A 576716-nucleotide genomic window follows, 5' to 3' on the forward strand; every position below is an offset into this window, starting at 1 on the left:
GAGACTGAAAGCTTTAAGGAAATCCCTCATAGTTATTTATGCACACAATACATGGTTTGGGGTTGGACAAGAACAAGGGCAAGAGTTATTCCCCCCATATTGTCCTTCATGACAGGGCAATATCTGCTTCCATGAAAAATCTTACTGACACCCATTCTGCGATCTCTGCTCCTGGATTCTGCCTGTGCTCTCCTATATTCACTTATAGCCTTTATAAACTGCTTCTTCCAAAAATAAAGAAACAACAACAACAAAAAAAAAAAACACAACACCCCAAATCCTCTCCTCCCCCAGCACACACCATCACCACCACAAAAAAACCCTCAAAATTTGCTTGGTCAGGAAATAAATTGAATCTGTGATAAACAGGATTACAGATTTTTGAGCCCTCTGAAATAAGAAAATGTTGCGATTCCTCCATCAAGAGTTATAAATACCATAACAGAAACTTACAAAGCTTCCTGAGAGAAGGCTTTAGCCCACTCCTCCTAAACACAACACTTTTTCCTGAGGAAAGCATTAAATTGATACTGCTATCATCCATACTATTATTTTCTACAACTGAGACAGTAACGTTTTGGGGCAAGTTAGATTCAATAAAACACCCAAGTCTCCAATAGTTGAATGACTTAGAACAGTCATTCCAGGGGCAAAGAAAGAAAAGGAATTTAAATTCAATGAAATGCAACAGTTTCAGCCTCAAAGATATTAACAAAGAATGTGTGCTATAAAAGAATTTGCAAGGTCACAGCACAGTAAGAATATTCATATTCCTTTTAGACACTGCCAACTGGATTTGCAGGCTTCTTTGAAACCTATTCTAAGTTACAGATTGCTTCATGTTTTTGTCTCTCTACATACGTGCTTGTGCATTAATAGTACCTATAACCAAGGTAAGTTCTTTGGGTACGTTTTGACTTGCTTTTAACAAACATGTTTGTTTACAACAGATCTGTTTTTCCTCAATCTGATGACAGAAGTCCCACCCAGATGTTAATTACAGAGAATACTTCAAAAGCAGAGGCACTTCTCAGAATAATTTTGGAGGAAATGCATAGCGCACTTTTCAATTACAAGTTGACTCCACTTTAATATTTTTGATGGAGGATCTACAGCTACTTACGCATTTGCTATTGTTCTGTATACTTAGTGAGGCAAGTAGTAATTGTGGAAATATAAAATAAAAGCATAAGCACTGACATCACTCTTTCCATACCTTGCGAAAGCATCTAACTTTCGATTAAATCTATGCAATTTTTTGCTTTTCAGTGTTAGGCTTCACAATACTAACAATATTTTATTTTCATCTTCCCCCTGACTCTCCCTCAAAGAGAATGGCGTTGCAACCCAGTCTAGTACCAGACACAGAGGTGGCAGGGTTGCATTTGGTGATCCTCAGGATCTCTTCCAACCCAAGGCATTCTATGGTTGCATACATGATGTGACAACAACCACCATCTCAGTGGCCTTGTAGAGACAGCATGCAGGGTCAGATGTGAACAACAGCACTGTAGCAGACATCCAGCATGCAGAGCACTGGACCAGGTATTGCTGGATCACAGCATGACCCTGGATAAGGAATTTGCCTGTTCAACTCCAGTTTCTCAGTTTGTGAAATGGGAATATTAATGTTTAACTACCTAAACAAACCAACAAGAATACTCAAATATCAAAGAGTCCACAGTGCTTCCATGTTTGAACTACAAGTTACATACAAGGAAGCTCTCCTCACCAAGGGTCCGATCTACCATTCCTTCCTCACTAGCAACCTTCAAAAAGTTGTTCAGGAGAGCAGTACAGAATTGGCACAAGGCCTCATAGTTAGGATGACTTGGGGATTTAACTTATCAAAGACAAGGTCAAAAGTTAACTTGATCACAATCTACAGGTACACATACAAAGAGAGAATAGTTATAACTAGAGGGCTCCATCTCTTAGACAAAGGCAAAACAAGTACTAGAAATCCAAATTACCCAAGGCTGCAATGAGTGAGCCAGCAGTAACAATCTTCAGATCAAGGCTGAAGAGACATTTCTGAGAGATATGCTAGGTTCACCCATAAGTCACTGGGTTACCTGCAGGCATTGCTGGCTGAGATTACACATACATTCCTTGCAGAAGGTCAGGTTAGTCAATATTTATACATACTTTCAATCTCAAAAATTATTTGTCAACAGCAGAACTTGAATTAAAAATCTAAGAACATTTCTTGAGTTATAATCAGCCTTGGGTATGGATAACTAATAGTGAGGCACTAGTAACAGAACATTATTAAACCTTCTGTGGTGACCACAAAATTTAACAGCCTTAACACTGGCTCAGTATGGTTTAAAGTATTTTTCTTGGTGGCACATGCAGGAAACAGGAAGGCAAATATTGCAGAAAGGGTTGGCAAGGCAGGCAGATGGCAGAGGTCAGCTGTATAGCACTCTGCTGGGAATGGGGGAGAAGGGAGGGACAAGCAGAAGAAAGTATGTGTCAAAGCCTCAGGAATGAGAACAAAGGTTTCACCCCAACTCCCTTACTTCTGGGAATACCTTCCTTCAATTGTAAGTGGCCCATTTTCCTTTGTAACTTGAAATATTTCTGTAAGAATGCACAAGAGTCTTGCTAATTTTCGCAAAAATAACTAGCACTCGCCCAATTTGAGCAGCACAATCTTCTGAACAATTAAACCACCTTAAAATAGCTGGTAGTGAAGGCACTTTTTGGATGCACGCCTCTTTTGAACAAAGTTTATTAAATCTAGAAAGTCAAAGCCCTTCACTTTTAACCTTCCTTATCATGATTAAGATGTCTCTGGAATCAACAGGCAACATCACTCAGTAATGCATGAATCCTTTAAGGGCTAACAGAAGTTAAAAGCTCAGCTCTAGGCAGGGATCAATTTGGATAGTCTTACATAGCCTGTTACTCCACCACATATCCCTAAGACGCAGCTAAAAGCTATCTTCTAGATGCATATTAAAATAGAAAAAAAGGGTAAATACCATGAAGTAGCATCTAATTTATTAGAGATGGTCCTCTCTGGTGTTAGATGTCTAAACAGACTTCCTTCCCATGAAAAAAAATGGAGGTATTCATGCTCAGTGCTCTGTCTAGATACAGAGGATTTAGGTTTAACCACTCCTTATCTGCATGATTTAGAAAGTAAATTAAACCTACATTTTCTCTCTTGGAGGCCCTACAGGCTACTGTGCCATGAAGGTATTCTGGAGCAAATACAGGTGAAGATTATGTCGAAATGATGCACTGCCTCCAGTACTGCATTCCAAAATGATACCTTATTTACTGTAAACACCCATGAACTTTATGTACGTGCACTCTTATCTTCTGATTCAAAGGTAGTTGGCTGCAGAGACCAATAGAAACTGAACCACAAACAACATTTTGTGATTTGCTATTTACTTTCCATCATTTACCAGCACAGATCCATACCCATCCAGAAAGGGGCAAGGTGACATACTTTTCAATTATTTGTATTACTATTTTAATTATTTGTATATTATATTTTTTAATTATTTGTACAGAATGGCAAGTTTCTAGATCCACAAAATATTATGCTGCAAAGACAACAGTAAATAAAAACAGCTAAGTACACCAAATATGTATATATACACACACAAGCACTGTGACATCTTGTTCATTTCAATGTTCTTTAGATATACTCTTTAGATATAAAAATAACTCAGTCTTTCTTAACTATTGCAATTATAACACTGCTTGATCAAGAGGTTGGATGGGATTGTGGTAAGAGACATGAAGGTCTCAGCTTCACACTAAGTCCCATTGAAAGGTTCTGGGAAATACTTCAGATGTCACTGATGATCCCAGGTCTCTTGTTAAAAATCCACTCTCTCACCAAAGACTTCACAGAGATCAGTTGAGCACAGTTTCTAGGAGGCATTTAAATAAGTTTTTGGTAGAAACTGAGCATCTGCCAGTCATTAGGAAACAAATTACCCTCCACTTGTAGATATCTCAAGTACAGGGTACTCACATTCCTACTATCAAAGGAAAGTCTTTCCTCATTTTGGGAAACACCCATTCACAGGTACTATAAGCTTAGAAAAGTACAGACCAAGTTCTGCATCATTCACATACCCCACAAAACATACGTGAGATAATCAGGGCTCAACAGGACAAAGTTTATGGGAATTACACTTCACCTGGAACACATGTTCTGGATCTCACTAACAATAATCAAGTATAGATAAAGACTGGAGATTTTTATTGTTGTTGGTTAGGTTTTTGTCCTCTTACACACCCCATTATGCTATACCTATTCTGCATCAGCCTAAGGCCAGAAGAGGCCAGGCAACATCTTGTTTACCCCCCGGTTCTGCTTTTGCATCCACCCAGATACCAAATCTGATCCAACTGGCTAGCTGCAGCTGGATTTACAGTACATTCCATGAACCAGTGATACCTAGACACTCTATGTCCAAACAGGTAGGCTTGTCCTGAGTGCACTCATCTACAGGATTATAAAAAGGCAGACGCTCAATTACAGGAACTCAGTGACATCACCCATCTTCTTTGAAGCCTAGCATGTAAAATTGTTCCCCAGGCAGCACTCCAACCATAGGGCTTTTAGCTCTTCTGAAATAGTGGCATCTTACAGTAAGGAATGCAAAGGTCAAAATACAGCTTGATCTATTGTGCAGGCTTTCAATAAGCAGAAATCTGTCAGAAGATACCCAGTTTATCTCCTTGATGGCAGAAGGTGCCCAATTCATGCCTGCAACATTGGAATGTAAAAAATCCAGTTATCATCACTGTATCTGAGAGCATTCCCACCTCCACACTGTGACAAAATTGCTCCAAGTGGCTTTCCCTTCTCCCAACAGAAAACTTATCATAAAAGAGCAATCTTCTGGGTTCACAGTGGGTAACCAGATTTCTTTGCAGTTCTAAATTTAGTTAACCTCTGCTTTAATGTTGGTATGATCACAGTTATACCTCAACATGTAGCACTTTTTTAGCCGTGACTCTAAGATCATGATGTCTGGTAAGTGTTTGGTCATTCTGAGACAGCTCCGCTCCCCTCCCCCCCCCCACTCAGTTTTGGTCACAGAAATACCTGGCCATTGATAACTGGATTACAATAGGGCATGCATAGCAACCAAGTGTTTTTTATAATATAAACTAAATCATTTTCCTTGTCCAAAACAAACAGTTACTAAGGAAGTCTCTCCCTTACCCAATAGGGCTGCATTGCAAAGGGGAAGATGACATTTTGTAGCCATAAAAAGAACTTCTACCTCCATCTAGTTAGATAAAGGTAACCCAACCTGGGTTTACCTCTGACTATACCTGAGTTGCTAATGAGGCATGACAACGGAGACCAGGTGCCTCTGCTGCCTATTCAGTTGTATTCTGATGAAGCTCAAGCACAACATGTACTGCTCTGCTGCAGTAATCATTCATACATTGTGGCTTGAAATGCACATCTCAGTAGGGATACCAGCATTAGCAGCCCTCTGCCCAGTTTTCTCACTTTTTCTCATTTGCTCTCTTCTGACTTTCATTCACATTATGCTGACACATTCGCTCACACAGCTGTGCATGAGTAAATGACTCAGGTTAAAAATGGTAGAACCAAACATTTTTATTTTACCTACAGGACTACTCAAGGTTTGGTCCAACAAACACAACTTAGTGTATTCCAGTAAGTGCATGGAAGAGGAATATAAAATAAACAGAAAGTAAACGTGAGGCTAAGGGAGCACACTTGGCAAGGTATGCTCAGACTGCTCCCATATCTTGCACCTTGCCCCCGTCTATCTTGCTGCCTTAAACTGTGTTGTCAGAAGCCAAACAGAAGACAAAAAGGAAACATAAGTGGTAACTTCTGTGTTATTAAGCTGCCAGTTGTGCACATGCAGAGCCTGCTTGCAACACACACACTAGGCAGTGAAGAACAGGGAGAAGAACAGGGTCAGTAGGGAGTGACCATAGTATGGTCAGCCTTCCCTCCACCCTTCAGAGCACTCTGCTCTAGCACTGGTGCTTCCCCAAGTCTGTGCCCCTTTGACACCACTCCATCACCCTCTCCTGCAGAACCACTTAACTGGCAACACTGGCAAGCACTATTATGAACTCTACCACCAAATTTACTCTTTACCTCTCAGTTATGAGTTTTGTTAATCAAACAACAGACATAGGTGAGGAGGATAAAGAGGTCCCAGTATAGCAACACATGCACACCAAAATGAAGACTGCAAGTGATACTGAATGATGAAGTTCTGAATGTTCAAATATGCAAAAATACAAACCAGCAAAACACAAACACCCCTAAAACCTATGTTCTTCTTTCAGCTCCAATCACCAAGCACAAACTCCCTTCTTCAGAGGAATGCTTCACACTGCAAACAGAACCAACTCTGCTCTTAGACAGAGATAAAACCACATGACCTGAAACTAAGATTCAAATAAAAGAAATTAAAAAACCACAAAGTAGCATGAGACTCACTAACTGAAGTTTTAGTATAGTTTTTATATTTTTGGAAAGAAAAAGTGCAAATGAGAATCCACACCACCCGAAGGATAATGGAAAAAGAACAGATAGCAAATGTTCCTATAAAAGAAGAATCAAGGAAGTATTTCTCAGTCTGCAGTTTGTGAGACCTCTCTCAGTTGTCTGGACAACCACTGAAAAAAGAAAAACCCACAAGCATTTTTACTTCTACGAGAAATAAAGTAGAGTAAGTATAGTTAGTGTTCAAGACATAGTCTAGCATCTAATTTCTATCTAGAACAAGATTTTCCTGCAGATTATTATCCCCAAGGAAATTTCAGAAGCCTCACAGTAGGCAACTAGAACATATTAAATCTTTTTCTTTATATAGAGTTTGAGGAGATAATAATAAAGTCCTACAAGAAACTATGTTATGCACTTTGTCCAGAATTCAATCTTAAAGGCTGTCACAGTGGCAACTACATGCAGCAGAGATGTTTTTGGGTCATTATTCTTACTTTTTTTTTAATGCATTTAAACTCAGACAAGATGGTGTAACTCTAATATCATTTGGTCTGTACAATCCCACATCTGCAAGCTCTCCAAGAGCAAGTTTTGCAAGTGTAAATACTCTCTCACAGGCTCCAATATCACAAAAATTTGGGGTCCAGAATGTTAGCTGGGGAAGTCTCCCCACCACTGCCAGCTCATACAAATGAAAGCAACACCAGGCAGAGGTACTAGGAGCAGGACAGACTCTTCTTTCCCTGCACAGCGGCGGAGCCATTAGAGCTTGTGAGACTTTATCATCAGCTTACATTTACATTAGTAAACACCAATTGCTTTAATGCACACTTCCTTTACCAGTGCTGGTATTTCACAGCTTCCCTTAACACCACTTCAACACCCTTCTCTGCAAGAGGTAGAACCAACCAGAAAATGCTATCTCCTACAAAGATTTCCTTATATGGAGGAAGGGTTGGTCACAGCCTGGCTTAAACTCCCTCCAGATGGCCTCTCCATCATTGCCCAGAAAACTGGGCAAGTTCTCTGGGTCACTCTGACATGTGATTTCCCACACAGAGACTTTCACATCATTTCAAATACCAATACAGAGAAATCACTTGAAAACAACAGAGTGATGAAAAGAAAAAACAAAACACAGTAACATATGGTGAAGCAAAAGGGGTGGACTGAAGTGAGCTGCCATCTGCTTTCCAGCTGACAGCAGTTTAGTACACATCACTTTAATCATAGCATCATTAGAGTTGGAGGGGACTCTTAAAGGTCACCTGATCAGCTCTCCTGCACCAAACAGGGACACGTACAGCTAAATCTGAGTGTAGCTCCTGCTGGCCACACTATTTCTTATACAGGCCAGGATGCTGTTGGCCTTCTTGTCCACCTGGGCAAGTTCTCCTGTGCTACTGGAAGGGCTGGAGCCTGACTGCACCTCTGACTACCTGTCTGACTACCACAGGGGAGGACTTTTAGGGTAAGCTCCATCCATTCTTTTCTAACATAACAACTTGTTTAGCCTAACTCTTCTGGATATTTCTTAATTATAACATCAGTATATTCATTGATTACACAGTATCTCAACAAAAGAGAGCTTCTCTCTTGTTATCTGCAGGCCAAATGTTAATCATCAGCCAGGCTTAATGTTATTTTATCCCTCCAGGTGTTTTGTGGCAAATCTAGCACAGGTCCTACACCTACTGTGAGGATAATCATGTGGTTACATTAAAAATATAAGTTTCTATCAGGAGGGGAGGAAAAAAAGGAACATTTGCAGTTAAACCAAGGATAAATTGTACAAAAATGAAGCTAGCCTGAACCTTCACCCATTAATTTTATTTAAATCCTTCAAAGATGCAAGGAAGCATTACTAAATTTAGTTTTTGTACATGAGTGGAATGGGGCTGCTAACCTTCCAGCCTCCCACTCCCACCGTGGAACTGCAAGAGCACAAAGAAACTGCACGCATAGCTCCTTTCTCTGGCCTCTAGCCATCTCCTAGTGAGAAAGGGGCAAGAATAGGCTACCCTTTACACCAGAGTATCCCATCTCAAATCTTTTGCCTCTTTACTGTAACTTCAAAACAGCTTGCCTACAAGGAGCAGCCTCTAGAGTTCACATAGCTTACCAAAATGAGATAGTAAACCAGAAGCAGAGATTAACAAAGGATTATCAAAACTTCACTATTGAAGAACAGTTTTTGTCTTTACTAGATCCTCTAATTTTATTTCCATGAGTAAAATAAAAGTGATCCTATTATCAGCATATGGTGAAGCATAACAGCAGTTTGTGCTAAAACTAAGAGTCTAAAGTATGCATACTCTTTATGCTCAAGTATAAGACTTTACACATCATCTTTTTCAGTATTACATAAGATTCTTCAGTTACATATCAACACAGTAGCATGCTTTATTTCTGCCACACTCTATGATACCAAAGAACTCACAAAATATAAAGCATTCTGCACTTAACAATAAGATATATTTTTTTGTGTGTGTGTGGTAGACTCAGACATTTGAATGCAATCAAGCATAACAGAAGTCTGACTGAAAATTCCATCAACTACTACAAGAAATAGTTCAGCAACAAATAAACCTGAACATCTTCACCCCTTATATTGGAAAACCACTGGAAAGCCTGAGTGCTTGTACAGACTGTATAACCAATACTAAGGAAATACACACCTCAGAGGTTTTACAAGGGAATAGTGGATTCTTCTGACTCCTTCCAATGCTCCATCACATCCCACAACAAAGAAACAATTTGATCAGCCTCTTTGCTTAGCATGCACATATGCAAATCATAGAATCACCAAGGTTGGAAAAGACTCCCAATATTATCCAGTCCAACCATTCACACACCACCAATATTTCCCCACTAAACCATGCCCTTTCACACATTGAAACGCCCTTACCTCTCAACTCCCCACTCTTAAACTCACCCTTTATATCATCACTACGTATAAAAAAAGGAAAACTGCTTTCTACAGTACCTGTGTTTCTCCAGCAGCAGCCCTGCAAGTCAGTCTCAGAAGGAAAGCAAAGCTACAGCTTCAAACCTAACAGCAAAACCTGCTTAAATCCTGTAACAGCTGCTACAGCCCTCAGCAGTCCCAGCTGCTAGTGATGGTTTTGGCACAGTTGCTGCTCATGATGGCTCTGCTGGCTCAACACCCCAGCACTGCACCTGTGCAGGGAGCAAGGCCATTGAGTCTCTCCAGGCTTATTTGGAGACCAAACAAACCTCTCAAACCCAAGTGCTGTAGGTAGTATGTAAAGCTTCTGATAAAGCCTTCCAAATAGGAACAAGAAGGTGGAGTAGAATCACTCCTTTCACGCAGAACTGAGTTCAGGAGTGAAATCCTTGTGGGTCCCTACTAAATCAGGATGTTCTATGAATGGCTATTGTAAGGTGAAATGATACAAAGATGGTAACAAAGATGATAAGAGATATTCAAAAGATTATTTATGAGGAAAAACTCACCAAGATGGATGCCCTTGCTGGGAAATGCTGAGGCAACCTCCACCAGGGAGCAGTCTCCAAGAGATGCTGCCTTAGTGGTGGTCAGCCCTTAAATGAGGTCTAGAGGAGGTGGAGTCAAGTTGCACCCCTTCTGGGAGCACAGCTAAATTACTCTCACCTGTGCTCCCACAGTTGACCTGACACTTGCCTCAGCTGATTAATCAGAGGTTCAGGCTGTGATTGCCAATTTCCCATACAGCTATTGATAATTAAGAACATTACTGGAGTGGCAACCATCTCTAGGCAGGGAAAAGAGCTTTATGTATGTAAAGGTTGAACAGACAAGTCATTGTAAAACAAGGAACGCAGCTCTTCCTTAGGGTGTGTGTGGGCTACAGATTGGAGAGCACAGTGTGTCCAGGTGATACAGTAGGTGAGGGTAAAAGGCTCAGCCAGGGGAAAGGAAATACAACCTCTTTTTTGTGTGCTTATTTGTTTGTCTTTTTCTAAGAGCTCTTCACAAGACAGCTCACCTCTCCGATTGTGCTATTTATCTCATTAGAAGATCAAACCTACTCTTTGCTCTGCCAACATCGGATTCCCTCACAATACTTTAATTTCTTGTAAGCACCACTTTTGGTGTCCCTCAACTCCCTGTTTGAAGCTCCCATTCAGTGCAATGCACATCAAGTGCAGCAGTGTGCTTACAGCTCTAACTGTAGCTATTGATTTTAAATCTACCTTTTCAGACACATCTCCTCAGTTCCTTCCTTTGCTTTTCTCATCTATCTGTTCATTATTTCAGATTAGAAATGGACTTCAGGGCAAGGACTGCCATGTTGACTAGAAACAAAGGTTCCCCACAGAGTAGGATCATGATCTGTTTTGATATATGGCTAACAGCAGAGAAAACATTAATATTTCAAGTGGACAATGTTATTGCTCATCATTCACATCTGTGCTACAATGGGGAGCATGGATTAAATTCAGCAGAGCTGTAAAGATTATTCTTCAGATACAGGATAGGCACTGAGTGGTCATTATGGTAATTCAGTTTTCATCAGCATAGCATCTTGTGGATGTAAAACATCCTGGAAAGTTCACGCTCAGAGTACAGAGGAAGCCAGGAGAGACAAAACACTTGACACAGAAAATTAACCTGAGAGGTTTCTAGGGCGGATCACTTTGTGGGCACTGCACAGACAGAATGGAGGTGCCTGGAGCTGGCCTAAGGAACTGCTGCTAGATTGCAGTTCATACAGATTGCAATTCTGCTGCTGCCTCTTCACAGCTAGCATGCTACTTCAGGAACAGAAGTACAGGTGGCACTGTCAGACGCTGGATGGCATTTACACAGATTGCTGAGTAAAACTGAATCACTGCAAAGCAGTCAAACTGATGCTCACTTTGCCACTCCTAATTATCATTGCATAACAGACAAAAGAAAGAGATGACAATACACGTTTTTGAAAACATATCACCATAGCAGATGTCAGCCCTTCTTTTCCATTGTACTTATGGCTATTGTACACTCAACAATGAAATCATCTGTCACTTCATCTATCCTTAGGAAAGAGAGTTGTATGTATTCATACTGACATGTCAAACACCAAGTAAATTTGTTGGATATCAACAATATTAAAACTTACAATAAGAGGAAAAACTATACTCTTCTGAAAACTTGTAAAAAATTCCTATTTCTTATAGCTTTCTAATTCCAGCTGGACACAAGAAAGCGCAGGAGGGGGAAAAAAAATAGGAGGACGTAACTGTGGAGAAGACACATGATTAACTCCTGGCTGATGCCTCCGAACAACACAGACCAAACAAATACCATTAAAGGCCTCCCTTCTTCAAGCAACATAGCTTACAGGTCTCTAGCAAGAACATCACTGCTCTACTTCCCCCAGCACGGGGATGTCAGCAGTACTCTGAATGCTGGTCCTAACTGGTGATGTGCACCTGGGAAGCCAGTGTGCACTGGTTCCCACCCTGTCCCGTGCTCCCTGCTCTACAGGGGGTGTGGCAGTGCTGGGCAAGACAACAGGATGCCCTGGTTCTGGAGGTCAGAGAGTGCAGCTGCTGGGCTCTCACCAACTGTGCAAACTGGCAGAGGGAACAGCATGCACAACACAGCACTGTCAGAAAGAGAGCCACCGGTCTGCAAAATAAACAATAGGAGACCAGTCTTCTCATCCCTTCCTGAGCCAGGACTAAGAGATTGCACAGTCTCAAGAAGACAAAAGGAGAGGTAGCAGAATTCTGACCTTACTGCAGAAGCTGTGGGGGAAGGCAGATGGAAAGGTCCTCTAATGAGCTCTATTTGTTCCCTGAGTATCCTGGAGTATCTACAGTGCATTTACAGGACTTGGAGCAACTGTATATGAGAGTTTCAGGTCTCAAAGTCATATGTTTGAAGAATCACCTGTATTGATTCACTCCTGTTAAACTGCTAATAGGAGTCTTAATCTGGTCCACTCTTTATCCACTCTTTATTTTAATGTGACATACAGTACCGTAAGAACAAGCTCCCAATAATGTGGTTTTTCATTGTAATTGTGGAGACAATACAGATTTCTGAATTTAGGGATAAGTTTGCAAGACCAAGTCATCTGTCTTTTTACACTGTGAATCTCAAACACATTTCTCATTGCCAGAGAACTGCGGAGGACTGATCAGTAGTCACAACAGCTACTGACAAAGCCACAAGCATTTAGAGTAATTTTTTTCCTGTTTACATAGATTACTTTTAAAAAGGTTTCAAGGAGCCAATTAGTGCTTGGTCATTGGGCATCTGTGATAGAAGATGACTAAGTGAATCAGTAGCTCCTTTCACTTATAATCACTCACTGTGAGCACTGGATAGCAGTTGCACAGAAGTGTATGGGTACTTTTACTGCACTTGAAAACTAGCATTCAAAGCAAACTGAGGGACAAATGGGATTGCTCAGAACACCCATTAGCTTCCTGATTAAATCTCTCTTTGATATCCAAAGAGGTACATTCCAGCTGCACATGCTATTGACTGCAATACCATGAAAACTGGCCGGCTCACATGCAGGATTGCAATTTTGGTAAATCTGTTTCCTTTAAAATACTTTTTGCTGCTAGGAGAGAAAGGGTTGCAGAGAAGAAAAGGAGAGTGAGGTAGTAAAACAAGGCAGAATGCCAACGTTTCCTTTCAGTCAGTGCTTGTACCTATTAAAACATTTTGCCAAATCAAAGAGAAGAATCACTTCACTGTTTCTGGAGTCTGATGCAACCCTTTTCACTCACTCTGAGACTGCAGTTAGCTGGTATCATTTTGCAGGCTGGGAAAGCTGTGATTTACAGTCTGGGGGATATGAATTCAGCAATTGGATCACAAGTTTTTGGAACTTTCAAAGCACAGCACTGAACATTTGTTCATTCAGGATGCGTTTTGGCAGATGGTTGTAGCCAAGGAAATTCATTCAGCCTTCTACCTCTATTAACTGTTGGCTGGAGGGTAACTAGTGCTCTGTGTTTATATATAGTTGGTAGTATTATCATTGTTCTGGGCTCCTGTAATGAAACGATTTCTTCGCTTCTCCTGCTGTGAATACAGTGAATGAATTGTATTATTGTAGCCAAAGTCACAGCAGGCACTGGGTCAATAGGTAAAACTGTCCAGTGTAGGAGGGAATATCACCCAACAGCTCAATCTCCAGCTGTTGTTGTGAACTGGAGGGAAAAAAAATAGAAAGATGGGGGAAGAGACAAAATTAGTTTGAAAGAAAAATAAATTAATAATATCAGTGGGAAAATAGCCATAAATGGAACAAACCCAAAGCACTTGCACACCAGACAGTTTGAGGGAATGCTTCTAATAGTAACTTTCAAATTTCCACATTGAGGAGAATGGACATAGCTTAATAGGTTTGCAGGAATATTTGAGGTACTGAACTTCATGCTGAGAATACGCTCCACTCCAGTAAACTTAAGAGTTTCCTTTCAAGACCTGAAGCTGCCATGCACCTCACAGGCCAGCCTCAATTCTCTTGCCTTAAAAGAATGGCTCCAACCTTCCATCATCTTGCTAGCTAAGGCTATAGCTGAGCTGTGAGCTGGTGGCTTGAAAAGGGCTGGAAAATCCCCATCCCAATCAATGGAAATCATAAAAACAAGAAGTTTCAGCAAAGCAGCTGGTAGTCCAACAGGTATTTGGTAAAATACTAACCACGCTGAGTTCTTTGAAAATTGTATGTACTAACTGGTAACCTACTGAGACTGCCTAGAGGCTCTCAGGTCACCAAAGAATGCCTGTTTGTGAAAAACAAAATCAAACAAAACCAAAAAAGACACAAACATCCCCTGAAATGGCACGATTTTGTCAGCCCTATCTGTTGCTGGATCTAAAAGTTATGCCCTTCTCTTGAAGACCTGTGAGCTAATCCTGATGGAACAGACCAAGTGCTATATTCTTTGTGAGCATGTAAACCTTTGAGATTTTATTTAGATGCCTCTCCAGTGTAAGTCAACACTGCGATTTAAAATGGGGCACAAATGAGCCGGGTTAGCTTTAAAGCAGCTAGCTCTTTACTCCTGGTGACGTAATCAGCAGCCACCTCAGTTCTCTGCCGATTGTGACCTCCCCTCCCACAGGTGACAGATAAATATTTGAACAAGAGACTGCACAACTGAGGTACTGGTATCCATGCTAGTTATGTTAAAAGCAGCTTGGGCATATCTCGGAGCAAACCTTCAAGGCACAGACAGCCACTTTGCATTCCTTTTGTTCACTTCTACATACAGGTTCTATCCAAGATCCACGTTTCTTTCTCCGACCACCTTTCAGACCTTTCCTCACCACAGTGAAATCCTCTTCCATTCCAAGGAGATTTTTCCTTTTGGACTGCTGCTGCATTTTCTATCTTTACCGTTCTCACCAACTTTTTCCTTATTTCTTCTGCTGTCCTTAAAATAACCTCCCTGTCCTTCCACTTAGTTCTTTGAATGCCTCCCGTGACTTCCCGTTTCATGTCAGAGCAAACTGAAATTGCGTGTCCACTTACTCCTGGCCCTATACAGCTGCCGTCTGGGAATGCCTGATAGCATGTTAACGAGGTGCTCATGCATCACAGCCATGTGTGGTTTACATATTTCCACTGGCAGCTCTGAAGGGGTGTGTGTTTTCCCAGATGTTTGGCAGGAGGTGGCCTCAGCAGTTTCCTCACACTCAGCAGTGCATCTCAAGGTCTTGCATTCTTCCACTTCCAGATTCTTTTACTGAGGAAACCATGTTCACTACTGAGTATTATTTTACCTTAGTAATGTATGGTTTCCAGCAGAATTCCTGGAATCTGATGTTTACAGGCAGGGTCAGAGGTTATAGAAATACTTTCAATTTGCATAAGAGTAATATACCAGCAGTTTTTTGCCCACACGTAATGTCTAATTTGTGTGACAACTGCTTTTTTATTGGTGTTGATAACCTCACTGGCTCTGAAATCAGCTCGTTTTGCTGTGTGGGTGGTTCAAATTATTTCTAGGCAGTTCAGTAAATGAAAATTAATATTCCCCACTCCTCTTCATAATCCAGACTCTTCTCCCAGTGAGAGCAAGAATACTAACAAGAACAGAAACATCAGCACAGCTTTCATATTTGAACTCTCCCAGCTGGAGATCTCTGTCAGTATATCAACCAAATACATGATGGCAGCATTATTATCTGCTGCAAAATGTTCCTGCAGTGTGTTACATTTATTCCTGAGCAAGCAAATGGAAAAAAAAAACAACAAAAAAAACCCGATTATGTTACTAAGATGAGCATCTTGACAGTTCACAGCTGGGTATTGGCCCTCAGAAAAGTAACGGTTTCTCAGGCATTCAGCAGGACTGTATGAGGAGGGTGTTGTCTGCAAGTTGACTCCTTATGGAGGCTAATGCTACTTATGTACTTCTTCAGCTTATCAGAATAGTGGTGTTCTGCAGCTTTACATTTCTTCTCACACTGAAGTCGTGTCCAGCTGCTGCATGGTCATACAGGACTGCTGATGTGTAAGGGAAGGTCAGGTGATAGTGATCTCATATCTACAGTAGTGCTAGATCAGTATGAGGGACCTGCTGCAACGTAGACTTTGGATCAGAACTTTATGGCCTGTACTTGGGAGATTGACTGAAAACTGATGATATTAACACACTCAGTGGTCAGAGATGTTTTACCTAGAGATACACACCATAGACTCTATTTCAAAGGTTTATGGTGGCAGTTGCTAAAAAAAATTGGTCCAAAATTTGGGACTGGAAAAGTGCTAAAAAGATCTGCTTTAGAACACATATTTTTCAGCCAAGATTTCTGCAGTCTGGGAGGACTGATCTCAGGGTTACCAAGGGACTCGGTTAAGCATCTAGGAAGGGGTGTTTGAGGGATGGCACACATCCCTGTACTTTGGGAAAGCAGCATGATAAACTGTAAGACCTCATAGCAATGGAATATGATACCTAAGGGGTTGAGATTTTGTCCTTTAGAGGACAGTAAGTGTGCAGATGCAATGCACTAGCATGTGAGGAGGGAGCGCATCGTTTAATCAAAGAACAAATGTATCCACATTATCCCAGCAGGTAAAGTTTAAAGGTCTTCAGTTCACTTCTGAAACAGGACAGTGTTCATCCCCACCCTAACACAAACATTTACCTAAGTGACATTTGCATAATCTCTGTGGCCCTCATCTGTCCACCTTAATCAACCACATTGTTATTAGAAAAAATATGCCTCAATGTACCTGATGTCTTCACATACTTCTCCTTGCTCGTTAACCAAAAATAAACACAAACTGTTGTTTTTTTTATGTATCACAGCCTTTCAGTGAATAGATTTCCTAGAACACAAAAGTTCTCAAACTTTGCCTGGGTGTGACCGTATTTCACTTACAAGCTTAGCTCACAGATGCATCTTCTCCCATTTTTACAACAAAAAAGCCACCTCCCTAATGCGCCAAGCACTGTACCCAATTACAAACAGCTTTTCTCTGTTTGGTTTAGAAATCAAGAAGAGGATCTTAAGGGTCTTCAAACAGCCATGAAGCCTTTCCACGGGAGGCCACCTGCAGGTATTCTGTGAAGCACAGTCTGGAAACACCTTATTCTCAGAAACACCAGTACAGTAAGAAGAGGCACTGACAAGATCCACCCATGCTCTTTTTCTTAACACAAACGCTGACTATATTCATGCAACAATGGTCAAAGCACTACTGTGGCACCTTGGCTCAGTTTTCCAATTGGCAAGATAGACATAAAATATCTTTTCCTTTGTACAAAAGGAAACTTTCAATCTCTATGCCAGTCCTGTCAATGAAAACGGGAGGTTATTTACATATATGCTCTTTTCTATGTGAAAGGTCACAAGTAACAAGCACGGTTCTGACTTTTAGACAAGCTTCTTCATGTTGATATACCAGTCTTTCTCTACCACTGTCACCATCTGATAGATATATTTGAGGAGGGAGGTATTTATTGTCACTCAAGGAACATCTGGCCTGTTTCCAAAAGGTCAAGCGAACAGTTACATAAGGTGATCAAACTAACACAAACTAGCTCATGTATGCCAAAGGCAGGACTCCCGTTCCTTTCTTCCCACCCTCCACTCACTGCACCAGTCCTCAGTGCGTGATCATAGCTCCTCCTTGGTCATAGATCTGGGGCCAACGGGTGCTTTGCTGAGCCAACCAAATTTGCTCATCAAAATTTATTCCCAACAATATAATTTTTTGTCCTTGTTAGATTAATGAGTTGAATCAGTGAGCCTTCCTCCTTTAATAACCAGTGAATTGCTAAGACTGGCTTCGCCATAATGTAATTTCACCCAATGCTGGTTTCAGGGTAAGCATCTTCAAGACTTGATTGCTTCAGTCCGTGTAAAAGATGGCATATGAACATATCTGTGGTCTCTTTGCTTATAAGTACTTCTTATAAGGGAAGTAGACTGTACCAAAAGACAGTTTGCGGTTAAATGCATGAAAATAAAATCAAGGAAGGTTGATTTTTTTCTTTTTCTTTTTTTTTTCTTTCTTTCTTTCTTTCTTTTTTTTTTTTTTTTTTTTTTCTTAAATGAAAGCAAGGAATGGCACAGTCAGGAGATCAACTCAACAATAACTTAATTTCTACAAAGGCAACATACCACCAACATACTATAAGTCTTACCTACATGTAGCAACGCACAAAATTGTACCATTTTGACTTGCTCAGCTTAGAGAAATGAGAATCTACTTTATTAGATCAGCTTGGTGCTGACTCTTTATTGCTGTTACTAACAGTGATAGTCATGCTGCCTCCTGTAGTACATCAATCACTAAATCAAACTGGTGGTACTGGATAGTGATGACAATTGTATGCAATGCTCACATCAGTTCTCAGACCCTCAGACCGATGCCCAAATCAGCAATAGACTCCAGGTCACTGACTTTCTTCCTGTTTTTTTCTTTTTTCTTCTTTTTTTTTTTTTTTTTTTTTTCCCCCCCAAGGATTAAACGTCCGTGTACAAACCTGGAATTCTTTAATGCATTTCCAAATTCTGGAGGGAGTCTTGTGTAACAATTTCACAATATTTACACTGGTAGCTTGTGTTCCACCTCAGGTTGCTGCTCTTATCTCTTGCTTCCACAGCAATGATGAGGTAAAGGAAAGATGGAGTGGAAATTATTTTATCACATATATAGATACTTCAGCAGGCTTGGTGCCATGACCCTGGGCAGCCTGTTCCATGCCCACCGCCCTCTGGTGCAGACCCTGTCCCTCACCCCCAGCTGACCCTCCTCTGACAGAACTCCATGCCCTTCCCTCTGGCCCTGTTGTTGTCACAGAGAGCAGAGCTCAGTGCTGCCCCTCCACTCCCTGTGAGGAGCTGTAGAATGCTGTGAGATCACCCTCAGCTCCTCTGCTCTGGGCTGAACCAACCCAGCGACCTCAGTCTCAAGCATCTTGCCCTTCACCATCTTTGCTGCCCTCCTTTGGGTGCTCTCTAATAGTTTTTTGTTCTTACATTGTGGCACCCAAACCCGCACCACAGTTGGCCCTTAGGACTGCTAGGGTACGCTGCTGACTCATGTTCAACTTGCTGCCCACCAGAATCCTCAGATCTGTTTTCACAGGACTGTTCTCCAGCCTCTTGTCCCCCAGTCTGTACATAAACCCAGGGCTACTCTTAATTCAGCTGGTGACTGCTCAGCCTACCAGTTTGTCAAGATCACTCTGTAAGGCCTCCCCACCCTTGAAGGATTCAACAGGTCTTCCCAATTTGTGTTGTCCACAAAATTCCTTAATATACCTTCAAGTCTTTATCCAAGTTATTGATGAAAATATAAAAGGGAACTGGCCCTAAAATGGAACCACGTGGAACCTTACCAGTTCTGCTGCCAGCCTGGTGTAGCTCTATTTGCTGTAACCCATTGAACTTGAAACATCACTGACTTGTTCACCCGTCACATTACATTTTTGTCGAGGTTTGTGCCAGACACTTCACCCAGAGACTGTGAGAAACCACACTGAAATCTTTGCTGAAATCCAGAAAGATTATATCAGTTGGCTTCCCTTGTTCAGCTAGGTAGGTAATCTTGTCATAAAAGGAAATAAAGCTCATTAAACAGGACTTTCCCCTCGTGAACCTGTGTTGGTTAGACCAATGACTGCATTATCTTTCAGCTGTTTTTCAGCAACTCTCAGAATAATCTTCTCCCTAATTTTGCCAGGCATCCAAGAAAAGCAGTCAGGCCTTTAATTACCAGGGTCTTCCTTCTTGTCCTTGAACACTGGCACAACATTCACTAGCTTCTAGTTGACTGAGACCTCTTCTGATTCCCAATACTGCAGAAAAATAATTGAGAGAGGACTCATGATGACATTAGCCAGCTCTTTGAGCACCCTTGGATGAATCTCATTAGGCCCCATATTTACATTCATTCAGCTGGAGCAGCAACTTCTGCACATTTGGGGTTGGCTAGGACTTTATTGTTTCTGCACTCATGGTCCTCTGAATCAGAGCTCCAGTGTCCCTGAGCCCAACATTCTTGTTGAAGACAGAGGTGTACTTTGTGTACCTATTATTAAAGTTTTCCATTTTCATTAAGTGATGGACCAATGTGATCTCCTTTTGTTGTTACATATTATAAAAATCTGCTTTTTGTTCTCTCCAACCTTACTGTACTACTTCAATACCAACTGAGCTTTGGCTGCATGAATGTTATCCCTACAATGGCTAACAGCGTCTCTGTAGTAACCCATGTTATGTAACCTCATTCCCAATGGCCATAAAATTTCTTTTAGCACCTACATTCCAAAAAGTTCCTTGCTCCAGTAAGCTGACCTTCTGTTCCACCTGCATGAATTCCAGCATTTTGGAATTGCCTTTTTCTCTCCACTCAAGAGGTGGTACTTCAAGAGTAGCTGGCACTGGTGGACTCCAGTGCCTTCAAAAGCAGTTTTCCAGGGGACCTTGCCAACTAGTTCCCTGAGCAGCCTAAAGCCTGACTTGTCTATATCCAGAGCTGAAGTTTTAGTATCCACTGCCAACTTATTTCCTATCACCAAGGATTGTAAACTTCACTACTTCACAGTCACTATGGCTAAAATGGCCACCAACCACCACTTTGTTTACAGACAACAAATCTACGTGGATATCTTTTTTGGCTGACTTCTTTAATACTTGCACAAGGTGCATCACCAAAGGTGTTTTAGGAATATCCTGGACATGTTTGTACCAGCTGTCTTTCCAAATCTTGCAGTCTAATAGCAAGCACAAAAACCCTTATATGCATCATTTGTGTTCTGGAAACCTCTAAGACATTAGCTATAGCAGTAAGAGAAAACATCATAAGGACTGATACATTTGGAGACCAATGATGCCTGTTGTTTGCAGGATGATTTTTAAGTTCTTCAGATGCTTTAATTTTGCTAAATGTACTCAGAAAATCGAGATCTTACATAATTTATTAACCGTGAAAGTCTAGACAACAAAACTTATGCTAATATTGTCCATACATAGAATTCAGAATATGCGTATAATGACAAAAAACTCACTGTGAAGAAAACAAGGGAAGGATTACACAAAAACTGCAGTGAATAAAAGAAAGCATACTTACAATTCAGAAATATATATTTTTAAGGCTATCTAGACGACCTTTGAGAGGTTAACTGGACTCAGTGCCAGACCATGCTGATAGCTTTCTGAAGCAAATGTTAAGAATTTTATACCATGAAAACTGAAAGAATTTAGGATTTAAATCAAAACACAATGAAATACTGAAATACTTCAGATAATGTCACATTGACAGATAATGTTAAAGAAATCACAGAATCACAGAATCACAGAATCACAGAATTATAGGGGTTGGAAGGGACCTCTAGAGATCATCGAGTCCAACCCCCCTGCCAAAGCAGGCTCCCTACACCACGTCGCACAGGTAGGCGTCCAGGCGGGTCTTGAATATCTCCAGAGAAGGAGACTCCACCACCCCCCTGGGCAGCCTGTTCCAGTGCTCCGTCACCCTCACCGTAAAGAAGTTCTTGCGCACATTCGTGCGGAACTTCCTATGCTGGAGTTTCAGCCCATTGCCCCTAGTCCTGTCCCCACGCACTACTGAAAAGAGACCAGCCTCGCCACAGTAGCTCCCACACCTCAGGTATTTATAAACCTGGATCAAGTCCCCTCTCAGCCTTCTTTTCTCAAGGCTAAACAGACCCAGTTCCCTAAGTCTCTCCTCGTAGGGGAGATGCTCCAGGCCCTTCACCATCTTTGTGGCCCTCCGCTGGACTCTTTCCAAGAGATCCCTGTCTTTTTTGTACTGGGGAGCCCAGAACTGGACACAGTATTCCAGATGAGGCCTCACCAGGGCAGAGAAGAGGGGGAGGATCACCTCCCTTGACCTGCTGGCTACGCTCTTTTTAATGCACCCCAGAATGCCATTGGCCTTTTTGGCTACAAGGGCACACTGCTGGCTCATGGCCAACCTGTCGTCCACCAGGACGCCCAGGTCCCTCTCAGCAGAGCTCCTCTCCAGCAGGTCTTCCCCCAACCTGTACTGGTGTATGCAATTATTTCTACCGAGATGCAAGACTCTACACTTGCTTATGTTAAACCTCATCCGGTTTCTTACTGCCCAGCTCTCCAGCCTGTCCAGGTCTCTCTGAATGGCCGCACAGCCTTCAGGCGTGTCAGCCAATCCTCCCAGCTTCGTGTCATCAGCAAACTTGCTGAGGGTGGCCACTATCCCCTCATCAAGGTCGTTGATGAAGATGTTGAACAAGACTGGACCCAGCACAGACCCCTGGGGGACACCACTAGTCACAGGCCTCCAGCCAGACACCGCACCGCCAATGACAACCCTCTGCACTCTGCCAGTCAGCCAATTCTCGATCCACTTCACCGTCCACTCATCTATCCCATACTTCCTCAGCTTTGTTATAAGGATGTCATGGGGGACCGTATCAAAAGCCTTACTGAAATCAAGGTAGACTACATCTACCACTCTCCCCCCGTCCACCCAGCTAGTGACATCTTCATAAAAGGCCACCAGGTTGGTCGAGCACGACCTCCCCTTGGTGAACCCATGCTGAGTACTCCTGATAACCTCCTTTTCTCCCAGTTGTCTGGAGATGGCATCCAGCACAAGCTGTTAATCATTTAATAAATTAAAATCATTTAATAAAGTCTCTAATTAATTAAATCCCTAATTAAATAAATTAGACTTATGCGTGCTATTAATCCTTCTACTCAGTGAAATGAAAGACTCAAGTAGTCTCACGTGTTTGCATGCAAAGTGCCTCTTTGAGTTTCAACAATACAGCTAAGCAAAATTTTGGGACCAGAGTGCTAGGACTCAGAAACCATTGCTCAGTTGGTAAGCACATAAAAGTCTGTAAACTCACCTGTTCAGTTTTGGGGGCAAATATTATATTGCCCGAGGTAAGTGGTTTGTTCACTGTTACCTGTGTTCCTCTTGGAGCCTTTAGTTCTTCACAGATGAATCTGCTAGTAAATCGTTCCTTTGCCAAATGTCCACTCCTAAAAAACAAACTCATGGTACTTTGTACAATACATAACAGGAAAAATACCCATCCTTCATCTTTGTTTCTTCCTCATGAGGAAATACATATGAAGACTTTGGGAAAAAAAATAAGATTTAACATCATTGTATTTATTAGGTTTTGAAACAATACACATTCACATCCTTTTGAATACAGTACATTTGGCACAGTAATAATGTTTACAATGAAATAACACTAATGAATGGCAAGAGATTCAAATTACATCCATAAGAAAAAAAACAACCCCGAACTGTACAAATAAATCCTCACAATAAAAAAAGCCTACCCCTCCCCCCTGAAAACTGAATACATTTTATATTTAGCCAGAGCTATTCTGCACATAATTTAAGAAGAGGTAATTTTTAATCCTTTTTTGGAGAGAGTTACTTTTCACCTTTTTATGGAGAAAAATGCGCTTCACTTTTTTTTTAATAAGGTTTATTTGGAGGGAAAACAAGAAACAGTGGATTCTTTATAATCATTGTTAATAATCTTTTTGGCATTTTGCACTCATTTTACAAAGAAGGAACAGGAAAGATTTTACAGAACAGGCAGAAATGTAAATGTTCATTTCTATGATTTATCTTTAAAAAATGTTGTAGGTAAAAGACAAACCTCTTGATGTAAACCCAATGCAGAGGATCTAACTAATCATATTGAAGAAATATCTGCCCATGCAAAAGATTTTATCTCCTTGACTTTTCTCTAGCATCCTACCTAATAATGCAGGTGTTGAGGCCTCTTGAAATACAAACATTTGCTGATTATCTCTGTGTTAGAAATGGGAATATACCTTACTTCACAAAAGCTTTAAGGGATGCTTTTCTTCCTTCAAAATAAATGCTCATAGTTTTATGTAAAGGCCTCATGTTGTACAAACAGTAGTGCACTATTCAATAACTTGCCTTCCTAGCCAGTCTACACACCTATGGAAAGGAACACTTCAGCATTGTGATCAGTTCTTGCCTGGCTGTCAAATGCTAACTGTGATGAGAAATAAACAGAGCCAGTAGTGAGACATGAATTGATGGGCAGTTCTACAATATATTTCTAAAAGAGAAAGAAATTTAAACATTGAGATGATGAAATCATTAAGATGTTTCTGTGCTGGTACTCAGCTCCAGAAGCTAGTCTTTTCCCAGTACAAAAGATCACTGAAGATAAATTAAATTAAACTAAAGGCTTGATCCATTATTACACCTGTAGGCTAGACAACACATTAATTGATATATCATAATATTTAATATTTCGAAATCATCATAAGAATATATATAATAATTACACCTGAGTTTTAAAAACAAAACAAAATGGAACTGAATGTTGTCATCAGTAACAGGCTATGAGCAGCCAGACTTAAAACTGACACAAACTAACTCATCTGCTTGAGACCAAGATTATCTCTTAAAGCCAATGATTCATACTTTGTCCACCACAATTTGTAACATTCCTTCTCTTTCCTAGCTCTATCATATCATAATAGAGTTGAAGAGAACTATACAGGAGATTTAGTATAGCTTAATATATGTCTACATCTTTTTATAACAAAAACCTCATCTCTCTGACAGTAACTTGAACCAATACACATACAAGAGTATTGCACATGGACATTATTATAATTATTCTTTCATAGACTAACATTTTAATAGTATGCCTGAACATGCAGCAGTTGATACCTCTATATTCAATGAATTCCACAGGCCTTGCAGCAAACACTATATACAAAATCTCACCTGTACAAAAGGCAAAAAAGCTTTTTAGTGCCACTTTGCCAATCACAAGTATATATATTTTTGTGCAGCTGGAAATCCATGTGCAACAATTAAAATGGATTCCAATGACCGCTCACTCAGTCCAGTAAAATATATAATAAAATGACCTCAGCGATACATGTACACACACACACACACAAACAAACAAACAAACAAACAAAAAAAAACAAAAACAAGAAAAAACAAACAAAAAAGAACCAAACCAAGAAACCAAAACAAACCACAGGGTACTCCTGGAAATATAAGTACATAACACTGTTAGCGCATCTACAGGAGGTAACTTCACATTAGTAATATTGTCCACATGAGTTACCATTTCAATTAATACACAGAAAAAAAAATAATCAATTTACAGCTTTCGATAATGTCAGTTTGTAATGTTTGATCTTCAGTTTTTCAACACACTTCCACAGAATGCACGTGTAGCCTTATTTTGTGTCTTCTAAAAGCAGTTTTCTTTTTAGATTTCAAACATAAAAAACAACAAACACAGTAGTATTGTGGTTTTGTAAAAGTGTGCAAAAGTAACACACTGCTGAGAAAATAAATATAAATAAGAAATCATTTATCAACTTAGCTACAATGGAAAATGCAGACTTACAGTGCTTATAATTAACTTTTAATGTAAAATTAATTATAAACATTTGCAGGCTTGCCATCACATTAACGGTTTGTTTTAATGGATATTCAGTTTAGTAACACAGATTCAATTGCCTAAAAAACTGTAAAATACCTATATATAGCTGTGTTAAAGCACTATAGGCTTTTCATTCTTTAGCCCTTCAATATCTATCCATATAGGATCTTTCTTAGAATAAAATTTCAGTTATCTTCATTACTCTTTTTATTCCTAAATGTTTTCCACATATGTTATGAGGAAATTCAATGAAAGTCTTAATTGCTGTACTTCTTACTCTGGACTGCTTTATGTTTGTACCTCACCTCAATAAGACATTCATAGTTGAGGACTACACACCAAAGAATGCAGACTTCTTCACTTACTGAATGAAGGGGAGGTAATATATGACTTGTTCCACATTTAAGCAAAGATCTCACAGTAACTATTAGTGCTGAAGAAACAGTTCTCACCTCCTTAGCTTAAATTCATGCAATTACATGACGTGATCTGCTAAAATTGCTTTTAATAGCATGGCTCCATTTTCCATGAAAAGATAAAATTTTGTCCTGTTGGGAGATCTTAGGAATAAAAGAAACGTTGCAAATATATGGCAGTGTGTTACATCTACAATTTCTGATACAAAATTGCTTTGCATTGCTTTGTGAGACAGAAATTAAGAGTGCTTTCATGTCAGAAGATTAAAGAAAAAAAACCAAACAACAATAAATATATACTTAAACAGAGGATATGGGCTCAGGGTAAGAGAAGTAGTTCTTGATCTACTGAGTCTCAGTAATCTGACGATCTCTTCAGAATCACTTCTTGCAGCATCATTCATCTGTCAGCCTAATGATGTCTATGGCAGTAGCTCCTCTCCAAAATAAGAGAACCCTTTAAATTCTTCTTGATTGATTTGTTTTATAATTGTCTCATCCACTAGAGTTAATACCGGCTCTTCTCGTGTAAAGTCTTGATCAAAGTTATTTACATCCCTTTTGGTTTTCTGAGAAGAAAAATACAAACAAGGTGAATGGTAAAATAGCACAGCAAAATACAATATCCTCTCCCTGCTTCCCCAATCCCAAGAGGCTGAATTTTATGGAATGACTGAAATAAAAGAGGAACTACTTCACACAAATAATAACAGATGTATGAGAGAAGCTACAAGAGCAAGTACTATAAATGAGTTCAGGAGAGGCCAGAGAAGCAGTACTATCAATGAGTTGCCAGAGACTCGCTGGTCTCTGACAGGCGAAGGAATAGCAGTATGATGATAAAGCAGGAAGCTGAGATCAGGACTAATTTAGAAAGGGTCTTGGCATAGTTGATGGCTGTTTCCTCATAGATTTGAACACAATGGTATCTCATCTGAGAGGCAGAGAGTGAATTTGATTTCCCCACAATATACCCAACTCTTTCAACTCTAATTTAACCATTCCTTTGTATCTGGATATGTTTGGCTTTAAAATTAGACGACAGCAGATCGCAGTCCAAAATTTTTGAGCTCAACACTGAGAACTCCTAATGCAGACTAATGTAATCCAGAGCAACACAGCAAAGCACAAAAGTCTAGCTACAAAGAAATCCATCTCGGAGCTCTCCCTTGTTTCAGTGGCAGCAGGATTTCTCCATGGAAGACTAAAGAACCTTGGTCTTTCAGTAAATTTGGCCCAACAGGTTGCAATTGGACATGCTCTGAGTGGGATAAAAGGTGTTAACTAGAGACAGAATTGAAAAGGCTTTTCCTTAGGGGTGCTCACAACAGTGACTATCTATAGCCACTTACATGTAAAGAACATCAGGCCATGGGGGAGACGTTCCTTAAAGTCATTGTCCTGAGACCCATACCATTCATATTTTACATGCTAGCAGCATATTTCAGGCATGTACAGGCTCAGGGAATTGGAACAAATATTTTCCTTTCCCTTTTTTTATCTATCCTTTCTTTTTGTTTCATGAAGTCTGACACTTGATGGAGGCACAACAGCACTGTTTTGTGTCCATCCTCCACATCTAAGACAAAGATGATACCAGAAATAGAATAGCTATTTGACGTGCAAAGTTAAATGATAAACTCATGAAGTGGTATATCATAAAGTATAATACATGATTGATACACTGATGAATTCCAAATGGGTTAGAAGCCTTCTTTCAATGCAGACAAATTTTCCTATAAATTAAATATATCATAGTATTTTTTTCATTATATCTGCTGAGACTTACTTATAGTAAACACCACCTGTGTAGCTTGTAAGGAGTTTATAATTATAGAGACTCTGTAAACCAAGTACTTTCTAAGTTCAGACAGTCAAAAATATGCATTCTCTATCTACAGCGTTCCACTAAAAGGAAAAGAATATAGACTTTAAAAACATTTATATAAACATATGGTTATTTTGTCTATATTTGTAATATTTACTTTGTACAGACATCTGCATATAAAGTGTATGTGACCCACTCTGAACTGTGTAAAGAGTAAAGGTCACAGCTTAGGTTTTTTTCTTTTTTTTTTTTTTCCCTATTTTTTTTTAACCACTAGCTATTTGGGGCGAATAAACCCTGCAGTAGCTGAAAACAATTTCATGATATATGAATTATATTCAGTTTTTCATATTTGGCAAAATCGTATTTTCTTTCTGGAATTAAATGATTAAAATGAAAATTTCCCAGATCCTCACCAAAGCGATTAATTCATAACAGCTACTTTTTCCAGGGCACCGTTGCTGAGATTTATTATGTTAAGTGAAAATCAGTGCAGATGAGTACTTGCAAAAATCTAAATCCCGTTGATTACAAATAATTGCACTTCCAAAAGAACTTTGAAATGCAAACACTTCTGAAACAACAAAGAAAGGTATTTACTTAGATTAAAAAGCCCAGCATTACTTACAGACTGCCTTCAAGGAGATATCCAAAGAAGGAGAAAAATATTTTACTTTCTTAGGAGCAATTTCCTATCGTTTTGGCAGCAAAGATCCAAATCATTCAACTTATGAACAGGACAGGTATGGAGCAATCTGAGGTTGCAAGGATATACTAGCAAGCCTTTAACTAATCAACTGCTCTAGTGAGATGAAATAAACCACAGAGTACAAAAGTGAAAGGATTAAGCTAAAAAAGTCAAAAGGTAGAGGTCATAACAAGGCACTTTTCAAAGGAAATATTTATTTGAGAAGTCTTCCTTAGCAACTGAGGCAGTTTCTTCCTGAAGCTATGGCTATTTTGCAAGACTCCATCCCCTAAAATGAAACAGGTCTGGCTACATTTCTTCTAACATTGCTATCTTGATGTGCTTGCATTGTGAATACTCTACGGATTGACAGCATAGTCAAAATATAGTTGTAGTATGAGGGCTCAACATGTAGTTATGAAGGGCAGTGTCTGTCTCTGAGCAGAGAAGCAGAGAAAAGAAAGATGATCTGCAAGGTAGGCAGAGCATATGATAAAACAGACTGCAGCTATTATCCAACTTCGAGAATTAAAAAAAGAACTCACAAAGTGAAAGTCTTTAGATTGGCTGGCAAGTGCATACTATAAAGGCAATACTTAAATGGGTTTTCTTCTTTTAGCCATAAGCTCCTGATTCTTTGAAAGATATTATTTTCACATTTTCAAGTATTTTTCCAGATAAGACTTCTTAATTTCAGATGACTGAAGAAACGGTAGTTATTAGGAAACAAGAATCCCCCATATCACAGCTATCCCCAACAAGCTTCAGATTCTATTTTAAAATCTTTTTTCCTTAGCAGTCTCAACACTTCATAGGTATCGCATCAGAGTATTGACCTCGTGCACGACCTAGTTATCTTGGGAGACTTGATGAACATGCTACATCTGGCTGATACTATCTGATCTGATGAAACACTGTTACACCACAGGAACATATCATCATGATTTAATAAATATTAACATGACCTCATCACGTTAACATAATCTCATCAAGGATGACACTTTAAAGTCAAAGTTATGTTTGATTCTATTCACAGATTACAGTTCTGTGCAGAGAAGTAAAGATATTAGAGCTTTTAGAGGACTGTCTTCATAAAACAGCATTTCATAGAATCATAGAATTGCTCAGGTTGGAAAAGACCTTAAAGATCATTGAGTCCAACCACAACCTAACCATACAACCCTAACTCTAACAACCCTCCACAAAATCATGTCCCTGAGCACCACATACAAATGGTTTTTAAACACATTTGGGGATGGTGACACAACCACCTTCTGGGAAGACTATTCCAGTGCTTAACAACCCATTCTGTAAAAAAGTGTTTCTTTATATCCAACCTAAATTTACCCTGGCACAACTTGAGGCCATTTTCCCTAATCAGTTTTCTCAGTTTTCCAGAATGGATACGGAGAAAGACTGCTATTTAATGAGTTAAAATGTTTTTACCCCCTTAAATCTCTTAATAAAATTATGAAAAGATTAAAAGAAACTTAATATGCTATTAATAAGCACATATTGGACAATATTTTATCAGACTGGGTTATTTTTCTCCATAATTTCAATGAAAAATTAATTTTCTACATTCAGTCACAAACTGAAGTTCAAAAAAGAAGCTTCAGAATGTGTTTAATAACCTCTCCAGTGTCAACGATTACCAACCTTTTCTGTAAATTATTACTATATGACACTATATGAATTGCAACAGAGAAGAAAGAAATTAAGTTGGTGTTCTTAGCAACATAAGTACATTAGGAAGGCTAGAACTTGCCATTCATTTCGGTACTCTTCTGAAGCAAATGTGAATGACAAAGAACCACTGAAACAGAAAAGCTGCAGAAATCCATGCACTTGGCAGAAGGTAATCAAAACCAGGGAACTCAGCAATGACTGAGCACCTCCTCAGCTGTGCCACAAGGCCAAGCCAAGAGGTTTGGTGGACTCTGATGTCTAATAAGGATTAAATCAATTCTACAGCTTGGAGGCACTAGTTAGTGTGTGCCTCAATTTCATTACTCTGTTTTGCTTAGTTTGCAGAGAATCACTGAAAGTCTGTCAAGTGCTTTGAATGCTCAGTGCCTCCACAAAAATGGGCTGGAATTGCCCAATGGCTAGAAAACAATACTGACATAGAAGTCAGTAAAGAAAGAAAATCAGACTAAAATACAAATTCAAATGATGAGTTAAATATAAACTTGCATTAAATATAACTACAGAAATCATTAAGTCAATTTGTATGTTTTTGCTCAGTTCAGTAGAATAAAGAGTTAATCCAGAGCAGACAGTTAATGAGTCAGGAATGGTCACTATAACAACACCAATATGCTAGTAGAAAAAAATATTGTATTTTTCCTGTAGCGTATATTTTGACACAAAACACAAACAAAGCTCATCCATGGTTTTCACAGTCTCAGATACTGACAGCACCTTCCTTCACATACATATTGGACTTTCTGTATCACTGAATTACACACTTTATTCCACTGCAGTTTGCTGTCAGGAGCAGTGCTTGACACTTCAAGCCCACAGTGAAATCCTGGACCTTGTAATTCTTCTAGGAAACTCTTCCAGGGCAGCACACGGTGATGTCAACTGCACACCAAGCACATTCAACTTGGGCAGGATGTTGCTACAGCTTTTGCTGTGCAGCATCAGGGACAGGGGACGGCAGCACAGAATGAACAGGGTGGGCAGTAGGAGGTGAAAGACTTACACAGTATTGTTCAATTTTACCCAGAATTTTGCTTCACTGAGAAATGGTGCCTAGGTTTGACAGTGTCGCCAAGAAGAGTACATCCCTTGTACTGGGATGATCAGTTTAGTATTTTGTTTCTACCAGCAAGATTTTCAGATTATTTTTAAAGACAAACAGAAACTAAAGGCATCAGACAAATCGGTTTGAAGCACAAGGTTATGTGGCTAACCTCACATCTATATCACTGTCCTTTCATTCACCTCTCTTTATTATGACAACAAAAAACATAGCAGAGGTAGAGATAATTGCACCAATGAGTGGATTTCTTTTCACAAAGGTGCAGCAGCTTATAGAAAGCTGAGAAAAACCATAATGAGCGCTCACTTTCACATATAACTCATTCTATACATAGAAATTCAGCACAAATACTGTGAAAGAAATGGGCTAAGAAGCAAAACACTTTAGGCTTGTCTTTCTGTTTCTCATACTGATACTTCTTCACAGTATTTGCACACGTGGAGAGGCCATATGAGAATTATAAGTATTTTCTAGAATGTCTGATTTGAGAAGGTAGGAAATGTAAGTTATCAGAAAAACTGTACAACCTTGTATTTTTTATTTAGTATGTCAGTTTCTCTATTCACATGATAAAGAGTTGCAACAGATCAGACATAAACTACAGTGCATCAGCTACAGGTTATGATAAAAAAAGGGTTTTTAATCCAGGTAGTTTTCACAAGAATACCAACATTAATTATTCCCAAATAGAGGGTGAGATGTTGTGCTTCTAGATTATTTCTTCTCTCATTAGGTGTGAAGGATGCCAAATTAAAAGAAAGAAATGGATAAAAAATATTCAGCAAAGATTTTAATGGACAGGAACTATTTAGAAAGTATGCCAACCTATGGAGTCTGTAATCTAATCTGTTATGGAAGTACATGAACATTTAATAAACATCAACCTAATTCACAGAACTATGAATTTTAACAGGAATAATTTCTGATGCAGGAAACTGAAACCACATTTGTATCAAAACAGTATGTATCTTTCCTAGGAGTAAAAAGTGGGTCAGGAGGGAAGGAAGAATAACCTACAGATTAGGAGATAGATAGAAACATTTAATGATTACATGGCTGGAATGCCAGTCTTAGCACTTCACTTTTGCACAGCCTTTCTCTTATCCCATAAACAAAAAATACAACAGTGACAGAAACAGCAAAGCAAAAAAGATCAAAGCTCTGCAAGTTCACTGACAGTCACATTGTGCTCACAGTCTGAGCAATGAACCTCACCCATAATAAAATGTTGTAAACCACTGTACCTTATGGCTATACTTCAGTATGGCTTTTTGCTGAACAGAGCGCACAGCACTAAAGCTGTACATACCAAACTTGTTTTGTTCACAGCCTGATTGCTAAAGCACAAGACTTGCCTCTGTTTAAAACATGTGTGAAGACAGAATTCACAGAAGCTGCAAGGAACTACAACTTCCTGCCTGTGGTCAGTCCTTTACCAACAAGATCCACCTCATCCATCTTATCAGACCTTGTTTCCCTTACAACTTAATCATAACTACAGCACAGAAGCTATGCTATGGTAGAAAACATGCCTTTTTTAGAGTGAGAGAAGTTGAATGAAAAATGTCATCTTTTGCATTTCTGTTTTTTATTTTTCACCCTAAAAGTAGGTTTCTGAGAGTCTAGCTACATGGGAAATTATATTTCTTTGTGGGGTAGGGAGGGCTTGGGAGAAGAGAAAGAAATGGAACAACCCTATTAAAATGCCCTTCATCTGCACAATATAATTCCTACTGCGATTTAATGATCCTCTCTGCAGAGCAGATATTATATGGTTGCCTCTCCAGTTCACATTTTATTGGCAAGCCTCCACCAAAATCCTCAGCTGTTCTAAGGTCGCGAACGCTGAGTATCACCTCCCATCTTACATCCTGGCACATGTCCAAGGTTAGACCATTTTTGGTTGTGAGCTCCTGAAAATGTGTTTTAACCATTGTTATTACAGCTGCGTTACAGCCAGTCAGGGCAGGTGCACCTGCCACATGCTGAACCACCTGCTGCCAAGTGCTCATATACGCGTGTAAAAACCTTTCTGTCTTACAGATCACTAACGCTTCAGCGCAAAGTGATGGATAAACTCAGATAATGGAGCTGATTGGTGTAGAAGAGGAAGAAAAAGGTGTTGCAGGAGGGTTTGCAAGTCAAGCGCAAATCCTGGATACATGGTCCGAGAATTCCAGTGGCTTCCAGGAGCCACCTGATAAATCATGGAAAAAAAAATTGAAATGTGGAAAGTGAAATTTTTGACCAGATTTGTTCTGTAAAGGATCTGTAGCACATAGAAATATTACTTAGCGTGTAGCAGTCACAATCCTGCTACAGAATCACAACCGTTTTCACAATAATCTTAACTTTTTTTTTTCACTTCAGGCACTTTTATAATGAACATTTTGACGCTCCTCAGCTTGTGACTTACAAGAAAATTGATGAACGCGATGTCAAGTGAAAAAGTGTAGTGAAAATGTAGTGTGTATTTAAAAAGAACAAACAAACAAACAAACAAGAAACACGATAGAAGTCAGAGAATGGTTGAGTTTGGCAGGGTCTTCTGGAGGTCACCTGGTCTATTCCTTCCTACAGCCACTTGCCCAGGACCATGTACAGGCAGCTATTTAAGGGCTTCAAGAAGGGACTGTTCAACCTTTCTGAGCAACCTGTGCCAGTGCTGTCACCAGCACAGTAAAAAAAACAAAACCAAAACAACAGCTGTTTACATTCAGATGGAGACTTCTGTGTTCCAGTTTGTGCCCAGTGCCTCTTGCCTTGCTACTGGCCACCTCTAAAAAGAGCCTGGATTCATCTTCTTTATGCTCGTCTGGCTAGAGCAAGCCTATCTTGCACAAAATGTTGGGAAGTCATCCATATCCTTTTCTATATACTGCTCATATAGCTACTGCATACTGTATATATGTGCATGTGTAATACTGAAGTTACTTTCCTAGTTCGGTAAATAGAAAATACCCTATTCACTTAACCCTCCTCTGAATCACTGTAATTTTAGAAATTAATTTTCACAAGTATGAAAAACAAATGGCTACTAGTTTAACTGTATTGCTACTGACTGTGGGGAGAAGTTTACTCTGCTTTCCATGGGTTAAGGAAGCACAAAAACAAATTATGGAGATTCTAATACTAGTCAATAGGTGACTGATGTAATCAGATATTTCAGAACTGATCTCTGCCATGTATCCTGATTAAAACTGGCTGAATTTTCAGTGTTTTATTCCATCTACAGTCACCTAAACAATGTAATCACAGAAAAAAAACCCAACAAATCACAAATTATCTTGCCAAGAAAAATGGTATTGCAGGTCTCACTGTATGGAAATGGAGAAAGCTAGACAAGCATGGCTTAATACTAAGACTACTTAATTGTTTGCATGGATGTGCAGCATCTCACTGTCATTTTCTGAACATAGTTTTATTAAACATGCTCAGTAAGATTTAGTATTTGTAGTAGCAGGGGTTTCATTCTTGGTTCTTCTACTTATCTGTTTTAAAATTCTGCAATTGTCTCCTCACTATGGATCTAATAATCTTTCTGTATTTAATTAGCTTTATGTGAATATGTGTGATCTCTTGATTGTTTCTCATAGTGCATTTAACAGGCTTTTGCACAGCGGGAACCTCATCTTGCAGGGAACTTGAGATGTTACTGGGGACCTGAGGGCATAAATATATTCAGTCCATTTCTGTAAGTAGCCATGATAATGCAATTTCACTTAATGGTTTAAATTGTTTTCTGAAGAGTGACTAGAGAAGAGAGAGCCAAGAAGTGAAACAAAATCTGTCCTACTCCAAGGAAGTCCGAAAGGAAAGCAGAAACACTCTGACTTATTATCACTCCACTGCAATGGGCAGTAATTAGAATATATGTTTAAAAAAAGACTAAATGAACTTTACTGAATATAAAAGTCTTTAGTGTTAAAAGACCAGGACTCAACAAAACAAAATATTGCTGGATTCCTGGTACAGAATCAAAAGAAACAAAGGAATCCTACAGTAGCTTTCAAGCTTCTACAATTCTAGCATTGTGGCAATCACAGCTAAAGGCAGCTGCTGTAGAGAAGCTGCAGAGAACAAGAAACATAAAATAAGACAGACTGAATGAGCACATTCTGGGAAACAGAAACTTTTACATCTGAGCAAACAAAGCTGAGATTTGCTAAACACACCAGCTTGCTTACTCCCAGTGTCTTTTAGCTGCGATACAAGCTGGATTTGTTTCTTGAAAGCTGTCTACTCACACCTGAGAGAAGCTCATGGTTGTACAAAGTTCTAAAGTATTTGAAGTGATTTGGAATCCAAGATCTTTTATCATGCCGAGGAGAGAGGTAGAAGAAGACCAGGCATCTCTGTCCTGCCCTGCCTGGATGCATTATTAGACCCACTGGTACAGGATACATTGCTAGTAGTACTGCTACTATTGCTCTTGACTGGCTGCTGCTGACTAAACAGCGACAACAAACTTCATCACCCACTAGTTGCCAATGCTTCTAGTAGTGAAGTGGCTAATGCAGGAAAGTGGTGCTTTTAGGAACCAGCTCACATGAAATACTCTAATTTGTGATACCCCGTGGCAGAGCTAGTAGGTCAACAGCTAAGAAGGTTTGTAATAAAATGGCTAACTTCCAACAACCCACAACCATTTTCCTTCAGTGATTATTTATTTATTTATTTAATTTCATTTTGTATTTATTTAAGGATTTATGTTAGCAGTTCTGACAAACATAAAGTCTTCCCTGTTCTCAAACTTTTTTTTTGTACATTAGTATTAATCAACTCAGAGTTACTCCCAGAAGAAAGCACACTGTTTTCCTGTTCCTAAACCGCCTGCAGGGAAGTGGGAAATACTTAATGTGCAATGTTTAAGAATGATATGTGAGTGTCTGAGGTCTCAGGATCCCACTCTGGTGTTTTGTCTAAGCAGTAACAATTCATGCAAAAGCATGCAGGATAGCCCCTTGCGCGCCCACCTGCTAAATGCTCATTGCCATGCAGTGATGACCAAATGGAAATATATTATGGAACTGAAGGGACACCTCAAGGTTATTAGGCCTAAAAATGGACCTACCTTGACATTTTCCCCATACTGAAGGCCTTACCTTAAAGAGGGACATTCACACTGAAGCAAACTTGAAAAGAGAGAACATTTATACAAAACGAAATTTACTTGGCCTGTAATTTCCTATGTTCTGTTTGGTGCTACTGAATGATACTGCATTTTACAGGGCTTCTCCCCCACAATGCAAAGTCATAATTCTGCATGTATGACAATACAATCCACTGTCACCAAAACAGAGGTGTGCCAAAAAACCCCCAAGAAAACAGTATCATGACTTCCCAAATGAGTTTAAAAACCCTCACTGAAAAGTAAAAATATATTTGCCTGTTAGCGGTCATGTATGAAAACAGATCTGAAAACTTGGGAGTTTAAGAGTCGTGTATCTGGCTAATATATTTGGAAGTTTTCTCCAGAAATGTGGTCCCTCTTTAAGGATTCCAGCCATTTCTCACAGTCAGCAGATGGCTGCTGCAGCATTTTAAACACACATTTGTCTCACTGAATAGTTTTTGGGAGACGTTCAGTGAGACACCAACCTACATGGGAAGGCGCAGCTTCTGCCTGTTTGCCTATGCAAGCAGGCCAGCTGCACACTCTGTACGCATTTGTATTTACTATTTCTTACTCAGTTTTCAAACACTGTGGACATCCACCTTGACACAAGTCATAAAAGAAGTGCTTTTGATTTTTTTCCAGTTTTTCACTCATTTGGGAGAGAGGGAAGAAAAAATTTATCAGTGCTCAGAGACTCCAGTTTTAACACAATCATTGACTAGTACCAGAATTTGTTTTTTGGGATGATTTTGTGTCCAACCTTTGCTGCAGCACAAAATTGAAAGAGGGCAGATTGCTGGCATCCTTAAGTCAAGACTTAACAAGGGAATTTAGGTTTACAAGGAAACTGCATACAGACAACATGGCCCAGATAGTGATAACTAAGGGGGGAGGGATTTTGATTACAGTTTGTGTTTATATTAGGGCTACTGGAGATAAGATACATGTAAATTATTGTAGGAAATTTGAGACTGAAGATCAAGATGAAATCTGCTAACACTGAGGTCTGGTATAGTATAGAACACTCTTCCAAGGGAAGTGCCACGTGTTCCATCAATTTAAAGCCTGGCTGATCATGAGCATTTGATTTCTAAGTCTTCTCAGTTGAATCTTTTCACTGCCACAAAACTTTTTTATGCATCCTGAGCTACTATTACCTGGGAGTGGAAACTGAGGAACAGAGGTGTTAGGTGAGAAATCCTGGGCCATGCTATGAGTTTCTAGAAAAGCTGTTAGCAGAACTCATCTATCCTGCACTTCTCAGATCTCTGGTTATAGTTGTCAGACCAACCAATCCCCTAGTAAGTCAGAACTAAAGAAAGAATGTACAACTATTCAGAAAACATTCTCAGTGATATAATGGCAGGAATGGAAGAGACTGCAAAATGAAGAGAATCAAATCAGATGAACTAAATAGGCCCTTTTGGCAGCTGTTGTTATTTGATACTGAAAGATAAAGTCCTGCAGTAGATTATCTTGCCCATCATGTCTTTAATGCTCTTGAAGAAAGTGAAATTTAAAAATGTAGAATCAAGCAGTTATGAACGCAAAGAGAAAATGAAAACAATGTATTGTTCTGTAAAAGCTGCATCCACACAGTAACTCATCCTAATGCAATTACTTTGTTAAATTCAACTACATAAAGCCACACTAAGACTGAATTGCCACAGGCACTGATAAAGCCATTAGAGATGAAACTTTGGCTTAATTGCTAGAAGGAAGTACATATGGCAAACATCTGCTTTATCTGACTCAGAGTTTCAGATTTTTCATGTAGAGGATGCCTTATTCAAAGCCTCAAATATCCCCAACTTTGATATTTACAAACGGTACATAAAAACAACAAGTCTTCTTATTTGTGTGTGTATAGAGTTAACAGAAAACTCAGTCTGGAAGGACAGGAATGGACAGGCTGGGAAGTTATCTTTGCAGCACAGTGCCTTACATCTTCCTATGTCTCACAGTTTCTCACAGCACACTGGGCTATTATGACCAATGGCATAAAAAACATGTGAATGATTTCACTGAGCACATCTTGTCTTACCAATAAACCCCAAAAGAACAAAACAGAACATGAAGAAACTGAGGCTTACACAATGCTATCACTTCAGCCAAATGAATGAAATTTGGGGAAAGTACTTTTCCAGTGCCCCTGCCAAGTGGGGCTGAAATATTACACATTAGTATCAGCCTTTATGCCACCTCTGCACACCTCTTGGTGAGCTTCCCTGCCTGATGTTAGTAGGATGTCAGCTGGCCAGCTGTGCCCTCAGAAAAGGCACAAACAAACAAAATTTCTTGCAGGGGATTTAGAGCAATATGGAGAGAATTGAGGAAAAAGCAAAATATTCCAAAATATACTTTTGCTTCACTGTTTCAAACATAAGCTTTTCCAATAAGTAACAACATGGGACAATACAAATTCATAAATACATATTCAATGCAATCATTGTTTTTAATGTATGTTTTATTATTTGTTATGGAATAGACAGAATCATTCCATCATGGCACTAAGCAAGATCTACCACAATATTAATGACTTTGGCAAGGAATTAATAGAATGTTCCCTTGCTTTTGTTATTAATATTGCAGATGTGCTTTGAAAATGCATCTAATTAACCAAACATAAGTATGAAAACAAAGAAAGACAGAGAGTAGAGAACTCCTGAATACTGACAATATATTTGTGGTTTTGGGCAGTAAAAGTATATTGGAAACCATAGCCTGGTGTTATGGCTAGTGTTATGCTGGTGTTATGGTTAGTGATTTGGAAGATTTAAAACAATTTCAGAAAAACATATGGGCCAAAATATTTTAACACAGGAATAAAGTGCCTCAGAGGGAGTGCTGTCTCATAACAAGTGCTTTGGAGAAGAGATACCTGCCTGTACTAAAATGGTACTTCTCTCTTGCACATGCAATTAGAAATCCGAGTCTGAATTAAGAGCAGCAGGGAAGAAAAATATTATTAAAAAAATGTTAAGACAGTCTATGGAACCATAAGAATTATGTTTTAAGAAAACTAGAAATTATCTTCAAAAGGTACTGTCAAGGTCATTGGTGCTTAGAAGTAATAAATGTCTTCTTCATATCTCCTCCAATGTCTGCTTAATTAATTACATTAATTAATGTACAGGTTCACGTTCTATTGCCTTTTCTATAGAAACTTAAGCTTTATAACAGCTCCAGATGGGAGAAGCCCTTAGTATGATAAACTATAGCATATAGAAAAAGTAAATCAATTTTGTTCTGGATTTATGAAAGGAATGGCTGGTACCTAATATACATCATAGTACAATGCATTTTCACCTCTTGGTGTTGTCTTTTCCAAGTCACTATGCTGGAGTGGCAGTAAAAGACCCTTCACAGCAGGTGTCAGGGAAACCAAATCTGTTTTCATTGTCTGTACTTCCTAGCACAACCTGGCATTTCATTCTTGTCACTTCTTAGCAAACTAAACTTAAGCCTCTTGTATGAGTGCTCTGCCCTCTTGTAAGCTTTCAGAAAATACAGTCAGATTTTCAAGGATCTTTTGGAATTCAGTAATTTTCATTCCAAGCCTAATGACAGTTAGGAAACAAATTTCAGCTTCCAAAGTGTCGTTAGAATCTCCGCATCATTCCCAAAATAGAAGGACATTAATGGTATATTTCTGGTATATTGAAGAATATGTTTGTATGCCTCCACAGTATGAATGAGATTTAGAAATAACTTTCAAACATCTGACTAATAAATAGTCATGCTGTGTTTCTTCCAAGCACACTTGAAAAATTCAAAGCTCAGGCTTGCAGAATTGAAGAGACATAACTTGGAGAAGTTACAGTATCGTGTGATACAGCCCTTTATAAAACCTATTATTTTTGATCAAGGAAAAAAGCTAGAAGAAAGAAAGGTTGTTGTGCTAACCAAGGAACACAAATATTTTTGGGGTCAGTAGATTAGTGATGCAGAACTGAAGCAATCAATGTCTGTTTCCATCCTAGCACTTCTTTGACCTCCCTTGGCAGATTATTCCATTCTCTGGTGAGACCTCAGTGTTTGACCACTTTCCCCAGTGACTTTAATTGTTTAGTTTCAAGATTTTATGTTGTCCAGAGCTCATCTGAATAAACCCTATGTTTTATATTTTTGAAATATATACATGACACAGAAATTACATTTCCCCCCTTAGTCATCTTTCCTGTTGGGTCAGAAAATAGACTAATGCCTGTGTAAACATACTCATTCTTGCATGAGTAGATTTTTACAGGTGCATACAAATAGTAGTTCTCATGCATGCATGACTATATACATGTATTACATGATATTTTTTCTCTGCACCTATGTACACTCACATCAAATGCAAGAATTTCTGTTTTTCTAGTAGTCAGGCCTCATTTATAGCTGCATTCACAGACCTAGACTTTCCTGAACATAAAATTAAATATATTTTTTGTATCTCTTTTTAATGTTAGAAGCCACTTTGAAATAATCAACAGTCCTTTATCAATACTGAAAAAATGTTAAAACCCAAAAAAACATTCCAAGCACATCATTACTTATGTTCAGTTAATCCATAGCTATGGAACTGTTGCATTTGCCATTCTAAATCAGTGAATCTAAGTGCTTCTCCCACTTCTGAACTTAGAGACAAACTATGTAGATTTTAAAGTAGGATTTATTTTATTAGCTTTAAACACCTTACCTTTTTTTAATTATTATTATTGTTTATTATTTTTCAAAGCAAGTGCAATTTCTTCTAGCTTGCCAATTATCCAAAATCACCTTTTCAGCATTTATAGAGAACTGAACTTCCCTACAATTTCTGAGGTTGCATCATTAATAATTAGATTTGTGTGATCTTTCTGTCTGGGCTAGTCCTATATCACGTTCTAATTTTCAACTAATAAAGCATTGCAGTATAATCTTGGTCAAAGATTTTTATACAACAAACAAATCAAAACAGTTGTAAAATTTATACAGCTGCTATAAAACAGCTGATGGATTGTAAACATAGTGTAAGTATATAAAGTATACCCTTCCTAAGTATAGAACAGTTATTAGTAAAATTGATACGATGAGGTCACCAGGGAAGTTTAATTATAGAGAAAAAGCAGACCAAAACCATGAAAATAATAGGGTTTCCTCTAATACAAACTACATGCTATCTAAATTTACCACCATAAAATAAGAGTTCAGAAAAAAAATAAATCCAAACATACAGAACCACTGGACAGCAGGAATCAAATTTGCTAGAATATAGAAAAGTTGACATATACAATTTAGACATAAATAGTATAAAAATCCAGCACTATCGAAGCAGCCTGAAGAAAAATGAAGAAAAAGGTATAAGGATGTATTAAATCATCCTAATAATTATTAGAGAGCAACTAGCCATTACTAAAATTTTACTAAGAATTATTCTGAAATAATCTGAAATCACTACTAAAAAGAAAATAATCAATCAATAAAGAAAACAGAACAAGAGAAAAGAAACAAATCCGATGGTGTGAGTAAAATAGCAATGGCTTTACAAAACAGCAGCAGTGAAATAATTACCAGAAAGAGAGAAGGCAGAAGAGAAAGAATAAAAATGCCTGGCATACCAAATCCCTCCTGATTTTTAAAAGCAACCACCATGAGAATGCTTATAAAAATAATATGGACATTATGAGAACATCTATTATTGGAGTGATCTTGCATCTTCAGTCATCAATGGAAAACAGCCATTAAACACAATAGATGTGAGGATTCTGAGACTTATTAGATGTAGGCATTAAGTGAAACCTAATCTGGAATTGTACAGTCTGATTGATACCTGTATAACCAAAACACTGATAGAGAGGCAAAGCAACAAAAATGATTATGAGATAAAAGGCCAAACTCTTATGAAAACAGGAAAAGAGATACTGCACATATGGCTCACTGCTCAACAGTGAATAAGGCTGGAGCTCTCTGAGGAGCCTGCCTCGAGAGCAGTTAGAACATTAAACAAGTTTCAGATAGATGCCAGCAGGGTTAACCTGGGGTTTACACTTCCTGCAGCAGCACAGAGATCTGTAAACTGGCTCTGGCTCTAGATGTAATCCACCTATTCCTCCAGAAAAGGGCAGGGCAGCAGGGTACGGAAGCCGGGAGATGGCTCTGGCTGCCCTGGGTCCTGTAGCATTGCAAGTCCTGTATTCTCCAAGAAATATGCTAAACAAAAGATTCCTATATGATAACACTACATCACACTCCTTGAAATTACTCCTAGAAAGGTATTCACTGGGGTTAATTTTCACACTGAGTTGTCCAACCCGTTGAATTTTCCCTTCATAGCTATAGAGGGAGACACACTTCTCCAAGTGCAGGCTCAGAGGAATTCAGGTTCCTCTTCTGGGTGGTCCATGCATGGCCACCCCCATTTTCACACATGGGACTCAGGGAAGTGTATCGCCCTGGACTTAAAGTAGATACACCAAATGCAACAGATATTAATTCTACAATGACAAAGAAGGCTTTCCACTCTAACATTAAGCTGATATTCAGTGTTAAGACCAAAGATTCATTATTCCCTTTTTAATTTATTTAAACCTTCAAACACTATCTAAAGAAGTAAAGAAAGAAGCATGTTAACTGTATTTACAGGCAAATCAAACATTATGATTAAGAATATTCAAAATCAAAAGATCAAAAACAATGTCAAAGGACTATGTCATAAAATTATTCTCTTGCATTGTTCAAGTATGAAATTTACTGCACACACTCAGCTGAAAAGTTGACATTTTATGAGTTGCAAGTGCAAACTACATTTTGAGTAGTTTCATCCAGGGAAAGGCAAGAATAAAAAAGTATTTTCTCTTGGCATTTGTAGCATCTGCATGTGAGGCCACTAATTGCATGTTTCTGTCAGTTTAAAATGCAAATACTTGATTATTGGTTACCAAAATGCAAATGTATCAATTTACTTAATCATGATGTACATTCATTTTCCCAAAGAGGATGTTTCTTCAAGAATCTTTCAGTTAGAAATCATTTCCTCTACCTTTCCCTGCAAAATCCACCTTCCATCAGCAATGTAGGACTTACACAGTAAGCTTATATCCAATTGAAATAATCTTTTCTGACCAAGACATCTTTAGGAATACGGGAAAATAATTAAAAGAGGGCATTTACCTCTCGCATGGTTTATGTGATTGAACATGAACATCTTCCTGTGTGTTGAATCTATCCTTAGCACTTACCTTTGCAGAAGAAATGACAAGGCAATATTTTCTGCATGCTTTTATGCTACTATTTCAACCCTCAAATGTTGCATCAAGTAATTTCATGCCTTAAAAAAGCCAGTGACTAGAATAGTCAAACCATGTTTTCTATGAATGTTATTCAAGCTGCTACTTACAATCCGAGGTTTGAAGGGTGGCTTGATTTTCCTTTGTTCTAGAAGAACCCAGTCAATTTCCTTGAAAAACGGATGCTGCTTAATCGCATCTTCCCCATTCTGTGATGCCACACAGCCAAGTCGTTTATTTGGATTTTTTGTCATGAACTACAGGGTGGGGGAAGGAGAAGAGGAAAATGTTAAAACACAAATGACAATGGCTGGAAACCATTTACAATTTAATTAGAAATTACTGTACTTGAGGTTTAGTTTTTAGAGATAACCTCCTTTCAGAATGTTACTTTTCCTGGAAGAGCAACAAGGACACTTCTCCAAATTTCAGAGGCTACAGTCAAACTTCCAGACTTGGAAGCTCTGAAAATAAAGTTTCCTGTAGGAAAATCTTTCTGTTAAATTCTGTGACCTCCTGATTGGGAGTGCTACAGGAGAAGATTCTCATTCCACCTTTGGTCAAAAAATACTAAAAGAAACAAAGAAAATATTAAAACCTCCATTAAACCTCCTGTTTATAAAAGGTGTTTAGGATAGCTCTTATTTTATCTTGTTTGCACTGCCTTAACTACTAAGTTTGGAGAACAGAGGCTAAATATTATTCTCATTTTTTATTTTCTCTGGATACATAGGCTTCATATAGATACACTCCTTTCAAGCAAACACATGAAAGGTCCTTTATGAATTTCTAGAATTTTTTTCTCACATGAATAAGAATAGCATCCATAGCTATGAAAATTACAGGAGTTCTGCCTGTACATTTCAAAAAAATACATGGAATATATTGAGAAACACCGCAACATTCTGATCCAAATATGAACTTTTGGTCTTGCAATTTTTTTTGCAAGTGGACAATTGCTATCTAAATTACAGCCCATATTTTCTAAGGGCAGGAGAAGCAAAGGTTTTGAAAGGATTAGTACACTTTGGTGAGGTCTCTTGGAAAACAACCAAAAGCATTCCTGCACTCCTCTGCTTTATTTCACCTCCAAGAGCCTCTGGTTACAGAGAGAGCAGGCCAGGAACCATCAGCCATACGTTTTGCAGAAGCAGAACATGGAAATTACAGGGTATGCTTTTTGTACTCTATAATGCAGGTATCAAAGAAGTAAAACCTGATCCTACCTACTCTGCCACGCTCTATCTTTGTTTCAAGCTGCAGGCAGGGAAAACATCATGTCATATTTAACAAGTCCAGAACATGATAATATTACTACGTAATACAGTTTATCACTGTACTTCACAAACTTGGAAATGAATGATGAGGGAGAAAAAAAAAATTAGGAGCAAATACTTAAAACAAGTGTCATGCACAAATATGATGCAATAATCTCTGAGTTCTGAAGTGAACATTTAATTCCATAAATTTCATACTCTCTGATATATATTGTCCTTTTTCTGCTTTTATTGCCATTTCTTAAGCACAAGCTGGCATCTACTTCCTGTTTATCAACAGCACCAACAAGGATGCTACTGTCAGTGCCCTGACAGCTGCTAGCTGTACTGTACTGATGAGATGGTTGCCAGTAGGGCTTATTATACTTACAACACTTACAGTCACAGCCATACGTGCTGACTATATTATGGCAGGAACCTCTTGTTTAAGTGAGAGCGCTGAATATCAGAGCTCCTACTGACTAAATGCCAATGGGAAAAAAGGTTGCTCAGATATCCATGTAACTTGGGGCTTGAATCAAGGATGAGTAGTTTCCCAAAACTTTGCTTTGAAATAAACAGCAGTGTTTAAAAGCAGAGTTCTGCCTCTGTAGCCAGAGATCTATGTCATCTGCATACTCAGAGGGCATACACTGTACACACAACCTTTCTCAATCACTTGCAAAGAAGCTAATTTCAATGAGGAATTGTTTTCCTTACCGGACAGGAAAGAATTTTAAATAGCAATTCCTGTCAATTCACAGAAACAGAGCTAATAAGATTCCTGGGATTACATAGGATAAGCAACATTCTGCCTTGCAGTACTGAGCTGTAAAATTATCCTTGTTAGGATTTTGTTAGAATAAGTGGAAAAACTGTTTCTTCATAAAAAGAGGAAAACATTTTTACTTGATGTAAGAGAAAATCATGATGTTAAATTCTCCTTACAGCTTGTTTGGAGGAGTGAAAAAGTACATGGTTTCTAAAGAATAAAACTGTCTCGAAGCACAATGTGAGGAAATGAAGTGTTCCAAAGCTAATCCCTTGCTAGCATTCAGCAGTAAAATACATAGACGCCTCTTTCTTTCCTCTGCTTTTCCTGTTCTTCATTTAATAGAATGTGGACAAGGATCAGATGCAGAGCACAAATTTCAGAAGTGTTTCACACCATAGCTGCATAGGCTGCAGGTTGTTAAATGAAAGGAAATGTATTCTTTTTACAGTGCTCCATTACATTCTATCACTTTATGCTAGTCTTGTCCAATTAAGAGTAATCTCTTACTATAGTGCAAATCTATTTTATGGATGTAACTCTATTTTTAAGGTTTAAAATGGCATTAAGGATTAACTTTAGACAAAAAGATGCAAAAAACAAGCAGCTTGTAGCAAAATATAAACCACCATGTCTACTATCAACATACAGACTAAGGAAAATAGACTCATTAAAATGTATAGCAAAGTAAGCTTTGAAAGAAATTTATAGTGTTGGATGCCTTTACATTCATATTCACAAAAATGCATTGCTTACACCTACAGCCCAGTTCCTTGTCTCTGTTTTTGTGTCGTTAATGAATGACATGTGTAACATTAATAACTGGACATCTCACTACATGCACCACAGTGAGATCGTAACTATCAAACCTGTTTTTCCTTTTCCTCTGTCACACAAAAACCTTCTTCTAGGTACAGTGGTTCTTGCCCTACACACTAGTCAAGGGTTATCAGAAAACTTTCCCCCTCCAGTGAATGTTTCCACAATTCAGAATAACAGATGGACTGGTTAATGTTGACTTACAGAAAGAGCCTTTGGATTGAAAGACAAAGGAACAGACCTTACAGAATGCGAAACCAAAATAGTACAGAAAATCTATGAAATTCTCTACCATAGTCTAGAATAATTCTGAATATCAGTCTGAATTCCTGTAGTTCAATTCCATACATCCTAGTTGCTGGACTGACAATAACTGAAGGCTTTGAGAATAAAAAGAGACACATGAAAGTATCATGTCAGCTAATAAAATGTCATCAGAGAGGTGTCTGGGGGGAAATAGAGAACATGTATAAAGGTTAGCTTTTATAAATCCTCCACGTTTTCACTACCATGAATGGAGCAAAAGAGATACTCCAGCAAACAATTCAGACAGTTTAACTTGGATTTCTGTTCTGAATCATTCTCTAGAACTCCCTCTCCACTTAGCCCTCTATTCTCTCTCAGGATAAGACTGAAGGTATCTTTATAAAAGACTACAAAGTGCTACCTGTCCACCGGTGTAAAAATCAGAATCTGTTCAAGTTTTCTATATAATTTCAAAAGATAATGAATGTAACTCAAAATGTAACTCTGTAGGACTTCACATTACCAGCTGCCCTGTTCATTGAAAATTTCCTTTATTCCAGGCATGAACTGGGGCAAAAAACTGCCTGAGAGTAAGACTACTTAATCTAAGCGTTATGTGAATTAAAAAGTAGAACATGCAGCTGTAAATTAAAAGCTTTCAACCCATTTTGATAGCGTAGGAAGAAAGGCATCAGGATGGCAAATTCACCACTGGGTTAAATCAAAACACTGAGTCAGTTTCTTTACACAGTGCTTTCCCAGCTCTGGAAAACATGCAGCATATGAAGTGTCAAAGTGATAGCACGGTTCTAGTTGGTTGGGTTTTCCCTGAAACATGAATCTGCAGTACACAGATTTATGCAGTGTACAACTGCGTGGAATACAAACATTCTGTTCCTTTCCCACAAGCGGTGTAATTTATCCCAGGCCCCATTATCCTAACAGTGGCACTTTGAACTGTGCTTGAACTCCCAGTGGTGGCTGTTCTCAACAACTTGCAGCAAATTCAATTTTAATCAAGGGTAAAAAAAAACCCAACAACAACAACAACAACAACAACAAAAACCCACAACAACAAAGAAAACCATGAAGAGAAGGAAAACAAGTAATGGAAGACTCACTGCTTTTAGAATGCTGACGGCTTCTTTACTGAGCCAGACTGGATATAAGACATCATCATGAAGGATGGATTCAAAGAGATCATCTTCATTGTCAGCTTCAAAGGGGGGTTGCCCAGCCATCATTTCATACATGAGAACACCCAGAGCCCACCAATCTACTGAAGGGCCATATTCTAATTCCTGGAGGATCTGGTACAGAAAAAGAGATCCGGTTGAATAGTTTAGACAACATGATCAGATGCAAATTTACTGCTTCAACATGCTAGACTTCTTTTTTCCCCCAGGGCACAAGTAGGACTAAAACCCACACTGATGTCACTAAAGAGCAGGCATGGTCTCTTACCAATACAATTTGCACTAACTGCTATGTGTCAATGTGTAGTTATTCTCAGATGTATTAACTGAGTTTAGTAGTCCCATGAGAAAAAAAGTATGCTCGTCAGCAAAAGAGATGTATATCCTTCCAAACTGTTTAAAGCAGGTCACGCTACAAGGGAAGAAAGATCACATAAACAAAACTGATCGGTGGAAAATGTGAAACATCTCCTTGTCCCTATCTTGAATAAAACAAACGTAACCAACTTGTAATGTTGTACAGAGATCATCCGAGAGATTTATTCGCATGCTTTAGGTAGGGCTGAAGGAAGCTAAAAGCATTTTTGCTCGAATTCTTTATACAGCACTGAAAGGCTGTGCAATACATGGTTCTAGGACTCGCTTTAACTGTGTTTGCTTTCAAGAAAAAAAAAACACAAAAAAAAACAAAAAAAACTGGCAACAATTTTTCAGGTGGCACAAGTTCAACCTTGTAGCAAATACTTTTAGTGGGGAGTAGTTATTTAGCATGATGGATTTTTATTGTCTTAGTGTTACAGAACTATTGTACAAGGAACAAGTTCTTGGCTCCTTTCCACTGAATAGAAGCTTGACGTTTGGCTGCAGTGTTTCAACATGACAGGAGACTGGGGAAAGAAGGGGAGGTGACTGTTTAAGGTGAAGGTGACTCGCTTAAAATTGTTGGAGTGGCAGCAACTCCTCAACCTCCTTAAAGAATATTAGTATTTCAGCCAGAAACCTTGTGGTTCATTAGCTTAATGCTGTTTTTGAAGAATAATTGTAAAGCAACGTGTAAAACCAAATTCAGTTGGATGTATCTATATAGCTTCTGTCTGGATTTTTAGTTGATTGGATATTAATTTTATACACATTAAGTACAGAAAACAAAACTCATTGCAAGTGTACTTTCTGAGTGGTTTGGGTACACTCTGTAAATCAGATATTGCTAAAGAAAAGGGAATTGAAACATGGTACTGTGGTGCAAGAGAAATACAATCAAGAGGTATTCGGTAATCAAGATGACAATATGGAAGCCTAAACTATTGAATTCAGCAAGATGAGGATTTAATATAAAAGATCTTGGGATCTTGTTATTGCTTTGTTTTTAGTAACATTGTTAAAAGAACTTGCCAAATGACACAATTAGTATACTAAATCAGAAAAGAATTCATATAAAACCAAATCCATCACACTGGCATTTATTTTCTTTTATCTCCAGAGTTCTTTTCAAATGCCACAAAACATGTTCATAGATGTCATGATAGTTACAGGGTGACTCACACCTTAACAGTTGTGCTACCAGGGCTTGACAGCCAAGAAATCTAACAACAGTGATTTCTAATTTATTATCACCAGCAAATAATAAACTAATATTTTTCCCTGCTGTAAGTTTATGGATGATGAAAGACAAGTTAATGAAGCTTTTAAACTAGATAACCACACTGAAACTTTTGCAAAAAGATGCATGGATTACTAACTAAACTGAGCAGACAAAATCTGTCTAGCAGGGAAACTGTACAACTTCAACTCATTTGAGGCACTCAAAAATGCAACTCATAGTATTAAAATTCAGTATATGTGAAATAAGTACAATTATCAGCAATTTCTTTTACTCAGTGAATGCCTAAAAATGAATTAGGGTATTGCCAACTGTGTGCTGCAAGTGTATGAGAGCTTTTACTTCTTTATGCACGTATCTCTATTTTCTCATCATTCATGTGGTAAGAAGTACTGCAAAGGTAGTGTCTTTCACTCATGAACACTTTAAAGAAATGAAAAAAATACATTCCCACAAAACATTATGGAAAATGACACCAAACCTATGGTCTCTTCTGTATGAACATCCCCTTTTAATTCTTATGAACAATTAAAAACGTTATTTATAAGTATTAAAAACTAGTGCTGATAGTAGTCAGTTGCTTGCAGCTTCTTAAGGGCTTCTGTGAAAGCTTGAAGTGTTTTCACAATGATGCTGTGTCAGAAATGAGAATGTGGAGAAAAATACTATTAAATTCAGGGAATAAATAACAAAAAACCCACGCTTTGCCTCTCTATGAACATGGAATACTGTTTCTAGAGGAATACTGTTTGTAGAGGAAACAAGTTGTGCAGGATTATCCCAGAAAATCTGTGGCACAGTCTAGCCTTCTTAGTCTACTACTTTCATCTACATGTAAGAAGTGCCTAAAATTACACGTTATATTGTCCATCTGATGGATTATACTATCTGTATTCTTAGCACCATGCAAAAAAGTACCTCTGGAGCTATATAGTCAGGTGTGCCACAGAAGGTTGTGGTGGTCACTCCATTCAGAATCCCTTCTTTGCACATCCCAAAGTCAGCCAGTTTACAGTGGCCTTCTGCATCCAGAAGAATATTGTCCAGTTTCAGGTCCCTGAAATATAAAGGCCCAGAATTATATCAACTTTCAAATTTTGAGCATACGCTCATGAATTTGAACACAAACTATAAAACACACCAAACAGATGGTTTCACAAACATCACTGAGTATCTGGCCTTTGTGTATGCATGAAAAATGAGTGGCAGCACTTACTGAATAGACCTCAATAATGGCAATACCACTACGTCCACTGGTAATGGTCATTTTTAAGGTCATCCTTCTTATGAGGTCACTAACAATCCAAGATCTAATTGGTTACAACATAATCACCTACATCTAACCATTTCACCCATCAATCACCTCTTGCTATCCCTTTATTTGCTTAAAGATTTGTGTAAGTAACAGATACCAGAAATAAAAACTTGACAGTAGAGAAAGAGAATAAACAACCTGAACAAAGAGAAAAACATGAAGAACCTAAATATATACTGCTTACCTACAGAGACCAAAAGTCTTTTTTAAGCCTACCTACAGGAGGTTAAAAGGTAAGTTGGGAGTCTGCCAAAATGATAAATTTATAGCTAGTCTATGAGAATATCACACACTGAAAACCATTTTAAAAAGATCAAAACACTCAGAGATGAGGAAACAAATGAAATAGTAACAAAAAAGAGTTCTCAAGGAAGCATTTTTTTTTTTCAGTGCTGCTGAAAAAAAGTTTAAGACCTATATGTCTCCATAATTGAAAATTAAGAGCTATCCAACTCCAGAATGTAAATTTGTTGCCTGTACAGAATAATCCATTTGGTTCCATTCTGTCTTTTGCTTGGTTCCTGGTATTAGTACCAGCTGTCTGCCCTTAAATCAGAGCTTACCAAATAATACAGTGTCAGATAGCTCCATGACAAGGATCTATTACATTCTTCTTTTTCTCATTTTGCATACTCTTTGTAGGAACTAAGAAAGTAATCTGTGTTTGACAAAATGAGCTCCTATAACCTGAGTAACTACTTGCAACTGCAAACAACCTAACCAGTTAAGCTAGGAAAATGCCGAGGTTGTTTGAATGTATTAATGATACATGAAGCTACTTTTCTCCTTTGTTTGTTTGCCAAGATACTTTGTACAGCCTGTTCAGTTGACTTCAGCAGTCAATTGCATAAGTTAAGCATTGTTTTTTTTGTTTTGTTTTGTTTTGTTTTTTTTTTAATCATTTCTTTTTCTCAGAAAATGTTAAAAAGAAATTTAAGCCTTGATTTCTATTTCTGGACATTGGCCAGCATCACAATCACCACAGAAACAGGAATGATTGGCAGGATCTGAAGAGATAATCAGGATTATAACAATGAGGTTTGTGCATGTCAGAACAGAAGAACAGGCTCACAGCAGGTAACCTGCAATACAGCATCCATAATGCTCATTCATTCCTCTACATGCCAGTGTCATGAGACACCGAGTATTCTTGCTTCCCAGAAATGCTGCAGTGATGAGGATTTCACAGAACTGGGCTCTTCAAGTCTGACTCCGAACAGTAGCCGGTGAGATAACCACCTTGTGTGTGTGGCATGTGTCTCATGTGTCATTTAGATAACAGGTAATGTTCTTGTTGAAAGTAAGGCAATTAAACAGTCAAGATAGGCTTTGACCAGAAAGTCTGCCAAACATTACTAACAGTAGCCTTTGAATCAGGTAAACATTAGTAACTAAATAAAACCATATTTGAAGAACAGGATCAAGTAGCTAAGAAACATGATCACATGTTGGTTTAAGCAATCATTTTACAATGAAACATCTCCACAGCATCTACTTCTACTCTAGTTGCTGAGTAACCAACAATATACATTTCAGCACATAGGTCAGTATGAAGGTGAATAAATAGTACCTAGAAATAACAACTGCATCAGAAACAGGTATATTTCTTTATAGGATGAAAATGAAGTGAAGGACAACGCCATACTTAACATCTATAGAACATCAAAGCAGCACAAGTCAAAAGTATGAAGTTACTGAACAACTGTCAAAGAAACAGATCCTTCATATTTTTTTTGTTTGTGTGACTTCCAGCTACAATAAACGCTTTCAATACTGTATTTGAAATCTTTGCCACTGCCATTGTTTCCCTGCATGGGAAAATTGCATCCTTTCTGCAGGCTCTGAATAGATGGGCTATTCACATGAGGAACCACTGAAGGTAAAAAGGAAATATCCCCACACAGAGAGCCGAAGAATCATTTTCCAGTAGTATAGTTATTGAAATTCATAACTGAAGGCAACATCCTCATTAAATCAATTAAAAATTGTAAGTAAGATGAAATTACTTTTTCTATGTTAATTAATGTAAGACTTCTACATTCCTAGAGTTTTGAACTTAGCAGTATCCAAATCGTATCTGAGACAAAGATGCTCTCTTGCATCTAGAGGTCTCTCATGTACCCAGCATTCAATTTCTCTTTGCTGTAATTTAAGTTAGTTAATGTTGCATTTTCAACATAAATTTCAGTCAAAAGCAGAAAACGCCATAGAACATTTGTACCATGCTGTCTGAAATGGTATTTTCTGAATGACTAATAGACTCACCAAAGTCTTTGTCTCAGTTCCTCAAACCTATTGGTGGTTGCAAAATACACAGATAACTAATGGACTAGATTCTGTTCTAACCAGGATGGGGTTGTATGGAGAGTTGGTGAGAAAACCAAACTAAATTTCAATACTCATTATGTTCTAATGTTAAATTATTCGGTGATTAAGTCTCACAACCTAATATCAACTTTCATATATAAGCTATGGGACAGATGTACTAGAACTAGTGGATTCTTTTGTTGCATTAAGTACTTTAATCACGACACACCAGCAAGTCTTTTTTTTTTTTTATATCCATGATAGATTGAAGATGAATGGCTAAAACCCCAATCATAACTTCTAGGAAAACACAAACAAATAACATTTTCTCAATTTCCAGACACTATGAGGCAAGGAAGAAGCCTCTCATTTCTAATGATACAATTGTCATTGGGTCATTGGATGTTTGGTTCTACCAGGTGATACGATCTCCCTTATTCCATTGACTAAACCAAATACACTCTGTGTTGGACCATTCATGTTTATGAGTGGATTCATGATACTAGGGCAGATTTTGGGAGGACTTAGACAGAAAACTGAGTGAGATTAACACTGAAGAAAAAATGGTTCAGCTGCTTTTATTTCAGGAGATTTCCTAAAGCTTCCTAAGTTTTGGCAGTATTTATCTGAAAGTCTTGGGTTTTCTGTTTTGTTTTCATGTTGATCCATTAAGTAACAGATTTATGAAAAGCATTTTCACAGAAGCACAGAATCAGAGGGTTTGGAAGGGACTTCTGAAGATCATCTAGTTCAACATCCTACTAAAGCTGGTTCCCTACCGTAGATTGCACAGAAAAGTATCCAGGCGGGTTTTGAATATCTCCTAAGAAGGAGACTCCACAGCTCCTATGGGAAGCCTGTTCAAGTGCTCCATCACCACCAGAGTAAAGACATTCTTTCACATGTTCATATGCAACTTCTCACGTTCCAGTTTGTACACCTTGCCACTTGTTCTGTCACTGGGCACTGCTGAAAAGAGCCTAGCCCTATCCACAACACCTTCTATAATTATTTATAAGATCCCCTCTCCAGCTTCTCTTCTCCAGGCTGAATAGCCTCAGGTCTTTCAGCCTTTCCTTACAAGGGAGATGCTCCAGGCCCCTCATTATTGTTGTGGCTCTCCACTGGACTCTCTATAATTCCCTGTCTTTCTTGAACTGAGAGCCCAGAACTGGACACAGTACTCAAGATGTGGTCTCACCAGGGCAGAATAGAGGGGGATGCCTTTTTGGTCACAAGACTACCTGCTGCTTACAGACAAGTTGTCCACCAGGATGCTCAGGTCCTTCTCTGTAGAGCTCCTTCCCAGCAGGCCAGTCCCTAAACTGTACTGATGACTGCAGTTATTCCTCCTCAGAAAGAAGCTGTCTGTGTCTCTGTAAACTCATCAGAAAGCAAAAATACAGCTTGTATGATGTACAATATTGCCTGTTTCCACAATGCACTGTGAAAGAACTTTCAGAAAAGCATGGTCTGGGGAGGAAAAAAGGGCTGTTTAGTCATGCAGCCCTAAATGTTCACCAACGTCTTAATGATGTATCAAGCAAGGGTTTAATACTCCTTTCCAGGAGGTTAAGGAAAAAAGTGATTTGCTGGTAGCATAAGAAGAAATTTTATAAAAGAATACCCATATATGGTTTTTTAATGGCTTTGACTACAACTTTATTACAATTGTCGGTAGCAGCTTAGGACATTACAGTGCATGATCTGCTTATCTTATTATGCTGAGTTTCCTTATAATATTGTGTAGACAAACTAATATATCATACTTGACAGCTTTCCTCTGTGCTGCTGTTCCTTTGGTATTATTGTCACATTTTTATTTGTGAAAATAAGTGAAACATCTAAAAGTTTTAACATGAATTAAGTAAAATAGTCTCAAAAATTGGCTATTGATGTAAGAAAGTGATCTTTATTTCTTTTTCAGGTTTCCTTCTATATTCACACCATACTCCTTTTTAAATGTGTTCCTACCACAATTCCCACCTGGAAATGCAATAATCCTTCAATGAGCCTTAGGCAGAGATGGGATATAGTGTTACAATGCTGCCTCTTGATTTAGCCAAATTCCAAGGACTCAATTTAGTTAAACTTTGTGCTGGATCCCACAGGCATTCCTGCATTCCCATGGCCTGAAGGGCAGTAATTTTTTTTTATCAGGTAAGAAAAGTCATGAATGGAGCCGGCTTCTGCCTCAGGAACTTGCAGTTGCATCAGATAACAAGCAATCTTCTTTTGAAAAACTTCAGATTTTAAAAGACATTTGTGTTGAAAACACAGACTGCTCAAAGGTTTTTATGAAAGCAGCATGAGAACAGCTGAGGGCTTTGAGCTCAGTCTGATGTCCTACTCCGGGAGCTGAGTAGTTTGGTCTCTCTAGGCCTCCAACTGTGCATGTGAGTGCCCTGGCATTTTGGCTACAAGCAGTTCAATGAGGGATTTACTTCTTTTCTTCTCCACTTTGTTCAAACACACCAATTCCTTTTTTTCTTTCTTTCTTTTTTTTTTTTTTTTTTTTCCATCGCAAAGATTTTAGCTGAAAAAAATCCTGAGAATGGCAGGATGAATCTGTATTCACACTGACAATATTTACTGTGTCAGTCACTGCTAAAAAAACTTTTATGTTGAGCCATTGCTAAATATGTAATGTGACACAACCTGTCCTCACTGACACCTCCCTGATCCCACTGAGGACAATAGTCCTTAGGTTTAGCCAAGGACTAACTCAAGCTGAGGCATACTACTATGTGAAGTACAATGCTTTGTGCTCTTATTTTCATATCTCAAATAACATAAGATTGCATACTGTAACAATAACTTAGGTGGAGCACAAACTAGCAGTGCCTACTTATGTAGGTCTATAATCCTTTTAAATAAAAAAATACTAAATCATTATTTGATAAATCCACTTGATGAAAGATGGTGAAAGGATGGCGTGAAGCTAGAAAAGCTTGTCAGATCAAGTTCAGAAAAATGAATTCTGAAAAAATGCTAGCAGAACCCTAGATAGTAAATTTATCAGCAGACATACTAATTAAGTTTTCATATTTGGATCAGGTAAAATTTGTCTTTGGAACTCAAATGAAGTGGTGACTTTCCTCAATGGCCTTAGTAGATATGATGACAAAGTCACTGTCAATTTGATGGTGGAATATGAATTGTGCAAACATGAAGAAAATAAAAGAATACTTTGTTTCCAGGCATGTTTCTGTGGATAAGTGAAAAGGCAGATTTTTTCCCCCCTCTTCTCTATTTTCTTCAAGTTAAGTTTACTTACACAGAATAGAAAAACATTCAGCCAACAAATGCAATACTACCCATGTAGCATCTGTAGCAGTCTTTATTAACTATCATCTCAGCAATTCAGCCTTGCAAATCTTAATAGCACAGAAGAAAACATATTACTGCCTCGCACATGGTAGGAATGATAGAATAAAAGACCTAATCACAATTCATTCCATTTGTTTTAAGAATTTATCTGAATCATGCAAGTAACTAGAGCTGTGAAACATTTTGCTCTGTTGAGGTAGCACAACTTGCCTCAGGATATCTCTGGGGCCATTTCCAGTGGTATCTCCAATATGAATATATAGACTGTGCAGCTTCCTAAAGAAACCTGTCATTCTTTCTCGGCTAAACGCACTCCAGGACAGCCAAGATTGTGACCTGGGAGCTTCACTTGCATTCCTAAAGTTAGATGAGATGAATTTGAGCCTTTGAATATATTCACGTATGTGCTGCTTCCCAGCTTTCTGTGTTCCAGATAGAGATTTATCCTGTTTTCATTTCAGTTAGTCGTGAAACTAATTTTTTTAGGAGATAGACAGACAAAGGCAGATTAACAACAACAACAAAAAGACCAGTATTAATTTGTCTGATAGAATTCTCCCTCTCTTTCTCTCTCCAACACAAACACACAGAGTTTGCTAGCATTTGTAGTTATGCACTGTAAAACTTATTTTTCTTCAATTATGTCCTATTGCACTTTCCTGACTGTAAAACCTCTTCTCCCAACACATATCCATTAAACAGCCAGACACTTAACTGCTCTACTTAGACACACCAAACAAAAGTCTCCAAAGCATTATTTTACATTGTTTCAGGCTTATAGAATGAGCATTTTAAAGAAAATATGAAAACAGAAGAAAAGCTGCTGCTGTAATCAGCAATGGTTGAAGGCATTTCCTGTATTTTGCTATCAAACCGGTTGTTTTTTCCATTACATGCTAAATGAACTTTACTAAGGTCAAGACACCAAAGAAAAACAGGATCATAATACATTTAATCAACCAGAGTTGTCTACTTTAGTCTCTTTCTTTCAGATATTTTGTCCTGGATCTCATCCCATCTCCCCAATTTTCTCCCTTAAATCACCAATGCGTGTATCAGATCCTTCAAATTCTGGATTAAGATGGTTGTTTTCAATGGCATTTAACTTAGGTTTTGCACTTACCCTAGCCGAAAGGTCAATTAGCTTCACATTGTGTAACAATACCAATATTGTTTTAGCACGATATAACTGTAACAGGAGAGACAGATTTTCATTCGCTATCACAGTAATGGGCCAAAAACTTCCCTTTTAGATGGATGTCCATTGTTTTCACAATATGGCCTATTAAGATCAAGTCTAAGGTTTGAGATGACTATTAAAAAAATAGTTGAAGCTACAATATCATAGGTTAATTTGATCCAACTCTACAACATTATCGTGCTGTCATATGTGCTCTACATACAAACTGTATGAAGGTATAAAGCACCCCCATTCTATGCTCTGACCCTATCCTTTCTCTACAGAAAAGTCATCTTTGTTTCTTCGAGGAATACCAAACGACAGTCTTCTATTTGGTAACATGACACAAATGTCAACACCTCCCTCGGAAATGACCAGTTCCAAATGTATTGTTGACTCAGTGAAGGGAGAAGGAAGCCATTTTTTTCCCAGCAAATAAGAAAGCCCCATGCTCTGGTCCAGTTTTATACACAAAGGAGAATATTAGCCTGCCTGAGCTTTGTGATAAGACTGAAAATTGACTCATGCAGCCTCATTATCTACCCCAGAACAAAGAAAGGCCACTTGGTTCTAGAGATGGCCTCCAAAGCTCTCCTTAAGACCTGATCTCTCCTGCACCCTACTTTCTTTCTAGCTTTGAAGCTTTACATTTTCTCTTTTTAATTCATCTGAAGCTGTTTATCAAAAGAAACAAATGAGACTCACATAGATCACCATTTTTTCAGCCAAAGGGCCAAAACTTCAGCATTCTCAAACAAGATAAGACACAGTGAAGATGAAGAACTCTAACAATATTAGAATCTGCTCATAAAGGTTAGTACAGATGTTATACACCCTCAATAATACTTATTCTGCACTCTGTCAGGATGAGATGGAATAGTCATTCAGGAAAAAAATGAAACTGCTGCAAATGCTGGAATCCAACACTATAACTTGAATTTAATCATTTTCTTTCATTTCTTTTCTGGAATATCTATCTACACCACAGACCTATACAGAACAACATTTTCAAAGAGATTATTTCATTTTGGCAATACCTACACGGGGCATACAATAAAATGGCCAAACATAGGTGACAGGGAACAAATCCTGAGCAATCCATTAATGTGTCAGCATGAATCTACATTTCAGCTCATTTCTTTACCAGCCAAGGATCTCTGCAGCTTTTTAATGCACTGAAAGTGTAAAGGAAAAGAACTGCTGAGGGTTTTTACATCCAGGGTTTCTTTTTTATAAAAGAAACAAATGTATCAGAATTCTTTTTCTTGTGCTCCCAAGGGTGTCCCAGCAGGGAACAAACACAGTCCCTAGCAGTAAGCGGACTCCTGTTAAAGCTCCATATCACGTTTCCATGGAGTAGAATGCTTTCTTAGCCAGAAAAAAAACCCTCTTTGGTGAACTTTTGTACAGACACTGATTTTTCCAGCCTCACTTTGGCCTTAGTTCAACCTCCTGGGTCTTTTTACGGAAAGCCTTTCCACAGGGTAGTGCCCGAAATATTACGCAGCATGGACTAAATAACTTATATAGCATAAATGAAATGATGTAATTCAGCAAGAATTTTGCTTCTAACAAAATGCTTACTTATATGGAATCACTTGAGAAAAAGATTTTAATAATTTCTGCTTCTATTCTGATTTCAGGAGCATAGCTTACATGCCTGAACATCTTTTTACCCAATCACATGATCTGAACTGGGGAAGGTTATGCAGACTCTTAATTTAAAACTTTTTCTAATCCTGCTGTATTTTTAAGGATTAAAACAGCAGCAAACAGAAAAAAAAGCTTAATAGATTTCTGCAGAAATTCTTGGGAAACCAGCTGGTTACGTCTATTCTATTTTTAATCATTTAAAAGGATTCATTTATACAGGAACATTTGGCTTTCAAAATTCTATATAGCTAATTTTTCATTATATTTAATAAGAAAATTGCTGCTGTAGAGGGATTCTGGGAAAACTAAGACAAAACTTTATTATTTGTCTGTAAAGTATGATGAAGATGCCAGAACAAAATGGCAGTTACCTTCCCTTCTATGTTAACCTATACATAAAATAAACCTCAGTACCACTTCAAGGTAGAGGTCACAGAAGCTTGTGATTTGCCCTAATGGTCCCAACTGCAGCTCCAAACCTCATTTTGATTCATAATTAAAAGAGGGTTAAAAGAGGGAGCTCTAGCTCCAGCTCCAGCATTGTTTCAAATGCCGCACAAGTAGCTCCCCAAGTGTCCTCCTGAAAACACTTTCTCAGGAACACTACTTTGGCTGTAGTGCCAACAGAATAATATCAGCACTAAAAATCTACTCATACAAATGAACTCACTATTTTTAATTAATAGAAATGCTATGGAAAGGTGAGTCAAGTGGGTTGCTCCCATGAAAAATGATAGGTCAAGACTTAGGAAATGTACAGGTTATTCACTTTTACCAACATCAAGGTTAGCAAAGAGTGCTGTACCAATTTGTCTTTAGTTGTAAAACGGGCTACACAGTACGGTTCAATAGTCTAGCTCAAATGAAAACAAAGAAAGGTAATTCTGAAAATAAGATCTAGGAGACTGAAATATGATTTTAATCTCTAATGTTAGATATACTTACTGAGTAATCATTGCATATAAATACTGACTTCAGCAGGATTACAACATAAACTGTTCACCCAAGTAAGCTATTATCAGACAATTTTTTCACATTAAAAAAAAAAACAAACAAACAAACAACCAAACAGCTGAATTTGAGCCTGAGAAGCTACCTTCAAGACTTGAGTGCACCTGTCCAATACAATACTACTTCAGAGACTTGCTCACCAGATTCTTTGCTGTGACAGATCAGAAATTATCACGTAAAACTCCCAGATATTTACATGGGCCAAGACTAGACTGGAACCTAGACATCTCACAGATGAACTAAGTAACATCAAGTTTCATTAAATTATACTGTTCAATAAAGTCTCTTTGCATACTTCTGACAAACTGAGTACACTGAGCACAATTCAATTCCCCTGTAAAACTGCTTTGCTTTTCTGGTATCAGAAGCAGCTATTACTGTAAATGAGAATCGTGGGATTTTTTTAAGAGGTAGTCTTTTATACAGATGTAGCAGCCTCTATATATCCATGTCAGCCTACAACCAAATTTATCGCAGATTTTTGTTATGTATTAACACCTTCTGGATTTCAAATAAAAATACATGAACAAATGAATCTCTGAGAAAGATAATAATCAAAACACAGTATAAAACAAAAGGGGAGGGACTTTGCACCATCTCACAAAAACATGCACATGATGAATTAGACTCAACTTTGGCATACTGTGGAACAAATGAGGATCCTAGTTTATGGACTCTGTGGCCAATTTGTAGCATTGTGTTAAGACTTGAAGGAATAGTAAATGAAATATCAAAGGGCACTGCAATATGATTAACATCCAGTTTGGTCCATTACCATTCACCCTGCCCCAGCCATCATAATTTCCACTTTCTTTCATAGCCCATGCTACTATTGCTGTAAGAAGGTGAACACAACTCGATATGACTGTTTTTGAAAATGGATCCTATAAATAAGATGTGTAAAAAATAAAATGCTTTTTTTCTGTATAATTGTGTCCTAACTATGAGCACCCATAGCCAAGCCAGTAATAACTTATGTCTGAGATTTATCAGTAGATTCATAAGTTTCAGCTTAGTAATATCAGCTAATATTTTGCTGCTGTTGTTACAGAGAGAATTTCCAACATGCTGTCTCAAAATTTCTTCATACTCTCCTGCTCATGGACAGAACAATCATGCAATTCTTTTCCTCTTGGGTCATCCACAGAAACACAGAAATTTTGTCCTGCTGCTCAGGTATCACATCATACAATCTTGTGGAGGCTGCTGAATGACCATCTTCAGCCTTGTAGCAAGTGGTATACTTCTGAGCTGCTGTCTGCTTCCCCACTTCATAACTCAAGGATGTTTATTATTCTATTAGGTATTTATCAATTTTCATATGAATGAGATTTGGGGCCTCTTCATAATGATAACAGAATAATAAACTGCATAGATTTATTAGAAATTATTAACAAATAAAGTGGTAGACATTTGGCATGCCTTTTTTATTTCCTCAGAATACAGTACCATAAACACTTGCTGTCCACTTATTGGTGGTTAACTTCAGGTAAATATGTACTGAGGCAGTTTCTTAACTGCACATTATTTTTGATTTACAAGTACTCCTTTACAGCTGTGTCAGATTTATTGATGTTTGGAAGCTTTTAAATATCCAGTACCCACTTTACTGACTATAGCAATGCCATCTGACTCATTATTTCTGTTTGTTAGAATATATTTAGGCATTTTTTAAAATGGGTGTTAGTAGACCATAGGATCTCCCTTGGAAACATTATAATAAATCAAGTAAATAGTTGCTTAAGTGCTATAATGTTTACTTGTTACAACTTAATAATATACTTAATATTCCAGGTTTTGCACACACAAAGTCCCTCTGCTCAGGTTATTGGTCAGTTAGCTTTCTTTGTTTCTTTTTCTTAGGGCACTTATTCTACTTTATTCAGTTTTGTGCCAAAGTGCAACCAGTGCTACATTGCTAAGCCTTCTCATCCTTTCCTTCCCTCTGAATGGCAGTCCTATGCCTAAGACTGGAATACTTCATGTACAATATTTTTACAACTTTTACTGTCAAACTGACATTAAAAATATATGCAACTGCATGTACTATTTGTATTTGACATACTTTGAAAGACTGTCTTTTCTGACTGTTCCATACATCAACAGGACTAAATTAAAGCCTGAAGGAAAATATACATCTATGTAAGTATAGGCATTATTTATCCCCAATCTCTCAATGTTGTTTTGCAAGACTGACTAACAGAAACAAATTCCAGAAGCAAGAGGCAAGAAGTGAAGATGTATCTGGCAAGTACACTGGAAGAAGTCACGCTGGAACTTCTCCTTATACACTGAATATTACCTTATATTACCTTTTTTTTTTTTTTTTTTTTTTTTTTTTTTTTTTTTTTTTTTTTTTTTCAATAAAACAAACAAACAAACAAACAAAAAAAACCCTTTATATTGTCAAAGTAAGCAATCTGCTTATTTTTCACTTGCCAGGGTTGTGAGGCCTATCTTTACGTTTGTTTTGCTTTATTTTCTTCTCACCTAAAGGCCTTCTCAGTAGCATAATACAAACACGCATACAAAAAGTAACCATATGTCGCAGTTTCACCTGATATGGAGCACTGATCAAACCAAGCCACCATATTATGCTTTCATTCAAAAATGCTATTTGCCATTAGATTTACTATAAAGAAGATGAATATAAGACTTAAACAAAAATGCAGCCCTGTGATGTGGGAGAGCAAAACTCAATCTGGCCACAGCAGAATGACCCTGCTGGCTCCATCTTCCCCTATGTGTTTCAGGGTGCCAATAGCCCCAGGCCTCCTGCAGCTATCGCAAGGAGAACAGTCCCTGGCAGAGGTGATCAACATGTGCAGCCCAGAGAGCAACACTTAACTGAAGCTGTGACAACAGGAAGATCGCTTTCTATCAGAGTATTTTTGCCCCTGGCTGATGCTCTGGGCAGTTGCATGTTTGGAACTACTGGCAGCAAAGGAGAGGACAGACATTAATTTTGCCACAGGAAAGCAAGCTGAGTGACTCTTTACTCTCTGGCCTTGGCACTCCTCAGCTTTCAGGTGATTTTCAGCACACTCCTGACCGCCTGATCTATTTTGTTCCATTTTCTGATTTTCTGGTTACACTGCACCTAGTCTGTCCAAGGTCCTTCTGATGTAATCCCAGTACTGTTTATTCTAGTGGCAGCAAAAACTTTGAAGCGCTCCCCAAAATGCTGGGTTCCTTACAGGCTGCCTTTTCTCTGGTTCAGTTCATTTAGATGTTATATTTAACCTTCTGGAGAGCGGTATTATTTCTGTTCTCTTACATAATATTATGAATTTGCCAGCTAAATGGATGTTTTTAATATTTTCAAAAGTTTCAATGGTAATACAGTTATGTTGGCAATCAGATTAGCTAAATTCTCTTTTTCCATAGCTTTTTGCAGGGATGAGCAAAATAATGTATGTTTTTAAACAATAGCGAGGACTTCTATTTCAAAGAAAACACTTTTGTAATCAGTAAAATTGAAGCAAAGGGTTCTAAATCATACAGGAATCTGCACAATACCCACATATGAGTAGTCTCACAGAGTCAAAATCAGCCTATGAGTACAGTGATCTGCATGCAGAGATGTTAGCTGGAGCAGTGACTGAGAGATAAGCTGTTTTATAATAAGGAGTGGAAAGTGGGGGGAAGAGGGGATAAAAAGAGTAAATGCAAACCTTGAGCAGAATACAGTGAGGTTCTGATCAAAACATAGAAAAAGTCATATGTAACTGCCTCCACCAAAATGTGTCATCCAAATTTTCTTTAAAGGTGGTTTAGTACTTGTAATGTTTTAAAAATGCTAAATAGAGCTCCTTGCATGTTTTCATCTTACATTTTGCTTTCCTCTCCAATGCTTCTGTTGCATCCCAAGAGTATGACAAACACTCTATGAAATGCTTGTCACCTTAGAACCACATCTGCTGTGCCCTCTTCTGTATTACTGTGAGACTTTGGCAGAAGCACTTAATAGCATGCAAAAAGGCAAAGCCTCACCCTTAACACGACATAGTTTCAGCACTGCTGCAACTGAGTTATAGAAATATTTTCCATTGTTTGAAGATAAACATGACCGAAGGGAACAGCAAAATTCAATCCTAACATTTGTCGGTTTGCAGCAGAATCAAATTTAGGAAGGAACTTCAGAGTTTTAGTGCAAGGAGAAACAAAAACATTCTTTTCCTTCTGTTGGAAAATTGAAGACTGTGGCTTTGTTTGGAACCAGTCTATGTGTTTCTGGAGAAACAAAGCTATGCCTCGGGGTTTTAGGGAAACTGCAGGGATTGCCTTATGTTGGTACATTTCAGTTTTACATGTGCTGTAGCTCTTGTGATTTTTATTCTGTATAGGCCTCCCTCACTTAAAACCTTATCAAATGCAGAAAGGTAACACATTTTTTCCTGTTATAAAAACAAAAGCACAAACATCAATCATCTAAAATCACTGACATTTATCCAGAAATAAATATAAACATGCTCTATAACATTTAGCTGCCATTATCTGCTCACAAGTGCTGTTGGCCTTTCTACTGAGAGTACCGGAACATGGCTGCCCTCTCTGGAATGTAAACTTGGCATTAACTCTGGCAGATTCCCACTCCCTGCCCTCTCTCATTTAATATTAACCCACTCCTATACTGTTATCAGAAGGCAAAGGTCGTAGCTTTATTTACAGAATACAGCACTATACAAACGATCATTAAACAAGAAAATCTTGCATCAAATAAACATGAAGCAAAAAAACAATGCTGACCTTGCTACTGGGAACTCCCCCTGGAAGTACCTTGTCATTCCCCAGATGAGGTCAATGTCGCTGCTCTGTTCTTCTAACTATTTACTGCCCAGCACTGCTCCTCTACATACCCGACTCCTACACAAGCGCCAACTAAGGACTTTCTTATGTTACAAAACCAGGAGAAATTTAGAAAGCATTTTACTGTTGGAAAGACGGCAGGGTTCATATCCTATTCCCACAGTCTTTACTCATTCTTCCACAGCTGGAAACCTTGTCAAAGGCTCTCCTATCCAGCAGCAGCCTTTAGCACAAAGCAGAAGCTAGGCAGATGGCAGGGTGGACTCCCTGGGTCCGAATGCCAGAAGCCTGGGAACCAACCCTTCTTCCTGCTTCACATCTCCCTCGGCCCAGCTCCTCTCCACCCCAGCCCACTGCCTTTTCCTGCGGGAAGACATCCTGCTTATTTATGCATTTCATGACTGCTGGTTTGCCGAGACCCATCAAGAAAACGCGCAGATAGGGTGGGAGGCCACTGAATAAAATCCCATCGGAACTCCCACCTGGTCTGGGAAACTTGGACCATACATGTACCCTGGGCCACAAGTCTGGCAGGAAGAGTCAGTCCGCTAGTGCAGCTTTGGCAGCAGTCCCTGGGTGCTCTGGGACTCAGCCATGCACTGCAGTGCAACTCATGCCTTGTCTCCTGCTGTCATCAAAGGGAATGGAAATAAATTGCTTATTGCTCATTTGAGCCAGAAGTAAACTAGCTTCTCTGTAGCAGACTTCTGCAATGGGCAGTTTAGTAGGGGAAGGGGCAGTTTTTAGAATATTGCTGTACTTAGGTCTGAGTATGGTCTGTGAGGTACATGGTCTTTTTTGCCCTTGTCCAGAAACCATAGCTCAAGTAGTGATTTAAACTTAAATTGTTTAGGCTAACAGTAAGATGATCTTTACATAATTACATAATATATAATTACAAACACATTCAGTGTGCTCCCCACCTCCTAGTTTTAGTTCTGTAGTTTAAAGTCAAAAAATGGGGGGGAGGGAAGAGGAATTTTATTTGGTTGCTGCCATTCAGAAATAACACAGTGAGGTAACATGGGAGAATGACAGCTTTTAAGGTGTTAACCACTGACCATGCAACATTTTCATCAGTGTAAATATAACTCCTCATTACTTTGCCAAGGTTACACTGAATCATATGACCAACGCTGAAGTCAGACTTTCTAAATATTCTTGTTTCAAGTAAAAACACACTGATGAAAGTGATTTTAATTTTAGGTAGTTCTTCTCACTGAAACACCATGGTTTGCTGCCTTAATAGATGGGAATGCTGAGAAAACTGATAATCCAAGGAAAAAATTCAGTTAGTGTTCAAACAAGTTTTTAGGGTATTTGTATAAAGGAAAAAAATAATAAAAAAGCCTGGAGGGATTAAAGGATTGGCACCAGAATATTAATATTCACATTCTCCTCAATTTGGTGTTAGTATATCCTTCATCACAACCAACATACTAATTACAGAGTTCACAGATCCTCAGAAAGCTGCAGCAAGTTACAGGATGGATTGCTACTTCATATTGTTGAGCAACATGATAACCCAAAGTTATGAATGTGAACTCCTCTGTAAACAGGTGCCGTGCAATTTGAAGGCAATGTCTTCTCACAGACCTTACATTTGAAACCAAAAGAATCATAGAGTCATAGAATGGTTTGGGTTGGAAGGGACTTTCAAGATCATGTGGTTCCAACCCCCCTGCAATATGTAGTGATACCTCCCTCTAGACCAAGTTACTCAAAGTCTTACTCAGCCTGGCATTGAATGTTTCCAGGGGGAGCATCCACAACCTCTCTGGGCAACCTGTTCCAGTGTCTCACCACCCTCACACTAAAGAATTTCTTCCTAATATCTAGTCTAAATCTACCTTCTTCCAGTTTAAAACCATTTCTTCTTCTATTAATACATGCCCTTAGAAGATGTCCTTCCTCAGCTTTTCTGTAGGCCCCCTTCAGGTAATGGAAGGCCCCTATGACATCCCCCTGGAGCCTTCTCTTCTGCAGGCTGAAGAGTCCCAGCTCCCTCAGCTGGTCCTCCTAGGGGAACTCACAAGAGCAGATTAGAGGGTCAGAATCACCTCCCTTGACCTGCTGGTCACACTTCTGCTGATGCTACCCAGGATACGGTTGGCCTTCTATGCTGCAGGAGCACACTGCCAGATCATGTTGAGTCTTTCATCAACAAGCACCCCAAATCCTTATACTCAGGGCTGTTCTCAAGTCAATCTCCACCCAACCTGTATCTGTACTTGGGATTACCCCAACACAGGTGCAGGACCATGTATTTGGCCTTGTTGAATTTCATGAGGTTGGCATGGACCCACCTCTCAAGCCTGTCCAGAACCCTCTAGATAGCACCCTTTCCCTCTGATGTGTCAACCGCATCACTCAGCTTGGTCGCATAAAGAATGACTTAAACCAAAATAGGTGACACTAATTTCCAAGTCAAGATATTTTTAATCCTCTTGGGTAAAATGAAATTGTGTACATTTAGTTTCCTTGTTCAGCATTTCAGAGGCAGCACCTGATGGAATTATTTGAATGGTCTTGCATTATGCACCATGACATGCAATCGTTGGCCACTGAAACAAGATTTGCAGTACACTCAGTTATTCCCTCTATCAAATATTAACAGGGGATGTTGATTTGTTTGTTCATGAGCTGGTGCCCCATCCTCATGCTGGTGCTGTTGTCTGGGGAGACAACAGTTCTTTGCATGTATTTCAGGCCAGAATGGGCTACTTGCATCACCTCACTTGGAAACGAGACCCAGAGTCATCCATATGAGAATTCCTGTATTTGGCTCAGCACTTGCAGGTTAAGAGGGTCTCATTTACACATCTGTGGGAATTGCACCACAATGCATTACAGGGTCAGTATAAGAAGGAAGTACAGAAGTGGTGGTTTCTTAACACCCATTTTGGCATATCTTCCCTGTGTGAGAAGATACATTAAGTTGATTATAACACCAGACTCCAGAGACAGGTAACAGTGAACATAGACCATAAACTTCCTTCACTGAGTTTTCAGTCCAATTCAGATGAGATTCATAGTCTTGCTCTTAGTTCCTGAAGGTTGGATACGTTTTTTTTCTGAGTGGTGCAATTGCACAACACGAATAATAACAGCCAGAAACAGAGATGGAAAGTTTTGTTATTTCTGATTGACTCTACTTGTATTGTCAGGCCCAAACTTGACATGTGCCTAAATAGTGCATGCCAGATGAGGGGGAAGGTGGAAGGGATAATGTATTTTCTATTAGTTGCTGAAGAGTTTCTGCTACAATGACATTAACGTTATATACTTAAAAAGGTTGCACAGGGAATTATCCTAAAGTTTATCTATTATGCAGTATGAATACAGTAACAGCAGAATCCTTATTTATAAAAATTATGAGCTTAATCTTTACTTCCAATATAAACTCCATAAACAGAAGGAAGGTGCTTAACTCCAGCCAGCACATGGATAATTGGATAAGCCTGGGAACAGCTGTGCCAGTTGCTAAGATGTGAACCTGCAGAATAATTTCTATTGCCAAACAGGGAGCTGGTTTTCTCTTTGAACTTCAGGGGAAATGAGGATAAGCTAGTTATTAAAAAAAGATGATCATTTAGTATCATCATTGCACTTTCTAAAAATCTAGCCAACAAGCCAAAGCATGAGCTAAAGCTAGCTATTTACTTCCAAAAATATAACTGTGTTTAGTTCCAAACAAATACTTTCACATACATGGCTGAAAAAAGATCATAAGCTAGAGCAGCTATTTTGAAACCTGCATTTCCATCAAACACCTTAGTTTATTTTTATATTCCCCATTTTCCTTGAAGTATTGCCCACATAAGCACCATTTCCCACTTTGGAGAATAACCATTAATTTCATACCACAATGTTTTTTCTAGAGATATAATTACACAGAAGACAAGTATTCTTTATTAAAATTTCTGAAGGCAGGTTAAGTAGTTATGACTGGTAGTTATTCAAGAGCATAGCTGTTTTTTGTTTTGTTTTTTTTTTTCCTTCCCCCCCCACACACACACTTTCCTTGTTTGCCAGCTAATAGAAGCTTAGAAGAGGTGGAAGGGTGAAAGAATTACTTGATCCCAATGCATTTTTCATATTGTAATAAGTGAGGCAATAAGATCCCCAATAACCAGTCCAAAACTGGACATAATCATGTGCAAAAGCCTGTGCCAAAGCAGAATACAACTACATGTATTCTTAATGTTCCTTTTGTTCCTACTTTCATGCATGCTATTTCTCTTCTTTTGCCTCATCTAACAATACACTTTTTTTTAAACAATTTTGTAGCACTGTTTCATCATAATGACATTTTTCTTGGGATCAAAGTATTTTGAATCAGACACAAAGCCACAGAAAGAACACATACATACACACCAGGTGACTCAATGCAGCTAGAAGCCAACACAGTAAAAGCTACACATAAGACAAGGAGAAATGGTGGGAGAAAAGAGAATGAGAGTAGAGAAAAGAGGATGTAGTTAAAAGATGGGAAGAGGGAAGAAATAGGAATAATAAATTCGCATAAAGATGTTAGAAGGTAATTTCACCAATTTGAATTTTGTTTCTTACTGTTTCACAGAAATCACTGCACTGAATGTTGATTACAAAGTATCTAAGTTTCAGCTTTCAGAAAGAGAAAATAAGCTCAAATCTTTTCATGGAGGAAAAAAGTCCTCAAAATTCTTCCCTTTTTTAAAGCATCCAAAGATGTCTGATCCTTTATGGTGGATACTTAGAAAATTTTGAAATTGCCACATTCTACTCTCTGAATGTACACATATATAGCTTTGAAAATAAACACAGAGAAGGAGCAAGAAATACTCTACAGGCAAGAAAGGAAAAAATGCGTGGGTTATTTAGCACTTGAAAATAAATGTATATCAAGTAGTAGAGAAGAAACTCCAATCCATTTCACAAACATCATACCAGTATTAATGAAAGATCACAGTATCACAGAACTATAGGGGTTGAGAGGGAGCTCTGGAGATCATCGAGTCCAATCCATTGCTAAACCTTACAGAAGGTTTCACAAGAAAGGATCCAGATGGGTTTTGAATATCTAAAGTAAAGAAGATTCCACAGTCTTTCTAGGCATATTGTTTCAGTGCTCTGTAATTGTCTAAGTAAAGACATTTTTCATTATGCTTATATGGAACTTCATACGCTCCTGTCTTTATCCACTGCCTCTTGTCCTATCACTGGGCAACGCTGAAAAGAGCCCAGCCCTATCCACATGACTCCTGACCTTCTGATATTTATTACAAGTGTTTATGAGATCCCCTCTCAACTTTTTCTTTTCTAGGCTGAACAGCCCCAGAACTCAGCCTTTCCGCAAGGGAGATGGTTCTGGGTCCCTCAACATTTCTTGAACTGAGAAGCCAGAACTGGAGGTGAGGATGAAGAGCTAGTGAAAGTTTTCTAAAGAAGAGTAAATTTTTACCAAAGGTCTGTTTTCACAGGAATTCAATTTTTCTTCACAAGATTCAATCTCCTGAAGTTTTTGATGTCCCTGGAAAGGAGATTCTTTTTCTGGGAAGTTTCATCCCAGCTGGTAGGAAAGCCAATGGCTTCTGATGGAAATTATTGCTTAGTCCTGGTTATCTAACATTTACAATTCACTTTTAATTTCTAATGCTTCTGAGAGCAGCATTAACACAAATTCCATATCCACATAATGATGCTTCTGCTTAAGAATTGTCAGAATGTCTGTCCTAACTCAAAAAAAAATGATCACCGAGAAGAGGGTAAGAATATAAAAATGGTGAAAATTTATTTATGAGGTAGGTCAGACCTCTGTCACAAAACCCATAAAACACCCTGTTTGTGAAAGCCTGAATTTATCATGAGCACTGACGGTCTGCTGATGGCAAACAAAATAAGAGATGTATAAAATGTCAAGATAAAGGACTTATCAGCTGCATTGACAACAGGCTGAAATTTTTCAAAGCGATTCCTTATTTTTAATAGTAAAACACATATACCTAAATGCATTCTTCATAATGCAACAAAACCACACGTATTTTTGTGTACACATATGCTCAAGATTTGAGATTTGTGGGGGTGGGGGTTCAAATGGATGTGGGTTACTGGCAAGCAAATCAAAATAGTCTGCAGAGAGCCACTTCCTGCTGGTGACTAAGGCTTCACCCAAACAGTCAAGAGGAAGGGGCATACGTAAAGAATTGCAGACTACTATCCCGATTATATCAGAGTGAAGACAACTAGGACAAACAAACTCAGGAAGTGGCAGGGAGTTAGAAAACGAGAGGAAATCTATGGCACGGAGAGGAAAATGAAAAGATTACACTGATCTGCAGAAAGGTCACCTCTGGTTCACAATGTGCCAAGCTTTTTCAAAAACTCTTTATTTGTACTATAATACAAAACTGGCACACACAGCTGGCGACTGCTGCAGAGGCTATTCAAATGTTAACATTCTCAATGATAAACAGCCAAAAAAGTTCTATGTAAGCAAATTGGAACAAACAACTAATCTAAATCTGGTTGCTAAGAGACTGAGGATTTTAGCCAAAACCAGACCCGAGCCTCAAGAATACTTTATTTTTTGATCAAAAAAGTACCTGTAGATGACGCCATGTTGGTGAAGAAACATGAGTGCTGATGTGACCTCTGCTGCATAAAAGCGGGATCGAGGTTCGTCAAATTTGCGTGAGCGCTGGATTTGAAACATTAGGTCTCCTCCATTTACATATTCCATGACGAAAAAGAGGCGGTCCTGAAATTAATTAAACAGTGCTATTTAGCTAATTTCTTTTAGTCACACAAAGGACTGCTTGAAGCTGTGCTTGAGGCAACTGCAGCATTTGCGTCATTAAATGAAAGGAACAAAAGATACAATTCTGAAGAAGCTAACAACCAAAGCCCCCAAACCTAAAGAAAATGAGACAAGATCTCAAAGTGAAATGACAAAAATTGAATAGAATCAAAATGTATTAATAAGCAATATGCACACACACGCACACACACTCACACACACACACACCTCCATGCATCAACATATAAGTAAGGAAATATAAGCAGTTTCAAGTAATTACTGCTGCTTGTTCTTTAATTTAGCCATAACATTAAAGAGAGAAAGTCAATTCCATCATCTACTGAAGAGCTTCAGAGGAAATCTCTTATCTCTTATCAGTTAGCTACTTTGTCTACAAAATATCTTTCTCAAATTATGTAAAAATGAAATAGAATGGTTAAGCTGTAGAAACCAGTGCTGTCAATCCCAAACACTCTCATATAACTTTTTAAATTGCCTCACACGCTCATAAGACACCGAAATATAGCTACACCATTAAAATATATATTGAATTCTTTTTATTTATTCTTATCAATTCAGAGTTGAAGTTTTCAAGTCTTACTTGGTGGAGAACCAGAAATGAACTTAATCTGTGAGCAGTAACTGACATTTTCAGATAACCACTACATCTTGTCATGCTCCAGAAAATAAAAAAATCCAGAATTCAAGTATTCAGCAAATAAAGAACTGAGAACACTAGTAAATGAAAAAGATCCCTCAACATCTCGAAACATTTAGGATCTACATGACAATGTAGACGGAGACATAAGCAAAGAAATGACACATATCCACTTGGTATAAGTCCTACTTCGTAGCTGTTTCTTACTGATTTGCACAGTTTTCCCCAGTCTGCGCTAACAGCCTTGAATTCTCAGCTCTTTGAACATCCACTCTGGGTTCCTAAGTCTACCACCAGATTATTTATTTTTGTACTGTTAGTTACCTACATCTGTATGTGCAAGATTTTAGACTGAGGTGGAGGTAACTCTCATGTGACATTAGAACAGGTCCAAGCATATACTCCTTGCTCTGCATGAGCTCATGGGAAACAAAAATTTCATCCCCTGGTCACACAGTACACAGGTTTTCAAACATGTGACCAGGTAACAGAGCCCCTCTTCAGCCTCCACTTAAAACTGCAGTTTAACTCTGCCTAGTGGTGTCTGGTTGAAGAAAAAGAGTCCGGCTGCAGCATTGCTTTGGACAAGCAATACCAGCAAGATGGAACTTAATTAGCTTCCTACTATTGAATCCATTCCTGCAGATTACACAGTTTATAGATATGAGTCCAGAAATTCATAAATGTTTTCTCTTTGCCTTTAATCATCTCCTCTAGGGCTCAGATTCAAAGTATAGCACTTAAAGTATGCTTAACCTTAAATAGACACATTAATCCTTCTCATTAAGTGCCTAAATATTATATCTATCAGGGTCGTTTCCTGGAGGAGGCTAGATATGTTGGGCTTACATTTTGCCACTTACAGAAAAAAGATGCAGGAAAAAAACTTGTGCTTTTCCACCCATATCTTGGAGATACAAAGATTTCAAGATCATGATGCAGGGCACTTAAACTATTTGCAGTGTTTAAAAACCACCTTTTTTTGCTTTCTTTCTGAAAAAATACGGATCCCTGTGTAGTGCCTCTGATTTCCTTCTGCAACCCATGAGAATTACAGTTTTGTTTTTGAAAGAAATCTGATAGTTCTCAAATGGTGTTATAATTTCAGAAACTAGTGGATAAGGATAAGACAACACATAGTCAGCTTTACAATAGAGATGTAAAAACTGATGATATTGGTATTGTCATGTAGCATAAGAGGATAGAATATCTCTAAGCAGAAGATACAGGCACTGTCCTTCATTAGGCTCCTCATCACCATACAAGAGGCAGAACACCACTGGTGAGTACTCCTGGTAGGAGTATCGCTTTGCAACATGTTGCAGTAAACTATATCGTACATGGAAAGATACAGTGCAGTGTTTCATGCACAGGAACTATTTGGACTGAAGGCTGTGGAGAGTCTACCTCACATGTGGCTGAAACTTGCTGAAACTGAACACTCTTACATTGCTATTTTAAACCTTCCAAAATTGGTTGTCACCAATGCACAAAAGTAATGGCCGGCATACAGAACTTTTTAGATAAGGGCCATTTCCTAACATATCAGAATACATATTTAATCACTTTTATATTGATTGCTTCTATTTTTGAGCCAAATTTATTTATTTATTTATTTTAATATCCTCCAAACACCTGACTGCTGATTCTAAATATCAGAAACTGTGTTTAGTTCAAATTTCTGGGTTCAGTACTTTGTAGTACATTTCCAATTTAGCCAACTAAAAACTATCATCTGGATTGTTTAGTGAAATATCCTGTCACCACTTGGTCTGAGCAAAATATTTAGCAGCAGTTCCATTATCAGAGCTGAGCTCTGCTATTCTCTTCTTCCCCATCGCATTTATGATGCATATCCCATTCTCATGTGATGGGATATATCTGTCAGATTCTCAGCTTAGTTAACCATCTCTTCAAAAGTATACCAACTAAAACTTTGATTTATAAATCTATGGTTGAAGTTGCTCTTCTGTTGCATTTTTCTGCTACACATTTCTATTTCAAATTATCTTCCTAGCTTCTCTAAGTGTACATTTCAGCTTCCTAATTATAATTTATAGGAGAAAGAAACACTTTGAAAATTCTTTTCTCTGTTTTTAGTCTAGGAAACAGTTTGATTTTTAGAGAAGGGAAGTACTAATTCTCAAGTACAAACAAAAACATGCACAACATATATGTGTACAGCAGGCTAGAATTTTAACATTAGAAGAAAGCATATTTTTGTTGAAATATAACCAGTCCCCATAAAAACTACTACCCTAAAGCTACCCTCTGTTCTGCTTCATTTTTTATTGTTTCTTTCTTTTTGCTCTTTTTCGCTTTTTGTTTGTCAGGAAAATGGCATAATCTTCTGAGACTCAAATTTACATGGAAAGAGGATGCAAGAGAAGACAACATCTTAGGAACATCATCTGAGACTGGTAAATCTATTTATTTTTTCCATCATGTTTTCCAACAACTAAAACAGACAGTTTTAATTCCTGCTGTGTAAACCTTTTTCCTCGTCTTTCATCACAAGTTAATGATCAAAATACAATTTCTTATCACTCTGAATATACAATTTCTATCAGGATGTATGAATGTGTATATGACCCAACAAAACCATTTTGAATTCCATAACGACTATTTAATCCTCAAATAGTTATGAAGTAATTGAACTATGCCTTATTGTAAATATTATATGTATCATGCTACAAGTATCACCAGGATATAAACAAGTATTTGAGTGTGAAAAGATAGAGTGAACGCCCTGAAGAATTATGCATTATTAAAGAACAACATAGTGTTTACTTAGTTAAAAATGAGATACAATTTAAGTTATGACTTTATTATTGATTCTGTTCCAAAAGAAAATTGAATGGATTTGGATTGCATTATTTTTGGACTACGTTTTCATAATATCTGAGCAGTATGTCTTGGTGAACTAAATAAATGTAAAGCAGCCCTGGGAAATATTTCATTACATAAACAGAAATAAAAGGAAAGATCACAAACAAAGACGTGAAGATTAATACTCTTTTGGCATCTAAAGCAAAAAATGATGCAAAGTAAGTCAATAGACTTTCTGAAGAAATTAGACTCTTTTGCAGGGATTATTTTAGCTCTTAATCATACCTGCCTTTCATTAAGTTTCTCAAAAGGTATGGTTGAATGAGAATACTTAAAATAATAGGTGGGGAGAAAAACAGATCAGAGAACACAGAGATTTTAAATGTGGATATGAAGTAAACAGGCTAGAAGTCAAGATAAAACAAGAAGTCAACTTTACTTTCTATTTCATTGTATTTTCTGACTCTTAACCACTATATATTAATGTATGGCTGCCTGCTTTAACACCTCTATTATTCCAGACTCTCCTCTTGACTTTCTTACTTATGATAGACTTCTGGATGCTTTCTGTTGTCCTAGGTGGACTCCTAAAGTCTCTAGTCTTTGTCACTATCACAACTGGGAGAGAAAGCCCAGTTTTCACTTAATGCTGGGATATTTCATCTTCTCTCTTTTTTTACTCTTATATTTGAGCCTTAATTCTGGTTTTCATCCTCTTTGACATTCAAAGAAGCCTTTCTTTTAGCTCTTCAGAAAATACTTCTAACACTTTACTCTTCATTCTGATTACTATCCATTACTTTCCCTTTTCAAAACTGCTTTCTCTAATTTTTAGTTGTATTCACAGTTATTTTGTCAAGATCACTGCATACATTAAGTCGTCCTCCCTCCATTGCCACTTTACTTTACTTGGCTTTAAGTTTTAAATGTTCCATTGAATAGAGATTATATATTTTGTTTATTCTGGAATAATGTGTAAGTTTTTAACTGGAAAAAGTGGGGTGATTTCCAGAAACATCAATAATAATAAACTCTCAGGTCATAACAAATTTGATTCAGTTCCTTTCTGTGGAGGTGTGATTAATGACTAAGGTCTTCCTACCACCAAGACCAAATAATCTTGCCAATCAGTTTTGATTTAACAGATGACACTGCACAGTGTATTATTTGTTTACCACTGTTGAGGAACTGGCTTCTACGTAAACCCTCCATGAAAGTCTAGACATGGAATAACTTTGATGTAGTGTTTACATTAATTATTGTGTAGCCCTTTTAAGATATTTTTCAATTGTTATCCATTAACCTGTCTGATCTTTGTTTGCCAATTAAAATCTCCTTAGCCTTAGATTGCAGCCTAAAGACAATGCATGAATAGACATAAGGCCAAATACAATTATCACTAGCAATCTGAAGAATATAAACATTTATTTTTTTCTTTCAAACAATTCTTATCAACTGGGGAACCCAATATGTAGTTCAGCAGGGCTTCATTGTTGAAATATCACTAAATAAATAGATAAACAAATAAATAATCTGTCTCTGAGTTTCAAACAGGAAACGCGTGTCCATGCTACAAGCCTGAGAACAAATCTTCTCACTGTTTTTTGTTTTCTTGTTCAATTCTTATAACTTTTAAAACAACAAACGTGCACATCTTACATAACATTTGCTGTTGATTAGCCTACTCAAAATACTAATTTTTCTACCATTTATGTTTCTCATACAATTGAATGTGAATAAATTTTTCCTGATTTTCATTAGATCCCTAAACTAAGTTCTTTGTGTGAATACACTATTTTCCACTCAGTTTTAGAAAGCTGAGTTAAGTTTCTCCAGAAGCTACTGGAATTACCAGGGAAACTAATATGTATATTAAATATAGGTAAATTTAAATACAAAATAATTCATATTCTAGTAGAGTACTGTTACATAATGGAACACGTTCTGTCAGGAAACTTGTTACCAAAACAGATATAAAAAAGATATAACTTCTACTGCACAAGAAAGGAAATAGATTTGGAATGCTTTGTCAGATGATATTTTATTCATATCATACATGTATAGAATTCTTTTCCAACTAGTACAAAACTGTGATTACTTAACTCTATTTAAACAGGATGCTCAGTTTGTTTAAAATTACCTAAAACTGCAGCAACTGTCCCACCCCTCAGAACACGGATAAACATTTCCTGCTTCTGATGGAAATTACACAGGCACACTGTACACAAAACTAAAAGATCTTCAGACCTGAGCAAGAGAGCAAGCAGAATGCTAGACTCATCTTCGACAATAACAGCATCAGAAGGGAAAAATATAAAAACAAGAAAAATACCTGATATAATATTAAAGACAACAACAAAATTTCCCTCCTGTTAATTTAATTCCCCCTTGAAATTTAAAGCAACAGTTCTCAAGAAGATACTGTGATATATTGTCTGTCTCTGACTTCAGTGTTTATTCTCATGACTAATTTTGATGTTTATCTTGTAGCAATGCTTTCATAAAGTTCCAAATAAGCTGGTGAAAATTTCTGTGAATCCTGGATTTTGTGGAATAAATGCCTGTTCATAGGAACTGATATCGTACACTTCCTGTGAACTACATATGTAATGTATGATTTATGTTTTCCAGTTAAACAAAGTTTTAAAATTCTTTAATTATTTTGCCAACCAGAAACTTCAAATCTCTCTTAAGTTGGTGAATACTGTTATAGCTAGGGCCTTTGCTCAGTTTCACTCAGCTTTCCTTGGCAGTTAAAATGAATCTTTTTTTTGTTACTGTTCTTGAAAGTAAAGATGCCCTCAAAGTCAAGACACAAACTGGAGCATCCAAAAACCATACAAAGAAGTCTTGCAAGGCCATCTATCTTATTCTGCAGATAACAGGCAGGCTGTACCTAGGCCAAGGAGAACTTTAACTTTCTCAGTGCTGCAAGTCTGTCCCTTGGAGCTGCAGGCCACTGGTCTAATTTTCAAAGCCGAACTGGGTTTTACTTGGCCCACAGAGACCTAAGAACAAAACCCACAAGTCTCAGTTAGACTCGTCTGCTGGAAAGAAAGTGGTTTTGTCTGCACTGCACTGCAGTGAGGTCTCCTGCTGTACCAGAAATGCCCTGTTCCCTTCTCCCCTCCCTGATACAGCAGCAGAAGCCAGCAGTGGGTGGCATTTCTTTAGCCTACTCTGCCTCATAGGGGAGAGAAACACAAATCTAGAAATTGAATCAATTCTTGATATTACTCCAACTAGCTCTTAAAATCAACACTGATAAAGATTCTTTGACCTCCATTGTCATTCTTTTTCAGTACTTGAGAAAATACCACTACATACTGTTTTCATTGCTACAATTTATTTGCTTTGCTTCTTGCACTCAACTTAGTCATAGTATCCATCCCAGCTGCACTGCAAGTAATATATCGCCTTCAGAGAAGCTCTTCAGTGCTCTCCATATTTGTTTCTCATGTAAAGAGTTGATTATTTTTACAGATTTTACAAACTGATCACAAAACATCTCTGTTTGTAGAGACCTCAGAGCCAGAGGTTCTCAAAATCTTTACACTGTATTACTATAAAAACTTTCATTGTAGTGTTTACTGAACTATAACATGAGTCATTGGAAAAGAGTCTTTAAGCAAGTTGTTTGCTTGAAATCTCTAATGGAAATAAAGCAGGCCTGGTATGTTGCTCTTTTCATAGAAGATTTATGTTGCCTCCCTGTGGAATACCAATTCCTAGAAGAGAATGCAAGTTTTAGCATGTTTTTCATGCTTCTAACACATCCCATAGCACTATTTAAAAAAGAAACCATAGCTAATATATATGCACTGAGATAAACTGACTGGATAGTGTGCTGTGGACCTACTATGCAGTGACAGTAGGTCATAAAAATACAAGATTTAGAACAGGAAAAATTAGCTAGGACATGATGGCCCCACCTAGTCTCCTTAAAAAGATATCAAGGGATGATTAAGTTTTACCTGGACTGTCACTCATGAATGAAGTACTGTTCCATGACTTTTTCAAAGATAGATGAAATCATACTTTAAAATTGCCCAAAATGAAGGAAAGTCTGGCTATCCCGAATGAGTAAACAGAGTAAAAAAAGAACAATTTTGTTGTCCTGCTCGCATTAGCATTTCATAAAAGTATAGTTGATTATTTCAGTTATTCAAACAATCTAACCCTACTAACTTCACTATCACTTCCAAAACATACAGGTCCTCATCTTTATTACAGGTCTTCAAGTATGGTAAGATATGGATATGAAAAAGAAACAACAATATTCTTAGAACTAATCATCATATATAGCAAATAATTAAGGATGGTTATGTCCTTTACACCTTTACACATAGCATTTTCCTGTGTAAACTACAAATACCTCATGCTTCCTATTTTTTTTCCACATAATTATTCACATTACTATCCTGACTGAATTCACCATATTTTTCATTACTTAGTGTAATGATACTCATTCTATGTAAAATTAAAAAAAAAATACATAGTTCAAAATTTCCTTAATATTGTTATTAAAATGATAAAGTTTAGACTAATTCAGTGTAGCACAAAAATATTGGGTGGACAGTTGTTAGTCTGCTACTCCTATAATTTACTTGGTGGGAATATGATGTAAAATTCTGGCTAATTTGAATTTCCTAAACAGACCAAAATTTCATACTGTGACTCTGTTCTGTGACGCATATAATATAACGTTTAATGTTCTGACACATTCTAACCATCATATTGGGCTTGTATCAGGAATAAATGTGGATTTTATTAGCCAAAGGCTTGCAGTGAAGGTGTATGGTCATTTTCATTTTATCAGTTCAGCCTCTACCATCCACATTTAGAAATGAACTAAAACAAAAAACTTCCATCTTTGGGAAAATTTTTAACCTCAAATTATTCTGGAGAGAGACATGTTCTCTGCTCAGTGTACTGTTCTGGGAACTGATGTAAATCTTTCAGTCTCTCCCCATGCTGATATATTGGGAATCATGAACTCCTCATAGTGAGCTCAGCAAAAGTCAAACTCCACCAAAAGCCCAGGCACAGTCTGGGATGAGAGCAGGGTCCCCAGAAGTGTGCTAGCTGGTACTGGATGCTTTCTGTGTTCTTTCTCTGACACAACTGGAATCCTCCTCAGAAAAGGCGTGTTTTGTGGTTCTAGTCACTTCAAAAGGGGAATCAAGTAGGAAAAGCTTCTCAGGCCATTTCCCTAATACCTTCATTTGACAACTGATAAGCTGTAGAAGGAGCCTTTTATGAAATTCTTTGATCTCACTGTTTTTCAGTGTTGTTTGGAAAGAAGAATAGTTCTGGTAAGATAATTTTAAAGACCTCTCATTTATTGGCCTGATGTACACCGTGGAAAATTTTATCAAGCCTGCAAGACGTCATTTTGGAGAAAATGTTACAATGCGCAGACAACTATTAATATTCCTTTGTTCTGATTATTATAGGAAAAATATAAACTCTATCTTGCAATTAGAACTAACTGTGTAGCTTTTGAAGGCATGTAAGAATTTCTAAGAACAATTTTCAACCTGTTGATATTTTACCAGGGAGCTTGGACAGAGGTTCCACATGTCCTAGGTATCTCCTCAGCCTGTCTTGTCATTATATTTTCTCTTTCCCTATGGTACCTGGTCATCTATTTCATGTCTTTGAGAGCATGGGGAAATTCATTCCATGCTATGCAGCTACCAGAAAACTCCTCGTAGAATGTGGCCAATTGGCCTACTAGCCGTGATATCGCTTGGGAAAGGAACTTAGCTAAGGAAGATAATGAAAATAATGAGATAAAATACTCATCTGACAATAATTTTCTGAGAAAGTATTCATTATCACTGAAAAAAAAAAAAAAAAGAGAGAAAAAAGAAAATAAAAAGAAAAAAAAAAAGCAGCAATTAGATGAGAAGGCAAGTCTTTATATCACAGATATATTGCAGCAGGGTTTCGGGCAACTAACAGGAAAGTTAGCAAATCAAGTCCAAAAACAAAGCCAGAGAAGTTGTCATTGTTTTCTGGAGTGTGTGAAATTGCTGAATACAAAACACTATGCATCTGCAGGCAGGTCAGTGAACAATCTTACATTATTTTGCTATGTGTAAAATGACTGTGTTGGTTGTAATAATAAGAACCTGAAGAACAAGCAAAGAGATGCTCTGATGGGAACCTTAATTATGAATGACTTATTGATGACTTCAAACTAGATGCTAGTCAGCCAGAAACAGGCTAGTGACTCTTACAGGATGTTTTGTGAGATTAAGCGATAAGGAACTGGCTCATTTGTACTTTAGAAAGTTTGCAGTGGGAGAGCACAGGGAATCCTGTGCTCTATTCAGAGGAAGTAGATGAATGAAGTCTTTGGCTACATAAAGATACTCACTACCACAGAAACAGCCCTTCTCTATGATGTGAAGCTTTTCAGTAATGTTCCCACGTACTTAAAAGCAAAGGTCAGCCAGTGACAACAGTCGGTTCTAGTCTGACAACACAGCAAGAAATTTCTACTGCACTGTGATCATCCAGATGGAAAATTTATATGAGTTACTGTCATATCAGTTCACAAACCATGCCCTGGGTGCCAGAAATAACTTATATTCTGCAGTTTACTTGAACATGATGTTCTGAATAGCAAAATAATAGTTGCATTTGTACTAACAGAACCTTGTGGAGGATTTCAAGTTCCTTAAAATGACACATTAACATGAGTAACTGTGTCTCTAATCACATAAAAGAAAAAATGTGTAGTATTATTTTGTAGTCTTTACAGAGGAGGCTTTTATTTTGGGAACTCAGTTTGGGAACAGCAAAATTAGATTATTGTTTTTTTAGCTCTGAAGTAAGTTAAGAAACGTTTTATTCAGATAGATCTAATTGGGCTTTTCTTTTAGGACCCTTCTTTCCTTCTTTTCATGTACACATTAATTCATTTTGCTCTAATAATGACAGGCACAATAACAGTTTGGTCCTCAGTTCTTCAAGTTCATTCTTTCAGATTGTACATATACAAATAAACATGTTGACCTCAAGTGCATACTACTGTTAGTTGTGAAGTATCATAACATGAACAAATGACAGGGACTCAAGTATTTGGCAAGTGGTGGAATTAGGATGGACAGAGAGAAACAATGAGACAACTACTCAAAACAATGCTTAGAAAAGTGCCTGCAGAACATCGCCCAACCCGAGTGCAGTGCAGACTTTGCTGAAGGCTGGTGCACTGCTGTTGCTGGAACCTCAGGAATTGCCTCATGTTGCTGAGCTGCAGGGAGTGCACATGACAGGCTTTGGTTTTACAGGAGCCCAGCCTATCTCCCACAGGGCACACTTCACTGCACTGACCACAGCAAAGAATGAAGAGACACTCATCTACACATTAGGGAGTATGTCCTTAATTCTTAGAGTCCAATAAAAAATTATCACTGAATAATTATCACTATTTAAAAAAAGAGAGACTAAAAGAACTTCTGCTAAAGTTGCGAGGCCAAACTCAAAGATGTGTCCTCTCCTTATTTCATCTTTCACATGCCTAAACTGACCTAGGTAATAGTTAACATAATAATTCAATTAGATGTTGATATTATGTAAGAATCCAGAGAATTTATGAAGATTTTCAGTGCTTTCCCTGAAACATCTCTGCAGAAATGCAACATCTTCAGAATTCCCTTATCGTCCTGAAGATGGAGGTCAGCATGAATAGCAGCTTACAGGCAGAGTGTCAACCCTGGGTAAATGTTCCTAACAAATCCCTGTGGAGCCTCTGTTGCTAAGCAGATCTGTTGTGCTACAGAGCAGCTGCCAGAGAGGGAAATTTAACCTTCACATGCACTCTCATGTTTCTTGTACATACCACTATTATACCTACAAACTCAATGTTTCATGCTTTGCTCTCATGCAGTAAGAAAACCCAAAATAGAACAAACAACAAAAAGGGAGAATGAAATTACAATAATGTAATTAAGGAGTAAAAAAAGTTAACATTTTAATGTAGTTAATCTAAATTCAAATAAATATATCAATTTTGGAATATCTAATGTAAGCATGCACTCTCACACACAGCAAATGCTAGGAGAGCAACATACAAAGTTATTGCTAAAGGGAGGTGGGGACCCTGAAGTATTATCTCAGTACAGGACTTTCTCCTGAGATGAGCAGTCATCACCTGTTGCACCAAATTTAACATTTAATCCCTTTTGCATTTTTAAAACTGTCTCTGATAGTCAGACCTATCAGGGCACTTATGGCTCTTAGTGTCTCCACACAGCCCACCTTGGGAGGGCCAAAACCTCACACCCAATCATGGGCCCAGGAGCTTCACTTCAGCCTAGCACATGCCCATAGGTGTGTGCCTCTGGCTCTGGCTGTTAGATGGACAGGCCTGTTTCATCCCTTTTCCATATCAGAGATTTCTGATGGACTCTGTTACCAACACCCATCCCTGCCTTCAGACTCTCTTCAGATCTGTCTTGGTTGGCAAGGGTGGACTGTACTGGGTCACCCTCAGTGCCAGGTGCTAATAAATAACACCTACGTTCAAAGGTTTAGACAAATTTGAATGAATGGTGATTAAATTTCTATTCCTCAAAGGAAGGCAATCAACTTTTGGTACAACGTGATCCCAAGTAGCATAATGTACAGGAAGATAATCTGACTTAAGTATGGGCTATCCCCTGCATGATCTAATCACTACCCAAGCTACCTATGGGAAAGAAAGCAGATAAAGATGTCTCAGCTGATTACAGAGATGTCAAGTCCATACAGACACACAGACTATAGATGAAGACTTTCGTCTAGATTGAGTAAGGCTCAACTCACTTCAAGACCCAGTAACATCCTAGTAGGTTTAGAAACAGGACAAACAAGTTTCCCCTGAAATAAGGAATGGACATACATCAAGATATACAGTCAGAACACTACCAGCAGCCACTGACCTCTGTTTTGGGCAAAGCTGTTGTGCAGTCAGACTCACACTGGTATAAAGTCTTCAACCTGTGTACATGCACTGGACAGCTTCTGTGCTTGTATCTACAGATAACTACACATTTTGAATATATATATATACACATTTTATAAATGCCTAAATTGAGACAATTTTGTCAGCTATCCAATCAGTGAAATTTGATCTTTCTGAGTGGGAAAGTGTTTTGATACACAGCAAATACAGACTTCTTTCTAAATTATCTAGAAATCTGTTTCTTTGACTTGTCCTTTAACTGGTTAAAGGTTAAAAAACTTTAAAGATCATGGTATTTACTGCAACATCAAAGATGATTACAGAATAGCCTGGAAGTTTACTTCTCAGGAGAATGACCATAAAAAAGAAAGATGAGTACATCAGGAATTTGCAGAATGTGTTTCACTAAAAGATAAACTGAAAAAGGAATGTATGTTCATGAATAAAGTAAAGTTCCTATGTTGACAGTTACTGAAAAGCTGAAGAGGGAATATTTTCTTCTACATTCTGTCATCTAACTGTTGCTGGAAAATAGTTAGATGACAGAATGAATTCTGGTCAGATAAGTTTAATTTCAGGTTAAATGGAAAATATAACACAATTCAAAGCACAAGAGAAAGAAACTGCAAGGTAGAAATAGTAGAAATATTCAGTTTACATTAAATTCTTGGCACTGTTACTGCCACTAAACTTCCACTCATGTGGAGATGTTACAAGCAGATACTGTAACCGAACAAACGAATTAACCTCAGAAGGAAAGACTTGGACATTGTTCAGGAACTCTGGTAAATGTTCCTGTTCAAAAATGTCAGGAAATCCTTGAATTAAAATCTTATTTTTAATAGGATTTTTTATGTAGTAAAATATCAACTCAAGTTCACACCAACTCCTACTTTTAATAATAATCACGCAGGACTCCTTTAGTTGGAATTCCACTGCCCAATAGCCTGCAGCTTCTCTCTTACCCAGCATTAGGACACATTTTCTTTCTAGGGGAAAACCTCTGAAACCACATCTACATGATGCTGACCTTGGAACTGAGAGTTAAAACTTTCTACAAGCAACTCGTGTTTTGGTTGTTTTTGACAGTTCTTCATATCACTGGAAGCATTATTTAAAAAAATCAAAACAAAACAACAACAAAACAATGACACAAAAAAACCTCCAACAAAATGTTGAGTAGCATTTGGATGGATAAAGACTGGGAAAAAGACCGAGTGTTCTGCAAATTTCTGTGTTGTCACATCTTGAGTGTTGTGTGCTCTCATGGCCTCTGTGACTCAAACAAAGATGCAGTAGCAGTAAACAGAGTACAGAGAAGGATAACTGAAATGATTAGAGGGATGAAACAGCTGCCATACATTTGGAGACCAAAATTTGTGGGCTGAGGAAGGACACAGGTAAGAATAACAGAATTGCAAAGCTGGTGGATAAACTATATCCATTTATATACAAAATCCTTCACTACTAGAACTTAGAAACTTACTGAACATAAAAAAACAGGTTAAAGAAACCCAAAACCCACAAGTGAAAACAACAACAAAAAACAAACCAAACAAACTTCTCAGAGAGATTTACCAACTTCAGGAATTCACTGCTGTAGCTATGGAAGCAGACTGTATTAGCCACTCCAAAGAGGCAGAAAAATTATGGATGGTTCAATAATAATGTAATAAAAAGCATAAGGTAGAGAAGTCCATTTTAAAATCGATCTACAATTTTAGATACTGGTGTTTGTAGAAAATGGTATCTACGTGCTCTCTCTAAAGCATCTTTTATTTCATTGTTTCATCAGCAACACAAGACAATAGATATAACACTATCCGGCCTGGGAGGACCATATCTTATTTTCACAGACTACAAAAAGCCCTTCCATTGTTTACATATATACAGACATATACATTCTATATAAAGACATACACAAAATGGATTTTTAAAAATTTCTTTATCTTAGTGAATGTGCCAACATATATAAATAATAGTTTTATTACCATGGCCATCCTGTGGGAAAGATGGCAGCATAGGGGCAGTCTGACAGAATAGCATCTGACATGGAAGTATGTATGGAGCAATAATGTATCACTGAATTCCTCCATGAGGAAAAGATGGCACCCACTGACATTCTCTGACACTTGGTGATTGTTTATGGAGACCAAACAGGGGATGTGATCACAGTGAACCTTTGGGTGGTATAAGTTTCTGCAGTGGTGATAGTGGGTCACCTCATCTGTTGTATTTGCATGGTAATAAATAATAAGAGGCATTATTTTCTGAGTGCCCTATGTACTTTTAATGTACATTTAACTCTGATGCTGACCAAGTAAACCACAACAGTACTGTCAAGAAAATTTCAAGACTATATCCACTTGATCATAACTCATTTTTAACCTATGTTAAACTTTACAAAGCTCTAAAATTCTTTCACTCATACTAAATTCAGAAGAGGAAGAACCTTTGCTCCAAATACATTTAAAAAAAATCATAAAAAACTAAATTACATAAAAACTAGTAAGCTCAGAAATGGTAACCAGGTAATAACCATTCTGGGGATGCAGAAGTTCTTTTTGACAGATGTTCTTTCTTATTAATAATGCAGTTTTGAAAACACTTAATGCTGGAGATATGAAGTGAAACACTACATCAACATTATATAAAATATCCAGGAATCAGGGTGATGAAAGACCTGAAAAAAGACCTTAATTTTATCTTTCAGGTCAGGTGAATCTGAATAGATGTGATGAAGTGACAAACTAGGAGATAATAACAATGCTTAAATTCTTCCATTAATCAGACAACATGAATGTTACTGAAATTACTCCAATAAAGCAATTTATCACAGGTTTCAGACACATCAGTGTAGATTTCAATTCACTGGAGATTTACAAGAGATTTTGCAAATGCAACCAAACAATATATGTGAAAATACTTAAAGACAAGCACAGTCTGAAATGAGGGCCAAATTACATACATCACTGAAGTAATTGAAATTACTCATAATGGCAAAAGCCATTCAGAACTGAAGCACTAAGCTTAATTTCTCAGTACTGTGATTATACGTATGCAAGTAAAACTGTGCAAAATACTCAAAGCAGCCAAATACTCAAATGCCAAAACATTAATAGTGACATCTGAAGTCAGATAAAAATTATTTTTATAGAATATCAAACACTAAGACAGAAAACATAATAATATGGTCTGGTACTATTCTATTCCATTCAGCTTAAAGACAGCTAAGAAAGAAATCTAGTTTCAGAGTCTTGTTAACCTCAGTTCCCTTCTTGAAGATAGATTTTATCTCCAGTTTAGCACTACAGGTAGGCAGAAGCAATCTAGGTTCAGATGTCTGTTACACAAACAAAACTGTTGGAGATGATATGCTTCCTTCACGTCTAGGGTCTCCAGTTGTAAAATGGCCATATCAGCTTCTGCTGCTCCCACAGGGAACTCTGTTTTTTTTTTGTTGTGTTTGTTTGTTTGCTGAAGCATTCAGGCACTCTCATAGGTAAAAGAACCATAAATAAACTCACTAGGAAATTAATTGGGATAGGGTCTACACCTGGTGCATACATAGGACATCAATCTGACCCTCACAGATATAGAAAAATACAACAACATTACAGCTGTACTACAGCAGTGACCAGGGATAAAAGTGTACACCAACATGAACTAAAGGAGGCATCACACTGAGTGCTCAGTAGGCTGTATGACACAGGAAATCTTAGAATATTAATTAATATTACTAAAGGCACTAAATCATTCTTTCTGAAACACTTCCCACTGGACTTAAGTATAGGTGAATCACTTGGTTAACATATTTTGAGGAGCTGTCATGAAAATTGTTGTATCAAAAATTCTAAGTACAAGATTTTATACAGAACCTTAAGAGGTTTATAAGGAGTTAAAAGTGCCTTTCCTTACAACAGTGATGAAGATAGGCAAGAATAAAAAAATTAAAACTATAATCTTCCTAAAAGAACTCAGTGCCTTCCCACAAAGCCAGAATTTCACCTTGCTCTACACTTGTGGACAGGAAAATTCTTCCAATAGAAAGGAAATCAGGCTGGGTATGGCTGGCTAACACTAAGTCAACTTTAAAAACTGTTGTCTAAGTAACTTGGTAAAAGACTAAGTTTATGCCCTCGAAGGCATGCCTCTTAGTGTCTAGGGACATATTACATCGTGAGTGCTGATGGAGCAGGGACATTTTTAACCTTGGGAGGGGTAAAACAGGGAGCATAACAATGAATAGTTTTCTTTTAAGCAGCAGCTGATTTCTTGAACTTCATTTAATTGAGGAAGTAGCATCCAGCTGGGCTATTCCTCTAACAAAGGCCCTGACTAGCACAGAAAAGAGGTTGGGCAGAAAAGGCAGGAAGAAAAATTTTTTACTTCTTATATAAAAGACTTTGTATTCCAGCATGCTTTCTCAGACCTATTCATTGCTGGAATTCTCTCCACTAAAGTTGTTGCTACAGAAAAACTCAAGCAATTTCAAAAATTTGGAACATTATTGTTTCTATGAAATAAAAAAAACAACTAAAAGTCATGACGTTGCTTCATAGGAGAGGAATAGTTAGCAGGAACATTATTGTGATAAGTGCCATGTAAGGAGATAAACTCAGAAAAGATGCACCCCCTTCTGCTTAAGGATTCTTGGATATCTCAGCAACATCTATTTTAGGCCTATCAGAAATAGGAGTAGGGAGGGGAAAAGGGGGAACAAAAAACCCAACAGGATTGGAAGGGACCAAAGCAAATGCTCAGCAGCTTTGGAGAGCTCAGAACTGACTCTTCCAGACCAGAAGCAGTAATTCAGATGAGGGTGTCAGCCAGAAATTAACTCTGAAGCAGTCTTTCCCAATATTGCTGCTACGTTGTTCTGACACATTACAAGCAAAACCAAATTAATAGCATTAAGTCAGAGGTGGTCCAGTAAGAAAAAGTCCCAATATGAGAATGTAAAATGTATATACATTCTAAAAATAAATGAAGATGATCTTTAAACTCTGAAAGTAGTAGCCAACCTCCTGACAATCCCTGTTCAAGTATTGCTCAGAGTCCATTTTAGAGGAGACTGCCAAATATACACATGGAGTTTTACTCTTTTTTACTCTTTTTGAATGGATCTTTTTTCTAGGATGGAGGAGGAAAAAAAAAAAAAAAAAAAGAAAAAAAAGAAAAACCAACAAGAACTGTGGAAGCCCATAGGCTGCTTTGAAGACTCAGAGTGGTTATGGTTTTAACAGCTACTACAGGTGTTCACTATCACCAATTACACATAGATGACTTTAAAGTTCTGTCAAAGAAGAAATAAAGCAGTAACTTTTCTGTGCTACTGTGATCTTCAAACAAAAACTCCCATGTCTCAAACACCAAAGCCAACAAGTTGCAAGCAAGCAAAAAGTTACCCTAGAAGTTCCCCTTGTATCAAAATGAAGATGTGACATACCTCTCAAAATGCCCAGATTGTTCTTGACTCTAATCCAGAAACTTCAAAGACAAAACACACAAGAAGTGGAAGTCTGGATATCTACTAAGAAAAACAACATACCCGTTCTATCAGGCTGTTTCTAAACATCAACAACTTTTGTGTCCTGTAAGTTACAGATGTGGAGTTCATATAATAGATTTTACAAGAGTTACGAGCTAACATGACACAGTAAGATAACAGAGGCGGCTTTCTGACAGCTTTGGCTTTTAGATTCTTTGAGCATGGGCAGTCTGTAAGGTTATAAAATGTATGTGATATTCGCCAGAAATGATCATTCTAGTCCAACTTATATGCTAGATTTTCCAACAATTCTGATAGCCTGAACACAAGTAACAGTGTTTAAGTAGTACTTCCATTTTGCACTGTTTCATCATTATCCACAAATACGTGTGACTACATTTTCATGGAATTATTACACATCTAATGAACTTCTGACACATGGATTTTCTTATATAATCTTAACATACAGTAAACTGATCATGAGACTAATCCTGCAGAAATTTTGTTATCACAGATTCACAGGGGTTGGACACTGCTAAATCCCTCCAGTAAGCTGCACAGGAAAGTATCCAGATAGGTCATGAATTTCTCCAGAGAAGGAGACACCACAACCTCTCTGAGCAGCCTGTTCCAGTGCACTGTCACATTCAAAGTAAATGTTTTTTCCACATGTTTATATGGAACTTCATGTATTCCAGTTTGCCCCTTGTCCTATCACTGGGAATCACTAAAACGAGGCTGGCTTCCTTCACTTGACTCCCACACTTTTGATATTTAAAAGCATTGATAATATACCCTCTTAGTCTTCTCCAGGCTGAACAATCCCAGGGCTCTCAGCCCTTCCTCATGAGGGAGATGCTCCAAGTCCCCCAACATCTCTGTGGCTCTCCACTGGACTCTCCAGAAGTACCCTGTCTTTCTTGAATGAAGAGTCCAGAACTGGACACAGTACTTCAGATCTGGCCACATCAGGGCAGATCAGAGGGTAAGGATCACCTCCCTCGACCTGCTGGCCACACTCTGTTTAATGCACCCCAGGATACCATTGGCCTTCTTCGCCACAAGGCATATTGCTGGCTCTTGTATTATGATAATGATCACATTAATGAAAAACTTATAGCTACATTCCACTGCCCAGGCAAGAATGTGTTGGAACGGTTTTAATTTTTCCATTATTATAAAAGATCCTTCTTTCATGGACTCCACAAAGGAAATGCGGACACACAGTGCAAAAAGACAATACAATTTTAAATAACCTCTACAGGCACTGATTTTTACAACATGTATATGCCAAATGGTTTTAATTTCATAAGAAAACAACATGATAGTTTTCTAAATTACCAATATAAAATGGTGCAAGTAATTTTAAGGTACACTAAGTTTCAATCTGTTAGAACCTGACTTCATAAAAAAGATGAAGCTTGCGGTAGCTTTGATTACACCAACACAAATTTACTGAATGCCAGCCCTGGATTAAAAAGTCAACATTTTCCAGAGCTCCATATAGAACCATTTTTTTGAGATTTAAAGCTTAATGTTTTAAAAAATTATATATCTTGTTAACTCAATTTCTTAAGTTTCTTTTTAGAAACTTAGATCATGAATTGTTGTATGCATTATTTTTTCCCTGTGTCAATGTTGGAGTGCACAATGTTTTTCCTTCCACATAAGCATGTCTATAAGAAGCCCAAACAAGTTCAGAAAGAGTTATATAACATTTTTTTCATTTTTGGGGACTATAATTAAAGCGATAAGATTATGGCAGAGATCCTAGAACAGATTAAGTGCAGAATTCTGTGATGAATGAAAGTTTGGGTCATTAAAAGTGCAGACCTACTTTTTTTTTTTGTTGTTGCTGTTGTTAAACCACACACAGTTCAACATCTAGGACATAAAACCGTGCACTTAAACACCTTTATTGGAGGTCAGCAAGAATACTGATGCATAAGTCAAAAGAATGAGAAAACAATCAAAAAATTCTTACTAGCAAGCCTGACCCAAAACTTCTGTGATGTATCTGTCAACACAGAAAGTAATTAAGTGAGTACATGTGTAGTTATAGTTGTAAGAAAATTTTGCACTAATTCTCGGGGAAAAAAAAAATCTTCAAAACAACTCCTGACAGAGATGATTTGGATGTACACAGCACCATCTCTGAATCTTGGTAAATCAACCATTTTATAGATCTATAACATTGTCTGAACACAACATTTTATATTTAGCATATTGGAATTGCTAGAAATAGAAAGAAATTTTGTGTTTTGAAAACTGATAGAAAAATGAAGTCACTCAGCCTCCACCAGGTATGGTGTTGTTTTCATTGAAGATTCTTTCCATAAAAAGATATATATGAGCAGCTTAGCTGAATAATACACTGCTCAGTGTTTCTCTTTCTAGGGACAGATTTCTCTGTATTAAGAATATGACCATACATTGTAACACATAAGAGTTTCCACACAGACTCCTGTTGAAACCCTTCCCTTACTGGAAGAGGACTGGCTGTTTACATTTTCCAGTATCACCATCAGAAGCCTTTAACTCTGAGCTTTCTTTTTCCAAATGCCAATGAGTTTCAGTGTGTTTTTTCCAAGTACAAAGCATTTAATGAGGGGTTTGAATTGTTTCTCAGTGCTGAGTCATAGAGAAATATATAATAAAATCTTCCATTAGCTCAATTAATGAATGTAAGTAGAACCCATGTTTAAAATCTCTTCAGTAGATCTAACTTTGATCTGTAGCAGGGCTTTTAATAATGGAGATACGCATGAAAATTCAAATCAGCTTAAAAATGAAGCCAAAAATTTTTTGGAGAGTGATGTCAAAATTAAAAAAAAAAAACAAAACCATTTTTAAACAGCTCCAAAAGATCTGAAATTATAGCAGTCATATTAAGGGAAAGGTTATGAGAATAACTAACCTGAGCACAGTAGAGGCTGCTGAACACTGAACAACCAGGATAGAAGTATATTTTAGCAGAAGTGTAGGCACTTTGAGCACATGAATATCCAAATGCATACCTGCAAATGTTTTCTACACATGGTTTTGTTAGAAAAACTGTGACGGTCACACCTCTTTCATTCTCTTGAAATATACCATCCTTCAGCCTCTTTTATGGTTTAGAATAAGAAGCAGAAACTGTGTTAAAATTACAGTCAAAACTATGTGCAAGCATAAAGTCAACTGGATTTCAAGATTTACATGAATAGACATCATGATACACAATCAAAATAGCAATGGAAAACTCACTTGTGCATGCCTTTCATATCGCTTTGTCTATCTGGCTTTCCTATTTTATCCATTTCATCCCTCAGACATATAACAGTGGATAAGACACAAAGTGAGCGTAACCATCAGGTTAAGACTTGTATCTATCTGTCTGAGTCAGGCCTTGTTCAAACACAGAATGTCAAGACTGCAGACTTCAAACCAGCAGCCATGTGCTTGGCAGTGATGCTAAGCAGAGCAGCAGGCTGGGAGCAGTGCTGATCCTGCCTGGAAAGCTCGCAGCTCTGCAAGATGATAGTGACAGGCAGTCACAGTGGATATCTGAGACAATTCAGATAGAATTGCCTGAAGAAAGGAAAACACACAAAGACATACAAGATCCCAAAAGATCAACTTGTCTTGAAAGTGCCAACACTGGTATACACTATGATACAACTACTCTTTTCCAAATTTACTGCTGTGTTTTTAGACAGAAACTTACAGTCTCATCTTTTATTCTGTCCTTTTTTTAAAAAAATCAACATTCAGATCTTCTATGTTCCACTTGGGATCAACAGTTATAAATACTCTCCTGCATAGGTAACATACTGCCTAATCCTGACCTAACACTATACAGAAGTGAAATAATTACTTCCAAAGATGGACAGGGAAAACGATGGCATAACATCTTGAGAGTATAATTATTTTATGTGTAACAATTACTGTGTGGTTTCATTGGCTACAAATACTGGAATTAAAAACAAACAAAACAAACAAACAAAAAAATGAAAACAGCAATTGCATGTGCTGCTTACATATCTACGGTGCCAAAAGCTCAGTTTCTAACAGATGACAAAATAACACCTCTGCAATGCATACTTCTCATAATGGCAAAAGACCTACAGGCTTGTGTTTCTGATTCATCAGGAGTCAGTGAGAATTTAACCATTATTTTCAAAAGAATCAAAATTGACCCACAAATCTTGTTTTCCATTTTCCTAAGCAACTTAACAGTAAAACATGACAATAAACAATTTAGAAGCACATCTAAGATGATTACAGTCAGAAAACATGAACGTGAATAAACTGCACTTCAGACTTTCTTATTATTCTTTTGAGATGAAAATCTCTTGCTGTCTAGAGAAGTTGGGTTAACTGTAATTTCACAGCTGACTTGCTGTCTGAGTATTGAACTGCTACAGAGCAGAGCAAGTCTCTTCCCCTCTTGTTGCATATCATGCACACAACAGTGTCAGACAGTCTAAGCTCACTGATACATAGATTCCTGTTTTTATTTATTTATTATTTTTTGTAACTTTAGTTTTCACCTCTATCAGCAAATAGATCTGATTCATCCATACCAGGGCTTGCTGGAATGGATGAAATGAAATTTTGGGTACTCCGGAAAGAGGGAACAGAGCAAGAGATTTCTTCTTTCAGCAGCAGCTTGTTCACATGACAAGGAAAAAATACCCATATTTTGTTTTTGTACAGACTCAAACAATGCTTATTTTCCATTTTTGTTTCTCCAATAGTTAACTGCACTTTTTCAGCATCACTGAATTAAATGTAGTCATTAAGAAAACAAACCAAAAAACAGCCCCGACAACCCTACCTCATACAAGTTGGGCAACATCCTGAAAAAAGTCTTTAATGACTTATGCCTGACTGTCAGATATAGACTCAGAAGACTTTCTGTTTCCTTTCTACAAACATTCTCATTAGGTGACAGACTGTGACAGTAAAACATTATACAGCACCGTGGAAAAAATATATGGTGCCATCACATGGTATCTTGCTTCCCTCATTATGAGACTGATTAAAAACTGATTAAAAACTATGAGTTCTGGGTCAAATCACAGCTGCAGCAATAATTTATGTAGTTTCACTTAATTGTTGCGCACAAACAGTGATGAGAACGTGAACTTTATTTTTTAAGATATGGCTTTAGTGATGGAAACTCAGGGAAAACCTCTTTGCACTCTACAACTTCCTGAAGGGAGGTTGTGATGAGGAGGGTCTTGGCCTCTTCTCCCCAAAATCAAACAGAACCCAAGGAAATGGCCACATGTTGTACCAGATGAGGTTTAGACTGGACATAAGCAGGAACTTTTTCTCTCAGTATGGTGAGACACTGGAATGGCCTGCCCAGGGAGGTGGTAGAGTCGCTTTCCTTGGCAGTGTTCAAGAGGAATCTGGATAAGGAGCTACAAGATCTGGTTTAGTGGTTTGCTGTAGCTACGGTAATGGGAGGACAGTTGCACAAGATGATCTTGTAGGTTCTCTCTAACCTTGTGATTTGATGATTCTATGGAGCTTTCAGTACCAATTTTCAGCATCAAAGTTGTCTACAAAGAATATATGAAGCTTAAAGACATGTAAAAATAAGTGTAGGTTTTGATAAGTTCACAGTTATCGATATTTTGGAATCAACAATTGGTGAGTTGTGCATTTCAAAACTAATGTCAAAGCTCTCATAAATCATTTGCCAATAAGCACAAAAACAATATATGCAGTAACTCCTAATAAATTAATATTTTAATTTTAGTCTATATCAGCTGTGGTGTTACACAAAACAAGGCAGATAGAAAGCAAAGCTTTTATCTTTCTTCCTTCATGAAGTATCAAGAACTAATATCAGGACACAAGAAATGACAGACAAACACAAGCTGCTGAAAAATAATGATGCAATCAATTTGTCAGCTATCAAGAACTAAAAAGAAATCTCATGCATTACTGGAAAAAAAATGAACATTCTCAATGGGATAGATTTCTAGCTCTGTAAGATTACAAAATGCTGGGCTTGTAGCTTATGTGGTCCCAGTGGTTTCACATTGCATTTCTAGAACTATTCCTGGATTAAAATGCACCCAACGAATACAACATGGCATAACCTTGGTCTTGTGCAATTTTTCATTCTAAGAAAAAGTATATTAATCATTAAAATGTGTTCCCTGGAATTAGGAACAAAAGAGCAGTGGTAACAATTTGCATGAGCTTCGCCTTTTGTGATTCAGTAAATACACCAACAGTGATCTGAAGTTTCCCATTTGGTACTTTGTAGTCATACTAACCTAGCATTTCAAAGCACATGTCAGCTGAACTGACACAATTTCCCATGTCTTCAGTTCCATAGAAGAGAGAAGATCTTTTTGAATTTTTTCTGTACATTCATCTTGAGGTTTCATAAAACTCCTTTGAAGTTTATAACCAAAGGTTTCCATGGGACAATTTACATACATCATAAGTGAGTTTTAAATAATGATCACAAACTTCCCTCTTTTAAACTAACAGATATACATACACAGAGGGAAAAAAAAGTGAGTTTTTTTTAATTTTCAGATTGCAGCATTTTACAATTTTTAATCATCCTACTCAGATCCTCAAGTAAATTTATTTGTAGTCAGTGTATCTCTCTGAGGTCCTCAGTAATTGGATGAAGGCAGGAACTTGCAAGAAAAACTTGTGGGCAGGACAAAAAAATATAATAATAATTCTTCACTGCATCATGATAAGATCTGGGAACTTTTTTCATAGTTTAGATTTAATTATTCAAATATGACACAGTTAATTCAGTTTGCCAAGACACAACGTTCTCTCTGCAATCTGGGAAATAAGTTGAATAACGTAATTTAGCATTTACTTTAAGAATATTTTCAAGAAGAACCCATAAACTCATGTGTCCTTTAGCCTCTTCAAGCAGTAGCTTCCGCATTTCCTCAAAGAATGTAAACAACATTAAAAACAGCATACTACTAATGGATAAAACATTACTTTGCTCTGGACAAGGCCAGTAAATAAACCTCATTTCTGTCAATGCTATTTGCAGAATGATCTTAACCATGCAATCAGATAATGGTTAACAAATTTTAATGAATCTGCATTGTGTACCAAATTCTGGAAAAGGTGACATTTTAGGTTCAAGGGAGCTGCCTGTGGCTTCTTAAACCCAAGTCATCAGTCTAAATCCAGATAAAAAGCAAAGTGAAACAATACTCAGATATTGGGTTACGCATGTGGCTGAGATTACATGTTAGCCTAAGGGATATTTGAACCACACCAAGTGTTTTATATAATAATACAACACTGAACTGTACTGTGGAAACCAGTAAATCTCCTCAGGCACATCACCCAGTAACAATTCTTTCTTAACTTTTCCCACAGGTTCACGGCAAATTTCCAGAAGTTCAGAGGTTTTGTGAGTTTAAGCCACTCTAAATTCAGATTCCTATCTAAAATTCTGACATTTCTGATCCCAAAATCTCACTAGATAGTATCTTCCTGTTTCTTGTTATGCCAGAAAATCTCTGCAGGCTTCCTCTTCTATGCTACTGAGTATAGCAGTGCCATTAAAGAACTTGCTCTTGAATACTGCTTGCATGGAAAGAATGTTTATATATACAACCAACAAAGCAAACATGTGGCACTAGCTGGTCTGAATGACAACTCAGCAATATGATCACCAAATTTCTCACATCTGAATACAACTGAAGAGAATCAGAGTTTATATCATCAGGAATAGTGAATTTTAACTCCCAGATGAAATACCCCTTTCCTGCCTAAATATTGTCTCCCTTTCACTCTAAAATTACCTAAAAATACAAATAAGAATTCTTGGATATCCAAACAAGCTAATTAAAAGCTCTTTTATAACACGTTCTCTTATTGTATGGGTCCACAAATGGATCCATGGGTTTTACTCATCCATATATCCAACATAACTACTTTTATTTATGGAAGAGATGTCTACACTCTACCCTTATGCTAAGCAAAGCTCAGATAAAGGTATAAAATAGTCACTGAAATACATTTTAAAATACCTTTAATTAAATTTATATCTCAAATTCAAGAAAAGGACATTGCAGACAGAAAATCTGAAAGACAATGGCACCACTGTTTGGCATCCTTTTCAATGAAGTCTAATGCATTATGCACAGTGCCCTTCTGGCTCTGGCATGACATTGCCAGCAGTGGTTTGCTGCCAGTGATACTGATGGGAAAACTCAAAATAATGTAATACTTGCATCTTTCTTTTATCACCTCAACACTCAGTGCTGGAAAACATGACTTGAGACTGTTCTATCAGATTTATTATGTATCATTTACCTATACTGTAGTATGCAATATTTTTTGAGTTAATTACAGAAAGCACATCAATCAATCTGTTGGAAATCCTTGTTTCCTCTGTCTTAGAAAGTGCAGGATATTTAATTGCTAATAAGGTAGATACAGTAATTCACTATTGTAAAACACTGGTGAAATAATGCAGCTTGGAGAATTTTAATGTCATAGACAGTACTTTCAGGTTTACTGTTATAAAGAAATTGTATAAATGCTGCACTATAGGATCATCTATTTGCAGACAGGTTATTTAAGAGGACATTTCCACTAAAAAGAGAACTCAGTACAGTGCTCTCCCTCATTTGCATTTCCATATAGTTTTCTAGTTTTCTGTGTAGTTTTTCACTCTTAACATTTCCCAGAAGCTGTATTATGCGCAAGGATGTCACCCCATTGAACACCATCTTTGGCTCATGAAATATCAAAATTGCACTTCTTCTGATGCTGGTAATGTATCTTGAAAAATGTTATAATATGCTTCATTCTCTGTCTACATTCTTCCTGCACATCATCTTTGGTATTATTAGAGATAGGATACTGGGTCGAACAAACATGTGGCTGTTTTTACATGTTATTCAGTATTTCAGGAGATCAGATCCTGATATGACATTTTATGTGGCTCTCTGTATAAATTAGCTTTCTAAAAGAGGATGTAAAAAATCTCATAAAAGGTTAAAAAAAACTAAACCATCCACATTTAAGGAGACAAATTATGAGCACACAGAATAATGAAAACTGACAAATACATGCAGAATTCTTAGTTGATATACAACCTTCTCTGTTCAATGCACTTTCATAATCCTTCCAAAAAATGAAGCTCTTCATAGTTATTTATTGATCAATGAAAGCACAACACACTGACTTTTTTTTGTTGTTGCTCTATGCAATAAACATGAGTTACCTGAGCCAACCTTTCCTGATACCTATTGAAAGTTATTATTTGTACATCTCTCTCCACTGTCTGGTTTTCTGTAGTTCAATAAATGCAACAGTGACCTTTGAAAGCATTACCTGGATCTACTTTATTTTCTATATTTTCCTCTTTTCAGACCATGATTTATTTTTGGCAAAGCATATGCTCCACACAGCTAAAAACCCTCGCAATTCACAAGTATAAATTAATCAGACAACAGGAAATACTGCCCAAAACTATAATGATTTCAGTCATCATCTGAAATAACTAAAGCAGTGCAGAAGAGAAGAGAGGCTCTTATCACTAAGACATGTTTTTTTTCTACTCTTCTGGAGGCAGCTTTAAGGAGTAGAATTCTGTGTGATTATTTTAGCATTGGGCTTTTAAAACAGAAAAACAGTGCCATAGATTTTTGAAGAAATATCACAACTAAAGCATTTGAAATTACTTATCATGGCTGATTACATGAAGATTTTTACAAAAAATAAACATATTTTCATAAGTTTATAAAATGGATCCCCTTCATCCTTTTGTCTGCTGAACTAAAAATACCTAAAAGCACAACTTTCCTTCTTGTGCAGCTGGCAAGGCATATGTACTCTAAAGAATAAAGTTCTTTTCCCAGTACAGCTTATCCATATGTGTCTTACAGATTTACATTTACTGTTTCTAACTATCAGTGGAAGTTGCATTTACCCCAGTACCTAATTTCTTCCCAGTTCAGAGTTACCGTAGAAACACAGGCATGCAAGTGACTCTCCTCTGAAGAGCCATTTCTCTTAATTGCTATGTTCGTGTCATGGATCAGCTTCCTTCTAATCTTTTTAAGGAGATAAACAATGCACTGAATACTTCCAAGTTTAAAGAATGGTCTCGGACCCACCCAACATGGAAAAACAAAGAAGCTTTTTACTCATTTCCCCATATATAAGCACAATGCTAAACACTACTGTAATAGACAAAAGCAAACCCTTCTGCAATAAAAAAAAAAAAGTGCTTCCATGTGTGTTTGTTGCTGCTAAAATTACTCAGGACTGAAACTGACATAAAATGGCATGAAATTGACTCTCTTAAACCTTCTAATGCACCTATTGGAATCATAAAAATAATCTCATTATGGTGTGGTTTTGAGAAGCAGAGATTAGAAGAAATCTATTCTAAGTTACACCCTACAATTATTCAGTATGGCCCACAACAATATATTTAAATGTGAGATGAGACCGAATTTACAATTATTACTGTTCACATTTCAAAAAAGCAACAAACATTTAAATAAAGATGCAAACATGATTGTTTTGTAAATTCCACTTCTTTCCCATGGCAAAATTATCTCATGTACAATTACCAACTACTAAGCTTACTGCTATTGCAAAAGAAAACAAACAAACAAACGTATTAAAGTGCCCAAATTAATCCATGAATCCCAATGAGAAAAATTTCCTGCATTTAGGAAAGAAGTCGAAGAAGAATCAAATTTTATATACAACTTCCTTTTTCCTGTCTCATCCTGTGGGATGTTGTAAGAGCAACACCTAAAAAGTACACTACAAAATGTTGTCCCACTATTACTTAGGTAAAGTGGATTTCAAGAGTTTTTTAAACAGTTAACCAGTATAAACAGGGCATCCTGGCAGCAACTCATGAAAACATTACATTTCCACTTATTTTAATGATGGGCTTTATCATTATAAATTCATTGTTGTATGGAACGAATGAGAGGTAAATTCTGAATAGTGCTTTATGACTGTAAATACAAGAAATAGTGCAAAGTGTACTTCTCGGGCAATGAGAGTCATGAACTATAGTCTCTACTGACTAAATTGTAGGGAAACAGTAGTTCTGCACCAGGTCTGAGGATGGTCTCAAGATGTGAAGAGGAAGAATAGGAAATAGGGTCATGGCACATGACTGCAGGGTGATATGCCCTGATATAAACCCATCAGGCGTATTTCTTTCCTACTCCTTTCTCCCAAGACAAAACTAAACTAAAAGCCACAATCCAGCCTTATTCTGCAGGATTTTATTTTAAGCAGCTTTGTCCAATTATCCTGTTGAATGATGGGTACTCCATCCCCCCAAAGTTTACTAAATTAGGTATATCAGATAATGAACCAACTAGCATGATGCTAAGACAGCAATAAGACAAAGCTTCTATGATGATTTTACAGACCCAGAAAATGATGGATATCCTCCAGTTCTATTCAAAGTTGGCTACTCCCTTTGCCCTGTTTGGATGACAACATTCCTAGTTCCTCTGATCTCTGCTTAAAGCATGGTGTACAAGACAGGCAGACTCGCCAGGAAAGTTACTGGCAAAGGATATGGTATATTCTGAAAATTTTTTCCCCAAACATGCCTCAACTGGAGCAAGAAATTTTTCTCAAGGGGAAAAGCGTGCAGTATGTAGCTTGAGATAATCTGTTCAAGAGATATGCAAACAGTACTGAAAAAGCTCCTTACCTCCACCTGTTATTCTTAAACCCTCCTGTCTGCACATGAGCGCAACAGAACTAAAATCATGACACCAAATTTTACACTTGGCTACACTCAGGTACATGCAACACTACTGGCAGCATTAACTCTGAAATCCTAATATACTGGCGTTAGGTAAATAAAAATCAGTACAAATTATAACTCACCCTCAACTATTTCATGACAGTAGTTAAAACTGAATTCTGGCTGCGGATGCTGAGTCAGGGCTATTCCCAGGGTTTGTTGAGGCCTCAAAAGGTTACAGCACAGCAAAAAACATGGAGCTGCAGCTGCAGCTCTCACTTTTATACATGCAAACTAGGAACAAGCCCTAGCTTTGAGAGGGTGTGAAAGAGTCCTGTTCAATTTGGGTGCTGCATCACAAAATAAAAGTCTTTCCGGTCTGAAAGAGAAGCATTTAGACTTTCCTGATTGATGCCTTCTCTATGCTGGAGGAGCAGTTTCTCCTACAGGCTCTTGATGAGTCTGGCTGCACTGATAGCCTGACTTGAAGTGTAACACTAAAAGGACTAATGTGAACAATGAGTCTTTAGTGACCTAACCAGGCTTTAATAATCTTCAAGAACAGCTAGCAATAACTGAGCAGCATAATAGCAAGTTTCCAAAACCGGGTCAGTCATGCTGGAAACAGGGGCTTGTGTGTGTGAGAGAGACAATGATTACAGTATTTAATCAGCAGCTTCACCGTTCCAAGTATTTTTGACTACAGCATCTACTTTTAGACAATACTCTGATTGCAACCAATGAATTCATGCTCTGTAGCAGTCAATAAGAAGTCTAAATTTAACATATGCGTTACTCGAATGCTTGAAAAACCTTATTCTGCCAAAATTTCCCAAATTTATAGGACTTTGATAGTGTGATATAAGCCATCACAAGATATTACTCTAACTTTGAGTGCTTTGTGACATATTCTGAAGAATGAGTTCACTGCAATATTTGTGATATAGAATGAGTACAGAAACCAGTTGAGAATAAAAAGATAGCTGTTATTGTACACATTCTGAGTATATGCATATTTAATAATGCAATTAAAATATTCAAAAGGATTTTGAACATAAATAAGTATAGATGAATATAAAACACCTACCATTTTATTGTACCTTTTTACTGCAGTTAGCACTTTCCATTAAGAAATAATTATCAGAAAAATTTCCATTTAGTCTGCATTAAAATATTTTAGCACTGAAATAGCTAAAAATACAGGGGCTAATTTAGCCTTTTGTCACACACGTACAAATCCAGTGAAGCAGGGATAATAAGAAACAGAATTGGGACCTAAAAAGTTCTAATTTGACACTAACCAGTAATAAAAGGCAATGCAAACTTGTGTTAATCTGATTACACCCATATAGCAATATCTACATAATGGCTTTAGCTGCTTAGCAACAAAAGTACAAGAATACCAGATAAAGCAGATTATAAACTCTGATTATTCCCAGATGAATGTTACAGTGGCCAGTCAGTTAGGTTAATTTGCACTGTATATCATAAATGGCACAGAAGACATATGCTTTTCTTTTTGTACAAATATATGTAAGAAAAAAAAAAAAAAAGACTATCTTTTACATTAGCCAAGACAGTTCTGGTTAAATATTACAGTGCTTCTTGAATTAATTTAGAAAACAAGGCTTAAGGACATCATTAATATATGATCCTCTTCCTTTACACTTTTACATTTTCTGACAAAAATATGTCACTTTAAAAATGTAACTTCACTTTATATTTTTTGAAACATTCTGTTATTTGATACTGATCCTACAACAAAACACTACTATACTATAGTACTACTGGACTTTCAAACTCTCCCTGTAATCATTTAAATACATAGGTCACCCTGAAAGTAAGATCTCCAACCTTATTCATCTCCATGGAAAATACAACAGATACAAGGAGGACAAGAACACTATTTGATAGAGCAAATTCTCAGCTACAGAATACAGTTTTTCAACACAGTCACCACCATCACCAGCTATGCATTTTCACGAGCAATGAACAAGAGCTTGCATGCTGTGCTTATAACGATCTGCAACCACAGAGGTGAACCACTGTTGCTGTCAACACCACTGAAACATACCACCCACCACCTCACATCCACTCTTTGGTCTCTATAAACATTCAGTGTCAATGAATGTCAATGGGTGCCATTTATTTCCACATGGAGGAATTCAATCCCATAACTTTCCTTAATATGCACATCAATGTCAAACACTATTTTGTCAGATTGCCCTGTTGCTGCCAACTGTTGCACAACAAAATGTAACTGAATACTGATGAAAAAGTTTAACTCCCACTGCCATACCGCCAGCATCCACCTCTGATGTTATGGGCCAGCATAATAAAATAGCTGGTCTTGCTTTTAGAGCAGCCCTCACTCAAACCATGAGCAGAAGAAATGCTGATTACTTTTGTTTTTGACAAAGAAGCTCAGAGATATGGCAAAAATTAGAAAGTAGTGGCACAACTGATGAAACTGAAGCAAAATCTAATAAAATCTCCTAAAGGATAAAATAAAATCTCCTAAGGGCTTGGAAAATCAACCCTATGAGGAGAGGCTACGGAAGCTGGGGCTGTTTAGTCTGGGGAAAAGAAGGCTGAGGAGAGACCTTATTGCTCTCTTCCAGTATCTGAAAGGTGCTTACACTGAGAGAAGGGCAAGTCTCATCTCACTGGTGACAATTGACAGGATGAGGGGAAATGGCCTCAAGTTGCGCCACGGTAAATTTAGGTTGGACATCAGGAAACACTTCTTTACAGAAAGGGTAGTTAAGTACTGGAATAGGCTCCCCAGGGAGGTGGTTGAGTCGCCATCCCTGGATGTATTTAAGAGCTGTTTGGATGTGGTGCTCAGGGATATGATTTAGCAGAGGGTTGTTAGAGTTAGGGTACTATGGTTAGGCTGCGGTTGGACTTGATGATCTTCAAAGTCTTTTCCAACCTGGGTTATTCTATGAATTCTTAGCTTTAAAAACCATCAGCCTTACCCAAAGCACTCTAGACACTGTGCAAATGCACTGAGAGGAGCAGTATCTGAACCACAGTGCCCAAATCTAGGACAAATCAGTACTAAGCCTCTAGGTGGAACATAATAGTTAATAGATCAGTATAGTGGTAATAGGCTCATTACTACCTATTCATAAATGTCCTTGAGGTCTTTCATCATTACGTGGCTACCTTATAGCATCAGAATATAGAGAAAAACCAAATGACATTGCAGGTCTGCTCAAGAACTGTGCACAACGAATAGATAAGATGCAGTAAACATGAAGCCAATTGCACAGAAATAAAAAATTGTTTTTAGGGTTGGATAAGTCTAAAATTTTAACTGTAGTAACATTTCTGACTCATCGTAACCTTTGTTCAATTGTTTTCTCTAATGAAAATAACTGTAATGCTGACTGTGTCTTTATGAATTCAATTAAGTCTTTATAATTCATTATGAACATTGCTTTGTATTTGTAGTACTCTCTAGTACTCTGTACTACAGCTGTCTAGAAAGCAATTTTGTTGAAGATATTAATCTAAATAGGAAAGGAGAGCCCAAGTCCCAGATTTAAGTAATTTCAGGAAAATGGATAAAAACCTGAATGGTAGATGTTAGAAGCAATAGCTCCCTAGCGTTTGAAATTTATTATGAATTATCATAATCTTCCAGTCTTAAATATTTAGAAACAACAACATTTTCTTTCTAAAGCATTAAAATAAATTATTATAAAAAATGGAGCATGAACATACATGTGTATATGTATATCTCATATGGTAGAGTTCTACAAAATTTCATATGCTACAAGGAGGACTGAAAGGGGCTTATGAGGAACAAAGTGAAGATTCATATACCTACATTCTGTAGTGTAAGGTGGAATGATACAAAGACAGTAACAAATATTCAAAAGGTTATTCATGAGGAAAAACTCACCAATATGGATGCCTTTGCTGGGAAATGCTGAGGCAGTCTCACCAGGGAAAAATCTCCAAGAGATGCTGCCTTAGTGGTGGTCAGCCCTTAAATGAGGGTTAGAGGAGGTGGAGTCAAGCTCCACCCCTTCCGGGAGCACAGCTAAATTACTCTCACCTGCACTCCCACAGCTGACATGACACTTGCCTCAGCTGATTAATCAGAAATTCAGGCTGCGATTACCAATTTCCCATACACATAGAAACTCAACTTTCCATTGGAAAGTCTTTAATTTTCAGAGTTCTAAAACTTGCAGCTATGAATAAAATATTGCATTCAAGAATGCCTTCAGAGAATACAGCTCTAGTACTTAAGACACTCTTACCAGCCATGTGACTGAAGCGCTATCAACCAAACATTATGCTGATACTGTCCAGCAGCTGGTCGCTGAAGCAAGGCATAAGGTTGAAGTGAAGAGGATATGAGAGAGGGGAAAAGGACAATGTTGGAATTGTTGTCAGAGAAACACAATGCAGATGAGAAAAAGAAGGTAAGAGGAAAATGTGAAAAAAAAAAAAAAAAAAAAAAAAGAATGCAAACAGAAGTAGAAGAAACTTCCTTTCCCCATCTCTGACATTTTCTCAATAAAGGACACGAAGCTCCTGAATAAATCAAAGATGATGATAAGCAACAGTAAGCTCTCACAAAAACGCTGTACACTGGATGCTGAACTTTGTGCAAGTTTCTGTGAATGTCATATATTGAATGCAAAATTCTTTATTTACATCCCAGTAGACAGACTGAAAGCTTTGCTTATAGATTTATGCTTGCAAAGCAGGCCTTTGAAAACACTGATAGTCTAGCTAAAAGAGAAAGAAATCGTATAGGATGTGATATGGTTTTAGATTGTATGCTTCACTAAAGTACCTGAAAGTCCTTCTACTTAAAAACACATGTCAGCTGTGTATGTGCCAGTATATTTTACACTCTTTCTAATGTGTGGGACTGGGTCACAGAGTTCATACCTCAACTACTGCAGACAAAACATCATATATCAGCTTCACACACTTTATCTCAAGCCCTGGAATAGAACCCAGCCCTCTTGACTTCCAGGTCAATGTAGAGGACCACAGCATTCCCTAAAGTACAACATTTATATGCATATAATTTAAATACAGAATGTTGATTTTCTGGCTCATTTTTGATGGAATTAGAGCAAATGGGTTTCATCAAATAAAGTTACTTACTGAGCTAAGCTAATAGGAAACAGAATTTGTATTCTATAAATAAACTTTTAGAAGTTTATTAGTCTTTCAACTCAAGGCTCAATTTCTGAAAAGTACATTTAATTCTCTGGAAAACTTTGACCTGTGCATAGTTTTGAGATTATGTGCTTATAGTTAAACAGGAATATTCTGATGAATTGAGGCCACAAAAAGATTACCATGCTAATCCTGAGTTTAGAAGAATTATTCCTGTATTTGAATTAGTGATGCATATAAGCTGTTTTTTGTCCCAATGCCTGTAACCTGCAGAATTTTCATCTGCATTATCAAGAAGCTGGGTAAGGACTGCAAAAGGTAGGTTGGGATATAGAAGGAAAAAACCAACACAGTATGCTGTTATTAGCTATTATTTGTCATGATTTCTGAATATTAAATAATTCTAAAATATGATCTCTTATTTATTAGTGATGACAGCCACAAATTTAGTAAATGGTACTAATGAAATTAGCTTTATGTTAAAATAAAACATGAAGCATACTGACTGCACAATGCATGTTAGGCAACTTTTCTTTAGTAATAACATGAAGACACAGAGGGAAAACACCGCAACACCAAGAGCTGAACTCTAACATTTAAATTTCTGTGGAATAGGAACAAAGGAAGCAGTTTTACTGAATAAAATAAACCTCTGAGAGCTCTGGCAATGAATACTGAGTCAACCTTCCATTAGTTAGGGTGTATGCAACAAATAAGCTCGACTTGAAACTTAGAATTTCTCTCAGTAAATCTACTTTAACCATAGACCACACTTGTTTAAGCAAGTTTTCCTACCTGTTTTTCTACTAAACACAAGAGAATAATTCATTGATTCATTCACTTAGTACCATTGTTTTTTCTTATTGATAAATGTCTTATGGCATTTACAGAAATATTTAAATTATTAATTGATGTTAGTATTAATTCTAGCTTTTACATTTTTTGCTTTCTCATAGAGTTCTTTGCCAATTGCTTGTAGCCTTGAAAACCACTGATTTTCGGCTATGGACTTTGCATTTGATCGGGTATCATTTGATGCAGTTTTGATTATTTGGTGTAATTGGTCAATGATTTAAGTTCTTCTTAGAACTTCTTCTTAGTTCAATTCTTCTGAGTTCAAGAAAAAAAACCCCACAAATTATAATCTTGTTATATCCATTCATTGCAAGAACAAAGTAGCTCAGTTTCTCTGGGTAAGAGATCTAGGAACATAGAGGATGGTAAGAGGAATTTCTGAATACCTTGCTTTGATAAACTACCCCAGAGAATGGTGAGGAAGACCAAAAGCACAATACAAAAGAGGCAAGAACAAGTGAAAAAAAAAACAAACCACACAACAAAAAGGAATAAAATCTCCAGAAAACCAGAGTAGTAGCTGGAGAAACTTCTATCATAACTCACTTCATGTAAACTGGTTTTAACTGACATGTTCTGCTACATGATACACAACAGTGAAACGTTTATTTCTGTTTCAAAGTGTGCAGTTTGCTGTAGACCTAAAGATTCCTCTCTGTTCATGGAGTTTATCCCTTAAACCCCACTACAACCTTTCTATCACTTTCTTCATCTAAACTTGCCGTTATGCTCAGTGACAGCAACATATTTTACAACGTTTATATGAAGACACATATATTCAAATGAAATTAAAGTCTCAGTAAATGAAAAAAACACCCTTTGTAGACAAAGTGTACATGGAAGAGTCTTCCCTGTACACACTTTACCGGACCGCTCTTTTTGCATGTTAACTTCAAAGCTTATAAAACGCTAATGCTCTTTCAGTATTTTTGGAACTGTTGAGTCATATTAAGCATTTGTTATTACAATATTTGAACAGACTACAATCTTCATTCTACAAAACATTTTCCTCTGGCTTTCTCATTGTTCCATTTATATTTCCCGACTACTTGTAAATAATTCTAAACAGGCACCTCAGTAATTCATTTGTGCCATGCACATTTTTAGCTACACCACAGAAATGGTTGGCAATATGTAGATACTTACATAAGCACACACATATGGTAATATGTACCATTATGTACTCTTATTTTTATTTAATATGCAAATTTAATTATTCCTTTAATCTAACAAACATCTGTTTCCATTAAATTGACTCAACTGCTCAAATGTAACATCTTAATGAAAGAAAATAAACCCAGTAGTTTGGGTCTGTATGATGACTGGCAATTGAAGGAAATTAATTTTCAAGTATGTTATTTACATTTTATATATAAACAAATATATGTGTGTGTGTGTGCATATGTATACACACTAAACTCATTCCCTATAAATGAAAAGCTGATCCCGTTGAAATGAATGGCATGCTTTCCTTGATTGGCAAAGTTCAAACACTTATGCATTGAAATAGTAAACATTTTATCAGACAATTCAAAAATAAAAGGTGCTTCTGTAAATTCAATTGTATATCACTGATATTCTACTTGCAAGAATCATAGAATTACCCAGGTTGGAAAAGTCCTTGAAGATCATCAAGTCCAACCGCAGCCTAACCAGTACCCTAACTCTAAAAACCCTCCTCTAAGTCATATCCCTAAGCACCACGAGAGAGATTCACCTTGCGTACATTTTGTCACTAAAGCTAAAAACTTTACTTTTACTAAAGTAAAAACTGTCAGATAAGGTGAATGATGAGAGAAATAAGGTGCAAAAAGAAAAAAAAAAAAAAAAAAAGAAAAAGAAGATAAACAGTAACAGTCTGTGACATAAATCGGGTCTCACACAGTTAGAATGACTGGATTCAGAAAACCCAGATAGTCAACTACAGCATCCAAACATTTTCTTCATCTCAAGGAGCAAATCCAAACCTTATGCTAAAATAAGGAATTTTTAATAAAAAGTTGCTAGCAAGGAAAACATTGTGGGAAAAGGCTCTCAGTATCAGTTCCTTCCACCTTTCCTTCTCCTTGCTGCTCAAGTACATGGCCAGCATCAGCGTTATAGGAACTTACTTGATAAGCAGCACACATTGATTCTATACTGCACAGCACAAGGAATGGAACAGATAGGCATTCTGCCATAATCTTGTTTCTGACAAAATCATTTTAGAGTTTTTCCTCTGAACACTGGACATTAAAAACATTTGCACCTAATTCAATAGGCATTATAAATGTACACAAGGAACCCAGAAAATGGCACCTCAGCAGCCTTTTTTGTTTTATTTATTTATTTGAACTCATTTACTGCCATCTCCTGGTACTTACAGGGTAATAGTGTTTTTGCTATTTATCAGCAGCCAATGCCCCCATTCAGCACTATTGAAACGCTGAAATATCTGCATGTGCTCAGGAATGATTTTGCATTATGGTTATACTTTCCATGTTGCTACCTGTTATTCTGGAAACAGTACATGTTGTGCTGTGGGCACAAACTGGTATAAGTCTCATATAGCTTACCTTTGTCTGGAAGCAGCAGTAAAGTTGTGTTAGGTATGGATGTTTCCGTGCTAATGCCAGAATTCTCTTTTCTGTCATTGTGCAGTCTACATCATCATCTTGAAGTATGACATCTTTTTTCAAGACTTTCACTGCATATACTTCATCTTTTCCTTTTAGCTCCGCTAACATTACCTAAAACAAACAAAAAAAAACCTGTGTACACAAAAGCAACACATACCATAAATGGAGGACTGTGTATGCGTTTGAACGCACTGGGAACACAATGAATAAATAATACAACAGTGTAATGTTAGTTAAAATTTCATCCAGGCAAGTATGTATGCTTATAAAATTAAATTATGGTAGTTTTAGGGAAAGATCTCTCTGGAATTCTTTAAATTTGAGACAAGCCATACATAGTTTGTTAAGAATGCAGAGGACAAGAAGTTTTTATCCCTTTATTTGCATATCTCAAAGAGTCCCTATTAATTAGATCTCAAAAACTAAACAAAGAAAGAACATAAATTAATTCCCTCTTTTTATGTCCTATTTCTGGTTGTGAAGCTTGTATGTGATGAACCTGATATACAACCCCACACACTACCCTTTAAAACTCGTGATTTGAACTATTATTTAAGATTCAGGTTCTGTGCTCTGTTCAAGGTTAGTTCTGGCTTGGAGCCAGGATAAGCTTCAGAGAACAGATCAGAAAACAGGGAGACAAAAAAGAACTGCTTCAGCACTGTGCTCTTACATCTGCAGTTCCCATATATCAAGGAAGGAAGAGAGCACTTGTGAAACAGATTCACATTTCAGTTATCCTTTTAGGTTCCACAGTGCGTAGCACTGTGAAAAGAAAATCTATAAGCACTGTAAATAGAGCCCCTTCTAACCTCATCAGTTCTCTATTGTAGGAAGATATCTGGTGAATTATGTCATACCTAGTCTTTCCAGTAGCTTTTTAACTCTCTTATACTCATTGTATCATGTAAATTGTTCAGTGAAGTGAGTAAATTTGAATTGGATATTATCTAGAGAGGAAATGAACTCAGAACTTCACAGAGCTATTCCTGGGCTGATTTTTCCTGCTTAAACAAAACTATTTCAGTGATAAAATGAAGGTCAAGGAAGACGTGGGCCCTCTCCAGAAGGAAACTGGAGACCTGGTCACAAGGGATACAGAGAAGGCTGAAGTGCTCAATGACTTCCTTGCCTCAGTCTTCACTGGCAAGGACTATAGCCACACCACCCAAGTTTCAGAAAGCAATAGTCAGGACCCGGAGGAGGTTGATCTGCCTGTTGTATGTAAAGATTAGATTTGAGACCATTTGAAGAACCTGAAGGTGCACAAGTCGATAAGACCCAGTGAGATCCATCCACAGGTTCCGAGGGAACTGGTAGACGAAGTTTCCAAGCCACTATCCACCACATTTGAAAGGTCATAGGAATCTGGTGAAGTTGCCACTGACTGGGAATGGGGAAACATAACCCCCACTTTCAAGAAGGAAAAAAAAGAAGATCCGGGGAACTACAGGCCAGTCTCCCATCTGTGACTGGCAAGATCATGGAGCAGTTCTTCCTGAAGGTCCTTCTAAGGCACATGGAAGATAAAGACACAGTGACTGGTGGTAATCAACATGACTTCACCAAGGGCAAAACATGCCTGACAAACTTGGTGGTCTTTTATGACAGAGTCACATCATGAGCAGATAAAGGAAGACCAAGTGACATCATCTACATGGACTTGTGCAAAGCACAAAGCAATCCCAAATGACATCCTGGCTAATACAAGTTGAAGAAAAACAGATGAATGGACCACTCACAGGATAAGGAATTGGCTGGATGGTCGTACTCAGAGTTATGGTCAATGGCTTAGTATCCAAGCGTAGTACAGTGACAAGTGGCATTCCTCCGAAATCAGTGCTGGGACTGGTGTCATATCTTCTTAGGTAACATGGACAGTGGGAGCAAGTGTACCCCCAGCTAGTTTGTAGATGACACCAAGCTGAGTGGCTCAGTTGACACACCAGAGGTAAGGGATACTATCCAGAGGGACCTGGACAGGCCTGAGAAGTGGGCCTCTGCCAACTGCATGAAGTTCAACAATGCAAAGTGCAAGGTCCTGCATCTTGATCAGGGCAATCTCAAGCACAACTACAGGTTAAGCAGAGAACAGCTTGAGAACAGCCCTGAGGAGAAGGATTTGGGAGTGTCGATTGATGAAAAATTCAGCATGAGCTGGCAATGTGCACTTACGGCCCAGAATGCCAGATGAATCCTGGGTTGCATCAAGAAAAATATGACCAGCAGGTTGACGGAGGTGATTCTGTCCCCCTGCTCTGCTCTCACGAGACTTTACCTGGAATACTGCATCTGGTTCTGGAGCCCCCAGCACAAGTAGTCATGGAGTTATTGGAGCAGGTCTGGAGGATGGCCATGAAGATGATCAGAGAGCTAGAGCACCAACCTAACAGTATTGAGACTCTTCAGCCTGGAGAAGAGAAGGCTCCAAAGAGACATTATAGCAGCTTTTCAGTACCTGAAGGGGGGCTTACAGGAAAGCTGGGGAGTAGTGACAGGACAAGGGGAAATGGCTTCAAACTGGAGGAGGATAGATTTAGACTAGATAGCACGAAGTAATTCTTTACTGTGAGGGTGTGAGATGCTGGACCAAGCTGCCCAGTGAGGCTGTGAATTCCCTGCCCCCCCGGAAGCCAAGCCCAGGCTGGATGGGGCACTGTGCAACTTGGTCTACAGAGAGGCATCCCTGCCTATAGCAATGAAGCACTGACCTTCTGTTTCACAAGACTTGACCTTAGACACTGTAGCAAGACAGAGCACAGAAAATTCTGGCTGATCAGCAGACTGATATTCATGATTGACATTGTAAAGGTGGCATCAGGGTAGAAACACTTTCTGAATATCAGTATGAGTATTTTCCAGGTAATACAGTCATAAATTAAGCTACATACCAAGGGGAAAAATAAAAGTAGCTATCTACCTTGCCAAAGCTGCCTTTCCCTAACACTTTGATGAAGTTGAACTCCTCAAGGCCTATTCGTTTGGTCTGTGCTTGTTTGACTTCTCCATTTTCACCATTCTCCCCAGATTTGTTAAGCTGGTTGTCTGCTGATGTTGTAGCAGTTGCCCTGTGCTCCTCTCCTCGGTTGTCAAAGGATAATGCTTTCCTAATGTTGTTTTCCAGCTCTTTGATTTCTGTGGAAACAAGAAAAAATTTTAAACAAACACCTTAAGTACAACCTCTATTAGTCCATTATCAGTTTGGAGAAGGGAGATTCACCACCCTTGAAGGCATTCTGCAGCTAAGTATATATATTTAGTAAATTGTTTCTTCACTTTAGAGTAATCAGCTAAAAACCTGCTGCAATAGGAAGAGAGGCCTTTTGAAATGAAGCTCAGACACATCCAAACTGTGAATGACAAGTCAGAAGAGTGGCCAAATAGTTGTTCTAGTGATTTTTTGGGGTGTTTCACTACCATGGAACATTAATTCATTTTGAATCCTCTCTCTTAGTGCAGCTCACCTTCCTGCTTAAATATTTCAAAGCCATTTCATCAACAGTTCAAAGGATAGTTGGGCATCCCCATTGGTGGAAGCCAACATGAATGGAGTATCTTACTCAGCTCCATCTCCTATCAGACACAAGTCAGTAAAGTATTTGACAACTTGTTATTGCTGATCCACATAGCAATTATTGTGTAGATCTGCTAAATGGTTTTCAAAGCTTCTAAATGTACTTCAGAATCTGCCTCAAGTTTTTACATAGTACTTCTGCCTTATGGCCCTGGAAGCAAAAACTAGGCATCTAAAACAGTGAAATGTATGAGTATATGGACAAATTCTTTATTCTTATTTTAACCAAAACATCAGATATTTCAAAATTATTATTTAACAAAAATGTTGCCTCTGAAACCAAAAGGTTGAGAACTTTAAATCAGTTCTGGACTTCCCTTTGGCAAGTTTTCCCCTTCAATTAAGGGTGATAAATTTCTCAACTGGAAATAATTTTCAAAGAACTTTACACAAAAATATTCATTTTCTTTTGACTTTAAAAGATTGCATTCACTAATTTAGAGACACAACAGTACAGAAGATGTGTTCACAGACAATTAATTTCCAAAAATATCAGCTGGAACAGATTTTAAACATACTTCTAACATACATGTTCTGTTAATCAGGATGTTCAGCTCAAGAAACAAATGTAGTATCAGTGACAATTAACAGTATTTGTCTCTAAATCCTATAGAGAATGCATAGATACTCTAGCATACCCTAACTGGGTGGAAGCTTTGATTATCACGAACATTCAACATGCAACTGCAAAGAGGTAGTTTTATCTCAGAAATTCATTAAAAGACAGAGGCTTTTTCTCAGATAGTTAAAGACACTTATGTTCTGTGGTACTATTTAAAATGTTATCACTCTTACAATAGCACAACCTCCCTACTAATGTAGGCAAGGACTCACCTGGTAAACTTATGTATTTTTTGAGAGTTTTATAATTTTACCTTGCACAGATTTTAAAGAATTGAGAGCAAATCTTCAAAAACAAGATTTTACAGTTTGTATCTTTCTCAGTAAATGATTCATTTTCTCATTGTAGCTACTTGGTTGATGAGGTTCTACAAAGGCTGGCGCTGTTAGCTTTTTTACTCCTCATGAAGAAGGGCAGTAAGTGACAGTATTAGAAAAGAAAAAGTTCAACCTTGATCACATGGAGAAGTCGGTGCTGACTTTGACCTATCTTCTTCTGATGATGTGCTTCCAGGAACTGGTTGCTGATTCTCTGCACCTGCAATTAGCTAAAAACAAAACCAAAAAGGGAACTAATTTATAAGGTCCTCCAGTGGAAGGAGTGCTGAGTGGAAACTTATCAACATTAATTCAAAAGTAGAAATATTAAGAAAACTGCTGACTCTCACAGAACCTTAACCATCAAAAGATGGCATCACACAAATACAAGACCAGAATATAAAGAGAAAGAACCAGCAATTTAAAATAAAACAGGCTCTTCAGATGAAATAAATGTAATAACCATATCCAATGAGTTAAAGTTTTAAAAAACCACCCTGGACCTGTGTAGAAATCAATCCCATAAATGCATTTAACTATGTATCAGTAAGCGCTGCAAACTCACTCATGCAGTAACAACAGGAAAATATCTTTTCCCAGGAGTCTAATATCAATTAATTTCTGAGTCTTCCCTGCTTCTGTACTGTTTTGAAACAACATGCATGGGTTTCAAGTGCACAATAATTGGAAAAATGTAAAGAACAAAGGGACAATGTTTTATGAAATTATGCTTAAAATCTGCCTATTCCTGCAAGTGAGAGCAAACTGAGATAGAAAATGTGGCCAAATTCTGATCCAGGATATGTAAATCCACAATAACTCCTGCGACTTTGGATGAGGTGGGTTGGCATTTCATTTAAAGAAGATCAGTCTGCTTCTTCTTATAATAACAATGGTAACTCTGGAACCATCATCTGACGAACAGTTCCTTTTCATGTGCATCAACTCACTGTTCACTTACTACCACTTATTAGCAATGTTATGGAGTAGCACAGTGTCTCAAACAATCAATTATTCCAATTCTGAGTCAGAGACACATTTACGTTTTTATGAACTGCTTTGTCAGATATTGTTTCACTGTCAAATCTCCCTTCTTAGAATTAAGAAGGGGAAATATTTTGAGACTGTAGAATCTCCAGCTCTAGAGAATTACATCAGCTCAAAATAAATTTCATACTGAAATTCAGAACAGATGAATAAATCAATAGCCAAAGGCTTAGTTATGCACTAACTTAAAAAAATAAAAATAAAAAAATCTTTTGTGCTCATCAAGTGAGTGGGATTGAGCTCCAGCTTGTGAAGCTACAACACAGCCATAGTAGTCTCATTTTTATACCAGAATTACCTTTTTCCTCCTTTGCCCGCTATTAGTGATCTTATCTGGAGTGACTCCAAGATCAGCAAGAACTTTAGCTATGCCTCTAGCATCCACTCCACAGTTTGGTGCCACATTTGTTTCACAGCGTCGATGTACATTCATCTTGCAAACTGCAACAAAATGTAAAGTAATAAAATAGCATAAATACTATCTTATCATTTTGTCTTACTTAAATCGAACCTCACTGGATCTACCAATAGTTTTTTCAAATAAATATAATTTTGGTAGAAAAATTCTTAGCTGGATTTGCAATGACAGTTGAAAGTTACTTTAAAATGACTAACCTAGTTATTGTTCTTCTGCTACGAAGATGCAGAACTTATAGTTCTCATACAGTTTTTATATAGTCCACACAGGAACAAATGAAAACATCTGATGACACTACTAAAATCTTATACACAATTTAAAACATAAGAAAAACTTCTCAGAGCTTGGACTTTAACCATCCATTTGCTCTCATTCTGTATGTAGTTTCTTGCTCAGTTTTACTCAGGAAAATTAATTCCTACTGCAGGCAGGCCTAAAATCACCAGTGTTTTACGTTCTTTGGTACTGTTAAACATCCTCTACCCTCAGATGGCAATCCATGTACTAAGCTCTTTCTCTTAAATACAATCTCCTGAAACTAGCATACCAGTAGGAGGGCAGTAAGGTTACAATGATTAAGAAGTAACAAGGAGAACACAGCTCTATTAAAAATAGCTTAGAGTGAGGAGACAGATGACTTAGATTTCACTGCCCTCTTGTGGAATAAGGCACAAAGAAAGCAAAACAGCAGCTGTAGTTAAATGCTAGATGAACATTCAAGTAACCCAGTTCCTCACTTCATTATTTTTAGACCAAACTACCAAAACAAAAAAATAAATAAATCTAAAAGATTTATAAACCTGTGCTTTGTTATATTGTTAATCAGTGTCAGTTTCACTGCATTAGCCCTAAAGAAAAGAAATATGCCTCAGATCATGACAGCAGTGTAAATAATCTTTGGAAGTAATCATGCTCTACAGGAGTCAGGTTTCCAAATATACTCCTATTTCCATGTATGTTTCAGCTCAGAAGAAGAACAAAAAGAAACTGCTACAGGTGCTAGTTTTAGTATATTGAGTTTGTATGTTGTGTGATGAAAGCTAAGTGGTAGGATTCATAAGAGAGGACACTGAGGAGTTGAATGCAGGGCATTTCTGAGTACTCCAACTTCACGAGTGTATTCTGCATAAAATGCAGTGGGAAAAATAAATAACAAACAAACAAAAAAACAAATACAGAAAAACAAACCCAGGAAAAAAATAGCTCTGCAATACAAGTTTCATGGTATTAATAATTACACTGGGCAAGCAAGTACAACTCTGAACAAGTAAATGTTCAGCACTTGTTAAAAAAGAAAAGAAAGCATGGGAAAAAATTACAAACTCCAGCTTGGAAGAATATTAGATTTCATGAAGATAATACTGTATTTTTCTATGCTTTGGTTTTATAAAAACGTAGAAAGTAACATAGGATCTCTGAACTATTGCATCCACAGTCATGCATATGAGACATAACATTATTCTCTGTAGTTGAGAAGAAAGGAATGACTGTGGTACCTAAGAGAGAATATGCCAGTGAACTAATAAATTCACTAGTTAAGTGGAAAGATATTGTAGTTCTGATTAAAAATCGGGTGGAAGAAAAACAAAAAAATCAGATTTAACTGAAAAAACTTTTCTGAACATATCTCCACTGTAATTAAAATAGCAATTTGAACAGGATCTTTAACAGTAACAAAGTAGCAGAATTTCAAGTTATTTTATCACGAAGCACTGGCTAGAATCACAATGTTAGGATGAAATTTCACAGTGCTCTTAGTGTTTGTCACTTAGCTGTGAAAGGCATGTATTCATTCTCTTAGTGATCAACAATATGTGATATAAAACATTAGGTCTGACCTTTACCTATAATTATGTCTCATCTTAAATAACTGCAAAAGACAGCGTTTCAGCGATTACACATTTAGACATATATAGAGGGCTGCTGTAAAAGTAATTGCTCCTATTTTATGATGTTTGCCCATGATGTCAGAGCAGATGGCGGTGGTACAGCAGCAGAGGTTGAACCTTTCCACCAGTATCCCATTACATGTTGTTGCTGTGTAAGAGATGACAGAAGAAGGGCAGTCTGACACAATGGTGCTTAACATGGAACCACATATGGAGTAAAGGTGTGTATTTGAATCCTTTCATGTAGAAAAAATGGCATCCAGTGACATTCATCAACACCTGCTGAACATTTATGTAGACCAGACAGTGGATGGGAGCACAGTGGGTGATGTGTTTCAACAGTGGTGATAGTGACATTGGGGTACCTCTGCACCTTACCTTTGCATTGTAAACCTTGTCTCAAAAGACCCCAGAGCAATGAACCACAGTGGTCACAGAAGGTGGGCACTTTGTAATTGTGAATGCTAAACTTGTGAGGCATGTTGACACTGAAGCGCTGAGATCCCACTTGCTGAAAAAGAAGAGCACAAAACAATTTACTCTAATTAATCTTTTTATACTCAGTGTACAACAAGGCCTTTTATGTTTTGAAACTACACAGAATTAATAAAAAATGAAATAGCCATATACTCAAAAGATGATCTTTGCATTAGGTATGCTCTAGACTTCTCCTCACTATTTTATCTGGGGGAGAACTGCTGTTGTCCAAGACAAAAAGTCTAAAGTATACTTCCCAGTACTTCTGGAAAACAATAAATACATAGCTATCAGGCTATCATAGCTATCTTAATGTGGAAGGCAAGGAAGTCACTCCCAATTGTTTGAGGAGCAGGAGGCAGAACTAATACAAGACTAAGATATATATCGCAACCCATTTACCTTCTCATATCTCACTGTTCTTTAGATGATGAAATTAATTGTGTTTAGGGATTCCAAAGTTTGATTATTTACTAATTAAAGGATGTCACTGATAAGTTTTTATAGTGGCCACTGTACAGCAGGAGATTTATTTCAGTATTTTTCCTTCCCTTTCCTATTACCATTGGCTTCTCTCCAATGATCGAGTACCCATTCTAAACAATGAGAACATTATATCAGCAAAGCATGCAAGTCTCCACCAGTCTGGAGCCTAGGAATATAAATCCACACAAGATTTCCTATCTTCCTGTGGGTACCATGCATAAACAGCACTAGATAAACACAGTACTTTATCACAATCCTATACAAGAGATCAGTTTTTCAACATTAAATACTTATGGTGAACCACATATTGAAGAGCAGTTCTAATATGAAAAAATATTTTTTCAAAGGAGGCTGTTCAGAGAGACTGTGAATGTCCCATCTCTGGAGGTGTTCAAGGTCAGGTTGGATGGGTCCCTGGGAAGCCTGAGCTGGTGGGTAGCAAAACTGCCTGTGGCAGGGGGTTGGAACTACTTGGTCTTTAAGGTCTCCTCCAACATAAACCATTCTATAATTGTATAAAAATTTTATTAATTAAAAATGAATTGTTTTATAACAATTTCCAAGTAAATTAAACTACTGTCATAATCTGTCATTCTACATCACAAGACAAGAAGGGCACAAAGAAGTTTATAAAATGTACTGATCAAATACGGAACACAACAGTAATATGAACAGATGAAAGACAGAATCTAGAAAAATGTTTTTTATAAACGTTTACCTCATCATGAGTTTCCTGTTTTTTTAAGCCAGCACACTTCGTTATTATAAGTTCATGGCATCTTTTGTGGACTACACAAGTGCAAACTGTAAACAAGAACAAACAAAGAAGCACCAAGAGGTTTAAAAAAAGAGATTTCATGCAGACTGATTTAAAACTGATTTGAAGACTAGAAGAGATGGAATGTTAAATACAAGCCACAGGTGACTGTGACTTGGTAAGTTGTATCCAACAAGCCTCACTTACAAAGTCAGACAACAATGAACTTTTGAGAATGAGGGTTAAGGAAACTAAAGCATATCTGCCAAAATCTCAAGTCATGTATGACCGCTTCTAAAATATTAGCTACGTGTTTCCTGATTTTTTCATAACATTTCATTTATTTGATAAAATCCATGATTTCCCAATTATAAGAGACACAAAGATCTCTTATAAAGACAATTATTGCATGGAGAGACTGCAGTGAAAAAAAGTCACAAAGGTAGTAGGTTGCGAAATTCAAAGAAGCAAAAACGGAAGGTGAACTTTCCTTCTGTAATACATTACCAAATGTTGATAAAAATAAAAGTGTTTCAAGAGGCAAAATTATTTTGTCAATATTTGTACTGATTACTTAAGCAATTAATAGCATTTGAAGATATGAAAGATTAAAAATTACAAGGACAATAACACTGTAGTATTCAAGGTTATTAATTTGAGAAAAGAAAATGGCCTCGAGGTAAAAGAATGAGTTTGATTTTTTTTTTTTTCTTGTACTGGTCATGGCCAAGAGAAAAAAAAATAATCAAAACTCGGGGAATCTCAATTGTACATTAATGCAGTATTTCTTATTATAACATGTAAAATCATTTCTTGCATTTGTTTATTTACACTGAAATTTCATCAAGCCTTTTGTAATGAAAAATCATCACTAACTTGGTTATTTCTACTTGTCACATGAGAATTAGTTGATAAACATCATCCCAAGATGTGACTGCATGAAAAAAAAAAAAAAAAAAAAAAGAGTACAAGAAATTCAGATGAAACGTTGAGTTAAAAATGAAGCATTTGTGCAGTCTTTGCTATAACCTTCTTTAATTATGACCTCTATAATTATCTCATCTATTTAATTATAGTCTATGCAATTACCTGGCATTTTTAAACAGTAATTCTTAAGTTGAATAAAGACTTAAGGAAAAAGAAGACAATTTTAAAACGTGTGAGATGAAAAACAAAGAAGCCAACATCTCCAGACACGCCATCCTAGTTGAAAGTGCAGAGAAGAGAGTTAGGATTTGCTGTTCAGAGATGTTAACTGTGCTGCAATTTCACATATACTACCTACAACTAAACAGTCTTGAAAATCTCACTGCGAGTTACTGTAAAGACTGAATCTTTGGTGACACCAGAATATTCAAAGTAAGTTGTGCGAAATCCTTATTGCTGTACATATAAATTATTTGATGAAAATATTATTTATTATTAATATGTTACAACAGATGTATTCAAACTGTTTCCCCATAGTCTTTCTCTTACCTTGACATTGGTATCCCTGTTTTCCTATTACACCCCTGAAAATAAAACAGTGTTTTAGAGAGCAGAATATATATCTATAAAAATGAAAAACATTTCCCCCCCTTTTTTACTGGACATGTACAGGCTTAAAAGAATTAATTATTTTAATCACTAATCTGATATTCTCATTAATGTAATGAGATGATTAGTTCAAGCAGGTACCCCATTTCAGTAACAGGTTGGAACAGAGCCTGTGAAGGGATTCAGAAGTAAAGACATTTACTACAGAAAATAAGGTAAAGCCAAAGGACACAGAGGGGGAAGACATGAGAAACTAAAATGGTCATTAAGTAATTTTATTAATTGACAAAAGACTGCATTTGCCAATACTGTTGCTTGAAATTATCTTAGCTAACCTAAGGCCTAAACTGCAGACTTTACTTAAAGAATACAGTTGAATTCACATACAAATGTAATTACATTGTTTCACACTGACAAAGACTCATTCACTGCGCACTCTTACAAAATTCTAATTACGGATCACATCAGATCTTATAAGCATTAATGTGCAAATCAGTATCTCTGGGTAGCTTTGGAAAACCTCAATAGAGTTGCTGAAAAATAACTCAGAACCAAACGTCTCCTTTATCTGAAAATTGAGTGATAAACATGAACTTTTTTTTCTGAAAGGGAGTTCTCAACATATATTGCAATGACAGACTGTACACTAAGTATCCTAAACTGGGAACTTCAAAAATTCAATGTTTCCATATTCCTTTATCTTTAGTAACAGTTATAGAAGCTTGGCATTTCCTAGGAGAAATGTAGTAGTACTTGAGTATCTAAATGAAAGTTCAGTCATCTTGGCAAAACATAACAGACCGGTAATAGGTCCAAATCTACACTTACAAAGTTAGAAAGAAAACCAAGCCAAAGTTGTTTCATACCATATAAAATCTCTGCAGTGTGAACAGTATGTTGGTTGTCTAAGATAGGTGGCCATAAACTTGTGTCCATTGACCTGATGTACTCTGCGTCGTACAGCACCCTGCCGCTTTCTGGGGCGCATCCGTTCCCGAAATACACGTTCTTCATTGTCTTTGGGTGCTGAAACAGGAGAAAAAAAGAGTAAGTACTGGTTGTATAAGGTAGAAACATGAAAAAGAATGTATATATAAAAATAATCAACTGCAATAAATAAGGTGATATCTTAAAAAACAAACAATAATCACATAGTTAGATCCTTGAACCAGCTCTGACTTTCATGTCATTTGATCTTTATGGACAACAAATGAAAAAAGACAATAAAATTAAATAAAATTTTACAAAATCACCAAAAAAGCCCCAACCTTTCTCCCTCTCTGAAAATGCAGACAGAAGAGCAGGGAAGATGAATAGAAGTACACATTATCATACAGAACAAAAAATTCCAAGGATAGTTTACTAGGAGATTTTGTGATTATGGCATGAGCTTCAGGCTCTAGTAATCTACTTTGGTCCTAATACACTTTCAGCAAAATTTTCAAAGGAAGGAAGATGTTCCTTGCAACCAATTCCGTTTTGGTTGTATATGAGATTTAACAGAAGAGGAAACAAAATCTAAAGTCACTGTATCTCAGATATGTCTCAAAATGAAGATCTTTGGAAAAATCCGTCATAACACATTGGGTCCTTTTCCTAAAACATTATTTTGAAAAGTGTTATGAATTCCTCTATTATTCTATATTCACATTAGAAATGAAGAATAGTGCACAGTCATTAATGAAAGACAAAACTTTACAAGCATTCCTAGAACCACCCATATCATTTGAAATTAGAACACCAGATTTAGGAGGCCATAATCCACTCATGCACTGGCCTTCCTAAATCAGTGAGTATAACACTTATGTATTAATACTTATTACTCAGCTACACTGAATCATTATAATAGCAAAAAGATGTGGTTAGTTGTAAGCCTTCATTTACATGAATGAGTTCATCCCCAAGAAGTACTACAACATTTAACAATAATGAAGTGGAAATAAATCATTGGAGAGCAACTCAAATCTGCAGCAATTTCATTGTGTTACAAATATTTAACTAGCCCCAATTTTTGTGGAATTAATCTGTCAAAATAACTCATCTTTTTGTAAATTTGAAAGGTGCTGATTTAGGAATTCTTAGAAAATTATTTCAAATTAAGCTGATGAAAACACAAAGCAGAGAATCAGAAATCAACATCAATTTCTTTTGCTGCACAGCAAGGGAAAAAAAGCATAACATTGTTGAATTCATTTACACCCTAGAAATACCATGCTCCTTACACAGTATACAGAACCTCTCAACTGAAAGTGAGATTTCACCCCACCAGATCCATCTGTGAGATGGCCAGAATAACATTGCTTTTATATTCTGAGTTCTCAGTAAATAATTGCTGCCTTACATGCAATGCTACCCCTTTTGTTTATGTCAAAGAGCAATCAATATAATGGCTCTAATTCTCCTTCAAGAAAGAGATATGAAATTATAACTAATTATCAGTTACACTTCTTTTTGTGAATTAAGTAAAATTCCAGCTTCTAAGAAATACCACAGCCTATGGGGAGAAAAACTTTTGCAGAGTAAGCACAGCAGGTAGTTGAAATTCCTATCAAATACTCTTATTTCCAGCTTCTGAATGAATCACTTTAAATGTCACTGGAAACCTGTCTTAAAACAAACAAACAAGCAAACACACACCAACAAAAAAACACTATTGTGGGAAATAATTCTATAGGTAACATGGAACAGCTCTTCTGCTCATCACCCAGATTTTAGAAGTTGCTGAAGTATGCAGTCTGGATATGAGAAAGCTAACACACCACTCTCCTGGAAAGGTTTCACAGTTATCTGTTTTTATGAAGAGAACAAGATGTTCTGAGAGTGCACAGCTCACAGTTGATATGATAATCAGTCTACAATGTCACTTTTCTCCTTTTTCCCTTTTTTTTTTCAGTCTCAAGAGTAACCCTTAACAGATAAAGTGCATGTAATTTTACAGAGCAGATGAAAATCTTTCGACTAGATCAATAGAACATCATGACACCAGGGTTAGTTTTTGTTTTTTATTAGTACATCTGTAAAAATAATTGCATTACTTTAATTTCTATCCTTAACACTTTTATGAAGCTTCATTTTTTCACTTACAATTTTTACAGTTAAAATAACAGACCAGTGTCTTTTTCAGAAATGCACTGATTTGAAAACTGATAGAAGCAATATACTAGTTCTGAATATCCAGCTTAGACAGCAGATCTCCACCACACTAGCCATCAGCCTTACTTCAAATAGATCAAGGCACATTAAGTTCTGTTACACATCGGTAAAGCTTTTCTACAGTCATAAAACTATCCTGCATGGATCACTGTGATGTTCAGGACCAGAGACCCAAACCAAAGCAGTTACTTTCCAGGTGACTCAGGTCTGGATGAAGTGCCCATGGGTTCACACCCAGGGCTGTGAGCCACTCCTCTCTACAAGCACTGTAAACACCCTTACTTCAAACTAAATCCATATCCATTTACCTCATACATGACCAGTCAAACCAGAGATATTCATACAGTTCTCTCAAGACATCCATTTAAAACTGAACCCCAAAGTTTTCTCTTTTTTCATGAGCAGGAAAGTCATGACCTCAGAAAACAGTGAATAGTCAGGAAAAAATGGAAACATTTTGCTGAGAGAGCCAACTAGCATTTTCAAGTCTTATTTTGGAAACTCTGGCAACACAAACAAAACTGGCCTTTTAAAGCTATTTTTAAAGGAAAAAGTCCTACACCGGTATATAATAGAAAATACAACTAAGATATAGCACAGTGTTCAATCACGTCATTTATATTCTTAGCAGAGGAGTTCAAATGAAAATTAAGTGATTCCGTCATAGTCAGTATACAAAGCACTTCCAACATAAAGAAAAATGTATTCACATAGCACTTCTAAACAGTCACAGAGGGTTATCATTCCTCAGTAAAAGCTGTTTTTTTGTTTGCTTTTTTTTTGGGGGGGGGAGGGACGGGGGTTGTTTTTTCCTTGTAAAATACATTCTGTTCCATGTTTCGATTTGGAGTCCTTCAACTCTTTGCATTATTCAGTTTACCCTATTCAAATTTCATTTCTGAAAGGAGGAGTAAGGAAAGCTCATGATCACTTTAGAGCATTCATGGAGAATACTTACAATGCAGCATACTGATTTTAGGCTTTCTCTGACGGCACTTGAGAACTGCCAAATTTAGGACTAATTTTGCCTCATACTGTATCCATTAATGCCTTTGAGTCTTTTCACTGCAGCCAAGTGTAATTCTCAGTTATTTGGAAAACAATAGCACATAATTCTTTTTACATACTCATGTACACATATGTTGCCTACAATTTCAAAGTTCACAGTCCCAAAAAGTCTTGCAGGCTTAACTTCAGGCACTTAAAGAAGCATTATGTGAGTCAACAGAAGTATCTGGAATTCAAAATTCCATGAAATTTATAAATACTTGCAGAAATTGCAAAATGGATGTTGAAATGAACTGTTTGGAACTTCATTTAATACTGTTAATCACACGGTTTCTGTTCAGTACACTTAATAGCCTTAACTTAAAAGACAACTAAGTAATACAGAGTACTCCATAATCTTCAAAGAGTGCAAGACTGGGGGATAAAGACTCTGAACACTAAATAACAAAAGCTGATACATGTTAGGACTCTTTTTATAATGCAGTTTGAGCACAAATGAGAAAGGTTTAGTGCGGGGTGACATTGCAACAGACAATTATTCAGCACAGCAAAGTCTGGCATTTCAGTCCCATGCCCTGTAAGTTTCAGGTAGTTACATGATTCTGAAAACAAACAAAAACACAGAAAAATATTGCAGAAAATGAGAGAGAGAAATGACATTCACAGAAAAGTTTCACTGCTTTCACTGTTAGTGTGACTGGGGAGCTGTAAATTGGACTGCACTGGGCACCTCCCTGGTGAAGGGTTTGCCTTTAAGAAAAAAAAGTAATGACCACACCAAACAAAAACAAAGGTAAACCCATACATTCACATTTCCTTCTCCTTCCTTTTAAATGGTTTTCTCAGTACTAACACATGTAATTACTGATGTGGTAATTTGTGATAAAAAATAGTAAGGTAAAGACAGTGCGGTTCCATGAAGTTTTTATGGGTGGACACAGATTGGACAGTTTATGACAGGTATCGATGGAGCATGCAATTTTTGTAAGCTTTGTCCTAAAAGCATACATTTTCCAGTCAGTTTCACTAGTAAAGAGCAAACACAAAGATTTTACTTACAATATCTTGCATCTATATCTTTATTCTGCCTACATGTATTTAAAGACGTCCCCCTGACACATGAACAAATGAAAAGTGATTGAAGTGTGAGAGGCACATTCTGTTTCAGGGCCTGTTTTATTTTTATTTATAAAAAATGCTTTAAATACATCTCCAGTTGCCTCATACCGAGCCATTATTTACTCCTGGCTCATACCTTCTCTTCTTCACTCTTATCCCAAATGTACTCATTACTTCCTCAAGCTGAAGGAACAGTGGTTCTCCACATCCTTTCAAATGGAAATACTTTCACAGTTGATTCAATCACTAAAGCAGATCATAAAGTCAAAAACTACAAAAAGTCTAATGAGCACCAAAGGTACTACAGCAATTTCAGCATGTAGAGAAGTTTTATTCAATTTTCAGAACTCTCCCAGCACCGTTGGCTGGCAGCAATGTGGAGCTAGTGCTCAATAACTGGCATGTCGAGCATGAAAGGACACTGCCACCACAGCCATGATCTGCCCGCTCTGCTGAAGGAGAGGCTGGTGGTGAAGAGGAATGAGGTCCTATGCTTGGTTTGAGCAAAGCTCTTCATTAAATGACGCCAAGAGTTTCCATAAGAAAGTAAGTGAAATGAGCCCTTTTGTCATACTGTGTTCCCTCTACCCAATGCCCACACAGTTGCTGACAAGCTTAAGGTATTAACAACATGGAGTCACGTGTGATTTTCTTCAGTGTGTTTTAATGTATGTAAGATCAGTAATACATACATACTGCATGTAATGAACAGACTTCTATTTTATAGGACCTGCTGACAGGACAACCAGTAGGATACAGGTATTGCATGCCACATATGTGTTTTAGACCCCACTTATCTCAGAGGAGGGGAAGTTCTTTGACAGACGTAGATGTTGGGAGAAGGGAGATAAAATCACAGACAATGGGACAAAAGAAGTCGATGGACTAGGGTTACTTCAGTCTTGCACTGTTATTCTTTAGGAGCAACAGTCTCATTTTGAACACAATGTCTTTATGCCAGAAAATCTGCAATTGAAATCAGAGAGGTGAAAATGTATTCTACACATGGCAAATATGGAAGCTGTTATTCAGGAAAGCAACGTTACTCCAGTGAATGTAATAAGTCTAATCGTGTTTAAAACTATATAGTGTACAATAATAACATGTAAAATGTAGAACAGTTTTTGTGGCATAATTTGACCTCATAAACTTACAAGGGAGACCATGAAAATCTCTCATTAAATCAACCATTTACAAATGCTGAAACAAATAGATCTTTTGAATGAACAAACTACACGTATAATACAATATACTATTATAAAATTATTGTAACTATGACTATGCTGTCCTTGGGACCAGATTTCCACATTTATTGCTGCATGTCCGCAGACTTGACCTATAATATGCTTGCAGCACGCTCCTGACAGCATGCCCAGCTGCCTGAGATGGCAGATAGTCTGGTGACACATGTTCCTATTGACTGTCCTTTGTTTGGCTTCAAGGAAAGAAGGAAAGGAAGACAAAACATCATGGTAAAGGCTTTTGTGGAAAACAGCCTTTCAAAATGGTTTATCCACGGGCGCTTATTTTAACAGAGCCCCAGGCAGGATGAGCTGAGCCGCTGGCTTTTGTCACCTCCTGGAAAGGAAATGATGTTGTGATGCTAAGAAGGAAAACCAACATTGTGAGAATCCCAGGACAAAGCCCTTTTTCCCCCGCAGGAAACCATTAAACCAGGCAGATTCTGAATGACAGAATTTTAAGCACGTGTTTGTGATAGATCAGAATAGTTTAAGACTCTTTTTCTAATAGTTGTGCAAGCTGTGTAGAGCTTGTATGATAGGGATTTTAGGTCTTTCAGAAGATCATAGTTTCTCAAATATTTGTTCAACCCCAGCTTTGTTTCTTCACTGCAGAATAAAAAAACCAACGTGCATGGCAGCTACATAAGATGCCCCAGCCCAATCTCCTGCTGTGGGGAAGTGTCTTGTGCACTTCAAGTCGCCTCAGCTACTATTTTTCTGACAGTTCTTGAAAATCTCCAGTGAGGGAAATTCCACAACACAAGTATCCTGTTTCGCTACTCTGGCAGGCAAGCTCTTTTGCTAATATCCAGTCTAAATCACTTAGGAATAAGTTATTCTGTATGAGTGAACGGCCAACTAAAACAGGAATTTTCTTCCAGCACAAACTACTGAAGTATCTTTGAAGGTGACCATTGTTCGATATATACCTTATTCAAAAGACCATAGGCTAGGTATGGTCACAGATACAGCAAGATGTCACAGAGAGAAGGGCACTGCAGTAACTATGTACGCTACTCATTCCACAGAAAGAAGGCAGCTGCTTTGAACTAAACAGGTCCCCATGAACACCCCCGTAATGTGACAGTGTTCTTACATATATATACATAAATTATATTACATATTTTATGAAGGCTGAGCAAAAAGTAATACCTCCTATGTTATTATGTTGGCCTATGACATCAGGGGCAGATGGTGGTGGTAAGGCAGTAGAGGTTAAATCATCAAGGCGCAGAAACTGCATTGAGAAGAACTCTGTGGCTGATAGCTAGTCAGCCTGACAAAAAGATCAAGGTTTCTAATATAATTAAGAAGATTTAAGAATGTTTCTTTAATCTTACAACTTATATCTTTTACACATAGCTCTCCACTCTAAAAAGACGTGGTCTTAATAAATACCTTTGATATACAATACAAATACCAATACACTTGATTGGTAAAAGATGGGTCTTTGTTTCAACTGCAGAGATAATTTTTTCCTTTCTTGGGGGGAGGCTGCAGGAATCCATAGGTAATCAACCTTTGCACTTTCCATGTCTCACAACTTTATTGTTGGACTGAATAAAACAACTGAAAGATATTAGTGTCACTCACCACCTCAGAAAGGATTGTTCTCCAAGACAGATTCCACCAGTAAACATCTGCCACAACTTTTCCCTTTCTAAGTCTGATGTATAACCCACAGCACACTTTTACCAGTGTTCCAACATCTTGCTCTTTCTGGTTTACATCTTGTCACTAAGTGACATATTCTGACACCTTGGACATCTTTTACAAGCAGTCTCATCTGGTTCACTTCCTAACAATTTGTAATAGACTAAAAAAAAACCCACAGCAAAATAACTCCTTCTCTCTTTTCATCATCTTTTTTGCAAATGTGGGAGGATATTCTGATAATTCCCCTCACCTCCCCTCCACTGTACAACAAAAGCTTAATTAGGAATGTCTCTGACTCACAAGCTGTGCTATTAAAGCAGCTCTCCCATCTACGTCTTTCAATATTAAATATATTATTACTAATTTCAATTCAGTGAACAATAATAGATATATTATGTAAATCCTGAAGTACTTGTATGATTTATTACCAGCACACTCCTTAAAAAAATTCAGTTTAGCCAAGCATTTCTGAATATGGCTATATGAAAGAGCATATTCAATGTGTGATGGCTTTCAATGGAACTCTTTCAATATTTGAATCACTACTTACCTGCCCTGCTAGATGTTAAGTCTAAGCATCTATTGCAGCACTGTAAAAATGGAAGCATGTGCTAAGCAGTACACTCTTTTTCCTTGTCAGGCTTATGGGCACAACACCAGGAGGCAGCTACAAATGGTGAGTCTAAATACAGTCAGCAGTTCATGAATGTGCTATATGATTTTTCCTTTTCTGTGAGGGGTGGAGGGACAGAATGGGAAACACAAACTACACAACTGTCCTTATAATCTATCATTGGCAGAACAAGAGAGCAAGTTTCTCAATAACAAGATTAAATTAGAGAAGTTTTAAGGCTTCTTATTTATTTTTGGCTTTCAAAGAAGTAATTTAGGGCCTACCACACACTTGCTAACAGTTAAACAGCACTAATTTCTAATATTAGGCCACTGCTTGTAAATACGCTCTTTGTTTTTCCTTTTGTATGTCCTCAGGAAACAAAATAAAGAAGAGATTTTTTTCCCAATTCTTATGACTGTCAACACAGTTTTTCAGTATTTGATATTTTACAAAGTGTGCTAGCTGAAACACAGAGTTACATGAGAATCTTGGCTCCTGTTAAACACAGCAGTGCATCTAGTCCCTGGGTTCAAATTACTATGGGGGCTGATCAAATTGTGTCTTACCATATGACAGAAACACCATGATAGAAGACAAAACTAGGTTTGAAATGAGTAACAAAATTTTTTATGTTCCTGACATTTGCTGTCTTCTTGCTATTCCAGTCTTCCTACCTTCAGCATTCCAGTATTTATTTAGTCCCTGTTCTCCAGTCTTTGGAAACACAGACGTATCAGAGTCTTATATGTTTTTAGTGATTCAGTGAGCACATGGTACAAGCCTTCATAAAAAATACAAATAAAAATGAAGAGTATTCTAGCTTATGAAAAGATTCTTAAATAGATATTTAATTCCCAGCTGAGTCAGAATTTCAGAAAAGTGTGAAAGTATCAGCTGACCGATGTAATCTAAGAGGACCTGAGGCACTTTTCTTGACCTACGTCAGATTATGTCTGTACTAAAAATTATATTTACATGGAGAAAGAATTGGCAAACAGTCTTTAAAGAAGTAACAGATGAGTTGATAGAGATATATTTTGTTATTCATAGCTCTGTAAAATTGATGTAATATTCAGGATGCTTAATTTACTGATGGAAGCAGCTGGGAAGTGGGAAGGGTGGGATATTGGATGATGAAGTACGTTACTGTGGGAATTGAAGAAATAAAAAGAAGACAACCAAAATGGAAGCAGACAGTTTTAATCCTTTCACTTTGCAGACTGAAACTCAGAGAAAAATAAGATAGGAAAAAGAAGAAGGAGGAAGGAATGAAAGCAAACCTGGGTCTGATGAAAGACAACACTTCAGAGAATATTCTTCTTGAACATTGTGGGAGAAATTGCGAGAAACGTGGCCCGCATCAATCAATGTCTCAAACTCCAAGACCAATCTGAATTAAGTATTGCTGTCAATCAGAAAACTATTATATTTTTTTTAATTTGTTTGCTGTGAGGGGAAGTTAACTTTCCCTGTTACGGAAAACTCATTCATGAGCACAAGCAGATCTAAATGCATTTAAAGTTAGCTACATAAAAGAGCTGTCAAGATCTGTATTTTTATTTTTCACATGGATCTAGCAACCTGTCTTGCACAGCTCCAGGAGAATCAAAATTCTCATGCCAAAAGAAAATATGTGAGATTCATTAAGGTCTTCTATAAGATACTCAAGTTCAAGATAAATTCAAGTTCAAGATATAAGATAATCAAGTTCATTGAAACAGCTCCAGAAATTAGTAAGTTTACATTAGCTTTTGTTTTCTGCAGATAGGTGACAGAGCTAATGAAAGCTATATTTGTGCAGACAAGAATTGGTAAAGAAGAATAGCTTACTAAATTAAAACAGGTATCTATTTGAATCGGTTTACTATACTCTAAACCAACTGATTTTTAGACTTCAGTGTTAGTTAATTTTCTCAGACTAAAAGCATTTCAGTACTGACAAATCCCCACAGCATTCACGGAAGGTTGACTTTTGAAATATAGAGCAAGACCTTATACAAGAATTATCAATGTGTGTGGGAGAAAATCTGCTACAGACCTTCCAAGAAAAATATTTGTTAAGCTCTGGGCAGTGCATCTGTGTATTGCTGCTAGAAGAGAAAATTAAACACAGAAAAAAAATAATACTGAAATATTTTCTTTTTGCTTGAGCAAATAAATAAATAAATAAAAATCTATTGTTACTTTAAGTTCCTCACAACTTTCTTCCTGTTTAGTCCAGAAATTTACTCAGACAATGAAAATAGAAACAGAACAATTCTTGGAGTTGCTGCTGATTGAATGTTTCCCTTATTCTCCTATTGCCCTGTTTTCCATTCAGCACTCTACTTGTCCCTTCCATCAGCAGTACAGCTTTCAGCTATCATGAAGAGACAAAGCAGTTCTGATGTCACTGACAACACCACCTCATCCAGATACCCATGTGCGGTGCAAGTCCAAACTGTAAGGATAAATACTGCTTTATCAATTGTAAAACACTAATCACTACAATGCTCAATTTATTGTTTTGTTTATCAAGAGGCCAAGAGATAGCAGACACTTTAAAACAGCTTCTCCAAAGAAATTCAAGAGAGTCTATGATCTCAAACCCTTTCTGTCCAATTTAGTTTTCCATGTACCTCAGCTCGTATGCGCACACTCCATAATTCATTTTAACTTAGCCTTATCAAGTTGCTGAATAAGGATGTGAAAGTCATCTGGCTGTAAGTTAAAGGAAAAAAATCAGTGCCTTCTTATTGCTGCTGTCACTGATTTAGCTGTTCCCATGGTAAACTATAATACTGCCCCAGGAAGCTGTGCCACCTATCAGTTCACAAGCTGGGAAGTGTGGCATACAGAGATTTGATTTAACAGATCCCAGAACTGTCTGCCTGTAGGATGTGTCAGTTGAAAGCTGCAGTGGAAGGCTGGATTACTTCTCCATTTTTTCCCTTCCTTTTTAAACTTGGAAAATCTCAAGAGAACTATGACATATGGCAGCACTTCCAAGCTGGTTTCTAAGAGATTCTGATTTCCCACTTGCTTTCTCTAAGTGTGAATTGCCTAAGAACGTGGCAGAGTTCCTCAAAAAAACCCTAACAGGAGTTATCTTTAGAAAAGGCCTTCTAGAGAGAATTTCCCACTATTTTTTTTAAAGAATTTGACAGCTCTACAGCTGTCTTGACTGCACACGACACTTCACAGAACTCATGAATTATTTTCTTACAATCATTTCAATTCAGAAAAAAAATAAGCTTCTTCATTAGTAAGATGAAAATTAACCAGAAAAGCATTCACGCAGCATAACGATATTATCACCAGAAATGGCATAAGAAAATCTAGTATCACTGAGTGAATCCAAGCTAATTATTTGTGCACAGTGATTTTGTGCTTCTCCATTTTTAGGACCCCACAACAAACTTACATTAAAAAATACAGTTCTTGTAAGATGCAATGCAACCATCTGGATTCAGTTCCTTGAAAGTGTCTTAAATCCTATATCCCAGACTGGAGGTATCCAGAATAGCCACCCATATTCAGGAACCTGAGCCAGTATGCCCATATTGCAGAATCAGTATGCTTATGCTCCTACATACATGCATATCACCTTAGCACACAAAATATCTCTGATTTCTTGATGGACAAAAAGTCATAGAAATGGGATGTAGGAAATTAGAAGAAGCAGAGTGATTTTCAGTCAGCCCACGCAGAACATTAGGGGGAATAAAGTATTCCTCTGAGCAAGCTTTAGAACTATTATTAGCAGCATCTAAACTTATTTAAAATAATTATTGCAGTACCCATTTCAACAGGAAACACTAAGTGCACTTGTCCCTTAGAAAGAAGAAACAAAATCATTTGAATATGATTCTCCATCTGCATTGTAACAATCTTTGCAAGATACATGGAAAATAGGACATAAAGTGTTCCTGGAAACTAAGGGTAAAAATAAAACTTGATTTAACAGAAGACATTTCAAATATTGAGATCATTATGATGGAGGTGTGCATTTGAAAAAGGTGGATTAGAGATGGTCTAGAAGTTAAAAGCATAAAGATCAGAGTCTGGCATTTGTCCTGCAGGGCACATGGAGGTAAGCAAGGCATGCTGTTAATAGCCAGAAGGAAAAGAGCTCCATCACTGCATCAGGAGTACTTTCTGAATCACTCCTTCCAAAACCTGGAACCTTCACAGTAAACCAACATGAGTGTTTACAAGTTTCTCAATGACTAGAGCAATCATGAGATGAAAGGCTGCAGACCAGCATAAAATCGTAGCTCTATTCTGAATAACAGCTTTTCCACTTCCTTCCATCCCCACAGATGAGTATCTTCATGCTGCCACTTCACAGCACCACCCATTTAGATATCCACACAACATGAGGCTGAATATCTACCAATGCCTACTGTGGAAAATTTACCCTTTCTCACATGATGCCATATCACTGGTCCTAAGTTATGAATAGTTATGAATTATTTCAGCCTTTATTTTTTTTTATTTATTTATTTTTTCTTAAGGTTACGATTAAGTCAAAGTTCTGAAAAATGGCATCTTTTCCTTGATCAATTCTTTTACTTCTAATAGTGCAAGCATCGATTCTCCCTTTTCTTCAACCACCTGGATTTTGGGGGCACAATAGCTGGAGTTTTAGTATAGCTGTATACTATATGACATCTCAGCAGGATTTTTCATGCAATAGTCACAATGACTGTGATAGCTCAAACTTTTGGAATATTAATTAGTAATGAAATTGATTTTTGGCAGATAAAATGACAAAAAGATACATAAATGAAAAAAAATATTGTATACTATAGCAATGATACTTCTAATTTCATAACATCATACAAGTAAGTTGATAACATCAAAGCAAAGTATTACTAATGAAGAATAAACCAGAAATTTATTTTAATGAATCCATGTATAAAAGCCAATTGACTTAGTGAGAAGTTATCCCATGCCTATCCCTGTTCATGGGCACAGTATGTGATGTCTAGTAGCACCTCTCTGAAGCAGCATTTCAGAGCACAGCTAAGAGACTAAGAGATATTTGGTGATTTGCCCAGCACCACTCAGAAGGCCCAGGGCAAGGGTCTCTTGTATGCTGTCTCCACACTTTGCCCCCTGGACCTTCTTCCCATCATTTCTAAGCACTATGAGACAGACAGGTGCTTACATCTGAGAATCACTCCCTTATTCCTATATCCTCAGTATCCTGCAGCTGTTGGAAGCAAGTTGATACAAAGACTACATATAAAGGCTATAAAACAAACCTCTCCTAAATATTTAGTAGTGATGAAAACACTGTTTTCTCCCTATAAAATGCTATTTTATTTGCAGATCTTCATCAACCAGAAGCATAATTACACTCTCATGATGTTTGTTAACAACAGGGTGATTTAGGTTGTAAGTCTCCAGGCCAAGTCCTGCCTCAAGCAGGTTTGCACACAGCAGATACTTTAGAAAAGTACAAATGAAAAAGTGGGAGCTAAAGCAACATCAATAAAATCTGTTGGTGGTATTACATGTTAAAGTGCCTAGCAGAAGAAAATGAGTTAATGCAGGAGACCTGAGAAAATTTACTAGGGGTTAAAGCTAGGACACATACCTAAAACCTGCTGGAATCACTTGAGGATGACTACTATGATCTTCTCAATGCTTGTTTTCTCTTCGCATCAGCATGAGTACAGTATTCTTATGTCTAAATTAAATGCATAGAGGAGTCATTAAAGTGAATAAAACCTATTTATACAAGTTACATTTTCCACTAACGCTACCTTGGCCGTGACTGCCCCCATTACTCCTCTCCTTAAGAAAATCATTTGTGCTATTTATATGGAAGCTGACAAGATTTTTATATATCACTCACAATGAAGTGGGTAAGTAGGCAAATAGATCCATCAACTTCTTAAATTTAGTATGTACAGTTTATTGTGAAAGGAGATTACTTTTCACAAGACAGAAGTTCAGGATTTTCTGGTTTATTTTTGGTTTTCACATCCTCCTAAGTGATTATGATTCATTCACTTGTCTTCAAGGAAGATCAGTGCACTTGTATACTTCAAGTGCCTGCATATTCTAACACTCATTTGCTGCAGTAAGATTGGAGCTCTGATGATGTCTTGGCATTTCTGCATGTGCGGTTGTGCAGTGAGCTCTGAAGAGCCCTGCAACTTAAGCTGGACTGAAGTTCTGCAGAAACCACTTTGCAAATTAGCACATAATATGGAGGCTTTAAGACTGAACCAAACTTATGTTTCTTTACGGGGTCTTCAGCACAGGGAAGTGGATACGTTATGCACTGAAGTAAGGATTTAGAAAAATCAGGCAAAATATTAATTACCCTGATATATGGCACATTTTTATGGGCACATACAGTATGTACAGTCAAATCTGATAAAAGAATAGATATACACTCCCATGAAATTTTTTTCTGAAAGGGAGGTATGCCTTCAATTATCAGTTAGGTATTTTGTCAAATACTGGCAGAACTTTTTGGCCTCTTGTATGGAGCCATCACCAAAGACCCCAAGAGGCAGCAACATGTACAAATATTTTGCCTTTCCTTTTGCTGAAAATCTATTCCCCTTAGTGCTTGTGGTTTCAAGACAACTTTAGTTCAGTGACTTTCCACTGAATAGTACTTGACTTCCAACTGTAGCAAAGTTTCCAAGAATGTGAATTAACATTTAGAAATTTTAAGTAAGGAACTTCTATGAAAGCAGAATTCCTAGGAATCTTAGTGTCTCCAAACTCTAAAGCAGAATATTAATGGAATGGAAGATGAAAAAGAAAGTAAATTATTAAAGGCTACAAGAGCAACAAAAATCACAGGCATTTGAAAACAAGAAGATTCAGAATCAAGGCAAACAAGCTTTTGAACACAAACCGTATCCTTCACCTGCTTTCCACGATTTAAGCTCTACAAACCTTCAGTTAAAAACGGAAACACCACATACACCCTATCAGACACAAAATATCCTATGAGACTATAATCAACATACAGGTGGGAATTTTAGGACTTTTTCTAGTGAGAGTAAGCAGCCACCATGGTGTACTGTATCACATCCATAAACTGCAAAATACTGTTCTTTAACTCAGTTGACCTGTTTATGTAACTCAAAAATTTTATCCTTAGACTAGCACATAAACTCAGCCATACTTGGTATAGAAAGCTAACAGGAACATTTTACCAGAATTACCATTTAAGCTAGCACTCACTTGTCTAAATGTCACTTACTACAGATTTTCTTTTAAAAACAAGATTTCAATTACTTGATTTTCCCATCTAGCCAGAAAATAGATGCCAAACTGCTTTCAAAGAATATTAAAACTTAAATGGAGAGACCACACGGAAAAAATGAAACAGGGAATAATTCTACGCAAAAATGCCATCCCAGCATTTAAATTAGTTCAAGAAGCTTAATTTGATAAACACGATTACATTTCAGATATTGTGCTAGACACATTATAATATAAGCCGTTATTAGTTGCAGCACCGTGCTGTAATTTGCTCTTGTTATTTTCCTTTGCAGAGTGAACTGAATATGGAGTTTGCTTCTAAAATAGGAAACCCAGAAAGAAAATTTCAATTACCCCACTGAAAAACTTCACACCCACAGCCACCAATGAGCATATTTTTTTGTTTCAGGTGACTGCGGTACGTTTCCTGTTTACAAGAACTCATTTAAAGATACTTTGAAGACTTGCTTCTAAACAGTTCTATGACCTAGTTTAAAGAAAATGTAAAAGGATTATATTTTTGGCTCTTTAAATCGAGGTCCTTTGGCATCTACAAACTTTGCTGAATCGTTTTGGCTGTGGTGGCTTTCCTTATCTGCCCAAGAAATACTCAGCAGTATGGAATTTTCTTTCAGTGCACACCAGAAGTGCTAGAGCTTTGCAAAAAACATTATTTTTTTAGTGAAACATCTTTCATTGTACTCTATAGCATGATGCTGAAGCCTTTTCAATGCAGCCATACAAAGTCAATCAGCAGAAAAGAAATGGACATAAATGCATCCAAGAAGACCTCCAGAGAGACGTGTGGGTCTATCACAGGCTGACCCGAAAACCACCACAAGACAGAGCTGTTGATTATTAAATGACTATGGGACCTAGGGCTTCCAGGAGTAAGCACTGAGAATCAAACACTAAGCCTGCTTCTCCACAGAGACTGACTTACTGAAGGTTTCAAAATCTGCAAAATCAATTAAAAGAACCAAGTCTCCTTACTGAACATATTCCAACTAAATTAACAGCATAAGGCAGAAGACTGGGACTCAGAGTTAACACTCAGTAGAGCTAATAAAAAGGAGCTAAGCTGTTTAATTATACCTTTCAAATCTGCCTGCACATATACACACCACACTTCAACGTTCAAACTTAGTTTCATCCCTTCCACTAAAAATATCTTTTATTACAGAGGAGTAAAAGCAAAAAGCTTATTCAGAACAAAAATTATAATTTCAGACAATGCATGGTGGGAAATGACATATACCTTGCCATATTAATGAGTATTTCAGTAGCAGCACGGCTTACGTAATAATCATGGGGTTTATGGCAGCTGGTTATTTTGACAAGAAATCTGAAGGAGCTGCATGAAAATAGCACAGAAAGAAGGAAAGAAAAGCAATAGGTCTGACATGCTGGATAGACTTTTACAAAGCCTACAAAGTTTGTCCTTTGTTACTTTTCTTGGTAATGATATCTGAGGTCCAAGTTTGAGTTCTGTGAATAGATTAGAAAAACAACAACAACAAGAAAAGGAATTGGCAGCAAAAAGACTTTAGGAGTCCATCTGCAAACATTTTTCTGCAAGCTCCTCTCCCACTGAAGTTGGAAAACACTGAATAGGGAGAGGGCATTTATTCATTTTTTAAGCAAAGGCAAACTTTTTCAATACATCATAAAGAAAAAAACCTAAACTATAAAACGTTTAATCTCTACTGTTTGATGGGGATTTTGGAATGTAGCATTTGATTTCAGAATGGAGGTACCAACCCTGCCCTAAAGCATCAAAGAGCTTGATCACATCTTTTCAACACGGAGAGGGAAGAAATCAAGAATATACCATTTACAGCAAATCCTGACAGTTGAAGACAGACAATTTTGCTAATTGAAATCTTTTCTTCCAAACATGTATTCTGCAGTTTAATTTGTACAATCTGAATAAGTTAACAAAGTCTGACCACATAAAAGCATGCAGTTGTGACAATGTCTAGCTAGTTTTAACAAAAGTGCAGCAGTGCGTCTGTCTTAAAATGGTTGCAGCATCTGAACAAGATAACCACATGAGGGCAGAAGAACCAACGTCTTGCGCAGGACCTCTACCGCTCTCCGGAAGACAAGCGACACAATAGGCTCATACTGCAGGGTAAGCGATTTGTGGCTAAAGATATTGATGAAAAATGTACTGGTTCAATTGCAACTCCAGTCTTAGGACTAATGAAGGCAAATGTTTTCTCCTTACCTTCTAGCTACTGCAGATTGAATGGTCATTTTATAGATTCTCACTGTTTGTTTGTTTTTTTACAACCAGTACACTTTACAGTAAGATCAGATTGTTTTATATCAAGCTGTCATTAAATTAGCAGGAAAATATTTTTAAGATCCCATATCTAGTTTAAAAATCTGAAAGAACTCCCATTTGAAAGCACAGTGCAAGAAAGAGCATTTATTGAATGTCTCCTATACCCATCCATACGTTCTGGGAGGTCTTTTATGGCTTTCAGAAGAGACCACTTTATGACTGTTATCTCCTCTATCCCATGCTAGAGAGAAGATTCTCTAGACCCAAGTGCAGAGCCAGGGCCTGCCTTCCCCACCCCAAGGAGCAGTGGCTGAGCTCTCAAGGTCAGACCCCTCGCAGCTACTGCACATGAGCAGCCCCGCTTGGCTACCCAAGCATCAGTTGTAAAGCCAACAACCCAGTGCTCGTGCCTGCACGATGACAGGAACCATCTCCTCCACATCCCTTGTTCACAAGCCGGAAAACAAACTGCTAACCCAAAAGGCTGTATCCTGAATCAGTCTGAAAGCTTGCCCAGCAATCTGAGCTTGGATGAAACCAGGCAGAAAGCACGCTGAAGCTAAGCTCCAGACAATACCTGCTGCAAAATGCACCACAGAATTATTATTACTATTATTTTTTCTGAGCTTAAAAAATAATTCTGTTTTGCAACTGAAAGCAAGGAACCGCCAAAGAGATCTCATTAGCTTTTTACACAGCTCATTAAATATCACTGCTACTATTTATAACTTCAAATAATTACCCATATTGCTTATACCTCTCAACAGCGAATTTTCCTCTCAGCATTTCCTATCAAAACTGAAAATGCCCTCAGCTGTTTTGCAGCAAAATAAAGAACAAACAACAGCAGATGTAGAACCCATAATGGCTGATGCTGATGAATTCTTGTCTTGCTCATAGATATTGGGTGAATTTGTAGCAAGATGATAAGCTTACACGTAGGAAAACAGGACAGCATAAGAACGTGCTATTATAGTAACTGAGAAGGACATTTGCAGTGGCATTTTTATCTATGATGATGCCTTTTCTGAAGCACATCTGATGAGCAACCATGTTTGTACACTTTGTTTTACCCTACGGAGTGCTCTTAGAGAGCACAAAGTGGGCTCCTTTTCAATAGACACAAGCCAGCAGATAGGCTCCCATAACTCTGAATGACCTCCCCTAAAACCAGGGCCCCCATCCCAGCTGCAGCCAAGAACCACCCCAAAGTCTTCAGCACAGGCACAGCGTGGGTGCTGTGCCCTCCAAGCCCCATCCTACTGTGCTAGACTGTGCACTCATGCAGCCACAGCAGGCATAGGAAATCCTCCAGGAAATCAGAAAAAACAGCAGCAATGATGCTACCTCAAATTACCTTTACACTTCCTCTATTCTGTATATTTCAAAACATCTGCCGTGACACAGCTTGTAAGAATGTAGGACATAAAAGTGTATTAAAACAGAAGAACCTCATACAAAATACTACTAAATAAGTTTTAGGGAAAAAAAATACAACCTACTTCAGCTCCAGGAAAATCCATATTACAGCACTGATTTCAGCAAGGTTAGTGAAAAAATAAGCATAAAAACACTGCAAAATCCCTGTAAATTATTTTGGCAATTTAATGTTCCTACCCCAAATCACAGCTACTACATAATGCTCAGGAAAAAAAAGACACTGCAATGGAATTCTGCACCAAATACTTTCAAAGAGGATATTTGTATGATCAGTGTTTGATTAATAGAATGTTCGTATCAGCTAACTGCAACTATATACGAGCAGAGGAAAACATAAAACCTAAATTTAAAAAAGATACTTGATACTTGACAAAGTATCTAGATATTCAAGTGTATTCCGTAACTGAACAGGTTTAAAAAAGAAAAAAGAAGAGAAAAAGGAATAAAAAGAAAAATTAGCTATTTAAGATCCATGTTAAACGGTATATTAGTCTTTTTCTTCCTGAGATTTTCTTGCAAAAGAATTAAAATATGATAAGAGAAATATGCCACAGGTTAAACATAAATTAATCTTGAATAGAAAAAAGTAAAAAAGAATACAAAACACTCATACTAACATGTTTTTAGCAGCAAAGACATTACTTACTGAATTCCCATTGCACATGTTTTGTTTTGTTTTTTCTATGTGATTGCTGTTTCTTGTTAGAAGGACAAAAGTTTGCATTTGCATAAGTTTACTTAAAGAATTATTTTTCTTGGTTTTACAAGAACAGTTTCAACTAGAAATCCTTAAAGCAAGTTCTGTTCCTTACTAGGTCATACAAAGAATCCTAACTCTGCAGCTTCTTTTCAGCTTTATTCTCTGACAAGGTGCTTCCTCATGCACTGCTTGATGCTACACTGCACCCAAGAACGAGAGGCACGGCACCACATCTGTGCACAAACATTCATAGAAGAATTCTGGCTGGAAAAAGAACCTTCATTCTGTCTGGAAAAGACGACCTTACAAGGTCATCTGGCCGGGAGCCCATCCAAAGTGGGACCAATCTTTAGCATCAGTTGGAACTCACAGCACTCCTCTGTGAAGGCTCTGTTTCTCTTTTGCAGCCTGATGACATAAATTTGAATAATTCACAGGGTCTCAGGTTTCTGTAGCCACAGGACTAGAATAACAATAGTACATCATCTGTAAGTTGTGAAATACTGTACTAATGCTTCTACATCCCTTGGAAAAGGGCAGCTGGCAGAAGTTGCAGGATCACCAGCCCTTGACTTTATAGGGGACTTCAGCTTCCCTAAAACTGGATGCAGCAGGGAATATGACCACTGAGGACAAGGAAAAGGCTGAGGTTTGTAATGCCTTCTTTACATCTGTTTTTAATAGTCAGACCATTTGTCCTCAGGGTATTCTACCCCTTGACCTGGAATTCTCTAATGGGGAGCAGAAAAGAAAAACTCCACAGTTCAGGTGGAAACAGATGAGACTCACTATTCCCCCTGGACTGACACAAGCCCACAGGCCCATGGGGCTGGATGGGATCTGCCTAAGGGTGCTGAGGCAGTGAGGGCTTTGATGCATAAACCTTATGAAGAGCGGCTGAGGGAGCTGGGATCATTTAGTCTGAAGAAGGGGAGGCTCGGGGGTGACCTTATTGCTTTCTGCAACTACCTGAAGGGAGGTTGTGGTGAGATGGGTGTTGGCCTATTCTCCCATGTAACTAGCAATGGATCTAAAGGGAATGGCCTCAAGTTACACCGGGGGAGATTGAGGTTGGACATCAGGAAATAATTCTTCTCTGAAAGAGTTGTCAGGCACTGGCATAGCCTGCCCAGTGATGTGGTAGAGTCACTGATCCTGGAGGTATTCAAGAAACATTGAGATGTTGTCCTGAGGGACATGGTTTAGTGGGAAATACTGGTGATAGGTGGACAGTTGGACTGGATCATCTTGGAGGTCTTTTCCAATTCCTTGGTGATACTATGAAACCTTGAAATTATGTTATAAAAGAGCATAAAATATACGAGCAGAGGAAAACATAAAACCTAAATTTAAAAAAGATGTTTGATACTTGACAAAGTATCTAGATATTCAAGTGTATTCCGTAACTGAACAGGTTTAAAAAAGAAAAAAGAAGAGAAAAAGGAATAAAAAGAAAAATTAGCTATCTAAGATCCATGTTCCATGAGATCACGTGGCTCAAGAGCTGGCTGCTGAACAGCCGAAATCTAGGTAATGCTAATAATGGTAACAGAGAGCTATTTTCTTTTTAAATTGCAAGAAAAAATAAATCACTGAAGTTTGTGTACACTGTCCTAAGTCCACTCTGCTGAGAGAAGAAGTGATCTTTATCATGCGGCAGCCTTCCTGGAGTGCTTCCTCCAGCTTGTACAGGGCTCCATGATGCTCAGGGTACCGATACAATGAAAATCAGCACTGTGTTATTATTTTTATCACTTAGAGATGCAATTTCAGGTACAATTCTGAACAATGAAACACACTTGGATTTTGCAGCCTCTTTCCTGCTGGCCACTCACTGCTCTGACATCTGCTGCCCTGATGCCCCACCATTCTTTTCCCCTTTAACAGAGCCCTGAAAGTAAGGCTGCCACCAGAGAATAAAAGATGGAGATTTCAGTGCTAATAGTTGATGCGGCCCTTACTCATAAAAGCAGCAGTGCCAGCTTTGCTTTTTTTATTCTTCAGAGAGCAGGAATGCTGCTTTTTCAAATCAGTTCCACACATTTTTACTGTTGTTCACCTTTCCTACAGCAGAAAAAGGCTAGCTTGTTACCCTTGGAATGGCAACATTTATTTTTGCCCATGTTTTTGCAATGAGCTAAATCTCATGAAACAAGATCTGCCAGCACTCTTTTCCGAAGTCGTGAAAAGCTGATGTTGCCCTGTAGGCATCCAGTGAGAGCTGAAACGCTGCAACCCAAATCCTAGACAAAAGCAGGGCTCTGGCAGTATTTACCCAGAAGATTTATACCAGCAAGATCTGGCTGGACTTGCATCAGAGTATGGATTTTAAACATACTTAACTGAAATGAGAGGGGAGAACTCTCTCACAAGGAACTTCACAGAACAGTCAGCTCTGTGAAGCAGCCCTTTCCTGGCACCAGAGCCAGTACTGTGCTTGTGTTTAACAGGAGTGTGGGATATCTGCCCCAATCTGCCTGCGATTATACTTCTAGAAATGTTATTTCAGCAGTCCTGAAAGCTGCAACTGTGGCCTTCCTGCTACTGGTAATTTCTGAAATCCAACGACAAACCTAGGAGACAATTAATCCTACAAAGATCAGAAAATTCATTCTAACAGATAAAGAGCTGCCTGCTACAGAAAATAATTCTGGTCCAACTTATTTCCTCCCAGCATCCTGAATCTTAGGGACAGATCCAAACCTTAGCACAAATTGGGAAAAAAAAATATGAAAAGCAGCAGTTCCCAGAAACCCCTTTATTCCTTATTTATTTATATATTTATTTATTTTTTCTTTGGATTTAAACAACTCGGGACAAAATGAGAGCTGAAGTTGCCTTGCATAGCAGACAATAAATGTCTGCTGAAAGGGACAGAAAAGATTAAGAATTCTGCAGGTTGGACAATGATTTATACCCACAAAGTAGACTGCACTGTTGATTGCCATCCAGGAGCTTCAGCTTCCTTACACAAGCATTAGAAACGACTTCTGTGGTTGGTGCTAGAGAACCAGCGCAATATGTTCGCTTGGGCCAGCCCCTTCTGTTTCCTATCTTCCATCCCTTTTCAAATTTCCCACTCCCCCTGCCGCTTTGCATTCCACACATCTATCTCAAGGCAGCAGCCAAAAAGAGATGAGAGAGTGCCAGCACTCAGAGCTTAGATAAAACCACATACTCCACCAGCATGCTCTGCCTGAGGGCCTTTCTGCATTTGGGGCCAGATTTCCCCCCTTTTGAGCCACTGATCAGCCACTGGTCTTTATGTCTCTTCATTCACAACCAGCTTTGTTTCCTTCCGCCCCCGCCCCAACTGCTACTAGTGCAATGTGTGTCCCAAATGTGGCCCAGATTCTGAGGACATAAATGCTATTTAAATCCCCAGGCTATGGGGCCTCGATTGCTGGGATACCTCTGAAAGCAGGAAGGCAGCTGGTAAAGAGCATGAGGCCAAAGTGACTTGGATGACACAAGGTTGCTTGACTTAACCGTTATCCCTTTCCTTCTTCAAAACAATGGTGCATTTCCAATATATTCCAGACAATATTTATGATGCAAAACTGAACCACTCTGTTTACTGTACTCAATAAGTGCTATTAGGATGTAAATTATTAGGAGAAAATAATAATGGAAAAATTGACTGCAATGTCCTGCATAAATCTCACCAAACTTATAATCTAACACTAATCTAATCTCCTTTGTTCACAAGCACAGTTGCAGAATTGGGAAACAAAAATTATCACCTCTCATATGCAGGTTTGGGATTTTTCATTTGGTTTTGAACGTGACACATTCTGATGTTTCATTAAAGCTTTATTTTTCAAGACGAGAGACCACCTAGATAGGAAGAGTAAACTGCAGACTTTCTGTTACTCTCTTTCACCAAAGTTATCTTATCTTTTAAAAAATCCTGGAAAAGCAAAGGACCGCTTTAATTCCAGAGGAGCAAGTGTGCCAGAGCTTCCTAAACATTCACAAGTTCAGTGTTTGGATCAAAGCAGACAAGACAGGTGCTGCTACAGAATTCTTTTGAATCATGGTAGCAAGATGATACTAATTGCTAAGAAATGAGGAAAATATTCCACACCAAAATATATATTGTGAATTAAATCCTTAATGAAGCATCACCCCCCCCCACTCCCCCACCCCCCTTTTTTTTATATCCTTGGTCTGTGTTCACCCATCGTGTTTGAATATGGCAGTTCCATTTACAGTCTTGATCTCATGTGGCCCTTTTCTACTTCTGTGGTTCCAACTAAACTCAAGATTGCAAACTGATGTAGCATCAGTTTACATCATCCTGCTCATGCAAAAGCTTCTCTTACACGAGAGTTCCCAGAATAGCTTAGAGAAAATATTGCCCCAGGGCCTTTAATAGAGATATGCAATTTTTTGTAATGGATTTTTTAAGGAATTGACTATTATTTTCAGAGGTATTCTGTGAGTGTTAAGGGGATCTCCTGAGTAATCAAAATGCTAACCACCATGGCACCTGTCTTTATGGCCAAAGGGAGCCTAAAAGGGACAAAACTGCAGAGACTCTAACCAGGATGGGTGACTCAAACTATTCTTATGCCTAAGCACTCTGCCAGAGTTTTTATTTATTTATTTATTCTATTTCTTTAACATCTAGATTGAGAATAGAATAACTGGAAAAGCCACACATTTTGCAGAACGAGTTCGCCTGGGTTCCAGCAACAGCACTTGCAGTTGCTCCTTGTTCTGTCTGCATGTTGGATAACGCAAATCTTATTTGTAAACACTCATACAACACTTTTAAATAGCTTTCAAGTCACTATCAATACACTGCATACAGCTTGTGGACTTGCTTTGTTCATGACAAAGAACAGAGGTCAATCCCCTTCAACAAACACACACACAGAGCAGCCTGCATTATACGTTTTAATTATTCATCCACAGACTGCCGATCTAATGAAACGGTCCAGCAAAGTATCACGTAGGCTGTCTGCACATGCTCCCACTCATTTTTTTTACTTTTTATTTTCCATTACCAGTAAAAGACATTACTTGCAATTCTTTTATATATATATCTATATCTTCTCAGTAACATCTTACTGAATCTTTTACATCTTGTGTCTCTGCAAGACCAATTACCGTGCAAAGCACTTTATGACCATTTGGGGATCATCTTGGGTCTTACAAGTTCATCAAAAGCTCATTGAGAAATCTTTCATAGCTGTCCCGTCACTGGATTTCAGTGTGCTGCAAACTAAACTCACAATAGCAAGCACAGTGATGGCAGAACAGGCAAACACTGAGAGACACTTTGAAACCACTTTCTCCTGAAAGCACAAGGTGGAGAGGACCAGTGAGAAGGAAAAGTCTCACAGAGTTGCCACTCTGTATGGTAAATTTACATTTACCATGTAAATCCAAGATCAAAGCAAGATTAATTTAAAACAAGTTAATGTAAAAGCTTAATTAACCATCAGATCTCTTGCCAGATTTTGAATGTAATTATAGTACCGAGTAAATTCTTGTTGCTGCACATGTCATCACTAAAACCTTGGACAAGTGCTTCTAAAGAATGTTGTTGTGAAAATGTCTGCACTGAGGCACATGTTTATGTGATGCTTCTACTACTTTGGAGTTTTGTATAGAAACTAATCAGCATCATGAAAAAAAAAAAAACAAACACAAAAAACAGCATTTAAATTGCATTATTCATACAATAGACAAGTTCTTCATGTGTGGGCTGCTGTCTCTGAAGATCCTCCCACTGCACTTTCATCTCCCAAAACCACACACTTATTTCAGGAAAAAAGAAATGTGCATTTCTTTCACCAAATCCGTGTCACTGTGAGCAAAAGTTTTCCTTTTATATAACTTGTTGCATTATTTGCTGAACAAATGGAAGTATAGTTTTGTTCTGAAAAATCATTCAATATTCCACTTTCAGGCTTGCCAATTCATAGTTTGTCCATAACTTCACTCTAGGTTTCATCTGCAGCACCTATGGCATTAATGTCATTAGTAATTCCATTAGAAGCACTAAAAGGAAGTTTGCATAAATGCAATTTTCTAAACTCATTTATGCAGCCAAGGTTTCCAGAAACTAAGTAAAAAGAAGTGAACTGCTATATGATAGGTCATTAATCTTAAATTACTGTTAAATCACAGCCTGGTCTAGCCCAACTTGCTGGTTTGTAATCAACCGTTACTTGCACAGCTGTGATCTCTCATGTAGGGACATTTGTTAAAAGAAAAGGAGGCGCTAATGCAGAAGTGCAATAGGAACTTCCTGGAAGGATCCACCTTTTAAAAATTTCCTTACATCCCGCTGTCAGGCAGTTCAGCCTTACGGGAGAGGACTACTGCACAGCCTGGCCAGAGACAAGAGCAACAGCCCCAGGTCACTGGGAAATCAGCAGAGTGGAGGCAGTCCTCTGCTACTTCCTTGGGTGGGAAAGGAAATGGCTGAGTACTTTGCTTGTGATTTCTCCAGCAGATAGGAGCCAGCAGAGACAGGAAACTGAAGAACTGGCTTCTCCTTCCCTGTTCCGTGGCATTCAGTGGGGTGAAAGCTGGGACTGCCGCTTCCCAGATGAGCTCCCAAGAACAGTGGAGCAGACACCTCACTTAAGTCTCAAATATTCCAGAATATCAGGGGTATCTAACTTTGAATATGTCTGAATATCCTGTTGTGGGATTCCTTGTTATTGTCTACCAGACATGTGCTGGTACAGCATCATCTCCACTTGAGGTCCAACATCTCTACTGCCAGCCTCTGTTGTGATTTTGTCACTGCTTTGTTGCAAAATGTACATTGGGTCCTCCATGTGAGAAAAACCCACACACTGACACTGCGCATAACAATACTGAGGTAATTTTCTCTCAGATATTTAATTTGACATAAATACTACTTTTATTTTCATCAGCATTTAAATGTTTTTCCTCATTCGGAGGAAAAACATAGGAGAATTTCAGGGTTAAATCTGTACTCTGCCAATATATTTAGTGCACAACTGCGATAAAATTGCATATAGATCTAGATGCATCACAGGCAATAAAGGTTGTGTATAAATGCTACTGTGTGTATATATATACACACATGTATTCATATGCACAATATTTATATATATATGAATCTCTTTCCTCCCTCTCTGTCTTTCCTCCCCCCGTTTGAATTCCTTCAGAACAATATGAAGGAAGTATTAGTAAGGTCCTGCAAGTAAATAAATTAAAAAAGCAAACAAAATCACACAAGCCTAAACCAAAAACTGCACACACATTGCATCATGATTATATTTAGCAGATGAAATTGAAAAATTCTAATACTGTGACCATCAAGATGCTCACATCATAAGAAGGCACTCTTGATATGAATATTTTTCAGGGTAAAGTCTCTTTAAGGACTGCTTGCCTAGCGTATTCATTCCTTTATGCTTTATAGCTATGCTGCTAATCAATGTCATTTAATGAGGCAAGATCATAAGAGAAGTATACAAAGTAAGAACAGCAGCGGAGAAGTAATTATACTATTTGATAGTATTTTAATTCCATTTTTTTTTCAGCAGCAGATTAATTAAGTGCCAAGTCAAAGTTCATGTTAATAAAAAGGAAGAATCAGTCGGTTGTTTGGACAAATAAGAATTTGATATCCAGAAACGATTGGATAAGGATAGCTCTTTTAAGAGAAGATATTAAAGCTAACATTGGCTGAACAGTGTAAGGACTCCAGCCACTTCTTGATGCAGCTAAACTTGTTTCTCTTTATAGAATAAATCAGGAAAATTAAAACCAAACAAGCAGAAATTAAAAACAGTGCTATCAGCTGAGAACTACTGACTGAAAGGTAAATCTAATTTCAACCTAGATTACCCTGTTTTCCATTTTTTTTTTTTTTTTTTTTTTCTTCCTTAAGAGCAGACAACTTTTGGAGATCGATATGTCCACACACATTTGGGCTTAATTCCAGTTATTTATATCTGGCCATCTGGTCTATTTAACTAAATCTAGCAAAAGCTGTTTAACTTAAGACCACACACTGAGAGAAGACAATTACAACAAGTAAACTGGATTTCTCACTTTGCAAATTACAGAGAGGGAAATTTTCCTACTAGTAGAAGTAACAAAAAATGAGAACTCTCTGCATGAGGTATTCCCATAGTATCAGATAAGTTTCCTTGTTCTCTCTATGCCAGTCAGAAGCTTACCTCCCTCTTTCTTTCTTTTGAGATAATGTTCTGATAATGTTGATTTTTTTTAATTTTTTATTATATTTTTTTTTTTTTAATCAGCACCAGGATCTCAGATGCCACAAAAATATTTTACAATAAATCAGCATAGTATAACATTCGCCCATCATTTTCAGGTAGACACAAAATGTGAAAGAGGCAAAACTTTGCAGCTTTTTTCCATGAGGATATTTTTGCTGGGGATTGGCCAGGCTACCAGGGTCTGAGATTTCAGTAAGTTTGAAGAGTCTTTTGCAAAACCTAGTTTATGACTATGTGATAAATTGCATTCCTTGTATATTACTGTGAAGATCACAACTGGGGGAGGTTAAAGGCAACATGGTAGAGAGAGAGTAATATTTACTGAAGTTAGCAAAAATGCTGGACAAAGCTTTTACTTTTTCTTCCCCCTCCTCTCAAAAAAGACTTACTTTGCTTACTAAACTTCTACATAAACTTATATTTAAATTTCTAGAAAACTTCTAGAAAGAATAAAGAATTTAAAATGTTTCTCTCAATGGCTGAACATATTTTAACCTTGCCTTTCTACTTCTTACATTACATATGATAAAACCTTCACAGATCTCAAACCACAAGAAAACAACCACTGAGTACACATACCAGTATAGTTATAGCCCTCATGACAGATAGTTGAGGTAGCAGGTCTAACAGGGGTACCTGCGGGCTTCTGGATGCCATACACACAAAAGCAGCTTCAAACATTGTCCAGAACACATGGAGATGACAGAGCTGACACACTGTGCCTGTTTATTATTAATAGGGTATTTACATGTCTAGCGTATTTACTAATGTTTCTCTTGAAAGGTAGGCTGTAAACAAAGGTTGGCAGAAGTAGTTTTGCCAGGATTGAACTGACATTATTGCTGAAGTTATTTCCATTGAAACTTATACTTAATAAAAATTAAACTCCAAGTTTATATGACTGAAGAGATGGGGAGCGCAGCCATGTGCACAGTTTGGAAATGGCAGATGACGACAATGCAAATGTCCAGAGAAATATAGAATTTTTTAATCAACTCTCCTAAAGAAGCCTAGCTTCAGGCACAGCTTCAGGCCTACTATTTAACTCAGCCCTAGGGTTGTAAACTTCTGTTCTACAACTCATGACCCTGAACTGAGCAGACAAGCAATTCTCAGATCTAACACCTCTAAAAATACTGCAGTGAGTTTATCCATAGATTTTGTTTAAAAAGGACGAAAATATTTTATACTTCAGTTTTTAGAATAAAATAAAATTAGTGCAAGCACTACATCTATCTTCTGCATGTAGAGCTCTCATCCACATAGATGACACCTATATTATGTTCACCAGTTTTCTACACTGGCTCCCCAAAGGGAACGAAGACCTCAAGCATGACAGCATTAGTTATATCAAATTTGCTGAGACATAATTTTACTTTTATGAGACAAATAATTATGTGACACTGTAAAAGCATTGTTCTCTTAGTTGAAATACTTGGCAGTTAAATCATCTTGCAGAGAAAGATATATTCATACTCTTTAATATAATAAAGTTATTGAAGAGATACTTTATACACGTTGGCTTTTCTCAAGATTTCTCACACTGAAAATGAGAATAGTAAACATTCTTCTATTTATATAAATGCTTGTTGAATTTTATTTTTTAAGTCTTTAAAAAAAAAATATTCTTTTTTCTTTAAAAAAATTGTAGAATGATGAAGACTTAGTTGGAAGGAAAACTTCATGAGTCCCACTGAAGCAGTTTATTCTGGAATACCATTTATAGAAATGCCATTTTGTCATTTTTACCCTGAGCAGAAACTGTATGTGATATTTCCACCCTTATACAACTGAACTCATTATACTGTTTCCATAACAACAAATAGCAGTACATGAAATTAGATCCCAATAAGATTCTGAGAAAATTAAGTTATATCCTGCTAATGTGTCTCTTCGAGACTCATTCAGTGAGCGAGAAACCAAATCTGCAAAACTGGCAATGCAGGTACCTAATAATAGAGGCACAAGAGGTTAATACTCATGAAGCAAATCAAGGAAGAGCTACCTTACTCTACACCAGCTAGGTAGGAGAAATCTGTGTATGACACAGTCATAGGAACTGCTATCGGGACTGACATATCTAACAGTTTTATGAAACAGAGGCCTCAAAAAGAGACAGTTCAGAGATGAAGAGGAACCACACCATGGGGCAGTTTGTCAGACAACAGCTTGTTGGCTGGAACAATTCTTCCTGCCTCCTAAGGACTCCTGTAGTCCTCCCTTTCTGTTCCAGATAATACATACAACTGAAGGGTCTAAACTCTATAATTGCTTTAACTGAATAATTAATTTCTTTTGGACCCTGCTTTGATTTAGTAAAACAGAAGTGAAATAAGCCCAGTGAAATTACTTCCTCCCAAAGGAATTCAGCCTAAGCATATATTGATGCAAAACCTACTGAATTCCAGTGCTAAACTCTGTTGCTACTCTAATCCAAACAATTTTAACCTTTCATTGACCTGCAACACTATAACCACACTCACAATATGGCAAAACATCGTGCCTGTTCCAAAATAGGAGGCAGGGAAAGGCCAGATTTTCTGCACTAGTCTGTGCAGTACCCTTTCTCTGTTCAATGACACACTAATAATTTTAATGAAGACTAACAAGGCATTACTATAAATTTATAAATGAGTAATAATCCTAGATCATAGAATCATTATAGTTGGAAAAGACTATTAAGATCACCTAGTCCAATTATCAACCCATCATCACTGCACCCACCAAACCATGTCTCTCATAGTGATGTCATGCTGCTTCTTTCTCAGCCTCTTCTCTCCATCCTTCAGCTTCCATCAGCAAGCAGCTGTACAGTGCTCTGCTGACTTGGTGCATGAAGAGAAGCTTGGAGGTACCTACATCTCAGTGGATGACATCACACTTCAGAACTGCTCTTGGGACAAAGCATGTGCAGTTTTTCATATAGCAAGCAACATTCTGAGGCAGCACCTACAGACCTGATATGTCCGGCTGGAAAAAAGAACAAATTCAAAATGTGATTCTTAGTCCAACGAACTGCTTGTTTCTGACACCTGGACACCATATTTTTAACATTTGAAAAATGTAAGCTGGTTAGCTAAAAACTGATCCTTAAGATAGAATCTAAGATTTTTGTGGCCAAACTCTTTCCAAAAGATTTTTATCTATCATTCATAGTGCTTCTTTACATAGCTGTAACAAATGCTCAGACAGAAGGCAGTAGTAGAGAGTAAATGGATAGATATCCTAGGGAGAGAACAGCACTCAGAATACTTGTCTGTGGGGGACACATAACTAGCCAAACTGAAGGACTGAAATCCAGGCATTCTGCCACAACTCACATGGCCTGAGAGTCTAACAAAAGCATAAATAAATAAATAAAAATAACCAAAATACAGGACACTGCCAGGGCCATAAAGTCTAAAATTAACCTGGGCATCCATGTTTCAATCTGCACTGCACAAGGCATTTTCCTTTCCAAGTACAGTCTCTCGTACTGGTCAGGTTAGAAATCAAAGCAGATGAATCCTTCTCATTATTATACAGAGACAAAACATTACTGTTTTTCAGCACCTGCTTTCTTCTCCAATTTGAGAGAACAAGAAAGCAGAAAGGGCAGTGTTCATGCCTCTGTCACAATGTTATTCCCACTTCAAACCAGCCGATGTAAAGAGCTGAATAAAAGGGATGTCTTACTGCAGTGTATGCCAGACATCTTTCTTTGTGGGAGACTGAACTGTAATAAAGGTTCTATTTATACCTCACTAAAGAAAACAAAAATTGTTCTTCAAAGCATAACAATTCATCAGGTTGAATCAGCTGGATTTCAAATATGTACTTCCTTACTTAAAAATCTGCCTTGCTCCAGTTTTTTTGCAAGAGCTCAATTCCATCATAAATTTTCCACCATCTACTTATATTGTTACTGAATTTCAAAAGACCTTATTCATCAAATATTGGTGCTAATTCAGAATAATACTACCATCATAGCAGCACTCATAAAAATAGCGGCATGGTTTTAAAATTAATTGTGAGGATATATACTGAAAAAAATAGCTCTTTCAGGGAAGGAACTGATAATACAAAAGTACCCTTATGTAAAAAGCAAAACAAAACAAAAAAAACCAACACCTTGGTCTGACCTTGTTGTAATAACCACTGCAAAGGTACAGGTATTCCTGTCCTTACAGGAATAGTAACCACACTACAAAGCAGCTTACCCATAACAAAACATTTTAACAGCCTGTATGTAGGTATGTAAGCACAGAGCACAACAAAACTGATTTATTTTTTTTCCAGCAGAAAGCCATCCCGATGGATAACTTCTTCCATGGTGATCCCAGAAAATCACCCTATAATTAAGTACCGAACATGTAACCAGGATAGCTACTAACTTAAATACCTCAAACAGGAACACAGGAAGTAAGGCATCCTCTGGGTGACAAAACAGTCACAGGAAGACACAAGAAAAAAAAGAAAGCATATGGTCAAAAAGTTTTCCTCAGAAAACCAGACCAAGACATTTCTACCACTTCATGAATCATTTTGGCACATGGAAGAGTAAGACTAGATAGGAGAGTGACTAGGAGAGACTAGGAGAGTGGTTAGGTCCTGGAACAGGCTGCCCAGGGAGGTTGTGGATGCCCCGTCCTTGGAGGTGTTCAAGACCAGGTTGGACAGGGCTCTGGGCAACCTGATCTAGTAAAGGCGTATGTTTGGTGGCCCTGCTAGGCAGGGGGGTTGGAACTACATGATCCTTGAGGTCCCTTCCAACCCGGGTCATTCTGTGATTCTGTGATTCTGTGAGAGGAGCAATGCTGAGAATTACTATCCAGTTTACCAGGACAGCTTTTTTACGGTTAATGAAGAGTTTGTAGATACAAACAAATTACTATGATATTAAATATAAACTTGAATCAACAATTTGCCAACATGCAAAGGAAAGAGTATTAAGTACTTCATATTTGCTTTAGGTCAAGAGTGCATAGACAGCTATCATCAGCCTTAGTCAGTAATACTGATAAAAGAAGATGTGTCTGTTCCCAATCCATTACATTTATGCCCTCAACTCCTTCTTTTTCTTCTCCTTTAAACAATCACAGTGGTTAATGGTGAAGAAAATACTTTGTAACAGGAAGATCAAATGTCTGCAAGTACAACAAAATGCACTTAAGTAATATTACTTTTGATATCATCTTATTAGTTTTACAACAAATTGTTCCATCAGCCCAGTGAATCAGACAGGAAAAAGAATAGCTGCTACTCAGCAGAGAACCATATCTGCATTTTCTGCAACTGCCTCATTGATTCTACAATAATATAAAGTTTCACTATTGCAAAAATATAATTTCTATTCCTTGTAAGATAGATAACCCCTTGCAAGTGAGTAGAGATGATGCCCGGAGCTCTCTTCAGACAGAAAGTAAAAAACCAATGGACTGCTATAAAACAAAACAAACACACTTCCCTTAATGCTTTAAGTTTCAAGCCCAACAACGACAACTTCATAATGACAGCAAATATCTTCTGATATACTGATCGTTGTAACAGAAAGAACCAGCAGATAAATTTCTTGACAAAATGCTTACAGCTTGAGGAAAGTCATAATCTGTAAGCATCAACACCACTTCCATCCCTCCTACAGGATTTCCCAAAAGGGGTTACTTGCTTATTGAACAGAAAGTCGCAGTGTGTGGTAAGTTTTCAAGATCTTCCAAGGACTGAACTTTTGGGTTTTGTACACAAAAAGAAACTGCGACACTTGTAAATACAAACACCCATATGCACACCCACAGACACACATGCACACTGTTGCGCCACACTTCACCAATCCACTTCAAAAAAAATTAAAAAAACAAAAATAAAAAAAAATAAAATAAAAAAGCTAAAGCACGTGAAAATGTTAAGAGTTGGGTTGTGGCTTTTTTTCATACACACTTATTACTGGTACTCATATATTGTGCAACTAAAGTCAAATCTCTAGAGACTAATTACTTGACTTTTTTTTCCCCAATAACTTTCATTTCAGAAAGATTCCATAATTTTCCCTTGCCTGAAGCATCCATAATTACTCTGAAAAGAAAAATAAAGTTTGCTAAAAAAACCCACAACAACCGTCAATGACTGGCAGTGACTTTTCTCTGCCTCTCTCCTCTTCAGCAAAACCCAGAAATTGCTGATGGACCAGAAAGGTATTTATTTAGTTTTTAAGTTTTATTGAATACAGAAAGTTTTAATAGTTTAACTTAACCTGCCTCTTCATAAGTTCAGTAAAGACATCCAGAGCTGCTGCTGCCTTCACACATTTTGGACTTAATCATGTCATCAATATTAATGCCATTTGCTAAGAATTATCTTTCTAGTAGTTTCCTGCACTGTTACACTGTGGATGATTAAGTCCAGCAAGAAAGCTGGAGAAAGAATAGAATACTACATTTATCTATAAAGTTACGCACCAGTAAGCGAGAAAATATTAAATACTAATAGACAATATATTTTAAGTTAAGAAATTAAAAACATTCACAGGAGAGCATTAACAGGCAGTGAATTAGTTATAAAACTTTTAACAGAAATCCAGGAACCTGTTGTTACAATTAATTCAAATCCAGTGAGGATGCTGATGAAGTTGCAACTCTATACATTTTATCAGCAGGAGGAGCAAGGGTGGCACGTAGCTTAGCTGTGTGAAAATCATAGATCCACAGCTTAATTTTCTTTCTTCTTCTTTTTTTTTTTTTTTTTTCTTTTTTAACAGATTTCTCCAATTTGTAGAATTTTGAAAGTATAGGGCATTTATTCAGACAGACAGCTTTTTTGGTTTAGTACAGATTTGTTTGATTCTCAGAAAAGAGTACCTTTTCCTGTATCTGAGAGAGTGGGGAAGAAAGGAAATCAAACTCTTCGAGGACTACACTGGTTTGGTGAGGATTTCAGTTAAGCTAAAAGATAAGTATGAGGAGAATTCAACCTAAAAGTTAGCATGCATAAATAGTTTCCTATAATTGCAATGAACTGAGAACACATGAAGATAAAATATGTATTTTAAAGTTTTGCTGCAGTGGAAAGAAGGACCACATGGTTAATGTGATTTTTGAGAACTGAAACAGTACAGAAGGACCTTTTTCATCTTCAACAAAACTTCTGATCATGGGGCTAAGTCAGTCTCCAACCAATTCTCTTTCCTTCTGACACTCACTTACAGACGATTAATCAAATAACAGCACACAAAAGACAACCTTTCTCCCAGAGTTATCTGTAGTATAATAGATGTGAAAAGTTCGTAAGGCTCTGAATATGCAATTTAATGCTAGTTTTATTGTTTACCAAGGTAAATATATCACTCTTTAGTAGATTACCTCAAAATTTGTTTAAAAATGGAATGACAGAGATTATGATGTTCTCTAAAGCATCACGACTTTACAGATATCTCCAAAAGATGAATCCCAGTGCGCAGAGGGCTTCTAATCAGTAGGAAGAGAAAAATTCCCACAAGTATGGAAAAATAAAGGTCATTCATACTTCTACCAGCTTTATGTTATCCTACTGAAATACTAGGGAACAAGGTAAGAGAAAGCATCTCATCTGAATTTTATATTACACCAAATGCCAATTAATGGCAACAATCTATCAATCATTATGCTTTAAAAAAGTATAGGGACTTCTTAAAATTAAGGGTAAAACCAAACCTTATTCCTATAATGAGCACGTGCCAGTAAAACTGTATGATTAGTTTTTAGGAATTCGAGATCAGATAGAAATGTAAAAATAGAAGTGAAAAGTCCTGTGGATTTGCAAGCGTGAGTATCAGGTATAGTTCCTAAATCATCTTCTCTAAATGCAAGTTACCTCAGTGATGATTGAGCAAAACAGGCATGTATGAACACATTAATTCAAATTAGATTTAGCTGAAATGAAGGAAGCAATTCACACCTCATAGCTATTGTTTCAGGCTCTTTTGTAAACTCAGGAAATCATTTCAACACTTCTAAAGTTCTTTTCATGTTTGGAATGTTTTCTTTGCAACTATTTGAAAGGCCTCAGAAACCTAGCACTGTGTGCTACAACTCTAATACTGATTGTGCTCCCTCTGCTCAACCCAGCATTCTGCATATTTGATCTCTGAAAACTTGATTATTGCACATATAAACGCAATAGTAGTGCAAAATTCTTGTATAATACTATTTCTTACGCAAGAAGATCAAATTCCTCACCTCCCTAAGGAAAAATATTTGCTATATTCTCTCTATGTAAATCAAAAGACAAAACAAAACCAACTCAAACCACTCTAATTTTCTGTGACCTCATACTTTGGTAGGTACCATGGCACGCTCAGTAGAACAGCGTGAGGCAGAAGAGATTTCCAGCCATACAAACAAATAGAATTTAAATGTGTATGAAGAAATTATTTATTTATTGCAGAATCTCGCTGCATTTGCCAATTTAAATCATGCATAGGAGGTTTACATTTTACATTCCCAGAAAGTCATGGTATTTGTCATCAGTCAGGTCTATTACAGTAATGTTATAACACTGCCAGCCACCATGCATAAATCATAAGTGGTATGATTGGATTTGTCTGCTCACTGAATTCACAGTTTGAATAATAGTGATATTATTCAATTGCAAATATCATTTTTGTCTAAATACTGTATTGTTATATTCAGCTGGTGGTGGGACAGCAGCATCACACCAAGGACAACTGGAATAGGCTCTTTCTACTGTATTAGTATACAACTGAATTCCTTTATTTTATGAGGCATTATACCTTACTACAGTACTAAAAACAAACCCTAATTCCCCTGTTCTGTTGTGAATACTACCCTTATCAGAAATATTTTCAATTGGCAAATTATCCTGCATTTTTCCAAATGTTTACTTGCCAAATTTATAAGAAAGAAAGCTTTATAGTGGTCCAAAAAGGAAAGTAGTACAATGTAAGTGCTTGTCTGCATGATGAAGCAAGCTGCAAAGGCTGTTCCACAGCAGCTCCCACAGCAGATCTTATTTCATAAAAGTGTTTTTTTCACACATTAAGTAAAAGCCAAGGCACCCCGAGGCTCTGTGTCAAGTAATACGACCCTCATAAAGAGTTGAAGTGAAAGAGTTACTGTTTCTGAATACATACACTACAGCATTTCATAGGGTTTCAGTCTCTCCTTCTCCCTCCTTTCAACCTCAGTAGACTCGTCTTAAGTGATTTACAGGGCTTGATCAGTTTGAACTATTTTGTAGATAAGAAACCCCACCAGGAACTAACAGAAGAGTATTTAATCTGCTGATCCAGGAGAGCTTGCCTGTATCACTTCAGACAGGCCATAAGAGCACGGCTGTGGGGCAAATTCACCATCTATACAGGGAGCAAAGCTACAGAGGAAAAATCATAGTTTTAAGATATTATGTAGCAAAGTTAAACAGATTTCCGCTTTAAACAAGTCAAAATTCTATTACATAAAGATAAAATAATAATAATAATAATAATAATAATAATCTAACTATTCAAAAATAATGTAGGTCTTCATACTAAACAAGACTCAATTAGATAAATTCTCTTTTTTTTTCCTTTGAATATGGTACAGAAGCGGATTAATTTTCATTCTACAATCTAGAAAACAAAAAAAGCACACTGATATTTCAATTTCAGTATGTTTTTAATGTTTATATGGCTGCCTTAATAGTCTCTTTTCTCCCCCCACTTGCCACTGAAGATAACTGAAAGAAGAAATAACCTCATGTAATTTATCAAAAGCACTAGTTTTTCCAAATACATGAAACAATAATCAAGTTGAGTCCACAAGTTTTATAGTATCTTCAGCACACAGCTCCTCAGTTATAACATCTGGTGGAAAAACTCACCTACACCTAGAAATGTACCAGTGCAACCTGGAGTCATCCAGACCTTTACGCATGTAGATGCTAGAACATACGTATATGCTATGAATGGGTGTACAGGTGCTCTGATGCTTGTTCAAAGTAGTTTACCCTTTGTTTGTCTGTTTTTTGTTTTCCAGGTAAGGGCCACCTTGCTCCCAAATTAAAGTCTCAGTCTAGCAGTGGCATGGCCTTTATATGTTTGGTTACACACAGGTATTACTTAGCCTTGATTTTTCTAAAATTGTCAAACTGAAGAAGCCTCAGAGCCTGGGCCGGGGCCTTATAGGAAAACAAAGTAATAAATGCAGCGATGAGAGGCTGCTTAATGTAGCTCTCTGTCTGCCAAGTCCAAGTCTGTGGTAGTGGTCATGTTCCTCTAATACACTGAACTGACCTCAAGTGCAGCAGGCTCATAACCCACCTGAAGTGATACCTCCTCCCCAAGACCTTCCCATACTGACATATACATCAGCAATTCGTACAAGTGTCACTGCAAAGAAGCAGCACATAGGGATCCACACACAACAATAACCACACAATTTTAGTTCTTCCTGCTTTGGAAATGACTTGGTAACAAACTATATCTTTCACTCTCTTCAACAAGGAAGAAGCAGCCACCAGAGGGCTCCTACTGTTATTTTTTCTATTAATGTTAATTTTATTTATTTATTTATTTATTTTTAAGTGTTGAGATTAAGAAAACAAGTTTACAAATTTCAAGTTTAAAAAGCAGAACTGAAAGACAGACAATAATGGGCAATGATCTTAATAAGATACTTGGTAGGTACAAAGATTTCTTAAGACAAAAATCTGCAGGTTTTGAAGGCTGATTTAATATGTATACATATAACACTAAACAAAGTGGATCAGAAACTGTGTGCAACCCATAGGAACTACAGTAGAAAGAAAACCCTAATTGCTGTCTATGTCACCTGCTACAGTCTCCCTAGAGAATGCTTGAAAGTTCTTTTTAAAAGAAGCCAGAAAAAATAGAACAGCCAAACAGTAAAGAAATCCAAACAGGGCCTATAAAATCTTCACAGAAGTGCCAAGAAGGGTCAAAAATTTATCTTCAAATCAGGAGAAAAAAACATTACCTTTTCAAGAACAAAGTAAAAAGGGGAAAGCTGAAACCAGAACAAGTCTGTGCAAAGTAGCAAAATCGCACAAACATGCACACAGACACACAAATAGCACAAAAGCAGACACAATTCCTTCTGTTCCAGTTCGTGAACTGAAGTGAACTGCTTGGTGGCTATGATGATGGAACATGCGAGGTCTCGGTGATGTGAACTAAGAACCCAATGGGCAGGAAAGCTGGTGCTGTTCCAACCTCCAGGTGACAAACGTGTGCCCACCCAATGCCTTGCACTGTGCCGTGGGAAGCGTGCTAGGGCATGCTGGAGCCCAGACAGCTGGGAATGGATCCCAGATGGCCTTGGGTTACAGAGATCTGAGCCTACAGCAGCAGCTTGGCTCCTTTCCTATCTCTCATTTCTATGCGACACTTAAGACAGCCATCAAGATGCAGTACAGAAGTTACGTGTCCTGTAATTTGCTGGGGAGAGCAAATTCTGGAGCAAGTTAGTGCTAAGAGCATGAAAACAGCTGAACAGGAATAAATGCTTTTAGAGCCATACATTTACAGCTCACCAATTGGGACTAACAAAGGCAATAATTCAATATTAAAATGGATCCTCTATAATTTAAAACAATTGTTAATAAAACCATAGTATGATCATGAGAGGATGGAAGGAATTTCTCATAAAGGAATTTTTAACCAAAGTTTGCATTCCCAGCTTTGTGTGAAAATGTACTTTATGAAAACAAGGGCAGAATAGAAACCACTTGTGAGATGGAGAAGCCACTCAGAGATTTAGATGCAGGAATTCATGGAAATACAGCAAAATAAAATACATACTTTGTTAAGCTATATGCAAGGTATAGAAGAAACGTCTACCCAACTAAGGAGAAGCTCGTATTCTTCATGCTACTCTGGAAACATATGTATTTAGGGATACGTGTTTAAGTGACATTAAGTGTGACTGAGTACAGGGATATCAATTAGCAATTCATTGTTTGTAGAGTGCACAAAAAAAAAAGGGGTGAAAAAGTATTATAGCCTCTGTATGTTTATACTCCCCATAATCCTGGCAATCAACATAAAACAGAAAAAGATCAAATCTTGAGTGAATTTACGAAGTCGAGCTTCAAAATATACAAAAATATACACAAATCCAAGTTATGAAAGCAATGCCAGACAGCAAGGTATCTTACTGGTGCAGCAAGAGAGAAGCAGAGTAGTTCCCAGTGGAAGACAGAGTACATTGTTTGAAATAAGAAAATATGATATCAATTGTCCCGCGCCTTCAAGTCTTGGCATCAGTAATGAAGCAACTGTAAGTGGTACTGAGATTTCACATAGGGCTTTGAGACAGGAAGCACAGCAGATGCACAGAGCTGGTAATATCTGCAGCATCACAGCACTATTTGGAGCAAACAGAAAAGCCCCTCCAACATTGTTCTACAATCACTAATCATAATACACACCACAAAATCAGTCTAACATCTCCTTCTAAACCAAATAAAAAGTATTTGCCAAACACTTAAACAAATCTATCCGAGGCCACACATTTTAGCTATGATATTTAACAACAAAACAGTAAGTAACATTATTCCTTCGCAATTTCCAACCTGTGTCTTCAAAATGACCTGCCTAATTTCCTCTGAACATCCCAAGCACAGTTTCCTGCTGGCATGGGACTCACAGATGACAATTTTCAGTCATGCTGGTCTCATTTCAGCTCTGTTAGACGGCGGGTCAAAACAGGTCAGATACTGGAAAACCAGTCACAGCTATTGCTTTTTTTTTTTTTTTTTTTTTCCTCTTTTACTTTTCCATAAACAGCAGAGAAAACTGGCAACAAGCCAAATACTTATTTATAGACAACATTTATTTTTAGTCATTTATTTTTGTCACTGGAGAACAATTGCAGCTAAATGTACTTACAACTGTCTGGAAATCTATTTTTGAATCAACCTCTGTCAATGAAAATGTTTTTGTTGCTCTGTATAACTGTACCTACTCCTCTAAACACAGCTTACATCTAATAAGCATCAATATTTCCACAGCAATGGTGTTTGCTGGGGAAAATGCAAGTCCTGAGGTCTTTGCTTCGTGTTTTATGAAAAAAAAAAACAACAACAAAACCAAACCAAACCCTGAATTGCTCTGCATAGAGTTTTTCTTACGTAAACAACAGAGCAGAAAGGGAGCTTCAGGGCTGCATACTACTACTTGCGCAGACTGCTCTCTGCTAGCAGAGCCAAGCCTCTCACAGACCCTCTCCACATCAACTGCAGTGTGCTCCAAAAGCAGAACCGTTTGTTTCCAGTGCTGAACCAGAAAGGCTGTGGTTTCCCTACTATATTTGTTGCTTTCACAGCCAAAACAGCATGAAACAAACATTGTGCACAGTTTTCACAAGCTACTTTTACTGAATTCACACTTAAAATTTCATGTTCCTGCCATGGATTCATTTGTTGCTTGATAAAGCAATAATTTGTTTTCCCCGTTTCCCGTATCTTTCTCCTTGCCCTCTCACTTGATTTGTTCCACGTTCAGGACAAGATCCAAAATGCCTGCAGTCCCAACATGTTGGCCAGTTATTTATTGACACATGCTCAGGTCAACCTTCACAAGGTAAGAAATTTAGGTTTATCCTAATTTACCAACTGATAACCGAGTTGGAAATTACACACTTATGTAACAGGATGTCAGGCGCTCAAGCGCTGTTATTTCAGGGCCATGCACTTCATCCTGCTCTTACATTTCAGCTACCAGTAGAGATTTTGAGAACCTTCTATGCTGTTTACAGGGTTTAGAAGGATCTAGCTCCTGACCTAAACACCAGCCTAAAGGGACACAGAACAGCCTGCATATGCACAAAGCAGCTTAACAGGCATGATTCCTCACAAAACCCTTGCAGAAATGAGAGAATCATCGGGACAAAAAAATCAGGTAAATAAATAAATAATGATAATCCAGAGATCAGCAGTTAAAATCACTGAGCCTGGCCAATCCACCATTCCAGCCTGTCCAGATTCTAAGTGCTGCTGTGGTAGGTGAGAAATTACCCGCTATCTGGCTTCTAATTTTCTTGTTCCACATTTGATATTACTTTCTATTAAACAGATGACATAATTCCTCATCTTTCAAGCCACTGATTTTGCTATGTATTGACCAATGTAGTGACACCATCATCTTTAGAAGTGATGCATAGGCAGAATGCAATGCAAGCCTCACACATTCTTTCCCTCCCCCACCCCCATAAATGTCATAATGGCTTTTTCATTATTGATGACATCTTCAAATGTTCCTAAATGCATAGAGGTGGTTACTGGACCCAATTCTATCTAGGCCATTAGCTGTTTCTCTGATCATATCAAAATGCATCTCAATTCCCCATCTCCCTCCTTGCTACAATTGCTTCATCAATATTCATAAGATCCGAGAGCTTGATATTGATTACCGTAACTAATGGACTTATTATGCAAAGTCATCATGACCTCTGAAGCAGTTCTGCTTTTACAGCTTGTCTAGATGCCTGTTCATAGCATTTTGAAACATCGGTATGAGGCAGGAGCGGCACAAAATTCACAGCAGCTGATGGTGCTCACTTAGAATGGGCTTCCTCCTTGCCTGCCTGAGATGTCATACAACACTGAAAGCTGTCACATTATCTTAAACTTAACAGGAGCCCATGTTATCACACAGCAGAAAGGAATAGTTAATATTAACTGATCATTATTAACATTCATTATGGAAAATCAATCTCATCGTGCTACAACCTCCTGCTGCAGTCAGCTGAGTTATTCTGATATTTACATAATATTGAGCTCCTGCTAACCAAAATTATGGCAGTTATATAATGTCGTTCAATGTCATGGTGATTCTGCAAAGAAAAATCTATTTCAGTTGTCAGCAGCGAGGTATGCACTTGGCAAACAGTATCTAATGATAAGGTCTTATGCACAGTGTGTCCAAAATTAATAGCGGCAAGTATCCCTTTTTGGAAAGATAAGAATAAATTCAGTGCAACCACAATGCAAGTTGACTTCCTTGTCTCAAGAATAGCTATTTCTGGAAGAATTATATTTAATGAGAAATCGCTTTTAAAAATAAACAAATAAACACCTCTTTCAGTTTTATAAAGGTAAGGAATTAAAAGCTGCAGTTAGACAAATGTTTAAACAGGAATTAGAAATACTGTATCAAACTAAAGCAGTAACTCACAAGACTGAATGACCTAGAAGAAAAGCAAGTACATCATCAACTGGATCCTTAAAAAAATTAATCTTTAACTCAGAAATTATCATCCAGATGCAAGAATAATTTAGTGAAATGTAAATGGTTGAACTGCAGCTGTCCCATTACAGTGGGACACAATACAATATGGAATTATTACCGGCATGTTTTCTGTTAGCTTTATCTGACTACATTAAAATGGAAAAGAATTAATGCATATGCATTATCATGGTTCCCTCTCTTTGAACTGTTTTTTTGTGCATTAATAATTGTATATATCAAAGTTTCGATTACTGTCAAATTCATCCTCTTCTGCACCCTGGAATAATATTTCTCAGTCAAACATTGAAGTTCTCATTCATATTTCAACATTAAACCCAAATTTAATTTGAAGACTCCCAAAATAAATCTATAGACATTTCATAGTTTACATATACAGTTACACGAAAAATAGAACACGATCCCGTTCTTTAATCAGAATGCTGTTAAAGACTTATAGAAAACAAATGCACACTGGTCTTGGACTTGCCCAAGTGCATCAAAGTATAACAGGTTTTGATTACCTTGCTTCAATCTTTGTTCTAAAATAACCTAACCCAAACATAAGCTAGCTTCATGTACCTCAAATAATTCAGAGATACAGTTCCCACATCCACATACATTTGGTAATTGGAACATCTTGAAAAATCAGCATAAAAGTCAAACTGAAATCAATTTAAATGAAAAGACTGAAGAAAAGGTGTCAGCCACAGTCAGAGCAAGAGATTATTTCACCTGAGCATGTATGGCAAGTGCATCCATAGCTAAACTGCTTGGATTAAAAGATGCCTTATGTAGCATGCACATCTTTAGAAGGAAGATTCAGGAGAACACTATATTTTTTACTTAAGCTTGGCTTTTACTATGTCTTAAGCATAGATAAGATAAGACTAAAGGCAAGTTTGGCACATTTCATGGAACCCTTCAGATAATTGCTTCAGAATTAGCTGAAACACACCAAAAATGACAGAAACAAGGGACATGATTTAGTGGAGGGTTATTGGTTAGGGTAGTATGGTTAGGTTGTGCTTGGACTTGCTGATCTTCAAGGTCTTTCCAACCTGAGCAATGTTATGATTCTATGATTCTATAATTTGCCTTGATCTCTGCATTATTTTCATTCCGTATATCAAAGGTATATCCACATTGTGCTGCTGAATTTTAAAGAGTGGCTCCCAAAAGTGTTTGTCTGCTTAGAATAACTCAGAGCTATGCCATTCACATTCAAAAGAATGGTGTAAAGCATCAAATCTGATTTTCTGTCAGAATTTTCCATTTTTGGAGCAATTAAGCAACGTAACCTATAAGGACAACTTTTTTTCACAAGATGAGGAACCCAAATTAATTATTCAAAGTACATACTTGCACTCCATTTCACAGTGAAATATCTACCAATTAGCAACTCTGTCAGCAAAAACTTAACGTTGCAAAAATTTTAAAGGTAGAACTATAATTAGGAACTGAGGATAATGAATCCAAATTTTATAACTTCAAAACTCTCACTTTTTATTAGCATTCTGGTGCATGTGCACAAACATACCAAGAGGCACCTTTGATTCATGTAACGGAAAAAAATCATTTCCAAAATGTAACTAGTATGGATGTGGTTGCAATTTATCACGTTAACTGTTAGTACTTAGATACAAGTTCACTGACATATATTAATGACTAAATTGTGATATCCTTATGACAACTTGGTTCATTCTACCAAAGAGAAGTACAAAGAATATGCTTGAAGTATTTATAGGATGCCAAGTCAATTTCAAGCGCATACTGGCGCAGGAACTACACAAAATAATGGCAATATGCAGGGAGGGCCTTTCTCTGGAAGCCAGTCCAAAGGAGGGAGCAGTAGACTATGGCTACACAGCACAGTTATTTTCTACCTCCAAAATAGGCTTGGTAAATAACACATTTGATAGAGAAAATCCTCAACTAGAAGACACTATTTCTCAACATAGTTACAACCATTAGCAAATTTGAAAGGATGAGTTGATTGAGATGCTCTTCACTTTGTGGTGCAACAGCTGTACATGGCCATCTGTATCAGTTGCTGAACACATGACCTACCCACTCACTGTCTTCACATCCATTGTTAGGTCCCCATAAACATTCAGCAAGCATCCATGAATGTCAATGATGCTTTTTTTTTTTTTGTTTTTTTTTTTTTCTCATGTGGAGGAATCCAATTCCACACCTTTGTTCCACACCCCCTTCCATGTCAGATGCCATTTGGTCAGACTGCCCCTCTGCTGCCATCTGTCACATGGCAACAAAATGTAATGTAATGGTGGTGGGAAGGTTCAATCTCTACTCCCATAAGACCAACATAATAAAATAAGTGACAATACTTTTGGAGCAGTCCTTATATAATCTTACTCTGCATTTGCTGTACCCTTTGGCACAAAGGCTTTCAGCTTCTGGTAAAATGCACTGTTAAATTCTTCAAGTGTAATCATATGAATGAAGTTGCCTAACATAATTTTGTGCCCTTCTGAAATGCTATCAGCCTCTTGGACATATTCTGCTTAGAGGTCCTTTAGATGCACCATGAATACCAGCAGAATAAAACCAGGTCATATATATATACAAATGGCACTAGTAAAAATAAATATAATGGTACACCAAGTTACTACTCCACTTTGACTCTGATCAAGGAACCTATGGAAGCTCTGTCTAACAATTAAGTGATTGCTAATTAATCTGCAAATTCACTGCTGACTTTTTCCCACTGTGGGAAGCCACAAACCTGATGTAAGTAATGGCAACTGATGACAAACCAAAGTATCACAAAACCGAAACAGCCCCAACATCATTTCTGCATTTAGTCCCTTGTAAATGTGCTAAATATCTGTAAAATCAAGTTGCACAAGTTCAGATCAAAATCATTTGTACAGAAGAACCATAGTGATGTTCAAAGCTAAGTCTGAGCTCTGAGGGTCATCACAAAACCAAAAAGAAGCTACACAAAACTTTCCAAAGACAGCAATAGACTTTGAAAAGTTACATACACTGACAAGATCTTTCATGTGCCTAGAACTAGGTACTGTTATTGCCCAGTAGGACCTACAGTCTGAATATTACAACAAAAAAAAACAGTACTTGATGTGGCACAATATGAAGCCACTATTACATTTCATATCTTCTATCAACAGCTTCTAGACCTCAAGATCACTCCATCCTTTCAACAAAGCTGTCCAAAAGGGTACAACACAGTCACAGAACCACAGAGGTTGGAAGAGACCTCTAGAGATCAAGTCCAACTCTCCTGCAAAGCAGGCCCCCTACAGCAGACTACACAGGTAGGCACCCAAGCAGGTCTTGAATATCTCCAGAGAAGAATCCACAACCTCCCTGGGCAGCCTGTTCCTCCAGTAGTCCAGTACTCCTTCACATATTGGTGTGGAACTTGCTGTGCTCAAGTCTATGGCCATTTCCTCTTGTCCTGTCCCCAGAGACTGCTGAAAAGAGGTTGGCCATATCCCTTTGACTCCTACACTTAACATATTTATAAACATTAATAAGATTGATTCTCAGTCTTCTTTTCTAATGGTTGAACAGACTTAGGTCACTCAGCCTTTCCTCATCAGAGAGATGCTTCAGGCCTTTTATCATCGTTGTGGCCCTCTGCTGGATTCTTTCCAGGAGATCCCTGTCTTTTTTTTGTATCAGGGAGCCCAGAACTGGGTACAGTACTCCAGGTGAGGGAGGATCACCTATTTTGACCTGCTGGCCACCCTCCTTTTAATACACTCCAGGATCCCTTTGCTCTTCTTGGCCACAAGTGCACATAACTGGCTAATGGCCAACCTGCCATCCACTAGGACCCCCATGTCCTTCTCTGCAGAGCTCCTCTCCAGCAGGTCATGTAACCCAAATGATATTTGCAGTTATTCCTTCCACGTGCAAGAAGTTCAGATAAGACAAGATCTTCCTGACACCAATGCAATGAACCATAGCCAAATTACTTTTTTAGAGATTCTTTCTGGTACATAAAGAATCAATTGATTAAATTTATATTATGAAAATCCTAGTTAACCTAATCCGTGCCATAGAAACTTTATGATATTTCAAAGATTTATGTTACCACAATATGCATGTAACAAAGTGAGAAATACAGTTTTAAAGAAACAAACATACACACACAACCTAAAAAACACAACAAAACAGAACTGGAAATGAGTTCAACTTCAGTAGGGAATGATCTGGTAGTCTTAAAAAGCAGAGATTTGTTGGCCTTGCTGGAAGAACAGACTTCTTGTTTCCTGCAGAAGCTCTTCTCATGAGATGGGTAGGTGGTCAAGCAACAGACCTTTTTCCTAAAGTTTTCAAACTTCTGCTAGAAATCAGAGTGATGGATCAGGTATTTGTAACTTATGTATGGGACAGCTTTAAGACAGGGATGTAACACTCCGTCAGAACACTGCACTGAAGTCCATTCTTGGCTTGGTGAAGTATAGCAATTCTCACAGGCTGTGAAGCCCCTCAAATCACATGAAAGGGGCCCAAGCATAGCTTTAGGCAACATGTGAAAGAGTAAAGAATCTATCACATCCATCCCTGACAGCAGTGATGAATGAACAACAACTCCACAGCATACAGAAAAACCAAAGAGCATTGGATAGCTTACAAATAGTCTGTGCTTTTAAATAACATTTGTTTTGACAAATCTATGGTCAAAGCAAGAATATTTTTTTCAACCATTTGTCTAAGGAAAAAGAGAAAAAAAAGCCTAGAAAGTCAACAGGTAAAACGAGTGAAGATGCTGATGACACAAAGAAGTGTTTGCATAAGCCCTAGAATCACCTAATCCTACTTTCCTACTGATAAACATCACAAAGCTGATGAAGTCTCACTGCTTCTGAAGTCCTCATGAAGGGCACAAGGGATTCTCCTTCCTCCACAATGCTATTTCCACAGAGACTTTAGAAGCAGAATTATTTTTGACATTTCTATTTTGACACTTCTGCTCCTCTGTGACATAAGAAGTCAATAGGTTTGAAGCAGGAACAGTTTTTCTTTATTAAGAATGAGGGGTGTAGACAGAGAAATGAAACAGCTTTGAAGCTCTGTCCAGATGGGGAATGTATATTGGGGTATGGAGGAAAAATGTGTGCTGCAAACCTTGAGAGAAAGAAGGCCTGAACAACATTTACTTTCTGAAGAGTGTTTTGTTTCAATCCATCCTTCAGGACTGACAAAAACTGTCAGTATTACCATGCAGATTTAGCACTTTAAAATGGCATCTACCTGGACATCAAAAGTTTCAGATTTCCTCTATGAGTTCCTAGATTTAGAACAGCACCTCCTGAAAGAAAGTGTTAATGTTCTTTGTAATAAATTCAGTCAAAAAAAAAAAAAAAAAAAAAAAAAAAGTCTTGTGCTATTTTAGCTTTCTGTTCAAATTAGTCTTAAAAAAAAAAAATATATATATTATTTTTGGTGATCAAAACTCATTACAAATGGCTGAGGAAGGATGGAAAGTAAAGGTTTTAACAAAACTGCATGCCTTCAGAGCTTCTAAGCAAGGTATTTTTTCTTAAAATTCCTCCTAGAAGGAAAAGAAAACCCACAATTTCCTGTCCTGTTCTGGCATCTTGCCTTTGAGTGGCCAATAATAACAGCCCAGTAAAAACAGACAGCAACACACAGGATCCAACTGTTTCCTCCAGATGCACCTGCAGATGTCTCTTTGCCTTATATGAGAAAATGTACTGCTTCTCTTGAATCTCTTTTTTGGAGAACAACAGTTTAAAGGAAATGCATTTAATTCCTTCAACCAGATCTCTGACTGATTGTATCAGCTTCTCTATCCCATTCTAGAGGTTATTTCACATCTAGAAGCACTCTGGGTGTGAACAAATGAAGTATGATTTTGATCCACAGACTGTATAAAACTTAGTACTGCAAAATTTCAGAATGAAATCACAGGAGTGAAGCAACTGAGATAGTCAGTTTAGATTAAGCATTTTAAAAACCTGCATTTGCTACTGAGGGTAGATGGAAAAGGCTTACACCTTTTCTATTCATGCTTCCCCTTTTACTACTCTTAAATTCCACTATCACTGAGAATTTTTAAGATAATACTAACAGTATCTTTGCATAACACAGGAAAACTTGTGTAACAGAGGAAAACTTGTAACACGCTTATAAGAATTAAGTTTCATCACAGCAATCCTTGCTGAAGATACATGGGGGAAGGCATCAGTCAAGCTACTTGCACTGAGCTAATGGTTTGGAAGAGAGTGAAGCAGAAGCATGTAGTCTTTGGGCTGCATGAGTGCTCAACTGGAAGACCTCCCATTCCTGGTTCCTGATTTGCAGAATACTAGGAAACAGCAGCAGAAACAAGAATGATTTGTTTAAGGTAAAACATCCTTCAACATGAAATGCCACCAGGCCGCAATGCTCAGCAAATATTTGAGCACTGCAGGTGTTACTGCATAGGAAAAGCACTGCACCAAACATGAGTGGGCATACAGTATCAGGAAATTATTGCAGTTCAGGGGATTGATAACTTTCTAAAATACAAAGAGAATGAGAAACATTCTTCTAACTATGACAGACATCAAAATCAGGCCGCCTGTTGCATTCTTATTCACTTTGAAACCTTTAGACCATGACCACATAAAACCAAGCCTTTGGAAATAGGTGGAAACCTGTGGTTTCTGAAACCTGATGTGTATAAGAAACATATAATCTCACATAGAAAATGCATACTTATTTGTTATTTGTTGCCCATCTTAAATACATATCTTGTATCATCTACAAATTCTGCTGTCTCACTTTTTTTTTCTTTTTTCTTTTTTTTTTTTTTCTGAAAGCCACAAGGGAAAAAGAGAATGTAATGACTTTTAAAATCCTAAAGGATGGACTGAAACAAAACACTCTACAGAAAGTAAATGTTGTTCAGGCCTCCGTCTCTCAAGATTTGCAGCACGTGTTTTCCCTCTGTGCCCCAGTATGCATTCCCCAGTTGGACAGAGCTTCAAAGCTGTTCCATTTCTCTGTCTGCACCCCTCCTTCTTAATAAAGGAAAACTGCTCCTGCTGCGAACCTCTTATCTTATTTTCAAATGTAAAAAGCAATAGAAAAAAAAAAGAAACAAACCAGAAGTAATCAACAGTCTTCATATATCTAAATATATTTACTCAGTAAGCCGTTCACTTGTGCAATATCACTTCTCAATGAACAGAATCATACTGTAAAAAGCTAAATATAAAATTATCAAGAGAAAACAATACTTTCTAAAGACGACCCTCAGCCTCAGAGCATCCTCTGAAGAGATCCTGGCTTAAGACAGTAATTCATAGAGTTCATTAACACCTAAACTAAATTTGTTTAACAAGACCTGAAACAGGTTGCTACAGCAACTTTGAAGTTAACAAAATCTAATATCACCTACTGACTACTTGGCAAATTAATAAGTTTCATAGAGCTCCTAAGAGCTCAAGGTTTATACTTTTTTATGCCCTCCTGTTCTTATTTATATCCAAATTAATTTTTAACCAATAATTTCAACAGTTATTATAAATACATTTTAAAAAATTGTTTTTAATATAGGATGTGCTATTATTACATAATTATTTAAAGTCATTGTAGACAGATTCAAGCAATCCAAAAATGAACACAACTGTATTTGCAGTTACCACAGTTCTTTAAGGAGCGCACTTCATAGCAGAAGAAAGCAACACCCTTATCACTCAATATCAATAATAACCAAGCAGAAGACATCTCTTCTCTGTCTAAAATTCTATTTAATTGGCTAAAACTTTGTGATGTTGCCTATGGGAGCTTCCTATTTCTCACTGTGAAGCCAGTGTATTTATTTGGTTCCAATCTGTGCATTTCCTTGGCTACACCCAAGAAAAGATAATGTCAGAATGAAGCTTGGTGCTACACTCACTCCATTTCCTTATTGCAACTGACAGCAAAGAGCAGTCTGAGCTGCGAAAATATCGCCTGGTATGCAGAATCCCAAAGCACATAAAACTTACCCATTGTTGGCTGAGTTGGCAAGCACTAGGGCAAGAAAACTTTCTGGATTAAAGTATACTGCATGCCTCAAGGTAGGACATACTGATACTACTTTTCAAGGAATTTACTAAGTATCCAAAACCAACTTTGTATTGCTAACTTTCTCAGCTTTCTCAGAAATCAGGAAGCAGCAGACAGAACTCACTGCTTACTCTGTATTTGCAAAATGATTTAAGGAAACTGAATCCAGTAACTAAATAACACAGTGAGCACTATGCAGCTTTCTCTAGCAATATGGACAGCATTCCAGGAGAAGACAAATTTAAAGGTCGAGCACTTTCCTCCTCAACAGTTTGGTTCTCTTCCACCCTGAATGTATCAGCAAGGGTGTTGTTTATAACAAAGAGAGTTTTTGTTTGTTTTTGGTGTACCCACAAGGAATTGCAGCTAGACCACCAACTGATTCCACACAGGCCACCCAAGTATTCTCCAATATCAAAAGCAGGAAAAGATTGTTGGAAGTCCTTTTTTGGGGGGGAGGGTTCTTTTTCTTTTTTCTATTTTTTTTTTTTTTTAATCTAAAAGTTTTGCTTTTTTATAGTATCAATGATAATTTAATCCAGCAAGACACACCAAGGATTCAGGGTTCCTCCTGTACATCAGAACAGAAGTGGTGCATAAAGGCAAGGGCTGTTTCAAGACAGGAGTCCTGATGGAATCCCTGCACTGCAGGCAGCATTGACAACACGGCACTGTTCTCCCTGGAGAGTCAGTTTTCTGTGCTCTGGGCAAATGCACAACTGCCTTTTATCAGCACTATTAGTTGTTACCATGAGAGAAACATAGGATAAAATCAGCATCTGTTACACTGCATAGTTACCTTAAATGTCATCCAACCACTGAAACACAGAGGGCTGGAAAATTACTTGGAGCAATATTGTGTTTTTGCATGTGCCACCACATTTTTCACTTGATGCAAATGCATTAAGACAGTTAATCAATGACAAATCAAAATCCATTCTCTGTACTATTGACAAATACAACTTTGTTTAGGTAAAAGCACTGTGTTGAATTACTTCAACCTAAACGTTAACAATGTATAAATTATAAACAATAGCATAACAAACTGCTGCAAGAGTTTTCACTTTTAAAAGTAGTTCTTCTATAATGTAAAGAAACTTGTTTTCTTCTTTAAATACATATTTCACATACCAATGGTCTTTTGAAGTCTCCTTATAAAAGTGGCTGAAAAGTAGTCAAGCAAGGATCTGAAGAACTGCCTTTCTACCTCCTCAAAACATACATGCTGCCAATTTCAAACCACCTTTTGCAGTTTGAAAAGATGTTGAGCTATTTTCATAATCAGCTGCTTTCTTCTTCAAGAGTCTTCAAGTAATGCAATGTGGAAATTGAACCATCTGTATCTTCCATTTGCATAAGAATAAAAGACACAGCAAAAATAAGTTGATTTGATGCCCTACATGAAATTAGTAATGTGGAAAATTCTATTAAGAACTAGCTGAAAATATTATAACTAATTAGCATTAGATGTTAATTAAGCTGCTGCTTTTTATCTATTTGCATCATAAACATAAACGTATACTAAAGAATGTGTACAATAAAGATTTGCATCTTGTACATCAGCAACCTCCACCTGCTCAATAAGGTATGTGCAGAGATTCAGCCATAATTCAATAGCTTCAAAATGAATTACCTTCCCATCAATATTATGATAAGAATTGACATCCCAAACTTGACTTTGTCCTCAAGGAGGTCACAGATAAAGCATGCTGCAGGTTTTAATGTGTCTCTAAAGAAACAAACTATTAACAGAAAAAGAGAAAAAGCTGCCTATGGCGGATCCTATGGGAAAAAAAATCTGAGAGCCAAATCTTTGTCTCAGCCTTTGTCAACAGCTAACAGGAAAAGGAAGCAGAGCAAAACAGAACATGGACCAATAGCTTTTCCTCTCAAGTGACAGAATGATTAGATATATATTTACATGATCTACGTAAGCAATTGAGAAATTCAGCTTTAAATTCACAGCACTTCAGATACAGATTATTCTACTGTTTTCATCTAAGATTATAATAAATAGCACGGAGCTGATACCTTTTGTTTATAGATCTGAACACCAGCTCCAGTGTCTTGCTCATAGAACATAGCTTTCTTCAGAGATCTGACCACAACTTGGTGGTCTAAGGTGAAAAATAAAGCTCTTGCTATTAGCCATAGGCTCTGGTGTATTGAAATGTAAAAAGCTTCTAATGATATTTCCTTCCAGAAAAAGGGCTTTCTTGTTAACAGAAGGAGTTAAAAGACTACGGTCAGTTACATTCCAACAAAGATATTATTAATTTCATGTATCATTTTTCTTCTCAGTGCCTGACTGTCTGAGTTAAGGGCTGTCTGCACAGGCATCATGAGAATTGATCTCAGCTCCAACATGCTTCAGTGTCTTTGCTACCCTATCTGCCTGATTCAGTTTTCCATGTATTTTTATCCCTGGCCACTCAATGGAATAATAGAGTAGTGCTCACACTCGCTGGCAAAACTGATATGTAGCATAAGTGATGATTGGTCCTAAGTCACAAATACCCTTCCGCTTGGGCAGCTTCCCAAGTCCTGTATTCACTCTCTCACTCATTACTTCTATAATCTTCCCAGTGTCAGAGGAATTACAGCATCTCTGCCTTGGTTTCCCCATGTATAAGTATATCTTCTGAAGATTTTGTAAAGCCTAATAATGCTACATATATAACATTCAATGAAGATTAAAAATAAAAAATAAAAAAATGCCATGTAGATGCAGCTATTACCGTACACAGGAAATCTTGGGCTGTTTTCCACAGCATGAACTATACCAGCAGAAGGAACAAGACCATACTGTCAAGATCATGGTTTATATAATACACTCTACCATAAAATTACACTACCTCATGTCCTGCAGCTTATTCATAAAACTATTTTCAGTAGCCTAAAATGACTGTAAAGCACTGGAAGTGCTTTACAAACACATTATGTTTTGCTGCAGAGTCACTTGCTGCTTAAACTTTAGCTGGATTTTCACGCTTCTGACTTGCAGAAACTCTTAGCTGTCTTCTGTTTTCCTTTTGGCCGTTTATTTAGTTTTCAGATAGCTTATTTAACTTTTGCCACAGACAATATAAGAATTCTAGGCCATAAACAGAAACAGGAAGCAAAAGTAGATAACCCAGTCTTAGAAAACAGTGTTATTATTCAGAAAACAATTTAAATATTGAGATGTAGCCATCTTGATTTCAAATAAAGGAAGTGCTTTCTCTGGAGGTTTGTCACCAGCTATGATGGAAATACAAGATGGACATAAATTGCTTGGATTTTCTTCACTCAAATGAAGAAGAACATAGTGGAGCAACAAGGCACAAAACAGATTGGAAATGGGCACAGATATTTCAAAGAGAGCACAATATGGTGCAATAGCTCAAAACTGACCAGATTAGTAATGGTCTATTTTGTGTACTCAAGCATTTTCCAGTTAAGAGAGTTTATTATCCGTAGGAAGAACCCAGACAGGCACAACAATAATCTAGAATTACAATTGTGATTTGAACACAGAAAGAATGCATGCTACATCACTATAAATAAATATACAAATGCTATTGTAATTCTTATTGATTATTAGTGCATTTGATAAAATGGTGATGGAACTGTATGTTTTTCTGATGCAAGGTACTAAACATACTAACTTTATCCAGGTACTGGATAAAGGAGTATTTCAGTACAGTTACAGTCAATTGTTTAAAGAACAAAAACACCAACATATAAATGCAGAATAATTTCACTTTGCATCTTTCTTATGGATATAAAATCTCCTTGTATCTGGATTTTGCATATGCAAATAAGCACAGTATAAAACTGAAACACTCGCTTGTCCAAGATCACTCCATCTGCCTCAAAGTTTGTAAATAATTGCTCCTATTTTCACTGATGGGACAACTTTAAAAAATATTTTTAAAATATTTTAAAATGTCTTTTCTATGGTAAGTTTAATTTTGTTTCTCTAAACTGGATGGTCTTTTGACAATGGGAGACTGCAACCTCTTCATTCCTTTTTCTTCCTTCCTTCCTTCCTTCCTCCCTCCCTCCCTTCCTCCCTCCCTCCCTCCCTCTCTTCCTTCCTTCCTTCCTTCCTTCCTTCCTTCCTTCCTTCCTTCCTTCCTTCCTTCCTTCCTTCCTTCCTTCCTTCCTTCCTTTCTCTCTTTCTCTCTTTCTCTCTTTCTCTCTTTCTCTCCTTCTCTCTTTCTCTCTCTCTTTCTCTCTCTCTTTCTCTCTCTCTTTCTCTCTTTCTTTCCCTCTTTCTCTTTCTCTCTCTCTCTCTTTCTTTCTTTCTTTCCTTCTTTCTTTCTTTCTTTCTTTCTTTCTTTCTTTCTTTCTTTCTTTCTTTCTTTCTTTCTTTCTTTCTTTCTTTCTTTCTTTCTTTCTTTCTTTCTTTCTTTCTTTCTTTCTTTCCTTCTTTCCTTCTTTTCTTTCTTTCTTTCTTTCTTCTTCTTTCCTTCTTTCCTTCTTTCCTTCTTTCCTTCTTTCTTTCTCTTTCCTTCTTTCCTTCTTTCCTTCTTTCTTCTTTCTTTCTTTCTTTCTTTCTTTCTTTCTTTCTTTCTTTCTTTCTTTCTTTCTTTCTTTCTTTCTTTCTTTCTTTCTTTCTTTCTTTCTTTCTTTCTTTCTTTCTTTCTTTCTTTCTTTCTTTCTTTCTTTCTTTCTTTCTTTCTTTCTTTTTTCCCTATGCATTCTGTTCATCTTATCAAATGTGAAACCTACAAAAAGTGGTGACTTGGATAAGCAACTCCACGCCTCACTGTCAGCATATAAAGGCAAGTTAATTCACTCCATAGTATTTGTTTGAAAAATAGAAATATTACAATTTGCAGAGATAATTTCTGCTAACATTGAACATATAAATAGAGAGAAGTAGTTTCCCTGGACTGTGTAGTGGCTTCACCCCACAGCAGTCAATTGCCCATTTCAGCAACCTTCCCAAGAGAAACCAAAACTCCACCATTTTGTTCAACTGATTCTATCTTACATGTAACTGCTAATATTTGTTATAACTATAGCAAGCTTTAAAGATGCCTTGCAGGAAAGGATTTACAAGAAGTTACAGCTCCAAATAACAATATCCCAGCAAGAGTCAGTGTTGGCTGGGCAGGGACTTCAGACTTTGGCTGCTTTGCACTTCTGGAAATGAAGTTGGCAGGAAGTGGAAGGGGAAGTAACACACACCGGGACTGGATAAGCAGCACAGCAGGAAGCAAGCAAACGCAGTAATGGAGAAGTCAGCAAAATAACGAATTCAGCCAAATCTTAGAACTAATGAGGAGTAAAGGAAGCTTGACTTTGATTCTTAGTTGTAAATCTAAACAACATGATTAACAGTCATCTGCTCTATCTCTTATTGAAACAAAGCATAAAGCAAGCCTTGTTTGGTTTAGCACTCAGAGCAGAAGACATCACAACTCATGAACTGGTGCAAAGAGCTGCAAATAATTAAACCCTACATAAGCAGACAACCACGGGACAGAGTCTGGCTTTAGCACCTGCAGAGGCAGAAAGCAGATGAGATTTTTAAAAAGAATTTAAGTGAGACAGGTAGTTGCATACCAGTGGAACTAATGAACAAAACAAAGAAAGCCTCAGTTCCCCACTGCCTTGAGACCACAACTTTTCCACTGACTTCTCTAGGAGTTATCAAGAATAGATGCTACATGAAAAAAAAGAAAGACAATGCCCTGTGGACATACTAGAGTAAGCCGAACTTATGCAAACAATGATATCACGTGCTTTACTTGGGCATTAGAGAGTTCTTCGGTACTACACTTTTAACACCTAATGAGGGTGCATAATCCTATTAAACTAGAGATGAACTTATAACAGTCTGACTTCTGTTGATTTTAATAAGTTTTGACATTTTACAATTGATTTACATGCAGTTCTGCTTGCATAGAGACTGCTGAAGGGAAACAACTTTTAAAACTGAAACAACAAAATTAAAGGAAAACATCTTTTCATCACAATTACTTAAGTTTTGTACCATTTCTTACACAGTGACCTTCTGAAAAGGCACTGATTACTGAGCAACAGAATTGCAGCAGTAGATTTCCAACATATATGTGTATATATGTACACATACACACACACACACACGTATATATATATGTTCAGAACACTGTAAAGGAATCACTTCCAGCAGGAATTACCTAACCTTAAACAACACACTTTAAGTTCAGTTCATCTGTGAAAGATGTATCCAAACCTACAAAGTCATTCCTAAACTGTTATTTGAAGAAGCAGGGCTAGAATGAAAAAGAGGGCAAATACTTAGTTGGGTACCATGAAGTACTAACAAAATTTATATCCTACTGAATTTAACAATGCCATTATTTAACTTTATTCTCACAATGAGGAATCCTTAGCAGAAACTTCCATTTTCTAATTAACAAATATTTCAGCCACATGTCTCCCAGGAATACAGAACATAAGAATGAATGAAAACTCAACATCAAAACCAGCAAATTGAAAAAATAGATTCCAGATGTCTATGGACTGATTATTTTCTTAGTCTTTTTAGAGTAGGTATGAAACTGGAAGGTTGGACTCTTTCCATGTTCTTTTCCAAATCTCTTATTGATGTAAAATGTTCCAGTGGAACTGGATTGACTTCATAAAAACCAGAGATGAAATACTGGATGCCTCACATTATCCAAATTTTCTCTGACAGAAAATGCTGCAATAATTTCCCTTTCATCTGTGTTATAGCACAATCCAATCCTCTTGAAGTCTTCTCTGCACTCCTTTAATACTGCTAACTTCAGAAGCAGTCATGTTGTTGAAGGAATCACTTTTAGACTATAATATAAATAAAATCCTGTGACACAATAGCCAAGACTTCAACAGCATCTGGTATATGCAACTGAAAACAGAGTTGGATAAAAAAATTAATCCCGATATTTTATTTAGTTAAAATATGTGAAAAGGTGCAGTTTCTCAAATACATCTTTTAAAGCCTCTATATTTCCTGTATAAACAGTAAAGGGAAACTGCTTTCTTTACACTTACTACATGTTAAAATAGGAATTAGGAATTCTGTACCTTTGAAAAATACTACTACTGCATAAAAACCAGTGTAGTCTGTCTTGGACAGTATTAGTTGCACCAGGTTATCTATGAATGATCTCAGGACTCTTAAAACTTTTCTTTGCCAAAGTCAGTAGCAATGAAATGAAACACTCCAAATACTTTCTATGGTTTGTTATGCTTAGCAAAGCTGGCACAGAGGAAAGTTGTGTGTATTTCCTTCTCGAAATCTTTCACTGAGTTGCTGTTCTTAGTTTGTAAGCATGCCTCACAATCCAAGTTTTCAGTCCAGCTCATGCTAAGAACACTAATGATTCTTCTTGAACCCAGGATTCACTTGATATACGGACAATCTGAAAAGCGTACAGAAACATAGGCCATACTCTTATAATTCAAGCCAGCCTTTCTAGAGCAGTGTAAGAAATCTTTAAGTAATGAGAACTGTAAAAAGAGTAGAGACATGAAAAGCAGGGTCACATTCCAGTGTGCCAAACAGCTTGGTAAACATAGAAGGAAAGTCTATGATCATACTTCAGAGAAGATATCCAACAAGATGCTACTGACTTATGTAAAATCTCCTTCCTCTTCTCCAACTCGAAGAATGAGATATGCTGCCCTTATTTAACCTCGTCAAATACTGAAGCACAGATAAGTGAAATGCTTAATCTGACCAGGAGAAGCTAAATAACTTTCAGTGATATATGCATTATTTTGACAGAAATTACTTGGATGTACCTCCTTAAAATAAGAATATGGTTTCTGACAATGAATCCATCCCAAGTATGAAGTAGTAAATATATACAATGAAGTAGTAAAATATATCTTATGCATGCTAGATGCCTGACCTTTCTTGAACATGCAAAATTTACACTCACTAACAATAAAGAGCAAGAATGATAGCATTAGTTAAACCTATAATTATAAACTTTTCATCATCGAATGCTGAAGACTGTCAGTAGACACTTGAGGTCTTTCTTCCCCACTCTTCACCATGCCCCTTCCAGAAGATTAATTCAGTAAGTACAACCAGCAAATCATGTTAATCAGCAATGGATTCTTAACAAACAAAAGTAAAAACCTAAAAGTTAATTCGGGATTCTGAAATAGGAATAAATTGTATCTTAATGACTGCAAGTGCATTACATCTCCTTTATTGTTTTTTGTCTACTTCAGTTCTACAGGCAGTGAACTGAGAAAATGACATGAATCTCAATCTCAAGTCCTTTTCCAGGATTTACCAAGCTTCCACTTATTAACGGTAGCCTTGCAGCACAATAGTTAGAAGTACTCTTGTTTCCCAGTGTCAAGATGGCAGACATAGAGATCACTCCAGTAAATCAGAAAGGAAAACCCTTATCACTGGAATTTAAAAGCAACTGCTATCTAAATGTTGCTTACAGCATTTCTTTTCAATGAGAACTCTTGCTTCCTTTTTTCTCCCTACAGTACATTCCCCATGTTCTTCTCACACAGATGTACAAAACTCTGAAGTATTTGTGACCTCTACTTCTGAATATAATATTCATTCACCGTGTAGTGGTGGTAAGCTATTTACTTAATCAATTGAAATGCACAGCACTATTCTTGCAAAGAACTCATTACTAAAGGAAAGCCTCAAAGCTGATCTTAGTATTCTGACCTCTAATTCCAAATGTTTGTTCATGTGAAGAGAAAAAAAGTAGTCATCTGAATTTTACAGAGCCCAAGATAAAGTCCTTATCAGGAGAACCGTACTGTTAAATTGGCAGTCTTTCAAAAAAGAAAACAGGATAGATTCACTTCTTTGTCATACAATAATTATAGACTGCGCAATGTTTTTAATAAAGACTGAAGTAGATTTTTTAAGCACCCTGATCAAAATCTGAAATTATGCTTTCATGAAGTTTCATCGGGAGTTTAAATGGGAAAATAAGTTTTCTTCTCTTCTAGTTCTTTCTTGTATTATGATATTCTCATGCAAATGTAAGCAATTATATTGCTCTGAAAAAGAAATACAGCTGTTTTCAGTATTATAGCCAGAGGTAGCCTGCCTAAACAACTGGTACTTACATTTACTACAGAAAATTCAAGAACTGTAACAGAAGACTTTTACTTTAAGGGACACCATTTGCAGATGAGATTTCCAAAATGATGGCATGAAAAAGAAAAAACTAACAACAGAAAGTACACCAAAGATTTTTTTAAAACCAGTGAGTCTAGTAAAATAAAAGCATATGCTTGTGAATTTACTGGAAAGATAACAATTTCCTGGTACTGATCTGGGAATTATAAACAGAGAATTAAGAAGAAAGGGAGTATGTCTCAGTGCTTCTTTACAACACTGTTTTATAAATGAGCCTTACTCCCAACAGCACCTTGTTGGAAGAAAAAACACTGATGAAAACTGGAGCTAATAAAACACAGATTTATTCTGGTTGTGTATTTTGTCCCAGATTCGGATACTGATTTGCCATTTATTAATGGCTAAGATTAGTGTGTGTTACAAAAATTATACCTTCCAGTTACTATAGGGGAAATTGTGAACCACATGGAGTAGCTAAAAGTGCAACTTTCAGTTAGTTCACTTAATAAATTGTTTCTGAAGATTAAAATCTATTCTACATTATTTTGGATATCACACAACACATTTTTAAGGAGAAACACTAAATAAAAATGGCAGAAAGAATGAAAGGAAAATGAAAGTGCTAGCATGAAAATGAACAGACAAAGGACTAATCAACATTTAAATCAGAGTATTTATCTCTGCTTCAATCATCGCTCGCAATACTTTCCTTAGAATAGGCCCTGTGAAAATCCAGATGATAAATGGACTTGAACTTCCTTGTACAGCCTTGCACCTTGCATTCTCTGTATTTTTCTTTAGCAAATCCTAAACTTGCAGCTAACATATACATGCTCAGTTCATTTATTTTCACATGCAGAAACTGCCCACTACAGTGGCAAAATATTTTTTTCCTGTTCATGGGTAGATAGCATGCATGAAAAGTTTGTAGTAGAGGAAAAGGAAAAAAAAAAATAAACTGAAGAAGGGGTAATGGTACCAATAGAAAATGAACTGCACAGTTTCAACCTCAGTAACCCAAAGGTAACTCCTATTACATACTATGCACAATTACACGAGTATTCCTATTCTTTCAGCCAAATCGCATCAGCAGGGAGGTGAGGAGGAGCGACGGATCTTGGGAAAGGTGAAACAAGAAAGATTTGCAAGTCTATAAAACTGTATTCTGAAAGTACCACAAGTGTGAGTACAGTATTTATACTAATTTCTACCAAGATCCATTTGCAAAAGGATTTCTGAGAACATGTTATGGTTAGAGGAATCATTAAAGAAGAAAATAAAACAAAACCACATCACAACAGTCTGGGAGAAGTTCCAGTGGATTCTACTTTTGCATTATACAACCCACATGTTTAGTGACCAACAAATCTTGAAGATTCATCACAAAGACTATTAAATTATGAACTCATCTGCATTTATAAAAGTAATAAGAAAAGGTTTCTGACTATTCAAAGGTAACGTGTAGAACCTGGCCAATGTCAGAACTACTGCTGTCTTATCTGCAGCTTTTAGCTACCTTTAACATAGAATATTTTTAGTTATTTGACCTAGTAATCCTCACCTATAAAGTATTCAAATTATAATTATTTTTTTTTCTCCCATACTATGAAGAAAAACTTAACACTGAAGAAGATAAAGAAATCCATATCTAATGATAGCAAGTGCCAAGAAGTATAATCAAGTCTAAGCCCCTCCTTACAGTAGCCACATTCACTAATGACAAGGTTTTTCAATTAATAGGTGGCTTAATTACTCTCATTTGCATCTCTAATTGTTAGGACACTCACTCTACTTCATTAGTATTGTCCCAAAATAAAAGTAGTATATTTTGCTGATTTAAAGTAAGAAGTACTGTTTCCTTGGGTGCTTTATCTTTACTACAATTTACTACAGTTCCAAATTATACACCATGAATATCGTTCATTTCCCCTAGGCCTAAAGTGCAAAAGACTGAAACTATTTAAGATCCTGTGGCAAATGAGCACAGTTAATGCAGGTGTTTTTTAGTTTTCTTGGAAATCTAAGTCAGAATAGAGGCTATTACCTAAGAAACAATGACAGTACTTCCCAGATAAATGATTATTTTAAATAGTTTTTAGAATACAGAACAACGTTTTACCTGTGCTTAACATATTACCATTCTTTCTTTTATGCTTATTTGCAAAGAATTCGTGGAATAAATATTCAACTGTATGCAAATTTTGAACCTCTATTGAAAGGAACTTTCTTTTCTCTGTTTCCAGCTGTACTTATAAATATTTAAACCTTTCATGCCTATACTTAAAAAATATATCTTTTGAGACTCCATCTGTTTTCATTACTGAAAATCTCAAATTTGGAATATAAAATTAGATTTTTATGCTACACTGAAGACAGTAAACATTTGGTTAATAACATTTAAAAGGGTTGTTAACATTCACAAAACTTTCACAATCTCATGAATATGTGGAATGGCCAAGAATGGAGTTAGAACCATCTTTAACTTGTGCAGTACCACATACATTAAGCCTCAGATCAACTAATCAAAATGGACTGCGCTATAACATTTTTCTCAATGATAATAACAATAAACAGAGTTGACTATTTCTGGAGGGGCAAACAGGTGAAGATTGATTCAGAGCACACTACTGAGCCAACTGCAACTAGGTAGAGCAAGAAAACAAGAAGATCTTATCAGAGTATAAGCACTGTGTTCTATGAAGTGCAATGAAATAAAGAAACTCCAAAACACAGACATGCATGTAAACTACAATATTAATGTATTTTCATACCATATCTCATCCTAGACAATGAGTGATTGGTTAATCTATGCCTACTGTGTCTTATGAAATAGACAAATACAGATTTCAAAAACTAGATGTTTTTTATTCCAAATGTTGTTACTAGCTTATGTATGGAATGGAAACAAAAACACCAGTACAGTTTTTGATCTGATAGCTTTCACATTTTAAAACCATCCTACATAAATGCAGTGGTAATATTAAACATGATTATTCCAAAGGTCTTGAATTATTTTGTAAGGAAAAAAGCAAAGAAACAACACAAAATGTATGTACCACATAAGTGGAGATAAGACAGACATCATTTTGGAATCACGATATGTGTATGATTCACTATTTATTATTTACTATTACAGTCTTATGTAATTTTCCTTTAAAAAGTACAAACTTACAGTACAAGACAAAGGAGTCTTTAAAACTCCCAGTGTCTTGCTTTCTGTGAAGCACTTGTTTTGGCAAATAGCTAGAAGCCTGCCAAGAAAAGGTCATCGATCTTTGCCTGAAAAACTCAAGCCAGCTTTGTACAGTAAGGCCTATTACAAACACAATGCTTACCAGATGTTCCATCAACTAGCTGGATGCAATCCAAGGGATGGCTACAAGTCCATGCAAAAATGTTCATTGGGAAGGTATTTGCCACAGAAATTGCATAAGCACCCTTTGGAGTGCCTGTTCACTGAGCATTGCAGTTCAGAAGTGTAGTGCACCAATCTACTGTATTGTCACCAAGTACTGATCTGCATTTGCATTAATTTCTTTAAAGAGATCTAGTTAGTATGTAAGATTCATTTTCCTAACCAAATTTCTGTGCCATTACTGAGGACAGAGTAAATTGTGCGTACAAAGAATTTTACATGGATTGTCACGCTATTATTTCAATTGTCCTCCATTAATTCTATTATCATTTGGGTAAAAATGGGCACACACCTGTTTTCAGATGCTAAGCTAACAAGATATGAAGTTTTGTCTCAGAATATACAGCTCACCTACCCCATAAACATATAATCATTCACAAGTGTTAGAAAAATTAAATACCTACTGACATTAAAGCTGCTTTCCCAAATCTGCTAGATTAAGTTAGAATTTTATTTCAGAATTGTTTTGAATCTTCTAGTTGAGAATCATAACCCTCAGTTTTCTATTTTAGCATGAAAGTACGCTTTGCCTTTATAATAGCTGTAATATTCTTCTTTGTTAAAATTTGTTGATTAATAAGCAACAAAACCATCAAGAATCTCAGCTGGTTTTTGTTCGCTTGCTTCACAACAGCTGACTAGAAACTCATGATCTGACTGAACAAAGATTTCGTACAGTTGTAAATGTTGTCATAAAATAAGTGACTAGCTCCAAGAAATAAATTCATTCTTGAAATAAGCTTTCACGCTTTAACAAAAAGTAATTCTAAGAATAAATCAAATAAAATCCAAGAGAAAAGACATTAGTAATAATTTTGATTTATGCTGCCTAAGAGGAGAGAATGAATGCATAGCAGAAGAAAAGATTCAAAAATTAGAATTTAAGCTTCTTTTATGCCCTTGGTTTTATCTTTTTTGCCTCACCTGTGGTTTGAATCAGTTCTGATCTTTTGATGCTAAAAACACGAGCAGTTGAATAAGAAAAGAATTCCCAAATCCTACTGACATAAAACCAAAGCTTCAAAGGAAATAGGTTCTCAGCTGGCACAATGTATAATGAATTTTGAAAACAGAGTTGCTGGTTATGTTTAAAGTTGGCTCTCACACTACTGCTTGCTCTGCTTCTATGAAACAAGAAAGTGTACTGGAAGAAAACTGAAAACACTGTAGTATTCTACCTCTGCCCAGGTAGTGAATGAACTCACTGCAAGCAGAATCCATACTGAGACAGAGCAGAGGAGGGCAAATGTGTGCCTAGTTTCTCTAGTTATATATTTTGCTTCATATCAAAAGAGAGGAAAAGCTATAAAATACAGTCACTACAAAGTTTATATCCCCAAGCAGAAAATATTCCTTACAGAGAAAGCTGCATGAGTGGAGAAGTTCTAACTCATAAATCTACCTGAATCAAGTGACTGAAGTCAGAAACCATACCTCAGCACTGACAATTCCGTTTGGCCTCATTCAGATTGTTCCAGATTATTTTAACTCTCGGAAAAAGCCACAGCCTTGAGTCTAAAAGTATGAAGCTCTAGTGCTTTGCTGAATCTAGGTAAACAGTTTCCCAGACATCAAGCAGCATCCTTACACCTCATATACTTTACATTTTATCCCTGGAGGAGGAAATCTATCTGCTTCAGTGCCACAACAGATACGTTTGAACAGAAGATTCCTGCTCCACCCACCTACTGCACAGAACTAGCAGAGACTTGTCCGGGTTCTGACTCCCTGTTTGCTTCTCCCTGGCCTCTGTAACAGTAACCACCAAAATCCTCTGGCTCTTTCTAGCACAATTCCAACACATCACCTTCATCTATAACATTAAGATACAGAGGAAGATAAGGACACATGCTGCACGCTCAAATTCTGAGTTCCAAAATAAGACAGTTATTAAGTGACTCTGTGCTTTTCCCCCCTGTTTTTAGCATAAATGTGAGGGTTATGGGTCACTACACTGTAGGTTCTGCTATAGCATGCGTCAATCAGCAATATTTGCACTTGCAAACCAAAAACCTTTGGGTAAAGGAGTTAAAGAACTGGGGAAACTCTTCTACACACATATTTTGCCTTAAATGTTGAATGTGTGACCAGATGTAATGACTTAATGACCTAATGACACTGTTTGATATATCAAAGCAAAAATCCAAATAATCAACCTAAACAGCATCATTTTTATTCACTGAATACTACCATTATTTAATCCAACATGCTTTATTGTAAAGCGTGACCTTAAAATCTTCACCCTGTTAAATGTAAGTGCCTTACAAGCAGACAAATCTGAGCAGTATAACATACCTGAAGATGTAATTTTTTGTGAGTATGCAGTTTGTAGACATTGCCCAGAATTTACAACAGGTTGCTTTTTGTAGTACCTACCACTTCCAGCATGAGCTGTGGCACTGTATCGAAATTTAACTGCCCATTCTAAAGTGAAGAATCTTTAATTGTATAGAAAGGTATTTTTTTTAGTCTGAATCTGAGCATCTAACAAAGATTAATACTCATCACAACTCATTAGACATACTAAGTAGGAAAAGTCTTGCATTGTTCTTAAGTTTTAATTACTTATTGTCTATAATAAACACAGGTAGAAAAACCTCACAGCCTGTCAAGGTTATTATGCAAATCATTCTGCATTTACTGATTCAATACTGACACATTACAAATGGAATTTAATTTCTGAGATGATAGAGAACTACCTTAAATAACTGGATATATTATACACGAGCCAATAATTCCAAAGAAATAAGAAATCTACAAATGCAGCAACGAGGTCACAAGTTTTAAATATAGTAGCATCTGTCTTTCCGACTATATAAAACTGAGTGTATTGAAAATGTTTTCAATCATTCCTCAGGCAATTTACCTTCTTCCCATTTGACTGCCATCTGCTATCCCAGCTTATGAATTGAATCACAATGTCATCGCATTACTTATGTTTTAAGCATTCAAACTGTATTTGGATCTCAGTCAGCTAGCTCCTAAATATTTCTGAAATCATTCAGAAAATTTCATGCACAAGATTTTATGAGCACTGAAATAGATCAAAAAAGTACTGCCAAGCATGTCAATAAAAAAGTCAATGAGTGCACTTTGGCCTAGAAATAATGTCTATGCTACAGCAGCACTGAATTAGTATAGAAAATCAATATGACCTTGGACACAGATCAGCAATGAAGAAACAGACAGCATGTTTTATAAGAGCCTCCTGTTCATCCAAACACTAATAAGGAGACACGCTCTTATCCATAGCCCTGGTAGAAGCTGAAGATGTATGGGACAAAAAACCTTTGTAATCATTACACTGAATTTGTGAAGAAAACAGAATATATTCGATAGACTTTTCCCAAGACAATTACTTACAAACACCAATCTATTATAAACATCTTTCTTACAGCCATATATATACACACACTGTAATATATATATATTATATATATATACGTGTGTGTGTGTGTGTGTGTGTGTGTATGGATGTATATAGAGTTACCAGATGTTTGGTTAATAGCAAACTTGACTGATCATGTTTGCAAGTCTGGCAAAATATCTGTCAGTGTTTTTGAAGTGCTTATTCTTTAATATGGATCCTACGCGCTTGCATTTTGTGCAGTACAAAGTTCAATGAAGTTAATAAAAAAATCCAACGAATCCTCTTGCACACTGTGTCAGGCCTACAGAAGCTATGCTTTTTCTGTTTGACTGTAGGGTTTTCTTTTTAAAATACCCTTTTTAAGTTCTCAATGGACAGTTACTTATCAACACTGAAAGAAATCCAATAGAAATACTAAAATTATAACCAAATATTTCTGTAAATGGACTTCACTAATTACCTGTTGCATTTATTTTAACCTATAAATAGGTACCTTAATTTGTAACTGTACTGGGGAATTTTCCACTGACACCGCTGTTTGCATCCATGGGGAATACTTGCATATTTACCCCAAATATATAGAACTGTTTTAAATGAAATAAGTCTCTAAAAGCTAAATAACCTTGCAGATCAGATTTGGTATAGAGAGTGTAAGGTGCTGGGCCACAATTGTAATGAAAACAGTTATAGAATAATAGAATGGATAGAGTTAGAAAGGACTTCAGTTCCTATTCCTTTAGCACTGGTGTACTGCCACCAAAATGGGGAATATATAAATGTATTTTAAGAACTGTTTGTTCTCCCTCTTTTTTCCATATCCAGATCAGCAAAACATGCTAAACACTTTTCAGGATTGGTATGGAAAACACACTATGGTGATATTTGAGTTTTTGCAGAAAATCTGAAATCCTAAGTTTAGAGAACATTATCTTCAGTGCGATAAACAGTTCACTTTGCATTTCATTTTCAGAATGTGAGCAAGACAGTTCCTACTATGGAATTTACAAAAGATTGCTAAAATGAATAGCTACTCACCCTCCCTCTCAGTGCAGAACAAACATCCCAAAGCTATAAGCGAGACTTAAAACAGCATTAGTTAAAACAAAACAAAACAAAAAAGTGATGATAAAAACATTTCTGCTGGGCTTGAGTTTTATGCAGCTTGTCATCCATTTCTTGGATTTGAATATTTGTGCTTTCCAACCCTTTTCTGCTTCAACTTCTAGAAATGAATGGGTGCAAGTTCTAAAAGGTGACATTTTCAGAACAAATCCAAATACCTTTGAACACTGAGAGTTGGCATTGCTGCAAGATATCCATCTAAACCATTGGGCTTTTCAGGCAGCTCACAAGTACAGTGTTACTACTACAGTAGAGCTACTTCTCTAGGCAGCTTCTAAAGGAAGCTTTGCAATATAGGAAATGACTCTATAAGTGCCTGTGGGTTTGTAGCTTGTCTTCAGAATAAGAGAAAAACTGCAAGTAGCAAATCCAAGAGCTCAACCCTTCTTTCAGTAGTTTAAAAATACATCCCACATGTCCATGCTGGTATCTAACAGAGTCTCAATAAGTCTAGCAATGTGACAAGGAGAGGCAGAAGTACTCTTTACCTCCTTTTGCAGTCTCTCACATGAAAGTCTGTGAATGATTTCACTTAGTGTTAGAAGAAGTTGTGTGCTATTGCTGAAGAAGTCAGCTCATAACAATGAGCTGTTATTATTATTTTACCATACAACTGAAAATAGTGCCAAGGGATGAGCAATCTGGCGGCTGTGATCATGGGACAATTTAATTTTAAGAGGCATATGGTAATGATGTTTTCTGTCGGTATCACGTAAAAAGCTTAAACTATTGAGAATATGAGCAAGAATGTTTCTTCTTTATCCATTTTTTAGGACCATACATTAAAAAAATGAACTTACATAGCAGTTTATTCACATAAGAGATGAGCTGCAGAATTAGGGCTGTTGATTCTTAGGGGCAACTTAAGCACAGGCAAAGATTTCTGCCCATATTAATGAACTAATCTAATTTACCAAAATAGAACTGCCATCTTAAAATCTTGTAGAAGTGCCAAATAACTGAAGCTACATTATTCAAAGCTGGTAATTTAGAAATTTCTTTTATGTGATACATGCAAGTCCAATTTGCAGTGCACAGAATTACAAGACAATATTAGTTTCTAAGAATGCAGTACATCCCAATGCCTGCTGTCCTTTTATTGCCTATTCCATGACCTTTTTAAAAAAAACAACATAAGAAACATGCCACATGATTGTTTCTCCCAACTCAAATTATTGTCATAGGTTGTTGGTTGTTTTTTGTTTTTTTGTTTTATTTTTTTTTTAAGTGATGCTTTTCCCCCTCAAGAACATGATGTGAAACAGTGAAAATAACAGGATTTAAAAGATTCAGGAGGAAGCTTCTGAGACTACACTATTAATTTTATGCTACCATACATTCCAAAGCTAGGCAAGCTTGGGTTCCCAAACACACTGATAAACATTAAGCTACATTTACAGAAGTAGTAAAGATTCCAAGCACTCAGGAAGAGACCTAGCAAGATACACAAATTTAAATAGGGTGCATAATTCCAATTTGAAAGCATTGTGCATCTTCTCAGTGTACTTCCAATTGTTTATAATTTCCATTAAGTGCCTTTCTGATTTGCTTGGTACTCTTACATGTTTGGGTGACACTTTATTGTTCCTATGGCTTCCTATTTAATTAAAGTTAATTAGTAATGCTGGAAATCCCAAATTGTGTGTTTATAAAGAGTAGGTGGATTTAGATGTAGACTCAGACATCATTATGTTTGCTCATCACATTCCTCTATTGGGAAAACTAACTTAGAGGGAAATCTGCCTGAAACATCAAGCCCTGGGATACCACCAAATTTTGAAGACCACTGCCAATAAATTTGAAAACTTCAAATAAAAATATTTCTGATTTTTTAATTTCATTTATATTTAAAACACACTTGTAGTTTTATGTCAAGATCCAAGCAGCATGCAGAGAACGTGATTTACTCTGATACCATATGCTGCAATGACTGGAATTCAAAACCAAGGCCCTGACTAACAGATTAGATCAAGAGTAGCAAACAGCTCAATCAACACTAGCGAGCCAGAAGTCATCATTTTAGTCTAACTTAGGCTCCTTTTATATTCAGCTTATACAGATCAACTGAGATGAACAGTCCCGCTAAAATGCAAAACTATAAAGGGCATTCCAAAAAGTACTGTCTCCAGTTTTGTGATGGTGGCCTACAACATCAGAGGTGGACGTGGGTGGTATTGCAGTAGAGGTTGAACCTTTCCACCAATATTCTGTTATATTTTGTTGCTGTGGGACATACAGCAGCAGGAGGGCAGTCTGACAAAATGGCGTCTGACATGGAAGTGCATTTGAAGGAAACATTTGTCATTGAATTCCTCCTCTGACATTCACTGACACTTGTTGAACATTTACAGAGATCAAATAGTAGCTAACAAAACACCATAAAACAAGTTTAGAGACTGTTGTGCATAACTGATCCACTTTCACTTGTGAGGAAAACCGTAGCTCTTCTAGAGAATTTTGCAGTGCTTCTATACAAAGCTTTTCCGTTGTTACTCAGATTCAGTAGGAAAGCTCTAAAACTACTTCTACTACATTTTGTAAGCAAAACAACTTCTCTAGAGTTCTACCAAATTCACCTAACTAAAGTCTCAGTCTTCCCATAAGACAACATTTCATAAGCTTTTCTCCTCAGAGGCCTATTTCCACATTTCTCCTGTTTTTATGCTCCCCTTCAACAATAACAGTAAAAACAAACTCAGCTCTGCAGATTTCTTTCTAAGTAGGTCTAAGTTTTTATGGGGTAATGCACCACATAGCATAGGAGACATTACCATAGCCTTCCCCCGTCCACACACACACGTAATAAAAGGTAAAAGAGTTTTAAACTTAAGTTTGAAGTTTGAAAAACAGAACACCATTCTTCCCATCTTTCAATGGTCTAACACACCTGAACACATCTTGCAATGGAATGGTAATGCTCTGCTTGCCTGGTTATCAACCAGCTATAAATGGAAGCCTGGAAGAACGCCTGCATCTTACAAACCAATATAATTAATCACATTTTCTTTTTTTTATTGACATAGCAATCAGTAAAATATGTAGAAACTACTACAAAGGTGATGGGTGCTACTTCAGTATGAAGGAGAGAAAAAGGCTAAGTCCAAATACTTTAAAAACAAACTTCAGGATTTAGTGCAGTATATTCTCTTGCAGGATACTGTTAGTAATCGGTTAGAGCACAATATTCATTACAATGAACAAATACATTCTTCCACTGTTTCTTTACGGTGCCAGGCAAAATAATTTCGTTTCATACCATTTCCAATTCCAGTTGTTGTCAGGGTTTACATGAAACCTCTTTCAGTATTCTGAAACTTGTTTAGCTGAGCTCTATGAGACATGACAACATCCCTTAAAATAACCAAACCCAAACCAGCCATCCTAATTTCAGCAGGTCAGGTTGTCATTAGAACATGACCAATATACTCAACAGAACTGTTTCTTCATGAACTCTTATTCTTGCCATGTACCATCCAACTCTGATGCCAATCAAACAGCAGAAAGGAGTCTTGGATTAATAAACACTTCTCATGCATCTTCCTGCATTTTTCCCAGCATTCAACTACTGTACTAAAAATCAAAATACCTCTTACCATTACAAAATTGAACTCATCACTTTACTTGGAAAAGAAAACATTTAGAGGAAAAATAAATATTAAAGTAATTAAAAAAAGCAAATAAACACATTTCCCCCTTGTGACATCTCATCATTTCTACCTGTATAATGGGTCACGTTCTTAGAAAATTAAGAATTTGAAATTTTATTCTAGGAATTAATAATCCTAGATGACTCATTTCATTACTGCACTTTTAGTTGGCATTGTTACCTGCAATGATAACAGGGTAAGATGAACCGGAACTACTCATTGACTCACAAGCATTTACATCAAAATATGTACACTGTAAATTAAGCTTGTACAGATTAGGAGGGCTTTAGCACAGAAGTGTCTCTAATGCTTCTGTTGTTAAGGCCCTTGGAAGATTCCATTTGTTAAAGTATGAGAAAAAATATTTAAAGTCCCTACCTTCACCTGACGATCCTGAAAGGTCTATGATGACATACACTCTGCCTTCTGGCTCCAAGTCAATCTGCAATCAAGAAGAGAATTAAAAGAAAACTTAGAGTGGCCTCCAGATAAAGTGACTGCACATACAAGGAAACCCAAAGTTTCCAAAACCTGTGAAGCCAAGCTATGGGCAACTCTACAGTTCACTACTATCAGAGCCTCCTTTTGCATGGAGGTGTTAAGGACCTTGCTCCTCTCTGAAGTAAAAAAAGAAGCAAGTATCCTTAGCGCTTGGAAAGCTTGAACCCAGTGAATTTTTACAAATCAAACATTCAAAACACTATTCTTGGAAATAGTGTTTTTTGTATGGCAGGAATAAGAGAAGAAAGTGAAATAGCAATATCAAGATTTTTGTTTTTATTTATTTATTTTTACTGTAATTTACACCAAGCCCCGCTATGCAAATATGAAAAACACTGTAACCTTTTCAGATCTCAGCAAGATAGATCAGCACTGGTGGCAGAACAGGGGTAAAAATTAACACACGCAGCTCATATAGTCAGTTAACACGCATTTATAATACTCCCTTTGTATCCTTACTGGGAGAAAGTAACACAGGCTTTATCCCCTTTCTCTGAAATGCAAAATTCATTTATTTTCACCACTGGTAGATTTTAATGAGTTTGCTTGCGTGGAGATTGCTTTCAGTGAGAACTGTGGATTCTCAGTATGAAGCTGAAGTACTTAAATGCTAATTCTTACAACCTGCAAAATCTTTAAGTACAGCAATGAACTTCTTGTTATAATCCTTATGTATTTTACACACATCACCAACTCTACACGCTGCTGGTTTTGCATATCTTAATGGTGCCCCACACACTATAGACAATTTTTGTAGTTGTTCATCTCTCACAAAATAAACTGTTACTAAAACACTACACAAACAATAGCTCTGAATGCCAAGTTGCAGACCTCACATAATTGCAGGGACCATGAGTGAAACCAACGTGGTGTTCATTAACCTTATATTTTCATTCTCTTCTGGTAAGTAAAGCACACATGAAATTGCATAGCTACTGTCAGGGCTCTTCAATCATGTGTGGCCTTGTCTGCCAGGGTCTGTCTCATTTTACACCACTCCAGCTAGGAGTGAAGCAGCCCCAACACAGGGCACCATGAGGCCAGGCTGGGATGTGGGCCTGGCTCTCAGGACTTCTCAACAAGGAGAAGCAAGCAAGGAAATGAGAAAGGATATACCCCCAGAAGGCCCCTTCTCTCCTACAGGTTCTCCTGGACAAGGTCAGAGGAGAGACCATATACCTCACTGCTGGCAGTTAGCAGCTCCTCACTGTGCACTGCCGAAGCCGGATGCCTCTCTCCCAGGGAGGTGGTTGAATCACCATCCCTGGACGTGCTTAAAAACCGTTTGGATGTGGTGCAAGGGGACATGATTTAGTGGAGGGTTGTTAGTAGTTAGGGTAGTATGGTTAGGTCATGGTTGGACTCAATGATCTTTAAAGTCTTTTCCAAACTGATCAATTCTATGATTCTATACTTCTCTCCTAAGCTAGTGCAGCAACATCTGGGACTCACAGTCAGAAGCAGGTGTCATGTACTCTCATATCACCATGTTCCACTTCCCCCCACAACAACAGGGAAGGTGGGTCTCCTTCCACCATTGCCAGCCACCTGAGCTGACACCAACTTTACAAAGATGCTTCTGAAGTCGCAAGGGACCTTAGGGAATGACAGTGGCCTGGAATATTACAGCAATCAAGATAACACCAATTCCCAATAGTAACGTGGGAAACCATTCAGTTTATCTTTGCAAATTAGCAAGTAAATGAGCAGAACTCATGACACAAAGTATACTTTGATCATTTTGACAGCCACCATTTCAATGTGATTATTAGTGATGGTAATTCAGGAGCTTAATAACTGGACAACTTACTACACTGCACAGGGGAGGATATCACATTTATTTATAATACACATGCACAACTGACCATAATCTCAGAATTGTTCTGCCAAGAACTAATTGGTTTTCTTCATAAATGAGATTCTCCAAAAGGACCATCAAAATTTGACCCTGTACACAGTATTTGGAGTACACTACAGATGGAAACTGACAACATGGGTTGTAACAGACACCAAAGGTCAGCACTCTGCCCTGCTTTACCCTTTCTACCTGCAATAGTTCTCAACAGATGGCTGTATCAAAGATGCATGTCTAATACTCTGTTTGTATCAGTATTATATACTGTTTGGTTAAGCTTTCAGTAAAGTACTCGATGCAGTTAAAATCCCCACATGTGCACACACAACCCTAACACTACTCTGCAGAACAATCGTACAGCTGAAGGAGCAGATGACCATCATAACGAAGTTTCCCTTCTACTCATTTATTAAGCATGAACAGCTTTAGGAGGAAAAATTAGCGCAATGAACACAAGTTTCCATTATGCGTCACATGGCTGAAAAACTGAATTCAGATTTTTTGCTGATGCCCCAAGCAGAATATATTTTTTATGAAAGGGGATTCTCTTTTACTAAGGCAAGATTTTCCAGTCTTAAAATACTCTAATTCCAATGAGAACAAAATGGACATTTTAATATACATATTTATAAAATATCCCCATTTAATTTCAGAAAGCACCTATGCTGACAGTCTCATCGGTCACACAAATTGGTACTTGCACCAGGAGCAGGCAGCTCAGGTGCCTCAGCTGATCTCTGTATAAAAGAAAACCCATCACTATCCCTCATCCTCTCAAACACAGTAGAATCCCCCAAACTGTTGCAAAACTTTATGATCTCAGGTCCTTCACATATGAAAGCCAGCCCAGAATGAAAAGGACTGATTCAATTCTAATTCTGCATAAAACATCACTGAATGCCTGGAAACAAAACACTATAAATACTCAAAATCAGTCAGGCTACTAGAATAAAAGCTATGTGATTTTCTTTCAATCTATGCATTAAACTATACTTTAAACTGCAGACTGCACAAAGTCATTTCACAACAAGAGAAACATTCAGCACAATCTGAAGTTCCTACTTTTTTTTCTTGTTTTAACCAGTAGTTCACTGTAATATAAGAATTATTAAACCAGTGTCCTATCACTATGGACAGACATTGGTTTCAAAAGAATTTTCACGGAATGTCCAGAAGGATACCACATGTAAAATGCCCCAAAATATACACAACCACAACAGAATGATGGGCCAAATTCAGCTGAATGTAACAGACACCCTTGAATGCAATGCAAATAGTCTAATCACAGCAGTTCTGAATTTCTCTTCTATTCTCTTACCAAAAATACTTCACCCTGAATGCAGCCAGGCATTTATACATGAAGAGACGTGCTATGATAAGATATCTAAAGTAGATAAGACTGGTTAAAAGGACAACAGGAAAGAAGAAAAGATGCAAATGAGGAGTAAGGTCAAAGAAATGATACGAAAGAGCTTTGCTGTTACTGTGATATATATCACAGCAAAATATATTTCTTACACATATCAACCACATTCTCCACAAGCAACGAAAGATGTAGCACATATCACTGAGCAAATTATTTGATCATAGAGGTATTTTTGTTATGTTACTGGCCTATGCTACTGTTGGGGACGTTGTTAAAATACAGTTATTGTAGGTGAAAGTAAGATTAATTGCAAAAGTACTTTAAACAACTTCTATGTCACTAAAAAATCCTTATGCTGTAAGTACTGAGGTTGGTACAATGACTCCTGAATAAATGCACTGGTCTTGAAAAACTTAGGCATGCATAAGACATTGATAGACTTGCATAAAACTAGATAGACTTTCAGAGGAAAAAACACAATGAAGCTACAGCCAAGTTTCAGCATATTTAAGGCATTTTTATATAGTTTAATAGTCATTAATGGATTTTATTTTCATCACCCTTCTGAGGCAGTTCCCCATCTCTAAAAACAGATACTCCCAAAGGCACAACCAAGACTCAGTGACCTGCCAGAAATTCATACAAGAAGTCTACAGTTAAACCAAAACTGAACTCTCATTTCTGGAGACCAAGTCTGCCCACTGGATCATTTGTCCTATTCCTCCCTTAAGCTTCACTTTGTAAAGCAATGTGCATCTTGTTTTCCTGCAATATCAGACAGAGACATTTAGGTATGGTTTTGTTTGTTTGTTTAAACACAAGTTTAATGGTACACCTCTAGGACACAATTCCTCTTCCATTCAGTTAATACTCTCCAGTGGAAAAAAAATAACAGCTATTTCTTAAAAAAGAAATTGCTTAAATATCTCTCCAACATTGCCAATGTAGATAAATCTTATGCAGCTCTGAAGTAATGCAATTTCTTTTCATTGTATGCAGAAGATTTTGAAAATACTTCAGCCTTTCATTAAGGTTTGCTTTTTTCAAGCTGATAGTTTGCACTGATAGTTTACATTTGAATATGAAGACTCTGCATTCTTGATCATTGTACAGCCTGAACAAATCATTAACACTTGAGCACAGAGATTTTGCACATCCTATGGAGCAAACCAAGACAAAAGTGATAAACTACTATCTTCAGTAGCTTCGTGCCACATTATCATTGGTTTTCAGTTGACCATAAACAACAACACAGGAATGTCATCTATGAATAGGTGTATTGAACTTGTTTCCACGCTAACTTGTGTAGAGAGTAATCCAAGTATTATCATTGACACAGAACTCAAATCTGGAATAAACAATAACTGCATAAACATATTTTTCATAACTAAACTTCTTAATAGTCCCAAGCTTGAGGAAGTTTTATTTTCATGTTCCCTATTTAGGCAGAACACAAAATACAGCAAAAACTCTTGAACTGCATACATGTTTAGGATTTTGGCAACAGTAAGAATACAAATGATATCTATAAGCAAAGAAACAGAAAGAATTAAGTCAGAAAACCTGCTTTTCACCTCTTGTTGTGATGCTCTAGGATCATCTCTTGTGCTCTTAAACTTTCCCCAGCATTCACACCTGAGTCCCCCAGCAACTTCAACTAAAACTGATAGCTTTGCTGTAGACTATATAAGCTCAACAAAATAGCAGAGAAAATGTTATTAAATATCTGAAAGTGAATAGATTTCACGGGATGCATGATTAATTACATGAGGTAAACTTGACTTTTAAAGACATTGCACAGAAAACATTGTAATATGTTGAGTAAACTTCCCTAGAATCTATGTTTACCTCCATTCTTTCATTCTCCACCGCCTCTTGCTCTTCTGGCCAGAGAAATCAGGTCCCTACCAGAGCCACAAAGTTCACAAATCTGCCTTTCATTATAAATGTTACATATTTGATTTTTGTAATTAAAGAGAAACTTAACACAGCTTGCTGCGTTGTAATTGACCACAAAGATATACATAAAAGTTAAGACATTTTGGCCACAGGGGATTCAATCATTTATTTACTTATACTCAAAAGTCAACAGAAAGACATCAAACATCTTGCATGACCTACAGAAAAGATCAAACACTTTGCAGTGCCAGACACATGTACAGACATAATACAAAACAGAAGTAGCCAGGGAAAAACAAGATTTAGCTAAAAGAACAACAGTATTCAGAAATCAATTCTCAAACAAGAATCCTTCCATTACTTAACACAGCACATACAGATATCCAATGATGTGTCCTGAACATGACTTGGATCTGCCACGACCTCTAAAGACCTCCCAGCCACCAGTGGAAGAATACTTTTGAATGCATACAAATGAATATGTTTGCACTCAAACACACACATTCCCTAAAAAAATAACACACTTATTTTCTGTATTACAAGGAACAACTATATTTGTGGATCACTGCATTAGGGCTAGGGTGTTCATAGTTCATTTTCTAGTAGAGGCCAGAATGTAAACACAGACAGATGGCTGTATTTACATACAGCAAAATAGCACAGCAGAACAAATGGCTGCAATGGCATCAAACAGCATGACCACACAAGCATCACTGCAGAAAACCAAGTATTTGACTCTGATTTGAAAAAGGAGAAAAAGAACACTTTCACTTTCTTGAAATCTGAAGGTAGAATTGGAGCACATACAGCATCAGGTCTCTGCTGCACCCTACCCTAGAGATCTTCATTGCATCTTTCTTTCATATTGAGAATACAGTACTAAAAAACTGTGTCTGTTTAAAATAGCTTTATGCCCAAAAAGGTTAGAGTTCCTAAACATCTACACTAAAGGGTTAAGGCACCTTTCCTATGAAGAAAGGCTAAAGGAATTGAACTCATTCAGCCTGAAGAAGAGCAGGTTTGAGGGAGGTCCCCACTGTGGCATTCCAGTACTTGAGGGGGGCTTATAAGCAGGAGGGAGACTTTTTTTTTTTTACACTTTAACAGTGACAGGAAAAGGAGGAACAGTTTTAAAACTAAAAGAGGGGAGAGGTTTGAGAGGTTAAATATTAGGAGGAAATTTTTTACTCAGAGGGTGGTGAGGTGCTGGCACAGGCTCTCCAGACAGGTTGTGGGTACCCCATTCCTTAAGGTGTTCAGGCTCATGTTGGATTGGGCCCTGGGCAATGTGACCTGATGGGGGCAGCTCTGTCCACAGCATGGGGGTTGGAACTACATTATAATTAAGGTCTCTTCTAACCCAAGCTATTCTATAATTATGAAGAAGAGTTAATGAGAGTGAAATAAATTGCTGAGTTATTCATTCATGAGCAAAGGAGGGGTCAATAAACCTACAAGAACAGATCACTCAGACTGCATTTAGGGCATTTCACAAATGAGTGGGCCAACTGAGAATCATACTAGCCTTAGTGATTCAGGCACTTGTGCATGCTAGTTTATAGGCTTATTTAACACAGTACAGTTATTCTGAGAATGTCAACGTCTGCAGTTGGTATGGCTCATTTTCCTACCTTCAAGCTATACAGCATGTATATCCACAGTAGTATGCTGCATTCACACGAGAAATAGAGGTTGCTTTGTACTAGTACTAATAATGAATATAAGGTACAAAGAAGCAATACAAGCCCAGAAGTAAAATGATGCAGGACGAGCAAGCATTGGTCTTGGCTAAAGAATGCTCAACTAGACTGAGTGAAAGCAAAAGCCTGCATAAAGACTTTGATTTGAAACATGAGCTAAATATATGCCAAGGAAAACCAATCACCACCACAACTTTTCACCATTCAATCACTTAACACTTTCCCCAGTAGACAGTTATTGGATTTAAGAATAAAGGAACTCCATCATGTGGCAAGATCTGATTTGTACTTTCCATCACAATGCTTTTCAAAATCCATTATTCAGCATACTGTACCTGCCTTATCATACATACCCTGTGGCACTCGACAGTGTGTAGGGAAATAATTAGCTGACAAAAACATTTAAAAACATCTCCTAGTCAATAATGGACATATTTTATAATGTTATGATACAGAATTGTAACCAGAAAGGTTTGCCTATGCATGTAGGAACAAAACACTGAATTACTGCAATAGGCAATAAAGATTGCAAGTAGACCAGGGTTAGCTGATTAAAACAGATTAAAAATCAGATAGTATCTGTTAAGAAATTATTTTGTTACGGTAAAATTTTGAATGACCACTTGCTTTTACATATAGGCGAGGCTAAGATGTGGCACAATTGTCCAGGCTCAGGAACTACCAAAACATGATGGTTTAACCACACAGACATTTTATATTTCTCCTTAATTTCAATATAAAAGTTTGGTACGCTTTACAGTGGATTTAGTGTGTGAGGTGTCACACAAAATTATATCAAAGCAGCCCTGTTTCCTATAAGATATTTTTCTTCTCTTTATGAACAGAACACTTTGGTTCCAAATGCACTCTTCTCCTAGGCATATCATGGGAAACTTTGATAGTATATAGTAGGAAATAATCACACAGCATTACTGTGAATAAAGGAAACAACAGTGATGATTTTTAGACCACAAAATTCAGTGACACTAACAGCTGGGAGATCTTAGGTGGCATAAATTCAAACTCTTCCTAGGATATTTCCAAAGGCAGGACATAAGTAAATGCTAGGAAACTGTAATATTTGTATGAAGTGAAGTTGCCCTTAATTTCCTCACATGTTAATCCAATTTTAGTTCTGTGGTTATAAGAAGAGATTCCAGAATTTGTCTATTAACCAAGCGTATTTTAAAGCAGCAGCTTAGGAACACAGCTGATGTCACTGAGAACTCCTCTTACCTATATTGGCAGGAAAATGTTCCCAGACCAAAAGTTAAAATTAATACACCTTATATGAAATATCAGCAGAAAATGAGGCTCAGCATTCATCATAGATGTTTGTAGAAGAGTTTTGCACCAAGTATTCGAAACACTACTGCATGACTACTTCCAGTAACTTTCCAGAGAGGTCATACTGAATTTGCAGTTATTAATTAGCCAATTAGAAGAAAGCAGCAGGGAACTGAATCAACCTTAGTTCAGATGTAAGTGAAGCTGTGCGGGCTTTGTTCCAGACAAAGAGCAACAAAACTCACATATACAAAAATAAACCAAAACAACTACTGTTTACGAGTTTGAGTTCAGTTCAGCTCCCTGGGAAGAAAGGAGACAGACTTTTCTTATCTGCAAGGCAACCACATTAAATGTTCTCTCCACTTGTACTCATGATAGAAATTAATCTTTGACAAGGAAGGAAGCATCTCAATCCAGCATGCTGCAAACAAACACACTGTACTTCTCTCACACTCACTAGGACTCCTGAGCAGCATTGTAGTGTTCAACACAGACATAAGAAGCAAGCCAGAGTTCATCAGCAAACAAGAAAAAATTCCAGTTGATAAATTCTTACTATTCTACTTTGCCAAGCTGATTTACATACTAACAAGATTTTCATTTCTCTTCAATAAAGTGGCTGAAACAAAATATGCAGTTATGATAGGTTGGGAGATGGGCCCAGAAGAATCTTTGATCTCAGTAAACAGCTACGAATTAAACTCTTTCCCTTAAAATTTCTGGAAAACAAACAATATTTTATTTGTAGAAAACATGTCTGAAAACTAGCAAGACCAGTCTGAAAACTCCCCGGCACTGCAGCCACTCCTCTTTCTGCAGGAGATAGGTTTCCTAATGCTACAAAATCTATTTCACTTTGTAGTTAGCTGAAGTGCATCCTGTGTCCAATTTTGGCTGATGATCAATGGTGCATACGGCCCAGATGTGACAAGAAACTGTCACACCCAAAGCAGATGGATGTAAAATAATATTTCAAAAAGAAAAGAAAGTAATGCTAAAAATACTTGTGATGACGTAGGGTTTTTAATATTCCTTCATGGAATTACAAGCTTGTCACCTTGAAGTAAAATTACTTAAATTCAGTTATGAAATAAAGAAGAGATTGCAGAACTGACACAAAAATACTTCTTTTCTAGTTCCAATTTGCTTTGTTTTTAAATTCTTTCTCCAGCAAACTCTAAGATGAAAGCAGGGATACACAGGCTTCAAGAATAAACAATCTTTTGTCGGGTTAAAGATGGAAGGAAAAAGTTATGTTCTACACAAATATTCTCTGTCCTTGCACATATGCATCTGTAACCTTAGCTGCTTTACAACAAACATGAACATTATAATAAACAAACACTGAATGATATACAAACCACAATGGAAACAAAACAGAATTGGCATCAAGTATTTAAACAAAAGTATCCTTCCTGGAAATAGCTCTCCTACTTATAGCATGCCAAGAATTGCATTGGTTCAGAACCTTTGTTCAAATTATACTAAACGTTTAAAAGAAATTCAAAAGAGACATGAAAACAAAGTTAAGAAAATAAAAGTGACCTGCAAAAGTATCTTTGCTTTCCATGTTTATTTGTTAGCTTAGAATGGAAGACTTAATTCTGACTTTACACAAGGTGATGCACGAGTTACAGAAACTGGCTGCCATGTGGATCTATCTGCCCTTTTTCATGCAGAGTCCAAACCCAGAGAGCATATGTAGGAGGACACCACACTTGCAGGTACCACTCCTAACCCCCCAAACTTCATTGTTGTAGGCCCCAAATTGGGGCCTATTAAGTAACTTACCAGAATGTGAAAAGTGACTGGATTGAGAATATGCTTGGAGCTGCCACCTTTGCAACGTACAGTCAGCAAAGGGAGCACAAAATGGTTTGTGATTGCCCAGTAAACTCCATAAAATGATTCTATATAATAATAATGGCTGTTGCCTACCAGATCTCCAACCTGGTCATAAGTTTTCCAGTGCATCAGGCCAAAACACAGTAAGAATGTGGGAGTAGTGCAGTTCATCACTGTTTCAGACACCACTGAACTCTGAAGACACAACACCCTCAATTCTGCTTTACTTTAGCTAGTACTATAATAAGTACTTAAGAGACCATTTCGCTGGCTTTTTTGTTGTTGTTTTTTAAACTGTTTGTCTAGCTCTGCTGATGGCTTACTCTGTTTAATTACCACATTAGAAAGATTAATGAAGCTAATTCTGCCAACAAAGCAGCAATCCTGAAGACTAGAATTATCAGTGATTCATTTGGACTTCCTGCGCAGCCTAAGCCATAACAAACCCAGAGCAATTCTGAGATCCTCTCATGTCCGCTACAGAACACTGCTACAAAACAAAACTGCTCTAGTTCATGCTACCTGTGTGTGAAACCAAAAAGGGAAACCGAGTGAAGTAAAATTTAGTAACTCGGCACATGCTGCCAGGGAAGTCACATTCTATGAGTCAAACAGACCAGAATGTAACATCTTGAATACAGAGATCACAGAAAAGGAAATGGCAAAAATACCCACCACTATTATTACTGTTCCTAAAAAGTCAGATGATAGATTCCACTTCCCAGGAGTGCAATACTAGCAAAAGATGGATTTTCATGTATGCTGCACTAGTTGATATGTGGTTAGTATTTATATTTGTTTGTTGATAAGCTTCAAACTAGAGAAGCTACAGAGTTCCCATATTAGATGTGAGTTTGACACAGAGATGTGCAAGATACGGGCTCAAGATTTTTTAAAAACTTACTCTGGCTTTTTAGATTTTCAGACACCTTTGTTTTTTAGTACTTCCTAGAGGCAGAAGGGGAGAGGGCATCCTGTCATTTATCCTGCCTTATATTGTAGGGGTTTGGTTATTCCTCTTTGGTCTATAATGAAACAGTATGTGTGATGTCATCTACATGTACATTTCATTTTTTTTCCTCCTCCTCTCTTCTTTCTGTTTTAAACAGAGGTACTCAGATTTGTGTGATTTCTTTGAAAGTGCCTAGGGTGGATTTTCAAGGGTCCTGGAACTGCAATCAGAATAACTGAAGACCTAAATGAGCAAGAATTCTTTAGATTTAGTTCTAAATGTAGGAGAAACATTCAGTTTTGTTTTGGGAGGGCATGGTACTTTTTTATATACAAATTAAGTGACCTCTTACTGTTTCTTTCCAATAAACTAACTAGTGAGCTCCAAGTTTCTCCCTGGAAAGAATTTTCTTCACCATTTCAGTGCTTCTACATGTTTAACTGTGAGTTCTGCTATTGACTGGCTGAGTTACCATGAGCACAGAACTTCACTCACCTCCAGGTGCATATTTCACCTCTTACTGTTTGCTCTATTTAGAGTACATGTAAGGCTCTCTAGTAACACATCTATACAATAAGACCCTGACCTTTTTGCTGCTACCTACATTGGAATTTATGAGTTCTAGGCATGTTCCCATATTAGTAGTATTATTTGAACAGCTAAATTGACTAGAAGTAAACAGCTATTATGGTAGCCTACTGATAAACGTTCACATGCTTCAGTATCTCTGTACATATCATATCCCAAACGTAAAGGCCCCTAATACTTGATTTACAGAATTAATTACATTTAGGGCTTACAGCCTTAATTTCACCCAGAAGAGGGCAAAGATGAATTTCACAGCTAGGCAAATCTATTTGGCCCTCAGTATATATGGACTACTCCAAAAGTAATGCCTTTTTTCAATATGCTGGATCACAACATCAGATGTGGATGTTGGTAATATCACAATTTCCCACGGAGTTTCCCACCAATATTCCATTATATTTTGTTGCCGTATGGCAGATGGCAGCAGAGGTGCTGTCTGACAAAACTGCATTTGATATGGAAGTAGATAAGAAGCAAAGCTGTGACCAAACTGTGAGTGCAGCACACAATCTCTTATTCAGTGTTGACAAAAATGCATACCTAAAGGTGAAATAGCAGCATCTATGTTGAAAAACAGGCTTGTAGACAGGAATTCGCTCTACCAATTTATGTTCTTGTGCTCTTTGTATCTGTTGTAGTTTCTATGGAAATAAATAGAAAGCATTACTTTCAGAGCAACTTATATACCTTCTGCCTCCATTTCCAGCCAATCCGTTTTTAAAATATTATCTGGTTGTAATCTTCCAAAAGAGAACAAATAATTTCAAATCTGGGTAAAGCGCCATGAAAAATGTGTCATCTGCAAAAAGCATGGAGGTAGGCACTACAGGCTGCTTTAGGAATGCATCGAAGTTTAAGATACCTTTGTTCCTTGTTCCTCCTTCCCCAGTCAGCCTACAGTTTTCTTAAGCACTACTCCACACAGTGTGAAGAAATTTCAGATTTAAAGACCCCTATATTCATCTTCTATGGGTGAAAACTTAGCCCTACCCAAGTTTGTTTCAAAACCACTCTCCAGTATAAGAACTGAGCTGGAAACTATATATTTACATTTTTTAATAAAACCATAGAAACAGTTCCCAAAGATCTGACCAGAGAAGCAGCAAGAATCTCTTTACTGCAGAGACTTCAAAGACAGAATTGGAAATAAAGTTACCTTTGCATAACAGAAAGACAGGTTTTTGGGGTACTTCATTTCAATGCACTGTCTTGTTTTTTGTTGTTTTTTCTTAATCCCCATAGCAATAAAGATGAAAATGATTCATGCACAAGTATGACCTCGTTAGCTGCCTGGGCTACCTCCCTTTAAATAAGGCTCTCTGGGGAATCCCATAGATCTCCATGATGTCTGCATAACATGCCTGAGTGTGAGTTTTGGACAGTTTCCATTCCTGATTCTCTGACCCTATCCAGAATGCTGCATGTGATTCGGTCAAATACGTTGCGTTCTAACTTTTCCCAGGAGTCTACAGAATTTCTCCTTTGGACTGTTTCAGATTTCCTTTTCTACAAAGAAGCTGCCTCTAAAAGCGCTTTCAGTTTATCAAAATTCAAAATCACTCTACCATCAATGAATTAAGTTCCCCAAGTGAAAACCTCAAATGCATACAGGTTGCATGCCAATGAAGTTCTTAACTATTGGAGTGATGTAGTGGAATTTAATGAAGAAACAATGTATTGGAGATGTAGTGGAACTTAATGAAGAAACAAAAACATAAATGTTGGCATTCTCATGATCTGGCTCAAATAGTAGTTGGTATTCTGCCGTAGAGATTCATGGACTAACTCTGGGTAACAGTTCATTTTCTTATGCAGTCCTTAAAAGAAAGAACATTGGAACTATGTATTCAGAATGGAAGTAATAAAACTTAAACAAGAAATTCAGGGGGGAAAAAAGAAAACAAACACACAAAAAAACACCCCAAAAACAGCAACATGCAGTTACCTCTTTACTGTTGGAGTTTCTTCAAGACTATCAATTAATATTTTGAGGGGATCAAACCTAAAGACAAACAGGTTCATTCTGAACCCTGACCAGAAATTCAATCTCATTTTCATCTTGGATCATTTAAAAACAAAATTGTTTCTAACACAAGGAGCAGTCCCAGCAATAACTCTGGAATACTGCTAGCTGCTTATCGATAGTTTAATAAAGGCTGCTTCCACTTCATGACAGAATTGAACACCTTCTGCATATCCTGGCAATGAGTAGAACCGTAGCTTCTGGAACACCTGGGATCCATACATCCAAGTAACTTGTATAAAGCAGATACATCCTGAAACACCCTACACTACAAGGAGGAGGAAAGCACAACTCACCAGCCAGACCAAAGCACTCCTAATACTACTCACTGATTGCACACTTCTCTGTAAACTGTAGCCTGTTCTTGAAGGAAGGACAGCTTTTCTGACTGCTATCATGTATTTACAACAAAGGGTGTACCACAAAGAACTTTACCTTGCTTTGCTCTCACATACATACAAGCAACATCAAACATGCTGACATTAAAAGCAACAGAGAAAAATTAGGTCATCTAATGCACAGGCACACTGCACAGATTTCACAAGCTGTAACAGATATTTTGGCAAGAAAATAGTACAAATAATGCATACAAAGTAGAATCACCACTGCTTTGAGATCTGATGCTTTATCTGAACCGCCAAAGATTTTCATGAATTTTTCAGGTACAAAAATCAACCAAAAAAATTGAAGACTCAGTACTTAATTGAGAATTACTTTCAAAGCATGTGGCTTTGATTAAACAACCATGAATCAAGGCACATCATTTTAAAAAATAAAAGATGATATCTGTTAAAGTTTGAAAACTGTAGCTAATACTGAGCATTCAAGAATCACCAGCTCATTCTGGGAACTGCTGTCCAATTAACTTACATTAGAGCAGCAGGTACTTCAAATACCTCCTACCCTGACTCTTGAATTCTTATTTTATTATAGCTTTTGCTATGAACTTCAGTTGCTTTTTAAAAAGATATTTTTATACCAAAAATCGCAGTAGCTGAGGATAAAATGTATTGCTTGCATTTAGTCATTACGATGTAAGTAACATTATAGAAAATTAATATGTCAACATTTCTGAGAGCCATAAATCACTTATTTCTGTGCCATGTCAATTTTTAGCAGAAATTTGTTTATAACTAGGTATGTTTGAGTTATTCAAATGGTAATATCATACATAAAAACATGGCTTTCTTCTCATGGCTAAACAATCAGATCCCATGGCAAACAAACTATAGGCTTTACTCTTGACTATTTTTCTTTCTTTCACCTCCCCTTACTTTGTATATAAATCAGAACTGCAAAACTCACTGTGGAAAAAATTGTGGAAAATAAATTTTACTAAGAGCATGAGAGCTTTTCTGTTGGATCACACCTTGAAATATTGCTAGCTTATGGCAGCTTTGCCCTTCACACCAAATGCAGATGATTGTGAAATACCATCCATAAGATAAACTGGAAGACACTAAAATACACACTGTGCAGCTAGCAGGGTTTTTTCCAGAGAGCTTTGAGACATTATTTGAGGCTGAGACTAAAAGAAGCTTTTGGAGAATATTGCAATAGGCTTACTTGGCTGCAGTCTCAAAGGGACAATTGATTCAGTCTTTAGAAATAAAACAGTCTGAACTCCAAAGACATCTTGAAGATACCAAGATGTCCAAGAGTAAAGTACCAAACCTCCTACAAATTGTAGTCTGTATTAGGATGATGTAGCGACTGATTCTTTTCCGCTGATGTCTCTAGTGCATCAACATTCAAAGGACAGCCCAACAATGATTGTACTTAGCACAATGTTTAGTTCCATTCTTCCAAATCACATACCTCTCATGATCATCTCTACCCCTAAAGAACAACACTACAACGAGGCGCATCATTTTAAAAGAGCATAAAAGGTTAACACACTCCAGGAAAGGATGTTTGGTCTCTGGAAAAATCATGTTATTATCTAACTCAAAATTACTCTTCTTGAAAATATACAAATATCCATTACTGAAATAATGGTTAAAAGTATGCCCATGTTTTCCTTCTGTTTTACATTATGTTGTTTCTGCAGCATTGGTTTTACTGAGTGTCACTAAAGGAATGGCACAACAATAAAGATGACCTGCAGTCAGAGTCAGGGATACTTCTATCCCTCAAGTGTGTTAAAAACCACAGGCAGCCATCTCTGAACAGCAGCAACTGAAGAATACAGAGTAGCTTACAAGAGACAGAAACTTCCACATGAGCACTGAATTAAGCCCTGCTTTAAACTTTACCACAGAACATATATTATCACTTCAATGCTCCTGGCCTCAGATCTACCAGAAAACTGTATGCATTTTATAAGGCTGAAACAATGAAGGCCTCAATAGACCTGTATTTGCATGTGCTGTTCCAAAGCCCAAGGTTCAATTAACCCACTTCTATATCGGTACACATGACATAAATGGTGTTAATAGAACACCTCAAAAATGTAAGGGAAAAAAACAAAACTAAACAAAGTTTTTTTGTTAAACACACTAAGATAAAACACAACAGATTAAAAGTTGAGATTCATACTTGCTACTTGAAGAAGGCAAGATAACAAGCATAGATATAAGCTGTGGTTTCTACAGTACAGTATAAAAAAACCTCTCAACTTATCAGCTACTCACAAACTGCTATTTGAAAAACTAATCCAGTTTCATCTTATGGATTTCATGCAGCAGTACTATTCTCATAATACAAGGAAAAAATCATAGAGGATGGAGAACAAGCAAATGAAGAAAAAGTAGCACACATGGGAAATAATACCAACCACTAAAACTTCAAATAGGCAAATATGGAACACCATATACAGGCCAAACTCCCATTGCTAACAGATAAAATCCCGGAAGATAAGAGGCCTACAGAGATTTTATTATTTTCTTCTTCAGTTTCAGCTGTGTCGCATTTTTGCTGTTTTGCAGCCATGTAATTTCTATGCAAACTCTCTGATACTTATAAGCTGATGCAATCTCTAAATACCACAGTAAAAGTCCTCTAAATCTTGGACTGAGCAAATGGAAACATTACATCTATTAAGAGTCTCTAAAGACTTCAGTCATGATATACCTACTAAAAACACATTAGAAAAGAATTAAGATGCAAATCTGCTTGATCCTCATTTGGCAGAATGAGGACTAATAAGTTGGAATTGCAGCCTCTGTACTCACTGAATTCCTTTGTTTCTAAAGTTTCAGATAGGCAAACAATTTTGCACTGCTGTGTTGCAAGCCAGAAGATTTAAGGAAGAATGCAAGACTTTTTTCCTGTGCTGTTAACAATAAGAAATGCAAGCCTTCCCTTCAGAGAAAGCTGATGAGGAGCCTCCTATTACACAACAAAAAACACTCTGCAATCTTTTGTAAGAACTACATGATTTCATTCTTTCTACATGAAAATAGTTAAGTTTCCTGGCCCAGTAAAATAGATCCTGGGATTCACAAAGTCTTTGATTCATACCATTCATACCTCCATATCTGGAGCTGAGAACATTCCCTTTACAAGAAGTCTGGCTTCCCCTGTGTTGGCTGTTCTTTCCTAATGTATTGCCAGGGAATTACCTATTGCTTTGGAGAGCACCTGCTACTGCTCCAGAATATCAGAATCACGTACGCATCCGTGGCAGTTGCCACATAAATGAAAAGTGTATAAATAGCTTGTCTATTCAGAACATGTGTTAGGAAGAGAAAATATTCCATATACTAAAATCAAAAAATTGCCAGAAGCTGCTTACAACGGAGAAAAGAAACAAAATTACTGCTGGAATTATCACAAGGAATAAAAATAATTGGAAAGTAATCCATATATGAAAGACTAAAGCTAGTTTGGGCATGCGGTGATCTTACGTGTTCTTATATTTTATTTACTTAATCTGAATTTCACTGCAAATTCAACTGCTGAACTAGCTCCCACAGCTTTCACACCAACCATGATATTTTTTGCCCATAGTGCATAGTGCTACATTATGTCTCTTTACTACACAGATGATAGTCATCCTAACAAATCCCAAACAGTTTAAAGACATTTATATTGTTTACAGAAAAAAAGAAAAGCAAAGTGGGAGTAAAAAAGGACACATTTCAGAGTCCCAGCAAGGAGCAGAAAGCTCCCTCCCTATGGCACACAGATCTTCACAGGAGATTTGACACTAAACAAATAGTCAGTGAAGCAGAGCATTTGAGGAAAATGCTCTGAGTGACAAAAGCTGCTAAACACAAACCATATATCATCCACAGCAAAAGCAGAAAACTCCTTAATTTCATCAAGGGTGCAGTACCAGAAGACAACGCCTAACACACTATTCACGCTTTTCTACACTTGGATAAAGGACAAACAGACGTATCATTCATAAGCTGATTTATCTACATTTGGATAAATTTCATTTGAAATCGACTAAGGCTGCATTTTCAAATTAAGTGCTTAAAATCCCTGGCATCACAAGGATTGTGCACAGCATCCTCAACACATGCTTAGAAAAACAGAAAATAAAAATCAACTCAAAATAGCACTGAGTGCCTACACCAGGAATCCTGAACTTGTAATGTGAGGGAGATGAAATATTACCTCCAACCCTTCTGCTAGCAGTGACTTCAGCTCAGTAGAATAGCTCAGGTAAAGCGGTAGAAGACAGTAATACCAACCCTCAGTAGGAGTAACCAATTATCTCTGCAGCAGTAATGCTGAAGAAATGTAAGAACTTCTAGCCCCTTTGGCAGTTACATGATAAAGCACCCATTGCCTGTACTGTGGAACTTCAAAGTGGATATGGTTTGGCACTTCAAGTAAAAGCTTTTTCTTCTCTTCTTGGAAACCACTCACAGGATTCTGTTTGATTTTAGACACTGCTGGAGAAAACAAATAGGGAATTCGGGAGAGGGGGAAAATGTAACTTTTATACTTTGTCTTAAAAGAAAATGGGAGAAATTCTGACACACAAATAAGTAACCGAAAAGAAATCAAACCACCTTACAAAATATATATATATATATTTAAAGTGTTTTCTTTTGAAGATCAAATTTTCAGCATATTAAACTGTTTCTTAAATAATACAACCAATGTAAATCAATGTTACTACTTATGTGCTTAATGCAAATCAGTTTTACCCACTTGTACCACTTCATCAAGCAACCTAGCCCATGTGCATTGAAATTATAAAACTAAAATGCTCTGTTATTTCAGCTGAAGAAAACTTGATGTTACCATCCAGCAGTGCTTTTTAAACTATCAGAAGCTGTTGAACTGAATGGTATTGAGTACCAGCCATGAAAGCAGAAGCACTGGGACTTGTCTTACATGCAGGACATGGTAGGTAAAGTGTTTCTCCATGACCAGATTTTGCATGCCATCTGTGTGGATCATAATGAGACTCCCTCCCACTCTGAAATACTGTTTTTTCTGATGGTTACAGCAGCTTATTCACCAGGAGTCTCTCTGCCAGAGCAGAGCAGGCCTGGTTTGACGCCCTTACACTGGGGTGAGTGAGGAGTAGTTTCAGGCACAGTAGAAAAAGCACAGGTTTAAATCAATTAGAAATCCATGAAGTAAATCCTCATTTACTTGTCATGCATGTCAAATAGTAATTCCAAGTGATTTTATTCTATTTAATATCACCATCAATGACCAGTATGAAGGGATGAACTTCAGCACCAGCAAGGTTGCTGATGATATGAAGCTGTGAGGAGGAGGTGGCACATCAGAAGGCTGTACTGCCATTCAACAAGACCTGGACAGATTAGAGAGTTGGGTGGAGGAATCTTATGAAGTTCAGCAAGGGGAGGAATAACCACATGAATCAGTACAGGTTAGGAAATGCTCTGTAGAGAAGAATCTGGGCATTCTTGTGAACAACAGGTCAGTGATGAGCCAGCCGCATTCCTTGTGGCCAAGAAGGCCAATAGAATTCTGGGGTGCATTATGCAGAATATGGCCAGCAGGCTCTCTTCTCTGCCCTGATGAGGCCACATTTGGTGTACTGTCTCCAGTTCTGGGCTCTCAGTTCAAGTAAAGCAAGGAACTTCTAGCAAAAGTCCAGAGGAGTCCCACAAAGATGATTTAGTGCATAGAGCATTTTCCTTATGATGAAAGTCTGAGAGACCTGGGGCCTTTCAACCTGTAGAAGAGAAGGGCTCAGGTGGGAGTGGTTGGGAATCTTATCAATGCTTATAAATGTCTAATGGATGGGAATCGAGTGGATGAAGCCAGGTTCTTTTATATAACGCTCAACAACAGGACAAGTGGCTATGGGCACAATCTGGAGCATGCTTTGAAGGTAACAGAGCACTGGAACAGGATACCCACAGAGGTTGAGGAGCCTCCTTGTGCAGAGATATTAAAGACCCATGCTTTCTTGTGCAACCTACTCTAAGGGAACATCCTTAAGAGGAGGGTTAGACTAGATGATCTCCAGACATCCCCTCCACCCTCTAGGCTTCTCTAATTTTGTGTTAGGGAAGGAGTGAAAAATGAAAAAAAAAAAAAAATAAATAAAAATCCAACCAAGCACTTCTCTGAGCTCCTCTCCAACAGTAGATCCAAACTACTGACCAAACTATGATTACAATGTAGAATTTTCTCAGAGACCAACAGTTTTTAAGGTCCTTGATGACCTTAAAAAGACATCATCTTCCAGAAAATACTTCACCACTATGGCTCTGTGCTGATCTCCAACTTATCAGCCACATGAATTCTTGATGTAGATTTTTCTCTGTTTTACTGGAGGACAAAGGGTTAAAATAGGTTTTTGAAAGCAGTTGGCTGATGTGATGTTCTCCAGCAGCCTGAACAAACAGGAAGCCCGGAAATGAGTGATAATTGTTAAATAAGAGCTCTTAAAACACCTGCTTAGCTCTAACTGCTAACTATTAAACCATTATAAGAAGTTAAAAACAAAATCCCCCTGAGAGATTTCCACCTGCTTTCTCCATTTATTTTCTTAATTTACACAATGAGATATTCAGAAACACCCAGTAGATCTGGAAGTGCTCCCTCCAGGACCAAGCAGAACCTGAGAGTCTCTGTGTTCAACAGCTCTCCTAAAGCAGCACGGGCGTTTGCATCCTTTTGCCTTTCACGGACATGCAGCTCACTGTGTGACAGCTCAGCTAATTGCTACTCAAAGTTCCATGCAGAGTTCTTCCAAACATGACCATACGTCATTATCTCATGGACAGATGTTTCATAGCCATTCATGCTAAACAGAAGGGAAGCTGTTTTCCGGGAGAGCCCTAACAGCAGAAGTACAGGATTTTGTAAGGCCATTAAGGAAAACATAAGGGATTTTCAGGTCAAAAATGGAAAAGCATAGACCTTCCCTACCCTTAGACTTAGTAAAAAGGCTTTCTGCATTGTCAAAGTCAGGAACTCAGACAGAATCACATTTAGTTAGCTTTCTTTCTTTTTTTAATCCATGCAAGATTTAATATAAAAAAAGAATCAAAAAACAAAAACACACACAAAGAAGATGAATACTTTGAATACTCTCCTCTGCTTGATCTGTCTTCTCTTACAGGGCACTAATGTAGTTTCTGGGAGGGTTTTGATGGTCACTCAATTCTTTTGCATTTCATGCAAGCACTTTTTATTACATTAAAACCAATACTCTTGGGAAGAGCAAAATAATTCTTTAGGATTTGCATGTCTGTATACACCTTGTTTCATTCAATAACTTCCATAAACAGTTTTAAAAATTAAGAAGAAGATTCTCTCCTCAAATTTCCAATAAATGAGCTAAGTTAGAAAAGGCAATTCATCTACAGAAATTTTACAAATCAGTTTGTTAAAGAAAAAAGGGAAGTTATTTATCTGGAACCAAATGGTCCATCCATGCACTCAAGCTCATTTTCTCCAAGCAGAAATCAGATTCTTTGAAATTCTATTTGTTCAAGCTGCTTCCCTGAAAACATCATTTCCTTTCTTCCTCAATAGTCAAAGCTACAGAAATATAAAGTGGCACAAGAATATGATTCTAAAAGAAATGTGAGCAGTTTATCTGGATTTAAGCATCAGTAATTTGACCTTCTAAATCACTCTGGTAACTGTGATAGTTCAAATTGCTATCCATTTCCCCTTGCTGTGAAAAATAATTATTTACAACATGTCTGGATAGGTTTACATAGTTCCATGACTGTCATTTTCTAGAAGTTTACTAAAAAGTTATTAGTTTATAATTAAACATTACTGAACATCTGATTTAAAAACTATAATTTAAAGCAAGCATATATTTGAAAGGAAAATTGGCTGCATTATTACAGCAGCTTATGAACAATTTATCATTTGTGCTATTAGCCCAACCAGAATAATTTTAACTATACTTCCCACCCAAAATACCATTGGATCTGTCAAATGGGAACATGACAGTAACAAGTCCAGAAAGATCTTCCCTCTTAAGAATAATAAAAAGAATAACAAAGAAAAGGGGTTTCAAATTCATACACTTCATCCTGCTTCAAGCAAGTAAAAAAAAAATAAATAAATAAAAAAAAAATAAATCAGAATTTAGGTTTCACAAACAATCCTAATGTACAATACAAAACAGTATAAGATTTATATACTGCTTATTAAATGCTTACTAAATTTATCCATGAAAGCTGTTCTAAGTGACACTGCAATAACAGCTCTTCTATCATTTCTCACATTTTGCTTCAGGAGAAGGAGCTCTCTGAAACAGTGACCACCTGCATGAATCCCAGACACTGGGTCTCCAGCCTTCAACATCCCACGGCACCTACGGGTGCTACTTGGCAATTGTACTACGGAAGAGTAATACCATGACTTAATTCTTGTTTGGCCAAAGTAGTCCAGTAGTTGGGCTAGATGAACTTTGAAGATTCCTTTCAGTTGAACTATTCTACCTATTCCTTTGGTTAATGAACTCATCAACACGCTATAGATACTGATACAGGGCTGCAAACAGGACAGTAACTACTTAATTAGTTTGTAGCTCTCCCTGCACTCCCTAACATCAGCTCCACAGCAAGTCCCTGATGACTCTTGCTATAGTCACTGGGAATTATGTGTTGCCAATTAGCCTTGTTAACACTCCCCCATGAAGCTCCTGCTGTTCTATTAAGCCATATTGTTGTGTCGCTGGCAGCACTCATGGGGTGTCTGGCACTTTGGGACAAGGCTTTACTTCTCTCCTTCTTGGCACCACATGTGACCAATCCAACCTACGAGCAGTAAGAAATGGTAACATAGGGAATTAGAATGGAAAAACAAAATTAGAATTCCCACTAAAAAAAAAAAGCCTGGAAAATCTTGAAAGCCTGAACAGCAACACAAGCTCCCTAATTAAAACGGGCTAACACTTCTGTAACATTGTTGGTTGCTCAACTTTTTTTTCTGAATTCTGTCAAAAGTTCAAGTGCTAGATCAGTCATGACTTACACATACATCTGTATATTTCATCCATAACAACCAGCACAATTACTGATATTAAATGCTTTACAGTCACTGCAATACTTCTAAGCTTTGTTGTTCCAATAAAGCATTCTCTGACTTACGTAGCAGTAACATTTTTCAACCCAATTTTCATTCATCTGAGAATCTGTCTGAAGAAGGACAGATTTCAAAACTACATTTTGATTCTGCTGAAGAACTTTGAACGTCCAACACTAGAAAACATTTCCGGTTCATGTCAGTAAATACTTCACAGAGAAAAGGAAAATTACATTACTAATTTTCATGCAGAACTTTGTGATAGAACAGGATGGGTTGCTATGGCATACACAAATAAGTTATTATTTGGAAAATAGTTGTAAAAGATTGAAGCACCTCATATATCTACTGTGCTGTTTGAACCTACGAATCTTTAACAGATTTTTGCCATACATCTGTACCATCACCATTGCTCCAGCACTTCAGAGTGATCCAGACACATGGCACAGAACAGGCAAATAAAAGAAAAACCCAGTGTATCATCTTTTCCAAGCTATAATTGCCACCCTTAGAAATAACACAGTTTTTTGCAATTCAACAAAAGCAAAAATAAAATGCCCCACTTGGGCATCCTCAGGGAGATGGGGCTGCTTAGTGGAATTAGAAATATTTCCTAATCACATCCACCCAAATCCACCTCAAGCCCACAAGTCCATTTTCTTTCTCCACGGAATATGTACACTGTAATAATTTACTGTTGAGAAAGCACTAATAGTTTAAGAGGTTGAATTCTGACTTAACTTCAATCCCACAAAATGTCAGTGACATGCTGTGATTTCACCTGCTGATTTGAATATAAGAAAAGTTCAAGAGAATTTTTGCAGCACTACCTACTACCTACACCAGCTTGGTTAATAAATCTTTCTCCAGGTCTAGCAGACAATTCTGCAAGCTGACAGGCAGGCTATCAAGATCTACAGTGATAACCAACATTTGTGACGTCCTTGTCTGTACTTCTAGCACTAGCACAGAACAGATCTTCCTCTCCCTCCCACACCTACAATTATCCCTCTAGATGTCTATGCCATAATTTATTTATTTGTAAATTGGAATAGAAAAATTATTCAGACTAGTACTTTAAGTATATTTATAAAGAGGAGCAAGGTCTTACTAGTTTTTTCACTCTACCAGGCTTCTTTCACAGTACATCCAACTCAAGCATGCAGCAGACAGATCTTTGTAAAGGGAACAAAATACCACTTAAAAATCTTCAAACGTACCTACTGTTAACAACTCCACCACAGTGGTACCCATAGGCTTGAGATTCTACATAGCAAAGGTCTACAACATTTACATCCTTCTTACAACAGACTTTCATTCCTAGTGGAAGTTTCACAGAGAACTTAAGATAGGCTCTTAAGGTTACTGGAGTTCACACAGTAATCCTAATAGCACTAGTATGAACTATTGCATTGTATAAAGACAGAAACATAGATGACTGAGAATTAGAGGAGAGCAGAAGGTAATAAGGTTACTTTTAGATGGAAAAGTTCAAGAGTATTTGGTCCACAACCAGTTGAGAGAGGATACAAATCAGAGATTAGTGAGATAAGGACAAAAGTTGCTTGTTGGTGAACAAAGATGAGCCTGTCCAGTTAGAGCAGAGTTTTGAAGTCAGTTAAGCAGGGAGGGAATATATGCATGAAAGGGAACAGCAGCAGAGCTTCTGGGGCTGAAACAGCTTTCCCAGCTCAGATCTGGTAGGTGTAGAAAGTTACGGAAAGACAAGCAGATGTATTTAAGCTTTTCTTCTGTTAATTAACTCCTGCAAATTTAATGAATGCCTAATTTATAATCCTTGCAATCTTTTTGCAATCTTAAGTACTAGAAAATCTGCCCTCAAATACTTAAATAAAAGCCAAATATTTGCTAGAGTTAATGTTCACATAGAGTTGTAAGCATTTAATTCCTTCATGCCTTTCCCATCAATACATTTACTGATCTGAACAACCAAGACTTTCCCTTGTTTGTTCATTATTCATTGAAGAGACTGAAGATGCTGCCTGCCATTTATTTCTGCTGAACTACAAATATTGTGCTTGCTTTGAAATAGGTCCATGGGAGCAATAATAAGAAAAAGCCAATCGCTGAAAGCTGAAAAACAAATGAAAGTTAAAAGGACCATTACTCAGGAATCAATAACACTGCTCCCTAGAAGGCGTTCACCAGTGAGATAATCACATTTGCTGTGGTGGAGCTGCAGCAAGTGCACCCTGTGTAAGGGTTAGCAGACAAGGTCTGGTGCAGGTAGATACCATATGCAGAACACAGCAGTGAGGGTGCGAGGGGTGGTAAGCAGGGCAGACGGCTGCAAAGAGTACACAGCAATTGCTGCAATTTTGTTTGCTCATCGGACAAAGTCTACCTGTACCACACAGATGAACTTTCCAGCAAAAACTTTGGAAAATGCACTTTCCGAGCTCATAACATTCATTTCTGTAAATGCAGCTCTCACTTTAGATTCTTACATTTGAAAACAAACAAAACAAATCATCCTTTCAGTCTCAGACTTCTGTAGGTTTCAACCTAGTTTTCTTTATATCTGTCTATGCTTACAAGCCATATTATGATCCTGTAAACATCATAAATGTTTTCTGGAAATAAGCCTTAGTGGATTTGTTGTTCATGACACTATGTGGTAATCACAAAGAAAATTAAATCTGCAAGTTCCAAATAACCAGAATTTTCACAAGTTCCTCAGAAACCTGAGATGGTAAAAGGATTCAGAGGAATTATTGGTTCCAGCTAATAGAAAGCTGTACGTACCAACACCCTGAAATAGTTTCAGAAATAACCTTGAATAACACGTCAGTCAGAGTGGAAGGGGAAAACAGCAGGATTTTCCAAGGTTTCACTGATGAACAGAAGAGCCAAGTCAGAAAGCAAGAACTTGGAGGATTTTCTCTGAAATAACCATTGGCAGAACTGGTCTGATGGATACCCAAAGGATTATATGGGTTTGATTCTGAAACATGTTCCATTTGATGTGAAAAGCCACACCACAGAGCACTGTAACCAGCCAGCAATTTCACATCAAGAATAAGAACAAGTTTCCTTAAAACCTGCACAGAACTAGTGATGCGGAATTACTGCGTGCACTGGAAAGTAATCTTGAAAGTACCTGAAAAAATGAACTTCTATAAGTAAATTTATTTTAGTATATTTTTTTGTTTGTTTGTTTTGTTTTGTTTTTCCCAACATAGTGAGAAATGCCAAACACATTTGAAGAGGTCCTTTTCCTCAAACATTCAACATCAGGTTTCAATTCCAATTCCAAAGAACAATAACACCACCATAATAGATATCAGAAAACACAGTTTACCAATAGTGTTTCATTTCATGTATCTTAAATTCTATTGCAAATGACTGAAGAGATCAGGATGAAAAGGACAGCCTGTTAATTCGTCTCACTGGAATACCTGAAAATGAATAAGCTGACTTAACTTTGGTGCAGCTGTTGGGATTCACAACCACATTTAAGTCTCTAGAAGAACTTCAAAATTTTCTAGATATACAACCCCAAACAATGAGGTATAGAAGACCACCTTCATTTGCAGTTCAACCAAAATTAATTCAATTTACACGCATAAATGTAGATTATTTCAGAATACTTGCTGGGAGATGTTTGTTGCAATACAACAGCATTCAGAAGCCTGTCTAAAAATAGAAAAGATTTCATAAATGCATACACACAAACAATATTACTAAGAAAGATAGTCTTAGGTTACAAACGATACCAAATCTTCAATTTATGTATCTCAATCATCATTATTCTCACGTCTTAAAAAATACAATCACTCACCTCCCAATGGGAGAAGTTTGAGCCTGGAGCAGAATTTTGAACTGACTACAGAACAGATGAGGTGATAGAAGTGGGATTTTTGCTCAGATTTAATTAAATATAAGCAACAAGACATAGACTGAAAGTTTCTGGAAATTATCAAATTAAAGTTAATGGTCTTTAATAGGAAAGTAGGGAGAAATAGAAGCAGAGACGTACTTTTGTTTCAGTACAACTCATAAATGAAAAAGAAGTGAGGAGCTCCTTGTTTTTCAAGAAGAAAAGGAAAAGGATTACCTTTATTATTTCAGAAGATAATGATGTACAAAAGATATAGGAAATATATCCACTCAGAAAATTATTCTTAGTGTATTTTCGTGCAGTGTATTTAGCTGCAGTAAACAAACATTTGTACCTCCAGAATTTAATTTCACAATGGAGCCCACTTACAAGAAAACTCATAATATACAGAATGATTCCCTTTACCCAATCTTCTTTTTCTGTGGAAATAAAAAAACAAAGTTGTAGATATTGGGCTGACTTGACAAAATAGATTTGAACTAAGAGAGATGAAGCTTTAAATATATTATACCAAATAGCACAAAAATTGAAATACAGAGATGAACACTACAGTAAAGACATATGATGTGTGTATCTGACTTTTCAAACTAATTCAGCATTATCTGAGATCATTTTTCATTTTGATCTCTCAAATACAATACCAGCCCTCCGGACTACAAAACTGGATGGATCAAAAACCAGTATTGTAGATCCCCCTTATACCTACAGTAGTTGTGTGACAATACCATCTCCAGGCAAGAACCAAGGAACAGCCCTCTGTGGTTCATCAATTATCTTCAAGACACAGAATTCAGCACAAGCTAAAAGTCCTCTCTTGTAATCAACAATAAATGTTCTGTTGTATCATTTTTGCACCCCAGGTAGTTATGCTGCTTCTCAGCATGAATCAAGGCTCTCTAGCTCCTTTGCAGAGATGATCATAACAAACCAGGACATGCTTTACTTTAGATTTTTATCTCTCACTTTCAAATCTATCATCGAAAATCCACTTAACATGACAAATGGAATGCAGCCGCAGTGAGAGTTTCAAGTGTTCAAATCATGGACCTTGTCAAAAGAAAATATATGGGCAATATAACACACAGAAGTAGCAATACCAATGCGTTACTGAGCTTGTTAGATGCTACAGCCAAAGCCAGAGGAATTAAATGAAAGTTAATTCAGGTTTTCCCGTATTTCTTCTAGAATCAAACACAACAGTATTAGCAAGTACAGCTAATTAGCTAAAGGTGATGTTTTTTTTAGAGCCTGTAAATATCAACAGAGCCAAATTCTATAATACCTAACTGGGTTGTTAATTTCTAACACCGTCAATTAGTGCTCTCTGCAGTAGAAACTAGTTTATAGGTACAGTTTAAAGGAACCACTCAGTGACAATATGGATGACAGAATAAGGACTTGAGAAATTAAAAAGTCTGCATAGGAAATGTACTTATAATTAGATATTAAATAGGTGCAGCATAAAATACATGACATGCAATACAATTAGGCACTGTATTGCTGCAGTAATTTTTCGTGTTTATGTTTTACTCCTAAATCCTGTATTACACATTGTTATTAAGGCTATTCTGTTGCTGTGTTAAGTTTCTAACTGTGATCCTGCAAATGCACAAGCTCTATATGAACTGTAGTGAAGAGAGCAAGGATCTCTGAATAACTAATGTACCTGGAAAACAGACACTCAAGAAACCAAGAAGAGATCAAGATCTTGGTTTTTCAAACCATAAAATGCTGTAACAAAGACATTACCTCACTCAGGAAGACAGAACATTCACCCCCAAAAAAGGTTTTAAATGGGAAAAACAATACTCCATTACAATAAATCCAACTATATTTTATTACATATATATGCAAATTCTCAAAACAACCAACACCACAGACACACACATAAAGGTAGCAGCCTGAATCTAAAACAGAGTTTGGAACTCATCTGAAAACCTGCAGGAAAATAAGGAGGAAGACTTGGACAGCCGGCCTGAACTAAACTTCTTCCTTAACTAATGCTTTCTCCAGGCTACAGTAGAACCACGGATATAAATTCAGGCTACTTTAGTCCTCTTTGATAAATGAGATAATATAAATAAAGAGGAACTTTGAAAAAATTCAAAATACTTTGGTCTTTATTCCCCAGATTATGCAAAATCTGAAAGATGCAAGTATTTCTGTTAGTCTTCCATCATGTTAATGCAACAGCACTTGACAATTAATTCTAATTGAATTATATTTAACACAAATGACTGATTACCAATAACTTTATTTTCACATCTATTATGTCTTGACCTTTTTCTCTTAGTTGTGTAACCTGATGGAGAATTATTAATAAATATACTATTTCTGCATGCAAAAATATATTTAATATGAGAGATCTCATTAAAGGAAGTATTTATTCTAAAAATCAAACTTGAATAACCATAAGTTTTATTCTTAACTACAAGGCAGCAATTCTGACTTTTAATTCTTCACAGACAAAAAAAGGAATGGAAAAGGGCGGACACCTGAATCTTGACCTGCAGAGCACTTAAGTGTCACCTAGAGATTAAACTGAAAAGCAATAAGTCCATGGCCTCCACCAGCATCCAGACCAATGCAGTTATTTACCCTCTCTACACACCCATATTGTATACCTGCCTCTCTATTGTATACCTTTGTCTCTCCTTTCTAGCAGCTATTACAGATCCCAGGTTCTGGCCCAAGTTTTTCTCTTACTTTCATCATCTGCTTGCTACATATAAATGGTGGGAAGTGCTACTACTACAACAAAGACCTATAATAAATAATTTCTGAATGCTGTGTCATATTCCAAATAAAAAACAGTGCATAGTGCTTCTTAAGAGATCCCAGTTACTCAAACCAAGTCAAATGAATGCATTGAATTTAACACCTTTCTCTGACCACAGCTCTGACCTCCCGTGTTAATCCATACGTATATCAAACATATATGAGCAGTAAGACACAGCACCAGTAGTGATGCAACGTAGAGCACAAAAAACAAGGTTAACCATACCACCTGCACATGATGACAAACAGATAAACATCCTCAAGCATAGAAAGATGAGTAAGAGTCACTGGAGTATGGAATAAGAGGAACGAACATTGATTTGTATCTTTTATGGATCATATAGATTTTCTGAAAGACAGGTAGCAATTTGCTTGCCAAGAGATACATAAAGTACTCTCGATCTTATTCATATCCTAGAGGACTGAAACAGAAAAAGAAAAAGCAGTTAACTGTGATGGTGTCATAACTATCACTCTGCTGTTCTCTGGTTTAAATGCAGAGTGAGGCAGAGATTAGTCAAGAAGTGTGCATTGGTGATTTATCATTTACCACTTGATTAAAAAATGCAATGATTGGGCATGAGAATTAAACAAAAGCAATTACTAATGTATTTAGAACAACGCTCAGGCTCTTAGGTTTTTGCATTGCTACGCTAAAGACTGATGACTAAAGAAGCGAGATTAATTAAGTGCTAGGATTAAATCCAAGAAAACAAAAATTGCTACCAAGCTGATTCTAACCAGTTGAAGTTTCAGAACAAATAGCATAACAAGGCAAAAATAATAATAATATTATAAATGAGGTGTTAGCTGTTACAAGATAAGAACAACTTAATAATCATGTGGAACTGTCTCCATTTCTATGATTTCTCAGCAGACCCTGATCTCCATATATCAAGGCAGAGAAGAGAACACGTTCTGGAAATTGCTTTTATCCCAAAGCACCAGTCATATTCTTCCTCCTACTCTCTTCCATTGCAATCCTAGAACACTTTCAATATATCCTTGCACAAAGGCTTGGCAGATAAAAAGTTCTTTTTTCTAACCAATGTTACAGGTATCAGAAAATCAGCAAGTGCAAATGCTTAAATTCACCTGCACTTTGCAGAGGCACTGACAGTGACGTGACCTAATAAACTACAACGCAGAAGCACTACCCTGTCCTTTGATGATTTACATTAGTCTCTTTACAAACGGTTTTCTTTTTTGCATCTGAAAAATATTTCTGATTAGTCAGCAATGCACAGAAGAGAAACTCCTGCAATAAAATACTGACATTTTCCCCAAGTTTATGGGAAAGCAAACGACCTAAATGGTCCATTTAGTAAACTAAATGGAAACATATGTTAAGACTCCATGAAAACAGATAGATAACAGTAACCTAGAGGGAGGAGCATGACAGGTCACAATCCTCACTCCCACTAGATGGCAATATTGTTTTTTTTGCAAGCGTAGAATATGCTCTCATTGAATGGAAATTGCAGTATTTTTCATGTTTTCTGAAAGCTGCATTTCCTTCAAAAAATAAAATAAATGCAAGCCAGGCTTTATTGATCACAGGACTGGGGGGAAAAAAGACTTTATAATGCATGTAAGTAAACCAAGATATGCATTAAGCTATAAATAGAGGTAACAGAACTTAAAAAATACACCAAATGGATAATAAATGTAATATGAGTTTTAAGGCTGGTAGGTTTATAATTAGGCACATCTCAAATTAAACCTTCATTTAACTCTTTACCACTGTGTCAGCAGGATACAGCAAAGGAAACAGCACATTTAAATTCTACGGGAGAGAGCATCTCAATTTACTCTCAAACCACCTCCTGTGACATTAAACAGGAGCTTAGGGCAGTGTTAAAAATGCTACAAATCAAAGAGTGCTCCAATTCCATCTCTCACAATGAGAGAATGGGTCGCTATGACAATAGGTCCAGAAAGAGCATCCTAATTACTACAAAAAAACAAACAAACAAACAAAAAAACACAAAACACCACACCAGCCCATTGAAACCATCACTCCAACAAAAACAGGCTACTTCAGTAAATAAAACCTGAGGCTTAAAAATGAAAATGAATTTTCCATTGCAAAAAGGTAAAAGAGCTAGCCAGGTGCCAGTCATCCCATTAATGTGTGTGTTTAACATTGTGCTTTAAAATCTGCAGAAGGAGCAGGTGCAGATACATACCAAACACTGATACAAACATACAGAGAATGACAGAAAGGCTCAGCGATGAAGATGGAGGATGCTGTTTAGGGGTTACAAACCCAGGACTTGACCAAATCAAGTTCAAGTTCACATGGACTTGACTTCATGCAGGAACCCAGGCTAATCAATGGCCATTATGCACAAACTAGAAGCCAACAATCAACCTGGAGTCAAGTCTGGAGACAAACACCCTGTGCAGTATGACAATATTAATGTCAGTTCTCCAGCATCTCATTCTAGAGATCCCTTTCTGCTATGATATGATGCTGACATGTCTCAAAATACCGAAGGCTTACACTCTTGTTTCAAAGATACTTGCTTGCAATAACAGATTAATTCTGACTCATAAAAATCAAGCTGTTTTAGAACATGAAGCAAACCTTCATTTCAGTCCTGCTCATAGTTGATTACCATGCTTTACAGGTAATCTCATTTAAGTGTTTTGACTCACTGGAATTAAGCATGATACAAAGCCCCTCCTCCAATATCTGATATTATAAGTGCAGTTCCCAGCTACGACGTTCCCATTCTTGAATGGGGTCTTGAAATAAGTAAAAAGCTGACCTCGTGTGAATGAGAAATGTTGTTTTGTAAGAAGCTTTCATTTACTGTTCCATCTCAAATTCCTCATCATTCTCAAAAGCTCTCTAAATTTTACATGGATGACTCCCAAGTTTTCAAATCCTAACGCCAAAAGACAGATCCTGAATCCATAGCTGACAGCCCTAGCCAGGTCCATAACAACAGTGCTGATATCATCTGCATCAGTTCCCACTTTGATACCTCCTTCGACTGAAAGTAAATCAGCCCTTTCATTGGACATCGAATATCTTAAAACAGACACAACTGAGAGACCATACAATATGCCACAATCAAAAAACAAATGGCTGTGTCACCAACTATGAATTTTCCATTAGCTGGTGTTGTGTCAGGAGATCACCCTCCAGTGAAGCACAGAAGCAATGACGTGCTTTATGAGACCATGCTCTTGAAATTGAGAATTACCATCAACACCACCAGTGAACCACAACATGCAACCTGAAACGCCATTGCCATTTTGGACTGCAGTCAGACAAGGTGTGAGGTATTCAGGAGTGAAGGTGACTTGGATGTATTTGTGCAGATAAAAACATATTCCCCTGTAACACTGAATTTCCTCATTTCCCAAGGAGAGGATTCTGCGGGGGCCGTCAGCACTTTGCACAATGAAGCTGTAAGTGATATTGCTTATGCTGCTGCCACACAGCACTGACCACCAGATGCTGTCCCATGCATGTATTTATAATCAGTGCATCTTCAATTAAGCAATCAATACTCTTCTGATGTTTTTTAGTGGGTAAAAAATTCTATTTTCTTCTTCCCTGAGATTCAAAAATAACAACAGACCAAGAGACATTCAAATATTCTTGATGATCTCAAACACTAGACATAGCCAGATAATTGCACAATTTTTAGGCTTTGAGTAAAAATGGCTTTGGCATGCTTGATTCAAACACATCCCTCAGGCCACTCCAATTTGAGCACATTAATTGTTCCATACTGCACTAGCCTTGCAACCTGTCCTTTCTTCAAACATGTGGCAACCATGTAGAACACCCACTGTCAGCTCACGCAGTCATAGCTACTGCGTGTTCATAATATGTTAATAATACACTGCTCTCTTCGTTTGGTGATAAAGGCTTAGAATCAAAACCCAGGCACTTGATAGTTGTGCCAAATATGTGTAATTTTGTTTTAAAGACTGAGAACACCCACTGTGAATTGACTGAATTTGCCAAAATTAATATTTTATTCTCACAATAGCCATATGCTATTCATTTGTACCTTAGCCTAGAAACAGCCATTATAAATATCAAAATCTCAGTGAAAAACATTTTGCAGCAAATTAGAACAATTTACTACACCAACACAAAAGGGCAGACAGAACCTGTGAGGTCAGAGAGTCATTAAGCTCAACTTCAGAGAACTCATCAGAAAAAAATTATCAGATGCACTCCGAGCCCAAAACAGGAGAAGAGCTTCCAAAAACATCAGAAGGAATGTAGGTGAGTAAGTCCACTTGGATCAACTTGGTCACAAAGAAAACAATGTTATCATACAGACTAAGACAGACTGGTCAGGGCACAGATGGAATGCTGCACATCAGGGTCAAGTTTAAAACATCTCTGTGTTGGGCTTTATTGTATTGATACAGAGAAAATGCAAATATTGTCCAGACTCTTAAAAGATCAAGCAAATCCAAACAGTCTTCCTTCCTTCCTTCAGTAAAAGTAAACATTTAAAGCAGAACTTGCTTGAGCTAATAACCAGCAACCTTCCCTCCCAGGTTTTCCTTCCCTGCTCTCTAAAGAAAATTCCAAAGACAGAGCCGAGAGACAGTGTGCACTGGGGTCGAAGGAAGAATTAAGGAAGCAGAGGGTAAGGAAATAAAGTTTGTTCTCTGCAGATGACCCAGTTCTGTAAACTCTAACATGCAGTCACTTCTTGAGCTGAGAGGAGAAGTCTGATCTCCTCTGTCTGCCTCCCTGCACCAAAACCACGTTTCAGCCATAGAGAAGTAGAGAGAATGGTAAAAACAAGAACTCAAGTGTTACTACTGATGTACTCAGCAGTAGAACACTTACTAACAACAGCAGGATTTTGTCGGATTCACAAACAAGTAATTTATAAAACTCCAAGTCAAGTCCCTAAACTATCTGTCATGAAAAGGTGAGAATCTGATTAGATATTATCCCCCAAGTCTGCTCTTTCTGTAAGAAGGTTTGTTTTATTTGGCTCTAGCTGTAATGAATTGCTAAATGTCATTGTAAAACACAAAAAATATTCATTCATAAATATTCAGTAACATAGTGAACTTACAGTGAACTACACTGGCTGCTGCAGCAAATTTAACTCACGGCACACAGAATTTGAGAAGTTATACAATTAGATCTAATTTATCTGGCTGCTGTTGCACGACAGTAGAGCAGATCCCTGCTTTTAGCACTACATAGCACGTATTCATACCACAGAATGATTGCACAACTCTGAGAAAGGCAGTCCATTAACCTTCAGGACCTGAAGCTGTTACCATAAACAACACTTGCTCTGTTACAGATGCACTTCTCCCCAACAGATGCCCCCACTACCTTCACAGTCCCTCACTGCACGTCTCACCCATCGTAGAAGAAAATGGACTGGTTATGAAGGAGAGCATCTCAGTAAGGCAGAGAGCACCCCTGTACTGATCTAGCGGCTTTCATTATGTAGGCAACTGCAACCACAAACTACATTCTCCTTTCTAGTGCCCTGACTACACATACAGGATTCAGTTTGAATGCGGTACTAAAAAGGACTTTGGGTATGAAACTTCAGCTGCCTAGGAACACAGAACTAAGCTCAAAAGCAGGAAGTGAATCACATCATATACAACTGAAATTAAAATTTGTTACTCAGTGACTTCCTTCTGGGACAAGATGATCTTTCTAGTCCACAACACTATAGGCTGCCTGGATGCTTGCAGGAAAGAGATGCACCATCACAAAATGTGGAGATTCAAACTCCAAAAGCCACACATTTTATGTTTCTATCACATAAGAGAAGGCCTGGGTGCCATAAGTAAGATCTTTTTCCAACAACAACAAAAAAATGGCACAGGCATCACTACTATTAGTGAAACACTTCCCATTATTTCCTATCAAAGATGAGTATCTCCAACAACCATCCTTCTTAGGCCATTGCTGAAAAACAGGATCTGGAAATAACAAGATGTGCTGCCCACAGGAATACTAACAGCATCTGTTTCAGTTACATTATACTTTATATTTGCAGCCTGTCAATTTGAGATAGATGCACTGGCTGCTTCTAAAGTATTTACAGCATGATATCAGGGATATTACACCAGAAACTATTGAATAAGATGTTTCTATCAGTGTTTTTGTTTTGATATTCTTGAAAGTATTCTTCTTTTCTTAAGTGATAATAAAAACTGAAGTTAGTGATAGCAGTGACACACTAACTTACTGCAAATCAAAAGAATTATCACTGTTGAAAAGTCATTAACTGTGAAGAAACTCTGCATTTCTGTTGCATCAGTAATTCCTTGGAAAGACAAGATTCACACCAGGTATAAATCAGTGCAGCTCTAGCAAATTCCAATGGAATTGCACCAGGCTCCGCATACCATAAGCCATTCTGTGCTGTTGCCAAAAAGGAGAGCGAGGGATTGGCCTACAGCATGGTTTGGCTCATGCTCTCCTCATGGGAAAGAAAACGTCCATCTACACTCCTCTTCAAACTCAGGCTAAAAAGGCAGTATAAGGAATGTTTTAAAATGCTGAGCCCAGTTTATTCAGCCATGTCTACTGAGGTGTTTCTTAAACTGTAAAAACCAAATAACATTTATATGATTTATAATTGTAAATGTCAAAAATGGAAATATTTCTTTAACAGTAACAGAGTCTACCTGGAAGCAAACTCAAAGCACATGAAAATAGCAGCAGCAATCATGATAAAATCACTAATGGAAGCAGATTAATGTTTCCTTTTCAGCAGTTACCATTTGAAAGCAGAGCACCTTTAGCAGCAATTTTTCCTAGAACAATTTTTCAGCTGCCTTACCCTACTTCATACATTGCCAAATCCTGGCCCCTATTGAGAGTGCAGATGGCAAGCCTGAGGACTTAGGAAGAAAAAGAATGGGAAATAAAGAAATGGCTGAGACATAGCCCAGGTTTTACATCAGTTTGGTTGGTTTTTTAACTCCCTGTCAGAGTAGTTGGTTGCCCTTCAGCAAGCGTTTTATATATATTACTTTTCTTTACAAAGAAAAGTAAATAGGAAGAATATATCATTAGATTTAACTAGCAGTTAAATTTAGTTTTTGTTAGAAAAACTGAATTCTCCTTCATACGTGCAGACTCTGCAAATTGGGTGTAAGTGTGAAGTTAGCAACAGGGGTCAGGCAGAGTGAGGAAGTGTGCAACCACAAACTCAGCAAGGTTGAAGAAGTGCTCGCTGTGTGCAGCAACAGTAAAAGAAAATTAGAAAGAGGAGAAAATTTCTGCTTCTGTCAGTTGGCACACTCCATTTATTAAGAGAACACAGAACATTTTCTCCCAGCTTAGCTTGGGTAGCACCTCTCCTTTTAAACAGACTGCTGTTGGGTGTACTCTCTCCTAAAAATGTAATAAAGAGTGTTAGCATAAAATCAATTCAGTCGCAAAGACCACACACCAAAGAAATGCCCAAACAGTGCCAATCTTCCATTTCAAACTTGGTATCTTCTATCCTCCTCCCAGCTTGCAGTGCTGTAAAACATGTTGCCTAACTGCAGAAGAGAAACACCCAGAAAAATACCTGCAGATAAAAGGTCACCAACAGCAAAGTAGCTATCAGAACACACAGTGCTCAGGCCACCCTTGCAAAGCCAGCAGGAAGACCTGAGCTGAAGGCCACACAATCATCACTGGCAACAGCTCTGCAGGCACATAAGCCCCTTTACCCAAGTAAGGAAAGTCAAGGATACATTTACACTGAAAAATCATCTTTTAACTGTGAGCTCCACTAACTGCAAGTAATTGCATCTTAAGTACAGTGCTATATGTTACTTAATCTTTCAAAATACCTTGCCTTCCAGTCTAGTTAGATATCTGCATTTTCCTTACTACGAGAGAAGAAATATTTCTCTATTCCAAACAACTAATTTACCACTTCTCTATGTAAACTATCATGCTCTTTGATAACTAAGTCTGTGACTCTCACCATTAGAGTTAACCTTTATTTCAGCAACATATGCAAGTCATTCAAATGAATCTTGACTTACAGATACATCTGCATGGGCATTATCAAAAATTACTCAGATTAATCCATCCAGACTCAATTAGTATTGTAATTAATTCAGCATCTCAGTGCAGTAATTTGGACTTCCTATTAAGAAATCCAGATACTTCAGTACATTTTCTGCAAGATACCCCTTCTAAAGAAAGAAGCAGCTGGAAGGCGATGCTTTAAAGGGACTACGGGCATGAAAATGCTTTTTTACTTAGTTGGCTCCATCTGTTTGACAAGTTATGAACAGATGCTCCATATCCTTACAAATGCATTTTACCAGTGACCAGGAATGTCAGTTTTTCAGCAGACAAAACATCAGTGTCCGCAAGTAGAGACAACCACTTTCAAAACTGTTCATCTTTGATCTGGAACAGTTTGTACAAAAACAGATGTAACATAACAGCAGACAAAAATATGGGCCATTAAAATAAATGGAGGTTATTTTTCCTAATCTGAGGAAAAAGTAAGAAATGAAGGTACACACAAGTGAGGAAGAATCAGAAAGCACCTTCAGGAGAAAAGGGGCCAAGCTGTTTGCCACTGAGTTGCATAGCAGAACAAGGCCGTGCCTATCAGCAGCCAGCTTTTGGGCCTAGTTTGCTTCACTTAGCGTCTCTTTAAAAAACATCCATCAGTCACCTCTCTTCTACACCTTAAAGCAAATGAGGAAAGGAGAATGATTGCATCAATTTGATAATCAATTCCAAGCACGCTACTGCGTCAACACCTCCACCTTACATGCCTTTTCTTCAAGTAAAGATGAGCCCTCACTTCTGCTGTTTCTTTCACATACAACTCTACAGTTAAGCAATGTATTTTCCAAATTATGCAAATACCCACAGGAAAAAAAAAAACAAAAAAAAACAAAAAAAAAAAAAACAAAACAAAACAAAACAAAACAAAACAAAACAAAAAAAAAAAAAACAACCAATAATCCACCGGTTCACCAGACCTCTTCTGAACTGGAGGCCTTTCATTCTGTCAAAACTCTATGATTTCTGTGAGGAATATGCATGCTGAGAAGTCCTTAACTTGCTATCCTTGGTTGAGGTGTACCTGTGCAGTAGTCATCTTGGCCATGCAGGCTGCTTGGACTGGTCTGGCCAGGGAGCAGGACTGGAAGCAGCCATCACATCAACCCCGGTCCAGGATAATTCCGCACTGAAGCACAGACAGTATAGCTGAGATGTCCCATAGGAAGATGACAGTGGTCACCATACATCTTTTACACCACCCGAACTGAACATATGTGGACACACTTGGAGGGACTTGAGACCTATGCTCTGAAATCTTGCACACCAAGAGTTCTTGAACAGCATCCAGATTCGTGCCATCTGCTGCTGATGAATGTCTTTTAGCAGATATCCCAGTGACACAAATCTTAATTGTGCCTTAGCATCTCTGGACTTTACAAGTTGCAAACTGCCTATCATATGGAGTCACAGTGATATCAAGATGATCTGACACCATACAGCCACCCACATTAACCACTCTACTAGCTGGTAGGTATAAACAGATACCAAATATTTAGATACCAAAGACAGGTAAATTCTATACTCAGAACCCAAACAGAGATCCTGGGCATTAAACAACAGCAGAAATTTTTCACCAGCAAACAAAGCACTCTGTTAAAACCAAGGAGACTATAGTCTCCTTGGAGTCTTTTGCCTGGGATTCTTGCTACTGCCAAGAAACCCTGCCTGTGTCCCATCAGAAGGGCTACAAAATACAGCTCAAGGTTAAGAAAACAGAGGTACTGTGCAAAGACTGCACCAATTTAAGGGATTTCTCTTGGACCTCAGAAAGTTAGAAAAGTGACTTAAAAAAATGCTGAATTGGACTTCAGCAATATCTCTCAGCAGTGGATACTGCCTTTTCCAGTGCTGAGTCAGGCCTTCCATAAAGAGGACACACACACAAGGAAGCAGTGTTCAGAGAAAGAAGATTTATGAGTGCAGCCTCTCAGAGTCATCATGAACCTGGCAGGAAGAAGCTGAGAATGCTGCGACCATGACTCAGGCTGAAAAGGTGTTTCTTCATTACAGTGAAAAGTATAAGTCCCAGCCACACAGCATAACCTGGCAGAATATTATGAAGTGTCTTGGTGTTTATTGCTCTGCCCACCCTTGCAGCATTAAATTTTATTTGGCAATAGTGGGTTAGCAGTTCTCTGACAGGTTCTTTAAGTATTTAGAAGAGAAAAAGAGAGATTGAAGATGGTAACAGGGGAGGTACAGATTAGGTAAACTCTTAATGCTTCCCGATGTTAGTAGAACAGAAAGTAAAGCAAGATTTAAAAGGATGTGTAGACATCATGAGGCATATGGAGCTTAACAGAGGGCAATCCTTGGCCTTCAAATGAAATTGTGTTTAGTAATTCTTCCCGTGTTAATATCTTCCATTGAAAATTTCAGATTGGAGATGTTCCCGGCTCTAGCTCTGAACTACAAGCCGAATTATTCACATTTTCAGGCTACTGCAGTAACTGGAATCCTACAGAAGACTAGGAAACTCTGCAGATATTCATTATACCTGTTGCTCTGGCACCATATGGCCTGAACAAGCAGGCAGCCCCAATAGCTATTGTATTTTGAAAGCCAAAAGAGCTACCAAAACAACAACAACAAAAAAAACAAACAAAAACAAACAACAACAACAACAAAACCCACCAACAGAACAAACAAGACGTAATGTTAAAGCTATGACCAGTAGAGACAGAACATTGGTCAAAGGTTTGAAACAACTTTCTGTGGTTATCGCATGTGTAGCCACAGCAGACCTAACAGTGGCTGAGGTTTCCAGTGGTCAAAAGAAAATACAAAGAGTTTTCAGATGGGGACTGTACATAAAAATCACCAGTGCTTTGTAGCAGCCACATGAAAGTTTAGGTTTTAAAAAAACAAGTTTGCCATTAAACTGAAAAAGCATTCAGTTAAGCTGTAAAACACACCTTATTTGTTATATTTTAAAATCATTTTATTACTAAGTTTATAAAGCTTCAGAAATACAACAATTTTCTTTATCCTGCATACCCAGTTTCAGTAATAGTGCTGATAATGTAAAGTCCAAATAGAATTAAAGTATGAAAGCAGAGTGCAGTGCCTTCAGCCTCCAGTAAGCCCAGTGTACCCTAGTCTGACTTGGTATGAGGAAGAGAACTTGTGTTTTCCTGTCTACACTCATCAATATGGAGCAGCAACAGAGGAAAGTATTCAAAAAAAGTCTCTTCTAATCCTTAAGTCAAAAACATAAGACTGACACACAGTTTTCACTCACTTTCTGTTACCTGCTTCTCTTTCTCCTCTTTTCTTGCTCCTGCTTACTGTTTCACACTCTGAAAGGTGAGGTATGAATCCTTTCTGGAAGGTAAAAGCCACTCAATGCTCACAAGCAAGTGTGACGAGTATTTTAAGAGGAACAGAAGGCTAAAATTCACAAAAGGCACCGAAACTACATTTAAAAACACTCGGGTATCATCTCTTTCTGAACTGTATTACTGGTAATTGGCTTAACTGGAAACTAAGAAATTTGCTGATAAGGAATTAAGTCAAATCTGCTAAGAAAATCTGATCTGCTGCTGTAACACAAGCATTAGTAATGGACCTTTATGTCCTATTTCCAAAGCTCTCTGATTAAACTCTGGAGTCTACAATCTACAGGGCTAGGCAGCATACACAGCTGTGATGAGTCCACTCAGCCTGGCTTGAAGATTTTAATTCTGAGATTCAAACTCATTTAATGAAGATGGAGTACACATCAAATCTTTTAATAAGCTTTCAGAACATACAAGATCACAGTCTGTGAAGCTGGTTGAACAGTGACTTCGCTAAGCAACAGACCAATTTGATGTTGATTTAATTCTGCAAACACCACCCACAATAATTTGACATGGAAAGATTTACAGCTTTGCAGAAGACATTAGGAAAGCTGCTCTGCAGGGAGGAAAGGCAGTAGGCTCCACTGAGGTGCATTTGGGAATAGGGCTGAGATTCCCACCTGACTGGTCAGCAGCTTCAAAGTTACACTGGTCTCTCTCTGTTTAAGTAGAGCCCCCAAGTTAACTTTATCCAAGTCAATACAATTCTACTGATAAAGTCTGGGCCCTAAAATTTCCTATAAAACAATTGTTTGCATGTAGTACAAGAGACGTGGCTACACGTTGGTTACTTAACACCATGCATGGAGACAGGGGGAAATGGCTTTAAACTGGAAGAGAATAGACTTACACTAGAAACGAGGTAGAAATTCTTCACTGTGAGGGTGGTGAGATGTTGTAACAGGTTGCCTAGTGAAGTTATGGATGCCCCCTTCCTGGAGGCAGAGAAGGCTAGGCTGGATGGGGCTTTGAGCAAGATAATTTAGTGGCAGGCATCCCTGCCTGTAGCAGGGGCTAGGTACTACATGATCTTAAGTTCCTTCCAACCATTCTGTGATTAAGCAGACAAGTGGTATATTTCAAAACATAGTCTGTTGCTAGAAACAGCTGCTTTTAAAAGGTATCTTCTTCATTTTAAATGAACATTTCCTCTTAACACTAGCTTCTTTGCAATAGAATTATATCAATTAGCATTCCTTGTTCACATTTACTCTATGCAGAGGAATAGTTTGGGAGGCAGTTTTCTCTCTTCTATTAAACAAGAAACATGCAGAGAGGTGGAATATCTGTCACAAAGTAGGAAAAGAAATGCAACGTGATTGCCATAAAACAAAGGCAAAAAGGCCATTAGATGTTTCATCGAAAAGGCACATTAGAAGTCTGAATGCTCTTCTTGAGCACTCTTTGAATCACAGTTTTGAGTATCAATGTGGGTGAAATCAAAAGGGACTTTGCAGGATGCGGAGAAGGCTTTGTACATATACTGGTTCATTGGCTCTTTTACAGAACAATCTAATCCTATTCTTAAACATAAAAATAATACCCTAATTGGACTGATTATTTTGTTTCTCCAGAAGCAAAGACTGCAACAGTTATTGAAATCATTAAGAGACTGAAACACTTCAAGGGATACAGATTGTCTTTCTTGTGACTATGGCAACATATGCGGCAGGATAGTATTCACACACAGTCTTTAGGCATCTAAATTTGGCTCCGCGTGCTTTAAACCCAGTTTCCCTATGAAACTTGTTTAGAAATACAGGCTGCTGTTCTAATTTGTTCTTCAAAATCACCTTTTAACTCACTGCCTCCACAGGAAACATAATTTCCCAGTTTAGTTCCTAAATTCAGCCCCATAATGAAGACTGTCTGAATACCCTTTCCTGTGTGATTTTGCCTTGTCTTGTATTCCTGTTGATAGAATGAGTGCGCTTATTTTACACCGTGTAATTGATTATCAAGGCACACTTAGCAGAAACATAAGCCTATAAATCTTTGAGAACATTAAAATATCTCAACATCTTAATCTAAATTAACAATGTTGTGCATATCAGTTCATCTCCCCTCACTTCTGACAGCCCATCAGACAGCAGGCTGAGCACCCAAATACCCACTGAAGTCAATTCTGCCATGAGATGCGACATTCTGCTGCTACCACTGAAGTCACAATGACAGTGACCTCTACTCAATGCTAACAACCCTGTTTTATTTGGCTTTATTTGCCTATTTGCATCGTCAAAAGCCTAGAGTAAGAATCCTCAAAAGCATAACTATGAACTGACTTTCACAAATGATTATACTCCCTACAGTAATTTCTCTGGGACCTGGTACACTTCCACCTGCCACCAGTCCCTAGCACACTGTACTGTTTTATATTCCAGGAGTGTTGGGGCTGCCCCTTGCTATATCCTTCACCTCCTTTAGCTGCCACCAAGACAACTAGAAGCTAAAAGCAGCTGCTAATAAGAAAGGGTTTTTTTAGTTCCAATTACTGCTTTTGCCATGTTTCATCGGTGGCTTACAAGGCTGGGAATACCTGAATCCTCAACTCTAACACTGAAGCTAGTTCTATTAAAGATAGTGTAGTTTACCAAGGACCAAACTGTTTTTGGTAACTGGAACTGGAAGAAAATGATACTTAAGGTTACAGAACTTTACTGAACATACCTCTTCCAGCAGTCCTAAAATTCTTAGTTTGAACCTTTCTCTTTCAAAATAAAGAGAGACTTGGGTTATAGGTAGTGAACACAAGTGATAAAACATCCTTTGTCATTCACATTTAACCAATATATTGCCACTTCTTTAAGAGTCAAGAGATGTATTACTTGCCTAGCATTAGTAATGATGTTTTTCCATTCATTTTATTCAGAAGTTATTGCAACTGATGAAGAAGATACAGAAACCTACAGATAAGGCTTACATGAAAGGCCTTATCTTTTAGTCAAGGCCCAAGTTCCTTTGATGGTGTAATAGAATATTTTCCAGTAATCTGCACTTCAATTCCATCAGCTCAAAGGATAAAGTATAAGCTCCATTCCTTTGCTTGAGACTAGCAATAAAAAAGGTCATGCAGAACAACCCTTGTGTATTTTTACAGGAATGCTCAATGCTTCCACAATCCTCCTCTCTTCCCTTTTCATAAAGGTTAATGCCTCTTGTTAATCTGTATGTGTTTGTGCATTCATGACCACATTACCTGAACACAGTATTAAATCAGAAATGTAAAGAGAGAAGCTTCCTGTGGCACAGCTAATGCATGCTTGAGTTGGTTAGAAAAGCCAGTGAATTAAAACTATGCTCTGCTTCAGTCTAATTGCTATTTTGCACAGCTATGTTTATTACTTTACTGTACTACAGCATGCCCTATGCAGACTTGCTTAGAGTTACACAGCTTCAAGTTGCACTTCAATTGGTATGCTCCACTTCAACTCATAAAGGTCTCATTTTCATATAATGTTTTGTAGCAAGATGCTACAAACATCCCACATCCCGATCTGAGTATCTCTTGTTATGAGGTCCCTGATCAAAAGGGGGATATGGCACATGGCACATGCTAGGTATACAGTCACGTCCACCTCTCTGCAGTTCCAGCTTCCCAACTTCTTCCCTTCCCCTGCCTTCTACTGCAGTGCAAAAATCTACATTCAAAGGAAAAACCATCATTTTTCCATTCACTAGCACCATCTTTTCTCAGAATAAAGACTCAACACAGAAGAAAATCACACAGAAAGTGGGCTTCCTCTCCTCTGTAAGCCATCCCATCTGATCCAGTTTCACTGAGACTGTTGATATTACAAATCTCATAACAAATCATAACTACAATACAAATCCTCTTTGCTCTAGGGATGAGACTTGCATAAACCGTATTACAGATGTCATATGAATTTGAAAACGTCCCAAGAGGAAAATAAAACCCTGTTTCTAGAATTTGCCTTAGAATTTTTCAGCCTGTACTGTTCACTCTATCATCTAAATTCACCTTCCATAATGAAGACATTAAAAACTACATGTTTTCCAAGGTAGGAAAAACACACAGTCCTGTGAAGTAGATTTATGTCATCTCCAATCAAAGTCTTTGTTTACATAAAAAAAATAGGAATCTGCTAAAGGACAGTGGTTGCAAATACTAAAGTTCTGAAGCAAGGATTTTTACTGATCTGCAATAAAAAGGCATAAAGCAGTTCACCAGCTGAATATGAGGTTGTTACACTAGTAAACCCTATGATGAGAATTTGTTTCTTCCATTCAACATTACTGCAGTTGGCTATGTTTAGACTTCTATTGGGAGAACAAACTCTGGAACCTAGATGACACTTTTCACCTTATCAACACCAGTTCATGTTTTTCCTACGTGATTCTTTATATTATCAGGCCAGGCATAGGAAATACATCTTTTACACTTCTTCAATCTCTACTTTGTAGTTTGTCATCCTATTTTGTCTCACTTTTCCATGAATCATTGCAGTAAAATCATACAACTAGCTACTCCACTCATCAGCATGCTACAAATTGCCCTGTTCAAAGCAGGAGCTGAAACAGTGACAAAGCAAAGGAAAAAGAAAATTAGTCCTAGACAAATTCTGAGTACAAAATTCTTGCTGAGTTTTGTGCATTTTGATGACTACATGATTTTATTTGCAGTGCTTACAAGTGCAAAAATCAATGAATGATTCATTGAGATATACCTTTTCTTGCTCTAACTGCACTTATTTAGAAAAGGGCAGAAAGAAACAGAACGGACCAGCAGTCATGTGGAGATTCAGTTTTAAATGTGTCTATCTCGACCTGTTTGGTTTTTTTGCTTGTCTACCAAGAAAATCAAGTCATTGTCTTTTCATATTTAGCAATACTCAAAATGCTCTAATAAGTCAGGACTTCAGAATGTTTTTATGATAGCTGTTCTATGTAACCACTGTTAGGATCAGACTGGATGGGGCTTTGAGCAACCTGGACTAGTGGGAGATGTCTCTGCCTATAGCAGAGGGGCTGGAACTACATGATCTTCAAGGTCCCTTCCAACCCAAATCATTCTATGATTTTGTTTCTTCCTAAAAATAGAGATGGGAAAGGTAGGTAGTGGTGTCAGGAAATACTGCTGCAAATGGTTAGGCTACAGAAGCTGATCTACTTCTTGCCAAACACAGGGCTGCTTTGTGATTAATAAAGAAGTTTCAACAGGGAATCTTGATGTGGCTCACATACCTAGTTATTTCCAGGATCATACTGTGTACCAGTCAGCACTACTCCAAACTATATTCATTTTTCTAAGCTTCCCAGGCACACAGGATGTCAGTACGTCATCTTTTCCAGGAAAAGATAATTCAGAGAATATTGTAGGTTCTTCTGGCTTAGTCACACCTATACTAACTCCATGCTCCAGGCTAATGTATTTGCACAAATTTTGTCAAGCCTAGCATGTGAGAATTCTTAAACAGTATTGAATTATCAAGCAAATGTTTGTGTTGTCTCTATTGCCTTATTACACATGGCTTGCTCTTTTTTCAGCCAGCTAAATTACCATGCACTATGATGCCATGGTGATGGGAAGAAAAAAACAAAAAAGCATAAAACACCGAAACAGGTAGATTCTGTTGTTTTTAACTGAAATGCAAATTCCTTGTTTCACACAGGAAATTTTACTCAGAACAACCCAGCAAATGAAAACCTTGCAAATGTGACTTTTGTAAGTGAAAAGTTGACTTAATGTAAGTCTAAGCTTTGTATCTGTATGTGTGGAGCCTAAGCAAACAAAGGATGAGACACCAGAAAAAAATCGAAGTTAACTGGGATAAAATTATACCAACATATGAAAGAACGGGGAAACACAAAGTGGTCACAAAATGATGACTGCATAACCATTATGGATTACATTCAATGAATCATGTCTTTCATTTGGAGGTCAGACCTATCAGTGATTTGCATGAACACGCTACGAGACTGGCAAAGCAAGAAACACGCAGTTCCTCCAACATATGTTTTTAAAGTTACAGAGCTATAAAAAAAAACGCAAAAAGTATCATGCAGGTAAATCAAGTGGAAGAAAGTTCACAGATCAACAAAGCATTAAGTAATTTGTGGTTTTATTTCAGTTACATGGAAATTTTAGCTTTCAATTGTCAACCTTATCACTAAATTTCAATCCTTCAATACCCTACCAGCAAGATCAAAGTTTGAAAATATGACATGTGGAAGCCTTGTAACCTAGAAGACAAATTCAAATTAGTATACTTACTTGAACCTCCTAATCTTTAAGATTAATCAGAGGTCCGTCACCCAGTGTTTTGCATTCCAGTTCAAGATCTCTGTAAGCAGCACCATGCACAAAAGTACAGTCATCGCATTTTCTGTTGGTAGCAAATAATTAGAAACTGATTTATATAGTAGTCATGTCTAACAATGACTTACAACCAACATAGCTATACAATTGTGAGCATACAAACCACTATCCTTGTACCTCTGTTCCTGCAACCATAACTGTGGCAAGCAGCAATCTGGTACCAAGTTTAGTCTCCTTAAGAAGGTTTTATCATGTGTATTGAATATTTTATAATGTGGATTTCAAAGTAATAGTCCTTTTGATTTGCACACAGCTTGAAAACGTCAGTCATTTCTTCCAATATCCAATAAGCTATGGAAAATGGATTTTATTTCAAGCATTTGGGATTGTTCTTGACTACAGAATGGTTTCTCATCCTGCTATTCGAGTTTCCAGAAACCCAGATTTATCTCAGTCTCCACACGTTTTTTTCCTCCAGCAGCTTATGTCACTTACCAGTGATACATTCCTCAGCACGGGCTGTCAGTTCTGTACCAAGCTGCAGTGACGTTTTTAAGTCACCAACAAGATGACCTAATCAGCATCTGTTCTTGCTATGCCCATGTGGTGTCAGGGTATTTATTTATTTTTTTTTTACCATGCATCTTTTCACATGTAAAATAACATTAAGAAGTTCTAATATTATGAGAGAAAATGTAAAGGTTTTTAATAAGAAGCACATAAAAATCATTTAAGTGACTTCTAAACTATCAACGTACTTCACTTAGAACTTAAAAAAAAAAAATAATAAAAAAATCAAGCAAATAGGTAAATGCTTTTGCTTCTAATCCCCTGTTTTCATTCCTTTTTTTAGAAGTCTTGCTGTATTGCATATTACTACATTTGATTTTTCCACCTGATAAGGAACAATTCTGCATACATTTCTGTCTCAGTCAATGATTGGGTCGAAATTAATTGCACGTTACTTAAAATTTACAGGATTCATTTTTGTTCTTAAAATTTACAGGACTCGCTTTTGTTTCCATAAGGATTAATATTGGATATGGATTTTATTTCCAAGAAAACTGTGCATATTGAAAGTAGAAAGCAAAGGAAAGAATGTTTCCAAGAAGCCATGAAGATGTTGACATGCAAGATGTAGGAGGAACAAACTCAGAAAAATACACTACAAGATTACACAAAGGATGGTATTCTAACTTATGCACAGAAGGCAAATCTTTTGCAGAACTTACAAGGGTCCACTACCATTGCAAACCAAGTGCAAAAAGAGAACAAACCAGAGCCTGCAACAAGGAGGTGGCAGGAAAAGGTATACAGCATTACACATCCCTGTAGGCATGGCTAGCCTTTAAAAAGTACAGCATGATCTCCACTGTGACATTATGGCCCACTAGCTGGTATCCAAAGGGAGGAAGAGGAAGATAACAACCCACCAACCACCTGTCCCCTTGAAGCATTTGGTGCCAATATTTGTAAGAGAGAGCCTTGATTTTAAACTCCCAAACATACAGACAGATTGTTGCTTTACTCTCACCCACTCTCACATAGCTGCCTCTGGCACTGTTTGGATCTTTGAGAACTAACTAGCAGGGATTCAGGTAAGTCAGAGTCAGTACATACTTAGTTTATTCACCCTGGAGAAGGGATGTACAATATTACATCATTAGCACACACACACCCATGTGTGCTAGGCATCTCAGTTGTGCCATGCAGAGAAAGATTAGCTTACTCACACAATGTTTAGTGCATTATATACTCATGAGACAGACAGGAAAAAAAGTTGCTGTGGAGTACATACAACAACATTATCTCATTAAGCATTTAGTGCAAGAGCAAATTCCATAGCCTCAATATTGTAACCTTATATTCCTATAACCAGCAGAGCACAGCAATCACCTCCAATCCATGCAATGCAGTTGTATGATGACATATTTGCATTGAATGTCATGTTCCAAATTGGAACTGGCAAGCATCTTTGCCTCATACAACAATGCCATATGGAGTTACATCTGATACTGCTCAAGCAGAACTCCTTTCCCATCCAGAATACATCAAAGAGTGGCACAGATACGCTATGGCATTTAAATAGTAATAATGCAAGTGTGAGGGCTAAATTAAAAATGTGGTGCATATTAGAAACAATTTACGCAATAAGTTTAAAAAAAAAAATAAAAAAATAAAAATAAAAATAAAAAGGATTCACTGGCTTTTGGCAGCAGAGCTTACAGATATTTTTTATAGAAAAAAATAATTACCTATATGTCAATTTCCATAGCGGAACAATTATACAACATCAAAGTTATTAGCACAGAGAGAAAAGCTCCTGTCAGAAGCAGATAAAAGAGGAGATGAGAACTAGAAGTTGTACATCCAGTTAAGAGGGAGCAGGGCTGCATTTGCTGTCAGAAACAGCAACTCCATTTCAGTTGGCGTAAGCTTTGCACTTGTACAGATCAGATTGATGTTTTCTACTTGCCCAAAGAACAGCTGAGATGCATGTACTCCCTCACCAGTATGTCTCCACTCCCATCAGCCAGGGTCACTCTTGAGGAAAATCGTTCAAAACTCTGACTTCACTATTTCTAAAGAATTCATAGTTCACACATTTATGGTGTGCTGTCAGTTTAAGCACAATTCAACTGCTCAATATCAGGGAAATAAAAAGATTGCCACTTATAACCCACTGCAATTATTTTCCACTTTGCTAACTCCAAGTCCCTTGCCCAATAGATGCTATAAACCACAAAGCCATCATGCAGTACCACTCACTGCAGCCCACAGTAGAACTCAAGAGCTGTTAGGCCAATGGAGTTCTGTTACCAATTGTGTAGGCTGCTGCTATGTCTTGGGAAGTCTGTTTTTTCAGTGAGGGTGAGTGCTCAGGCTTACAGTCTTGGGCAACAGAAACAAAAAGCACAGTTCCGCCATAATAACACCTTTACTTTCATGAAGAAATAGACTACTCCAGGAAACCAAATAAGTTTCTCTCCCAGAAAATTTAATGTCTTACTTTTTTCTTTTTTTAATTAATGTCTTACTTTTTTTCTTTTTTAATTCTTACTTTTTTCCTCAGATGATGTAGTTTTAGTATGTGGCACATACAAATACAATGACTATGTATTTGATGGGTCGCAGTCTAGAACTCGCTGATGACCAGAAATGTAGGTTGAGGGAAAACAACAGGATTCCTTAAATATTTTACAGTTCCTGAAGCACGCTGCTAACTTATATCTGCAGCCTGCTTCCTAGAGGTCTTCAAAGGTCTGTACTTCTAAGATGTCCTCCTTTATTAAGATAGAAACAGGTCTTAGTCAGCTCTTGACACAATGCAACTATTTGCCTAAATCTACACCTATCCTACATTACCACTGGTCTTCCAGAAGAGCGTGTAGAACCTGCTTCCATGACACATTTTCAGAGATCTCATAATAATACATTTGGAAGCCAGTTTCACTGAAATAAGCTCCAAAGGAAAAAACCTACCCTTCAAGTTATTTAATAATTGTTATTAATATTATAGCTTAAGGTATTCAAGTCATTTACACCATCTAGAACACAAAAATATTATATTTAGCATTACACAGCATGCCCATGCCTGCCAAACGCTGAGTTCCTTCAGTAAAGCACAGGAACTGCTCCACAGAACATTCACAGGGTCTGACCAACCAAGCCATCCCTTCTGAGGTACCAAGGCAAGAAAACGGCTATCCAACTACAACAGCCTATTATCATTACAGTGACTTTAGCCACATCAAAACTCCCAGGTATCTGTCACATTGAACATGCTTCTATTTTGAAGAAACTGTGTAATTTAGATAGTGTGATTTACTATTCTCCCCCTGCAGTTTTTGGTTTTTGTTGTTATTGTTTTTAATTTAGACTGAAGAAATACACATAAATTTGCAGTTCTTTCAATTTATGCTGCTTGTTAACAACTTTAGCTTTAGAAATTTTTATTCATACACATCTATACAACAGAAGAACAAAACAAAATAAAACAGTAACCTTCTAAGTGTGTTCTTGTCTGTCTGAATAGCAGTAAAGACACATTCTCTGCGTGATGACAGCTTATTACGAACTATGGGCACACCCTAGACTTAAAAAGCATTAGAGCATTATTTGTGATCTTGTGATCTTTTTCAAAAAAGGAAATATCAAGAGCTGATAAATTATTGTGAAGCAAAATAACGAAACAAGAGAAACCCCAGTTTCCATGGGAATGTGATCCAGGCATTAAAACAGAAGCATGCCAAGTTCAAGAAGTAGCAAGTGTATGAAATTTGTTAGATGATCAATTTCACATATTTAGGAACTAACCACCTCATAAACAATACATAAAATACAACTTATGTTTCCATTAAATCCACTCTATATTTGGGTGGTTATCAAGAACCACACCTCCTCACAGAAGTTTTAACCTAACTTCACTTATGTGTAATATTTCTATTAGAGTCAATGCAATCCACCAGTGACTCAGAGGTTCTGTCTTGGAGTATGAAGTGTTTGCTGCTATTTGCTTTAGACTAGGCCCGGCATATCTCATTTTGCTGACTGATGCAATGATCGGGTATGTATATTGAAACATAACAAAATTATATTTAAGTATGCTTGTGCAACTTCTGCTACTTGAAGAGAAAAAAAATCTGAGCTTGCTGGCTATAGACAACCAGGCATTCCCTAACCTTCACCTGGAGGTAGGTCAAAGCTACAGTACTAACAGAACTGTTATTACTAACAGTAACATGCATAAACTGAGAACAACAGAGCAAGGACTGAAAATCCTAGGTTGTAACCTAGCATATTTAGAAGCAAGTTACAGCAAGTTTAATAACTTTATGTCCCGTATAAAACCCTATTATCCTCAGGCAAGTAGGGAGAACTATTTAAAAGTGGCTAATGGTTTTGGATGTATCAGGAGCCTACAGGAGGAATCTAAAAGAGGCTAAATTGTCAGAATATGAATACTTAAAATGTCCTGAATGTTGTCTTAATATAGCAGTCAAAATTTGGTCTAGGTAATCACTAGCACACTTGGTCTTAGAAGGAATCACAGTCCAGGGACAACACCAGTAACTGATACCATCCAGTGCAGCTCTCTTTTGCCTCTCATTGAAGCATACACTTTCCACAATCTAGAGTTTTCCCAGTATACGCAAATAGCAAAAAATTAATTCACATTGCTTGCCTTCATTCTTCTTCCAGATAATTCAACATGCACAGCAAGATTTAAAATACTGTAAAATAAAGCCAAATTATTTTGTCATTGATAGCCACCTAATATATGCAGAGAAAATTTATCTGCATATATTTCTACATATAAAGGTTCTAATTTTATCTATATCTTTACCACGTGTAATAAACACCACTGAATTTAAAAGTACTAATTTAATTTTACTCTGCTGTATTTCTTAGTTCTAGCTGCTATGCTACCAGTATATTGACCCACTTCCATAAAGCAATTAAACTCTTCAAAAATGCTTAAGTAATTTAGATATCTAGGTCCTATACTCAAAAAGAAACAATTGGAGCAAACAGGATATATGTATCCTTGAACAGTGAACTCCCCTTGCAGACCAAGATGATTAAGTTATTCCAAAATTGTTCTAATTATACTAAAAAGATTTTATTGTCCTTTCAGCCTTGTTGTTGTTTCCATAAATACTAATACTTCATTTTTTTTCTTCTCCTCCCCTCCTTCCACTCCTATCATGTGTATAGGCTGTACCACGCCTTGACCTAGAGGCTCAAGCCAAACCTGGGAGTTTCACTATACAATGTGTTTGCATACAACTTAGAAAGCGACAAAGGAAACCATATCCTCCCAGTTCAAAACACTGAAGCACACAAAAATCAGTAGAAGAAAGCTAAAAAAATGTAATAGGTAGGTGCATTTAAGAATTATAAAAGGTATCAGTAGAAGTTGCAGAAATCAAACTCTAGTTTCTGGTTTCTCAAACTACCGCCAAAAATAAAATTATTTCCATTCTCTTGTAGTATTTTCATTTCAACAGAAGTGAATCTTTTTTTGTCTTGGAACAAGCTCTTAGCAAGATAGCAGCATGTTGTGCTGCCTATGAAGAGCAGAGCTGTAGGGGGAAGAATGTCTGCAGGGAGGGACAACTGTGCATGTTCCTCTACAACCTTCATGTCCTTAGAGAGAAAACGATCACATCCTTATCAAACATCCTTGCCCAACTAAAAAGTTAATTTAAAATTTAAGAAAAATCACTGCATTTATTCCACGTTATTTATTGCCTTAATTTATTCCTCTCTAACTAACCAGCATCTGTTCCTCTTTGTTGCAGCTTCACACAAAATAAATTAGAAATACTAAAACCCATGAACGTTTTAGTATCAACACTTTCATCCATAGTGCATTTGTACAGAAGATGGCCAAAGTCCCGACTGCGTCCAAAAGTAAAGCACACTTGCTTGAATAAAAGATTCTCAACAAGCAACAGTAACTGTTAGTGGCTTATTAAGAAGATAACGACTAACAAGCAGGTAGGATTAAGCTGTACAGAATCTGTGGTTCTATTTTTGGATTCTGCAGCCTCAGGCAGAATGCTGAGGTACTGTGAATTACATGAAGTACGTTAACATGCTCCACAGTCACTTACTAGGCATGCTTCCTATTATCTAGACAGGATAAGAGTCTAAAGAACATCTGTGCAGACTAAATGAGAGCCAAGACCTCAGTGGATGATCCCACTAACATCAACTTTTTTGCTGAAATTATCCGAACTAGACATGCTGTAAGAAAACTAACAATCTGGGGGCCGACACTACCCAAAAGACATTATTTTAAAAGATAGTTTAGAAATGCCAAGAAAACAAACAAATGGCATTATGTTCACTTTTGGCAGGATGCAAAAGATAAATAATCTGATCATGTCAAAAAGGAGCTGACTTCCAGTATAAATACATAGTCTAATCTCTTAGTGTTATAACAAGAGAAAATGAATGGGATTTTGGTCATATCCTTAACACCAGAGAATGTTCAGAGATAGGGCCCACATCTGAATTCCAACACAGCGTCCCTGCTACTAGACTGTGAGACCTGTTACATCACTTTACACTGTTTCCAGTCACAGAGTACGACTGGAGATGCCATCATTTGTTATCCCATGGCTGCTTTGTAACTTCAGAATTCAGATCACTGCTAATCACAAAGCACTCTCATCAGACTGCTCAAGACACCTCTTGTTGCGTCTCAAATTAGGATGCAGAATAGGCATTGCAGGCAAAAATCTTTCAGAAAACAAGACTCATAAAAGCTCTGGCAGAAAAGAAGAAATACAGTTCAATGGAAGCAAACTGACTCCTTGGAAAAATAAGGAGAGTCTTTAGAACCCAGAAAGCCAAAGATCCCCTTGTTATGAGCAAGGACAAGGAAAGCAATTATCAACTGTACTATACAGGCTTGCAAGAAAAACATGGGAAGAAAGGGGAAAACAGAAGAATCTTTAACCATAAATAACAGTCACGTTACACATTGGGATGGACAGAACTGGAGAGCTAAAGGATGTAAATCAGATTCCCAGTGAATTGCCATCTCCATCTGCTTGTGCAGAAAAATTATACCATTCTTTCCTTACACCATGTCTTCACAATATAACTTACCTGTATGAAAATGGTAAATGTCATAGATATTTGGTCTTTTTGGTTGTTCCTCACAAAACAAGAAAGTTCCTTCATACCCTACCCAACTTCATACCCTAAGCTAATACTGAAAATGACACAGTTGATTCAAGAATTACATTTCTAATATTATAAAGCTAATTCTTCACTGAGCTGGATTTACAACATACCCCTTACATCCAGTGGTGGGAATTGGGACTAGGAATCATTTCCGTAATATCTATATCCAACACTTACATTAATACCCATCTGTTCAGATGGCATAGTGCCTACTTGGAAGTCAGCATAACCTGTGCTCTGGGGCATAGATGCCAAGAACTTATAGATTATCTTCACAGCAGTGTTGCACAGACTATACATACTGCAAAATGGTTCCTTTTGCCCTATGTTAATGTAGAGGCACAGCTATCAGAGAAGCTCAACTGTTTCTTTTAAAAACATACAGTTTTTCAAAATTGATTGAAAGGTAACAGAAGGACTTTACAGGCTTTCTGACTTTCAATTAGACTGTGTTGCTGCAGCTACAATAAAATGATTGTTCAAGAGTAAAATAACATCCACTATTCCCTTCATTTCCACATAAGCATAAGTGAGAAATAAGTTGCAAAAGTGGAGATGATCCATTCAAAAACTATTCCAGAAGAAGGTAAATTGAGCTGTGAACATAATACAACCAGAGCTTTGAACATAAACTACTGCACTGTCTCCAAGGATATTCAAAAGAAGATTTCATAGGATCTTTTACATCTGATATTGTCTCTCTCGATCTGTTAAGAAGCATGCTATATGGAAGAACAAATGTACTTAAGCAGAACATAAGGGTCTTCAACAACATAGGAGGGACTGCTTTTCAAGACAAGTTCTCCACTTAAGCACATGACAAATCAATAGCAAAGTACAATGGTAAGAAGACCATAACCACCATAATGCACATGAACTGATCCAAACTAGAGGTAAGAATTTGAAGTCATGGACAAGCGGAATACAGAATTCAGTCACATGGCACACAATACAGGCAGGCTGAGGAAGGAAAGGGAGGTTCTGGTTGGAAGCAAGGATCATGGCATAGCAATGTTTGAATTCTGTAACACACTTTAAAAAAAAATAAAGTAGTAAAATCTGCTAAATACTGAGCACATGCTTCATGTAGGAAGTTTAACAGTGAGCAGAAAAACATTTCTGTTCCACATGAAATTCACAGCTCTTGTCAGATACACACAACAACAGCATCTGTGTGGCATCCTGTGAAATCACTCCTTCTAAATGGCATTCTGCAGATGAAACACTATTTTTTTGGCAACAGTCTAAGGTAGTTTTGAAATAAACTTCATATCCGCACATATTTCCACAAGTAGAAGGGACTAACTAAAGCACCTACTGCACTGCATGCAATGAGCACCAAATAAAAACAAAATCACCAGCAGCTACATCATAAACAACGTAAAAATACTTCTTCATTTTTTTAATTGAACTCTTATTCTAAGAGGAATCCTGAGAATATCTGTACATCCTTAACTTAAAATACTACTCCTTATAAGCTATTGCAGTAGTTAATTATTTTAGCATTAGTACGTTTAAATTATCCTTCAGGCAAATTATACAACAGTTTTCCTTAAAGTTTGCATCAACACAGGCTATTACGTGCAAAAAGCAGACTTCCTGTCACCCATCACATGCAGGACTAGCAGAAGACTCCTTCTGCCCACTGGTATGACCCTGGTTTTCCCTTTCCACAGCCCCCTCCAGGGCTTTGGCCTAGATACATACATTTATACCAGCAACAATTATTTTGTGTCACGTACAACCTTCCTACTTGAACTACACTTTTATCTTCCCCTGCCACATTTCACAGTCACATCTCTCACCTCAGCAAGTTCTTCCATGCCTCTCTCTGGGAGAAGGACTTCCAAATTCCACATCTCAAGTTGCCAGCTGGCTAATCAGACCTGGAGGGAGCAGGGAATTCCTGTACTAATGGGCTACACTGCAGAATGCACAACTCAGCTGTTGACCATCAGTGTTAGCTGTAGCTGTGGAGCAGCCCACAGGCATGGAGATGTGCCAGGTGGGGGTTAGGAACAGGTTCTTTGCTAGGGGATGATGAACATGATATGGGCTGCCCAAGGCAGCAGACATGGCCCTGAGATGCTAGAGTTCAGGGAGCATTTGGATGATGGGTGGTGCCACAAGGAGCCAGGAGTTGGATTTGATTATCAGTGTGGATCAATTTCAGCATGGGATATTCTGTGATTCTATGAAACTGTGCCATGCTTTTCCAAAATCTAGATGAAAATGCAAAAGAAAGGCCTTCTGTGAGGAACATGCTCACAGCAGCTCACTACAGCCTAGCTGGATTCAAGAACGGAGGAGAGAGGTACTGGCACCTGAGAACAGCAGAGATGAAACAGTACAAGTTAAATTGAAATGTCTCCGATGTTCTTCAGATAAGATGCACAGTAGTATTTCACCCACTTTGAGCTAACTGGTCTTTTATTTAATAGAAGGTTCCAGAAATAAATAAATAAATATCTTCAAGAATATGATAGGAAAGGAGAGACAAATTTTGTAAAACCAACACCTCTATAGTTACTGACGCAGAGCATATCCCTGCCACTACAACTGGAGTTATAAACACTTCCTTATCCCAGAAACAACTCATAAATATGAAACACCTAATACGTCCAAATGAGTGAAGCAGTACCAACATAACCTGGGTATGTGTAACATGATGGAAAGTGCAGTAATGACAGTAGAGTAGCAAAGTTTTAGGCTGCAGCAAGCAAGGACTTGCTCAAATGCAACAGACATAGAAACAAAAGAATCTGCTTCCCTTTAAAAGGCCGCAGGTACACAGATACCTCCACTGCAATACCCTCACCTTTGTTGCCAACCCTTACATGTGGTATGGGATGGATCCTAGCTCCACCCCTTCTAGTCACTCAGGAACACTGCATGTGCCTGTGCTCCCCTGGGTTGGCCCTGCCTCCCTACCAGGTGCTCAATCATTGGTTCAGGCCATGACTTAGCAATTTTGCTACAACATGTAATGCTTCTGTGACACTTCTCAAATATTTGGAGACAAAAAAACATCAGAATCAAAAATACGTTTCAAGGTTAAATCTTTTTTTGAGGTTCCCAAAATGACCATGCAAAGTTCCAGGATGTGAGATCTGTAATTAGGCAAGGTAGAAAAAAACAGTACACCCTTCATTAATCCCACTGAGAGATACCAACACATTATAAATCTAGGGATTCCTATCATAAACTTAATTTTTTATCCCCATAAGGTTCTCCCATTTGTCATGGATAAAACTGTCACACTCTGTTCCAGAAACAATCTTGTCACCATTATCTTGCCACAATTATCAGGTCAAGAATACTGTTTTTAATCTTCTCTTCTTTTGCTTCTTCTTTGCAATTTCATTTTACCATTGGTTTTGTCCTAATACTACTTTCATTTCTTGATAACCATGGTGGGCTAAGCGCTAACTATATTTAAGACACCGTGAATGCAGTAAGCCAAGGAAGTGCTGTGATAGCCCTAAATCAGCATCTCTGAGCTCAGTGACAACTATTACACTGGTTTAGCTGGCAGCACATTTTGGTGCAGATTCAAAAATAGCTTGAGCTCATTACTCTGGATTTAATATACTTTTTGGATCCATAAAAACAGACAAGATTGAAGGTCTGCTCTTTTTATAGTTAAAAGCTTCCAACTTTGGCCAGGATCTTACCCATGAATTTGCCACTTAATCTCTTCTTTTGTTATCAAACTCCCGTATTTATTCAAGTTATGTAAATTTGCCTCTTCTGTGAAACTTCTCAGATGACAATGACAAGGATCTAAAATTTGCAAACATTCCTATTCTTCTTCCAGTATGACTTCAGAAGTTCTATTCAAGGCTTAATTTCTTCCAGTGGTATTTAATACCATCATATACGATTAATTATAGATAAAGGGCTTCTTGCTGTATTCTAGTGCTTAAAATTATTTCAGCTAATGAATAAAGTACCCTATTCATCAAGATTTGAGACATTCAAAACCTGCAGTTCAGGACAGTAATTTAGTTTTCTTCATTTGAAGAAACTTGATTACTGAACGTTTTAAGAAGTGAAAGCCAAGGGCAACTCATTCAGGACTGCTAAGTTTTTGTTAAAATCCTGTGAAAAATTTCAGCCTCAAAGACTCATAGCAATCAGTCCCTACGAATGCAGGTAGTTAGATAGTTCATATACCGTTTTGGCTAAGGTTTTCCTTTCTTAAACGTAACATTTTTTATGAAAGTTTCCCACATTTATTATTTTAACAACCCGCACTGAAAATGTTCAGAGCTAAAATAAAAAGATTTTTTATTCCAGGAAGAAGGTTTTGTTTTGTGGGTTTTTTTTCTAAAATTTTCAAGGTTATGCATATTAGAATATATAAATGCACGACAGAGTTTGGTTCTTATATTCTATTTAAGACAAAAATACTTGAATAATAATAATAATTGCTCTCTTTCCTCAATAAAAGAATATTTCTGCTGTTCAGTCCAGTAGCCCTGAATATTTTCCTTCCAGGTGTAAGATACGGTTGGAGCACTACAGACTTGAAAGCACACCTGTGTGACATGAGATGGAACATATCTTAAAAAAAAACTCATTGTAAGGTCGACTGGTACAGAAAGTGCCAACAAGCTGAAAAAGTTAAGTAAGATATTAAGTCCACCTCACATTATTTTAAAAGTGAAGAATCATCATCCTAAAAAAAAAGATGGTCAGCACCAGGGTTTTTTTTTAAATGTACTATTCAGCTTGCATTCTCCTAGTTAAGACCTATCTCAGAAACATGCTTTTGAGATAATACAGTTATTTCTCAGAATTTTCATAAACACCCTTTGAAAAGACAGCACAGGTAGTATGGAGCTGTTACTGAAATCCTCATAAGCTGTAACAGCAACGACTTTTGTGTGACACAGAAGCATTCTATACCTTGCTGTACATTTTTTCCAATAATCATTTACTTTTATGAGTCTCCGACTAAAATGTAACCTTTTAAGTGAAATAATTTCATGTCAGCAAAATTTGCCATAACAGATTTATTGTATTACCACTGTTGCATAATATTATCGCTTCTTACATTCCAGTCTGTTTAAGCTTTGAATTCTGCACCACTGCACTGAATCTGCATCACTGAAGCTGGAGAATTTGGTGTTGGACTTACAAGCATCTCACTTTGCAACATAAACATGTACATTATGATGATTGCATAGTAAGGCACACAAGTTACAATATAACACACCAATGACTGTGTAATTTTTCTAAAAGTACTTTTTCCAAATTGAGTTAAAGGACTGGTATAGTTAGATGCTATTGCAAAGACTGCAATTGTACTCTGTATGTGTTCATGATAGTATGTAATTATTCTCATACCATAATTCAACAAGTCATTATAAATCAACAACCAACAAAAATACAGATGGATTCCAACTGAACTTTTATACGATGTTGCTTAGAAAATTAAGGTATTTATCAACTCTTTCTCTTATCTCCAATCGAGATATCATGCTGTGTGTCTACATTTTGGATGAAAGTGCTTGAAATTTTTATGAGAATGAATAATTCAATTATGTTACAGATTGTATCCATTATATTGGAATAAATCCAGAGAAATGTGCCCAGGATCTGCACTGCAGAATAAATATGTGCCAATCCAGGATTTCTTTTCAGAGAGTGACTTTGAAGTGACTGTCATGATTTTTTAAAGCAAATTACATGCACCATGTACCTAGACTTCCAAAGAAACCAAACGATCAAATTCAGCCAACTGAATTGCGATGAGTTGTGGTGAAGTGAGGGTCAGCCTCTTCCCCCCAGAAACAGTAATAGGACAAGAAGGAATGGCCTCAAGTTGTGCCATAGGAGGTTCAGGTTTGATGTTATGGAAAATTTCTTCTCAGAATGAGTGGTGAGGTGTTAGAATGGGCTGAACCTAAGGAGGTGGTACAGTCACCATCACTAGGGGATTTCAGGAAAAGGGTAGATGTTGCTATGAGGGATGTGGTTTAGTGGGCATGGGTGATGAGTTCATGCTTGGACTAGGTGATCTTTGTGGTCTTTTCCAACCTTAATGATTCTATGATTCTATATCATTTCATTCAGTTTTCTTTTCCATCCGAAGTTTTCCAGAGAACCTAAAAACTGCCCCATATGCCAGGAAATATTAAATATTATTACACCTCAATATCCTTTTTACAGTCTACTTATTTCTTAGCATCAAAAAGAGCATTTCATGCAGAAATTTTCTCACTTGATATATTAGTTCAAAAGAGCTTAAATGTGCAGTTAATATTTGGGTAAATATCAAATGTTAGTCAAGGGAATTGCAACACTCAAATTTTAATAACAGAGAAGGTACAAACTGTGAAGCCTGCAGTTGTCATAGAATGACTCAAGTGAGCTGTAGTTGTCTTTCTCTGTTTTCTTTAACAGCAAAACGGCAGCACCTTCAGTCTCACTTTGTGCTAACCATGCCATGAGGCAATTAGTGGCTTTAACCTCCCACAGTCAGCAAGTACAATGCTGTACGTGCACAGAATATGTGCTTTCACTGTAGAGGTCTATTTTGGTGAGGTTATAACTGGAACTGTTTGCAAACTGCTGTGTTGATATTAACCCAAAGTCTTCACTGCAAGTAAGTCAATGTAAACACTCTGCTATTCCTTGGCACTGAGCTGTGGACTCCTACTCTGATTCCTTCCCATTGCAACTGACACCCTTCTTTTAAAATACTCAGAAGAGTTTTTTTGGTTTAGTTTTGTTTACAAATGAGTCAAATTCTTTGAAATTCATTATTAATCTTAACTGTCATGCTTCGTTTCTTGAAGGGTGCATCCTGTATCTCCACTGAAGCCAGTAGGAATACTTGCAAAGGTTAGTTCTACTCTACACAATTCAACATGGAAAATTAATTATTAACTATTGACATGGCCTTTCTGCTTCAAGGAAATCTGGAAAGGAAACTACAAGCAATATGCTCAAAAGAAAGAGTCTATAAACATGATTTATTAGCTAAGTGATGCAATGAACACCCACTTCTGCAACTTAAACTATACAGCCATAGGCGTGCAGGCAAACCCCATGCTAGCAAAGCTTTCCTAACTTTCCTAACACCTAGATCCAACTGAATTTTTAATAAGAAAAAGTGGTATGTGAAATGATAGTGAACTGTCCCAGTCAAATCTGAACTCATAAAGCCGCAAAAGTTAATACAATCAAAAAAGGCTGTTACAATCTTTCATCTGATGCATATCTGGGACATTTGCTTCTCAAAGAGAAATCCATTCAGAATGGGAATAGTGTGATTCTGGTGCAACTGCTACACCAAAAGAACAAATCCCCAAATTCTTTTGTTTCTGCTCTGCTTAATAACCGCATACAGCCAGGATTTCTGCTTCCAGCTTCAGGATCTCTTTCATTTTTATACCTCCTGTAACTACTCCTCTGAAATCCTGTGATTCTTAGCTCACTGGAAATCACACACCAAATTCTTTGACAAGAGTGCTACTGCAGACTTTTCAGAAGAATAAGAAGTCCAATATTCATCATAACTGAAGTTCTCATTTGTGTTTGTCCCCCTTTGAAATAAGGGGGAAATAGCTGAAGATCTCTGCTTACAGAATCCCACTGAAGTTTCAAGGCAGGAAATGAAGAATATTTTAATAGTTGTTCTGTAATACTGATGTGAGCTATTAGAAATGCTGTATCTCGTGAGTATCTGAACATTCATCAAACCTAGTAACAATGAGTCACTGCAGAATCCTTCAATAAGAAGAGCAGTAAAAATGGAGAGTGAAATCCCAGTTCTACTGAAGGTAAGGCAAAACTCCCACTAATCAAAATGTGCTCATGAATCTTTGCCACTCACTTCATGGAAGAAAGGACTTCACTCCATATTGTTCTTAAAAAAAATAAAAAAATTCAATTCCTGCCTTGCCAGGAATTTAGAACTTGCCTCTACATTTTACCATCCTAAAGATCAAACTTTTCTTTCTCTATTCATACACATCACCAGTTCTATGAACTCTTGCACTGTACATACTTTTACCAACAACTGTGTTTTCTCATAGGCTGGCTTCACAAAAGACCTTGAAGAAAGTAAAAATATTTTAAGATAGTATGTGAACACAGCAACAGAGTCATTGCTGGAACACGGCAAAGCAATAGGTGAATTCAAACTGAGCAACAGAAACAGCTTACAAGCACTGCACTTGGTCTGAGCACAGAAGCAAGCAGGAGAAGAGACAAACTTAATCACTGGAACGGGAGCACATGAAATAACATGATATATGTGGTGTGTCTAACAAACAAATAACTTCCCTTTAAAGGAATACTATGGTATCTGGTTGCTGCATTCTTAGCAGTTGCCTTCCATAGACAAGATAATCATATGATTCAGTTGGACTCATAGCCAGCTATACACTCACAGTGAGGAAGCCTAGGCATATTACTAATTAATCTCAGTAAAATGTGTTGAATTGGTGTACCTTCTGAAAGTTAATGTGATAAATTTATGTTCATTATTTTCACTCTGCACTGCTGCTTATTAGCAAAAGCCATAATATGTGTGAACAGTGAAGTCATAACCTAGAATTTTATGCAAAACCAGCTGGACATCAAGAAATATAATTTGGGATCTTAAAGTTAACAGATGGTGTTAACCTTTCATATGTCAGTAATTGTTTTGGAGATACCCTTATTTGCTAAGAATTGCTTAAAATCTGGCATCTGGAAGAAAAAGAGAGAGGAGAGGAGAGGAGAGGAGAGGAGAGGAGAGGAGAGGAGAGGAGAGGAGAGGAGAGGAGAGGAGAGGAGAGGAGAGGAGAGGAGAGGAGAGGAGAGGAGAGGAGAGGAGAGGAGAGGAGAGGAGAGGAGAGGAGAGGAGAGGAGAGGAGAGGAGAGGAGAGGAGAGGAGAGGAGAGGAGAGGAGAGGAGAGGAGAGGAGAGGAGAGGAGAGGAGAGGAGAATCAGTATACCAAAAAATTTAGTTACAGTTATAGAAGACACTACACTGACAGCCTCAATGTATTCCAGAATTTAAAGACTTTTAGTATCCAGTAAACTACTAGAGGTCACTATTTTCAAAAATAGTCAATTATTAATGTGCAATTATGGATTCCAGCAAGATAAGAATACTCTTTAAAGTAAAAATAATTACTTCTACATTAAATTTGAAATTAGGTAGAGAGTTACATACAGACGCCTAAATCAGAGAACAAATGGCTTTCTTCTGCATTTAATTATAGGGATTCATCTCTGTTTTCCATACTACTCCAGAGGAAGATTCAATTAGTCTACTGGAACCTAAACACAAGGCATCTCTTTGCAGATGATATTATGCCTATTACCACTGTCATGTTTCTACTGAAACTTCTCAAATTAAGAACATACAATGTCCAAAGCCTCAGCTAGAATCTCTAAGAAATTTCCAAGATGTCACAGGAACAGTTTTCTCCTGTGCTGGTGATGAACTGCTTTCCAATGTATTATGTTATAAATACATATATTATGATATTCAGAAGAAAAAGATGGGCTTTCATAATGTCTGATTGTGCTAATAGAACTTTCTTGAGACATTCTTCAGTTTTTGTTTTAGTATATCTACCCAAGGAAACATCAAACTGCTATATGAACAACCAGCGACAGCTATGTACATCCAAGAGGTGAAATATCTTCCTTTTTCAATGCATACAGAACTTGAAAATAAGTCCTTCCAAGAGCACACCTAGAGTTGTTGATATTTCTCCAGTGTAAATTATGTGAAAACTGCTATGTTTTAAAGTTGGAAGTGTCTAGAATCAGACTAGACATGCCAAGGTGTGCAGGATTACGCACAGTGATCATGATCATAGTCTTGCAGTGAATAAATTGGACTGTACTAAATTTATGGAGCTAAATAATAATTGAAGCTTCTGTTGTGTGAGTCTATGTACGACAAGAACAACCATCAGCCAAAGAACATTATCATTGTTCTTTCTATTGTCAGCCACAGTAAGTGAAGAGGCAGTATCAAACTGTACAAATATTTGTATCAATGCATAATTCAGGAAATAAAGGTTTGCCTCCAGCAAACCAGCAACCTGAGGAAAGACTTTCTGACGACAGTAATATTTGGAAGCCTGTTATATGGCTGACCTCTGACTGAGAAAGGAGGTTATCCGACTTCTGTGCAAAAAGCCAAAGCCATTTCAAAAATCAGTATAACCTTCTGTCCTGGACATCTGTTGAGTCCCTCAAAGACAGTGGAATCATCTTGATAAAAACTTTTTTATTATTTGTATAACATCAAGATAACAGATCTCTTGCCTTCATATAGTAAAATACCATCTATGAATAACAATAAAAACTGAAATAAATACTAGACAGCTTGGAATGCAAGAAGCTCCTCCCCTCCTTCCCAAGGATAAGTAAACCATAGATGAAGAGGTGCCAACTAGAGATTCCAGTTCATAAGACTAAGAATACCATGTCAGTGACTTTCACAAACTGAAGAGAATTTTGATACTTTCGTGAGACTTTGTTTTGATGGGAAACAACCAATGTTCCTTCTTTTCCACAGTCACCTCATTCTTCTTCATGATTTCACTCCCCACCTCTCGTATTTTGCACACCCCAGTTTTAGACAAACTGATGTTGTCTCACATCTTAGAGAAAGGTCAGAACACATAATCATCTTCTGAGATAATATAGATGATCAGATCTTTCTCTTTGTTAATCTATGCTTAGAACACAGTAGAGTGATCAGGAACATGAGAGAGCTGAGTATTACTCAACTACCACAAATTCAGTCCGCTCTCTTCTCTCTTTCTAGTTTTATGAATTAACAGAAAAGAAAAATGAATAACTAACATGTCATACAATAGTAAACAGAAATATGAGGCTTACAACTCCATTTAGAACAATGCTGTCTCCTCACAAAGTTCTTGCAGAGTTGTATACCTGCCACTAACTAAACTAGCAACAGTTTGCTAGTTTCTTCATTTAATTGTTACTCCAAAGTGTAAATTGTAATACAAAGTCTGCTGAGAAAAGGTGTATCAAATAAGGTACATCATTTCTCATTTATTAAGAAAGCTAGTATCACCAATAAAATTAAATACAGATACATATACTAGGTGACAGGGTACAAAGGGAAAGAAGACTTAGTTGGTTTGTCCATTTTATATTTTGAAATACAACTAGCCATTAAAAAATGCTATAAATAATGTCACAGATAAATCCCAGTGACAGCCATAAATCAATGACTGTGCTCAAGCCACCCTTTACAAATTTACATAGCCAACTGGTCATTTCTTTAGAATTTGTCAACAAACTTTGCTTTATAAACGAAGTAGCCATTGAACATGCAAGTCTGTGAAAACTAACCTTAGTGAATCTCTTCATTGTTGGAAATCAACCTGACTGCATCTGAACTGTTTAGATTACCTTAAACACTAACACTTATACACTAAGCAGTCCCAGAATCCACAGCAGGGCGGAGGCTACTATTGTTTTAGCTTCCTGGTTGTATAAAGAAGCTTAATCCTTACCACCATCATAAAAGGAGTGGTTGCACCCTTCATTTCAGAGAGGTTTAAATCAGCTATCAACAAAACTTCCAGTGAAAGGAAAGCAAGAAATGAATGAACTTCATTTGACAGTATGCTGCAGCACAGAATTTCTTCTGTGCTTAGATACATGTGGAAGAGAAAGACATAGTTGTCAAGGTCACCACAGATGAGGAATTTTTATTTCTTACTCTGTCCTGTCCCAAAGATCATTGCTAAGATTTAAAGATAAAACATTTCTAACACAGCATTAGGACATTTTATTATAGCATAGAGCTGGTCAGAAAATGGCTTCCCTGTCCCATCCCATTACAATGTCAGAATTTCTCTATTATTAACACTACTGCATATTAAAATGAATCCAAATATCTTTGATGGACTCAAAATTAAATGAGGGAAGGATAAGAGATTTACCACCAAACAGTAATGTGACACCAGAAACTCATACTAATCAAAGAAGCAGGGCCTTGAAAGCACTCTCCTACATGCCATCAAGCTGTTCTCATCATGAGCTCCTGGCCAGGAGTATTAATTCCTTCCAGGACCTAATAAATATTTCTCCAGTGTAAATTATGTGAAGACTGCTATGCTTTACAGAAAAAAAAAAAATAATAATAAAAGAAAAAGAAAAATTTACTTGTGACAGATCAGTATTTTCAAAATAAAAATTGGATTAACAAAAAAGTCCTGACCAGCTGGAATGAATAGTGTAGACAAGAGGTCTCCAGTTTGCTGATTTGGCTCTTTCCTGAGCTCTGGAATGCAGACCATCAGCCTCGCTTTTTGGCACACTTGTACATCTAAAATAACAAAGCAAGCTACCTTTATACTAGCAACCTTTATATTAGTCTCCAGGTAACCTTGACTGCCAAGGAATTTATAGCTAAGCTTCATAGACAATGGAAACTACACAGTAATGATTTATCAAGCAAAATGCATCTTTGGTGCATGCACCAACACCCACAAATTGACCCATTGTACATAATGACATGTGTGGCACTGTATGAAAAAGTACAATGTGACTCGAAGTGCGTCAGTAAAAAAAGACAAGCAGTCCTGCATTCCTCCAGGCTACTGACAACAGAAGTGCTCTACAAGCTATTTTCTAACCACAAGCCCTGAAGCAACTAACCTAGAAAAGCTCTCTATCTGGCTAGTCTACAGCTAAAGATAAAGTGTAAGAGAACTGGTTTCATGCAAATAAACATTCAGTTTGCTTAGATATTGCCTGTATATTTCAACAAAAACAGCATACTATACATCATTGCATGTTTTATAGCATGCGGACCCATATAGATCCATCACGCAAATTGATACAACCCAACATTGCATCGGCCAGAGTCATCAAATGGTGGTTACCATGTTAACATTATTCTGCAAGATGGCATAAGGGCATTCTAAACACAGTGTTAGGATGGCTACTTTAAAATGAATGCAGACATGAACAAAGTCGTTATCCTTCCTGAAGGGTGTTAATTGTCCTAATATTTCTCAGCACAATCAAGCATGAATTAATAACACATGCACATATACATCATTACTTTGATATGTGGGCCTTGGAAGTCCAAAAAAAATCTCCTTCCAGTTTTATGTTGCTGGAAGTCTTGAAATGTTAGAACGGTTCTTGGCATAAATGAAGCAATGGAAAGAAGCTGAGTACTAGCATTCTTATGAATCAAAACCATATATAAAATTCTATACAGTGTGGTATTTGGTTTTGAAATTTGCTTTACAGAAAATACATATTTTTGCTCATTTACAGTTCGAAGTTTTTGCACAGAGTTAATTTTCTGAAAATCAGCGTATTGTACCTTTTTCAAAGGAGTGCAAGACTTTTTATGAACTAATGTTAACACTGATACAGTTAATTTCTGTAAATAAAAATACAAGAAAAACCACCACATTTTCTCAAATGTTGCTCAAGTTCTATCTGTAGGGTTTTTTTACGTTATTCATATTCTTGTTTGCTGAAGAGGCAAGATAACTGGTGGATACGACTATATAATGCTAATTTTTCTTCTAAACATCTTCACTTTTTGAAAGTCCAAAGTGGCCACTGCAAAGAGCACTTCATACAAAAGTAGAAATTATACTTAAAATTTATACATTTTGAGAAGACTCCAGGGAAACCTCAGTGCCATATTCCAGTACTTGAGGAGGGTTAGGAAAGGGACCAACTTTTTACATGATTTGATAATGATAGGACAAGAGGGAATGGCTTTAAACTAAAAGAAAGGAAGATTTAGGTTAGATGCTTGGTGGGAATTCTTTACTCAGAGGGTGGCGAGGCTGCCCAGAGAGGCTGTGGGTGTCCCATCCCTGGAAGTTTCAAGGCCAGGTTAAATGGGGCCCTGGGCAGCCTGAGCTGGTGCGGGGCAGCCCTGCCCACATCAGGGATTTGGAAATGGGTGGGCTTTGAGGCCTCTTCCACCCCAATCCATCTCATGATTCTATGATTCACTAAAAGTGAATGAGAAAAGCAAAACTTAAGTAAGTTAATTTTTAAGAAATCGCATAATCCCACAAACAGAAGCCCTCAGGGAAAACCTGTGAAGAAGGATGGAGAGAAATCCTTATAGGCTACATTCAACATTTAGCATGAGGTTGGAGCATGATGCTAAAATGTATAGCATCAAACAAACTTCCAGGAAGCTCTGCAGGCTGCATGTTCTCAAGTGACCTCTCCCTTTCCTGTCTTCACTCAACTCTTTGCTGCCCACTTTCATAACACAGCTTTTCATGATTCTGGTTCACTATCAAACCCCAGTGCCAGAGAACATCACTATGTCCTCTCAGCAACCACGATGCAAGCCGGCTGCTTCCTCACTGCATTTGTTCCCACTTGCAACTTGCAGTGACAGTGTTTCTGCCTGCAGCCACCCATGTGCTTCCTCTCAACAGCTTCCTATGGGACGGGCTCAGCATCCCCTACCAGAGCAAGACTTCCACTCAGTTCCTGCAAATCCTTATAAAGACAGAAAGCCCAGTGCAGTTAGAGGAAGAGCATCTGTTTGGCGGTGCTCTGATTACACCTTTAAAGCCTGAAGTAGCTTTGTTTTGAGACACTGTAACTATTAACCCCATGCTCTTAATGATTATGTATTTATCAGACCAAATGATTTCTTATATCCCATCAATTGATTCCCCTGTAAAATGCTAAACAAAACATAAATGGAAATCTGCAAGAAAAATGCCCTGTTATAACACAGCTGAATCCCAATTAAGAAATGTTCGTATTTTTATGTCCCAGTAAAGAGAATGTTAGGTGGCAAATTCACCACAGCACTGAAACAATACAAGCAGCACTCAGCTTATTTCTCTTGCTTCTTACTCAGCCTTTCTGTGCTAAAGATTATGATGCAAGATGAAAGTCGAGGGCACAAAGTACTAAATCCAGATAGGTTTTACTCCTCATAAACTATCATGCTCAGCTAGGGATAAAACTAAATGAGTACTTAATCAGTGGCATTTATTTTAGAGAAATGCACACTTTGCCCTTCATGCATCTCAAAAAGCCTTTCTCTCATCCAAAAGTTCCTCTCGCTTTGGTGATAAAAGTGGGAGCTCTCCCAGTAGCAACCACGGCAGATCATTTATTTTTCCATATCTGCCTGCAAAAGCAGCACTTAAACTCTGATAGCGTCCTAAATCAGGAGAGTTCAGCCTCTTTCTGCTTCATACAGCCAAGCCAAATTCTGATTCCGGTTTCAAAGTAGCAACTTCAGAGTAGCTCCAGCAGGGTTTAAAAGAGACAGATGGCATCAAATGCTGAGCTAGGGAGAACTGACAACACTAAGCATCTTACAGAGCGAGGCCCGTATATGGCTGTTCTTAATATGGCACTTTGTACTTTGCTACTAGAGACACATAAATATTTTATTTTAGGATTACAAGGGTTGCAAACAAGGTATGCCAACTAATGTCAAACAGAATAGCTTTACAAATTCCAGGAAAGTTACGTGCAACGTTTAGACAACACATACCCAACAACAGGCTTATTAGTGGTTACAGTAAGAAGAGACGAGACATATCCTCAAAATAAATGACCCCACTGGAAAATTCAAAGCACATTGCTATAATTAAGCTAGAACATTTTCTGCAAAGTCATATAACGTAGACTTTTTAAAGTGGAGTTTATGTCTGTTCATAAATTTTGGTATTGAGTAGTTGGAAAATAAAGTTTATAACACTTTAAAATGTGATTCAGTCTTGTTTCTCAATAAGACTAATTAAATCTAACTACTTTTAAAAACAGTTTTGCTGTAAATAGTTCATTAACAATAATGGCACAATGAACTTAAATATGAGCAGCTTCTTTGGGCGATGACAAATGAGTGCTATCTGACACTGCTTACATATCTCCTACACGAGGTGCAGTGTTGTCTCTCCAAGTATATGATGATACAAGCCCTTTGATTTCTACTTGAACGCCTGTAAAAGTTGGCCTATAATCAAAAACCCCTACTGAAAAATCTGTCCTGCTCCTGCATGGAAGTGTCAGCACCAACACTGATGGTTATGCTGGTATACCCTCTTAGCTTATCTACAAGATCTACAAGATCTTTAGCCGCACTCCATGAGCACTCATCATATACAATTATTTGGATTCATTAACTTTTATTTCATAATTTTTCTTTAGGAAAAAAAAAAATCTTACACATTTATGATATCCTACAGATAAAAACAATACAGGCTCCACACAATTAGAAGCTGAAAAAACTTAAATAGGAAATTTGAGTTACAAAACTATTATTTATTCGTTTTCTTGCTCAAACAATGGAATGTCACTCAGTGATCTGTCACTGGCAAGTTTTTAAATTAAATACCAGAAATAAATTGCCCGAAGTTAAATAAAATAATCCAGCAAGCAAAACAAAACAAAAGCAAAAGCAAAAGCAATAAGAGAGCAATCTCAACAAGAAATCCCCTCTCCACCATTATCTAGTTGTAGCCAACACCCACTTCCACACCAAACCAGACAAAGAAACACAGGCGCTGTAGTGCATCCTAGAGGCTAGAAAATCTGGGCTGTTAAGCAGCAGGAATTGGCAAATTCTGGAAGTGCAGAGTTCTAAAACAGAGCCTGCCAGATACTTCTCCTTCCCACTCCAAAAAAGCTTCAATTCAATGGCTTGCAGAATTTAGATCTCTGGCAAAAAGGCTGAACTTTTGCACGCATTTAAATGCAGACATAGTCAATATCTGCACAGAATTATTACTACTAATGCACTGCATCACAGACTGAGAGTCGCGTGTTACCTGCTGTGGTCATAAAAACATTTCTGCATAGTTCTCAAACCTGACACTTACTGGGCACGATCTCACTGCCTTTAGACCCAGAGAGAAAGAGAGCAAAAGAAAATGAAGTGACGGAAAAAGAAAAAAAAAGAAAACAAATATATACAAGAAAGGTCATGCAGAGCCAGATTTGTTCAGAGTGAAGTTTCAAATGCTCACCGCTCAAAATTCAAACCAGATTTTCAAAAGAAAACCAACAAAACTAAACCTCATTAATGTCTGTTATGATGTTTATGATTAGATACTCAAGAAGGCTTGTTTGTTGTTTAACAGCTAATAAACTCTACTAAAAAAAAAAGCATGTATTGTAACCTAAAAGTGCATTTATTTACATGTAAAACATTTTCGCAAAACTGCGTGATCTGTATTTTGTAAGCCTTTGTTATTTAAGAAAATCAGATCAAAATCTATCAAAGCTCTATTTTTTTTCCATGATATGTCACTTTTCATGCAGCTGTGAGGGGATGAGTTTTGGCAGTGAAGTTCATGGTAAGGATGAGATTTTGAGTAGAGGAATTCCTGTTCACTGAAGGTCATGCGTCAGAAATACCCTTTTCTGTATATCAGCCTTTAAAAGGACAACACCTCACTTCCTGGTCTGAGCTGAATATGTTGTGAATTTTCAAAATAACACTGCTGTGCTTTTAGCAGTTCAATTTGTAATGGTCAAAGCTGCAGTTAAAAAAAAAAAAAGAAAAAAAAAAATCAACCCAAAACATAACAAAGCCCAACAACAACAAAAGCAGTGCTATTATCCTGTAGCTGTTTACGCTCAGCCCGACTGCTTGTGGTTTATTTGCAGAAAATTTCAATAATGGAGGCACTGCTTTATTGCCAGGGCCAGGGGAAAAGAAAAAGATTTTCCCAGTATGATCTGTTCCTATTTATTTTCACACAAGCTCTGTGAGGAGGGAATATGAAGTACTTTTGAGTTTTGTTTTAATATTCAGTTTATTTGCAAGCCACTTCACTTCAAACTTGAGCACAAAGAGCAGGGGAAAAAAAGTGAACTCAGAAAGGGGAGCAGTAACTGCAATTTCTCCACCTCTTGCCAAAAGCACTACAAAGAATGGAAAAAAAACTGTCTCACTTTAAGCCCCAGAACTGGTTAACCAAAGCACCCAGTGATCAAACACATCAGCTAGGGGGGAAAAAAAAAACAACACCAAAAAACAAGAAAAAAAAAAAGCTATCAGGTAGTCTACTGATACAGTACTTACAACTGTTACCTCTGGCAGCCTCAGATAGCCAACAGGAGCTGCCATGCTTTCTTCAACGGTCTGAGTGAAAAAACCTCTCAATAATGCCCCCAAAACACACTGAGAAAAGGTGCAATAAACCTCCTTGTGGGCAATTATTAAACAACCAGATTAGCTCGGGCATCTTCCTAAATCCAGCTACATTCGGTCCTTATTCAGATGCACAACCACCTGAGGATGAGATTTTGATCAGCATTGCACATATCAGGATAGCCCCCCACTCCGTTTTGCAGGTTACATACCACGTCCTTGGTGGCAAAGATAAACAGAGTAGAGACAGCCAAAGATAAACAGAGTAGAGACAGCCTCATATATATGATAATATATATAATATTATATATATAATAAAACATATTCTATAAATCATACAGTATGGAATAATTTAGGTACAATCCAATAACCTCGCAGTATATCTTATCAGAAAATTGTTTTAGCCAGGTTACACAATCACACTAGAGACTGATCAACATATTAAGACCACAGAGGGCTGCAATGCAGCCAGTGATGATACATTTCTCATAAGCATTTGAGCAATATCAATATCTGATGTAATCCTGTGGTGTTTTCAGAAGTTCTTTATTTTTTTAAGGTTACTATTATGACTTCAGTTTTCTTATTGCTGTCTCTCCTTACTCAGATAATGCTACTCAGAAGCTACCCAATAGCTTTGATGTCCCTTTCTGATAGAAAATAACGGGTGAGAGAAGAGGGAGGTCTGAGCTTTACCCTACCCATGTAAGAGAAGTATTTCCTTCCCTTTTTGGGTCCCTAGATACATACACTTGATTTCAAAGTCTTTCCAAACAACAGTTTATGAATGCCTTGTGCTCTCTGTTACAGCTGTACCTCTGCAGGACATCACCTCCCACGTGAGACCTTCCTACAAGGTCACCAACTGCACCCTGCAGACTGAAGCAACCAAGACTAGCAGAGGCATCATTGATTATCAGTTCAGCACAAATGAGGATTAAGAGTTGGTGGTAGTGTCCGCCTTCACCCATCCTTTTTTCCACAGACACTAAGGAAACAAACACGGCTCTTTTTGTTCCTCGGGACTCGGGGAAACAGTAGCACATTCAAAATCAGCACAAGGTATTTTTAAAGCTGCATAGGCTTCTGGCCTGTTTTTCTGAAGCAGACACTCTGCGAGCCAAAAATATCACAGTTACTTATTGTATCGGTAAACCAACTGCAAACAGTTCTTTCCCAGTTCTTGATCACAGAATCGCTGCAGACCTGGCTGCAGGACAAGTAGTCATAGCTTCCGCATAAAAAATGAATTCCTAGTATTCAAATAATTTTGATCCTTTCTGTATGGTGAAGGGTAAGACTTTGTCTGGTTCTTAGAGTAGACATGGTTTGAAACACGTTTATTTTAATGCTAAGAATTCTGAGGTTTGAAGTTACACTCTGCAAATGTTTCAGAGGAACAGTAATTGTCCTTATCAGTACTGTCCAGGGAAGTCCTGTCACAGACGCTTGGGCTCAAGAGGATGTGATGAAAATTCTGTAGTCTGAAAAGAAAGGGTCCCAGAAATGTAACTGCCCCCCTGTGACCCACCATACTTCTCAGTATCACTCTTGAGCTAAGGGGAGCAACATGTCCTACATGATGATGTCACATTACCATGTAATATTATCCACTCAAGATCAATGTATATTAAGGAATATGTTATATTCCCCAGACCTGTCCTTTTTACTATTTTCTCTTATGATGAAAATCATCATGGATGATTTCAAGAAGAGAAAGAAGTAAGGCTCCCCAGGCTTGAGAGGAAACTTCCTCTCCTCCAAAGTAGTAACTTTCTTGCTTGCTAAATTCAGTGCAGCTTCCCTGTGGCCTCCCAGAAGGCATCACCATGAACCTAGTGGGGGGAAAAAATCTGCCCAAGAAAACAACTCAGCCCCTCTCTGCCAAATAGCCAAAGTTCAGGATCTGTACTTTGGATACTTTCCGGGTGCTGCAGGTCCACAGGCATGGAGATACTCTGAGGTTTCTGTGGAGCACAAGGAAGGCTAAGACTTCATCATTAAATGAGCGGTCAGCTTGACTCTCCTTGGGAAGAATGAGGAAACAGAGGTAGAAGAACCTGTTTGATGAATCTCTGAGCACCGAAGCCTGAGACAGGAGCTTTTGCAGAATTAATCATTGTTTCTTTTAAAAGCCTGTCTAATTTTTCCTCCCCTTTACCTCCAATTGTTTTATAATGTGTACACTGGAAGGGTCAATGAATGCAAAAGTTTAATTTAAGTAATAGAAAACAGCAACAGAAAAGGTATAATTTAATCAAAATTTACTTTACTCAGGGTTGACCAAAACTTTAACACAATATTAACACAGCTTAAATATTTCAGTCAGAATAAAAGGAATCATACTTCATTTCTGTCATGTCACTATGATCTTTGGTATCAATTCAGACTGATTTCTATTCCCATATGCTGCAAAAAACAGACATACAAATGTTAACTGCATGTTTGTCATAACAGTAATAAGTTACAAAAAGACTAAATTGATCTCAATAGTGTACAGACTTCTCAGCTCATGATTATAGAGCGCACAGATTTCCTTGTGTAACTTCTTGAAACTACAGTGAAGAAATAATAGTTGACCCCTTTATCATGACTAGCAGCGAAGTGCAATTATACCCAACCTCGGTTCAAATAATTCCAATAACCACTGCATTCAGAATACAGGTAGCAAGTTAACCTCACAGGAACAGTAAAGTATGCATTAATGGGAGAGGAGGAATTTAATTCAAATATCCTGGACAAGCTCTGAACCTCCTTACAGGCCATCTGAGATGCTCATGCATCATGAATGGTTCCACTGAAGCCAAGAAAGCTAAACATGAAGGACTGCAGTTCACCTGAAAGCAATACTACGAGCTCCATCACCCAGTGGTCTTGATTGAATATTCAATACTTTCAAAGTGATACTCATTCAGAAATCAATTGATGAAAAGTACTACTCATTTCTGGGACTATTCTACTGTAGATTATGGAACTGCGTGTAGAAACGTTCCCAAACAGGGGAGTAAAAGTGAAGAGGGTTTTTCCTTTTGCAGGTAAGCATCTGGTATTTTGCTTTACCCTGTGATGTCTCATTTTCTTATCAGTGTTCTCAGCAGCATGGCAGACAAACAACTAGAATGTGAAAGCGATATAGTCCCTGTAGATCAGTTTCTGTCTTCCTCAAGCGCCACATACATCTACATACAGACAGAACACTGCTGATGTGCACTGCAAGCAATACAGCCCCCCCCAAAAAGCTGACAGCAGTAACATGATTTACTTCAGAGAGTCATCGTAACCTTAGGACGTGTTCTTGTCAGAAATGAGAGCTGTAAGCTTACTGGAAATCAAGCAAGCTCAGCACTTCACTGGAGACACTCAGCATCTTACAGGTTCAAATCCATACTTTTTGAAAGTCATTTCCTATTTGTCCTTTGTTTACCCTGGCTCATCCTGAACAGTGAGGCTTTCCGCATAGAGATAACTTTGGAAATGATTGCTCTCATGTTCTTTGATGATTTCAAAAGGCAGGAAAAAATCTCTCCCCTTTCTGAGGGCCACCCAGCTGAAGAAAATTACATTGCTTTTTTCAGGAATGCTAATAAGAGCCAGTAATAACTCATCTGAGTCGCCTTGGCCTTGACATACCTGACAGAACTCACTTTTGTTCTCCTTGAATAACATATTTTCCTACTGTAGCTGCTTTCACACAGTTATCATTCAGCCCTAAAAGGGAGGCTGCCCACAATGCCCCTTTCCAGTCAATGTAACCTCCTCCTATGACATGTATTCACAGACTTAATGTATTATGACACTAGAAGTACAAGCACATTTGGATCAGGCCACTGGGAAACATAGTGGAACAAATTAGGTCTTCAAATTAAACTTTGTAATGATTAAATACGTTAACAGTAATTAAAGCTGCTACCAGTCTCTTTCTCCAGGGCAAAAAAAAAGAAAAGAACACACGGGTGGTAGAGTACAGCATCTACTTTTCTAGATTTCTAGTAGTAAAGAAAATCAAGAATGGGTTGCATGTATTTACCCAAATAGATAAGGATAAATTATTTAATCCCTCCTTATCCTCACGAATTACAGCTATACTGCGCCAAAGCCAATTGCTTTTATTTTCTTTTTCTGTTTATAATCAGGTTATCACATCCCTGAATTCCTTCAGTTATATCCACCTTGTCTGAACCAGAGTGCCTCACAGGAGTTCTGATAAATGCAAACTGTCAGAATGATTGTTAAGTTCTGCCAGGAGCAGAAGCAAGGTATGTCTCAGGTGAGGAAATGCAAACAGCAGCCAACGAAACAGTGACAGCAAGTACCAATGGAGAACAAGGTATCAGAGGAATGCACTACCAGAAATGTACATCCCTTTGGATAGTAGTGTTGAAGGAAAGTAGCACTGAGTCAGAAGCATTGAAGATACAAGCCCTGGAATATGGGATCTGGGCTTGCAAGCTTCTGAGACACAGAGGAGGGGCTCACCTGGGACCTTCAACTACACCTCTTACTAGCAACACAATTTTTGATCAGAGATGCTTTTGTGACTGACGGGTTTCTATACCATACACCCTCTTTTTTTTGCTCCTGAAACATGTCAGCTTTGAGATGAACATTGAAGGCAATACATTCATATTTTAAGAAGTGAGGACACAGACACCGACTTCACATGGAAGTGATGATAACTGATAAGCTCTCACATTGTCCAACAGGCCTGTCAACAACATTAATAAATATGTATTCACCTAGCATTCATTCAATTCTAGTATTTATTCAAAGCATTATTTCTTAACAAAGCTCAAACTTTATCTGTTTTTCTGTTCCAGGAAAGTATACCTGCTACACCAGGAGAATTTGAAGAGAATTACTTGTATTTAGGCACCACGTTTTCTCATATTTGCCTAACAATAGTGCAAGAAAATCACAGCTTCTCAGTAGCCAAAGGTCCCACACTACTATAAGCTGTGAGTTTAAAGTTAATTCTCAGGAACAGACAAAAACTTGAAGCAATCGAAACCATGAGTTCACCACCTGTCTACACAAAAGTGGTACTCCCTCATCACCGATTTCTTTTAGTATGATGAACCTTAACAATCCACATTTTGACATTTATTTCTGCAGTGTCTGGTTAGTAACATTCAGATGAAAAGACTGCAAGTAAAAAACGTCATTATGCTTACAAGTCCAGCTGTTATATTTATACTGATAAGGAAGGTAGGTAGTATATACACAAGATCAAGACACCTAACAAAATGCCACTGAGAAATGATTACAGCAGGTATGCTGTGTTTTCTCCTCTCCTGACTTGAGCTCCAAATAATAACCTTGCAAAGCAATTATGAGTAACCAAACTATCACCTCCTTGCTAAAATCCGCACCGAAATTGTCCCACTCAGGATCCACCCTGAAGCACAGCATGTTAGTCTCCAGACATGCTAGTATATCCAGTCCATTGCAAAGTTCCAATATGAAAAAACATTAAAATGCCTTTGCCTTATTTAGGGTGATATGGAAGAATAGTTTCTCCTTCTATTGCACTTCCTCTTAGGAATGCTGTGAAGATGACTATGCTAAAGATTCTCTAGATTCACATATTTTGCTAATGAATTTCATTATTACCTGAGACAGATAAGATCTATGTAACACTATGCGTTAAATTTAAAGTTGAAATAGACCTCTCCCAGAGCCATTAACACAAATGGCTGGACTATTCATTTTATAAGAAGATTTATACCCAGATTATGAGTGAGTGACCGTCTCAGCATTCCTCATTACTGATGTCCTCATTTGTCTGAAGAATTATGTGAAGTAAAAAATTACAGAGGAGAGAAGAGATAATGTTATATCACAAGTACATGCAGAACAACTTAAGTGGGTAAAAACTTGTCTGACCAGTTCACAGCACGCAAGTTTATGATGAAGTTCTTACACATTATCTCACACCTCATGAAGACTTCAGACCATAAAGTAATAAGGATCAGAAACAGTGCACTTTGTGCACTCTGAAAATGAACTCACGAACCTCACCTGATCCCACAGATGCTAAGTGATACCAACAGTAGCTATTTCTATGTTGTGATATGCTACGACATTTTGAAACTTTCTTTTAAATAAAGCCTGCTGAAAATGTGATGTTTCCTATTTCGGTAGTCCAGTACATTACATAATGGCTTCATATTGCTGACTATCCATCTTAATTACCTGTTCCCTGGTTTGGCACACAACTTAAGCCTCAGCCTCTTCCTCTGCTAGCTCACATCAATTAAAACTCTCCCTTACCAATTACACAATTTCTTCTTCTCCAGGAGCCATTGAATATTTTTTTTCAAAGTTGTAATATCACTAAATTTATTTTTTTGCTTAGTTGTGTTGTAAAAAGCTTTGCATTTTGTTATGTGTATTTAACAGCTTTTGTACTTTGCCTCTATCTTGATATACAGGAAAAGAACCTTTATCGATCTTATGCTGTAGTTTATCATCCTAAAGTGGGATAATAAGTTACCTGATTTTACAGCGTAAGGTCTGCCAGGAAGGAACTATGAATTTTCTGTTACTGCACCACCTAACACACTGTGAATGTTAGCAAAGAGAAAGTAATAGCTCCTACATTCAAAATTGTCACCTACCAAATGCATGCATCCGCACTTGGTGAAGGCTTCCATGCATCATTCCTCTCTCACTGGGGATACCCCTATCATTGAGTAAATTTTCACAGGTGCATAAATGTCTCTGGGACATCATATTACTTGCATCATAAAGTTGACTAACTATGCATAAAGGGGTTCTGCAGACTGCACACTGGTGCTGGGACACAAAATTTACTTGCTAGTCTGCAAACAGGACACAGAACTGATTCACAGTCCTGGAAGAGCTGCAGACTCATTGGCAGTACTACAAAACACTGGGCCTGCAGTTTGTCTTACTGATGATAGCCACAACTACGCCCAAGTTCCATACAGAGCAAGCCTACACTGTTACAGCAGGAGGTGGCTGCAGGGCTGAGAGGCTTCACCAAAACTGCACCTGTTTCTCACCATACCTGCCTTCAGTGTCAATAAGAGATGTTTATTTTCTTATCTCGGTCTTCCAGGAACAGCATAAAAATCTAAGATGACATTCTCACATCTCTGATCTTAAATCTGACATTAAAAAGATGTAATCTTTGGAATACACTTAGGATCTCTTTGCAGTATTAGTAATACTGATAGAGCAAAACAGTGCTTGGAGAGCATGCACTTTTTAAAGAAGATGTAATAGTTGGAGTAAGTGAGAAAAGGTCAGTTTGATGTCCAGAGTACATTTAAAGGAAGTTAGAGATCAGTTTAATTTTCTTTGTTCAAATATCCAGTTATTTACTGCTGATTTACTAATAAAGATCCAGTCAGAAACAACTCCCTAAACAACATCAATTGGAAGAACACAAAAACGTGTATACCAGCCGACCGAACGAATGGGAAATCTCTAGGAGGGGACCTGACGATTCTGGAGAATGTGCTCACAAACAGTTGACAATGTATTCACACACACTGACTCACTAACAGCGTTGGCTGGAAAGTGAATGACTTTCATAAAGGAACCAGGACCCCACAGTCCTACTAAATGATCTCCTCCAGCCAAAGGGTCATGTCACAAACGGACAAAGCAGACAAAAGAAATGGTGAGAGCAGGCAAGGAAAGAGCACCTAAAGGCCACAGGGGCTCGTGTAGGTCATGGTGTCTGGGCTGCTAATTCAGCAGGAAATAGTTAAAAAACAGTCTAGCTGAATTTGTATTTTAATACCTTTTACAGGGCCTTATAAAAAATGCATATGTAAAGCCACCTCCTAAATGTGACCACTAAACCAATATTCTTTTCAATGTATTGGACTTGATTAGAGATACATAAAAAATAAAATACTGCATAAAGGTCACCAGAAAAAGCTAAAAGACAATATCTTGCTCTTTTAGGAGGAAAGTGTTGTGATTTTTACAAAATAACGTGGCTCTGAGAATTTTGCAGGCACAAAGAATGAAGGAGCAAATCAAAACTTAATACTTCTTAATTAAACTTAATACAGTGGCATTAGTACTTATCATTAACCCTATACATTGTGTCTGATTTCGATTACTGCACTGGCCAGTGCTCTAACTCACTACCGATAAAGAACAAAAAGCTCAAATGTAATAATACAACTAACACTTTCATGGAATTACACAGAAAACCCTTAGGTTCCTTAAAAGTGGGTGATCCCAAACAAACGTGAAGTAATATGGAATACTCAGAAATGCCTAGAAATTTGGAAACTGTGACTCCATCTTAAGGATTGTCAGTTCCAGAAGGAGAAACACATCAGGCAGAGTATCTCCAGGTAGGAAGAGCAAAATTGCCACTGTTGCCTCTCCCCTTGAGATTCTGAGTTAGGTACACCAAGTCAAAGTCAGTTGATAAGCTACGGCTACAACTTTTAATACTTGTATTTTCTTATTGTTTCTTTTGGCTTCCTCAGTCTGCCTTCTGGGAGCTATTGGTAATAGGTGAACGGTTGGACTGGATGATCGTTAGGTCTTTTCCAACCCTGGTGATTCTATGATTCTATGATTCTCTTGACTTGAGCTGCAAATTTTTGAAGACAAAAATCACAATTCTCCTTTATATTAAAAAAAAATAATAATAACAACAACCAAACCAAACAAAACAAAACCAAAACCCAACAACAACAATAAAATAAAACAAAGCACCAAACAGTACCGGGAGTTTTCTGTGAGAAGTTATTGCCACTAATTCCAGTAGTCAGTACCATCTAAAATGCAACTAAGATTGCAATTGCAACACAGTTTCCATCATTTAGGAAAGCTCAGTTTTCAGTGAGGGATCACCTTCCTTCCATGTCCCACTGACAGCTCAAACCCAAGAATTTTGCTTGAAGCTTAAAGCTACCACATTACATTTCTTTCTTAAACCACTTCAGTTGTGTAACTAACTGGAAATCCAGTGCATCACTTCTGATGAAGGTAACTGCTCAGCCAGGCACCAATCTGTTTGGTCACTTCCCTGCTGCTTGCTGAGAAGCTCAGAGGGAATGAGTTTGAGAGGAGAACTGCTGGGCAAAGTTCACAGAGCTCTGGGCATCGAAGATGCTTCTAAGTCCTACTGACATGAGCTTACACAGTGATAAGAGGGAGTGATGGAGCAATGGAAGTAAAAGCAATAAGGATATATGCGGAAGCATTAACAACAACAACAACAAAGCTGAAATAAAAGCTAGGACAGCAACCCAGGCCTTAAGGATGTGGTGATAACAGTGAATTGAGAAAACAAGCAAGATATGAGCTCCAATGTTCTGGAGTTGTAAAGGCAATACAGGGTAATGGGGAAGGAAAAGGCAAAGAAAGTCAGACAGGAAAAATAAATAAATAAAGTGAAAAAGATTCCTCAATAAACCCAACTTGAACCACATATGAAAGAAAATAAAGTGAATGCAGCACATATGATCTCTAGCTTTTCCCTTTCTAACACATTCTTTCTCATTGTTTTCACAGACCATGGATCAACCTCACTTCAAAATAAAGAGAAGCTGACAAACGCCACAAAGTTTTATGCAGTGAGTAAATATGGTCCCAACAAAATAAATAAATAAATAATTGTATTTGCAATAGATTTCTGTAGGATACTTCATTCATGTAGTCTGCTAGCATTGTCAGAAACAAAATCTTAGGCAATCTTGTTAAGGTCTGTATTGTTTATTGACCATTTTGAAACCAGAATGATGGGAGAACTGGCAGCATGAAGCCAGAACAGATGATAAAAAGGAAACTGAAAGAAAACAAGGAAGGAGAAAACACTGCTATCATTCTGGCTTATGTTCCACAAAGCAAAGTGATGTGATTACAACCATTTCCTTAACATATTCTTAGAATACACACCAGTCTTTTCTTCAGGATCACAACACAGTTGTATCTGCTTCATTGCTACTACTTTACTACTTATCTAAATATACCTGTAACCTTTAATATCTGGCAAAGCTGTGCACTTTTGATCAGGTTAAAAAGGTCACTTTTTCAGGACACTGGCAAGTTTTTGTCTTAGTTTCAGCTAGGACAGAATTAATAGTACCAGATGCTCTGAAGAGAACAATTCTGTCCCAAATGAAACTCAGACAGTTCTAAAACGTGTTAAGAAACCCTGGTTCCCCATAATAATTTGCCTGACAAATACTGATACTGTGAAGAGCTGAAGTTTACTCAGTTTGAAACCCAATTTAAGTTTGCTTACCCTAAATGAAGATTAAATATACAGAGATACCATGTGGGCCATTCAAACAAGGCAGATATGAAATTTATTTGGTAACACCTGGCCATTATTGATGCCATTTTGCTCCCACGTGCAATGAAATTGCCCAGCAGGATATCAGAAACAACTAAAATGATTCTGTTGTCTGTAACAACTAAATCAACTCCAGTTAGTTGATACAAAGTGAAAATGGCTGCCTGTAGCATTTCTCTAACACTGCTTCCAATAAAAGAAATGTCAGAACTCCCATTAGATTTAACATCAGCATGACAATATCAGCTGTGCTGTTCAGATGTGTGAGATATTGGCTTCTTTAACTTCTTTTAAGTCAGACCAATGAAAATTTAACATTTTTTAGTTCATAGAGGGGACACTGAAATCAACTTTACTAGCAATTCAAGATACTGCGACTAATGATAAGAATAGAGAACAATTCTGCAGATGCTCTTAAATCCTACTCATTTGCCTTTTGTCTTGTACAATGTGGTATAAAGTACATAACTGTCATTAAACTTGCTCGGTCTCCAAAATTCTGCATTAGTTTCACAGTTGCAGTATCATGCTACTATTGCTAAATATACTTCTAAAATCTTCTATCTGCCTGATAGAAAAGTGGTCACTTAGAAACACGAGGTTGAAACTTTTGTCAGCCTTCCGTAATGACTGCTTTGCCCCCAGATGGCAGAAACTCCTCTAACTGCTACAATTTGCATGACTTAAAAGGACAAGAGAGATAGCTCTCTTCTTATGATCTTACTCAGTCTAGCTCCTTGCAAGAGACAAAAGGGTTAGTTTGCTTCCCCCTCCAAATGGCTGCTTTCCAAGCTGTCTTTACACTTTTGATCTTATTCCACATCCAGATAGTTCCAGCCCTACCTTTCCATGTGCATGGAGAGAAAGTCTCTCCTCTCTGACTACAGATTTCCCATTACTGGCACACCCTGTCATTTCCAAAACCTCTCAGCATGAACTGGATGGAATAGATATCTTTTTTTCTGCCTTACAGTCTAGTAAATTGGGTGAGGAAAAGGGAATTAAGACAGTGCCGGATAAAGCAGAAATGAATTCAACCATTCAATTCCAATAAAAATATTTTCACCTTTTTTTATATACATATATATATATACAATATATTCGCATACATCCCTTCAAAATCTGAAACCCCAATCTCAATTTGTTTTAAGTTTAGTTTAGGGAGTGGAAACTAGTTGCACTTAGAGGCCAAGTCCTACAATTCCAACTTAAATCCTCACTCCAGCAGTATTTAAAGAATTCTGGATGGGGAGGGCAGAGATTTAGTTTTGATGGCTGAGGAAAGCAGAAACCAGGCTTGCATACATAAGATTTTCAGAAGAAGAATAAATCAGTAAGAGTAAAATGAAAGTAAAGGATGTTGTTAAACGGTATTTATTCTTGGAACACAGGCCTAAGTTCCAGAAAGAATTTAAACAGCCTGAATAAAATTCAGTGAGCCCAGTGAAACCACTGAACTTAATTTACTCACAGCCGTGAGGTTCTGCACAGTGCCTATGAAAACGCTTGGGCTGCAGTGATGTGCACTGTCTAAACACTGGCTCAAATGGAAAACATAGGAGCAGTTGTCATCAGATTTGGATATTACTAGAAGTGCAGCTTAGAACTAGTAATACCTACGAACTGAACTATGTTACTGGCAACATTATCCTACGGTTTCTACAGAGCTCAGTAGAAATGCTGTCCTAGTCAGTACCAGCATTGTTCTTATCAACACTAAGAGGAACTTTACTCAGTCATAGGGTCAAATCTTGACCTACAAATATGATGATTCAGTGCTAAGTGAAATCCATGTTCGACTACACTCTTTGGGACTTTAAAACCAACAGCCTGAGCAAAGCAGGCAAAAATAAAAATAGTAATAATCCAAAAACAACAAACAAACAAATGATAACCAATAGGTCAGTGAGCACTGGAAGGCCATCCACTAACAACTAGTCAGTTTGCCTATGCCAGCTCATCCTTGCCTCCTACACACACAGCTTTCTGCAGCAACTACTGATAAACCTTCTCCAAGTTTCTCTCCATGCTCTCCCTTTCCCTAGATTGCCCTTTCCCTCTCCCCACAGAAGAGGCTGCAGAGACAGTTTCTCTCTGCCCATGACTCCTCAGCAGGCTGGGAAGCACTGCAGGTGAGGGTGAGCAGGAGCTGCTGGGAGAGAACATTTCTAGCAAGGAGTAGGAGTAGACTTGTGCAGCTGCAGAAAGGGATTGAGTGAGGGAGTGGGTGAGCTGAGTGATGACTGTACCACATCCACAGCAGTGAAGGAAAAGAGGAGGCTCAGAGGGAGACAGGATGGGGGAAAAGGCAAAGCAGTTGTACAAAGCACTCTCCAACATCCCCCCTCTGCCCTTTACAACTGCCCTCCCTCAGAATTGCACCAATTCCCTGTGAAGCCCTTCTGGCTGCTGCTCACCCCCCAGCCTCACAGACCTTGCCCACTGCCAGCCTTGTAATGCAGAAACCTACCCAACAGGACAGCAGTTTCCCTTCCATTTCAACAAATACTCTTCTGATAACAATGCTTTTCAGCAGCTTGAGAATTGTAGTTTGGATGAGATGTAAAACTTCCACAAACAACATGCAAGACCTTTCACCACCACCTGTTCAGCTGGTCAATGAAAATAAAAATGAAAATACACTGCAATCACGTGCTGCTAGCCCACTGACAACCTTCAACAGAAGTTCCTGTGCAGTGACCCATGATAAGACAATCGTGACCCCACTCTCTGTTCACCAGCCATGAGAGATCACCTACTAACTAGAATAAGGTGTCATTTCAGCAACAAGAAAGGCAGAGGGCTACTAAATAAATGAACAAACCACTTCTCTCTGCCCCAAGAAACCCATCCTCTGATAAGCCCGAGCAGTTTTCCCAGTTAATTTGAATGAGAAGCAGGAAGGAGACAGATGTACTTCCAAGCAAATGGACACTCACAATGAGGACTCAGATTTGTTTCAATTCTTCCCCTACTATTCCCTCCTCAGTTCCTTATTGCCCTTTCTCTAAAGCACTCCTAGATTTTCTACTGTATGGAATACTTGTTCCTCTTATTGCTAGCCAAGCCAAAGCCAGGAGCTGGTGTCTGTATTCTGCTTGCATCTGATCATTACACCTTACGAGAGGTAAGCACATTCAGGGCAGCATTGCCTAACTTTACAGATTGCAGCTTGGAGATCCAGGATACAGTCTTTCCAACTGGAAAACTTCATCAGCAATATGCTATAAGCATGACAGAAAACCATGTAACCCAGCAGCTCAATGAGTATGTAAAACAGTGTCCATTTTTCCCATTCCATCTCCCATAGCTCATCATCAAATTGCTGCTGAGAGATTGCATTTATTCATAAGAAACTTGCTTTACACAATGGTGGCACAGCTGCATTACCAACTTCACATTAATAACATTAAAATATGAAAGAATGCTTTAAAAAGTATGTTCAGAAAGGTCTTACAAATCAACAATGAAGAAGAAATAAAGGAAGAATAGAAGATATTTAAGGCTAGTGAGGAGAAGCTCACTGAAATCTGTGGTTTAAATTTTCACTGACAGTGTTAGAGATTATTTAAAACAGCAGAAAGTTGAACACGTTTAATTAACCTAAATAGAGCTGCGAGATATTCTGAGTGGAAATACTGGCTTTTCCTGCTAAATGCTGTGATGTTCTGACTGATTAAGCTCTGCTACTCAGCCTGCAAAAGGATTTCTTAGGACAACTCAATAGGGTTTCTCACATACAGTCAAGCTAATGGCTAAGACCCTTAGATGGAGTCTTTGGCATCGGTCCAGCTACACTGATTCCATCTACTGCCAACTCTGAAAAGTGGACATGAACTCAGAAGCCATACTACCAGTCATCTAAACCCATTAATATTGATCATTCTAATTCACAAAAGTATAACCACTGGGCTGAATGCTAAGGGAATCTTCCTTCCTGATCTAAAATCTACAGATAAAAGTGTAGCTACGGTATCAACTCAACTGCACTGCACTATAAACTGTGTTTACATATGCAATGTGTAAGAAAAAATAGATGAAGAAATATTTTGCTATGACATGAATCACTTAACTCAAAAGATGTAGTTATTCTTTTTCCAATTAGAACTTTTGTGTTGTTTATTGTTCTGCATTTTCTATTTATCAAAATGTAAAGTCCCTCAATAACCTTTGGAAAATGCTTTGTGCCGTTCTGTATGACATTTCATTCACTTACAAGAATAAGTCTGCAACTGAAAGCTTGCTTTGAAACTGCAGTGCAGCCAGTGCTTAGAGAAAAAAAAACAACAACAAAAATCTGCAACACTGATACTTTGATTACGCTATGTTCGTATTGATGCACCACAGGAAAAGCAGCCATCTTCTTAATTATCACTAACCAAACCAAATATTTACTTACCAACCCTCCTTTAAAGAAAATGTATGAATTTTGTTTAGGACCTTCCATCCAGTAAAACATGATCTAGAATGTTAGGCCACAATTTTATTTTTCTGCATATGTATGTTCAAAAAATATAAATATCATGAGCTTAAAAATCATTCATGCAACCACTGAACACTCTGCAGAAAAAAGGAACTAGGATTTCTCACATTTATCTTACCCATTCCAATACAATAGACGCTATCACGATTTCAAGCTTTGTGCTTGTTTATCATTAGTGTTTCCACTGTAACCATGGCATCAGTATATAGCACAGGTTTAACAGTGAGAAAAACACCCAGTATTTTCCTAAAACCCTCATCTTTCACAAAACACACGAGCACACGAACACAATGGCAAATAAATAAATAAATAAGAGAAAAGAAAAAGGAAAAAGAAAACACAAGGTAGGCAGGCAGGCAAAACAGAGGAATTATTTCTTTTCAGGGAAAACAACAATAACAACAACAACAAAAGAGCCAAAACATTATTTCTGCGCAAGTCCTTCTTTCATCTTGGACTTCTGACAAGAGTCTAGAAATATGTAACAGCATAAGTCATAACCTTGAGCCTAGTGCAGATAAAACAAATACTGAAATTTCCTTGCAGAACTGTATGCAGCGTTATGCAAAATTCAGTGCATTAAAGCAGTTAGTATACTGGCAAGAGCTGCTCTCGGAATATGAGCATTTTCTCAGCTGTTTCAACACTGACAGTCCAATCCTGCAAGATCTGTTGCATCATTCTGAAGGTAAAAAGGGGCAGGAGTGCAATTAATTACATCAAACAGACCCAACAGATTCAACAAGTACATGGTACCCATTCAGACTTTTAGGACTCCTTAAAGGGAAACACTCAGAATGGCATAAAAATATTTTATATTCTCCAACAGTGTTTATAGCTTGATATTGGTATTTCAAGCATGAAGAAGGAATGGGCTTCTGTGAAAGCTGCTTTTAATTTGCTTGCCATAGAGTTGAGGAAGGGTGTTACAAAAACATCTGCCTTGAATGCCGAGAGCTTAATGAAGGAATTAGTCCTATTACTAAACAGAAAACAAAAAAAAAAAAACAAAAACAGTAATATATCAGGTCTCAGTTTTACACTGATTTAGGCCACATGCATCTTCCTTGCCCTGTGACAGCTATTCAACTGATTTAGTTCCAAGAAGACTTTAATACAGACTCCAGACATTGATGAAGATAACAATAAATCTATGTACACCGCTGTATACTCTATAGAGATGTCATAACCACTGGTCTTATTTAAGTCAGTGAAATCAACTGAACAGTCTATTCTCTGGGGCTCCTTACCTATTAACAGTGCAATGAACACACTTGATATTACAATAACAATGACACCTTTTGTAAAATTGGAGAACTTGGAAAAGTAAAATACAATTCTGCAAATGCCTGCACCCTCTAGTTCCAACTGTGTTTCAGAGGGGGTGGTGTTCTCTGCATATTATATGCACTGCACAAGCACAATGAGGACTCAGAGCATGAAAATAAGACAAAAAAGAAGTAAACGATGCTTTAGATACCATATTATACTGAGCTAACCAATTATGATCCGGTGCCACCTACTCAACTCTGTAACATCAACACACAACAGCAGTCACTCCCTTGTCTCCTCCCACCCACTGGATGCTGGACAGCAATGAATCCTGGTGCATTAAAATACAGCATTTATCTGATTCAGCTATTCAGTTCCCTCTGGAACGTCTTTACAATGGGCCCGTTAAATTCCACTGTTTACCCAGAGAACAGGTTTGGATGTTTGAATTCACCTCAAAAATCAGAGCCAAGATGTACCCTCGCACTCCAGCCCACCAAAAGTCAAACCTGGCATCGGTAACCTGCAAGGTCCTTCCAGATTTGGCAACACACTCAGAACGTGTACCATGCACAGAAGGAAAATATATTATTGTTCCTTCACTAAAAATCCATGATGACATCCTCATTCCATTGGTCTCAATGATGAAATGCCCTCTGATTTCAGAAGGATCACAACACGATTATCATTCAATCCAGGTAAAAGGCATCTGCAATACTACTGCATTTGTCTTCTCCTGATTTATTTTTTCTCTGCCTATCACTGAGTTTTATGATCCAAGCTTACTAACGTGTAGCTTTTATACAGCACCAGAATAATCTAGATCATCTTTACCACAATGTAACACGTAACAGAAGTGGACAACATTTTGAAGTTGTAAATGTACAAGTTGTAACAGTGAAGTTATTCAGGTCTTAATCAGCATAAAGAGAGCCTTCCCATTGTTCTGATGTCTCTCTATACCACTGCATCGTGTAAAAGGAGCTTCAAAGGATACGTGAAGCTCAGAGCTGTTAACTCTTGCTGTTTTCACTTTGCCCTGGGTTCTTCACTTGCCAACAAAACATCACCCTAATCATAACAAATAAACGTGCAAAGATGAGTGTACACCCTTCAGATGGATGGCCAGGCAGGGCACATTTAAAATTAGAAGGCAGTTGCTATTGTTTTATACATCTTATCTAAAGAATACGCCATTTAACCATTTAGCCGCAGTAATGTGTATATTCCTGTTTCCTGTGCTCCTTTTTGTTTTATTTTCAGTGCTAAATCACGGTACCTGAGGCAGTCAGTCCAAGGATTTTGTGGCTTTTTTGTATTCCCACTGAGGCACGTTTGCCTCTGGGTCTTTGAGATGCAATAGAAGCTGTCTGACACATTGTGCATACAGGCTGCATCTGCCTGCTCGGGGCCAAAATCCACCAGAATCCTTTCATCGGTTACAGGCATTTGAAGAAGCACTGCATTAGGTCTATGCACAAAGGTCCAGACCATCTAGGGGAAGGAGGAGCATCAGCACTGATGCAGTGAGCTTTCAAGTGACACGATGGCCCCAAAGTGTCTGGTATCAGAGGTCAGACCTGGGTTTTTAAGGCTTGTCATGACCTCATCACGACTTTGTCACTTCACACTGAAATGAACACAGTCTAAGAGCTGGCTCTGGGTTTTGTTGTACTGTATGGGTGGATTGGTCAGGGGGTTTTGAACAGCAAGATAACTGGATCTGTCTTTATGTAACATAATTTCAGAAGTGATAATTATACATCTCTTAGAGATACCGTATTTTTCTTTCTTCCCATACCTACAGATCACATGCATTAGATAGACAACAACCCCAACTATCTGCGTATAACAAAGTGCAGCAATAACGAAAAGCCTCCCGAGCTATGGCATGCCCTTGGCAACCTAGGTCTGCAATACAGATGTTGCACCCAGAGCAATGCCACCTATACATGCATCCCTGTATGGGCAGCGTGAGCACTCACCCAGTCCTCGAAGTGGCGGCTCCCGTTCTGCAGCAGGTCCTCAAACTGTATAGTGCAGTTAGCTACAAAATCGTCGTACCCGATGGGGGCATCGTGGAAAACAGCCATCTCTATCTTCCTGCCGTTGCAAACATCGGTGACAAATTCATCGTTCCACGCGGGACTGTTGGTCTTTTGCTTGGTGGAGGTCTGCCCAATCCTGGAGTCGTCCACATTGAGGGCTATATAAGGGTCCAGCAGGAAGGTCTGCGGCCTGGGGCCCACCGCATGCCTCAAGGACCACGCCGTGGGCTTCAGATTCACCGCCTCGCAGATCTTGATCTTCAGCAAGCCATTGAAAACCACCATGGCTGGACGGACGGCAGCACTTTTCCCGGGATCAGGCACTGGCACGACGCGCTCGCACAGAGCGGAGGGAGGAGGGCTCGCCAATAAATAGGGGCAGGTCTGGGAGAGGGGGAGCGGGACGCCGTGCGGGTCCCCTCGCGTCGCCGCCGCCGCCGTTACCTTGGATTATTTCGCCTTCGCTCTTGCGACACCCAGTGAATGCATTTATTTTCTCGCCTTTGCTTCTAACGGAAAACAAGGGACGGGGGCCGCAGGGGAGGGGGAGGCTGCAGGAACCCCCGAAGGCGATCCCGATCCGGGCGGCGCGGACCCCGAGCAGAAGCCCTCCTCCCCGCACCTACACCATAATCCCGGCCGGGGCTCCGCGAAGGGGGCAGCACCGCGACCCGAGGCTCCCGCAGCCGCCAGCCCTGCCCGCCGGCGGCACAACAATACCCGCACACGCGAGGCGGAGGCACCGGCCGCCCCACCAGCCCCTGCTACTGCGCGCTCCCCGCTCGCCCAGCGGCCGCTCGGGCACCTTCCAGCAGCGGCAGCGCCGGCCGCCGCCCGTCCCGCGCCTCCTCCTCCTCCTCCTCCGCCGCCGAGGCCGAGGAGCCGGCGCGGCGACCCCCGCGCATGGGGCGGGGGGGGGGCGACGGCAGCGGAGCCGAGCGGGCCGCGCGGCTCTCGGCGGGGCTCCGGCTGGGCGGCCGCCGCCCTGGCGATGGGCAGAGCCGCCGCCGCCTCCCTCCCGCCGGCCGCCCCCCGCCCGCGTCCCTCCCTCCCGCCCGGCCGGCCGCCTCCCTGCCTGCCTCCCGCTCTCCTCCCTCGCTCGCTGCGCGCAGCCCAGCCCGCCTCCCGCCGCCGCTCCGCCGCTCGTGCAGGAAATGCGCAAAAGACGTCAGTGTGCGAGCGAGTGTGTGTGTGCGTGCGTGTGCGGGCAGCGCGGGCGGCGGGAGCGCGAGGGCGTGCGGAAACTTCGGCGGCGGGAGCGGCGCCCGGGCCGCCTTCCTCGCCGCTCTCCAGCCCTCCCGGCTGCGTTACACCGATTCGCGTCGTATTTTCTTTCTTATTCTTTATTACTGTTCTTAGCGCTGTTGTTCCCACCTCCGTCCTCCTCCTACTCCCGGGATAAGAGTGGCGTGGAAAAAAACAGCCCCGATCGCCTTCCTCACGGGCTTTAAATAGCCCCCCAGGTTCTACTCCTGCACTCCCCGGGCCGTCGCACGCCCGCTCCCACCCGGGCGAGGAACAGCCCTTCCCGGATCCCGGCTCGCTAACTCCTCCCCGTACAGCGTCGCCCCTCCGAGCCCATTAGCCGCGCCCCGGCCCCGCGACTATCAGCGGTTCCGGAGCACCGCCGCCTCCTGACAGCGCCGAACCCCGGGCCGCGCCGCCCCCCGCCCGCCGTGCCGCGGCGGCAAAGGCACCGTTACGTCAGCGGGGGCCGGGCCGGAGGAAGAGTTTCCCCGCGGTGTGCGAGCGCCGGGAAGTGCTGTGCGCCGCCGGGGGAAGCGGCCTCCCGCTGCCCGACTGGGAGGAACGCGGCTGCGGCCCGGCCCGGTCGCGGTGCGGGCCGCCCCCGTCCCCTGTGCTGTCCCGGCCACGGCTCGGCCCCGCCGCACTCGGTGCTAAGGGGAAGCGCCGCCGGGAGTAACCGCGGCTGTGCTGGAAAGATACTGAAAGGGGAAATAAATCTCCTAAAAGGACGTGCTCGCTGTATTAGCGATTTGATATTGGTCATCTTCGTTGCCGTGATGCTGACTGCCGTGTTAAACAATCAGGAAACTTCGTACACTGCGGCTTTCTCTCCCCACAGAACAATTTTGAGATTATTTGACTTTTGTTGTTTGTTTTTGTTGTTTGGCTGTCAGGCCAGCTCTTGCGTTCAGGAGGGCAGCTGGGGGAATCCGAGGCAGCATGAAGGAAGAACCCAACTGCCAGGACACATAAGTAAGTCTGTGAGAGATGAGCACCGAGGCTTGGTTCTGCACCTGGTGTTCTTGACACGGCAGCAGCCACCAGGTAACCGTGTATTTCTGCAGTCAGTGGTTCAGAGGCAGGCACTGTGTGGAGCTGATGAAACAGCACTGGCATCTCTGTTTCCGGAGTAGTTCCCAGGTAGAAAATGTGGTACTAATGAAGCCTAAGGGTCATGGGAGCATTCACATAATGGAAGAAAGCTTTTTTTTTTGTGCCAGTAGCTGCTTCATCTGGTAGTAAAAGCAGTACCGTAACATCTCCATGTTCATTATCCTGACAGTCCCCGAGAGCTGTCATTTGATACAAAGCTGTGATAAGGCCCAATTATAGGAGCCTTCCCTCCCAATTCAGCCTTCCCTATGCTCCCAGCGGCTGTCATACATCTGCCACTCGTTTCTGTAAAGGAGCGTGCTCACAGGCCCCACCTGAAATATCAAGATCACCCCCTCCTTCCTTCCCAATACCATTCACAACCTAGAGTCTATCATGCTATGTATTCAGCTGTGCACTCTCGATTCTAGTGTGCGAGGAAGAGCTCTGTAATTAAATCTTTCCTCTGGATGTGTTTGTGTAGCAATGTAAACAATATGCTCAATTTCCCTAAATATTGGAAAATGCAAAAGCTGAACTGATACAGTGTTTAATATTGACTGATAATTTGTAAGAGACCTGCAACTGTGTGTAGTCTGAATGCCCCAGGTAGGATGTAAGCAAACACAGTCTCCATGGTGAGTTCAATAACCCCGTGTGTCTGCAAGGTCACACCTGCATGTGACAACAGCCTGAATCAATCTGGAATATGAATGCAATATGCAGAACAGTATCAATAAATCTCATATTTCATTAATGATATATTTAATTTTTTAATTTAATTTTATTTTAATTTTTGATATATGAGGGCTGCTCTGAAAGTAACACTTCCTATTTTATTATACTGGCTTGCATGGTCAGAGGCGGATGTTAGTGGTGTGGCAGTAGAGGCTGAACCTCCCCACCAAGATTCATTGTATTTTATTGCCATGTGACAGATGGCAGCAGAGGAGCAGTCTGAAACATGGTGTCTGACATGGAAGTGTGCTTTGGAGCAGAGGTGTGGAATTGGATTCCACCACGAGGGAAAAAAAAATGCACTACTCAATGCTTGCTGAATGTTTATGGAGACTAAACAGTGGATGTGAGCACAGTGAGGCAGTGGGTGGTGTGTTTCAGCAGTGAACAGTGGTCACCTCCACTGGTGCATGTAGGCTCTTGTTCATCGCAATACAAACTTAATGGTAGTGACTGTTGAAAAAGAGCATTTTGTAGCTGAGAATGTGCTGTACCAAGTAGTGCTCTTGTGCTCTTTGTATCTATTGTAGTATCTTTGGAAATAAATAGGAGGCATTACTTCCAGCGTGACCTACATACATATGAAATGAACTTTGGGGATGCTTGCCTATATCTTTTACACTTAGCAATGACTAATTTACCAAAGACCCTAGAACAATATTCTTAAAATCCAGTAACTGAAGTATGGTGAGCAGCATTACAATGCTTCCTGCAAATGCCATCAGCAGAACAAACAGAGCAGTAGTCTGAAAAAGTCTATGTGACAGAAAATATTCCAACTGTGTGTGCCATTTTCCTCTTGAAAGAGTTTAAAATATTTGTTTCTTGATTTTACTTCTGTTTTGGGTTTGAGAGGCTTTGGTTCTTTAAGAACTGAAGGGTAAATGCTGTTCCTTCTGTGTACTGCAAGGTTAAGGACAAGATATAGCACACGCAAGATTTCTGCTGCAGAAGGACAATAGAAAGGACTCTACCTGTATTTCTGTGTCCTATTGCGAAGGCTACAGCAGAGCAGCGAACTGCATGCAGTCATCGGCAAAGAACAGCCTTTCAGCACCTGCTTTTACCCCTCTAAACCCGTCTCTGCCTTCTCTGTTTGGTTTGCAGTGGCAGCGACGTGGAGGGAGCAGGCAAGCTGTAGACAGATCGTTACCTTGAGTCAGCCCGTGACCTTTCCATGGCCCGTGAATCCTCAGAGCTCTATGGAGAAACAGCACAATCTGGTGGACGGAGTGTGTAAAGTCCTGTCGACCGCCGGCTGTGCTCATGTGTTACAGCTACAATTGCGACTGCTTTAGTGGTGTTCTTGCCCGTTGTTCCCAGAGATTATTTTATTTTCTTTTAACAGTGCGAATGACAAGTGAGTATATCCAGCTAAGTCTTTGTAAAACTCATGCTTTTATCGGTTTCTATTGCTTACCTGAAGAATTTTTTCACCCTCTGAGGAGTGTTAGTATGTTTTCTGGATTTTTTTAAGTACAGCCATATGAAAGAAAGGAAAAAAAATGTTTAGATTTAATTTTAAAAGAAGTCTTATTATTTAAAGTTATATAGAGCAGATGTGAGTGGAATGAAATCAAACTTGCGTGCAAGGGTTTTCAGAAACATCTTCATGTCAAAAAATGAAATAAAACCCAGAACTCAAGTAATAAACTTGTGAAACTTTGGCCCTGAATTGACTCTGGACATAAATGCATTCATAGAATCACAGAGTGTACCAAATTGGAAGGGATCCATACACTGAGCCCAACTCCTGGCTCAACACAGGACCACCTAAAAATCAGACCCTACGTCTGAAAATCATAAAGTATGTAAAAGCATGTATGAAAAGCATCACATTTGTGAAGATGTTGGCTAGTATCATTATATCCACTGCATTCCACTGAACTTAATGGATGTTCTTATGCAAGTGAAATAGTTGAGTGTTAGTGCAGTCCGTTCCTTCACTGGAATCAAAGGTTGGTTGTGAATACTGACTCTCTTTGCAAGTCAAATTACTATTTAGTTACCTAATTTTTTGACACATGGCCCTGAAAAAGAAGCATCCTTAAGATCATCTTTATTCCTGTCATAATGCAGTTGACCTTTAGAGTATACCAGTAACTACCTTGTCTTTTCTAAATGTGAAGAAAATAAAAACTTCAACTTCCAACTCAATTCCAGCAGTTTTCTTTGTGTGTCCTTCCAATTTTCTCCTGGTTTATTCTTTTTTTGCGAAGCTTGTACACAAAGAAGTTACTTAAGGCACTCCTAATGTTCCCCGTGAAATGTCTTAGCAAAAGAGAGCTTCTCAGTGTGTGATTAATGCTTTCCAACTCTTTCTAGTTTAATTATACTTTTGGTAGCATTCCCAACCACTTGTGAAAGAACGTGCTTAAACTCTACCTCTATTTGTTCTTTTTTCTTGTTAATAAATCTTTCAGAGCGCATCACAGAATCACAGAATTGTGGGGGCTGGAAGGGATTTTTAGAGATCATTGAGTCCAGCCCCCAGGCCAAAGCATGCTCCCTAGACCAGACTGCACAGGAATGTATGCAGGTGGGTCTTGAATGCCTCCAGAGAAGGAGACTCCACAACCCCTCTGGGCAGCCTTTTCCAGTGCTCCATCACCCTTACTATTAAGAAGTTCTTATGCACATTAGTGTGGAACTTTATATTATAAACATTAATAAGATCCCCTCTCAGTCTTCTTTTCTCAAGGCTGAACAGACCCAGCTCACTCAGCCTTTCCTCATAAGAGAGGTGTTCCAGGCTCTTTATCTTATCTTCATCTTATCTGTATGCAACTGATACAGGTTTGAAGGATTTGTTGCATTAAGGTATCTAGTTCTGGCAGACGTATTGACTTCAATGCAGTGGCCACTGGTCAGACTGACTTTAAATATATATGTGGTTTTCTAGCCAAGACTGAAACCTATGGTATTGTACTGTCCTAACAGTTCTTATCTGATTTAGACTAGAGCTGGCTTGAGCATATCTGCATGCATTACAAAAACATGTCTTCAGTTATAGACCATGTGCTTAGGTCACACTTAGACCAGAAACTTCTGACTCACCTAGTCAGGGCTGTAGATCTGTATCATCCTGTTGCAGTTACATGGGAGAAGAGGCTGACCCCACCTCATCGCAACCTCCCTTCAGGTAGTTGTAGAGAGTGTGAAGGTTTCTTTTGAGCCTCCTCTTCTCCAGACTGAACAATCCCAGTTCCCTCAGTTGCCCATCATAAGGCTTGTGCTTCAGACCCCACACCAGCCTCTTAGCCCTTCTCTGAACACAAGAAAGCCCTACCCCTGAGGCTGGACAGGCACTGTGTTTTGGGATTGGTTGGTATTTATCCATAATCCTGTTGGCTTTTTACCTTTTTTTTCTACCTTTTTATTTCTATCTGTAGAGTATGACAGTTCTACAACAGCTCCTACTAGAAAATCTTCCCTACTTGAGGCAGACTTGAAAAGAAACTCTGCATTCTCCTCCAGGAAATATATTTTTCTTTCTGCTTCCTCATACGCTGCAGGAGTGCAAACCATAAAACATCCTGCAGGATACAGAAGAATAGGCAGAAAGGCCTATTGTTCTGCTAAAGTAGATGAAGATAAGCTCATGCACAGTCTAGGTGCAGGTGTCCCACATACCTTGTAAAACATTAATGTGTTTGAGTATGCGAGTTTGGAGGAAGACTCTAACGCCAGGTACACAAATGTTGTAATGAAAAAGCCCCATTAACTACAATGGGGAAACTGCAGGTTTACAGCTGTGTAACTGAGATCACAATCTGGAATGACTGGCATGCACTGGAAATTTTAACTTTAGTACCTCTGGGTACTGAGTAGGGCATCTGCATTGTAATCAAAGGAAACAAGCATATGAAGAATGTCTCGAACAAATATTCAGTATATACACTCTGAAAGAAATTTTAAAGACAAGGCAAACTGCAGGTCCTGGCAGTTTGGCATTTACTCTTGATCTGAGCATCCCTGAGTGTTCTAAGGTTCCTGACAAAAGTAGCAGAGCAGATGGACTTTACTCAGGCATTGCTGGGATTTGTCTTACTGTCTCCCAGAACTCTGTACAGGATTGGGAGTATCTGTTACTATTACATGTGACACTACAAGGTAAATTCATTTCACAGTTGATAAGTTATCACTAACTAGTAAGTGTGCCCAATATGTAGCTATCATTACAAGCTTCCACTATTTTTATTTTGATTTAACGATTTTAAATTATACATCAATTCAGTATAAATATATTCAATATAAAAAGAACACACAGTTCAGAAGTAGCTATTATCAGCACTTTACAGAGAGAAGGACTGAGAAAGAGAATGATTAAGGGACTACATTTTGGAAGTAGCTCTGAATGTTGAGTGCTTTAATTGCAAAATATCTGATGAAATATATTAGGTATCTGAAGTTAAGTGGACAGTTGTGAGCATTTAGTCCTAATCACCTGCTTAAACTCAAACATGAAGTCATTAACAGAGTCATTAATAAAATCCATATCTCACAATTCCCACAGCCTTCCTCTGGCCTTTTCCCACGGTAGTGAAATCAAGAATTCACGCGTTTAAAGTTGATAACGCAAGGCATAATAAAGAAGTGATGTAATGATTTATAGTGTTTGGAATATTGCCATTTGGGACATGTAGGACACGCTGAGCTTTGCTTTCTGCCTTGCATCACTAACTAGTTACAATTCAGCCCAGAGCCTTAAAAGGCCGCTATGTGTGTGCAGAACACAATGCATTCTAAATATCAGAATTCAGGACTCTCCGTAAGACATATTCTTGCACACGTCTTTGGAGAACTGAAACTTATTTATTTAGCTACATAGTTACACAATATTCACCTAAAGCCACGCTTTGTTTCCCAGTACAGGTGACCCTGTAAAATCTTTTAAGACACAGTTTCTGCTCTAACACATCGTTCATGAGGGAAGGAAAGAGAAAATGTTGGGAGAAAACTACAAGGTGTGGACTGACAGAAACATGTTTTTTTCACATGCTGATGCCTAATGGGCCTCTACGGGCAAACACAGACTAGAAAACTGTTGATTACTAAGCTACATAAATATATATATACATAAATTCAGAGTTCACATGCAGCATAAAAACATAGAAGATAATCTGATCACAATTACTCCCCCATAGTTTATTTTGCCTTTACTTCTTTTTGTTACACTGTGGATTTAGCTGGGAGGTTTTCATACTCCATCATTCTTCTGCATTCAGGTGCCCAAAACGTGCACCTCACCACTGGTCCATCTTAAAGTTTTGTTCTGTATGTCTTAGCTTTTTCTGAACTAGGTTGTGGAAGGTCTCAATAATGAATCTGTCATGAGGAATTTCATCTTGAAGAGTGATTTGTAATGCAACACAAGGCAAGTAGAAAGCAAGGGATGCTATCTTATGAAGCAGTACTCTACTGGCAAGACAACATATGATCCAATCCCACAGAAGCAAAAGTGCGACAGATCTGGGTTAACATTTATTGGCTAGTTATTACACCTCTGTAACTTCACTTGGTGTCTATAAAACTTCCACACATCAATCCTCAGAGCAGACTTGAATTTTACAGATTTAATTTAGGATTTGATGGCCATTCTATGAAGGCAAAAAACATTTATATTTGATTTAATTAGAAAACAGGTTTTCTTAATTAGGAAAAATCAAGGAAAATGAGACTGGAGTTTTTCTTTCTTGTTTGTTTCAACACAGACTTAGAAACATGTCAAATTTATAGGTGTTTAGCAGATAATGTCTAAGAGACATTCTTTTGCTCCCTACCATAAATCATAGATACTTCAGGCATAGGATATATCAAGCAACTGAGGACAAGAAGAAAAAAGGAAAAATCATAGACCACAAATTTTCAGTGTCTGAAATTAATTGAGTTCTCAGCTGAAAATAATTCTGCATGAAACTTAAAATTTTCATATGAAAAAGAAATAAAAAAGGCATTTTTGTTTTTTATTTTAAGGAAAACATACAGAGTCTCTTATAGAAACACGTGAGAACTGACTGCTTTCATCTAAATTTCATACAGTTAAGTTGGTTACTTCTAGTTTCCTGGACTTAAACAAATATGAGATGCTGCTCGTGTTGAATCTAGCAGGTAACTGGTCTTAATGAATCAAATGTAGGGCTGCTGACTCTTACCAGATTCAAGGTAGGACAAGTTATCTGAATGATTATTTCCAGGTAGTCTGACTATTAATTAATGTGTCCGGATTAGATTTCTTAGTGTGTTTCTTAGAATGAGTAAATAAAAACAATGTAAAAGATGAAGCATTAGTAAAAACATTGCATATTTACTTTTTTTAATTATTCTTCCTGTAACTGTCAAAATATTTGGATGAAAACGTGTGTCAGGATCATAAGAGCACAGCATTTCTCTACAAGGCTGTTCAACATTCCTGGCTCTAATATTAACATAACTGAAGGAGTCCTTTGGGAGATCCTCAGTGTCTGTGGTGTTAACATTCTGTCCGATCCCAGGGAATCTGGTGTCCTTCATTCATCCCTACTGGGGGCGGGAGAAAATTACTCCATCTAGAGGACTGGATGCAATGCATGAAAAAAATAGTATAGAAAAAATACTAATGTTCCCTTTTCTGATTTACTCTACTTTTCTCACAGGTATCACAGTCCTCACAACACCTCATTCTTTATAAAACAAAAATAGTTTATATTAATTCAGTTCATTCAGTCATTGTTTCACTTTTGTTTTCCCTCATTTATTTGTTTATTCTGTTTATACTGATCCTTACGTATTTTGTAGCCCCTTCAAAGTAAGGAGATTTCTGGTTTGTGCTCTTATGATCCAGTTTGTACTTGACCTTTTAGCACTAGATCTAGCCAACAAACATAGAAATGTTGGTGCTTTATTACAATTAAATGTATTAAATTAAAGGAGTGTTGTTCTTATATGTACCTCTTCCTCCAACAGTTAGAAGTAGTTTACACTTGCTCCAAATTACAGAAAGCTGCAATACACAGTAAGAAGTCATAAGGGAGAGAGGAGGGAAAGTGAGTAAGCAATCAGGTTGAAAACTGCAATATGATTTTATATTTAATAGGCATTTGTTATCACAGAAATGGCTATTACATGGTATGATCAAGGTAGAATTCCTTCTTTGATTCTAAAATACCTTCCAAGTCTGTGCTAATATTCTTATAACTTTACAAAATGCTTCTTTTGAACTGAAAGTTTTCTGTCTTTTCCTGATTTTTATTTTTTTTTTCCTAATATATATATAAAAGTTTGAGTACTATAATTCCAAACATTTCTGAGCTATGTGTGGATTAATGTAGCATTTTTCAGATGTTTTGGTAACATATTTCATGTCTGAATTGTTCAGTAATGGCAGAGGGTGGAAACCTGATACCGAGCATTTTGTTGTTTCTGTGTTTTTGTTTTTCTTAAGTGGGCTGCAGCCCATGCTGATACAGGGGCATCCTCATCCTTTAGGTCTTCAGAGCAATAGGTACAGGAAACTTGGGTAGCTATTATTATGCATTATCCACTGCAGTGGTCACCTATTATTACACTTTGCCTCTAAGAGAGTAAAAGAAGGAAGAAAAGCAAGATACAGAGTAGTGGAGCCAGGTCATAGGGAAGAGAGCAAAAGAAGAGAAATGGGAGCATCCTTTGACAGTGTGTGTATTGACAACTGGCATAGTACTGGGACATGATTGTAACACTGGGTTATCACCAACCAGCAGTATTTATTACTGTTGTTACAGAATCAGCACCACTGAAGTACAGGCTGTTACTTGTTGTCATTTTATTTGACAACAAGTTGAGAACACAAATGTCTTCATTTTTAGGGGAAGCTGATTTTGAATTCTTGCAAACTTACTGAAATACAAAGAGACAAACCAAACAAGTTAATATGATTTTGTTTCCCATAGTGAACCTTCCTTGTTATCTTGTTTCTTGTCACATTACTGTCAGGTCTAATAACATAGATGTCAACTTCTACTCTGAATTAACTTCAGAGTTTGTCTTGCTGATTTCTTCAGCAATAGAATCTTCAATCACAGCCTGTCCAAGATACAATTGAGCAAGATTCTGCTTTTTGGATTGTGACAAATGTATTCCTGCATCGTTCCTGTTTATTCATAACTTTTAAAAGGTTTGCATATGCTTTTCCCTGTATTAAATATGGCTTGCTCTCATTTATTCCTGTTTGAGTAAACTCACGCTGTTCCTTTTCTGTTTCAGTTTACTATATTGTCCATCCTCACTCTTTCTTAATATGTTTCTTCCTAATAAGATGTCAGCATCCTTTTCTGATCATTGTCTTTAACAAGCAGGCAAATTTCCTTTCCTTCATTTTAATTCAAGTGCTTTCCTATGCTGCCCTTAAGCTCTGGTGATGCCTGTTCACCTATTCAGTGTGCTTCACAGCTTTAAACCCCTCTTCACTACACAGCAGGTAAATGTGTCCAGTCCTGCTCTGCTTCTGTTCTGCCATTTGGTACACAGCTTTGCAGGGTCCTGCTCCACCATAGCAGCTCCTGGTTGCTGTTATAATATTAACGACAGTAAGAACTGAATCAATAAAAGTTATTTCATAGGAATAGACTCGTGTTCTTTCTGACTGGTCAGTATACAAAGATAGCTTCTTCTCAAAGATCACACATAAGAAAAGAAAGAAACAAATGACTTTCAAACTCTTATGTAGGTGCCCTCTGTATTTTTCACATCTGAACTTCAGTTAAAAGCTATAAAAAATGAGCAAGCTTTCTAACTTTGCCTGAGTAAGCAAACAACACTCCCTCCACTTATAGACAGTGACTCTCTACCCTTCAGTAAAGGGTTGAGAGACCACTGTAAATGTACCTCCAAAGACACTTACCAGTGCTTCTTCTAACCAGCATCACAATCCTCAAGGTATTTAGCTTCCCTTTCAAGGATTTATCATATCTGTACTGTTACATCACTTCTGATCCTATCTGCTAGCAATTTACCTTACTTTTGCTACCTCACCATCACAGACATTTTAAAGATGCTTTTTTAAAAGAGTTTCAAAATAATATTGCCTAAATAATACATCTGAATCCCCACAGTCTCCTAAGTCCATTGTTAGACATTTGTAAATCTTAAGTACCTATTAATGACAACAAATTCTTGTAGTACCATATATTCAGTGAAATGGCTAAATTTCTTTACAGAAATGAAAGCTAAGGTAGCCAGCTAAAATGAGAACTGAGCAGCTAATGGAATAACACTTCATTTAGGAATGGGAGGAAGTATAATATGCCAAGCACATCCTAAATTAAGTCTCATAGCATTGCAGAATTATGGCTGCAAAGTCATAGTGTGTATGTAGACGGGAGTCAGCAAATACTTGTAGATGTGATGGAAGCTCAGAATTTCTCCTTAATATTGTAATGTGTTCACTGGTATTTTGTTTACAGAAGCGATTGCTTCTGGCTATATATAGTTACTCTAATAGTTATTTTGCAAAAATAGCAACCAAGTTTTATGTGTCAACATTATCCATTCACTGGAATTTTTTGAACTACTTGTCAGGGAATGACTGATCTGCTATGGTGCGAGATTAAAAAAAGACATGAAATCAGTGACCATTTTCCAGGCCTGTTACTCCTTCTAAAGCAGAGGTTGCTGAATTGCTGGTTCTTGACTCTAAAACAGTGCTGTAGATTTAGCAAGGATGAGATGTAAAATTAGTTTATGTTAACTCTAAAGTTTTGGCCTGGATACAAAGTACTGTATGAACTTCAGACTGTGCAGGTTTTGTGACTAATTCTGCAAGATTGGCTGCAGTTGTTTAAAAACAAAACAAAACAAGACAAAGCAAAAAAGCCCTGTCACCAGGATTCCCAATAAAATGATCTTCAGAGTCTTTTTAATAAAACTGCAGGCTGCTGTACTAGTAAAAAAGACTTACAAAACATGCACAATCACAAAGCAAGCTCTGACTTCATCAGAGAAAGCCATGCCGTGATCTAGCATGGTCTTCCAATCAGCTGATGGCTGCAGTCACCAGTTCCAGAACTGACAGATGCAAAGGGCAAAGTTTTGCAGCCTTGTCAGTTCAGTCCAAGGACCAGGCTAATCAATCTCCAGACACATAATTTCAGGTATGTGAAAAAGGCCTTAAGTAACTTTACTTTGATGTTTACAGTTATGTGGACTTGGAAACATGCATAGAAATCTCCTGAAATCTTTTGACTTATAAAGCACCATTTTGCCTTTGAAGATGGATAAGGAGAGGAAATGATGACTAAGTAATGAAGTTCTCTTAGTGATCACTTGTGTCACATGCAGCACTAAGGTCACATTTTGCCTATATACAAAATTCTTGTTTCAAAATTATCCCTAGATTGTTTCATAGAAACTACATAAATATGTCTGTATAAATCTGTATAAATTCTTCCTCCAATAAGTATTAGACAAAAGCAAACAGATACTGTTACTGTCTATGTGCTGGAACTGAAGAATTTTTTTTCCAACAAGGGTTTTCAGTTACTAAAATCTAAGACTCTTCTGTGCGAATATTTGAGCATATCATGGTCATTATTTACCTCCACACACCATTTGGGGAAACATTATTGGCAAGCCATTTTACTGATGAGGAACTGATGCACAACAGAAAGAGCAACTTACCAAGGTCACACGGGACGTCTGTAGTAGAGGAGGAAATTGAATCTGAGATTCAGATTAATGTTTCCTAGACCAAAGCCCTTTTCATATCTTGTTGAAAGCATCTGATCAATTTGCAAGCACTTAACTGCTACTCGAACAGATGGGAATAATGCACACTTTCTGAGGATACTCTTCTTGGCAACATCATCTCCTGCTTTCAGAAGAGATGGATTTAATCTGTCTGTAACAAGTCACATGGCCTTGTGGTTTCTGAAGGTTCTGACCGGGGTGCTTCCACAGAGGCAACAAAGGTAACTGAGACTGATTTGTCTCTGAGACTTCCTAGTTCCGCATAGAGAGAACTGCAAGGTAAATGCATATGATTTCTTTTCTCATCTCCTTACATATACAGTCTTGATGTATTATCAATAAGAGAGATTCAGGAGTAATTCTGCAAAACAGTTGCAAGGATTGACTGAGAGAAGAACCATAGTACAGTACTTCTGTGCAATTTACAGGTCAGGCATGGAATACCAATGGATTTTGAAGATGTTGGATATGGTCCTGGACATGGTGCTGATCTATGAAAGCTGTTTGCAGTGTATTCCTCAAAGTGGGTCTGAGCATGGAGGACTTCCATTCTGAAGTTGTGGAGATCACATTAGTTTTCTGGATAGGCAGGACAAAGAATGAAATTAGGGCCTGACTAAAGCAAAAAGCTTACTGTAGTGATGAAGGACAGTGACATGCAGCTTTGATTAACTCACTACAACACCAAATACAAATAGAAGTGCCTTGTTCAACTGGCAAGTAGAAAATATGAATACAGTGACAATAATTATCTGACAGATCTCAGATGTTATCGGTCCCAAAACAAGTGGTTACTTAATACAGATCACCCATATCGCTGCTAGACACACGATAGTGGTCAGAAGTCAGAGGCACAGATGAAGATACCATCACACCATATTTTGTACAAACACAGGCAGTCAGATGGTCTCCCTCTCTGAGACAATTCAGTATAAATATATGACAGGAAGGAACAGAAGAAAACAAAAACAGATGGGGATTGCAGAAGTGTTTTGAGATTATATTGGCAAGGTCGACTATTACTCCAGTGGCCATACTCTTCTAGGATTTGAAGACAAAGAAAAATTAAGGAAGTCTTCAAGCAGGACATGTTTTTCACAGATGCTCCTATCCCTGTATGGCTTGCAAGAGGCTTTTTCAAATTAATGGGAAAGTTACTACTTTTTTCTTCTGCAAGGTTACACAAACAGGTGCAGACAGATGCAAGCAAGCTGTGCTCATGCTCTGAGTTTCCCAGATATAAGCTAGCTTCTTTCTGGAGGATGTAGAGTCATGCTAATGTGGCACTGTGCCCAAACCAACATACTCTGACTCTCAGCAGTGCTTATTAACCAAGGCTCATGCAGTTATCTTACTTCTGGAATGGAGCCTTCCTGTGTCTGACAAGCTCAGGGCACAGGCAGAATTCTCATGTCTGTCTGGTTTTCTCAGTGTACGGATATCACAAGATTCTGCTACCTTTGGTTGAGAAACAGTCTGTTTAAAACCACCTTTTCTCTTTTCCCTGTTACACTCCTAAGGAAATTTCTGTCAGTCTGCCAAGATGATAACAAAACACACGAACAACTCATGGTTCACCTCAAACCGTCACCAAAGCAGCACTAATGGCTGCAAAAGAAGCTAACTTATGAGCTGCCACAATGCAACAACAGAAGTATGGATGATATTGTTTATGAAACCTGAGTACAGACAATAGGACCCTCAGCATGTTCCTGCATCATAGCCAAGGTTACACCAGGTTGCACTCTTACACCATAAGTTATCCAGCATCTGCCCCCAGCAGTTGATTTTTGGGAATGCTGTGAAAGACTAGACTTCTTTCAGTTCTCCAGGAGGAGAGAGAAAGACCCAAACACATTGCTCTGGTGGTTCACCTGGCACTTCAGGTGGCACGATTTTTACAGTTCACAGAAAAAGAGAAAGAAATGCAGCTGTGCTGGGTTTCTTCCCACTGAGAGCTGTTGGGATCCATAACCCATTGCTCCTAAGCTAAGATGGTAAATTCCACTTGTTTTGTATTGAACTATGGCGACTGGGGAAAAGACGCTGGATTCAAACCCCATTGGTAATGCAATATATGGCACAAGTGCACTCAATTTAGTTTTTACATTTCTATCAAGTTTAAGATATTATACTCAGCTGGGCAAGAAAGCTACTGAGAATGGAAAACGAAGGACTCAGTATAGAGGTATAATAGAGGTAACACAAGTAGTTCTCAGTATGCTTTTAGGTTTGGCTTTGCAGCTCAAACGATATTCTTTAAATACAACTTAAAAAAATAAAATGCATCAAGCATTACATATTTGTAAAATAACATTTACACTTATACATAGACGAAGGACTTTTCTGTGGATATGCCTGGAGTGACTTTTGCAAGCAAGTATAAATGTATTTTATACATCCTGCAGACTTCTAGGTAGCCACAACAGCACAAAGCTGCAGCATACACTCTCCACTTTCACGTTCTAGTTGTTCAGGTTAAGTGATGCATCAGCTACAAGGATTTTGGCCAGTGAGGAGCATAGATTGATCTATTGTTTGTAAAAGACTGCATACCTGTACCTAAAGAAATATCTTTAAGCCCAAGTTTGAAAAAGCATTCTATTTGGGTAATGCAGAAATAGACTGACAGCAACCAGACAATAAAACAATACTTAAGCTTAACTATATGCCTTAATCTGCTTTTTAACTATTTTGCTGTCTTGAATAAACATAAATATGTGCTTTCCTCAGTGGAACTCTAAAACCATTAACACACAGCAGTTCAGACAATGTTTTTTTGGTGTGAGGTCTAACACTTATCACAGAACAATAACACAAAAGCAAGCATTGCATCTGGGGCACGAAAAGCTATTTCACTTTGTAACTCAACTGCATTGCATTAGAAAGTAAATCTTACATATTTGAGAAAATAAAGAATTAACTATGGATTTCATTCTGAATGATCCACATTAGGGAGTTTCAAATGTTATATTCCTATCTTGAATTTACAACTGGTTGGTTCTTTTTTGAACTGACCTCTGAAATAATGGGGTAAATGCCTTTTTAGAGGCTTAGAGAGAAGTCAGTCTTAATCCTTTGCAGCAGGGGTCACTATAAACAAATCTACAAAACTCTGCCAGAATATGATACATGTATCAGCACAGACAGTAAAATTACTGGATACAAAGAAAAAATCTTCACTGCATGTGAACATGAAAAAAGAACATTTTTACCCAGATAAGTTCTCTAAAACCAACTGTACAGACTAAGCTCTTCCTTATAAGACTGGTGACCTAATTTCAGAGTATTAATAGAACAGAAATAAAGTTGACTCCTTGAAATGTACTCAGGGATAGGAATTTTAATGCAGTGCATCAAAGGAGTCAGATGACACAGGCAGTATTTTTATACAATGCAAAGTTTCAGTGTAAGTCTTACAAAACATATTCAGACCAACTAATTAAATGTGATTTCTAAGCTATTTATAATCACAATCTTTTGTCCTTATCTACATAGTACACTGGGTTCTTGTATTTCAGGGTTACTTCCCAGTTGGTGTAAGAGCAGCATCTGAGATGAAACATAAAAAAATCAGTATCTTAGCTATTACAAATTAAGATATTTCTGCTGAATTACTGTCTGAAGTTCTAATGTGACTTAATACGTATGACATTAGCTGTTAGATTACAGGAATTTAGTCGTAGCAATGGATATTTCCCCAGTATGAGACTAAACCACTGTTTGGCTTTTACTAGGACAAAGCTCCAAGTGAAACAGCTCTGCGCCTGCAAACACTTATGCACTCAATTGCCTTCAAACATATGAACAATCTTATTGAGGTCTACAAGTCAGGACCTCAACTCGCATAAATCACAGACCCTATTTGAATCAGCAGGACTATGACAGTTTATATCAGCTGCAGATTTGGCACCACAGATATAACTACATGCATAAAGACATACATGTGCATAATTCTGTCTCTGGGCCCCTGAAAGTTGTAGAGGTCAGGTAAACTTCATGGAAAGACAGAGAATGCATTGAACATTACTGTGTTTAAAGCAATTCCAGACTGTTAAACATATATTTATTATGAAGTCAAGATGAAAAATTATGAAATTATTTAAGTTTATTACACCTTAGTTCTATTTAAGAAGTTACCATTCCAGGACATGAGGACAGCTGGCTGGTAGTTATGACCACAAGTTACAAATATTTATGATACAAAGCAGAAGACCTTTTAGGGTAATGGAAGCATTAAAGGCAGCTTCAGTGTAACAGCCTACTGCTCCACTCCTGGAGCGATGACTTCAGAAAACCAGAACCCATTAACTTTCACATAAAAGACAGGCCTCACAGGATCACTGCTGAAAGCAGATGAACTTACATACAGGTGAAAAAGGAATAAATATGGAGATCGCAAGAGAGAGTAACTTCATCTGAAACTTTATGCCAGGATCACAATGTTGACAGTTTTTCTAACATGACAGTGCAAATATTTGTAGTGTAGTTAGAAAGAAAAGAAACATGGGGTCTAGTTAGTAGGAGATAAAGGAACAACAGGAAAGTTGCACAGTATCAGTGGGGCTCTGATCCAAAGGTAGTGAAGACACTTCTAGCAGCTTCCGAACTTCTATTAGTCAGGATCTGAACCCAGATGTTTTGCAAACAAAAGGACATGGCCTTTCCCATTGCAGCAGACTCATTTTGTATAGGACCATTGGCTGCACAGTACACAGCCCTCACTCCTTCATCTCTACAAGGACCACTGACAGCACCCATCCTGCAAATAACATGCACTTTCATGGGGATGCATGGCCTTAGCAGATACTTGTCAGCCAGGAGACCTGCACTAAGACACCTCACTGCAACCTCAGAGAAGTAATTTGGGGTCAGAATTCTGGTTGAGGAGAATTGAGTGCACCCTCAGTAAGTTTGCAGACTAAATCAAACTGGGGGGAAGCGTTGATCTGCCTGAGAGCAGGAAGGCCCTACAGAGGGATCTGGACAAGATGGACAACTGGGCTGAGGCCAATGAGAAGTTGTTCAACAAGACCAAGTGCTGGGTCCTAAACTTCAGTCACAACAACCCCATACAACACTACAGGCCTGGGGAAGAGTGACTGGAAAACTATGTGGAGAAAAAAGATCTAAGATCTAAAAAAGATCCTGACGGCAGCCGTGCCTTAGTGGCCGCGTGGACCCGACGGACAGGACCTGCGTGGCCGCCACCCCGCCGGCTGCGGGCACCGCGAGGCGGAGCGGAGCGGAGGGCGGGGCCCGCAGCCTTCCCGCCCCTCTCTCTGCCCGCTTCCTGCAACGCGGCGCGGCTGGCGCTTCCTGCTCCTCCCCGTGGTGCGGCCGGCTCCGCCGCGGCGGCTCTGGCGGCCCTTTCAAACGAGGCAGCAGGGGTAAAGTTTGGGGGCGCCGCCCGCCCTGTGGGGCGCTGGGCCGAGGGCAGGAGCAGGGCAGGGCTGCCGGCGGCAGTGGAGAGCGGCCTGCGGGCCCCGGGGATCTCGCTGGCCCCGGAGGGTTCTCTTTTGTTCCGCTGTTCGCGTCTCCTGGAGGGGAGATGCGCCCGGCCGGCAGCGTATCACGGCGCGGGAGGTGGTTCCGGGGTGAAGAGTTGGGCTCCGAGTGCATAGCGGGTGTTTGGAGCCCGGTCGCGTCTCTGTGCCACGAGCAGTGGCGCGGTGCTGGTGCATGGCAGAGCACCAGCAGTTCTTTGCCCACAGCTCGCTGGTGCTTGGCGTACGGTAACACAGCACGGTCACGCGTTCTGCGGTCGTTGCCAAAGGAAAGAGGTGCACAGTTTCGTTGCCTTTTAGGAAATAAGGCAGCCCCTTAAACTAAACCCAACGGGAATGTTGCTTTCTGTCTGCCTTGTTGGGTTGGAGGAAGCCGCTAACGTGCTGGCTGCTGTTCTGAACCAGAACAGCCCCCCCTTGTCTTGCTTGGGCTAGTGTCACCTGCTTGTATGTAGTCTAGCGGTATTCAGGCATCCCTTCCGAGGCACCTCTCCCAGTTCAATGGCAGCACTGTTTTATGCACTTGTCCCTTATGTCCTCAGGATTGATTTGTCACATCGAGAGGGACAAGTCTGGGTGAATTGTGCTCCCTTGGTGTGTAACCTTGTCATATTACCATCGTGATCCTTCTGTTTCATCTCCAAGCAGTCATACATCTTTTCTTTTGTGATTAGATCTGAAGACTTGTTTTCTGTATGTGTGTGCCTTATATGTGTCTGTCTCTGGCTTTAACTTTCCAGGTAGCTCTGGAGCCCCCACAATGTGCATCCTATCCCTTTCCTAGGTAGCCTTGACCGACTTTGTGCAGGAGAAAAAGTCCTTGGAAATTTGCTGTGCCAGCTCTGGTGTGCAGTACGCCTGGCAGTTCTCCAAGGTTTTGGCCTCGGGAGGAGTCGCTGTAAGTTGAGTTTATGTTTGAAGTACAATGTAGTTGTTAAAGGTGACAATAACCTTGTGGAGCATAGAAAAACTGCAGAATGATTCCTTACATGTGCCCCGTTTTCTCCTCTTTGTTGCTTGACTGTATATTCACATTGTGTTTTCACCTTAGTTATAGCATGCAGTGGAGGTACTTTAAAATGATGAGTGAAGTCCAACTGTTAAAGCCTTCATAGGGTTATCAGAGTGGGCCATTCTACTGCTGCTGCTAATAATGGTCTGAAATCCGCTTGCCATGTGGGATTTGTAGTGCTTTTTCTGTCCTGCTCCAGATGCTTGGTGTTATAATAAGCTGTTGGTTGGCTAGGACTAAGAGTTGAGCTACACAGTGTTGTAGCAGTGGTGGGTTTTGTTGGCGTATTTTTTTAAATAGTCTTTTTGTTTGTTTGTTTGTTTTGAGAGGCTTTTTTCATCTGATTCCAGTTGTCCTGAGTTTACAATACTTTACAGATAATTACTTATGCCACTTGGATTCACATTTGATGAAATTTACTTTTAATGGGCTGTATCTTTGCATGATTAGAGAGAATGGGAGGACTATCATCCCTTTAAAGTTTCTGAATGAAACCTGGATTGCCCTTTAACAAAATAATGCCCTCATAGCCCTAGTCTGCTTTCTACCCTACAGGCTGCCTCCATCTGTAATTTAAAAGCAGATGAGTGGTTACTTCCTTGCTATATGTTTTGTGCAAATTGATGCTAGGTTTCTGTAGAGCGGGACATACTAAGAGCTATGCTGTCACTTTTCTTTGTTGCTGGTATGGGCCAACTCTGAACTACACTAGCCTTATTTTGGAGAGTTAGTTGCTGAACAGGGAGAAGCTACATATTTACTGCCCTTGGGATAACTGATGCATTGTGGAGCTGTGCGCTGTGAAGAGAATAGAAGTGGTGAGAACGAGAGAGTGACCAGAGATGTACATTTCTTTACATAGCAATGATTTAAATAGATGAGTGATGGGGAAATGGGTAAGCAGAAGAATATTGATTCCCTTGAACGGAGAATGAAGGTTTTGTGTTATGATTTCAGCCTGTTGCTTAGAAGATTGTGCAGGGGCAGATCTGAGGTGAAATCAGGTGGGTGTTAAAGTATTTGTGTAAGGCAGAAGAGTCTGGCTCTAAACTTAAGTAACAATACTGTTGGTGAGATGGTTGTTAAGAGCTCTTTCTCAGGGACGAGCATTTTTAATCACCACAAAACTTCTGACAAGCACATAAAATAACTAGAAGGAATATGCTAGCAAACATCACTTGGAGGTTTGCTGGCTTTGGCTGCTAGGGAGAGCTGCTAGAACCAAGCTGTGGAAGTTCAAAACACTGAATGGCAGGCCAGTGAAATGGTACTCAGGGCAGTTAACTTAGTTGTGTACCTTGCTGGTTGGTTCCTGTGAGTGCTGAGTATGGGAGATGCTGGGAATCCAGGCACTGCAAGCAACTGCCTGAAGGTACAACAGCGCTGAACAGAGGCTCAGGTAGGGGGGAAAATGTTTATTCTGACTTCTGTCTGGGATAAATTCTGCTCTTAATTTTTCAAGAAGTCAGCTGTATAATTAGCTCTTCTGCTTTTTGGATTTGGGCAGGGGGAACATGTTTCTGTGTAAGCTATAGGTAGAGACAGCCTTCACTTAGCTGGAGGCTATGGAGAGGGAAGTCATAAAAGCAGCTTTGCCTCTGAGGTCGGTCTAACCAGGGAATATAATAATAGATGAGAGGCCAACTTCACAATGTCTTGATTCCAGTATGCTGTGGGTTGAGTGCAGCCCTTACCAATTCACTCAGCATTTGGGACAGAAACTTTTTTTTTTCACTTTTCTTGGGAAGTCTACTTCATGGAACGCAGAGAATCACGTCCAAGTAGTAATGGAGAACAGAGAAGGCAATAGCTTGAGTGCTTTGTTGTCTAGACTGTGCAGTGAGCATTTTAGGTATCCTTGTGAAACATATCTGGGTGTGTTTCTTGAGTCTTCTTGACTTGCTTCACTTACCAAAAAAAAAAAAAAAAGCTTAAGCTTAAAAAATAAAATAAAATTGTTCATCACTGGTGGCATTTAGACTCATTGCTTTCTTGTCTTCCTTGCCTCCTGCAGTGAATCACAGAAGGACTGTTTTTCTTAGTCATTAACTGTGGGTGTTAGCACACTCTAGCGCAGGCAGCTCAGGAGTAAAATTTAGCAGACAGCTGTCTGACAATTTGGAATCACCAGTACGTTTGTGGACATAGAAAGATGGTTCTATGCAAATAAAAAGAATATATGTAGCAATGACAGAAGTATAGCTAGTTTGGTGTATACATTTATTAGAAGAGGAGCTGGCTTTGACTGGACCCCACCTCATCTTGAAGTGTTCCAACTTCTTCCTTGGTGATAACCCATGCTCTGATACTTTTGATGGTCTAGGGTATTCAGTTTTTACTTTGAGCTGTAGAGTTATATAATTCCATTTTAGCTTCTGACCATAGCTTGTCTGTTTCACAGTTATTTAGGAATAAGTGTTGGACTAACGTAACTTGCAAATGTTAAGTACAAATTAATTTTGTGTATGTACAAACGCCTTCAGGAACAAGTTATTGTAGACAATCTAGTAGATAAGCTAAACTTTTACTATTTAACTAAATATTATTAATCTATCTGAGGCCAGTCCTATCGCGGTGCATGTATTGGAGAACTGGCACATTACTGATGAATGTAGCAGAGGACAGGTTCTGTGCTGACCTGATCTTCTGGCCATACATGTATTTGATATTTCTCCAGTTTTGTGAAGGACTGCAGCAAATGGAGGTAATCCAAATGAGTCTTTCCTTTTACTGGGGCTTTTGAGCACATTAACTTAATGAGCTGAGTGACCAAATTTTGCAGGGAAATCAAAAGAGCAGTGTTATCTAGGGGGATTTCTCACCTCAGATTTGTTCCTTTTTCTTCCCTATGGTGAAGGAGTGATGATGAAGAAGCTGTTTTGACTGTTTAAAAGCTGGTTTACTACCTTTGAAAACTGCCTGGAACACTACAGAATACTAGTTGGATTAGCTGAAGTAGCTTGAATGGTAGGCAATATATTTAATCTAGTGTATTCTAGTGAATACTAGTTGGAAAATGGAAAGAGCTGTAAAGTTTGGCCATTCTAAAAAATGTCCCTGTGTCTGCAAAATCAGAAATCCATCTGACTAACGCGTTACTTAATTCTGGAGATCTTAGTTTTGCAAACATGGATAATCTTTTTGATTCTCCCTTTCACAGATTACAATATAAAATGGAAACATTATTTTCATGCCCCTGAAGCAAAAGGAAGAACTGTAGAATTAATTAAGGTCTATGATAATAACCATTTAGCTGTGAAGAGCAAAGGAAAAGGGAGAGCAGGGTGTCTGGGTGAAGTTGCCAGGTGCCTCAGGACTCTGAGTGAAGAATAAGTGTCAGCAGAAAGCTAAAAAGGTAATAAAGTAAGTATTTGTGTGTTCTGTGGAGTTTTGTCTTTCTGTGATCGACCTGTGTTCTGACCATTCACACAGTAGCATTTCAGTCAATGAAACAGCACAGGAGAGTTGACTTGTTGTTACCTCTGATATTTACTACATCTATGAACAAGCAAGCTAATAGCTTGTGCTAATAGATGTAGGCCTCCAGTAGTTCTTGTGCTATGATGCTGACAACTGCCACTTAAGTAACTTCATTCTGGAACTGCTTTATGAAAAATACAAGCAACTTTTGTTTTTAATATGCACGTAAGCAGCAACTAGCCTTTAAAGATGAAATTCAAGATCTAAATGGAAAATCTTCTTGTAATACTGTTCACATCAAAACCATATGCTAGCTTGCATTATTGGATCTTATTTTTATTGTTTCTTAGAAGACTGATGGAGGCGGGATTGGCACAGTACATAACACACAGCAATACGTCTGAGAACCAGTATTCATTTTGCTAGGGTAGCTTTATGTGCAGCTGGAATAATTATCTCCAATTGAGAAAAATAATTTAGTGCTGGTTTGTTTATTGGCTAAGTTGAAATCATTGTTGGATTCTGCTGCTGTGGCCAAAATTCTTGGGTACTACGAGATGTGAACTTACTCTGGAGGAGTTTTTTTGATTGGTGAAGACGTTGTAAGGACGCACTTGGCAGAGAATTAAAGGACTGAATGAGAAGCTAACTTCAACCAAATGTTTGATTTCTCTCCTCTTCACTCTGTTTCAGATGACATCTCTACCAAGGAGGGTGAAATCTGAAGCCAAAGCCCCTACATCAGAAGTTGATGAACTACCCTCGTTTCTTAATTCGTAAGATCACCGCTTTCTTAGATTGTGGGTTTGTTTTTGTGGGTTATTTTTTGTGTGTGTGTGTTGTTTACACATTATATGTATTTTCTTTGGTTTTTATTTTTTTGCATATATGTTACAACAGTTTTCGTCAACGGTTTGTACTAAGCTTGAGTGGTAGAATAACAATTTCTGGGAGGTTGGATATAAGTTTTAATTCATAAAACATCAGTTTTAAGCCACAAATTACTTTTTCTGTTTCGTGTTGACAGTGATGATGGGATGAAACTGAACTGATACTGTTTGAACCAGTTATCCAAACAGAATCAAACGTGTATGTGTTCTAGTGACAAGCTTCAGGAAAACTTGATTAATTGTTTCAGCTGTGAACTCTGCAACAGAATCAGAGACCTGTGTTCTTTGAGTCTGCCTCCTTTCTGTTCACTTTTTCTGTTCCCTTTCTTTAATGTCAGAAAACACTCAGATGAGCTTTCTTAAATACTCTTTATTTATCTATCTAACAGTATTGTTTACTTGTTTGTTTTTCCAGGAGTTCTGAATCAGAGGAGGAAGAAGAGGAATGGGAGCCAAAAAGCAAAACTACCAAGAGACCTCGGTTACAGAAGAAAAATGAGGCAAAAACTAAAAAAATTACTTCTCCACGGTCAGGAGTGGCTGGGAAAAAAGTCAAGAAGGTAGCAATAAAAAAGGAAATGGTGAGTGTTTATCTGCAAGCAAAAGATATTTAATGTTTGTGGAGGGCAAATAACATGCTTGGAATTTTTCCAACTCTGGTTCACTTGGTTGTCTTACTGAACAATAGGATCATCTAATTCCACTTTTACTTTGAACATTAAGTGTATATGACAAATATGGCTTTCTTGCGTGTTTGTATTCCAAATCTAAAAGCCTGTTCTTTAAAATTTTGGCCAATGATTGACTTGGTTTTCCATGAAGACCTCTTTCTGCAACAGAAATAAAAAAAACATCTCTATTCTTTCTATAACAGAACCTAAACATTAGCATGTCTCTTTGTCTCTAGTTTCTGCCTTGCTCCTTTGATGTCTTCTACGTTTTTACTAGCTCAGTGCCATGACAAAAAGAAGCCCTGTAGTTAAAAGTTTCTTTGCATGGTTGTTCAGCTCAGTAAGGACAGAAGCTTGTAATGATAAATACAAGATTCTGCACACTGTATTCTATTAGAAGTGTGCTTCCCTGCCACGCTATTCCCAGTTCTGTTCAGATTAGTGGAGGTAAGCACTGTAGGTCAATATCTTCTGAAGGAGATCCCCGGATAAATCTTGAGCGAATAGTTATATTTGATTTTGCAAATCATAGCTTTGGTATGTTTTTCCTTTCATCCACGCAATAAATATTTCATGTTACTTGAAGTCTATCTTGGCATTTCCCTGCCAGACAGAGCCATCACTGGAGGAAATATCTGGTTTCAAGTTTTCTGTGGTTTTAATTGAAATGTTGTTGAGCTAGTTTACATCAGAGAGTGCTTAATACAGTTTCACATGTTCTTGATAGGATGTATCATTACATATTGCTCCTGCAGAAGATAATAAGGTACAACTTCAAAAATCTAAGGAAGACAATGTAGGCAAAAAACCTGAAGTAAGTTCATTTCAAGGAATGAACGTGAAGAGTTTAGAGAGTGATGAAAAACCTTCGACGAGTGCTCCTGTAGTAGGAAATCAAGTGAAACAAGAGAAATCTGAAGAGGATTTTGCATTTGATGAACCGCCTTTAAAAAAGATTAAATCTGCTACGTCTCCTGAAGGAAAGCCAGTAAAAAGTCTAGGATGCAATAAAGTAAAAGAAGAATTTGAAATGAACTGGGATATTGTACAGGTATGAGATCTTTTTCTTTTCTGAAGTGTCAATGTTAAAATTTCCTATACAATTTGAATTTGCAATCTAACGTACAACTTGAATCCTCTTGGCATCGATTGGAATGTCAGAGTCGTTGTGCTGTGAAGTACTCACTTAGCTTCTGATTACATTGTCATAATACATGTATAAATGTTGGTTGATAACTTAGAAGTTCAAATCTTAACATTATTCTAACATCTATGGCTTATGCAGTCCTTAGCACAAAGTTTGCTTGTAATAGGTTCCTGCATGTTTTTCCCTTATCAGCACATGTGGTTGGTTGTGGTGGTGTTTTTTTAGTTTGTTTCTTTCTTTTTTGGTAGATGTAGTTAACTGAACCTCCTACAGGAATGCATGCTGAAAGAGTTGGGATCTCAGAATTTAAGATTAGTTAGTGTGGAGCGTTGTTGTAAAGGTTCACCTGATCGTGTATGCCAACTTGCATTACTATGAAGAAGGGATTAATAGAATTCATAGAATCATTAAGGCTAGAAAAGACCTCTAAGATGATAGAGTTGATTTGTCAACCCCTCACCACCTTGCCTGTTAAACCTTGTCCCTAAGTATCACATGTACATATTTCTTGAACTCTTCTAGGGACTGAGTAGACAGCTTCACTGGGCAGCCTGTTCCAATGCCTCAACTCACTTTCTGAGCAGAAATTTTTCCTAATATCCAACCTAAACCTCCCCCAGTGTAACTTAAGACTGTGACTTCTCATCTTGATCGGTAGTTATCTGGGAGAAGAGGCCAACCACCACCTTGTTACAACCACCTTTGAGGCGATTGTAGAGAGCAATAAGGTCTCCCCTAAGCCTCCTCTTCTCCAGACTGAATATTCGCAGTTCCCTCAGCTGCTCCCCTTGGAACAACAGTGACATCAAGGGAGATATCATCTTTGCTTTTGTAGGATGCTAACTTTGGAGCCATTCAAATAAAGACAGCTCTCATTCTCGGAGACTGGCTATTGCTATGGAACGTTTTAATATGAGCTGCATGGGAATAGATTGGGTATATCCTATTCATCATACTCAGTACTACCTGCATAAAAAGGTAGAAAATTTGATTTGTCTTGAAACCTGTAGAAACTAGCATGATATTGCTAACTATTGGCAGAATGGAATTAGGATCATCTTTGGGTTTCTTTTGCTTTGTTTAACTGTGAGATATTTTGATGCTGGCTTAAAAGGAACAGTTTCAGGATTTTTGAGTTGGATGGTTTGTTGTCTTAATGATTCTTCTTTATAATAATTAATTTTCTTTTAAATTCTTTTCCCTTTTTACTTTTTTCTTCCTTTATTTATTTAATGCGGTTACAAGAATTTGGAATCCCTAATTGTTACATGTCTGCTTTTGAAATACTGGTTGTGGTGGTTGGGTGCATGGGGAACCTGGCAACCTGTTTTAGAGATGACAGTAGACCCTGCTGGTTGACAGATTATTCTGGATTTGGCTTAGAACTTGAGTAAGATGCCGTTTAAAGTAATTTTCTGCCTTCCTGAAATGTTTTTTAATTCATTTTATTTATTTTTTTTTGGCAGGTTTTGTCAGATAGAACAAATGTTGAGCCGTGGGTATGTTCAAATTTAATTCGTCTCTTTAAAGAAGAAAACACAATTCCTTTTATTGTTCGCTATCGTAAAGAGCTCATCAATAACCTGGAGGCTGATGCCTTGCGAGAAGTGCAGCAAACATTAGAAGAGCTACGGTAAGTAAGCTAATAGAAGGAGGTATCTGGAGAAGGAGGTGAGTAGGAAGCAGCCTGTATCCCCTTCTTTTGACTTATTGTACACGCTGCAATTATAAAGAAATTAAAGAATTAAAGAAGAAACTTCAAAGTTGAGGTAACTCTCCTTGGTGCCTTGTCTGTTGTTGTGGTTTGTTTTTTTTTCACTCTAACAAGAAATCTAACATCATTTTTTGTCAAAGGAAAAAATAAGCTATTAATCTGCCTGTAATTTTAGTAACTTGCAGAACCCAACAATATGTAGTTCAACTAAATGCAAACTGTACCCCTTGAAAACTGCTAAGAGTCCCTCAACACCCTGCCTGGAACAGTAAAGCTTCTAGTCATGGGTACTACTGGAAGTTGTAGTGTACCAGGAGAGTGGGTTAAACCATCCTGGACCATTGCATTTGGATGTACTCATACTATGTTGATATCCTCCAGGAAAAAAATTCTTTCCAAAGAGAAAGTGTGGCCTGAGATAGTCTGAACAAGTTATTTAAATCATAACAAAATACCATCTGCAGTAGGATGATGTCACAGGTACTTTATGAAACATGTAAGAGCTTAAAATATGGTACCTTGCACTTCGTCTTGCAGAACTATTTTGTTACAGACTGCAGCTATTAGTGGTCACTGACATAGATTTATCTTTGAATTAGTATTCTTGAGGCCACCACAACATATTTTGATAGGATTTTGAGTTATTTAGAGAGAGAGAATAATAGGAGCTCTTCTTTTTGTTGTCAAGTTTTGAAGAATAGCGTGAGATTCAATCTTGAGTGTTTTCTGATGCTTTAACAATGTATTAGATAAGATCATAATTAGAAGCCACTTCAATCCGCTATAAAATGTGGCTGATAATATGAATCTCTTGTATTTTAGTACTGTTGCTAAGAAGACACATACAACGATACAGAAGTTGAAGAAAGAAGGGAAACTATCAGGATGCCTATTTACATCATTATTAAATTGCAGAACTTTGGATGAATTGGACCATGTGGTCAGTATGCTAGTCTTTTTTTTATCATCCTTAGTTTAAATGTATCCCTACATTACTAAATAGCACATCAAGTAATGCTGATAGTGTGTTTTAAATATTTCTTTGCCTTTTAGTAACTGTGTTATTTTTGTTTTGTTTTAAGACTACTCCTTATAAAACGGGGAGTAAAGGCACCAAAGCCCAGAGGGCCAGGCAGCTGGGATTAGAACCTGCAGCTCTTTCTCTCCTGCAGAGACCTATGGAACTCAATCTCTTCTCTTATATTAGACCCAATACCAAAGGTAAGCACTTTGCTTTCTATGAGCAGTAATAGTCTGAACTTTTTGGTAGTTTTTATGGTGGGAATTATTTTAATTGTATGTAGGTTACTGGAGGTTATGCAACTACGTACGTTAAATTCCAGAGATCTTAGAATCACAGAATCCTTAATGTTGGAAGGAGCATTTAAAAGTCATCTAGTCCAAGTCTCCTGCAACGAACAGGGACATTCACAGCTAAATCAGGTTGTTCAGGGCCTGATCCAGCCTCACCTTGAAGTCTCCAGGGATGGGGCATCAAACACATCTCAGGGCAATCTGTTTCAGTGTCTCACCATCCTCACTGCAAAAGACTTTTTTTTTGCATCTTTTAGTAAGGTACAATAGAACTTATATTTAGTGCCATAGCTCCCCAACCTCTCCTGTCTTTTTACTTTATAAATAGTATTTTTTCTGGTAATGTAAGAGTCAAAAGTCTGGAAGATGCTAGAGTATAGTCCAAGTCTGTATTTACTGTAAAGAGAGAGAAAGGTTACTTCATACCTGAGACATCTCTGTGATTCTGCTTGTACTCAAATGTCAACTGAAGTTTTAACTCTGGTTGTGTAATGAAGATACTTATGCTTGTACTGTTGACTAAATTTAATCAGAGTATATTTTAGTAACAGCTGATCTTGGTAACTTGGAATGAGCAGGAGAGATGTTGCTGTAATATGGCAGTGGGAGTTAAAGAAGATTTTTAATCTCTGAAGTTTGAGCAGCAGTTCAAGCAATCTGATTGCTGCATATAAAGACTGCGGAATTGTTTCCTTGTGAGTGCAGTTATAGGTGAATCTGTAGGGGGCAATCTCTGACAATAAAACATGGAAATTGTTACAACCTTCTGTGTGGTGTTAAAGTGAAATTGTTTTTCTTTTCCCTCCCCTGATACTTGCTTTATGAGTTTGAACATAAAAGTGATGAACTTCCTTGTGGGGCTGATTCTGACTCTTACTACTTCAATTTTTCTGTTTTAATTAAATATTATTTGTAAAATGTTCCCAGCTTTGCATTGAAAAATCAGTTACCAACCATTCTGATTAATTAGTTCCTATTTATTTTTTTTAAAGAAACATATCATTATTTCATAAAGTGGTAGATTACAACCACATATTTGATTATTCTGGACTTATCAGGGACCAGATTAAAATCTTCATGATAAAAGTTCAAACAAATTATGTAGGGGTCCTTTAGATGAGAGTACTGTTTGTTGCAGAGTAAACATTTGAATTTTTTAAGTCAGTATATTTACTTTCATTTTTGTGCTAAAAATAACGTAGTTGGGTTTATATAATAGTTTTAATTTGAGTCGTGCATCAGAAACTGTATGTCTATATATAGAGAGACATACATCTATATCTATATGTCTATATATGTATATGTATGTCTATATATATACACACACACACAAATGGGATCGCTTTTATCAACTTGGAAACTAGTTTGGCAGCCTATATGCAGCTTGAGATCAGAGGGAATCTTTGTTAAAGGGATGAGTGCTTTGTTGTGCAGAAAGGTTTTCATCAAATCTTTTAAAGTTATGTTAAAGAAAAAAGAAAAGGGTGGCTTAGAGAAGGCAAATAACTGAATTTTCTCCATCTGCTGTAACCCAGCAGTGAAAAGGGTGCCTTCAGTTTCCTATTGGTTACGAATTCAGTAGGAATATTAGTTATCAGCTATGCCAATTATTTTTTAATGATATTATAGAATTTCTTTCAAGATACTTCTAGGCTAGTTAATCCAGCACCTGCCAACATAGAATTTGTGCATTTTGTTCTGAAGCATTTGTTACTGACCACTGCCAGGAATAGGATTATATAGATTAATTTTTTTTTTAATTTTATTTATATATATATATATATAATTATATATATATATATAAATAAAAGATTTCTTATTCTTTTATTTGTTTTGTTCTGGTGATGAACAATTGCAGTGTGAGGTGGAATAATGTTCTGTCTACTTTGGTCTTTAAAAGTGAGGGATGGTTCTGTGTGCTGGAAAGCTTAAATGATTCTACAGGTGTTTTGTTTGTAGAGACACATTTTGTAACTTCACTCTGAGCAGTGTTTTGTGGGAGAGAGTGAGGGTACCTGGACCTGAGAACTGTCACTGTACAAGCTCCTGCAATAGACCGAAGGAAGTATAAAACTATTAACAGAGAAAGAGCGGAATTACCTGCAAAGATTTGGGGCCATTTACATATCAGAAGCAAAGCATGTAAACTTCTACTGTGATTGTCTCATTTTATTAAAACCTCACAAATTATACTTTGGTATTCAATTTTACTAACGGAAATAATTAATCTGCATCATAAACGTAAAAATCTGTTAGTATCAAACATAAAATTATTACTTTTATTGTCAGCTCAATTTGTGAGACTGCCATAAATAAATGAACAAAAATTCTTCATCAAAACCCCTGCGAATCTGATAGGTAACTTGCATGAAATTTTTTCAGCTTGTATGTATTTCCTTAGTGCTTCTATGTTTGTGTATTTTTATTATTTTTTTTATAATTATTTTTTTCCCCCTTCTAAGGGCTTGCAAATATTCAGGAAGTAGAGGCTGGAGTGCAGCATATTCTAGCAGATATCTTTGCTAAGGATAAAGATACACTGGATTTTATCAGGAGATTGTAAGTTTATATTATACTTTCTAAGCTTTCTAGGTTACATGGTAAAATTCAGTCTCTTAGCACGCAGGTTCCGTTTTTCTAATAATGTGAAATTAGTGTTACTGTAAGGTTACATTATAACTGTTTCTTCACTTGTGTTGGGACATTCTTTAGCATTTCTACCCAATTTACTGTCAGTGGAAGAGAAATCTTTTCTGAACGTAGCAAGGTGCTGTGATTCCCAAGGACTGAAAAGTTACTGGAGTGGCCAACTTCATCAAAAGGCTAGAGCACAGTGATGTGATAATTTCAATGAACGGGATGTTTTATAAAGGATATCCCATTGTTACTAGGCTATTTCATTCTTTTGACCAATAGAATTGGTCATCCTTTATTGAATATGCAGTTCTTTGCAGATATATTTTTGATCTAAATTAGGTATTACATATATAGTAATCATAAGAAGCATTTAGGAGGTTATTTTTGGGATCTCTGTTACTCATAAAATAAAGCAGTGGAAAGTTCTGTGGGTGTTTGGTGCTCAAAACAAGAAATAAGTTCCGAGATTCAAATGAGATCTTGCATTTTTATATTGTAAATGACTATTGTAGCATTTTTTTGCAACTTCTCAAAACCTTGTAGAATAAGTTGACCAAACTTAAGTACAGATGGTGGCTTTTGACTGTCCATCCATTTCATGAGAAGGCAGCGTTCAACTTTTGCTGATGTCTCTTTGAATTTCTTCTCTTAGTATGTTTCAAGTCAGTATATGTCATGTCAGCCTCAGCATTAAAGTCTGCAAGTGATTACGGAGTTGACGTAGTTCATAATAGAGCAAACTTTGGTTTTTATTTAATATAAACACTAATGACTTTTTACAAGTTTCATGCTAAAAATAACTTAATAATGTTTGTTTCTTTCATTCAGATGCCAGCAAAGATACATTTGTATTCAGTCAGCCTTGGCAAAAGTGTCATCCAAAAATAGCAATGAAAAGGATATTGATAAATTCCAGCTATACCATGAATTTTCTTGTAATATAAAGAGCATTCAGCATCATCAGGTATACCTACAAATTATTTTCTTCTTATAATTGTAGTTGTAGCGTGGCTAACTTTGCTTTTGGATTTTGTTACTTGAAACAGATTTAAATGATTCTTGAATATTTTTATTCCTTTCCAGTTACCAAAGGCAATAGAGTTTCAAATTCTTCAGACACAGGTCTGAGATGTTAATCTCTTCATTAAGAAACAGGACAGACGTCCATGTTTTCAGCATGTCTATTGTCTGTCTTACTGAATGAATAGGCATTGGAATTTCAATACTGGTGTGATTTATTTTCAGCATGTGTTCCATGCTCACCCTCCCTTCCACTAGTGATGAGTCCATAGCAAGTGTTATCAGGAGGGGTACAAAGGTAGAGTGATAATTTATCATCTGTACTGCGTGGAAATAAGATGTTACATAGTATTGGAAGGTGCTTGGTTAAGTTCTAAGTATTTGAAGCAAGCATTTGGTACAAAGCTTCTCCGGTTAAACTGGTGAAAAGTGTCAAGGGAGGATCCAGAAAACTGAAATTGGAGGTGATCTACAAAAGTAGCTCTTGTCAGCAGCAGCTTATTGTAAAAGGTAAATGATCCGAACGGGCTCAGTGGAACTCTGCACTGCTCCTGAAAATGAGTGTGTTCTGCATGTCATCAGCCTTCCCTCCTCTGATACATCCTTGATTTATCCTAAGCCCAAGCCCTGATCTATATGGCTAGGAAAAGTAATGGGCTACAAAGTAAGCCTACTGACTGAAGATAAACTGATGTTTTGTAAGGCTGCCCTGGTTACTGCACTTCAAAGGTTGTAGTGGGATACACTCAATACAGTTATCAAGGCCTTTGCTCAGGTTCATCATTAATCACCAAGTGATTTGTCTTCTGGTTTGGTCATGGTTGTGTAGCTTTAAAACAAGCAAAGAATACTCTTAGCTGTTTCTAGCCAAGGAATATCCTTTGCCTGCCTTATTGCACTGCAAAATATCTATTGTATACTGCTTCTTTTTTTTCCTCTCCTTGCCATTTTAAAACTGTGAAATATTTGAATTAATAAAGGATTTTCTTGCATGTGTTGAAATGAATTTATTATGAAAAACATTGCACAACATGTACGTGCTAACTTCATACGCACTTCCTCCAGTCATCCCAATATGGATGCTGTTGGGCGAGAAAAAATTACATCCTGTTTGGCTGTTCTTCTATTGAATGGATACTTCAGCAGTGAAAGACTATGTAGCTTTTTCTGCTCTAAAAGCTTTAACTGTTCTGTCTTTATATGTAGAGTGTATTGGGCATACAAGTATTTTCTGATATGAATTACTTTTTGGACAAGGCATCCTTTTCCTCCCCCAGTTTGTGTGAGGAAAACTGTTGCTCAGATGGAGACAGGACTCAAAACCAGATTTCTCAAACCTGGTTGACACTCTGACCCTGTGGCTGCATTGTTTATCATCCAGGATGTTTACTGATTTTTGTGGTTTTGATGTTAAGATTAATTCAGTTTGTTTTGGTTTATTTCTTCTTTTGTCTCTCAGTAACCTTAATGCCTCTGTGCCAATTCCTACTCTCCAGTAAAGAAATAACCACAGTTCTTACTGCTGCTGCTCCTGGATGATTCTGCAGACCTACTTGTTGTCTTTCATTTCCTGTTTATTTCTATTATTGCCTATCCGAATGTATTGATTACTTCTCTGGCATAAATCTTTAAGTCAGTTGTTTGTACTTCACTGAGGCCCTGGGTATGTCAGGGCTTGTTTATGCTAGACAAGAAAAAGGAAAAGAAAAAAAACTGCGTATGCACTTTGCGACTTAAGTTGCTTGTTTTCTAAAAATAATTTGTTTAATTTTTGTTGGTTTTTGCTTCTCTATTTATTTTCCAGTTCATTTCTTTAACTTTTGTGTTTTGTTGATAAAATAAGGGAAGAAAAATAGAAAAACAAGGGTCTTGTTTACTTTTAATCTGCCATTTCTTCCTTTAACCTACATGGTAGAATTGCAGTTCTTTAAATCTTTGTCATAACTTTCAATTTCTTTATTACGCAGCCTTATTACCTTGCTAATACAAATGGTCATTTTTCTTTTTTCTTTGTTTTGAACCTTTTTTATGCCTGTATCTCTGCTGTTTGGAAATTATGCTGTTCTGAAAGCCTCTTGTACTCTGGTGACTGAATACTGACAAACATTTCTTTTCTGCTCAGTTAGAAGTCAGCTTTAAGATTGCCTGTTTAGATGGTTGCAAATAAAGGATTCTATAAAGTACCGCACAGAAAATGAGCACTGAGTAAGGAAATACAGGTCATTTTGAAGGCCTGTGTACAACTTACTCTGCTATAGAATGTCTGTGGTTAAAGGCAGTAGACTAGTGTCATGCATAAGAGGATAGACTGTCTTTAAGACTAAAGCATTTGAAGCCGTGAGAATGCCTTCAAATCTTTATTAAAAGTTAGAATGGTGTGCAGTAAGCTGTACTTGGGTTCTGTGGTTGTGCAGCTGTGTGCATCTGTATTTGCATGTGTGGCAGTTTAGTGTTTTCATTGTTTACTGAAAGGCATGATTCTATGTGTTGAGACATACTGTAAAATAATTGGGAGAGATGGAGCCAAGATTCCAACTGAAAAAGTTAAAATACTGAACCTGAAGGAAGAAAACTTGTTTGTGTAACGAGTCCAGCTCCAGGTTTTGACACAGCTGGATGGCTGTGGGTAATTACAACTGGAAGGTTTTGCTCTCAGGAAGTTTAGCCATGGTTCCTTCCTCTGGCAGCAGAGAAACCAAATGGGCTCTTTGAGGATGTGCAAATGCTTCCACGACTAAGGAAAATGTCCTTCAGGAGTGAACTTGATTTTTTCATCTGTTGTGCATGCCTCGAAGTTGCTTTCCTCTCTTTGGAAAAGACTTGAGTTTGTGGGAGGAAAATAATTTTTTCACGAAGCATAATGTCTGAGGCAAGTGCTCTATTTTCAATCTCATACTTAAAAAGGAATTGGAAATTAATGTCCTTGGCAAAATATACGAAACTTAGTATGTGTAAGTAAATCTGGGACATAGAGGAGAGCTGTGAAATAGAAAGGGTTTTGCATTTTTCTGATAAACAAAACTAGATTTGATGCATTTTGCAACTAGATCCAGTTTTTATTCTTGCTTTAAACAGTGTGTATTTTTTTTCTCCATTAATTTGTCCCCTGGATTTGTTCCAGTCTTGATTAAAAGCAGTCTGTTTTCCAGAACTGAAAGGTTACTTTTGTCTAGAATAGTTGTGTTGAATGTTAATTAAATAATAATAATGAATACCCTTGTTATCTTAAAGGGAGTAATTGATCAATTGCGTACTGAATTGAGCATTTCTGAGATGATAGTTCTTCTCTGAACACATGACTTTTTATTATGAGATTAAAAATGTAAGAAAGCCGTAGTGCAGTGCAGTTGTTTTAAGTTCAGGTGACTGCCACATTGTACAGACAGTGCCCATAGACAGCATGCGATGTAAATCTTGACCCCACTAACAGCACGGTGAATGATGACATTATAATTCTATCAGATGTGTTCTTTGTCTTGAGCATCATTTTGATTTCGTTTTAGTTTGACATTTAGCTTTCTCGCTTTTTTTAAAATAAAATCAGAATAAACATGAAAGCATTTGATTTGTTAAAATCTGTCTTTCTAATCCCTACGTGAAAACATTTGCTTTGGCAGTCAAGGTACCAGATGCTATAATATTTCACATGCAATCTTTATTATTAGCTTTGTTGTTCAATGATATGTCAGGCCTGGTATGTCACAGGAGCAGTAAGGCTGAGGAATATAAATTGGTACTATGTCCTGGAGTCATTTAAAACCATTGTATTTAACATATGTGACATGTCTGAGTTATCTAGTGATTGAATTAAAGTTCATGATTGACACGGAATGCTCTGTTGTGACAGTGCTTAGGGCCTGCTACGTACAGCAACATGTGTAGTAATATGGGAATGTCAACTTGTAGCAGATTTCTTATTTTTATTTTTGCACTTTTTAAAGTATTTTGGAAGGGAAAATGGACTCTGAAAATGTATTTTGTTTGTAGCTGCTTCTGTTTGTTTCTGAAAGACCTTGGTTGGTGAATTTCCCTGTAAAATACTAGAAGGTCTGCTTCAGGTGGCTACAACTCATCTTCAGAGTGAGGGTAGGCTAGGAGATACCCACTGGGATCCACCACTTGGTTTTCATCCTGGTTTTAAAGTGTGACTTCCATTTGAAATAAAAAGCTGTATGCAGATACCATTTCTGCAGAGAGATTTATGTTCGGAACACGAAGATGCAGTTGTGTTACGCAAGACTTCCAGAAATATGTGCATACATTGTAAGGCTGGAGCCTTAATATTAATATATAGAACACGCCTGTAACATTTTCAGTTGTTTGTGACCAAAGCGCAAATAGCTGAAATTAATCCTCTTTCAAATGAACTTGATCATTTTTGTGTTTCTAGTTCTGATGCATAATTAATTTTAAGCTTGTGATGCTCTTGGGAAGCAGAATGAAGCCTAAAGCATAGAACTTTTTTCTTCTTATTCTGATTATAATCACTTTTTCTATTCGAATTTGAGTTTTAATTTGTCTTATTAATTTATCCAACTGAATCAATTTATGCTGACTTGTGCTTTTAAGTGTGTTTAAGATAAAAGTGGATCTCCAGATTGCAGACTCAGGGAAAAAGGCATGCTTTGTTATGCCACAGCATGATTTAATCTGTGTTTAAATTGTGGATGTTATCTGTACAACCTAGTACGTGGTGAACTGATTTACAGTACCACCATCATGATTTGCTACAGAATGTCAAGCAAGCGCGTACACAAATGTTGATAAGTTTATCTTTTGGATATTTTGTGTGTCATCTGTCTCTGCCATTTATGTTTGCGCTCAGATTCTGGCCATTAACCGAGGGGAAAATCTGAAGATCCTGACAGTGAAGGTCAACATTCCTGACGGGGTGAAGAATGAATTCTGTTGGTGGTGCGTCAATGAAAGGTCTGCATGGATACATATTCTTACAGAAATTGTTTTTAATCTTTTTTTTTTTTTTACTGTAGACACCTACATGCTGAAATGTACCTCACATCTTCTTACATTAAGAGACCGATTTAAACAACTGCATATTAGATGAAACTAACATATGGATAATTCTTATTCTACATTTCCCACTGCTGTGGCATTACACACACACACACACACACACACACACACACACACACAAGTGCCTTTGGCATTATTTGGGGAATTCTGGCACCATTCTTCAAGCAATTGAATTTAAAAAACAAAGACGTGATGAAATGTGAATGTATTTTTAATTTACAATATGCATCACATCCAGTACTCTTTACTGAAAGGAATTTGAAGAATCCACACTGGAACGTACTTGTAACTTCTGAAAAACAACTTCGTATGCCTGATGATAATGATTAAAGACTGCCTCAAATTTTAAATTAGGAAAGAATGTAACTGAATTCTGTGTATGTAAGGAACTGCATTTATTGATCTGGTTAAAAAGAAGTCTATTGAGTTTAACTGACAATCTAAAAGTGGCTCTCTTCAATCCATAATTCACACATACTTTGTGACTTGATTCTTGCATTCTGATCTCTGGTCATTTCAGACAAATGGGCTCTAAATTCTGGGAGATTGTCTTATTTCTTGTTTATTTGCTCTGACGAGTTCTTTTTTACGTTTGCAGTGAAACAACGTTTTGTGTTGCATAATTTTTTGATGAAGTTTTAGTATAATATGGATTGTTTTGGACAGTATCTCTGTTACTCATTTTCTTGCAAACTGAGCTTCAACTTAATGCTTTTCAATGAAGAATATTGTTGTCCAAACTCTGCATTTTCCTTGCTTGCATGAAATACAGATTTATCTTTTTTAACTGAGATATGGAGCGTGGTTGTGAGGATGTTATAGAAACCTTTAACTTTGCCACTTAAAATTCAATTACCAAACAGAGAAAACAAGATGGGGGTGAGGGTGGGAAGTGAAGGCCTTTCTAATATCTAAAAGCAACTATTTTTGATCTACAATAAGTCCAAGAAAAGGCTGTGGTAAAAATGTACCCTTTGTCTCTGAAAGACTTATTTTCATTTTGCCAGATAACATAATATGATCTAGTACTAACAGGAAGTTATTTTTTGTTAAAGTATCAGGATTAATAAACACACCTAAGGTAACAATTTAGTTTTAATATATTTAATGGAATTTCCATATTTCTTACACTGTATTTTCTGTAGGCAGAAGATGACCGTCAGTCTTGCTTTTACTGCATCTGTGAGCTACAGATAATGGAACAGCTTGTCACTGTTACACAAATTGAAGTGGGATGAAAATTGGGATATTTTTGGTTGATTACACTTTTGTGAGTCATTCTGAGATAAAAAGAAAATTGACCTTGGAAGTGAAACCACTTATTAGTACTTAGCATTTATTCAGCTATACATGCTCATACTTTTTACTATTTAAGGTCAGTTTCTCCAACACCGGAGAACTTCAGAAAGAATGATTTTTGATGTTGGTGTGTTAACGTCTGTTACAGATTCTCAACTTCTTCATTAACTTGACAACTGTTAACAAATAGATATTTCTTACTTAATGTGCCTTCTCCTTTACAAGTGCGGAGGTGACAGTCCAAGATCTGAATTACTTTCAGTGTGATCGTTTATTGGTTAGAGCAGAAGGTTAAGACATTTGTTTGGGATAAAAATTTCAAAGTTTTACCACAGTACTTACTCTTTTTCAGAAGTTTGCAGACATAGTCAGGTGTAGAACCATAAATACCACCTTGCTACCAAGTCTGACCAGTGTTCTAGTCTCTAGACTGTGTCGTATATTGTTTATTGAATTAGTAGTAAATAGACTGACCTTTACTTGTTCTGAGGCTAGTATTTTAGGATTGAACACCACAAGGATAAAAAGTGGGTTTGAAAGACTAGAATTCTTCATCGCTGCATTCAGCTCTGTGCAGACATTTTCTATGAAATCTATATTTTCTTCACAAATTCAGGATATTCAGTTTATGCCTGTAGTAGCATCTATCATTTCTTGAAATATGAGATTGCATGGAAAATTCAGGAGTACCCTTATACCAGATCTTGTGGATTGAACTTCTCTCCCAGAAAACAGCTTCTCTGTTAATTGACAGTGTATATAGTTCCATTAATACTAGAACTTCACTGATCCTGCAGATTCACATGTGAAGTGGGAGGTGGGTAAATGAGCAGTGAGAAGCTCCTTTGAACATAGAGGTGTGAACTTGTTCCAAAGTGGGATTGAGCCTTTGGAAATGAAGTTCAGGATCTGATAATGTTGTTCCATTTCTCATGCTGTGTAAAGTCCATGGCACAGGTTTTACATGAGATCACTGATTTGGTACGAGTTTCACATTGTCTTGGAAGAACATAAAGCTCTGCTTTCTTTGCTTCAGGTCTAAAAGCCTGACTGTTCTCTTCCTAGAGTAGTTGTTAATTAACATTAGTAGTCCTTAACATACTCTCCATTAATTTTGTTAATGTACAGTTTCACCCTTTGGGGTATATCAGTAGTCTGAGTCAGTTAAATATATGGTGATCCTTGTAGGGAGCATGTGTGCACACAGAGATGATGAGTGGAGTAGGATATTACTTATATGGAGCTTTGCTAAATAGGGTTTCATTTAAAGGGCTTTTGTCATTTCTTGATTAAATAATTGAGGAAAATCTGCAATTAGAGTAAAGCTTAAGTATTATATGTGCATGCTTGTAATGTTATAACAGTAAATTTTCCTCTTCCTTTATGCAGTACTGGAATGGTTGAAATACAGTATTTGCTATGAATTGAAGTCACTGTTTGGCTATTTTTTAATTTGTAGCAATTTAGGATTTTAGTAGAATGTTGCCCCAGTCATTTTTAGTTGTGTATATATAGGTAGTAAAAACATCTGGTGTGCTAACCGATTTACAGATAAAATATTAGCTAGCTAGCAATAACACATAGCAGAGAAGGACTAAAAAAACTACCAGTTTCAAAAGTGATTCTTATTTGCTCTGAAGATACCTTCTGGAGGAATGTAGTCATGCTTACCACCTGTATGAATTTTATGTTTATTGAAATGGATGACAACAAGGGAATTTAAAGCCTTTGACAATTTTACATGTGTATGGAAAGAGTCACTAGTAACAAAGAAGTATAATACATCTTTTTGCAAAAGCTATTAGGAAAGTGATGAGGTCATGTGGCTAAACACTTAAAACTCTGAAAGCTGTAAAACTAAATGGTAAGCTTCATTCTGCTCCTGTGGCTGTGTGTTGAGACAGTGTTGACTTCATCACGCATTTCTCAGCTGTTACATATACTTAAAAAAGAAAAGCTGTCTTGGGAAATTGTGGAATTACCTTAAATTGCTGAAAAACTGTCTGGATAGGAGCAGTTGGTATAGGAGTCTTAGTATTTCTGAGTGAGCACAAGTAAATTAAACAAAGTCAAAAGTTAAATTCGGTCCTGTTTTTCTTTATAAAATGCATCCAGACATTTAAAAATATATTTCTAATCCTTTTGCAGTTAGAGACCCAGGCATGTGAAAAATACACCAAGGGAAGGAAACTCTGAATGTTAGCTTTGAAGCTGAGTTCTTTAGTTCTTTAGTTCAAAATTTGAAGAAATAGTCCTCGTTCCCATGAATGCTGTGCAAGTTCTCTCTAAAAAATGGTGTACTTTGAAGAGTTTGGCTTAGAAGATGGTGGGAAATGATCTTAGTTCTGTTGGATATTTCCTATTGTGAATTCATTTTCTAATTGTTTGGGGCTATTTTATTTGTTTGTTTTTAAAGTGGGACTGCTGCCAACTGGATAGATTGTATTAAACTTGAATAGAGTACTCAAAGCATTCAAAATGGTATTTGAATTGGATTTCATTTCTATCTGGACACATATGCCTTGTGTCAAGAGCTCTGATGATGCTCAAAAAAGATGTTTCAGCATTTTTTTAAACGTATGAAGGTTTAGTAAATAACACAAATGTTAATCATTATATTGGTCCAAATTTCTTATTCAGTTGAGACAGTTTGGTTTCTCAAAGTGAAGAGTTATTTTTTAATTATTTTCTTTAAATTGTAAAATATTATTGCATTCTAACACAAATAAGAAAAGAAAGACAGGCTTTTCTACATTGTCTGACAGCAGAACAAGAGCTAGGTATGATTCTAGTCATGTTTAAAACCATGACTTCATTACCTAATTATTGTAGTAATTTTGCAGTTTATAGGACATTGCATTTTAACTCTCAATTTAAAAGGCTTTTTAAGATTCCCTTTTTATCTGAGTTTTCGTGTATTTTTTACTTGTTTTTTTCTTTTTTTATGCAGATGGAGACCAAAGCAATTTTTAAAACCAGAGTTAATGAGGATTCTTCGAAATTCAGTAGAAGATGCATACAAACGCCTTATATATCCTCTCCTTTGTAGAGAATTCAGGTAATCCCAGAATAAATGCGTATTTTCATACTACTGACTTCTTCACAATTCTCTTTAACTTTTTATTAGAATAACTTCTATACACTGGAAAATAATGGAAAATTTTTACTTTCCGCGTTTTCAGAACTATGTATTCTTGGTTCTGTTGATTAAATATGCGATCCTTCTTGGTTTAGACTAGGATAAAGAAACCCGTTCTGTTAAGACACTTGGAATGTTTTGCATGTTTCCATCTTTATTTAATGAAGAACAGTATGGAGTTACAGGACAATGATAGATTTATATATTTACCTTCATATTAGCATGTAAGTTTTACATTGCTGAATTTCCCCAGGATCTCTTCATACTGAAGCAGTGTCAATTACACTGTTCTAAGATCGTTTCTCGTTTAAAAGAAGCAAGCAAAGTAGTTGCTGTGGTTGAAGGTGTGCATCGTGTTGGCCCTCTGCAGTTTGTGGTAGATGTTGTTAGTGTTAGTCCTATTTGTTTATTTATTTTAAATTGTAATTGTCTCTAGAGAAGTCAGTATTGTTTCTAGTGGTACTGTAGAAATGATGTCATTAGCATTGCTTGTAAGACCTGTTATGTTGTTCTGAACTGAAAGGAAACTTAAAGCTTAGAGTCTAAGTAACAGTAGATAAGGTGTTTTCTGGTGAAGTGTAAGAGTTTACCACAGAATTGAAATGACTGAATATGTCAGGAAGCTTACTTTCTAGAATTGTTGTCTTCAAATGAGATGTTGTATTGGGCTTGATTTGTATTTTAAGTTTTCCTTATGGCTAGAGATTTGACAGTCGGACCACATGTCAGATTATTCTCATGAGAAGGAGAAAGGTCATGCCTCCCATGTTTCATGATTAAAAGCTGAGATGGGAGGAGTAGCAATGTCTGTTCTTCCTCTGAGGATGTAGCTGCCCAAAAGCACATTCCTGCTACATCTTACCTGTCCGTATTACAACTGTTGTTTTTTGGGTTTTTTTTCCCACCCTTCTGAATTAATCATAGCATGTAAGAAGTGAACTCTGTTCCTTTCTGGGTAAGAATAGGCTTTCTCTTTCCCCAAAATCACCTTGCAAGAATATTATCAAATTGGCTAGCGTTACTGATGGTGTGATACTTACTTTTTGAATGCAAGAGAAACTGCCCAGGCATTGTGTTTGATTTAGAAGAGGCTCCCTGATACTTTAAGTTTTGAAGTCTGTTTTGAAGCAGTTCAACAGGAGTTTATTAAAGAGACCTTATTTCTGAGGTCATAAATGTTGAAATTTGTGTTGGTTATTCAGCATAATAAGAAACTGAAATTCTCAGTCACATTCTGATATGTAGTTCTTCCCTCCCAGTCTGGCTGTGCTCTTACATTTTGGTTCAAATTAGAGCAGTTTTCCTGGCATTTGCTTCTCAGGAGCATTGTTGGATGAATGTTCTATGTTCTTCCCTGCGGAACAGGACTGTCAGCTAATGTTTTGAACAGCAGACATTTGTCATGGCTTTTGGGTTTCTTCACTGCAATCTGCTGTGTTTGGTCATTTTTTTGGCAAGTGCAATTGCTTCACATCTTTTGTTTAGTCACTCCGTGGTGAGCCTGTGTTTTGTGCAGTTGTTTTTCTTCGTGTGTGAATTTCAGTTTTTCAAAGCGCTGAGTTGACTCATTTTTGTGACCTTAGTATCTGTAGCTGCTTGAGGGGAGGCACTATATATTGTTTGGCCATAGTGGGGAACATCTCATGAACAGTTTGTGCAAGTATTGGCTTCTGTCAAATGGGTGCGAAAGTATTTGTCATTCCTAGCCTTCTCTGCAGTCAAACTGTTATTAAAACAAATAAATCCAAACCCACCTGAAAGGTAAGTCTGATATCATAAAATAAATAGTCAAACTGTAACATAACGGTTCTTTTTTCATCTTTTTTGTTGTTTTTTTTTTCATAGTTCCTATCACAGTATTGCCATGGCTTAATACATTTAACCGTTCATTCAGATAACAAGGGGCATTGTGAATAATATTATGAGTGCTTCTTCAGCAGTAGGTTATTTTGTGTGGTAAGAGAACAGAAAACCTTGCAACAAAAACAACTTATTTCCCTACTACTTTCTAGATGAGGCATATAAGGCATAAATTTAAAGAATACCAATCTTTCTGTTTATTCCTGAGTGGCTGCCTGTTTATATCACTCATTGTGATAGTTTGGCATGATTGGCAGTGTCTCACTAGAAAAAGGTGAAGCTGCTCCCATGGAGAAGAATGCATAAAACGTGCCAGTAGTATTCCTGGTCCATAACCACTTAACCCTTGTCCTTCTTTTATTCTCTTCCCCCACACCAGGAGCTGATTTTTAGGGCTCTTGGGAAGGGCTGCTAAAATACTCAATACCTACTTTCAGCATTAATATCTGCAATCCACCCCATGCTGTTCTTTCTCTTTTCTTTTTATTGTCATTAAACATTTGAACAGAAAGTTTCCAAGAATGTATTGAAATTTCTAGTGCATCTAGTGATCAGAAGGATAAAATATGCCGGCAAGAGTTACCTTATTTATTGTTTAATTTCCTTTCTTCCACTCTGTCAGATACCATAATTTCTTCTATCTGGTATAACAATGTTCAGTGTTGCTTTTGGCACTTTGAAATACATTTTATTTTGTTGCAGTCCTTCATGGAAGGATTCCATAAGGATTTGATGCAAGTGATGTGGCATGGACATTTCTTAATGTATAATCCTTTCCTAATTTTCCATGCTTTTTTTTTTTTTTAAAGTGCTTTCTCTCCTCTGTCTTCAGGGACACAAACATTTTTCTGTATATCTTGTTTCACACCTGAAGCTAGTTCGCAGACATTTTTCCAGGGAAAGGGTTCCCTCTCAGACTGTGTATGAAAGTGGGGAGTCCTAAATCTCAGTTTAAAGACACACTCATCTAACTTTGAATATAGAAACGAATAGGTCGCAGTTGGTTATTTGCTTTTATTACAGTATAACTATTAGTGATATACAGTCTGAGTGCTTTTTAGAGTTCAGAAGAGGAACTTAAAGTTCTGTCTGTCAGTACTTTTTAGTAAATTAGCAACTGCAGCTTTTAAAATATGGGGTTTTTTTTACAGAATTGCTTTTTGACTGTTTGAAGAGGAGGGTTGCTATCCTCTTCTGCGTTATATCTCTGCCACATTAATGAGAATTGTCACAAATTGGAAAAACATGAGGCTGGGCATCTTGCCATTTGGAAGAAGCTAATGGTACGCTAAAAAACAGAAAGATATTACATTGTTTGAGGTAGCTTAATATTTGTTCAAGGATCAAATGACTGTTCCAGCTTTAAAATGAAGGGCCAATACTTGCGACAGTAGATCATGTCATTGACACAAGTGTTGAGTGAGAGACAGTTAGAGGGAAAAGGAACGTCTATATTTGAAATTAAAAAATACAGGATATTATGTAATAGAAAGGACATACATTATGTTCCCCCTACGCACCTGGCACTTTCAGTAACATTTCCTGTTACTATAAAAGTTTTGGTATATCCATTTATCCATGCCAATTTTAAATACCATTTCCATAAGGTGCACATAACTAATAGCATGTGTTTAGGGGCAATTTTAATTCCGGCACAAGGTTTCCTTCACAGATAGACTGACGTGAATTTGCAGTGTGGGAGGACTCAGCCTTCTGGGCCATAGGGAGCCCATATCTCTGGGATAGATGGAGAGATGGAATTCAGCCTGTCTCTCTACAAAGTCTCTAGTTCCAGAGCTTCTATCCTTCTATTGTTTACAGGCAACTTTTAACTTTGTACACACATTTGCTGTCTGAACTTTTGTTGTGCCTGTATGTAGAAGATCGATGCAGTTGTGAGGCTTAGGCATTTGCTTTTTAGTTTCTGGCCTTTCACAGAATACATTAAGTATTTCTGTTAATTTTATGGGTGAGAATTCAACCGGCACCTTCACTGATATCCCTGGACTCCCTCTGGAAAAGAGTGGTTCTGTGGTTTGGGCTATTTAACGCTTAAAGAATGGTATGGACTGTATTGTGTTACAGAAGGATGCTGCAAGAGTGAATGGCAGGAAATGAAATGGCAACTGAAACGACAGTAAAGTGATGTTTGAGTAATTTTCTTTTTATATATAAAATGATGATGAACTCTGAGCTGCCCTGACAGTCTTTGGCACTGTGGAAGGTATTTCCATCTAGTTGCTAAGCATTCAGAAGACCATTTAGTTGAGGGATAAAGTCAAAACAGAATAAGTGGTAAAGTTTGCCAATATTTGAAATTCTGATCCCCTCATCTCAGAAAAATAATGCATAGCTATCTCTTTGTATTTTTATTAGATCTGGAAATCTCCCAGTGAATGGAAGGTATTGGAGATAAAAGGGTGTAATTTTTTTCTCTATGTGGAGTATCAACTAGGCGATAATTCCACAGCTTAGGAAAGAGGAGACTTACTAAGGTGGAGTGCAAAGAATGGCACGGAGTTTTCAACCATAAGAATTAAACAGACCAAGCCTCCAGCAAAAAGAAAGCAATTCTTTTCTGTTTGTGGTAGACCTGCAGGCCTTGCTGCTAAAGCACTTTGAGAACACAAGATGTGTGTGAGTTGATAGAGTAACTGGACAAGAGATTTGTTGTGGGCCACTAAAGAAATGAGCAATGTCAGGCTCAGGAAACACTGAGAAGAAAATAGTTGGAGACTAGGATAAAATTCGCGAGTGTTGTGTAACTTTGCTTTGAATAATATCTATCTTAATTTTGTATAGTTGATAGGTAGAGAGAGGTTTTTTTTGTTTGTTTGTTTTTCTTGTTTGTTTGTTTAAAAGGGAGGTATTTTTCTATTGCATAGTTCCTTAGAAAATGCTCTCAGTGATGTGAGAAAGAGAACAGCTGGTTGACTTTAACAGTAAACCACGAAACTGAAGTTTTGTGTACCTATGTACCACTTGTTTGTATGTCCCAAAGCCAATTCTTGTGGGTCAATTTGTTTATTCATTTTCTTTTCCATGGTTGCTCTGACTTTCAGAGTAATCACAATGGGTTGGCTGTGGCCTGGGTATTGTGAAGTGCTACCAGGGTTGCAGAATTTACTGCATACTCAAACTATGAATGAATGAGGGTTGGGGAGAGAGACAGAGAAAGCACTACCAGACTGGCATGAGGACCTCTATTCTGCAAGTGACAGCCCATGCCCAGTTTCCAGATCTATCTCTGCCACTGTGGAGTGGTACAGTGCTGAGCTGGGTGTGTTTGCTGGATCCTGGGTGTGTTTAAATCAGATTCAAGTTTTTCCACATCTGAAGGTTGCTCAGAAGAGCTTCATATTGAGTCATGTCAAATAGCTTTTGTGCTATTTAAGAGTTATTTGAACTCTTTGTAACCTGCTTGAAGTTTAGCTGTTTGGCATTGGTTGACCTGAACAATTTCAGTCACTTGTTTTTACAGTGTTTGATTTACTGCAATGCAGGTGTTTTCTCTGTAGAAAATACATTTAGAGCTTTTTTTCAGTGGCGGGTAGAAAAAAAAGCTGATTAAGGGCCTTGGCAACACTTAAAGTTCTGTGGAGGCTTTTGCTTGTCTAATTTTTGCAGTTATTGTCAATGTAATGCAGCTGAAAATGGTAATGACTGCCTGCAAAATAGAAACAATCCACTACATAATGAATATTTGTGTCCCTGTTGCTTTTTCAGGTTTTTTTTGTTGTTGTTTTAATTTAAGATGTCATATGTTGTCAAAAATGCTTCTTCTTACTAGCCTCTCTGTGTCCACTGTTGACAAATAAAAGATTGTGTGTTTTTCTGTACCTTCATTCAGTAAGGCTGTGATTTGTCTCATGTAGTGCTGTGCAGTATGTATTCCTGTTTGAAGTCATCAAAATCAGACTGATGGTGCACCAAATCCTCCTTCTGTTAAAGAAATTGGAGAATTAACCCTGTCAATTTCCTACTTTGTTTGGTTTTGAGGAAGCAGGATAACCTCACAGAAAAATGTCAAATCTGTGTGGCTCTGCAGTATCTGTCAAAGAACTTAATTTGTATATGAAACTATGTGGCTCAAGAGTTGTAATGTGTTAGCCTTTCCAAGTTCTCTCTAGTACTTTCCAGACTAAATGATTGTCCTATTTTCTCTGGATTGTGATTTTTCTCAAGAAGTGGGAAGTTACTCTAAGTTCAATCCATGCCTTCCTCAAATTCAGTCTTCTCTGCAAGCAGATATCAGCTTTTTGGGAAGTTGTCCTCCAGTCAAAATTAAGTTGAGGCTTTAATTTTAGTTTGCTAGTGAACACTATTTTTATCCTTTCTTTCTTACGCAGTCCTCTCATTCTGATTTTGACTGACCCCTATAAAAAAGAAAGTGTCAAAAATGTAACTGAAACTGTAGTATTTAATTTGAGAGCATGAAAGCAGAAGTGGAAAAATTTATGACTTTGGAACTATTGAAAGTACATTTGAAGGAAAGTTGAAGTAAAAATGATTTCTGCTTTCATCCTTTGAAGATCAAAGTTGACATCTGATGCAGAAAAGGAGTCTGTGATGATGTTTGGAAGAAATCTCCGGCAGTTGCTTCTGACCAGCCCTGTGAGAGGTCGTACTTTGATGGGAGTAGATCCTGGATACAAACATGGCTGCAAGTTGGCTATCATTTCACCAACAAGTGAGTTTCAATATAAATTTTTGTTATTATTAGTTTTGGAAGGTCTGTTAAATTCATGTATTTAGCTACAGTAAAGAGTAGTTTCAAAAAGCTATGAGTGCTACTCCAAAAGTAATGCCTCCTATTTGTTGAAGCTGGCCCATGGCATCAGAGGTGGCTGTTGGTAATATGACAGCAGAGACTGCAACTTCCTGCTAGTATCCCATTACATGTTGTTGCCATGCAACAGGTGGTACCAGAGAGGCAGTCTGACAGAATAGTGTCTGTCTTGGGTGGTACGTATGAATGAATTAGGGGGGTAGAACTGAATTCCTCTATGCCAAAAAAAAAAATTGCTGAATGCTTCTGGATAATAAGGAGTAGATACGAGTACAGTGAAACAGTGAGTGGTACATTTCGGCAGTGGCAACAGTGATGTGGGAGATGAGTCGCATTCCAGATGGCCATGTAGCTTTTCACAGGTGTGGTATACAGACTCATGTTCATAGCTGTTGGAGATGCATAGCTAATGATGGTGACTGTTTTGAAAAATAGCATTTTGTAGCTGAGAATTTGCTCCATGAAGTAGTGTTTTAATATAATACATTATTAATATAATATGATGTTATTAATATAATATTAATAGTGTTATCTGTTGCAGTTTTCATAAAAACAAATAGGAGGCATTACTTTCAGAGCAACCTATGTTCATTTTTATCAAATAGATGTTTGTTTGCTTGTTAAGTTTTTTAGTGATTTCCACACATCCTGTCTTAGAAATTCGTTTCTTCAGATATAAGATTAAATTTTTTGCTTGTAGATTCTGATGTCTCTTGTGATATTATTACTCCTCAATAAAATAGAATTTCCAATTCCCTCAGCCTTCTTGAATATAGATTCAAATAGCTGTGTTTCTCAGCACTATGCAAAGAGCACACCTGGCATTTTTATTATTAGCAAAGAGTTTGAATTTAAGTGCTTTCTATGACTTAGCTTTTTCCTGGGTAGCATCTTGAACATCTGGACACTTCATCAGACCTTTTGGTTTGGGTTATATGTTAACATGAGAAGTCAGAAATGTTTTACTTGCAGAACTCATGTTGTTCAGTTTTTAGACAGATAAAAACCATAGCCTTTCCTGTGCATCCTAGTCTGATTTGGGGATCCATGCTGGTGCTGTGAGGAATTTTTTTCTTTTGTCTTTGATTTTTGACTGACAATATGCATACCCAGTGAGGGAATAAAAGAAGATATGCTCTTAATGTGTCTTAAAAAGGGAATGAAATGGAGGTAAATGGTTTCTAGCTTGCACTATACTGTTAACTATTAGTACTGTTTAATATAGGCTTATTTCCAAATTTGATATGGGAATATGGCAGGAGCAAGCCCTGAAGTTCTGGCGCTCCTGTTCTTCTAGTCCTTGAAATGGATTCCTAATTTTAATCTCTCTTTGGTGGATCTCTTTTTAAAACAAATAAATAAAAATCAGTAGACTGTAGCATTACCATTTGTAGAGGTGATCCTCCCCCTCTACTCTGCCCTGGTAAGGCCTCATCTGGAGTAATGTGTCCAGTTCTGGGCTCCCCAGTACAAAAAAGACAGGGATCTCTTGGAAAGAGATCAACAGAGGGCCACAAAGATGGCCTGGAGCATCACCCCTACGGAGAAAGGCTAAGTGAACTGGGTCTGTTTAACCTTGAGAAGACTGAGAGGGGGCCTGATCCAGGTCTACAAACATCTGAGGTGTGGGGGGCAAAGTGGTGAGGCCAGACTCTTTTCAGCAGTGTGTGGAGATAAGACAAGGGGAAATGGCCAGAACCTGAAGCATAGGAAGTTCTCCACAAATGTGCGCAAGAACTTCTTTATGATGAGTGTGACGGAGCACTGGAACAGGCTGCCCAGGGGATTGTGGAGTCTCCTTCTCTGGAGTAGTTAGTAGCTGTTAGTAAATAGCTTTTCTTTTTGTTGTTCTAGGTCAGATACTGCATACTGATATTGTATACTTGCATTCTGGTCAAGGATTTCGTGAAGCAGAGAAGATAAAAAGGCTTCTGCTACAGTTCAGGTATGCTGAGGAAACTTAAGTTTATTATTCTTACTCACTTAACATAATGAAAAATCTTTGCTGCGTTGATACTGGCTTTTGGTGGAATCAAAATTCTGTGAATTTTAATGGAATTATTCTTCTGTGTAGTTTAGAGCTTAGTTTTTCTTACTGTGTTCATGCTTTTTACCCTATGTATATGATAGAAGGATGTGTAATGAAGCATGACTAAGACTACATGCTATTAATGTCTTTCCATAAAGCCCTATCATTCTATTCATTTTTAGGATTCAAAATTAACGTTAAGAAACAAATTTAGACATGCTGTCTTCCCTTCTTCCCACCCTGAACCTACTCATTGATCATTTCCTATTCCAAAAGCCAGATATAATTTTAGAAAGAAGTTTGTTAAGCAAACAAAATCCTACCCAGATAGATCTCCAGATGGAACAGCAAATGGGGAACACAATTAAAAGGTGTTTTTTTTACATGCTTTGGGAACCTCAATGGATGGACATTTTGTCCAGTGGATCAGCTGCTGAACTGCCAGGGTATATGAGCCAGTTTGTTTTTTAAGCATTAGATTGGCTTTAAACATTATGATCTGGTGACTGGTTGGCTGTACTGGGTCAGTCGGAGACATAATCTGTAACTAAGATTCTGATTGCTTGGGCACCTATCCTTTTTCACGATTTATAGTCGATAAAGGAAATAGCAGGTAAGTTGGTCTGAGGACCAACGTGACCTTCCTTTTGTAAATATCAGTATTATTTTTTTTAACTCTTCAATTATCTTTTTAAGTCACGTTGTAAAGCTTTAAAGCAAAATTTTGTATTACTAGGAATATGTTTTTATTAAATACAGCCATTATGTAAAATAAGATGTATGGGTCATTGTGCATTGTGCATTGAGCATTGTGTGGAAAAAGTCTAAAAGAATAGTAGAAAATTGTTTTTTGTTTTTTTTCCTACCCCATTCAAAGCTGTAGCACTGTTGTGATTGGCAATGGCACGGCTTGCAGAGAAACAGAAGCTTACTTTGCTGATTTAATTATGAAGAAATACTTTGCACCACTGGATGTTGTTTACTGGTAAGATTACTTTGCTTTTTGTGGCGTTCAGCTGTTCAACCTATTTTAACTTAACAGCTGTTTTTAAGTGTAAGGTTGGTTAAGTGATCCTTTTTGTTACTTTATCTGTGTTTGAGTTGAGCTTGATCCATCCTTCTAGGCAAAGGAAAAGGGGTGTACCTTTTTTTTGGAGCATGAAGGTAGATCTGAGTCTCCAAAAAGCTCACTGAAGCAGTTTGTTTGCTCTTTTTGTAGTTGATTCTGTTGCTGTTATCACACTGAAGTGTGTGAGAATTGTAGCTCAAGGACTGTGCGATCATTTCTTGGTAAATCAAGTTTAACTACGAATGATAAACCTTGTGTTGTCACTTGTTGTGTGGAATACTTGCTAATCCTTTGGATATTAACCTGTCTGGAATTAAATACTTTGTGTATAGCTAGCAGAAAGTAGTGACGGTATTTGTCTTCTTTAATCTTAAAACATTATCCAGTAGTTTATCAAATTCTAACGATTTTACTTTTGGTTTGTATGGAACTGTACTGTAATCCTTTTTTTCCACACAGAATTGTGTCTGCTTTTTAAGAGACATAGGGATTTTCTGAAGTTGATAGGCAGTGTTTCTGTTGTGGTGGGTTGTTCTTTTTGTTAATTTGTTTTTGTTTGGGGGTGGGAGAGTTCTGCAAAGGATGGAGACTGTTCAAACTTCTGAGAAATAACACATCTGCTTCAGGAAACCAACTCCAAAACAGTGGATTTTTATAGTCAGTAGAAAATGAACGGCACTTCACACTGTGCATTTTGTAGCAAATATTTTATGTTAGTGTTGTTCACTTCATGCAGTTTAAACATCAGTTATGTTAACATAAGCGTTTTGTATGAAGGTAGTCATGATCTGATTCGTCAGAACATACAAAAATGAAAATAACTGTTTAGCTTGTACAGGAAAAAAATATTTCTGCTGTTCTGTGTCAGATCATTTTTGCATTCTTTTCTTGTTTTACTTTTACACTTTTAATATTGTAGAGCAAGATTATAGAATCTGCATGATAATATGGTATTGATTTTATTGGGGGGGGCAGCCAGTAGAGTTTGGAAATGGGAAAAAAACTTTAGGAATCTAAGGCAGAAGTCACGCGGTTTACCAAGTTAGTTGGGTTTTGTATTAGTATCTGATCATTTTCTACCTTTCATTTTTTCCAAAACTTTTGGTGAGAGATGTAGGGAAAATACAAGGGCTGCTCCAAAATTAATGCTTCTTATTTTATTGTGTTTCTCCATAATGTTGGAGATGGATGTTGGTATGAGTGGCAGCAGAGGTTGAACCTTCCCACCAGTATTTTATTACATCTTGTTGCCATGTGAGAAAAGGCAGCAAAGAGGGACTCTGACAGAATGACATCTGACTTAGAAGTGTGTATGAAGCAGTTGTGTGTAATTGAATTCCTCTGTGTGGAGAAAATGGCATCCATTGATGTCCATTGACACTTGCTGAATGTTTCTGAAGACCAAACAGTGGATGTGAGCACTGTCAGGTAGTGTGTGGTGCATTTCAGCAGTGACATGTTCTGGATGGTCACACAACTAAATGAGGAGCAACTTGATCAGCTCATCTGCATGAATTGGTAGATTATGTCCAGGGAACTGTGTACAGAGCTGAATACTGGCCTCAATGTGTAGGAAACAAAGGTGGCAAAGTTTGAATCAGGTGGATCCCACAAATACACAGCAGGAGCAGAAAGAACACTATGCAAGTTCATCAGGGCTTACTGAATAAATACAAGGCTGAAGGTGATGGTTTCCTGGAACACATCATTACTGGTGATGGGATGTGGTGTCACCAGTGTAACCTGGGGTCAAAACAGCAGTCCATGGAGTGGACTATACCAATCTGAGGAATATGGAGCACATTATCAGTTTTGGCTTGTCTATCTTACCATATCCACTATATAGTCTGAATTTGGTGCCTTCTAGCTTCTGTGTGATTGGGCTGATAAAAAGTAGATTGAATGGGCAACATTTTCCTATCAATGATGCTGTCATAGCAACTGTGAATCAGTGGGTTATCTCTGCTGGATGCAGATTTACTTGAGCATGGCATGCAGGCCCTTGTTCATTGCTGGCAAAAATACGTACCTAATGATGACAACTATGTTGAAAAACTTGCTCTATCAAACACTGTTATTTTACTCATTGTATTTGTTGTAGTTTCCATGGAATTAAATAGAGGAAGCATTACTTTGGGAGCAATCTACATATATAAATGCAATCCTCACCTTCAAGATTAATTCCTGGGAGTGAAAATTAGCAGAATTAAAAGTTTTTGCTTTTGTCCTGTGTTTATAGTTTTATTGTAGTAGAGTTAGTGGTTTTCTTCTTTTGCTCCTTTGTAACAAGAAGCTGGTCCTCACGTCAGGTTTTATATGTAGAACACTGAGATACTGCTTAGAAAATACAAAGTCAAAAACTGTAAGATTTTTGTTATCATTGTGTGGTATGCTATACATGACAACGGATTCTGTTGACCTATGTGGAGTCATGCTGTTTGTGTGTGCCTGTATGTGTTTAAGTTTATTTAAGTTGCCTGTATTTACTTAAGTTTATTCTGATTCTACGAAATAATCTGGATCTGCAGTCTTAGTGTGTTTTTTAACTGTTTAGACAGTTTATTTCTTGAGGATTGTGATTCACATGTTGCTATTTCTGCTAAACTAGTTTATGTGCATCTCTTTGCCTTAACCAGTACCGCAGTTGTCCAGACATGCTTCTGAATCTTACAAATTTCCTCTCCTTTTCAGCTCTAGAAAATCATCTTTTGATTTATGTTGTTTTCTCATACATATTTTTTTCACCATAGGGGAAAGTAAGAGTACATAGCCTGAGCACAGTTCAGTTTAATTCATTGGAAACCCACTGTATGCCTTTGGATCAAGTGAATTTAAATACGTTAGAACAGTTCATTATTAAGGATGTGCTTAGGCAATTTTAAATGAAAAATGAGATTACAAATCAAATGTTTGTACAGAAAAATAACAAAAACAGGCAAAGAAGAAAAAACCTCACTCACTATACTGAAACTTACAGACTGCATCAATTACATCTTACATGATACCTTTGGCAAAGCATTGTGCATCTTGGTAAAGCACTGAACATGTGAAGATAGAAATCCTTGCCTGACAAAACTGAACTCTTTGTTCTGTGCAAGTTTCAGAGAATTGCCAATGGTATTTACATTTGCAACCTTTTTCTTGTAGAAATCCAAATGTAAAATGACCAGACTTTGTTGTTTTATAGCATCTTAAAACCAAAGTCCCAATCAACTTCTTAAGCTGTTGCTCAGAAATGGCATTCAGTAAAATAGAGTGGTATTGCGTACTTTGGCTTCTCTGTCAAATAAAGTTTGTAATAGGATCCTAATTTTATTGTTTCCTTATTAGAAGTGGAGAACAGAAACAGAATTTAATGACATCTCTTCATACTATTTTTCTGTCCATTTCATCAAATGGGACTTGAATCACTTGTGTTTGGGGAAATGAGACAGTAATGTTGTTCTAGAAAGATGTTCAGTTGATGCATGCACAAATAATCTTGATAGGTGTGCATTATAATGAAAGTTAATGATGACAGTTGGACTAGATGATCTGTAGGTCCTTTCAAACCTGCTGATTCTATGATAACCAGTTGAATAATGATTGCATGTATGTGCATTACGTGCAGGAATATGCTGAAATTCTCTCCTGGGCTCAAGTCCTGTGCAATTGTTTCAGAGTTGTGCATGAGGATATTCCTTGACTTCAGAGTTTAACTCCAGTGAGCCCAAACCTCAACTAAAACACACAGCTAAAAAGGTGAAATAGGGTCAATAATCAGGTTAATTGATTGTCAGTTTAGAATATTTCAGTTTTATTGATATCAAAAGAGATTTCCCAAACGATTTTGTTTAAAGGAGCCAGTTTTTCTCAACCATTTTATTAGATGGCTACTTTCTATTTTTCTAGTGCTAATAAATAAACAAAATGCAATCTGTTATAATACCAGGTTCTCAGCATTGACAATTATTAAGTTTTTAATGAAGCTTTCCAGAGAGAAGTCAAATGAGTTAAGACAATGGTAGGAAATAAAGCATGTGGCATGCTTTTTCTTGTGGCTTTAAAACCTGTCTGGACTCAGTTTGACAGTTTTTGATTTAAAGGAAATATTTTTCACTATTTTTATAACCAACACACTTTCAGTACCTACATCCAACCTAAATAACTGCAGGACTCTTTTGCAAGTGCAGTTTTCCTTTTAAAGCTATGTTTATTGACTTAGATTAGAACTGGACTATAGCCCAGAGACAGTCATATCTAGTCTTCAGGTTTTTTGTTACAAATCAGTTTTTGTTACAAGGTTCAATAAATATTCTTGATTATTTATGTTAGTTCTATTGTGAGTCTTTGCCAAAGATGCATTGTATTATAACCAAAACAGATGTTCTCTTTTAGACAAGTGTATTTCTTTCAGCAGGACCAGAAATGTAAATGAAACAACAGCATGTTCAGCATTAGCACGGCAGATGATAAACTTTTAGGATTTCATTGACCATTTTGGATTAAATAAAACTCTCAAAAAAAAAACCAAAAACCAAACTAATCTTATTCCATATTTAGATCACTGCAACTGTTTTACTTTGATTGCTGCCTGTTCTGGGCATCTTGGAAATGAAACTGTTTAAATGACAGGTGAATACCAAAACTGGACACCACGAGCTGCTCAGTCATTGTGTTTGGAAAAGTGAAGTTGCAGTTAGTTTTTCATTCTGCCTCTGTGGTTGCATTGTCACAACATAAGCACTCCTATTCCTGCTTTTCTTCCGTTCTTGTTGTTAATGCACACTTTTAATATATTATTCCAGCTCATTTTTGGAAAATAAAGTAAGTTTGTTAGTTATCAGGCACTGCAGCTAGGGCAAATGTATTTTTACAGGGTTGTTTTCTAGGTGGCTTGGTGATTGTTTTCTGTTATGCTTAGATTTAACTTGGTTTGAAATCCTTTTCTCCTGCTTTCAGCAAAATCTTTTCTTGCTCTCAGGGCTTTATAAGCAATGTAATTAATAATTTACTGCTGTTTAAGTTCAAACACTTCTGTACTGTGACGAATAGAGGAAAGTCTGTAATGTCTTGTAAAGTTCTCATTTGGTTTTCTTTAATGTTTAAATTGTCTGCTATAGAATACTTAGTAAAGTTCTGCTAAGGTAGAATAGGATTGTTTAATACCTTTTGAAGTTGGACCTTGGTGGCAAGAAATTGATTTAGAAATGTTTGTTCTACGGGATTTCAGGTCCACTTGTATTTTATAGGTGTCTGCACATGCTTTAAATATCCTTTTCAATTTAAATGTGTGTTTTATGTTGTTGAATATCTACATTATGCTCTCTCAGCTTTAACAAATGCCACTTTCAAGTTCCATGCCTCTACATTTCTAATGTTACACTAGCTTAATTCCCATTACTTTTCTGCTTCATAGCACTCGCAGTTTGAAAGGGACCTAACATTCGGGTTCACATTATGATAATTAGGTTTCAAAGCAGTATGGGGGGATTAAGATGTCTGAAGTCTAGTTGCCGAATAAAGTTCAGAACTACTTGTAAAACTTGTTTAAGTGGTTAACAGAAGTGGTTTTATTTATTCAGTGCTCATGCAGCATTAATCCGTATTTCATCGGGTACCCATGGTGCTGTAACTCTAGATATGACCTTGGGACTTAATTTACCCCATCTCAGTTTTCCTTATTAATGTGCCATGAAAGAGGTACATGAAAGATAGCCAACATCAAAGCACCTTTTCAAATAAAGTGGTTGATATGAATCCTCTGGTATTTAACACTGTCTGTCAAATGTTTCAGCTGGTTTGCATCCTTTTACAAGCTATTGCTTGCTGCATTAATGCAGTTGTTTCAAGTCTGTTGAGAGTACAAAGGAGGTATGAATATGGGAAGCTTTATTCCTATTTCTTTTTGATTATCTTTTAAGTTGTTGTTTTTGATGACATTTATATGCTTGCACTTACGCACCTTAGGTCAGTAGATGCCTGATACGAAACACAGAAAATAGTTTGTAAAGGTTTTGTGAAAGGAATACATATTTCACAGAAACTGCAGACATCTGAAATATGCACTGAAGATCTTTTGTTCTGCTTTCACTTATTGCAGACTGTAGTGGAGTCCTAAACAAGAAAGAAATGAGGGAAAAAATAAGTTTAAAATGTGTGTGAAAACATTATCAATGAAAATATTTAAAATTCTGTGCTTTCCAACTGAACTGTATTCAGTCCCTTATCTAAAAGTAGTGTATTTGTAATTACTTACCACAACAATAAGACGTAACTAATGTGTATGTTTCAAATGAAAATCTTCTTTGTGTATGTTTATATTTGAGACTCTTGTAAATAGTATATCCACTCTGCATGGACACTTCATCCTCCTGTTATTCTTGATTATTCATCATTTTAGCTAGTAATTAGTCTAATATTCAGTACAGTGTGAACTGGAATAAGTGTCTCCATTCAAGATAGTATTTGATGTTTGTTCATAATGCATCCACAGTCTGGTATCAAAGATGAGTTGAAACTATAGTATTTAGAAAAGAGGAATATGGAAGTCATCTTGGATTTGAAAGCAGCCCTAGAAAGCAAAGATTGTCCTGACTATGTTACTTGTTTTAAAAGTTTTCTGTTACTGTAGAAATCATTGCAATCTGTGCTCCTTTCTTCTTTTATTTTCGTTACCTCAGAGGAAAAAAAAAAGGGGGGGGGGGGGGAGGGGAAGGAGGAGGTGGCAAGCAATAAAGAAACAGTGGGACAGGTGAAATAGGAGATGATAATTTCAGGTATGAATTTGAAGTTTTTAAAGTGAACTATATAAGTGATACACTTGAGAGATAATTATGGAATTCTACTGAATTCTATTATAGGCAAACAGATTTACAGTTTTTAAGATAGAAACCAAGTCTAGTTGGAAGAATGTCAGTGTGATTAAGAAGATTATGAATGCCTTAAGTACAGAAAGAGTGAGATCTATGGGTAGTCTCAACTTTAACAGTGCAAAGATGGGGAAGTGGTGATGAGCAGGAAGTAAATGTAAGGAATGAAAGAAATCTAAATCTTGAGGAAAAAGTCAGTTTTTCCAGAACAATACATCATGTTGTTTGACTTAGATGTTCGACAATATATGGGAAAATAGTTGGGGGGATGGGGGAGGAAAGGAAGTTATATGAGTAACTTCCCTTCTTTGTTTTCTCTTTCTGGGAAAGTCACAGCAACAGTAACATCGCATTTTAGAAGTTACAGATTTTGAATGTGTGAATGTCTTCAAGACTTTCTAAAGATACTAAAGAAAAAAGCAGAGAATTAACTTTTGTATAATTAGGGAAGATTTTGAGACAAAAGGCTATTAAGCTTGTGGCAAAATGTTTACAGATAGTTTTGTGTGCTATTCAATTGGAAACATACTGATCTCAAATCCGCTCCTGCAAATCACATAAGAACCATTCAGAATTATACATAGAGTCACAAGAAGAAATTGAAAAGGTAAAAGGTTATTCAGAGAAGACATACAAAGGATATGCAATGAGGAAGTGCTGCTATTTCTGCCATAAAAATTTACCGAGGCATGAAGTCTTGTGTTCAAAGCTACTTCCAAGTCCCAGGAATGATAGAAGAAAAGAAAAATGAATGACTAGATCTTAAATGTGCTAGATTGCTACAGTAAAGCAAACTAGCTCCTTTGCATGTGTGGTATTTTTGAGGTGGTACGGTATCTACTGGGTTTCTGTTTCAGACTGAAATGTTTTAGGTTATTGTTTAATATGGTTATAGCCTTTGGAAATCCGTGCTGTTTGGTCAAGTCTGTAAAGTTCATACCAGTTTGATTTCAAAGAGATTTCCGTGAAGGGCTTCTTTGATTCTTGAAAGGGTTGCTGAACCTTGGGGTGGCTATTGGCTCACCATCTCCTGAGAGTGTAACCTTACGAACAGGTGACTAGTTTCCTTCCTTCTGCATCGTGGACCTTTTTGTAAGATAGCTGTGAGCCATAGGATAAAAACAACTGGATTTAGACCTGAAAGTAATAAAAAGTAGAATGACTCAAAAATTCCTATTTGAAATAGGTGAAATCACATATAAGAAATTCTCCCTCTTGTTTGCATTTGCAGAACTTTGATTACAGGAACCTGAAAGATGGTTCACATTACCAATGTCTGTACATTTTACCCTGCTAGTCGTTGCCTGGGATGAAATAGCATGGCTCCAATTAAATGTGGTATTGCCATTCCACCAAAATCTTTGATACTGAGAAGTCAATGTAAATTAAAACTATTAAAATGTTAATTTGTGATTTGTAACAATATTGTCTTTCCAAAATAAGTGAGAGCTGAGGTATTTGTGATGTTATTCTGTTATTCTCTTACTTAGAAATGTCAGAAATACATGTGTGCTTGAAGTAACTTTGTCATTAAATGGCTGTGACAACTGGTAACTTTTCTACTAGTATAAATGCTAGGAAAACTCATTTAGGCTCTTCACTACGTAAAAAGACTCCAGGAGGCATTACCTGTGGAAACTTGTCAAGAGAAAGTTTAAGTGGAAGTATCAAAATATAAAGGAAGATTAATATTGATAGCATCCAGATTAAAATGATATAAATGCAAGACGTATCCCTTGATTTGTGAGGTACTAAGCCTGAGTGTTATGGCGCAGTCTGACCTGGTTGTATGTTTGGGTAGTGTTTTGTCTTTAAGCAGACATTCTCTTGGAACAGAAGAGGAAATTAAGTGGTTTTCCATTTGTGTGCGATTGCCAGTAATGTGTTTTTAGTCAAGTTGAGATTCTGCCAAACTTCATACCTATTCATTTGTGAAACTACGTTTGGTGTTCTGCATTTCAGCTCTTTTGGGGCTTCCTTTATTGTAATATACAGGTTTATTTATTTCTTGAAGCTTATATTATGCTATTATCATTGATGCTGATTGCAGAAGCTTGGGTTAGGTGGTCACGTTACATTAGGTTGCCTAGTGCTCAACATAATATATCTTAATTTCAGTGGCTTTAAACTGTCAGAGTTATCTTTGGGATTGAATTCTTCATTCTAGGTGTATTTGTGCAGATTTAGTGCATTTATATAATATATATTTTTAAAGAACAGTTAGAAATCTTGAAGAAAATTGAGCATATACACAAATACTGTTATTTAATGGGGAAGAGAGTTTATTTTCTGAAGTATTGGTGGTTTTTATCTGTCGTATCCAAAGTTTGGACAATACTCTGTCTCTACTGAGAATCTGTCCAGGTTTGTTTTGAGTAGTAAGCCTCTGCATAGCTGCTAACTAACACCCCCCCTCTCCCACCCCTCTGCCCCCTGTTGCCACAAGATCAGCTATTATAAGCCTCAATAAAGAGAATTATTTGGATTTTAGGGACATCTGAAAATTCTTCAGTAACTTTTCTGGGTCTGATAGCCTGAGAATTGTCTGGGATGAAGAAAACAATACAAGCTAGGGATCTTTTATTCTGTAGTTATATAAATTCTCATTTTTATCCCTCATTTCTGATTATTTGCTCTTGGAGCCTGTTGGCAGTGCAGAGCTGCTTTCTACTACCCATGTCACACATGAATCTGGTGTACTTTTGTTCAGTGCTGAAACTGGGAGCTGAGCTAGTCTAGGCTCATTTTTCATATCAGACAAGTGTATGGCAGTCTTAAAAGCTTCATGAATGACGCTGAAAGAAGCCACAGCAACAGGAGATGCTTCAGCACACTTGTGATGTTTTCAGGACATGAGAGGCAGAGAATATAGACGTGCTGTGTGTCTCAAAGGGCCTTTGAGTAGGTTATTTCAGCTTGAAAAAGGATTAGATTTAGATGACTGCAGTGTCAGGCATTTGTAACTGAAGGTGCCTATTGAGAGTAATTCCTTTCTATAACTGGATTCCAGTGGTTTTGTCAATGATGAGTAAGTGGAGGGAGTAAGAAATGATCCATTTGTCATAGAGTGTGATATGAAGACAAGAAAAAGGATGTCTGAAAATAGACATCAGAAAAGCACAAGCTCTGTGAAGCACCTCCTTCAGTACCAGCCCTTCTCACCGGCACAATGAGAACAGCTGGCACTGCGTAGGGAAAAGGAAGAGGAAGGCTCTTTTTCCTTTTCTTTTCAGTTTTGGTATAAGTGTGCTGCTTTGATGGCATCAGGTAGAGATGTAATGTATTTGTGTCCTTCTAAGCCATTCTGTATATTAGTTATTTTCCTTTCCTTCAAGTAGTCCTGAAAGCAAGTATGGAACTGAGACAGAAGTAGTGGTTTCGTTTTAATCCTGCTTGCAATTATAAGTAAGATTACAACTTCCAATTGTACGGTGTTATTTTGTATAACATCAAATGCTATTCAGGCAGCTCAGTTTTCTGTGGACCTTTCCAAATATAAAACTTTGGAGGGCGGGAGGAAAGAGAGATATCCATCGAGATGCCTCTATTAGCTATTGCAAATTTAAATCAGTGTTACATAAAAATTATCTTTCAATCTATATAATTGTTAGATTTCATTGCTCGTTTTTATATTCCATTATATTTGATCATTTTTATATTTCATTCTTGGCAGACGAGGCAACACGCCCACTGCCTTTTCAGCCCTTTTATTGGAGTGTGCTGGAAGTATCAGTTGAATAAAATACATTTTGACATTTGAACTTGACATCAGTGTTTCAGGGAAACAATTCAGACATACAGCTTCCCCAGATGATTCTCTTGTCACTACTATGATGTTGTATTGTAAATACGCTTTGGAAGTGGGCTTTCAGTAAAAGCAGTGATGTGTATATTACTTCTTCTGGCCTATTTTTACCTCGTAATGTAAAATTGCACCTCAAAGTTTGTTGTGTTTTTATTCAGATTATCTTCTGGAGGTTAGTTTGTCATTTTTAAGTAAATCATAGTAGATATTCCTGTGTTTCCTCTCAGTGATTCTCTCCCTGAAGATTTAACATTTTCTTTCTGTAAAAGTGAATAGAAAGAGACATTGTCAATTCAGATGTTGTAAAACAAAATAATTCTGAAATCATGATACAGTATTCTTTTAATGTGTCCTCTTTCTTTGGGTACCAACAGCAGCACCAAAGACTTCCATAGGAGTGCTTAGTTTCTTTCACAGAGATGCATTAGGCCATCTTCTTACTCTTTGCTGTTGCCCTGCCCCACTGAGGCTGTGGCTCACCCTCCTGCCCTCTATCTGCTCACCAAGAATGGCTCCCAGCCTGCTGGGGAAGGCATCACTGCTGAGTCCTATGAGCAGAGCAAGTTGGAGGAAACCAGTTTTCCTCTCACTGGATTCTTTTTGGTAAACATGTTGCTGTGAGTTGGCTTCCAACAGGAGCAATGTTTTCTGAGGTTAGATTTTAAAAAAGAAAACCTAGTTGTTTCATATGCTTAGTAAGAAGAAACTGGTGACATCTAATTCAGAGCATGGTCTCTTACATTTTATCACGTGTAGAGTATTTCTTTTAGCTGTCCTTGAATTGAATGCTGTTTATGATTTGTGTAAGTACATTTAATTTACTATGCAGTGCAATAAGGGCAAAATGGATTAATTTCTAGCTGAACTGGAGTATCAGCATCACATGCAGAAAAGAATGGTTTTGCTTAATACTAAGCTGTGATAAAAATATATAATCATTGCAATAAGATTAGGGTGAAAAAGTTACTTTTTGCATTTTTATACTCTGCAGAGGGTGAAACTTTTAAAGCAGGTCTGAATTTAAAAAAATGGTGTGAGTTATGTATATCTACGTGTTATTTATGAAGTTCTTGTGAGTTAGCTTCCACTGGATTTCATGACAAAATGTCATTTTACAGTTTCTCCTTTACTGTGGCCACAGTTGACGTAATTAAACTGCATAAATCACAGTGGTGCTGGTGGTGTTGTGAGCCTTTAAGACCTTCAGGGGAAATGCAGACTTAGTGCTTGTGAAATAGTGATTCTGGTTCTCTGGGTCTGATGGAACTCAAATCTGGCTCCCTCCACTGTGAGGTGTTAGTAACTTGAAACTTCTATTTGTATTGTGCAGGAGAATGTTTCAACTTGATCAGGACTCTGAACACATCTGCCTTTAGGTAACTTTGGAAAAAAGTTTTCAAATATGTATTTCAGAAGCATGTGGGATTAGTGGTATTTAGAATTAGGTTGTCCTCAGTTTTTAGGGGGGAAATAAATTGAAGGTAGGTGGTAATTGGACCATTAATGTTAAAATCTGCATTTTGACAGAATTAGAAGCCGAATTAGTTGAATTTGTATTTGTGCTCAGGCTTGGCAGCATATCCTTCCTCTGGGGGTAGATATTTGGTGTTTGTTGCCTTGTGCTTCTCCATCTGGCACTAATGGTGGAGGAGGAGTTTTTTACACTATCTCTGCAGTGCGTGTAGTTAGTGCTACCAGTCTTGAAACAGCCTTGCCAGGAAAAGCCTTGGCATGACCCAGCATGGATTGTGGCACACTGTGATGGTTTTGAGCAATGGCAGCTTCATGTTCTCCTGGCTGATGGCTGCTGAGGCAGCGATCACCCGACCTGTGGTGCAAGGGCAGGCCAAGGAAGAGACTTGGCTCTGCTACCATCCACACTAGCCAGCAGAATGAGCAAGTGCCCAAGGGCAGGAGGTGCTTGGCTGCATCGCAGGGTGCTGCATGTTCCATACTGGCATATGTTCTCTGTAACCCCCTTCAGAAGCTGCCTGCTGCAGCCTCTGGCTCTACACTGCCATCAAGTCTCTCAGATGAACGCTCATTCTCATCTGGAAAATTACTGTTGTGATATTGTATTTTCTTCTTCTGCACCCATAATATCCAAGTTGTTTTTAAATAACAGATTGTCAGTTATCATCTGCAAGAGTCTTTACACTCAAAATTATGTGGGCTTTTTACTGCAAGGATCAGAAGTGTGAATATTTCTATTTAATTCATTTCCGAACACTTTCCAAAGAATTATAGGTTTTGTTTCTTGTTTATAGAATCTGAGGAAGCTAGGATTTTTCCAGTGCAGTGCTGTTTACTTTCTAAAGCTCCACTTCTTTGTTGGGCTACACCAGCTTTCCTGAAATCTAAAGGATCACTGCAAGGCCTTGTTTCTTCATTGCTTGTTTATCTTGTTGAATCCAGACATAGGACTCCAACAACTGAGCCATGGCACTCTGAGTCCATGTGTGTAGCCTATGTGATGTTGTACTTGTAAACTCTGGTGTTTACAAGTCTGGTGTTTCTAGGAGTGGGTTCAGATCAGTCTCTTCTGACAGAATGCTGTCCCTAAGACCCTTCCATGAAGTTCCAGTCTGCCTTTGCTATTGTTGTCCAGATACGAATGGGGAGGAAAGTTTTGAAGCAATTTGTTCTCATTTTCAAGTGATGTGTGTGATTCAGTGGGAGAAGGGCAACGTCAGCACTGTGGTTTTTATGTGATTCTGTTCTGTGGCTTTGAATTTTTTTTTCTAGAACTTTGCCTTGGGGCTTTTTTTTTCTTTTTTTTTTCTTTTCTTTTTTTTTTTTTTCTGATTATGAGCTTCCTAGTGTGAATTTATTTTCTCAGAGAATACAACATATTTGTATTTAAAAAGGATATGATTTTCATTGGTATGTTTGTTTAGAGTTGTGTATTTGTCACCTACAAGTCCTCCTGTGTTTCTAAGAATTTTTTTTTTCCCCTTAATTATGGACCTCAAAGAAGGTTAATAATTAAAACAATGTAGTTCCGTGATTTCTTTCAATGAAATATTTTTAGCTGGACTCTTAATAGAGTCATGTTAATGTATTAATTTAACTCTGCGCTGTTTTAGAGATATTTTTATTGCTAGAATTGCAGGTGGTTAACTACGTGGATACTGAGGAATATGAGTAGACAAACACTTTGCAAATAGTGGTGTAAAAAATAGGCCATAAAATAATTATGCTGTGTTATTATGATTCAGATATAAGAATATAGCTTTTCAATAACAAGAAAAAGTGTTTTATCCTATGCTTTCATGTATGGATAACTAAATAGAAAAATGACTCGGTCGTTTCATTTTTTTTTTTTACTCTGTTTATTTCCAGTTTAAAAGTAATTAGTTAGAAATGAAGCATAAGGAATTTCAGTGTAGAAGAAGAAATTTTTTTTTAAGTGTTTAACTGGATGAAAAATGTGTTTTAAATGAAGTGGTCTTTCAGCATATGTTTATGCCAGTTCTAGTGATACTGCTCATGGAAAGTCTCCAGTGTGGATCTGTCACAACCTGAGGGAACAAATTATTCCCTCTTTATAAGGAGGGGAAAAAAAAGAAAGGGGGAAAAAAAGCAGGGAGACTGGGGGTGGGTGGAAACAAGTATAGCACTGCCTAACTGAACTTTAATTTTACTAATTTCAGTTGTTTGTTTGTTTTTCTTTTTTAATTGAGTCGGCTTTTTTTCTTTAGGTTGAGTTTTACTAAAGGCATCTATTTTTTCATGAATTAATTCAGAATTTGTTTCATATTTGTGGGTGTCTGGGGGTTCTTGTTTTGTTTTTCCACTGAGGTTGATAACGTGAGGCTTTGTATTGAAAAATAAGAAGGTATCCCTGTTTTAAGTGGTCAAGCGATAGACAACAGCAGCTCACTTTTATCTGGAGACACATTTGATTCAGATTCACATCTCTTACTGTAGATGCCCAACGGTGCATATGTTATCAGTAAAATAATAATATTTAACTCCATTGACAGTGAGGAGTACTGGAGAAGACATGATAGAACCCTAGAGGCCCAAGAGGAGAAAAATGTATAATTTAATAAACAAAGCATTGAATCTACTTATGTTGCTCTGCAGACACTTAGGTCTTATTACCTTTAAATCTATGGTTGAGGAAAGTGATTGTTAGCAAAGATTAATTTTAAACAGAACATCTTGCTTTTTGAAGGATGTTAAGAAGCTTTTTCTAATTACAGGCAAATTGTATCGTTTTTGAACTATCAGAATATTTTTTCTGAATTTTACACGAGAAAAAGATGCCTTCTGAAGAATCTGAGTAACCTCTTTTGTGTCTGTTTCTCTTGACTTTCTTATCTGCTGTGATATTTTCTGTATTATAACGCTGTTATTCCTTTTACAGGTATGTAATAATAGATTTTGCTGGGAGCACTAACCTAGCACTTTAGTTTACAGTCTTCCATACAGTGAAGAAAATTATTCCCTTGATGGACATAGTAGAACACTTTTTTTATCCATGTCAGTTTTGAATTGGAATAAACGAAAGTGTAAAAGCGAACTTTTTTTTACAGCATTAAAAAAAAAAAAGGAAAAGAAAAGAAAGAAAAATGGGGACTTCAAACATTGTAAGAACATTGTGATGATTAAGTTTGCAGAAATTACTTCTGAGGCAGCAGTATATAATTTTAACAAGGTCTTCTTAAAGTGACATTTACTCTATGTAACATTTGTCTCAAGAATGTTGAGTTAGAGAATAAACATGGGAGGCATATCTGCTGTGAGCTGGAGCCGACAGTTTTCTAGGTGAATTCCAAATCGAAGAAAAGTAAGAAAACACATAGCTGCTAGAAAAATGTAATAGTTACTCTTTTTTTCCTTGTGATATTATACATCAAAATGCTTTCTTGCCAGCAATCATTCTTAATTTATTCCAAGTTTCACTGTGTGGAAAACCTGGGTACCTCAGAGCTCAGTGTGCTGTGCCAGGGAGTGCCTGTAATTTGGAAATATTTAAGATAATAACTGTCAGATACAGCCTCGTTCTTAATAGGGTTGGGGAGGGGAGCAGTGGGAGAAGAGTGTTTACCTCACAGTGAGCAGTCAGTACAGTATTGCGGGGGCCCTTGCAGGAGGAGCACAGGCAGTGCAAACCATGAAGCTTCCTCTTGTCAGTCTGCACCTAGGAGAGGGTAACTTGCTAAGGAGTCATAAAAGTACTAAGATCAGAGATATCATAAGGGAAAGTGAATAGAATAGTGACAGAATCAAAGATGCTGCTCAGAATTCTGTGTCAATCCAGGTACCGGTTTCACCAGAACTTGTACTGGGCTTCCTCTAAAGGACTTTCAATGAGTGATGAAGAGAATGGGAGTTGATAGTGGTACAAGCCCTCCAAGACATTTTTTCCATATGCTATGGTCTTGTCTCCCATCTGGGTAGAGAGTTAACATCACCTGAAGTTCCAGCCTTCCACCTGGGTTAATAGGACATTTGTCTCAACACTTACCTCCCTGTTGGCCCTTTTCCAAGTGAAAATGTTTCCTGACGTTAAGTGTAGCAACCAAGTAGCATGTCGTCTTGTAGCCTTCCTAGATAATTTCCAACAGGCAGCGTATAACCCTTCTTGATACACCTTGTATAGGACTAAGTTAGTGCGCTCTGTAGAGTCTCTGGCAAATGACCAACCCAGAGAAACTGATGGACCTTCCTTCAGAGATCATCTGTGTCTTGAATGTCTGGTGTCCTGTAATCCTATCCTGTGGATAGGATAGTGTGTGCATGCAGCAGAGATACATTATAATTTAAGAAATCAAGTAGACAGTTTTTCCAAGTAGAAAGCACTGATGATATCACAAAATATAAATAGCACTTAGTTTATAGTTATTGGCAGTAATGAATTTTTAAATTAAATAATTCACCCTTTTGTTTGTTCCCTTAGACTGTAGTTCTTGGTGAATTTTATAATGCTGCAACTTGAATATTTCTCCATTAGTATGTAACGGATGCATTCCAGGATTTGCACCATTTGCTGTCTCTCTGAGCAGTCAGGCTGGCTCCTACATCTGCAGGATCCTGCTCTGCTGCAGACAGGCTGCGTGACCCACCAGCTTTACTTGCATGCTGCTGCAGGGTTTTCCGCTCAGCTGAGCCGATCTGGGGCTGCTGGCAGGGCAGTGCTGGCAGTGGGCTCCTTCTCGGCGCCTCAAGCACCCTCTGGGCTTCTGCAGACCCTCGCCCAGCTGGGCTTGCAGGACCTGAGAGAGGCAAAGGATGAAAAGGCTTGTTCGGCTCTTTGGTTTGGGATGGTTTTGCTAGGATTTGTGAGGAGCGATGTAATCTTCTTTGTTGGAGAATCTGGGCCATATTGTTCTAAAAGTCTATGAACATATCTAACACAAGCATATTGCGTGACTTCTATTCGAAGTCATACCTACGTACATCAGTTTTTTTTTTTGGCTCCCTTGTTCCCACTCCAGTCCCGGAGGGTAGAAAGAAGTTAGGTAAAATCCTCGGGGTTTGTTCCGCTGAGGACATTGGGATAATTGGGTTGTGTAAAACTGAATGAGCTTTGGCAGGAGTGGTTTTGAAATTATCAGGTGTATTTATAAGGAACAATCAGGTCTCAAGTCTGTTTTAATTTTTAATTGGAGTTTCATTTCCCCTATCAATCCTGAAGCCTTTTTTACTGCCTTTCCTTTGTTCTCATCTTGATGTTAATTGGCTATAAGTAGGAAAGATTTTTAAGAGATATGAAAATATTTACTGTTTATTATTCTAGATTGACTTAAATGCTGTCATACTGTAATCACAGGAAAGGTGCTTTTTTCAATTCAACTTTTCCTCTTGCATTAAGGTAGTGTAGCATTCTATAATATCTGCACTGCAATGATTCTTTTCCATTGCTACAACAGGGAGAGGAGCTGTAGTGGATTCTGTCTCTTGTACTACAGTGTCTATAGGAAAAGTAAATGGCTCAACTGCTTTTTAGTTGGATGATTAACTTTGGAAGTAGATTTTGAACACGTAGTTCAGATTTTAAAGTTCTCTGCAGGAGCAGAAGGATGCTTCCAGTCCAGCTGCTTTATGAGCAATGACAGGACCTGTTTTCTGAAACTGTCAATAGAAACGGTGGGGGCAGTCACAGGTAGCTGTCACTTTCAGTCTCTAGATGTGCCACACTAGGTCGCTCACTTTTCACTACGGGCATGGGACGTGTATTTCTTCTGGGGATGAATCCTTAGCACCAGTTTTGTTCTGATAACAGCATCTGGCACTAGATTGATTTAACAGGCTATGAGGTTTGCTCTTTTCAGATATGCGCTTGTACGGCAGCTTCTGTACAGCTCTGACATGGCCACACGCTGCTGTTGTTTTTTCTGCCTCCTAGCACCACGTGTGAAGCTAAAGCTCTTTGACACCTGCCATTTGGACCCTTTTCTTACTGAAAAATGTCATCGTTTTCAGACAAGATGAAGACAGATATCTGATCATTCTTCCCTTCACAGAGATGTGCAGAGGGCATGGTTTGTAGACAAATGAATTAAGGGTTGCAGGCCATAACTATACAGTTAATTTTATTAGTTTAGTACGCTAAGTAGTTTCTGTTTGATTTAGGGGCTCACGGAATTACAGCTAATATGGAAAAAAATAAAGCATGATAACTCTTTGTTACATCTTGTAGGGATTCTAAAACCCATTTTATTCCACCAGTAAAGCATAGTAATTGTTCTACTCTTTTAACTCAAGAAATTTCTCATTAGTGGATTTTGGAGACAGACAGGAATGATGGTAGATAAAGATCAGGATAAGAAAATTCTGAACTCTTCTAGTCAGTGAAATGTTTCATATAAGTCAGTTTCTCTGCATTCATCTAAATCAGAAAGCTAACAGTGGGATGGCATATTCTAAAGTCATAACTATTTTAAAGAAGAAGCTTTTAAATCCTATGCCACAATTGCTTCACTCATATAATTGAAACCTGTTTTGTGTTTGTGAAGCGGCAATTGCATTGTATGTCTCAGTGTAGTCATTCTTTTGTTTGAAATAGCTTTTTATTTTTTAGTACATGCAGAATATAGAAAATCAACTTGCTGTCCTCTTCTCCAATCCTAAGCAGTAAAGTGTAAAATGGGATTTGATAATCCTAATATTTTCTAGCTTACAAGGAATTAGGTAAAACTTGAAGATAATGATTTCAGTAACTGCATTTCTGAATATACCATCTTTCCAGTATTTGTCACACATTTCACTTGTTCTTTGAGATCTGACTGTTGCTCTGCAGCTGGACTGTGTAATTAAACTGGCTTTGATTTCTTATAGTCCTTTTAACTTCACTTAAAACAAGAACTTATTGTTGTGTTCAATAGGTTCTAAAAATCTAAACTGTCTACTAAGAATGCCATTGACGTGCCTGGTGCTAAATACCACATACGAACAGGAGAAAAATTGGTCATGTTAACCTTGATATGGTGATGGCTGCCTTGAAATTCTGGCACTTCAGAAGCTGGTCTGTCAGCTGATTATTGCCCCTGCTGTAGGTCAGAAAGCTTTTGGAAAAGTAGGGTTTGTGACTGAAAGACATACCATTGTGCTGTATTTGAATTTGCTGCATGGCTATCTTGATTTGAAACAGTTTAATTTTTACTCCAAGAAGGTTGAGTTTGTCAGATTGAATTTGCTTTCTTCTTTGCATGCTGCAGTTTCTGGTGAACTTGGCAAAAGACGGAGTAAGTTCTTTCCCTTTGGATAGAAACATATGTAGACTTGTTTTGTTGTAGTTAGTTTGGAAGACTGAGCAGTTTCATCTTTCATATTGTCAATGGGAATTTAAAAATGTGGCTGAGCAACAATGTGGGATCTGTATCACTCTCTATCACACATAACCTGATGGGCTGTGTGAAGGCACCTTGTGCACTTGGGAGCTCCTTGGTGGGACCTCTTCTTTAAAACTTGTCTTTTCTCTCCCCTAAGCTGATTGATCGGCAGTCTCTGTGAGCTCTTCAAACACTGTAATACTTTATGCCCAGAGCATTCAAGACTCGGCTGAATGTAAATCTGGGCAGCCTGGTTTGGTGGTTGATGACAGCAGGGGTTTTGAAACTAGATGATCATTGCGGTCCTTTTTAACCCAGGCCATTTTATGGTTCTGTGACTGATTTTGCATAGTGGGCTTCTGTATAAATGAAGTGTAGTATTCTTTTCTAGCAGATGTTTGATTCTTGTATTTCTTCCTGCCCTGTTTAATACTTAAATCAGTTATTTGAAGAAGTAACACAATAATCTTTTGACCCTTCTGCCCTCAAACTGAGCCTCTTGTTTTGTCGACACAGGTTTATGAGGAATAGATTTTTTAGATAAAATGTTTAAAGTTTTGTTAGGTTAGTTAACCACAGTCATAGTTAGACTTCGATTGTGAGCAGTTGTATTTTGATGCAGATAATCTTCTTATAAGCAAACGAGAAAACTTGCACCCATTTTGACGTCAGTGTATTCTTTACTTTTAGATTGACTACAACATTCTTCCATATAGTAACGCTGGTCACTTCTTGGTGACGTGTCCATTTCTTGAAATGTTATTTTAAAAGCTTTTAGTTGTAAATCAGGCTTTTGGAGATTGTGGAAAGTTGTTTGGAGTTACTTTTCTGTTTGCTATTAATCTGGCATTGCATTTGATTGTGAGGAATTGACTTCAACTTAATATAATAGTCCATAATATTGATAAAGTTAATGAAAATGTCAGGAAGGCGTATATATCTTTAACTCAAGAAACCTCTGGACTGGTGTGTGTGTGTTTGTGTGTGTGTGAGGATGTGTGTATGTATTTCCTTACACATACCTTAGATTTTTTTTTTCACAGTTTTTAAAGGATTTTCATTAAAAACTTAGCAGAAAGTTCCCAAGTTTATTTAACAAAATGCATTTTAAAAGTCCTGTTATACACATGTACGTGGAATTGCAAGACGTAACTATTAATGCATTCGTTTAATTAATGCATTTGTATTCTTTATTGTTATGCATTTTTGGTAGGTATTTAATACTTTGGACATTTTTACTTTAGCTGTTAGATTTTTATTTTTTTTTTTAAGAGAAATTGTGAACGGTTCTCTGTATCAACTGTATAATTCTTATTTAGGCTGAGCGAGAAGATAATTTGTTCTAGTGAGTTAGAAGGCATACCTAAAGCATTTGGAATACAACTAGCGTGGTTTCTGGCATAAAGCTGAGGGACCACCAGGTGGTGCTAGTGGAATACACTTTACCTTGCGTTAGTGATATATGAAATGTCTGAAATTGAACATAAATGAGACCAGCACGATACGCAAAACATTTACTTTCTATTTAACAAAACTACTTGATCGTGGCCAAATTGAAATATTGTGTAGCAGCTTTATTATTGACTCTTTTTATTAAAAATAATTGTAATGAATTGCATTATAGGTGGAGGAGACCACCTTTTTTCTTTTTCTTTTTTTCTTTTAAAGAGAGCTCTACGAAACTTGCCCATTAGTGCATCATGAGCTTAGCCTTTTATGATCACTTATTCTTCTGCCGCACGATAACTTTCAGTAGCAAAACAACTTTTGTTAATATTGTTTTAACTGCTGTTATTTTGCTTGTTAGAAGAAATTAGTATTATTATTGTTAATTTTCCTTGGAAAGGGGACATAGTTTTTCATTAGATTATTTGGCTTGGGAAAGAAAAAAAAAAATATATATATATATATATGCTTATTTTTTGATACATATTTACCTACAGACTTTAGGTGCCATTTTTAACAAATTCTCACTGTGGGATCCTGAGTGCTTCTGGCTCTTGTTAAATTGCATCCTTTAAATAAGGGAGAAAAAAAAAATGAAAAGGAATTTGTGTGTGAAAAACTGTGTGGAGCACATTAAATTTATGTGGCCCACTAATTTGAGCAGGTTTGGTTTTGGCTTAATGTGCTCTGACATTAAAAATACATGTTCTTTGAAAGCAGAGTGTTTTGCAGCATTAAATTACTGTAAAATTTTCCTAGATGGAACTGAATTATTAAATAAATAAGAACAAAAACACTCCCCCGGATTATCTCAGCACCAAAGTGGCACTCCCATCCTGTCAAAAAATAAAATCCACGAAAACTGCAAATGTGAATCCCCGTACCTGTTTTGTTTGTGATCCTGTATTGTGACCAAGCTCCACGCTCAAGTGCTGTGTGTGCCAGTGTCGCATTAGCAACCACCTCGCTGTAGCTAAAAACAGTGAGTAAAACCTCTCAGCAGCCGCTAATACGTCTGTAGGATCTTGCTTTGCTATGGTTGCATGACCCAGAGAATGGTTCCTTTGGCATTTGTGGCCCTATGCATTTACTGTGGGTAACAACTTTGGTGTATGTAACATCTGCATTTTGCTGTCCTTGGGCAGCAGTGCGGGACTGTTCCTCCTTCTATTTCAAATCTGCTCCACCGAATAGTTTGTGGAATAGCTGTGTGCATATACAAAGCCATTTCAGAGTAGCTGTCAAATATCCTACATACGCGTCTTCTGAAAGTGTTTTTTGTATGTTGTTTTCCTGCTTGAGATATTTTTGTTTGTTTGTTTTTTTTCCCTTGGCTTTCCCCTTTCATTTCCACCCACCCCTTTGCCCAGTGAATAAATTTTCTTGCACTTGAGAAGAGGAAATGTGCTCTTTTCGACTGTTTTTCTCTCCCATCCTGAACTCTAATTTTATTTACTTATTGTAGTAAGGAGCTCTTGTTCTACCTACTTCAAAATTTGGCACAGCAATTTCCTTTTACTACTGCGGAATCTGAGCATTACCACGTTCCTCATTTCTGAACATTGTTTATGCAGCGTTAATGAGAATCAATAAAATGTGAAGTGTCCTAAAGTCCCCATTCAGATCTTTCAAGATGTTGGTTTTTTACAACAATACAAAATACTGAGAGGTATCAGGCAGTATTCTGTGCAGTAATATAATTTATGGTACAGCATTGTGTAACCAATAATAATTATTATTTTTTAAAAGTGTGAAAAATAATGAATGTGAGTCGCAATTTTTTATCAGAATGCAGTACCAGTAGAAAAGACACTAAATTTAGAAGTTTCTTGAGAGGTTAAATTTTGGACCTGTTGGAATAAAAAGATTGAAGAGAGGTTAGTTAAAGCTGTTGGAAGTATGTGCTAATGTGTGTGGGTTTTTGGAAGCAATTTCTCTTTTACGAAGAAAGGGAGAACTCGCCAGATGCTGCCTTTATAATGTGTGAACAGGTTAAGAAATACATTCCATTGCGTTGTTCTTTAAACTACCAGTTTCTCAGGAAAATCAGTTTATGGCTTCTGTCAACATCTTCATTTTTCAGCAGTTGTGTTTTTGTGATCTGTGACTGTGTTCTGCGGCTAGTTTTGCTGGTGGCTGTCAGTTCTTTCTGTTTGAGAACTGTGTTCTGAACAGCATCTGTATTGTAGTTATGATCCAAGCGCTGAATCTTCTTAGAAGAAACAGTTTTGTTTCTGTTTGCTGTGTCCAGCCCGCTGCCCAGCGGGTTCAGGCAGATTTTTGCTCTGTTAAACCAGTTGTTCGGGAGGTTCTGAAATTACAGGAATGCCAAAGAGCACAGGATTTTATTCTGTGTTTTTTGAATGATCCAATCTGTTCGACATGTTGAATGTTTTTTGAGATTCCAGTAACTACAAAATCAGACGTGTTGGCAAAAAAAATCCAGCTTTGATTGAATAGCAAATAATGCAGCATTCCAGTATGTAACAACAGTAAAAACGTATAGCATTTTTGTCTTTGCATTTTATATTTTTAAAGTTTAATGTGCTTGTAACACTGATGGGAATGTGTCTCATCTCATTACTATTCTCCAGTTTTTTTTCTAAAGGAAGAGGTTTCTAAGTTTCGGTTTCTTTATTGTAGATTTGATGTACTAAATGTTCTTTAAAGAAAAGTTTATAGTCTCATTTAAATGAAACACTATAAAGCAAAGTTATGAATTTACTGAAAGGTCGGCTGCTTAAGGGTTGAGGTTTCCCTCCTTCTGGCAATGATAAAGTTCTTATAATGGGTGGAATAATAAAAGTAAAAACAGTTCTGAACCTGATAGTAACTCAGTGTAGAAGTTGTACTGTGTCTTAATTATAAACCTGAAATTCGAGTTCTGTTGAAGTTATGTGGAGTTATATGCTGTTTATTCAGTGGTGTCAAAATTTCCCTACTACAAATAAGCTTCGACTGTGAATATTTCAGCACAGTTTTCTCTTGAATGGAACTGAGCACTCCAGGGTTTTTTAATTGCATGCTGTGATTTGAATTGCTGAGTTTATCATTCCTGAATGAGCTTGAGGTGTGCTGCAGATACACTAACTGTAGCTGAGGTTGCCTTTTGGTCTGTAATTTTCTTTTGGGATGACAGTGAGAGGAGCGGGCAGAAGACGGAATTAAATGCTCGCTGAGGAGCAAACTGCAGTTCAGCAACTCATGTCTGTGCAGTGGTGAGGCTTTGTCCTGAGCATGTCAGGCAGTTAATAGTAGACGAGGTGTGCACGTACGTGACTTGGGTTCACACGTTTTATGAACAGATATTAAACTTCCCATCCTAGGTTTTTTTAATGAAATTATCAGGTGGGTTTTTGTTTTCTTGTTCTGTCTCTGAAAGTCTGTTTGTCTGCCGACTTCTGGTAACACTTGTTTACTGTGTGCATTTTCTGTGTTATGAAAGTACTATAGATGTTTCTATTTATAATAGAAAACTGAAAAATACTGAATGTTGTGGTTTAGGGATGGGTGTTTTGGCTTAAATAGCGATATTTTTCTTTGCACTATCTTACTTTTATAAATATTCAGTTCACTCAAAAATTTTTAAAACTGTGAGGCTTTAAGAAAAAATATATTGATTTGTTAAATTAGGTCAATGGTAGATCTTTCAGGTGTGTTGTTTTCAGCTGCATGTTGTTTGATTATTTACTGTATTATTTTGCAGCATTGTCAGTGAAGCAGGAGCATCTATCTACAGCGTGAGTCCAGAAGCATCCAAGGAAATGCCAGACCTCGACCCTAACTTAAGAAGTGCAGGTATTGTGCCTGTTTTGGTTTGATGCTCAATTCTCAGACTGCACTGCTTGTAATATAATGTTTAATAACAAACAATGACATGTTTATTTAAAAAACAAACAAACAAACAAAAACTGCTTTGTTTTGAACTTTAGTTCTTAAATCACTTCACATGTCAAATCCTAGGTGTTCAAATCAGTGACGCCATTGTCTACCAAGACCTGTAATGTTAAGGCACCTTTGGTTGTATTCCCATACCAGGATGGTAAACAAGAATTTTGAGGAATTAAATATAGATGATGGATTACATAAACTTTCACATGTTCATGCCCACAAAAGCAAGTCCTCTCTGTTCTTTTTTCCTTGTAGGTAAACAAGTATCCATGACAATAATTAAACATGGTATGGCCTAGAAAAACTTGATAGTAGAGAACAGATACTTGAAAGATTTTGTCATCCTGAAGGATGATTGTGTCTATTTCTTTGCCTTTGTTGTGACCACTTTCCAGAGCTTCAGATAGAGGAATATAATAAGCAAGAAATACTATTTAGTTCATATTTTTAAACCATTCAGCACAAATATTACTCAGGTATCATGCAGTATAATTTCGTAGAAATACACAAGTGTCAGTGTTATTGTTTTCAGATTTTTATTAACGAGTGGTCTTCAAAGATAAAATTCATAGCAACTTCACCACTGTCTGAACTACTCATGGAGTTGTGGATTGGGAAACATGTAAGGTTATTTTGTATTACTTCACATGTATATTTTTGTTCATGTTTCTTCTTGTGCTTGTTTTTATCAATTCTAGCTTTCTCGTTTCTTGCTTTTCCTACAATTTGCTGTCGTACTCCATCCAAGAAAGCACACTTATATGCAGTAGCTATCTTAGATAAATCTCCAAATGATTACTTTCTTGTTAATCTTTCTTTAGCAAGCTTCTGGCCTGGAAATTCTTAGGAATGCATCAAAATTGGTCATCAGAAAACAGTTTTGAAATTATGTGGTATCTGAGGGTAAAACTTTCCAGGATTTCCCATGTTCCTCTTTCCTCTCATTTCCACAAAAGGGAAAAGGGAATTTGTGTTAATTCAGTGTTTTAAGAGAAAGCTTTTGTGAGGATTTTGTTTTTAACCTCTGCATCAGCCCTTCCCTTCCCAAGACAGACCTCTAGCCTCTTTTTGCTTGACTCATTTCTTCCCGACTGCAAACTGGTTCCACCCTCAGCAATTTGTCCCTGGGCCAAAGAGATTTTCCTTGTGTCATGGTATGACCTGAGCAAACATTAGGCATGTGACATTTATGTGTTTGTGACAGATGCCACTAAGTTTCCCATGGGCTGAAGTTTTTTCTGTTGTGGGTATATCAAATGTGGTATTAGAGTCGATGTAAATGAATAGAGAAACACCAAGAGGGGGAAGTCTAATTATTAATAGTTTACCAAATATAGCCAGTTTTCTTTTTTACTGAAGTTAGTTTCTGAAACGTTCAAACACTTTTATTTTGTGTTGCGAGGCAAAAAACAGTAAATGGAAATCAAATTCGTAATACATGATTGATTTCAGTATTAATTATCTAGAATTCATCATTTCTCCATTATTGCTATGAGGTTGCTTCAGGCATAACTTGAACATTATTGCATCTAGTTTGAAAAGAATCAACTCTTTTAATCTGCCCCAGCAGTATCACGGAGTGGATATGAACTGAAATAGGATAGTGTAGAAAGGGAAAAATAATTGCTTAGTTCCGTGGATGTCAGCTTGTACAGAAGTGACACTGAGAAGTGTATTTATTACAGTAGAATCTTTCTAGATGTTTTAGACTTCAGACATTTTTCAAGATGTCTTTTGGTGTCAATTTGTAATTAGCTGAACTAAAGTGGTAGATGCCTTTTTTTCCATTTTTTTTAGCTAAACAGAAAAGTGTGACATTAAGGGGAAATAGAAACTGCTGTTGTCTTTCTTTGCAAACATTTTTAATAGCTTTTACTTTTGTACTTTTGATTTTCCTTTGTTTAATTTGCAACAAATTGAAAAGTGATGTGGTGTCAAAGATGACTTGTTTTTCTTTTTAATTGTGTTACATCATGTCAAGTTCTGTGCTTACATGATAGTATGTAATACATTAAAAGAAGCTGACAGCCGCATGATGAAGTGTGACATTTATAGTTAAAATAAAAAGTACAACTGATGTGAGATATCTGTGATCTTAACGCAGTTTGCCACTTTAACATTTCTCTCAATGCAAACTTCAGGTGTTTTTTAGTTACACAAGTAGGCTTGCATTTGTCAGGTACGTGAGTATAAAATATTAAGCACGCAACATTAGAACATTCAAATATTGTGAAATCTGACATATTTGCGGTGATGTTTAGCAACTGTAATAAATCCCATATATTATTCCGTATTTCATATATTCACAGATAGAAGACATAAATCCTACTTTTGAATAAGTAAATCCATGTATTATCCTAGTAACTTCTTGGCTAAGCATGTAGTGGGGAAAAAAATATCTATTGGGAGTGCTAATTGGATATATTAGTTAAGCCAAGAATTCTACTGGTTATTTATATTCTTTGAGCTGCCTTTGAAGGTCATGGAATGAGTGGGTTTGTAATAGGTAGGAAAGGTAAACTGATTATACACGCTTAAACTACAGTGGAACTTCTTTGTAGACATTCATACAGTGCTTTTTAACACTGCTGCACTTAGTTGAAAGAAAAAAATGCTCACTCCATAAGAAATTTGCTTGTATCCATGTTGCAATCAATGGAGTAGGATTTGTCCAGTTTTAGGATTGTCATCCACAGGTGGGTACCTCTTTCTGGCCCTAGGCATTATGAGCTCTAACATTAATTCTTTATGTTGAACCAGGTTCTCAAATAATTTTTGTAGCACCAAATGTGAATATTTCTTGTAAGAGTAGAAGCTTCTGTAAAATTGTGCAGGGTGGAATTCAACTAAGTAGACAGTAAAAAACCTGATGAAATCTAGTTATTTTTATTTGAGTATTGCGAGAAGGTATATATACATCCTTCTGATAGTCGTTCTAGGATTAATGAGTAGAACACCTATTTTTTTCAGCCCCAGAGTATTAGGAGATGAGTGGCTTGTAAGATAGAGAAGTAAAAAGATTTCCTGCTTGGTAGGCTGAGGAAATTCAGCTGCAGAGGTTGAGGGGGATTCTGTCTAAAGAACAAGTTACTGGGGTGCAATGGCTAGGAGTTTTGGATGAACAGGCAATGAACTTGCTACTTGTGAGAGAAGAGAGTAAGACTTCCTTGTATTCTCCATCCCTGAAGCTTTAGAACAGGCTGAAAATTTAGGGTGAGAATTTTTCTGGGGGAAAATGGTGTATGTGTTGATCATCTTTGTGTGTGTTATTCATATTTGCGCTTGAGGCAAACCCTCAATAATTGGAGGAAAGACAGTGTGGGAACAGATGGGCTCTCTGGCTGAGATTTGCTTGTGCTTTTCTTAGTGGAAGGACTGAATGCGAGTTTCCTTTTGAAGTATTTGTAGGAATCACGTTCAGTGAACCTGTGTAACAGTGTAAATGTATCAGTCATTCTTCGTGCCATCACCCTTGGTTCAGAAGACTGTCTTTGCCTGAGTGAAAGCAAAAAGCTAAACTCTATGCCACTCTCAGATGTGCTTTGTGACAGTCATTATCAGCTTGGTTTTGGTTGGTGTCTCTGAGCCTGTGAGCTCTGGAATTTGGATCTTCCAAAACTCAATATCTTGTTTTATTTCCATCCATTTCTGTATAGTTTTGCCCTGAGGTTTATTCTGAAGTACAGAATCTGTATTGCTGATGAATTTGGGGTTCTTAGGAAAAGAAATGAAATGAATCTGTGCAGCTGTTAGTGTGTAGATGCCACCAGACTTTTTTACATACATTTTTCTTCACTTCTATAATTCCTTGTTATTGCAGAATTTTTCGCTGAATAAGGTTCACTAGACTAAATGAAAGGATGGGTTTGGACAGGGTAAGTTATACAGGAAGCATATATGCACGTGGCCCTTCTCAGCATTGAAGGGTTGGTGCGCAGAAAGACAGAATTTATGTCCTTCCCAGAGGTCTGAAAATCTTCTTGAGCTATATCTTAAATGTTTTATTATTGTTCTTAGTGCAAAGTGGATGACAGATGCACCATTGTTTAGCACGTGCTTAAATCAGAATTTTTATTTTCTTCTCTGTAAAGAGCAGTTGATTGATGGAAATAATCACCTCCACTTTTTGAAGCAGCTTTAAAACTCTAAGAAACAGAAGTGCGGAGTTCTGGCCTGATGGTGGAGAATTGCTGTGGGGCAATTGTATTTCCCTGATGGGATGTACATTCAGTAACATTAAATAAGGAATTATTTCATTAAATTGAGGAACTACCTTTCATTTTTATATGACTGGTCTAACAAACAAGCAGTCTCTTCTTTCACTGTTTAAAAAGGAAAGTAAAATCTAATATATTCAGTTCATTGCGCAGATTCACAAAAATCATACAGAACAAACGTAAGTACTAGAATTATTTAAACATGGAACGAGGTAGGAAAGGGTATGTCCTTTCAGACATCGTATTTGTATTAGCTCTTCTTGGAAGTGATCTTGTGTTAAGCCTCATTTACTTCCATAGTTGAAAGTGATCAAATGCACTTGGATTTTAATTTGCCCTTCTCTGTTCAGCTGCTGAAACAAGAATTACATACTTTGTCTAATGTAGCACTGTCTAGTGCTCATTTTCCTCCAGCCATGTAGCTCTGTCACCCAGTTAGAAAAATAATGAATGTAGGTAAAGTGCTGCATAAGATTACTTTTTGAAAAGATCTGGAGTAGTGAGAGGGCAAGAATGTGTGTCACGCGGCATGCACAGGTATGGTCTAGTAGTATAGAAACTGTGTTGTTTCTAAAGGATGATTTCTGAGGATAAAGAGTCTGGGAGAGCAAAAGGTCACACAGCACAGCTTGCCTTAGCATTGTCAAATCCCATCTGCTTGTCTTCTCTCCACAGGGCAGAATACATTGGATTATTGTACACTCAAAGTTCAACAAACCACTTGCACTTTTCCTTGCAAAAGAAAGCCTTATAGGCTTTTGGGGCTTGTTAGGACTTTGAGACTGTCGTGCCTATAGGGTTTTATTCCCTTGGGTGCTGTTAAAGATAGAGACGTACAGTTCAGAGCTGTCATCGTGGCCAGCAGATAGAAGGTAAAGATCAGAAAAAATATAATTTCTTTTGACTTTATCTTAAGGAAAGTGAAACAGTTTGATGATTAGATGTGTGGGACATAGTGCCTTGTTGTCTTCTTGAGCTAATTTCTTCATCTTCTTAAAAGAGCACTACTCGCCCTTGGCAACCCAGGAGAGAAGGTCATTTCTCAAAAACTTTATTGGAAAGAAATCTTATGGTTAAACTGTTTGTGCTGCTTTCTGAGTGGAAGCTTCCTTCTACAGCTTACCATAGATGATTGGTGCAAGATCCACAAGTATTCAGAAAGAGTTACAAGAAAGGAAAGTAAGCTCTGAATTTTGTATGCATTAAAAACATTTTGCTTCTGCTACAAAATCATACCTGTTTAGTTGGGTTGCACACAATTACAGGTGAACAAAAAGAAATTGTTTTGTGTTACATCAGTTGTATTCTACAGCATTTAAAAATGAATTTATTGTACCTATTGGAAGGGAAAAGGTGCAATGGTTGGAAACAGAATGATTGATGGCCTGTACCGGGGAGGGTTTGTTCCTTCTCTCCATCAGGACTGCTCTTACTAGTGAACCAGAAGCTGCTCTGAAAGTGTGAGCTGAGTTCTACTGTTTAAACAATAGTCTGTAAGTACAGGTTGTCTGAAAATAATGGGGCCTCTTACTGTTGTTCATGAACATCTGTGCCCAGCATCAGGTTTTTTTGTTTGTTTTTGAGAAATGAATTTGAGTTAACCAGAAGCAGTAGGAATGGATTATTACACAGCATTTTCACCAAATTAGGAGAGGTTTATGCACGTAGCTGTTAACTGAGTGTCATTCTCTGAATGGATTTTAGTCTACAGCTGTAATCTTTGCATACTTTGTGGAAGATGTGATATTCACCTTGTCTTTCTCTCATGTGCTTATCTGGATCTGAGTTTAGTTGATGGACTTGTCTTCTATTTTTCTTCTACTTACAGAGCATTGTTTGCTGCACTTCTGAACGATATGAAAATATACCACCAGTTCTGCCTAAAAGCAATCTCCTGAAATAGAACATTAGTCCAGGCTCTGGTAAAGGCAGTTGCCATTAGTGTGAGATTTGAAAATGGTTTACTTCCCTCCCTGTGGATGTAACTCTAAGCATATATATATGTGTATTTTCCATAGAAGGCCTTGTTGCCTCCTTGAAGCATTGAGCCAAGGGAGTGACAAATACTAGGCTGCTCTTTAATTGGAGGAGATTTTTCTTTTGCTTTTAGTATAGCAGCACAATTCACGAAAGCTGCTGCTGTTTGCTTTTTTAACTATAGACATAGGAAAGAACATTTTGGTCACTTCAGAAAGGTTTATTTTTGTTGCTGGCATAAATGAATAATTCTTGTAAGTACAGAGCTTCAAGCAATTTTCATGTTTTGTAGTCATAGTAATCAATGCCATGGTGATGCAGTTAAAATTAGGACCAGTGATCTGAATGTGAAAAGTGTACTGACAATTTCTACCTCTTAAGCTGAGTAGATGGGAAAGAGTTTTCTGAATTTAAACCATCCTGCAAGACTAACTGATTTCTAGGGCAGAACAATCACATCATGCTCCAGTTAAGTAGTTATATATCTCCCATCTAAGATCGAATGTGGAGAAAACAAACAAAACAAAGCAAAGCCATTATCCTGTGATATATACTGAGATATAAAAAGCATTAATAGTAAAGAAAAGTGGGGTTTGGCGGTGCTTTTAAGAAGAAATAGTGACTTAAAAATCTGCATTGTAATATTCATTTACTGAGGATTTTCTCTTAATATTTTTATTTTTTCCTTGCTTTTTGTATTCGAGCAGTCTCTTTTAAAGATTTTTGTAGTAAGTAAATAGAACGTTGTCATTCATTATTTCATTAATCTTAAGCAAATAACAGATTATCAGTTTTATGGAGTTACAAGTAAACTAAAATGTAACCTTTTTAAAACAAAAACCTGCTCGCTTGCCACAGAAGAATTTTGGATGAAATGCAGCTGTTGAGCAGTTGCTTAAAATAAATTGCATACTTTAAACCCACCAAGAAGATATATGAGGATTCAAAACTGTGTCACAAATCCTGACCTACTGAGAAAGAATGCTTAATGAAAAGACTACTGTACGTTTCACTGTATCCTTTGCAAGAAGGGTGAAATTCAGGTCAACAGGATAGAAAGCTTCCAGGACTCAGGAAACCTGAACGATCGATCACTGAGTAAACATTATTGCAGATACTTATGGAGAGTAATTGATCTTGAACACAATAATAAGCTTCATAAAAGGATTTAAATTAGTTGTAATGTTTCCATATCTACCCTCGTATGATATATTGGCAGTAATTACATGTGCATTTATGAGTTAGTCTTTGATTACATTAATACATTATTTAATTGACATTTTCTGTTTCATCCAGACTTTTAAGGTGTAAAGGCTAATTTAACAGTGGGAAGAGAATATGTTTACTTTGAGGCACTTGTAGCTGCATGTCTCAATCAAACCAAAATACAGGAATTATAATAAAAACACAAAAAAATGTTGTCATTTATGACAAAGTTCCAGTTGTAGCTTGTGGCTGCTATCTATTTATTGAAAATAATTATAATTTGCCATGACCCACTACCTTCATATCTTCATTGTTTCAAAACATAGATGAGTGTTCCCACTCACAAGGTAGAAAACTTGTCACAGCTATTGGTGGGGACACAATCTTTTTTCCTTGTGTAAATCCCATATATATGGGTGGTTAAAGAGATGCCATTATTAAGGCATTAAGTTTTGGCTTTGTGGTGTGGCTCTTGCATATAGCATTTCTAAAAGATAACATGCTAATATGTGGTTGTCTAGACCACAAAAATTGGTATGCTGCCCCAAAAGTGGGTACAATACTTTGGACTACAATCTTGTTTACCATTTTGCTATGTAGTTGACAGACTTTCTTGCTGTTCTTGCACCTTCATAAGAGTACACAACTTTGGCCATAATTATTAGTTGGCATCTATTCCACTACTGAGTGGAGGCAGGTAACCCAATTTATAAGTCTTCTCGGTCTTCGAGAGAGGGCACTGCTTTTTAATCTCTTTGAAAAATGATATTGCTGATTGTAGAAAGTATTAGTAAAAACAAAGTTTAAATACATAATTTTGTTTGTGAGGGCAGCAGTCTTAATTTTAGATTTTTTTAGTTGGGAATGATGAGAGACTTGCCCTTTTCAGTGAGGAATATCCAGATAATGAAGTATTTTTGCAAGCTTAGGAGGATGCATCTTCTCATTAGCTGTCAGGAAACAAAACATTTTAATATAACCTTGGCTTTTCTGTAAAGATGAGTCTGGGACTGGGATGAGTTGTGCAAGCAGCTCTTATGCAAGTTTTTCACCCACCAGACTGTCATCACTGACAGGCAAAAAGACATAACTATCTTTTTTTCTTCTCAAATAACCAAGGGATGGTGTGAACTGAGACCACCAAATAATTAAATTACTGTTTGTTTATTCCAAAGCAATAGAGAAAGTCACAGTGACATTGCAGGGTTTTGGTAAACATGCTTTCTGCAACCTTCTTTTTCTTTCTGTTTGGAGGTGAAGTTCATCTGCATTAAAGTCAGAGGACCACCAAGGCCATCTTGTCCCCTCTAGCTTTAAAATTTTATATGAATTTACTGCATGGCAGCACAATATGTTGCTGTCATTCCAAATATTGCGATGCTGTTTTGTTCTTAATTGACAACTTGAAGAAGCTTTTCATGTATCTGGTGTGCAGTTTTTGTGGTTTTCTACTAGAAGCCCATGTCAGCACAGTGCTGATGCCCTTTAATATGGAATAACTTTTTTTTCATGTTTTAGTTGGACTACCGTATTTTTCAAATGGTATTTCAAATGCTGCAGGTTTGGTTCACTGATTGCTTTGAGAAATCTAGTTTTCTGGTTTTGCCCTACATGCAGTCATGGAATTTTTGAATTTTTGCAGCATAAATGAAACATACCTTTCATAGCAGTTCAAGTGAGAATGTACCACCCACTTCATTGTCATTATTCTAAAAGTTCATGATTTATAGCCATTCCTGAGATGCACTTTAAACATACAAAAAATGTCTTTTAATAAATATTGAAGCATAATAAATATTAGGGTAATGTTTCAATGTGAAAAATGCTTGAAATGTAGTGATGTAAGACATGGTTTTACTACCTATGATTTTGCAGTATGGTCTGTAGGGAGCAGACATTGCATATCTGCAGAGCCTTCAGTAAGTCTTTCCTTGTATTTATTGCAGTAATCTAGATCATCAGTGAAACAATCAGAGTGTGTGGAGCCTTATTGCCACCTGAAAAGATATGCCTACTGAAGCATTCGATTGCTATAAGAAAATGTGGCTTTGCCTATACGATGGACATTAGATTGTCATCTTAATTCAGTGTAGAAGTGAATTTGTTCTAGAGGTAGCATACTCTTATTGTTTTCCCTGTTCTGCTCTTCTGTTTTGAATTTGGAATGTTCTGGAATAAAATAGAAGCTTCTGTGGAAACTGCAGGTCAGTGTCCCACTGGCGCATGTAGGAACTGCATCCCTCAAACCGTACAACTGACTGCTAATTGATCTTCATGCTTCAATATTGTAACTATTTTCTGTATCATCCATGCAAGCGCTTAACTATCTGTGTAACTTTATGCATGCGAAGAGTTTCTCTGGTTCGGGTGGGAATACTGCCATGCATCTGTGCTGAAGGGCTTGCCTGGGTCAAGACCTACATTGCTCATAGGATACAGTGACGCTGTCAACCTAACTTTTGAAAAGTAGGATCTAAATTTTCCTTTTTATCTGCAGGTTCCTTAGAGAAGTTTATGCTTGGAAATGTCCTAAAAGATGTAATGAAAGGACATAAGGGCAGTGATGTTTGCACTCCACTTGTCTAAAATGTAATTTTTGAAATGTTTTTTGTATGAAGCTAAAAAGGGAATTCTGTAAAACATTCTTTAGATACTGAGTTTATGACAACTTCTTGGTAAACAAAATGCTTGGTACATGCATATAGGCTAGGAAACATCTTCTGAATGTTCTGGATCCGTGCTGCTTTGTGTTGTGCTCCATTTTTGTTTATTAGGGGACTGGTGATAGGTACTACTAATGTTTCAAAGTAATTAATGCAATACTTACAGGAAAGCATTTCTGTAGTAAGCTATACTTTTGTGAGCTATGAGCAGTGTACTTGCACTGCTTGACCTTTTCTGATTTTTGACAAGAAGGCATATGTGATAGCCTTTGAATGCAGAACCTCTCTCTTAGGGAAGCACACATATCAGATGTCACCAGTATAGTGCTCTCTGAGCTGAGCTAGCAAACTGCCATTGTCAGTGTGTTAGAATTGATAATAGAAGGTATGAAAAAGTCTTGCATGACCGAGCAGTGAACTTTGTGCTAACTGTACATTTACCAGTGCAAATCCTTAAAACTGAATTCTCTAATGCTGGACTCAAATGATAAGTTTTGTGGTTATGGTTCAAGGAGTCTGCATAACTAATAAGCATTAGGTATACAGTTTTGGCTTCGAGTATCAAAGTTTAGTCGAGTCCTTTCACAAAATGCTGTCGAGTCTTTAACAATCTGCAGTAGTGGTAGCTGTCATTTAAATTAGGGCCTCCAAGATGATTAAAGGGTTGAGGCACTTTTCATACAAGGAACAGATGAGAACTGGGACCCTTCATCCTAGAGAAGTGAAGGCTTGGAAGGATGTCACCGATTTGTGGAAATACCTGTATGAGGGAATGAAGAACTAGGCAAACTTTTTGATAGTGCCCACTGACAGGAGAAAAGGACACACATAGAAACAGAAAATTCCAACTGAACACACACACAAAAAAAAAAACTACTTATTTACTGTGAGAATGGTCAAACACTGGGAGAAGTTGCCCAGAGACTGTAGAGCCTCCATGCCAAAAAAGTCAAACTGGACACAGTCTTCGGCAACCTTGTCTAGCTTACCTTGCTTGAAAACAAGGAGTGGTGTGAAATGACCTCAAAAGATCCTGTTGAATGTAAGGAATTCTATGTAAAGCTTCTCTATCTGTCTCTTATATTTACTCGATATCTACCTGTAGAATGCTATGTGAAGCTTTATATAGATGAAATATTTTATATAACAATATGTATATAGTGTATGTCATCTAATTGTATGCTCATGTATTTCATATTTATGTATATAAATAAGTACATAAAAGTATCTGCACTTGATTTTTTTTAAAAAGACTGTGTAGGTATTTTGAGCCAAACTACCAATTGTATATACATTTTTATTCCTGATCCCTGTCTATTCTTCCTCTGTCCCACCGTTCACTGTCTTAAAAATGAATTTAAAGGTAAAATAGATTTTAGAAATTGCCTCTTGAAGTGATGCCAGCTGTGAGGGGGGGATCCTTCTAGAGAGTATTTTCAAAGCATTGCAGTCATCTTCTGTCCCACCCTATTTCTCTCCCTCTTACACCAGTACATGTGGAGGGAAAGCAGCTTTGGCAACAAGACCTGGCCTTTGAAAACTTAGTTAAGAAAAGCCACACTCCAGTGAAGCCCAGTTTTTCATAAACTCCAGGGGGGGGGAGCTTATAAATGTAATGCTGAACAGTAGAACTTCGCATTTCAGTGTTTGTAGGAATGAGTGCAGTTGTAAATACTGAATGTAACTCATTATTAGCAGAGTTAGACAATGGTTGAATTTGAAGTTTGACACTTGTAAATAAGTATTATCTCTAAGATTACAATAAGTAAAATAGTAATCATTAAACGTAGACTTGAAAAATTCAGGCTTAATTCAAGTATTATGGTGTAGAAAAACAGAAATTTTTCCCCTGTGCTCTTCCATAGCAAAAATGTTGGAAATAGCTTTATTTTTTCCTACAGCTGGCTATAGCAATGATGATCTGAATATTGATGTTTTGGTATGCAGTTTAGATTAAAAGACAGCGAAAGAATCAACTACCCAAGAACTTTCTCTAAAGTGAATACTGAATCTTGTGGTTGAATTATATAAAAAGATTCAATTCTAAGTGTGCATGTTACCTTAGAAAATAGAATATTTGAGAAAATAAATCTGTGGATGGTTACTCCATTCATTACTTAATGCATATTTGTTGCTACATATCTATGATTTAACATTAAAGAGAGGAATTTAAGTTGCTAAATAATTTTGCTTAATTATTGATCATTTTCAGATTAAAATAAAATATTAAATATATAGAAGACTGAAAAATAGCAAAAACTGTTATATGCTTGTGATTTTCTGTTTAAACTATTGTTGTTTTCTAATTCTGTTTTTCAGTTTCCATAGCTAGACGCGTACAAGACCCACTAGCTGAGCTAGTGAAAATTGAGCCCAAACACATAGGAGTTGGAATGTATCAGGTAAGATAATACATATCATTTAAGTAATCCATCATGATAGAAGGCAAAACGAAAACGCTTTTTTTTTATAATCAAGTGCCAACTAGTTATGTCTCCTTTAAGGGTTATTTGTAGAATTCATGAAGTGGTTATAAAATGCTTTTGAAAAAGCCAAAGAATACCTCTTCTCTAATCTCTAGTTTTAACGATTGTGATTGAGACTCAGAAATGGCTGTAGCCAGATTTATAGCCTATTAAAAACATCAAATCAGACAGGTAATTTGATATGTAAAACCTTCTTTACCCCCATTGTTGCAGCAATGGGGTTTTAGCTCTTTGTGTAAAATACAATAGGATATTGATCCTCCATTTAGAAGCCATTAATTTGTGCTATTTGATACATTTCTTAGAAGTTTATAGTAAAAATGTTTGTTTTGAAGTTTTGCCTTTACTAAGGTTGATCGACGGCATTTGTCATCTCATTGGTTTTCCTGCATCTTTGTAGGTTATTTCTGGGAAGTATCATGTACCTTCACAGTGTCTTTTACAAAGAGAATGGCATTGAGAAGTGGTGCATAGGACATTGGCATTTTCTAATATGTTGATGTCAATGCAGGGAAACATTTATTCATGTACTTATTATTCCAAACAAAGAAAAGTTTAAAAATAATAGTAAAACTACAGCATGTGCTTATCTCTATGTTTGAGAGTGTAGAATGTAAGTAAAGTACTTAGTGCTTAGTAAAGTACTATAACTTTTTGGATTGGTGTGTGAGTGTTAATGGGGTCGGCTGCAGTTAGGAGGTTATAATCATTTACTGTCGCTGCTAAAAGTCATGTGACAGGTTTTGAAGAAGCGTATCGTGGATTACTGTATTATTGTTTGTTGTTGTTTTTTTTTAAAGAATTGAGGTCAATCTTTTGGTTGGTAAAAGTAGCGCTCCGAGCTGTTTTTGCAAGCTGTACTTGTATTGCCAGAGGCTACATTTCATGTACTCATGTTCCTTGCTAACTGTGAAACTTAGCAGTAAAATTAGCTTATGTTATTAATATTTCAGTATGAAATATACCATTGCTTAGAGGAAAGTTAGATTTAAAGGTTGATATACTGAGGAGTTCATTAACTTTGGTATCTGGATTTCAGTAGAAGTAGGTTTTAATGGTGGCATTAAATTGGGGTTTCTATATTAAATATAGAAATTGGACAAATTAAGAATTGGACCAAGAAGGACGTGAAGGACAGGCACTGCTTAGTCCTATGCTCAGTCAGCTTGTTACTCCTCAGACAGAGGCAACTGAGGCTGACTGCTGTGAAAGCCTTGTAGCACGATCAGAAATGTGATTTCTTGAGAGATGGTTGCAGACTTACTGTACATGAACCAAAATGTTGGCTCCCTGAAATAGTGGTCTTGCCTTTTTTTTTTTTAATACTTCCACCAAATGGATGTGACCTTTCTATCAGCTTAACACAGACAAGCTACTCTACTCTTTGAAAGGTAGTAGCCAAAAGACATGGATTTTGCCATCTTCTCTGGGAGTTTGTTCTATGAAGTTGAAGTAAGAGTTGGATTATAAAGAATCTAACTGATGTAGGCTGTAGCTTTTCTAGTGGGATATTCACAAACTGTGGCACAGGATACTTGTGTATGTTCAACAGAGTCACCCTCTTGTGTAAGTGCTGTGGGAAGGAGCCAAGCCTTTTGTAGTCGCTGCTTCCATGGCATTTTGTATCCCTCCCACCTTCTGTCTGTCCTCTTGGTACTGTTAGTGCCTCTTCATGTGCATGTGCGAACATGGATGTTTTCTCGTCTTGCTAGCAGAAGCTTTCCAAGCAGATTTTCCCGTTTGGCTACGAATACTTTAATCTGATTTTCCAGGTAGCAACAGATCTCTGGAAATTGAGCCTGTTTAGCTGTGATTTGTGTTTACTTCCTTTAGATATCCAGAAAGGATTGAATACATGACCAGCTGATGTTATTTTCCTTTCAAGTTGTGAATCTGAGTTTGTAACTGCTGCAAAAATCTGGTTTGTCAGAAAAAAGATAAACAGGCCCCTGATCTCTTAACAGGTACTTTCTTAAACAAAGAGAAGAATCACCTGATTTATTACGGTTTCTCTCAGTCCAAAATTCCAGTTGCCTAGAGGTCCTTGTCTTCTTTCATCTTTATCTCATTAGGAAAATTGTTCTTTCCTCTCAGACAGGAACCTAGCCAAAATTAATTTATCACCTTCAGGCTATATTAGTATGATTTCTTCTGTAGTCAGGCACAAGGATGATGCCCAGGCCCTGCCTGATGCAGTGTATGTTTGCTTTGTCTCTACCCAATCTCAGTTCAAAGCTTAATTCCTATGAGTGAAACAGTTAGTGGCTCAAGACTTTATTGTACTGCAAACTGAATTTTGGTGGATGAGTCTCCACAGCAATTGTTAGGGTGTAGCAATTGCTTGGATGGTGTAGATAAGAGCTGAGAACAAATCTGCTTCGCAAAGGCGGTTCTTAAGGAATTCAGTTCCAGAGGAAAGAAATGAGATTAAAAAGTAGAAGAATCCTAGAGGGGAACCAAAACTAAAACAAACAACAACAGAATCCTTCCTCTCAAACAGAAAACTAACTTTTCATAGGAGAACAAATCAGCACTGGGATAAGCACTGTGTTCACTATTCTCTATTATAATCAAAATAACCTCAGGTAAAAGAGGAATTAAATTGGTAAAGCTTTTAAAAGTCAAAATAAGAATGCTTATTACAATACAGAGAAGGGAAAAAGAATACTGAGAGATGAGGTTAAGTTTGGCTTGTCCTTTGCTTTTGATTTGACGTGCAAAATTCTTGGATGCTAGAAAAACAGTAACCTCAACAGGGAAAATAGAATCATGGCAGTGGAGCTCGTCTAGGAATACAATATATGGTATGTGTTGAAAGATAAAAGTGTTTGACAAGCTATAATTATTAACAAATGTGCTATATCTCTGATTTTGAAATGCAAAGTCATATTTGGTCTTTATAGTGCAAAACCCTCATCATCATATATTTTTGACTGTGGTAGCATAATTACTATTTAATGCATTTGTAGAATTAACATTGTGAAAGAATGTAAGATATAATATATGCAGCTTTGTAACCTCCAAAGTGCATTGAGTCCAGATGTGGCTGGAACATTTTTTGTCAAAGAAATACAATTTATGACTGATAAATCTTTAGCAGTGGCTGTCAGGAAGAAGAAAAAGGGTGGGGGGGGGTGGGGAGGGGGAAGGTGGAGCTAAATTTGTTTTAGTCTCTTTACGTTTCTGGGGGTTTCTGATCACAAGGGAATTTCATAAAGCCTAATTTGAGTAAATAATAATACAAGCTAAAACTTTAGAAATACCTTTTCTGTCCCTCTCATCTTTTTCCTCCTTGAAATTCTGCTTGTTATTGAAGCGTATCAGTTTTTGTATTTGATTACGTATGTGACATTTTATTATTTTATTATTTCAGGTGAAATTTAATAGTCATTTAATTGTGGTTTTTTGGTTTTTGTTTTTACTCCAGAGTACGGGCATGTTGAATTAAATGGCAATGCAATTTAAGGAAAGCTTTTAATCAGATATGCATTTTATTTAATAGGTTTGGCTGCATCTTAGTTATGGTATGGTAGGTGTAAACACAGCCCATTAGTTAACACTGGGGCATTCAACTGAAGTAATATCACAGTTTCTGATAGAATGAAGGGATTTTGTTCCCTTCTCCTATGAGACTGTGTAGAACACTTTCTCTCCTATTTCTGTCTTGTTGCAGTTGGACCTTTAGTAATTTAGGACGCAGCTTTTTTGCAGGCTGTAATTGAGTCTCTTTCTTTGCCAGCTCCCAGATGATGCAAAACTGGTGGGCAGTGCTGAATATTACTGGCCTGTCTTGCATGCATCTGTAACTGAGGGCAGCCCTTTCATTTTGTTACATTCTCTAATATTTTCCCCTCAAAATATGTCCATGGCATTGCATCTGTCAAGTGTTTTTTAAACCTGCAGTTGTTGCCTGTGATGACAGATTGGGTATTAAAAAATTTAAGTGTTAACCTAATTTTTGACAGTGGCATCATTTCAAATTTTATTACTGTTCTGCGCTCCCATCGTGAGAAAATATTTACTTGAGGCAGTGTATTTATTAAGTGTATTTAATGCTTAATGTTTAATAATTTTGGAGATACCTGAGAGGAAAACTATAGCAAAACATTAGAAGTGCAGAAATCAAAGGATATCTCTAAATCCAGGAGTAAGATCAAATGCAATTTGGTCATCCTGTTTATAACTGTGTGGGGTGAACAACTCCATGCACTATTTCCATTGGCTGTCTTTTCTGCCAGAAGGAGCAGAAAAGCACGAGGCATATTTATTGATACATGATTTTGATTATAAATCCTTTGCATATTATGCTTTCATGAGGGCTGTTATGAAAATAACACCTTCTGTCTGATTGTGTTGGTCCACAGTGTCAGAGGTGGATGTTGGTTGTACAGCAGTAGAGGCTGAATCTTCCCAACAATATTTTGTTACATTTTGTTGCTGTGCAACCAGAGGGGAACAGTCTAATAAAATGGCATCTAATGTGCATATGAAGCAAAGGTGTGTCATTGAATTCCTCCATTCAGATATTCATTGACACTTGTTGAATGTTTGGGAGACCAGACCAGGTATGAGCATAGTGAAGCAGTGGATGGTGTGTTTCAGAAGTGGTGACAGTGATTCGTGCTTGCTGGTGCAGATTTTTGTTAAGTGCAGCAGGTAGGTTCTTGTTCATTGCTGATGCAAATGCACAGTTAATGGTGGTGACTGTGTTGAAAACAGTGTTTTGTGGCTGGGAATGTGCTCTATCAAATAGTGTTATTGTGTTCTTTGTATCCATTCTAGTTTCCATGGAAATTAATAGGAGGCATTACTTTTGGAGCGGTCTACATTTTAAATAATGTGGACCAAACTACTGGAGATGGCTGTTCCTTCAATCAGATGCATACATTTTTCATTGAGTATTTAAGAACATTATTTCCCCTTTTTATTTTTTTGTATTAATTGACCCATGGAGTATATGAATTGTTAGGTGTATTACTTGGATTGCATAGGAGAATCACTTATGTGTGATGTGAGAATACAGTGATTTATGAAGTGCAAGAGAATGCAAGAGACTTCTTAATCTCTGTGGTGTGATTGTCAAAACAACCTTAAAATTGAACTTGCCTTATTAAGCTTATCAAAACAAATTTGTGTTGGTTTGCAACTTAATTTTTTGTGTTTAAGAAAACAGGATGTCTTATTTATTAGGTGAACAGCGCTTTTTATATTGTGTGATTCATGTGGCTCCTGTGGAAAACTCAGTTCAGCAGGAATGTAAGACAGCTTTGCTTGAACAGTTGTTTGTGTATACCAATGTTTCGTTCTATGTATGTTACTTGTTATCAGCAGTCTGATAGTATTGTTATCGCACCACTTGGGCAGCTTGTGACAACTGATAACTACAAATGTACTTCAAGTTGAAAAAAGTTAAAATGTGAGATTTGGTGGTAAATTGGATTCTGTCTGCAACTGTAGGGTATTGTGGGAGAAAGTGGCTAATTCTGATAAGGAGTGTAGACTAGAGGATATGTTGCCATTATTTAAAAAGACAAAAAGAAAAAAGCAAAGATTTGTCTGGTTAATTCCTCTGTTAGGCCTCTAGGTCTCATTTCTGAACAAATTCATTGTGATTTTAAAGATGGGCAAGTGGGATAGTATTGCACAAGAAGGCTCTTAGCTCAGCTTTTCAATAAAGGAAACTTTAATCTCACTCCTGAACCCCTAGGCTCCTGTAAGGAGGGCTATTCTCACAACTACTATTGTTTTTTGTTGGTTTTGTTGTTGTTGTTGAAGAGTTGCTCTGAAATTTGAGGATAAGGGCAGGGGGTTTGAAAGTTTGAAGTTTTAAAATGTACAAAAAAAAAAAAAGACATCTTTGAATGTGGTGGTTTTCTTTATAAAATCTCATTAAAGGCAGGTAAAAGAATGTCAATAGGGAAGAGGTGTGTGAAGTAAATGGATGGGTACACACGTCTGTGCTCAGTTCAGGAATTCTAATGCACAGGAAATTACGAAATCCTTTTGCTAGGATTAGTTGTCCAACCTTCAGCTACGTTTTGCAGACCATCAATTTGCTGGCTGCAAAATCTCTTAATTATAGCGTAGTCGCGGTAAATTATTAACTCTGTTAGGAAACTAAGAAAAAATCATACATGTTCTTGCCCAACACCGCTTTGAGGGCAATTAATGTGCTCCTCATTTTGAAGAGTAAATTTCTGTGAACTAAGCCTTCTAACATCGATGAGAAGAAAATCTCTGAAGACAGCTTTGTCAAAAAAAGAGGTGGGCAGTTTATAATGTTTTTTGGATGTTTCTGCATCTCAGTGAATTGGGTTCCTTTCCAAAAAAGAAGTTAACACCTGGTTGATTTCCATAATTTAAACCCATCTTCAGAGTCAGTTTTGCTGACTGCTGAGTGAGGTTTATCCCCCAGGAACTTGGCAGCCTCTTTCCTTGTGGCTACCTATTCTCTGTCTGGCAAATAGCACAGCAATAACACAGTAATTTTTAGATAGCCTGTTACTAGCAGGTTATAGTGAAGAAAAAAATATACATACAAAAAAAGGTGGTATTTGTTATTAATGATTTTATAAATCCTGGCATCATCTAGGAAACATTTCCTCTCAGTGAGGTGTGATACTGTCCCTTTAAGGAAATGAAGTAAAATAGTGCTTGTGTATTTACAAAGAGTGCAAGAGCACAGCAGTATCACTGCATCTGCACATGTCACTCATGAAGCTGCCAATGGATTGCATCTATTTTTCACTGCTGTCACAAAAATGCGTACTAGAGAGCATGTGAAAACTGTCAGAGATGTGCCCGTGTAAGCAGGTAAATTTTAGACTTTAATAATTCCCATCTTGCATTGCTGCTATTTAATATTGTGTATGAATATATGTATATTTCATAGCTTTTGAAATTTTAACAAAAGTAGGAAAGTTTTGGAAAACATGTTGCTGTATGGAGGGGGGAATAACCTAAGTCTGCTGATACAAAACAGCTGTTTGACAGGTTTGCCCTCACTTGTCAGATTGTTTCTGATTGCTTAATTACCAATTCTGGTAGCAGAAGCTTATTAGGAAGTTTTTTGTCACCAAATGAAAACAGACACGGTGAAAACTTTCTCACATGATTTGCACTCCTGATTGTATAAAAATTATACTTCCTATAGTTTCCTGTAAAATAGGTGACAAAGTTGTTTACTTCCACGAAAGAAGCAGATATGAGCTCCTCTGCAGAGTTCCTCAGGTATAGCATACCCTCTGTGCTAGGCTGTTTAATATTTCAGATGGAATTGCCTTTCCTTAAGGTTACTTGGGCAGAGCTAGTTCAAATACAGGCTAGATCAGTTATGAGCCAACAGGGTGAATTTAAACTCCTGCAAGAGTCCATTCTGATGCAGGAGCAAAATGTGAGTTGCAGGACTGGGATTTGGCAAATCATCTCAGTGTGGATCCTCTGTGCATCAGTTTGGAAACAATTGTCTAAAGGCTGAAACAAAACTGGGCAATAAAGCCTATCTTTTTTCAAGCGTGTACTGACTGACTGGTTTCCTAAAGGTGTGAGATGATACTGAGTTTTCTTTTTACATTGAAAGTGTTCAGTTACCTTGGGTAAAAAAATACAATTTTATCAAAGAATAATTTTGCAACTCCTTTCATCTAGGTTTGGTTTAAATTTTCATAATATCTGTACAAGTTCTAAAACATTCTTGAAAATACTATAGTAAAATAATAGCCAGTGCATTGGAGATTACTACCGGTGATACTACTGATGTAATATCTGTCGTATTCATAGAACTTGCATTTTTTACTCCAAACATTAATCTTTTGTGTGAAGTAATTTCATCCTTTATAAATTTATAGTCAGATTCTAATTAACAAATTTTGTAATTTAAATGTTTAAAACTATGGCTGTAGTGAAAGCATCTCCCTGTTGCTGAAAGGCGGGTGAAAGTGGCAGTCAAGATGTGAATCTCTTGCTTTGAATGTGTGTGTGCAGTAAACATAAACATTTTGATTAATAAACTATTCTTCATTAGTGGAGTTCCATAGTTACTATTTGCTGTGAAAGGTTGTGTTGCATCTGTTGTTTTGGTTTTATGAATTAACAGTGTATTCATTTGACACATAAGGAAAATAATATTATCATACTTTGATTCCAATTTAGTTCGTGGCAGGGCAGCTGTTGATTTGATATAAAAAATAAAAACCCTGAAATTGGGCAATAAATAAATACTTGGTTTCAGAAGGACACCAAAAAAAGACCTTTGGTACTTTGTTGAATATAAAATTCTGTTGAATTTAAATTTGTAAACTGTTGGCTAATATGTGTGGCTTTTGTGTTAAATATGTAAACTAAGAATTGGTATGTTTCATACTGAAATACCTGAATTATTTTTTTTTTTTTCTTTGAACAAATACGAAGCTGTGGAATGCTGCAAGAACTCTCCTAGTTTCATTTAGCTATGGATTTATTTTTCACATTAACTGTTTATTAGAAAAATTCAATAACTGATAAAAATCCTACACTAAGTTTGAAGTTGTAGTGTGGTGCTAATGAGTGTATTTGTTTACATATTTGTTCTGTGACCAATTTATTCCATTTTGTCTTAAATTAATATGAATTCAAATTAGTGTAAAATAATTTAGTTTTGCTGTTCCTCAAAATAATCCTGTGACAGTTATTATCATTCAGTTGATATCACTGCAAATTGTACTTTTCACCAGGACATAAAACGCAAGATTGGTTTGTGGGTTTTTTTTAATTTGTTGGTTTTTTAGATTTTATCTTGCTAATAACACTTTTTTAACAAACAGTATTGGGAAAAAAGTCATCTCTTCGGAAACTAAAATCATGTTTTGCTAGACGGTGATTAATATCTGTGACCTTTATTTTTGGATCACGAACATAAATATACACTTTTTGCTATGTCAGTCATTGTCTAAGATTTCATCTTTGTTCTGCTTTCCATTACATACCATGAATTATATGAAATTAATTTAATCACTACTCCAAACAGAAATTAAATGTGTCCTAATCCAGAGTTACGTTGTTTGCTTTTACAACTGTAAGTCATAAGTAATTAATTTTCCTTGGAAAATTAATTCACTTACCATTCCCAGTAGCATCATATGTTGACACAGGGTTATAGATAGTTTAATATTTTTGTTCAGCATGTTGGCCTCAACTTTGGAAGACCTTAAATCAAAACAAATTCAAATTTACTCAACTGTACATAATTCAGGGTTATTTAAAGTGAATGTTGTCTTTATTGCTGTCAGCCAGCTGATGATAATGATTCTAAAATTATGTTCAGTCTTCCAAAATCTGAACGTCTATGGACAAATGTGTGTTATTTCCTCAAAAATAAGTAAATAAACAGTTCCACTCCAGACATGTGAACAACAAGGCCACTGGAATACTATCAGTAGTTGAATACATGAGCTCCTCAGAGGACGTATCATCTTGGGAATATGTTATCTCCTGCAAACTAGATGGCTAGAAGGCAGTTTTTTCAAGCATACCTTCTGCTGCTAGAGACTTTAGCTGGCGATTCATTATTCTGATTGCACCAGGCAATCTCTGACTTAATTGGGAGCATGGCTCCATTTTGCCACGAGCCATGGCCCAGTGACAGGGCAGACACATCATGGTGCAGAGGCAGAATGAGGCTGCTTGAGCTGGTGGGCCAGCCCAAGGACCTCCGAGTAGCCCAGACCAGGAGTCTTCTGGAATGAGAGAGGCAGCTTTCAAGTCTGATCTATTAAGTTTGTTAGGAGGAATTCTGTTCGTGTGCATGCACAACTCCATAAAACATGGTGTTTATTACTTCAGTTTATTTTTATTTATTTATGTCTCCTGGGTGAGATTCCAGTGATGCAGTTCAAACAAGCAAGGCTCACATCATAGGTGTACCTTTGTGGGTTGGTTGCTGAATTTTTCTTAGGGGGTCCATATCTATGTCATTTAATTTGGAATTTGGGGGATGAAAAGTAAAAATTAGAATTTAATTCCAGTGTGGAGTTACTGCTAAGTCAGGCATAAAAAATATTGTTGCATTAGCAATCAAAGGAAAGGACCAAACTACAAGCACATTGAGAGTATACAATAATGTAGCAGACTATGTAGAGCCGACGGAAGAAAATGTTCTTCCAGATGCTTTTTTTTTTTTTCACCAAATCATTTATTTATTTTTAATCAAGGTAGACAGTGAAGAATGTACAGAAAATATTGATGTTGATATAATTGCGTCCTATTAATAGTGCAAGGTTAATTCACCTTTGTGTCTTTGGATACTATAGTTTTATGCATCACCAGTTGATGTTCTGGCAGAACTCTCCATTAAATTCAGTATCTGTTAATTTGAAATTCAATTATTTGAAAAGATGACTAAATAGGGCATCTAATGTCATCCTGTATCTGTTCGTTCAGAAGTTTTTAGTAGGCATTAATGTTGGTTCATTATTAGAGTTAAAATAGTTTTAAAAGTTTTACAGTGATACTTAAAAACAGAAAATCTTCTGTGACTGTAGCAGTGTTTGGCCTTGTGCTTCTTGTGTGTAATGGAAGTTGCATCTTGTTCACTGCTCTGAGCTGTCTTCTTATGCGTTCATTACCCAGGCCATCAATTCTAACTAATTGCAATTTCTACCAAGCTTGCAAGAGTTGTTCATTTCTTCATTTTCACCTATTCTGTGATACAGACCAGCATTCATCTCAGGAAAAGGAGAAGTGAGCTTTGTCCTCTTCTCATCCTTCCTTGCTGGAGCTTGTGGTGGTCACACACAGCAATAGTCTCAGCATACCTTGCTCCAGTTTTATCAGTGTTCTTATTACACTTCTGTGTTTCTATTGTCTATGAAATGAATGCAGAAAATGTTTTGGGAGCCAGTCAAAAGATCTTGCTGTTCTTACCCATTTCTTGGCAGTTTCAGTTTGTATTTCTTTCAGGATATTCCTCTTCATTTCATGATGACAGTGATTGTCTAAATTTGCAAGAAAAAATAAGTCAAAGTAATTATTGTTTTTTAAAAAAAAATGTCTGCGGAAACTATTTCAGGCAAACTTTGTTTTGAGCTTGACTGTAGTTTTGGATTAGATAATTCAGTGCTGGCACTAATTCTGAAACAAACACTGCTATGAAGTACAATAGGAAAAAGCCCAAGAAGCAAGAAAAGTGTCTCTTAATGTAAGTGCCTGGCTCTTTGGAGGCCACCAAGAAGTCTACAGTGATTGACGTGCATTCTGGCACAGCTTTTTTTTTCCTGCAGCAGCGCTGAAGTCAGTCAAAGTGTATAGACAAAGCTGAGTGAATACCAGTTTCCCCAGTACAGGGGCTATTTTTTCAGGAAGTCTAACTCAAACCAGATGTTTTGCTTAGACCTAGAGTTTGTTGCTGCCAAGCATCTCATCAGAGGTCAGAGTTCCGGGCTCAGGGCCCTGCTAGAATTCTTTCACAAATTGCTATTCGGTGAGGTTTTAATCCTAATGGAAAGAATAATGTGCTTGTAAAATCTGCAGTTATTACAAACACAGTATACATATTGTGGACTTCAAATGACTACATATTTCATTCCCATAAACAGGGAATGCAGATGAATGCAGTGTGTAATAGTTTTAGACATTCAAACTTAAACCAAGTATATAGTTTATACTGCTGTTAACCATTTGCATTCTTAACACTCCTGTAAAATGAATAGTAATCTTAACTAACAATTGGCAGCTCCTAACAAAATAAAAAAAAAAGTAAAAATAATAAAAAAAACCACTCCAGCACGTTTTGACTTGTAAGCTGTTTCCTGAAGTAAATAGGAAATCCTTATGCTTTTGGGAATGTTCAAAATGTGCTCTGCTTACTAAGGCAGTAGGCTTGGCACAGTTTTTTTTTTCCTTCTTTCCCTTCTTTTTTTTTCTGTCTCGATTTTTAAATGGCTTGGTAGCAACATTATCTGGCTGAGTTAATCTTACTTTGTCTGTTTATTCATACAGCTAATTGTTAGTCCCTGAAAACTAGAGCAGACATGTGCTGCAGCTTACTTGGGAGCAAATGCTGGTAATACAAATTGATAAGAACAAGAACTAGCAATGAAAATTCTCCCTATATTTCTTGTTTTCTTATTGCAAGCCTTACTGATAAGGCTCTGTTGTGATTCAGCTGAAGTAAAGGTTGAGTGTAACAGTAGCCTTCTCAGGTGACTTTTGTACTGTACTGCAAACCTGCAGCTAGAGAAATGCAGCTTGATTTAATATAAAGATTAATGATATAGATATCGCATATATGTTGCTATGCTATAGAAAACAGTGCTGTAGTGTGAAGTCAGGTGACTAATGTCTCAATACGCCAAGGTTGTAGCGATGAGTTGTTTGAATGTTTCTGTGCAGCATCTTAGTTTTCTGTGAATGCTGCTGAAGGTTCATATCTGTTAGTTTCTTGCTTCACTCATCCAACTTTAATTCCTATAAGTTGAATTATTTATTACAGCTGTGCTAATTTATCTTGTTACAATTGCTGAATTTTGTCACTTCGTAAGTGTGTTTTCCTTTTGCTTAGAAGCATAACTTGAGTGGCGTCACTCAGAAGAATTAATATTATACCATTCACACAAAGCAGTGATTGCCAGCGATAGTCATGCAGGGAAGAGGGCGAGTATATGTGAAGCAGAATATCTGTGCTACTACTGTAAACTGTGAGATGTACTGAGGTGTTCATCTACCATGCAGTGTATTCACTTATTTATGTGTTTATGCTGAGAACTGTGTAATGAATGCTGATTTTACAGTATGGATATTCATACATTTTTTTAGGGCAGAAATACCAGTATAGAACCCAGGAGGGCTTCCTTATTAGATGAATCTTTTTCCCATCATCGAATGTAGAGATTTGTGAAATACATCAGTGATTATATCAGTCTATTACTTGAGAAAATGGATGAAGCTGGTATTTAGGTAGCAAATTAATTTTCAGAGACCGCATACATTTCTCAGAGAACAAGAAAAATAACTTTGTTCCTGCTGTGTCCTTTAAAAAGGAAAATGAATCCGAAGTGTTATTACTAAGCTTATGTTCCATTACAGTACATGCTAGTGTAAATAATATTTTCCCCTTGTTTACTGAGTGAAAACACATTTATATGTACAGAATTGGATGTGAAAACTTTTTCTTTCAGTGGTCAGAATACAAATTTTAACTTCATTCTGTTAGAATACATATGTTTTGATTAACTGAAAACATTTATTTTGTTTAATAAACACAACAGCATAGACATGCTGTTTTTGTTGCCAGTTAGATGTTCATGGTGCAAGTGGCTGCCTCAAGGTGAGAAAAGGAACATTAAAAGGATTTGAAATAAATACATACAACCTAATCATTTAGATGCAATAAAAAAGTGGAGTCAAGCTATAGCCTAGTAAGAGAAGCTTTTTCATATTAATGAGTTTCCATTTGCCAATAATTCTGTCATTTGTAACTTGAATCATTCATCACCCCTGCAAATGGTTCTTTCAAGACATTATTTGCAATTTTGTCTTGTGTTTTTGTCCTTGATGTTGTGAAAATGACCGTCTACTGTTACAGGAATGAAAAGAGATCTCATTCAAACATCTTTTGTGTTTCCACTTTCAGTGAAAAATGTTTTTCAAACCTGCAGCTGGTTATTTCTGCAGGAGTTCCCACTTATATTCAGGTTTGATTGACATTTTGAAATGGCAGCTTTTCATGAAAAGCTGTTAACTTGTAGAATTTGGTTATGGTACTAAGACAGACTGACTTTGTTCTACTGTTGGGGCCTGTCCAACCTAAACAGAACCCTGCATCTGAATTTAATAGTGCTACTCAGCATAGAGAGTGCAAGGGCTTTTTTGTTTTTTTCTTGTGTGTTTTTTTTTGTTGTTTTTTTTAACACTGGTGATTTTGATATGTTTTTGAACTTGACCTGATAAGTACTCATCCTCATATCTTTTCTGTGAGTAATTGCATTAATTGGCATTCTCTTTCTTTATCTCTTTTCTTGAGCTATGAGGTTTTGTCAGGTTGCACATCCAGTTCAAGTGTTAGAATAAATTTTCATTCGACATGATGGAAATAAATGGAAAATGGATTTTATGAATGTACAAATCCCACAGCCTGTCTGAGTTTAGATAAAAGTGGTTATCTGCAGCTTTTATTACTTCTAATTTTTGAAGTGCTGGGGGTGAGGGCAAGCTTATGGTTTTAACAAATCTTCTGAACAATGATTACTAATTTAATTTCCAATCGAAAATGAGAAAACAGTGCATAAATTCATTATTCTCCCCTTGACTTTACCAAGTTGGTCTTTTATATTATGCCAAAATGCTGTAAGTGGAATAGAGACACTACAAAATCAGTTACCCTCTGCATCTACTTCCAAACTTCTGAAGATGGATATAAGAATACCCATATGCATTAACTGAGAGAAGGAGTATTTTTAACTTCAGAACAGATGACTATTTATATAGAGGAACTGGGGAAAAAAGAAAATAAGGCCTAAAAATCTGTATATCGTGATATCCATCACTTATGTCTACTGTTGTTTTACTTGTTTGAGAAGTAAAACCTTGCACTTATTTGAGTTTATCCACCATTTAACTGTACAGTCCTGTATGAATAATTTTATATGACTTGTATGAGAGAGTATTTGAATCTCATTCTATAAGTAGGTAAGTAATAGTAGTATTCATTTTTATATAGATGTTTTCAAGGAAAAAAACAAATTGAAACAAGAGCTTCTCACAGCAGTTAGAATTTCTAAATTAGCTCTACTCATAGCTGACTAATTACTACTCTGCAGATCTCTACAGATTTGTACCTGCCATAAATCGATCCAACCCTATGTTAGTGGAGTAATTACTTTTTGAGGAACACGTGTATTTTTTTTCTTCTGGAGTTCTTTATGTCATTTCATCTTCCTTGTCAGAGGTATTTCTCATATGTTGATTTGAACTTCAAATCAGCAGCTAGATATATTGGTGCTAGAAATGTGTCCCTATGGCACCAGGAAGAAAGTCTTGGAATAAACAAAAACAGGTAAATCTTGAGGATCTAAACAAAATACATATTCCCCCATGATTCATTTGAAGGTGTGTACCTCTTGTGTTGTTAGAGGTATGTTGGAGGTATAGTTCTAAAAGTAAAAATGAAAGCGTAATTGCTGCTGTGAATTGTTAGTTACATTTTATAGTCTGTTTAAAATGCTGAGGTTAGAGTTATCTGAAATGTCCTGCCTATGCTGTCTCTGTAAATATCTCCCAAGCCAGTTGCAGTATAGCACTGGGAACAGCCACATTTTTGCTAGTATTGAATAACATGTGTGTTCCTGCTGTGAAATAAAATGTGATTTTTGTGATCCTTTTCTTTAAAGTCATCTGGTCTAAATGAAAGTGAATGTTTTCTCAGATGCCTTTACTATAGTTTCTAAATTTTAGAATAAATTTTTGAGTGCCAACTAAAAGCTTGTAGTGTAGATGAACCAACACTTACAGTTTTATCTCATAATTTTGAATGAATGCTTTAGAGCTTGATGTGAGCTTTGAAAGCAAAAGCCAGTGTCCTATAGTTACCACCCAGGCTTTACTGTTAGAATCTAATACATGCTGCTGCTATTCCTCCAAGCAAAAGAAAGATACATGGGTACAAGGTTTTCAGTATACCCGTAAGGTCCCTGTGAAATACTAGACCAATTGAATTAAATGGCAAACTGCCCACTGACTTTAAATGGAGCCAGGATTTTGCCCTTTAACTCTACCAAGCCCTAAGGGCAAGCAGGTTTCATTCTTAAACAGACCAAGCGTGGCAGCATTTCAAAGGGAAGTTGAGCCCTTGCAAAGATTGACCCAAACAATGTAGAATGCAGAGGACAGTGTGGGGACCTTGAACTGCACTAGCAAATACAGGAAGAGATAAATGGCTATTGTCCTGTTGGAAATAGTGGAGTATAGTAATAATTTTGATATGCTATTCCCCAAGTTATTTTTTTTTTCTAGAAGTAGACTTTTTCTTTCCTTTTTTTAATTGTAAATGACTGGTTTTCACTTAAAAATGCATAGGAGGGTGTAGACAGCAGGAGAGACTGCCCATTGTGCTGCTGTTTCATGTTGTTTGATTCTTCCTCTTTCTACTTCAGCAATAGGACTAAACATTAAATATTGCCACTTTGCTTTTATTACTTGGTAACTTTTTTTTTTTAAGAATTTGTTGAGACAGTGTTCATCAATAAATGAAGGAGTGAAACATTAGAATGGTTTGCAGTCATGGAAATCTTGGGGATATAAAATGAAACTTTAAAGAGAAACATTCATTTTGACCAGGTAAACATACATTTAGGGTCTTCAGACTCACTTGTTTTAAAACAAGTGTTATCCTCGTTGACAGTGGTGTATGTAGTGTTTATTATTACTACAGAGCAAAATAAATGTTCTTTGAGACTGGCTATTTCTTTCTAAATATTCTTTTCCCCAATCTTTACTCTTAATGTGTAGTTGTCCTTTATTTTATTTTAATTGGGTTGGTGAAGGCGACTATATGTGAACAAACTGTAGAAGTGAGAAGTTGAGGACATGGTTTTTATGTTGTCCTCTTCCATTTTTATCTTTTCAGTTACAGATTCCTTTTACTCCTGAATGGTGATGAAATGCAGGCCATGGCCTGTAGTTGCACAGTGGAGATACTGTCCTTCACTTTTTATCCTTTCGTTTCCCTTACACTTCAAGTCTATAGAGGGAATTCTTTTGTGCATGTTTTTCCTGGTTCCATCATAGTGTGTATCATGCCCAAGCACATGCATGGGGAATAGTTTCTGAAGCTGTAGCTCAATTCTGTCTTTTCCTTCTACAGCTTTTGTTTCCTTGTGCCTGTTTGAATGCTCATATACCTGCTCATATATTTTTACTCCTTTAAAAGAAACAGTTAAGTTTTTGTAACATAGGAGAGCAGAGTGAGCGTTCCTACCAGGATGCTTCTCAGGTTTAGCCTTCACTGCCATTCTCCTTCCAGCCACTGTAAACTGGTGATGTGAGAGATCTTTATGACAGAATTATTTTTAGTGCACTTCGGTTTACCAGTTCCTGGCAGTGCAATCCAGTTGCTGTTATCCTTTCTCTTCAGTACTCATTGGATTATATCTGCAAAGTGCTTGCTTTGGGCATGTGTGAGCCTGGTAGGCTACTGCTAGGTCCTTCATCATCTACCTGCCCTAGTGGTTTTTTGCCCAGGATGTCTATCCTAAAGAAGCTGAACTACGTCAATGTGATCAGGTAAATATATTTACTTTTTCTCTGGCGTAATATTTAGTGATTTTGTTTTACTGAAAGATTTTGAAATTTGCTTTGAAGAAGCCGTTATTTCTTCTTCACTTAGTTCAGCACTTGGGTGTCCGGAACCTTTGTAATTTTACAGACGTGTAATTAAACTATTTAATACAGATGTGTATTAAACTAGTAAGCTTCGTGTTCAGCAGTAAGCTGAATGTATGTTGACAGAAGCTTCTGCTATGTAGGTGCTACATGGCAACCTTTCAAGCATTAGTTATCCCTGTTAAACAATACGTTGTTCGGTTGTCTCTTTGGCAGTATCTAGTTAAGATCTAGAGAACTGACAGAATGTTAAGAAATTACTGATAAGGAATAATAAAATAATTCTTAATGATACAGTTAGTGTATCATTAGTTAGTATACAGATAAGTGTATATGTCTAGCTATGATGAGTCTTTCTGATAATATTTTTCACAGTTTCCTATTTATAATATGTGCTACCCTCAGTGGGAGATTACAGCTGGAGAGTTCAAACTGGAGGCAAGCCCAGCTTTGGCCTGGCTGCACTGTAGCAGAGCAGAGCTTGCTGGCAGACCTTTTGACTGGGTTGTCAAGTATCTGTCTTTGTTTGCAGCTTTTGGTGTTTCTTTCCTCTGCATGTTCAGAGAGCCATATCTTGTTTACCACATATTGGTTATTGGAAAAAGTGATTTTGAACTTATATCCCTGTGGAATCCTCCTCACTCCTGTTCTGCCTCTCTCCATCTGGTTTTTTCTAATGTACTATGATTTTCTGATCATTGTGCTGTAGGTAGTCTACAGCATAACGTGTTGGCTGCATCTATATATTAATATATAAGTGTGTTTTTCCAGGAAAAGCTGTTCTCTTAGATTTTCAAAGAGCATGTTAATCCTGTCCTCTCAGGAGGTGTAAGGTGGCCAGATTCCCATCCTTTCTTTTACCTCTGCTAACGCGACTCTCTATAGTGGTAGTAAAACCATGTTGCATCGATGTTATCTGTATATACTTTGATGAGGTAATATTATGGAGATCTAAAGTAAATCTGTTTCAGCGATAGATTTTTCTTGATTACCTGTACACCTTCATCTATAAGGGTTGCTCTGAATGTAATGCAATAATTTGATTATATTGGCCCACAAAGTCAGAGATGGATGTTGGTTTTATAGTGGTGGAAGTTGAACCTTCCCACCAATATTCCATTACATTTTGTTGCCATGTGACGTATGGCAGCAGAGGGGCAGTCTGACAGAATGGCATCTGATATGGAGCCGCATATGAAGCGAAGTTGCAGAGCTGATTTCCTCAATGCACAAAAAATGGCACAAGTTGACATTCATTGATGCTTGCTGAATGCTTATGGAGACTGGACAGTGGATGTGAGCACAGTGAAGGAGGGAGTGGTGCATTTCAGCAGTGGTGACAGTGACAGTAGATCACCTCTGCTGGTGCAAGTTTTTACATGCATGACATGCAGGCTCTTATTTGCTGTGGGTGAAAATGTGCAGCTGACGGTAGCTGGAAATGTGCTTTATCAAATAGTGTTATTATGCTCTTTGTATCTGATGTAGTTTCCATAGACATTAATAGGAGGCATTACTTTCAATGCAACCTACTTTTAGTATGTTGTTAGAAGTGTTTCTGAATAGAACTGTTAAGGAACACAGATATGCTGCTGAATGTAGATAAGAATGGTAACAGCCACAGAATTTGTCCAGAGGTACATGCAAAATAGAATATCTGTGCTTTATTTTCTTAGCATTCCTTCCTCCTTCTGTGCACAAATCATTAGACTGTCGTTCCTTTTTATCACATCCTGATATCTGATCTGTTGTTACTAGGTACTATAATTTCCCAGCTCTATTTAGTCAGACAGTGTGCTTCGTCCATAATCTTTTCTGAAAATCCAGTGTCCCGGGTAAATGCCATATTTTAATGTGTTGTGGAGTTTAATTTTAAGGGCTTTGGGAAGAAGTTAGCTGAGAGCTAATGCTTCTATTTCTTTGAATGTCTGCATCCTGATTTTTAGAAATGTTTTATTTTTGGGGGGGGCAGAGTAATATTGCAATATTAAAAACATCCTCCTTTTAAGTCCTCTCTTAAGGTCCAGCTTGGGGCATTTTAAATTTTTCTACCTATGTTGTATGAAATCAATATTTTAAGAATAAAATTACCTTAGACAATCTTGTAGCTATTCATCCTGTTTGATTATGCCTGCAAGCTGGTCTCGTTGATGATTCTAGCAGATAGTTTGCATCATTAGGGCTTGGGATCAGCTTTTAGAGTTTAAATTCACTCTATTAGTATTTAATTAAATTGCTATTAGATAGCAGTTCTCATTCAGACCTTAAATCATAGTCTAATGATTGCTGAATCTCATCTAAGTCTTGATACCTATCTGAAAACAATTTATAAAGCAGAGCAGCGTAATTTTGACCTCTAAGGTTGGGCATATAAACCCTTCCTCTGGACCAGAATATAATGGATTCAGTTGCAGCATTTTCCTCTCTCCAGCTGTAATAACTAAGACAAGTGCATAGGAAATTATTTTTAGTTCCTAAAACTGAGAATCTTTTATTAAAAAGAATCGTTTCCCATCAGGGATGCGTGCCACAACTCAAAGCAAAGATGCAAAAGACATTTGTTAGCTGCCCCTGAACCATACAATTAGAGAACTTAATGATCAGTACATGAACATAATAAAATGTTGGGAGTATAGGATGTTATTGGGTAATTATGCTTAGGTTGCAGACAGGAAAGGAAGAATTGAGTTCTCATTGACTACATTTCATTGACTTCCTGTATAGCTTAAGATAAATTACTAAGTTTTTATGATTTTAGTTTGTCATCTGTAAAACTAGTACTGTTCTTATGTACCTGTATCTTAAGTAGTGTGAAGGTGAAAGGTTCTGCAATGTTTTTACGTATATGTCTGGCAGGGGATGTTATTGCTGTTGTGTTTTCATGATATTCTAGCAAAACCAGAACTGTTACTGTAAAAAATATATGCCCTAGATTCTATCTCTTCATGTCAACTGGTACACAGAAACCAAAAGTTAACACTTGGTATGTCCATAGTACCGGCTGCCTATTAGTTGTTGAGAATGCATCCTTCTTTTGCAATGGAAGGTAGAACTTGGGCCAGGGCTGGTGACAAGGACTTGCCAGGCTATGCTGTCTACCTCCTCTCATCACAAGTGGGTTAAATTCACTCCTTTTGCCAGCATAGCCAGGCACTTGCTGCAGACCTCTCTGCAAGACTTGCACTTAAGCTTTTTTGCCAAGTTTTGTGTATTCCAGAAGTTGAAGTTTGGTCATAGCTAACTGAAGGAGTCTCAGATGTCTAATTTCTGATCAGGGCAATTTCTGTAATGGAAAGGCAGAAGCTTCATGCTTCTGTTGAAGTTGTTTAGAATAATGGTTGTCTTTTGGTGTTCATAAAATACAAATTCTATACAGAAAAGGAATATACAATAATTTAGGATTTTTTTTTCCATATTTGAAAATTCTGGACTCTTGCAGAGTGAGTAATAAGGCAGCTGAATATACACTGAGTATGCTTTTCTGATTTGTTTGGAGCCATCTGTTACCTCATCCCTTAAATGTCAACTTCGCAAATCACAGATAAAACTAATATTGAAGTTGTGCCCTTAATAACTACAGAGGGACATCAGCTGATGACTTCAATGGAGCAGGCCTGATTCTGTATTGCTCTCCTCGCTGTAAAGTATTGGTGTGCTTTTGAAATACTGGAAGGTGGACATGAGTGATACTAAATCAAAAGTAGTTTTAGTTCCTTTCTATCTTGATGATATACCAATCTCTCAGCTTTTAGTTCTAAAAGTTTGTACAAATAGAGACCTCTGTTCTCTCTTCGATTTACACTTGAGCAAAACAAACCTGAGGCAGTCCTAGAATGCAGAACAGTTGCCTCTTGGAATAATTCCTTTAATACTTGAAGCTTATACATATGCTTTTAAAATTATGGTATATAGAGTTTCAAAACCACAAAGTTTACATTTTCAAATATCTTTTTATTATTATTATTATTTTAATAGTTTATGATTTTTTTTCACCATGTGTAAAACTATATGTGGTTGAACATTAAATAAATTATTTAAAAAAAAATAAGGAAAATATAATCTTTTAAGACATTACAGGCATAAGCTTTGTGAACTTCAAGTCAATAATAGTAACACGGTGATTATGTTTATGTTCAGATCTTCTACTAGACAGTACCTATGATTAATTCGTTACTCTACAGAATTTTACATTATTTTCTGCATTGTTATTTCATGTACAGTGTAGTAAATGCACTGCTGGTGTTCATACCATTCACCAAGTTTGATCTCTCAGTCTTTTATATAATGCTAATTACTTCATCAGTAATGTGCTATTGACAGCAGTGGTGGACCTGAAGTGCTGCTGCTTTTTTGAGAGTGGGAAAAATACTGATATTCTCATTCAGTTGTAAAAAGTTGTCACAGGGTAGTTTTTGTTGCTGAAAACGAGTTAGTGCAGTTAGTTTATTATTCAGCCCTGTCAACTTTTCAATTTTCAATATGCAGACATTTTTCTTGTGTTATATGTGTAATAGGGAAAAAAACTGGATACATGTTTTAATGCAAAATTTGTTAATCTTAGTGCAGAGCAGATTTTGAAAGGCACAAGTTTACTATATCATGGAGGGGTTTTTACCAATTATTTATACTTTTGCTGTAAATATAACTTTGCTGTCATATGTAATAAGTGGTGCTGAAATTGGTTTCAGTTATCAAAGATGTGAATGACACAATGGATTGTTATGTACTGTGCCTGTTAAATCCATAAACACTGGTGCTGAACAAACTTCTGTTTTTTCACATTTCCTGATTTTCTGTCAGCTTTGTCTTTCATGGGTCATTCGATAAACACAACTCTGGTTGACTCCTTTGTGCTGCCTTATGTCAATCAAAATCAAGTGCCTGCTTCTTAGCAAGGAGAGAAAATAAGCTTGCTTTATTTAAGTTTGGCTGTGCTTTCTGCAGAACAGTGCCTTGCATTTTGTTTCATTCCTAGCGTGTTTTTGCCTTGAGCTATGCAGTGGAAGAGGTTGGGACAGAAGAGAGAAGGAGCCTCCAATGAAAGCAAAGGAGGAGATAAAGAGAAGTGAAGAGTGGGATTTGAAGCTGTTCTTTAAGGATGTTAAATTTGAACAGATATGTTTAAAAAAAGAAAGGGGGGGGGGGAGAGGGATGAAAGTGTCTCATGAGTATTTTCACATTAGATTAAAATATTTCTTTTTACTTAACTGTCACATAACTAATTCTGTTGGTATGAGATTAGAAAACTGCTAAAAGTCATTTTTGGCATAAACACTTTTTTTTCTAATGAGAGAATGGATATGTAATTTTTAAAAATAAGTTCTGTCCAGTGCTGATATGAACATTATGTTAATCACCACACAGAACAGGTACTAAGTGTGTACATTAGTACTGGGAAAACCAGTGAGCATGAGAAGTTCCTTATATTAGAACTGCAGAATACAATAAAATGTGCATCAACTGTACATACCCTTAAATGGATTTGTATTATTTTTTTTTACTGTAGTTGCAAGTGTTGTAAGTATCACGTTTCTTATGAGAGTCAAGTGGGAGGAACCCCAGTATGTCTTCTGTGAAGGGCATCTGTTTGTGTAGACTTTTGTCAAGCTTTTAACATCTCCTGGGGTCTCACTTTGCCCTGGATGAGACCAGCTGGAATTTTATATCCTATTGCTGCTGTTCCTCACCCTTTTGATAGAGGGGGATGGTCACTGGCTTCAGACTAAACAGGATTCCCACATTCCTCAGGAAAGACACAGTTCCTTCTCCATTTGAAAAGGAATAGAAGCTCAGTGTAATTTTTTTTCCTTTTCCCTCTCTTATACTTTTGCACTTTCCAGAAAAATCCCCAAATGACACTGTTGCCTTTCAGATGTCTGAAATCATCTGTAAAACTCCAGTTGTGATCTCCCCTGCTTTGTCTTCCTCTAGTATTGCTGGATAGTCCCCATATCTTTTGAGCTTCACCCTCCCTAGGATGTGGTTTTGTATGGAAATGGGAATGTAGATTTTCCTTTAGATTTCTGGAATATCACTTTTACTGCATCTATTAGGGTGCAAGAACAAGTAAATAGAAGATGAATTTCAGCAACTTGCAAGTGGTTTGAAGCACTGACATGATCAAGTGTGTATTTTTGTTTTCTTTTTCAGTCTTGAATCTTAACAGACATTGTTTTTGTTTTATCATTTTCTTTGAAAACACAAATCTTTTTCTCTTGGGGTGTTTCAGTAATAGTAATGTACCATTAAAATAAACAGAATTCAGATTTTTTTAAAACAAGAAATGAATCAGAGTTAAGTACATAGGATAACAATATATCCTTTAACAATATAACATTTGGAGAAGTCGCTATCTTCAAAAGAAATTCTTTAAGTCAGGATCTTTTATCAAACATCAGAGGAATAAGCTTGTTTTCTTAAGAGTGTAACTGAAAGGGATTTTCCAGGGGATGCTAGAAATTAAAACCCCAGTCTGAATTTCCCAGTATATCCACCTGACAAGGGTGGTAAAGTTACACTTATAATTTTCTTCCAATTCTGCCCATGAAAACTACTCATTGTTAGACTAATTGTGTTAGTCCTGCTGTACTTAAGGGCTTGTCCTGAATGCATTTTGCTTCTAGCTTTCACAAGCATTTGAAGTGCAGCTGATTGTATATGAGCCACAGCACTTGCAGAGAATGTTTTTCCCTTCTCAAAATTTTAAGCAAAACACGTTTCTATGGATTGACTCTCTATAACATGATATAGCTCTGAACTTTGCTTAGCATGTGTTATCTCACCTAATTTCTCATTCAGTAAATGTCATTCAGGCTGCAAGGTTACACCTCTTTTTCAAGAAAGTATATATGTTTTTAAGGGCAATGTTGGCTAGTCTCACATGCCAATATTAAAATTCATGGGTACAGAAGTTAATGGTAGGTACCAACAAAATAATGTTTTATGAGCTGCTAGAAGTATTTCAAAACTCAGGGAGAAAAAAAAAAAAAAAAAAAAAAGCATTTACTCCTTTACTTCATTGAAGGCTGACTTGAATTCAAAGGACAAGTGAGGCATAATTTGATCAGAAATGTTGGCCACGTTACCTGGCCTCAGTCCATAACCCGATGCCTGTTGCACAGGATCATGAGCTCTTACCCTCCCTGCTACTTCATGGGCAGCAGCATTAGGTCATGTCTGTGCTGAGCCTGTGGGCTCTGGGGAATGACTGATTCCTTTCCAACTGGGCTGGAAGATGGCTGGCTCAACTCCTGGGTATTGTAAAATAATAATGAAGTGTGGATTGGTCTTGTTGATTTCTACTAATTTAATAAATATACAATATATGTATTTAAAAGTCACTGTGTTTTGCAATAGAATTTTAAATTGTTTCTTTCACACAAAACACAATCCTAATTTATTTCTTGAAAGTATGATTTTTATAGCAGCTTTGGAAAAGGTTGCTGAGTGCATTGGTTATATGCATTGTTCTAGTATTTGTTTGGGGTTTTTGTGTTGACAAAGGTAAAGAGCTTAAAGCTGCCACTTACAAAAAGCTGCAAGTTAGGGTTGTTCTAACCTAGCTCTACTACTATGGTATTTTGAGAGTTTGGTCAAGTAAAGTCAGGGTACATATCCACCATTTGTTCTCTTACAGACACAGCACACCTCCAGACTACATGCAAACAGTGGTTCTTTCCCTTCATACATTTGTGGTTATGATGACACATGTACTTTTATAGGGACTATTTATAGACCTCATTTTGAATACAACAAGTTTTTTAAAAATGGCTTTCAATTAGTGTTGTAGCATCATCTCAAGGTTTTTAGTTGTGTTAATTATTTCTAGTTAGTGCACGTAGCTCTTCAGAGTGAGCAAGACAGCAGTCCTTGCTGGGTAATTCCTTGGAAAACAAATACTAAAATACTGTTACAGTGTCTGATATTTCTAAGTTCAGATTACTTTCTATAGTTGAGAGGGTCGCAGTTTTTATTCAAAGCAAGTGAGAAGTGTGGTTTCTAGTAGTGTCTGAATAATATGATATCACCCCAGTGCATATAAATAGTATACAGAAGTATATAATGTCAAACCTCTGATACTGGAGAAGGCAAATAAATTTTCTGGAAGACAGAAAGATGCTTAAGCCTTTCTAAAGTCTAATCTGTTAGCAGTAGAAATTCTTTACAATGATATTGAGATCATAAAGTAATGCTTTTAACTACTTTTAGAAACTGAGCTCATAATGCAACCCTTTGCTTTGTATCAATGTAAAGATGGATGTAGAAATTTCTCCATCTCAGCAAAAAGAATCTGCAAAGGTCTTGGAAGGCAGATTTGCTGGCTGGAAAGTTTTCTGTCATTTGCAACTTGATTTCATTCTCTAGCTTGAATATATTTTACATCTGAGAGGTATTGGTAGCTTTGAGACATGTTTACTCAGACAGCTGCACCATCTTATGTTTATCTTGATCTTTCATACGTACCTTTCTGCTTTTTCCTCATCCATACCTTGATATGTGCATTCCAAGTGGTATTTCTGTTAGATGTTGGTAATAAAGAGCTTGTGCATGCCTTGCTTTGTTGTGCTTATTTGTTCCTTTGATAATTGTCTGTTTTTAATGTGTCTGTCGAGCACCAATACAGTTAAAAGAAGCAAATAATCTTTGAGAGACCTGAGAATTTCTTGTTAGGAGCAGGAGTTCTTGGTCAAAGAAATAAGTGTTGAATCAATTTTTTTTTGCCAAGTTGTTTGCATTCTGTTACTTGAATTTTACAGTAAATATTGTATCCAGTGTTTTAAATCATCAGATAAATGGCACTTTGACTTATGAAGCAGAGGAATCATGAGCACTGATCTTTATTCCATTAGCATAAGTATTTCAGGATTCTTTACTTTGTAGTACAGTTGTCTGATTTGCTTCCGAGTTCACTCTTAGCAGAACAGGACATAATGCTCTTGCTGAATCAAGTCTCATACAAAGAACTGCTTGGAAAGATTTGGCTGGGCCTGTATGTTTCCTTACCTTCTTTGCTGTACTCCAGTCTATTAAATATTGTGGAGATGATGATGAACGTTTGAGTGTTGATTTGCATAACTGTGTATTTCTCCTACTGAAAAACAATCATTTTAAGGAATGAGACTGAAAGCTATGGAAACAGCATTCTACCCAACCATTGTCGCAGACTTGTTACTTTTTATTCTAATTAATTTCTTAAGCATTTATATAATGTTTAAAAATTAAAAACAAGCAACAACAACAACAAAACTATATATATATAGTGACCAAGAATTGTGAATTTTTGAATCAGTTTCCAAGTGCCTTGGAGTGAGTCAGTATCCTTACTCAAAAGCAGAAGAATGTTTTAGTACTATGCATTTTTAGCTCTTTTTGCCTTCCTCCACCATAAAGAAAAAAGAAGTTAAATATATTTAGCTTACAAAATATTAAGTTTGTTTATTTGTGGAAAATCCAATTCAGTATTTGGCAGCTATACTTGTTAAAGAACAGAGAATTTGGGCATTTCTGAGCAATTTTGGTGTTTTATTCTCATACCCATCTATTAGTCTCTGTTTACATAAATACATCTGTGTGTGTGTGAGCTGGAATCTTCTAGTTCTAGTACATACTCAACTGATGACAAAAGGAAGGAATATATAGAACATAATTACTAAGAGAAGCTACATCTTCAGAAAGACAAAAATATAGAAATATTAAATGGTGGGTTTTTTTTGTTGGTTTTCTTGTGTGTTTGTCTTTATGTGTCTATTCAGAAAAAAAAGCTATGACTTACTAGTAATACATTAGTAAGCATAAATTGTTGCTTGGTCCACAAAACGTTCTATTAGGCTTTTTGTTTCTGAGGTTGAGACTGTGCAACTATGTGGATTTTTGCATGCAGACTATACAGAGAGGAGTAATACTGGTGAAATCTACACTCACATTTTAATGCAACTTTTTTCTCAATGTATGTCACAATAAAATGTCATAGTAGGTGATATCATAAAACACATTTGCATTACCTGAAACAAGGGACTAAGTGATACACTGGCATAAGTTTTAGGCTTGTTATAGATATTAGGCAATCACTCAATAGTGAACTACAAATATTAGTAAATAGAATTTGATGCTGTTGGCATGTTAAATTTAATTATGAAAACTTTAAAAGATCTGAATGGCTTTAGAAGATTAAACAAAGTAGTGGATGAAGTGTTTGGTGCTTTGGCTCAATTCCAGTCTGGTGTCCTAAATGAATGCATCACAAAACCACAACAGATCAACTCAGATTTACGTGAGTGACGTATAAGAGCCCTGAAGCTAAGCCAACATAGTGATTGAATTAGCTCCTGCATTCAGAGAGGCTTCTCCCTCCAGGTCAGACTTTTAAGCACTGATGGATATGTGTGGGGAACTAAAAGTTATAGGTTGAAGTATGCTTGTGCTGTGAAGGGAAAGAAATCTTAGAGCTTCAGAACTTTTATCTTTTATCTTTGACAAGTGTGATAGATTTTTATTTTTTTATTTTTTTGGAGGGGGGGAGCAAATGAGGAAACGTTATGAACAGTAATGGAAAAAGTAGAAGAATTTCCTCTAGTGCTGCTTCTGTCAAGGACCTGCCAATCTCCCTAGAAATCTGTTTAAAATCTGAAACACATCATTGCTGCAGGGTCGATATGTACCTAATGTATTATCCACACTTACACAATATTTAGTTTGTTCTTCTAGTGTCAGTACTGTAGTATTGATGCTAATAAAAATATATATGTGAGTGAAAAAGAACAGCATTTATGATCTTTTCTCCAAATACCTTATTTTGAAAACACTGCCTTATTATTAGTCAGTCAATGTGAAGGTATACATAAATGTCAGATTAAAGTAAGGACAGTGGATGAGCAGAAACATTCCTCCTTTAAATAAAGCATGATGTATTTAATGTAGTTTTGGTTTTTATGTATTTTGGAGAAATACTTATTAAATAAGAAAGAAAAGTTGATATGAAGAGTGACAAATTCTAGGGATTTTTATTATGACAGAAGTGTGGCGAGAAAAAACACCGAAGACAAAAACAAAAACATTCTACTGTTTGATTTGAACAGGTACCATCATGTAAGTTATTGATAAGTTCCAGCAAGGATTGCATTAATGTTACATAAGTAAGAACTTTAAACAATAGTTTGCTTCAGTATTTCAGTAACCTGATATCTCCATTTTTGTTTCTCAGCATGATGTATCACAGACCTTGCTCAAAGCAACTCTGGACAGTGTGGTTGAAGAGTGTGTCAGCTTTGTAGGAGTTGATATTAACATCTGCTCAGAAATACTATTAAGGTGAGTCAAACATTTTCCTATTCCAGTAATTACATGGCTCTGGATCACAGAGTCTCTGTTTAGTCTGCCATCTGACTTGAACTCAGCTGGAGCGAATGGGTCTTGTGTTAAACTTCCAATTACATGAAAATGACACAATAAGACAGTATTTCACTGTCCTTGGAGTTCAGCTTTTAAGGGTATGTGTGATTCTCCAGATAAAACTATACCTTGGAGGAAAACAGGTTAAAAAAATTTTGAACCAACACTGCAATTTAGAAAAACTTCATTATAACCAATGTGTATTTCTGCAGTAAGAAAGGATTTTTCAAATGTACTTTCTGTCCCTTCAAAGGTATTTTTGTATGTACTAAGCAAAAAAGGCTGGAAAAATCTAGTGGGCAAAGGAGAAGGGAAGGAATTTAAGAGGAAGTTTTTTACAAGTACATTCTTTTTTAATGTAATTTTTTTTTTTAAAGTAATTATTCCATATTTAGTTGGAAAAATATTCTGGATTTTATTTCTCTTGGTTAGAAATTAATTTCATTCTTTCTTGAATATCATACTTTCTTATCCATCAAGTGCACTTGTTGCTAGATGTTGCACTTAGAAAGGGTGACAACATTTCAGCACCTGCATGACTTCTAAATATCTTGCTTGAAAGACTTAAGATCATTAACTGTTTGACAGTGAAAATAAGCTGTATTTCCTAATGTTTCTATGAAATTTTGGGCGAAAATTCCATGCCTAATATTTTGTCTGTTGTTAAAGAGGTGTCTCAGTTTTTGTCAACATTGAATTTCTTTTTATACTTTTGCTTGAAAATGAGAATAGCAGATTTTTATTTTATTTTGTTTTTTTAATTTTTTTATTTTTTTTCATTCCCAATTTCAGCTATTTCTGCCAGACTTGTTTTTTCTAGAGTCAGTTTCATTCCACAAACAGGTTTCTTAAAGCAGTGACATCTGCTATTTGGAGGCATGTGGGTGACATTTACTTCTGAAGAAGTAGATGCCCAACACAGTGTTTTTATCTCTTTCTGTGATTGTTGTACTCTGGACATAATTTTGGGTGTATGTACATATAGAAAAGGTGCAACAAACTCACTGCTTCCTGAAGGAATTTGGCTTACTGCAGTTACGCTGTACAGGTATGTTCTTTGCCAGATCTAAGTTGCCCTCTGAACAGCTCATGAAGCCTGTTCCCAGCTGGTCTTATATTTCAAGAGCAGCTGAGAGAAAAGAAACAAGCTGTGTGGATCTGTGAAATTGTGTAAGGAAGGCAAGCTGCTCTCAGCCACCCTCCTTCTGGGTAGCAGACGCCAGTCCCTCATGTTGGGGCAAGGTGTTGCGGTATCACTGCAAGATAATAGCTGAGAGGGGGCTATTCTCACAGGAGTAATTCGTCTGTCCCGAACCCTCCTCCCACGTAGTTTCCTGAAGAGGGCAGCTGGGGGCAGGCCATAAGACATGACAAATCAAATTGGTATTACAGAAATAGCCCACAGATCATAAATTATGAGCCCTTGGCTTACTAGTTAGGCATGTGCAAAACCCTAATGCTGCATGAAGTTTTGTTGACTTGAGAGGATTCCTTCCACAGAATTCAGAGGAAGATCCTTTTTCAGACTGTTCCTTTGCTCTAGGATCTTCTTTACAATATTCATAGCTGTATTTTAATTTTTGTAGGTTTTTTAAACTGAATTTTTTACTGTAATCTGTGTACTTGTAATTTATAAGGCTTGTATTAATGACTATTCAGTGCTGAAAATGTATTTTGTAAACTTTACTCTCAGACATATTGCAGGACTGAATGCCACCAGGGCTAGAAATATTATTGAGTGGCGAGAGAAGAATGGACCATTTATAAATCGAGAACAACTCAAGGAAGTTAAAGGTTTGGGTCCCAAAACTTTCCAACAGTGTGCTGGCTTCATCAGATTCAATCAAGACTATATAAAGACTTTCTGCAGGTAATGATGATGTTAGCCATCATGACAAAATTTTACAAAATGCTATGGGAAGACCATAACATTGACCTTTCACCTTCAGTTTTGTATTTAGATTTGAAACTTAAGGAATACTAGGATTTTGGACTTTGAAAGAAATATCTTAACAAATTAAATTCTTTAAGTCGGTTGTAGTTCTCTAAGTTAGAGTCTTCATAAGAATACAAGCTTAATGGCAAATCCTTCAACTGAATCAACAGAAGAAATTTGACATGTGGCAGCGTCATTATCTATGAGGTATTAAAACCTTACAGGCCGGTGCTTCATATTAACTTAAGAGATTGTTAAATCCATTTCAGTGTGGTGAAGATTGATACTCTGCAGAACACATTGGTAGTAAACTAGAGTGGATTTGTGTAGAGTTTCAATTCCAGTGCCTGGAGAAGGAAAGTTAAATAAGCAGTCTGGGCTAAGATCTGCCTTTTATACTTCTGTATCTAGGAAGTGTGTTGTGACTGCTTGCTTTCTCAAATATGTAAGAAGCCCAATACTAACTTCAGTTTGTCAACACTGAGTCACCCTTCTCCTTTCCATCTCACTTCCCGTTTCTGTACTGAGCCATTTCTTCTTGCAACCATTCGTTCTGCTTTTCTTCTTCATCTGAAATGCTTCCTCTCTGTAACAGAAAATGCCCATTGTAGGAGCGTGTCTCTTCTCCTTCTCCCAGCCCTCCCATTTCTCTATCCAATATAAAGAACTAAGAAGGGATAGAGTTATAGCGCCATCATTACCCCTCTTGCTGCTCTCTCATCTCCAAAAAAATATTTTCCTGGGAAGCACATGTTATTTTTTTGCCAACACTGTGCTCAGAAGCAATACTGTATTCCCAGTAGCTGCTGGCCAAACTGAACATGCGTAACTTCCAAGCAGGAGGTAGGGTAGGCACATTAGGACTGGCATACTGCCCGTGTGGAAGGGATACAGATTGGTTGCCCATCTGGCAAGGAGGCACATGCTGCAGGCCAAATGGTGCACACTAATCATCAGAAGACCAAAGAAATTATTTTCGAGGCTGCATATGATCAGTAGGCCTTATGTTGTACAGATCTGTTCTAGTGAATGCAGCAGTACAGACAGAGGAAAAGAAGTTCAATGCCATGTTTTGTTTTGTTTTTCTGAACTTCCCTGATGAAATGTTTAACAGCACCATTTTATTTTTTTTTTTTCCTTTCTGGAGCACACTTCTGATATTAGTCAGATTCCATAAAACTTGAGAACACCGTATAACTTGAAAAATCTGCTATAGCTTCAGAGTTTGAAGCCAATATAAAGCTCTAAAAGCATTACCTCTACAACAGTTCATATGGGGCCAGGTGGCAAGATCAAAAGTTTCTGAAATGGACTTTGGGAAGATTTTATTTTTATCCTCTCTGGTCACATTGATGTCTATAGAGTGCTGTGTGAATTAGTTTTTGTACTTTGTACTTGCAAGCTAACAAATAGAACCACAGAATCCTTAGAGTTGGAAGGGACCTTTAAAGGTCATCTAACCCAACTCCCCTGCAATAAACAGGGACACCTACAGCTGGATCAGGTTGCTCAGAGCTCCTCCAGCCTGGCCTTCAGTGTTTCCAGGAGCAGGGCTTTCACTACCTCTCTGGGCAGCCTGTTCCAGTGCCTTACCACCCTCACTGTGAAAGATTTTTCCCTTGCATCCAAACTGAGTCTACCCCCCTTTAAGTTTGAAACCATTTCCTTTGTTCTGTCACCACAGACCCTGCTGAAGAGTCTGTCCCTTCTTTCTTGTTGCTTCCCTTTAGATACTAAAAGGCCACAGTATAGTTAATGGTTAAATAGTCATTATTTAAAATATTGATATCTATCATGTCTATGAAAGAAGCAGCTACACCTACATTTCTACCTGTGTTCCTTGTTGAGGTAGAGCCTGAAATGAGTGTTATTTGTAATAGGTCTTTTCTTTCCCCTGTTGGAGCATTGTACTTCACATATAGTCCTCGTGCTATTGTGGGCAATCTGTCCATGGGGCTCTCTGAGACTTTGGAGCCATTATTATCCTGCCAGTTAAAGAAAAACAGACCAACTCAATTACTGGCTGCATCTAACTGACTAGGAGTCAAGATTGTATTCACTGTTTTAAGGAAGGCTATGTTAGGACGCTTTTGCAAGACTAAAATGTAGTAGTTTTGTTGAGAAGGACTTTCAACAATCATCAAGCCTATCTTCTTTAGCATTTCGGTGCAAATCAAAAGTTAAAGCGTGTTACAGTGAGCATTATTCAGATACCTCTTGAACACCGACAGACTTGGGACAACTCTCCAGGAAGCCTTCTCCAGTGTTTGATCACCCTCACAGTAAACAAACATTTCCTAATGTCCAGTATGAGCCTGCTCTGGCACAACTTTGTGCCGTTCCCATCTTGCCATCAGTTCCCAGGAGCAGGGATTCCCTTCTACATTTTCAGAAATTTAAATGTAGAGAGTGAAGTAATGTTATTCAGGGATTTGCGATATTTAAACATTGCAACTTTGTTCTGCAATTTGCTTACTTAAGGACTGTGCAAATAGGATATTTTGTTATAAATCTTTCTAATTGTGTCCCTTTTAATTTAAATGACAATCTAAGAACTGACAGTTTATTGTGAAAGTATCCTTTATGCGGTTGATTATGTTGTTAAGATTCATCCACAACGACCATTTAGGGGTGTAATACTTTTAGATGAGAATGAGCATTGGATAAGAATCTGGTTACATTTTTAATGCTTAAGTACTGTGCTAAGATCTTGTTCAGTTAAAATGACATGCATTTTACTTTTTTTTACTTTATGACAGTAATAAGAAAACTCAGCTTGGAAGTCACGCACTTATCACTAAAGCAGGTACACGACTCACCAATGAGAAACAAGGCAAAAAGAAGAGCAAGCCAACACCAAGTGCCTCATACCAACCCAATCCTTTGGACCAAACTTGTATCCATCCAGAGTCTTACAGCATTGCAATGAGGTAAGCAGTGGAAAAGTATTTTGAATCATCTATTAAAAAAAAAAAAAAAAAAAAAACGTAATTACTGGTTGTTGTTTTTTCTGATAAAAACCTCCTCAGTATTTTGAGGCAGGTAAAAGATTTACATGGAAATTTTTAGTTGTTTACCTGTTCTTTTTGCTTTTAGTTTTCTCACTGTTTTTCAGTAAGGAAACTAGTGAATTTTCTAAGGTCTGCCATATGTTTCTCCCATTACTCTGAATTCATATCACCATTTTCTCCCTTACTGAGACTACTTTTCTCAATTTCCTTTTGTTTGGCAGTTTTTATTATGTCAAATATTAGCATTAGGACTTTTGATTCACAAAGTGTGGAATCCAATCTTTTTTGTTCCAACTGATTTTTGTCTTCACCCTTGCCCTCAAATCCTATGTAAACAATTTTTGAGGGATAAATCTTTTCATGTAGGAATACGTCCGGTTTTTTCCATGCATTTAAGTTTACCCAGCAATACCACTGACTTCATTAGGAAAAGAAGTTTCCCTTCAGCAAATGCATCTACAACTGAGTTTGACCTCTTCATTGCTGAATTTTATACAAATGCTGGAGAATGTTGTCTGGTGTCTTTGAATGCCCAGGTGGAAAGATATTCTACTGAATTTGATGAAACTTAAAGCATTTAGATGTTTCTGAGGCCATAATCTGGCCAACAGCGAAACAACGTGTGCGTCAAGTTTGTTAGTAAGATGTCTAATTTCAGAAAAGTCAGTGGATCATTTTAAAACACTGTAATATAGTGTACTAACTCATAACATGCTCTGAGCAAATTAGCAGAAAGCATCTAATTCATCTAGTGTTTCATTATTGTTTGTGCTTTATATATTATTTTGCTCAGGATCTTAAGTAAAAAAATAATTGTATTCTTAAAAAATAATCTCATTAAAACACTGCAAATTTACATTCAGTGGTAGTTTAATACTTCTGTATCATTAACAACTGCTTTTATTTCATGACTTGTGGTCAGCATGCGCCAAACAAACTTCCTTCTCCATGAATTTTGACCACAAAAATTTGTTTATGCATGATTGTTTGTGCACACAAATGCATGGGCATATATAAGCACGCCTCATTATTATGAAGCTCTACAATTAAATTCTGATGTTGCGAGATCTGATTAAGATGTCTATATTAAGTTTCCAAATACATGAATGTCATGGTGGTTTTAGCATGTGACCTTCAGCTAAAAGAAGAGAATGTTTTTTCTGTAGGTCACACAAAGTAATTAGGAACCCATGTGTGCCTCTCTTTAGGGAGGTACTGCAGCTGGCGAATGCTAGTATAAGATTTGATCTTTTCTATCATCAGTCCTGGTTGAAATTAGACTCAGCTTGTCCTCTTGAGAAAACATTATTTCCTACCATAAACCAGCACATATTTATTTTTGTAAGTGATTTGCGGTGAACAGGTTCTTTTTTTAAGGCATGCTGGAGATAATTTCATCAGCAGTTAAATGCTTTCAGGGTTCTCATGATATCTGAGAATATTACTCCTGGAGAAACTTCATTCTGCTACCTGTTTATAACAAAACAATCTCTAAGCCCCAAAGAGAGATGCTGAGTTTCTGAATTCATGAAGCTCAAGTTTCTTATCCTAAAAAAAAATTCTTTCAGGACCTTGCATTTCTAGAATACCTTCCCCACAGTGCATGCTTTGTTAGCTCTCTAGAAGAGGTAATTGCATATAAAATTTCCTTTACATAGGTGAACATTCTTTCCTTCAGCTGGGCACTTTTGTTTCTGTCCAATCCACGCCACATGCCCTTTTCCTTTGGCCGTGATTCTTGGGCCACTGTGAAACTGACCAGTGTTGTCCCTATTCTTCGTACAATGTATAGATAACTTTGATTTTTTTAACTTCCTCAGTCTTTCTTCATTTTTCTAATGCATCACCATTTGTTACTATTTCTCTGTCCTACGCATAGCTGAATAAATGAAACTTAAAATTTTTAAAAGACAAGATCCTGATATCAGGGATCCTACAGTTAGGATTTATAGTGTGAGAAACCTTAGTTGTCCCTACTTTAGATTTTTCAGAATGAATTTAATGTAGATAAATAAGCAAACAGTAATGCTGATTTTCCATATTGTATTTTGTTCAATTTAAATATCAAGTCATCAGGATTTGGTCTTTAGTTCATTTGGCTTTCCAACTCTCGTACAACAATATAATAAAAACAAACAAATGAACAAACAAACAAACAAAAAAGTTCAAAGTGTTACCAGCTTCACTTAATGGTAGATTGATGTGGAAAGACTTCTTCAGAGCAGAAAACTGTAGTCATTTAATGGTAGAATACAGTAAGGTTTTATCTACGTGCTATGCCATCACAGAAGCTAAATTAACACAGCTTAATTTATATCTGAAATAGTGAATAGTATTGCTTGTATGGGGTAGTTCACATATTCACATACAACTGAAATTCTGGAGACAGTTTTAGTAGGTGGTTGGAATTGCAGGCTTATGCGAGTGGGCTGACACCTATTGCACTGCCAACATTGCTTAGAGATACATTGGAGTTTCTTAGAATAAGCTCACAGTCAAACTTACTGGGCTTTGAGACCTGCAAAGCCATTAAGGAATTGTGACATGGCTAAAGACCAATGCTGTGTTTCATGTCATTTCTCTTTGTCCAATGCAGTTTCTTGAAAGTAGGATTCCAGCTGTGCCATTCTCTGCTCTTTGTTTCTCACCAAACACTTTGCCTTCCCAGACTGAATTTTCAGGTGAAATATTTAAATCCAAATGCGCAATGTAGGTATTTTACCATAAAGTTTCATTATACAAAAAAAAAGTCAACTGATTACAACACAAGTATAAAAATATAATAACATTTGTTAATGAAACACCTTAAGTAATAAGCATAGCATCTGTTCCTGTAATAGAATCAGTCTTTTCTGTTTCCTTTGGACTTTTTCTGTTATCTTACTTCTTACATTCAAATAAAAACGTCTCAGACTGTTTTCTGTGAATGTACTCTATGTTCAGTGTTATTTTTCTTTCAACTGAAAAATGTTTTCCTTGAAAGTTCATGAAATATGAAGGTGATAACCTGGCATAGTTTGATCCCCCAAAGTGATGTGGGGAAGGCAGGGGGGAAATATTTCTAATATTTTTATCTTGTAAATAGCCATTTGAAAACAAATAGCTGTGCAGCAAAATAGCAAAAAAACACACCAAGCAGTATAGTATAAAAAATGGACAATGATGACATAAGGTCTAAATATGAACCAGATATCATACTATCCTGCCCTCAGTTATCTAATATAACTTAGTAATGATTGTGTTTAAAATGACTTCTCAAAAAAAAACAACTCTGAAGGACTTTGTATGATGATAGTACTAAACTAACTATGGTTTAAAACCTAATTTAAATCTAATGTTCATGAAAATTATTGAGGCTGTTAGAAGTGGGTTCGTATCAGAACTCAATACAAATGTTTTTAAACAAAATACATTTCATTAGCTCTGTTTCTTTGCTGTTTTTAAAGTATCATTTTCTTTGTTGCTGTTTACCCAATTTGTCAGTCACCGTGTCATGCTCACAGGTGGATCTGTGCTAACAAAAGGAGATCTTTTTTTCTGATGAATATGATGGACAGATTTGATTCAAGGCATCAAAATAATATTTGTTACCACAGAAATCAAAATGGATGTAATTGATGTTGTGTAAATTAATCATAATGGCTTCCTTATGTAATGTCTGCCACATTTTGCCATGAGAAAGTCTTTAATCAAAATTGTATTGAATTAAAAGTTTTCATGGGAAATTGCATTTATTTTTAAGCGTAACAAGCTTATATTTTATATACTTAAAAGCTTATCTACTTATTAAAAGTAATTTTTATACAGTGCTTCTATTCAGATTACCCAGAGGCAATAGTCCACATTACGGATTTATGACACGCAAAATTATCAGTTTTTAAAACAATGTTTTTGAGGGGTAGAAGTTCACCAAAATTTGAAACTGCTAATTTTCTTTTTCAGAAGTATTTTGTAGTTAGAAAGGCAAAGCCATTAAAAAAAATAAAAATAAAAAATAAAAAAATAAAAAATAATTAAAAAAAATTGGTTATAAGAATTGCTCCCAAGTGGTGAATTTGAATTTGGATGCCAAGTTTTAGACTGGAGCCAGTTTTAATGGCTGAATTAGAAACCCCTGAAAAATAGAGTGGTTTTCTTTTTTTTTTTTTTATTATAGTGGAAACACTGATGTAATCTTTACTACAGTGGCAAAAATGGTGCTGGTATGATTGATTTACGGCATTTAGACAACTTAAATTCTGTACAATTTCTATAAAATAACTGGAAAACATCCTCCTGGTGATTTAACGCATTCTGCAGATGACCAAAACATTTTTGCTATGGTTTCCTCCACACTGTCAAAGCTTAAATGTGTCACGTGTAGTGATCAATGTTTATTATGAATCATAATTTCCTGAACGTTAAAGAAAAAAAAGTCTTTTAAAATACTTTGTAGGCAGCATATTTTCCTGCAAGGGAGAGCTGTTTTAAGTTTCTGAAAAGTTTATATGTGAAAAACAGTTTATAGAGGCAGAATCTACTACATACAATTAATGCAACGTGTAGAACATATCCAGTTTCTTGGTACAGACTGTAAAAGAACTGCTAGGAAAACTGAGGAAACATTTAGGAAGTCCCAAGAAGTTACAACCAGCTTATGCTTATAAACCAAAACGCTGGAAAGAAAGGGCAGTGTTATTCCTTTGTTGTATCAGTCTGCTGGGTGCAGTTGGTGCATATGACTGGATCTTACCATTTACTGGTTTTATATAAATGTCATAAAAATACTCTCTGCTAGGGGTTGGCAATCAGAACGTGTATTGGCATCTCAGATATCGAAGCATCTGGCAGACAGGTTGTATTCCAGTCAGTCTGACTTACAAATATTGGTAAAACATTTCTAACAGATCTAAGGTTGTGATTTAGGATAACACAGATGGGCGTCTTCCCTGGCTGTCCCTCATTTCTGGACATTGCCTGCTAGGAGACAGTACTGCTTGCTGTGGATGGTTCTGCCTCAAGAACTGGTTTTGGCAGACAGTAAGAACAGCCTCACTGTTTGTTTCTGTGTTGATAATATTTGTTGATATCCCCAAGAGAATTTCAGAATCCCAAAAATATTCAGCAAAGCACGTGTTCACATACTTATTCGTCACCAAAATAAACGTTTGGAGTTAAATGGTTTGCTGAAATGACCATTATGTTGATAATGATTTATATTTCGTTATTGCTCGCTATTAATGAGTTTTCAAAACCTTCTGCTTGTTTGTGCCACACTAGTACATGGGTGGATTCAGCAGATAATCAATTATGGTTTTTGTTCTGTTGAAAACTTGCACAAAGTAGCTGCACTTTCTAGCTTTGAAGCCAAGTACTGAAAGTTAAGAACGCAAAAAAGCAGTACTATTAATAGAAGAGACCAACAAAAGATAGGTCTTCCTTTTCAGCCCATTATACAATGGTATGCTTGTCTTTTGACAGCACTTCCAGATCCCTGCCAGCCTGGCTCACTTCTATCTTTCAGGAAAATAGAAATCAAGGATGTGATGGATCAGTTACTTGGTGCGGTGTTTGTGCAATGGAAACAGACTTACAGTAAAGCACTGTAAAAGTGAAGCGCGTTACTTCAAAATCATCAGAAGCATCTTTTGTCTGCTTCAATTAGAATGTATGCAGCTAGGCTATTTTATTTTTTTTTTTAAGAAAGAGAAACCTATGGTCAGTGAATTAAATCCTTTCAGTTATTTTTGATTCTATGATTTCCAGTAGGCAGTGTCTGAGCCTAAGTAACAACACTTGCAGACTGAGGGACATTAAGTCCAGTAGGAATTCATATTTGTCACTTTAGAACATCAGCTCATTTGAAAATCTATTAACTTAGTGTCTGGGTTTTTGAAGATGTTTTTGAAATATCTTCTCAGTAAATAAAAGGGCAGGAAAAAAGCTTTCAGTGCTGATTGCCATTATATGATTAAAGTGCACAAATAAAAAGAACTTTAATGGAATTATCTCATGTAACTGGTACTGATTTTTTTTTTATATTTTTTTTTTATTTTATTTTTTTTTTTTTTGTGGATATCTGATGGGATTTCACTGTTTTGTATCTCAGGTTACACTTCAGTTATGTGATATATTGGTGGTTATGAAAACAGTTAACAACAGTATGACTAACAGCACTGTTGTGCAAAGTGACCGTGCTGCAATCTAACGGTCTCTGAGTTTCTTCTCTGTTAGAACTTCATTGTTTCTTGATGCATCCTTTCAAAATATAGACCGAGCACTTCGTAATGCTCTGCGTGCACTCAGATCATATGTAAAGTTAATAAATTATGCATTTGAGGAAAAACACTGGTTAAATATCCTTATCTGACTAAACCATATGGAAAGTTCTAAATAGATTTGAAACCTTAACTTTGTGTCCAGCAACTATGTAATTGCAGAGTAACGCACAGATAGTGTTTGATTTATAATCCCCATCACCAGTTGAAATGTTGAGGACCTGCATGACTAGTGAGAACAAGAACAGTCCAACATCTGCATTATACAAATAATGCTTTTGTATTCCTAAGCGTTAGTAAAACATCAATGCCTGCATAATTTAAGTTTGCTACTGTCATGAATGTACGTTTTACTTAACAAAGCAGATGCTAATGCAAAGTTGTTTTGTTTTCAGAGTGATTATGTTGCATTACCATTAATTCATGTGTGCACTGTGACAAGATGTAATGGCATATCATGTTGCTTTAATGTAATGAATCCAGTACTCCCAGCTTCTTAAGTCCTGTTGCTGGAAATGATTACATAAAACAGAATGACTGTGACTAAAACCCTTGCAAAGCTTTAGAACTCCTGCATGTTCTGAGAAGCTTTTTTGTTTTGTTTTGCAAGTGGGAGTCCGAGGTGACTTAAAATTGTTCTGAAAACTTCCCTTAGTATATTACCATTTTACTCTTTTTAGACTTTATTTACATTCCACTGCAATTTGCATTATCTTTTAGAGCATTGCAAAGTCTATGCTATAATTTCCTGCAGATGTGTATGGTAAGTGAACATGATGTGCTTATTTGTTACATTTATGCTACTTTTCTTTCTTTATCTGGGTAAGATGGATGAAATTATGTATTAAATAAAAACCATCAGTGATTTAGCTGTGACCATTCTCTGCATGTCCTATAAGACTGCAAACAATTGCATTTTAAATTAACAGGATTGCAAAGGTTTCTACGTATCGTCTAAATCTGAAAACTCCAAAACTGAATCCTGAAAATAGTTAAATCCCATTCCGTTCTGAAAGACTTTCCTGGGAAACTTCTTTGACTTGATGCTCCTCAAAAGCAAGTTCACCATACACTTGCGCTCATATATAGTATAACTTGTAAGAATGACTTCACTTCTGAAAGAGCATCTTGTCTTTCACATTTCCATTTTTGTTAACTTTTCTTTAGGCTTTATCTTTCTGGTAGATAAACATAGCACTTGAACTGCTGCAGCATGTAATTTAGTTCACTTATGTAGCCAGGAAAACACTTAAAGGGCTTACATTTTTACACAGATCATTCATGTTCTTAGGGTTATGCAACTGGAACTGTCTTTTACAAATTGGGTGATATATGTTGGTTTTTGTTTTAAGATTGTAGTGAAATAGTTTACCACTACAGAGATCAAAATAAGGAAATTAAGGAAACCTCTTCTTTTCCACTGTAGCCATATTGCAGTCTGTCTTGTTGCTGACTATATATCCTCTTTTATTTTATTTTATTTTATTTTATTTTGACCTTAAATAACTTTCAAAGGAAGTTGCTGGGTTGCTTTTTTAAATAAGGAAAACTGTGTCTATAGCAATGACATTTATGGTTAGAAGTGATCAGCATAATGCACCAGTGTTCAGCCATAGACTTGTGCTTCATATTGATTTTTAGTCTGTGCCCTCAAGCTGTGTTTGAGTGAAAATGATACATTAAATATGTAATTAGATTCAGTACTTGGGAAAGATTTTATCTGTAATCCACACGAAATTACTTTTAATTGGAAATATTTTAGTACATAACTCTTCTTGCTAAAACTGACTAAGATGACAATATCCAAAATAAAATTGTGTTGCTTGTATTAGATATGGTTTGTGTGTGTGAGTATGTGTATGCATGGACATTGGTCAGCTATGCCTATTTATAGTTTATAATTCTGAAATATTTTCAAGCAAATGCTGAACTTGAGTGATAAAGGTGAGGGCAGTGGGACTTCTTTATGTCCTTAGAGCTGAGCATGTATTTAAGCTTCTTTTGTCTGGAGACAAGTGTTTATTCTGAGTAGTAACCATGTTAATAAGTTATTTAAATAACTATAATTAGTAACAAAGGGTCCAGAGACGCTATCCCTGCCCAGATGAGTAATCCTGTATATCAGATAAATACTTTCTAGGAGCTGGGAAAGAAGATGTAGGAGTGGAGGAGGCTGTCATGACTAGTAGATGAGGGATCAGACATCAGGGCTGTGTCCTGATTCGTGCTGGTTTCCTTTCCAGTAGGCTGCATATAATATAGTGCACGTTTATCCACACATTTGAAAGTTTTGTACAGAAATTGTTTTACACATTGGTGACTGTTCTGTGTGATTGTACTCAAAGTGAATCCCACCCTGTTACTCATTTACAGCACGAATTTGCTCATGTGAATCTCTAATGGTAAAAAAAAAAACGTTACATGGAGGTACTCATGCTGCGTGTCCATTCGAAGTGAGATAAAGCCAAGTACATGAATGTCAGCAAACTTGTTTATGGGAGCGCTGGCGAAAGCATATGTTATTTAGAAGGCTGAGTCATGAGGCTGGTTGGGTTTGTCATTCTACATCTGACACATCACTCACAGCTTGGACAGCTGCCGCCTGTCACTGGTGGCTGGAGTGGGTGGCATTGTCCATCTATCAATGGTAGCAGTCAGCAGCTCTGAGTAGCTTTGTGAAGAACGCCTTGCTTGGACCCACGTGTTTTTCCAGTGTTATTGTTTTCATGTTCTTAAGCAACTGACAAGATGTTTTCATAAAATTCTGATGTTTTTGTAAATAGTCCTTTATTGGAAAATTTGTGTGGTAGTACTGTTAGTGTACAAAAGAAAAATTAAAAATCTACTTAATATTAAACAATTTTACATCTGTTTTGATATTTTGTTTCCAAACCACTCATCCACTGAATTTCTTTTCTTCATGTGCAGCCACGTAAGTGATCCATAGAGACCATAAAAGCTAATGTGAAAAATTGTTTCTATCATTGTTAAGTACAAATGTATGCGTTTCCCCTAACACTACCTTACACTAAATAAAGTAAATACAGTAAATAGTATGGTTGCTCTTGAATTCAGTAAAGGTGTGGAGTCTTGATAGCCAATTTTAGACACCTGTCTTTCTATAGATAAAATTGGTGGGCACTTTGGAGTGAAGATTTGGTTTTTATGCTCAAAGACAAACCATGATTTACTGAAAAATCTGATATTGCATTAATTATGCTCCTTCAATTTCTGTTCTCTCAAAAATAAGTCTATCGTATTTCAGTGCATATAACATTTAATGAATTACTACCTAGAATCTTGTCACTTGAGTTACTTGGGTAAATAAATAAAAGTATGTTTTCCTGCCAAAAGCAATATCAGCCTCTGGTTCTGGATAAAATACAGCAAGCACTCTTAAAAAGCTAAAGTAGCAGGCTGAGTACCAGGAGGCTTGCTTTCTTTTGGAGACTGAATGCTTCCCACTTCTCCCAAGTGCAGGGCATACACCTACTGATCAACACTTCTTTTTCTCATTGTAGTTTTCACCTGTTATGATGTATGATAATAACAGGAAGAAGGGGTCTTGTCTAGCAATTTTTAAGAACATTCACGCAAAGTACAGAAAATGGGAAAAATTATTCTACCTGTCTCCTGTGGAGAATTCTTTATTTTAGCGACATTTTAGGTGTCTCTCTGTTTTTCTCTCAATATACAGTTTATTTATGTATGCAACAATTAACAAAAGATTAAAATGTTTGTGTTGTGTAAGTTCAGTTCCTACTGAAGGATGTTACGAATCTCTCTGCATTTCTGTTTGAATTTCACAGATTTTTATCCTTCATTGGAGGAAACACAAATGAAATAGGAAAATCAGATATGCAGCAAAAAGTAAATGCAGTAATTCAAAAGGAAGGACTGGAAGGGACAGCCAAAAGGCTAAACACAACTGTGCACACGTTGCAGCTCATTATTGATGGTCTGACTCAGCCTGAAGGCTTTGACATCCGAACGGGTAAGCTCTTGTTTTGAAGGCTGTAATCTCAGTTCAGTTTTTCATCTTACCAGTTTTAAATCAGCGTGTTTTCATCTTCTAAAGTCAGAGGTAGACTTTCATGAGTGGGTAACTCTCTTTTTTTTTTTTTTCTCAGATAGAGAAAAGGCTGTATCATAGTCAGATATTTATTTCCATATCAGTAAGTAAGGGGTGTGAATCCTGTCTTAGATCATGGCCTTTTGAGCCATAGGAAGAGGGAGTTTTATGGCTGTTAACAAATGAAATAGTTTCAGTATGTTGACTCAATACTGATTAAATCTCTGTTGGTTCTCCATCATGGGAAGAATGCTGCTGAAAAAGTAGTAATAGAGGTCTGTGGAGCAGGAGTGTAGATCTGTTTTTATTACACTATTTCTCAGAGACAAGCATAATTGGAGCACACAGCTCGTGACACAGCTTGGGTTAAAACTTTGTGACAGTGCTGAGGTGGTGGGGAAAGAAAGATGAAGTAGGCAGTGAAGTAAAATATCTGGAGATGCTGTTTAATGAAGCTTAGGATGATAAAAGATAGACAGCAAAGATACAGGTTTGTAATAACAAATAACAAATCTATGCTTAAAAAGGTAACATTTTTGTCTACTTTTTCTGTCTTCATGAATATCTTTTTGGCACGTTTTAGAAATATTTCCAACTAGTGGGCTTGAAAATAATTTCATGTTTCCATTCATTCTGGTGTTTTCACATCTAAATCTAAGTTGTGATAGGATGGAGTGTTAACATACAAAGAAATCTGTCAGTAAATAAATGAATTAGTTGGTGAAGAAATGAATCACACCTAACAGGGATCAGGCAGACTGAATTGTCTGTACTCTACCCCAATTGAAAAAAATAATAATTTTGATTTAACATTAAATTCCACTTGTGTTCCCAGGAGTATCCTGTTAAGTGTTGCTTGTTTTTCCTGGATGATGTTAGTACAAAGGAAAATTTCAAGAAGTTTGGGAGGAAGTAGAAAACACAGAACATTTTATGATATTCTTAACATCTTTTTCTTCTCAAAGTTTTACAAAGAATTTCTTGCAAGGAAATCTTTGTAATGTTGAAGTTGAACTAATTTGGTAACTGTGATAAATCTGCCAGGATAGGGAAAAAAAATCAATCAATAATAAGAGTTCCCATATTTCCTCTGATCCTTATGATCATTGTCCTGAGTAGCTGTCAAATTGTTGGAGCTTTTTTGTTTGTTTGAAGTGCTACTGCATGCAGAATGTGGAAAAATAATTGTTCAATTTTGGTAATTAGCTATGTTCATTCTTTGGAAACTTTCATGTCATTCATAGCCTGTCTATACCATGATAAAATTCTGTATTAAGTTGGGGTCTGATCCACAGCCTGCCAAAGTACATTTTAGCTACGCATTTGTTCAGATTATATTTGCCCTAAAAAAAATTAAATAGAGGAAAATATTTGGAATCAACATTTGATGAGGTACTGCATGGAAAATCTTAGTGCTGCTGTGAAAGGTAAAACAGCAGGAGGAAAAGATTGGAAGAGAAGATTTTAAGATGGCTCAGAGGGGTTTTTTGTAGGATCAGGTAAGTCAGTAATGACAATTTAATAAAATCTCTCTGTGCCTGTAACTGTAGAATGTAAACTTGATATATTAGGTTGTTACCCGCTTAAAATCACATGTGATTTTTAAATTATCACATTTGAGTCTGTGATGTCATGGTGCAGGTGAATAGCAAGCCTAAGAAGAATGCATTCTTTATTTTTCTGCGTAGTACGTGATGGAGACTGAGTATTCACCTTATTGTATCAAAATCTGTGATCTGAAATAGAATGATCTATGTAATTTATACAGCTCAAGTAAGAGTCACCTCAAGTCTTTTCTCACTAGCTCCAAGAACATTAAAGGAATGTTTCAATCAGTAGCTAATATACTGCATGCTTCTGAACCCCAAATGATAGTTTCATACCACTGAGTTCACTGTACTTATTATTCTATTTATCATAGCTCTTAAAGGTGACTAATAACATAGAAGAAGTCAGTTGTTTTTCTTCGTTTTAAAATCTGCATCCTTGTTTTTAAAAATGAAGCAGTATTTGGTGCCTTAGATCTACTTTGACATGATTTCTTAACTAGAGACTGTTAACTGGAAACAACCCATAGAAAGTAATACAAACTTTTTCTCCAGTGTCTTTTTTTTGTTTCTTCTTTCTTACAACAGATTTTGATAAACCTGACTTCAAGAGGAGCATTGTCTGCTTTGAAGACTTAAGTGTTGGTACTGTTCTGACTGGGAAAGTTGAAAATGCAACCCCATTTGGAGTTTTTGTTGATATTGGTGTGGGAAAAGCAGGTTTGATTCCAGTGCGAAACATAACAGAAGCTAAACTTTCTAAAGTGAAAAAGAGAAGAAGCCTTGGGTTAGGTCCTGGAGAAAGAGTGGAAGTTAAAGTGCTTAATGTCGATATTCCTCGATTAAGGATAACACTGGATCTTATTCGTGTTTTATGAGAGGGTGGTGGTGGTTTGTTTTTTTGTGTGTGTGTGGTTTTTTTTTTATGATTGAGTTTTCATTTTAAGTGTTAAAAGGGTTCTAGAGATTCAGACATTTAATGAGGATGTTGAAAGTGAAACAGTTTTTCCCCACTTCTTAAATCCTTTCTGTTAATAATTGCTAGAGCAGTTTATTGGATTATCTCCAAGAAAGCTGGCTATTTTGTCTGCAGAACAAGTGAAATTCCGGTGTGCTGTCAGACACATCTCTTACCTGTTCTGTCTGTGCAAGATTTGCTGTCTCAATTATTGGTCAGTACAGCACCAGCAGACATCTACTGCTCCCCTTCAAAAAAACAGTGATATCATTTCCCTGTGTTCTGGAGGAGACTCTGAAAGACGGTTACTTAGTTGTAGAAAAAAGTGATCTTATTAAGTTAGTCAGTGATGGCATTGATTCAGTAGTAGACTGAAGAAAAGAACATCTGCTAATATACTACTGATGGTTCAGAAATATTCCATTTAATTTGAGCAACATTGTTAGGAGGTCTGTTTTCCTCTCTTATAATTGCCTGTTCAGTTATTGTATTGACAAACACACTTGGATATACTTTGGGGTTTAAGAAACGTTGCTCAAAGATGTTATGTTGTACTATACATGTACAAAATAAAACATTTCTGGCCACCTCTTCTCAGTGTAATTGATCTAAAAGTGTTTCAACAGTCCTAGTACTTGTTCTTTCTGACATGTTACATTATTAACATTTCAATTTAAGAATGCAATTTGTGAGGATGCACTTGTCAAAATGTCTTCCCTTAGGTTTTGTCTTCCCATTAGTTGAACCTTCTGGGTTTTTTCAGTATAATCAATGGAAATAGAATATTTGTGAGACTTGAAAGAAATACAGGATCAGACTTGTCTGGAGAAAAAACAAAACAAAACAACAACAACAAAAAAAACCTACATAATAAAATCTCTTGAGTGATAGGAAGATTCTCTAGCTGTCAGAATCGTCATTAGTACAGAGTTTAGATATGAGTCCACAGTACATTAAGACAATCAGTCAAACTAGTCTTTAAGCTACTCTGTGCTCCATGTTGATTTTGTAGCAGATATCCTAAGGACTGGATTTAAGTAGTAGGGAGCCTATTTTAAGCAGTTCTTTCAGATGGAAAAAGGCTAAATGAGGTGAGAACATTTCCTGCGGGGCAAGTTTCTTTGGTAGTCAGACCTAAATTGCTCTTTCTTCACAAACAGGGTAGTTTCTTGCATCGTAGTTGATGTTCCAATTAGCAGGATCGTTTAAGGAAGTTAGCAGGGTCTATCTGTACTGCAGGTGAAGAAGGAATTGGTGCTTCCTGATCCCTCTTTAATGATGAACAAGAAGCAACCCCTGAAAACAAAAAAGGTGAAATTCGTTTTTTGATTATAATTCTTGAAGAAGCAAGAATGACTGGAAATTCTGTACAATTTACTTACAGATTGATCCAGTAAGATACAAAGAAAGACATTCTGAAGTAGTAGCAGAAAAACAGATACTCTCCACAATTTACAAACTTTTTTAAGTGCAGTCAATAAGATCAAGAGATTTTTGCCTTCATTTTATTTATAATATTTTAAATTTCATATTGTGCTATCTGTAGATGTTTGCAAAGCTTGTCTAGATTTCTATTCTAATAACTCTCCATATTGTTTGTCTAGTAGTGCCTGGCTTGTGGGGTTTGGCTGCTCCTTAGGAGGACTTAGAATCTTATTCCCCGTGACATCATAGACACTACTGGAAAAAGTCATGTCTCTAAATTTTTGAATCACACCAAAATGGGAAGATTGGCTGCTAACATCTTAAGTGTCTGCAGCTCTGCAAATTTAACCCAATCTCTTGTCAGCTAATTCAATATATTAGCTGCTTCCCACGAAAATATTTCATCAGTTTGGGTTTGTTTGTTTTTTTTTCTTTACCCAAACAGCCTTTTTTAAATCTTCATGAGATTCTACTAAGGATAAATGTGTCTTCATATGGACCTTCCAGTTCTTATTGGATCTTTATGTCTGGTAATGTTGAAATTCTACCTTCTCAATCAGTTTTCCTTTTGAATTCTTGTGGCTTCCAAACACCTCACAGCAGTGCAACAAGAGTATGGTTTTTTGTATTCAATTTTATCTTTAGTTGCTGACCAAAATAAAAGATTACTTGCTGTTTTCTTCCCTTTTAGATAAAAGGTGCTCTTCCCTGTGCAGATCAGTCTTTGGACTTAGCGGTGATGTTCCCAGGATTCAAAACAAAAAATCACTGCTTCATCCTGATCTTACACAAAAATTTCAAAGTACGGTTTCTCAGGTGAAGAATTAAATGTAATTTTATTCCTCCTTGAGCTTGAGATTCCAAGGCATCTACTTGCTGTTTCACCTCTCCACAAGAAAAGCCAGCCCGTTCCCTTAGCAGACAGTCTAATTTTTTGTACTCCTTCCCTCAATCTAATAGTGAAATTTTGCATCTCCTTCCTCTGATACACAGAACTTCTGAAGATTTTCTGTTCTTTAAATGTTGTGCAGAGGAGAAGAATTCTACCAAACAAGATGCCACTTGTATGCTGAGATGTAGTAATGCAAATCAAGAGTTTAAAAGAAGTCATTTGTTTTGGTTTTATTCCTGCCCCAGGCCATTTTAGACAGCATATATCAATTTTCCAGAAACTTGTCAAACTCAGGAATGATTTAGTATGCTGTTAAACATAATAAAATCAATAGGAAAACAAATAGAATTTCCATGAGGAGCAGACAGTTGGAGAAGTTTGCCCATATGGCACATAGACATGCTGGAATTTGGGGCTTTGTGGGGTACTTCGATTAGAAAAAATTGCATTCTGAGCAAAGGTAATGCATAATTCAGGAGAATAAATAACCTAGCAGTTTTGTGGTAGTTTGCCTTGAACTTGGTGTCTGTATTTATTTAACAACAAATGTACTCAGAAATTTTATGCCTGGAAGCTACAAAACAAATGAATTATATTTGCTTAATTTCAGAGCTTTGTGCATAAGGAGCCTCACCTCTGAAGAGAGTATGGCGTTCTTGGTTCAAACTGAATAGTAATTTTCCTTTCCTAGTCTTCCGGAGGGTAATTTGTATAGCCAACTGGCTTCACTTAAGAACTTCCAACTTCAAGAGTATCAGTGCCACTAAGGCAGTGGAAGAATCCCGTTGGTTATGCCAGCTCCATTATTCTCTGTCACTCCCTTCTGTTCAAGGGTTCCTAAACAGCTGTGAGGGCATTGGTGTGCCTGTTGGCGTTTGTAACAGCTAGCCAAGTCAGTAATTTCATCCTTCCCCTTCAGGGACCACCTACAGGTTTGAGAGCACTTTACTGGTTTACTGGTTCAAACTGTTCTTCACCATTCTCACACATAGAAGCCATAAATGTTTAGTGGTGTTTAATTTTGAGAAATCCTTGTGAATCCATACACCATGAAGCTTCATGAGTGACTAAATACATTTCCTACAACAGAAACTAACTGACTAGTTTTAAGAGAAACTCTCTTGTTTGTTTCCAGTTGAGCTAAGCAAGACTGTCACACTGTCCTGGCTGTAGGTACCTCCTGTCAGGAGATGGTTGAAGAGTGCTGCTTGTTCAGAGGTGTTTCTAAGAACTAAGTTGCTTTCATCTAAGCCATGTTGTAACTTTCACTGGTTGCCTATAGTTCCAGCTAGACACAAATCAGTCATAACAGGTCAACCTGCTCTCATAGACCTTTTCTGCAGCTCATAGCAACTTCCACAGAGCTACAGCTGAACAGCAATTCTTAAAAAGCCTATGTTGCACCTTTGCATCTCAGGTTTACTACAGCTTTTGCAACTTGGAGATTTGGAGTCGACTTTATCTTAGGCTGGAAAGAACCGGTGCTCGAGTATTGCTACTGTGTGAGCTTGTACAGCATGGCTTGCTGCTGGTCATCAGTCTGCTGGGGTTCTTGAGGTTGGGTACATTCTTGTTCCGTGAAGAGTTCTAAGAGATTTCCAGCAGTGAGAGAGAACTGGTGGCCATGCCCAGAGGAGGACAACCCTCGTGCTACTGATAACTGTAAGTATAACCAGAAGTTCCACATAAAGCATTTGAGCCTGCTCGTTTCATGGGCTCTCTGTGCCTGCTTAGGAGCCAAACAGCTCTTGAAATAGTCATGCTTACTCCATGTTTTTCTTGTTAGAGCTTTTACATTACTTGTGTTCTTCTAGAGTTGGAGGTTATAAAGCGTGCACAACATGTCAGTCCAAGTAATGTCATGGAAGATTTCTTCTCTGTTTTCATCTGGTTCACCTCCACCAGAGGCAACAAAGAATAGAAGGTTTAAGTAAGTTGAGCAGCCCAATCCTAGTCTTAGCTTTGTTAAATCTGCTTGAGTTCAGGCTCTTTTTGTAAAGGGGCTGTTTGTCTTCAATAAGCAATCAGAAGACCTCCACTTTGGAAAAGTTAATGTAGGTATTTTTTTCTCATTATCTTACAAACCCATTTACCCTGAATGTTATAAAATGTGTTTTCAATATTCAGTCAGCTAAGCTGGAATTTCTCATTCTTGTGTCTCATCAGTCATGTTTCTACTAAAGACTGTGTCTGAATTGGTGGTTAACTTGTGACACACACACATGCGTACATATATATATATTATATATAGAATAAAGTTATATATTAAATATATATATAATTATATATATAATTCTTTTTTTGCATGTGACTCATGATGAGGTATGTGAAACGGTGTCATAAGAAGAAGTAATATGGGGGTCATTTAAAAGGCTGCATACAAGTGAAATCTTAGGAAAGTACATTTTCATCTCAAAATTAAATGTGTGCAATAGCTTGGCAGAGAGGAAACTGTGACATACCGGAGGCTGCATATTGGCAGTGTGAATACTTTTTTCATGTGATGAAGAGAAGGAGGGACAGGAAAGAGGAAATAGAAGGAAATGGAGGGATTGGGCAGGAACATTCTGGAGATGTAAGTGAACTTATAGGAATGAAGTTATGACGTTGAAGAAGGTATTAATGTGATGGCTGTATTGTGGTAATGGAATCTGAGACTAGTTGTCTATTACTCCTTGTTCCTCACATGAAGGTAAAGAGGATGCATATAAGAACTCACCATAGCTGAAGAAGTTTGTCTGTCATATAGTAGTGCATGTTGATAGTAACGAGTAGCATGGAATCATTTGGCTTTGAGTGAGGGAACCACAAATTATGTGCTGTTGGCTGGTTTGTTTCTCATTTCCTCATGTTGCTGTTTCTGATTAGTTTATTACAAATAGATCAGTCCTTACTCGTTAGTTCTGATGGGGGGCGTGCAGCTGTCATGTAACACGTGTGTCATCCATCGACAGGCAGTCTGTGGAGTGTTCCTGCATAGTGGGCAGCAGCCACCAGAACTTTTATCCATTTTCATCTGGTGGGAGAAGTCCTTGAAAGTAGAGTTTGTCACAGTTTCCTTGGATCTCTTGAAGCTAGTGTGCTGTTATCGTCGGTGCATGATGATAGACACAGGATCAGGCAGAAGATGGAAATAGCAGAAAATCCAGCTAATACATCTGCTGGTTAGATTGGTGTCTTTTTTTGTAAGAGCATGTGAAATCAGTTGTTTGGAATCTTCTCTATTTTCTAACGTTTTTGTTAGCACGTGGTTGTTGAACTCTAAAGGAAAATCTTTGTATCTCACATATGTCCCGGTGTGTTCTATGGCTGAGAAAGGTTATTCAGTTTTAAATTTGAGCATGTTGTTTGTATGGACCGTGTCGTTTAGAATTGGTCCAAAGCAGCCCGAGCACATCGACCTTGTTTCCTCAGACACATGAGGGAGTGATATTCTGAGAGCTAAAAGAAGTGTCTTCCTATGTTTGCTGTTTACAGTCTCTTAGTTTATTGTGTGTGGTGACATTCTGTGGGCATTGCTTGTGGAAGGAAAGGTTGAGCTGTAAAATAAATACATTCAAAATGATATAACTGGCAGCTGTCTGCCTGGCAGTAGGAAACCCTTGGCAGGCTCTGTCACAATCTCTTTCCCACATTTCAGAATGTTAAGCTTCTCACTTGGATCAAATTGCAGTAGTACGTTTCTTGGGAGACCGATGTCACTTTGTGTTTTGCCTCCATTGCTTACAGACTTTACTGGGCCAGAGACAATCTGGCCCTGGTTAGGGCAAAACAACAATAAAAATCCCTCCTATGGAGTTGAGCTTTGACTCATCTCTGAGAACAGGACTGGCCACAGTCAAAACCCTCTGAAACAGTTCTGCTTCTTTTTCCAGTTGTGAGAGGAATGGCTTCAAATCAGCTCTTCCTTGTTGAACAGAATGTTTTTCTGTGCTACTCTTTTACTCTTTATCTTTTTAATACCTTGCATTCCATTATGTACTCAAATATAAAATAGATCACTGCAGAGCTCTATTTTCAAATGTTTAAAAAAAAAATAAAAATAAAAATAAAAAAAAATCTAACCTGTAATCCTAAGAAGTAAAAAATAAATGCAAATGGTATTTCCTATCCTCTAAGTGCTTGGCTTTGCCACCTAAAGGAAGATCTTTCTTCAGAGACATTTTAATGTCCTTTCCTGAGTTATTTAAAGAGCAAAGGAGTAAAAACTAATTAGAAGCAGAAGATAGGAAGACAACCTTGAATCCAGGTTCCTTAGGATTCAATGTCATTCCATCACAAGCATCCCAAAACAACAACAACAACAACAAAAAAAAACTTCAATAAGCCTGTTACAACATTAATGTTGCTGCTCAGCATTTGAAACAGAAGCTTTTTGGGCCATAGTAAAATAAAGTATGCTGGCTTTGGAGGCATGCGTGGTTAACTTTCCATTGTGTGTAAATCAATTACAGCATTCCAGGAGCGTTTATGTGTCTTGATGGTTATAAAAAGTGCAAATGTAGATGAAAAATGGGTGTGCAACATACTCATCACAGATCAGAAGTGTAGATATGTGTGACATCTCTGTTCCATTATTTCACTTCTGTTTGTAAGCTATCTTCTTAGACAAATCTATTTTGTCTATTTCTGGCTTATTGCTGGCAAGATAGACATAAATATGTCTAGGAATGGACATGCCATAAACAAATTATCCAGAGGTTTTAAAAAGTTGCATTTTAGTGGTTTTGAAAATAGGATGGTTTTGGTCATCAGATCTTCACTCTGCAGATCAGCAGTTCAACATGCAAAGTAATGCTTGTTCAAATTTCATTTGGCTGAGGTTTTGTGTTTTGGCTGTTGTTTTGTTATCTGAAGTTAGAACTGCTTATGGGAATTACTTATTTAAAGAGTTAATTAAATGAATTTGCACCTTTGCAGCATCTGTTTCAATCTGTGGGTGAATTCTACAGTTTTCTATTATACTCCCAGTGGCATTAACACTTGTGAAGTTCTGGTATTGCATACTTCTCTCCCATTAGCACCCGAAGGGAACAAAACTAGAAACCCAGAAAAGTAAAAAGAAAAGAAAAGCAAAAAACAGCAAGGCACACACAAGTGTACTCTAACTGAAGTGTGTTGTGTTCTCACTGTATCCCACAGAACCACCCATGTTGTTTTTTCATTTGAACTCAGCTAAATGGTATTTCACAACAACGGTTCTTGAAGGAGCTTATACCAAACTGTGTATGAAAGGTTTAGTAAGTGAAATGTTATCAATGGAACAGAGATTGACTGTTCATCTCGCCTGGTATATATTGCTTTGTCTAACAACTTGCCCCAGCAGACTCACAATTGGGATCTCTCTGAAGACCCTCCCAGCTGTAGGAGCTGATTGACGCAGTCTGTAGGCAGATGTGCTTGCCAGACTCCAATAAAGATGGGGCCTTGGGAAAATATAAGGCAATTATTGGTGGACAACAATCCACTAATCAGACAATTTCAAAATTAATCCCATAGTCCCTTACTGTATTAGCTTTCCTCCTTGTTTGTATTTATACAGCAAATTCATGACTTCAGTGAATACTCTCCCTTCCAGCCCAATTATGTCTCTCTGAGGATATTAAATTAAAAACAGAAGAAATATTGAAAGTGGCTTGCAATTAGTTTCTTTAAAAGGTAGTGTGGCACTTGCAGGCTGCAGTTCTTAATATGATGCTTGATAATAAAAGTAAACAGGATTTTTTTCATCATGAAAGCAAGGCAGGTTTCCTGATGTGCCTTGTTATAAAGTGGCCTATATATAATGAAGGAAAAAAAGTGATTTGATTTTGGGGTTTAATTATATTTTCATAAAATTCTTCTAGAATAACTGACAAGTCCACTGTGTCTCCAAATAGCATAAAGAGATTTGATTTGATGTGTTTTGATTTATCTTTCCCTTCCTTTATTTTGATCACTTTATAACACAAAATTGCATTGCGTTTGATTGTAACCCACCTTTTAAATGGAGACTGATCGAAACGGAATATTTCTTTCACACGGAATTGAAACATAAACTCATCTTCCAGATAAGGCCATTTAAACACGACCCTGCAATCCTTGTTCACATGCACAAAAGCTCTTTAAAATGTGAAAATCCTAATGGGTTCTTACAGGGGCCACAGAGCTGTTTCTGCAGGTCTGAACCTGGTTGTGAGATTTCTGTTCCTATTATCAAAAAGGGCAACCAATGAAAGATGTTGTTTTATTGAAATCATTTTGCATTTTTGCGCTGCAGTTTGCTGTCAGCCAGTGTAAGAGGACTGTGCTCTTGTACTGGTTTCCCGCATGTGGTAGGAAGCATATAATATTATTTTTATTTATTACTTTGTTACCTAGGTGTGAATTCAGTTTATACGTGGTTTGAAAAGTAGATGGTGCCATGCTGGCAGTTGTAAGAACATGTAGAAAATATTTCCAAGCTGAAAAATACATGTTGCTGCAATTAGACTTGAGATGCTTAGACACTGCCTGGGTCCCTCTGGTGAGCTCTGTCAATTTTTCTGTGGCTCGGATTGTATCGCAATGGTAGAATTTTCCATTTAAAAGGGATAGATTGTACTATAAGTAGCAGCAGAGTAGGTTAAATCTCATCTTTTTAGGAAATGCTTCTATATGGAGTTGGTGAAAATATATGCAAATATCCATCGACATCTTCAACTTTGAAGGAGACAAAATTCAAATGAGCTGTAAATATTTGGCCCTTCTGTGATCACTGGATTCACAGGTATGAAGGATGTATGAGGCAAGAATTACACCCTAATTTGGCCCCATTCACAGCTATGAGGAATGTATGAGGCAAGAATTACACCCCAACTATTTTCTGTTTGTTCTAATGTTTTCTCCAACTTACTTTCTGGAGCCATGGGGTCGCTTGTAATGGAAAATGGCTAATGTGACATGCTTGTATTAATAGATACGTTTACACAAGATGAAGGTCGGGAAACACAAGGGTACAAGTTTTCGTGCTTCCTTCATTGCACGGGCACGTAGCAATGAGCCAGCAACAATACCAAGCTGCCTTTCCTAGTGTAAACAACATCCAGGATGAAGCTACTGGTAGGCCTTGTTTTCTTTTCATTTGATTTATTGCAGGAGTCGTTAACACCCCATGCTTAGTTCTTTGGATAACATAAAACAAGAAGGATCTGCCACAACACAAGCCAGGGAGCCTTCCATCTTCATTATGAGCTAATTAAGCTGTTGATTGCCGAAGGATTAACACCTCCATATGTAACAAAAGATGCATCTTGTGAGTAGGAATCTCCATAAGGTATTGACTGGTGTGGTTTGTCATATTACAGTGTAGCTCAGGAAGGCAAAGCATGGAATGTAAGCAAATAATAATAATAATAATAATTTAAAAAGTAGTTCTCCAGATTTCCTCCCACCAACACTTTATCAAGAAATTTGAATAAACTGCACTTAGAGAAGAAAACATCTTGTAAATTTTATCAATTGTCCAAATAAATTTCACTTGAAATGAAAAAAGAAAGTGCATTTAAATTGCAGTGCTGGCTAAGAAAGTAATGTTTGGCAAACTAAGGCTAGAGCTCTGTGATGTTGGCAGAGCTTTGTCCTTCTGCAAATGGGCTTAGCCTGGAGATCACGGGGCCTGAAACCCATTCATAGAGCTTGATAGCATTTTGTGAAATGGGGGCTGTTCCTCAATTCAAGTCTGTATAGAGAGGCCCTTCTTAGATATGGGTAGAGTTCAGTTTACCCACTCACACTGCAAGTCAGTCAACTGATTGTGCTGCTATTTATGGGCATTCTTTTGCTTTTCTTTTATGTGAGCAGGTGGATTCAGACCCCTGTTTTTGCATATGCCACCAACTAGTGACAGCTTAAAACTCCAGTTGACCTGGGTTAAGTAAAAGCTTGTGACCAAAAAGTCAGTTGGTGTTACCACTGACTGAAGTTATTTGCTGTTCTTTAGTGGTTGCCCGTTCTAAAGCCACAGCAATTCGATTTGTATGGCACAATAAACAAAAATAGAAAGTACATTCACATGGATAATGTAAAGATTAAAGCTCTTGCACTCTCAGCTGCACACTGAATGGCTCACGTTTTTATATGCTTTTAAATAGGAGAGCTGCGTAACATGACCCTCTAGTTGAAAGGATGCAGAATCGCTATACTCCCATCTGGGTTATTACATTCAATTTAGGCCACATGAACTCCTGTGCTGAAGGTGTACATCTAAGAAAATGGTTGTGAATTGAGCGTGACTTGCATAAAAGAGCAAGTTGCACCTATTCTCTCTTGAAAAGCATCTGCTTTTTGTTAAAATCACAGTTGGCGTACCAGCAAGCCTTGGGGCCCCCATCTTCTTTTTTGTATCACCCCACATTCACATGCTTAATATACTAGTAATTTTATTATGGAGCTGTGGTCAAGTCTCTGTGGCTAAGGTTGCAACCGTGTTCCTTTATAAGCTCTGCTTTTTGTCTGCCCCACTAGAGCTTTCACTGGGAAAATTGACTTGAAAATTGGCAACATTCACTCTACACTTCATATCTATAGATCTACATTCTCAGGCATGTTTAATTGTCATGCTCTCTGGTTTACTACTCTTTCAACTTTAATGTTAATTATCAGGCTGCTCTTAAAGTTAAGCCTTTCTTGGTGTCTTTTAATTGCAGTAAAGCCCTAGGCACCTGGGTAACTGACCACTGCGTATTACAGTTCAGAAGAGCTGCCCTGCTTCTTGATTGTGTACCTCAGTTGCATTGACAAGGCTTATTTGTAGGCTGAAAGCTCCTTGACATGTTGTTGAATTTGTTTATGCATGTTGGAGGTCCCAGTTTCCAGCTATTCCTGCAATAATGATAAATGCTGATAAACATGCAAACAATTCATAGATGTAACCTGGCTTCAATTGAAGCTGATGGCAGAATTTCCATCAACGTATCCAAGACCGGGGTGCAGCTGTGGCTCTTGTAAGTGGCCGTGTGTGTAAACTCATCCCTACAACCTCAGCAAAACCAATGGTGTTTCCCAAACATTGTTGCCTTACTCTTCTCAAAATTGAAATCACCATTTTTGATGAGATAATGAAAGTCTGCACATTGAGCGTAGACTGGATGTCTGTAGTAGAGTTGGCTGGCTATAGCTAGCTAAGTTTCTTTACAAAGTAATGCTGAATTTGAAGGAGTGTAATGCAAGTAGTTTCTCCTTTTTTCTTTTTTCTATTTTTAATTGACCTTTTCTTATCACTTCTAAAATGCAAAATCAAGCCTTGCTCACCAGATCTGAGTGATGGTAGAAGATCTGCAAGCAGCCACGTGACTTTGGCACTTTCTATGTTCAAAAGTGAATTCAAATTAAAAGCAAGGTGTCCAAGTATCAATGTAAAACACAGTAGTTGTTGTTATTCCACAGGAAGCTGTTTTTACTGTTCAATTTGGTCCAGTTTCATGCAAATTCTGAATAAATATTCTTGACTGTGTGTAAGAAAGCTGTCAAGAATCCTATATCTAGAGGCTACTTGGCCGTGTCCTGACCTCTAAATGATGTTTTCAGATTCAGCATCCTATGTGTATGATTCAGTATTTAAAACAAATCAGGATTTTCACAGTCCTCTATGTTATCTTCCAAGTTTTATCTAAGTTCTCTGAATACACAGATTCTTCAACCAGAGAGATTTAAACTGCTGAAAAAGATCAAACCATCTGCAGGAAATTGATATTTTCAAAAGAGATTTAATGGAGGTTAAAAAAAAAAAAAAAAAAAGAAAAAAAGGTAGAGAAGAAAGTCTGCCACAATGAAAACCTATTAAAAATAGAGCTAAGAGGATAATAGTAAGAATAATAAAAGGAGGCAAGCCTCAAAAGAAACTCAGGTGTGGAATGGGAGATGTTTTCAGGCAAAGGCAAAATGGTTAGATGTGAATGCCCTCTGGAATGTTAGTTGTTCTCTAATTACTTATTTTGGTAAAAAACAAGAATCATCTTCTATAATAATATGTAGATTTTTCTTCTCTTCCACTGAATTGTTCAGTGTACTCATCATTTTATGCAATATATTGATTCTTAAAGTATTTCTGTTTCTAAATTCACATCCAGATGGGGAAAATCATGCCCTTCCTTTAAAAGAAAGTCTATAGTTCTGCTATAAGATAAGGTAGCCAGGCCTGTGAAAAGCTGATATCTAATCAGCATGGTGCTGACTCTGCCAGAAGTACCAGTCCAGAGAAACATCTGCATTACAGATGTATGGCGATATGAGTGTTCAGAGAAACACAGTGCAGACCTGAGGCCACAGTAACTGAAGTTCCTAGCTTTAAACATTGTCATGGTATTGCTAGTCACAAGCCACACACTTGCCTGAGAAATCTGGGAAGTGCAAGGGCTGTAGCTGTAGTATTCGAGAGGAATCTCTCTTTTCAAAGAAAGACTTGTGGGAGAATACTGAAATTAGCCATCCTTAGTTAAATGAATATTGTTAAACACTGGAAGTCTGGAATTTCAAAGCTCACTCCTCAGGATCTGAGAGATAATATGAAATACTATAGTATTAGGAGCAACCTACTAATTGAGCTGGTGCATTCCCTGTCAGATGGTACTAGTGTGGTTTGTTCACTGAACATAGGAAGGTACATGAACATGTTCCTTGACAGCAGAATCATCTGCAAAACTAGAACTTGGTATATCTTTATTGCATACCTACTGTAAAGAGTTGTCACCGGACTATGTGCTTCAGAGAGAGTTTGAGATGTACAAATCTCTTTAAAGTACAGGAGTTTAGGAGGCTGCATAGTGAAATCTGCCTCGTCAGTTTCATTTGTAGGTATTGCAGTTGTTAACTGAGTGATGCATATTCTAAAAAGCATGTAACTCAGTGTGACTTTGTTTGCTAAATCCATGCAATATGTATCAGCTTAAAAAAAAATCACTCACATGATATATAAATGCTAATAACGAAATCCCTCAGCAGTCAAAAGAATTAGCCCATATTTGAGTGAAACACTAAGGCAAGTCCTGTTATTTTTATGAAACTGTGAATAATATAAGTATCCAATTGATAAAATTTTATTAAAGCTGACAGCCCTTAAGTGATCTAAGTGGTGAATATTGAAATGAAGTTTCAACAACACTGCAGTACCAAGGGAGGCCTAAGGCAGTAATAAGGATTAAACAATGATTTAATGTTGTTCCTTGGGGGTAAGGATTGTTGTTTTAATGGAGAGCAAAAGCTCACTTCCTTCTAAATAATTAAACTGTGATTTGAGAAATTGATCTAAGGTAGTTGTAGTGGTTTGTTAAGTCCGAAAGAGATAAATGAAGGCAAAGTATCCTGGGGCAAGAGGAAGTCAGGGGAGAGTAGTGAAGAGAGAGTTTTTCAGGATAGATTCATGACAAGTGTCCCTCGGGAAGGAGAAAGCTGGCAATGAGCATATTTTATCTTTTATTTGTAATGTAAACAGACTTGTGCTGCCTGAGGCAGGGTAATAGCTAATGAGCAGGGGGGTTTCCATGGGGTGCAGATTTTATTAGCACAGCTTATAAAAAACAGAGCTAAATTAAAAATGTGGTGTCTCCTAGATAATCTGATAATCAGCGATGCTACGGGGAGCACCTCTACCTAAGCAGAGTGAGTGTATTAGCATATGCATGTAAAATTTCTGAACAATTTCTTCAGCAATTTTTGTGAGCTGTATGACTTTCCCATCTTCGTAGTAGAGTATGGATTTCACATAATGGGACTGGGTATTTGGGGCTACCTTTGGAATGCAAGAATGAAGGGATTTTGTAATGTGTTTCAAGTCTGTCATTTTTGTATAAGCAGTGGGAAACTTGGCCAGAGAACTCCTCATTATATGTTTCTTGGATGATTGTTACAAATGAGATGACAGCTAGGATGGTGATAGAGATGGGATATCGATGGAAAGGGAGTGAGAGAAAATTCTGCCTAATTAGATAATTGCTGAAGGTAATTTCCCAGGGGTTAACCCGATACACAGTCCAGAATATTTCTTGACTACTGACACATAGCTTCCAAAACTGTGCTGAAGAGTTTCCAGTTCATCATCCCTCTCAGTCAGTATGCATATTGTGCGGCCTAGAAACAGAATTATATTGAGCTAACGTCCAATAAAATGATAGAATCCTCACTACTTACTGTAAAAGACTGTCTCTAAGCTCAAGCTGCAACTTCAGGTGTAGATACAAATGAGCAGGGTGTATGTTGTGTGGTTAGAATAATGTTGTACTTGGGCTATGTTGCATCAAAGAAGGAATGAGCTGAAATATCAAAAGCCATTGAGAACACACTCCACTGTCCAAAAAAATCTAGTGACTACCACTGACAGCACCTTCATTTTTCTCTGCATCCAAAGACAAAGCTCAGAAGGCAAGTTTTGATGCAAATTATACTCAGCATGGTTAGTAGAACTTCAAGTTTCCATTAATATGAGAAAGGGATATTCTAAGTGTGCAGTTTTTGTGGGCTTTGGGACATAATGAGTGCGGTTTGCTGAAATCAACAAGTAACAGGACAGCCTCTGTAATATCTCATTGCAGATTGTAAGACTAGTAGTTTTAGACTGAGGTTATACAGTCAGAAAGATATCTTTGACCCACAATTAATTGAAAAGTGAAATGAATCGGAAAAAACATGCAACTATGTAGAAAGTGGCATCATTGGGAGCTATCTAGTCTAATCTCCCTGCTCAGAGCAGCCACAACTATAACCTGTTGGTGAGGGTGAGGTAACAAGAGCTCAAGTTTCCAAAGTTCTGAGTACTTCCTATGTAGGTATGTCATGTTGCCATAGCCCATTCTCGATGAATATATAATGTGAGAAAATGGACAGACCAATTTATTCGTAGCAGCCACAGAGATCACAGCATGGCATTTCATGATAGGGATGTTTATTCAAGGAAAAATACGTTGTTTTATGGTGATCATCTGGGAATCATTTCTTCACTGCTAATGTGGATGTAAATAATTTCTGATGTTTACTTACTGGCTAGCATGGCAATAGGCAGTTAATTCCTGCCACTGTGTTGTGATCCATGAAGGAGCATTCTGCGAGTCCATCGTCTTTGTAGGCTTCAGTTTACTGTGTTTGCAGCAGTGGTAAGCACATCTCTCCTTTCTTATTGTTTCTAACCTGACTGTTTCTAGATGATCACCACTTCAGCGATCATCTAGAAGATCAGAGATCAGAGAAACTACCCCATTCTCTGCATTTGATAAGAGCCTAAAAATAAATGTGAAGAGCTTTGTCACTGTTGGCTTGAAACACATTCTGGCCAGGTTGCTTCCAACAGCTTTCTTTTCTTTCCTTTTTTGTGGCAAACATTGTTTTGTTTTGATTGAAATATAGCAAAGTCTTTGACATCATGAAATGGCAAAAAATGTCGCAGTTCATCATGCTACAAAGTATAAACAATCATCAAACAGGTGAAAAATACATTAAAGAAGAATAAAACTTCAAACAGGTTTTAAGCAGTTCACTTTTATGTTTTAATAGCTCTTTAGGAGCCTGTAAATAGAAAGTCAATTGGATTTCAGACTTGTTTCCATAGTTATATTACACACAGGGAGTATTCAATAAAACAAATCTTTTATTTAGTTCCTGACAGGTAATTAAAATGTGTCTCTGCATTTTCTTGTCTGTTACAGTAGGAATTAACGTCAAAGATTTCTAGAGTTTACGAGTATTTATGAATATGTTGTGAGTTAATTTTGTCTTCTGAGCTGCAAACCTGGTGCCAACTGGAAATCTTCTGTCAGTGGGATGTTTGAATCCTGTTTGGCTTTTTAATTTGCCCTTAGCTTCAAGGATTTTGAATCCCATTTACAAATGTTTCAAATGAACAGATTGCGGGGGAAGCCAAATGCGTAGAAAATAACTAGGAATACATATTTTGTTTTGTTTTTAAAAGAAGATACTGTGCCAACATTCCTGCTGATGTTGGTGGGGAGTTGTTCTTGTGGGCTACATAAATGTTAAATGATTGAAATTGCTTATTACTAGCCAAAGGAGTGTAAGTGCTGTTCCATAAAGGACTGCTTGATGCAGCAGTCTCAGCAGTTTTAGGTAACAGTATCTGTGAATGTAAAATCAAAACCTCATTGCTGATGTGCTACCTGGATTGGTCTGGCTGAGTCAGACGCTGGCAGTCTTTGTATCATTATAGGACTGTATATGATGGCACCACCTGGTAGGATTTCACTGCTGAGGACCATATAAAGATTAAGCTGCTTTTTACCAGACTTGTGCTTTTTTCTGGTATACCACTGTAGCCTTCATATTTTAAGTCCTCAGTATACGGCATAGTGACCAGTAAACCTATCAGCCTTTGTAATAACTGTATCAAATCAACTGTTTGAAGCAATCCTATAACTGATGAAAGGATTAAGTGGATAATATAATGCCTGAATTAGAACATGACTCAGTCTATAGAGGAAACTTCCTCTGTGCTACTCCTCGTATATCTCCCAGGTGCCCAGAAGGTTGTTTTGGGAAGGGTTTTATCAATTATACTAACAGTTTTATAATAATTAATGTTGAAAGCAACTTTTCTTTATTCTGAATTGTCTACACCTACCTTATCATTCTGTCTGCAGTTCCCTGACTGTATTAATAACTGCCTCATTCTTTGTGCAATACTAAGCATAAGCTGCATTCACTATATTTTTCTGAAACCATTGTAAAATTTCTTCCACTAGGCAGAACTATTGCTTTCTAGATGGCCATGTCCAAAGAGAGCAGCCATGTACAAAGAGAAGGAAATCATCTTGGCAAGGATGGCCAGCTCGGGCTGTTGTGTTGGCTATTAGGGCTGTTGAATAATGTGAATAAATATGGCTATTACCTCGCACACAGATGTATCTGCCTGTTTTCTGAGGCTTGACATTCAGCAATAGGTTTATGTTTTATGAGTATTAAAATATCATAGCTCTAGTAATAACTTGTACAGTTTCTGGTATAACTCCCCCACCCTCACGTCTTCTTTTATGTTGGACTTAAAACAGTTAACATCTTTATTGTCCTTTAAAAATGAGCTTGGAGAAATTATTGTAAGAAGTGGTGTAATCTCAACAGAATGATAAGATTTGCAGTATTACTGATGGGCTCAGTTAGACCAATAAAATTCTAGAAAATGGCTTAAGCTGCAGGATTTTACAGGGATTTATGAGTTCTTGGCACAAGCAGGAGGAACTGTTTCCATGAATGTCCATTTTATCAAAAAGAAAAATTACAGAGTTCTATAGCACAAGATGTTTGCCCTGGTGGAATAAGTCCTTGTTTCTGGCTTACTCTTGGCTCTATCTGTTGTCAGAGTTAATTACACTGAGCAGTTCATCTGTTCGTTACCATAATATTGTATATACAGCATGCATAAATACTGCTCTTTTTATATTAAGCCTGATAGCTGCTTTAAACCTGTCTTTTATCTATTGCTTGTACATTTTCTAACCCACTTATTGCATTTGCAGATACTGCAACAAATTTATGTGATTTATAAACCTAACAGAATGCCTTGTGTACTGATTGATGGAAAATCAGTTGTTCGGTTGCCAGGCAATGATTGATTTTCCAACACAGCTGTTCCAGCTGTGCTACAGATGCTATTTTTTCTCAAGTATTGTAGATGGTGTTGTAAGCTTTTACATATGATTTCTAATTGTAAAGATCTCTGAGAAATCTGACATGTCAGCAGTTAATGACGTTTTGGTCACCATCTCCAGCCACACTTTGTCTTTTTACCTAGTAATCTTGCAATTAGCACTACCACTCGGATGTTAATTTGGTGTATTTTGCAAGGAGTTGGTTTGAACTCTGTCAAAAATGTTTGTCACAGAAAATTACAGGTCTTGACAAAATGCTGCAGCCAATAGCATGTGCTGATGACAGCAAGCCTCTTTCCTGGAATGCATTTCATATTCTAGTGTTTTATTTCAAACCTTGCTCAGCTGTGTATGGCACATAAGTAATAGAGGAAAGTATACCTCTACTGAAAATTTGCAGACTCTTTGATCTAGAGAAGCAGACGTTGGTTTCTTGACATTCTTTTAGATGACCTTCATAATTTAGTTGCAGGCTGCAATTGGGCTCTGCTATCTATTTTCACAGCAGCATAAAATATTAAAGTCAAAGAGTATCAATAATTCATACTCTTATGGCGCTGTGAATATCAATGAGAGGATTGTTTCTATTTGCTAAAATGAAAAGTGCAACTTTACTTAAGATACAAATATAAGTTTGTGGCTTTTAATGTTCTTTGTGAGAGAAAATGAAGCTAAATCTCGTGTTTCATAGAAAGAGAAGCTGTAGTTGGTAGCTGTCCTGTCATTTGTACTTTAGCTTTCTATTCACAGCATGCTGAAGTGTTGGCTTGCTAAGACAGATGGACTTGTTGCTAATTTGTGTCCTTTTCCCCTCCCTCCTTCTAATAAGTATTTTTCACAGCTTTTTCCCTGTTGTGAAATCTGATTGTTTCTAAACTACTAGTGTTAACAGCACCTCTGGTTGAAGAGGAGAGCAAACCAGAAGAAGGGTGTGGACTGGAAGTTAATGAAGGGGCTTCCTGAACTTGCTTTTGCCACTGTCCTATGTACTAAATCACTTTGGGTGTTCTGCCAATTCTTTCTCCTGCACTTAATGAGAAGCTCCTCAGGAAGAAGTGTTTTTCAGTGTCGAGTCCCAAGGGCTTCTGATTTCAGTGAGTTGAAGTGCTGCAGTAATTTGAGTAGGGAATTAAAAAGCAATTTGTTTCCTCTCCTGCTTCTAAAACGTGGTATTTTTCTTGATATTTTCTCCTTCAAAATTAACTTGATGCCTCTTTGTCTAGTCTTGTCTTCTACTGAATCATTTCTAGATGATACAAAATGCAAGATGACTTAGTAGTCCTGTGGACTTCCATTAAATTAATTCATTAAATTAATTTGTTTGAGTAGTCACATGCCCTGTGTGTTAAAGCAATATTTTCATGCACATCAATTTCTTTAGAACTGATATTCTTCCAAATTAGCAATAAGAAAGCCATCCCCTTTTCAATTGTAATTGATACTTTTCAAAGCCAGTTTACTGGGGTTGTTTTATTTGTAGAATAAATCTATGTTTTCCTTCAGTATTTTTTTCGTATCTTCTCTTTCAGTAAAAAGGCAAGAGAACAAGAGTCACCTCTGTTCCTTTTTCTGTGGTAAGTTGTTCAGCTTTTCAACAAAGACCTGTCTAGCAAATATAGGATGCAATTATGGGAGATGTCCCAAACCAAATTCACGTGGTGGTTGCTAGTTTTTACATAGCCAGCAATGAACATTCCTCTAAATTACATTCCTCACTCTTTCTGTATTGGTGGTAAGGAGTGCCTGTGTTATTTTAGCAATTCTGTTGTAGTCAAGTAGACTGCATATTGTTGTACTCATCGCACTAGAAACTAGAACAGTTGTGCTTTCTTGCTGTGTTTGTGTGATGAGTATCAGTAAACACTGAGTCAGAAGACTGAGGCCTAGGTTGTCTTCATAAAAGCATGTGGATGCTAATGTCAGTCATACAATAGGTGACTTCGCCTTTTAAATTCCAACTGATTTCATTAATTGTGGATAAGCTGTAGGAATCAAGCTTTAGAAGTCTGATTTGGCTACCATGGAGCAAATGCAGCAGCCCAGTTCTGGCCTAGTGGAGAACCTGGAAGGAACTGACTTTAGCACTTTGAATCGGAAATGGTGCTGCAAGGAAATAAAATAAAACGAGATCCTTTCTATTGCTACACATCTCATTAGTACAGGAACAGAATTACAAACTGCAGATGAGCATCTGTGTCAGGGATTCTTTGAATGATAAACTTGTGGATTATCTGGTTGCTCAAAGAAAAGCAGGTTGTTTTAAGGGAACAATGTAGGATTTCTGAGATCTTTACTCAATTTTTCATCTTACACAACTGTCCTTGAACATCTCTGTGTTTTGCTGTGAGTGATGACACAAGTCAATTTGTTTTCTTCCTGCTAGAAGTACTGATTTTGCTTTTTGTGTGAAACTAGCAAAAGGCTGCTCTCTAGCAGTAAGAAAAGAAGTAGTCACTGTGATCACTTTGTTTTCAGAAATGTGTGAGAGACAGGTCATACAATTTCAGTTAAATTCCCATATCAAATCTGAAATCTTATTATGTCTCTCTAGTGTATGAAAGTGCCTTCTACTATCATATATCTGCTGCCCTTTGCCTATGCACAGACTATGACCAAGTTCTGTTCACGTCTGCATATAGCCTAGATCAGTAGATTTCCAGTAGGTTCTGGTTCTAGGTCATACATAGCATTCTTAGTATTTTCAAGCCATTTCTCATGTTTATCTTCTTTTCCAGTATTATGCATTAAGACATGCTTGGAATGCTTTTTCTTGCTTTCTGTTGGTCCACAGTGATGAGGACATCACATTTGCTATAAATAATGGGAAGAAAGCTCTCACTAGTCTTACTAAATATTTTTCTGCTTGCTTGACCTAGAAATATTACCCTGCTTAGTTACATACCTGGTAACTCAGTGCTCTTTTTTCCCCTTGTAGTCCTTTTTCAAGATACTGTCCTCTTGTTTTCAGTCGTATATGAAAGATCTCATTCTTTTTTTCTGAGTTTTAAGGTTATTAAAAAGCATGTGATTTTCCTCCCTTTTCATTAGGCAGTTTAGATTATATTGTAAGAAAGACCTATCATTGCACTCATTCACCACTGCATCAGCTTTGTGTAGAACTTTGTAATCATCACAGAGATTCTAGAAATAAATGTCACAAAGCTTGTGTAAGACATGGAACTTTAACTCTGTGTTTCTTTCATTTTCAAGAAGGGCTTTAATTTCTTCTTTTACATTGAACTATGTATTCAAACATAACATGATGGTTTTCCTTTCTCCCCCACCATAATAAGCAGAGGATTTGAACTAACTCCAGCTCCCACTCCTCCTTCTGTTCCTTTTGGGATTTGTAACATTGGAGATATGTGATGACTGCTGAGGAAATTGCCCTAAGTGATATTGGAGTAATTCCCCTTCATTTCAGTAATAAAGGTTGCATATGTTTTATGAGAATAGCACCCTGCAGTACAGAGAGCTACTGTGATCCATCACTTTAAATCAAGAAATCATTTGACACGTTTATTTCCTGAGCAGGAAGTGTTCTGTCAGATCAGTTGGAAACCCTGAAATCTGTACACGTAAAGATGAAAGTCAAATTAGCAGACATTGTTATTTTACTGGGCCAGTTCTGCTTTCACTGGGAGGCCGTTCTACCAAAGAAATGCTGATGAAGCACCTCCTTTCCTTCCAGCATGTAGATGTCTGAATAAATGTATTAAAATACAGATGGGATTTGTACTTAGTCATGGTTAGAGCGCTGCGTATCTGTTAAATGATACAGTAAAATCTAATCCAAAAGAGAAGAACTCCTCAAAAATAATATACATTCTATAAAAGTGCTTTTACAGAAAAAAAAGAAGAAAAAAAAAAAAAGAAAAAATGAGCAAGAGAGTTTCCTGTGGTATTATAATCAAAGAGTTGTAAAGTATATTTTGCATGTTTCACACAAAACATAATTGACTTGTAAATGTATTCGTAACAAAGTCAAAACTGGACAGTTTAGAAAACACTGTTAAGCAGGGGGATGTAGACGGGCAATTGAGTTTTCTTCGAAAGTGTGAATGCACAATAAATATGCTGTCTATGTGTTTAGATTGTACGTGTTGAAGCAGTGTCCAGCCTGATTACCAATTGTATGTGCATTAAAGCTAACCACATATCCTCAAGCTGGTCAACTTTGGCTTAAACATTACTAATATAAATACTATGCTGAGCCATATAAGCCTTGCATGCCAGCTGCATTTTTATTGGCCGTCTGCAACTTCAAAGTCTTTCCTGCTCTAAAGCCCAGACAGGTACTACTGACTGCCCCAAACTCTCCTTTGCTGACTTATTGATTCTCAACATGGCTTTACCTAAAAGTCTGTGGATTTCTTTTCAATGTGAAATCATCCTGAATGTACGTTCCTATCGACCTGCTGAAGACATTTGAAATGTTTATGTCGTTACTAAATACGCATCACTGTTTCCCCCCTTCTCCAACTCTGTCTGTTGTTTCACCTGTCAAAGAGATCTATTTAAGTAGCAGATGCCTGAAGTATTTTGACAGGGTGTTTGTTTCTGCTTCCAGCATTAAACTCATGTGATGACAAGCAGACAGTAAAAAGAGATTTGCCCCAAATGTGCTAGAGCCCCATTTTTCCTCTTCCCTCTCCCACTTGAAATTTATCTTTAATGTTATTACTTTGGCACGTGCCTTGCTGAAAAAAAAATCTCCCTCCCTGCTCAGAAATGGAGGATCTTGATCTTCACTCTTTTTTAACAGATATTCTGTGTTCTTTATATGACCAGAAAGGAATACCGGGCTCTGAGTATCACAGAAGATGAGATGTGCTCGTCGCCTTGAACATTACTCCAAATAACTGAGGAGGAATAACCGAGATACCTGCTATACGCTTGGAAATCAAGCACAGCCGGTAAGTTTTGAAATTCATTTGAAGTATTCATCTGTGTATATCAAATGCAAAAATTCTGAGGTGTAACAGTGTTTAAATTTGACCTGCCTTGGTTCTGATATCAGATATTCAGCATAACGAATAATGAATGCTATTTCAGACCACTTCACTGAATCCTGGCATTTTAATAAGATCAGGATTCTGCTGGTAAAAGTCATGAAATAAGTGAGCTCATTGCACTTTGAAGTTGTCATTAAGAAATGTAAATGACTTTTTCTTTGTAGTATCTTTGCCATACAACCAATGTTTTATTATAAAACTGATTTCTGTGGGATTCCTTATGGGTCAGCAGCATCTCAAGATCAGCGTTTTATATGTTCGGTTATGACTAAGTGTCTCCAGCAGTTTGGAGTCTTCTAGCTTGTTCCAGCCGTGCAATGGTACAGGGTATAGAGATGCCTCATTAAGCAGCACTCAGGCTAGTTGTGGCACCAGGAGGAAAACGGCCCTGTGCATCTCAAATAATCCCTCCATTAGGGCAAATGTCACTATATGGTGACAAAATTTCTTTTCAGTGCTCGTGTGGGCAGATGGTATCTGGAACACTACACTGGTGTGCAGTTCTGCCCCTTAGACTGCAAGCTCTCTGTAGCAAGGCCTGTCTCTTATTACATCAAAGCAAACAGTCACATGGGGTCCAAATCTGGGATGAGAACTTAAGATGCTCTTATAAAGTGGTATAGTAAAGACCAGTTTGTTGAAACTGAAAAATACATTAAGCATCCGACAGAATTTCCTCATTGTTCCCTGTTCTTACAAATAAAATCTTGGCGCAGCAGCAGCATGTCTGCTTTTCTGAAGTTCTTGTCTTAAATTCTTGGATAAGCAATGAAGGGTTACACCAGTACAAAGAACATCTTTACTATATGTTTTAGATGAACCTTCCCCTGCCTGATTAAGTGTCAGTGCTCTAGCTGGACTATAAGATGCTGAAATTCATTTCAGTCCCAATATGTTTAAGGTTCATTTTCAGGCATGCGTGGAAACCGGCATGCCTGCAGATAAAATCAGTTCAAAATCAGTATGTCAGCATGGCAGAGGGATTTTGGGGCAGGCTACCTGTCTGAGCAGTCAGGCAGGAAAGGCCTTTGAAGTCGCAGACTGCCAATAAAACTGCAGCTGGCATGCTAGGTTTAAAGGGCTCCGCTGCTGAGCTTTTACACTGCTGTTACTTAGGCGAAGACTGAAAGTTTTCAGAACGTGCCTCTGAGTCCTATTCCACAGTAAACTTGTACCTACTGTGTGATCAAATCTCATCTCCTTCATTTCCTTGTCATTAAAAACAAACTGCAAGAAGCACTCCAGATAATTCATGCTGCAGACAAGTGCAAGAGCCCTATGCTCAGTCTTGCCCCCAGATCCTGCAGCAGTCCAAGGCTCCCTCTCTCCAGGGCAAAGCTTCTTAATGTCTGTGCCCAGGCTAGATGGTCACTGAGAAATTTCTTCTCAGAAAGATCAGTGATGTACTGGCACTGGCTGCCCAGGGAAGTGGTAAAGTCACTGTCCCTGCAGGTGTTCAAGAAATGTGTAGGCATGACACTGAGGGACGTGGTTAGTGGGCATGGTGGGGATGGATTGACAGCTGAACTAGCTGATCTTAGTGGTCATTCTAGCATTTATGATTCTATAAAATGGTGAGGTGAAACCTCTGCTGACATGAGATCACCTGTCTCACAGGCTGACAAAAGGGTCATGTGAGCATTTTGGTCTCTTAGGCCATATTAAGACAGCCACCCATTCCCTTCCTGCAGTGTGGCCCTGCAGTGTGGTGATGTAATGTGCCACAGAAGGTAATAAAGGAGCTGAGCACTTTTTCTTCTGTCCTTGGTGGGGACTGGAAAAGTTGGTGCCCTGTGCTTTGAGCTCTTCATGGAAGCCTGTGCTTCCCCAGCAGTTCCTAGGACAGTGGCATGTTGGTTTCTGAATTTACTTGCATGCATTGCTAAATAACAATGACTCATACATAAAATAGATGTGTTTGGAACAGAAATAAAATTGAAAATAGCCTCTGGTTTCTAGAATTATCCACGTTTGTTGGCTTTTGAAGAAAATGGCACATCAGATACAATAGATTTAATTTTGTCTTTCTACACATTAGAATGTGATGCGTCTATTCCTAATCACAGAAAGAATTAAAAAGTTGGTTTTCTGGCTTATAAAGGTCTTTCAGGGAATCTTGAGTGGCCTTGTTTTTGCTGTAGATACATTTAAGAGTGGAAGATGGGGGGAGAAGTGGGAGAAGGGACATAAAACTATTCTTTTGTTGTAACAGGATCATGTTTGGAAATGGTTGACAACCACTGCAATTGGATTTTACAGGGAAATTGGAATTATCACACTAAAAAAGATCCCATTTTTATCATTCACGAGTCCTGAAATAGCACGTCATGGGTGTAAGTGCTGAGCACTGCTTGTGCTTGGCCTCAGGTGAAGCTAATTTGGAGGAATGATAGATAAAATTTTATTGCCGGCATTTTTCTTTTCTTTCCTTTTTTTTTTTTTTTTTTTTTTTTTTTTTTTTGGCAGCTGTTAGCAGCTGTTTTGTGGTTTGGGGTGTTAGAAATAACCCAAGCAAAGCTCGATGGTTGAGCAGAATACAGGTGGAGCAGCAGTCTAAGGCTTTGCCATTTCCTCACAGATGCATATACATGGGTAGCACAGCCGGTTTATTCCCTGATAATTTATGCTTTTATCCAACGACAGAGCACATAATAAAAAGCCCTCAAATGTATGCAGATGTTGTCTTTGCCTTTTACATTCCAGTTTCAAAATCCCCATTCTAAAAACTGTCAGTACTTCTGCGCCTCACAACTGAAAGTAGCTTCAGCTTTGCACGATAATTTCATTCTGGTCAGAAAAACCTTCTTATCCCGTATTAAAACCTCACCTGATTTCTGCCTGGTTTTGAGCAGAATGAAGCAGTAATTAGGGGGAAAAAAAATAAAAATGAAGTGCTGCTGTTTACAAATTGCATCTTTTGCTCGCCTGATAAAACCTTGCTGTTCTAAATAAACGCATCAAACATTCATTGGATTAAGAGTGTAGAAAAGCAAACGTGTTCAAATCTTAAACACATCATAATTTTAAGCGTCCACAAGTGTTTAGAAAGTGTTGGTAGGAATGAGCACATATATCCATTCACTAGTTAAATATCATAACCTGTTTCTTTTCTAAACACATGCACAAGGGAACAGAGCACATTTAAAATGTTAAACACATTGACATGTTTACAATGTGTTGCAAGAAAGTGTTTAAGTTCTTGTTCTCCAAAGCTAAACACTTTGGAATTAGAGGGTTTACTAATTCTGCATTTATTCATTATGACTGTTGCTTACTGACACTTACTGGATAAAGTTTGAATGCATTTGGAGAAGACAAAAAAATGAATAGGAAAGTGAGGAACGCTTTGACTTTCGATCCATAAGGGAAGAGGATGTTTGTTAACAGTCTGCGGGGTATTGTAGTTTATGTGTAAGTCCCAGTGAGCAAATAATTAAAAAAGAATTGATCCCAGATTTATGAACTGTCCCGTATCTGGTTCGTGTACATATTAGTACTGATCATTAGTTCAAATTAGAGGCCAAATTAGAATTCATTTACAAGGTGCGTTTAAAATAAACCTTTAAAAGTAACATCGAGTTTTAAGTAAACCGCTGTCTGATTGGCCTCCCAGACAATGGAATTAACCCCAGGAATTCTAGTTCAGTGGAGCAAGCAGTGCAGTCTGGGCAAGGACAAGTAGTAGGTAACACTGGCAATCATTTCAGGTGGTGCAGTTTTTAAATGCAAATGGTACTGGCTTGATCTTAGTTGCTAGCCTCAGTTCTGAGGCTTTATGCAGTTTAATTTCCAGTTATCAGGGAACTAGAGACTCTTAATCCCATCCAAAACTGTAGGAAGATGACGGGAGCAGCAGGAGCTGGCCCACTTGGTGAAGACCTGCAGACCTGTTGCTGTGCTCTGCCCATGATGTTGTGCAGGGGCTGGAGCTGCAGGCTGTTGGTTTGTCAGACCTCAGAGCATTCCGTCTCTCTGCAGTGTTGCTGTGTGTTTACCTGCACTTATTCTGGATGTAAAACAAGCCCAGAGAATATCTGGGTGAAGTTGTGAACCTCTTAAAATCCATCAGAAGTTGAAACTCCAGAGATATGGAGACAGCTGAAGGCAGCTTTACCAGCACTTCTCTGGAGCGGTAGGAAGCAGATGTTCTGCTATGGGAATACAATTATAAGATGCCCTTATTTCTGTCATTCCTCTTGTTTTTCCTGGGTTTAGCCTAACTTGGACAGTGGAGACTGACTGTTACTCTACACAGCACACATTTGGGAAGTACTGCATTCCACAGTACCCCTCTTCCCAGCATGTGAATTATGTATTTTAAATTGAGATTATGAAAACAAAAGTGAAAAATCCATGTAAGTGATCTAAGATTAAGAGCTACATTTAGGAAGTTAAGGCTACATTTAAACTGAGTGATGGGTGTACTCATGCGAGGGGCTAATCTAACCTTGATGCCTGGTTTTCTTCCCATATGTGCAGGGTGTATCCTTGGTAAGAAGTGAGATAACTTGGATGAAATAGAAAATCTAAAGGATTATAAAGTGTACCTGAGGTGAGAAGCCATAGATTTGAAGGCAGAAGAAAGCAAAAAATACTGGAATAAGCACAGCATAGCATGTGGCTGATGATAAAATGCAAGTGGCACAAAAGGAACTCTTCAAAAGAGTGATAGGCAGTGTTGCAGCAAAACAGAAAGCAAAGTAGACTGTTTAAAATCTTCTGTTGAACGCTCATACATGAGTTAAGATTGCCGCTGTGTACTACTGGGAGGAGTGGGATTTATCTTTAAAAGGGAAGCTAGTGGCAGTCTTGTTTGGGTAATAGAGATCAGGGTTGAATAACAGTTTGGAAAACAAAAGTTTATAAAAAGAGAAGCAAGAGAACATTTTAGATATTGAACATGTGTCCAAGATTTTCTTTCACAGAACAGGTTCCATCAATGCAGTATTATGGAATATGGTTTCTCCATCAGACCTCTGCACTGTACTGGGCACTGAGATGCTATCTGAGACATGTGAGGGTTTCCTTCTCTTTGTAAGAGGGAACACTGCAGTGTTTCTGATGATAATACAAGATGGGTGTAAGATAAGACAAGCAATATCTATACCTCCAGTTGGTATATGCTACACTTTTAAGAAATTATGGTAAAAATAGGAGATTTGGTGCATACGCTTAACTAGAAAAACAAAGGTCAAAGGACTCAAGTGGATGATGTGCACTTGCACTATTCTCTATCATCTCTTTTCTTCATGAAGGTTCTTTTTTCAGCTATATATATATGTGCAATTAGCACACTGAATTAAAAATAAGGGAGTGTTTTTGTGTTTCAAAAGATTTGTGCTAGATATATACTAAACATATAGATAAGCAAATATCTGCTACTTATTGTTCAGCTTCAAGTAAGAGGAGGAGTGGTGTTGTACCTGCAGGAGATAGGACTTTCAGTTTTTCTTAGCAATCAAATGTTTTGCAAGCTGTTGGCTAGGTAGTAAACTACAGGAACCTGTTGGAAACTGAAGGAAGAGCTCTTAGCTCTGTATGGAATTTTGCTTAAAAGCAGTAGGATGGTAATTCCTAAGGTGTTACTGAAAAATATATAAGAAAAGACATATGAAGGTCATTTAGGGATTGGAAAACCTCAGAGAAATGCAATGCTTTTTACTGGCCTCAAATAGTAGTCACATGGAAGAAGTTCAGATCCGTCTCTTGTGCCAAAAATATAAGCCAAGTAAACTGAACTGGTCTATATTGATGGTAAAGGAAAAACTGGCCCTTGAAGCAGAGTGGATGGGTTTGTTTGCTTTGGCTAAGAAGATATGCAAAGTGAAGTAAATGCTAGTGTCAATGGTGTCAATGATAGAATCACAGAATGGCTTGGGTTAGAAGGGACCTCAAGGATAATGAAGCTTCAGCATGTATAGTGATATCTTGTGATTTAAGAACCCTGAATTGACACGTTTTTGAAAAGCAATGCCCACTATGGCCCCAAAATACCATTCTCAGCACCCAGAGGGAGGAAAGTGAGGGTTAGAGTAGTAGGATCAGGCACCTGAGCAGGAAGAGATGGAATGTGGTATGTGTTAGGTGACATGGACTGTTGTGCACTGTTTTTATTCCATTTGCATTTGAATATAGCATTCCCTGGTTGATCGAGGTGCTTGGCTGGACTTGATCTCTGAGGAGACATTTAGCTGAAAACTAATATTTACTTACTTGGGGTGCTTACTGGTGCTGAGTTTGCACGGGACAAGTTTCATCTTTTAATCCTGCTAGTTTGCTTTGGGTCTCCAATAGCCTGCTGTCCCTGGGTGTCTGGTGGCTGTGAATCACTCCAGCATGCAGTCTAGGAACCTGGTTGCACCACAAAATTTGTGTATTAGCTTTCTCCTTTTACTCTATTCAGGTATTTTGTTGGCAATGAAGCAACAACAGGTGCAAATAAAGATAAAGAAGCATATGGGAAATTTCTGGTTCAGTGGAAGATTTTCTTGCAGAAAATGTGCCAGTGACACTGCTAATTAAGGTGATACTCTCATCTCATGCAATGGTTGTCTAAGGTAAGGACATAATGAGTTTGTAGGAAACCTTATTATCTAAACATATGGGCATAATTGTGTATAGCAAAGAGGTTATTTATATATACTGATACAGATTGATATGACTGTAGTTAAAGCCAATGTGGAATTGCAAACTTGCTGGCTGCCAGCAGAACCTGTATCTGAGAAAGTAACAGCCTTGTGAACTTTTCTTGTTCTCAAGAAAATGAAATCACTACTGGAAATTGAAATGAAGACAATTGTTTCAGGATTATAGTAATCAGCAATTTCCCAAGTTTTATGAACTTTCTGAAGCTGTGTGTGATTTTTCTATGGGCAAAGTCATTTGTGTGAATGACCAGGGGAATGAGAAGGAATATGGCAACTGGATGTGAATTCCTCATAGAAATGAGGAAAGTCAGCTGTAAAATTCTATTTCCAGTCAAGACCACAAGGCTAGATCTATGGGACATTAAAAGACCACATATTTAATGCGCTGGTATGGATCAAATGTAGGAACATAGTTCCTTGAGATCCTAAGGCCAGAGGAAAATTCCACTGCAGCTGATATAAAAATGCATGAACAGTGTGAACAAAACTGGTTTTAAAGTATGTGAATTAAATTTACTTTTGCATACAAAGGTTTTAATCTTTGGAGGCTGTTTCTGCACTCATATTTCTGTTGGAAATGTCCTAAGAGTAGAAAAAACAGGTTTGTTTTTGCATTTATCTTAATGGGACAGAAAGAAAATAAAAATAAAAAATGTGAAAATATTGAAGGTAAAGAAAGGCAAAATAAAGAAGGGGGGGGGTATCTTAAAATAATTTTTGAATATTTTAAAGATAAGACTAAAAAATTCCATTTAAAGTCTGTAATTAAGAATATTCCTTCAGTATATGAGTGAATTCCTTTCTGTCTTTTCCTAGTCTTAAGCCATTACTTTCTACTGTTCGTAACCATTTTGGTCATCGTATGATCCAAACAATTTGGTAAAACTTTTGTTCTCCTCATTTCCTTACCATATCAGTTTTCTGCTATGCACACATTATAACAGCAGAGATTTTATGTTCACTAGGGGTTTACTAATGAAAATTTAAATATTAGCTGTGTTAATGCTGACTTCTGTTGAAGCAGTGAGTGGCAGCTCCTTGTCAACATCTTATTTCTGAAAGCTGTTTGCCGTTTACCGTGCATAGTGCTAATTAGGGCATTTGTAGCTCTGGTTCAAATCCTTTGCAAAACTTCATGGAACTTTTATCAATCACATTTATAATGCTAGTAAAAAATGAAATCATGCTTCATGATCAGGCTTTATTTACTGTAGATTTGTTATCTTTACCATTATGCTGCTTTGATAGATTTAAGAGGTGCAGTTTGTTCAGGACGGAGGGTTTAAAGATATTTATTTCTAGCTGTTATTGTTTGACTCAGATATTTTCTATTAGAGGGCCATAGCCATCACCTACCTGTTAAATACTTGGCTAACCACTTGCTTGAGCAGTAATCTCTCATCATTGTGTTTATATCATCCTTCTTTTTGGGTGCTAAACCAGAAAAAAATAGTAACAAACACTTCCACTTACTCTTTTATACATTATCAACACATTTCCTTTTTTCTTTTTTTTTTCTCTACAGAAAGCAAGGATGCAAGGACTAATTTTTTCTTTATAGACAGAAATCCTTCATTTTTATTCTTTTGGCTGAAATCCGTCTGTCTCATATGATTCCTGAAATCTTAATTTTCTTTTGCATGTATGTTTTGTTAAGAATCATAACTTAATTAGAATGAATTGCTATCTATTCTTTCTTAACGTTATTTATCTATAAATTTTTATTTCCTAATTAATGCCTTTGGTTTGCTGTTGACTGAATGTATGTTTAGCTGAAGCTGTTCTCTCTCCAAAGCAAATATTGACTTCTTGGGACATTTTGATCATTGTCCACTTGAAAGAGATGAAAAAGGAGAAAAGGATAAAGCAGGAAATGACGGGGGAACTTAGGAAATCTGATTTCACTTCCTTGCTCTGCTCCAGGTGTCCTCTGTTACATGGGCAAGTAACACTGACCTTCTTCAACTTCCTTCCTGCAGGATGGCCTAATAATGCCTTGTCTCCAGAGAGGTGTCTTGTGGAAAAAGCTTTCAGTGACTATGAAATGCTTTGGCAGTGCATTGATGGGAAACAAGTAAATGCATTAAATATTTGAAGGAGCCACATCCGTGCTATTCTCCAGTTCTGACTCATTCACCTTGACGGTCAGTCTCCTCACACATAATCAAAACTCTCTTCAGTCTGGTGGCCGTGTGCTGGATGCAACAGGTAGGGATTTTGGTGCTGCCTTCATACTGCGCCCTCTCTGAGGATCTGATTTCATCCTTAGAGTCTGTCCTCTGGAGATGAATACTGTTTACCCTCTGCAATCTTCAAACAGGTTGTTGGAGGCTGCAGACTACTTATTTCCACCACCACACACTGCAATTTCTATGTACTGTTTGTGTTTTCTTAGTGCCCTCTTTTTAGGGTTTTTATTTTACCTTTTTTTTCACCCACATGCTGCTAATAAAGGGGACAGAGGAAATCTGCTCATGCACTGGTCACCACTTGGTGCCTTGGGCAGCAGCTCTGCTGCAGTGCATTGAGGGATGATATTTGTGAGCTGCTGGATCTCCTCACCAGCTTAGGTAAAAGCAGTCACTCTTGCAAGAGCCATACACATTGCATGAGTTTGTAGTTGCACACTTATTCATTGCACCTCTCTTCTGGAGTAGCTGCATGTTACCTGCAGGCTACCCCTGTGGGTAAAAACTGTAAGGCTGTGATGAACAGATCCTGGTTCAAAATTATTTCTGATGTGTAGGGAAGGTGGTTTACATGCAGGTGTGTTTGTAGATCTAGTTCACTGTATATTTTCCCATGTGGATCTATGGGCATGACTGTGATTATGATGCATAGCGGTATGCGAGTGAAGGAAGGATTGATCCTGGATACCTTTTATTGAGAAACCACAGTGCAACAGAGGATAGATAACCGCCTTCACTTTTGTTACTTCCTTAATCAGTCTTCTGCCCGTAAACATTATTTGGACATTTTTGGATTTAAACCCTCCGTTTATGTTCCTCTTTGGACTAAGTGCCTTTCCTCTCCATTTATGTCACAGCAGGACATTCATTATCTCAAGTTACATATTTTTCCCTGCTACACCACTGGTGTGTGTATGATTTACACTCATCCAACCGTTTATAGCAATTTTCTTATTGGCACGAGTTCAGCTCACAGCTAATAAGCACATCAGATTCAAGCACAATTTTGAAGCATCTGCAATGAGATAAGCAAAACAGCAATGGGTCATTATATCAGTAGTCTACTATTTGAATGTGGCATGTAACAAAAAAGAGAAAGTGTGACTTATTTTAATAGGGAATAAAAGACAAAGTGTATAGAAACTTCTCGCAATGTAAGTTCCTTTTTAACTGCTCATCATGCTCTTATACAATCTTAGGTAACTTGACCTCCTTAATTGCCACATTTACAGTAGAAATTTGATACTGCACTGATTGAAAATGTATTTCTAATGGATTTTCCCTGGAGATATTTCTATAAATCTGGTGAGAACCTTTTCATTGCTTTTTGTATTACTTGTGAAAATGTTCTTCTTATAAGCAGTCGGTTTTAACTTTTTAACACATGCGCATCTGTTTAACTTTTTTTTTTTTTTTTTAAAAAAAAAAACTTTGATTTCCATGCTGAACTTCATGTTCTTTGGAATTTCTTGTAATGTTAAAAATATAAGGAGCTGGTTCCAAAAGGCTTCTGTTGTCGAGCCTAAGTTTTAGCACTCCATTGTCAATGGAGCCTTCAGTAACTCAGACCACATTTAAGGTAACAGTTATCCTGAATTCCTGAATAAATAAATACAATAAAATAATGAAGGGGGGAAAAAAATGAAAAAGAAAGAAAAAAGAAAAAGGAAGAAAGAGGAAAAAAAAGAAAAAAAAAGAAATAAGAGAAGGGAGGAAAGGGAGGAAAGGGAGGAAAGGGAGGAAAGGGAGGAAAGGGAGGAAAGGGAGGAAGGGAGGAAGGAAGGAAGGAAGGAAGGAAGGAAGGAAGGAAGGAAGGAAGGAAGGAAGGAAGGAAGGAAGGAAGGAAGGAAGGAAGGAAGGAAGGAAGGAAGGAAGGAAGGAAGGAAGGAAGGAAGGAAGGAAGGAAGGAAGGAAGGAAGGAAGGAAGGAAGGAAGGAAGGAAGGAAGGAAATTTGTAATTCTGCAGTCCATTGTATCTCAAAAGCACTCAACTCTGTTGGTGCAAATGGCAGCACTGCCTCCCAGCTCCCTGTGTTACTGGCTGCATCTGGCAGCTGTCTCCATGTAAATCTGTGCAGATCTTAATTCTGAAAAGAAGCAAAGCCATACAGAGGAGAGGAGGCTTTTGATACCAGAAAGTATTGAGATACCGAGATGGCCTCTATCTGTTATGGGCTAAGTCTACACAAGGCCAAAGTCTGCTCTCAACTCTCCTGGTGGAAACAGAGAACATTTAACCAGTTTCCCTGCTAGAACCCCCACAGGCTTGCATGACTGGCAGAACTGTGCTGTTGAGACCAGACTTTGGCTCAGCTGCCAACAGCAAAGAGCTCATATTGAGCTTCCTGAACAGACAAATTAATTTAGCTAAGTAGCATGTCGCTTTCAAAGAGAGTGTAAAAGAGTGTGAGAACAATAAAAAAATCTTACACATCTGACTATGAATGTTGTAAGAAGAGTTCTCAAAATGTTTTTGCTAGTGTGTGAATCTTACTGTCTATACTAATTTATTATAGATAAGTAATAGAAACTGAAAGGTAAGTGTTGGAATGACTTTTGTTACCCTCATATTCACATAAAAATAATTTTACACTATGGTGCCAAATAGATTCAGACTTTTTTTAATTTAATAGATATATTTTCCTTTGTTATAACTGAATGAAATTTTTTTCCATGAAGCATTTATATACTGCTTCATACTTTTGGAGTTACTGGAGAAGAAAAGACTCTTAAATATCAAGCATAATTGCACATTGATCTTAAGATAGATGTCTTCCTTCAAATAGAACCATCCTGCAATTCAAATTTATTAAGGCAGCTAGAGGGATACCTGTAACAAGATGCTCGGATGAAGCCCACAGCTCAAATCTGTCTATGGAAAGTATTTCCTTCCCTTTCAGTAGATCATCTTTGATTCAAGTTGCTACAAATACAAAAGCCCATTCCTAAACAAGTGTGAATAATTCGCTGGAAATGTGCAGAGCATCCTCAGTCCCCTCTGAGCTAAGCTGCTCACAGGCCCACTGTGATTATAAGAACTCATCACTGTGTGGCAACTGGCTATTGCAACAACAAAATAAGGCTCTGAGATACTCCTTAACTATAGCATTGCTTTCAGTCATAACTTTGCTTTCAGTCTTCCTTTGCATGTCTGTAAATGAAATCTATTCTCTCCATAAAACTTAAAGGAAGATTTTGTTAACTTTTCTAATGAATGTCAGAACAATTAATAAAATTCCCAGAGGGTGGAAGAAAATGTTGAGGTTTTTGTTGTTGTTGTTGTTTTTAAGTGAAAAGGAAGTAAAATGCATGCGAAATGATCTCTATGTGTTGGTCAGGTTACTGGGTGCTTAAGATCTAATTTAGTGTTTTCACTGCAGCATTCACTGGAACGTCAATAAGAAATCCACTCTGTGTCTTATATTAAGAAGAGCCAAGCTCCCTCCTTTATTTCAATGATCAAGTGAAAAATTGAAGGTTCACTAAACTGAGTGAAATTTTCAGAGTGCCTTCCCCCTTTCAACTGAGATTTGTGATCATATTTTCCATTTTCTGCAGCCTTAAACTGATGGATAATCTTTGCTCACTTAGTACTATTTGCTGGGTATTTCTCTCCCTGCTGACCACATCATCTGGTGTGTTTGTGCAGTCCTGCTGTGTCTTGCTCACATGCTGAATAAACAAACTTCTTCCACATTTTCACTCTGTACTCTTTTTTTGCATGCTGTCCTTGTCTTTGAATGGGCCCCTTAGCTCTATTAGAGCTCCACAGTGGATCTATCCATACCAGCCTGGTGCTGCATTATAGCATTGCTACGTGACAGGTGTTTCTCACTGATGATAAATTTCTTGTATTTTTCCCACTCTGTTTCCAAGGAATGTGCAGGCAAGAAATGCCTCACGACAGTGCCTCTTGCTCAGGACTGTCTGCTCTCAAAAGACCAGCCTTGTTTTTATCGAGCCCGGCTTGTAGGAAGAAAGGAGCCCCTAAATACAAAATGAAGTCCCAAAAACTCAGGAGTGGAAAAATTCCTTGGATTGCAGCCATTTTTGAAAGGAAGAATATGGGCCACTATTCATGCTTCGTGATAGATTGGATAGATACTGTGTGTTAAGAGGAAGTATGCTTATAAAGGATTTTCCATAGTTATAAGCTAGGCATAAAAATTAAAGTTATTCTACCCTACAGCAGTATAAATTCAGCTGCTTGAAGAAACCCTAAACCAGTGACACTGGTCACATGAGTTGCCTAGTCATGTTCTGTCTTTCTAAACGATTAAAAAATGCCAAAGAAGGAGAGATTGTCGGGTTATTTAGGGGAAAGTCATTATCGGAGCAATTTTTCCCTTTGCTCCCGAGGCTCCTTCCTGTCTCTGTGCTAATAATGTTTTTATGTTTTAGAAACTGATTATGACAGATGGCTCCAGTGTGTGGTTTCATGTACCCATGGTAGATGTGAGCATGCGCATGCTCGCAGCCGTTGGAACATATCAAGAAATGTGATTTTTGCATTGCTAGCATCACTTTGGTAAGAAACCCCAATCCAAGATAGTATCAATTGAGCATTATTTTCATGGCTGTATCATATCACTAGTGAATGAGATTAACAGGGAAGGCGTCAGTACAGGAAACTAAGGGCTATAAATTCTCAGTGAGCAAAAAGACCCTACAAGAACCAGCTAGCCTAATTGGCCCATGCTGACTCACAGGTTGTTAAATGTTTCTTTAGGGACCTACAAGAGCCTGACAGATCTCTCCCATTTCAAGCCAGGCAAGGTGTGCTGTCAAGGAAGACATTAGCAAAAAGAAGACAACAGTTGGCAACTGATGGAGTAAATGCCAGAGTTCTGCCCTTCACTGCTGCAAACTGCTGCATCGTGGTGTCTGCTAATCTGCAAGATTTCAGTCACATCTGGACAAGTGAGTTGGGTTTATGACTTGAACTGGGAAGTAGCTGATAACCTCCTCAGTCCCCTGGCTCCTCAGTGGCTGTGGGGCTTCTCCTTTTGAGCATGATGGGGGCAATGAAAGAACTGAAACTTGCATTGAATAGAGTGAAAAAAAACTGACCCCTAGCATGGCCAGTGGGTTGAGGCCTTTCAATAGTTTTGTGGATGATGTGGTGATTTTCCTAAACTTCAGAGCTGAATTTTTGGCTGCTTCAAGTTTTGTAAAATAGTAATTCTGAAATGGAAATAGCTTACAGTAAAGCAACTTTCACTAAGTTCATGATTTTTTTAAAGCCACTTCTATGTTTTATATATGTGATTTTTCTCTTAGTACTTTTTTAGCAACTTTGGTAACAGTATTAGGAAGCAGAAAAGAGTCAGAAATAGTCCCACTGAGTTCTCAAAATTTTGCACTGCTTCCCAACCCAGAACTACCAAATACATGTTATGCTAATCTTAGTCCTTAGCAGGAATCAACACAACTATAGTGTATGACGGTTCTCTTGTCACTGCTAAAAGTTCCTTTCTACTCCTATGTACTCTTAATCTATCAAAATACTTTTAGGATATTTGAAATGAACATTTTCTGCTTGAGATGAATAGATGAAATTATATTTACTCAAAACCAATTAAAATTGGTCTTTTTCATTAAATAAAAATAATAGTTTTTAAAAGTTGTTTTGTGTGTGTGTGTGTGTGTGTGTGTGTTTTCCCTAATTACTTTCTTCAGAAGTCTTGGAAGGTCACTTTCTACACAAGATTTTCATCTTAAAAATAGCTGTGACTTAACTCTGACAGAAACATCCTTTATCACAGAACAGACCTCTTCAGGAAGGAAAGGAGTGTTTTTGGAATATGCTTCCTGGAAAAAGCTAATCAGTATAAAAGGGAAATGGTCGGCAACATCTGTGCAGATTTTGAGGAAAACCTGAAGTAATTCAAGTGCGTGAGATGTTTTTCAGAAACAGACAAGCGTGTTATTTTCCTCAGCTAAGTGTACGGTGCTTCTTGCCTTTCCCCTGGGGGAGATGTTTGTGTTTTTGTTTTCACCTTGGACGATCTGAGAAGGAAATCAAGAGGAGAGAGCTAGCTATAAATCAAAAATATAAGCATATGCGACCTTCTTTGTGTTCTTCAGTTAACTTTGCTGATCTTAGCCAGTGTTGTGTTGTGGCCCCCTGTAATCCTCCAGTGTTCATGTAATCCTATAGCTTTGTTTTGTTTTTCATAGATCTGTAAGCAGCGGATATGACAACTGCAGGTTTTTGTGTGCTTGGACACTTCGGTCATCGCAGCTGGGAGGTTCTCTCTTTGATCCCTGCCTGTGGGGAGGACGTGAGGCTGATGGAGCTGGATGGTGAACAGTGCAAGGATTTATGTTCATCCTGAGGGTGGAGTACCTACCTTCTCTGTGATTTGCTGGACAGGACTGTGAACCTTCAGATCTTGTGAAATGTCCACTGTAGGGAATTGGAAGAAGCCAGAGGGGTGGGAAAAGATGAATGAAAAGGAAGACCTTGAAAGCTTCAACCGTACTGATGTAATTTTGGCCATAGTCTCTGGAAAACCCTCAGACCTGAGAAAGAATATATTGTCTCTTTCCCAGCTCTGGCCTGCCCTGCAAACCTGAGCAAGATCTTGACTTATTCCCCATGCTCTTCTCCATTGTCTGCTTTGATTGCACACCCTTTAAGAAGAGAGGGATACTGCATGTATGGACACATTTCACCACAGTGGTTGTGTTTCCTGTTATGTGATGCTGCCATACAGTAACAAGAGGTACCCCAAATCTGGTAACATATCTGTGCGTGTAAGTGTGTTTCAAAAGTGGAATCATGGTTGCTGATGGACTGTAGACATCTGACGGATGTAGCTAATGGTCCCTTTTAGTGATTCTGAGTTCTCATCCAGAGAGGCCTGGAATTTAACTTTGCTGTTCTGATTGTGGATTACATTTTGTCATCCAATTCTACTCTTTCTTACAGGATCTGAAAATTACCCAGAGACATATTTTTGAAGAAATACCATAATCATGAGATTCTGGTTTGTATCACACCCCTGAAGGTACGTCTTCCACCCTGGTAGATAGGAAGAGTTTATTCTGGATGTGTAAACCAGAACAGGCTTACCAGGAAGGAAATGAAAACAGCAACTGCTTGTTATATAGAATACAGGTATTTTGGTGTCTTGCCAGTAGTACTAGAGTACCAACAGATGTTCCACAGGTGATTAGAGCCTAACACAGGTAAAGACAAAGAAACTGTATGGGTTATGATATGGCTGGGGTTTCTAGCTTTGGTTTAAATTGTGAGTGACCAAGATAACCTCCACCCATCTGAAAATACCTTGCATTTGCTATTTTCTTGGGTTGAAAATCATTTCCTGAGGGAGGTGCTTGGGTCTTAAATGTTGTCTTTTATAGACAAAGCCAGAGTTTTTAATTTTATTTTTTATAACTGAAGGAAAATATATAGAGATATGGTTATTTGTTGTTTTTTTGTTTTGTTTTGTTTGTTTGTTTTATTCTCTTTTGGTTTTTGTTGGTTTTGTGGGTTTTTGTTTTTGTTTTTCAGGAAGAGCAATACTTAGAACTAGAAATAAGCTATTGCTGGCTTCCAGATTTGGAAAGCCAGTTGTATTGTGCATCATTTTTAATGTGCATTATTGGAACTTTGACTGTAAAAAGGCCAGGTTAGGCCTAAGAAGGGACAATGATTGGCTTTGGAAGGAACAGATAACCCTGGGTGGATGGATTAGTCCCGGCTGAAAGGCTGGACCACTCCTCAACTCTGTGTTTACCTGGTAAGGTTAATGCTCAGCTCTCTACTGTGGGCCAGACATGCTATGAACAGTTGATCAAGGCATTAACAAAGGTGTGCATTTTCTTATTTTCTTTTATCTGTGTATTTACCTTTATTTCTTGAGTGGTGACTCCTGCTTCATATCAGGATGTGTTGTAACTAACACCACAGAGTGGGCCACAGGCTTTACCAGGGAAAGAACTGAGTGCAACAGGACCTCCTGCCTATCCTACTCCCTGTGCAGTCCAGTGTTTGCTCCAAAGCCCAGAAAGCTGAGGACTTGCAGGCCCACAGTTTATTCCAGTGAGAAATGACAGAAATGTTGTGTAGAAAGTGGCATGGTAGGGAGCTGCTTATTTTTATACAGCATCTTCAATAAGGTCTTTCATACTGCTAAAAGGCAAGAATCTCATCCTATGCAGTACTTTCTCTTATACGTAACCTAAGAGAGAAAGTGGGACACTGAACATTATTTTTAAGGAATCTGGCCCTTAGCCTTTGATTTTATTCCAGAGCAGAAGTAGCAGTGTTTTTAGCTCCCACATTACCAGTGTGTATATCATTCTAGTCAGCATCAGCTTTGTTTAAAGATCCTTTTGACATAGGATTGAGATATTTAGTGTGCTGATGTTTGGCTTTGTTTTCCTACCAGTGTACCTGCAGGTCTTTCATGGCTCTAGTCTTCTGTTGATGCATATGTTTCTGGTCTACAGGCAGGCTTTCAGAGCATTGTTAACTGCAGTATGCTCTTTAACAAAAAGCCATGGGAAACACCTGCCTTCTGTGGCTGCCAAGTTCTTTTCTCTGCATTGTGCTTATCTTTTACATATTCATACATATTGAAATATATACATATGCATAAATATATGTACATATGTGTAAAGAGATTCTGGCAGCTGTATGAAATAGTACATTGACTAATATATTTATGGTCTCTACTTTCAGTAATTTCATATTGTGAATTTATATAAATTTGTTGTTTCAGTCAGATTTAGAAATATCTTCATGCATTTTAATGAACAGTGGGAGACTTCTGGAGTACTGCATCCAGGCCTGGAGTCCCCAGAACAAGAAAGACGCAGAGATCTTGTATTGAGTCCAGAGGAGGACCACTAAGAAAAAAGGCTGAGAGAACTGGGCTTGTTAAGGTTAGGGAAGAGAAGGCTCTGCGGAGACGTCATTGTGGCCTTCCTATACTGTGAGGGAGCATATAAACAGGAGGGAGAACAGCTTTTAAAAGGGTGGGTTGTGATAGGGCAAAGGGGAATAGTTTTAAACAGATGGGGAGGTTTAGGTTAGATATTAGGAGGAAGTTTTTCACACAGAGGGTGGTGATGCACTGGAACAGGAGGTTATGGATGCCCCATCCCTAGAGGCATTCAAGGCCGGGCTGGATGTGGCTCTGGCAGCCTGCTCTGGTGGTTGGTGACACTGCCTGTTGCAGGGCAGTTGAAACTACATGATCATTGTGATCCTTTTCAACCCGGGCCATTCTCTGATTCTAAGATTCTATGAATCTATGATTAATAGACAATTGCCTATGCTTCTGGAGGACATGTGCACTGAGTTCTATTTTTAGGTACAATTTTAAAGAATTTTAAGTTAATTTGATGTATATATATTTCTAGTAAGCAACCAGAGTATTTACTTCCATAATGTAGAACCTGTCCATAAATTTGTAGGAGTAAGATAAGAATTTAATAGTGACAAATGAACACATTTTTCTGCGTCAATTAACTATTTTTGTCTTGAAGTACCTACTGCTGCTGTGCTAATGTCTATTTTCTCCTTGACATGTCTAATTTCTACTTGACATTACAGAATTGCAGATAAAGATGGGATAATGCAGAACTGAGCATGTTAAAACCTGGGCAGGGTAAGCTGTAGTGAAATCTCATAGATCAAAAAAATGTGCTTCTGTGAATTGGTTTTTAAAATGAGTGCTCTGAGTGAAAATGGAGAACAAGCTCCCAGTTTCCTAGTCCTAGTAAGCCATGATTCATAACATAGAGAGCTGTAAAAGCACCAGCTCTATTACCCATTGGAGTTCTTGATGCCCAACAGCTATGTTGATGTATAACTTGTGTAGCAGTAAAATATGCTGCCATGGGAGATCATGTGCATGGCTGAAAGTCATGCAGGAACTTCTTTATTGATATAGAAAAAATATATAATTTTTTAAAATATTCCTTCTGAGCTGAAGTAGAGAAGTCATCTCAGAGACAGGGACCAGACTGAAAGAATGCAAGAATACAAGGCAGTGAGGTATTGCATGGCACTGAAAATTACCAGTTTGTAGAAAAAGGGCTTCCTGTGTTTCATTATTATGGCTTTCCAGCCAACACTGACATTCCTCTGTCAGTACAGACTGGTGACCCCCAGGAAGCAACTCCTCCAGGTGACTGTTTGCATTCACTTGTAACACATTTCCTACCCAACTGTTCCAAGATGCTTTCCAGTTTAAATACAACCCTAAATCAGCCATTTAGAAGAAGCTTTTTCTGAACAAATATACTGTGAGAACAAGCACAAACCTGTAAAGTTCCTTTCCTTCTTGAAAGCCTTTCACACGCTTCAAATTTGGATGAGAAAAAATAGCATAATCTGAGATCTCAGAGGTGGAGTTATTTAGGCTTCCAAGCATGTCTCTTGCTGTTAAGTGTTGGACACATCGGGAGGTGCCATGGAAATAACATCTCTGAATTAAAGCAACGTCACAGAAAAGCTAGTGTCAAGGATAAAATATTAATAACACAGGATTGTGTCAACCAGTGTGTTGTGAGCTGTGATTACGGGGCTGTTAAAAGCCAGCTGTGAAGGTCCTGCAAAAGCACTCCCTTGGGTGAGGACAGACAGCTCACCAATGAAGCTACAAGCTGTCAACAGGAATAGTTAATGGAAGGGCTTGTGAGGGTGCAGCTTCCCCCGCAGATCAGGTAGTGACATTTCAGAGCCATTTCATCAGGGGAGGGGAGTGAGATGTAAGAGGCAATGATCTTAGAGCATTGTGATAGCATTCCCTAAAGGGAGAGGGAAAAATAAATTAGATCAGTGATCTCCCTGAGCAGAACTGCCAGTTGTTTGCATCTCTGAAGGGAGTGCGCAAGTTGAGGTGACAACGCTGAAGGAAAAAGGCGAACTCATTTGTCCAGATGTACAAATTTATTACTTTTATTGTGCTAGCACTCTGGGCCCCTGTTACAGGAGGTCAGGACTTGACAAGTGCTGATTAAACAGCCCCTTCCTGCAGCAAAGCTACAGCAGAACAAAGCAGATAGCCAGGCTTCAATGTGTTGCTTCCCTTGAGGTGGTGAATTTGGAAGTGTCAGCCCTGTTGGCCCCTTCTGCTGCCTCCCAGGAAGCAAGGGTTGAGAGGAGAGAGTTCCTGAAGTTTTCAGAGGTGTTTTAGACCTTAAAATAGTTGTATTCTTGGCTAGCATGGGTGTCCCTCATTACCCTGCAGTTGTAAAGTCTTACAAATGTAATCCAAACTTGTGCTTTTAAATGTAGTGTAAGCTACTAATCACTTAAAAATCAATATTTTTCCCCCTTTATAATGAGACTGAGCTTTTTATTTGTATGTGGATGGAGTTTTGCCAGAAAGGATTATGTCAAGTGGTTTCATTCAGCAACACAAAAACTTGTGTGCTTGTCCCTACAGGTAAGGAGGGTGAAAATCAGGCAGTTGTGAGAATGTAAGTAATGGCTCCATTTGCGTATGTGATTTTTTCCAGGGAGCAAGTTGGTGCATAAATCTTTGAAAACATGACTCAAAATGAGACCAGTTTTTCCTAGTCTCAATGTCAAAGTCTGTCTTAAAATATAAGAATGTCCTTATGGGACCGCTGTACATTCGTACTAATAATGTTATGTGCACTAATCAATAACTGATTGAGAAATTACTTCTGGTCATTTTAGTAAAATGTTTCTGACTTTAAGCTTTCTTGATTAGAAAATCATAAAACAGTTTGCATTTAACTTGCAACCTAGAAACCCCTTGGTTTCAGCAGGCTGCAGACCAGGACAGAAATGATTGCGCATTTGTGCTGCGCTGCAGTTGGGATTCTGCCTATTGAGCAATGTCACCTACATCTCCTTGCAGCCACAGCCTGCAAGCATGGCCTTGCCTTGTAAGGAGGCTGCTTAAACAAAGAATTTATAAAGGATAGCTTGTCTTGACACAAATATTGGTTGGTGTTCTGATGTCTACCCAGCTACCTAGCAAATGTGAGCGCTACTGTTCACCATAATTTGTGACAAAGTTCAAAGCCATAGGACAAATATCTTAAAGCATCCAATCTGCCTATGGTGATACAGAAATAACAGTAGGGACTGATGTCTCCCACATGGTTCTAGTGTCCGGGTTTTAGTGCTGCATCTTGCAGTGGAGATGATGTGAAGTGTGTAATGATGTAACGTGTAGCTTGGGGTCATTGCTAAAAGGGAGGGGTGATGTAGTTCGGAAACTTTCTTCCTTGGTCTTGGCCCCAAGATGTGGATACAGTTGCCTGTCTGACTTGGGTCATCTCCCTAGCAGCAACATCTGTGTTTTCCCTTAGCGAGTTAATATTTCATTCCTGGAAAGCAGCAATATATGGCAGAGCTTTTCCTCAATGCAGTGCATTCATTGCTGTGCTGAGTTTTGTCATGCCTAATAACTGAGCTGATTCAGCCTTTCATCAGAATACCAGTGGTCTGAAGCAAGGCATTAGTTTAATAACTTGCAACAGAACTAATATTAACACTTATCCCACTGACAGTGTGGAGCCTTTGCTTGACCTTGCCACTGCCAACAGCTTTTCTAACTCATGGGTGACAGCCTCCCTTCTCTGTGCCCCAAAATTATAGATATGTTCCTTTAGCAGGGAAAAGAAAGTACTAATTCCTTGTCATACCATGGAGCCAACAAAGATCAGCAACCTCAGCTGCAGCCACAGGCAGAGAGAGGAAGGCTGCATTATTTTAGTAAAATGTTTCTTTGACGGGTTGTTTTTAAAGAAGATAGATGACAATGAGGGAGCTGAAAGAGAAAGACTATCCATTAAAGAAGATCAAGCGTGACCCCAAGCAGAAGCCATTTTTTTGGGGAACTAACTGCTTTTTAGGTTTGATTAATTACTTGACACCAGAAATTGGACATTTAACAGTGCTAGGATGGCTGTGGGAATGAACTCACTGGGAGCCACTGAAGCAGAGCTAAAGGCTTAGAGCAATGACCAGACAGGCCAACTATTTGAGATTTTTGTATTTCCATGTCTGTGTGCATGGAACCAGCACTCCTGTGTGTCTGACAGCATTTGGGTGTGAAGCTTTTGTGCTCAAGATGGTACAGCAGCACAACCTACAGTATAAGATCAAATTTACTCACAGGCAGAAGTGTGTTGTGGTCACGTTTGAGTGGGAAGTGTACTCTGGACTCAGTATATGTTGGACTAGATGAAGTTAGAGGCTTTCTCCCAACTTAACGATTCTATGAATCTATATTTGACAGCAAGAGAAAGAAAATGTGAGTGACTAACAGTTTTATAAGCAAATGTTATAAGCCACTGCTGGCTGCTCTCCTCTGTCTGGGCCTGGTGACCCAGCTCCTCCAGGCATGTTTGGGAATGCTTAGAAACACTTCTCCACCTTCCCATGAAGCTTGGGTTGAAAAGGCAAGCCTGGAAGCAGCTAGTACTCACAGTTTTGTGTTCACATGTGTGATCTGGAGGCAAGATGGTTATCAGCACCAAGAGAGAGACCAAAAAAATTTAAAAGAGGGAGTGACTTTGTGCTCACAGTAAAGCTAGGAGACTTTTAAGTGTTCCTTAAGTGTAGGAGGGAGGGAATGGTGGATTAGACATGTGGGGGTGTGTTAATGGAGGCATTTCTTCACTGGCCTCAGCCAACATCTCTCAAAACTCATACAGTTGACTAGCAGGACTGTTGTTTTTGTTCGTGGTGAATGATACAGATCACTAGGTAGCTTTTTTTATTTTATTTGCTTTTGTTATTATTATTATTATTTGCAAACTGTCTCATCTCAAATAAAAAGAAATGGTCAGACTAATGAAATTAAAATTGCCAGGCTTTCATTTGATTGCATATGCTTTAGCAAAACCTGCATTATTTTTCCTGAGTGTTTTCCTTCTTGAAATAACAAGATTTCCTGTTTGTTATGGAAAAGGTCCTGACAGTATTCCTGTGAAGTATATTATTTCTGCCAAGTCATTCTACAAACTACAGAAAGACAAGGTCCACATCCACATGTTCAAATGAATGGAAAAACCCCTCCTGATTTATTTTGCTGATGAACTGAATCAATTAATAAACATAGAAAGTTGACGGACTAAGTTAAAGAGCAGCAAAGAAGACAATCTGCAGTTTCCTTTTCTTTCAGTAGAGAAATCTGTTTTTCCCTCAAGAGCCCTTTTTAAAGACTTTCAAACTAAAGCTCAGGAGGCTGAAGTGCTATCAATTAATCACACACTGATTTTCTTGTGTAAGATGCCACAGCTCTCAGGGATGATGTTTGAAATCCTGGGATGCTTTTACAGAAGCACCTGCCTGCTGTTGTTTAATTTTTTCATCTATTTTTTTTCCCTGTGTTTTCTAACTACAGATCAACCGTCCTTTGAATTATTACTCTGGCATCGGTGCTGCTGAAGGGAACATCTGAAAGGGAGGTGGGGATTGCTGAGAAGAAAGAGCTCATCTGTTTCTCAACAGTTGTAAGGGTATATATTCAAAACAGAATCTCCTTTTAAGTTAAAAATCTGTTCTTGTAATAGACCTAACTACCTGGTTTAGGAAATGATCCTTAGGTAAAAGCTTTTTCATTTGAGGAAAAATATTTGGGTTTAGTAAACAGAAGCACTTATTTCATTCGCAGATCTTCGGTTTCAAGAGGACCTTGGATTTTGTTTGCCTTTTTCTTTTGATAAACTCTAGCGGACTTATTATTATTTAAAGCATACTTCAGACAGTTCTGTTATACATACAATGCTGTAAGCTTAGAGCTTGCACTATGTCTTTTCCTTTAACCAATTAATTACATATTCTCTCCTGAAGACACCAACAACTCTTTTCTCCATATCAGCATCTTGATTTTTTTGTAAGCGTGCAAAAGCTGATTAAAAAGATTAATCAAGCAAACAAATATTTTTAAAAATTCCCACATTTTTTCAACATTGGGTGCTGACTAGAATTAAACAAAAATGAGATATTATGTGATGTAATTTCAGTCTTTTGATTAACATGTAAAATGTGAGAAGTGTGCTATGTATTATTTCTTTATATCATCAGACACGTGACATTAGGACAGGAAGGTCATAACTTCAGACAGAGACACACGGGACAGCGGGAGATTTCCACAGCTCATTTAAAATAAGTTCATAGTTTTCTGGCATCTCTAGACTTCTGGGTCTTGTTGCTAAGGAAAAATGAAACTTGAAGACAAGAGAGGTTTGAAATCTGTTGTAGCTTTCTGAGGTTTTTTTTTTTTACTATTTCCAGCTCTCCTGTGTGATCTGTTTTATTTGCAGTTTACTTATCAAGCTGTTATGCAGCATGTATCATTCTAATGAAGGAGTAATGTTTATGCAGACATGCAGCTTTATTCAGTGTTGATTATTGAAACTTTTTAGGCATTTCTTCATTATTGATATCTCCTTCTTGTTAAGCCTATGTGTTCAATGTGCTTTAAGTGCAACCATTGCAGTGTCTCCTCTGGGAGAAGAGAATGTTATTGATAGTAAACACCTAACATGAGCCATTCTCATCTGGTGATTTCCAGGGGCCCTATGTGATCAAGCCCCTGCTTAGGGTGACACTGCTGGTGTAAGCCACAGCCACTACTTGGGCTGCTGTGTGGTATGTTTTGGTGCAAAACACAGTTAGCTGGTCTTTTAAAATGCCAGGAAATGTCTGCCTACCTGCAGGCTACCTGTTACTTCTTTTCCTCAGCGGTGTGACTGTGGCAGGCACTGGGGGAGAGAATTTAGGAATAACAGCTGCTGCAGCCAAATCACTTTAAGGAGGCAGAGGAAAAGCCTTTTTTCATTTGAGGAATTTTTTTATAGGAAGCCACATCCGTATGTGTGCCACAGAAACAGCAACAGTCCAGCATTAAAAAAAATTTGATAGTTGACATGGAGGTTCTTGCTGAGGAGTGGGAGAGAAAGTGAGAGCTATTTCACAGAAACACTGCTCCTAGAGGCATGCATATCATATGCACAGGAGCTACCTTCTGTAAAAGCAAGGAAAATGCCACTGGAAAGAAACACAGCTTTGTGGGCATCTTGCATGCAAATACATCTGTGCACACATCTGTGCTGGGATACAGACAGAGATACAGATCATTAACATCTCTTTTCTGAAGGTGATCCAAAGTATCAATCACCTGAATTACTGCAGTAAAACCTGTCTTACAATGAAACAAAAGTGAGACGTGAAAATAAAGGTTACCTACTTTTAAATGTTTATAGAAGATAAAGGTTTAACCACAAGTCTTTCATCAAATGCAAGACAGTAGGAAAAAAAGTTTAGAAAATGCCCTTTGGCTGCTCTTTACTGTGTGGTGAAACCTCACAGTATCTCACCTCATATACTATATGGGCCCTAAAGGCAGCTGGAAATGTTTAGAAATATGTCTATTTTGGTACATGGCTGCCTCTCTATCTGTTATATCCAGCAGTGTTTCAGGGAAGAGAGATATTGCCTAAATGAAAAGCCCAGACCAAAGTGTGAGATGGTAAATGGCGCTCGAGGGTATACAGCAGTCTAAACGGTGCCCTCTGTTAAAAGAATCAGCCACCTGACTGCTCATTAGTTAGCAGTAAATAATGAGAAATAGCTTGAGGCAGGAGCTCAGAAGTGCAGATGTCCCAAAATATTCACCCAGTCTGTGGTGTCATGAGATCTGTAGTGTCATAAGGTAAAATACACTTAATCCCTCTTCTGAGTGAAGAAAAGCATTTTACAGTCCTTGTGGAGTCTAGTAATTTTCTATAATCTTTTCAGTGAGGATATCAAAAAAGGTAAAGCAAGGTCCGTGATACTGGGCAATGACTGCATGCTTTCCCCATTCTTCTTGCACTGCACACCCAAAAGGCATTTAACAATTGGTGTTCACCCCTGGAAATTCCCTCATCAGAATGTTTTCCCTACTCCCTCTCAACAAGTGATGCAGTTGGAATTAGAGTGATGCCAAAAATGAATTACTCAGAAAGCTCACAGTGTTTTAGTGGGAAACACCAACATCCCAAATAAGAATTACCCTGAAAGAGGGGCAGAACCTGGGCAAAGAGGGTGGGCACTGGAAAGGCTGTGCAAAAAAAACCAATCATGTTTAACAGCAGGGATGCCATTGCCAAGATCGTCAGAAAGGTAATTAATTAAATATATATATATATATTTTAATCCATATATGTTTTTTTAAAAAGCTTGTATCTTTTTCTGTTAAGGTATTTTTAAACCCTAGAGATTCCTTAGAGGATTCTTCAGTAAGGCTGTAGTTTTTGCTAAATTCTAAGCTGCTTTATATTTTTGGTGCTATCTGTGCTCAGAAGATATTTGTGATCAAGTTTTAATAAGCATTTCAGTAACAAACTTCAGTCCCTTTAAGTTTTATTATGACTTGGACTTCTAGGTGACTGCATTTTCCCTTTTCTGATTACTTCTCCACCTCCTCCTTTTTTTCTGCTGACCAGGCTTTGGATACAGCTCCCAGCCTGTCTGAATTGAGAATTTAGAAGGGGAGATCAGCAGAAGTCAGTGTTCATATTCCATATCTAGCCCCCTGCTCTGGTGAGTAGGACATGCATTGTGTCTTGATCTCATTTGGCTTCTCCGTGTCTGCTTGGCCCTTTGGCAATGGAACAGAGTGCAGCCTCAGGCTCCAGCAGGTCTCACCCTCTCCCCTACCAGGTGTCATCTCCTGTCGTTCCCTTACTAGAGCTCACAGCAGAAACTGTGCTGCTCTCCCTTTGATGTGCCCAGACAGACAGCTCAGGGAAGGCATGCAGCCAGGTCAGGCATCTCTGTGCAGAAGGATACCCCAGGCAGACTCTGACACCATGGCAGTTACATGCTTCTCAAAGTCATTCACTTCTGTAAACACTGCCTGTGGGTAGACAGTTTGAGAGCCCTGCATTTTCTTCTACGCCCCATTCACAGTAGGATACTTGCCTTCTCCTTTCACTAATTTTCTTCTGCGTGTAGCCTATTTACTGTACTTTGGATGCTCATTGTCTTAACACACCAACATGAACTATGTCAAATCCTGTTTGTGGAAAACTTTGAACTTGTCTGCAACATCAAACAGTAACTGCTTGGAGGCTACCTAAAACCTGTCACAATAAGAAACCATGCAGAAAGGAGGACTGATGCTATTTCTAAGGGTGCTATGCCAGGAAGGGTTAAATCCATCTGTATACCTTGCTGGACTGGATCAAGGCCACTCTTGCTCTTGGCCTCTTCTCCTCTGCTGATGCTGTCTCAGGTCCTGCATGCATTCAAGAGATGTCTGCCTGGGAAATCAAACTCAAAGGTCAACTGGATTGCCACTAACCAGTGCCTGAATGGCACCAGGGTAGAGAAGACTGACACGTGGCTGTTCTGTGGATTTTATTCTGTGAGATAATTTGTCTCGCACTTTTTATGACTGTTAAGCTTTCATATTCTTTGTTTCCCTCTCTGTAATATATTCACACATAGAGAAGTTTTAAAAGAAAATACAAATGGGAAGAGAAGCAGGAAATACAACCTCAGCAAACTCTCCATAAAATCCACAAATTAAGGGCAAGTACATCATGAAAGCATATTAGTCAGAGAGCTATAAATTCCAGCAAATTGATTGTCAAAGATAATCAAAAACATACTATAATATATAATAAGTTGAAATAAATACCGCAAACCAACCTCAGGCTGTAAATGTTTAAGATTAGTCCTTCATGCCATATATACCTGAGGTACAAATAAGCAAAGAAGAAAGGCTTAAAAGAAAAATAACATAAATGAAGGGAAAAGGGCTTGGGTCTTAAAAATGTGATTGAAATGAAAACTTTGTCCTCTCTCCTATACTCAGGAATCGACTGCAAGCCACCAAATAGCTTGAAAGATTTTCATGGCATAGACATACGTACCACTTGGCGGTGATCAGCTTCCCTTTCTGGAGCTATATCCACAGAGAAGCCATGCGTGTCAGTCCCCAAAGAACGTGTCCTAATCACTAAGGTAAAGTGAGAAATGCAGAGGGTGGCTGTGATGGGAGGTTTGCCTTCTGCAGATGGTGTGACTTGACTGTGATATGACTGTGGTCAGGTCCGAGACCTGGGTAACCCTGTCCACCTGCAGTGTGTCTGAAACATTCAGTTAGGGATGATCACAGTTCCAAGATGGGAGACCTCCTGGAGCCAGCTCACAGTTTGCAGTGATGCCCAGAATCTGCTAAACACTGTTGGTCTGAAGAGTTTCCTGTCTCTTGTCAAACTGCTGTGTGCTGTCTTTTAGAACAAAATGCTTATTTTAACTTTCAAAGTCCACATATGGACCTACTAGCCTAAAGCTAGCAAGAGCCTGTATTTAATCAAATAGTGTACAATCGTTTCTATTTGTAATTCAAAATGATCTGACTAGGATTGCCAGTGCTTAGGCTAGAAGCCAGTTTATTCTTTATTTAGTGTATATTCAGTACCAGTTGCCTAGGGTACCTTCCTGTCTGCATTATTAATGTAATATAGGCCTATGGTTTCCAGTATCATAGACGTGGAATTTCTTTTCTCAGATCCCGAGCAATCCGAATTTAATCCTCCAGTGGGAAACTATTTAAAAGTCATGACACTGGGCCTTCTATTTGAAATCTTTTTGCTTAAAACAAGGAAAGTGTGATGTCATAACCTCCCACACGACCTCTGAGCCAGGGTGTCTGCATTACTGAGGACAGTTCTGACTCATCCAGCAATTCATTATGCTAAACAGGAGAGGTAGTGGCCCTGGGCAGTCTGATCTAGTGGTTGACAACCTTGCTCATGGCACAGAGTTAGAGCTTGGTGATCTTCTAATATCCATTCTGACCTTAGCCATTCTATGATTCTATGAATCATACTGGCAAACTTGTGCAGATGGTTGGCAGTAGGATGGTACAAATTCTGAAGGTGCCAGCCCTGGGGCCATGTGGAAGTCTCCCCGCCAACCTGCTTGAAGCCATGGCAGGTCATGGATGCTGGCAATGCCATGATGATGAACACACAGAAATCTGCTGCCATGAAGGGCATCACTTGAGCTGACTACAGGCATTGACTGACACCTACCTGAAAATGTTAGGTGCCTTTCATTCCCATGGAGCCTACGCTGCATGATGTTTCTTTCTGTCAGTAACTTTTGGCAAAGGCCTTCAGGTGAAGATAGACTTGAGAAGCGCCCTGAAGCTGCCCGAAACCTGATACTTCCTTCCTGGCAGGATTAGAGTTGCACTGTCAAAAACACGTCAGTTCAAAATGGAAGCAGTGGTGTTTACAAAATTAACAAATGGACTTCAAGTTAAGCATGGGGCAATTTGTAAGGCAGTGTTGACCAGCCACTGAGGTTACTTATAGGTGAATTTTCTGTTATTCTTCCTGGATTGACTTATTCTAACACCATGTCATTTTTAATTACTTTTCTTGGGAAAATATGCTCACAACTCCATCTTGTTAGCCTTCTTAGTGTGCTCTCAATGTTAACCTTTTCCCAGTGCTGCATTCAGCAAATCACAAGTATAGTTTTACTCCCTCCAAACCAGTTACTCCAGTTGGGGATCCAAGATTATATTATGCCTATGGTATGTGTCATATTGTGAGAGGCCCTGGGCTTGCATGTGGGAGCACCACCAGCACTGAGACTAAATGGTACAGGCTTGTTTGTATAGTATCCGCAAGTATGTCTGCAAGTACGTATACACGGATTTAAAGCAGTTGATTGTTCAGCAGACTGAATTCAGACAATCCTAGCACTCACCCCAAAGATGCTCACATTTCGGGGTTGCTGCTGGGGGTACAGAGACCATTATGCATGTGCATTGGAAGGAGTGAATCCCCTTTGCTTACCATCACCAGAAACAGTTTGGGATGAAGCACACTAAAAACATTACATTTTTAAGCTGTGTTGGACTGAAAGTGCATCATTTGTTTCAACATGTAACAAATATGGAGCTGGAGGAGAAGGCAATGCAATATCCAGAAGTGAAATGAATACTGTTAATTTTCACCAAGCTAGCACGCTTCTTACAAGAGGATCACAATGTCTGTATGTCAGTTACTTTGGAAAAAGAAAAAAAATTGCTGCCAAGGTTTTATGAGAGAGAAACTACACTAATGTGTTGGTTTGGTTCTGCAATGTTTATCACTTCTTTCCTTTCAATCTGTACTATTAAATTTAAAAAGCTGATCTATCAGCATGTAATGTTTCTTCAAAACACGATGTAGTGTCTAGAAAACTGAACTGTCAGACATGCATGTCATGTACACATATTCTGTTATTAAATGTGTTCAGGCATGAGTTTTGGCAGGACTTCTTCACAACTATCCTGAACTTTTCTTGACACTTTTTATGGCATGTAACGTATCTGCAACATAGGGCTTGGTAAGCCCTTAACTCTTTAATTATAAGCCTAGAAACTCCCTTCCTAATTATTGTCCTATGACCTAATTCTCATGCCAAAGCCCAGAAATTCATGCTGCAGGTGCTTTGTTTGGCTCTGTTTGGCTGCCTTTTGATAATTTTTGCTTTTCACGGTGCCAGGAGTGTAGTCTGTGCTCTGCATTCTTGTGTCAGGACAGTTCTTGAGTGGTTTGCAGTCACTTGCTGGCTGACAGGACTGATATTAAGCATCCATCACTTTTTGTTGCATCTTTTCCTCTGGCTAAGAATGGTTTTAGTTCTCACCTGGTGCATGTTGCTTGGAATATGTTTAACCAAATTTTCTCCTGTAAAGGATTAGGGTTTGCTATTGCCATTCGTGCAGCCTCAGGTGTTGCCAGAATAGTTTTCATTTAAAGTAGACTTCTGTAAGCACTGTAGAAAATAAAAGAATGAGACTTATATAATTGACGTGTCTAATGCTACATGAATCCCCTTCTACCTCTATGAGTAAGCTGAAGTGGAAGATGGCTTTGAATCTTGCCAAAGGCCACAGAGGATAACAGTGCTGCAGAATGAAGGGATACCATGAATCCACAGTTTCTACACAATCCCTTTGAAAACAGAGTTTCTTTCTACTAGACCAAATTTAAAGAAAATAATGTAACAAGGAATTATGCTTTCTTCTTTATGCCCTGGGGGAGAAAGTTAGGAACAAGATTGTCTGATGAATTAATTAATTTCATAAAAGAGGCATCACCTACAAAGTTGTTCTTGTGAAATTTTTACAGAGACCATAACTCACACGTGCATTTTATTAATAATTAAAAATATGCAAAGGTGCAATATTCTGCAGAAGCCTAGAAGATGCTTCCACCTTTGTAAAGCACTACGAATTCCTCTCTGTTTGTTCCATACATACACACAGTTTTGTATGTATGTACAGACATGTTGTAAGCATGGGTATATTCAAGCAAGGCTCTTTTGCTCTCACAGCCTCTAAACTGAGATTAAGCACTTTCTTGCTAAATACATTTCATTTCATATCTACTCAGCAGTGCATGTGCAAAGCTTACTAAAAAAAGTTTGCTATACCTTTTTGAATGTGGAGCTGCTAGCGCAACCCTATCAACCCACAGCATCCTTTCAGAGCACATACAAATGGCACAAGGTGTTAAGAGATGCAGGCCACGAGGCCAAGAAATTTAATGATGGATTTATTATTGGAAAGTGTATGCACTTTTCTGAAATACTAACCAAACTTCAAGGCCCTCTTAGAATTGCTGTTTAAAGAACAGAGTTCAACAATGAAATAGTCCATGCAATGTCCAGAGAGGATTCTGAAGGACCCTTCCTGGGTAACAAGTTGTGGATAAGTGCCAGATCAAGTTTAACCATTCTCTCTGTGTAAATAACAAGCATCTAAACTGCATAGATGTTCTCTAGGTTCATACATGAGAAGAGAGAGAGCTTAAACTTCAAATTCAAACTTCTGGGTCAGTTCATGCTTGGATTTGAATTTAATAGTTTGGTCTGATGTCTGTAATTGTAATGTTTTTGCAATAGAAGCTTGTTTATGGCTGTATTTTTCCAGGCTTTAGTGCTGATAAAATCTGATAAAACTTTCTGAATTCCAAGATCAGATCAGCACCACCTGGAATCTTGTTTAAAAAAAGAAAAGTATTTTCCTACCTCTTCCCGTGCAGCTGAGTAATTACTTTAAGTCTGATGTCTTTGTGTTAAATGGCATTGCTTCAAACTCTATGCATGTCAAACAGAAGAAAGCTGGGAGAGTTTGAAAGGTTATCATCGTTTCTCTTAGAATTCCTGTGTACTGAAACCCTTCAGAGATGGCTGCCTACTGCAAATCACTGTTTGACAGCTTCACTCAACTTCAAGGCTCGTCAATTCACAGGGCAATCTGACAGCTCTCAAGAAATAAAGTAAACATGGGATTTGGAGCATCAGAGAAGGAATGCTTAAAATTATTCCTAATATTTCTCCTATTCATAACATGTCACCAAGCTGGTGAAATTATGAAGGCAGCAAGTCTCAGCTTCTTATGCATCCCAGCTGGTGTTCACAGGGTGAGTGAAGGCCTTGGGGAACACTGGCAACTGGTTTCCACCCAGATTCATTCCAATGACTTTATTCCCAGTAATAATGAGAGACATTGTTCTGATGCCTGGTTTTCCAGGTATTTTCTGTATTAGTTTCACTTGGGGGGTAATTCAGCTTTGGTGGAAACAGTGCAGTGGTACTTTAAGATGGAATACAACCTCACTGTGGGTTTTCTGTGTAATAGTGTCGTTAAAGGATTCTTCTCTCAAAGGAGAGGCAGGAAGCCTGCAAAGCAGACAATTTGATTGCACAAACACTCTCATGCAGAACTCCAGTGGTGCAGAAACCTGCTGAGGACTAATCACTGCGTGAGCCCAACCACTTCTGTACCTGTTTATAGGCTCACAACATAACTGTACAAGAACCAGCAGGTACTTTTCCTGAAGCTCTGCCTCTGAGGGAATTACCTGAAACTCCTTAAAAAGTTTTGTTTCCACAGAATGCTGAACCCAAATTGAGTTAATCTGGCTATATTAATAGATTATCTCCTCTCGAATGCTTAAAATGACTCAATTTTTAAGAATGTAACCTGTCTGACTTTTTCCTTCTTGCTTTCTTTGTTTTGGCATGGCTTTTTTTTTAATGATCCTGTGTAGGCTCCACTAGGGAATAATTTGTTAATATGTATAATGTCTGTTGTTACAGGTGTAGACATATATAACATCTCAGTTTTGATGTTCTATTAAAGAATAGCTTAAAACAAAACGTAGAAAATCTTTGCCAACTTTTAGATGAAGATGACTATTTCTTGCTCATCTATTTTGAGAATTCCTGCTGCTAACACACCTAGAGCTGACCCCTTTCTTAACTGTGTGACATGCTTATGACAATAAATTACCTGTTGTCATTACTGAAAATGGCTAACGGTCTGTTACCCATTTCAGGACAATATTCAAAAGTCATTTTTCTAAAGAAGAAATATATTCACTTTTGAAGTAGTGGTAATTTTTCTTTATTCTTTTTTCCCTTTTGTTTGTTTTTAATATTTCCATTAGCAGTTGCTATTCCGTGTTATTATGAGAGGTTTGAAAAACTGAGACTTTCTAATTACAGCAGTTGCTACATAGCAAAATTGCAATTACAGCTAAACTGCCTTTTGAGTCTTTTTCTAATAAGGATGCATAACTGGACACTCAGCTCTCAGAAATGTCTCTAGCTCTGCTTTAAAAGAATCTACCATAAGGCAGACAAGCTGTAACATTTAGGAAGATTGCTAAAGATCTTCATTTTCTGTAGTACTACAATTCCATTAATCCACATGTTAAACTGAGCTCTGAACAAATGCTCTTCAGCAGCTACTTGTGCTTGCTAAAAGATTAAAGGCTCTGAACCATGTGAAGAAAGGAAATCTTTATAGATTGCTAGCTAATGGCTGTTTTCTTTGCCGTTGGAATCAGTGAATTGAATTGTAATGGACTGGATTGACTCCACAGATGGAAATCACAAAGAACAGGATCATTTTTTAACAGATGAAAATTTTCATCATTTTATTATTCAGCTGCACACTTCAAATGCTGAACTATAAGAGTGTTTGAAAGTCTGTCGAGTCCTTTAAAGCATAATATTGCTTATTTATGTATCTGCTCTGTAATTTCTATTAGCAGTTTGCTAGTTTCTAAGAACACAATTGGTTTGGTATCACTTGTATGTACCACTATGTAACAACAACGTATGTTGCCCCAAAGCACTGTAGAATACTTGGGGTCCTCAGCGCCCAACGCATACAAACACTCAGTCAAGGACCCACATTAAATTCATCATGACCAATGTGCAAGTAGAAGCTGATTAGAGGACTAACAATGCAGGCTTGGGGCTTGCCCAGTCTAAGCTGCATTCTCAGATTTACATCTCTTGCAGATTCTGCCACGACAAACTCAGACACATCACGGCCACTCAGACAAATGGGCGGGAGGGCAAAGAAAGTTTCCCCAGCTGAAACTGCTATTACTCTGCAAAGCTAGACAGAGAGCGATGGGAGCTAATCACCAAAACACGAACAGACAGGACTAGCTTGTCATAATAAGAAGCTATCAAATCACAGCTCTGTTAAACTTTTCAATGTTTTATCATGAGCAGCTGTCAAACTCTTGTAATTTCATGATTAATACGCTCAGAGAGATTTCCTCCTCTATTCTGTTGCCGGTGGCGTTTTTTTAAACTGGAAGTGGGATTGGTAGTATTTATTTAAAGTGAGCTTTGACTCAGTGTGTGTATGTATCTAAACGTGCAAAAAAAGCACCAAGAGGAGGAAATAGTTTTAGGCACTGGCTTTGTGCAGGGGAGGGAACCACTCCATACATCCTTCCTTTCAGCATGTCCCTGGGCTGGTGAAGAAGTAGGGCTGAAAGCACTATTAAAGACTTGTGCTAAGGTAGATCAACATAACTCAGTGCCTGAGGTGTCTCTCCCAACAGTAGTGAATAATACCATTAGAAAGAACTGTGGTGGGGGGAAAAAAAAAAAAAGGATGAAAATGAGTTATCACTGATTTGTATATGGCTGAACATGGGGGTGACAGAGATCATTTAATTACTGCAGACTCTTTTCATATGAAGGCTTTTCCTTGGAACAGTTGTGGCTGCTGACAATGCAGAGTTACAAATCACATGAATCAATCAAGGGGAAACAAGATGGCAATAAATTACTTAAATCTATGACCACGGTGAAACCTATGAGCTGTCTCTGAGAGTCACCCAGTGTCCAAAAGGTAAGAAAAACTGAAAATGGCTGTGTGGAAAATCTCTGGCTTTTATGTCTGCGTCTTTCACTTAAGCTGAAAATAGTGTCCTCAAAAAGGAGCGCCCAATGGCAGATACTACATGCTGTAACAACCACAGGGCTGCACCTTGCTACAGTGTGTTCCTGTCTGGGCAAGATTCCTGTCTTTTGGGAGACATCTCAGATCAGCTTGTAGTCTGGGACTTTCTGCAGTTGTGGATTTGCTTGCTTATGACTGTTGGTGTTTGCTCTAAGTTCTTAATTATTAAAATAATAATTTTTAAAACCTTTGAAGAAAAGAGAACTACTGCCAAAGACTATTTCTTCTGGAGTTTCTAAAGTGTTTTCTGAGGGGGACTCCTTTATGACAATATAATTAAGCCAAAAGACATGACAGCTAGTCATCTTAGGGTTATTATTGTATGCCTAAAGTGGCATCACATGCATGAGTCTTGAAGGGCAAGTGGATTTAATCACCTATTAAGTGCAGTAATCCCCTTAATGCGCACTGTCTGGAGAGACTTAGCAAAAAGGAATTTAGGAACAGTATTAAGAGGAACAGACAAACTGGTGAATGGACTAGGCATGAAAGTTAATATGGTTCTAGCATCACTGACAGGTACTCAAAAACTCTTATTTGAGTCATTTTTTTCTCATTAAAGACACCCTGAAGGAATGATTATTAATGAGAAGCAAAATCTTGCAAGCAAATATTCACTTGTTCTTCTTTTTTCCCTTTAATATTTGTCTTAAATATAGATCGTATGGATTTTAAACTGGATGCGTTTATCTGTGCAATAGAACTGGATAAAAACTTTAATGGCCAATAATACAGTGGTGCTGCTGCATGCACCTCCATGGCAGAAAAGTCCTATAAGAAAAACCATTATGTGGCATTCTACAAATATAGATGCCTTTGCTCGGTGCTCTTCTATCAAGTGAGGCAGTTCTTCGGAAGAAGAGTACATTCATACTGTGTGTGACTTTCACTGGTACATTCCCCATATTTGTTTCAGCTAGCAGATCTGGGAATTAAAGCACAGTTCTGTAGATACTAGATTGCCAAACTAGTTAGTTGACCGATTGATCTACCAAAATATTTTGATTAATATTAAAGGAAGAATGTCAAGCATGGATATTTTCATGGGAAATATCCTATAGAAGACATGGTTTTTCCATCCAAAAAAAATGTAAGTGTACAAATTTTTAAATGCTTAGTGGTGTATTAACATAAAATCAAGTGCAGAAATTGAGTGCCAACGTAAATTTTAGTAACTTGTTCTTTATGTTTACAGGTTTGAAAATGTTAGTTTTTCGTTCACTTCCCTTATATACACTAATACACCCAAGTAATAATCAAAATGTAAATATGAGAGATGACAATGTTTGCTATGACTCAAAATATAATTGCTCTATGCTGCATAGTAAAGAATGTTCTGCTGAATTTGAACTTAGGTGACATTTGATAGCTTTGTTTTGTGTACAGAAAAGCTTTACCCTTTATATTTGAAGCCGTATTCCAATTTTCATTTGGACAATCTAGGTTCTCATGTCTGTTTGCTCAAGTACACACGGGCTGAACAGTGTGAACCCTTCCTTCTGTTGTGGATGCATGGGGGTTTATGGGTATTTGGTTTTGTTGAAGAGGGATAGAACATATGAACCTAAAAATTAAAGCTGAGGAGAAATGGACCTTGTGTTTTGTTTTGCCTTTCAAGAAAATTTATGGAAATAAAGTGTAGCAAGGATGTTGTTGCAGCTTCCTCTCAAAGGAAAAAAAAAGTCTTCATACTAAACAGAAAATGTGTTCTTTGGGCACTACTTGAAGGATTAGACGTCAAATCCAAATAAAGGGTTAAAAAGAAATCTGCTAAAGTTTCCCTAGGGACAGGATAGTCCAGTTTTTTAAAAAGTCATTGTTATGGTAGTAATAGGATATGCCTTAATCTTGTTCTTAAGTCTTATTTTCTTTACTGCAGGTTAAGATAGTTTTTCTCCACTGCGTTCCATGCAGTTGTTCTGGAAAGGAATAGCAAAGCTGTGCAAAGCTTCACGATGAACAAACTTCTTCCTGTAAAGGCAAGACCCTGCCAAAATAAATAGGGACTGCAGCAAATGGTACAGATGGCCATTTCTTTCAAGTGTGTGTATGTTTTATGTATTATGAATATACATGCATAGTGTATATACGTATGTTCATGCATTTATATGAATTTGTGTACATAATATTTTAAAAAATATAAGTCCTGGAGACTATGTAATCAGCGCAAGCATTCCAGGAAACTGCACTCAGCCCGCCCGCAACTTTTTATTGTAGAATCTAGAGATGAAAACTAACTTTCTGGGATACAAAAGCTTATTTCTTAAGAATGATAAAGTTACTGAAGCAATGCAAGCTATTGATGCCTGAAGCAGCCAGATGAAAATAGTATGGTCTGGTGATTAGAAGGTTTTAATAGGAAATAATACTTTTCTTGTCACCAGGCTACGTTGGCAGAAGGAGTGCAGCAGCTGGAACGCATATGCAGAGTGTTTACTGGAGCAACTCTTACACTTTCAGACAGAAGGAAATCCTGTGTAGGATTGGAAAGTGCAGAGAGTTGTCACCAGGGAATAGGCTGTCTGTGTGTCTCCATGAAATAAAAGCTGTGCGGACCACAGACCCTGCAGTGGGCACTTCCTGCCCCATTTTCTGCAGCGGTTCAAGATTGCTTTTCCTTTTTTCTTTTCTTTTCTTTTTTTTTTTTTTTTTTTATACTGGAAGATAGCAAATCTAGCTGTATTATCAATAGAAATGCTGAGGAAGCTCAGGATTTACTTTGTATCAAACTTCAAAAATCTTATTAAGGGCTTTTTTTGTTGATGCCATATATTTTTCTTCAGCAAGAGTAAAACCTGGAAATGTTGCCATCTCTCAGGTCATACAGATTGATCTTTCTAGGCTAATAAGACATCTGATATTACTTGAAGTTGGGCTGGGTGCTTTTTTTCCAAATCTGTGTAGGTTTCTAGCTTCTGTGAATGCATTTAGAGGAGTAGCAGGCTGTAGCAAATGAAAGTGGCTGGCATGAGGGGCATCTGATTGTTTGCTGATGTGATAGCGATGGCCGGTATTTACTAATGAACACGAAAGCACTTTCATTATCCAAATAAGTTAAAAAATCTTAAATTAATGATGTGTTTATGTGACAGATTTGTGGGAGGGATTTCAAATATAATCACCATCAATCTGACTGCAGCCAAAATAAATTTTATGAAAAGTAAAACAAACTGTTGCACAGACAAAGTAGGCCTTCGGGGGCTCATGCAATAATCTGTGTTTTCTTATTTAGCTGTGTATAATATTTCTGTTCATTTCTCATCCAGATAGAATCTCAGTGTATATAACATTGCTGTTAAAGCTTGGGAGAGTCAACATATGCCACTTGTCATGGAGGGAAAAAAGAAATGAAAGTAGGAAACTCGTTTTTATTATTTTTTTTTTCAAATAAACAAGCCATGTCCAGGTAACCATGTCAGGCATGGAACAATTGCAAAGGTCAGCATTAAACATAAGAGCTTTAATTCAAAAATGGTGACTTTTCACAGAAATATGTGACCACATTGAGGTGTATATTCTGAAAATCCAGATGCTGCTGTCACTACCAATAAAACTGTTACAAAGTTCCAACTTTTGGTGAAGTTATTGCATGTGCTCTTTCCTTTACAGAATGGAAACGTCAAATATAATCAGATGTAAAAGGAAGGTTGGGTCCTGCTTTCTGGAGCATGTAAGCAGTGCTTGGGCAGGAGAAAAGCAGTCGGTAGCCCCACTTAGCCATGGTAAGTTTGGGCACTGGTGGATGCTGGGAATGCTTCTGTGGGCTGAGGTGATGGTGACTACTGATCAGAGCAGCTAGCTTCCAATAGACCTATTCCATTAACTAATAATATGGACAAGGAAAGTCCTACATTCCTACTTGGTGTTACAGTAAAAATACAAGGATAATTACTGATTGTTTTCTTGACATTATTCTGCAAGTATGTTTTAATGATTCTTTTGCTTTGAAAGTACTTTTGAGTTGAGCTGTAGGCATGTCACAATCTTTCATTCACAAGTTCAAATGTACTACATATAGCTGCCAAAAAATCTGCCTTTGTGTCATTGTCCAGATTCCCTGTTCTCATGATTGGTTTCTAGTTAGTGCAATGGGAATATGTGGCTGTCATTCAAATAGATGAAAATCTTTGGCATTGAAAATATATGCAGTAGTGTCTGTTTTTTAAAGGAAATATGCCCCTTCCTACAATTGCTTGGTTTCTTGATCAGATAAAACCTATCTTGTGCTAACGTTTAAATAAAATGCATTGCATTCTGACCCAACAATAACAAAATCAAATCCACTCACTGCAAAGTTTCATAAGCTCTTAAAATATATTCAGACAGTGTGATGATATTAATAGGGAGGCAGATATCAGGTTTCAGCCGACAAAGCAAACCACACAGTGGAAAATGAGAAATACTATGCTTACCGACTTCAGAATAAAATGGAAGACAAAAGCCCCATTAGAAATTATACCATAGCCTAATGCCATACTTTTATACAGGGAATTGTACTGAAATATCTCAAAGATGTTTCACAAAGAGAGACATGTTTATCTTATCTCCACATCTAAGTGGTTGAGGTAAAGAGATATAGCAATTTGGACTCAGATTTCAGAAAAAAAACATTTTCCAAGCTATGTCTCAACTAAGGCTCCATAAGAAATTAGGTTGTATCCCAGTAGTTGCCAGTTTGTCAGGCCATGACATGATCTGCACCAGAGGGGATGCATGATTCTTTTTGGACCTCAGTAAGGCATACGACTACAAATAATGTAATTAAATTGCCTTAAAGATTATAAAAATAGGAAGAAAAGTGTAGGTAGAGGGTAAATTTTATGATTGCTCAGATGCTGGGATGCATGCATGCAACATGAGACAGAGCCCAGGTGGACAGCCACAGCACTATCTGTAAAGAGGTTCAGTCTCCCTCTCATAACATAGAGTCTTTTATTTAGTATAACAAATTAAATTGTATTGCCTGCCTGATGATTGATAGATCAGAGTGCTCTTTTTCTCCCTGTTCACCAGAGCACATACAGCAGCTGGTACGCAGGAGATACATCCAGGAACAGTATTTGTTCAGGCTCTTCCAGCATACTGTCTGATACTTATCACATGTGTAGGACTGTACAGTGAGACTTCCAATACAGAAGGAAAATTCCTGAATATGGAACTGTCAAAAAGACTTCTCACTAACACAGTGGGTTTTAATTTTCTCTGCCTGGTGATGATGAGCAGATATTTTGCTTCATTTTTGTGAGGAATACCCGGGGTTTTATTAAATGAAGATCGCCAGTATGTGAACAGAGAAACTCCTAACAGAAAGCAAACCAGCCTTTATTTCTCTTTTAAATTTGAAAGGTTGTGTAGTAGTATCTATTACAGACAGCCAGAAATGCCTGCTTGCTATAGTCTCTGTTTTAGGATTATTAATAATTATATTATAAACTTACATAAGCTTGAGAATCGGTCCATTCACTATAATTGTGTGTCTGTGATAGGTATTGGGCTAACTCATGGAAATCACAGATTAAACACGAATCACAGCTTAAATACTAAGGAATGTCTGATTCAGCTTGGGTAGCATTCTATGACATTGGTACAGAGAGTAAGCTGATTTAGTTCATTTATTAGCGAATTCTTTGCACAAAAGCCAAAATATTTCTTAAAATGTTGAAGTTCATCTAACTCTTGGCTTCTGTGGGTAATCAAAAAGTTGCCTTCAGCTGCTTTGTTGAACAACTAGGAAGAAGTTTTTCCTCAGAGTGTCTAGGATCCAATAAAAGTTATAAAACCTGGATGCCCAAATTTATCACAGAAATAGACTCTGAAACATATTTCACTCTTGGCATTGCTGTACCCTTGTGATCCCATGAAGGAAACTGTGTGGGCAAGTTGTCCTTCTGTCTTGAATTCTTTCTGTCTTAAGTGCTGCTGCTGCTATGTAAACAGGAATTGAAACACAGGTTGTCTAAATGTATTGCATTTGAAAAATTGTTTAAATTTGGTTCACTGTCAGTGATTAAATAGCCACACTTCTTGATAGCGAACAACTGTGCACAGCTGAACCATGAATTACCTTCTGAGCTATACCAGGTTGCACTGTATAATGTTATTTTGTTAATGCAGAGATTCATTATTTGTGTTCATACTCTTTTTTCAATACAGTGGAATACAGTAAGTACTGCTGTTGGGTTGTAACTGTCACATCATCTGTTCCTCTAACCAGAACTGTCTCTACAATGCTGTGTACTGCACCACAGAAGCAAAGCAATTGGTCTGACATGGTTGGGGCTGACATTCTGGATGACAGATTTTTGTGTCCACAAATGGTTTATGCTCTCTGTCTTATCTCTGGCTTGGAAGCACACTCACACCTGCTGCCAGGCAATGAGAGAGAGAGTGTCACTTCTGTGACATATTTCCCTCCCCAACTGTGAGGTCCTCTGGGACATGTAGTTCTCCTCCTCTGTGCTCCACATGATGTCGTGATGTGGAATACCAATAGCAAAAATTACAAAACCATGTCACTTGCTCACTCTGGATAACTCTTCCTTTATGCTATATTCACCATTGTTTCTTTTTCTGACTTACAAAAGAGTGGGGTTTATGATTGTTTCACATAAACTGGACAAAGTTTTGATGCTGGTTGAGTAATTTTTATTTTGGGTAATTTGTATGATCTAAGGGTTTGTAAGGAAGTAAAAAGGCTTCAGTATTTATAGATTATTCATGATATCTATAGCCCATGTTAATAAAATTCAAGGGAAGACAACCTGAAATCTTTGGAGATATAGTCTGCAAGAAGTTTACAGCTGAGAAATACTGGTTTAAGAACTACAAGAACAGTGACTTACTGTAAGTGAATTAAACAGATATTTAAAATTCAAGCTCCAGGAAAACAAAACAAAAGTAACCACCACGCCACAAACCTTTTCTGATGGGAGCAAGGGCACTGGTAACTCACTGTAACTCACCAATTTCCATTTCTGAAAATTATGTATGTGGTATTTTGCCACCAAACAAAAAAAAAAAAAACAAAAAAACACTATATAAACCAGTATAGTGTATTTTAAAAATCTCTAGACTGTAGAAATTCATTTCTTAACTACTCAGTGGCAATAACAATTGGTGTGTTCAGCCTTCAGTGTACTGTATAAACTTTAGCTAATATTCCCCGTTTCCATGCCTTTTTCACAGCTATTCTGTGAATTAAAGACAAGCATATACCTTCTCAATGGAGTTTTTTGTGTTGATAGGTAATTATACAGAGAAGTCACCTTTGGGGGATCCATCGCAGTGGAAGACTGCCTAAAGGAAACAGGCAGTACTGTTCATCCTCAAGAAGCCACAAGACTGATGTAAGAAAACAGAGATGGGAAAACACATTAACAGGTGAGGGTAGAACTTAGTTAATACTTTATTTTACTGTGGTGAGATACAGGCGAAGCATTAGTGAGCTTTTACATACATGTTTTGAGTCAATCACGTATTTTTAATCATGCCTATTAAATGAGAGGGAAGTGTCTCATGAAAAGCTGTAAATTTGGATCAAAATAGAATGTGTGGTGAATGATACACTAATCAATATGAAATTACAATTTTAGAAGCTATGTATCTTAATTTTCTACTAGAATTAATGAGTTCTGTCTTTTATTTTTGCTAAATATTTAATGCCTACTGAAGAGTTAAATGGCAAAAATAATTTCATTTTGTGTCAGCTCAGTTGCTACTCTTCAGGCTTTTACAAGATTCAGCTTATTTTACTGGGAATATTAGTAGTCCTTTCATTAATGCTGTAACAAAAATGTTGCAGAACATTTGTTCATAGGCATAACTTTTGATGTATAGTTCCAGATGTAAGGAAGCTGTATTGCATGTTCTGAGGTTTTCCTATTGAGCATTTCTGAAATTTCAGAAATGAGCACTGAGTAGGTCTAAAAGATGCAGTATGGGGTGCATGAGAGATGTTTTTGACACAATAGGGTCAGAGAAGTTAAAGACACGTTCTTTGCTGGCAATTTTGGCAGAAATACTAAAACACAATGTGGGAACTGCAAACCTTATGACATTCAGTAAAATGTGAAAGGCTTCAAGTCTGTAATATATGATTTGATGTCATGTATATGGGTTGGTAGCTTTTGCACAATATATAACAAATCTCACTTTTTGTCTGAAGTTTGAAAAGATTTTCCCAGTGTAAATAACTCATGCCTGAAGTGCAGTGTGAATTTAAAACCTCCTACTGTCTAAGCGTAAAAAAGCTCATTCCATGATTGTGCAATTAATTCGTTCTGTATTCTTAGTTATATGTCTGCTTGTAATGGTGTAAACCATTATAAGAAACAAACTTCTGCTATCAGAATGAGAGATTTATGAAGGCTACTTCCCTACTACAAAAGTAGGGAATCGATTACCCAGCCATGTCAATGGAACTTGATGTTCTGTCTCAGTTCCCCATTGCTGGATCTGTTATTTGCTTCTCTTGTGTGGAGTGCAATAAATATAACATGGTTGGACCTTTCTGCTTTTGCTAGTTGAGCTTCCCTGGCTTTCACCGTTGGAATATATGCATTGTATCTTGGGAATCAGCACCAATGTATTTCAGAATTAGTTCAGAAAAAGGTCTGCAAGCTTTTCTTTGTAACAGTATTTATGTTGTACTTAACTGTATTTGCTCTTAGGGGTGTGGGAAGCTGTGATATGTTGAGTTCATTGTACTTAGGACACCTGTTTGACCAACATAGGGACTGTCTGCAGTAGGGAAATAATCTAAACATGCAGAAAGGCGAAAGCACCTATGAACAACTGTACTGGACCTGACCAAAGCTAGATCTGGATCTGGAAGAAGACAGTGCAGGAAAGAGTGTGAGAATTAGGCTAACTCAGAAAAAAAATCAGCTCTGATATCATTTTAAGAATAATGCACCAAAGCTCAATGTGAAACCTTGTCAGAAGGGCTGTAGAGAAATGACTGGGGGATCTGACCTACGTGTAGCAGCTGAGAGAACTGACACTGTTAAACCTGGAAAACTATTGAGTCCTTATCACCTCTACTGTTATACTTAGCTTATTAACTAAATGCTAGCTTTGACCATGACCATGATATTTCGTCCCTCCCGAACCCTAACCCTAATCCTTTAACCCTAACCCAAACCCTAACCCTATCCCACTTTTCTCTGTATTTATCCACTTTCCTCCTCATCTGTTGTCTGAAAGCTCCAGCTCTTTATCTCCCGGCCCTCATCCTTAAGTGATGTGAGTCTTTTGATTGTCTTTGTGAAGACTGTTCTTTGTTCTCAGCTGGTGCTTGTTTTCTCACAGGAAGCCGCATGTAGATGTGCTGGGAACTTGTGTGCCTGCTAATCTGGGTGTCATGAGTGCCTGCCATTTTTGTGCGCTGTCTTCTACTCTTCTTTCTGGCACTTCTACACTCAAATATACCTCTGTTTTCCATCCCTCCAATCTTAGCTTACATATTACAGGTGTCTCCACCACAGTCATTTGATATACTCCGATATTCTTTCTGAGCTTCCATAGTTTGCTAAAGTCTTTATTCATAATTTGTTCAAGCCTACATCCGTATTCATCCTTGATGTACTTTTGTTTTCCCCCTTCTAGTATGTCAATTTGTTTTTTGAACATATTTATAGTGGAGTACACTTTTTTTCATCCACAACATTGCATGGTAATCAATTTTCTATAAATCCTGTGGGTGAAAAAAAAAATGCTTCCTTTCCTCTGTTTTACAGCAGCTGCCTAAGAGTCTGCTTTGACTTCCTCAGGGTCTTATTTCAGGAGAAATAACAAATAATTAGCAAATATTAACCTTTCTATTCCAGTCACAACTTGAAGTCTCTATCTTCCATTACTCATTTCTTTTCAAAGCTGAGGAATCACATTTCATTTCTCCTATTCCCTTCCAAATATCATTCCATACTGTGGATCACTCTTCTTGTTTCTCTCAGTCTTTCTTTTGCTCTGCTGCTTTCTGAGATGTAGGAAGTAAACGTGTACACAACACACAGGTGGGCCAAGGGACTGAGACACTGCTTGGTATTGTGTCCCTGCATTGTTCTATGTTTATTTCTTAGTCATTCTGAAAAATTTATTTGCTTATTCAGCCTGTATTGAGCAACACTATCTGCTGGATGTATCCACAGAAACTCTAGAATCATTTCCTGTGTTGTGGTGAGTAATCAACAGCCATAAATGTAGATGATTTTTCCTTCTTATTGAAGGTTAGCTGGCTTTTTTTTTTTTTTTTTTTTTTTTTTTTTACCTGCTTCTTTTGCAATTTCTCACAATCTTGACTTTGCTGTATGAATATTTTGCTGTCGTCACCAAGCCTCATAACTTTATTACTTACTTCTGTAAATCAGTCAGATAGCACAGGTTCCAGCTCATTTAGTCTTTCAAATAAACTGAGTAGATCTGTGCTGCGTTGCTTCCATCTGCCAACGGGTACTAGGCTGACCTTCCTTTAAGCCATATGTATGCAGCTCTACAAATATTCCAAATGGTTTCCCCTGATTTGCTTGATAAACAAGTCAGACTTCCTGATCAATACTTACCCAAGCTGCTGATCTGCCCCCTCCAGTCATCTCTTGCATCTTCCTTGGATTGTACTGAGGTTGATTGTACTGAGATTCAAGCAGTATAAGTTGTTTAAGTGACAATTAAATCATTTCAGTCATTTGAGGATTTCTTGTCTGAGTTTCTTTAGTACTTCTGAGTGAAAGCCACCTCCCCCTGACAATTTGTTTCCATTTCAGTGATTTATTCTACAACTTTTTTTTCTTCTGACATTTCAGTTTGAGACAGTTCTTCCAGCTCACCCCCTTGAAAAGAAGGAATGCTCAATAAGTTTCTCAGTAATGAATTAGAGTAGCTACTTTTCTATAACTCTTTGGCAAGTGCTCCAAGTAGGCTGTGATCCTTTATCAGCCCTGGAGGCTCTCCAGCAGGCATTCTGCTAGCGATGTTTTTGAGGAAAATTATTCTTTCTTTTTCTTCCTGTAGGAAGTTGCTTCTCAAAGTCACTTCTGTCTTTTTTTTATTCTATTTTTATTTTTGACTCACTTAAATTTATACAGTTTTCTATTTTTCTTTATTGTAGACGATCAGTATTTGAATCATGCCTTTTCATTTCTAATATTTCTCTGTACTCTGATGCTTAATTCTGCCAACTTTTATTTTAGTTGCCTCAAAATCTCTTAACAGTCATATATGACTTAATGAATGTCTAGAATGTCATCTGTAGACATTTCTGTACCACTTGTATGTAACTACTTTTTTTTCTCATTTCTGACCCACCAGTTAAGTTTTTCTAGGGTAGATTTTCAGTCTGGGCTTTTTAAGTATGCCAAGAAGGTAGATTATGAATACATCAAGATCACTGCTTTCTAAAGTAGCATTTTGAGTCTTCTAGGTTCAGAAATCAATCTATCAACAGTCTCTTTATTTTTGGAAGTTCTCTGGCAAGTTTCCCTAATAACTGCAGTGTCCAAAGGCATAGTTACTGCATGAATTTTTTTTAGTTACTGCATGAAGAATTTTGCTCATCTATGTGTGATTTCTGTGTGTTTTTTACTCCTCAGATCACACTGATCACATTCATCACATCATTATCAACCTCTTGATGAGGATGTCCTACTTTATTTTACCAAGCTTTGGAGTTGTCTTGCTGTTAGGGTTTAAACCCAAACATCCTAGGTCAGTCTTCTAACATTTGTATGGAAAGAAGGAAATATTTACTAATACTTGTGGTCTTGCTGCCTGTTCTGTGTGCTGTTGAGATGTCACTGTTTCCTGTCAGAATGTTATTGATTCCTGACTTAGTCTGTGTTTTTTTCAAAGGTTAGCAAATTTTTATAACTTTCCCAGAAGAGGATGAGTCATTCCAATATGTGCTCTTTCCACACTTTCATTTTAAAACTCCCCTGGAATCTTTCTAACTTTAAATGCCTATTCTGTGATTTTTTTTTTTTTTTTTTTTTTTTTTTTGGTGTTGATAGAGACTTCCCTCAATAGGTCTGTTCCAAGGGGTCCTGGGCTACTAATGAATGCTTTTCATTTTTAGTGCCTGTTTTCTGAACAGTCAGAGAGAGACAGAGAGAGACCAGTTTGTGAAAATGCAGTCTTATAGGACTTTTCAATAACTATATGCCAGTTGCTTAGGTCAGTGCATGTCTTCTGTTAAACAAATATATGCCTCAACTGTTAGGGTAGAAGCTGCACTCTCCTGGAGTGTAGAAAGTTAGACCAGAGCTGGAGAAAATACTTGATGTGAGATCAAGGGTGTACAAATGGAGTTGTTCTTTTTAATGTTTGTGTACTTGCAGGATATATCAAATGCTTGTATAATTAATTTTTGTTTTACAGCAGTACAAGAACCTCATATGTGTTTGGTGGGTTTTTTTTTGTTTTTTTCTTTGTTTGTTTGTTTTTTGGTTTGTTTTTTTGTTTGTTTTTGCAGGGGGGGGGGGAATTTGGTTGTTTTGTTTTGTTTTGTGTTATTGGGTGACTTCCTATAGAATAAGGAGACTAACTACCATAGCGGGTGAATCAAGGAGGGAGAGTTTTAAAAAAAGCATCTTGGGTCCATTAATGAATGCAGAATTATGGCCATATTTTTTATTTGCATCTCAATTCATATAGCAGTCAGGGTACTTGTGAAGGTTTGGCCTTTCTTTCAAAGTTTAAAATATGCAACTCAATTTTGCCTTAACAGAAAAGATTCAGAAAGATGTATGAAACATGCAAATTTTCAAACCATTTGAAATGTTGATAATAAGATGAAAGACACTTTTCTGGCTGAAAATGAAACTGTATATCTTCATCACAATGACTCTAGAGGTCGATAGAAATCTGTGAGCTTGGTATTTCAGTGACTCTTCTAGCAGCTAATGAAGACTGAATTAGACCAAGAACTGTGGTAGTATATGTCATTATTCTAGGGTTCATGTTCAGTGAATGACCAAAACCATCTGCAAAATATTTTTGAAGGGAATGAGCAACATATCGCTGAATATTGCACTGAAGGAGAAACTGAGAATTCATTTCCAGCTCAACCTGGCTTGCTGCTTCCTTGTAACAAGAGACCATTTCTACATCAGCAGCTTATAAATAAAGTCTTCTTATTGAATGTGGAAAATATTGCACACACAGTGTAATGTATATTTTAAATAAAAAAGTCTCCCTTGTTGGATTGGCAGCTTGAGCCTGCTCCATTAGCTCAACAGCAGACCTTGTGGGCCCCTTGGCCTCATCCCACCAACTCTAGCTTAGCTAGGGAAGTTAATTTTGAATTTGGCATGGGCACAAATTTATTTAAGGCAATGTTTGTTAGGTTCTAGCTGGTGGATGGAAAATATTGTATTTGGTGCCCAAATTGTGACCTCCTGTGTGGAACTCCAGCTTAAACTTAGAACTAAGAGTAGGAGAAAATAAAAAGTGTAGGCATTGATGGCTACACTAAAATGCTCAGCAGCAGAACTCACAAGAGAAGACTCATCCAAAAAGATTAAATGTGTCCCTGGTCCCTAAAATTCCTTATCAGCTAAGAAACTTCTAAAAGAGTTTACTAAGTGAAAGAGATTAACAAAACAAGATTTTAGTGGATCTAAGTTGCTCAAAAAACAATCTCTTCTTCCCCTTCAGTCAAAATTTGCTGTCAGGTACTTTCAAGGACTTTTCTTTGAGCAAATGCAATTTTCCTTTTCTTTTTATAAAGGAGAAATTCACTGTGTTTCTGCACTGCTAGTTCTGTCTACCCTTCAGCAATTTTGCCCTAGCTCTTCATTTTGTAGATGACTAATATTGTCTCTCCTCATCTTTCTCACCCTACTCCTGCTTCCAGCTCTCATAAACACTGTCATTACCTTGGTTTCTGTGGCCCACATAGGCTTTAACCAGACTAACAGTGTTAAAGAACCACGATACCATTGCTGGGGAAGCAAAGGAACTTTAATAACAAGCTCCTTTTATGAGAAAAGGAAACCTTTCTGAGAAAGAACAAATGAACTTGCCCTTTGTTTTGAAATTTCTTCTGTTTATTTTCAGCTCAATACTGTATTTTTTCCATGTTCTTAATGTTTTCAGGTGTCTTACTTATTATTTTTTTTTTGTAGTTGTTATGACAAAGTTTAACATCCATCAAAACTGAATAACTAGAATTGATTTGGTTTAGACATAGCAATAGTATGAGTCACGTTGGTAAATTTGTTCAACCATTTACTGAAGTCTGGAGTCTTATATTCATCTGCAGTACATACATACTTGAGAGGAACATTGCTTAATGGCTGTTCTCATAAAGACATTCCTTCGTGCTCTCCTCCATTATTGCTGCTACTGCCATGCACTTGTAACTTTCCTCTAATTTTGTCTTCTACAAAGACTTGATGCAAGAGCTCAAATGGAAATCTCTATTTGAGAGGAGGCAATGTGAGCAGTAACCAAGTTACCCTTTGTCCCTCTGAAGCAGGAAGGAGGTTAGAGAAAAATAAGGGTAATGTTCTGGTTAGCAAGTCAGACAAATGAACATATTGAAATTTTCTTGAAAGAAATGCAAGCTGTACAGGCTTCATTGATTTGCTACAGGAAGCCACAGGAGTCAGAGTTATGGATGCCAAACTGGCATTACGTCTTGCATTATTCCAGCATATTGGTTTTCTTTTTCAAAAACTAAGAACAACATAGACTTAGAAATTATCTTACATTTAGCTAAAGGCACAATCAGTGTGTTTCAATGTGAAATCAGTCATAGTTCTTCGCCTCCAAATAAGCACAAGATAACCTGAATATGTTTGAATATGTATATATATTCCTGAAGCTTTTAAAGGTTGGTAACTTCTTCATTATTGCTGCTTCAAGTGACTGTTTCTCAGATATACAGTCAAAGTTTAAGAGCATAAAAATAATTTTTGAGTACTGCACAGGTATGAATGGAATAGTTATAGTTGCTTTGGTAAGTACATATATGTATTTCATGAATCTTGTTCATTCACACATACTTTCCTAGGATAATGACACACTCTATCTTTTTTTCTCAAGATCAGCTTTCATAATTATATGTAGAAAGAACTGTAAACTGAACACAAATCTGCTTTAACACTGTTTTATGATAGCCTTTATTTTACTGGTCAGTAAATGAGAGGAAAACCTCTTCTCTTGATCTTGCCAATACATTTTCTCAAACTGTCTCCCAGCAACAGCATTTCTCTTTCCCATATCACTGTACTTTCTTGCATTTCTAAGTTGCTGACTGAACTGCTGTCTGATGAAAAATCTGTTGAAACATGGAGTAACTGAACTGATAAATGCATGTCAACAATTTGATGAATCCTTGGTAGCAGAAAGTCCACATGAAGTGCTTAAACTTAAAGACATAAGCACAAAAAAGAAGTTGTACGCACCATTATGCTAGTATTTTCTAATGAGACCATTATATATAATGAAAGCAAGCAGAACGCATGGTTTTCTTCATTCTGCTAAATGATAATGATACTTGTTGGGTTCTTTTAATTGAAGTGTACCTATAAAGTTATATTCACTTGTACTACCATGGATTGTAGGTTTTGTGTGGTTTGAAGAACATCTGAGATGTAATTTACAAGTACACTGATATGAAAAATCAAAACCTTATGAATGTTGCATGTGAATCTAGCAAGTTTCCTTGAACACTTGTGCAACTGGAATGCTCTTGGTCACCCTGAAAGTAATGCCTCCTATTTATTTCCATGGAAACTGCAGCAGATAAGAAGAGCATTACTGCACTCTTTGATAAAGCAAATTCTCAGCTACAAAACATTATTTTTCAGTGTGTTCACCGTCATTAGCTAAGCATTTTCACTTGCAATGAACAAGATCTTGCATGTCATGCTCATAAAAATCTGCACCAACAGAGGTGGCCTACTGTTTCACAGCTGTTGTGATATTGTCATTGTTAGGAAAATGTTGCCCATGCAGCCCATCTTACATCAGCCCAAACAGTTGGAAGTCAGGACAGTTCAGTGGGTAAGGTAGGACAGTGCAGCCAAGGTTGGCAATGTGCTCCATGGTCTTCAAACTGGTATGGGCCTGGTGTCATCATGTTGCAAGACAAAGGTGTCTTCTTCTCTGGTCTGACTCTGAAAGTTCAAGCCTTCAGCTTAGTCAGCATCATGATGTAGCAGTCAGAGTTGATGGCTTGTCTGGATTCAAGGTAATCCAGAAGAATCACTTCTTTCCTGTCCCAAAAGGCAGTGCACTTTACCTGCTGAGGGCTGAACTTCTTCTTTGATGGAGAATTCACATTGCCATTTTGTCTCCAGCTTGGAACCACTGACTGTAGCTGTAATGGAATACTGACAGGAAGGTTCATCCTCTACTGCCGTATCACCAACGTCCACCTCTGATGTTATGGACCTGCATAGTAGAATAAGAGGTATTACTCTAAAAGCAGTCTTCATACATTAACTGAGGCAAATTATTTTATTGTAATGTGTCTGTCACAAAGACAGCATAGCTAAGCTTCTGAATATAAATAGTAAATATTAATAGCCTGACCTCAGGAGAATTCTCTTTATTTGTTTATGCTATCATCTCAGAACTGCCGCTGGAAAGAGATGCCAGTACAGTCTGATGCAACAGATACAGCTGAGTTTTGCACACTGCTTCTCAAGTAACTGTTGATGTCCAGTGTAACAGTGATAGCTGTAGCAAATACTTTTAAAAGCATCCCTGAGCAAATCAAGCTACTTTTCAGTATGTGGTTCATGTAAAAAATCTTCTTTGGACAGGTTCAGTAGTATTCCTTGGCACACTGACATCTTTATAAATGATGCCTTTTGCATTTAATATTTTTGTGGAAGCTGTTTGCATGTTAGTGTTTGAGATGGGCCAGCTTCAAAAGATTTGGAATTCAGGATTCAGCTATGTGTTTAAAAGTTCAGAGCTTGTCCAAGGCTTATCCAATCTCTCAAATATGAAAACCCAAAGCTGAAACTACCTGATGGGAATAACATATTGCTCTCCAGTGAAGCCAACCTTGTAACCCCTTTTGTTTCTGCTTTTTTTTTTTTTTTTTTTTTTTTTTTTTTTAACTTCCATATCTTCCTTTCTGTGGTGCTCCTGAGGTAATGATTGTCCCTTAGACCAAGTCCTTTTAGCTGTGTATTTTCTAGGGACTGATCGCTTTTACAAATCTCATAGACGATAAACCAGATCCACTATACTCAAGTTTATACTCTTCTCCCCAGGACCATTTTACATCTATTGAATTAAGTGATTTTTGTGCCATTTTAATTTTTTCTTTCTTTCTTTCTTTCTTTCTTATTTTTATTTTTATTTTTTTTAATGAATGTGTGATTGAAGGAATGTGTCTTACCCCTGGAGTGGAAAACCAATAAGGCTGGTGGCTCCTACATTCAACAGAACTTATTTGTAACTCGGTAGAGGCTGAAAAGGAAATTGTGTCTCCTGTCCAAGCAAGTTTGCCCTGGCCATAGGCAACTCTAAGAGTCCTCTGGGAGCAAACTAGGAAAGAGCTTTCCACTCCCTGCTGTTATTTTTTGTGTGGAAATGTGAAAGAGAAAGAACAGGTTGAACTAAAAAGAAAAACAAATCCTTATTTTCCCAGGCTTTCTAATTGGTTTGTTGGTGCTGTTTTGCCCAGAGTGTTTTTTTTCTTGTAGAGGTGAAAATAATGCTAGGAGAATTTCCTTGTTGCTCTTCTCTGGAGCCACTTGTAAAAGAGGAAAAAATCAATACAGCCCTTCAGAGGCTCCAAATCATCTGCAACTTTCTCCAAAGTAGCTCAGAAGAGCAAAACATTTAAAACCCAATTCAGCAGTTGAGTAGCCCAAGTTGTAAGGAGGGATGTGGTGGTGCCACAGAGGCAAGCCTGCTCCTACTGCTGCTCTGCCTGATCATGGTAAAAACTTACATGACCTGTTTCCCATCTTGTAAATCTGTGCTAGCTAGCTCTTCTATGTTTATCCTTAATTGTTTTCTGAGTGCTGTGTTGGCCTCCCTGCCCATACCCTTACCACTTTAGTGGGAGTGCTGCTACAAGGTGAGTTCAGTCATGGCACCATTTTCTTTGTCTCTCTACAGCTTCCCTTCACAGTTCTTGTTCTTCAGCTTGGAAACATTTTCCATAGCTCTTAATCTCCTCCTTTTATGGAATTCTGCCCTTTTAATCACCCCAAAACTCATGCAAATGTGGATTGCAGAAGCCTGAGCCACTTTGCGAGCCATGCAGGCTCAGCAAAGCAAGAAAAATGGTCACTTTGTCCATGTGGGTACTGTGAGAAAACAACACCTAAGTAGAAACAACTGCTGGGTCTGTTTTCTCTGCTGAAATGTTTTATTCTATGCAAGCATGTTAAAATATAGAGATGCAGTTTTAATGAATAAGTTCACACAGAAAGAGTAAACAATCAGGAAAATTGTTCCTCCAGTTATATTTGCTTTCTCTCTCTGTCTGAGTGGTGGCCTTAAGCCTACATGAATTACCATGATAAGGAAGGTCTGCCAAGCTCTCTTTCTGAATAGTCCTACAATGCTTCTGGAATCCATTCTCTGTTAGGAAGGCGCAGAAAGTACCTTTCCCCCAGCTCTCACAGTCTAGTTTAGTGAATAGAATATGTTATTGCAAAAGGAAAAAATAAATAAATGCAAAAAACCATATTGCCATCAGGCAGACTAATTTAAGGAGTGGACACACATCAACTAATCCATGGTCATCCGCAAATGATACCATATTTTAAAAAGGCTACTTTACTAAAATATTCATGACAGAAATGTGGGCACCCATAATAACTGTTGTATGCTGCCAAAAGAATACATTTTCTTAAAAAAAATATGGCAAGTAATATGGAATTTGCGGCCATTTATCTTATAAACCTGTTTCCTGTTTTAGACTCTGTGGGTCAGAAATTTACTGCTGTAAATTGCATAGATCCATTGACTTCTAATTTATAGTAACTGAAAACAGAGTCTAGAATGTGTCTAAACAGATCTTGAAAACCTTAATTCTTTATGTACTCTCTTTTGTCTTTCTATACAGAACAACTACAAAAGCTGTATCTGAAATAGAGGCATGGGAATTACCAATCATAAAGGGCATGTGACCGACCTGAGCTGTATATTTTAAAAAGGGATTTTTTTCTTTTCTTTTCTCTTCTTTTCTTTTCCTTTCTTTTCTTTTCTTTTCTTTTCTTTTCTTTTCTTTTCTTTTCTTTTCTTTTCTTTTCTTTTCTTTTCTTTTCTTTTCTTTTCTTTTCTTTTCTTTTCTTTTCTTTTCTTTTCTTTTCTTTTCTTTTCTTTTCTTTTCTTTTCTTTTCTTCTCTTTTCTTCTCTTTTCTTCTCTTTTCTTCTCTTTTCCTCTTCTTTTTTTCTTTTCCTCTTCTCTTCTATCCTTTCCTTTCCTTCCTTTTGTTTTTTTGTTTGTTTTTTTTTTTTTTTGTTGTTGTTGTTGTTTTTTGTCTTTTTTTTTTTTTTTTTTTTGAGGCAGAGGTGAGACATAGTTTTGGAGATTATAGGGTAATATTTCCAGATACAACAGTCCCAGCTTTAGGCTCAGATGGGGGAGTTTTCCATTTCCCCTCTTGGCTTATCTTAAATTACATTGCTCTTTTGTCATAGGCATAATCCTTTGATGAGAAAACCTTGATGGTATTTTAGAAGAGGAAGAAAATCCATCTCTGCAAAGTCACTGGAGACTCTGGCTATTACTAATTGATTCTACACGGAGAGCACACAGTGGGGACAGCCTTCAGTCTGAAATGGTGAGACAAAGGACTTCCGACCTTCTTTGAAGTATTGTGTGTGGAAACTATTGAAAGTGTAAAAAGTTTCTTTGTGCCTGCACTGGTCTTCTGTTGGGAGCGTTAAGGATGGAGAACTTGGGACACATTTTGCACGTAGCACTAAGTTCACCGTTTAGAGAGAGGGAGGGTGATGAAAGCACTCCACCTCAAGATTTTTCTCATCAGTTATTGAAATATATTTGGTATGACATACAGTACCCCTCCTCAAGACTTTATTTTCTCTTAGAAATTTATCTAGCGGAACAACCATGCAAAAGTGTAAAATCATCATTTGTCCTCTCTGTTGCTGATAAGTGAGATACTTGATGATGGGGATTGTTAATTCAAGCCTATGTCCTATGGATAGCATAAAGGTGGTAGGAGAAGAGCACCTTCTGGCAGCAGCAGATGATGTCCACATGGCAGAGATGAGCATGCCAACACAGATACCTGGTCTGCAGCCACCCGGGCAGCACAGTCTACTGCAGAGTCTGCCCCAGGCTTCAGCAGGCATAACTCAGGTTTCACAGTCTGCTCATCTCAAGCCAAGTCTAGCTCTCTCAAATGACATTGCAGCTGGGACAGGAAAGTCTTCCCCAGTCTGACCCAGTTTGCAGGATCCCTCTTGTCCTTTTTGTAGCCTATGAGGAAAGGGAATGATTTCACTTTTTCTTGTAAAGTAATGATGTCATCTTTCCTTGGGGAATATGTTATATACCTGCATGTGTTTTGACGCAGCCTAGTACAGTTCAGTGAGAAATTATTGTCCCCTAGGCAGAGTCTTTGTGATGACTGAAGGATGGGCACAATCCCTGACAGCAGTGGTTTGCCAAAGAGGGGAGATGAAGCCTTTGTATGTCATGGAAAGCTGTATCCCATCCTCCTTACCCTCCTCTAGGTGCACTAGCTGTATGCTCCCATCTACGCCTCCACAATGGAGTGGAAGGCTGGGGATGCCAGAGCTGCCTCTCTGCTCCAGCAGGCCCATTTGCTGCTGTAATGTAATGTGGTGTGACAGCTTTTTGCTGGGCTAGCAAAGAAAATAAATACTTTTAAGAAACTGCTGCTGATCCAAGGGATGAAACTGAGAAGCTGATAATAGTGAGTGGTTATGAAAGGCAAATGATGGTAATGCAGAATCTTGGCAGGCTCCTTGCAAAAGAAAACAGCACATTCCTGGCACACCAGGTAACACTTCAGAGTTACTGCCACAAGAGTCTGATTAAGTTCTAAAACACAAATAACCAGCCACCCCTGCCTCATCTTGAGGACCAGTCAGCAAAACAATTCAGATGCCTTGTGCACTTTGATGATGGCTCCTGTAAGTATTGAGTGATCACTTTAATGAGATCTGAACTTTAGGTTTAGAATTTGCATTCTGTCATTACATTAGAGTTATTCCGTCTAGATAATCTAGTACAGGCTACAAGCTCAGAGCTTTTATTCGTATAACCTACATTTATAATTTGAGGGAAATGTCATGGAATGTTGGGAGGCTTATGAAATGGACTCCTGCTCAAAAGTGGGGTATGTGAGGAAGTAAATATTCATTGAACTTAACAGCTTTGTGTGATTTCAAAATCTAGACATGAGCCTGCATACAAAAACATTTGTCTTGGATTCATTTAGAATTGATTTTTATTTTTTATGAATGGCATGATTTAAGAAGTTCTTTCTCAATCAGTAGACTTGAAAATAACCACAGTGCACACATCTCAGGAATTCCAGAGTTCACCTAAAAGGTGTCTTCATCAATAGCTTTTTAATTATCCATGCTCTGTGATCAACCCTTCTAAGCTCTGCTAACACTGTTAAACATAGCACACTGTGGAGATTGTCATGAAGATAGCAGGTAAAAACACAAGGTTTTCAGTTTAACAGGGGATGTTGACATTCTGTGGTTTTATTTTCCAGAAATAAACACAGTAAATAAAGAAATAGTTTGCTAGATTGAAAGGTCATTTTTATGTCTATTAATATTTTCATTTGGCTTCTGTACAAAAAAAAAAAAAAAAAAAAAAAAAACACAAAAAAACAAACAAAAAAAAAAACAGAAGACAAAACAACAACAACAAAAAATTAAAAAAAAAAAAAAAAAGTCATTTACACGGCTCTAATTCTGATGATGGAGGCTTTCCTTCACAAAAGTATTTGCTTTTTACGGTATTTGATTTATTTATGATAGTCAAAAAAGTTAAAATTCCTTGCCTGAAAGGGAAAATATTTGGATTGGAATTGAAGTCCTCCTCTGCTCTGTAGGCATGAGAATTACCTCTGGGGGTAGGCTCTACAGCCAGATGGCACCGAACATGCTCTGTAGCCAAAACTTTTCCAAGGAGCCTTTATGAAAAAAGTGAGACTATTGCGCAACAACTTGTCATGAGAGGGTCCCCGTGTATTATGGAGATGTATCTTCGTATTGTGTTGGGCTTTGTTTGGATGTGGAAACCGGATCTGAAATATTCTGTATTTTTCCTAAAATAACAGTTTTGGATAGATAGCATTTTTTTCTAACAAGCAGTAATGGAAAACTTCCAACATTTTATTTGAATTATTTGCAGTTAAGTAGGAAAAGAATACGTGACATTCTTAATAAAACCATAAAACATGTTGCTAGTAAAGATAGATATCCTACAAGTGAATCAGTAATAATCTGCAGGCATAAAAATCTGTCTCAGATAATCAAGTGTGTTTTTAAGTGATATGTTTTGCTGCCTTCCATTTTTTCCACTATGGAAGCCAACTGGTTATTAATGTAAATGAAGACAGACTTTATAGTAGAAGCCTCCACCTATTCAAGAGCGTCTGATTGTGATGCCTCTCAAAATAACTCCAAAAACTGGGCAGTTTTTTTTTGAGATGAGACTAAAGCTACATGGTCCTTATAAAGTTCTTCCAACTAGTTCAAATGGCTGAGCACAAACTACTTTTTACTTTTTGTTATTCATCCATTTCAGTATTTATATTTTATGATATCATTACATCTGGTTCTTCTGTAGCATCAAAAAAAATGTCTTGCTGACTCTGAAGAGGCTTTGCAGATATTTAGGGCTTGGCAGCCTTTCCTTAGTGGATGGGTGATCTGGTGGTCTTCATCATGCATTCTGGAGGCTACATTTAGTCTTAAAACTCAATGCAAACTTCCTAGTTCTGCTTGTGTCAGGGCACAGGCCTTCCTTCATGCAGATATGGCAGTAAGAACTCATTGCAACTCAGGAGCAGTGCCACATTATATATGCTGTCTGATACATGCTTCAGGCAGACTGGGGCCTAGAGGGAGCCCCATTTTCCTCTCAGAAAAACTCACTGTATTTCATGCTTTTTTTATTGTATGTATTCTACTGGAGTCTTTGACATGAGAGACATATCATTATCTGTCTTTTTTTGCCCAGCAGTAGTGTACAAACAAAAATAGATACAATTACAGAAGTTCTCTGTTGGTTCAACACAAACAGGACCTGAGGAAATGGTCGCAAGTTGTGCCAGAGGAGATTTAGATTAGATATAAGAAAATCTTTTTCTTTCAGAAAGTGGTCAGTCACTGGAATGGCTGCCCAGGGAGGTGGTGGAGTCGCCATCCCTGGCAGTGCTCAAGAGATATCTGGAGATATGGTTTAGTATCTTGTGGTAGCAATGGTAATGGGAGGATGGTTGCAATAGATGATCTTCCAGATCCTTTCCAACCTTGTGATTCTTTGATTCTGTGATTCTATGATATCATGAATTGAGTTTGATGCCACAGAGATTAAAATCTACCATTTCTGGGAAAGTTAAGCCAAGCCTTTACAAAACTATTCACTGAAAAATGATTAAAAAAAAAACAAAGATGTGGATAATTTAATAGTAAGCTTCCCTCGATAATCCATAATCAAGATAATATTTAAATATTATGGATGCGCTATGAAATATACTTTCTCTCCTAAAATATTAATCAAAAAAAGTCCACAGAGAAAGGAAAATAAATACATTTATTGTGTTTTTATCTGCAAATTTGAACTGCATCTCTTAACACTGTTTGTTATTAACACTTTCTAGATGATCAGTAGCTGCCTCTTTCTCTGCAGAAAATTTTGTAACAGTCTCAAATAATCTGGAAGGTATGTGCCCGAAGCCTCATTTATGACTGATGGTGAAATAACCCAGACTGGCAAGTTTCACTTTGATTTTTTGGGAAAGCAAGAAAAGTACAAAGAGGAGGCTAATTTGCAGATCTGAGCATTTAAACCGCCTTAACGCTTTGCAAGTCTTATTTTACCCAAATCTCAACTGACACGCTTTTGATTTCTACCTGTAGGCTACCAGCAGTTTCTGAGGGTAAAAACTAGCAAGTCAGTTCTGCTCTAGTCACTTCTTAGAAGCCAGAGGCATTTGTACCTGTGAACAGAGGGAAAAGGCTGAACTTGAGTTAAAAATCTGAGAATGGACACAACTGTACTGACAATGTATATATAGGTTACGTTATGAGCTTAAGCCCAGTAATTATATACACCCATTACTTCCTTATAAAAATCTGAAAGAGAAGAGCTTCATTGCTCTCACACCCATGCATCTTCTGTGTAAAGCAATAATCCTTTTGTAGTGCTGATTTTAGAAGACTGGCCTTGCTCTTCCTCTGTTTGTTATGTGCAATTCAAGCACATGGAGTCTACTCCGGGAGAAAGCTCCATCTGCAGTACATGTTGAGCAGTTGCTTCTGTTTCCTATCCTCTTGTTTTGAGTAGTGGGTTTCTATCCACCTGCATCTTGCCCCTAAAACTGTTTTGTTTGGGGATCACCAAGAGTGTTGCTAACATCCCAGAGGGGTTTGGCTCCACTGCTTCTGACTTCACTGCTGGATGGCAGGAATCATGAGGCTCAGCATGGCCCAGCTGGTGCCTGTGGCTGAGATTATATCAGAGCAGCCACCCACAGCCACAGCTGCTGGCCCTGCAACCATGCTGCTCCTTGTTGTAGAAGATCCCCAGGTGGGGAGGTAAAAGGGACTTTGGGGTACAGTGGCATCAGAATATCTCTTTTGACTCAGGGTCATATTGTACAGTCTGGTATCTCCAATTGCTCCTCAGCTCACATCTGGATTCAGGTCTCTGCCCCTCATGTGCTGGCTGATATAGAGGCATATTCTGATGGCACAGCCACCATGAACTAGCATGACTCTTGAGATGCAACCCAGCCACATGTATCTCTGCCCAATGTGTTGGTGTTGCTTCTGCTGACTTGAATGACAGCAAATCTTTGTTCTATTTTAACAGCAACAAAAATTGCAGAAATCATCCCTCATGTTACTCATCCCTCACATATTAGCATGCCTGTGTCCTTACAAAAAGCAAAGCCAAACCAGAGCTTCTGAAACTGCTCATTAGAGCTGTCTGTGCCACATTGCATAGCAGCTGCAGTATTTGTGGTGGAGCAATTTAGCAGCTTTCAGAGCTTGGTAATGGGATGCAGATACTTTCACCTACAGGTTATTTGTGTAAGTAGTCTTTCTTGGTCAGCAATAACCTGAATTTAGTGACTTACTGAGAGTAGTCAGCTGCCTCCTTGGAAAAGCATCAACTGCTCAAATAAATGGCACTAGGCTACCCTTCTCAGTAGAGAAGCCTTAAGGAACTGAGAGCCCATTGTTATTTATTTGTGTGTGTAATTAGACTCTTCAGAAATGTGTGTGAACCTGCAGAAAAATGAGTGGACTTTTATCAAATGAGCGTAACAAATTAGATCAAAAATTCCAGTTGCTGGGATTTAGGACTCTGGGGTTTTCAGTAACCAGCCTGAGGTAGGTATAACTATTAAAAGAGGGAGTTTTTGGTACTAGTGGATGGACTTCTTACCTACCCTTCCAGATCTGGCCACCAGCAGTTTACTTCTGGGATCCATTTGAGGAGACTTGCTGTAGAAATGGGTGATGGATACGGTATGTAGCTCATCCTAATGTCTAGAGCTGATTCTAAGTATGCCTGTACATTTTGGAGTACATGAGTGTTTTGAAAATCTGACTGTTTTTCATTTCCTCACTGATTTTACAGCACAAAAGAATGGAGGATGCTTGAGAGTTATCATGTTACCTGTGTCAAATATGGCTGAGTTCACTTAAATACAGGTCCTCCAATCGCCAAGTGATCTCTCATATCTGAGTGACAGAGCAATACTGAGCTTTACCCTTCTGTGGATAAACAGAGACTGGCAACATTTATTTGAAAGTCTTAGAATGGGAAAAACAATGAAAGGAACACAAACATTAATAATCCGATCCTCAGTGGCTTAAATATTGTTCTACTTTAATCAGTTACATCTGGGATATTGTGCACAATTGTAGGGCCCACTTCACCTGAAATATATTGAAATGCAAGACAGAGATCACAGAGCTGTGTTAAAATTAATCATGGGGAGAGATAAGATACCTACGCACAGACAACTATAAATGATAAAAAGGGTAAACTTTATGGACAGAGGAAAAGGATTTAATCTGTGAGAAGAAAATTACACAAAAATGTTTTTAGGATGAACAGGATATTGAAGACAGGACTTTAACAGAAGTACTGTAAAAAGCAAACTTAAAATGCAACAAAGCTGTAAATTTTAATAGCTTTTTCTTCTTTATATTCTCTCAGATTTATATCAGCCATGCAGCACAGTAACAGTGATATCTTCTCCCCCTGTAAAGTCACATGGGAAATATGGACAGATTTTCAAACTGCGAAATAGGAAGCCAGTTTAACATGCTACTTGATTGTGCCTTTGTACAATGTGAATTCATTTTCACAGACCAGTAATAAATTCACTAGAGTATAGGTATATACAGAGAGTATTCAGGACTTGGTAAATCTTGCACTGAAAAGCATTTGTGTGTTTCAAAAGCTGATGAATAAAGAACATTAAAGAATCTGGAATCCAGGTGTTAGGGGTGAGCATATGGAGATGAGTGATTGGCTAAGCTGTGTTTAGTCATTTGGGACTCTGAGTCCATAGTCACCAGAGATGGTCCTAACACTGAGATCACCAACCTAATTTTACTTGTCTAGGCATCAGTCTGGAAGGAAGTATGTTCCCTAATGTAAAGACCACTGCTTTATTTAGTAAGCCATGTAATCCTCTTGTGTAACATGAGCAATAATATCACATTACATACACTGTAACTAACAAATTACCAAGATTGATCTTGTAAATCCATAGAGAGAATGACAATTTACTACCCCACCTAAAGCATGTATATAATCCAAGCTCCAGATCATAGCACAGAAGTAGAAAAAAAGCATCATTAGGTAATTACTTCAAACATCACTTTCCTTTCTGCAGATTGTTCTTTTTTAACATAGCTTTTCTGCAGCAGTTTAGCCAAAGACCACTAATAAATGTAGACAGCTTCTTAGAAAAACTGAAGTGTTAACTTGCTATACAACTGCTGGGGGGTGGGGGGGGGGAAATGTGATTTCCAGTAGATGATTTAATCTTTATTCATTTTTAACATCTACGTATTTTAAATGGACTACAATGCCTCACAGCCCAGAAAGAAGAGTATTGAACAAGGCCAGATATATTCTCTGTTCTGTATTTAAAGGGATGTGTTTCTGACTCATATGGTGGAAAGATGACTCAGGTTTTATATTTTTCCTATTTGTAGAGTGAAAACCGATGTTAATCCAATGGTACTTGTGAAGATATGCTTTAATGACAAGTTTGAATTCTCATCTGGACTCACAATCAAAATAGAAGACAGTGTGGGCATGAGAAAAAACATTAGCAACCTAAACAGATCTCTTAGACATAAATCTGTGCACTTGTATACGCAGCTTGCAACCCTTGCAAGCTATGACCCAGCCTTGTCTTGTCACTAAGCAGTTCTGCTTGCAGCGAGGAAATGTGAGTAAGAATCAATCCAATGTGCCATGCTGCTTCCCCAAAATCTAAGCTGCTGTATTTGAATGCTGAATGGTATTCACAGGTTGTTAGAAGCACAGGAAGTCTTGTCTGGACTTCCTCATCTGTGTCAGATGAACCTATGCTGAGAGCTTGTTACATTCACCCCTGTCATTTTCCAGTAGCTTTGTAGGTTATCAGACAGGGCAGATGATAGCAGCAACAATGATCCCTATATTTCTGCAGAAAACAACAAGGGTAGCACCTTTTACTGTTGCTTCTCTCTCAGGAAGTATCACAGATGCTATACCAGTACAGGAATATGCATCTACTGCACTTGACAAAGTATTAGCATTAGCATGAGCACAGCATTGAAAGTTTTCTTTGTGCTGGCATGCAAAAATTTTGTCTTGGAGTGATGCAATTAGTTCTGATGTGAAATCAGGAGGCCTTTTACGGTGTGTCTAAGATTATATCACATCGCTTTACACTCCTCACTAATATGTTTTTATTAGCAAAGGTGTCTTGTGTTCATTTGTCCTAGTTCTCTTTTTTTTTTTTTAACTGATGCAACCCTTCTGACAGGAAACAGTAACTCCAACTTTGACTGTGTCCCCACAACACCTGCAGGTGCAGATGTAAGGACAGGCTTAGATGCTATTCAAATTACTGTACGAATTATTATTATTTTAGCTTTTAATAATAGACTACAGCAATTCTAGAGCAGTCATTTTGTGCATGGTTAAATTCTGTCTTTTTGTCTTATCTCTAGCTAAGGGACAGCTTGTCTGCACAGATCAGTTACATCCTTTGAATGGGTCTTTATGGAGGAGCAATATATTTTAGGAGAATAAACGTTGGAAAAGGGAAATCTGGGTTTTGTTTCTGACTCTCCATGGAGCTCAGACCAGTTAATTTGCCTCTCTGTTACACTGTTCTTTTTACTTCTCTTTTTTTTTTTAAACCTTGCATTTTCTAGGATATGGGGCTCTATCTTTATATGTGTTAATACAACAACTGATGCAATAACTTCTCACATCTAAATGTTATATATAGATAATAGTGAATACTGCTGCTACTACAGCCAAATTGCCAGTGATCTGAGGAGGCCATTTTTACCTCCCTACATTTTTAGTCCTTACAAACACTTCTCCTATATCTATTAGCTCAGCATGGAGGTGGAAAAAGGTTTCTGTGTTTCTTGTGAGTCACCATAGATTTTCTAAACCTGTGCTTGCTCTCCTGGAATTACTGAAATGGTAAAAGTTTAGGAATGTCAGAGAGAGAACATTTAGTGTGCTGGTTTGGGGGATGGGGGGGGGGGGGGAAGAAGGGGGAAGAAGAAGAAGAAGAAATTGCTCTTAAGTGAATTGTGCAAAAGTCCAGCCAGAAAGTGCTGATTTGCTGATTTGACAAGTCAGGTCCACGTGTTACTTTCCCATCTAACACCATCCTAACAACTTTGTCGTTCCTGTCACTGATAATATAACCAAGATCTGGAGAGGTAAAGCACGCATTTACTAGGTCTTTAGGCTTTGATAGTTTGTTGGCGTCTGTGTGATCCTGTTAAACTCCTAGATGCAAAATACAGTTGTTTTCAAAATTCATTGCCAGCAGCAGTGACAGATGCTTTTTGGAATGACACCCAGTGAGCTGTGAAACTCATGTAGTCAAGTACTTGTCCACTTGTCCCTGCTTCATGTGTTATGGGAATATGTTTACACTCACTCTGTCTTGACTTTTTTTCCCAGCTGGATGAAATGTTTTGCAGACACAACATTGCACACACTGCAGAAAGTGGTTTGCTGAAGTCTGTGCCCACACAGTGGGCAGCTCTTTCTTCTTCTATCTGAGGGACACTTCTCCAGAGTTAACTGTTTGTGAGATGTGGTTGGCTTATGTATGTACTAAGTTTGTTTCATCAGACTATTGAGGTAAGCAGTGGGGAAGTGGCATCCCCAGCCTTTTTCTTCAACCACACAAGAGCTGAAACCAAGTGTACGGTTATTTCTCTGCAGTTCAGTGCACCTTCTTCACCTTCCTTTTGCATTTAAAGTAGCATTAAAAAAGGGCATAGGGTAAGGGCAAATGGAGTTGTAGAACAGGGTACATCAGTATGTGAAAAGACATGGTCTATTTTAGAGCGCTTTGAGTTGCTGTAATGATTCTCAATAAGGGGCTTAGCTTTCTGTTGTATGTCTTGAATAAGGATTGAACTCAGGAACTATAGTACCACAGGGAGTATCCAAATTTAGAATAACAACGGCTGTTCCTCTTGTAAATCTGGGATAACTCCTATTCCAAATCCCTCTTGAGCTGACAGAGATAAAAGATAGTCATGGGAGCCTAGTGCAGCTTCTGACTTTTCTATAGACTTCCAGATCTGGGAAAATCATAGGATCTCATTTTACCTTCTTTCTTTCTGTATCTGTAAAATGGGAATGAGATTTCACTACCTCAGAGGTACACCACAAGTCTGTGAGAAGTTCAGATACTTGTAATCAAAAACTTGCATGTAAAACAGGCAAAGTTCTGTGCCTTGGAATGTTAGGAAATAAATATTTGTAAGATGGAAAGAAGGAAAGAAGGAAGGAAGGAAGGAGGGAAGGAAGGAGGGAAGGAAGGAAGGAAGGAAGGAAGGAAGGAAGGAAGGAAGGAAGGAAGGAAGGAAGGAAGGAAGGAAGGAAGGAAGGAAGGAAGGAAGGAAGGAAGGACGGACACTTTTACTCTGGATACACACTTTTACTCTGAATGAGTATAAAAATAAAAATTGGAAGCTCTTAGGAAGTTGGAGGATTACCTGAATTGCCCCTTTCCAAGGGAGTGATTTTGTGTTGATGATACAGCTACGCTGCAGCTGTCTTTCATGTCACACTTCCAGAAGACCATTTTGTTAGGTAGAAAACCTCAAATGGTCCACAAGGATGAAGCCTCCACAGGCTCCTCAGAAAAGGCATTTGTTTGATACTGCATCTGTCTGTCTGTGTTTCACAACCCTCCTTTGCAGCATCCTGTTCTACTGCCTCCTTTTCCATAGCCTTTCAAGTTAATATTTAAACAGCTCAGGGGAACTTTCTAAATTGAAGTAAATAGAACCCAAGGCAATTGTCATGCAGGATGTACTCAGGAATTATCAAACTGGGGAGCTGAGCCCATTGGTCTCCCCTTGGAGCAGGACTCAAGGGAAGGAAGAGGTAGGGGACAGTGTGGGCAGGCGGTTTTATGAAGAGAGGCAATACTCCAGAGTGGCTCCAACACATGGTGCATTTCTGAGCCTCCAGGGAAGATCCCTGCAGTAGCTTGGCGCTAGCTTACCCTCAAACCTCATTCCACTCCTTATTTTAACAGATTTTTTTCCCCTTTTGGCTCCCTTGCAACTAAACTTCAACTCAAAAACTGGACACTGTTTTTTTTTCTCACTTTTTGTGGGTTTGGGGTGGGTTTTTTTTCCACTCTTATGTATGTATTTATGTGCATTTATGATAACATGACAGAAACTCATGTCTAAGATTTTTTAGGTTTTGAGACTATTTTGTATGCCAGCTCTCTCAGTGAAGTAGAGAGAAAAATCCTATCTGATTAACTAATGTAAAACCCAAGGACAAGAATACCCTAATTCAACCATGAAATGGCTCTCTCAGATTGTGCTGTGCTGTGTTATTATCTGTTTTGCAATTTGTGCCTGACCACATATGTGAATGGACACAGTGTCTGCTTTGTTGTAGAGCTTTCCGAAACACAGAACAGGCTGAGAGGAGGTGATGCACTACCTTTGTTTGACATTTCCAGTACCAAAGGCGTTGGAAGTAGATGTCACCCACAGAAGTGATCTCAGCAGTATTCTGGCTGTGCTGCTTTGTCCAAGATGACTTGTGGTGCTACTGGGGAAGGTAAGGAGGGCCCTTGCTGAAGAATGTGTCCCACAAGTTGATGCTCCTAACGTTAGAGAGGATGGTTGCATAGAACAAGCTATATTAAGTCTTCAGAAGTCAACAGAAAACTCTAGACAATTCCTCTGATATCTCCATTTATGGTAAACTCAGAAAAAGTGGAAAGAGGTTCTCAGGGGGGATGATCTATAATAAAGTTGTGTGCTTAAATTTTAATTATGTTTAAGAAAGGCAATGCTACTGAATGTGACCTGATAAACTTGGCTAGCAGAAGACGATGCTATGTGGAGTATTTCAGCTGTATGAGACATCTAGATTTATTAATAGTATCTGTCTCTGTCCTTGCTTAAGGTAGGAGGTGATCAAACCCACATGGACGACACTGTCTGCCCAATTCCACTCCTCACACATACACGCACATTTAGGTGGCTTGGGCACAGAACTGTGGTGTGAGGAAGCTGTGTGTTTGACAGAGCCCCTGTCCTCGCAACAAACCCTGTGCCACCAGGAAACCTCCTTTCTGCAGTGTGGTTTTCTTTGTGGTAACAGTGGTCTCCCTGCCTACCACCCCGCCTGGGCTCTGACAAACGTACATATCCACTGTTCTGGGCTCTTTAGCTGGGTGGACCACATGAAGCTATGTCTGCAAGAAATTGTGGGTAGATAGCTCAGACAGAAGGAAAGAAAGCACTTTAAATTGACAAATCAGTCCAAACCACTAAGGTTATAACTCCTTTTTTTCTTCTTCAAGCAGAACAGTAAAACAGACCTGTTATTGGCAGCTCATTAGTAGTGAGACAGAGGCAATATGTACCATGACATCAGAGTGCTGCTTGACCCACATCTATCATTTAGTTAGAGATCCTTATTCTCAGGCCTTTCCAAATGGCTATAAGACATGCAGAGCATAGAACTCTGCGGCATAAATAAGATACAGATTTTCTACTTTTTGATGTGTTTAGCACATTTTTGTTACTTCCTTTAATACCACAGACCTTACATTCTTCAAGCATTAGGAGAACAAAAGGCAAACATGAGCAAATATATATATATATATATATATAGTATTCAATAAAAAGTATCGTTCTGTTCACCTACTTAGCATTTAAAATGTAACCTCTTTCTTAAAGGAAGACAGAACAAATACTGCAGCTGAGTAACTTCAGATATAAAAAGTTCCTTCATTAAATCAGTTGTTCTTTAATTCATAATAGAACTTAAATAAAGAATGACTTATAGGCAGCTGTTTCTAATATTGAGTCCCCACCACACATGAAAGGAACATTATTCTTACAGCAGCCTCTCTACCCTTGGGTGTTATCAGCCGAACATGTTTTGAACCCACCTAATGCATTTGAGGTAGCTTGGGTTTATTTTTCTTTCAATAAAATAAATGGTTTTCTAATTAAATTTCTGCACTGACTGTTCTTAATGGCTACATTGACAAGTGCTAATGTATGGGAAGAGAATGAGTTTGAAATGAAACATGCTGTTTTCCAATCTGCAAGCAATTTTGCACTGGGGCAATCAAAATCTTGTGCCAGTGAAACATTTTCATTAATCTGCTAACTTAGCGCACACTGCCCACTCAGCAGCACAAGGACACTTTGAAAAAAAAAGAAAAAATATCATGAAGTGAGCCGTTGTTTGAAACCATTTTGTGGTCTCTGGCAGCAGGGCCTGTGGAAATTCGCTGACTTTACACCATGAAATGTTGCAGCTGTCTCAAAAGGGACTGGCTGCTTCAATGTTTCAGTCTTTGGCAATAATTCAGCTTTCAAATCTGTCTCTTTTTTCCCCTTAGCTAAATTTATTTTTGAATAAATCTTCTCATAGAAAATTGAGAGCAGCTATTACATATTTGGACTTCATTTATGAAAACCACTTCAAGTCATCAAGAAGTGCATCAATCCAGCTCTAATGTTTACAATACTTTCATGACTAGGAAACTAAACAATACTGTACTTCCCCCATTATCTTAATTTAGGTAGCACTGCATTTAAACATGAATGTGACTTTTATTATTATTATTATTATTATTGCCAGACAAACAAACAAAACAAAACAAAACTGCAGATTTGCTTTGTGTAACTCACTGCACACTCCATGCTGGATCTGGCCACTAGAGGGTTGACTTACCAACAGCTGTACTTCACAGCAGGAATAGCTGCTCTCTTTTGTCAGGGAAAAGAGGGGGAAAGCATAGCAAAAAAGCAAGATGAATCTGCAGCACCTTCGGTAAGCATATAGAATTCCAGCTTTAAATAAATAAATAAGCTGATAGATAGATAAATAAGGAGAGAGAAGAAAACACAAACTATCCAGGGATTAATTGATTGATTTTGAGGGGGTAGAGGGGGAAAGTATTTAAACTGTGATATGGGTAGAGTTATTTTCTTATCCCAAAGAAAATGTCCTAGAAATTGCCCAGAACAGATGAACAGATAAGCCACTGGATGTTCTTTAACACTACTTACTCCAAGCTCATATGTATCCAGGAGCGTGGTGTTAAATTAATTCCACTATGTGCTGCTTTTCTGGGGACAGATTGCTGCTCAGTATGCTGCTCAGTATTTCAGTCTTTTTGCTGTGCACATTGCTTGGTGTAAGAGAGCTAAAATGAACTAAACTGTTTAGGTTCTTTTGTTTGTTTGTTTGTTTGAGAGGAATAATGGAAGATGAAGATTTATCCTGGAACAGACTTCTCTCATCCAGCAAGAAATCTTACATCAAAGAATGGATCTCTACAAGATGGGATGCAGTCAAAAAAAAGTCAAGCAGTAAGTAGTGTGTGATGAAATGATGAGGAATGACCCGTATCAGTGATGCTATAGCTTATAATAGTTATTCTCACAATGCTCCTTCATATAACCCAAGTAAACAAAACTTTTTTGGTTGACAGAGTTTGTATCAGAATCCATTAGCAAAGCCCTAAAGCCATGTGAACGTACAATGTGGGAACTTACTACATCTTTTCTATTTAAAGAGTGGTTGTATTTGAATAGGTTCAGATTAATCAGGCACTATTTCAATCCTTTGTCTGGCACGGCTATGTCTCTGGTATCTGTCCTATGTACTGGAGAAGTGATATGGAGAATAGCTCATTATCTTGCATTTTATGGCAGTTGAGTTCTTTGTACAAGGAACGATGCAAAATCTCTTTAAAATTTTTAGCCTAGATGCAAAAGACCCACTGTGATGAAAGGAGTCCTCTGCAGTCACCCATCAAATCCTCCTCTGATTCAAGCAGTGGGAAGGGCAGCCAAGGCAGAGGTGCAGTGAAATGACCGTCCTGAGCATCCTGTAGTCAGGCTTATTGCTCCTGACTCACCAGCTCTCTCACTGGACTTTTCAACTTAAATACAGGGCTACACAAAATAGAAATAAGCTAAGAGATCAGCTTTTACTTCTACAGCTCATCTTAGTTACCTGATGATTTCTAAAGTAATTCAAAATGAATACCTAGCTACTAAAGGATGAGTTCATACAAAAGCACAGGAAGCATGAAACACTGATGACATGATGACTTCCACTCATACAGTGCGACTGTGCATGAGGCAAGGTCATTTTAGAAAGCAGGACAAGAGCCATTCTTTGTTCCTGAGTACAAGTGTGCTGTTACACCTGGATTACATATGCAGTCTGTAAGTAGCTCTAAAAAGAGCTGCCAAGTCTCTTGCAATAGGCAAAGCTGAATGGCTGTTATGAATAATTTTGCCGTCTGTTTTGTAAAGGAAAAAAAAGCAGGGAGAGACTTAGTAATCTGTACCTTCACTTTGCACATCAGCACGCATATTCCTCATCCTCTTGTGAATTTGTAAATGGAGGCCTTCGAATGACTGAACATGGAGTTTATTGGAGAAAGTCTCATTGTAAGTCTGCAGTTTAATTCCTGGTATGACTGAGTTGAGTCGTGCTTATTTCCTAGTATTAGTTACTGTTGCAATATCCTGGGGTGGAACAAATAGTAGGAAGGGACATTTAGAAGGTTGTGGAAGCAGTTTAGCAACCAGACTGTGGAATCCAATGGAGATATAGGACACTGTCGCAACAGCCAGAGAATTCAGTGTGCCCTCAAAAATCACAGTGGGTGTGCTGTGCCTGGTGCAAGCATGAATAATATTATGGATTGAGCAGAAACCTTCTCTGAGCTATTTGCAGAGGACAAAGGGGATGGGTATCTTCCTCCAGAGCTGGCAGAAAGTGTCAGCATGCAGTAATACAGCAGTTACATTTACCCAACATCAAATTCTGCCAGCAAAGATATGTGTGGTGTGAAGGATAAGGAAGTCAGCAGTTGGGTCCTTTATCTGTGGAAGAGGAGAGGTACCTCTAGGTGTGCAAGAGAGTATGAAGGGAATTAGGGGCTGAAACAAGGTACATCTGTAGTTACCTAGACAGAGGCAAAGGATGCCTTTTTAATGGCAAAGATTTGTTTTATTGACCTTTATACTAACATGATTGTTCTTTCAGACTTTGTGCATTTAAGCACTGTATCTAAACCACAGTGCAAAGCATCTACAGTTACAAAGGGGCTTGTGCAAAGGAAGTGCTAATTTCTAACAGTCCAGCTATTTAACTGGTTGAAAACAAAACTTCTAAGCAGTTGTCCAAGAAAACCAAAGTTATTATGTAACAATGCCTGCAGGGGTCCCACAACTGTTGCATAGTTTAGAACAAATCTGGCACTTCTTGAGGTAAGTCCCAGTAAAGAACACAAAAGTGATCACATCTGCTGATCTGCACGCCTGAGCGAGTGTGGCAGTGTGATCTGGACTGGGTTTATGCCTCTCTTTAAGACTGTACGCCTCCTAAAAAAAAACCAATTTGTTCACTTGGTATGGCCCTTGGCAAAAAAGAAAAAGAAAAAACAATCTGTATCAGGCATATTCTTGTACCACTGCAACCATCTTAGTAATCTTTATACTAGAGTCATGTCACTCTTATGGGTATTGCAATGTCCTACGATTATCAGTGAATTGTGGAATGACTTTCCAGATTTATGACATCATCTTCTATCAGAAAATAGAAGTTCATAACAAGAAAAATGTGTTCCCATTGATTGCGAGAAGTTTAACACTCTGGAGATTTTTATACAGGATCTGAAGGATCTGTGGTTATGAACAGTCATGCTTCACATATCTTTTCTCTGCATGTAATAATGTTGTATTTTCATAACTAGGGTCTCAAAAATCCACATGAGTGCAAGCAGTGCGTCCTCCACCTTTGTATAAAAATTGAAGATAACTATTCCTTTTAGAGATCCCTTCATTGGTGACTCTGTGTGCTGCAGTGACTGCATTTCTTTTAACTGTCCTTCTTCCACAGAGTCTAGTGAGTCAGATAAGTGCACAAGTGTTAGTCTGACAAAAAGCCAATTAAGGGGCTAAATTGTAGGGTTTTTGTCACATCCATGAGAGTACCGTAAGAGGCAATGTTGTATAAGTCACTAATGTTTTCTTCATGTTAGTTCTTAGACAAAATCTAAACTTAAATAATAATAATAATAATAAGTAAAATAAAAAGATCCATACTTGTTTTCCAAATCAAGCTGCTTTCATTATACCAACATGTCATTATTTTCTAATAATACAGTATACAGTCTGGCAGCTTCATAACAGTGTTGCCCAAGATGTTGACTTTTTTCATTAGATTTCAGTTCTGTGGTAATACAAATATGTACAAACTAATTTAAGCCAATATTCTCCTTGTTGCTGCAATTGAATTCTGATTTTTTTCATATTTTATCTCATACTTTGTTACTCATGTAAAGTCTCTTATTCACAAGAGGAGGTAGCTTTGCATAAGCACCTCTGCAGAAACCTGTGGACAGACTCCTCCAAGTTTTAGTGACAGATTGGGAAAAAAGAGAAATGGTCATTCAAAATCTAACAAACAGGAGATCGATATTGGTATCTTGGACTAGGGGCAAGAACTGACTGCTCAATATTGAAAGGAGGGATGAAGGGAGATTGTAAACAGCCTTGAAAATGAATAAGCTGGGGAAACCCAGAGGAATGCAAAGACAGAAACAATACAGTTAGTGAGAGCCTTATAACAGCTTCATGAAGTAAGCTGGTCTTAGGTGAAGCTAAAAGGTAAGGATTTTGCAGTGTGGCAATGACAAAGCCTGAAGGCACAGAGAAGGAGTTCAGCTCAGTTATAAATCCATAACCCAGAATAAATCACCTCAGTGCATGTATTAAGATATGCAATCTATTACCACTTTTACTAACGCTTTCTCTGCTCATTTTAAGATCAGGTTGTGCTGTTTTCCAGTTACTTTCTTGAAGAATTTTCCCACTCTCATGTTATATATAATAGTGGGCACATCTCTTCCAAGGAATCCCCAGAGCACTGCTGCACTACTGCGTGACTGAAGTAGCAAGAGGAGGTTTGTGAGTACTGTGTGGAGAGCAGCCACCCAGACCTGCGTGTGCAATAGTTAGATTGTGAATGAACATCTCATTTCCAAACTGCTGTTACCTAAATACGGTGGCCCAATAGACCAAGCAGCTGTGCTCCCTCTCAGCAATATGAAGCTGACAGCTGAACCTATTTCGTTCTCTATCTCCCACTCACACATATTCTTAATGCAAAATCACCCCATTCATTTTGGGGGATATCCCACAGAATTGCAATTTCAACCTCCTTAAAATTCAGTTTAGTTCTGGTACATGGGAGTCATGCAAATGCTATTTTGGGGTCTAGAAAGTGAATTCTTCTGCAGGCTAGTGTAATGATTCTTCTTGAATATGGTTTTCCATGCAGTTAGATCTGCATTCAACAGTAACCACTCATGTAAACTATATTATAACTATTTTCTCCACATGTTGAATTTGAATGATGATTTACTGTTATTATATACTTCTACATATTTCTCTAATTCTCAGAGGCCCGTGTCATGACAAAGTTTAGCAAATGCATGCAAAGGTAGTACCTTCTTCCAGGTCACAGAAATAACAGAGAGGAGGAAAGTGAGGGAAACCCAGTATAGACACCACTTCTGCATACTGTTGTTATATACATTTCCATATTTTCCCTTGTTGTAATAGATGCGGGAAGTTAGTGCCAACTATTCTTATCAGTCCCTGAAGACAACATTACGGGATCCCATAAAGTGACATCGTAAAACTTTAACTAATAGATTAACCATTTCTGTCTGAATTGGGGAAATTCCTTTCTACTATGGAAGAGGCTTGGGCTGTAAAAAGAGTTAATATCTTTTAGATAAGAGTAAGATAAGATATCTTGCTATTCTTAAGAAAAAGAAGAAAAAAGGAAAAACTTTTGGCCACTCACTATTTCCTTCAGATATACATAGAGAATCACAGTCAGCAGTGCTACCCTTTCTACACTCAGGCTTACCTTGGGTGTGAAAAAATGATACAGAGCCAAAACTTTCAGAGTGTCCTGGTTACTCAGAAATTAATAAAAGCCACAGAAACCACCAGCCCCTAAGTAGTGGGTTTGCAATACCTGTGTAATGGGTTTCTTCTGTAACAAACATCCCACTTGCAAACATTGAAACTAACAGCAAAACACTAAAGGTGAAGGAAGTATATCCTTCTTCCTTAGCAAAAGTTTTATAATTAGTACAGAGCAATAGCACCATCAAGCTCCAGCTGCACAATTACATCCCAGGAAATTCAACCAACAAGTATCATGTTATAAGCAGTTCCATCTGTGTGGTAAAACATTGGTATGCACTAGTGCCACCTAGCCAGTGCCCAGTATATGTCACTTGGAGTGTTAGGCAAACCATTAAACTGTCATTTCAACAATAATGTGTTTTATATGCTTGGAGGATGAATTACTAGAGAAATTATATTTTTATAGAAAGCTTATTACAATTAATAAACTGAACAAAGTAGTGGTAACATATATTATTTGAATGTTTTGCTTTGGCCATATAAATAATAAAGAGCTCTTTACCCAATGGCCTTTTCATCATCAAAGCTGTCCTGATGTGATGTCCAGAGAAAGTTAGAGAAGCCATCTGTCTGTGGAATAACTTTCAGAGGCAAAAACAAAACAAACAAACAAACATGGAAATTTAAGAATTTTCCATTGCATTAAGACAAATATTAAGTAGTAAAAAGTGTCAGTCTAACTAGGAGAACTATACCTTCCACATAATCTGCAGTACTGAAGTTAGCAATATGCAGACCTCCACTCAGGCGAGAGTGGTTTGTATGTGTCAGCTTGATGGTAAAGATAGTTCAAGAAAAGAATCAAGCTTCCTACTTTAAAACTTTTATGAAGACTGATGTAATGGACAGAGTAAATCAAATTGTTGTTAATGAGACTTGGAGTCCCCCAGAGCAAGACCTAGGAACCTAGGAACCAAAATTCTAGGAAGGCTTGCATTTCAGTTGGGCCTTTGTGGTTGAGCCTTATTTCTCATGGAATGTTCTTACTATGGCCAGAAAGATAAGAATCAATGGAATTAGGAATTCTTTTAATTTCTCTTGCATTACTGGAAATCTCAGTCCATTGAAGGCAACAGAAAGTCTCCAACGTCTTCAAAGTCACTGGGATTTCACTCTTTGAAACTAATGAGAGATAAGGCTGGAGGAAAGGGGTAATATTTTAATTAGATAACGATTGAAGTGCAGTTCTTATTGTCACTAGATGGTGCAGAAGAGTAGCTTTACTTTGGATCAATTGAACTAGAAATTTAGAAAATATGCTAGGGTGGGTAGTTTTGTAGGCAGAGCCCTCCCTGATATAGGTTTGTCTAGCATGACTTTTCTGTTTGCAGTTTGAGCACTACAATTATTTGAAGATGAAGGAAGCTGAAGACTGTCAGGGAGGACTAACTTAATATCCTGGCTAGCTGTGCCACAGCCAGAACCATGAGACATCCTATGTATTCAGACAAGGTAAGTAGTACAACTAAGAAAATAAGCCTGAAATGCTTCACTCATCTTGGGAAAGGCTGGAGAAAACTTGTACACACGGCTTGTCATTTCTACTAAATTTCACCGTTGAGCTGTATAGAGGTAAGCAAATCAGGGATGATTTTAAGTATTTTTGTGAATCCAAGTGAAAAATCTACATTACATTAGCAACTTTTTCCTCCTTCTCTGTCCTTTCTTCCTTTCCCCTTCAGCACCACATGTGTAACAACAAAGAAGATGATGGAATTCTGTGCTAAGGTAGACCAACCAGGAGTCTACTCAAACCAGTACTTGTTCATCATCTTAGCTTATAAATTTCCTTTGAAGTTCCCCCAGCAGCAATTCAGTCCCCATTAGTAATTCATCATCTGTCCAACATCCACAGCTGACAATCTGTAGCCTGTACTTCATGTACAGACTGGTGTAGCCCTTTCCACACAATAAAAGGATATATTTTATGCTGCTTTATATGTAGCAGTTTTACAGTCTTAACAATAAAAATGTCTTTCTGATTTCGGGAAGAGGCCAGTTCTAATATTAAAACAGTATTTGATGTGCTTTTGATAAGTAGAGCTCATCAGAATAACCAACATTGGAGTTGAAATTGATTCAAAATTATCAGATTGTCCTTATTGACTTGGATTATCACTTGGGAACTAAATTGTCTATGATGGGAATGCAGACAATTCTGTGGTTTGCAACACATTCTATATTTTGGGCTTATCTCAACAATAAAAGGAGCGTATACTTTGAAAGATTAGTGGCCCATGTTCATCATATCTATAATTCAGAGAAGGACTTTCAAAAATGTTTTGATTTTTCATTGCAAATAATGAGAAAAATGAATTTTGCAGAACTGCATGAGAATTCTGTACATTGAATTGTACCAGGCTAAGATTAAAAAATGTGCATTTTGGTTTTTTCTCTAGGAGGCTTCCTGCCAGCTTTTAGACAGGATATGATTTAGGGGAGAGAGAAGTCAGATTCTTCTGCAGTCCATGCGTACATTATTTAAAACCCTTGAGACATAAGAGAAAGGAACAGACGTAACCAAAATATGTCTAAGTGCTAGTTCTCAAATTGCTAAGTCTTTACATGGTAAAACTGATTATATGCCATGTTTTTGCTACCTAGGTATATTCTATACTTTGTTCCATTAGTAGAGCAGATCAAAAGCAGGGTACAGAAAATCACTGATGATACAACAACCAGGAAGAAGCATGATTCTCTCAAACATTTGGTGTATAAATTGAAGGGGTGAAAATCTTTGAACTCTGATGAAATCTGTCATAATTTGTGCCTTACTGATTATTGACAGAAAAGAAAAGGAAAAAATTAATGCCAGAAGATAATCACTGCTGGCATTATACCTGGGTTGAGTATCCTTGTGAACTGTGTATGTATACAAATGAATGTTGATGCATATTTGGGCAGGCAAGAGCACATTCTTTAAGCAAAATTCTGTCTAGCTGAGAAAATGCCAGGTATAAATGAAGACATTAACATCACCACTGCATTTTTCTGTTTATTTTCTAGAACAAAAAGCTTACATTTGAGCAGCTCATAGAACTCTGTAAAAGTACAAGAAGAGTGTGTGCTAACAACAAACCAAGGGAAAGACTGAAATGTCAGTTCTGTATCTATGCCACTAAATCCACATTTATTTAAGCATTTAGTTAATTTCCATGGTTTTTCTCTCTGTGAATAGATGTGCATGTTTATTATACACACATAGGTATTTATAAATTAAAATATGTGATTCACCTGGGGAAAAAGAGGACATGAGAGAGCAACTGGTCCACACAGCTGGGTGTACTGAGATGCAAGCTGAATTATGGTGTGTATTCATGTTTTTAGAGTGCATGTGGAAAGTGAATGCGTCTGAGGTAGGAAATATAGCCCTGGCCAACTGAGGGGAATCTGATATGAACCTTTTTGTAAGGATTTTGAAAACTTGATTTAGAGACCGTTTTGTTTTTATTTGGATCCAGTTCCATAGTGATGAAGGCTGAATAAATCTGTGGATGTTTGTCTGTGGGTACTTCAGACCCAGTCATTTTCATGCATCATCCTGAAATGTGAACAAAATCTTTGGAAAGACAACATCCAAAGGAAGGGAGATGCTAAACTATGCATGTAGACTATGAAGGGGAAGAAAGATCTGGTAGTAAATGATGTAACTGGGTGAATGGATGACACTCGGTGAAGGTGGTGTCGTGGACATTTTGGCTACATTGCAAGAAAACTTAACTGTGTAAAAGATCATGTGCTTGAAGTGATCAACTTAAATTTATACCTGGGGATCCATTCAGTAGTCACCATGCTTCACAGAACATTGTTAGAGATCTCAGCCATCAGAGAAATGATGGGTATCGAAACAGAAAATTAGCATAGACATTCACATAATAAAATCCACTAATCCCATCAGATCTGTACGACTGCTATGTTCTGTTACCTTCTGGAAGACAAGATGTGTCTCCCATGAGGCAGCCACAGAGGGCAATATTTTAAAATAAATTTCCATCACTTTGCATGCTAGAATGTTTAATTGTGAGCAGCCTTATATTTTAAATGTCATGTTTTATCTCAGGAAATTAAAGGAGACGTGTTTAAAAAAAGAAAAGGAAGGAAAAGTTTTGGAGTATTTAATTCCCCTTTACTTAAGATCTTTCAAATGCAAAATCCCTGCTGATAAATATTATACATGATCAGTTTTGAAGGGTTTTATTACATTTGTTCATCATTTAAGACAAATTCTTCTGCAGTTCAGCTCCAAAAAAATTTGCTTATCATGGTGAATGCTGCTAAAATTTGTTCTAATCAAATACTACATTCTCTACAATATCTTACCATGAATGACAGGCTCAGTATTACAAGTTCTTACAGTTAAATTTCCAAAATTAACTTAATGAGTACTATTTATATTGTGAGACTTTTCCATAGTGAACTCAGACCTAAAATGTTTTGCTCATATTCGGTTCTTAGGGCTGTCTTACTACTGCCAGGTCCATACAGCACTAATACTATTCCCTTTTGTTTGGCTCTTCAGAAGTATGTTTGTGTAGCCTTGGTCACCATCCTGCTTCATCACCGACACCACCAGCACAAGAGTGAAATCCTTTTAAACCCACCACTGTGGGACATATACAAGGAGTATAGGAGGGCTGTTATGGTTTAAGTTGTGTTTTAATGCTTGAGGCAGATTGCAGGAATGAATAGCTGCTTCTCTCCTAGGTCATGCTCTGCAAAAGGTTGTTTCCTGCTTTCCCAGCCCTGCCTGTTCTGGTTGATCAGGTGAAGGACAATATCCACTATCTGACATGTCCAAGAGTAATTTTTTTTTTTGCCCCTATTTGCTGGGAAAGGGCCCAGCTCACCTTACACAACTCCAGCATTCGCTCACTTTGGGAGAAGTCAGGATACTATCATTGAATGACTTTATAATTACCTGCAGCATTTGAAATATTAACAGTCAATATTGTTGCAAGAGATAGTGAAGATGAAAAATTACTCTTACTAGAGACAACCATTACTAGAATTATCACTTTTGTTGGGTACGAATCCTTGTGTTAGGACATTTCATCTCAGTCTCAATACCTTCTCTGTCCCTGGGGCAAAAACTTAATGCTTTTCCTTTCTGAAATAGTCACCATTTATAATATGCATGCACTATATTAAAATCATTAATTTTTTCTACTTTTTTATGAGGTGTGCTTATTAAATGAAATGGTAAGTCTGGCACTGGCAAGTCTCTTGTGCACTTTTTTTCAAATTTCCTTTCTTTTGGCAGGTCCATGAAAAGGGAGTAAGTTTCTGTGGGCTGTGCATGCTTTTCCACCCTTTTTCAGGATTTGTCACATCTCCTGGAAGGCCTTATAACTCACAAAACATGAATTTATATCCTAGCAATTTGCCAAGTCTTGTCAAATCCTTACATTTTTGTTGGCAACTATTTGCATCTCTCAGCTAAAAGGGAGTAACTTAGATCATCTAGTCACAATGCTGTTCTTCGGATACCTTTTGATGGTCAAGGTGCTAGTTTTGATACATGATCTATTCTCCGCTTGCATGGGGCCTCCCACTATATTTCATGTCCTCACCCAGTGAATCTCTCACAAAGTGAACATTCTGCTTCATCAGCTGATTTTCCAGTTTTACACATCTGCACTTGCAGTTCCACTTCTCTCTGAAGAAGAATGACCTGAGAAAAAAAGCTAAAAAATCAAGTAGATGTAATATATTTTTCTTTCTTTCAGATATGGTTCCTTTGTTAAGTACAGTTGCAGTGACCTCCTCTGTTGTACCGTAAGCAAGGCTATACAATGAGATGAGCATGTATTAATTTTTAATGAAGATGCTTTTTCATCCTGTATTTTAACTTCTGTCTGCCTCCTTACTGTTATAGACACAAAGTTTTGGCTCTTGGGATGCAGAAGAGGGAAGACACTTAAATTTCTGATAAAGAAGTTTAGAGACAAGTTATTGTGCACAATAGCTTGTTTAAATATCCCTGAGATAGACAACTTTTGATGGTTTTAAATGCCTCAAGATGAAATTCATTCTCATCTTTTGCACTGAACAGAATTAACTGTGACCAAACCAAGAGGATATGGAATTTCCTCATGTAGGATCTGTGAGGACAATATTTATTAGATTTGCTTATTAGCTACATAGAAGTGAGAAGTTTTAATATTAGGCAGCACAACAGATGTTCAATTGCTAAGCCTAGCCCTGCAATATGCTATTTGTTATGAGTCATTCTGGATGCCATCCATCCCCATACCCGCACTCACTGGAAGCATCAATCTGTAGCAGCAAGAGTGAGCTGAGGCATCTGCACAGAAACAGCTGGGAGGGTCTGCCTATCTCTTCAGCTAGTTCAGAAGGGGGTAATGTGAGAGCTGAGCTGCGTTTACATTCACCACCATCTATACATGACCTAAGCCATGCTGGGTCTCACTTAATTGGTATACAGCAAATGAGGAATCCACTTCTGGAAGTTATTTTTAGTTATGCCTTGTGACATCTCAGGATAGCTGTAGAGTCTGACCTCCCTCTGAAATGCAGCACTCAGAACCCTTTAGCACAATGCTGCTTAAATTTGTTTCAAATATGAATGTATTCACTGGCTTCTGCCCATGTCACATTTTGGAGGGAAAATGATGATGGTACATGGTCACGCTCACTTGTACAAATAACTGGTAATTAAATTTGCACCCCAGATGGACCCTGTCCTATTTCCTCCTGTTTGAAAGCAAACACCCTGCCTTCCCATGCACTGGTGTAGTTTTGTGTGTCAGCAGTGGGGAGAGGAGCAGATGCCAGGAGCTGCGTGCACAGCAAGGACAGGCTGCTGCCACCTCAGACAGAAGGCACCACGAGAGAATGGGTAAGGGACAGCACAAACTATTTATGGTTGCTGAAAGGCAACCATAAATTTTCCTTTCAATTTGAGCAAAATCTCACTAGTTGTTAAAAAACAAGCAATACATTTACAAATAGTGAGTTATTATAGTAATAAGTGCCTGCGTGATGGTAACTGCAACACTGATAACTGCCTCTTTCACCATCTCTGTCTCTCTCTCCTTTTCTTTAGCCACCCCCACGCCAAGAAAAAACAATTCTGTTCTCAGCTGTGGGTACATGTTTCTCTCACTGTTCGGTGAGAATCAGCAATCGAGATATTCATCTGGTCAGAGCGAGCAAATTGGCAAATCCCCATGCTCCCATGTCGCATGAGGGCCAGGCCGGCTGGGCACAGTGGGAGGCGGGTGGCTCCAGTCGTCCCTGCATCCTGGGACTGGCGTGCCTGCGTATGCGAAGAAGGAGTCTGTTGTGCAGCGGGGAGAGCAGGGGAAGTGATCTACTTGAATGGATTTCATGCTTTGCTCCAGAAAACTAGCCAAAATTCTTCTCTGTTTTCAAAAGAAAAACTCAAGATATTGCTATGGTAGTGATATTTTAGTTGCCTAAACTAGCTTTGTGAGGACCAAACTTGCTTTGTTTCCTTGACATCTTTCTAAACCTCAAGGAAAGTGAGTCACATCTAACTCTGTTTTTTTGGTGGCAAATCTAATTCTCACTGCCCTCCACCCTGCTGTGCCCGAGTCACCATGTCGCAATCTGATCCCTCGAGGCGCTGAGCGCTTCTCTCAGCACCTCCCTATGGGTATATCCCCTGTGCCTGGATCTGAACGGCGCTTTGTGGATGAGGCCTCCAATGCCTCTGCACAAGAGTAGTTCCACCACATCACAGGTCTACACCCATATTGCCATACAGTCCTGCTTGTAAGCATCTTGAGCAATCATGTGTACCTGTGCACTTTTAGAAGTCCAGAAAACTTCTATATAGAGAAATAATCCTAATTAACTTTATAAGAATACTTACTATAAGCATGGTGATTATCTTTTTCTTTCCAACAGATATAACATTTTCTATTAGGTTAGGTAATGCTGCACTTTAACTATTCTCACTGTGTACATATTAGATTTGAAGTTTATATTTTATATTTTGGTATACCATCCCAAGATTCTGCCTTCTGCATCCCTCTCACACTATGCTGAAGCCTAACAATGAAACTCACTCCTTTAAAGCCACCATCTCCTTAGTGTTGTTTGGAAGACAGATCTGTGACAAAGTAATATAACGACATCAGCTTCCTGAACAGTCACTCATTTTTTTTTTCACAGGTACCAAATGAGGTATTTTCAATGAGAGGTACTTTTGCAAAAGATCTTTTTGCCAGAAAATGCGGGTCTGTTAAAACAAGTCTCTTTTTCCTGTAGGAATGAGCAGCATTTGGTGGTAATATTTACCTAGTCCAAGATGAATTGTTTTTTTACATAGACTATATAAAAGCAAATGCCTGTCTTTATTATTGTAGATTAACCTGCTATTGGAATAAGTTATTGTAAATATGCAACGTAAAGGTAAAAGCTTGTTTGGATGATCATGTATACAAGTATTTACACACCATACATTCATTTCTCATTTTGGCAAATACAAGCTGGATGGTTAACCTGTATATTTCCCAGCCAGGCACTGGAACACATTCCCCTTTGTGGCAATGACACATAGTGGGTTTTATGAGGCTGCTCTTTCTCTTTACTAATGGGCTTCACCTCTTACCTTAAAAAGCTAAGGATCTTGATTTTAAATCCAGGGTTTAGAAGCTCAGACTTTGTGAGAGGTGTTCTCATACAGGCCCAAAACCAGTAGCAGAAAAGCCAAGTAAGGGATTATGGTTTTATTCTTCAGTGCAGTAATTCTTCTTCCATCTTTACTGGATAGTAGCATCCCCTTCCAGTTGTTGTGATAATTGATGAATCTAAATTTTTAACAATCAGAAAGTTGAGAAAGTTGCTGTTTCTCAGAGATTGTGGTGTATTTAAGTGTATTAAGATGGTAGGCGAGTTTTTGGTGTTCCATCTTTGAAAATACAATCAAGTGTATGATTTATTTGATCCAACAAAAACAGTTGCAGAAAGAAAAGGATGCAAAATTCAGGGTGTTGCAAGTTCACTTTCAGAGCTAAGCTGTGGTCTCTCTACTTTACTGTTGCCAAGAATGCACGCCAAATCATTGAGGTTGACCACATTTTATTACCTCTGTTTTTGCTATTCTACCTTAGTTCTGAGACAAGTGGGAAAATTGTGTCTGAAAACTGTCTTTAAACTCTGGACTTATAGATTGTGCATCTTTAATGAATACTGGATGTGTTCCACTACTGTGTGCTGCTGTCTGGGTCTTGGTTTATTAGACACTGTTTTGAAATCCATAATTATAACCAGGTTTGTGATGGGTCACATACCTCGCTGTACAAAAATTCCTGTCATCCTTATTCAGCTTCTATTTTAGAGGAAATCAATGAATTCCAAACTAGTATTTGGATACTTTTAGTTTTAGTTGTTTTGGCCTTCTCTATCCAAGGTGTGAAAAATGGCAATTTCTATATTTCTGGGAAATTAATTTTCAGGGTTGACTTTTGGCCAGTAACCTGAAGTGTTAACATAGTCCATATGTCTGACTAGTGAAGGTTGACTGAAAAGTATGGAAGCTCTAGTGAAAGTCCTTTTTTCCTGCTCCTTTTTGCTAATCACAGGATTCCATTATACTGACAATAATCTACAGTTATTCGGATCTGAACACTGATCCCCAGTGAAGCTGGGATGGAGGTAAAATGTGTGGAATTTTTTCTCTGTAGTGCTGCTTTTCATGTCGAGCAAAAACGCAGCACTTATAATTTGTTCTCCTATAGTAGTTGTCATCTTTTTAGCACTCTCTTAAGATTATAATTCCCACCCAATATTTTCTTTTTAAACTACATCTCATTTTAATACATGCTTTGTGTTTTCTTAAAATAAACGCTGTCATGCAGCTCTTCTACTTCCTTTATTGAGAAAACAGTAATACTCATACGATTGTGGAAAAAAAGTTGAGAGGGAGGGAGAGACAGGGAAAGGAAACAGAAATCATAACCAAAAAGTTCGCACTGATTATTGAAATAGTCAGTGCTCCCTTGGGCTGCGGGGAAGGGAAAGGCACTTTTACAGTGTTTTGGAACATTTTTCTTCTTCGCGATTCTGACTTTTCACCACGTATTTATGCTACATTGAGAGAGGAGAAGAAAAGAAAAAGAACTCAAAGGTTTTACAGTAAGTTTTTTCATTATTTTTTCTAGCGACGTTTACTAGTAACAAATCCCAGGAGATATTAATAGCAAATTCTAAAAAGCTGTGGTTCTTGATGTTCCTGTGCAGAACTGCTTAATAAGCACATTAATTTAATGCTAATTGTTTCTCCTTCTCTGCAAAACTTTTGTGTCTTGTAATATGCATGGCGTCAAAATGACACTGTAGAGTCAATACATTATCTAGTAGTGTGTTATTACTAGTGGGAAATATTGATGTATTTGAAGGTTTCAGTGAGTCTGGGGTGCAGTTTTAAAGGAGATTTTTAAATACAGAAAAGAGACAAAGACAGCGAAGGGCTTTTATGAAGCACTTCTCCAAGTCATAGTTTGATAGCTGCAGTATTTTAAGAAATTCTGCTTATCAAATTCATCTGAAATCAGTCTTAGGATTCCTGTTTATTTCAGCCAGTATTGAATATTTCAAGGACAAATCACAGGCAAAAATTATTTCAGGTTTTGAAGCAAATAAAGGGGAGCTGCTGTTGTGGCTGCAGAGGTGAGCTGTGGACAGCCGGTGGAAGAGAATCAGGCCCCACATTAGAGAGGGAAAGGACGAAGCAGCTCTCTTGTCTGCCACAAGGTATTGTGTACTGTTTGAAAAATCAACTGCATTTCTCTAACAGACTATGCCATAAAATGTCATTCAGTATAAAGGTATAAGTAGCAGTAAATTACCCATCTCCTTTTACAAAAAAAAAAAAAAAAAATTAAAAAAAAAAAAAAAGTTTCCCACTATGAGTGCCAGATGACTACCTAAATTTGTAGTAGTAGCATATTTCTACTCTAAAACTGCTACTCGTCTTCTGAACACAAGCAATAACTACATATGGACATGTTTAGCAAATCAGAAAGTAAAGACTGATTGCTGGCAAATGTTTTGTCTCCAGTTATTTTCTCCAGAAAAGCTAGAATTCCAGACAAACATGGTCACAAAATCCCACCTCTTCATTTGTAAGAATGCATCACTTTAGAAATGCTATTAAAACTGCTTATTTGAAAATCACCTAACAGAGAAGACAGAAAAAAAATGTTTCATATTGGTCTGCATTAGGGTTACATTTCAACATTTTCTAGTGAGTGCCTCTGTGGGTAAAATATTTAGTGCTGCTTCCACTAGAGCTCTGTGTTTTAGTTTTAATTTCTTTTACTCTCTTTCCTATTAAATGTACCTGATTTTTCATGCTGACAATATTCTAGATGTTTTCCTCATGTCCAGCATGCATGACATTTGCTAAATCAACTCCTGACACACCAGCTAATTTTAATGGGGGAAGTTAAGAGATACAGCATTACTTATTATTTCTAGAGTGTTTCTTAATATGAAACTTGTCATTTTCAGTCACGATGCTGACTCAGCAGTAGGTTTATTTCCAGAATTACTAAAATAACTTTCCACACAGAGTAACAGGGGACCTATGATTCACTAGTAGGGAACCGTGAAACAGAAGGAGGCCTATTTCAATCTTCTAATATTAAAAAATAAACTGGTAAGAGTTCATAGAATAGTACTGGGGAACTTCTAGGGTACAGAAAATAGCAGTAGATCTCATATTTAACAGACAAATTGAACAAAACTGTATTTTATTTTGGATTGCATCTTAGACATATATAGCCTGTATTATTTGCACATTTAGCCAATGCTGCAAAACAAGATTTACAGGGATCACTTTTTATTTGCTTATACCTACTTCATATTTGTCAGAATCAATCACTTATTCAGACAGATGTTTTCTTATTCATACACTGCAGTAAAATGACATTTTGTACACGTAAACTTTCTTTTGGTTCACAGCATTTAATGATGGCTCTCCCATCTCCAAGTTTTTGAAAATATTCAGGTGACGATTACGAGATTCAGAGATTCAATCTGACCCACTTAGTTCAAAAGGAGCCTTTGTTTTCTTCAGGTATTTTTTTTCAGGCTGTTTTTTTTCCTTCCTTTTCTGAAAAAGAAATACATTATTTTACATCAAGCATCTCGCATTAACATCTTTACATTTTGATGATGTTTTAAGAAAGAGCAGGGTACTGCCTCTTACTCCTCAGCTAATAAAACAACAAAAGGCTTTTGCTAAGATAATCATATATTGAAATGCTTTTGTGAAGTCCTTAGCAGGTATATGTACATGTACACAAGGACTGCATGTATGAAAGGCCCAGATCTGAAAGTTTTCATAAGGAAAGGAAAGACTCTTTGTAGATGATATCTCTCTTCTACAGCAAGGAGCACTGGGGACACACCTGGTCTTTGATATCAGGTTGGAGTGACATCTCTAGTCCTGTGGCTTCTGCCTTTCCTCTTAAATCCCATACAGTTCAGGCCTTCAGAGTCTTTGTGAGTTGTCTGCTACTGCTACCAAAACTGCCCAGTTCAGCATGGACATGAAATCCTTCTGCAATGCAGAACATCAGCAAGACATAGACAGTTCTTGTCATGCTCTTTCATCTCTTGTTAATTGGAGACTGCAGCTTGAGACAGACGAAGATGATTCTGCAAAAAAAGGAAATTCAGCAATGAATGCCAAACTTTGAACTACCTTTTTATTTGCTTTCCCTTCTTCTTAACTTCCCACAGCTTGCCCCTCTCCTTGTGCTCTGGGTATCCCTGAACATTCAAATATGGTTCATAAAAGTTTTATGTATCTTTAATATTAAGGAACAGTCAGAGCTAAGCGTGGACATATATCTTCATATATGTTCTCTGTAGTCTGTCAATGCACTCGCTGACCTAAGCAGCTGAACACAACTGGTGCATCTTTGTTAGAAAATATTTTTTCACTGATAGTAACAAACTTCTGACGTCAGGATAACCTGTAACCTCTCTATTTACCCACTGTAAGTCAAAACTGATGGTGCAATCAAGCACAGGTTTCTGTCTATAATTTGAGCAAACATATTAAGCCACTGTCATTACTAGGACTTGGCCTCATGTTAATAGACTTGAGGTGGGTGAATAAATCAAGAAGCGCATATTGTTAATGCACAGAAGGCAATGGGGTCCCAACTCAGTCAGGATATAACAGTTTAAGAAATGATTAGCCACTGGCTGATTGCTTTTATTGGATAGACATGTGGAGAAGATGGTCGTCATGCTGTATGCTCTACTCTGTGGCTATTTATATGTCAGATATTAATTGCTCGGCACTAATGTACAGTGACCACACTGAGAAAAGCAGTAGTACAGATGTACTTTTGTTCATATGACTAATTGGTAATCAGTACTATTTATTTTTTTTAGATGGGTGATCTTAATTGCTACTCCTCACTACTACAGTGTAAGGGTCCCAGTTTTCTTATCCCATAAGGACATTAGGTGATGAAGCCAAAATATTTAATCTTGATGTAGTTTTGTCTGCACAAATATGCTTTCCCATTCCAATTTTACATTTATTAAGCCTACATAATTTCAGTGGAAGGACAGTGTCTTACTGTGCATATTTATAAAAGAAAGTATTGAGAATTGCAACAGATACTATTATAATGGGAATAAAAATGTCAGTGTGCTCTTTCCATGCATGTTTATCCTGTGTATATTTTGAACATAGACATTTTATGTTATACAATTTCATAATGTTTTTCTCTGTCAGATTACAATTTTGACAGTCAGATGTTTATATTCTTAAACAATGCATTACTAGAGATCCAGAAAGAAAACATTTAGAGATGTTCACTGTTATCCCAGGATATTGTGTTCATTTTCTAATAAGTGTCTCTAGTGCACTCGGAGTCCTAATCAATGTAAATATTGTTTAAGATGAACATTGCAGTGGGCATACCATGGAGCCAGACCACCAGCAGAGCATTAAACAAGGACAGATGTGAATGCCAGGATAAAAATGAAGACATTCCTGAAGTGTAAGTATGTTACTTATAATATATCTGTTTATAGGAAATGGTCATGAAAAGGAAAAAAAAAAAACCTTCTGGAAAATAAGAATGCCAAATAAAGTCATTATGCTGAGATACTGCAGTTGTATGTTTGCTAAAAAAGCAAACATAAAGTGTTTGTTATTTTTGTATCTTGGACAATTAAGGTACTAGAAACTTTATCTTGTTCGAATATTGTTATTGATTTCATAAAGGTCTAATCATTTTGGAGATTATCTGTACAGGAAAAAAAGAAAAAAAGAATAAAAAAGCACTTTTTTATTTTATATGCAAGGTTTTCCATCAATGGTAGAATCTTTTATAAGATTGGAAGACCTAATTAGGAAAAAAGACAAATATAGGCTTAGTTGTTTCACAAGCCATTTTTCAGTTACGAAGCATAAGCAATGATCTTCTGAGCCTTTTCTGCTTATCGTTTCTAAAAACAATCTGATTTCTAACTCTTATTTAGGATTTACCTTGATTAATTTACTAGCTTCCAGTTTTCATGAGCAATCACACAGCATATTTTTTTGTTGATATTTAAACAGTAGTTTGTTCCTTGCTTGGTAGTCAGACTTCTATATGCTGTCCTGCTTTGGAGATTACAGGTGACATTTGCAAAGGATTTGGAGCCTTCATCACACTGACTATTAATGGTACATGTATATTTACTGCCTGAGCTGGGAACAGCACAGGATGAGCTGTGTGGGTCAGGCAAGGACAGGTGTACCCTCTTGGGTTAGGCAGGCAGGATGGGGATCCCCTCCGGGAGAGGGCAGGGCCAGGCAGGGAAATCTCCCAGGGGAAGTAGGGAATGGTACATGGCCAGTGACAGAGAAATAGCATTGGATTTCTCTGGAAGTAGGACCCAGTATTGGCCAAGGGATGCCAACTACATGATCTCAGAGGTTCTCGTATGTCTTAGATGGATTTTTAGAGCACTCTGTCCTCAGCAGCACAGAGAGCTGAAAGGTCTCAGCCCATTACAGACCACTGAGAGCTGAAGAATCTGCTGGGTAGGAGAACTCACCATTAATCTATTAGAGGTCCGATAGCTGTGTTATGATCTATTTAACTGTGAATGCAACAGATAAATTTAAAGTAAGCCATGGTGTTAAATAGATGGGGAGATATCAGGTTGCCATTACTGCAGAGTCCTTGATAAGAGTCTGATTTAGCTTGAATATTTGTTTCTCGATTAGTAATGGTAGAGAAGCTGTTGGAACTAGTACACTGGATTGTTGCCTTAACCGAGAATGATTCTGAACCAAGTTGATTAAATAGTACAGTTTGGGATAGGACAAAAGATTTTATTGTTCACTGTTTTCTATTTTATAACAAAATCAACTATCATAGCAGTGTTCTAAATTGTGATTAGCACAAATGCTATTGTTGTTTGACATGGTATATCAAATGTAATTATTTCCATCCCAGTCCTACAGCTTTGCTTTTTTACATTCATGATTGCATAATTGAAAGCAGCAGCTTTATCTTTCCTCTACCTTTCGTGGCAGCCAGTCAATAAATAGTACCAACCACACTGCAGCTTAGAGATGGTCTCATGTAAAAGGCACTCCATTCTCCAGGACTCATTCAATATAAGAATACCCTGTTCTGAACCAAGTCATTACGTTTGCTTATAAGACAACAACTGGAAGTAAGCAGAGTGCGTGTCAATATTGAAAGCACCATGCTGGCTGCAGAAAAATCACTTAATGCCTGAGTTATCCCATATTCTGTATCACCCTGCTGGGTGGTTATTCATGTCAAGTAAAGGGTTTAATATTAAGATCAGTCACTGCATTAAAAGGAAAACTATGCCATCAGAATTTATTTTGCATTTGCCCAAAAGCCTACTGTTACCAGTATGGCTTGTTTTGCCAGCATTTGTGGAAAGCACGACTGAGCTCTAAAAATGGCTTGTTAGAAAAACAGTCCCCTGAAAAACCCTGAAAAACCATACTTACAATTGACCATATGCATGCAAATATTTCCATGGCTACAGAAGATATTGACTGATCCTAGTGGGACTGCTCATGTGTACAAATTCTCGAAGGATCAGGTTCTAATTTTGCTCAGTATCATAGCTAATTACTGCAGATAGTATTGACAAAAACTGGTAGTTGTCTCCTAGCTGAAGATGTTCTGCGAAGTTTTTTCACAGGCTGATTTATTACACATTCACTTTTTTAAAACAGTCCAAATGAAGTCAGCAACTATTTATACAATTAAATTTAACAGCTATGAAAGATGTGTTATGGTGCCAGTTTGAAACATATTCCTAATAGCTAGTTTTATGTATGACGGACCACCAGGAAGCTGTCATCAGAATAATGCTGTGCCTTTTATACATTCTCTACATTTCTTTTTACTTAATAGCCTGTTTAATAGTACAGTAGTCAAAACTGAACAATAAAGATTAATGATTTGGTGTAAGAACACTTCAAGGTAAAAATTAAATGTGTATAACATTCCAGTTGGTGATAAACTGTAAAAAGTTCTTGTGTACGTAAGAAAAAAATTAAGGACTATATTAGAAAAGCACCACATATAGAGAAGAGGTGAAGGGTGTGTGTTGTGAAATATATCCCCACACAAGTTTTTCTTTCTATGGGAAACATACTATAGAGACCACCAAAAAAAACCCTCAAAACTGTTATTTCAAGGAAGTTCTCAGAGCAAAAAAAGCTGAAAAAGTGACCTAGCTATAAAAAAACAAGTGGAGTGAGGGGAAGATACATTTACTTATTTTTTTTCTCGGTTATTCTTGCACATGAAAATTTCTGTGAAGCAGACAGTGCATGAAACAGCAATGTCATATATATTTCCTTCATGCTCTTGATTTACTGGGCTCATAAAATGTAAGACCAGAAGCTATTCTTAACACGGACTCATTCTACCACTAACACATGCAGGCTGCTTTTTGTCTTCATGTCATTGTATGAGAACCCCATTCTGTCCATTTGTAACACAACAGAAATGCTGCTGCAGATGGGAAAAAAGTGTGTCTGACAGGTTGAAGCATCAGAGTTGAATTAACATCTCTTAGTTAGCATTTGTTTTCTCTTTTTAGCTTGAAAACTTGTTCAGAAGGAATAAAGAGAAAGTCCATTTGAAAGCATTATTCTTCAGGTCTGTAGACAATCCCAGCTCCAGCAGAGCTGGCCAGATGGGTGCCAGTGGTCTGGGCATAGCCCTGAGAACCAGTACACAGGGTGCCCAGAAATACTCCCAAAAAGAGTCAAGCAAAATCCATTTCTACTGAATCAAAAGCAAAGTGTCACTGAGTTCAACAGGAAGGAGGACCGAGGATGGGAATGGTCTTCATTGTGCCTTTTAGCTTTGCAGTCACTTCCAGTAGGCAGCACAGGTCCTTCTGGCAGCAGAAGCCAGCTGATACACTAAACTATGCTAAAGTAGTGTTTAGAGAAATAGTAATTACTAACATCCTCTCCTAGTCAAGCTGACACTAACCAGGCCTACTGCTAGGTGTGTGTATATATATACTCACACTCAATAGATAAATAGGTACGTGCATATACCCCAGGAAAAATCTCTCTCAGTAAGGTGACGAGGTCTTACTTTAAATCAAGCACTTGACACTAATAAAAACAATGTATTCAGCCATAAGATCTTGCATACTGACTGGCTGTGGGGTAAGTTAGTATTAAATCTTTATTTTCTGCTTTCTCTGTTGTTTGTTCTGTGTCACAAGTATTCCTCGCATCTTTCCAACTGCTTGTTACAGAGCCTTAAAAACGTAAGCTTATTATATTGTTTGCTGGAAATGTACGTAATCAAAGGAAATAAGGTGGAAATTTGGCAAGAATTGCATGCATTCATGTTTTGTGGTTTTAAAATGACCCAAAATGCTGACAATTTCACTTAAAGACTACGTGTCACTACTTTCTTCCTTCTCACATGGGATTTTGTTATGCAAACAGTTTTGTCTGACTATTCTTTTTTAAATACATCTGGGAGATAAAATTGTCCTAAATATCAGCACGACTTGAGAGATTACCAAGCTGATTACAGCGCCTAAATACCTTTATGGGGGGACAAAGTCACATAAACTGTTCTGATGTTTTGAAAATTTTATCTTAATGCTCTTACCTAATAAATTTCCCTATGATTTTGGGAAGGCTATAAATCACATCAGCAGCTTGTTTATAGTAAATAGCTGTGTATAACAAAATACTGTTTGATGATTTGGTGAAGCAGTAAAAGGTTAATTAGGAAGAGAAATTCAGACTAGGCAATCTTATTGCCTGAAGCCATTTATTGCTATTCTTTGTAGTGGAAAATCTAAACTCTGAACAACAGCAACAACAAAAAAGCACTGATAGCTAACTTACAGATCCTGTAAATAGAATCATATATGTAATGTTTGTTTCTGGCAGCATTTCTTAGAATATGGATTGCTATGGAGGAAAACAGTGAATGATTTTACAGTAACAGAATTAATTTAAAAAACATATCTGAGTGAAAATATTTTGTTTTCTATGGGTTTGATTTTGCTTCCACTCAACAGTCAGACCTGAAAGATGCTGAACAGCCAATCTCCATTTCAGCAAAATACTTAAATGTGCATTTAATGTTAATCCTATGAGTTTTACTGAAACCACATGCTTCCTGATGCTGGAGAGAAACTTCATCAGAGCTCCACATTAGAAATGAGAAATTTGGTATTCGGTGCAATACACTCAGAGGAGAGTAAGTGCCCTGCTTTGCAGTTAGCATCCGAGTTAATTCCAGGCAAAAGAACTAGATCTAGAACTAGACCAGTGTTTTCCTCCTGTCTTTCTTTGTCAGTGCACATTTCATTGCGTTTCCAATAGCACTTTTAGGGCCTGTTCCTGCAAATATTTTTCCACATAAGTAATTCTCCTCCTCTGATAAATACTACTGAATTCACTAGGGCTATATTCAAAAGCAAAGTTACTTATCTGGGCAAACGTATTCAAGACAAGGCTGTTAGGCTGCTCCCCATGACAATAGAGAGCAGAAAAATATGCTTGTGGGACTAAGGCCTGGAGGATTGGGCCCACAGCCAGTGATATTATAATATTTTTTTTTAATAACAAGGAAAACCCATGCATGAGTGAAACCATATGGAAAACTGAGTTAAGGTGAGGAGGTTTTAAATAATGCCTATTTATCATTTTGAAAGAAAAAAAAGTCCTGTTTCTGCCCATTGCATTTAATACTTTAAATGCAGGGACTGATTCTGTGGCCAAAAATCTTCTCCTTGTCAGGGGGAAAATTATCTGCTAGACGGCCGCAGGATCAGGCCCTGAAAAGTCATCGCAAACTTACTGGCAAGGTTTGCTTTCTTCCACCTCCCTCTCATTTTCTGTTTTTCCTATCCCTGCGCAGGAAAAGAATGAGAAGTTAAGCTAAAATGCATTAACTAATATCAGTTTATTAATTGGAGAATTTAACTTATCCCTCTTGCTGTTCATCTGAAATTAATTAAGTGTGTAGAATTACAAGGTGGGTGTATCACAGGCAGCAGTCCAGGCTCAAGTTAATCAAAAGAGCACATGTTGAATGCATGCAATTTAGTTAAGGTTAATCCAGTGAAGATGATCCCTCGCTGGTCCTAATTACTCTAGGTGATAGATTGTGGAATGAGAACATAGGAAGGAAGGGAAATTTTGTCCTGCTGGTCCACCAGGATTTTCTAATTAAATTTAGCAGGCTATGCACAGGAGAAAATAGTTTCAATTTAAAGAGAAGACCACACTGCAAGGGTGTATATCTGAAATGAATTTAAGGAGCTTTGAACTGAAATAGCTAGGTACCAAAACTTTAAAAAGAAAAAACAAAGTTAAAGCTGGCCTTTGTGCTTTTATGTGCTTTCATGCTATCAAGGTCATCGTGTTCCTGTGCAGTTCAGGATTGGAATTGTGGTGCTGCTCTTTAGTGCTTGAGTAAAGGCAGCAACACATTAAAATGGGCCTACTATTCACCAGCTATTTCTCTACCCTCACCCAAGGACCAAACAGCATTGTGACAGGGCTAATTTGCCATAGAAATATATTGGTGTCATGTAAGCTAAAGCCATTTCATTTACTTTTGTTTCATTATGTCATTTGAAGAGAAAACAAAGATGTTCCCAGGACTCTTTGATTGAATGTTTTATGTTCATTACTTCATTATTTTTTTCTCTGTATTTGTCCTTTGTTTCAGTTTTTAAGAGAACTTATGAAAAACTTTTCCTTTTTTTTTTTTTTTTTTTTTTTTTTTTTCCCAGGCATATGCATATAAATGTTGTCAAATAATTTGCCCTATTTTTCAGGTTAGTGATATATTTCTGCTCAAGTGGAGGTATCTGTTTCTGATTTATTAACATTTGATCCCCTGGTTTCCTGCCATTGATCAAGACTAATACTCAGCTCAGCTGATGAGTTTTATATGAAATCTGATATTACAGGAAGAGAGAAAAGTTAGTACCATTTTTAATATTTTTCTATTTCAAGTTTTCCAAGCTCACGATGTGCACACAGAACGCCTAACAAAACCGTGCTGTATTTATTCTTACCGGGTTTCCCTGGGATAAAAATTTTTGGAAGTAAAGCAAGTATTTATCAATAGAACAGATGTTTGCTCGGTGTCATTCACATCCTGTAAACTGTATATACATTTACACCCTACCGCCAAAACATGGTTTCACCCTACTACTGACCGTCTGTCTGCCATTCAATCTCTAGTTAAGTCACGGTCAATAAGGTCAACTCTTTGGCAACATCTGTATTTGATCAGTTCACACAAAATAGGAGCCTTCCTAATGCCTGACTACCCTGAAGTATTTTAAGAGGCAGCGTATTACAATAGTTGATTCACCGCTGCTGCAGACCCCGCACTTGGAAGGTTTGGCCTCCTCTGAGGAACTGAAATGCAAAGATTAAAATCCTTTCTAGCAAAATAAATCTAAGAAATGAGTGAGTTTAGCAGTCGCATTGCTTCTAGACTGACAAGAAGCATTTAGCAGTTTCTCTCTTCGAGTCCCTCGGCGTAGGGATTTGGATTTGCAATATTTTATATGCTAACTCTGTTCTGCACACAGATTATGTTTAAAGCACATCTAGGTTTTCACGGAGATGAGAAATATAGATGGAGGAAAAAACTTTCTGCAATTTTATTTCAAAAGATGTTGTAGTGAATTAACATAGCCCATGGTTTCTTTCTGGTGCTGCCACACTCCTTACAGGCAGCACTTTCTGCAAGTCAGGGTATTTTTTTTTCAAATGGGTGAAGTAAATTCTTCCTTCGAAGACAGTAAAACTATGCTGGGTGGAGCCCCAGCCCTTCTTAAACTGGGAGGGACAGAACGAAACCACTGCCTTGTTTCAGTGTTGTAAGCTACCTTAAAACACAGGGTGAGGGGTGTGATTCTAGGCAGTCCCACTGGTGCTGGCTCAATGGCATTCCCGAGTTAGAGCAAATGAGAACAAAATCTATCCTCTGGGAAAGGAAACATAAGATATGTTTCCTTTTATTTTTTTTTCTTTACTTTTTATTGTTTTGTTGTTGTTTTTTTTAGGAACATAGCATTAGGCTTCATGCACACAAGCTGCTGCTAAGAAATGAATGCTTTTATTTGTCTGTTTTTTCAAAATTAATCCCTTTTATTTACATTGAAGCTGAAATTTTCTTGCAAGCATTTTTCTACAAATAATAGCAAGGAGCATTTCCATTTGTTTGAATTGAAGGGATTGGGGGAAAAAAACAGGTTTCATTTGGGGAGAGCTGATCACTATTAAATCCAAATCAGAGTACTGAGGGTGAAGAGATGGCTGTTGAGGGCTGCTGTAGCTACCCTAGCACACAAGATACAAAATAGAAAACATATTGAGATCTTATTTCTCCCATTAGCACTACTTGTCTAACAGTAATATACTAGTATTATAACACTAACATATTAGTATTATTAGCTTATTATCATGGTGTGTTAAATATACCTTAGATTTTCCCACCCTATTGTTTTGTCCTGTAGAGCTGCCTCAATAGCTCTGTTATAAGACTATTGACTTAGCTGTGTTTAGAATTTAACAGTAATGACTGGGAAACCTTTTTACCTTGCATCATAGTTTCAGTAGCACGACATTTTGATAATTTAAAAGAAGAGGGAATGGAAGCTTGAGGTTCTCTTCTGCTGAGTCGGGAAAAAAGAAGCACTGCGATTACTTTGGGATTGTCTGGTTAGACTAAGTAGAGCATAGTTAATAATACCTTTATGATGTACTAGTACAGTAGTCAGTGAAAGCAGAATTGTAAAGAAACCTGTAGGAGAAATCCTAATGACAAATTAGCCTCAACCAAGGCAATGCCCAAGAAAGCCATCAGTGAGCTAGATTTTATTGCACTGAAGCCAGTGCCCAGTTCTGACTGGGTTCAGCTGGTTGTTGCTTCTGTAACTGATTGCTGCACCAGGCTCCGGGCCTTGGGGGATTTTGCCTCTGAGCTGGGAATGTGTGGAAAACAGATGACTCATCACGTGAGAGATTTCCTTTACAAAATATCCCAAAAATCAGTAGCCTAAGAAAATAACGAGGTTTTCAGTTAATCTTTCAATTAAGATATCGATACATAGTCTTCTGAGACCTCTTTCTCCACATACATTCTACTTGGCACTATTGATTGCTTAAAAACTGACTCTAAAACAGGGGGTGATGTTAAAGAGATATTAATGGCTGGGAAATGGACAAACTGACAGCTTATGTCACATAAAGGATAGTTCCTGTTCTTTATTGAATGTTTTCAATAAAGCACAGAGGGAGAGAAAGGATGCTGGACCATTTTAATTATAAAGAGGAAAGTCACAGGCAGTCCTGTTCTCAGAGCCTTTATTCACATTCATTGAAGGACCTACAAGCATCACCAAAAGACAAGAGGTAATAAAAGTGGAAGTAAGGTGATTAAAAGTATGGAACTGGAAAATAACAGTGGCATTCATGGGAAAATGTAATCCAGTACACCCAGGGAAATGTAATTTGAAACACAGACATTCAAAGGCAGGGAGAATCCTAGAAAGCAGCAATACTGACAGAGACCTCAGGGTCAAATTAGACATGAATTTGCAATATGATACGGCAGCGTGACCCACCCGTGCAATTGTGCACTACAGATAGAGACATATCTGGGAATGTGAAGGGTGTATTCCTGCCAAACACAACCCTGGCTTCACCAAGACTGAGTCTCTTCACTAGGAAGAAATGAAAAAGTAGGGAGATCTGACGAGGTAGAAGGGCAGAAGCACAATAAAAACACCCACAGGGCACATTCCTAAGGCTGGTGGCACTGAGTACCTCTGCACTTGACTTGAAATGTTTGCCAGCAGCTGCATTTTGCCTCAGTGTGAGCCACAAGGCACCTTGCTGCTCAGAAGTCAGAATATCAGCATATCCAGGGCTTGCTGCCCTCAGCTGGCCACCTGCTCTGACTAGAAGCCCACATATTACCATGTCCTGGGAAGATCTGTCAAGAACTGCAGCATCTGACCTCAGCAAAACAAAGGCTCAAACCATGGCTCAGAGGCATTTGCAAGCCAGTGGAATGATAAATGGCTGCTCTCCTCATATGGGATACTCACCTGATCCCAGTGGCCACCACATGCTGCACAGGATAGTAGAGCAGACCTGCCTCAGGGCCATCCTTCTGGATCAAGTGCATGGCCTGCTCCACACAGCCCTTCTGCAGCTTCTGCTCCCATAGAGAAGGCAGGAGGTGGTAGCAGCATGGATGAGCCTGGGCACTGAAGGCATTCCAGCACCTGGTACCCATGCCAAGACATAAATGAATTTCATACTTCAAATGGAATAATCCTAGGAGCAGAAATCAAAAGTTCACACTTCTCCCTTCCACTCACCCCCAGTATTTGTACTGTGAATATTGAAGTATTTTAGTCATTCAGTGAGCATTCAAAACTGTATCTCCCAGAAAGACTACATGTGAAATAACTCATCAGTTTGTAGCTGTTGATGAACATTTTAACACTCTCTGTTCAGGTTGTGTTACTCTCAGCAGAGAGAAGGTATATCGGGAAAGCATGCATGGACACATGCCACCTTCCCACCCGCAGTCACTGGTTGGCACTTCTAGAGAAACACAGAGAAACCCTGCCTGCGTACAATCACTCCCCTGAGTCTTGCAATGCCTTGTCACACATCCTTCCAGTGGAGTAACTGGGGGAGGAATAGCTCATTTCCCCAGGAGCCGTGGAGTTTGGTTCTGAATATTGGTGCAGCAGCAGAGAGCTGCCTTGGAGGCTGAGGCACTGTCCTTAGCATTTTGCATGGGGGAAAAGAGTGGGTGTTTTTTGTTTTGTTTTGTTTTGTTTTGTTTTTGTTTTTGTTTTTTCTTGTGTTATGTTCTATTTTATTAATTTATTTATTTGTTTTTCCAAAATTGTTCTGTCGAAGAACATAGAAAAGAACAAAGCTGGTCAGTATCTTCAATCTAATTCTACTTTTGGTTTTCACCAGCAAGACATCTCACCCTATCACTAGCACACTTCTGGGTATTATGAAGAAAAAAACTGAAATTCACCTGGGAGTGCATGCTGCTAAACCAAGCTCATGTGTGAAATCGACAGCTCATAAGGTAAAAAGACCTTTTCTTCAAAATGACAGCAGAGCTCTGAAATATAAGTTTATACATGAACAATACAAAATCCTAATACTGTCTACCAAAAATTTTCCATGTAGATGCACAAATAATTTCCATCAGAATCCAATAAGATTACCGGAATTCCAAAACAGGCTATATAGTTTAGGTCACTTCAGTCTGTTGAGAGGAATTATGGGAAATTGATTTTCATGTTATTGTTATTAATAAGAAAAAACTTAACAGCCTGAAGCTAAGTTGCAGCATGAAAAGATTTTTTATGAACAGAAAAGTTACTAAGACAATGCAATAATATGTTGTCCAGTAGATGGCCAATTATGTTAGTGTGGACAGAAAAATGGCAAGTTAGAAACATGTTTTCCCTGCCTCACCTTGCCTTGCCTTGCCTTCTTCTCCCTTCTTTTCCCTCTCCTTCTGTTCTCTTATCTCCCCTTCCCAAATAAGATCCTTTGACAGGGCCTCCCTGAAGCAAAATACATTCCTGTACAACTCATGTGACCATGAGCATAATTTGGCACAAGGTCTGTAAACTATGGGTATTTCACCACTACATTTTTATCCAAGCCCAAGGAAAAGTTAATTAGGTGATGTGCATCAAATACAAAGTTTCGAATGCTGTTTTACTTTTTCCATTGTTGCACAATTTATATCTGGAGAATGTAATAGTAAGTAGACAGAGAGATAAAAGGCCAGTTAGTTTCCATTCAAGGGGTGTATTCTATGATTGATAAATGTAATAACTCACCAGAAGACTAACTACAACCCTATAAGAGCTTGCACCAGATCCACCAGTTTTAATCCCTTCCTTAGAGATCACAGTTCTTTCTGTTTAGCAATAGCATTTAACTAAATTAAATGAAATTCTACTCTATTACTGCTTCTTGTAAAAGATCCAAGGAGGGAAGGTACCTCATAAGGTAAAAATCTCAGTGAGTGCAAACTCAGTTGCTTTATCTGGTTTATTTTAGCTGATATCCTAACTATTGAGTCTCCTTTTGATTCTCGTGGTATTCCCAATGCCATCCTCATCTGCAAATTACCCTACGTGAACTGCTCTTTCTGTGCCCTTTTGACTTTAATGAGGTGCTGCACAGTGAGAAAGGTCATACTTCACAGTGGTCACATGAGTTCACAAGTGTTCTTTCTCCTTTGGTTGGCAAGAAGGTAGGAGATGATCACTGTGGAGATAATGTGATGAACTGGATGTGGTATACTGTTGTACACAAAGTGGGGAAACTTCTTTCTAATGCCAAGCAGAAACATAGAATTAATTAAAGAATGCATCTTTCTAATTTAATTTCACTCCATAAAAATGTGAAGAAAATACTAACCATGCTATTGTTGATATAAAGATTAAATCCTTTATTTTTGCAAATGGCTTTCTGAGTTTGATTTAGAGAGTTTTAGTGATACTGCCAGTAATTTAGTTCAGCCCTGTGTTTATATGGCAGAACACTGTTTCTTCTTTCTTGTATTATCCCTGGCACAAACAGCACATCAGGGAAAAGTACCATGAAGAATTTTAAAATAAAAACCTCAAAAATTTTGACCTGCTGTCAAGAATTTCACATCCTATGACTCCAGATCAGGGATTTTAATATGCTGAAGATACATGTTTGTATTTCGACGTGCTGATACCATAAGTCACTTCCCCTGCAATAGACACCCTGTTGTCCTTGAAGAACAACCCATGTGGGCCACCATGGGTTTGTGGCTGTTTCCATCACTTCCACATGCAGCCTCTCCCTAACCCTCTCTGCCTACAGTCCTTCTCCAGGTCCCCAGTTGGCTCTAGAGAGAAGTGTAGCTTAAGGCAGAGGATTGGTGTCTGCTTACCACCAAAGGACCAAACCTCAACTCCAAGACACATCAAGAAAAGAAGCATGTATTCATCAAATCATAAAATCACTAAGATTGGAAAATACCTCAAAGATCATCTATTCCAGCTGTCCACCTACCACCAACGTTGTCCACTGAACCATATTCCTTAGTACAATACCTACACATTTCTTGAACCTCCAGGGAAAAGTGGCTCAACCACCTCCTTGGGCAGCTCATTGACGTCAGTCAGTTTGGGTCTTGAAAGTCTTGACATCAGACCCAGAATTATGAGAATTTTTACTGTTGAGAAACATATGATCAGATCATGTCAGGAGCAAATGCCATATGTTTTGCAGCAGAGCCAAGAGTCAGATCTTGAAGGTGCACTATCATTAGCTCACTTTTTTTAAAGTCTGTCCCCAAATGTTTTCCCAGTAATTCTGTTTCTTTTCCATACACTGAGGCATGATTTAATAAGGAGGTATTTGTATCTTGCTTTCCTACCAGCCCCTAGTAAATGAGAGGTTGTCATGGTGTGGTGGAGCCCCAGTGGGACGAATACAGTTTAGTGTGAACTACATCATTCCATACCTTCTTGTCAGTGCAAACTTTACTGGGAGGAATCCTGTCTCCACTGCAATTTTGGAAACGTATTGCTTTCAAATGATCTGTTGTTTCAAGCCTATATTTATTCCTCAGTATTCCACAGTCGTGTCTGTTTAATTCATGCATGAAACTCACTCATTTTCCAAAATACTTGTGACAATATTAACCAGGAGACAATGAGATCTCTCGGGGCTTTGTCACAGCATATCCATTCACTAGGTTTTATTAAATTTTAGAGGAAAATAAGTTGGGAAATATTGCTCTGCGTAAGTTGCTTAATATTCTTAGCAGCCTGTTTCCCTTTTATGCACTTTTTGTATGAAAGTTCCTCTTTCCTATGGAAATCATTTTTTCAGTTGTTTAAAGAATTGTGCTTATTTGTTTTTTCCCCTGTGCATTAGTTCAGGAAACACTGCAGTTCTTGATAGAGTTTTTTTTATGGTCCCCAGAGGGTTCTTGTGAAAATCAGGGGAGAAATAATCTCCTGTCTTCTTGGTATAGCACTGACTCTTCAAGGATTATTTAGAATATGTTTTTTATTAATAGGATCAGGAGAGACAGCTTCCTAATTATTATAATTTGTGGTTTTATTTGAAAGTATTGTTCTCACTAAAATCTCTCTAATAACAATATAAATTATAAAAACATTAATTAGGTCATTAGATAAATGGACATTAATTCTCCAGCTATGTATAATACACCCTTTGATGTATCCTACTTAGGAGCTTTAGGTCTGTTCAGTATTTCCTTTTCCCAAAGTATATTATTTTTCCAATAATTAAGGCAGGTATTTTGCCACGTTTCTTTGGTGTTCCTGTAGGAGAATAACGTTCTAGTTCAGTGGAAGTCACTGAAAGAGCCAGTTTCCAGGGCACGAAACCTTTTCATTTAAAAGGGCAAAGGTCAACTCAACAAGAAGTTGAGTCATGCCAAAAGCAGGACAAGTGTGTCCCCTGGGACAGCACAAAGGAGAGTGAGAAGGCGAATGTCGCAAAGAGGAATTCCCTGCCTCAGGAAGGTGTTTCGATCTGGAGGGGGCTGTGGGTGGTGACAGATCACCAGAGCCTACAGGATTTTCTCCATCAGTGCTAACTTTTCGGCTACTTCCATGCTCTTAAATCGTTACATAACTATACAACTGTACATATTCTCTAATTAGAATCAGGGAAATTTGTAATGCTAGTTCCAGCAACATATCCTTACTGTATTTTTTCCAGTGTCTCTACTCAATAAAAATATTGGTGGTCACGCAGATTCAGTGTGTATTTTATGACAATTTGTCTTTTTTGTTGGTTTGTACTATTAGAAAAATTGCACAAAATAATTAGATGTAGAAAAAGAGGAAGGCTGAAATTAACAGGATTTGTTAATTTGTTTTTTTAGAAACTTTTGAGGGATTTCTGTTTGTTCACCTGGTGCCATTTTGCATTAGCTTTATCAGCATCATCTGACAGAAAGCACATAAGCAGACGTGTGCTTCTTTCTATGTGAATGTGATCGAAGAAAAGGAACAGGAAGTCAGCAGTATCCCATCAGGCTGCATCCTCCAAAGTGCATCCATTATGGGAGAAAAATTACTTCAGAGAATTCACCTACTTTATTAGAAGGAAATACAGCAGTGTAATAATATTATGAATAGGAAAAGTTGAAATCTATATAGTACTATAAAATATTTTAAGACATTTTCACAGCATTTTCACTTAATATGGGTTAATTTACTTGATTTACACAAGAGTGAACAATAAAAAACCTTCATGGGACACGGGCTGCGTCATCAAGATTTATGAAGCTCTTACTCAGAAGTGCTAACTGTTGATTGCAAACGTGACTGTGGGCTGTGTGTGCAAGATGTATACTAACAGATAAGGTGGATAGCTGAGAATGCACTCTCATTTCCTCCTGAGCACCCACTGTTTCCCTGCAACATACTCCTTTGGATGTCTGAGAGTTTTCTCTAGAAGAAAGACCCCTGTGATAGTATGGTAAACTGGCTAGCCCCTTGATGATAGGAAAATGCTGATAGATAATCTTAGAAAATGACCTTCAGATTCAACAGTATCATAAGGCACTATACTGTAGTCAAGTGTTTGGCAATTTATTCTGTTTTCATTAGTTGCCCAAAGTGTGAATGCTTATTCTACAGTTTGTGTAAACAGACCCATACTGCTTTGGTGTGGATACAGGTCCCAGAGTGCTATGGAAACAGGCATTCCCATCAGATTTTCTGTCATAACCCTTTCTGACTCAAATTCTCTCATCTTACAGTCAGCCATTAACCAGCCAGTCAGTTATTAAAACAAAAAACTCTCCTCTTTCAGTCCAAACACCAACAATATTTCCTGGTAACATTCAGCAGACTTCTAGCCATAACCTGCCAGTGCATTCCTGTTTTGTAATGCGCTCACACGTTCCCAGCAGATTTTTTATTTACTCTAGCAATGCCTAGACTAATTCACACACAGCACATTGTAATGCAAATGGAATGGTTAAAATAGATCACACGTCTCTCTTCCATCTCAATTTCAGTCTAATGTATCATTGCGGCTTATTCTGTAAACTGTTGAAGCCATCTTCATTCAACTGTAAACTAAAGAGACTAGATGTCTATCAGACTAAACCAAAACAGTCCTTGATTAATCACAACCTCTTGACCTAATGAGTGATAGCTGTGTTAAAAATGTTGTCATTATCTAAATGGAGTACTGAAATGTCCTGCAGATCCTAAGCAAATTGACTCTCTTCTATTTATAAACAACACTGGAAGATGAACTCCTGGGTTTATACTGGGAAAGGGACATCATTCATTTTTATCCAACATACCTGCTTTTAGTGATATTACCCACACACGTGGGTTTTAGAAAATCTTAACAACTGAAGTGGTTTATATGCTTTTAAGACTAATTTTGAGGTTTATGTGTACATTCATCACACTGGAGCTGGGTGCTCAATATCTACCTAAAATACATGGTATTAATAGTACATGTTAAAGTTCCTTCTTAGGCTTTCTGTTAGATGCTAGACATCATTAGCACTAGATATGGAATTCTGGCTTTCCAGGGTTTGTATAAATGCTATTTGCTGAAGCAGAGGGCATTTTTCCAACAAGTAAAATGCATGTCTCTCTGTACACATGACAAAACAATGAATTCTTGAAAAGCCAGTTTTTAAAGCTATATACTGCCAGATTTTTTATAAGAAATCTGGTCTCATGCAAGTAAAGATGCAATTGCAGAAAAAGAATCAAATGATGTACAGACTTCTTTTCCTGTTGCTTTTAAAATATTGGCTGTTTCTTTCTACATGTTTTTCCAATGAAGCCTTGAGAGCAAAGAGGCCTGGACTGCACATGTCTCTCTTGATTTATAAGTCTTCCAACAGATGTCTATTTGTTATGATATCACCTTTAATTCCTATCAGGTATAGTAGTTCTTATTCCTATTAAAAATAATAATAATAATAATAATAATAATAATAATTTATAGCTAGCTCTTGCACAGAAAGAAAATATGAGATCATGTACCTGTTAAGGAAACTAATTACAACTTAATGTGATTAAAAGATTTCCATCAGCTAAATGACCAGAAAAATACATTCTACATTTGTAAATTACAACTGCTTTTAGACCCTGTGTTTACAGTATTGTGGGGTGAATTAAGGTTTTATGGTGGGAAGCCTTTCTTAGCCTACCTGGGTCACATAGGCTGATCTGCAGGTAGACACAGGCTCCCAGAGTGGTGCAGATAGGTTTTTCTACTGGTCCCAGGGGCAATATCACCTTGTAGCCTGGGCTTGGAATTGCCTTTTGGGGGTAGATGCTCTGAAACACTCTACAGAATCCTCCAGCCCAGAGTCGACAAGAGTGTCAGAATTTCAGGTTCTCTCTCAGCATGCAGTGGAGTCAGAGATTAACACCTCCCAGTGAGCCCTTTCACATGTTGCAGAAGCCCTTCCTATCTTTCCTTGATACCTTTTTATTACTCAAGGATTACATTAGCTTTTTCTGCCACAATTTGCCCTGCGACTACCTGTGAAGGCAATTATCCACAGTGACCCCAAAATCCTCCTTGGAGTTCTTGATTTCCAGGATAAAATCTCTCATCCCCTAAGAAGATACTGTATTACTCATTCTCCCCTTTATATACCTGCCATTTTGAGGTATTATAGCACATCCTGTCAGATTACAACCATTTAATCAAGTGATCCACATCACCCTCTTACAGTAATTTTTATTTCTCAATATTTTTTGCTACAGAGATCTTTAAACATTGTGCAGATTTTACCAGCAAGGAGTCTATGATAGTGTTCGAACCTTTCATATAGACACCAAAGAGCACTGAACCAAGAAACGGTCCCTCTCTGTTTTTTGCTTATTTAATTAATGTTTCCATCCACACTTCAGATGTATCTACAATCCTGTTTCTAATGTATGTAATCTGTGCTTTTTAACGCTGATGTCAAATGGCCCTAGATCAAATACATTGGAAAAGTCAAAATATACTATAGCAACCCTCAAGTAGAAATAAATTTGTAAAGAAAGTAAAAAGAAGTAACTTCATCTGATGGAGCCACATCTCCATGAGGCCATAATAACTTATGTTAGCTTCATTTTTTTTCCTTAATTCTTTATTGAACCACAGCAGGCCATTCCAGTTTTTTATTGATAGCTCATCTAAAATTCCTCAGACCTAAAAGCATCTGTCTGCAGTTTTTCTAATATTTAAATTGTTCTAATATTGAATATTTCTAGTCTTCTGGATTCCTGTAGTACTTGCTACATCCAAATTCTTTAGCTGGTTATAAGGAATTTAGTTAGTGGCTACTGGTGTACCAGGAAGTTCAACTGAATGATCTTCAAGTCCCTTCTGACCACAATTTCTATGAAATCTTTGGAGCCAACTTTGGCATTAATACAAAGGAAGTCCGTAAGGAATGATGAACCACTCTTGACTGAGACTTTTTACTGTGGTTGGGCATGCAGCAAGAGGTAGCAAAACATTTTTCTTAGGATTTTACCTTCACCATAGAAATGACACTGGCTAAGTTTATTCTTTATAACCTTCTGCAGTATCATTAAAATTACAAGGCAATCAGTGATTGTAATCAGCTTCAGGATTAAATAACTCAATCCTCCTTCAGGAGGTGATCTCTAGATAGAGATACTTTCCTTGCGGCAGCCAGCCCTTAAATGAGGGAAGGGTCCGCCCCTTCTAGTCAAACAGGTTGTATTTCTAGGGCATCTGTGCCATGTTGTGCCCCTGTGAACAGCTTTTCCACAGACAAGTTAACTCCATGCAGAAACATCTCTGGAGCATCTTCACACACAATGCAGTTAATTTGCAGCCTAGATACATTTTTGAAAAATAATCAAAATTCAGTTGTATCATGATTCTTTGCAGTTGATGTTTAATCAGTGCAAGAATGTAATCTTACTCCCACTTGTCTCTGTATAAATCTGGAGGAAATCCACTTACTTAAGTCAAGTTAGAAGGTAGCTTAGAGTCTTTCCACAGAATTGGAGTTGATCCTGCAGGCATTTAGCTTCACTTAAGCTCCATGATTTTCCTGATGGAAAGAATAGTTCAGGTGCAGACAGTGGGAGTAGAGCAAAATCATGTTCTCTATTACCTACACATCTCTAATTTCAAGTTCCAATTTTTGGAAGCAAAATTATTTGGCCCCCCACATGGTATCTGTTTCTGGAACTTATTATCTGCTTTGTTAAGTTCAGATGGTATTCAGATAAGGAGAATTTAATTAGAAATCTCAGTAATCATACATGCATACTTACTGCCTCAGCAGGGGGTGACTTCTTCAAAACAAACCCCTTCACATTACTAAGGACAGCATGTTTTCCCTGAAAGCTTTCACATCGTGTGTATGTATGTGTATGTCGCCTTCTTTTTCTCTGGAGTTCATATCACACAGTGTTTCCACTTTGAAGATTTTCAAGTTGTTTGGGAATATCCCTACATAAAAAAAAACTTCCTGATCTTATGTGTTCCTCTGAGAAAATGCTCATTTTACTCTGATGCTCCACTTTGAAGATGGCCATAACATGGGGGGTTGCCTCCAAACCAAAAGGTTTCTCAAGCCTGGGAGGACATTTCTCTAAGACTGTGGGACATATATGCAGATGTTGACATTTCTTTGGGAATCTGTCCATTGCAGAGGTGTCCTCACTCAACTGTGCTGTTTTGCAGTTTATGGCAACATCATCTGAAAATCCAGGCAGAAGATCATGTTTACAATAGTTCCATTAGAAATAACTTGAGGAAGTCTTCAGTGGGAAAGATCCAAAAGTAAGTGGGAAATGAGTTTCTGGCTTGTACTGCTTAGTATTTTTCCTATTCTCACATTTGCAGATATGTTTCAAACACTCTCTGGCAATTAAGAAGCTGATGTCCAATAGAAGAACTGACTAAACACAAAAGTTCTACTCAAATTCTGCTGAACACTGGAGTGATAAAGAAAAAAAGAAAAATAAAATAATAAAAAAAATCATCCCATACTTGGGAAAACAACCAAAATAAAATCTTGCTGTAAACTTTCCTAATATTTGCAGTGCTTGAAATATGTATCTCAGTTTGAGGCTGTGGTCATCTGTTGCATCATAAAATTCATAAAAGTGATAGTATAAACTTGAAACAATTTATTCAGGAGAAAATGCTTTGCAAAAGAAGCACAAGTGAAAACATTTAGATTTGGGTAAAGTAGGCACAAGCTTGATCATTATATGTATACCATGCAAGTAAATAGCTTGTGGGTGCATCTAAAGCCAATGTGAATCTTTATGTGGAAAATATTGCCTATGTGGGTATGGAAAATAGCCCACTTAAACTATAATAATACTGAATATATGCAAATAAAACCCAAATAAAGCACTCAAGTAGAAAGCAGATTTCTTTAACATTTCTGTGGATATGTTGTGGATATGTTATTCTCGTGGCTTTGGAGCGGTAGGGATTATACTGCATTCATATTAATAGCTTTTCCAAGCTATTCCATAAACAGTATACAAAATATCTTCTTAGAAAATACATTTAAAAATTACAGTGGAAGAAAAAATGTGTAACCAAAGTTAGATTGGATCTAACAGACTGTTACAATTTGTTGATTTAGTTTGCTGAGTAGGAGGCTCCGCTCGAATTACTGACTCTTAGATTAGTCAGCAAGATATTATTTTAAAAACACTGGTTCATCAAGCAATAGATTCATTTCACTTATGACTGGTTTTGGAATGGCACTGCAACCCATCAGCTAGGTTTCTGAGCAGTGGCTGCTTGGAGTAATAGGGCTTGAAGTAGAGACATACTGCATTTTGAGTGGTTACATTCTTGCTTCCCCCTTCTCACATTCCTGTTGTTCCCGGTACTTCCATGGCAGGACAAGATGAGACCTGGTGAAGTACTTGCTGTCATGGCTCTACTCTGCTTTTAGTGTCTCTTGTGCTGTGGGAATCCACATCTGTGGATATGGAAATTTCTAGCTGTAATATATAGTAGTCTGAAGGGACAGAATGAACTTGTTTGTTAGCTCTGGTAGTGTCAGGGCCTTGCTAGAATTTACATGAGCCTCACATCAAATGAACTTGGTGTAAAATTGTTGTGTAATGGATCAGACCTCTCAGATGGACTTTGGAGCTGTGATTTTCCCGGTGATGTATGTCTCACATGTGACACACACAGCCTTAAAGAAATCACATTTGTGTGTTAACTGCAGCTCAGTGCTGTCAGTCTCCAGTTTCATTCTCATTCTGCAACAAAACAAAGATGCACTTCAATGATAAAAAAGGTTGACAGTGTCTGGTCCTGCTCTCTGTTGAGTGTGATGACATCTCTACCAGAACTACGTTTTGCCTTTGTGCTTTCAAAATCTCCTTGTCCTAATCTGTAACTTTAAAAAATATTTAGCACCACATAGTGTCTAAGGATGAAAAGTACAGTTATTTCACACTAGTGTTTATTCTTTCTACTTATGTATTGTATGATCAGGTTTACTAAACAGCTTAAATTGTTTACCAAGAACAAATTACACATTGAAATCTTTAAAGTCTCGGTGTCTTCCTCAGACAAGCTGGATGGGAATCATTAGGTCACAGCCTGAAGCAGTGATTGAGCACCTGGTGAAGGGGCATAGCCAGCCCTGGGAACACAGGTGGAAGCAATTCACCTGTGTGACTAGATGAGGCAGACCCTTGCCTCATTTATGAGCTGGCAGCCACAAGGAAAGTATCTCTATCTAGGGATCACCTTCTTTGTAGTGTTTGTTAAGTTCTGGTCCTTAGAAATGGGTAAGTGATTCTTTCTTTGTTATCAGTTTGTGACCTCTGTTTTCTTGGGTGAAATTGAAGACTTGGTACAGTTTCCTGGCCTGTTCTAATTCATAAACAAAATTAAAATAAAAGGGAGAATATAAATAAGAATTCATGAAAATAATAGCTTACAATAAGAATTTAAAAAATCTCAGAGAGGATACTTGGAGCAGGACAGAAACCAGTGAGATGTGCCCAGGAATTCAGAAATGCAGAGCAGGCAGTTTTTATGTTAGGTCTGCAAATGGAGGGTGGTAACGAGGATCATGCTTGTAGGAGGGAAGAAGGTTCTGTTTGTTTGCTTTTATGGCCCTTTCTTCCCTCAAGACATAGAAAACAAGTGCTTAGGAGAAGAAAAATGAAATGTAGTTATAACAGAATGATTAGGCAAGGAGGGCACTGAGTTCAGTGCAGGGAACACAGTTCTTTGAAGTTATGCATATGGAGGGTAACAGTAGTGTATCAAACTCAAGCAGTGGTGACCTTGTCAACATTGTAGTATAACATTCTTGTGTATTTGGTTCTGATTCCAAACAGTAATTAGATTCTGGAGCAATTAGATTCTGGAGAGTAAGAGGGCTTCTGCTGGTCCGGCAGAAACCACCTGAAGGATTTTAGTGGGAAACTGATTTTTTTATTTTTTTTAATGGACTAAGTATGAATTCTGTCAGCTAGAGCAACATACCCATATTCTTTGCTAGTATAAATTGGCAAGGCTCTGATGGAGCAATAGCAATTCATAACATCTGAGATTCTGACCGATTACAGAATATTTATACAATAGCCACCTCCTTGTTCCAAAGACTTCAGTATCTCAGAGGTGGTACTGTTGGCTGACTCATAGACAAGAAAAATGAGGAAGAGAAATTGCAACTTGGATTGAGACATTATCCCAAAGGTCGGTTTTTGGAAGCAAAATAAATTCTTTTCAAAAGAGGTATAAGGCGTGGGCTGTGAAAAGACCTCTTCATCTGAACTCCCTGACTTGCTTTTGGCCTTTCTTCAAAGGCAAAAATGCTAATGTAAAAGCTGGTATCTTCTGTCTCTTCTGGTATACCTTTCATTAGAAAAGTAAGATTGCTATCCAGTAGTATATTAAGCCAAAACGTCTTGTACTTCTTACCCTCTTATTCTCCCTAAGAAGCTGTACGCAGATTTGCAGAAAGACTTCAAATTTTATTATGCATTTAGGGGAGAAACAAGGTTGGAGTAGGTTGTTTGTTGTTTTGCTTTTTTGTACTTGGAAGAGGAGTTGAAGAGGTATACAGGGCTTCTTGGTGTCACAGTCATTCCTTTGAATCTTACTTCTGTCATCCCTAAGCATCTTCAATACCTGTAACACTGAACATAGGTTACTCCTACTTGAAGGATACTTACAGATAGGTATCTTAATATGTTAATGCTAAAACTGTACAGTTATTTCACCTGTAAAACAATGGAATGAGAATTCAAATCTATTGTCTGGCACTTTGAATCTATGTGTTGCAGAGATATTTCTTAACTACTAGGCAAGAGAGTAATCTGGGATTCAAGTCTCCCTCCATTGACAGTTTTCACTTTACCAGCATAAACATTAATGTATTCAAAGTACCTGAGCCAAAAAAAAAATATTATATAGATGTTGCGCAAGCAGTAAAAAATATTTTAAAACAAAATCTAGCCTGTGCCCCTGAGATGTGCTCTCAGTTTCACAGTATCCTGTGGCAATGTATTCTGTGGGTTCTCTGTGTGCTGCGCATTCATTATTTAAGTGTAGCTGTGATATGTACAGTTCTTCTGTAATAAGATGGGATGGGCAAAAGGATCTTGAACCCTATGCACATAATGACAGCTCTTCTCCACCCTGATGATGCACAGTATTTAAGACTGGAGGTTTGAACTTTTTAATGATTTGGTATCAGGCATTTTCCACTTTGTTTTCTATTCCTTTATTTATAATTGCCAAGATTGTCCTCATTTCTCTACTGCTGTTGAGCACTTAGCTGACATTTTCATTGAACTAGCTGTGAGAACTACTAGATCTCTTTTTGAGCAGCAATAGCTGATCTAGAAATCAGAACTGAGTGAGAACAGTTAGGGTTCCTTCCCCCATGCACATAACTTAGTATTTGTCTTTCATAAGCAGTCTGACGGTATACCATGACCATCAACCCTACAAATTCTCTGGCAGGATTTCTGTATCTAACACTAACATGCTTGGAAAAGAAAGATTTTTATTACTACTTTTTTTATGTCTGTGGTGTGTTGTTCCTTATGATCTTTTTGGTCTGCTTTAATATGAGTTACCATTTGAATTGCTGAAGTTTATGATCTTTTCTACTTTCCTCAATACTCCACATAAGCTCCACTATTTGAGGGATTTCTTTTTAGTCCAATTAGCTGTCTTTACTGTATCGTATATTCATTCTACCTCTTTTGTGTGGTCCCTTAATTCTTGGTTTCTGAGGGATTTTTTTGGATACAAAATATATGATTATTCTGAGACTTTAATAGCATGTACATATATGATATCTGCCATTTTTATTTTTTTGGTTGCTCCTTTTAAATTCCATTTTAACAAGATTTCTCATTTTTATGTGCTTCCCTTCCTGAAGTTACAATTTTGGCTTTTCTCTCCTATAGGAATGTAGATTTTAAGTGCTTTATGGTCAGTCTTGAAGAGTAATTGTTCATTTTGAAGCAAGTTCCATGCATTGTTTAGGCCTAAATAAAAAAATTGCTTCTCCCCTTATGGATTAGCCTGTCATTTGTTCTAGGCAGCAGTCATTTATGGTATCTTAAACTTCAGTCTTCTGCCACAGGCCTAGCTGTACATTTATCCTATAAGTATACCTGAAATGTTTTTGAAGGGCTTTCTGAGGAAATGGTGCTCAGTAAGGCTCACTGCAGCCACATGGAGTGTGCTGTATCATGTATGAAGTTTTTCCGTTGTGCATGTTCTGTCTTTCTAAGGCTGCTACAGTAGCCATATTCCTTCCGAAAGACATGGGCTATCACATCCCCTGTCACTTGACTTCAATAAAATGGGATAGTTCAGTAACAATATTGTTAATTCAGCAATTCACATATCCTTAGGAGTTTAGGAAACCAAAGGTAAGCTCAAATGTTTTGGCTCAAGCTATTTGCTTGGTTTTATCTAACTCTTTGACTCTTCTTTGGAACTTTCAGCTTCCTGTATATACATTTATATATATATATATATATATATAAATATATATATATATATATATGTAGACTATAAAAATGTCTGTATATATACACATATGTATAATTGAATAATTTCAACGTAGCAAACTCTTCTCCCTCCCAGTAACTCCTTCCTCCACAGCTCAGCTCTTGAAGACCCTAAAAAGGGTTTTTAGTAGATGGCACAGCCCTCAGCCAACCTGCTCAGCTACAGCTAGTAGATGAGGGCCCACTGGTTTTGACATGAAGTTTGTTGATCTTTATGGTGATGTGACTCAGACAATTGAAAATTATCAGTGGCTTTTCCAAAACTGAAAAGTAAACCAGGAAGATGTTTTCTATATGTATAGCTGGTCAGCACATCCATACAGATAAAAGCTCTGTTTTTCCCAGAAAAACTATATATGCCCAAATTGCATTTGGGGGATAGTCCTTGGCCCACAGGATGCCCAAGGACCAGTTATTTTTTTGGCAGAAACTCCTCCTTACTCAGTCAGTATGTAGGTTCATTGGCAGAAGCTAGCCTTGAAAGAGCGTAGTTTGCAAGGACTGAACATGGGCATGCAGCAGTTCTCTCCTTACAGCCTGTGCAGCAGTCTGTCCATTGTTCTGGTCTGTAAGCCAATGGTTGGTGTCTTTTAACAAATAATGCCTGAGCCTTTGTGGGGAGTTTCACTTGCACTGAATATAAACAATCTATATATGTACGTACCTCATGCACTGTTTCCTGCCTGTGAATTAACCCAGATTATTCTCATATTTCCAGGACTTTGGAGGTGAGCCTATAAAGTGCTTGAGGTAAAGAGTTTCTTTACTACCTTAAATAGATAAACATTTTCCTAAAAACATGCTAATAAAAATCAAAAGGATAGTGTGTTTTCTCTTATACTACTCTCATACTAAATGTATGGCTATAATATTGTGGGAAAGAATGTTTAACATCACACAATTAGTGTAAGCAAAACGGCAGTGATAACATATTACTGTTAGCATAAATAAGTAGTAAGTTTTAATTTTAGCTCTAAGCAGGCAATTTGCATGTTCTTTGAGTATGCTTCACTAAAGGCACTTTTTTGATGCACAAAAGTATTAAATTTGTTAATAATTGTTTAGAGTTATTGTTTAGGAAGTACAGCCAAATTGCAATTAAGCAATTGTAAGAATATGGTATATCCAATTGGGCATCTGCCAAACAACAAAAGATGAAATCTTCTGTTTGGGTATGTTTGAACCTGTGAGGGTACCAGTTCTGTATAAACTCTCCTGTATGAAATAAGTGTAATGGATAACACACTGCCTAAACAGAGCCTTTCAAAAACTTGTGTCCTTGTGAGAGGATCTGACCTGGGCGTCTAACATTTTTCTGTTGCAGCTCCAATTTAACCAGTGGTATAGAACTGTGAGCTCATGGTTTCTTAACAGTGACTTTGGACTTGAGCTGAAATAAGCCTTGAAACAGACTGCTCATACATACACACCAAAATGTCTAGAGAAGCTTAGAGACTTAAACTGTGCCAAAGGTATAGAAAACTATTTGAAAACTACCAAAATTATATATAATGAGCAGAGAAATATTTTCTACTTTACCATGTACATTGGAACAAAGAATTTAAAAAAAAAAAAAAAAAAACACATAGAAGAACTTCAGTGGGTTGCCATGTAAAACATATGATGGGATAGTATGAATACCAGATAAATATTTAAATGACTATAAAGATGTATATAGTTAAAATTAATTTCAATTTGACTGTTATTTAACAACTGAGTCATAACAATCAAATTTTATTATTTTGTCACTTTAAAGCACAAATCATGCTTATTACAATTAAAATGTAGATGATTTTCCTGATGTATGTGCCAACATATGGATATTAGTTACATCCCAGTTGATCCTTTCTGAATTAGGATTTCATTAAGAGTGACACTTAGATCTGATGCTTATGTTCACTTCCCAGTCACAGTCCTCAGTGTTCAGATGAGAATTAACACAGGCAGTAAAACTGAATAGCAGATAGAGTTGCCTGTGACTGTGCTTCACTTTTAGGTCAGCATCCAACTTGCAGCTCCTCTTTGCTGCATTTGTGCGCTAAGAGGAAGCTGGTCGTCAGGCTCAAAGTTTGGCCTCATAGGCAGAAGTCTGAACACCAGAAACATGTAGCAAGCCAGAGGTAGCAGTCAGAGTGTGAGCACCCTGAAACACCATTTCCTGCTCCTAGATGGACCACAAGTGACCAGAGCATCAGCACAAATTTTTGGTGCACTTGCATTTTCTTTATAAAAAGAGTGTGTTGTCCAATGACTTCTGCATATTCTTCATTGGGGTTTTCAAGGAATCTAAGGACTGAGTAGGCTCCACATCTCTCTAATGTGAGCAGAAGAACATGTCTGGAGACATACAAATAACATCCTTTGTATGATCTTAGTATCTGTGGCACTGAAGACCTCACAGAGAAATCAGCTGTGTGTGTTGCAGCAGAAGACTGAATTATGGTCTATCAGCAGTGCAGCATCTCTGGCTTAGACACACTCAGTTGGAGAAACTAGCAACATTCAAGCTGCTTGACTTTGGCATGGTGTTAACAAAGAAAGAGATGTCAATAACTGTAGAGAGGTGAGAATTAAGTCAGTAAAATAAACACTGTTACTGTGGCAGACTAATCTCATCCAAGCAACTCTGCTTGTTTTTTACCTGATTTTTGTAACTATGAGGAAAAATTCCAGCAGTCCTGTCTCGCAGAGCTCGCAATCCATTTCCCCTCTGAAGTCACCCAGCAAAAGGAAAGAGAGGACATTCCCTTGCATCTTTTGAATAGCTTTATTTTTTCCATCTGTAATCTTCTTTTTGGTAGAAATGAGGATGGTTCCAGAGCCTCTCTGAAGGCATGGTATCTTCCTGTGAAGCTCCTTGAGGGCCAGGAACAAGGAGCTGTTGCAACAGCAAGGTTAGCATCAGTACCAGAATAGCAGAGCTGGGTCATTAGAGATCTGTGTAGAAATCTGTAATTCCCTAAGGAGCTCTGAGCATCCTGAGCTTCTGATTCACCCTTTGCAGGATTTGTCTGATAATATTTTTAATGGGTATCCATTCTATTGCAATGTATAGGAGTGCAGTGACCCTGAAATGTCACCATCTAACATTACATTAATTCACTCCTAATGAAACTAAAGAGGGCTTAGAGAGGTTTGTGACCAAAGGCTGTTCACTAGAATTGCACCTTTCATTAACTGACTTTGGAGAGATGAAATAAAATGAACATTTTGAAATATTTTGAAATTTGATACTTTTTTTTTTTTTTTTTGAGAGAGAGAGAGAGCAGTAAATCCCTCTGGTTCAGACCCTAAATAGGGGCTTCTGATGATTAGGGTATAAAATGAACTGTGAAATCCTATATGCCTAATATCCCTTCCTAATGCAAATCAAATTTGCTACCCTGCCAAGTAGTTTGATCCTTCAGAGCACAGAAACAAGGTAGTATGCAAACAAGATCCAACATTTAAAAAATGAAATGCTGGCAGTTTTACAGAATGATCCTTTAATGCTGGACATCCATGTATAAAGGTAATAGAAAATGAAAGCTTACAATAATCTCATTGTGCTCAAAGAGCAAAAGGAAAATATATCAGTCACCAGGATATACTGAAGAGTAGGACTAAGATACGACTTTTGTTTTTGAACTGACTTTTAGATACAAGTCCTGGCTAAAACTTGGATGTCCAGATCTTGGAGTAAAGGAACCCATCACAGAATATTACCACCACAGTATGTCAGGTAGTCTATAACAGTAGCGGTCTCTAGAAGATTAACACTTTTTTTTATTTGAGTGATACTGAAGTGCTACTTAAGGGCATTTACATAACTCATGTTCTCCCTATGCATAGTGAGTGGAGCCATCTTCCTGCAGCTCTACTCTACTACTTAGTTATCTACACAGAAAGAAAAAAATAAAAAATAAAAAAATAAAAAGTAAAAAAAAGCTCACTATGATATGAAGTTATCACAGAACATGTTTATTAGCATGTAAAAAATAACAAATTAAAATTAAAACCTTTTTGACCACTTTGTAAGATTTGGGTATAAATTGCTACAAGTGCATGATATGTTAAATCCTTAATTGTCATATTTTGCTAAAGACTGTATAGAACCAGTGAGGATTTTTTTATCTGATACTGGTGGAGAGGTGGTTCATGTTGGAGACGTAAAGAAAATGTACAAAAGCAGTTTATCCATGTAAACATATAGCCCTCAGACTGCTGCCAAGGACAGCAAGACCTATTTTGATCTGGTGAATAAGTCTTGGACCCATATGGTAAGAGTTGCTTAGGGAAGCTATATGTTACATACTTCTTCTAATTAAGTTTAAATGCTACCTGAAATTTGATGCAAAGTATTCCACAATTTGGTGATTAAAACTTTGGCTTACTGACTAGTTATGACAACAAGAAAGGGACTGCTGAGATTGGGGAAAAAGAGGAGAGAATAACATTTAATCAGAACAAACAGTAGCAAGAAGCACAAATTTAATGATTTTACAAAATCAATTGTCCAGTGATAGTGATATGTTATTTCAAAATTAATTAAAGAATGGGAGAATGTTTAGACATGTGACGTTATCTTTTTCAATCGTCTTTCTCATTTGATATTGCAGAGATTGAATTTCACTGGGGTACATGCCATTTCCACTGTAATTTGTAAACTAATGTTTTGTTTCTTCAGAAGATATCTTCCAGTGGCCCTGAGCCTGAAAATACTCATTGTGATAATGTCCATATTCTTGAGCAGAGATGAACATATACTTTTTAAGCATGCCTAAAAATTCATCTTGTTCTCTGACAAAGTCGTTACTCTGTAAGTAGAAAAGCTTTTTTTGAGTGACTCCTTGCTTCACCTCTACTTAACTGTAAATTGAATTTGATCGTTGATTTTGTTGTTGTTGTTATTGTATTGTTTATTTAGTTTATTTTGTGGGCTTTTCTTTTTTTCTTGGTTGGTTTTGTAACAGGGAATTATGGGAGAAAATGTATGTTTCAGCTGTATGTCTTAGCTGATGTGTAATCTCCATTAGATGTTTTTGCTGGGATGGAATTTTGGCACAAAGGGCATAACCTCATGGACTCTGCTTTTGCCTAATCATTCCAGGATCAGTTAACTATCAGTTTTCCAGAAGAAATGAGGAAATAGTTGTCTATAAATACATTTCTCCTTTATTTCATGAGTTATTTACAAATCTGACATATTTTCTAAGGTATTTCTGCAAAATTATCACACAACTCTTTGTCAGTAGGTTGTCTGTAGGCAATCCACTGCTAGTAATCCAAAGTTGAAACTGATTGGGTAAGAGCAATTCTCAGAATAATCTTTCTGATAAGAAGTCTTGAAGTTAGGAATTTAGGAAACAATCTCTGATAGTATCTTTCAAAATTTAACATAAGTAGAGTTTGTGAGCTGGGTTGTCTGAGAACACAAATAGTTTGAACAGAATCATAGCAGAAGAGTTTAAAACCATGAGCAAGTACTCATAGAATACTTATTTATTTTTTTTCCTGGGGCAGTTGCCTGGTCTTGCTTTCCTAGATGGTGGTTAACTGTCCCTCCTCAAAGAGGAACAATACTGGGAACCTGCTGATTCTCTTTTCACAGTTCTTGGATATGCAATTTCACACATAGAAAAGAAAAATTGTGTGAAATGTTGTAACTGACATTGTCAGTCAGCAGGAAACCTGAAAAGAGATATTGAGATTGAGCTGTGAAAAGTGACAGTAGTGGAGCTGTACATTTTTATGTGATAGATAGAGCTGTAGGACGTAGGTCATTGCAGCTCACAAGGGGCAATCTTTGTGTTACTGATATCCCCAAGGCTGCAAAGGCTGAGTGCCATGCTTGGAGAGCTGATAGGCAATTTGCTAATGCAGCAATCTGAACACAAGAAGAGACAGCATAAATGTGAAGGCCAAAAAACTACACAGAGTATAGGTATTATACAGATGTATTGTACTCTATTTTTGCTTATTCAAGTAGCGTGCAGTGAATATTTGAAGAAAAAAAGATTTTGTACACAAATTTAGGAAGTCACAAAGATTTTAAATTGGGAAGTTTTACTGTTGAAACCTAATGCTGTCTTAATGTTAAACTGCTCATGTTTGATGAGTAGCACTGCACAAATTCTATATCTGCATACATTCTCTGGATTTTTGCACCCACTAGACAGTAGTTGTTACAAACTGGAAGGGATAAAAAGTACTTTCTCTCAAGTACCTTCCCATTTCACGAGCAACACTTAGAGACCTTTTGTTTCTTTTGTTGTTCTGTAGCTTTCTAAGTCTGAATACAGGGTGTACCTTTCCTAAATATTTCTAGCTGAACATGTGACTCATTGAGTTTGTATGAACAGGAAATCATAATAACAGAAGTATTAGTGAATAAAAAATAAAATCATGTTCAGCTTTAATACACAATTCAACTGAAATCCTGTTGATTCCATTTGATTTCTTTTTACATCTTTTCACATTTGAGGATACATTTGATATATGTTCCATTTTGTCACCATTAGAATGAAGCATTTTGATATCTTCCCTCTTCAAATTATTTTTTCCTTTTGAGTATTTTAAACTATGGCATGTAATAAGAGATAATTATATTGCAGACACATTTTTTGCATTTAAAACTTGGGTCAAGCAGTATTCCCACCATTTTCCCTTACAACTAATTTAGACATTTTCTGATTGGAAATTAAGATAAATTTGGAAACTTCAGGAACATTTGGGGAACTAAAAAGGTTGTCTGTTTTACTGTCCAGGCTTGCCTGGACCCCTTCCACAGATAGCAGTGCCAAGTGGTTCATCATCCTCCTGCTCTGAAAGTATTGTTTCTACACTGCACTTCAGTCTATGACTTTTGTTATTCCTGGCATTGCACACTTCAGTTTCTCCCATGCTGAATCTTTTATATTAGTATAGAATTAAGATAATAAGAGTAATTGCTCCTTTTTTAATAACACTTCATGTGTTTATGAACAGTCATACGCACAAGGATTATTTTCCAAATCACAGCTTGTTTTTGTTGTTCTCTTCTGAGTTCTCCAATTAGTATGTATTTCTTTTTCATTGTGGTGTTCATAACAGCATGAAGTGCTCCAACTGAGGCTTATCAGGTGAAGTAGGGCAGAATAATTACTTCATTTCTTTTACACGTGACATTCTTATTAATGTGACTCAATACAGAGCATTTGCCTTGTTTTCACAGAATCACAGAATCACAGAATTATAGGGGTTGGAAGGGACCTCTAGAGATCATCGAGTCCAACCCCCCTGCCAAAGCAGGCTCCCTACACCACGTCGCACAGGTAGGCGTCCAGGCGGGTCTTGAATATCTCCAGAGAAGGAGACTCCACCACCTCCCTGGGCAGCCTGTTCCAGTGCTCCGTCACCCTCACCGTAAAGAAGTTCTTGCGCACATTCGTGCGGAACTTCCTATGCTGGAGTTTCAGCCCATTGCCCCTAGTCCTGTCCCCACGCACTACTGAAAAGAGACCAGCCTCGCCACTATAGCTCCCACACCTCAGGTATTTATAAACCTGGATCAAGTCCCCTCTCAGCCTTCTTTTCTCAAGGCTAAACAGACCCAGTTCCCTAAGTCTCTCCTCGTAGGGGAGATGGTCCAGGCCCTTCACCATCTTTGTGGCCCTCCGCTGGACTCTTTCCAAGAGATCCCTGTCTTTTTTGTACTGGGGAGCCCAGAACTGGACACAGTATTCCAGATGAGGCCTCACCAGGGCAGAGAAGAGGGGGAGGATCACCTCCCTTGACCTGCTGGCTACGCTCTTTTTAATGCACCCCAGAATGCCATTGGCCTTTTTGGCTACAAGGGCACACTGCTGGCTCATGGCCAACCTGTCGTCCACCAGGACGCCCAGGTCCCTCTCAGCAGAGCTCCTCTCCAGCAGGTCTTCCCCCAACCTGTACTGGTGTATGCAATTATTTCTACCGAGATGCAAGACTCTACACTTGCTTATGTTAAACCTCATCCGGTTTCTTACTGCCCAGCTCTCCAGCCTGTCCAGGTCTCTCTGAATGGCCGCACAGCCTTCAGGCGTGTCAGCCAATCCTCCCAGCTTCGTGTCATCAGCAAACTTGCTGAGGGTGGCCACTATCCCCTCATCAAGGTCGTTGATGAAGATGTTGAACAAGACTGGACCCAGCACAGACCCCTGGGGGACGCCGCTATGTTGATTCATATTCAAATAATTAGTCACTGTAAATCTACATGCTGCTCTGCTTTGTAGCTCTGTGCACTGGATGGGCTATCCCACAGCTGTCAATAGGAGCACCCAGGAGCTGCAATGAGGGTGTCAGGCACTGTACAAAAGAAGGGTAAGTAAATGACTCTTCTTAACCAGACTGCTGAGCTCTGTATTCATTTGAGATTACTGGTTTACAGTATTATAAGTATATTCCAATTGTAAGTGATTTCAGACCGTTGTCTCCAGTGTATAATACCTCATCATTTGTCATGTTTCTTTTTCAAAAATGAGGTTTCGCCCTTCCTTTCCACATACACATTCTCCAGAAGATGTAGTAAGAAGCATTAGAATAATGAAAACTGTCCTTCTCCTGACACAAATATTACTGGAATCATTATAGTGTTAATATAATTTTCCTTTCTACTTTCCTTGCAGTACTACTCCAGAGCCCTAACCAAGGCCGTGAGTTGTGCTATTGCAGAAAATGTGAATGCAAGGACTATGGAAATATTGCATACTGGAGAGTTTCTGTAAAACTTGTGGATCGTTGACACCATTGCTGTAACTCTGTTTCTACCTCCTGCTTCACACCTGGATTCTGGTACTATCTCCCCAAATTGACTATAGGTATTTGTTAGTTCATAATGTATATCATAGAACGTAATTTCCTTCAAGTTCAGGAACAGGATTTTGCTGTTTGCTCCTTAGATAATTTTTTAGTCTGGAGTTGAGGGTTCATGGTGCTCACTTTTCTATAAAGTGTTCAAGAGTAGAGCAAATGTCCTCTTGTCTAAGAGGATGTGAAGATTTTGTTTTGTGACAATGAGCAGCATATAGGAAGAATAGTTCCACAGATGTGATCTATGCACAGCTTTTTTCCAATATGAGCCCAAAGAATGACACATTTATGGCTGTGTGGCTTCTGAGAAGTGACACTAAACCCATCTTGCTGCATTGGCAAAATCTTTGGTGAGGTGACGCTGCTGCTCACTCATGTAATCAAACTTCATTTTCACGCTAAAAGATCAAGTTTAGCTTCATTGCTTGAAAAGCGATGTACAAACGCATGTATGCACACAGGCTGTTATCATGCTCATCTTACCCTTTTAGGCAGGGTGTTGCTTCCCTAGGCCGTTGGAAGTGATACTATTAGAGGGACATCAAGATCTGTCATCTCTGAAAATAAGATGAACAGAAGTATACGCTCTTCCTTCTCAACTTCAAGCCACCTCTTTGTGTGGTTTTATACATCAAAAAATGGGGGCTATGGCCACTTTGGTCGCCACACACCCACCTGAAAAGTGTTAATCTACAAATATGTTATGCAGGAATTTGGCCCATATGCCTTGAGGTAATGATTTGAACCTGGGTCCCTGCACTCCAGGTGAGCATCTTGAATAGAAAGCTGTTATTACCTCTTTCCCGCTGGTCTGATAAATATTTATTTCTAGAAAAACAAAGACATTCCAACAAAATAAACTGAACCTATGGGCTTAGTGTGTGAGAAACTCAGGGAGGGAGCATTCTCCTGGGCAGACCTCACACGCCTCAGTTGTGGTCTACTTAGCCAGAGACATTTTTATTCTGACTCCTTCCCCATTTTTAAGGAGGAAAAAAAAAAAAAAAAAATGTTTTTCTAAAAGTCTTTCTGATAACTTCAGTGAGATCGATCTGTACACATGGAGCTTTTTGCTATTTAAAGGTATTCAGAAATAGATCAGACTTATTCCTCCCCAAAAAAAAAAAAAAAAAATGTCTTAAGAATTGTAACTAAAGGCTCTCCATTTCTCTCTGTCTTTTCTTCTGAAGACAGAATTTGAAGTACTTACTGTAATGTTTGAACCCAGGAAATAGAGCTTGAAAAAAAAAAAAATGCAAGCCATTGTGTCATTGAATTTTTATTTGGCAGTATTACAAGCAAGGATTTTCAAGTTGATTCAAAGAAAGGCAAGGGGAAAAGGTCATTGGATCACACTTGAAAATGTTAAGTGTTTTAGATTCCTTTCAAAATCCTGGAAATTAAGTACTTCATATCTACAAATTAACAGATTTACTAAGTATAATGCCAGTTATACAGTCTGCAAAGTCTGAATACACATGCAATAGTAAGAAAATTGTGCCAAAGCCATGTTGAAAGAATTGGATTTGTGGCAAATTTGAGTTAGTAGGTACAATATTTCTATGATTGGAAAGAAAAATGGCAGGCACAGATTCAGTGTGTTAGAAAGTAGATGAAGTAGATGAAGACTCCTCTGAAACCATGAATCCCAATGGAAACACTGCTGATCTAAAGATCATAGAAAGATAGAACCAGGTCACATGCTGATGCAAATGAGCATAGTTTTCTTGACATTGGTGGACCTACAGTGATTGATTCCAGATGAAGTGATGAGATGATTCGGGTGTGCTATGCCCTCCTGAAAGGCTGTTGAGAGATGCTGTGAGACCAGTGCTGGGATTGCCTCACCAGAGGAAAATACACAGAGTAACAATCTCCCCTTTAAAAACGTGTGGAAAGGAAGAAAGTAATAGCATCTCTCTCAGTGCTGATGAAAAAGTAGGCTTTGGCGAGGGGGGAAAATAAAACAGTTCAATAATCAAGGCTTTGGAAGGAAGGCAGTAAAGACTTTTCCTTAGGAAAAGAGACAAAAAGAGCACCAGAAAGCTTTAGGGCTCCACTGTTTTCATCATCTTCAGAAAAGCTCTGTATTTACCTTTACATGTCTTTAGGTGGTCACTGAGGTTTGAGTCATTGTGTACTCAAGTGTGTTTGCCTGGGAGCAGGAGGAAGGATGAAGGATCTCATAGTACCCTGGTTACAGCAGAAGCAGCACAACTGAATCAGCTTTGATGAGTGGCTGAAGCTAGCACTGTATCTTGGTATCCAGCATGGGCTGCAATACAGAGTGACAATTCAGGCAGCAGCTGTTTTGGGCTGAGTGTTTTGGTGTTGTATCTAGCAAAGTTGTTAAGCTACCTCACCAGTTCTCTCCCAGGTTATTTTTATCTTAACAACACAGGTAGGTCCAAGCATGAATGCAGATACCCATTAGTGGTTCAAGAATTATCTAAAATGTTTAAATGTTACATCTGTTCTTCTAGAAATGCAAGTAAAAACAAGACTTTGGCTCTGGAAGGATCACAGTGTTTGAAGTAAATCATTCCTCATGGCAGTATCAAAATCCGAAGACACAAAAATTTTGAAGATTTATCTATGGACTCAGTAAAATCCAAAAACAAATATTTAGTAATGTGAGTACTTTTCCTAGATCATCAGTTGCAGTATTTAGAGGCACTGCAGAGCTTTGACTGTTGAATTCTTTGTAGCAAGTTGCAACCTGCTGTAACTACTGCTCTTGCATTTACCTATCAAAAGAGAAAATACAAGATTGTTTTCATTTCATACAAGGCAGCCAATATTGAAACCACTGACTAGTAGACTACTCAATTAAGGCTGTATTAACTAGGATACTTTATCTTACTCTTATTTTCAAGAGTCAACAATCCAAGTACAAGGAGACTAATGACTAAAAATTCAGCCTCTTCTGTACAACTGATGGAGTTTTGTTCCTGAGCTACCTCCTCCTCGATTCATTCAGCATGAATGGCAGATTCCTACATCGTGTCAAGTTTCAGATCACCATAGAAACAAACTAGGAGGCAGTTTCATTAATCATTTAGAGCACAAGAAGTCTAGGTCAGTCTGATTGCAGCATATAGAGTATCATCCTAGCGCCACATGGGACTCAGTTGATTTGAATTAAAAAAGATTAAGCTGCCCCTAGGACGCTCAGCATCATCAGTTTAAGTTCTCATGTAACAGTGGTCTCTGGAGCCACATGGATTAGGAGACTGAAGCTATGCATTTATTTTTCAGGGCTCAGTGAAACATTAGATGAGTGCAGGTGTCTGAGGGGAAAAAAGGACAAAGATCACATATAGTTTTTTAGACTTGTTGCTGTTCTTTTGAAACTGGAAACAATAACTCAGTTTTATTTCTCCAGTGACAGTTACCACTCTTTTTTGGCAGTGCAATGGTACATCTGTTACCCAATGTTTACAACTTAGATTTATAACAATTTCATACTATGCACCCTAATTTTAGTGCAGAGCTGCAAGTTGGGCATAAAACAGTTTACATGAATGCTGACTTTTTTTTTTTTTTTCATGATGGAGTAAAAAATGCACAAAATAAATACTGGTGACATTTTAGTTTTACTTGAATGAAGATTTATTGCTCCCAGGAAACTTACTTACAGGCAGCTACAAATCAACTTGACTATGAAATAGCTGTATATGTACACCACAAAATGAGCCCCCCCTCCCAAAGTACTCACCTTATTTATGGGTCTTTCTAGTACTTCAAAGACCTTTAGTAACTTAGTCCAGACTGGTTTATTGCTTCATAGAACTAAGACGTTTCAAGAGGAAAGTGGTAGGTTACAGTGTATTAGGACTCTCTCTTGGGCGGCTGAGAATCCCGTGATGCTATATGAACTGTTGATCTAAAGCTTATTTTAGCCTCACTTCCTACAGTATAATTCTTAAATCTTTTAAGTTACACAGTGCTGTCTTTAATCCTGAGTGCTAAACCTTAAAGTAGAACTAGCTTTCTGATATCCAGAGTACCGTCTGTGAGTAGATATAATTATACTTTGTTAAAATACAGTTCACTTGCTTGCACAGGTGGTTCATGACCTATTTCAAATTAGTTATTTGAATTTTCAATGAATGTTTTACATAGAAAAATCTGGGAGCGAAATCCACTGTCCCAGAATTCTTCAGGGAGAAAAAAAAACATATGTGGGTAGAGATGTTCCACTTCACTCAAGAACCGGGATGCCTCACCCTTTGTATTTTACCAATTTGCCCTTTCTGTGCCAGTTATCTGGGTTGTGATAGTATCAATGTATCAACAATGAAGTCTCCTGTTACTGAACTTGTCTATGGACATGGAAATATAGTCAATACTTTTCTTTCTTTTTTTCCCCCTGATATGTTGTCATTTTTAAATGTGTTATTCTAGGGATTTCCAGAGAAGAAATAACATTATGCTCTGGAGGTATTTTTAGATTTTTCTAACATTGTGCAAACTGACTGATTATTCCCGTGGGAAGGGGAAAGTGAGTACTATCCCCACTTTGCACAAGCAGAAATTGATACAGTCACACTAAGCAACTTGCCTCAGGCCATGAAGGTAAACAGGGACCAATGCCATGGTGCTCCCATTCTCCTGCCCAGTGCCCCACCCAGGCCCTGCTATTTACAGCTTACTGTCAAATGCCCTTAGGAAGATGCAGAATACAGGATTTAAAATGTACACATAAAGCCCTGATGGGAGGCAGAAACTGTTGTGTTAGCAAATATTTATTGTCAGCATTATGCTGGTTGCTATGCAAACAAAAAAAGAAAGTATGGTCCCCATGCTAGAACATATGTATATTCTACTTTGAGTGTTGTCACCTAGCCATTTCCAACCGGGCTGCCTGGCTTTTCTTCCTGTCGATTCTTGGTCCACGAGAAAGCTGAACTCACTAGCACGTGGGGGGTAGCTGTGGCAGCCAACCAGCCATGGTGAGGGGATCCAGGCTCGGCATTTGCTGAGTTCCTGCAGACCACCTGGTGAGTGACTGTCACCAAACCCACATGGAACTGGTCTCTGTAAAAAGAGCCATAGGGTTGTAAAGCAGAGAATTGCTTCTTTCTGCTGAATATATGTCCTCATCTTCTTGGGGAGCATGGGCAGACCTGTGAAGCCCCATTTTTCTCCCAGGCTTCTTCCACTTGGAGGGGATGCAGTGAGTCTGCAGTGATACAGAAGTCCAAGTGGGATCTCTTCTGTTGCCCAAAGCCACAAGAGAGGAGACATCTTCTGTGTAGACTGTTTGCAATGAGGTAGGTGTGGCAGTCTTGTTTTCTCATAACCTCATAAGAAAACATTTATCACTGCATATAATGCCTACAGCTAGCCTCCAAAACACTTCTTAGCATAAAATAATAATAATAATAAAAGTTTCACATTCGCTCCTTTATTCAAAGGCAATAAAAAAGCTTTTCTGACTTGTTACATCAATAGACTTCTCTGTTAACTTCAGTGATAAAAAAAAGTCATGTTCCTTCTTCATGTGGAGCTGAGTGGAGCTACCAGAATGTTACCTGAGTGCTTGTCCCCAGTATTTCACTGCCAGGCATCACCTACGCCTGACTTGGGCGATTATTCAATGATGCTGAGGCATCAAAAAGGATGTGAATCATTCTGTCGATCTTTTTTTCATTCATCTATTAACCCATAACTCTGTTTGAATTTGGGTAGCCTGAGGTCAGAAAGAGAAGCGTCATTTTTCTTGTAAAACAAAAATACTTGACTGAGAAAAAGTGAGCTAATAAAAATGGAAAGGTAGATTTAAAGTCACTATATAGAGTTCAGAAATTTGTCTAATCATAGTACCCTGGAATATTATCACAAGCAATGTTATATGGGAGGAGATACAGCTGGGAGAGAAACGATCCATTCTGTTTCTGTGTTCAACATATGGGCATGTATAAAATAGGAATATTTGAATTCTTCCAGTGTTCACAGTTTATTGTCTGTGGAGACATAATTGAATTGCTTGAAAATTTCTGGTGAGAATTATACTAATCTGAACTCAGGTTAATGCAGTTCACCCAACTTGATCAGTCTGGATTACTGAAAATATGAATATGAAACAAATCTTTCTGTCCCTGCATAAATCAGTGTAAAATTATTGGTAATTTTTCTACACATCTCTTCTAGTTTCTGGTAGCAAGCAGAGATTTACTGGAGGAATTAAAGAGGCTTCATTCCTCCCACCACCAGCAGCTGTTTGGACCTGCAGCCTTCCTGTGTAGGGCAGACTGCACCAATCCTTGGTATGTATGACTCATAGGAAAGTAACAAGATCTTGAGGCTAGAAGAGACCTCAGGAAGGAGACCAGCTGATACAGAAGAGTTAGAGCAGCTCATGTAAGATCAGGATATAAGGAGCAAAAAAACACTTGCAGGGGAAGCATCTGGGCAAGCTGTCCTGAGTGACAAAATGACTGGGACTCCTATCCACATGGTCATCCACTTGCATGGTCTAGAGCATTGCGTGGAGGTGGTCACCAGAGCAGTTTCCAGAGTGATGTGCAGGTAATGCATAAAAGCCATATGCAAGAAATGCCAGCCTCTTGACTCAGGGGTCAACTATTGATCAACCAAGCAGTTCAGGAAATACATGGGTTCCACTGGTTTTCCAGGGACTGATTTTGTTTTCACTGCATCCCAGTAGCTGAAGCTTTGAACTGGAATTCAGAACTCTTTTTTCATTCTCAATATTTAACAAATCTAAATTCATGTATTCTTGGATTATTCCCACACTGTTATGAATTGTAAGTGTCATATGTGTATTTCCATTTTGTTAAGGTGATGTGCATTTGGGCAGCTGTCACGTCATGCCTGGAATGTGATGAAAACAAGAGGTCCTGACTGCTCACTACTGAGGAGCTCCCAGGGCACTTCTCACAGGAGCAGGGGTGTTAACCCTGATATCCTGGTCAAATTCCAACAAGGCTAATTATATCCCACTTACCTAAAACTGTGCCATACTTTCCCTGCTTGCTGGCTATGTGAAACAGGCTCTCTCTTGATCTTTTTAAGCACTATGGTCTTCTGCATCATATGGGGATGTATTTGGGGGATAGCTAAAGTTAGTTCTCAGGTTGTTAAATTTCTTGTCCCACTCAGGAATGATAGACATAAACTGCCACTGTTAGTAAACTGGGTTCGAGGAGGAAATATTGCAGAGTCTGCCCTGCAAGTGTAGTTGAGGACAGACACTTGCAAGCAATGCTGATGTCCATAGTAACAGTATCCACTGGGTTCCTGAATCCGGCCTTCTGCCTGAAGATTAAAGGCAGGATTAGTGTGTATGGGGGCTGAACACTGAACAAAGCTGTGGAAGAAGAGTGGCACAGGTGACTGCTCACTGGAGGTGAGATCAAGGCGTCCAAGGGGAAGACGGTGGGGGCTGTGCTTCTTTCTGAGTCTGCTTCAAGTGGACTACACTCTGCTGAAGTTGCCTGTGACAGCAAAGTTGTTCAAGAACTTATAGCATGTGAGTTTTCCTGAGGCTCTCAGTCCTACTTCTTTCGTATGAAGTTGTACTAAGAGATTATTTTAGCTTTGCAAATCTGTAGTGGTATCAGACGATTGGAAAAATATATATGTTTATAGTTTTTATTAAAGAGTAAATTAGCAAAGATAACTTTGAAGTTGCAATATTGTATCTTATTTGTTTTTAAAGACAGTGTAGATATGGTGTGTAATACTATTGAAATGGCCACGTGATAATCCCAGTGAGGCTTCCTGCTTCTTGTTTAGAAATAAATATTTCCAGAAGGAAAATAAATTATGTAAATTTATCTTTGCCCCTTTATCTACTGGAATCTCATCTATCTCATTATCTTTTTGGTACAAGCTGCTGCCAAAATATCTGTGAAATGAACAGACATTACAGGTGTCTAGAATTGCCCAAAGCAGACATAAGAGTGGATACCACCTCTTATCTCTGCCTGCAAATCAAAGTTGCATCTTTTTCTGCAAAGGTTCCTGCTGATATGTGAGTCAGCAAAGTCATCTCCTTATAGCTTACCTCAAATGGCAGACCCCTACATTCACAGATGTTCTTCTCCGTGATACACCTGCATGCATATGTACATATATACACACACATATGCATGTTTGCACACACATTGTTCAGATAGTTGGCAGCATAGCAGTGCTGTTACCTAGAAGAATTATTTCAGATTGCTTCAAATTTCTAGTTGAATAGATGACAGCAGGATATGTATTTGATAAAATACATGCATAGGTGCTCACACAAGTATATGCACTAGAAGCTATTCTTGTTTTTTGAAGACATGTGCCTTTAGCACAACTAGCAACCTTCAAAATGAGAATAAGGGCACAGAGTCTTAAAAGCCTCTTCCTGTCGACTGTCTCCCCAGACAGGCTGAGGCCACATCAATGCAAAAGCACAAAGTGAACAAGATGACCTAGCAGATGCTACCAGCATGTACTGTACTTTTCCTAAGATAAATAAAGCCTGTCATCTTCAGTACCAGCAAACTCCACATATTCTTTGGAGTATAATAAAATATAGTATTATAGAGTTCCAAACTGCTTTGTAAGTCCATTTTCTCTTCAGTGTTATTAGTTCTCCTTATTCTGTTTAACATACCTAAATATTAATTACATGAGTATGGCAAAAAATATCCATTTATCCAGCTCATTTTCACTGTCTTAAATGAGAGCTTGGAGTAAAACAACAGCATATAAAGTAAGCTTTGAACTATTGCAATGTAGGACTTCGTATTTCAGACTTAGAAGCTGCCTTTATCCAGCAGCAAAATTACTCCAAATGACTTTGAGTTCCTGTAAAAAACTACAGCAACACCAAGGCACACAGTTTCTGCAAGGACTCACAGATTTATCATCTCAGAACTATAAAAGAATTGGGAAAAAGAAACTCTCCCTCCACAAAAGATGATTTTGTACTTCTTTTTTTATTGTAGATGTGTTTGTACATCAGGTGAATTAATCTTAAAGTTTCTCTGAGAAGAGAATGATTTCTCTCAGGTTAACAAGTTCAGATGCCATCATCATTTTACTCAGACATGTGCAGCGTACAAATTCAGTACAAAATTTTTGATTATTCTTGTTCCAGCAGAGCCAGTTTGCAGTTTTTCAACCCAATCAGCAAAGCAGAATTTTCCAGTGCCTAGAGATAGGTTTGGTTTGGAAAGAAGTCATTCTTGCAATGGAAGATGGCTTTGTAACCATCTCTTTGCCTCCAGCTTTCCTGTCCTTGAAATCTTGTTCTTTCCCCAGAAGCACAGAGCTAGTTGTATAAACTGGCAGCTAATTTCTATCTCCGTGTCCACAGGGAAATAGGTGATTTTTTGCTTCTTCTTAAAGACTGTTGCTTTCAGCAGAACATTTATTTGTTTTGTTTGTTGTTTTTTTTTACTATCGGTATAGTGCTGGCTCCAGCACCTTGTTTCTGGGAGTGACAAGCTGTCCTAAGCCAAATAAATGCTAATAATGAGTGGCTACAGAAAAATAGTTTCAAACAGGGGGTTCTTTCAGTCGCAAAGACTCGGCTCTGCAGCATGTCCTGAACAGCCTGAGCTATCCCATAATACTTGGACCATCATTAAGCCACAGACTGTTACAAGGGACTGTAGGCCAAAAGAGCTCATTGCTTTGTATGACTGCTCTTATATCAATTTTCTTTCCTGTCTAACATAATTGTGTTATTATTCTTATATATTTCTAATCCTGTTTGAATCCTGTTCTGCTCTTGATCATTCCTGATCTCACCTGGAAAATGGGTAATTGTCACTGTTTGTCTTACTAGCAAGATATTTATCTAGGCTTTTCCAATTATCTGCTGATATTTCCCTTATGTAATGGGAAACATGAAGTCATATGATACCAAGGTTTGAGTAAATCTAGCTCATGATGAAATTGTCTCAAACGTTACCAGTGACAAAGTCAAGATGTGTAGAAATCATGGTATACAGTATTCCGCTTAGAGTTTAAAATAGTGATTTTGAGGAAGACTTCTACACCCCAAGTTCTGGGTCAAGAAATAGAGCCATGTATATGCCATTTGAAGCACAAACTTCTACAGTGCATGACAGTTCTTCCATCCAGAAGCAAAACTCTACCTCAGCTGTTCTGCTGTATCGGCTGAAAATCAGTAAGGAACTGCTGTTCTATAGAAGTACACATCTGAGCAGTATAGAAGAGTATAACATGGAAGATGGATTCATTTTCAGTTTTGTCATATTTCTCTTCCATACTGCCATAATCAGAAATGCATTACTTCAGCAGAATGCTTAAAAATTCATACACATGACATAATGCTTCACTGATCTTTAAGATATCAGTTTGGGAAAAGAAAGATGGAAAATCTGGACTTCATATTTTAAACAGTTTCCTTACAATAAGCTTTTCTGGTCTGTTGAGCCTTGTCCCAAGTGGGATTGGTGAGATGCAACCTCAAGAGGACAGTAAGATTGCTGAAAACACTTGGAAATATCTCCTGGCTGCGTCTTATTTATAGAAGTCAACTGAGAGACACATGGTGTTCTGTCGTATTGCTCTTCCAAGAGCCTCATGTTTATTACTCTCAGTTGACAAAAGTGTCCTTGCTCAAAGTTGTACAAGTTAATCTCTAGCCCAAGCATACAAGGTCACTTTCAAACTGCTTTTTAAATATC

At 37.7% G+C, this 576716-nt stretch overlaps 3 protein-coding genes and 1 long non-coding RNA gene across 10 annotated transcripts; 3 read left to right on the top strand and 1 right to left on the bottom strand.

Annotated features, from left to right (window-relative positions):
• Positions 1–23067: 23067 nt before the first annotated feature.
• PRKCE (protein kinase C epsilon) lies at positions 23068–286048 on the bottom strand. Of its 2 annotated transcripts, XM_072330881.1 has the most exons (16): positions 285350–285840; positions 194110–194173; positions 122015–122174; positions 121089–121123; positions 119574–119659; positions 118271–118403; positions 115884–116026; positions 114672–114768; positions 112946–113160; positions 109963–110136; positions 71537–71691; positions 50266–50404; positions 47673–47861; positions 43569–43715; positions 36192–36221; positions 23068–26369 (listed from the first exon to the last, which is right to left on the bottom strand). In XM_072330881.1, the coding sequence occupies exons 1-15, from the start codon at positions 285695–285697 to the stop codon at positions 36207–36209; spliced, it is 2100 nt and encodes a 699-aa protein (XP_072186982.1). In that variant the 5' UTR covers positions 285698–285840; the 3' UTR covers positions 23068–26369; positions 36192–36206. The 2 variants fall into 2 exon arrangements, with proteins under 2 accessions (XP_072186982.1, XP_072186981.1); XM_072330880.1 differs by lacking the exon at positions 36192–36221 and having other exon boundaries at positions 285350–286048.
• On the top strand, positions 285696–290645 carry LOC140249938 (uncharacterized). Its single transcript, XM_072332214.1, has 4 exons — positions 285696–285710; positions 285789–286579; positions 287554–287632; positions 289598–290645. Exons 1-3 carry the CDS (start codon positions 285696–285698, stop codon positions 287630–287632), a joined length of 885 nt encoding a protein of 294 aa, XP_072188315.1. The 3' UTR covers positions 289598–290645.
• Positions 290646–304465: 13820 nt separating this feature from the next.
• On the top strand, positions 304466–422183 carry SRBD1 (S1 RNA binding domain 1). Of its 5 annotated transcripts, none has more exons than XM_072332269.1 (23): positions 304466–304584; positions 305486–305599; positions 308874–309076; positions 309827–309909; positions 310439–310604; positions 311422–311745; positions 313308–313474; positions 314378–314495; positions 314638–314776; positions 317332–317428; positions 318335–318470; positions 323352–323455; positions 327810–327917; positions 334391–334548; positions 336502–336592; positions 337554–337661; positions 362337–362428; positions 374904–374986; positions 403623–403729; positions 405504–405680; positions 408506–408676; positions 418824–419008; positions 421222–422183. In XM_072332269.1, the coding sequence occupies exons 4-23, from the start codon at positions 309827–309829 to the stop codon at positions 421509–421511; spliced, it is 2904 nt and encodes a 967-aa protein (XP_072188370.1). In that variant the 5' UTR covers positions 304466–304584; positions 305486–305599; positions 308874–309076; the 3' UTR covers positions 421512–422183. The 5 variants fall into 5 exon arrangements, with proteins under 5 accessions (XP_072188370.1, XP_072188368.1, XP_072188369.1 ...); XM_072332267.1 differs by having other exon boundaries at positions 304468–304584; positions 305442–305599; XM_072332268.1 differs by having other exon boundaries at positions 304468–304584; positions 305442–305599; positions 308874–309068.
• A 139721-nt stretch (positions 422184–561904) lies between these two features.
• Positions 561905–566808, top strand: LOC140250609 (uncharacterized). Of its 2 annotated transcripts, XR_011903214.1 has the most exons (4): positions 561905–562036; positions 565499–565557; positions 565863–566054; positions 566756–566808. It is a non-coding gene; the product is annotated as an uncharacterized lncRNA (long non-coding RNA). The 2 variants fall into 2 exon arrangements; XR_011903213.1 differs by lacking the exon at positions 565499–565557.
• The last annotated feature ends 9908 nt before the right edge of the window (positions 566809–576716 follow it).

This window comes from Excalfactoria chinensis, chromosome 3, assembly GCF_039878825.1.
Source record: "Excalfactoria chinensis isolate bCotChi1 chromosome 3, bCotChi1.hap2, whole genome shotgun sequence".
NCBI lineage: Eukaryota > Metazoa > Chordata > Aves > Galliformes > Phasianidae > Excalfactoria > Excalfactoria chinensis.

Coding starts and splice junctions, on each gene's coding strand:
- LOC140249938 (XM_072332214.1), top strand. Junction 286,580..287,553: donor GCAGGAAATGCGCAAAAGAC/GTCAGTGTGCGA, acceptor TTTGGCTGTCAG/GCCAGCTCTTGCGTTCAGGA.
- PRKCE (XM_072330880.1), bottom strand. CDS start 285,697: ATGGTGGTTTTCAATGGCTTGCTGAAGATCAAGATCTGCGAGGCGGTG. Junction 119,660..121,088: donor ACAGGGATACCAATGTCAAG/GTAAGAGAAAGA, acceptor TCTTGTTTACAG/TTTGCACTTGTGTAGTCCAC. Junction 50,405..71,536: donor CAACATGGCGTCATCTACAG/GTACTTTTTTGA, acceptor TTTATATTTCAG/GGACCTGAAACTGGACAATA.
- SRBD1 (XM_072332269.1), top strand. CDS start 309,827: ATGACATCTCTACCAAGGAGGGTGAAATCTGAAGCCAAAGCCCCTACA. Junction 310,605..311,421: donor TAGCAATAAAAAAGGAAATG/GTGAGTGTTTAT, acceptor TGTTCTTGATAG/GATGTATCATTACATATTGC. Junction 311,746..313,307: donor TGAACTGGGATATTGTACAG/GTATGAGATCTT, acceptor TTTTTTTGGCAG/GTTTTGTCAGATAGAACAAA.